This window comes from Hemicordylus capensis, chromosome 8 (genome assembly GCF_027244095.1).
Source record: "Hemicordylus capensis ecotype Gifberg chromosome 8, rHemCap1.1.pri, whole genome shotgun sequence".
Classification (NCBI taxonomy): Eukaryota; Metazoa; Chordata; class Lepidosauria; order Squamata; family Cordylidae; genus Hemicordylus; species Hemicordylus capensis.
The window spans coordinates 731,447-1,200,340 of record NC_069664.1 but is presented as its reverse complement, the minus strand read 5'-3'; the positions used below and the strand labels follow the sequence as shown (position 1 = coordinate 1,200,340).

At 53.1% G+C, this 468,894-nt stretch overlaps 23 protein-coding genes and 1 pseudogene across 60 annotated transcripts; 12 read left to right on the top strand and 12 right to left on the bottom strand.

Moving 5' to 3' along the window:
* Nucleotides 1-9,000: 9,000 nt before the first annotated feature.
* On the bottom strand, nucleotides 9,001-27,187 carry STAMBP (STAM binding protein). 3 transcript variants are annotated; one of them, XM_053270154.1, is made up of 12 exons: nucleotides 27,057-27,163; nucleotides 24,473-24,525; nucleotides 24,079-24,291; nucleotides 19,050-19,125; nucleotides 18,124-18,219; nucleotides 16,238-16,592; nucleotides 14,812-14,936; nucleotides 12,896-13,033; nucleotides 12,096-12,208; nucleotides 11,646-11,745; nucleotides 11,104-11,207; nucleotides 9,001-10,902 (listed from the first exon to the last, which is right to left on the bottom strand). In XM_053270154.1, exons 3-11 carry the CDS (start codon nucleotides 24,279-24,281, stop codon nucleotides 11,151-11,153), a joined length of 1,263 nt encoding a protein of 420 aa, XP_053126129.1. In that variant the 5' UTR covers nucleotides 24,282-24,291; nucleotides 24,473-24,525; nucleotides 27,057-27,163; the 3' UTR covers nucleotides 9,001-10,902; nucleotides 11,104-11,150. The 3 variants fall into 3 exon arrangements, with proteins under 3 accessions (XP_053126129.1, XP_053126127.1, XP_053126128.1); XM_053270152.1 differs by having other exon boundaries at nucleotides 9,001-11,207; XM_053270153.1 differs by lacking the exon at nucleotides 24,473-24,525 and having other exon boundaries at nucleotides 9,001-11,207; nucleotides 27,057-27,187.
* A 1,553-nt stretch (nucleotides 27,188-28,740) lies between these two features.
* On the bottom strand, nucleotides 28,741-39,506 carry DUSP11 (dual specificity phosphatase 11). Its single transcript, XM_053269362.1, has 9 exons — nucleotides 38,732-39,506; nucleotides 38,453-38,528; nucleotides 37,545-37,676; nucleotides 36,272-36,395; nucleotides 34,846-34,906; nucleotides 33,849-33,895; nucleotides 33,034-33,109; nucleotides 32,045-32,176; nucleotides 28,741-30,635 (listed from the first exon to the last, which is right to left on the bottom strand). Exons 1-9 carry the CDS (start codon nucleotides 38,953-38,955, stop codon nucleotides 30,371-30,373), a joined length of 1,137 nt encoding a protein of 378 aa, XP_053125337.1. The 5' UTR covers nucleotides 38,956-39,506; the 3' UTR covers nucleotides 28,741-30,370.
* Nucleotides 38,963-57,575, top strand: LOC128333645 (uncharacterized). 8 transcript variants are annotated; one of them, XR_008311005.1, is made up of 10 exons: nucleotides 38,963-39,156; nucleotides 43,713-43,926; nucleotides 45,229-45,349; nucleotides 48,858-49,836; nucleotides 50,014-50,198; nucleotides 53,556-53,771; nucleotides 54,557-54,684; nucleotides 55,938-56,820; nucleotides 56,946-57,123; nucleotides 57,225-57,575. XR_008311005.1 is itself a non-coding variant. In XM_053269357.1 (8 exons), the coding sequence occupies exons 1-2, from the start codon at nucleotides 45,981-45,983 to the stop codon at nucleotides 49,448-49,450; spliced, it is 1,194 nt and encodes a 397-aa protein (XP_053125332.1). In that variant the 5' UTR covers nucleotides 45,897-45,980; the 3' UTR covers nucleotides 49,451-49,836; nucleotides 50,014-50,198; nucleotides 53,556-53,771; nucleotides 54,557-54,684; nucleotides 55,938-56,820; nucleotides 57,021-57,123; nucleotides 57,225-57,575. The 8 variants fall into 8 exon arrangements, 5 of the variants coding, with proteins under 5 accessions (XP_053125332.1, XP_053125331.1, XP_053125335.1 ...); XR_008311004.1 differs by lacking the exon at nucleotides 38,963-39,156 and having other exon boundaries at nucleotides 39,607-43,926; XR_008311006.1 differs by lacking the exons at nucleotides 38,963-39,156; nucleotides 43,713-43,926; nucleotides 45,229-45,349 and adding an exon at nucleotides 45,426-45,890.
* Nucleotides 57,576-100,331: 42,756 nt separating this feature from the next.
* Nucleotides 100,332-128,328, top strand: KANSL3 (KAT8 regulatory NSL complex subunit 3). 8 transcript variants are annotated; one of them, XM_053269007.1, is made up of 23 exons: nucleotides 100,332-100,454; nucleotides 102,064-102,348; nucleotides 102,606-102,776; nucleotides 103,382-103,472; nucleotides 103,742-103,927; nucleotides 105,066-105,197; nucleotides 106,103-106,219; nucleotides 106,694-106,795; nucleotides 106,963-107,034; nucleotides 107,679-107,753; nucleotides 108,883-109,040; nucleotides 109,816-109,879; nucleotides 110,891-111,091; nucleotides 111,654-111,813; nucleotides 114,443-114,520; nucleotides 118,114-118,311; nucleotides 120,591-120,675; nucleotides 121,547-121,701; nucleotides 122,075-122,187; nucleotides 124,244-124,466; nucleotides 125,131-125,282; nucleotides 125,747-125,906; nucleotides 127,623-128,328. In XM_053269007.1, the coding sequence occupies exons 2-23, from the start codon at nucleotides 102,095-102,097 to the stop codon at nucleotides 128,174-128,176; spliced, it is 3,501 nt and encodes a 1,166-aa protein (XP_053124982.1). In that variant the 5' UTR covers nucleotides 100,332-100,454; nucleotides 102,064-102,094; the 3' UTR covers nucleotides 128,177-128,328. The 8 variants fall into 8 exon arrangements, with proteins under 8 accessions (XP_053124982.1, XP_053124985.1, XP_053124980.1 ...); XM_053269010.1 differs by having other exon boundaries at nucleotides 100,434-100,454; nucleotides 102,067-102,348; XM_053269005.1 differs by lacking the exon at nucleotides 100,332-100,454 and adding an exon at nucleotides 100,652-100,820 and having other exon boundaries at nucleotides 102,067-102,348.
* Nucleotides 128,329-131,814: 3,486 nt separating this feature from the next.
* UFM1 (ubiquitin fold modifier 1) lies at nucleotides 131,815-138,203 on the bottom strand. Its single transcript, XM_053269018.1, has 6 exons — nucleotides 138,046-138,203; nucleotides 137,898-137,954; nucleotides 137,013-137,070; nucleotides 136,471-136,510; nucleotides 135,965-135,997; nucleotides 131,815-134,579 (listed from the first exon to the last, which is right to left on the bottom strand). The coding sequence occupies exons 1-6, from the start codon at nucleotides 138,201-138,203 to the stop codon at nucleotides 134,473-134,475; spliced, it is 453 nt and encodes a 150-aa protein (XP_053124993.1). The 3' UTR covers nucleotides 131,815-134,472.
* Nucleotides 138,204-138,388: 185 nt separating this feature from the next.
* POLB (DNA polymerase beta) lies at nucleotides 138,389-150,155 on the top strand. The gene is made up of 14 exons (XM_053269014.1): nucleotides 138,389-138,594; nucleotides 140,111-140,168; nucleotides 140,736-140,802; nucleotides 141,223-141,297; nucleotides 142,093-142,151; nucleotides 142,862-142,911; nucleotides 144,095-144,146; nucleotides 144,885-144,939; nucleotides 145,053-145,125; nucleotides 145,694-145,764; nucleotides 146,453-146,539; nucleotides 148,141-148,205; nucleotides 148,979-149,118; nucleotides 149,824-150,155. Exons 1-14 carry the CDS (start codon nucleotides 138,456-138,458, stop codon nucleotides 149,916-149,918), a joined length of 1,086 nt encoding a protein of 361 aa, XP_053124989.1. The 5' UTR covers nucleotides 138,389-138,455; the 3' UTR covers nucleotides 149,919-150,155.
* A 2,032-nt stretch (nucleotides 150,156-152,187) lies between these two features.
* Nucleotides 152,188-156,625, bottom strand: DKK4 (dickkopf WNT signaling pathway inhibitor 4). Of its 3 annotated transcripts, none has more exons than XM_053269016.1 (4): nucleotides 156,277-156,625; nucleotides 155,359-155,509; nucleotides 154,131-154,286; nucleotides 152,188-153,024 (listed from the first exon to the last, which is right to left on the bottom strand). In XM_053269016.1, the coding sequence occupies exons 1-4, from the start codon at nucleotides 156,385-156,387 to the stop codon at nucleotides 152,777-152,779; spliced, it is 666 nt and encodes a 221-aa protein (XP_053124991.1). In that variant the 5' UTR covers nucleotides 156,388-156,625; the 3' UTR covers nucleotides 152,188-152,776. The 3 variants fall into 3 exon arrangements, with proteins under 3 accessions (XP_053124991.1, XP_053124990.1, XP_053124992.1); XM_053269015.1 differs by lacking the exon at nucleotides 156,277-156,625 and adding an exon at nucleotides 155,657-155,922; XM_053269017.1 differs by lacking the exons at nucleotides 154,131-154,286; nucleotides 156,277-156,625 and adding an exon at nucleotides 155,657-155,922.
* A 1,693-nt stretch (nucleotides 156,626-158,318) lies between these two features.
* GGCX (gamma-glutamyl carboxylase) lies at nucleotides 158,319-177,742 on the bottom strand. Its single transcript, XM_053269860.1, has 15 exons — nucleotides 177,563-177,742; nucleotides 176,892-177,113; nucleotides 172,666-172,824; nucleotides 172,352-172,517; nucleotides 171,774-171,852; nucleotides 170,887-170,993; nucleotides 169,763-169,926; nucleotides 168,696-168,973; nucleotides 167,492-167,623; nucleotides 166,917-167,068; nucleotides 162,161-162,330; nucleotides 161,422-161,552; nucleotides 160,333-160,480; nucleotides 159,919-160,114; nucleotides 158,319-159,819 (listed from the first exon to the last, which is right to left on the bottom strand). The coding sequence occupies exons 1-15, from the start codon at nucleotides 177,588-177,590 to the stop codon at nucleotides 159,657-159,659; spliced, it is 2,295 nt and encodes a 764-aa protein (XP_053125835.1). The 5' UTR covers nucleotides 177,591-177,742; the 3' UTR covers nucleotides 158,319-159,656.
* Nucleotides 177,743-178,206: 464 nt separating this feature from the next.
* VAMP8 (vesicle associated membrane protein 8) lies at nucleotides 178,207-190,296 on the top strand. Its single transcript, XM_053269776.1, has 4 exons — nucleotides 178,207-178,247; nucleotides 179,348-179,690; nucleotides 186,823-186,990; nucleotides 189,120-190,296. Exons 1-4 carry the CDS (start codon nucleotides 178,207-178,209, stop codon nucleotides 189,255-189,257), a joined length of 690 nt encoding a protein of 229 aa, XP_053125751.1. The 3' UTR covers nucleotides 189,258-190,296.
* Nucleotides 190,297-195,256: 4,960 nt separating this feature from the next.
* VAMP5 (vesicle associated membrane protein 5) lies at nucleotides 195,257-209,930 on the top strand. Its single transcript, XM_053269775.1, has 4 exons — nucleotides 195,257-195,402; nucleotides 195,519-195,636; nucleotides 206,920-207,057; nucleotides 208,170-209,930. Exons 1-4 carry the CDS (start codon nucleotides 195,257-195,259, stop codon nucleotides 208,359-208,361), a joined length of 594 nt encoding a protein of 197 aa, XP_053125750.1. The 3' UTR covers nucleotides 208,362-209,930.
* Nucleotides 209,931-212,871: 2,941 nt separating this feature from the next.
* RNF181 (ring finger protein 181) lies at nucleotides 212,872-217,801 on the top strand. The gene is made up of 5 exons (XM_053270158.1): nucleotides 212,872-213,601; nucleotides 214,552-214,685; nucleotides 216,541-216,656; nucleotides 216,777-216,851; nucleotides 217,550-217,801. The coding sequence occupies exons 1-5, from the start codon at nucleotides 213,510-213,512 to the stop codon at nucleotides 217,607-217,609; spliced, it is 477 nt and encodes a 158-aa protein (XP_053126133.1). The 5' UTR covers nucleotides 212,872-213,509; the 3' UTR covers nucleotides 217,610-217,801.
* Nucleotides 217,802-220,674: 2,873 nt separating this feature from the next.
* On the bottom strand, nucleotides 220,675-236,307 carry TMEM150A (transmembrane protein 150A). 2 transcript variants are annotated; one of them, XM_053270135.1, is made up of 8 exons: nucleotides 236,193-236,307; nucleotides 230,385-230,623; nucleotides 225,664-225,711; nucleotides 225,474-225,560; nucleotides 225,165-225,232; nucleotides 223,650-223,777; nucleotides 222,764-222,941; nucleotides 220,675-221,905 (listed from the first exon to the last, which is right to left on the bottom strand). In XM_053270135.1, exons 2-8 carry the CDS (start codon nucleotides 230,447-230,449, stop codon nucleotides 221,664-221,666), a joined length of 816 nt encoding a protein of 271 aa, XP_053126110.1. In that variant the 5' UTR covers nucleotides 230,450-230,623; nucleotides 236,193-236,307; the 3' UTR covers nucleotides 220,675-221,663. The 2 variants fall into 2 exon arrangements, with proteins under 2 accessions (XP_053126110.1, XP_053126109.1); XM_053270134.1 differs by lacking the exon at nucleotides 236,193-236,307 and adding an exon at nucleotides 235,790-236,011.
* A 1,336-nt stretch (nucleotides 236,308-237,643) lies between these two features.
* C8H2orf68 (chromosome 8 C2orf68 homolog) lies at nucleotides 237,644-242,967 on the bottom strand. Its single transcript, XM_053269900.1, has 4 exons — nucleotides 242,327-242,967; nucleotides 241,372-241,487; nucleotides 240,927-241,072; nucleotides 237,644-239,103 (listed from the first exon to the last, which is right to left on the bottom strand). The coding sequence occupies exons 1-4, from the start codon at nucleotides 242,647-242,649 to the stop codon at nucleotides 238,981-238,983; spliced, it is 708 nt and encodes a 235-aa protein (XP_053125875.1). The 5' UTR covers nucleotides 242,650-242,967; the 3' UTR covers nucleotides 237,644-238,980.
* A 120-nt stretch (nucleotides 242,968-243,087) lies between these two features.
* Nucleotides 243,088-253,739, top strand: USP39 (ubiquitin specific peptidase 39). 3 transcript variants are annotated; one of them, XM_053269896.1, is made up of 13 exons: nucleotides 243,107-243,666; nucleotides 244,812-244,881; nucleotides 246,356-246,450; nucleotides 247,161-247,297; nucleotides 247,889-248,041; nucleotides 248,446-248,671; nucleotides 249,853-249,930; nucleotides 250,109-250,176; nucleotides 250,697-250,885; nucleotides 251,706-251,848; nucleotides 252,098-252,233; nucleotides 252,836-252,922; nucleotides 253,274-253,739. In XM_053269896.1, the coding sequence occupies exons 1-13, from the start codon at nucleotides 243,198-243,200 to the stop codon at nucleotides 253,322-253,324; spliced, it is 1,902 nt and encodes a 633-aa protein (XP_053125871.1). In that variant the 5' UTR covers nucleotides 243,107-243,197; the 3' UTR covers nucleotides 253,325-253,739. The 3 variants fall into 3 exon arrangements, with proteins under 3 accessions (XP_053125872.1, XP_053125871.1, XP_053125873.1); XM_053269898.1 differs by lacking the exon at nucleotides 244,812-244,881 and having other exon boundaries at nucleotides 243,271-243,666; XM_053269897.1 differs by lacking the exons at nucleotides 244,812-244,881; nucleotides 247,161-247,297 and having other exon boundaries at nucleotides 243,088-243,666.
* Nucleotides 253,740-254,234: 495 nt separating this feature from the next.
* SFTPB (surfactant protein B) lies at nucleotides 254,235-282,134 on the bottom strand. 5 transcript variants are annotated; one of them, XM_053268947.1, is made up of 11 exons: nucleotides 281,955-282,134; nucleotides 261,955-262,088; nucleotides 261,607-261,678; nucleotides 260,329-260,454; nucleotides 259,819-259,962; nucleotides 258,897-258,986; nucleotides 258,047-258,230; nucleotides 256,704-256,867; nucleotides 255,968-256,048; nucleotides 254,891-254,995; nucleotides 254,235-254,415 (listed from the first exon to the last, which is right to left on the bottom strand). In XM_053268947.1, the coding sequence occupies exons 2-11, from the start codon at nucleotides 262,018-262,020 to the stop codon at nucleotides 254,380-254,382; spliced, it is 1,068 nt and encodes a 355-aa protein (XP_053124922.1). In that variant the 5' UTR covers nucleotides 262,021-262,088; nucleotides 281,955-282,134; the 3' UTR covers nucleotides 254,235-254,379. The 5 variants fall into 5 exon arrangements, with proteins under 5 accessions (XP_053124922.1, XP_053124924.1, XP_053124925.1 ...); XM_053268949.1 differs by having other exon boundaries at nucleotides 260,332-260,454; XM_053268950.1 differs by having other exon boundaries at nucleotides 261,607-261,675.
* On the top strand, nucleotides 270,398-279,463 carry REEP4 (receptor accessory protein 4). 3 transcript variants are annotated; one of them, XM_053268958.1, is made up of 8 exons: nucleotides 270,398-270,622; nucleotides 274,082-274,154; nucleotides 276,445-276,521; nucleotides 276,791-276,911; nucleotides 277,215-277,328; nucleotides 277,628-277,760; nucleotides 278,219-278,394; nucleotides 278,572-279,463. In XM_053268958.1, exons 1-8 carry the CDS (start codon nucleotides 270,591-270,593, stop codon nucleotides 278,629-278,631), a joined length of 786 nt encoding a protein of 261 aa, XP_053124933.1. In that variant the 5' UTR covers nucleotides 270,398-270,590; the 3' UTR covers nucleotides 278,632-279,463. The 3 variants fall into 3 exon arrangements, with proteins under 3 accessions (XP_053124933.1, XP_053124932.1, XP_053124931.1); XM_053268957.1 differs by lacking the exon at nucleotides 270,398-270,622 and adding an exon at nucleotides 270,875-271,365; XM_053268956.1 differs by lacking the exon at nucleotides 270,398-270,622 and having other exon boundaries at nucleotides 273,948-274,154.
* On the top strand, nucleotides 281,084-285,354 carry NUDT18 (nudix hydrolase 18). The gene is made up of 3 exons (XM_053268955.1): nucleotides 281,084-281,535; nucleotides 282,350-282,563; nucleotides 283,710-285,354. The coding sequence occupies exons 1-3, from the start codon at nucleotides 281,389-281,391 to the stop codon at nucleotides 284,306-284,308; spliced, it is 960 nt and encodes a 319-aa protein (XP_053124930.1). The 5' UTR covers nucleotides 281,084-281,388; the 3' UTR covers nucleotides 284,309-285,354.
* A 278-nt stretch (nucleotides 285,355-285,632) lies between these two features.
* FHIP2B (FHF complex subunit HOOK interacting protein 2B) lies at nucleotides 285,633-298,986 on the bottom strand. Of its 5 annotated transcripts, none has more exons than XM_053268940.1 (17): nucleotides 298,751-298,986; nucleotides 297,128-297,206; nucleotides 295,114-295,283; nucleotides 294,598-294,702; nucleotides 294,094-294,216; nucleotides 293,223-293,423; nucleotides 292,497-292,693; nucleotides 291,234-291,345; nucleotides 290,181-290,257; nucleotides 289,841-290,054; nucleotides 288,956-289,125; nucleotides 288,731-288,871; nucleotides 288,277-288,367; nucleotides 287,959-288,102; nucleotides 287,446-287,586; nucleotides 287,177-287,280; nucleotides 285,633-286,244 (listed from the first exon to the last, which is right to left on the bottom strand). In XM_053268940.1, the coding sequence occupies exons 3-17, from the start codon at nucleotides 295,231-295,233 to the stop codon at nucleotides 286,139-286,141; spliced, it is 2,046 nt and encodes a 681-aa protein (XP_053124915.1). In that variant the 5' UTR covers nucleotides 295,234-295,283; nucleotides 297,128-297,206; nucleotides 298,751-298,986; the 3' UTR covers nucleotides 285,633-286,138. The 5 variants fall into 5 exon arrangements, with proteins under 5 accessions (XP_053124915.1, XP_053124914.1, XP_053124913.1 ...); XM_053268939.1 differs by lacking the exon at nucleotides 298,751-298,986 and adding an exon at nucleotides 298,534-298,552; XM_053268938.1 differs by lacking the exon at nucleotides 298,751-298,986 and adding an exon at nucleotides 298,347-298,385.
* Nucleotides 298,946-316,434, top strand: NDUFA10 (NADH:ubiquinone oxidoreductase subunit A10). Of its 2 annotated transcripts, none has more exons than XM_053268953.1 (10): nucleotides 298,946-299,171; nucleotides 301,151-301,319; nucleotides 302,186-302,401; nucleotides 304,341-304,427; nucleotides 307,296-307,417; nucleotides 309,114-309,193; nucleotides 311,183-311,237; nucleotides 311,825-311,910; nucleotides 313,834-313,945; nucleotides 316,072-316,434. In XM_053268953.1, the coding sequence occupies exons 1-10, from the start codon at nucleotides 299,109-299,111 to the stop codon at nucleotides 316,138-316,140; spliced, it is 1,059 nt and encodes a 352-aa protein (XP_053124928.1). In that variant the 5' UTR covers nucleotides 298,946-299,108; the 3' UTR covers nucleotides 316,141-316,434. The 2 variants fall into 2 exon arrangements, with proteins under 2 accessions (XP_053124928.1, XP_053124929.1); XM_053268954.1 differs by lacking the exon at nucleotides 298,946-299,171 and adding an exon at nucleotides 299,728-300,115.
* LOC128334065 (uncharacterized) lies at nucleotides 305,164-305,282 on the bottom strand (annotated as a pseudogene).
* Nucleotides 316,435-316,733: 299 nt separating the features above from the next.
* DMTN (dematin actin binding protein) lies at nucleotides 316,734-357,309 on the bottom strand. 4 transcript variants are annotated; one of them, XM_053268946.1, is made up of 16 exons: nucleotides 356,818-357,145; nucleotides 333,148-333,213; nucleotides 332,537-332,593; nucleotides 329,013-329,084; nucleotides 327,480-327,635; nucleotides 327,111-327,155; nucleotides 326,554-326,665; nucleotides 325,933-325,989; nucleotides 325,689-325,847; nucleotides 322,917-323,026; nucleotides 322,704-322,809; nucleotides 321,455-321,519; nucleotides 320,512-320,592; nucleotides 319,981-320,040; nucleotides 319,754-319,834; nucleotides 316,734-319,442 (listed from the first exon to the last, which is right to left on the bottom strand). In XM_053268946.1, the coding sequence occupies exons 3-16, from the start codon at nucleotides 332,552-332,554 to the stop codon at nucleotides 319,329-319,331; spliced, it is 1,236 nt and encodes a 411-aa protein (XP_053124921.1). In that variant the 5' UTR covers nucleotides 332,555-332,593; nucleotides 333,148-333,213; nucleotides 356,818-357,145; the 3' UTR covers nucleotides 316,734-319,328. The 4 variants fall into 4 exon arrangements, with proteins under 4 accessions (XP_053124921.1, XP_053124920.1, XP_053124918.1 ...); XM_053268945.1 differs by lacking the exons at nucleotides 316,734-319,442; nucleotides 319,754-319,834; nucleotides 356,818-357,145 and adding an exon at nucleotides 357,268-357,309 and having other exon boundaries at nucleotides 319,997-320,337; nucleotides 320,544-320,592; XM_053268943.1 differs by lacking the exons at nucleotides 316,734-319,442; nucleotides 319,754-319,834 and having other exon boundaries at nucleotides 319,997-320,337; nucleotides 320,544-320,592; nucleotides 356,818-357,156.
* A 5,666-nt stretch (nucleotides 357,310-362,975) lies between these two features.
* Nucleotides 362,976-364,523, top strand: PBDC1 (polysaccharide biosynthesis domain containing 1). The gene is made up of 6 exons (XM_053269345.1): nucleotides 362,976-363,118; nucleotides 363,211-363,276; nucleotides 363,386-363,445; nucleotides 363,623-363,763; nucleotides 363,855-363,966; nucleotides 364,160-364,523. Exons 1-6 carry the CDS (start codon nucleotides 363,077-363,079, stop codon nucleotides 364,276-364,278), a joined length of 540 nt encoding a protein of 179 aa, XP_053125320.1. The 5' UTR covers nucleotides 362,976-363,076; the 3' UTR covers nucleotides 364,279-364,523.
* Nucleotides 364,524-365,486: 963 nt separating this feature from the next.
* XPO7 (exportin 7) lies at nucleotides 365,487-415,971 on the bottom strand. 3 transcript variants are annotated; one of them, XM_053269342.1, is made up of 28 exons: nucleotides 415,582-415,736; nucleotides 398,789-398,935; nucleotides 397,675-397,768; nucleotides 396,441-396,607; nucleotides 394,137-394,202; nucleotides 392,241-392,345; nucleotides 389,877-390,042; nucleotides 387,346-387,419; nucleotides 386,978-387,097; nucleotides 385,697-385,843; nucleotides 384,872-385,044; nucleotides 384,403-384,596; nucleotides 383,527-383,632; nucleotides 381,981-382,116; nucleotides 381,156-381,229; nucleotides 380,348-380,428; nucleotides 379,493-379,556; nucleotides 376,385-376,493; nucleotides 376,000-376,106; nucleotides 375,481-375,569; nucleotides 373,987-374,094; nucleotides 373,110-373,192; nucleotides 371,465-371,679; nucleotides 370,162-370,300; nucleotides 368,823-368,983; nucleotides 368,510-368,608; nucleotides 368,250-368,377; nucleotides 365,487-366,852 (listed from the first exon to the last, which is right to left on the bottom strand). In XM_053269342.1, exons 1-28 carry the CDS (start codon nucleotides 415,597-415,599, stop codon nucleotides 366,759-366,761), a joined length of 3,264 nt encoding a protein of 1,087 aa, XP_053125317.1. In that variant the 5' UTR covers nucleotides 415,600-415,736; the 3' UTR covers nucleotides 365,487-366,758. The 3 variants fall into 3 exon arrangements, 2 of the variants coding, with proteins under 2 accessions (XP_053125317.1, XP_053125319.1); XM_053269344.1 differs by lacking the exon at nucleotides 415,582-415,736 and having other exon boundaries at nucleotides 398,734-398,864; XR_008311003.1 differs by lacking the exon at nucleotides 365,487-366,852 and having other exon boundaries at nucleotides 368,823-368,918; nucleotides 415,582-415,971.
* Nucleotides 415,972-423,350: 7,379 nt separating this feature from the next.
* On the top strand, nucleotides 423,351-432,948 carry DOK2 (docking protein 2). Its single transcript, XM_053269895.1, has 5 exons — nucleotides 423,351-423,534; nucleotides 426,402-426,698; nucleotides 427,462-427,567; nucleotides 429,631-429,806; nucleotides 431,219-432,948. The coding sequence occupies exons 1-5, from the start codon at nucleotides 423,472-423,474 to the stop codon at nucleotides 432,101-432,103; spliced, it is 1,527 nt and encodes a 508-aa protein (XP_053125870.1). The 5' UTR covers nucleotides 423,351-423,471; the 3' UTR covers nucleotides 432,104-432,948.
* Nucleotides 432,949-468,894: the final 35,946 nt, after the last annotated feature.

Sequence of the window (468,894 nt, the reverse complement as noted above, 5' to 3'; positions counted from 1 at the left end):
TGGATGTTTCCCTGCAGGGAATCTCATTGAAACCAATGGGAGACGTGCATGAGCACTATCGCGTCTGTATGCATCTCCCATTGGTTTCATTGAGATTCCCTGCAGGGAAACATCCGTGGTGGATCTGGCCCTCTAGGGCAGATGTGTCCATCTCCCACTCTGTTCTGCTGCCCTTAATGCCACTCGGAATAACTCCTTCTTGTTGTTGTTGTTGATGTGAAAAATTGAGTTTGACAATAGAGAGTTTGACAACAACTGACCCACAGTAAACCCCAATATTTTATGTATTTATTTAATAAACTGGTTTCAGCTTAAATCTTCCATCTGCCTCTCACCTGAACCTATCTTAATGATGACAATCCTGAAACAAAACAAGAGGAGGAAAGAGAAACAGCGCGGAGGGTGAGGGGATGGGGGTCCTCCTGACAGGGGAGTAGAACAGCAGGGCCATTGGGGGGAAATCAGAATATTGGATTTAAAGGTGCATTTCCAAATCAGTCCAGTTAATCGCTTTAAAACAGGATCAGCATCTTCTAAGGCATCCTGACGAGGTGGTGTTTCCTCCCCCACCCCTGATGCTGGCCATTACCTTTACAGCATCCAATGGCCATGATTCTCAGAGCGCAGGAGGCTCAGCTCTGGCCTTCTCTTGCATCTGGGTTCCAGTGGATACAGTGTCTTCTTGGCTGTGGAATGGAAGCTGCCTTATACTGAGTCAGACCCCTGGTTCATCTAGCTCAGGACTGTCTGCACCGTCTGGCAGCAGCTATCCAAGGTTTCAGGCAGGATTCTCTCTTGAAGATGCCAGAGAGTGAACCTTGGACCTTCTGCACACAAGTATGCATGTAGATACTCTTCATAGGAACAGAGGCAGCTGCCATATACTGAGTCAGACCATGGGTCCATTCAGCTCAGTACAGTGGTCCCTCGACTTACGAACTACTCGACATAAGTATTTTTCGAGTTACAAACAGCAGTTTTAGATCCGGTTTTAGATGCGGTTTCCTCGACTTACGAATTTTACATGCGGTTTCCTTGACTTGCCTGCCTGTTTACTGCCTGTTGTACTGCCTGTTTACTGCCTCCCTTGAAAAGAAATGTTCCTGTGCAGTTTGCAAGCCTTACTGGGGGTCTGGGTCTTTTTTCTAGGCTCCGGAACGCATTAATCCGTTCCCAATGCATTCCTATGGGAAACCGCTTTTCGACTTACGAACTTTTCGACTTACAAATGTGCATTCGGAACGGATTAATTTCGTAAGTAGAGGGACCACTGTACTGTCTACACTGACTGGCAGCAGCCTCTCCCAAGATTGCAGGCAGCAGTCTCTCTCAGCCCTGTCTTGGAGATGCTGCCAGGGAGGGAACTTGGAACCTTCTGCATGCAAGCAGGCAGGGGCTCTTCCCAGAGAGGCCCCATCTCCTAAGGAGAATTGTATACAGGGCTCACACTTCTAGTCTCCCATTCAAATGCAACCAGGGCAGACCCTGCTTAGAGAAGGGGACAAGTCATGCTTGCTGCCACAAGACCAGCTCTCCTTGCCTGGAACCAGCCTAGATGGATTTTCTGTGCTAGGCAAAGCCTTTTATTTGCCCAGGCCTTATTGCCATGTGGCATAGCTGGTGTTAGCTACAGTTTTGTCTCTTCTTCTGTTTCTGTATTGTGGACACTAGGTTTCATATCTATCAATCAATCTTTATTACGGTCATAGACCAGCATAAAGTATAAAGGGTGATTACATATTACATACTAAAAGTAAACATAAATATTAAAAGCCTAGGGGTGTGTAACACAATACAAGCATATGATAAAAGACTATACAAATCAGAAGTAGAAGTAAAATTTAAAATAAAACTATGGCTGTCTAAAACAAAGCAAGACCACAAACTAAATGACACTTGATGGCCGAGATATGAAAATTGCAGTTAACAGTAGTTAAAAGCATCATTAAGAACAAGGGGCATAAAAGAGAGAAACAAAAATGCTTCATATCTTTGCTACTGGTTTCAAGATATTTTAATAGGGCGCTTTAGTGCTGTTGGTCTTTTAATTACTTTTTATTTTTATTATGTTTTATTTGATGTGAGCTGCTTAGAAAATCCTTGGACTATGAAAGCAAGATACGTACCTGTGTCATCAATACATACACAAGGCACATGTACTTTTTTGCCTGTTCACATCAATCCAGTCCTTTCAGTACCCCCAGAGTCTGCACCCATCACCCCTAGCAGGGAGTCAAACCATTTAAGAACACCAGAACAGCCCTGCTGGGTCAGGCCCAAGAAGGACCACCTCGTCCAGCATCCTGTTTCCCACACAGTGGCCCACCAGATGCTTCTGAAGAAGATCTCACAGGCAGGCAGGCAGGAGCTGACACAAGAGTTCTGTCTCTGCTCACATTCACGGAGCAGCAGCTTGTCCGAAGGGCCCAGTGGGGGTGCCAAAGGAGGCGCCGCTGCCCCGGCTCCCGAGCAGCAGGTCAGATGGCTCCTCTCTCTCACACACCCTGCCCAGGAGCCACACTGCCTGCAGGCTGGCCATTCATCAGATAGAGCTGCACTGTTAACTCTACCTGATGGATGGTCAGCCTGCAGGCAGCGTGGCTCTCAGGCGGGGCAGCAGGCAGCCACTAAAGCTGCCTCCTTTGGTACCCCCCTGGCTCCTCAGGACGAGCCGCTACTGGATTCATCAGTATTTCTTTAACTCTCCGGTTCACACGTACAAAGGACAAGATTCAATTAAAACACAAAGGAAAATAAACCATTCATTCTTATAGTGGGATGCCTGCTTATCCAAGCAAGGGGGGAAAGGCGGGACCCAAACAGCAGCAAAAGAAGAGGAGGAAAGACTTCCACAGGGGCCCTTGGCTGACCAGGACTTGCTACGGAGGAAGCCTCCTCGATGGCTCCTGGCCAAGGCAAGGAGTATTGTCAGATAATACAGCGTTACGGGAAGTGCTGTGTGAAGAGGCTACCACTTTAAGCCCATCTCCAGCTGACTGTGGGAAAGGAACACCTTCGGAGTGATAAAGAAGCCGAGTGTGGAAGCAACGGAGAGACAGAGGGAACGGGTTCTTCGGGAGGAAGCTTCTCCATGAAGGCACAATAGCCCTGGCCTCCGAAGAGTCTCAGCCGTGCTTTGCCTGAACACACCAAACAAGCTGGTGCCGTCCATTCAACATTTTCAGTGGGGAAAAGATCCCAACTAGTCAGTTCTGAAAAAAGGACAGGGGGGGAAGCACAGAAAACGGCCATACAACAGGGCGGCAGCGAGGCCATCCAGAATGGCCATTACAAAACCAGTACACCAAGAATGGCAAGTTCAGACTAAACAGCTAGCACATGGGGTTCTCAACCCCCCCCCCCCCCGATTTTGTTGGACTACAGCTTCCCAAAAGCCACTGGGGGCTGGGGGGTGATAGGAATTGTAGTCCAACAACTTCGGGGGGGGCGGACTCAAGCTTGCGTACCCCTGAGCTAACATAAACCAGCACTGATGACTGGAGGATATGGAATTCGCTCCCATTTAAGTGGTTTTGGCCATTTTCCACATACAAACCATTGCTTGGAGTTCTAGATGTCACTATGTTGAGAACAAAACCTTTGACCCCAGTGGAGGAGACTTTGCAATGGCCCAGTTCCCTGACATGGGAAACCCAACTGCATGCCGCCCGTAATTCACTTGAGCCATCATCCAGTGGGAAGTTCTCTTGCTCAAGCCTGATTGAAATGTTTCCTGAAGTGAGCTGCCATATTCTTCTGCAGCTCTTGTTCATTTCAAGGGAGCTTGTGTAGGAGAACTTTCTACAGTTGGATTGGGTTCACAGGAATCAGATTAACTTTCTCTCTCCCTTTAAGGCAGGAAGGCTCAACCTTGGGTCCTGTTGAACTACAACTCCCATCATCCCTAGCCACAATGCCCAAAGGCCACTGGGGATGATGGGAGTCGTAATCCAGCAACAGCTGGGGGACCCACGGTGGAGCATCTCTGCTCTAAAAGCAGCAGAACTGTAGAAAATCTGCTTCTATGAGACAGCGGTTGGGTCACTTCTGCGAAATACTAATGTTACGAACTCCTCTGTCCTGGCGTTGTGTGCTCCACACCGGCTGTGATTACAAAGCGTCCTCCGCAGAATAAGAATGAAGAGCAGATGCCCTGAAAGATCCAACCAGAGGCCACACAACTCCCAGCTGCCTTTTTAAGGGAAATAAATGTACACAGCAGCAAGAGAGAGACTCCTAAGAGTGAGAAGCCGGCGGGGCGGGGCGGGGGGCGGGTTGCAGCTGCAGAGAGCCGCAAAGGCGCATGGCCTGTGGGAACTGGGAGAGTGCCGACAGGCAGTGTGGAGAGCGGCAGCACTGGACCCAAATCCCCGCAAGGCTCCAGAACACCACTCCAGGCTCCCAAGGGCCAAGCTCTAGAATCAGAAAGGTCCCATTCCAACAGCCAGCCCTTCTCCGCTGCCCTGTCAGAGAGGTTCAGCACCCCCACAGGAGCCTCTGCAGTGTGAAAAAGAGGCGGCGACGTGCTGCACGCTTGACTTTGCATTCACCTGCGTGTCCACTTACGGGCATTTTCACTAGGAACAAGTTGGGGGCAGGGGAGTGACCCACAGCTCAGCAGCTTTAACTTCCAAAGACCTGGAGGAGGAGGAGGAGGAAGGTGCCTGAAACACAAAACACCCCTGCAATGCACACCAGCACCTTAAAAGGCACCCCCACAAAAGTCTCCAGAATCATTGTAAGCTGCCTGTAAAACTTACACACACACACCCCAGGTAAACAGGAGCATGTGTAATGAACAGCAAACACCCAAAGGAAGCTGCCAGCTGCAGCAAATAGCGCGCACGCACACACACACACACACACACACACACACAGAGAGAGAGTAGACTAAATGCCGCCAAGTCGGAGCGCTTCCCTCTCTCCCTGGAGCTGGCTGGGAGGCCCCGGGAGGATTCTGGCAGGCCGGCCATATTCCTCCCGAGCAGGGCAGGCTTCCCTCGGGCAGGAGCCAGGGAACAATCCATCGCAAAAGGCTGCTGGGAGGGCCACACAGTTTTGCCGGCTGATGCCAGAATCGGCTGGGAACTGCATCCAGGGATGAGGTCATCGAGGCAGCGGGTTGCCATATATGACAAGGGCGGGACGGAGGGGCTTTAAACCAGAGCTGGCGGCAACTGGGTGCAAAGGGAAGCCACCGAACGCTGCAATATCTGTAGATCCTCACCAGCAGGCGTTACAGACATGGTGAGTGACAGGGAGGACAGCGAGCAGGGAAACGGATGCTCCAAGGACTCTGGTCTCTCCTGGGTGGGAAAGGCAGCCCCTCAACTCTGAATGGTGCTGTGTGTGATACTTTCGGGGTAGCGCAAGGCTCTTTGCGATGGCTCTTTGAAAGGCGGCCAGGGGCCATAACTTGGGGGTGGGGTGCAGGTTTTGAACATCCAACTCTTTAAACATTTGCCCAGGTCTTGGCGAAGCCTTTCTTGGGGCAAACCAGCCGTCTGAGCACCAGGGCTGGGCTAGAAGCCACGGCTTTGCAGGCTCTCTGTGTCCTTCACCCACTGTGAATCATTCCTGCAAGCCGAGAAGGACGCTCTGGGAGGACCAGGGGCGGCTCGTGTCGTCCGCTCAGCTACTGAGAGCAGCTGGGGCCAAGCGGAGGTTTGTCTGGCACTGCTGGGAGACGGTCCGGCTTGCCTGCACTCCATGCCTGACATTCTCCCGTGGCCACACACTGGCGCCACTGGACTGCTGACCGAGGGAAATGGCATTCCCTACTTCTCCAGAGCACCCCTTTCCATGTTGACTCAAACACAAACACCAGCCCTGCCCACACACGATGTCCAACCAGTTGCAGGGGGGCCACAGCTGGAGAGAGGGCCTGCCCTCCCCTCTTGCCTGTGGGCTTCCCAGCAGCATCTGGTGAGCCACTGTGGGAAACAGGATGCTGGACTAGATGGGTCTCCTTGGGCCCGATCCAGCAGGGCTGCTCTGATGTTCTTCACACCCAGCCTGTCTACAGTGTATGCATGAACAGATCTGTATGCATGTAGAGCTATTCACAGGTTGTGTTCAGTGCACACCGAGCCTGCTTCCTAGCTGCACCCTGCATTCGAGGAGCCTGCACCCAGGTTCACTTCTAACCCAAATGCCCGTACAGTCACTCACACCAACACAGGCACCTGTGTACAGACATCTGTGCACACATTCAGCAAAAGGTCCAAAGAGGGCTACTGAGCACATGAGAAGTGTGCTGGGGTCCCTGCAGGGAGCCGTGCTGGTTAGCAGCCTTGCCAGCTAGAATCCTAGGACTTCAGCCCAGGAAGGGGCAGAATGAAGTTTGGATTAGGATTAAAAACCCAGCCTTGAAACGCAGAGCCCCAAACCCTCGCGGGCAGCTTCGCAGGCCCCCCCACGCTGCTGTTGGACAGCCTAAAAAGGAAGCATTGGACTCAGGCAGCCAATGGGGCTCCCGGGCTCAGCAGCTCTTGGGATCCCTTCTGCGGCTGGAAAGGAATTCAGCCCACTGACACAGAACAGGCCCCAGCAGGAGGAGCCTCCCAGGAGGAATCCCAAGCATCCCATGGCACAGGAAGCGAGCCGGCACCAGCCTGTCCCTGCCTACTCTCTCCACCCCAAAGATGACGGCAAGCAAGTCACTTTTGCTGATGGGCAGCAGCAGAAAGCATCGAGAGCACCACCTTCTTCTGCATGATCCCCATCACACGCTGAGGTCATCTGGAGAGGTCCATCTCCAGTTACCACCGGTTCGTCTGGTGGCGCCTTGGAGCCGGGCCTTCTCTGTAGCTGCTCCTGGCCTATGGAATACACTCCCGGCAGATATCTGTAGTCTGGGCTCATTGTTGGCCTTTAAGAGAGCCCTAAAGACTTACTTGTTTGGCCTGGCCTTCCAAGGTTTTTTATTGCTTTTAAGTAATTTTAATTGGTTTTAAATGGTTCTGAATTGCAGTCTAGAAATGTAATGAATGAATGAACGAACGCATGCATGCCACCGGCCAGTGCTTCCATCCTGACACTCTTGCCCTTGATGGCTGCTGTTCAACTTTCTAACTGCAGGGACTCCAGTCTTCAGGGAAACTGCTGCTGCTGCTGCTGCATCACTGTATTTGCAAAGGAAATCTGCCTCTCTATGATGGAACCCCAGGGTAGTTCAAAGGTTGCTGGGCTCTGTTTAGGAGCACACACACAGTTTTGGGGGCTCAGCATATGCGGATCACTGTTGCTCCTCTTAAATGGCACATGAGCTGCAACAACTGCACACTGCAAAGGCAGATCAGTAGCGGGCACAGAGGGGTAGAGAGTCTCTTATGAAAGCTCACCCTGATCTTCTTCTCAAAGAGCTCTTCTCAAAGACTCCAGGCTTCCCCAAGACATCCAAGAAATAGGGACCCCACCAGTATGCATTCTGGCCCCAGCAGCCTCTTCCACAACTGTGCTTTGCAAGCTGACCACACTCATGGCCACTACTTCCATTGGCTCCTGGACCTCAGGCTCTTGGGCCCCCACTTGCTGCTCATCCACTGCCAGCCAGCTCCTGCACCAGGAACATTTGCATGTTTGGGGGAGGGGGTCACACCTCTGCCACCCTGCAGCACATCGTCATAGGAGTTTCTTCTTATGGGCTGAAGCTGCTTAACTGCACAAGCCGTCCTGCAAGTTAGCCAGAAGCACAACTACCTTCATTTAAAGGAACTGAGTCCAGGCGGCAGGTTGCGGGGGGGGGGGGAGTTCGTCACTGGCCCCCAATATGCCTTAGTCTGACTACTGGCACTGAATGGGGGTGGGGGTGTAAGCGAGATTTGGGAAGGAGGTGAGGGTTGAGCACATGTGCAAAGAGGCAGCAGCTATGTGACCCACATCAGACCTCTCCTCTCCCACTGCGTGCCACTCAGCAGCAGTCTGGTAGGTGGAAACCAAGTTCCTTGTGGGGAAAGGGCCAATAGAGAAGGCCAGCAGGTTTCAATCTCTGCCTACACTGGAAGAAGAGGGTAAAATGAAGATTTGGGACCTGAATGGAGGCCTCAATGCCACACAAAAAGCCTATAAAGAGTCTCCCACTGTGACTGACCAGAAACCAGGCAGTGTTTTCATACCACTCCTAGGTTGTTCCAAACAAAATTGACACTGAAATTGCCAAGACAAGGAGTAAACCAGCCACAGTGGTACGAAATTTCCTTCCAATTTCTGGTCAAAAACAATGAGAGAATGATTCAGCTGTTCTATATCTGCCATTTAAAAAAACAAAAACCAATTTCTGCAGAGAATTAGAGTAATGCTAATCAGTGGCAGCACAAGAAAAAAAATTGAGGGGGGCACAGAAGGGTTAAAGGGCATTTCTGGGTGGGCAAACTGTATCTTACATTTTAGATTTCAGAGACAAGAAGTTGTTCTAGTAAGAACTAATCAGCCTACTTTCCTTTCACTGTCTCTACAACTGTACCAAATTTGGTTCAAATTGGCTAGACAGTCCTCAAGTTAGTGCACTTGTGCCTCAAAAGTTTATGCATCCGCCATCTTGGATCAGAGTGGGTGATATCACAGACTACACCATTGGGGCATCCCTATGTGTCCATTCAGCTGTAGCAAATTTGGTTCAAATCAGTTAGGCGGTTCACAAGTTAGCCCACTTGCGCCTCAAAAGTTTATCCGTCCACCATCTCTGAATAGGCGTGGATGACATCATCACAGACTACACCATTGAGGTGTCCCTACAACTGTACCCGATTTGGTTCATATTGGTCCAGGCGTTGCGAAGTTGATGGCAGGGGGAGACACACGGATGGACGGACACACACACACAGAATGCCAGGTGATCTCATAAGCCTACTGGAAAGTAGGCTGAAAATGGGGAGCAGGTGTGGGGGTAGACTACTTGTTTAAGGAGGGTGCTTCCTGCCCCGCCCCCTGCCCTGGAGCCACCATTGCCATAAATGGTATTAACCATACAATGTGAAAAAAACTTGGTTGAAAAATGAGTGGAGAAACAGCCAGTTTTTAATGCCCTTGGCTCTTTCAAGGCAACAGTTAAAAGACCAAACAAATCCAAAGTGCCGTTTTTCTGTATTCAACTGTACAACATTGGCTTTGACAGACATTACTAGCGTGCAGGGGCAGTCAGGGATCTTGGGGCAAGGACACACAGTGCCCTGGTTGCCAACAAAGGCAGATCTCTCAGCAGAACAAGAACAGAATTCAGAAAAGAACAAAGAACAAAGACTTCAAATGTGGTATTGTACTCTTCAGTGAGAGAGTCAAAACTGATTACAGAGCAGACACTCTTACTACAATCTTGGAAGGCGGAGAAAATGTCCGGGAAGCCATTCTTGGAACACCAGTTCTTCTTTCTTTCAGCAGGAATACACGCACACGAGGGGACCAGGAAGGAAGGGGAAGGTGGGTACCTTTGGGTATCTGACAATATCAAGAAGCATTTAGGATGAGTGCAGAGTGTCTCTGTGCGGGAACTAGCTCAGAGCAAGACTGAACTCTTGCAGAGAGGATTGTGGAGGAGTTCAAGTATAAGCCAAGGACCTGCAAGAACCGTTGACGCTGGGCTTCTCAAACTTGTAGGCCCACTACACCTGGGGACCCATCCATCACCCGGGGACTCAAGTTTGAGAAGCCCTGCATTCATGTGTTCTGCAGGATGACATCAACCACCCATCTAACTAAGAGCAGGACAATGATCAAAGTGGGCTCAGGCACCACCGCTGGGCCAGCCGCTGAGGCTGTGGATTAATGCAGGAGGCTCCCTAAAAGTCTCCTGTTCCTAAGCGTGACGAAGAGCAGAGACAGGAAACCTGATGAGGTACCTGCTCTTCGCGCCCTCGCGGCATGTGTGACATGCAAAGGCACTCCAAGACAATAACAAGCTCCTGGTTCACCCCTGAGAACACACCTTTGCCAAGGTTCGCAGCGGACTCCAGTCCGAGACGTTGGCCTGACTGGCCCTGGGGCTAGCAAGAGCGGGGGAAGCAAATGCTCAGGGCTAGCTGCATCTCCGACACTGGCATCTGCAGAGCAGCTCCTACCGTGTGCCTGGCAGACCAAAATAGGGACGTGGGTCCTTGGTTCTGAGAGGACGTTTCTCATCCACTGACCTCGGGCATTTCCATTCTGGCGACTGGAAGAGGCCGCTGCCAACGACAAGGCAGGGTGAGTGTCAACAACGTCACCACTCTCTTAGGGCTACATACCACACAGTGCAGAGTTACTGGAGTCCTTTCTGCAAGTATATTACCGGCACAAAGCCACCAAAACGTCAACTGACCCTCACTCTAGTCCTTTACTGCTCCAGGCTTTAAACCAACTAAGATCCTCAGTATCAGATAATCTGATCCTAATAAGTGCTGAAGTGACCCGAGTACTGAAAGGTCAAAGCACAAATCATGTGCTGATTCACACTTTGCCAGATTTGGGGGTAAAAATGGAATTGGGTGTTTTAAAGAATCCCGCTCCCCACCTTTCTGAACTCTTTCCCCCCCAGGGCCATCAAAAGCAAGCCTGAAAGAACTGGTCATTTCTCCAAGAATTTCCAGCAACCACACCAAGGCTTGTCTCTTCCTCATGTGCAACTCTTTCTTCCCACTGTAAACATTCCTTGGTTACCGCACAGCTGCTCATGGAAGGCTGAATTGTTGGCACAGCACTGCTGGGTACTGACACTCCAAATTCACTTCAGAGTCTTCAGAAGATTTCCATTAATGTTCAAGATCTTTGGAGAGAATCCTCAGTTTGCAGCTTGATTGGGCATAATTTGAAGACAGATAACTGAGTGAAGGACTTGTGTGCCAGGTGCTGCAAAAAGCTTTTTAGGAGTTCTGCAATCTGCTTGATCTGGCTTCCGGGCTTCAGAATGTGATTTGCTGCTGAGGAAGCCTGGAGAGGATCAGTGCACAACCAAACACCAAATTAGAACAAATTTAGTGTTAATTCCAGTTTATATTAAAAAAATTCCTATGTTCATTATTTTCGGCCCCAGAGCCTAACACATGCACAGTATCAAAGAGAACGCAAAATGCATGTGGTATTACAGGCAAAATCTTGGGGATCGCTGCATAGAGGGTTATAGTTAGCTACCATAAATTAGCTCGGAGGGCAGTTAAAGGTTGACGAAGGCATCTGCTTTATCGGAGGTCCAGGACCAGCACGTCCCGCTCCATGACAGTCACGTGGTTACAGGTCTGGAAGGGAAGGAGCAGAAAGTCTCAGCAACTGTCACGTTTTGTTACACTCCACATTATATGCACAAGCTGGAAAACAGGACTAAGAGTTACTATGAGGGGCACTGCCGTGTCTGAGCAACCAAAGTGGCCCAAAGTCACGAGCCCCTCGCGGAGGCAGGGGTGTCTCTTACGCTTTGCTTCTGGCAAGCCAGGAAGCAGCCACACCCCAACACTCCACAGGAAGGAGGGAGAAAAACCCCCAGGACAAGGGCTGGGGGTGGCTGAAGAGAAGACCCTCCCTGCCCGCCGAGGAGAGCAGAACGGCACGTCAGGGGACAGATCCTTCTCCGTCTGCCTCCCACTGCTTGCTTAGGAGGCCATTCCAGCACAGGCGGGAATTGCAGCAAGAACAAGAGCCCAGGCAGCACCTGAGGACTCTTCTCTTTGGATACCTACAGTGAAGAGGGGCGGGTCTTTGCAGTGCGGATGGAATCCCTTTTGACGACAGGAGGAGATCTCGTCCATGCCATGGTCTGTCAGTTTAAAGAACCCCGTCCTAGAAAGAGCAATTGCAAACGAGATCAGCTGGACTTCTCAACACCCACAAATGGCTTCAGCTGCTTTGGCACAGACCCAAAGGTAGCCCCCATGCCAGTGATGCAAAGGGCAGAGACAACTGGGAAGTCTGCATGCTGTGGAAGAAACAGAGGCCAGTAAGAGGCACCACTTGAGATGGAGGAGAGTGCAGCCTTGGCCTTCTAGACCTCTCGCCTGGATCGTGCTTCATTCCAGGTGTTATTGGGATGCCCTGCTTTGATGTTCCTCCCTGCTCTTGGCCAAGTTCCCCATGGGAACGTGGTGTGGAATGGATGGAACACGCAGGCAAATGCACCCCCACATACTCACTCCTGGTATTTTGGCGAACACACAATCGCTATAGACTCTGGCAGCATGATCTGATAGGAGCAGTGTGTGTGGAGGTCCACGCTGGAGAGGAAAGCTGTTTGGGTAGGATGAGTCTAGAGGAGGAGGAGAAGGAGAAGCCGAGAGTTAAGAAGCCAGGCAGCAAAACGGGCACAGCTTGTTCTTCCGAGTCACCAGCTGAGCACCTGGGTTTCCTTAGACAGGAAGGACCTTGTGATTCCAGGCAACCTGGCATTTTCTCTTTCTAATTAGAGACTGTGTGTGCACTCTCTCACACAGACTCCTCCCTCGGGTCAGACCGCAGTCCCAAACGGCTGGAGGATGGGTGGCTAGATTCGGTGCTGTCCCAGCAGATAAGGCAGCCGAGTGCAAAGCCAGCCCCACAACATCTGGGCACCCAAGGACCTAGACATGAAGGGGAGCAGCAGCACGAGAGCACGGCTGTGGGTCGTGGCCCCGCGTGTAAGGATGGGGGAAGGGGGCAGTCCGCACTGGGATGGCCCAAGGCATGCTGGCCTTTCAAGGAGGAGGCTCACACAGTCACTCCCCCTCCCTCACCATCACGAGCACAGTCCACTGGGAAAGGCTCCTGCACAGGCTTGACTGAAACCAACCGGCGCTGCCCAGGGCTAAGCTCCACACTCCCCTTGGGGGATCCAACTCCCTCCTCGGCCCCACGCCGGCAGCCGGCACTTTGGGGGCAAGTACAAAGACCGCCACTCAAGCCTGAGCCCCCCCCCAAGCCGCCCCCCCCCCCCGGAAGAGCTTGCGCAGAGGCCTACATGGATCCACCCCAGAGTGATGAGGCCGTATTGGTCCTGGACCAGGAAGAGCTCCTCTTCGTTCTCCGTGTTGCAGTAGTCGGGGCCCCCGTGCTGCTTGGGGATGATCACGTGGGTGATGGTGAATTCGTTCTGCATCTGCGGGGAGGAGAGAAAGGCCAAGTGGCACAGGGGAGACATCAGCACAGCCGCCAACCTCCCCCTGCCCCATAAAAAGGCCGGGTGGACCCAGTGAAGCCAGCCCAAATGACCTGCCAACATGCTCGGAAACCATCGCTTGGGCCCAGGTTCCCTCTGGGGGCCCAGCACCCGACCCCCGGCTTCTAACCCACATGGAGTAGTTTGGGCTGCTGCTTAGTGGGATGGTGCCCCCCAGCCCCCGCCTCCTGCTGCAGTCTCTCTCTTCTTGTCTGCCCTACTAGCCCCACAGGGCCCTGCCGACTAGTCCTGCTGGGAGGGGGGCACAGGTCCATGGCAGAGCCCCTGCTCTGTATGCAGAGGGCCAGGGGGCACCTCCAGGCAGGGCTGGGGAAGATCCTGGCAAGTGGCTGCCAGACAGTGCAGACAACACCGCCTGACTGGGGAGAAGCCAGCTTCAGGACCCAGGCCTCACCAAGACCACTGGTGGGTTCCCCTCCCAACTCCCTGCCTTCTCCACTCTCCATAGTCAGTCATAGGAAGAGAGGAAGCTGCCATGTACTGAGTCAGACCATTGGTCTATCTAGCTTAGGATTGTCTTCATAGACGGGCAGCGGCTTCTCCAAGGTTGCAGGCAGGAGTCTCTCCCAGCCCTCGCTTGGAGATGCTGCCAGGGAGGGAACTTGGAACCTAGATGCTCTTCCCAGAGCGGCCCCATTCCTGAACGGAGATACCTTCCAGGGCTCACACTTCTAGTCCCCCATTCCTATGCAACCAGGGTGGACCCTGCTTAGCTAGTCATGCTTGTCCCCACTCGTAGCCTTTTTTACCCAGCCTGCACCCAAACCCTTTTGTCCCGACAGGAAGCATCTTCCAGAAAGGGCGGCTTTCTCTTGCCTCCACCAAGCCGTCCTAATCCAGGCAATCCAGGAGTTGGTCTGCTCCCAGACTGGTCTGAAGGGTAGGGGCTGCTGGGAAGGCCCTGTTCTTTGCCCCTGGGCCCTCCCCAAAACCGCCAGAGCTGCCTTTGGCCTTGCGGAGGGAGGACAGCCCTAACTGGAGGAGTCTAACTGCCAAGAAGAACTTGGTAGCAGCAGGAGCCACCCAGACTGCTCTGTCCTGGGACTGGTCTGGGGGATTTGCTTCTTGCCTCCTGCCACTACGGAGGCATCCCCAGATGTCATGACATGCGGGGGGGGGGGGGGAAGAGCTGCTTTGTCCCAAGGCAGAAGAACTGCATGTGGCAGCCCATCACGACGAAGGCTGAAGACAATGTTATGCCAAATATTATTTAAAAACTCCCCTGTAATCTGTTATGTTTATGTCTTATCTATGATCATAATAAAGCTATTCATTCCTTCTCAAAACTTCCTTAAAGACCTAAATGGCAGAAAAGCAGGATGGAGGAATCTGCTAAACAGCCAGCTTCTAAAATTTGCTGACACTTTTCACACCACCCAGTTAGAATGCTCATGGATACTCCCCCATATGTCACACACTCAGTTTTAGTCTGTTTTATAAACAGCTCTCCGAGGTGTACAGCCAATGGACACGATGAAAAGCAAGCCGAATAACTAGAACTGAGACATTTTCAAGCCACCAGAGACAGCAGGGAGCCTCTGAGCTGGGTTCCCAGATGTGGTTGGTCTGGAACCCCCATCACCCCCCAGCCACAAAGGCCATGGGGGCTGGGGATGATGGGAGTTGTAGTTCAGCAACAGCTGGGGACCCAGGTTGGGGAACCCCCGAGATACACGATTACCCAGAAGTCACCTTACCAGCTTCCCACAAAGGATCCCGCACGTCTCCACACCGCGTGCTGTATTCGCATCCGCTAGCTGGAGGAATTTGTGGCAGAGCTCCCTGGGAACAACAACATGGCGAAGCCCTCCTAGTGCTGCACCTGCAGATACAGAGTTTGACGAGCCGGGTCAGAGGCTTACGCCAGGCCTCGTTCTCACACAGCAGACATGCCTGGGTGGCACCCCGGAAACTGCAGGCAGAGGCCCACAGGGCTGAGCGATCCTCCCTCGGAAGGACTCCCTGCCAAGAGCAAACTCGTGCGTCAGGGAGAAGGCTAGCCTCTCAGCCTTCTCCCCAACCTGCCAGGTCTCTGTGTGGGGCGAGTCGCACGCAGGATCGTCACTCAGTCCACGCAGAACTCCCACTGGCAGCACGAAGCGATACAAGCCTGGCCAGGCCTGCCGCCTCGGTTGGGCATTTGAGAGAATTCAGGCCACACAAAAAGCTTGTTTTGAGCTCTACACTTCAGAGCCAACACTGGTTTCAAGCAGAGCACGCAGCAGCCAAAAGCTGCCACGGGTGGGCCGCTGGGCACCTGGGGCAGAATCAAACGGGTGTCCAGCCAGAGCCAAAAAAACCTCTGGGGCCTGTGCCATCCCTACAGCCGTTTTACAGACACGAGTCTTCTTGACAGCACTCAGCAAGGACAATCAGAGACACCGTGTCCCTCCCAAGCTCAGAACGGCTTGCAGAAAGAACTGGGCAGACGTCTAGTGGGCAGATAAAGCAAGAACAGATGGGGAGCTGATGCCGGGAGCCACCCTCGGGTGAGAAGGCCCAGCGCTAACCAGATGGTGGGTGCAGCACCAGCATCTCCAGCTAAGAGCTCAAGCAGGCAGGCTTGAGGAAGGCTCCGAGGAAGCGCCCTCTCCAACGCTTGGGGAGACACTCCTGCCCCGAGAGCCAACGAGGGGACGGCAGGGCACAGGGCAGGCTTTTGAGCAGGCGACTGCTAGATCTCCCAGGCCCAGGGGTGTGAGCTTCTGCCCCGGCCCTGGCGACGCTGCAGACGGGCTGCTGCCTGTTCAGCCGGGACACCGTGCCTCATGGATAGGCTTTAAGGAGGTGTCCCTTGGGTTGGGCCCGGGGTGTGTGTGTGTGCGCGCCACACTTGGTTTTTGCACTTGGGAATGGGTGGAGGGGGGAGGAGAGCCTTGATTTTTGGCAGCAAGCGGGTTCCAGGTGGCAAAGCGAGAGCTCTTCCGCCAAGACACTCCCGGTCTGACAGAACCAGGACTGTAACGGGCTCAAGTGCCGCAATTTAATTGTACAAGACGTGAATGTTGCAGTGTGGATTTGGGCGGGGGGAGCGGGAGAGGCACGTCTGGCCCTGGGGAGACTGTCGCCAAGTATGAAAGAGCAAAAGCAAAGCCGGTCCGGTTAATCCCAAGAGATACTAACTGCTTTCCGGACTGCCCGCGGATCCCGGCTTCAGAGACCTGTCCACGGTGGGGGGCTTGGGGGGCCCGGCGCCTCCGCTGGGGCTCCAAGGCTGGGCAGGAGGGTCCGTGGGGGGCTTGGGCACGCCAGGGATCAAGTGGCCCTCCGAGGAGTCGGGGGCCAGCTCCGGCTTCCCAAACTGCTGCACGATCTTCAGGCGCTCCTTCTCCAGCTCCTGGCGCAGGATCATCTCCTCGAAGGCGTGGAACTGCTCCTGCTCCGCCTGCTGCTGCTTCATCAGGGCCACCCGCCTCCTCTCCTCCTCCAGCTGCTGCTGCAGGGCCAGGCTGCGCATCGACTCCTCCTGCTGCTGCTTCTGCAACGAGAACCGCAGGCCAGGAAGCCCAGGGCGGCCAGCCACACCACAGGCACGCCGGGAGCTGCCTTGCGCGTCCAGCCAGACCCTCGGCCCACCCCGCTCAGGACGGCCGACCCAGACTGGCAGCAGCTTCTCCAAGGCTGCAGGCAGGAGGAATCTCTCCCAGCCCCATCTGGAGAGGCTGCCGCCAGGGAGGAAACCTGGGACCTTCTTCATGTAAAGCAGGTGCTCGAGGGAATGGTCTAAGATGAATGACAGGCAATGCCCACTGAAAAGCCCCGGTTCCTTCCCAAGGGCCAGAGGAATAGCCACTGGCCATTCGGAACAGAGGAGGCTGCCCTTGACCGAGTCACACCCTTGGTCCATCCCACTCAGTATTGTCCACACAGACTGGCAGCGGCTTCTCCAAAGTTGCAGGCAGGAGTCTTGCCCAGCCCCACCTGGAGATGTTCAGGGACTGAACCTGGGACCTTCTGCATGACGCTGCTCTTCCTAGAATGGCCCCATCCCCATATCTCACAGTGCTGACATGTAGTCTCCCTTTCAAACACAAATCAGGCCAGACCCTGCTTAGCAGAGGGGACAATTCATGCAACACAACAGCAGCACCCTTGTCCTCGCCGCGATGCCTCCCCCCAAATAACTAAGTGGGGAGCGGCCATAACTCCAAGGAAGGGGACATGCTCTGCGCTGGGTCCCTGGGCCCAAGCTCAGCCCCTGGAATCTCCATTTAAAGGACCTCAGGGAGCAGGGCTGTGGATGGAACTCCTGCCCAAAGCCCCAGAGCAGCCGCTGCTGCTGGTCACAACAGACAATGCTTCTCGCTGAGTCACCATAAGGCAGATTCCTGTGTGCAAGAAGAGAACAGGACGAGGAGACCAGAACAGGATGAAGCCAGCATCTCTGGTTTCGTCTGGCCACCAGGTGTGGGGGAGAGAACCACCAGCTGCTGGCTCCTTTCGTCGGGTTAAAAACAAAACATATATTTATTCTGATGGATTTATTAGTTTGTTATTTTAAGAACAGCCAGGACAACACATTTGATTTTTACACTTCAGTCTCATGTATGTAAGTGCTCCAGAAATAAAGATCAACACTTTAATTTCCACTGTGTTTTAAGACAGACTCTCTCAAACTTCGGTTGCCAGATGCTATTGGACTCACGCTCCCATCCTCCCCGGCCTTTGTGGTCCAACGACATCTGGTGGCCAAAGTTTGAGAAAACCTGTTTTGAGTCATTTTGTAGCTTCTGAAGTGCTGTTTTTGACCGAACTGGGAGGGGCTGCCCATTGCGCAGCTCTACCGGATGAATGGCCAGCCTGCAGGCGGGGCGGGAGAGAGAGGAGCCACTCAAGCAGCCTCCTTTGGCACCCCCCTGGCTCCTTAGGAAGAGCCACTGCTGGGGCACACACGTTTTAAATAAAGGGCCAAACATACCCATGGTGGGTCTAACGGACCCCAAGCATCGGCCTTCACACAGGCAAACTTCTAAGAGTGTAGTCCAAACCTTCCACTGCCCCCGACTGACCTTCTGTGTGTTGTACACTTCATATTCCCGGTTGTATCTCTCTAAAAGCTCCTTCTTTAGCTCTTCGGCTCTAGGGAATGCAACTTCTTTTAGTTTCTGGAAGGGGGGGGAAATCAAAAGACCATTAAATATAGAACAGAAGCTGCGATCAGCAACAGCACAGCTCTGAGATGTGTGGCCAGTTAGGGTGTCTGGGCACCATTAAGGGAGACAGGAAGGTCTGGTCCTGGGGCCCAATCCACCAGGATGTCCTTCTGCACAAACCCCACGGAGATGAGCACAGGAGTGAGCGGGAGCCAGGAGCGAGACTCAAGAGGAAAGGCAACAACAAGCCTCCTTAGCACAGGAGAAAAGGTATCAGCCCCCTCATCGTCACAAGGCCCCGAGAAGACGTGTGCTTCCCGTTTCAGCAGAGGACCTGCTGTGCATGCAGGTTCACTCTCTGGTGGCATCTCCAGTTAGAAAGATCTCGGGTGGCAGAGCCAAGACCTAAGGAGCTGCAGCCAGTCAGAAGATGAAACACTGATTCACAATCTGACAGCAGGAAGCAGCTTTATGATCCATATCCTACAAACGGGAAATGAACTTGATATTTGTGAATCTTCTAGGAGAGTTGCAGCAGGAAAAAAGGTCTAGGAGGAGAAGGCTGCAGGAGCAAAGAACAGGGGAAGGGGAAGAAGGGGGGGGGGGAGTCCAGTTCTCTCCCCTAACCAAATGAGCATCGTAAGTGCATGGTGTGTGAATTCACCAGGCGGTGGCAGCTACGACGCAGTTCACTGCAAAGGAGCAGCTGCTGCTTTAAGCTGGTGCCACACTTGGCGAGTCAGCCTCTCCCTTCTCGTTGCCAACGTTGGGAGCAGCAGCATTTTTCTAGGAGAACCCTTTCTGATAGAAGGGGACATTTTCCCCCAAACGCTGCCACTTACTTTCACAGTATCTTTCTTCTCAGGGATGACCGCGGTTTTGTAATCACGATGCTTTGGGAGTTTCTCAATGAAGAGCCTGGGAACAGAGAGGTGAGACGAAGCCATGGCTGTGCTCAGGGGGTCTGCTCAGCACAAGCGCCCCCCATGGCTAAGGTCAGGCTTGTGCAGCTTGATCAGAAAGAAACTCTGATAACTAATTACTGTCCAGGTTGAATACGAGAGGCTGAGGAACTGCTTTAGACAAGCCATAGCTAGTTAACAAACCAGAACCAGAGTTTGCCAAGACATCTGAAATGGACCATGGTGTGGAGCAGCTTGCAGAACACCAACGCACCAGCCAAGATACTCCAGGCACACCCTGGGGTCAAAGAACATGGTTCCCCTCCCACAGATGACCCAGTTTGCAATGTAAAGACACCCCACTTTAGCAAAGCAAACCTATTTTTACTCTGGTGACTGCTGAGGGCAAGCATGACTGGCTGTGAGCCCACGGTCACAAGCAGCCCACCAAATGATCGCCAAGCTGTGGCTGAAGAAGGGGGTGCTCAGTGTTCGACTTTAACACAAGTTCCATTGTACTGCTCCTCCCTTCTTGCATTCTGGGAAGAGAGAAGGCCAGTGCGCCAGGCTGCCTCTTCGGGAGACCTAGCGGGAAGAAGCACGTTGGCTTCCTGGCACGCCTGTCCATGAGCTCAGGTCACCTGACCGCGTCCACTCCAGACCAGAGAGGCTCCTTCTGCTGGATGCGCCCACTTCATGAACTACCCAGAGTGCCCCCAAAGGACAGTCCCATCTCTAGAGTAGTGACTGTGGAGCAGAGCAGCCCCTGAGAATGCAGAAGCCGGCCAAGCAGGCTCCAGCCCAGGGAGGCCTGTGCCACAGTCGCCCTTGCCGTCAGGACACTCGGACACACACACAGCCAGCCGGAAAGGCCATCTATACTTGAGCCACCTCGGGAGTTCACCGCTCCACTCCCGCACGGGTGGCTGCCACGGCAGAGACGCCATTAGAGCATTTGTTTAGTTAAGGGAGGCTGACTCGGTGCCAGCAAGGAAGAGAGCTGGAAGGCTTCCACCAAGCTTTACACTTAACAGGTCCCTTGGCCCATTTTTCCTCCAGTAATGCCCATAAAAGTTGAGGAAGCACTGGGGGTTAAGGGAGGCGGAAGGCGATGCTAATCAGGAAAAAATGTACTGAATGTAACAGGGCTGAGGCAAGAGAAGTGAGCAGGCAGGGCAGCCTGCGGGGGGTGGGAGCAGCAGCAGCTTGGCCGGGGGTGGGGGGGGAGAGGAGATGGGGCACATGTTCTGGGCTACTGAGCATTCAGCACTGACTTCGGACATTTTTGAAACCACCAAGAATGGGACTTGCAATACACTAGTGAGTTTCAACAGTACCCGATACTGTAAGGCTACAATTTTATGTGCACTTATTTGGGAATAAGCCCTTCAAAAGACACAAACCAGAGAGACTTGCCTTTAAACACAGCCAAGATACTTGTTTGCACCCAGCTGGTCTGCAGCACTGAGCAGGAAAGGGCTCACTCTAATCCCCTGGACTTTGAAGCCTGACAGGCTGTGACTCTCAGAGCCGAGACAGAAAAGGCCTCTTGGTTGGGGAGCAAATGGACTGAAAGGGAGGAACCCCACAGGAGGATCCATGGGAACACATTCATTCATTCATCTAACATATGTATATACCGCCTAAAACGCAAGTCTTTGGTCGGTTTACAACGATACAATAAAAACAACAAATACAAAGGCTAATAGCAATAGCAATAGCACTTACATTTATATACCGCTCTATAGCCGGAGCTCTCTAAGCGGTTTACAATGATTTAGCATATTGCCCCCAACATTCTGGATCGAACTTGTAACCTTCTGGTTACAGGGCGGCAGTTTTACCACTGCGCCACCAGGGGCTCTTTACATTACAACTATTTAAAATAACTTTAAAACTATTAAAAACTATTAAAACAGTATCTAAATAGAAGCCAGGGTGAACAAATGTGTCTCGACAGCCTAAAGATGTCAGAGATGGAAAGGCTCTTATTTCAGCAGGGAGCATCTTCCAAAGCCTCAGGGCAGCAATGGAGAAGGCCTGTCCCCGAGTAGCCACCAGACAAGCTGGTGGCAACCGCAGACGAACCTCTCCTGATGATCTTAACAGGCGGTGGGGCTCATGGTGAAGAAGACATTCTCTTAAATACCCAGGGCCTATGCTGTTTAGGGCTTTATAGGTTATAACCAAGACCGTGTATTTTGCCTGGAAACTTATTGGCAACTAATGTAGATCTTTTAAGATAGTTGTGATATGGTCTCTCTGAGATGAACCTGGCTGCCATATTCTGGACCAACTGCAGTTTCCGGAATACGTACAAAGGCAGCCCCACACAGAGTGCATTGCAGTAATCCAGTCTGGAGGTGACCAGCAGATGTACTACTGTTCTGACGTCAGTTATCTCAAGAAAGAGACGAAGCTGGCATGCGATCCTGCCCCATGTAATGCGCCCGTTTTCTGCAGAAAGGAAGGGCACTATGATCCCAGCAAGACTACAAGGGAGGTGGTTCTTTGGGAATGGTCTTGAACCACCAGCTGGAACTGTAGAGAAAAATCGCAAGGGCATGGCCTGCAAAAAGGCAGATATTGCCTTCTAGCAGGCGTTGGAAGTAATTTTCCAACCCCGATTCCCAACACCTGGAATACCCATGACACTATTCAGACCGATTTATATGGAGTTCCAACAACGGAGCACATTTTGATCTGGCGACGTTAAGCTGCAGTGCATTCAAGGCCTTTGAGCCTTTCACTCCGAGGTCCGAGGGAAAACGTGCACTTGGGGGCTCCTTAGCCAAGCCATGCAGAGAAAGGCCAAGGCTCCCAGGGGAAAGATGGGGAGAGCATTGTCTTGGCCTAGTAAGAAATAAGCCCAGCTGGCCAAGGAGCAAGAGCTACACACCAATATTTGGGTGATGCTTCCACACTCAAGAAATGGGAGCAGAGTGCAACATGCAAGCCTTAGTTTTTCAGCCAGGATTGGACAGCGTGCTCCACAGGGGGGCTTGGAGGGCAATTTGCAGGGTCTTCCCTACAGCATTGTTTGCACAGGGGAGGGTTAGGAATACAATAAAAATGCAAAAGAAATATGACTGTAACCCAAGGGCAGATGAGACATTAAAGGAACCTGGATTAAGCATCTATATATTTAATTCTCCTGGGTGAGCCTTGGAATGTGTGTCCTGGAGAGGTAGCCGGCCCCAAAGAGCACACAGATGCTCTGTGCAGGGTCGGCTAGTTTACTCTGTTTGATTACGGTTTTATAAGGTGCCCATTGTTGGATCTGGAACTTTTTATTTCTTTTCTTCTACACCTGGGGTCCACTCCTGCTGCTTTCAGCAGACCTTGTGATTCGTGGCCATTCAGAAAGGTAGCCAATTCTGAACAGGCTTCGCTGAAGTTCATCCTCACGGGCAGACCAAGGTCAGCTGCTCCTTGCATTTCTTTACCTTTACAAGACAGCAGGTGCTGCATCAGGCAGTGAGTGTTCTAGAGAGAAGCGGGACCCCCAACAAGGTCACTAGAAAAAGAGGGGACTCCAGATACTTCACAGCTAAGCCCAGAGGCCCATTACCCCCCTCACTAACCCCAGGGATGATCTAGAAAGGGGGGGGGCATTTCCCGAGTCATCTATTGCAGGCCCTGCAAATTATCTTTGGCTCTACGAGTCCAAAGACTTAGGAGCCAGACCAAGAGACCCTTGACAAACTTATGGGGTTTCGTGATTGATTCCGTGGAGGGGGAGCGTAAATGGGCTTCTCTTTATCCTCCTTACAAGGACCCTACTTAGAAAAGGAACGGGGCTGCCTGGGAGAAATGGATATTTTATCGAATAGCTCTACTTCTGAACAGCCTAGACTGGGCACCACAGCTCCCTGGAACCTGAAATTTGAGTCCTGATCCACAGAGACCTACCTAGCCAGTTGGCAGCACTTTTGCCACAAAAAGAGTAAGAAAATGGGCCTTTTCAACACTGACACCGTCTAGGTACAATGCCTGGAGAGAAGCACCAGAAAAACGGGTACAAATTGTTAAAGGAATTTCCCCGCTCAAATTCCTGGAGATCTCATATCAAAGACAACACTTTTTCTACATCCTGGACAGGACGTCCAATTCCTGGACTGTCCAGGCTAATTCTGGATCCTTGGCTGGCAGCCCACCCACACAGCAGCCCAGCAAGGGAAAGAGGCAGTCGTGGCCCGTCCCAGCCAGTCAGGGGGGCGCCAAAGGAGCGCAGCTGCCTCTGCTTCTCAGCAGCAGCAGTGGATCAGGCAGCTTCTCTCTCTCCCATCCCGCCCAAGCCGGGCTGACTGCAGGCTGGTAGGATGTGCAGGAACCAGTTCAGAGGCCCAGCATTCGGACTGGTTCGGTGGCGGGGGGTGCCCATGCCCCCACCGGCACTTTCCCCAAAAATGTGGATGCAGGGCTGCTGTGTATCTCCTTGAAGCCCTGGTCAGTGTCATGCCGGGAGTGGCCGGAGCACGTGTGCACGCCACGCATGCGCACCGGCCACTTCTGCTACAGCACTGACTGGGGCTGCAAGGAGGTATGCAGCAGCCCTGCACTAGCGCTTTGGGGGACGGTGCCAGTGGGGAGAAATGGGCACCCTCCCTGTTCCTTAAAGCTAACACACACACACACACACCTCCCAGGAGTGGACTATCTCATTTGTGTGCATCCCTACAGGCTGGCCATTCATCAGGTAGAGCTGTGCGGTTAATAAATGGTCAGCCTGCAGGCAGCGCAGCTCTCGGGCGGGGTGGGAGAAAGAGGAGCAACCTGATCTGCCTCATTTGGCAGCCCCATCCCACCCCGCCCCGCCCCCTTAGAACAAGTCACTACTGGGGAAAGGAGCTGTACCAGAACCCAACAGAGCTCCAGGGGATTCAACTGGTTTGTAATGCAAGGTACCTGAACGGCTTATTAAAACAAAGGGTCTTGTGTTATGACGGAGAATGTATAGATTTCTTACGTGATGTACTTGTTGTATAATATAAAGGCACGCTCGATGTTGCCTTCTTCAGAATAGATAGCTGCCATTCGGATGATTTCAACCCCAGACCGGTAGTACCTCCGTGGCGGGACATCCTCATTCACCTCCACACTACTCCCAATTTGGATAAGACCCCTGACTCTGTCCTCTGGAGGCAGGCTGACATCTGTGTGGTCAGGCATAGGGGTCAGTCTGTGGAGAGAAGAGATATGGCTTGTACTGAAGGCATTTGTGTCCAGATAGGCTTTGGTGTCTCGGAAGAACTGCAAAGGAAACCCGAGGCCTTCCGGGGATATGGCCTCTCATTTATCCTTGTGGATCCAGAAGCAGGTGGCCTGGTACTTGGTTAGCCGAAGGATACTGGTGAAGATACCTCTTACAAACGTAGTTAAACCAGCTCGAAGCTCACACTTCCCTCAGGATTTTCTGAAAAAAATGATATAAACAAATATCTTCCACAGTCAGTCACATCTCAGGATGTCTAGTGAAGCAAGGAGTAACCACCTACACACGTCTGTTGTAAGACACCAGCTATAAAGGGAGAGCAAAAACTTCCATGTGGAAATTCTAGAAAGAAACTTCCCTTCATGCTGTCATACAGCTGGGTATTACACTTCCCCCCACACTGCAATCTGTTTGGTGTCGGGTTCTACATGGTGCAGAACTACCTTCCATAAGATCTTTTCAGGGTGGCATAAGAGTTAACTGTGGCTTGTAACCAACTACCTTTTCTCAACTGCTGAGAACTAGCAATCTTCTCTAAGCCCTCTGCCCAAGAGAGAGAACTGCATGTGTGTTAAAGACTTTTATCCTTGTACTTTTCCTCCTGACTCCATTTACTAGAAATTCCTCCTTTATGCCTGGCTGTTAAAGAGCAAAGCAACCTCCCCACCACCACCGCTGCCACCGCCAAAAAATATACTAGGAGATCAGTTTCTCCATTTCCCTTACCTTAACCCAGCTGGATCAGGCCCAAGGCACATCTAGTTCAGCACCCTGTTTCACACCCACCAGATGCCTCTGGGGAGCCCACAGGCAAGAGGTGAGGGCATGCCCTCTCTCCTGGTGCTGCTCCCCTGCAACTGGCATTCAGAGGCATCTTGCCTCTGGAGGTGGCCTATAGCCACCAGATTAGTAGCCATCGTTCTGCCACACCCCATCTGTTTCAGCATTAATCAGCAATGCTGGGGGGCCAGTAGCAGGACACACCCTTATTTTCCCCAGTAATTTTGTCCCCTTGACTGGTTAGTCTGTTTCCAGACCCAGCATTATTAAGTGCTACTGGCTGAACCATCACTCTTGACCTTGCTTGTTTGTACTGAGGCACCCAGCTCATCTCTCCACCTGAAAATCTCCAAGAAGTATTCATCTTGGAGTTCACTGGGCAGCATGTGGGATATGGAGTTCTGTCCCAGCACTCTCAGCCATCTGAACATCTCCCTCTCTTTCAAGCAACTCCATCCTCTCCCTCCCTTTCACTTGTACTTGGAGCTGTTTCCCAGAATACCGGTGCCATACTCTCTCTTGTGCTTGCTTCAAATCCCTCCCCAGGACCCACCTTTTTCATGAAGCATTTGGGCAAAACTCTTAACTTTCACAACCCCCCGTAACCAATCTTAGAACATAAGAACAGCCCTGCTGGATCAGGGCCATCTAGTCCTGTTTCACACAGGGGCCCACCAGATGCGCTGGAAGCCTACAGGCAGGAGCTGAAAGGGGCAGGCCCTCTCTCCTGCTGTTACTCTCCTGCAACTGGTACTCAGAGACATCCTCCCTTTGAAGCTGGAGGTGGCCTGTAGCCCTCCGACTAGTAGCCGTTGATAGACCTCTCCTCCATGAAGTTATCCAAACCCCTCTTAAAGCCATCCAGGTTGTTGGCTGTCACCCCATCTCGTGGCAGAGAATTCCACAAGTTGATTATGCGTTGTATGAAAAGGGACTTCCGTTTTTGTTGGTCCTAAATTTCCTGGCAATCAATTTCATGGGACGACCCCTGGTTCTAGTGTTATGTGAGAGGGAGAAGAATTCCTCTCTATCCACTTTCTCCACACTATGCATGATTTTATAGACCTCTATCGTGTCTCCCCACAGTTGTCTTTTTTCTAAATCTTAAGTACCCGTAACTTAAGTGCATATTGTTTGTGGTTTCCCCGCCTACAATTCCCCCTCTTTCCTCTTACATTTTAAGTTGGAAGCCCCTTGGGGCAGGGACTCGTCTGCTGAAGTGCCATGTATGTAGGCTAGCATTGTATAATAAGACACACCAACACCTATAATAAGCCACCTCTGCCACCCATCCCCCTGGGGGCCTTGGGCAAGCTGCTGCGTCTCAGCCACTGCTCCCTCGCCCTGCAGCTGCAACGATAAAAGCCAGAGTGTTGCTCAGAACTCCAGGAGGAAGCTCCCCGGCGGACGGCTGGGCCCACTCTGAAGACTCAGTTAAAACCACTTCCGCTCTGTCCAGTCTGCAGTCACACACTCAGCACTACGAGACATGCAGCAGCCACCCAGCCAAATTGCAGCAGGCGCCAAGGAGTACCAGCCTGAGGCTCTCCAGTTGCTACTGGACTACAGTGCCCATCACCCCCTGCCACAATGACCTCAGGTGGGCAAACCCTCCTGAACACAAGGGAGATGGACCTGCGGAACAAGGCGCCCTTTGGGGAGTGCAGGGAGACTGACCGGCTCTCACTCTTCTATAGGAGCCAGAGCATTAAAGGGCCTGGGGTTCTCCAAGTGGGGTCCCCTGGTGTGGCTGGACTACAACTCCCATCATCCCCAGCCACAATGTTCCCTGCTGGGCTGAGCCACGGGATAGTCAACTGAGAGCGAGACACACACACCCAACCTGCAAGGGGGTGGGTCAGTCTTCCCTCTAACAGGGATACCCAGATGTTATTGACTACAACTCCCAGAACCCCCCGCTGCAAGGGCCAGACAATCCCCAGAGGCCTCACCTGTCCCAGAGGTGCACAACTCAGCAGCAACAGAGAGCAGCAGGAACAGAACCACCAAAGCTACTTCCGGCTTCTCTCGCCAGCTCCGCCCATACCGGATGTGATGCCGGAAGTGAAGGCTGGCTGCCGCGTTTCCAGTTTATATAGACGTCATTCATGATAGAGTCACGCAGCGTGCCATGATTCCGAGGTGCAATTTTGTGAACTTCCACCCCCACACGGGTGGCGGGAAGAGCTAGGACTGATGAACGGCCAGGCTGCCCCGCCAGTTCTCTGGTTCCTGAAGCCATCTCCCTCTCCCTCTCCACCGCCCAAGGAAGACGCGAGAGCTACTCCAGGATTTTAACTAAGCGATGAGGCAGCAGCGTGTTCTTCTGCCTTCACACAGAAAAGCCAGTGAGGAGAGGAGTTCTTGTCTAACTGGTCTTATGTTGTGTGTGTGTGGGAAATGCGTTTGTTTTCAGCAAGCAAGGTATACCCCCGACCATTGAACCGTGACTCTAGACCTTTCCTAGTTCTGTACTCCAGCCCTTCCCCCCTCCGGCCAGGCACGCTCAGCCCCAGCTGAGGAGGCGGGGCTTCGCCGCTCTCCAGGCGTCTTATGGAGGAAGGCGGAGCAATTTATTCCCACTGACCAGGGAAAGCACAAAAGGCTCTCAATTCACCCAGGAAGCTGCTATATACGGAGTCAGACCCCTGGTCCATCTTTCTAGCAGCAGCTTCCCCAAGTTTCAGGCAAGGCTCTCAGCCCTACCTGGAGATGCTGCCAGGGATCGAACCTGGGACCTTGTGCATGCAAAGCAGAGGCTCTGCCCCATCCTCTAAGGGGCAATTTCTTACAGCACTCACATGTAGCCTCCCTCCCAAATGCACATCAAGGTAGAGCCTGCTTAGCAAATGGAGAGAGTTCATGCGCCTTGCCACAAGACCAGCTCTCCTTCTCCTAGGAAGCTGCCTTCTACGGAGTCAGAACCCTGGTCCATCTTGCTCAGCATTGTCTACACTGACAGACAGCATCTCTCCCAGGTTGCAGGCAGGGAGATTTTCCAAGCAACACTACCTGGAGATGCTGCCAGGAACTGAACCTGGGACCTTTTGCATGCCAAGCAGATGCTCTGCCCGAGCTACAGCCCCAAAATCAGTCCTGCAACAGCACCTGACCAAGTATGTATTGCTCATTAACCAGCAGTTGACTGCTAGTCTCCACTATTTTTGGAAGGGATTCACTGGAAGCCTCTCTCTGGAGATGTATTTCACCCACAGAAATACAGAAGACCGCAGCTCTTGCAGCATTCCTTCCACAGCAGCCAGGGCTCACCGCTCTTGCTGCTGCGATGCCTTCTGGCTCAAATGCTGTTTGCTGCCTCTTTGGCAATGAGAGCAGCCTTGTGAGCGACTTCCAGGGCAGCCAGTTGGATGGAGAGAAGTTTCCAAAAGGCTGCTTCTTTGCCATTCTGCTTTGGAAATGGACACAAGGAAACTCTGCATCGTTCATTCTAGCTCAGCCCCTTCTGCCTGTCCATGTCATTTTTCTGCTTTCTGTATTTTTACCATTTTGTTGATTAGCTTTGTTTCTTGTTTTTTATAGTTGCATGCCACTTTGAGCATTGTACAGAAAACTGGAATATAAATATAGTAAAATAGACAGGTATATGCCCAGGACAAAGCTAGAGGACATAGATAGTAGTTTGTAAGGGAATCTTTATTTGGAAGAGTGAGGCATTGAATTTCCAATTGTTAAGATGCAGAAACACCACACATCAACTGTAGGGAAATTTGCCTATGCAAGCTTCATGGAAATGAACGGTTTATTTCATTCGGGCTTGCAAAAGATCATTTCCTGGTTGATTTGGCTGTGCAAGTCAGACCTGCTGCCCTTAATGGCACAAAACACCTGCAGCCTTGCCTTACATTTGAGTAGCACCATTTCCACAAGTTTCTACTTCACACACAACCAAGACCACAAGCAGCGAGAGGGGAGTAAAAGTATCTGCAAAGAATTAGCTCCAGGTGACCCAGGCAAGTGAAGCCTGCTCTAAGTGAAGGATGATCTTAAGAAAAAACCCTGAAGAAAATCCAGAAGAAATGCTCTTCAACCCAGACCTACATATTACCTTGATGGGTTGGAGCCCACTTGCACACTGTCCAGTCCTGTGCTGCTTCCACAAGACTTCTAAAGAGGAACCACACAAGACCAGCAGAGTGACATCATTACTTCCTGCTCTAGCACAGCCCTCCTGATGCAACTGGACCCAGTAACAGGAGGCCCCAAGGCTGCAAAGATAATGTGAGCGAGCCCCGGACACTAGTGACAGACCAAGATCCAATGGATTTATAGGGCACAAATTCATTTCAGAACCACATCAGTACTTGGGGACATATGGGGATGCCATGCAGCTGGCCCTCGAATATCACAGGTTCCTTTCCCGTGGTTTTGCCCATTCATAAGCCACCTCCCTTATATACCAATTTAGTTATCACTGGGGTAGCTTTCAGTTATTTGCAGGTTTTCTCCCACCTCCAACTAAACGAGTATACAGTAGCATGCTACCAGGAGAGGCTGCTCCAGGAGATCCATAACTAAGCAATCCACTCTCACACCTTTCCTCAGCTGGCACGAAGGGCTGGATATTCAAACTGCTCTGCATGTCAGCTGAGAAGTGTCCAGGCTGCTCGGATGGGGTTGGGGGCTAAAGTTTACATATCCACCCAGCAAGAGTGGAGATTTAAACTTTAAAACCTGCCAGAACAGCCCACAGGCTTCTCCGCTGATGTGCGGGGGGGTTTAATGTTTAAAGATCCACTCTCCCCGCCTCTCAGCAGGCAGACCAGAGTGGACTGCAACTTTCTTCCCCACAATGAGGCTGGCACAATAGAGAGCTGTTATTCCTGCAGCAGAGGGAGCTGTGTTATTGTTTAGCAGGCCAGCTAAGGAACCTAGCCCCATGCTTTGGGCTGGGTCATGCATTCCAATGTTGTGGTTGAACATTACCGCCACAATATTAGGAGGTCTTTTGTATTTAACATTTGTGTTTAGCTTAACATGTTGTACAACATTCTGCAGCAGGGAGGTTTGCATGTCCCAGACACACACACATTTTGGGAGGTCAGCCTAGAAGTCATCTTTATCCACTGCGAGTCTTTCAGTGGGCTACATCTTGTTTGTAAACAGATGCTTAATGGTGTGCAGCTTTGAGACTGGCAACCCAGTACAGGCCAGGCAGCCAGCAAGATCCCATCTGCCAAGTCAGCAACCAACCAAGGAAGCGTTTGTCTATTCCCTTAATTGCAGTTCATGTCCAGTTACATTCCTATTAATAATGGTCCTGACCACGTCTGTCTATTTTATACTTTCCTTGTTGACATGGATAATGAGGGTTTTGCCCTGGAAAATACGGTCCTTCATATGCTTGCAAGTGTTGCTGGTAAGGTGGGTACAGTGGCCTGTGGCTGGGCGTTACATCGTAGTCCCATCTTTGTTGGACGGTGCTGGCTCTAGGGGGGTATTGAGGACTGTAACCAGACTGATGGTTGTCAGAGCAGGTGATGTGATTCGGGTTCTGGGTATGATGCCGTCTTCTGAAAAGAGACAAGATTTCAGAGTGGAGTCCAGTCAAACAGCAGAGTAAGGCTCCAACCCACTGTGGACATTAAGCCAGCACCCTTGATCTTCTGCTGCTCCTCAAGTCTCTGCACATAAGACAGAACACCTTCCAGCAACAGAGTCCATCGCAGTGCGACTTGGGAGTGGGAAGAGAGCCAAATGCTAAAGCAGACCAAGGCTAGCTGTCTGTTCAGAGCCTCCTCATTCCCTGTGTCTTTCCTCTCCCTCCTCTCAGGTCTCAATGTGTCTTCTCAGAAAACCATATTTTTAGAACCGTTATACAAATCAGGCCAACATATATTCAGGTTTAATTTGCATAATATATTCCAAGGATGGAACCTGGGTCTAATTGTTGGTGCCCTAAACTACAGACATGATGTGCGATTAGTTCAGAAAACAGCAGGATTATATAAGAACAGCCCTGCTGGATCAGGCGCAAGAATACCTATCTAGTCCAGCATCCTGTTTCCCACAGTGGCACATAAGATGCATCTGGGAAGCCCTCGGGCAAGAGGTGAGAGGGGCATGCCCTCTCTCCTGCAACTGGTATTGAGAGGCATGGTGCCTCTGAGGCTGAAGGTGGCTCACAGCCACCAGATTCCACAGCTATTTATCTGGGTGGCTTGTGTCCACTCCTTCCTCTCCTACAAGCAAAGCCCCTGTAATGGGGTGGGGGAGCAAAGACTGCAAGGCCTGCTGGTGCTCATGTCCCAGTTGGGTAGACTTTGGGCCTGCAGTGTCTACAGTAAACCTCAAAGTGGAGCCAGGTGCCCAAAGCAGTTTAGTCCCCGGGTATTTAAGAGCCCCATCACCCATTGAGATCATCCGGAGAGGTTCATCTGAAATTGCAAGCAGCTTGACTGGTGGCTACACAGGGACAGGTTGCAGCCCCAAGACTCTGGAATGTACTCCCTGCTGAAAGAAGAGCCTCCCCATCTCTGGCAACTTTAAAAAGTCTTTAAAGACACACTTATTCGCCCAAGCTTTTTAATCCAACTTGTGGTTTTATTTTATTTTTAAGTTTTAGTTTCTCTTTAATTTGTTTTAAGCTGCTGTAAACCGCTCAGAGACGGAAGTTTGGGACAGCGTACAAATATAATAAATAAAAATAAGCTAAAAGTAAATTAGACTGGTTATGTGAGAATGCCCACTTACCCCTTGTTTTCAATTTCCCTCAATAAAATTTGCTATTTAGACTTTGCTGTGTCTGTGATTGTCTCAAGCACTCCTGCCAGCTTCAGATCCCAGAGGGGGGAAATTCCCCTCGTAACACTGTCCTACGCCTTCCTGCCCCAACAGAAACCTCTGTCTTCCAGGAACTTAAAGTTCCATTTCCCACCTGGGTATAGCTAGATGTCTAAGAGGATGGGAAAGAGAATGAAACCTTGGGGCTCTCAATGGCAACCGTTGCAGAGACTGGGGATTGTAGTCAGTCACTTGAACACCACGATGTGGGGCAGGGCCAAAGGGTCCTTGAATCCAGCCATGTCCTGAAGCTGATGCATGGTGGCCATTCCTTCAACACAAGAAAAATCAAGGGAATTGGAAGGTTAGTATTTAGAAAAAGTATACAAGACTAAGAGCGGGATATAAAATATCAAAAATAAGTAAATAAAAATAAAAATCTCTTTCACTCCCTCATTGTCCAATGGTCCAACCACCTCCCTAGCAGGTTTCCTGCTTCTGATGTATTTAAAGAAGTTTTTGCTATTCCCTTTGATGCTTTTAGCTAAATGTTTCTCATACACTCAGAGAGAAGAGAAAGAGAGAGTAGTTTGTGGGTTTGAGCATGGACAAGCTGATCCAGGATCACACCTTGTTCTCTTCTGCCACCTCAGGACAGCCTTCTTAAGCCACGTGTGAGGGCTCCACCTTTCCTCTGGCCTTTAGGAACCACTAGAAAGAAACCAAAATGTGGCCCATCTCCTGCAACTCACTTTATCCCCAGCTCTCTCTTCTGCAAGAACCTCTGCTGCAGAGCAGGGCTCCCTGTAACAGGGAACGGTAACTTTGGCCATTGCAGCTGGGGATTATGGGAGTTGTAGTCCACAACATCTGAGAATTCTCATTCCAGGGAGCATGGGGGAAGGCTACAGAGTTCATTCTTGCTCTGTGGCACAAGTTAAAAGGCACACACAGAAAACTGACCTGCGAGGGGTTACTGCATAAAAGATCTAGCCACTGAACCGGCAGGGATTTGGGCTTGGTGGCCCTTTAATCTGGGTACAATTCTGAATAAGTACTTATTGGTTTCATTTTAAAAAGTTAGCAGCAGATGCTTCACCTCTTTCTCCCTTAATTTATGCTTCTTCATTCCAAGCAAAGGCAACAAAACAACGTAGCTAACCAGACACAAGAGAAAACACGCCTTACCTTCTGTTGGATCCTCTTCTAAGGTCTTCAAGGTAGTTCCTCCTCTCTATAGAATGTCCTCTGCATCTGTTGAACACTAAGGGAGGAAATTGGCTGAAGGAGTTGCTTCGAGAGGCTCCCATTCCCCTGAGGTTCTTGGAATGGCACGTCAAGCTATTCCTTGCCTATCCCCAAGCACTGGAAAGTCAACAGGCACCTCACGGCTTGTCGTGTGCCCAGAAGGCATAATACCCTCCAACTGTGCTCCAGGGAGCCTTGGGATGCCCCAGACAAACCTATCCCTGATGGCAGACAGACTTCGGAGACAGCTTGCCCACCCACCTCTACCAATGTTCTTTTGCACTGTGAAGACGCAGGGGAGTGTTGGGTCTCTTCAGGGGGCACTCGGCATTTGCTCAGGGTGACAAAGATGGCCTACTGCAGGGCTGCACAATGTTGGCCCTCCAGCTGTTGTTGGACTACAACTCCCATCATCCCTATTGGTCACTGTGGCTGGGGATGATAGAAGTTGTAGTCCAATAACTGGAGGGCCAAAGCTACAGAACTGGGCATGGCCCTGGAAGAGGACACAGACACCTCTGCACTGTGCTCAGGCTCTTTAATCAGGAAAGCAGGGTCCCCAAAAGGAGTCACCCCTACAAGGTGGGTTAGTATTATATTGCAGAGCTGGAGAGTGGGTGGCATTTGTCCATGGGAATATCTTGGTTTAGAACAAAGTTATGCTGAAAGTTTCCATTTTGAAGTTAACAGGAAGCTTTTATTTTAAAAAAAGAATACTGTGTCCCCACCCATTAAACTCTGCAAATAAGACTTACTTTCTATTGCCACATTTGGGTCCATTCCTTCAACATCAATTAGGTACCTTAAAACAGTAATGTGCTTGTTATCGGGGGGGGGAAACCAGCATTCATAAACAACAAAACACTAGAATGGTTTTTTTAGAAGGCAAACTGTACACAAAACTGGGAAAACACAATTTTTCCAGAAACATGCAGAAAATATCCACATTACTATTACTCCATGTGAAGCAACAGAAATGTTAGACATGTTTTAATGCACATTCTTTTTAGCTTAGTTATAAATTTCTTGCTCTTTGGCATGCCTGTTCTCTCCCCCTAGCTTTGTCTGCTCATGCAATTCAATTGTATTTTGTACCTGTAAAAATCAAAATAAGCATCTAGAAGATGAAGACAGTATTGACACTTCATGAGGACTAGCCCTGTTCGATTGCGGCATCAAATACAACAAAGAGAACTGTGGCACCTTAAAAGGTGAACGAGTCTATGGAAGCACAAATAGCCCTAAACATGATTTTATGAGTATTTTCTCATTTCCCAAAGTAAAGAAGCTTCACACTGCTAGAAGACACGTAAGAAGTGGACTAAGTCATGTAACTCTTTTTAACTGTCCTGAAGAGGTCAACAGCCCTTTGCCTCCACCCCATTCCAAGGAACTGAGGGACCAGAACAGTCCATAGGCAGCTGAGGCATTGGCTGGATAACCCCAAGTGCCATCGCTAAAGCACAAGTCCAGGGCTTTGCTGCAGGAGACAGTGGATAGTTCCACCGTTTGCCTTTGAGCATCTATGGATAGGGGGAGCTTTGACTACCCTAGGACGTAAGCGCCTCCAAGCTCTCAGAACCCACATTTCAGATTTTACCAAGTATATTCAAGTCCACTATTTGTCCTTTACTTTTTTCTTCATCTGAATAAATATTTTAAATCCACACAAAGACGATTCATTTTTTAACAGCATGCACAAAATCTCTCAAACCAGACTGCTGACTGACTTGTGTCTCTAGGGCAACTCACCTACAGACTAGGTAGCCAGTCCGATTCAGGCCATGCGTGCAGTGAACACCAACAAGCTTGTCTAGGAGGCAAAGAATACAAGTTATGGCTTCGTAGGCTGCAGCTCAGGCAATTTTATTTTTGTCAAGACACTTCTTACAAGGATAGACAAAGCTGACATTCCCTACAGTGGTTTTGAGAGAGAGAAATGGATGGATGTCTTACAAGCAAGACAATTCTTGGTTTTAAGCACGACCCTGATTGTCTATTACACAATTTTTTTAAAAATCAGTTTTAAAGATCAAATTTAAAAATCAAAATTTAAGGCCCAAGTGAACAAAAAGGTCTTGACCTGGCATTTAAAAGAACCAAGTGATGAAGCCAGGCAAACATCACTGGGGAGGTTTATTTATTTATTCATTCAATTTATATACCACCCTTCCAAAAAAGGCTCAGGGTGGTTTACATCCAAATAAAAACCATTAAAATCAATTAACAGTTAAATCAAATCTATAAAAACAGCATAAAACTAATTAACAGTTAAAAGATTTAAACAGTTAAAAACCCTGGTGAACCAGGCCGAACACTTACAGCAGTTAAAAACAACAGATTAAAAACCGTGGAAGGCCAGGCCAAACAGATAGGTTTTAAGGGCTCTCCTGAAGGCCAGCAATGAATTCAGATTACGGATTTCTGTCAGGAATGCATTCCACAGCCCCAGGGCAGCTACAGAGAAGGCCCACCTCTGAGTCGCCACCAGACGAACCAGTGGTAACTGGAAATGGACCTCCTCAGATGACCTTAATATGTGGTGGGGATCATGTAGAAGATGGTTATTAGGGATGTGCAGGAACTGGTTCAAATGGTGGGCAGTTCGAACGGCGGGTATACCTGCGCACGCTGGGCATCAGCCCGTCATGTGTGTGCCCAGGCACGACAGATACTTCCAGTAAAGGGGGTGACGGGGTGGCAGGGAGGTACACTGCCGCCCTGATGGACTTTGCACCGGGGGGGGGGAAGTGGAGGAAGGGGTAAGTGCACCCCCCCTTCAAAGATTCCCCACCCAGTTCTGTGCACATCCCTAGAGATTATTCCATAAAGTAACCTGTTTGCTTACACCATATGCACTGATGATGCTGTGTGCACAGCCACCCAAAACTCACTGTGTGAGCACTCAAAAAAACCCTCTCACAAAGCTACATTTAACAAGAAATCGCATGCATTACACAGATAGCTGCTCACTTGACATCCTGGCTCTGAGAACCAGTTGTAGGGGAGTAATGGCAGGAGAGAGGGCATGCCCTCAACTCTTGCCTGTGGCTTCCAGCAGTATCTGGTGGGCCACTGTGCAAAACAGGATGCTGGACTAGATAGGCCTTGGGCCTGATCCAGCAGGGCTGTTCTTATGTTCTTAGAAGGGACAGGTCCCACCTCAGAGCATGCTCACCATTGTCTTGATTCTCCATCAGAAACTTTTTCACAGCACTTTTGAATTTAAAAACTGTCTCACTATCTGGTACTTCATGTCCAACTGTCAAAATCTTACAATATTGCAGCGTGTCTGGTAGCTCCTGCAAGAACATGCAAGGTATTAAGACAGAGACACAAACCTACAGTTCTAATTAACATCAAACAAAACAACCACACAAGACCATTCCCAAATTTAGTTGCAGAAGAGATCAAAGCAAAGTTGTGGTGCATGCCACAGATAGCACTGATTACAAGCCTCACCTATTTTCTAGGCAGCTGGGTAGAACTCGGCACATAAGCTCAGTTACCTCACAAATATCTCCCTCAACCCATTTCTAGATCCCTTAACTGAGCCTTAGAATAGCTGGCCACGAAACGGACCAGAGGAAGAGAGCACCCTGGACTTAATCCTAAATGGTGCCCAGGACACAGTGTGAGATACAAGTGGGGTTGAATTACAGGAAACAATGAAAATTCAACATATCAGTAAGTGGAAAACTGACAAGGCTGTCTAATACAAAAACATTTGATTTTAAGAGAAGGAACTTTTCCAAAATGAGAGAACTTTTTAATAGGAAGCTTAAAGGAGAAATCAAGCAGGTCAAAGCTCTTCAGAACATATGGAGGTTATTTAGAACTACACACACATAAGCTCAGGCAGAATGCCTACACAGAAGTAGAAAAGATACCACCAAGTCTTGCAGAGCTTTGTCTGCTACTGAGGCCAACCTATATGCCGTCCAGTGACTAGGTCATACAATACACCTGCAGTTTTATTGGCCACCTGGTGTAGATCAGCTACACACAAGCAAGACTGGCTGGCCATTCAAAGCCTCCAAGAAACTGGCTACATTTGGTGCCATAATTCCCACCCTTCCACTTTCAGGCAGCCAACACCTTACAGTGTTGCAGGATGTCATGCCACAGAGGTGTGGTTTTGTACTGTAAGTATTGAGGAATGCTGATCAGCTGAATAGCTATACCCACTTCTGACAGCGGCAACAAACAACACTCATGTATGATCTGAACCTCAAACACACACACTTATGGGGGGGGGAACCCTGTAGTATTGCTTAGCTAATACATGCATGAGAACAAACTGAATCCTCTTCAAAACTTCATTTACAATCCTGAGCAATATAGAAACCTTTTTCAAATAAGCAACAAGTTCCTAATTCTAAACAGAGTTATCTTATGAAAAATGCTACCAAGGACAGTACCCATCCTTAAGTTTGGTAAACTCAACCAACCTTTGGCTCATAATATCGAGTGGTGTATGTTAAATCAATAATCAAGCCAAGCTCTTCTTGTTGCTCTCGAACTTGATTAAGAAGGTCCAACGGAGAAAAGCGTTCATTGGGGGCAAGTCTCCATTCAAAGCTCTAATTTAAAAAAAAGTTAAGATCATTTCAACCATTTGTTCCTAGTTGCTGTTATATCTGGATATCATGACATCTAGACTTTATCAAAAACAAGCACTATATTTGCACAGCATATATGAGAGTGCACCACACACAGAGCAGTTTCTACAATTAAAGAGACAGTCATACAAGGGCTGGAACCAATGCTCCCTCTAACAGGGATTCCCAGATGTTGTGAACTACAGCTCCCATAATCCCCAGCCAAAGGCCACTGCAGCTGAGGATGCTGGGAATTGTGGTCAACAACATCTGGGAATCCCTGTTAGAGGGAACACTGGCTGAAACTACCTGGAAGTAAAGACGATCATAATGTCTACAGCATAACTTTTACCATTTCAAAACTAGCAGTCTGTAGCACCTGTGACATTTACCCTTATAGCAGGGAATGGACCAGAATGATAAGGTTAGCTTTCTTGCCCACCCACCCACAATTTCACCCTATCCAACTCAATATTTTGCAGCAGAGGCACAATTAGGGGGAACACCTGTAGCCTCCATGTGCACTAGATACTGCTTTCCCAGATATATACACACACTCCCACACTAAGCTGAAGGTGTGCGACATTCATATACTCCATTAAATTATAACTCAGTATGGGTAAGATTAGTAGTCTCCCTGTTTCGGCCAAGTGTTCATTTTACAAGGCTAGTCACCAACCCCACCCACATCACGATAAGCACGGAAACTAAAACTGAGAACAACCCAACGGCTGCATCTTCCCCAACACCAGACCTACCTTCTTGAGAGGAACTTTAAAAGCAATAAAGCGTGTCCCAGGTATCCTTTTCCCAAGAGGAAGGTAATCGGTCCATCTAAAAGAAAGATCTTATAGTTTACTGCTTCCATATAAGCCAAGCTACTAAACCAAGAACTCCGAAAAAGGAGCAGCAGAAGAAACCAAGCTAAAAGCACAAGCAAAACAGGCCACAGCGAAGCCCAGGTTCATGAGGACTAGGCACTTGGGCAAGTGGACGGAGCTCCGCAGCGCCCCCGACCGCCAGGCCTTGGAACCCACCTGTCGGGCAGCTCCGTCTTCTTCCTGCCCATGGATCCGCAGGACGCACCCCCAGGCGCTGCTGCTGCTGCTGCTGCTGCTCCTCCGAACTCCCGGGGCCACGAACGAAGCCTCAGTTGAACGGCTGCTCTCGCTACTGCTGCGGCGCGGCTTCCACAATGCCGGCTCATTTCCGGTTCACACACCCTGCCGCGCGTTACGTAATTCCGCCTCCACGACAACATTGGGTTCTGGCGCACTCTGATGACGCCACACGGCCACCGCCTCCTTCCCCAGAGACCTGTGTAGCATCGCTTTACCCTGCCCCATGCTTATGAGCATGCTCAGATGCACCGTGCAGGGCTCGTCGAGGGGCAGGGCGAAGTGCTACTGCACCGCTCCCAGGACCAGCGGGAGACGTCGCGGCCTGGCTGCCCGGGCTCGGGGTGAGGCGGAGAGCGGCCTGGAGCTGGGCGCGGGCCAGGTCGCTCCGGGGCAGCTGAGCTGGCGGGGTGGTGGCAGCGGCAGCGGCAGCAGCAGCCTCCGCCTCCTCCTCCTGCGGGAGAAAAGAGGGAGAGCCTGGGGGGCGGCCGGCCGGCCAACCCTCCCTCCCTCCCGCCCTGTGCCGGTGATGATGCCTGCCAGGAAGAACGGAGCTGGCAGCCCGCCGAGGAGGGCAGGGGCGCCGGGGGAGCCGCCGTTGGGCGCGTGCCTTGGTCGCGTGGCTACTAGGCGGAGGCGCGGGGATGTCTGCGGCGGCGGCTGGCTGTGCTGGCAAGATGGAGAGGGGCACTTTGGACCACTGCGGGGGTGGCGCGATGGGGAGCGGGGGAGAGGCTGTTCTTGGGGAAGAGGAGGTCCGAGGTGGGGCGGGGAGCCGGGGGGGGGGGCGCGGGGGGGCGGTGCCTGGCCTCTACACAGGGGTTGGTTCACTGGCTCGCTCTCGCTCTCACACACCCCCACCCCCCTCTCTAGAAAGACTGGGGCACAGGGAGGTCTCAGAGCCTACAACTCCCTAGTGCCTTGCCTACACTCTCTCACACAGCCCTACCCCGCTATGGGGCACAGGGAGGTCTCAGTGCCTATGAGTCCCTAGTGCCTTGCCTGTACACAGGTCTTCACCTACATGCACACAAACTCACATAACCCCCCCACACCCCTCTCTAGATATGCTGGGGTACAGGGAGGTATCAGTCAAAACCATGGGGAGGGAGGGAGGCAGCGAACACTGCACAGAGGAGGCGGCTGGGACTGGTTAGATGGCAAGGAAAACCAGGAGAGGTCCCTGGGAAGGTGGCGCTGTTCTTGTCAGATGCTCTTCAAGGTTGGCGCCAGGTAAGAGCAATTACCTGGATTACAGAGGGCATGAGGATTGCTAGCAGGTGGCCAGCATTCTGAGGTAAGGGCAATGGAGAAGATGCTGGGGAAAGTGTGTGCAGCGAACAAGCGTGCCAGTGGGTTACCAGAAGAGGGCACAGCTGTGCTTTCAACGTGGCATCCGTCAGGTCGGCAATGGCTGTGGATAGTTCTGTGAGCCTTTTGTGACGGTTGCTTCTGCAGCGCTTTCCCCCTGGGGTGGCGGGAGAAGCCTGCTGCTGGGATCAGGCAGTGGGATGAAAGGGGGAGCAGTATTTAAAGCATGCAGTCAAATGATCTAGTAAGTGAGCTGGTGGGAGGGTATTGGTTTTCTTGACTTGGTGTTGGTGATCCAACCTTATACTTGAAAGGGAAGTGGCATTTCTCCAAAAGGACCCATTTGGCATTGTGCTGCTGACCTTGAAATAACTCCCTGGATTATCAAAGTGGAACAGTGTTCATGTGGCTAGTTAATTTCTCCCTTCATCTTTTGCAATGGCCAGGATCATTTCCTGTCTGTGCATCCCTCTGGTGCTGAAATCAACTGACCAGTTACCACTGGCGTGCATGTCAGAAACTGTTGGGAGTGCTTTACATAACACAAGGATTTATCCACATAATGTGTGCTCAAACAATTGTCTCCACTAGAAGTTTCTGGAGAGAGAGAGAGAGAGAGAGAGAGAGAGAACTTCTGAAGAGCAGTCATATCACTATATCTTAACATGTTCCAGTGGTGCAAAGTCAAAATTGGTGTGAAAGTGAATCTAGGAAGCTAGCTGTAATCTGCAGCAGCAAAAAAATAAAAAATAAAAATATTAGAGGCAAGCTGGTTTACTGACCATGGTGGAGGCACTAAATGCATTCTCTATTTCTCTCTGGTGTTTGTGTGTTTTGAGTTGATTTAATTGAGTTTAAAGTCTTCATGTTAGTCACCTTGAGACTATTGCAAAAGACAGGTTATATAAACTGATATGAAAAACAAAAGTAGCACATAAGCTTGATGAAACGTAACTTGTAATTCATTTCTTAAAATTAATAGAGTAAACCATAAATATTATCTAATAGTGATAAGTTAGGATTCGGTGGCTATATGCATCTCTCTTAGACTGTTTTCATGTCCTTAAGGTGGAGATGTTTGTGTTTATTTGGGAGTGATGCTTTTAGAATTGCTCTTGATCTTGAAGTCCTCAGATCAAGAGTGTGAGATTATAGAATTTCAGCGAGTCTTTGGGAGAGGTTAGAACAGTGCTTTTAGGAAAACTAGGTCCCCCCCCCCCCAAGTTCTTTGATGTTAGAATGGGGTGGGGGTTATCTTGAATTTAGGGTCCTCTTCCTTTTGGGTAAATAGTGTAACATACATGTAACCAGTGTTCCCTCTAACAGGGATTCCCAGATGGACTACAGGTCCCATAGTCCCCAGCTGTAATGGTTTTTGCTTGGGGATTATGGAGGTTGTAGTCAACAACATCTGGGATTCCTTGTTAGAGAAAACACTGCATGTAACCCATATTTTTGAAGGGGTTTGTCTTAAATTAAGGGCCATCTTCTATTCAGGTAAATATGGTAGCATAAACCTGGGAAAGAGGAAGAAAACTTTCAGGGATGAGGGATTTACTTAACTGTGGGCCTTTAGATGTTTGATCTCAGAATGTTTTCCAGGGATAGTTAAATGTGTTAGCTGTTATATTGTTTTTTAATTGTTCTCTTAACTAGTTGTAAACTGCCCAGAGACTGACATTTGGGATTGTATAACTTAGACTCCAAACCATCATTTGCATTCCACATGAACAGGCAAGTCTCCCAGCTCAGGCATGGCACTTAAATTTCCAGGTGCCATGGCAGGCTGGTGGTGCCTGGGAACTGCCAAGCCCTGCAGTAACCACTAAAGATGAAACAGCATCCCAGGGCGATAGTGGGTGGGTTCAGATGGACTTGCACAACTCGCACAAACATGTCATGTCCCCTAGCTCTGACAGCGAGGAAGAAAGGGAAGCTGTTGGCATTTCAGCCGAGTCTGGAATGTCTGAAGGGCAGAGCCCGACTGCAGTGGAATTAGCTGACGGTTCAGAACAGACTCAACAGCCTGAACCAGCAGAAAATGTCAGCGACCAATCGGGGGATGATTTAGGCATTGGAGCTCCACTGATGCCACGGCAACGCAGGTGTTTCAAACGCAGGTCACAACTGGAGGCGGTGCGGAGGAGCAAGCGCCTGTTATCGAAGGCTGACAAGCCGTAAATCCTGACACCTGGGAGCTTTCGACTGGCTCCATAAATTGGAGCCTCTGACTCCCACTCATGGCTGAGTTTCAACAATTGTCATTCACCCACAGCAAGCAGCCGAGCCGTGTACTTCGCTGGCCTTGGGCCAGACCTTGACAAAACAGTGGGTGACAAGCTAGCTTCAAACTGTGGCTTTATTTACTTATTTATCTATGTAAGCCGCTTTGGAAATGTTTTTTGAAAAGCGGTATATAAATGTTGTTAAAGGTAAAGCATGCTGTTGAGTCGGTGTTGACTCCTGGCGACCACAGAGCTCTGTGGTTGTCTTTGGTAGACTACAGGACTGGTTGACCATTGCCTCCTCCCACACAGTATGAGATGATGCCTTTCAGCATCTTCCTATATCGCTGCTGCCTGATATAGGTGTTTCCCATAGTCTGGGAAACATACTGGCGGGCATTGGAACTGGCAGCCTCTGGCTTGCTAGTTAAATCATTCCCCTGCTGTGCCCTTAGGTGGCTTAAATGTTAGTAAAGAATTAATTGGCTTCAGATCCTGGTCTGTCGTTCAGCATTGTAAGCCATGCTTTTGTCAGGTGGTGATAGTTCAGACATCATGAAAAATGATGGTTCGGTTTTACCTCCAAATGATTTCTCAGTCTTTATGCATGTGGAATCTGTAGAAGTAGGAATCAAAGGTACACTGGGGCAAAGCTATATGATGGATAAAATAAAGTCTAAAGCAGAGCATTGGTCCCTATGTTCTGAACTTTTTTTTTAAGCATCTTGCTTTGTATTTTCTACTTCGTTGGTTGTCAGGCAGGCTGTTCTTTCTCAGGTTATTGACAAATCTTAGTCAGTGACTTTGCTGCCAATGTATCGGATGGTCCCTATCAGATTTAGGGAGTGACCGTTAACTGAGCTAGAAGTGTAGCTGTTCTTTTCATTCCACTCTTCCAGCCCAGTTCTAAGCCAGGGGTTCCCCTTGGGTCCCTAAACGTTGTTGAGTTACATCTCTCATCAACCCAGCTACAATGGTCAAAAGGGGGTGATGGGTGTCGTAGTCCAATGTTATCTGGGGATCCAAGACTGGGACCTCTTTTCTAAGCATATTTTCTCAGAATATTCATTGCCTTTCATTGGGAGTTACTTGCTAGTGAGTGCCCTTCATAGTGCAGTCCTTTATCCATGTTTGTGCTCTTGTTTGGTTTGAGAGGCTTGAAAAAGACGAAGCCGTCTGTACAGTTGCCATTTGCTTATCTGTAGCCGTTTCCACTCCCCTCTCTCACGTTTCTTTGGAAATGTTGCTGTCTGGAAAGGGTCACTTCTATTTCTTTTGTCAACTTGATTCAGTGCTAGTAAACAAACGGCAGGTTTTTGTTGTTTAACAACTGTGCTCTGTCCCATCTCCTTGTATCCTCTCAGGCAGGGCAATGTCGGCAGCAGAACAGCGACCGACAGAGGCTTCTCCATCATCAAATTCCTCCGGCTCTTCTGAGGTAGTAGAAATGGAGGCAGGAAACAGATACGAGCCTGTTTCCCCCCCACTGGTTTTATTGCAAGGTGGTGGATTCCAGAGAGAAGTGGATCCCCTTCAGCGGACAAGATTCGGAGAAGCTAGAAAATGCCCATCAATCCAGTAAGTTGAATTGCATTGCTGGGATGGAGGCAGGAGAGGGGAGATCCTTCTGGATTCCAGCTTAGTAACCTTCATGGCCAGTGGGTGTTCCTTTCACGAGGCGAGGCGGTGGCAGATTCTTGGGCTGCCACCAGGGCAGCAAGAGGCCCCTGCTGCTGCCTGCAGAGCAGCTCTTCAAGACCCATTTGACGCCTGCAGGATTTGAAAGGAGCATCTCTCCTCAGACTCTTGGCAAAGCTTGCAAGAAACACAAGGAGAGAAGAGGAGGCTACTGGCAGCCATCCGCCCTCGGCACCACTCGCAAAGCTAGCAAGGTGGCTTTTGAAAAGGGGCTGTGTACCAGCAGGGTCATGGAGCAAGGCAGCATTTGGCCCCTTGTTTCAGGTGCCACAATGGGGCCGCCCCTGGCATCCTATCCTGCATTAGTGGGATTCAGGAGCCTCCCCAGAACTGAACTTGAAAAGTATCTCCCTTCACTTCTTGTCACCCAGCTGTGTGGTACGTTTCCAAGTAAAATCCTAGAATACTCAAAAGAAATGAAAGAGACACGGCGAGTTCTGAATGTTACCAGTTCAGAAGCCCCGATGGTTGGCCGCTGGCAGCATTAAAAGTGATTCCTGTGGGTCGTCCGATTCGAAGGGCGATTTGTAACACTTCCCCTGTGCCTTTAAAATGGAGGAGGGTAGTTGCATACCTGTTCCCCCGCTTCTTGCCACCACTTCCTGAATCACCGGCGCTCCTCCCAGCTATCTTGGCATGCTGGCTGTTCCGGCGCAACCAGGGCCTTCATGGTTGTGGCTCCGGAGTTGTGGGATGTATTCTTTTGAGAGCTTCATTTATGTTTCTTGTTGGTCTCTTTATTCCTCCAGGTTTTTGTGAATTAACTGGATTCAGTTGGAAGTGTGTTTTCTTATTATTGCTTGCTATTAACCTGTTTTAAAACCTGTTTTCGTTTGAAAACATGTTTAGCATCTGCCTTGGGAACACTGTGATTGTTAAAAGACAACATATAAATACAGTTCATGACAACTAAATTGTAACATCACACAGTAAATACATTTTTTTACACTTATATCCCGCATTTGCCTCCAAGGAGCTCAGAGCGGTGTACATGTTTACGTTTATCAGTATCTAGTTTATCAGTTACGTTTATCAGGGATCAGTAGCGGGGAAGGTTGCTGCCAGCAGTGTGTGTTCTTTCTTTAGGCTTATTTTTTTAGTGAGGGAAGCCTTTTAAATTGCTTATCTCCACGCTGAGACTTTTCCACATCTAACCTGCTTTCTTTTGGTGGTTCTTCCAAGCTGATGGTACATTACCATCCAGTAGCAATCTCGGATGACTGGGGTTCAAGCCCCACAGAGCAAGGCCGACCGAGAACTGTGAAGAGAGGAGTGGAAAATATTGCTGTTGAAATTCCCAATGGTAACTGCATGTTTTCTTCTCAGTAATTTATTTTGAACTCATCTTTGTTTATGACTTTTACACAGGGCTTCTTCACTGAAACAGTTTATTATTTAAAGCAGGGCTGCACAGTCTCCCCGCAACCCCCCCCCCACAAACCCAGCTGTTTTTGGACTGCAGCTTTCATCATCCTTGGCCACAGTGGCCAATAGCCAGGAATTATGGGAGTTGTAGTCCAGCATCTGCAGGAGGGCCGAAGTTGTGCAGCCCTAATTTAAAGTCATGTGACTAAGTCAAAATTAGGGAACAGACTAGTACTTTGTGGGGCAGGGGGAAGGACAGTACAAAATTCTGAAAGACGGCACACTAGAGTTGAAGGGAATGTGGAAATAGCTGTTTTCCTTGGTATGGGGAGGGCATCCTAACGTGACGGGTTATCAAGCTCTGCATGCTCCGAGACAGGACCAATCAAAATTCAGGCCGGTCCTATGTATCCAGACAGCTGTCACTCATCCCCAGTTCCAGTCCTGTCTCGCTCCGCAGACAGAGCTTGAGTATTGCTGTGAGGAAAAATTTCACAGCCTTTCTCCTTTTTTATTTTAATAGTTTTTACTTTGGGATTTCCTCTGTTGAGGTCTCTCTTGTTCGCAGCATGGAGCCTGATTATATGGGGGATATGTTGAAGGGCTCCCTTCCGGAGGGCCCCTTCGCAGAAGCCGCGATTGTTCCCTCGGTGGCAGGGACAGCGAGCTTGGGCCTAACGGCCATTGGTAAAGGAGAGGAGACTGCCCCGCTGCCCAAGAAATCGAAAAAGAAAACGAAACACCTAAAGGAAAAGGGCATTGTCAAAAAGAAAAAGCATATACGATCCCCTGGCAGCACGCCACTGAGCGATAGACTGCACTTGAAGGCAGTTCGGGCGCAGCAACCTTCCGCTTTCCCGCCCGATTTAACTGCCGAAGGCGCGGCGGCCATTTTAGCTCTCCTCTCCAAGTCTAGCCCTGCCGTTCTTTTTAAGAGCAATGGGGAACCTGGGCGCATGACGCCGATCTCTGAACCCTTCCAGGGTTCTGTGTCTATTAATGACCCCCCGTGGGGTCCGATTAGCGCGCCAGCGACGGTCTCCGTGCTCGACCCTCCTCAGGGTCCTATTGATGTGAATTCCGGTTCATCCTTGGGTCCGCTTTTTAGCCAATCAAACAGACTCAATGGGAATCAATTAGAGGCGTTTATTGCTCTGCAGATAGCAACAGGTAATCAGCGGGCTTCACTCTCTCAAGCTGAATACAAATTGGTTATAGGTGCATCTTACATTTATACAAACAATCTGAATGATGCTGATACCCTAGACATAGTATACGTGGCAACAAAATGGTGGACTAAGTATCTAGTACGCATGCGAATGATTCATTGTTCATCTGGTGATCACTCCTTATTTGGTTACATCCTGTTTTCTTAACTGTCAGCAAAAGAACAGTGAGAATCCTGTGAGAACCAAGTTTCCTTAGATACAATTTAGTGGAGAGAGATAATGATGTTGATCATGTGAGGCAGTAATGTCCCTGAGCTCAGCCGGGGTTACTTTGAGTTAGAATGTGGTATTCTGGGCAAACATGGAGTTTCTTTGGTTTTCTACACACATCAGTAGGACCGCTCCCTTTGCCAGCTCAGGTTCCACCGAGAGGTTGCTGAATCGCCTAGAAAGGTATTACTTCAAGTAGTCGTGTCCTCACAGCTGGGTTGCCTGAGAAGGCAGTGCAGGACCATGACAGTATGGGGCATCTGTGATTGTTGCAAATAAAGAGACAAAAAGTCCCAAGGTGCTGTAAGCTTGTTTATTTAAGCCCAACACAGATCTGCCAAAGCCTTCTTCAGGGGCAAACTAGGACACAAAACAACACAGAAAGTCTAAAAATTATTTAAGAGGAGAGCTGGTCTTGTGGCAGCAAGCATGACTTGTCCCCTTAGCTAAGCAGGGTCCACCCTGGTTGCATATGAATGGGAGACTAGAAGTGTGAGCACTGCAAGATATTCCCCTTATGGGATGGGGCTGCTCTGGGAAGAGCAGAGGGTTCCAGGTTCCCTCCCTGGCTTCTCCAAGATAGGGCTGAGAGAGATTCCAGCCTGCAACCTTGGAAAAGCCAGTGCCAGTCCGTGAAGACAATACTGAGCAAGATAGACCAATGTTCTGACTCAGTATACGGCAGCTTCCTATGTTCCGATGTTACTTAAGGAGAAGAATCTTCATCCTTCACCCCAAGATCTAACTCCTCATTTAAACCAGCTGGAGGTTTTACAGACAGGGCTCCCCACACACCCTGAATCCAATCCTGATTGGAGTGTGCCAGTGACAGTCCACATATTTGCTGGATTTAATCCGACCTCCCTGCGGGCTATCAGGGACCAGGACAGACAGGGCTTAGATTCTCCCCAAATGGAGGCTGCGAATTCTGGCTTTGCCTGAGTTATGTGTGGGGTGGGTGGGTTGAAAAGCTTCTCTTTTCAGCAGCTTTTGAAAACAAACTCTGGGGCTTCTGCTTTCTCCAAAGGTGTTGATGGAGGTGCTGATGGCTCTGTGAATGATCCATCTAATCCCTCGAATTGAAATGCCTCCAATCTGCTGCGAAGCAGGTTCGCTCTTCAGATACCCTGAGGCATAGAGCCATGTGTGAAAAGCTCCGAGGAGGCTTTACACACAGGGCTTCTGCCCCAATCTCCTTCAGAAGAGAGTGTGTGCATTCACACACCAGCCAAACTTACCTCGAAGTCCCTTAAAGATTTTTGGACCCACTCCACACACAAATTGGGTTTTGTAATGCGAATCCTAGCTTATCTCAAGGTAGGTTTTTAAAAGGCTGGTTTTAATGCCAGGCATTTCATTTTCCCCATCTTGAGGTGGGTCTCAAAGACCAAGGGAAAGTGTGGGTGCATGGAGGGCAGGTTGGAAGTGAGCACAATTGGTCACCTTGCACAACATCTTTACTGGCACATGTCTGTCAATCAGTTCCAATTTAACCACTTTGTGGAACCAAAAGAGCAATCCTTAGGGGAATGCAGCTCCTCCCCCAGTGGCCTTGAAAGTGCTTCAGGAGGGGCTGAGGGAGGGGATGACTCTCTGGCTGGATGTGTGCCGGGGCCACTGGCGATGGTTTTTTCCCTGGGTCAAAGGATCCAAGACTAGCTAGTTTGGGCAGCCAAAGCAGACTGACTTCCTCCCTCATCTTTCATTCATTCATTCATTCATTCATTGTTCAATTTATATACCGCCTTTCATTAAACCATCCCAAGGCGGTTTACAGCAAAAAATTTAAACACAAGATGGTAAAAAAGACACAATTAAAAAATTAAGTGAGAAATAATAAACAAATAAATAAATAGTAAACTTCATATGCTGCTCTGAAATTCAGAGCTTTGGTTTTGCAAAGGACTCATGTAAAACACCCAGAGATGTGACTTTGGGTGCATATAGAGATGTGAAATAAATTTTAAAAATAACATCTTTTCTTTTCTTTTCTTTTTTTCTTTTCAGGAGAAGAGGAGGGGAGGAAAGTGGGGAGGAAGGCTATAACATCTGACAGCCGGGAGGTGGTCCGGAAGCTGCTGCTGCCACCCCTGGTCAGATCCACCCTTTCCCTTGGTGACCAAGCCCCTGTGGCTGGGCCATCAACGGAAAGGGTGAAGTCCGCCAAAAAACAAAAGCGGGGGAAAAGCCAAGAGGCCAGGGAAGTAAAGAGCACCCAGGTGAGGCCCCCACGGGAGGGCAGCCCACCAGCCCTCCCACGGAGGATCGAGTCTCGGCGAGGGCCCAAGGCACCAGGTGGGGGCGTGCCTTCTGGGGGGAAACCCCTTCCCCACCAGGAGGAGGGGAGCCCCCCCAGAAGGTCGGAGGCGGCTGCGGCGGCTAACATTCTCCAACCCGTCCCCAGGAGGAACCTGGAGCTTGGGGAGCCTGGGCGGGACTTTGTCTCCCTGGGGCAGGACTGTCTTTCTGGCTTGCCCAGGGAGACGGTTCCTCCCCAGACTTCAGTAAGGAACCACCGCAGGATGAAGGCCCTGACCCCAATGGGCCATCCTCTGCTGAAGCCCCTCCTGTCATCCTGGCATCCGCCAGAGGCTCGGTAGAGGCCCGACCCATTGCCAGCGCTATCTATCCAAGCGCTGAGGCTCCCCAAGGTAGAGCCAGCCCCTTCCTCCTCGGGGACTCCGCCGCTCCCCTCCGGCTCTGTGGCCCTTCCATCCCCACCACGCCCCCGCCCGAAGGCACGCCCTTGGGGAGAGAGACCGTCACCCATTCCTCCCCAAGGGCCGTGCCTCGTGGTCAGAGGCCTCCGCCCGCTGCGCGATCCTCCGGTGGGGACCCTCTGGGTGCGTGGCAGCAGCGGTGGAAGGACCCCTCCTAACACTGCCTCTGGGCTGCTGCGGCCCCTCCCCTAAATCTCCCCAAATCTCTCCTGCCATGATGGAAGAGGGCTGCCCCGCCCCACCCGCCCACCTGCTGATGTTTGCAGGTAAGTACAATAGTATTTTATCCTTCTTTTTCTACAATCTAACTAATGGTGGGCGGGGGGGGACTCTTTGAACTTCTCCCTTCTCCTCTCCCTCCTGCAGGTTCCTCATACTTTTCTCTTTCCCAGCTCCTTTCCTCTTCTCACTCTTCACTCCTCCTCTTTTTGACTCCATTTCAGTGCTGCCAGCTTTGGAATCTTCCTTCTCTTCCTCGTCAGCCTTTTCTATCCAGCGCTTGTTGTTTCAAGCAGAGAAGAGAATGGTGCTTCCTGTTCTGTATGGCACTTTTCTCCTTGAGACCTGCTGGGTTCTTCTGGGCTCTGCTGTCGTTTCCAGAGCACGTCTGCAGGGGAGGACATTGCGGGTACGGGGGCGTCATTTTCTTACTGTTAGCCACCCTTTGGGCTGTGGTTCCCAGGAAATGGAGCCCACTGTGGCCCAGGGAGAGGTGACAGTCTCCCGACACTGGGGAGAAGGAATCCTGCCCTCCCCTCCTATGATCCACAAAGGGTCTTGGATCCTGAGCTGTGCTCCTTCATGTACATTCTGGGAATAGCGTCCAGATGTAGAGCATGCAGGAGAGGACTGAGTTGGTCTTGTGGTAGCAAGCATGACTTGTCCCCATAGCTATGCAGGGTCTGCCAGGGTTGCATATGAATGAGGGACTTGATGTGTGAGCATTGCAAGATATTCCCCTTTGGGGATGGAGCTGCTCTGGGAAGAGCATCTAGGTTCCAAGTTCCGGGCACCCAGATGTTGTTGGACTACAAAGCCCATCACCCCCACCCACAAATTTTTTTGGCACTCACATGATTATAGGCTTGATATAACAAAATGGTTGGGATTATTCCCTTCTCCCAAAGCCCGTGAGTGCACACACAGTCCTGATAAACATGTTTCATGTTTGATAAATACAAGTATTTGTTTGTTTCTCAAATCTGTAGACCGCCCCAAACTTCCGTCTCTGAGTGGTTTACAACGACATATACAGCAAAAATATATAATATTACATATTATATAAAAAAGACAGGCTTGAGAACCCGTCTTAACTGCTGTGCTGCACAAAGCAAGCACGAATAGTCTCCCTTTGCTAAGCAGGGGCCACCCTGGTTTGCATTTGAATGGGAGACGACCTGTGCGAGCACTGTAAGATATTCCCCTTAGGGGATGGAGCCGCTCTGGGAAGAGCACCTGCCCGCTTGCGTGCAGAAGGTTCCAAGTTCCCTCCCTGGCAGCATCTCCGAGAGAGGGCAGAGAGAGACTCCTGCCTGAAACCTTGGAGAAGCTGCTGCCAGTCTGGGCAGACAATATTGATCTTGATAGACCGATGGTCTGACTCAGTACGTGGCAGCTTTCTAAAGTGCATTTCATCTATGTTCCCCAGCACCAAAAGGGGTGGAGCCCAATGTGGCCTTCCGATTTCTGTACAGCTAGCAATATTCCTAGAGCAACTGCAACAATGCTTTTATCTGCCAGGAATTCAGCCTTGGGTTGCATTCGCAAGAAACCGTTCCAGCGGGTGGCATGTGGAAGCCGCGGTGGGGAGATTTGGAGCTGGAAATTAGTCACTCTTTGCCAAACTGGAAAGCAAATTCCAAAGCAGGGTGGGCGGGCAGGCAAGAGAGAGATCCCCCACCAAACTGGGGTCTCTTGTTTTGGTTTTCTTTGTTTTGTTTTGTTTTGTTTTTGTTTTTGTTTTTGTTTTTGTTTTCTTTGGTTTTGGTTTGTTTTGGTTTTGGTTTTGGTTTGGTTTTCTTTGGTTTTGGTTTTCTTGTTTTGGTTTCCCACACTTGCAGTTCAGGCCTCCCTGCCAGCTTCCGAGAGGGTTTTTCTCTCCCTCTCTGTTGACGACTTACAGTGAAGCAGTGGCAAATCAGGAATCTTTTCTTCCGCCTCTCGCTTGGCCTTTGGTTTCGCCCTGACCCTTCTGTGGCCGGCCACATGCCGGTGATGGGGAGCAGCTGTCAATGCTGGCCTTGTGCAGGGGAACAAAAGAGAATTCCTCCACAAACTGGAAGGCCTGCCCAAATGAAGAGAGCCGAAAGAAACTCTGGCAATAGAAATGGGAGGAGTCAATCAGGGAAGCCAAAAGAGAGCTTGAAGAACATTTAGCAAAACGCATCAAGGGGAATAACAAAAACTTACATCAGAAGCAGAAAACTGCCAGGGACGCAGTTGGGTCTGATAGATGATGGAGTGAAAGGGATTATTACGGAGGATATGGAGAGGGCAGAGAAGCGAAATGAGTTCCTTGCATCTGTCTTCATGGCGGAGGATACTGAGCGTATACCTGTGCCTGAACCAGGGACAGAGGCTAAAGAACTGAGTCAGGTAGAGGTGATAAGAGACGCTGTTCTAAACTGTCGGAAAAAATTAAAAATTAACAAATCGCAAGGGAGGAGATCTGGTCTTGAGGGGGAAAGCATGAATTGTCTCCAGTGCTAAGCAGGGTCTGCACTGGTTTGTATTTGAATGGGATACGACATGTTTGAGCAAGGAATATGAGAATATCTTGATTCTGTAAGATATTCCCCTTCAGAGATGGGGCCGCTCTGCAGAAGGTCCCAAGTTCCCTCCCTGGCAGCATCTCCAGATAGGGCTGAGAGAGGCTCCTGCCTGCAACCTTGGAGAAGCTGCTGCCTGTCTGTGCAGGCAATACTGAGCTAGATGGACCCATGGTCTGACTCAGTATGTGGCAGCTTCCATTCTAGGACATGTCCTAGTCTCTGGCAGTTTCCTATGTTCCCATGTTCTCTGCATGATTCTTGACTTCTTGAAACTGACCCCTCTCCCAATTGCATCTGAGTAAGGGGTGTGGCCATTGGGGTGGGTGTGGCTGTCAGGGCTGTCATGGAGAGCACCTGCACTTCTGAATTTGTGACTACATAGCAACATAGGAAGCTGCCATATACTGAGTCAGACCATTGGTCCATCTAGCTCACTATTGTCAACCCAGACTGGCAACAGCTTCTCCAAGCTTGCAGGCAGGAATCTCTCTCAGCACTCTCTTGGAGATGCTGCCAGGGAGGGAACTTGGGACCTAGATGCTCTTCCCAGAGTGGCTCCATCCCCTAAGTGGGGGCATCTCTTGCAGTGCTCACACATCAAGTCTCCCATTCATCTGCAACCAGGGCAGACCCTGCTTAGCTAAGGGGGCAAGTCATGCTTGCTACCAGAAGACCAGCTCTCCTCTCAACAGCTGTGTGTTGAAAGGTTTCTGCGAATGCACATTGGCATCAATATACCTGTTTTCTATTCTTACATTCTTGTGAGATCAGTTGCTGTGTGTGCCCTCAAGCAGCCATGTGTTAACAATACTGTATATGTCACGATGTGTGTGTGTGTGTGTGTGTGTGTGTGTGTGAGAGAGAGAGAGAGAGAGAGAGAGTGTAGGGGGATGATGCTTTACTTACATTGGGGAGCAGAGACGGGAGTCCAAAGGCCTTTAGGTCCAGGCTCTGAAATTACATAAGTGATGCTCCCCAGATGTAATGCAAAAGGACTCTGAATCTTCAAAAGCCAAACGGGCAAAAAAAAAGAAAAAAGAAGGAAAAAAGAGGGTCTATCAGAGCATCTGGGGCGACGAACAATTTCTGTTTGTGTGGCCTTGACAGAGTACTTCCTTTGTGTTGCCTCTCGAATGAATTTTTGTGTCTTCTCTCTGTCTGTCCCTCACTCCCACCCCCTCTGGTCCCCGCCACTCTTCCCTGTGTCATTTCAGGACACCAGTGTTGACCCTCCACCGAGCCACCTGGGGGTCGGGGTTGTGCACCACTGCCTGCCAGGGATGCGTGATGAGATCTGGTCCTCCCCGACGCAGAGTGGCCTTTTGTACACACACACACACACATACTTTTTAAAGAAACCCCTGCCAGTGTGACTGGAAATGCTCACAATAAAGCTGCCTCAGATCTTCAGGGTCCACCACGTACCTCGCGTGAGTACACAACCCTCCCGTCCTTTGCAGAGGCTTGGCTTCTCTTCTCTTCTTCCCTCCTTGGCTTCATCTTTATCTTGCGAGTTTCGGGTTGTCCTGTACTTTGGCTTTCCAAATCTGGGTGCCTCATTGGCATATTATGTAAATGGGCTTGGAAATATTTCTGGAGCAGAAGAGGGGCTGCACGTTTTGCTCCGTAACTCCGCTTCTACAAGGGTTAGAGCTTAGCTTTTTTGAAATGAAAGCGGAAATCTGGGCCAATCTGGATGGGCTAAGCAATCCGGGATGCTTAAAATCCAGATGAAACCCGGAATTCCGGGGGGCCTGGCAACTCTATGCGGGCAGAACATCCTGTCCTTCCTTCCTTCCTTCCTTTCTTCGATTTCTATAGCACCCTTCCAAAAATGGCTCAGAGTGGTTTACACAGAGAATTAATAAATAAAAGAAAGATGGATCCCTGCCCCAAGCTTTAAACAGTGGTGGTGGGCAGAAATTCAACAGTGCCAGATTTAGGCACCAGTTCTGTAAGTTTAGGGACATAGGAAGCTGCCATATGCTGAGTCAGACCAAATTATTGTGGCCGGGGGTGATGGGAGTTGTAGTCCTAGGCCCGCTGGAGAGCCCAGGTTGGCTCTTGTAGTTGTTTAAAAATGCCCGGGTGCTTAGGGACATACGTTTTGGGTGATATACAAATATGCTAAATAAACAAGTAAATAAAATAGGGCCCGGTTGCTTCCGTAGGACGACAGGGCTTGGGGGCCAAAGGTCTCTTCCTGTCTTTGCAGATCTTCTGGGAAGATGGCATCATCTCTGGCTACCAACACCCCATAAGCTCTGCCTTGGACTGCGTCCTCAGCTCCTTCCAGATGAACAATGAGACGATCAATATTTGGACACATTTCCTCCCTACCTGGTAAATATTTGACTTTTCCCAGCCATAACTCTACGGACAGCTGACGTTCCCCATTTCCAGCTTCCCTGTTCTTCCTAGTTTTGGAAAGAAATTCTTAGAATAGCGTCCAGATGTAGAGCATCCAGGAGAGGACTGAGTTGGTCTTGTAGTAGCAAGCATGACTTGTTCCCTTAGCTATGCAGGGTCTGCCAGGGTTGCATATGAGTGGGAGGACTTGATGTGTGAGCACTGCAAGATATTCCCCTTTGGGGATGGAGCTGCTCTGGGAAGAGCCATCTAGGTTCCAAGTTCTCTGCCTGGCAGCATCTCCAATGAGATAGGGCTGAGAGGGATTCCTGCCTGCAACCTTGGAGAAGCTGCTGCCAGTCTGTGGAGACAATACTGAGCTAGATAGAGGAATGGTCTGACTCAGTATATGGCAGCTTCCTATATTCTTATGTCCTCCCTTCTTTTATCAACTGAAGAGGGCTAAGAACATGCACATGTGTACAGACACCTCTATACCCATACAACGTCATAACTGAGTCACGCTGTGTGTAGCAATTAAAGAGATGGACTTATGGTGGGAATGCTGAAGTTCAAATTTCGACTCAGCCATTAATCAGTAATCTTGGGCCAGTCATTCCTAGCCTAGCCTACTTTACAAAGTTCTTGTGAGGATAAATGTGGGGCTGGCGGGACTTATGTCCTGAGCTTCCAATATAAATATAAATGTGAAACTAGTGCTGCCCACTAATTTCATGGTGGGGCTGAAGTCCTAGCATTATGGAATGGAGAAAACATTCTCTGTAAGCCCTTTCCTTACACTTGGTTGTACATGTACATGGCTTAAACTCACCCCCACCCCCCGTTTTTAAAAACATTTTTATATCTCACTGTTCCTCCAAGGAGCCCAGAGCAGTGTACTACATGATTAAGTTTCTCCTCACAACAACCCTGATGATCATGACATCATTCATTCATTCATTCATTCATTGTTCAATTTATATACCGCCTTTCATTAAACAATCCCAAGGCGGTTTACAGCAAAAAATTTAAACATAAGATGGTAAAAAAGACACAATTAAAAAATTAAGTGAGAAATATTAAACAAATAAATAAATATTAAACTTCATATGCAGCTCTGAAATTCAGAGATTTGGTTTTGCAAAGGACTCATGTAAAACACCCAGAGATGTGACTTTTGGATGCATATAGAGATGTGAAATAAATTTTAAAAATAACATCTCTTTTCTTTTCTTTTTTCTTTTCAGGAGAGGAGGAGGGGAGAAAAGTGGGGAGGAAGGCTATTACTTCTGACAGCCGGGAGGGGGTCCGGAAGCTGCTGCTGCCACCTCTGGTGCCTGGGGCCAGATCTACCCTTTCCCTTGATGACCCAGCCCTTGTGGGTGAGGTCCACAAAAAAAGAAAAGAGCCCCAGGAAGTACCCAGCATCCAGAGGAGGCCCCCACGGGAGGGCAGCCCACCAGCCCTCCCACGGAGGATCAAGGACGCTCGGCGGGGGCCCAAGGCACCGGGTGGGGGTGTGCCTTCTGGGGGGAAACCCCTTCTCCACCAGGGGGAGGGGAGTCCCCCCAGAAGGAGGCCGTAGGTGGCTTCGTCCCTCTGGGGCAGGACCGTCTTTCTGGCTTGCCCAGGGAGACGGTTCCTCCCCAGACTTCAGTAAAGAACCACCCCAGGCTGAAGGCCCTGACACCAATGGGCCGTCCTCTGCTTAAGCCCCTCCCGTCACCTGACAACCGCCAGAGGCTTGGCAGAGGCCCACCCATTGCCAGCGCTATCTATCCAAGCGCTAAGGCTCCCCAAGGCAGAGCCAGACCCTTCCTCCTCGGGGAATTCGCCGCTCCCCTCCGGCTCTGTGGCCCGTCCATCGCCACCACGCCCCCGCCCGAAGGACCGCACTTGGGGAGAGAGACCATCACCAATTCCTCCTCAAGGGCCATGCCTTGTGGTGAGAGGCCTCCGCCCACTGCGTGATCCTCCACTGGGGACCCTCTGGGTGCGTGGCAGCAGCGGTGGAAGGACCCCTCCCAAAACAGCATCTGGGCTGTTGGGGTCCCTCATCTGGAGCTCCCCAACTCTCTCCTGTCATGACAAAAGAGGCTGCCCCCCCCCCCCGTCCGCTGATGTTTGCACGTAAGTACAATAGTATTTTATTTGCAGTACAATAGTATTTTATCCTTCTTTTGCTACAATCTGACTAATGGTGGGTGGGTGGGGGGGACTATTTGAACTTCTCTCTTCTCCTCTCCCTCCTGCAGGTTCATCATACTTTTCTCTTTCCCAGCTTCTTTCCTCTTCTCACTTTTCACTCCTCCTCTTTGACTCCATTTCAGTGCTGCTAGCTTTGAAATCTTCTTTCCACATCAAATTCCAAATCGGAACAATCAAGGGTTTAATCCTGTAGGCTACTGGGTCGAACTGCAAAAGGAAGAGAGGGTGTGCATCACATGATTGCCGATATTTATTTGATTTATATACCACCCCTCCAAAAATGGCTGAGATTTATAACATCTCGTATCCATCTTTTGATCTCCAAGGTCTCGTATCTCGTATCCATCATCTCGTATCCATCTTTTGATCTCCAAGACACGTGCTAAAAACCAATACAGGCTGAGTATCCCTAATCCGGACATCCGAAATGCTCCAAAATCCAGAAACCAACATGGGGTGCACCCACAGCACCGACAAAACATTATTTTCACAGGAAATCTGAATTTCATCTCCACCTAAAATGCCATGTTTGAGTCCAACATGACCAGCAACATTATTGCATTGAAAATTCTTGCAATTAGCTTTCATTACATTTACAGCTACCTATAGTTATTGTAAATTCAATGCTTATTTGTTTTTATACTTTAAAATAAAACCTAGAAAAATAAAATGCAGTGTACAGTAACCTTTTGTCTTTAGACTTGGATCTCATGCCCAAGATATCTCATTACAGTATGCAAATATTCCAAAATCTGGAAAAGTCCAAAATCCAGAACACTTCTGGGCCCAAGCAGTTTGGATAAGGGAATATTGAAACTGTATATAAAACTATTGTTTAAAATATACAAGCAAGAACAGCAGTACACAGAAGAAACCCACTCAATCCCAATTTGGAATCCCAATTTTATCAAAAAGTCATTTGATTAAAAAAATCTAGGAGCAGCATCATAGCAACTTTCTCTGAAGGGTTTTTAAAAACAGTCATTGCTTTCAACAGTTCAGCCTTCCTCGAGAGGGTACTGCAGAGTTGTGGCACCACAACTCTAAAGGCATGATCTTGCAGGCTCACCAGCACCACCTCCAACAGCAGGAGAAGGCAGAGCAAGACCTCAAAGGGTGACCCAAGCGCATATGGGGATATGTATGGGGAGGAGAGCTTGTCTTGGGGTAGCAAGCATGAATTGTCCCCTTTGCTAAGCAGGGCCCAGCCTGGCTTGCATTTGCGCTTTGCTAGCTGAATGGCTCCTTTCTCACTGCCGATCTGCATGATAAAATCTGGGCGCACCCAGAAGGTCGGGCAGCCAGGAGATGGGGGAGGGTGACGTGTGAGAAGGAGATGGAGGCTGACCATGCCCTGATGCTGGTGTGGGCGTGGCCAGCAACATCTTGACACGGCCTCCATTCAAGTTTTATTTTACGTATTGGATTTATAAGCCACCTGTTTTAAAATCTATTGGCTAAGCCTGTTCTTCTAAACCTATTGGCTGCCAATAGGTTTCCGGACAAAATACAAAGTGCTAGTTATAACTTACAAAGCCCTAAATGGCTTAGGCCCTGGGTATCTATGAGAGCATCTTCTTCACTACGAGCCCCACCGCCCACTGAGGTCATCTGAGGAGGTCCGTCTCCAGTTACTGCCAACCCGTTCGGTGGCTACACAGACGGGCCTTCTCCATCGCTGCCCCGAGATTGTGGAATGTGCTCCCTGCTGAGATATGATCCTCCCCATCTCTGGCAATTTTCAAAAAACACCCAAAAACCCATCTTTTCCTCCAAGCTTTCTCAGCTTCCTAAATTTTTTAGGTTTTAATCTCTAGTTTATTTTTAAATTGTTAAATTGTTTAAGTTTTTTGTACATATGTTTTTAACTGGTTTTATGCTATTGTTAACCGCCCAGAGACAAAAGTTTGGGGCAGTGTACAAATCAGATAGATAGAAAAACACAACACACATCTACAGGCAGTTTACATAAGAATTTAAAACCATTAAAAGCAGTTTAAAATAGGCCTGCTAAACTTTGGCCCCACAGCTGTTTTGGGACTACAGCTCCCCTAATCCCCAGTCACAGTGGCAATAGCCAGCGATTAAAGGAGTTGTAGGAGGGCCGAAGTTGAGCAGGCCTGGTTTAAAACAATGACAAAGTTGGTGCAGATATTAACACACATGTGGTGGCCACTCCATCAACTCCAGCTTGGCCCCGTGAACACTAGCCTGCAACTAGAGTCCCCAGCAAGACCCAGGAGGAGAGGCAAAGTCACTTCACCAGTCTTCTCGCATTTTACCAAAGTCCCAAGTTCTAGGATCAGAAAAGCCAAACTCTGTGTTTAGAACAAAACAGTGGAGGTGGAGTTAAACTGTCAAGGATATTTTGGGCTCCTGCTTGACATTATTTTAGTGGGTGCACGCTATCTTGTTCGTTGGCTGCAGATCTGGCATGTGCATGGGTCCTGGAGTGGTTAAGGCTGAGGGGAGAGGGAAAGGGGAGCATCAGGGTCAGTGCCTTGCCCTGAGCTCCTGGGAGGCAGGGTGAAAAGTAAATGATTTTGCTTAAGAAATGGTCAATGGAAGTGTGTCTGCGGAAATTAACAAACAGCAAGAATGAAATAGAAGAATCCCATCCCCCACACAGATATATGCTGCATCTGACCTGTGGAACTTACTTCTGTGGCATGCTGTGATGGACAATTCTTTAAAAAACAAAATTAAAATTAAAAAGATTGTGATCCCTTTTAGGACAAGGAATTATTTTTGCATATCTTTTGCAATGTCAATTGCCTTGAGAACTTTCATCATCCTTGAAAAGTGGAATGGGGTTTAAGAAGAGATTAATCCAAGCCTATAAATAATAAGATCAAACTAGTGTGTGTGTGTGTGTGTGTGTGTGTGTGTGTGTGTTTCAATCAGTAAGAAAATGACAATTTCTTATAGGCAAATTCAACTCTGCCTTGAGACTCAGAGAAGTTTCTCAAGCAATCTCTCTTGTAGCCAGTGGCCAGGTTCAAGCAACTTAAGATTTAAAGGCTCAGATGTTTATAATCACCATCTATAAAAGCCAAATTTGAGAGAGATACGATTTGGCTTGTGGTCAGGGTGCATGCTCTCTTTCAAGTGCACTTCTTTAACATTAGACTGCTGAAAGCTATCAACAGGGATGAAAATTAACTGGCCATCTGGCATTATCTATGCATAAATAATTTTTTTTTTAAACTAGCTTCTGGCCCACATGGTACTCTAGGGAAATGAAGCACTGACCCAGGAAAGATTTTCTGAACAGATCCACAGTAGCTCAGACTGGCCCAGTTCACACAACCATTTGAACCTAGGTTTATTGTACAAATCAATGCCAAGGTGGTATATAGCCTGAGATGAAGCAGATTCCTACCTTGGCATGAGGTTCAAACAATCACGCTAATGTCAGTAACCCATTTTAAATCCAGTTTCAAATTATTGTGTGACCCAAGCCAGTGTCTTTCCATCACTGGTGCTATTAATGAGAGGCTGGCATATATTAGGGGGAAAGGTTAGAAGGCCGCTTGGTTATTTGGGAGGGGGATGTTACCTGCCCCATAACAACATCCAGATGCCGGAAACATGTCTCTTCATCTGTGGCTTTTACAACGTTCTCCTGCTTGGCATCTCCACCTTCCCCGGGAGCTGCAAGTGTCTGCCCTTTACAAACCTGTTTATAAATACATATTTCAAATAATCAAAACGTTTCCTGTAGTCTTCTTTTCAAATGCTGTGCTGGCACAACTGCCTGCCCTATCAGGCTGTGCAGAAGGTTCATCTTGCAAAGGTCCCAGTGCAACACAGATACTACCATTTTGCATTTTGACAGTGAAAACAGTGCATTAGACAGTGTGTGCTTGCATTAGCTGATTGAAAGAGGCTGTGCCTCCTGCCAAAAGATTGTCTTTGGAATACTTCTGTTTTCATGGAAGTTGCTCATCACAATGCACCTCATCATAATCACATTCATTTGCAATGCATCAACTATTTTAAATATACATCTGCTTTCCTGTCAGGCTTGCACAAGAGGTTAAACATATATTCTTAATATTGTCAAATGGCCCTTTTAATGTGAAGGCTGCTGGGATCCAATATGTTCTGCACACATTGGAATCAAACATCCACTGTTGTGTGCCAAAATTGCTAATAGGTTCAGATTTCTCAAAGTACAGAATCCCTGAGAACCTTTTAATTTAAACATTCAGAGTTTTGTTCCCCACCCCTTTTCTCTTTGTGAAAATAACTCCAAAGGAGAACCCACGGTCAGGAGTCACAAAAGTGTGTGTGTGTGTGTGGGGGTGTCTTGCAAAGTTTGTTGACTGGCTGGCTCAGCTGAGTGGAGGCATGGGGCGGTTGGTGGGGGGCACAAGGCAAATGAAAAAATTGAATTACTTTACTATGCAAGTAAATAATTTATGTTTCAATATTTACGGGCATTTTTAAAATTTGGGGCCCCCTCATAACATATGCCACAGGCCCCACACTAGCTTAATCCGGCCCTGGGTCAACCCCAGGGCAAGCCCCCCTGCCTTGGGTATTGTGTGACCCCACCCCCTTCACCTGCTTGCTCATCCTTCTCAGTGCTCATTCTGGTGCTCCACGTGCCAGGCGGGGCTTTAAGAACAGAACCAGATGGAACCATAGTCTATAGAAAACATTAGTGACTAGGGGCCCTGACATAATAAAGGCAGGCCAGCGATAAGAACATAAGAACAGCCCTGCTTGATCAGGCCCAAGACCCATCTAGTCCAGCATCCTGTTTCGCGCAGTAGTTGGTTGGTTGGTTGGTTGATTTCTATACCGCCCTTCCAAAAATGGCTCAGAGGAATAATAAATAAATGAGATGGATCTCTGTCCCCAAAGGGCTCACAACCTAAAAGGAAACTTCAGATAGACACCAGCAGCAGTCACTGGAGGTACTGTCCTGGGAGGGGATAAGGCCAGTTACTCTCCCCCTGCTAAATAAAGAGAATCACCACCCACCAGATGCTGCTGGAAGCCACAGGCAGGAGTTGAGGGCATGCCCTCTCTCCTGCTGTTACTCCTCTGCAACTGGTACTCAGAGGTATCCTGCCTTTGAGGCTGGAGGTGGCCTATAAACCTCCATAAAGTTATCCAAGCCCCTCTTCAAGCCATCCAGTTTGTTGGCTGTCACCACATCTTGGGGCAGAGAATTCCACAAATTGATTATGCGTTCTATGAAAAAGTACCTTGGTTTGCTGGTCCTAAATTTCCTGGCAGTTTCATGGGACGACCCCTGGTTCTAGTGTTATGGGAGAGGGAGAAAAATTTCTCTCTATCCACTTTCTCCACACCACACATGATTTTATAGACCTCTATCGTGTCTCCCCGCAGTCGTATTTTTTTTTCTAAACCAAATAGCCCCAGGGGGCATTAGAAAATGGTTCACACTGAAGTCAGGACACACTTGGGAATGTGCTCTTGATGTTAATTTGGTTCGTCCCTGGGTCTGCCTTTTAGCCAATCAACAGACTCAGTGGTAATATTTAGAGGCTTTTATTGCACTGCAGTTGCAACAGGTAATCAGCGGGCTTTATGCTCCCAAACTGATTACAAATTGGTTATAGGTGCATCTTACATTTATATAGACAATCTGAATGATGCTGACACCCTAGACATAGTATACGTGGCATCAAAATGTTGGACTAAGTGTATAGTACGCATGCGAATGATTCATTGTTCATCTGGTGATTACTCCTTATTTGGTTACATCCTGTTTTCTTAATTGTCAGCAAAGAACAGTGAGAACCTTGTGAGAACCAAGTTTCCTTAAATACAATTTAGTGTGGAGAGATAATGATGTTGATCATGAGAGGCCGTGATGGCTCTGAGCTGGGCTGGGGTTTCTTTAAGTCAGACTGAGGTTTTCTAAGTAAAGTGGAGTTACTTTGGTTTTCTAAAACACATCAATTCCCCCCTGAAACACTGGATCATCCTGAATCTTCAGGATGCCTTAATTAAGGTTTGTAAAGGTACAGCTATATGTATGGGTCTTATACTATGGTGAGGTTTAAAGGTTCTCATAAACATTTGGATTAAAGCTGGAATGCATTATAAGCAGCAACATGTGATTATCAATAAAAGGAAAATACATACTATAATTAGAATTATCTTCTTTGCCCATAAATCAATAGGCTCTCCATATTAGTTAAATGAAAGTTCTAACTGTTTGCAAATATTAATAATAGCTCTTTCTAACACATAAACTCCTAATCTTGGAAATATAGTTCTTGCCCATTGATGGAACTTTGTGTTTCGTGTGACTAAAGGGTTTGGAACATAACTGATTTTGGCTTGTGTTCGTGTTCTGTGTAATAAGCTTCCAAGATTAAGAACTTGTGATGCATTAAGCATAGTTTTTACAGAAATGGTATGTGCTACATGGGCTGTACATATGGCAATAAAACTAGATACTTTTCATACAACATCCTAGAGCTACAAACATAATTAGTATAATTCTATACATCACACACATAACCTTAACCACCCATATCTGGCATGATTTGATATAGATAAAAAGTTTTATACATAACAGCAAGGTGTACATATAAAGATCATATAACTTATAGCAAGCAACATTGTTTTAACCCATCTTTATCCCAAATAAAGTATCAATAACAGTCTTGCATTGTGGAACCAGGTGCTTCTAGTGATTAATGGATTATCAGCTTGTGGAAAGCGATAGCAATGACAAGTCATGTACAATCACATTGATTAAATACAAGTGTCTATAAAATTAGCAGGTAAAGCTTGGGCTAGCTTAATGTCTTGGAGCACAAAGGGACCAGTAACTTGGGGATAGGTGCAGACTTGCAGGTAAATGCTCTGGGAAATTACCGAAGAGCAAGCATGTGAGGTCCATGCCCTTACAGCACAGGAGATAGCAGGGTTTTCAACATAATGATAGCACATAGTCACTACAAGAAAGTAGTATAAGAAAGTGGTGTAAACCATCAACTCCCACCCCCTTTAGTGTCCTCTAGAGTCTGTCATGGCCAAAAAGGAAGCCATGGAGAGCTTTAGAATTAAAATTAAAAAAAAACCTAAGAGTCCTTGGTAAGAAAAGTTATTTTAGTCCTTCAGTTGAGAACCAAATGCTCTTGAACAATGTTGCAGGGTTTTGGCTATCCTGGATGTTCTCTGATCCGTGTTGTTTTGGCTTGTTTGGCTAGTGTCCATAGACAAGCTCGAATGTTCATGTGTTTGGGAGCCTTGACTCCCCCCCCCCCTTGTGGGCAATCTGAAATAGTGTCCTTGGCAGAATTTTGAAATAGTGTCTTTGGCAAGGTATCTTACCCAGGTAGGATGGTTCCAGGGCTTTACAGCTTGGGGAGTTGCTGTTGCATGTATGACTCCAGAGAAAAGTGGCAGTCTTCAGGCATTTGTTGTCTATCCCTCTCCTATAGCACTTAGGAGCAGGAAAATGAACTTTGCATTAGGCCCTCTTCGAACACAGGACAGGGTAGCAGATGGACATTCTGTCACCATTGGGTTGGATTGGAAGTGCAGATAGGGACTGCCCTCTGGTAGCTGCTGCTGCTGATGGTTAGTTTTCCTGGGTCAGTGTTGATGTCCTCTGGAGACTCCCTTGGGATCACATTCTGGCGATGGGTCCTGGTCTTCCTTCGATCTGGGGAGGACCATTCCTTCTTGGAAAGACAATTCAAGGCACTGTTGGTTGCAAACCTGTTTACTTGAGAGAAAGACAGGCAAGTGAGTTGCCAATTCCCTCCCCCCATGTAGGGACAGCGTCCTGAGACTAAGTCTCTGGGTGCCAACCATCAGCACAAAAGGAAAAGTCAAGTTTTCAAGGCAAATAATACAAAGGATGGATAAAACCTGAGGCTATTTTCAATTTGGTCTTTTGGCATTCTCCCCCCCCCCAATTTATATTTTTGTTTCCCTGCTTGCCCTGGGCCCCCCCTTCTTCTGAAGACGAGAACAGGGGATGATGTCCTCATTTAAGGCTTGGTGGCTTGTGTTGTAGGCTGGTTTCTGATCATGAGAACAAAACAGCAATCCTGGGCAAAAGCAAAACAATTAAGTAAAAAAAAAAAAGGCATTCACATTTTTCACCCCCCTTGTGAGTTTGGGGTGTTGAGGAGGCATTAAAGCCTTTCAGGTCAAGCATAGTCACTGCTAACAAAGTCCAGTTTCCATGTGGCATCTCACATTCTCTTCTGTATCCTGTTCTTCCTCCTTACAACAACCCTGTGAGGCAGGCCAAATCATTTGAGTGGCAGGCTCTGTGTCACCCAGCAAGTGTCATGGCTGAATGAGGGTTAGGACTCGAGTTTCCCCGGTCCTAGTCCAGCACTCTAACCACTGCACCACATTGGCTGACAATTATACTTACAGGCCTTTGTCAGGGCAATCAGTCTCCATCCAGAATAACTGACTTCATTCTCCATAAAGGGGTGATTCGTCAGTAACATCTGGCTTTGGGATCTTCATGTAGGTCACGTGTAGATAGTTGTGGTGTTCCAGCTCTCCATCTTTAGCCTCATAACTTTGCAAATGACCAATGAGTAAGGGTTTGGGGTTTGACATCTTTGTAGGGTAGCAATATAAGAAAGAAACAGTCCATGCCCCCAGGCAAAATACTATACCTTGTTGAAATAGGATTGAGACTTCTGGACGAGGCCTAATGTCTCATGAAGCAAATTAAAGTGTCCCCTTTTACAGGCCTCTTTAGTAAAAGGTGTTATCAGAAAAATTGTCCATAATCTTGCAGAGGGGTGAAACCTGTGATAATAAAGTCAAGTCTCTCACCAGGAGCTGTGAAAACAGGGTATGGGTTTCACAGTAACACACAAAGCTTGATCCTTTCAAACTGGGAAGTCTTCAAGGTAAAATGCAAATCGGTACTTTGGAACTCCCTTCCACTTGCAGGATTGGCAAAACAAAATTCCTTTCATTAAATCTCATGTCTGGGATCTGGAATTTTAAGATTCAGCTACTGTGAAGGCAAAGCAGGACTAGTGGATGAGACAAATTTAAAATTTAAACCTTAGACCATTTGATTATTAGCTCTCAGTTTACATCAAATCAGTTAGCAGAAATATTGCATAGATTTTGCAAAAACATGACAGTAATACAATTAGACGGATTTATCTTAAAATCCAGTTTTCCTTCTCACCCACAATTAACTGGCTGGAACACAAACTGCTTTACAGAGAACCTCCTTCCCCCTCCCATCTGGAAATGGGTGGAGTTGTCACTGTTCATCAGAGATCAGCTCTCAGTTGTGAGCAAGAATTTGAAAGGGAAACTTCCGGTTTAGAGAAAAGTTTGAGCTCACAGAAAACAGGTAAGATAAGATAGACCATGTCAAGGAAATCAGTAAACATAATGATACTCAGTAGTGGCAGAAATATCACAATCAACTTGATATAAGAATGAATGAAATAGAGCTTGCTCTTGTGCCTAATGCATTTAGCCATAAGCAGCACTTTTGCAGAGGTGGGAAGATTCAGCCCTCCAGTTGGCCAGCTGGAACCGTTGAAAGTTCCCCCTGTTGCTCAGGCCATGACCAATTTTATGTTCAATCAATTAATATAATAACTGCTAATTTTGGAATTCAATGTCAGAGCAAGTTTGGTCTGGAACAGTTTACAGAAAAAGACATGTCACTAGTATAAATACATTCACACAACAGAACCTCATCTTCACAGAGATGAGTTATAAGATTGATGTGGGGTTGAATTCCTACACAGAACCAGAGCTTTGGGCTCCCACTCAGAAACATGCACACACACACACACACACACAAAAGTTGTCTTGTGTATTTCACAAAACAAAGGACTAAACAAAAAAAATTTCACATGAGTCACAAAGAATTTTATAACATTTTCAATATGTTAGCCATAAACTCAGTTAAGAAAGTAGCTTAAACAGAACAAACTTATCACAGCCATAAAACAATCAATCTGTAATTCTATATTACCTTTCTACATCACAACTGGTGCTTTTCAATCAATTTTCTTTTTGTTAACAACTTTCAACCAAAATCCTTTCACGTCTCCTTCTAGTTTTTTCTTTTCTTTCTTTCTTTCTTTCTTTGCAATTCCCTGCACAAACGTCAACATATGCATTTCTTCAAACTCCATTTTCTTTCCTCTTCTCCAACTGCAAGCAGTTGAAGAGAGCGAAAAAGAAAAAAAGAGAACAAAAGCAGTCTTTTGTTCGGAGAAACTTTTTGCAGAAAGAACAGTGTTATATTTTGGCTTGGTTACAACAGGACAGTGGCAGCAAGAAATTAGACTATTTGCAACACAAGAGCAGCTAGCAGCTGTTTTGAGCTTGGAAACAGAACACAGAGACAACATGATTTTAGCAAAAGACAATCATTCTTTCTTCTTTAATACTTTCCTCAGACTCCTTGTTTTCCATAGCATGTTGGAAAGGAGAAGCTGCTTGGAGCATGATGGTAATAGATATGGTGGGGGGTTTCTTTGGTAGGCCTGTGCATATTGGTGTTATTAAAATTTACCGGTATGTGTATAAATAAAAGCAATTGCAAAAGGATGTTACTGAGCTCATGATATGGCCAACTTCCATACAGAGGCGTTTTAAAAACTTTCATTCTGAGGGCGCCTCCCCCTCCCGTGAGAATCATCCAATTTTTCAACACACATTCTAAAGGTACTTGCTATTTCTACTCCCCATAACCCCCCTCTATTTTGCCCCTTTGCGGGCTTGCCCCTACATGGGCTTAACTTTGTCCCTTCGCGGACTGCCCCTGCTCGGGCTGTAAGTTTAAGTTTTCCCCTCCTCGGGCTGTAAGTTTGCCCCTCCTCGGGCTGTAATTTGCCCCTGCTCGGACTGGATACCCACCAAAAGATGTCTCTGGATTTCACTCTCTCACGCTCTCCATTCACACTTTCATTCACTCTTGCCTCGATTCCCAGATGTAGCACCTTGTAACGACTGGTGCGTCCCGGGGCCCATGAGAATCCTCCACAGACAAAGGCTGTGGGGTGCGCTGGATCTCATTGTCCCATGACGGGTCAAATCGCCCACCCAGAGTCATATCCGACTCTCACGGCACCAAATTGATGTGAATTTGGTTCGTCCCTGGGTCCGCCTTTTAGCCAATCAAACAGACTCAGTGGGAATATTTAGAGGCTTTTATTGCACTGCAATTGCAACAGGTAATCAGCGGGCTTTACACTCTCAAACTGATTACAAATTGGTTATAGGTGCATCTTACATTTATACAGACAATCTGAATGATGCTGACACCCTAGACATAGTATACGTGGCAACAAAATGTTGGACTAAGTATCTAGTACGCATGCAAATGATTCACTGTTCATCTGGTGATTACTCCTTATTTGGTTACATCCTGTTTTCTTAATTGTCAGCAAAGAACAGTGAGAATCCTGTGAGAACCAAGTTTCCTTAGATACAATTTAGTGGAGAGAGATAATGACGTTGATCATGAGAGGCCGTGATGGCTCTGAGCTGGGCTGGGGTTACTTTAAGTCAGACTGAGGTTTTCTAAGTAAAGTGGAGTTACTTTGGTTTTCTAAAACACATCAGAGAATTCCACGTTGATTATGCGTTCTATGAAAAAGTACCTCCGTTTGCTGGTCCTAAATTTCCTGGCAGTTTCATGGGACGACCCCTGGTTCTAGTGTTACGTGACAGGGAGAAGAATTTCTCTCTATCCACTTTCTCCACACCACGAATGATTTTATAGACCTCTATCGTGTCTCCCCGCAGTCATATTTGTTTTTCTAAACCAAATAGCCCCAGGGGGCATCAGAAAACGGTTCACACTGAAATCAGGACACACTTGGGAAGGTGTTCTCATTTAGCCTTTACTAGCTGGCCCCATAAAGCAGGATAAGGATGATGAAAGGCAATAAACCTCCCCCTGCCCCCCTCCCACCAATGGTTATGGGACACAATTGGTGACATTTCACAACTGTGGGACCTTTATTTACTCTAAGTCCTTTTAGCACTGCACCACCACCAACAAGGTTGCCCCAGGAAATGGACGCAGACACCAGCTGGTTTTACCCAATCAAGGATCCATGTTTATTATAGCCAACTAGTATTTTTAAGCCCGTTATAATAACGGGCGCTAGCTTTCCCTTGACTTTGTGTGTGTGTGTGTGTGTGTTTCTTTCTGTGTGTCCCCCTCCCCCCCCCCCTTTTCTCTTTCTCTCTTTTTCTCTCTGGTTTTTTGCTCACTGTCTTTTGGTTCTTGTTTTCCTGTACCTTTCCCCCCCTTTCTCTCCATTGTCCTTGTTTACTCTTCTGTTTGTTGCTGTTTATTTTCCCTTTTGTCCCTGTTTACTATCCTCTCCTTTCCCCCTCCCCCCCCCTTTTTATGTTGTTTTGTTCTTCCTTCTCCCTCATTTTGTTGTTACATAGTGATGAGGCTATGAGGCTATGTTTTTGTGTAATTAGTATTCTTTATTTTTTGGGGTTACTCCTTCCGCCCTTATAGTATTTCTTTATACACCACATTCTTGGTGAATATTTGTTCTGAGTCTGGTATTAGTCTTCCTTGTTCTGGCCCTTCCAGCACCCTGACCACGACATCTTTAAAACTTTGTACTCTTGATAGCGTGACATATAATTGTCCGTGGCTGAACACGGGTTCAGGCAAATAGATTCCGACCTTTTCTAGGGTTTGTCCTTGTGACTTGTTGATTGTCATTGCGAATGCTAATTTGACAGGGTATTGTCGTCTTCTCAAGGTGAATGGCAGGTCAGTGCATGTTGGTGCCAAATCAATTCTTGGGATGAAGACCATGTCTCCCTGTGCTGATCCTGTAATAACTTCTGCTAGTATGATATTTTTTTCCAGGTGTGTGACAATTAGGCGGGTTCCACTGCATAAGCCTTTTTTGTGTTTAGGTTTCTTAGCAGCATTATGATTGCGCCTTCTTTCAGGGTGAGTGTATGTTTGGCATGCCTGCGGGTGTTTGGTCATGTAGGAATTCTGCTGGGTAGTTTTTGGTGTCTTCTTCAGTGGTGTCATCTATGGAGTCTGAACTGAGATAAGTTATTGGTTCACCCTCTAATATGTGGAGCACTTGGTCATTGAGGCTGTCCACATCACTGTTTTTTGGGCAAAGGATGGATCTTTTTGCTAGGTTTGAGATATTCTGTACTTGTATTTTTTCTCCAAAAATTTCTCTCACGATATCTGTTCTGCATATGATGCTTGATGGGATCTCAATGATGTTTTCTTGTAATCCCTCAATCTTTGGTGTGTCTCCGTTGCCTACTGTGATTAGCCATTTGCTGAATTCAGGGTCTTTTGATCTTATATTGTTGTGCAGTCTCAGGATCTTGAATGTGTGCCACAGTGTATTGTTTTTTATGCAGGCCTCTACAATATGGGTTTGGGTCCCGTGTGGTACTACGGGAAGTGTCTGTCAGAAATCTCCTCCAAGTAAAAATAGCTTACCACCCATGGGTTTGTTGTTTTCCATGATTTCCTTCATCAGTTTGTCTACTGTTATTGCTTGAGTGGGTGCCATTGTTGATTCATCCCAAATGATTATTTTGCCTTTTTTGATGTTGTTTGCTTCTTGGGAATTGAGGCGCATGTTAGACACGGAGTTTTCCAGTATTGGTACTGGCAGTTTGAATTGTGAGTGATATGTTCTGCCTCCTTGTAGAAGGTTTGCTGCTATCCCTGTGGAGGCTACAGGGAGTGCGAGTTCGTTCTGGCCACGTATTGTGTTGAGTATGGTTTTGTGTAAGTATGTCTTTCCACTGCCTCCTGGTCCATCCAAAAAAAAGCAGCGGTGTTCAAGCTTATTGTTTTGGCTGGCTGTGATAATTTCTTCCATGGCTGCTCTTTGTTCAGCATTGAAGGTTTTTGACATATGTTCTGCTGTTTGGTTTTCATATGCTTGGTTGTATGTTTCTGTAAGGTGTTCGGTATTATGCTTGTTGTATGTCAGGCCGTAGTCTGTGCATCTCTTTCCATGGAGTGTTAAAAATTTTTCAATTTCCTGCAGGGCGAGGTCACGGCAGACTGTGCATTCTTTATTGTGGTGTAGGTGTTTATGGGCATAATCCTCGATGAGGTGGTCTTCATATTTGGTAAATAGTTCCTGCATGTTCTGGAGGGATGCAAAGACACAGATGTAGGCGAAGAGTTCCCTGAGTTGCGTGGGCATGTTGTACTGTGCTGCATCTTCAAGTGTGCTCTCCCACACTGTTTCATCATTTATGAGTCCTCTTGCTTTTGCTGCTTCTTGGAAAGTTGGGTATTCAATTCCATCCACACTTCTGAGGTTTCCATAGGATGTTGCTCCTGACACATGCAGCAGTAGGAGGCGCAGGCAATAGCGTTCCTGGTCTGTTTGCAAATTTGCAGAATACATTCTTCCAATAATTTTTTCTGCCCCACGCTGTCTAATTTTCCATGTGCTGTTTGATTTGTCAAAGACATAATATACTGGGATGTCTGTGTATAGTATGTGTCTTGCCTTCTCATCTTGCTGGTTTAATTTGAACCATGCTGTTAGTTGTGTTTCACGGCTTGCTGCTCTGTCGGTTGCTGCGCCAATGTCTTCTGGGTTGAAAATTACTGCTTGTTCGTCTGGGAGATGCACTGCCAGTCTGTGTACTGTATGGGATTGGTAATGCATCTCGAATCCATTTAGTCGCCATGCTGCCTCTGGCGCGCTGACATACCTTGCATCCATGTAGGTTGTGATCTCATCATGGTTCAAAGTGTTTGGTTCTTGGATTTCCACTTTTGTGCAATCGTGCCCTTTGTATACATATTTGAATAGATATTTCACACTCCTGACTGATGCGCAGACTTCGACATTGATGTGACAGTTATACCTTAGGGCCAGGAAGGGATTATATGGCACAACCCATCTGTTATCTATTGGTTTTCCTCTCTGCATTTTGCTGTTTCCGGAGTTTCTTCTTCTATATTTGGGGTATCCGTTGATGTTTGCAATAGTCTGTTCTTGGTACTCTTTTGGGAATTCTTTTGTGCATTTGTTATTTATCATGCATGGTGAATGTTGATTGTGAGTACCGCATGGACCGTGGATCATATGCTTTGTAACTATTTCATGCAGACGTGGTGTTGTTTTGATGTTCGGGATTTCTGCAGATACTATGTTATCGATGAATGTCTCCGTTTTTGGCTTATAGTGTTCAGTTAGGATGAACAATATGTGGGCATGTGGCAAGCCTCTTTTTTGAAACTCTATGACATAGACAATGGCTCTTGGTGGGCCAAATATATGGTTTCTGCAGATGTCATCTATTAGGGATCTAAGTTTCAGGTGGAAGACTCTTGCCACTATATCTGGTCTTGCTGCAGCAGTTTGGCCCTGTTCTAGGTTGTCTTCAATTTCTTTCCACCTTGGGCTGCATGTCATTGTAATGAAGAGGTCAGGTTTTCCGTATTTTCTGACAATAGCCATGGCATCCTGATAGTTCTGCAGCATGTTTCTTGGGCTACCTGCAAAATTAATGTCTTTCCTGGAAGTTGTCCTGTTGTATTGGCTGTCTCGTTTAAGTGGTCCATCAATCCTGAGTATTTTTCAACTCACAATTTTGGCTGGTTGTGTCGCACGAAGTTGAGTCTGTTGGCCTCGGTTTTTACATATGTGTCAACCATGTATTGCTGCGTAAGGCGGCCTGCATTTAGGAAAGTGTTAAAGTTGTCTCTGATGGCTAGACGGTGGCCATAGTACTGCATCTGGGTGACTCGTACTCTTGGTGCACATGGTTGCTTTGTTAAATTCTTTAAGACTTGTGGCCTTAGTTGTAAAGGTATGTCTATTCCCCAGCTTTGTTCTCCACTGGGGAATAGTAATGGGTATACTATGGGCTCTAGGTTGGGATCGAGGACACTTATTCTTTGTGTCATGTTATGGTATGGGTTGTCTGCTGTAGGTTTACAGTGAATTAGTAGGTCTCTTTCCAGTGTTGGCTCTCCGTCATTATTTTTGAATATAAATGCGACCTCATTATGCTGTGGTGCATTATATCGTCTTTGGTCATTTTCTCGGTCTTGGACTATGGTCATGGTTACTTCCCTAAGTGCATGGCCTGTCTGTTCTGCGTCCTCTTGACACTCTGTTTCTACGTGGTGTAGCATCTTGCAAGCCTCAGCAAAGGGATTGGTTTTTGCAAAATGTGTACTTAGAGCTTGCATAAGTTGTGGATTGATTTTTGTGTTGGATTTATTATGTAATCTTCTTTCTGTGGCTTCTGTGGGGTCTAAGATGTATAGTTGCGCATATTGTCTGTCTTGGCCCTGCTGTGGGTGCAGCGTGCCTGCTCGGTGGCAAATTGTGCCGTGTATTTGAAAGCAGTACGGCCCATGGCCTGGTGGTGGCACTATGTTTGCTCCCATGGAGGCGAATGCTAGTGCGCTGTTGATAGATCAGACATTCTCCATGAAGTTCTTGCTGTGTTCATGTTGTCCCGTCATTAGGTGCTGGATGAGTGGATGGGTTCTAATAGGGGGCAGGATCACTTTTCCCTTTGAGCAGCATTGTGTGAATTTGCGGTCTGTGGGTCTCTCTCCTATGAAATGCTTAGCATTGCAGAATTCACATTTGTGGTCTAAGTTTCCACATGTGTGTGGTTGGATACTGTCTTCCTGGATGTTGGCTGTGGTGTTTATTGGCTTTGTTGTGTTTATTGCTGCATATATCAGTTGTTGTTGTTGTTTATGTTGGCTTGGAGTGTTTTTTTCTTTTCTTTGTTTTTTTTTCCTGTCCGCGTCTTGTCTGCGTTGTAATTGTTGCTCCTCTGGAGTCTGGTTTGCTTTCTTTTTGTTTCGCCTTTGGACGTTTCTTTGATGTTCTTTTTGTTTCTCCTCCATGGTTTTACGTGCTCTTCTTTGTTTCTCTCCTTTTTTTTTTCTCAGCTGTTCCTGGTGTTCTGTTGTCTCCCTCTCTCTTTGTTGTGTGTCTATGTTTCCTTGTTTCCTTTTTTTGGGTTTGGGTTCTTGGTCCTCTGTCTGTGTTATGTCAGTGTTTTTGTTTTGGACTGAATTTGGAAATGTGTGTGTGGCAATGTTGTTATTCATCATCATTGTATTGTCAATTGGAGATGTTGCACAGTACGGGTTTTCTTCTTCACGATTTATTGTCTGACGTAATTGTTGCTCTGCAGCAGTCTTCAGTCTTCTTCTCGCTCTTTCTGCTTCTGCATGTATCTTTTTCTTTAGTTCTTGTTCCTGTAGACTCTGCTTTTCTTTTATTGCGTTGCGTCTTTCCTTTGCTCTGTCCTTCTGGGTTGTTGTTTTTTGTTCAGTTGTTCTGGATGCTCATCTGTGTTTCTCTCTTGCGGCCTTTTTATTTGTATGCTGTATCTGCTGTGCTATCATTTCTTCCTCTGTTTGTTTATTTTTATGTTGTTGTTTTGGTTTTTGCGGTTTGACATGTATGTCCTGTTTGTGGTCTTTGTTGGCCATATCTGCTCGTTATTTCTGGATTTTGTGTGTCTTATATGTGGCTTACTTGTAAGCTTGTTTTTTGTTTTTTTAATGGTTTGGCAGTTGGTTTGTGTGTGTGTGTGTGTGTGTGTGTGTGTGTGTGTGTGTGTGTAATAAGTTATTTCCTTGGCTGCTGGTTTCTGCTGTAATTGACTTCAGGATGATTTTTCCTTCAGAATTGTCTTTTTGTTATTGGCTTGGTGTATTCAGCACAGCAGTGTCAATTTATTTCTGTATGGTGATGGGGTGCTTCTTTGTGGTTTAATTTATAATTGGATATTGTGATAGTTTGGTTTTTGTTTTTGCTTTTTTTATGGTTCTGTTTTTTTGGGTTGGTAGGCAGAGTCAGTTGGGATGTTGGGGGTGGTATGTCTATGGTATCTTTCGCCTCACCTGTGTGTGTCAAGATAGCCTTATCCTCTGTCTTGCCTGTTTTTTGGTATTTTGAGGAGTAGGGATCTTTTTTGGAGTTTGTAGTATGTTTTGGTTTCTCAGGTATGTTGCTCGTCTACTTTGTGCTAAGTGCTCTGAAGGAGCCCTGTGCTGACGACCGTTAGTCTGTCAGACTGTGGGTGTGTGCGCAAATAACGGCTTCCCCCCCCCGCCTTTTTGCGGGGGGGGAGTTGCTGTGAGATGGTTTTCCAAGGGGGGGGAGGAAATGTGGGAACACTCGGTGGCCGTTGCTGTATTTTTATTTCTTTATTGTTGTGTTTGGGCTGTATGTTGTGCTTTGTGTAACTGTCTGGGTTTTTTAGTTTGTTCTGGGTGTTGGTGTAGTGCTTAATGCAACTTTTGTGTTGGTTGTTTGTGAGGGGGATTCCTTAGAAGAAGAGAGGAGCTTGCGAAAGGAGCTCCTCTCTATGCTAGGCTGCTTCCCAGACTGCTGTAATGGACGCAAGTGACGCAATAGGCGTTCCTCACGTCCATGCTGGCAGTCTGAGCAGAGGCTTTCCACTGGGAGGAGCTGTTTTGCTGAGCTCCGTTTTTTTTGGGGGGGGGGGATGATTGCCTTGGGCTGCAGTGGGTAAGTTGGGTTTGGTCAGCTGGTTGGGTGGGAGTGTGATAGGTGGGGGCGGCGCAATGTGGTAGGGTGTTTTAGGTGGCTTTTGGGGGGGGGAATGCAGGGAAGTTGGCATGTGGCTTTTTGGCGGGTTTCGGGTGGCGCGGCAGTCCTCGTTGGTGGCTTCGCCGCTGCCTCGTTCTGCCGCCCCATTCTCTGTTGTGCGTGCTGGCCGCTGTACTATTTCGGGGTGGGCGCTTCTGGCTGGATTGTCCTGCCGCCGCTAATGCTCTCCTCCTTCCCCGCATTCCCGGCTTCCTGGGGCGGCCCTTTCTGGCCACTCTCAATGTATGGCGGCTCCTGCCGCTCGGTCCTTTGCTGCCGGTAATGCCGTCAGTCTCCCCCTCCCCCGCTTTCCCGGCTTCATTGGGGCGGCCGCTTCTGGCCGCCCAAGATGGTCGCCGGGTTCTGCCGGGTGCTTTCGTGCGTTTGTCCCTTGCTCTGTTCTGTGCATGCGCTCTGCGCATGCTCAGAACAGTCGAGGCCACGAACGCACGCTTGGTGTCCGTCCACGGACGGACACCAAGCGTTTTATTAGAGAGGATTAAACAGCAAGCTAGCTTCTAACTCATACACACATACTCACCTAGCCCCACTCCAAAGGTGATCAGTATTTGAAAGGGGTGTTGGAAGAAGCGTAGAGGCCTCGCTTGGGATGTTAGTGCTTCTCAGGGCTCTTCTGGTTTCCTGCCTGACTTATAAAGGGAAGTTTCCAGTCCGGTTCCGGTTGGTACATTTGCAGTCCACTTTCATCTCTGTGATTACAAGACGTACTCATCCTGTCTCCTTCAGCTCTTTCTCCTTTACAACGTTACTGGCAGTCCTCCCTGGTTCTCACCGTTCTTCAGGCCTTGGCATCTTTCCAAACATTGTTTGTGTTAGAGAGGGAGTGGGACTAGGGGCACTCTTCATGTTGCTCACTCATGCGTTCCTCCATACATACTGTTCGTAAGTACTACCTAAGCATTCCAATTTGTCAAGATCACATGGCTCATTGGGTTACAGAAGTGAGCTAGTACAAATTGATACATTGTTTAATGTATGCATGCCTGTTAAGGCATTGGCCTTAGGGTCTAATTTCCCAACTTTGTGGGGCTTGATCCCAAATTCTGGACTTACATTTTCAGAGTCCCCCCAGCCCCCCAATCATCAAATGTCCATGATTTGTGAAAATGAAATTTATTGTTACTGTTGGCAATGCAATCCTCTCTTTTGTGCTGATTCTAATGAAACAGTGAATCTATTATATATTTTGTAGAATGGGTGGGTGGGTGGGTGGGTGAGTGGGTTTGTGTAAAATAAAGTCATACTTCCCAAGGACCTTCAGATACCAAATTCTGCATACACAACCTTGCCACTGAAAGCACAGTAGATGATGAATGCACAATTTTTTACACCAGAATATGCTTGGGGGCAGGGGAATTAAGAAACTATTCTGAACATCATACTTACAGGTTGCCTACAATTTTTGCATTAAAAATCCTGCCACTGAAATTAGCTGAATCAAGTAAGCTACTTTTTACACTGGGATCTACTTGGGGAATGGTTTAAATGATTGCTTTTGCATTGTGCAGAAGGAATTCTGAATATCATCCTTCCCAATATCACCTGCAGAGACCAAATTTTGCATCCTTCCACTTAATTTAGCTGCATGCACTACTCTTTGCTTCTGTTAGAGTACTATGTAGCCTTCCATTCCATTATATCACCATGAGGTTTATGAAGGCAATTTAAAAGGCCTGTTTTCTGGTTCACCACCTCCCTGGTAGGAGTGTGCTACTTCCATCTCAGCTGCCATAGGTGGTTGCACGGCAGTTGCAGGAGTCACTAGAAACCTGAGCCTGCTTGCAACAGCCTAGGCGGACTTTGGTGACTTGGGGAGTCGGCCCCTCTCACCGCCCTCACCCGAAACCAGCATCATCCTTACCTCCCTCCTCTCTGCTCCTAGCCCTGCCAGACACCCTCCTGGACATCCTTTCCCTTCAACTAGGCCCTATTTAAAAGAAACCAACTAAACACCCAAAGCACAAAAGATCAACCAAGACTGAAGCTAAAATGACACCAAAAGCACTGAAATTAGACCAAACCCGGAAAGCATTTTAAAAACCAATTAAAACTCCCAACTTAAAACTACACAAAAACAAAAAGGACAACACTTCCAAAACTCTAAACTTAAAAGAACCAAACTATCCAAGTAATCAGCTTAAAATTACAAAATGAGGGGTGTGTGTATGTGTGTCTCACCAATCTGACCTGACTAGGCAATCCACAGCAAGGAAGGTAATTCAATTAGGGTAATTTTTAAAAATAAAAATAAAAGGGGAGGCACAGCAAGGCAATCACACTAGGGTAGGATAATCCCAAGAAAAAAGGGACACAGCAAGGTAATCCAGAGGGGTCCACAGAAGCAGCAGGGGTCGGGGGGTGGGGGTGGCAGCAGCTCCACCAGAGCAGGGTCCACAGCAAAAGCAGCAAGTAAGGCACAGTGACAGCAGCAGCCGGGCAACAAAGCCAGCAAGACAGCCAGAGCTCTTCCTCGGAAGCCAGAGGAAGAGGAAAGGCAGGCAGGCACTGCCTGGCTTTAAAGACATTTTGAAATTCCCTCCTTTTTGCTCCCTCATTCCTCCCTCCCCATCAGCCAATGGGGGCAGAGTTCCCAGACTACCCTCTGATTTTGAATGACAACACGCCAACCAGGAGAAAGGAGATCAGTAGCCAATCAGAAGACAGTGGCAGAAAAGCAATAGCAAGGGCAGGATTCTTGTAAATACACCCCACAAAATGGCAGCTGCCATGTTCGAACCTTCCAGCTGGATTGAACCGGTTCAATTCAGATTGTGCTAGTTCAGTTGAAACTCGAACTGGTTGAACCGGGCCAGTTCGAGTCGAACCCAGTTTGAAGCAAACCATTTCTGCACACCTCTACTCTGCAGGCAGGGAAGAGCTCTGCGGGCAAGGGAATGTCTCCAGGGGTCTAGAGCACCAGCAGCAACAGAGCAAGGCTGGTGCAGCACCAATGCAGCAAGGAAGGCCCTCTCTTCTTCTGGAAGCCAGAGGCAGAGGAAAGCCAGGCAGGCACTGCCTGGCTTTAAAGACACTCTGAAATTCCCTGCGCTTTGCTTCCCCTCTCTTGTCCCTCCCTGCTAGCCACTGGGGCAGAGTTGCCCTGACAACACAAAGATCAGAGAGACGACAAGCCAGCCAGGATTAAGGAGATTGCTCGCCAACCGAAAGCAGTGGCAGAAAACCAATGAGCAACTGAGAAAAACTGTGAACAGAAAATGGTGGCTGCCTGGCCGTTCGAGCCATCGTACTGGTTCGAATGGAACTAGACTCTGTTCAGTTCATCCTCGAACTGGCACCCCCCCCTTTTTGGGGATGGGTTGGTTTGAGTTTGAAGCGGACAAACTGCCCTGGTTCGATGAGAATGCGGATCAAATCGAACCAGTTCTGCACCCACCCACCCCACGTCCTGGTTGCCACCCTGGAAGCCTAATATTGTCTTCAGTCTGATTAGAAATTTGTCCAACTGGCTTGTCAAACATGAGCCTTCTCTTCTGGTGAAACACTAATCCGTTTACATTTTTGATGCTGTTCCTCCCCAGGGGCACTTGACCTACAAACTCAAGAAATTGACCAACCCCACCAGAAGGCTTATACTTTGTTCCATTATACAACAACAGCAACATTTATATAACGCTTTTCAACAACAGGTTCCAAAGCAGTTTACATAGAGAAATAATAAATAAATACGATGGATCCCTGTCCCCAAAGGACTCCCAATCTAAAAAGAAACATAAGACAGACACCAGCAACAGTCACTGGAGGTCCTGTGTTGGGGATGGATAGGGCCAGTTACTCTCTCCCTGCTCAATAAAGAAAATCACCATGTTAGAAAGGTGCCTCTTTGCCCAGTTTCCAGCGGTAGCCACATGCAATTCTGAATCTGTCATTTATTGTATCAAGTACCCCTGTCCTTTGCATTATGAAGGAAAAACAATGAAGGAAAAACAACCAGAACTTAAAAAGAGAGAGCTGGTGAACATTTGCCTAACGACAAACATACAAACTCACACACACACACACACCACCCCAGTTAAATGTTGGCTGCAACACCAACATTCCATGTCAGGTTTTTCTATGAGGCTTTACAACATAAACCTTCCTGCCAGACAGGCTCCTTCTGCCATAAGAGGCCAGATGGACCTTGAGACTATTTGCTGCTCCTAGCGGTCTCCATGAATATTCTCTTGTTACCATAATTATATTAGTTGGTTCATCACAGGGAGGAGAGCTGGTCTTGTGGTAGCAAGCATGAATTGTCCCCTTTGCTAAGCAGAGCTTGACCTGGTTTGCATTTGAATGGGAGACTGCATGTGTGAGCACTGTAAGAGATTCCCTGAGGGGTTGGGGCTGCACCTGTACCTGCATGCTTGCATGTAGAAGGTCCCAGGTTTCTTCCCTGGCATCTCCAGATAGGGCTGAGGGAGAATCCTGCCTGCAGCCTAGGAGAAGTCACTGCCAATCTGTGAGACGATACTAAGCTAGATGGACCAAGGGTCTGACTCAATAAATCAATCAACTTTATTACAGTCAAAGACCAGCATAGTGGTCTAACTCAGTATAAGTCAACTCCCTATATGCCTATGTGTAAGAATGCTGAATATCAGGAGGCTGGGATTATCTCTTCATTCTTTCTGCTCTACTGTTTTTTGTCAGTCTGTAAATCTGTGTCTTAAGGGCACATCTTTATGGCCTGATGGGTGACCTGTTTCACTTGCGGCTTCTCCACTCTGTATAACATGAGGAGTGGTTCTTCTTTTCTTGAACACCTGTTTTGAATCCTCTTTTGTTTCCATTGGCTTTGCACCTTGGCCTGGTTTTGTGCATGTGATATGATGCGCATGCGAAAAAGGGCCAGAGGCAAGGCGTCTGGCCATTTTAGCGATAGTTCTTGACATATCTTCCTCAGGTGTGTCTTCAAGATTCGATTTGAGGCCTCTACTCTCCCGGAAGAAGTGGGCCGCCAAGGTGTATGTAAATGATAGCGAATTCCCAAGGCTGTGGCTACCTCTTGCATGACTGTTGAGGTGAAGTGTGGCCCTTGGTCCGAATCCAAATGTCTAGGCAGTGAAAATCTAGGTATAATGTTTTGTAGCAGCCTCTTGGTGACTTCCTTAGTCTTGTTTGTCTTACAAGCAAATCTTTCTGACCACCCAGTGAAATTGTCAATAAACAATAGCAAGTGTTTATACATTCCAGCTCTAGGCATGTCAGTGAAGTCTAATTGCCAAGAGTCAACTGGGGCTGTTCCTGTCCTGAGCAGACCGCGTGGTCTTGCTCTCCTTGGTGGAGCTGGATTGTTCTTAATACAAACCACACATGCATTGACAGTGGTGGTTACCATTGCTCTCAATTGAGGGTGGTAAAAATATGTGACTAAAAGCTCATATAGTCTGTCCCTTCCCAAGTGTGTAGTAAGATGGGCTTGCTTAACTAAGGCCATGGTGGTGCCATATGAAAAAAACTGTTGGCCTGAAGTATGGACAGCTCCATTCTCAGTCTGAGTCCATTCAGGGTTTTGCAAAAGGTCATTTAAAGTAGACACGTCCTCTCCTGTCATTGGGAAAGGGTGGTCCTGAGGCTGAAGCAAAGGGAAAGCTGGAATAAGTGGTAACATAGATACTGTGGGTGGAGGTGGCAGCAGAGCTGCTGTTTTGGTTGTGTGATCTGCTCTGGCATTGCCTTGGGCAATCTCAGTGTCCTTTCTCTGATGCCCTGGGCAATGCATGACTGCAACCTTGCTTGGCAAAAGTATAGCATCTAGAAGTTCCAAAATCTGGCCACCATGCTTTATTGGTGACCCATCAGCGGTAATGAACCCTCTCTCCCGCCAGATGGCAGCGTGGGCATGTACTACCGAGAAGGAATATTTTGAATCAGTGAAGATATTGACTTTCTGGTCCTGGGCTAACTGCAAAGCTCTAGTCAAGGCGATCAGTTCTGCCAACTGAGCTGAGGTCCCGGGGGTAATGAGTTAGCTTCCACTGTAGCATGTATGGTAACAATGGCGTAACCAGCCCTCCTGACCCAGTTATCCATAAAGCTGCTCCCATCTGTATAAAATGTGAGCTCTGCATCTCTTAGTGGAATATCAGTCAGGTCTGGTCTGGCTGAGCAATGACAGTCCAGAAATTGCTGACAATCATGCAAAGGAGGGTCTGGTTCTGACAAAAACTTTGTTGTAGTCTGGCAATCCAAGTGCTGGAGCACTTGCAAGAGCTGCCTTTATCTCCATGAAAGAAGACTGGCAGTCTGCTGTCCATGTAAAGCTGTCATTTTCTCCTCCAGAAAGTGCATCATACAGAGGTTGGGCTAAAGCTGCAAACCCATGAATCCATTGGTGGCAAAAATTAGCCATTCCAATAAATGAACGCAACTGACGGCGATTGGAGGGTGGGGCTATTCTGCAAATGGCCTCTTTTCACTCTGGCAAAAGAGACTTCTGTCCTTGGCTGAGTAAAAGTCCCATATATTTAACCTGGGGCAAGGCCACTTGTGCTTTAGATGTTGATGGATGAAAGCCTGCATCCGCTAGATGGAGCAAAAGTGAAGTGGTAAGGATCAAATTGAGCTCCTTTGAGGTTGTGGCTGGGAACAAATCGTCTAGAAACTGCAGCAACACAAAATCCTTGCCTTCCTCGCCTTCTGGGGGTGTCCACCTGCCCAATTCCTCCCTCAACGCATCGCTGAATAAATGAGGAGCCGAATTTAACCCTTGGGGGAGCCTAGACCATTGGAGCCCGATTTTTACATGCATTATTGGATCGTGCCAGTCTAGAGCAAATATTGGTTGTGATTCTGGCGCTAAAGATATGCAAAAAAAGCATCCTTCATGTCCAGAAAAGTAAAAGTAGTCATTTGTGGTGGCACAGCTGTCATTATAGTGTGTGGATTTGGCAAAATTGTGTGTAGGGGTTCCACACAGGCATTTACTGCTCTTAGGTCTTGTACCAGGCGCCATTTACCGTCTGATTTTGGAATTGCAATGATCGGGGAATTCCATGCACTTTGGCTGGGAACTAAGATTCCATTGGCTATGAAGCATCAACAATTGGTTTTAATCCCCATGCGCCTCGCTTCCTTAAGGGATACTGTGGTATTGAAACAGGCTGGGTGTTTGGTTTCAATCGAATTGTCACTGGTTGGGCATATTTTGCTTTGCCTGGCACTCCCTCCTTGGCCCACACTGTCTCCGGTACTTGTAAATCAATCAATGGTGCAAGCTTGGGTGGGGAACGACCCATCATTCTAGCTTGAACTGCCCAGGTTTCTGAATCAGGAATTTCCATGGTGATTTGGTCCAGGGCGAAAGATAAGGTAGCCCGCATGGCACACAATAAATCTCTGCCCAATAGATTCACAGGGCACTGAGGCATGTGCAGGAAGGAATTTTGTCCTTGTGACCCTGCGCATTCAAAAGGTATGGCTTCCAAAAAGTGATGTTTTGCTGAAGCACCCGTGGCTCCTTCCACAAAGGTGGAACGGCTGCTTGGGGTAGCCCCTTTTGGAGTAATTAAGACTGAATGAGTGGCGCCAGAATCCACTAACATTGAAACAGTCTGAGCATTTGCTCCAGAGCCCACTTTGCAGGCCACCAGGGGTTCTGTGGGTGAAAGTGTTCGGCAAGTCGCCAATACAGCTGTTTCCCCTGGCCTGTCCTATCTGGAGTTCCTTTGTTGATAGGAACTCTGGGGACTAGACTGGTAGTGCTGCTGCTGGGGTTGGAACTGCTGGCCCCCTTGCTGTTGGGGTTGAAAATGCTGTGGTTGAAACTGCTGTTGCGGCTGAAATTGTTGGGACTGCTTCTGTGATTGGAAATGCTGGGATGGCTGGACAGCAGAGGCTGTCTGCCAATAGGGCATTTGCTGCATTTGCTGTGGAAATGGCACTGACTGCGGTCCTTGAAACTGGGTCGGACAGTTCCGGACCCACTAAAGAGTCGAGAGCCATGGTCAAAGGTGCATCTAACTTATTCAGTCTCTTTCTAATATCCTGTGCACTCTGAGCCAAAAATGCTGCTCTCAAAATATGTTCTGCTTCTGGAGATTTAAGGTCCAGGGACATGAACTGGCGAAGGCATTTTTCAAGCCTTTCCAGAAAGTCTCCTGGTGATTCATGTGGACCCTGAAAGGTCTGATGAAGTCTGTCCAGATTTGTATGTCTAGGCACACAAGTGTTGAGAGCCTCCAGAAAGAGCTGGCGAAAAGTGTCCAAAGCGGCACGCCCAGCATCAGTATTTGGATCCCAGTTAGGATCCTGCAAAGGATATAGTTCTGCTGCTGTGGCAACTGGTGTCTGATGGGCGCCCATGTTAGTGGCTAACTGGGTAGCTTTCTGCAAAAGGAGGCGTCGTTCCTCTGCTGCAAGCAAAGAGCCAGCCATCTGCTGGATATCTGCCCATATAGGCTTGTGAGTAGCAAACACAGACTCAAAGAGACTAGAGCAGGCTACTGGGTCTTCTCTAAGTGATTTAGTTTGCAGCTTCCAATTCATTAAATCTGCAGATTGAAAGGGAACATGGACTAATGTTCGTTCCCCTGTGGCAGTTAAAGTCTCCCTCAATGGGGCTAAAATTGGGACTCTGCTGCTGCTTTTATTCCTAGTATGCCAGGAAACGGGGCTGGTTTGGGGGTTTGTAAGGGAGACGGTACCGCTGTTAGTAGCCACAATAGCTAAATCCAAGGCTTCCAAATCTTTCTTTAAACGCTGCAATGGTGTTGTTCCCAAATCAACCAAACCTATGCCTGCCCCCATTCCCAAAGTTGTCAAAGGTGTAGGAAGTGGCCCCAATGTATCTCCCCGTTGTCCATAAAGCTGCTCCCATCTGTATAAAATGTGAGATCTGCATCTGTTAGTGGAATATCAGTCAGATCTGGTCTGGCTGAGCAATGATAGTCCAGAAATTGCTGACAATCATGCAAAGGAGGGTCTGGTTCTGACATGTTTTGTGGTAAAAGGGTTGCTGGATTTAATGCAGTACAGTGATGAATGGAAAGTTCTGGAGATTCGATAAAAATGGCTTGGTACTTAGCCATGCATGCAGGTTTCAGCCATTGGTTTGCTCTGTTCTCCAGCAATGTAAGAACTGAGTGTGGAACATACAGTTTAGTCTTGGAACCTAGAGTGAATTTCAGAGCTTCTTCCAAAATGACAGCCGCTGCAGCCAGGGCCCTCAAGCAAGGAGGCCAACCTTGGGCCACGCCATCTAGTTTGGAAGAAAAATATGCAATTGGGCGATGATCTTTGCCCAGGGTTTGTGTAAGTATCCCAGATGCTGTTCCCTGACTCTCAGAAGCAAATAAGTAGAAAACTTTGTTGTAGTCTGGCAGTCCAAGTGCTGGAGCACTTGCAAGAGCTGCCTTTATCTCCATGAAAGCAGACTGGCAGTCTGCTGTCCATGTAAAGCTATCATTTTCTCCTCCAGAAAGTGCATCATACAGAGGTTGGGCTAAAGCTGCAAACCCATGAATCCATTGGCGGCAAAAATTAGCCATTCCAATAAATGAACGCAACTGACGGCGATTGGAGGGTGGGGCTATTCTGCAAATGGCCTCTTTTCACTCTGGCAAAAGAGACTTCTGTCCTTGGCTGAGTAAAAGTCCCATATATTTAACCTGGGGCAAGGCCACTTGTGCTTTAGGTTTTGATGGATGGAAGCCTGCATCCGCTAGATGGAGCAAAAGTGAAGTGGTAAGGATCAAATTGAGCTCCTTTGAGGTTGTGGCTGGGAACAAATCGTCTAGAAACCGCAGCAACACAAAATCCTTGCCTTCCTCGCCTTCTGGGGGTGTCCACCTGCCCAATTCCTCCCTCAACACATTGCTGAATAAATGAGGGGCCGAATTTAACCCTTGAGGGAGCCTAGACCATTGGAGCCCGATTTTTACATGCGTTATTAGATCGTGCCAGTCTAGAGCAAATATTGGTTATGATTCTGGCACTAAAGATATGCAAAAAAAAGCATCCTTCAAGTCCAGAACAGTAAAAGTAGTCATTTGTGGTGGCACAGCTGTCATTATAGTGTGTGGATTTGGCAAAATTGTGTGTAGGGGTTCCACACAGGCATTTACGGCTCTTAGGTCTTGTACCAGGCGCCATCTACTGTCTGGTCTTGGAACTGCAATGATCGGGGAATTCCATGCACTTTGGCTGGGGGAACTAAGATTCCATTGGCTATGAAAGCATCAACAATAGGTTTTAATCCTTCTACGCCTCCCTTCCTTAAGGGATACTGTGGTATTGCAACAGGCTGAGTGTTTAGTTTCAATCGGATTGTCACTGGTTGGGCATATTTTGCTTTGCCTGGCACTCCCTCCTTGGCCCACACTGTCTCTGGTACTTGTAAATCAATCAATGGTGCAAGCATGGGTGGGAAAAGACCCATCACTCTAGCTTGAACTGCCCAGGTTTCTGAATCAGGAATTTCCATGGTGATTTGGTCCGGGGCGAAAGATAAGGTTGCCCGCATGGCACACAATAAATCTCTGCCCAATAGATTCATAGGGCACTGAGGCATGTGCAGGAAGGAATTTTGTCCTTGTGACCCTGTGCATTCAAAAGGTATGGCTTCTAAAAAGTAATGGTTTGCTGAAGCACCCATGGCTCCTTCCACAATGGTAGAACGGCTGCTTGGGGTAGCCCCTTTTGGAGTAATTAAGACTGAATGAGTGGCGCCAGAATCCACTAACATTGAAACAGTCTGAGCATTTGCTCCAGAGCCCACTTTGCAGGCCACCAGGGGTTCTGTGGGTGAAAGTGTTCGGCAAGTCACCAATACAGCTGTTTCCCCCGGCCTGTCCTATCTGGAGTTCCTTTGTTGATAGGAACTCTGGGGACTAGACTGGTAGTGCTGCTGCTGGGGTTGGAACTGCTGTCCCCCTTGCTGTTGGGGTTGAAAATGCTGTGGTTGAAACTGCTGTTATGGCTGAAATTGTTGGAACTGCTGCTGTGATTGGAAATGCTGGGATGGCTGGACAGCAGAGGCTGTCTGCCAATAGGGCATTTGCTGCATTTGCTGTGGAAATGGCGCTGACTGCGGTCCTTGAAACCAGGTCGGACAGTTCCGGACCCAATGGTTTGGGTTTCCGCAATGGTAACAATATGGAGATCCCTGTCAAGGGGATGGTCTTCCCGGCCCCTGCTGGGCCCCCCTTCCACGACCAGCATTTAAGATATGTGGTTTACTCCCTCCAGTTTTTTTCTCTGTCTCTCTTTCTCCTTCTCTTTTTCCTTCTTCTCCTTTTCCTTCACCCTTTCCTCTTCCTTCTCTCTTTCCTTCTCTCTTTCCTTCTCCTTTTCCTTCTCCTTTTCCTGCTCCTTTTCCAGCTCTGACTCTGGGTCTGGGTTCTCTCTCTGTGTATAGACACGGCAGGCTGCCTCCACTAAAGAGTCGAGAGCCATGGTCAAAGGTGCATCTAGCTTATTCAGCCTTTTTCTAATGTCCTGGGCACTCTGAGCTAAAAATGCTGCTCTCAAAATATGTTCTGCTTCTGGGGATTTAAGGTCCAGGGACGTGAACTGTTGAAGGCATTTTTCAAACCTTTCCAGAAAGTCTCCTGGTGATTCATTTGGACCCTGAAAGGTCTGATGAAGCCTGTCCTGCAAAGGATATAGTTCTGCTGCTGTGGCAACTGGTGTCTGATGGGCGCCCATGTTAGTGGCTAACTGGGTAGCTTTCTGCAAAAGGAGGCGTCGTTCCTCTGCTGCAAGCAAAGAGCCAGCCATCTGCTGGATATCTGCCCATATAGGCTTGTGAGTAGCAAACACAGACTCAAAGAGACTAGAGCAGGCTACTGGGTCTTCTCTAAGTGATTTAGTTTGCAGCTTCCAATTCATTAAATCTGCAGATTGAAAGGGAACATGGACTAATGTTCGTTCCCCTGTGGCAGTTAAAGTCTCCCTCAATGGGGCTAAAATTGGGACTCTGCTGCTGCTTTTATTCCTAGTATGCCAGGAAACGGGGCTGGTTTGGGGGTTTGTAAGGGAGACGGTACCGCTGTTAGTAGCCACAATAGCTAAATCCAAGGCTTCCAAATCTTTCTTTAAACGCTGCAATGGTGTTGTTCCCAAATCAACCAAACCTATGCCTGCCCCCATTCCCAAAGTTGTCAAAGGTGTAGGAAGTGGCCCCAATGTATCTCCCCGTTGTCCATAAAGCTGCTCCCATCTGTATAAAATGTGAGATCTGCATCTGTTAGTGGAATATCAGTCAGATCTGGTCTGGCTGAGCAATGATAGTCCAGAAATTGCTGACAATCATGCAAAGGAGGGTCTGGTTCTGACATGTTTTGTGGTAAAAGGGTTGCTGGATTTAATGCAGTACAGTGATGAATGGAAAGTTCTGGAGATTCGATAAAAATGGCTTGGTACTTAGCCATGCGTGCAGGTGTCAGCCACTGGTTTGCTCTGTTCTCCAGCAATGTAAGAACTGAGTGTGGAACATACAGTTTAGTCTTGGAACCTAAAGTGAATTTCAGAGCTTCTTCCAAAATGACAGCCGCTGCAGCCAGGGCCCTCAAGCAAGGAGGCCAACCTTGGGCCACGCCATCTAGTTTGGAAGAAAAATATGCAATTGGGCGATGATCTTTGCCCAGGGTTTGTGTAAGTATCCCAGATGCTGTTCCCTGACTCTCAGAAGCAAATAAGTAGAAAACTTTGTTGTAGTCTGGCAGTCCAAGTGCTGGAGCACTTGCAAGAGCTGCCTTTATCTCCATGAAAGCAGACTGGCAGTCTGCTGTCCGTGTAAAGCTATCATTTTCTCCTCCAGAAAGTGCATCATACAGAGGTTGGGCTAAAGCTGCAAACCCATGAATCCATTGGCGGCAAAAATTAGCCATTCCAATAAATGAACGCAACTGACGGCGATTGGAGGGTGGGGCTATTCTGCAAATGGCCTCTTTTCACTCTGGCAAAAGAGACTTCTGTCCTTGGCTGAGTAAAAGTCCCATATATTTAACCTGGGGCAAGGCCACTTGTGCTTTAGGTTTTGATGGATGGAAGCCTGCATCCGCTAGATGGAGCAAAAGTGAAGTGGTAAGGATCAAATTGAGCTCCTTTGAGGTTGTGGCTGGGAACAAATCGTCTAGAAACTGCAGCAACACAAAATCCTTGCCTTCCTCGCCTTCTGGGGGTGTCCACCTGCCCAATTCCTCCCTCAACACATTGCTGAATAAATGAGGGGCCGAATTTAACCCTTGAGGGAGCCTAGACCATTGGAGCCCGATTTTTACATGCGTTATTGGATCGTGCCAGTCTAGAGCAAATATTGGTTGTGATTCTGGCGCTAAAGATATGCAAAAAAAGCATCCTTCAAGTCCAGAACAGTAAAAGTAGTCATTTGTGGTGGCACAGCTGTCATTATAGTGTGTGGATTTGGCAAAATTGTGTGTAGGGGTTCCACACAGGCATTTACGGCTCTTAGGTCTTGTACCAGGCGCCATCTACCGTCTGATTTTGAAATTGCAATGATCGGGGAATTCCATGCGCTTTGGCTGGGAACTAAGATTCCATTGGCTATGAAGGCATCAACAATTGGTTTTAATCCCTCTGCGCCTCCCTTCCTTAAGGGATACTGTGGTATTGCAACAGGCTGGGTGTTTGGTTTCAATCGAATTGTCACTGGTTGGGCATATTTTGCTTTGCCTGGCACTCCCTCCTTGGCCCACACTGTCTCTGGTACTTGTAAATCAATCTGGGTCTGGGTTCTCTCTCTGTGTATAGACTCCCCAATGTATCTCCCCCCTCTAAGTCAACCAAACCTATGCCTGCCCCCCATCCTGGAGAGGGTGCTCTCTGTACATCTGGTACATTGGGAATTGGATGCAGCTGAGGCTGGGGAATAACCTGAGGTTGTGGTGGGGGTGGAGGCGGGTAAATAGGTTGGACACAATCATCTTCTGGACATTCATAGGGCTTGGGATAGGGTGGAGGAGGGGGAGGTGCGGAAGGGATGAGGGGAGTGGAAGGGCAAGACTGTAAGGGAAATAGTCCAGAAGAATTCCCTGCAGGCATTAGCCCACAGTCTATGGCTAACAGAGGTCTGCACCATAATTCCACGAATGGCTGAACATAACGGTGTTCTACATATTCTGTTCCCCATGGTCCACCCCCTAGCTTGCTCATGCTTGGGCCGTTTATTTTTGACTCAGCCGCCTCTCCCTCAGGCTTTTGGCTTAAGTCACCCTTCCCTCGGGATTTTGGCTTAAATTGCCCCTCCCTTGGGCAGTTTGCTTAAGTTGCCCCTCCGTGGGCAGCCCTTCTTCGGCTGTAGGATTTCCCCCCTCTTCTCGGGCTGAAAATTGCCCCTCCCTGGGCTCCCCCCCTTTTTCCCCTCTTTGGGCTTGGGGTACTCACCAAAGATGTCCCTGGATTTCACGCTCTGTACAGACTCCCCATTCACTTCTGCCTCGATTCCCAGATGCAGCGTGTAGTAACGACTGACACGTCCCGGGCCACGAGAATCCTCCGCAGACAAAGGCTGTGGTGCGCGCTGGTCCTCGTTGTCCCGCGGTGGGCCAGATCATCCACCCAAGTTACATCTGACTTTCACGGCACCAAATTGATGTGAATACCCGGCTCGACTTGGGTCCGCTTTTAGCCAATCAAACAGACTCAAGAGAATCAATCAGAGGCGTTTATTGCTTCGCAATAGCAAGGTACCCAATGCAGCTCACACTTCACATTGAATACCCCGAGGCACAGCTCGAAATACACTTTTATACATGCTACAAAATGAACGCTGAGAAGCTCCAGGCTTCAATACACATCTCAACCGATGACCTAATCCTTTCTAATACGCATGCGTGACTTGACCATTGCTCATCAGGTGATTTCCCTAATATGGTTTAGGTCTGCTTTTCCCTCAACATCAACTTTCTCTTGGGAACTCAGCATTGCATTCGCTACTTCGTTAACATTTCAATAGTTACTATGCCAGCTAGAGAGATAGGAATAGTGGCGGCTATTGTTAAGGCAATGTTGCAGAGTTTGTGTCCTTGGGCTTTGCTGAGGTTACTCTAAGTTAGAACTTTTTAGCTTTCTAAGCAAAAGGGAGTTTCTTTGGTTTACTAAGTAAAATGGAGTAGCTTTGGTTTACTAAAACACATCAAAAGGGTGACCCAAGTACATATGGGGATATGTATGGGGAGGAGAGCTTGTCTTGGGGTAGCAAGCATGAATTGTCCCCTTTGCTAAGCAGGGCCCAGCCTGGCTTGCATTTGAGCTTTGCTAGCTGAATGGCTCCTTTCTCACTGCCGGGCTGCATGATAAAATCTGGGCGCACCCAGAAGGTTGGGCAGTCAGGAGATGGGGGAGGGTGACGTGTGAGAAGGAGATGGAGGCTGACCATGCCCTGATGCTGGTGTGGGCGTGGCCAGCAACATCTTGACACGGCCTCCATTCAAGTTTTATTTTACGTATTGGATTTATAAGCCACCTGTTTTAAAATCTATTGGCTAAGCCTATTCTTCTAAACCTATTGGATGCCAATAGGTTTCCGGACAAAATACAAAGTGCTAGTTATAACTTACAAAGCCCTAAATGGCTTAGGCCCTGGGTATCTATGAGAGCATCTTCTTCACTACGAGCCCCACCGCCCACTGAGGTCATCTGAGGAGGTCCGTCTCCAGTTACTGCCAACCCGTTTGGTGGCTACACAGACGGGCCTTCTCCGTCGCTGCCCCGAGATTGTGGAATGTGCTCCCTGCTGAGATATGATCCTCCCCATCTCTGGCAATTTTCAAAAAACACCCGAAAACCCATCTTTTCCTCCAAGCTTTCTCAGCTTCCTAAATTTTTTAGGTTTTAATCTCTAGTTTATTTTTAAATTGTTAAATTGTTTTTAAGTTTTTTGTATATATGTTTTTAACCAGTTTTATGCTAGTGTTAACTGCCCAGAGACAAAAGTTTGGGGCGGTGTACAAATCAGATAGATAGATAGAAAAACACAACACACAACACATCTCCAGGCAGTTTACATAAGAATTTAAAACCATTAAAAGCAGTTTAAAATAGGCCTGCTAAACTTTGGCCCCACAGCTGTTTTGGGACTACAGCTCCCCTAATCCTCAGTCACGGTGGCAATAGCCAGCGATTAAGGGAGTTGTAGGAGGGCCGAAGTTGAGCAGGCCTGGTTTAAAACAATGACAAAGTTGGTGCAGATATTAACACATATGTGGTGGCCACTCCGTCAACTCCAGCTTGGCCCCGTGAACACTAGCCTGCAACTAGAGTCCCCAGCAAGACCCAGGAGAGACAAAGTCACTTCACCAGTCTTCTCACATTTTACCAAAGTCCCAAGTTCTAGGATCGGAAAAGCCAAACTCTGTGTTTAGAACAAAACAGTGGAGGTGGAGTTAAACTGTCAAGGATATTTTGGGCTCCTGCTTGACATTATTTTAGTGGGTGCACGCTATCTGGTTCGTTGGCTGCAGATCTGGCATGTGCATGGGTCCTGGAGTGGTTAAGGCTGAGGGGGGAGAGAGAGGGAACCATCAGGGTCAGTGCCTTGCCCTGAGCTCCTGGGAGGCAGGGTGAAATGTAAATGATTTTGCTTAAGAAATGGTCAATGGAAGTGTGTCTGCTGAAATTAACAAACAGCAAGAAGGAAATAGAAGAATCCCATCCCCCGCACAGATATATGTTGCATCTGACCTGTGGAACTTACTTCTGTGGCATGCTGTGATGGACAATTCTTTAAAAAACAAAATTGAAAAGATTGTGATTGCCCCCTAAGCAGCAATCTTGACCAGGCAGGTGTGGGCACAGTTATCCAAGCACAGGGCAGATATATGTGCACTGGAACCATGTCATTCTTGTTAATTGCACCAGAATTACATAGAGCTATTTTTCATGCAGATGATATGAGGAAATACTGTGTCATGTGTGGCAACGGAATCAATGAGGATGGCTCAAAGAAGAGAAGCACCTTGGTAAGAACAATGAACAGCAGCGTTATCAGAGCTCCTGAATGAAAATGCTGGTTGGCAGGGGCAGTTGTATCATTGTTCTTGAAAACACAAGATACCAGCATTAGATATATTAACTGGCTTTCCTCCCCAAGGCAATACAATTTTGGCTAGCATGTTATTAAGGTCACTAGTGAATATAGGAATGGGCATCACTACCCCCAAACAGAGGCGTCTCTAGGGAACATAGCGCCTAGGGCAAGCACTGAAATTGCACCCCCTGTCCAAACATCTGACACCCATCTTTCAGATAACTTTACCATAATATCTGCTGAAAAATACAAGTCAAGCTCATTAATCTTTTAATATTTCAAAAACAATTTCACAGTGGCCGTAGCCAGACCAAAAAATGCTGGAAAATTACAAATTTCAGTGTGCTGGGGCTCATGAAATACCCAGATACTATGTGGAGGTATACTTGGAAAACTAAACAGAAGTGCCTGTCTAATTCTCTACTGTGCATTGTAGCATCAGTATTATATAAGTTTAAAAAATAAATGGAGAATTTGACTTTTCCCAGATACTCTGAAAATAATTAAAGGATATGCAGAGTAAACTGTGTCACTGCTTGGGATATATTCTAGTATTTCAGAAAGACAGTTAAAATGAGAGAAAGAGAACAAGAAACTCCCAGTGGCCTTAATACTAAGGATTTCACACTGATTCAAAGACAAACTCACCATTAATAGCCATATTATTAAGACATCACATTTAAGTCACTTATCACAAGAAGCAAAGTAAGAGCAAATGAATCCAATTCTAGCTCATAAGCTTCAGCTCAGTATTCACAAGCCCTGATTCTCTGTACATAGTGCCAATCTGAATATGTGTACAGTGACTTAAATTATATTAATTTTCTTTTAAAAAATTTACCGGTAGCCCCTTTGGGGTGCTTCCTAAAGACCATGGGGGGGGGGTCTGCAAAGGGAACCCCTCCCCCCAGCTGGCCTCTAGGGCCTCACAGAGGCCATTTGAGCAAGCATGTTGATTATTTTGTTTTCGGCAGCCATTTTTAATTTTTAAAAATGGTGCCCCCCTTCAAGTGGCGCCCGGGGCACGTGCCCTGCCTGCCCCACCCTAGATACACCCCTGCCCCCAAATAAGGGCCTCAAATCATGCCCTCCTATGGACTTTCTTTTGAGTACATAGAAAGAAGGACTTATTTATCCATCTCAAGACATTCAGCAGTGCAGGTCTGGCATGGTTCTGGACGATGATCTTGTGCAGACAATGTAGACTCTCCCACTATAAAAAACTCCTCTCCAAGTTTGTCTGTTCATGAGTCAAATCTGAGGACTGTATTCTGGAGGCCTCATGCTTGCATGAGTGCAACAGATTAGAAATTCTTGTAATCCCGTGTCCTCTCCTTGACACCTTAGCTCCTAGCTCCAGCAATAGCACACTCTACACAGAAAATATGAAACACTGAAGCATAGGTGCAGATAATACATATGCTATCTCTTCTGTTTTGCAGCTGGAATGTCCATCATGCGTGCAATCGCTACACACACAGTGGATGTGTGCCTGCAGGAGTGGCAGTAAATTTGAAAGATAAGAAGGCTGAGTGTGGAACATGCAGGTGACACAGCAAGTCTGCAAGCATTCTCTGCAGCGCTGATGCCTTGTTTCTGTGCTCTCCCTACCTAGTGCAATGGTGATGACAATCAAGAATAAAAAACTATGTGATTATGAGAAAATTTTGTGTGTGCATGTAACAAAAATTACTGGATTGAGTAGGCTGTATAACGGAAGAGTGGGACACAGGTGTAATTGTCCCTATGTATAAGAATGGTCAGCACTCCAATAAATCAAATTATCACCCAAAAGGATTGTTGAGCATAGTTAGCATAGTGTATGCTAGGGCAGAGAAAGATAACATCCTTCGAGACTAACATGCTGGCCTTCGTGACTCAGGCTTCACAGCACACAAAGGTAAGCAGTGCAAAATGATTAATTGACCGTGGTAGTGAAATCAGACACCACTGTCAGGGAAAAGTGCAAGGCCTTGTGCATCAGAGATGAGGACCCATCAGAAAAGGCTGCCTGGGTGGCACAATCGGAGAGGAATTTGGGGCGGGGTGGTTGTGGGATTTGCTGGGTCCCAGCCCAGGAGTGCAATCTGGACTGGCATCCAGGACTGAAACTCAGGGCCTGTGCATGCAAACAGCAGTTACTCTGCCCCAACAGCACACAACGATAGCTCCTCACGTGCTCTAAAGGGGACATGACAAATGCAGTTAGCAAAGCTGCACAATTGATTAGGCTTGTGCATGTTCCCGCAAAACAAAAGATTTTCTGCCCCTGTCCAGGCTAATAAACACCTATACTCTGAGTAACCACACCTCAAATATCTGAACCCCTGTCCACAAAGTATGTTGGGGGTAGTGCAATCTGACAGGGACAGGGTAAAGTGGCAGCCTAGTGCATCAGAAATGTGAACCCATCAGAAAAGCCTACACGGTGGGGGCAAACTGGCAGGGACAGGGAAAACTGACAGCCCTGTGCAGCCAAGATGAGGACCCCTTTAAAAAGCCCGCCTGAGTAGTACTATCTGACAGAGACAGGGGTAGGGGGATCTGCTGGGTCCCGGCGCAGGAGTGGAAGTATGGTCCCTGGAAACTGATTGGAGCCTAGTTGAGGATGTGAACACAGGACAGCCTACTGCATCAGAGATGCAGATGCATCAGAAGAGCCTACCTGGTTGGTGCAATCTGTCAGGGACAGGGAAAACTGACAGCCTAGTGCATCAGAAAGGCAGACCCATCAGAGAAGCCTGCCTGGTCGGGGCAAACTGACGGGGGGGGGGGGGGTGGGAAGGTGATCAAACTTTGATTCAACACCTAAAGGTATTAAAACAGAAATACTCCATGTTGACGGTGGAGGAGATAGAAAGAAATCTAAAAATTTTAAAACATAAATATTTTGAACAGGCAAATAAACCGGGAAAATATTTGGCCTGGAAACTAAGAGCTGAATGGCAAAAGAACTATATAACAAGTTTGAACACCTCCAGTAGTATTATTAACCAACAGTCAATGATTAAAAGAGAATTTTACAAATACTATAAGGACTTTTATCAAAAAAGAAAGGTTGAGTTAAATAAAGTAGAACAATTTTTACAATTAAGAAACTTACCACAATTAAATTCTGAACAACGGGAAAAATTGAACTTTCCAATTTCTAATGAAGAAGTTAAGGATGCTATTAAGCGAGCAAAAGGGGGGAAATCGCCAGGGCCAGATGGGCTCCCAATTATATATTATAAAACTTTTAGTGAAGTATTGTCCCAACCACTACAATGGACAATGAATGAAATTATGATGAAGGGTTGGTTTCCTGAGTCATGGAGGCAGGCGACTATTACATTAATACCAAAACCTGGTCAAGATACATCTTAGGTTAAAAATTACAGACCAATTTCCCTGCTTAATAATGATTACAAACAATATGCTTCTATACTTGCTAAAAGAATGGAGGGGGTCTTAGCAGAGTTAATTCATGAAGATCAGGTGGGATTTTTACCTAAAAGGCAAATAAATGATAATGTACGAACCGTCTTGAATGTACTAGAATACTATGAAAAATATGACTAACAATTGGCCATGTTATTTTTGGATGCAGAGAAAGCATTTGATAATATCTCCTGGCAATTCATGTTGAAAACTTTGGAAACTGTAGGGTTTGGAGTTAACTACATAAGGGCGATTGGGTCTATATATTATGAACAAAAAGCAAATATTAAGGTTAATGGAGAACTTACAGATTATTTCAGTATTCGAAAAGGTACTAGACAAGGCTGTCCCCTATCTCCATTATTGTTTATATTGGTTTTGGAAATCATGTGTAGGATGATAAGGGAAGAAACTAAAATACAAGGATTGACAATATGGACACAAAGATATAAATTAAGAGCCTTTGCAGATGACATAGTGTTATTTTTACAAGACCCTTTAGAATCAATTGATACACTATTGGAGATATTAGAATCATATGGGAACCTGGCAGGGTTCTATATAAATAAAGACAAGACAAAGGTATTAACTAAAAACATGAACAAAGAAGACATTAAAAGATTTGCTCTGAGATCTAGTTTTAAAGTGGAAAAAAAGGTAAAATACTAGGAGTGACACTTACCACAAACAATGCATTATTGTTTCAAAATAATTATATTAAAACTTGGAAAGAAATAAAGATGGATTTGAGCAGATGGAATAGACTGAATTTATCATTAAGTGGAAGAATTTCTGTTATTAAAATGAATGTTCTTCCCAAAATGTTATATCTCCTCCAGACAGTACCAATAATAAATTCAATGTCAATTTTCGTCCAATGGCACAAAGATGTAAGGAATTTTGTCTGGCAAGGCAAAAAACCAAGGATAAACTTTAAAAATTTAACAGATGATAGGAAGAGAGGAGGATTTGCACTACCAATTTTTAAGTTGTATTTCGAAGCGATATTCCTAACCTGGATAAAAGAATAGATTACATTAAAAAATCCAAGATTGCTGGATTTGGAAGGATTTGATTTAAGATTCGGGTGGCATGCATATTTATTTTATGATAAGGTAAAAGTAAATAAAGAATTTTTAAATCATTATGTTAGAAAAAGTCTATATATGGTATGGATGAAAAATACATTTTTGTTAGAAGCAAAAATTGGGTATCCCCATTAGAAGTTATATCTAGAAAACAGAAAAATATGCAACAATCTTGGCCCACATATCGACAATTGCTCATCCTTCAAGGTGTAAAATATGAACTTTAAAAGTTAGAACATATGCAGGATTGGAATATTTCTTGGTTCCAATACCATCAAATCAATGCTTTATTTAAGCAAGACTGTAAAAGGGGTTTTAACCAACTAAAGTCAGAATTCGAACTATAGTTGTGCGATAAGGAAGAAAAACTCGTATCCAGGATGTATGGCCTATTAATATTGGAAGATACAAGAACGGAGGTAGTAAAAACCTCAATGATTAAATGGGCCCAGGACCTTGGTTATAACATTGATTTGGAAAAACGGGAAAAACTTTGGATAAAAGATATAAAATTCACTGCTTGCTCTAATTTAAAGGAAAATATTTTGAAAATGATGTACAGATGGCATCTTACGCCAAAAGGTTGGTTGTAATCTACAAGAATATGTCAAATAAATGTTGGAAATCTAAGATAGAAGAGGGTTCTTATATACATTTATGGTGGACATGCAATAAATCGAGAGATTACTGGGACTTAATATATAACGAACTTTTAAAAGTATTCAAAAAGACTTTTCCTAAGAGTCCAGAATCAATACTATTAGGTATTGATAACAATGCTCTCCTGAGGAAATATTGGACCCTCTTCATGTACTTAACAGCGGCAGCAAGACTGACATTTGCGCGCAAATGGAAAGACAGTCAATGCCCGTCTAAAGAGGATTGGATTCTTAAAGTACTAGGCAGAAATGGCAAAATTAACATCACTACTAAGAAATAAATTTGAAGAATTTTAAAAAGAATGGGACCCTCTTCTTGTCTATTTAAAAAAAATCACAAAATGGATTTTTGTCAGGCCTTTGAGGGCTAATAACAAATGTTTTAAAAACACCCCAAAGTTGTTTTTTATATGAATTACTGGGGAGAGAATGTTTAATCTATAGGCAAGATCCGGTTATTGTCAACAACACTTGTTCCAATGATGAGATGGAAGTCTTTATTGTGTGTGTTTGTGAGTGTTTGTATCATTTGTGTTTGTCCTTTTGTGTTGTGAAAATCGAATAAAAAGTATAAGACAAAAAAGAAATGCAGACCCATAAGAGAAGCCTGCCCAGTCGGGGCAAACTGACAGGGGCAGGGAAAACTGACAGCCTAGTGCGTCAGAAATGCAGACCCATCAGAGAAGCCTGCCTGGTTAGGGGAAACTGACGGGGCAGGGAAAAGTGACAGCCTAGTGCGTCAGAAATGCAGACCCATCTGAAAAGCCCACCTGCTTGAAATCTGTGAGGTGGTTGGAACTACACATTCAATAGCTAAACCTGTGTCCAAAAAATCTGTTGGGGTCAGTGCAATCTATTGCAATCTGTGGTGTTGGTGGACTATGAGAGCGTGCTGGACACTGACAGTCCTTCAGAAAAGAACAACCATCGGAGATGTACAAGGATGGGAGGAGTGCAATCGGAGACGGACAACGATAACTGACAGCCTAGTGCATCAGAAATGTGAACCCATTAGAATAGCCTGCCCCGTTGGTGCAATCTGCCAGGGAAAGAGGAGACTGACAGCCTACTGCATCAGAGATGCAGACCCATCAGAAAAGCCTGCCTGGTTGAGATCTGTGGGGTAGTTGCAACTACACCTCTAATAGCTGAACCTGTGTCCAAAAGAGCTGTTGGGGGCAGTGCACTCTGTTACAATATGTGGGGTTGGTGGAACACAGACAGTCCTCCAGAAAATAGCACCCATTGGAGCCGTAAAGGGACGGGGGGAGTGGGATACGCTGGTCTCAGCCTAGGAGTGGAAGCATGATCCCTGGAAACTGATTGGGGCATTAGCAAAGCTGCACAATTGGTTAACTTTGCCCATGTTCCTGAAGCACGAAACGTTCTCAGACAATGTCCAGATTACTAAATGTTACCAGTGTTAATAACAAAACCTCCAATAGCTGAAAATGTGTCCAATAAGTTCTGCTTGGGACAAGTCTATTTACTAATGCTGATGTTAACTAATTGCAAGACTGTGGAGCACACAAGTCTCTTTACTAGTTCTGAAGTTCTGAACAAGCGTAAGAGCTCCTGACAGGTTTCAGAGAGAGTGAGCATTCTTGCCAGCACTCAAGATGTAGGAGTTTCCGTTAGATTGACCTTCAGAGTAAAGGCACTGGCTTCAACTGGAGAGACTGAGCATGCTCTCTTCTTGCCAGTTCTCCAGGAATTTCACAGAAATTCACATCTGTCCTTTGGATGTCATTCTATTGGAGTCATTCTTTTTTAATGTTTCAGAATAATTTATTACAAAATTACATATACAACCACATCCGATGTTTTCTGCAGAACCTGGGTTTCCTTTCTTTGACATTTTAAGCAGGACTGAAAATCTGAGAGGGGGTTGGGGCAGAAAAAATAATGGAGCTTCGTTTGGGCTTCATTTGACTGTACTGAGCATGCTCCCATGCTTATGAGCATGCTCAGATGCACCGGGCAGGGTAAAGTGCTACTACAGGTGTAAAGTGCTACTACACCTGCAAGTCCTAGAATGGATAGGAAGTTAGCCGGAGGCAGATGGTGATCCCTGCTGACTGGGCCAAGAGGCACCTTTTAAACCTGGTGACTCTCTTTATTGAGCAGGGGGAGAGCAATTGGCCCCATCCACCCCCACCACAGCATTCCTCCAGTGGCTGCTGCTGGTTTCTGTCTTATGTTTCTTTTTAGACTGGGAGCCCTTTGGAGACCGGGATGCATCCTATCCTATTTTATTATTTCTCTATGTAAACCACTTTTGAAACTTTCGTTGAAAAGCCAAATGTTGCTGTTGTTACATTAAGAAACACCTCTCAACGACAAGGAGAGCGGGCAGCAAGGGGACCACCTAGATGGGTGGGGTAGGGGGGGCTCCAGGCCCAAAGACCCAAATCCCCCCCCCCGCCCCCGCTAATTTACAAATAAGTATCAGTGCTCCAGGCTACAAGCCTGCGCGCTCTCAAGCCCTGGATTTCCAGTGACAAGGAGCCCTCCAACGTCACGGTGGCAAAGACAAGAAGGCACTTTGAAATAGGGGTGGAGGAAGCAGCAGGATGCAACCCGATGGGTAAAACAACACAGAACCAGCACCTGGGCCGCTGCGGACAGTGACACCGCCGCCCTGCCCCCGCCCCCCCGACTTAAAAGCAACAACACGAGTCACGTGTAGAACAAATATGGTCCAGGCGCCTTTTCTTGATGCAGAACAATCCCGAGCGTGTTTGCTCAGATACAAGCCCCGCTGTGGTCACTGGGGCGGGCTCACTTCCAGGTAAGTGGGGTTCTGCATTTCTGCTCGCAACACTGACTCCCCCCCGTCCTCTCCTACCGACTTAGGGAAAAAAGGGGGGGGGGGCGGAGAGTTAGACAGCTTTCCCTTCTGCGCCTGCGCATTTGCTGCGCTTTGGAATAGTAGACTGAAGAAGCTCCGCTCTGCGCGAGCGCCGATCCAGCTACCGGGACTTCCTCCTCGCCGCCCCTCCCATCCTCCTCGCACCCCGGAGCATGCGCAATGCGCAGGAGCGCCTGAGGCCTGCTCAGGCAGGCGCTGCCGCCGCTTCGGGCCCTCCAGGTTCGGGGCTTCCGCTGCTGCTGGTGGGTCCCTCGACGCGGAGTCCCAGCCCTGTTGCGGCCGAGGGTGAGCAGGCCTTCCCTGGCAGGCGGGGCGGCGCTTGTGGCCGGGCGGCCTCTGGGGCTCGGTCTCCGAGGGGAGGAGGGGGACAAAGAAGTGCGGGGGCTCAAGGAGACCCTCGGCACATGCTCAGGAGCGCTCTTCCCGTCCACGGTCAAAGCTCGAGGGGCCCTAGGGCCTCTGCCTCCGGGGGATCAGCCTTCCTCTTTTCTTCTTCTTCGCTATAACAAGAATCAGGAGCTTTGCAGCGGCGGGGGGGGTGTGTGGTGTGTGTTGTGTGTTCCTGTTAGGCATGCTCGAGGAGGACAGCGCTACTTCTGTAGCAAGCAGGGATTTTGCCCTCTTTACCAAGCAAGGTCCACCCTGGTTGTGTATGCCTGGGAGACTTGATGCCTGAGCACTGGCAGATATTCCCCGCCTTTAGGGGATGGAGCCGCTCTGGGGAGCACAGAAGGTCCCAAGTCCCCTCCCTGGCAGCATCTCCACAGAGACTCCTGCCTGCAGCCTTGGAGAAGCGGCTGCCAGTTTGTGTAGACAATACAGAGCTGGATAGACCAAGGGTCTGACTCAGTATGTGGCCGCTTCCTATGTCCCTATGCTCGTGTGTCAATCTTGCAAGTACGCCTACAATAAATATTTATATACCGCTTTTCAACAAAACGTCCCCAAAGTGGTTTCCATAGATATAAATAGATAAATAAAATTTATCTTGTGGCCGGGGCGTCACAAGTACAAGCAGACAGGTCTCTGCCCCGAAGGATGTGCAGTCTGAATCCACAGCAGAGGGTCAACAAGAGCAAAGTGGCCATCAAGTTCACAGTGATGTGCATCCAGTGGGGATGGCCCCCAATCGGGGCTTGCAGTATCTAACGGGACTCTTGAGGACGGGGCTAAGGAAAAGAGGGTAGTGGTGGTGATGATAAAAGGAGGTTGGATTGACTGTCTGTGGGTAGGGGTGGGCAAGCAGCCCTCTGGCTGCTGTTGAACTACAACTCCTATCTTCCCCCAGCCACAATGAATATTTTGCCCACCCTCGGGTCTATGAGAAGGCCATACAGATAACAGAGAGTGGAAGTCACCGTGTGGATGGAGTGGCTGGTCAGTGGCTTCCTCTGATGAGAAGCTGTTGCCCATGTGGCGTCTGGCAGTGGTGTTTTCCCTGCTGGATGCTGTGCGTGAGGGAGAGGGGGCAAGGTTGCCACGAAGCGGGTGGCCTTCATGCCCACCTCCGTGTTCTTTCTCATTCAAGCAGCAAAGATGAGGAGCTGTAAGAGTCACTTATGCCCGTGCTAGCAGTGGAGGGAACTGGCCAAGAGATGTCTTATCGAGGTAACGAGCGTGACTTCCAGACCTCGGCACGGAGGATGGGGACCTCTCTGCTTTTCCAGCTGTCAGTCCATGAACGAGAACTGGACCTGGTCTTCCTAGACCACAGCTATGCCAAGCCATGGAGTGCCCACCCGGATGCCAGCAATGCCCGTCCCACTCGCCTGCTCTTTGTCACTCCCAGAAGACATCAAGACAGCAGCGCAAGGTGAGTTTGGCTCTTTCCTTTCCGGCAGGGAGAGGAGTGATTTGGCCCCTCCGTCCCTCCCCCCTTGGAATGTGTCTGCACCTTTCACACCGGGCTGAGAAACTGGGCTGGGCCTGTGTTCCTGAGCTCCTGCTCTGTGTGACTTAACCCATGTGTAGATTGTGTGGGGGTTTTCTTCCTTGGGGGAAACCAACAGGGCTGGTGAGAGGAGGCAGCTCATTCTGTTCCTTGACAACCCTTATTATATCTGCTCTCAGCGAGGCAGATGTTCCCATTGACGTGGAAACAGTGACGCCCACGCCAGTGCCCCTCTACGACAACCAGAAAGCCCGCACTGTGATGAATGAGTGTGAGCGCCACGTGATTTTTGCCCGCACAGATACTGATACGCCGCCTCCGCCTGAAGACTGGGAGGAGCATATGAACAGGTAGTAAACAGAGCAAGGGGGCAGAAAGTGATTTTCTGTGCTCAGGTGTTCTCTCCTATGGTGGTACTGTGGAGTGGGCAGCATAGCTCAGTGGTGGAGCACATGTCTCTTATGCAGCAGGCTCCAGGTTCTCTCCCTGGCAGCATCTCCAAGAGGGCTGGGAAAGATCCTTGTCTGAAGCCCTGGAGAGCTACAGCCAGTCAGTGGAGACAATACTGAGCTAGATGCACCAAGGCTCTGACTCATTAGACGGCAGCTCCATATGTGAGCACGATTTATCTATTTTAGTATGAAATGTATCTATTTTCACTATGGAGCAAAATAAGTGTGGCATGTATGATAGCTCACCCATCATCATACTTGCACACACTTTGCCCACAAGAGTTAGGCTACATGGCAAGTCATGTTTGTGTGGGAAATTGTGATGTGTGAAGTTTCCTTGGCTCTCAAGACATTGATGGTTTCTCCCAACATTTATTGCTCAGATTTGAAATCAAAATAAAGTACTTTAGTTCTTTACTCTCAGGTACTGCTTGTGTTCTGAGATAGGGTTAGGGGCTATTACAGTTTGGGATTAAACTTCTAACTTGATTTTTCCTTTGCAGGTCAGGCTGGACAGTAGCCCAGAACAAGCTGTTCAATAAAATCCTCAAAGCTTTGCAGTCTGACAGGCTGGCCCGGCTAGCCAACGAAGGGGTAAGGTCTGCTTCTTTCTGCCTCTCTTCCAGCCTGCAAGAGCCCACTGCTAGGCTTCTAGCCACATCACAGCAAGTTAAGCCAAGATTGTTAAAACATGCGTGTCCCCTTCTGTGTTGTCCCATCTAGTCAGGAAATGTCTCTTTTTACTCATAAATCTGTGAACTGGGGGCTGTAACTCCAGGTTCTGTGGCTGTAGCTTTAGTCTGGAGTTGTACACTCTGTGTTGCTGACATTGCTGTGGATCTTTCCTCTTTCTTTCTCGTCAGGCTTGCAACGAGCCAGTGCTGAGGAGGATAGCAGTGGACAAATGTGCTCGGCGGGTCCGCCAGGCGCTGGCGAGCATCAGCTGGGAGACCAAGCTGATCCAGTGGCTTCACTCCACTCTGGTGGAGACCCTGAGTCTGCCCATGCTGGCTGCTTACTTGGATGCCCTGCAGACCCTGAAAGGAAAAGTGAGCAGCCTGCCGAGTGCCCCTGCATCTGTGTTGCCTTTTCTTCGTGCTCTTCTGCATGTTTCTTCTCCAGGGGAAAGCATCTTCTTGGCCATTCTCTGCGAGAAGGCAGTGAGCCAGGACAGAAGAATGTCTCTCGCTTTTTCACGTACAATTTTCCATGTTTAAAAATGCATTTTTTTCATAAAACTATCTAGTAGTGTCATGAATTGGTAGTAGTACAATATTAATCAAATTGGGCAGTTTCGGTTTTTAAAAAAATATTTAAAAATGTATCTTTGGGTGCGCTAAAAGTAATATCTTCACAGTTCTTGGTGACCTCCTATTCCCCACCCACTAAAACCATGGGCAGGATCCAGACTTGGTAATGGTTAAGCAGAAAAATTAGTCATGACTAATGCAAGTCTCATTAATTTCAGTGGGACTTAGGTGTGACTAACTTAGTCTGGATTCTATGCAATAAAATTGCATGCTATTGAATTGTCATGTTATAAAATATTTACCAATTTTCCAGTTAATGTCCATATAAAGCTTTCTATTTGTTTGAAAATAACACTTCATTATGGTTTAAGTGTGCTTTTATTTTTCAGTTAGATATATTGCAAGAACTTTTGAGATTTTATACAGCACATAAAATTGTGCTAATCTGATTACTTGAGCCAGCTCAAGTTCTTGGAAAGTAGGCAGGTAAAATTAACGTAGTGTACTGTTCAAAGTTTTGTTAAACATAGTAAATCAGATTCCAGTCAATTTAGATCACGGATGCATTTGCCAGGAAAGCCACATGTCTGATAGAAAGTGCTTTTTCTTTCTCCTTTCCTTGTTGACTTGTATGGAGTGATGGCATATCATTTGGAGTTTATTTGGATGGTTATTCAGCCAGTAGGCCCACACTGTAAGCAGAAGGGAGGCTCCCAGAGTTACCCGCCCTGTGTTTTTCAAGCACAACATGGCAAATGCTTCTAGGTGTGTGTCTGGTGCAACCAAAAGTGGGCATCTAATTTTCTTACAAGGTTGTACTAATGCAAGCAGAGGGAGATAATGGGTTTGCAAAATAGATTGCAAAGTCAATGATGTGCAGAGTGTGAGTGTGTGAGAGAGAGAGATCCCATAGTGTCTGTTTGTTGCTGGGTTTCAGATTCCCACCCTGATCGATCGGATGCTGTTGTCTTCTACTGCAAAGACGGGAGCAGCAGGCGCTGAGGCGCTGTCCCTCTTACTGAAGAGACCATGGGATCCAGCAGTGGGTGTCCTTTCACATAACAGACCTGTAAGTCCCCTGCTTAACCAAGCAAAGAAGTGCCTTTTCAAAGTGGTGATTCTCCCTTTTGAGCAGGGGGGAGCAACTGGTCCTCTCCAGCCCAGCACAGCATCCCTCCAGTGGCTATTGCTCATGTCTGTCTTATGTTTCCTTTTAGATTGTGAGCCCTTTTGGGGACAGGGAGCCGTCTTTATATCTCTGTGTAAATACTCTTAGTAGCAAGTGCATCCTAAGCTTTCAGAAAATCAGCAATCCAAGGTTTTACTTGTGTGTCATGCCTTTGCATTTTTTAAATAGAGCTGATTCATGCACAGTATATGTAAGCTGCCTGCCTCTGGCTGTGCTCCCACGTAGACAAATGCTAAAGAACCAAGGAAGCAAGCACAGATATCCTGGGGAGGAGCCATAGCTCACTGATGGGGCACACGCTTTGCCAGCAGAAGGCCCCCAATTCAGTCTCTGGAATCTCAGCCTACCTAATACTTCTTGGGTGGCAGCAGGTGATAGTCAAGATCTCTGGAGAGCTGTTGCTTGTCAGAGAGGAAAAACGCTGGATGGATCCATGTTCTGGCTCAGTACAAGGCTGCTGGATTTGAACATAGCAAAGCTGCAATTCCTTTAATTGGAGGATTTAATCCCTCCCGCTCCTGTTAATGTGTTTTAACAGTTAGTGATCCATAGTTATTGGTGTATAAATCAAACAAGTCTCCTATTAATGTAAAGCTCAGATATTTGACTGAAACAAAATTCCATAAGAAGTTAAGAAATGGTTCTTGTGCGTGCTGTTTTTGACTGTTTGAGGTCTCAGGATTTTTACCAAGGTTTCTTGAATGGGTGGAATATATCATGCAACAGTTTTTTCTTACTTGTTAGCTGTGGGTGGATTTTAGGCTAACTTTAATTTGTTTTTCAAGAGCAAGTTGCCGGGTTCTCCGCTCATCCTCTTGGCATCTTCCGGACCATCCAACTCCATGTTCCCCACATCTCGCCGTCATCGGTTCTGGCAGTCACAGCTTTCATGCTTGGGAAAGGTTTGTGTCACTGCACTGCCCCATCATCTTTTGGCTGGGGTGTGAGTGAGAGAGAGTGGGGGAGCTTTTCTCCTCCATCTCAGGCATGCTTTGGTTTTCCCTCCAATAGAACCCCAAGATCAGAGTTGCCTTTACAGTTGTGTTGCCTTGTTGAACTTGGTTTGATTGAAAGCAAGCACATAATAACCTCTTGCAGGAGATCAGGCATACATGGCAGTGGAGTTCTCTGGAGGGGCCTTGGGCAGGTAACGGGTGGACAGGCCCCTTCTTCTGGGGTTATCTGGAGACCATTAAAAGCCAGAAGTAGATTTGGGTTACTCAAGATAAGACACACTTCAGTTCTGACCTTTGCAGATTGCAGAGTCCTGAGCCTTTTTGTTGATCCTCACAGATGACATTCTCAAACCCCAAAAGTAGTTTCAGTGTGGATTGTGCTGTAGTGAAATTGCTCTTGTCTCCCATTTCACTCACCAGGTGATCCCAGTCGCCACTCACCTGGTGAATAACGGTAGCGGCGTTGGAGTGTTGCAGTGCCTGGAACACATGATTGGTGCCGTGAGAGGCAAAGTCCTGGAGGTAAGAATAAGAGAGTCTGAGGGCTGCTGGTGAACTTCCCTCTGGCCTATAGACCCAAATACCTTTGCCTCTGTTGGGTTTGTGTGGCTTCTGCTCGTCTTGGGCTATGCAGAGGCTGACGTTCTGCCCCTCTGATTCCGTCCCCCCTCCCTTTCACTCTCTTCTAGATCCACAACCATTTCTCCCACAAGCCCATCATCCTGATTGGCTGGAACACAGGGGCTTTGGTGGCCTGTCACGTATGTAATTCCTGGTCTTCTCACTATTCCGGGGCTGCACAACTTTGGCCCTCCCGCTTTTTTCTCGCAGCATCTGCAGGAGGACAACGTGGTGCAGCCCTGTGCTGCCCACTGTGTGGTGCTCTGTCCTCCCGCCTGCCACCAGTGAGGGGGATAGGTGTGCTGTACAGAAGGGACACGTCCCCTGGGGTCAAGCGCTCTTGCTGCGCTGCACAAAGGGAATCTTCTGCATTTTGTCGATAGACTGAAGGGCGAGCCAGGGTGGTCTGGTGACCAGCGTAGAGGCTGCAGCTGTGGGTCTGCTCTGGTCTCTGAGTAGCCTTGGGCAGACTTGTGATGCGCAGTTCTACATCTTCACAGTAGGAATAGTTATTTTGTCTCGTAGCTCTGCATTTGACAGCAAGCCAGATGAAGAATTTCACACACACTGTAGACACGGTCAACAGGTTACTGTGCTGGGAAGTGCTGAGGCTGAAGGGGGTCTTTGTTCTGTCTGAACAGTGGAGGCAGCTGAACTAGATTAGCCACAACACCTGCAACTTCACTGAACACATTTGATCCAGGTCTTGGCTCCGATATGCTGGCATTGAGCTGTGCAGTCTGGCAGTAGTCCTGCGTGATGACCCCTTTGTTTTCTCCCTTAGGTTTCGGTGATGGAGGACGTCACTGCAGTTGTGTGCCTTGGATTCCCTCTCTTAACCGTGGATGGGCCCCGAGGGGTAAGAGGGGAATGGGGGCAGACTTCAAATGCAAAAAAGGGGAGTGGGGCCTCATCTGCTTCACAGAGGTGTGCAGGGCTGGAGCTTTGTGAGAGGCGTTCCTGTGCCTTAAGGAGTGCAGTTAATTTTTCTGTATTCGTCATCTGCACATAATGAAGATAAAACAAAATAAGTTCAGAACAACAGAGCTAGATAATAGAACATCAAAGTATACAGAGGTCTTAATTACAATTAGTCAGTTGCTCCCGTCTCAGTTTACAAGCTGCCGCACAGAATCTTGCTGCCCCAGTTGTAGTGGCTGTATACTGGTCTGCCAGAAGGGAGGAGATCCTGTCGACCTGGCATATTTTTAAAAAGTGGTACAATCCAGGCAATACAAATGTCCCTATAATATGAACAATATAGAAGAACCTGTGAAATGGTTTCAATATTTTTTATATCTGCTGTCCAAAATGGCAAGGCAGGGCATTAAACTGCACCAGCGAGAAAGCTCTCCTCTGATCTAGAGTGGTCAAATTTGCAAGGTACGCAGCTGGCTGAGGGTAGTTTGGGAAGCTGTCTGGAATACTACTGGGGACAACATAACTGAGATCAACTTGCTTCTCCATATCCACTATTCATTGTTTCATAATTTCTTTGGCAGTATCCTATTCCAATGAAAATAAGTATTGTTGAGGGAAGCCGTATCTATCCAGTTTATCACAGAGGCTCTTATACCAGTTAAGGCTGGTATCTTTCAGTACCGGGGGGGCAAGGCCCTGATGGCAAAAAATGTAATTTGAGCCAATAATTTATTTAACATTTTTATATACTGCCCAAAATGCAAGTCTCTGGGCAGTTTACAACAATAAATGTGTGGAGCCACCTCTGGGCATCGACTCTGGTTAAACCTGCTTCTAGGTGCTGGGTGGCATTCGAGACACCTCTAGGCACCTGAAATATGGCATGAAGGAATCTAGACTGGACCACTTCCATAGGTTTGAAGTTAACTTTCAATGAGGTGATTTCACATAACATACAGATGAGGAGGGGCTGTCGTAGGTCCATCGAAGTGTTGGCCAGCTTGCTCCAAAGTCGCAGTGTAGGGATGGAGTAGCCATTGTCTGATATCTGTTTTGTGGGGGGACAGGATGTTGACGACCCGCTTCTGGACATGAAGACTCCAGTTCTTTTTGTGATTGGTCAGAACTCCCTCCAGTGCAACAGTGAAGCAATGGAAGATTTCCGAGAGAAGCTGCGGGCTGAAAACAGCCTAGTTGTGGTTGGAGGAGCTGACGATAACCTCAGGTGTGTTCAGATGGAACAAGGTTCTTTTTAAACCTTGGGAACAAGGTTCGGGAGCTTCAGTCTGAAACGGAACTGTTTCCTTGGTAGGGTACTGTAGCTGAGACCTGTAGGCAGCCAATTCAAATGAAGCCAAACTTGAAGTTTGAGGTTTATGAAATATATACGAATCAGACCATCTAGCTCAGCATTGTCGGCTTCACCTGGGAGTCTTTCCCAGTTCTCTCACCTGCTGAGGCCTCTTAAGTGGAGATGCTAGAGAATGAACTAGGGACCTTCTGCCTGCAAAGCATCACACACACACACACACACACACACACACACACACACACACACACCCACCCACCCACCCACACCCATGATATACTACTGTTACCATTCTGGAGAAGAGGTGGTTAAGAGAGGATACACATTAAAACTGTAAGCATGTCATGGTAAAACGGATTTGAATGATGGATTCAGGGTAGGCAGGTCATTCTCTGGGTTTAGTTTATTAATGTGTACCAAACTAAATTTAATCTCCTGGCAATGGCCGCTGAAGCCAGTAACAAACTTTGGTGTTCCATCTTTGTGGAAAAATAAAAGGATTTTCTAGCCGGTTTTCTTGATTTCATGCACAGCCAGAGCTGATTCCAGTTCAGAACTGGAAGTGGGGATGGGATATCAGGTTGACTTGCTACCTTAATATTTGGGGAGAACTGTGCCAGAAGGCCAGGGTGGGGAGGAGGAAGAAGGCAAAGACTGAGTGTGTTTTCATAGCCTGTCCCTTTTTTAACAGGATAAGCAAAGCCAAAAAGAAGTCGGAAGGCCTGACCCAGAGTATGGTGGACAGGTGCATACAGGTAAATGCCAGATTATCATGGGATTAAAATATACACTCCAGATTATGTTGGGATCCTTCACACCCCTCCTAGTCCTCCTATGAATGTGGCTCTGCTCAGGAAGTGGCAGCACAACCCTCTCCATGTTCTGCACGGTTTGTCAGGCTTGGCCCTGAGTGGGCCCCTGCAGCCTCAGGGAGCCTTTCTTCCTGCTGATGAATTGGCCAGGGGAGTGCTGTTCTGGTGTGGCATCACATGGGGATGTTTCCACCTGGCACTTCTAGAGACAGTCCTGGATTTCCGGTTCTGTCCAGTGGGCACAGGTGATGAGCAGAGGTCTTTCCTTTCAGGTCAAGAGAAGACTCTTTCAGTCCCTCTAAGCATAGCTGCCCTCAGCTCAGTACCAAGAGCCGTTGAGGTGACAAGCTCTCAGTCCAAGACTAAGAACTTGGGAGAAGCTTCAGCACTGTCTGTCAAGGAGAGAGCCCAGGATTCCTTGGGCTGGCTAGTATCCATGCTGTGTGGCCAGGCTGGGATAGTGGCCTAGCCTGCAGCCTCTGAGCAACTCTCTCCTACTCTGGGAATGGTACATGTGGCAGAAGCGTACCATCTGCTTGCGAGTGTCTCATGGAGCCTGCTGAGCACAGTGTGACTCCGCTGTTCTGGAGCTGAATCTGTAATCATGCCAAAGTACGGTTGTGTGATCTTCTCCAAGGCAGTCTCCAACTGCTCCCCCTGTGCTGGTCTTGCTAGCTGCACTATGTCACAGTGGAGAAGCAGTCTTCTAGGCTAGCTGGAAAAGGTTTCTTACTCCTCTGTTTGTTCCGCAAGCATCAGCACATGCTCCTTTCTGTGAGTTGCGTGCCAAGCCGTAACAAAATTGAAAGGCAAGAGGAAGAGCTGGGGATGTTGACCTTCCAAGGCATCCTGAGCCTGCTTGCAGACTGCTCTCTCGGGAACTCTGTTTAGGTCTAAAGCAGAGGAGGATGTGTTGGGGCCCGCACTCAGTGAGACTCTGCCTTGTCTCTGCAGGATGAAATTGCTGACTTCCTGACCGGAGTGCTCACCCGAGCAGACAGTCACTCAGGTTCTGACCCTCGAGATCTTGACGCTGAGAAGAAGAAGAAAGCTCGTGACTTGGCCCGAAGGGATCTGTCCTTTGACATGCCAGAGAGAAGCAGCCGGCCTGCCTCCCCTGCCACTAAAGTCCCAGCTTCACCTTCGGGGTCAGAGGTAAGGGGGGGTGCAGCGGGGGAGGGCCTCACCAAGGAGTGGAGCTGGGATGGCCACAGGGGCCCAGGTCCCGGTCCGTGACCCAGTGGCGGATGGATGCAGGGTACCACCACTGCCACCCCCAGACCTTGGATTTGAGCAGGCATTGCTGACATGCTTCTCAAGCCTATTTTTGCTACCATAAGCCAGACTGGGACCACGTGGGCCCAAGCCAAGTCTCATAAGGGCTAGGAAGCCCCCTGCTTCTGAGGATGCTCTGTTCTGTGCTCATTTACAAATGCTGTGCTTGTGGGATCTTGGAGCGGAGGGAGACACGTGGCAGCGTGTGGGGCAGCGTGGCTTAGAGAGTTAGGCTGGCCGTTGGCATTTGCCTCTTGGGAGGGCAGCTGTGTGTAGGGATCAGTGGCAGGGCAAGGAGACAGAAGGAGCGTGGGGAGACGGGGAGTCTGTTGTCTGCTGCCTCATTAGAGCTCCCGGTGGATGAACTGCCGCCTCAGGGTTGCTGAGCATCGTCCTGGTGGTGCCAGCCTCACGGTGTGGGGTCTTGACTTCTCTTGGGTAGGATCTCTCCAGCGTGTCCAGCAGCCCCACCTCCAGCCCCAAGGCTAAAATCACCACTGTGTCGTCGTCTGTCCAGAAATCCAGCCAGGCTGGTGTTGCCCAGCTGCTGAAGAGGCCTGTGCAGCGGACGGAAGCGCTGCTAACGCACAAGCAGGCTCAAGGTAACTTGCTCTTCCTTCGTGCCTCTGGGGGGACTCCTGATGTAGGAAGCATCCAGCTTCAAGCTTCCTTCTGCAACACAACGTTCAGCAAGGGGCTGCCTCCTCCAGAGTAGAATCCCTGTATCTCTTCATTTCTGGCGGGGGCCCAGGGAGTGCAGGAATGCAGGCGTAGAAACAGAGCCCTCCATGGGCTTTGGGGTCTACAGCTGGGAAGCTCTTTGCTTTCTGGCTGGTGGTCGTCTTTGTCATAGGCTTCTAATGCATGTGTGCAAATCTGTGGTGAGCCCAGTCTTCAGCTGTGTCCCCTTCTGTTGCACTGCATCTTTCTAGCTGCACTATTCCACCATGGAGATGGGGATACCCTGTCCGAAGAGTAGGGCAATGGGCTTGGATACGGAGAGGGGGCAGCAGGGACTTGGTTGGACTGCAGAGAAGTCGCTGTCAGGAAGGACAGGAAAACACGCCCAGCTCTCCGTGGTGATAAACAGATCACACTCTTTCTTGTTTCTTTTGTGAAAGAAGTATAGCTGCCTTCCAGCAAAGAGAGGCTCTGGTGGGTGCTTTTCCATCCACTGGCTGTGCATAGTGATTTGCCAGAAGCATGCTGAAGGGCTGGGACTCCTCCCGTATTTCCCCATGCACCCATCACAGCCACACAGACTGAGCGCCAGGCACACACACCCCCTTACTTGGGGGTAGTGCAGCTCTTCCCCGCTGAGCCTGGCACTCCTCTTCTCTAATTGGCACCACCAGCCCGGTGTCGGTCCTTTTGCACTTGGCCACTCCTTTGCACTTCGTGAAGGGGTGGCATAATAGCATTGCTCTGTCCTCGTGCTGTCAGTGGCCCTCTGAACTGGAGCCCGGCCTGGCAAGAGAGACTGAGGGCCGTCACGCAGTGACTACCGATGCAGAAGGTCCCAGGTTCCATCGCTTCCCTGCCTGAGACTTTGGAGAGGTGCTTGCAGTGGGCACCAGCAGGAGTGAGTGAGTGAGACGGACCAGTAGTCTGACTTGGCCTGAAGCAGATTGACATGTTCACGGGCACAGCTCTGCACCACGATGCTCTTCTGCTTTTTGCCAGTGAGCCATGGTTCCGTGGCCGAGCCCTGCAAGAAGGCCCTGGATGCATTCTCTGGCACCACCAGTCAAAAAGGGGCTTAGGGAGCAGGCCTGGGCAAGGCCCCCTCCTGCCTGGAGAGCTGCTGTGGTTGGAGCAGACTGTCCTGGGCCAGACAGACTAGTCCTCCGTCTTGGTGGAAGCGGTTTCAGAAGCCCCCAGCTGGGCTGCTCGGTGTGGTCTGTCTCCAGAAGCCGCTGCTAGAGACGGGCAGTGTGTCTTTGTCATAGCCTCACTCCCCCTGTCTCCAGTTGGCTTCGGTCTTCTCTCTCTGTTGCACGAGGCCATGGGGGTGCCCGGGGGGGGGCTGGGAAGGCAAGGGCACCGTCCTCCTCCCAGTCCTTGAGACCTCGGGATGGAGTGCAGGAGTCGGTGCAACTTCTGTGTGTGTCCTGGCGCAAGATCTAGCCCAGTCACAAGGAGGAGGTGGCGGGGGCAGCGGGGCGAGTCCCTCGTCTTGGGCAGCAAGTGGCCCTCTCCAGCCCCCGCCCGGCACATCCCTCCAGTGGCTGCGGCCGCTGTCTGCTCCTTGGTGTTTCTTTTTTGATTCTGAGATCTTTCAGGACAGGGAACCGTCTTACTTCTTATTTATTTTTCCATGTAAACTACTTTGAAAACGTTTGCTGAACAGCAGTATATAAATATGTGCCGTGACAGTAGCAGCCTGGAGTGTTCTCCAGCCTCCAGATTCAGCTTCACTCTTCTGTTGTCCTGAATCATGGATGCCTCTCCGAACAGGCGTGTGCCGTAAGGGCCAAATGGGCACGGCCCTGTGAATGGCCATGGGGCTTCCCAGCCTTGGGTCCCCTGTTGGACTACAACTCCCATCATCACCAGCCACAGTAGCCTTTGGCCATGGTGACTGGAGATAAATGGGAGTTCTTGTCGACAGCAGCTGAGGCGTCCATGTGTCGGAACCCCTGTATTACAGCTGGATGGCTTCTTTCCCTTGCGACTCATCCTCTCTCAGCAGCAGTATTTGTGATGTGGTGGTTAGTTGATGCCAGGAGGCTTGTGTTCCTCAGTCCTAGGGAGGGTAACAGATCCCAGGTATTTTCAGCCACAGGAATCCTTTGTTGGCTAGTTGAGTGTCTGTGTGTGTCTGTGTGTGTGTGTGCTAAGTGTTCTGCAGTTAGGTAACCCTCTGTCTGAAACGACGGAAATCCCTGTGTGAGTCAGTAACCCTGCTGAGTAGACAGCTGAATGCAGAGCAGCCTTTCCAGTCTGCCCAGGAGAGTGTGGCAGACACACAAGTCTGCGCAGTCTTTCCCAAATGTTGGCTGTGGTGCAGTGTTTCTGGCCAGGGCGGAGGGGGCGGCCTCAGAGTTCCGGGGGCAGCCGCTGGTGGTGGTGGTGGTGGTGCTGTCCTTTCAGTGGGAGCTGACTCCTGGATCTGCCAGCCAGCCACAAATCTTTCTCTTTTCTCCTGGTGGGTAAGAGGGAACCCCCCCCTTCCCGCCCCTCCCATCAAACATGAGCTGTGATACTGTAATTCTCTCTGATTCATTTCAGCTCAGTTTGCTGCATTTCTGAAACAAAACATGCTGGTGAGGAAATCTCTTCCTCCTGGCACCTCTTCGTGCCTCTTTGGTGAGTATCTCCTCACTCCCTGCCTCTGTCCCTCCATCACCCTCCTTCCCTCGGAAGCCCCTGCTGCTTTTTGCCCCTGGCGTTGCTTTGGCGGGAGCGGAAGCAAGCTCTGAAGCCCCTCTGCCCGACCCCTCTCCTTCCATGGCAGGGAAAGGATCCTCCTGAGGTCTGTTGGTTGGCAGCTCTTGCAACAGGGCCCCAGAGATGGTCTGGATCTTGGATGTGCCAGCCATGCTGTACTTCTCTGGTGCGACCAAAACATGTGGAGTTGCAAACGGCTTCCAGAAGATGGTGCTTAACAGTTGAATCAGGCCGTTCTGGATGCTGAAGGAGTGGGATGAATGCTTGGACTTGTCTGGAAGAACAGTGGTAGCTCTGCCAAGAGGCAGCTGGTTGCCTTAGCTGGTGGAAGGTGGACCCCCTGGGCCCGGTAGGAGGTCCTGGGAAATGGCCGCTTATTGCAGACCAGAAGTGGACGTTCTCACTCGCTTTCCCCTGTGCATGCAGGAGGAGAAGGGGAGGGGAAGTCCTGCGCCTGGCTCACAACCATTCAAGTCCTGGTTTACATTTTGATCTGAACTGGACCTATGGAAGCAGGAGACAAACAGATCTGACCCATCACCAGGAAGTTCTCCTCTGCAAGCCTCTCTCGGATGAAGGAGAGCCTTATGAATGCACAGCACTTCATGACAGCAAGGCTTGTGCAGGAGAACTTCCCAGCAGATTGTGTCTCTTGTTAATGTTTGGGGAGGAGGCTCCTGTCTCTCAAGCCCGAACCTTGGATGAATCCTGCCATGCATTTCCAAGGGTGGGGCATGCAGACAGTTGGGCCTCTGTTCTGCTGGGTGCAAGTGGGTGAAACATGATCAAGCACACGAAAGGAAGGCTAACCTTTGAACGTGCAGGTTTCAAGCCTTCTGGTTTCAAACATGAATCCAGACAAACCTTGGAGTTAGGATAGTGTGTGGAAAGTGTATTTATTAACATTGGCTGGTATGTAACCAGGTTACCTTCTTATTATAAAGTTCTTAATCATGCGACTTTGTCCCGCAAATTATGTCTGTGGAAGAAAACACAGATGTGTCCAATCACTGTATTTGCCAAGCGCACTTTGGCTCTTGAAGTGCATCAGCAGCTTGAACACACAGGGACAGTTCTAGTCACTAGAGTTTGCTTGACAGTCTGCTTTAACAAACCTAGGCAGCCTCTCCAGACTTGACCAAATCTCAGCCACGTGGACTGAAGCATTGACTCAGCAGAAGGCACCTTTGTATGTTCAAAGGAAGGGAGGCGGACAGGTGGAGTTGCATAATGGCTTGTAGCTGCTGCCTAGACACACATCCTCCCCCCACCCCACCCACCAGCATTGAATTCTTTTTCAGTGGAACTGCATGCCGAGGGAGAGGAGAGAGGCTTCCATGTGCTGTGTCCATGCATGGACTCCTCTCTCCCCCTCCATTTGGTTGAGTAAAATCAGGATAAGAATGATTTCCGTGTCCCTTTTGCTGGGAGGCATATTTAAGCTTGCAGATTAGCTTCCAGCTGGGGTCATCCCTGTGGGTGATACCCGTGAAATACTGAACCTTCCCCTCTCTTTGTTGTTGCTTGGCATATTTGGAAGTGTTTCTGAACACTCTCAATATTTCTAATGTAAAGATGGGTTTTCTGTTTTGCCTACAAGGAGATGCTTACATTAGTTTTCTGTGTCTATCACAAAACAACTGTGCCGCTTCTGCTTTCATTTAAATCTCTGACATGTTGCAGATTCCCCACGTAAATCTGGCCAAGACATTTGAGCTTGTTAGCTTTAGCATCTGAGACACAGAGCCAGTGACATTGCTTTCCACAAGATGACAGCATGAGTTGCTCAGATCAGAAGACGGTGCTGCTGGTTCTCCTACATCTCTGAGATGCCAGACAGTGAATTTGTCAATTGGTGCTTGATCTGAACAGGGGAGGGAGTTCTGACTGTTTGTTTTTGTGTGTGTGGATTTTAGCAACTTGGAACAAATCACTCCTTTATTCCCAAGTCCAAATATTACTGTGTTTTAAAAATAATACATAATCATTACACTTTGATACATAATACATTAGCTGCTAGCATGTGCTGTGCCTTGAAGACACCGGCCAGTATGCATGTGACGGGTTTTAGCAAGGAGCATGTGCTGTAGCAGCCTGATCCTGCTCACATTTACTTGGAAATCAGTAAGATTTCCCTTTGGGGAAGGGTGGGGATTGGGCTGTGCAGCACACTAGCTCAAGGACACAGCAACATTTGTGTTAGCCCAAGCAGTGTGGTGCAGCTCGTTCAGCCTGCCATGAAGGCAGCGTCGAGGGACCCTTGGCACCAACGTAAGGTGCGTTACGGGTGGCTGCAGTGGGGAGGCAGAGCCCAGAAACCAGGAAGAGGACACCTTCCAGTAGCAGAGCTTTGCCTGGTTTGGGGGCCACTCACGACGTTGCCCACAAAGTTGCTGAGGAGTCTTTGGCTGACTCATGGGGTGCAACAGCACCAAGAGTTGCTTGTGCTAACTCTCTTCTTCCGCGAGTGTCCCTGGGTATGTGAGCCATTTATTGCAGTGTAACATCATTGCAAGGAAATATGTTTAGGATGGGTTAGGGTTAGGGACCATGGGATCTGGTGCACCCACTAGAAGCAAGCCTGATACACGGTGAGGTCTCTAGTCCTCAGGAGTGCCGCTCACAAGACCTCGCCAGATACTATCCTTTGTCTGCTGACCCTACCCCCAGTCTCTCACAAGCCCCAATCCGGCCTCCCCTTCTCCCCTTCCACTCTTCTGCCATTACTAGGTAAAGGTCAAGTGTGCCGTTGAGTCAGTGTCGACTCCTGGCGACCCCAGAGCCCTGTGGTTGTCTTGGGTAGAATACAGGAGGGGTTTTCCATTGCCATCTCCCGCGCAGTAGGAGATGATGCCTTTCAGCACCTTCCTAGATACAGTAGCTGCTGCCCGATATCGGTGTTTCCCATAACCTGGGAAACATACCAGTGGGGATTCGAACTGGCAACCTCTGGCTTGCTAGTCAAATCATTTCCCCGCTGTGCCATTAGGTGGCCTTCTGCCACTAAGACAGGGCACCTAATTCCTGGCATGAATTCTGCTGTCTTGAAGTAGCAGCTGCTGTATCTTGCAGGTGCTCCACATGGTCCCTGTTTGGCCTGACCAAGAGGACCTGTGGTTTATTGGCTCTGATAACTGGATAGCCACAAAAAGTATTTGAGCAATGTGCATATTTCTGCTCACAGTGAACTGGTAAGGGGTTTGTTTTTGCCGTACTGACTTGGAGTAAAGCTGCTTTCCAGATTCAGTAAGTGTGTAGAGCTAAACCTTACAGGTACTTCTGAAGAATTTCATTTTTTGTACGGATGAGCTGACAAGGTTAGGTGGCCACTGCAGGGCCTTTGAGGGCGGAGAGAACAGGCTCTTGGGGCATAGGGAGAGTCCGTTCCCGTTCTTTTTGCACAGGCTTGACATGGGGGAAGCTGCAGAGATGTGCGTGGGCTCATGGGCGCTGCCTCTTTCTGCCCTGCGCTTTCCATGTCAAGCAAGCCACCTTCTGTTCTCTGATTGCAGTTTCCTCAGAGCAGCAGCAGCAGCAGCTGGATGCAGGGGAAAAAGAAGAGCTGCGAATGCAGCTGAAGAGGCCCCAGGCCCCCAGCCCAACTCACTGCAGCAAAGCCTCCAAGCGAGCCAAAATCAAGGTGACCATCGTCTCCCATGGAGAAGCTGCTGGCACAGGGAATGGAGCACCCTTGGAGGCGCCCCCGGAAAGTGAGTCCTCCAAACCAGAACTGACTTGTAAGGAGCCAAAGCTGGACATGGGGAGGAGAGAGAGTACAGGGGTCACTGGTGGAAGAATAGTCTAGTGGTGTTTTCACAGGCTGAGTAGTAACACACAGAGAAGGGTAATGGATTGAGGGTTTGGTCTGATGGCTGTGAATTATGGAAAGCGAGCCATTGAAATCCCATACTATCTGGCATGCAAGATCTTGGCAGTTGTCTTCGTTTCAGAGAGCAATTTCAATAGTACACTTCAGAGTAATTCCGAGTTGCGGTTTAAGTGGTTAGGTGGCATGGCCACTGTGAAACTCAGGCCTTGTTGTGGATTCCTACTGAAAGCACTGCAGAGGGAGGCAGCACATGGGACCCCACAAAAGCCTTTGGCTGATATTGGCAGGAGGTGTTTCCAGGGCTGTGCATTTTCGTTGTCAAGGCCAAGTTGTGGTCTTTGCTACTCAGTTTGGTGTTGCATGAGTTGCGTCTCCCCAGCCAGTGTGGTGATCCTGGTTGGTGCAGGAAATGGCTTCATGGGATCTGTCTGGGACGTGCTGTGTTCCAAAGAGTTGTGACTTTCTTGGCTTTTGGGTTCTGGACCAGTAAGTGGCTTCCCAAAAAACGAAAGACTGGAGTATTGCTTCCTCCTCGGACGTAGTCCTCCCCAGAAGGATAAGCATTTCCAGGATTCTGATATGCCTTTGACTGGAAGGTTTTCTTGGTGTTTACAGCCATTGCAGTCTAACTAGTTTCCAGATGGAAACATATGTTTGTGATATTCTCATGGCCTTGAATACAAAGCTGGTTGTATATGACATACGTGGTCTGGTTTGTTTATTTTTTGCTTCCTAACTTGTGGGCCTCATATGAGCAGGTGAAGTGGGCCACAGTTTGATCAATTTCCTCTTTTGAGGCCACTTCACAAATTACATTTTTGGAAAATGCATACCCAATGCATGATTGCACAACCACGTTTGCAGCTGTGTGTCTAATACAGGTATGCTGGCCAGGGAGTTGGGACTGGCCACAGGTGCAAATGTGGGTTTGTCACCATGTGCTTTATGAAGCCGCTCTTGCATTGGAGGAGGGAGCCAAATACTTGGATGATTGTCCTTGGCTTTTGCTTTAAGGAAAAGCTGCTGTGGCAAATCCGTTAGTCGTCTGTCAACAGTGTCATGCCAGGTGTTCACACCTAATAGGGTTGTCCGGTGTTTCCTGTTAGAACCTGAGCTACCCGTGTACTAGGCGAGTAGAGAGCTGTATCTGGGATGTTGCTGAGGATGGACCGGCTCCCCTTACGGCCAGGGTTCTCCCACTTGGGTCCCCAGACGATGTTGGGCTTCAGCTCCCACCATCCCCAGGCATAATGGCTTTGGAGTGGAGTCCAACATCTGGGCACCAAGTTGGAGAAGCCTTGCCTTGAGCTTACTCTTCCGGCTTTCAGAAGGGCTGTTGGTACCACCTTGGAGAGGTGAAGACTTCCAAAGCTGTAAAATGTGCACTTTTGTCAATCTTCCTTTGGTTAATTTAACAGTAGTCATTTCTTACTGTACAAATTAACTAATCTGTGCTTAATCAGTGAAGCGTACATTTATCAGCTTTGAAAGTCTTTCTTTTTAATTATCCAACCTTTATTTCTTTTCACAGAAAATAATGAGATGCAGAAGTAAACTTGAACCAAACAAGAATTTCCTCTTACCATACGTGGACAGGAGAAATATGCAAGACAGATTTCCTTTGTATCCAAAACACTGCAATAAACTCACAATTTTAACTTGCTTCCGTTCCTGTGTATTTTATAAATGCTTTAGGAGGATGCTAACAAAATTGGATGAATTAAGACAACCCCTGCTATGATTGATTTGGCTGGTGAAGAAAGATAGTAAAGGGGTGAAGGTAACCTCCTTGAAAGAGAGAAGTTATAAATAACTTCAGTGAAATAAGTAATCAGGAGTGGTTGGTGACTTGATGCCTCCAGACCTCAAGTCCTGGGTGCTCTGAAGGCACTGGCTGATTTTTCTCAGTTAAGACTACTCAGTTTTCTATGCAGTTAAGGGAGTCCAGAATCAATTCCACTTATTTCTCCGTTGTATGTGCTGAGTAAATCATGTGCTGAGGTGCTGTTTCATGCATCTTTCACCGCAGTGTCAGCTGATGGAGAGCCAGAGGCTGATAGTTGGTCTTTTCCCAGTCTTTCAAACATAGATCTAGAGAGAGACTGGCTTAAGTGTGGCACTGGAGAGCATCTAACTCCCCTTTCTGTTCTCATTTTTCAGTTGCTGCAGGGAAGCCTCTTGCTGTGACCTTGGGACAGTCTGCTTTGGGTGCAAAGGAGGTGACGGGATTGCTTGCCACTTCCAAGTGAGTATCTGTCAATCTTATCAGCCAGTCTGAGGCGGGATTCAAGTCCATTCAAGCTGGTTGCCTCTGTGCCTTTATAAACATAGGAAGCTGCCTTATCCCAAGCCAGACGACTGGCTGAGATGGCTCTCTGGCACATCTTGCCCATCACCATCTTGCCTGACCCTTTGAACTAGAGATGCTGGGGGAGTGAACCTGGGACCATTTTAAATTTCAAATCCTGATGGAAATTTTGCAGAACAGAACCTGCTGGCTGGTATATCATGTGGTGGGCAGCCTGCATGTCTGAATGAGCCATCACAGATGAGACTACACAAATAGGATGTTCACATCTTCTTGTGTCATCTCAAACCACCAAGGCTTTTCCACTGGGAGTCTGTTCCCATTTTCCATGTTGATAAATCACCTCTGTGTGAACTGGCTGACAGTCAGCACTGCACAGATGAGGTGTTGCCATCCAGGCTGCCACGTGCCGTAAGCAGAGGGCCCAGTGCAAGGAGCAGGTGACGCCAGCTATTGTGGGGAGGCAGAAAAGTGCTTTGTGTATGAGTACCTGGAGGCAAATCTGTATGTTTGTTTTTACATTCATACCCTGCTCTTACTCCAGGGAGCCCAGAGTACATGGTTTATGTTTATCCTGTGAGCTAGGTGAGACTGAGAGAGAAGTGACTGGCCCAAAGTCACCCCATGAGTTTCATGGCTGAACAGGATTTGAACCCTTGTCTCCCCGGTCCTGCCTTGTATCGCCTGAGCTCGGAAGTGTGAGTGGGCCTCCCCTGGACTTCATCCCGCTGTGACTCTGTGGCTGGGCTGACTCCCACCTCCCCCCCCTCTCTCTCTCTCTCTCTCTCTCTCTCTCTCTCTCCTCCAGGCCCAGTTCCACGGCAGACAGCCCCTCTCTCAGTCCCACCCCCTCCGCCACCATCCCCAGCAGCACAGGCCCGAGTGCTTTCCACGCTCTGCAGAACAGACTGGTGGCCAGCGGCACACACTGCATCCAGGCCCAGCCCAGCAACACGCTCCAAGGTAACGCTGGGCCGTCTCGTTCTGTGGAAGGGAGCCCCAGCTGGCCCATCCAGAGCGACGGAGGGTCGTCTGCCGTTGGCGGCACGATGGATCTCGGAGGAGTCTTCCTGTATTGGACCACCTTGCCATTGAAAGAGAGTGACAAGAAGCCAGATTAGTCGACTGACACCGTTCCACAGACTCGGGGCGGGGCTGGAGATGTGACCCTGTGCTGAATGCGGAAGTGGCCCGGCATGGGGCTGGCCGTGGGAGGGGGGGTCAGATGCAGAGCAGCTCTGGGGTTGCCTCCCTGCGCCATGGGTTCAGGCGGCTGCTGCTGCTGCTGCGCTGGCTCCCCACGGCGAGCTGACAGGTGCTCTCTGCTTCTCTCCAGGGGCAGCTTCAGCCAGCAGCCTCTTGCAGGGCTTGAGCTTCAGTCTGCAGGACATTGGGACAAAGCCAGCCGCTCTTCCCGCCACGGTTGCTACTGCAGGCCCTTCTGTGCAGGTAGGCAGCCCTGGTGGCAGAGGTGTGAGGGGAGCCAGGGCCACAGCAGGGAGGGAACGGGGTTCTACTGGGGCATGTCTTGAATTCTGAAACGATGGCTTGTCCTAGGCTCCTGCTGCTTTTCTGGGGTGTGCAGAACCAGTTCAAACTGAACCCAGAGAAGCTGGCTGAACCGGGCCCAGTTTGGGAAGTCCAGTAAGGATTCCCCTTTACAAGTAAAGGGGGCCCCCTAATGACCAAAAGGGGGTTGGAAGGGGGGCGGGCAAGAGGGCCTCTTATCTGTGCCCTCACAGATCACATCCCATCAGCGCAGGTCGGCGGGAGCCCAGTACCTGCCTCTGCATGTGCATGGAGGTCACGCAAATGGCCCTGCCAGCCCGTGCTGATGGCGGGAAGCACTGGTGGTGAGGCCCAGGTGAAGCGCCCTCTTGCCCGCCCACCCTTTCAACCCCCTTTTCGTTATTAGGGATTTGCTTGTAAAGGAATCCCCTTTGCCTGTAAAGGGGAATCCGGATTCCCCTTTACAAACATCTTGAACCAGTTAGAGCACATGAACTGAACCACCGGCCGGTTCTGACCAGTTCACGGACTGGTGGTTTGGTTTGGATCAGGTTCAAATTAGAACCAAATCACCCAGAATGGTTCTATGCATACCCCTACTACTTTTCTCCGGGTTTTCATGCATTTGCTATAATGGCTAATTGCCTTGAATTGTTTACTCGCGAGAAGCCACCTTGCACTTGCTTTATCGTGAACCAAGGGGGTAGAAGATAGAATCAAGATAGCTGGCTGCTTTCAGATGTCCCATTCTCCAGGAGCAAGAAACATGTGTGCACCCCCTTCTCGCAAAACACCAGTGACCCCTCCCACCAACCCGAAGTGAGACCCCTCAACTGCTTGTTGAGCCTGTGCAAAGCTTCAGTGGAATACGCTGCACAGTCCGTGGCACCACACCCACTTCCTGCAAGGCAGAGAGAGCCCTCGAGCCCAGGCCTGCACAGTGCTGGGAACAGCAGCCCTTCCCATGGCTTTCCTCCTAGAGCTCTTAAGGGAGGGCCCTCCCAGCACGGAGCCAAGCGCAGTACAGGCAGACCTCGTTATCCGTGGTTTCACGTATCCACAGCTGGGGAATAGGCACCCGACCTTGGCATACGCATGGCGGGTGGGGGAGAGACTCGCGGATCGGGGGTCAGCCATGGCCGTACTTGTAAAGGGGAATCCTTGCTGGATTCCCCTTTACAAATACAGGGCTGGCAGGGCAGGGCAGCAGAGGCAGTACCTTCTGTGCGGAGGGGGTGGCGGAGGAAGCGGCAGCAGAGACGCCTGCCTGCCTGCCAGCCAAATAATGACGTGGGCCGTCTGCAGCCCAATTCAGGCCTTTCCATGCAAGCACACAGAGCGTGCTTTTATTTCTTTAAAAAAAAAATTCACTGCCCTTTTCGGCCCTTGCGGGGCACTGAAGGGACTGCTGGGGACCTGCAGAGCACGGTAGGGGATTTTGCCGTGCTTTTATTTGCATTTTTGGGCAGTTTTGGGGCCAGTTACTTGTTTAAAAAACAACCCTTCCCCCCCCCCCGTCATTTCCAGTCCTTAGATACCTAACTCCCGCGACGCCATTGCCCCATTGACTCAGTATCCGCGACACGCTAGCTGGGAACGGAGCCCCACAAATACTGAGGTTTTCCTATACTGTGTGGAGATCAGCCCAGCGGGAAACGGCTCTCACCTGGAATGTCTTTTGTCAAAGTGGTCCCTGCTAGAAAAATAGTGAGGGTCACTGGCTGGGGCCATGCAAGGACACAATACTGTGTCCACACACCAGCGATGGGAACTACAAGGTCTTGCTGCTTCTCCTCCCATGCAGGGGCTCCGTGCATTTGCACTGCTGAACTCCAGTAGCTGGGTGGGATGTGAGACTCTGAAGCAAAAGCTGGGGTGGCAGATTAGCCGGGCCTTGTTTAAGCCAGATGGAAGATGGGATGGACGAGCACAGGAAGCTCTCTCCTTGCACCGCGTCATGCCTCTGTTTGTGTTGCTCTTGCTTTCCCACCGGCAGGCCTCGGCCTTGAAGACCTCCGCACCGCTCCAGAACCTGGGCGCCATCACCACCAGCACAGGGACCATTGTCCGCACCATCCCGGTGGCCACCTCTTTATCGTCTCTTGGGGCCACAGCAAGTGGGAAGCCCACCACTATTCACCAGCTGCTCACCAATGGAGGGCTGGCAAAACTCGCAAGTAGCCTTCCTGGCTTGGCTCACCTCTCCAGCCAGGGGGCAGGTAAGAGGCCAGCCGCGAAGGCAGAGGAGGGAGTCTTTCCATGGTGGTGGCGGCGGCGGATGCTGCTGCTGCTGCTTTCCTGGACTAAGGCACTAGAACTTGTGGCTTCACCCGTAGGGATGTGAAAGAAGCCAGTAGGAACAGTAGCCCCCTTATTAGAGGGCGTGGCTCTTCAGCCCTCCGCCTCCCCACCCACAGGCACAGAGCTCCTGTTCTGTAGGTGAATTCAGGGAATTTTTCCATTCAGGAGCTTGCATCTGTTCAAGTCAGGATCCAGAGGTAAAAGCAGGATGGAAATCAAGTCACCAGTATAACTCTAAACTTGAGCAAGGGGCAGCTGATGAGACCTGGCACATGCTTTCATGATACAAAAACCCTGGCCAGGACAGCCAGTGTGGTGGTGTGGCGGAAGTATTGGACTTGGGCAGGAGAGTTCAAATTCTGACTTAGGTGGGAAGCTCACTGGGAGAACTGGTGCCAGTTTTACCCTCATCCAACCTAACGTACCCCACAGAGAGGCTGGGGTGAAGTGGCCAAACCCCACGCCCGCCACCCCGACTTCCCAGAATCAAAGCCTCTTCAGCATTGCCAGAGCGGTCGTGGCTCTTGAGTCTGGGGCTGGCTGCTTGTGCCAACTTCTTGACCTCTCCCTCCTCTCTTGCAGGCCTGAAGGCTCCAACTACCATCACAGTCACCCTGCGAGGGCAAGCCAGCCGCGTCACCGCCCTGAGCCAGGCAACCGCAGGGGCTGCCCAGCCCCCCATGGAAGAGCCCCGGCAGCAGCAGCTGCTGCTGACCCCCCCACAGCCACCCCAGGTAATTCTTTCCAGCTCTCGGGTGAGGGGCATGAGGAGGAGCCGTTTTGGAACGACCCTCCACTCCTGAAGGGGGTCCTCTCCTCTCCACTTGCTTGATTAAGGAGCCGCAATGAGATGGATATCTTGCCGCTGGCCCCACTGGCGGTCAGCTTTGGTAACCGCTTACCAGCAGTGAGATTTGCAAACAGGTCTGAGTTTGGGGAACTCTTGTTTCCTGGCTTGTGCTCATAGGAACACACTTAAGAGATTTCCAGCAGAGCCCTAGAAACTTAAAAGGTTTTTCCAAATGAGAAGTAGCATTCCCTTGATGCTTCTGCTGCACAAAATCTCTGCAGTCCTGTCTGGTCTGAGAACTTTTGGTCTTGGGCCCTTTCCCTTGTCCACCGGACGCTTCTCAGCTTATGATCAGAGATGTCGTTTCAGGGCCCTCCACTTGTGTTTTTTGCATGTTCTGTCTTCCAGGCTCCAGACAATGCAACTGGGAGCTTGGCCAGCCCAGCCTGCAGTTCTGTTCCTCCCAGCAAGCTTCTGTCTCAGGTGGAACTTGGCAAAGCCCAGGCTGGCCTAGAGATGCCCCCTGCAGACCTAGCGGCTCAACTGACCTCAGCAGCAGCACCTGTAGGTGAGGGAGAGAATGGCCAACCAGCATGGCGTGGAGCTGCATCCTGGGGCAGGCTGGCTGCTCTCCGGGGGCGGGGGGGGGGGGGCGGCGACGCCTGTCCAAGAGTAAAGTGGAAAACCCCTCCCTACAAGAAAGGCTTGAGCAGTCTTTGGTCTTCAGGAGCATGTGACTAGGGCAGGACCCAAGAAGGAGTGACACTCTGTAACAACAGCAAGGATTTATTAATAACTAGCTTAACCCATAACAGAGCATCTGTGCACTAGTACTTGATTGCTCCCCTCACCTCAGATCTCTCCACCCTCACCTGAGCTGCACTCCTGCTCCTCCTCCTCCTCCATCCCCCCCACCCCTATTGGCCAAGCTGCAGCCCCTATCCCCAGAGACCTCCTCACCCAAGCCCTGCTCCTCCCTATCTGCATATGGAATCTCCACTGCCCCATCACTACGGTGCTTCTGGTTGCAAACTCTCACGAGAACTGCCATACACAGGATTAGCCATGTATGCCAGATAGATAGATGGCATAAGGGACTCTATAGAGGCATCACTGCTTCCATTCAAGTAAAACCCTTCTCTAGGAATTACAAGAACTATGCAGTCAGATCCAAGCACTTAAAACAAAAATAAATTCCCTGACACGTCTAGCTAAACTGGTCTCTATCCTTCCTGCGTACTTCCAGGTAAGGAGTTCCCAGCCCAAGGCTGTTGAACTTAATTTGTCCTACAGTAGTTGCTGATCATGCCTCCGGGGAATAACTGGACTCCAAAACATCCCTCCCTACTTCTCTATAGGCTGTTGTCCAGTAAACCTTGCCCCTCACTCTGGATTGGGCCACAGGGATTTGATTCTCCCAGGTTTTCTTCCTTACTTGGAGCCCACCCTCCAATCAGTTACTCTAATTGAGGCCTAGTCCTCCCTCCCTCAAGCCTGACTATCACTAAGGGGGAAAGTGGCATGTGAACATTTTCCAGGTTGTTTTTTTTTTTTGAAAACCCATCTCTCTGTGTATATGCTGTGGCAAGGCCTCTAAATTGTAGAAATGGGGGTGTGTGAGTAAAATGGGGCAATGTGCTGTGCACACATATAGTGGTCTGCCCAGGAGCAAAAGGCAGTCTTTCCTCCTAGGACTGATGTTGCGTGTGACTCCAGAAGCTTTCCTGCTTGTGTGTCGAAGTACCCAGTAGCTAGGAGCAAGCAACGTTTAATGTGAATTTCTAGCAAGGTTTGGTTCTGCTCTTCATCCAGGGCACAACAATAAATTTATTTATTTGATTTCTATACCACCCTTCCAAAAAAATGGCTCAGGGCTGTTTATACAGAGAAACAACAAATAAATAAGATGGCTCCCTGTCCCCAAAGGGCTCACAATCTAAAAAGAAATGTAAGATAGATACCAGCAACAGTCACTGGAGGGACTGTGCTGGGGGTGGATACAGGGCCAATGGTTAATGGAGCCACTGTGGCAGAATATCCAAGAAAGTGGATAGCCCTGTTTCATCCTTATCCCCAGTGGATTCCAGGCTTCACCTAAATTGAGGCAGAGGATAAAAACTCTGTTCTGGAAGTTATTGTAGGTGAGAGGGTGGGCTTTGGTGCCTGGCTGACTTGAACATTGGAGATTGTGGATGTGTGGATATGATGCCCAGTAAGCAAGTCCCTGATCATGCTGAGGGCTGGATGGTAGCACTAATGGACACCTCTTGTCCTTCCTCTGCAGTGACCACCACAAGCCCCATGAAGACCCTGTATGTGATGTCCGATGCCAAGCTGTCTGCACTCACAAAATCTGTCATGGGAGAGGCCACTTCTGTCCCTCTGAAGCCCACAGCCATCCAGACTGGGGCTGCTGCTGCTGCTGCCTCCTCTGCTGCCTCCCTTGGAGCTGTGACCTTTGCCAGCACTCCCAGCCCACCCTGCAGCCTGGTGCATTCCAAAGTTGGACCCGTTTTGCAGACGACATCTAAGACCGTGATTCTGACCTCCACACTAACAGCCATGAAGGGTGACCGGGCCCTAGGACAGAGGGGAGAGAAGGTTAATCTGACGAAAGGCCACGCAGTTGGGGCAATGGAGACCCTGGGCAGGGTGCCTTCTGTCATGGACGACAGCAGCACCATCCTCCACACGAGAGAGGCTCTTGCTAACAGGCACTTGCTTCCACAGGGCATGTTGCCTGCTGCAGCTGGCACCACCCTGATCACTTTGGGCAGTAACCTGGCCAGCCCCTCCATCATAACCACAGCTGGGCCTGCCCTTGGCCAAAAGCCGTAGTGCTGATTCACTGTTAACTGGAGTTGGCCTTTGCTAGGGAATACAACATTCCCTTTGGGAACTGGGATATTGTTCCCTCATTCCTATCCTCCATACTGAGGATACTTTGTTTTGTTCCTTTGTCACTTTTAATAAACTTTTTGTGTATGTAACATTTCTTTTAATCATTGCCTGTAAAGAAGGGATATAAAATAGTTCACAAACATTCAACAAATAGTGTGTGAAGTGCTTCTATTTGGGGTTTTCCCAGCATCTTTTGCTACAGAACTCCACAGGGAGGCAAGCAGTTAGACTCCCACTACAGGGGGAGTGAGCAGTGCTTCACTAACAGAGGATTCCTTTGAGGCAGCCAAACTGGATTTCACCAAGAGCAAGAGCTACACACTGTGTGCTTGAGAGTGGGGCAGTCCAAACAATCTTCAGCAAGAGCAAAGTGGTCAAGGCCTGCTGGGATATCTTGGCTTGTTGGTAGCCTTCAAGCCAGTACTTGATCTTGCTCGTGTGCAAAAAGCAGGCAGGAAATGAGTCTTCAATTATACAGGACTACATACTACTATGTAAGCCACCTAATGGCACAATGGGAAAGTGACTTGACTAGCAAGCCAGAAGTTGCCAGCATGAATCCCCACTGGCATGTTTCCCAGCCAGAATAGCAAAAACAAAACCACTACCAGTTCACTGAGCAAAAATACACATATTGCACAAAGACCTTTTGTGGTCATCCAGTTATCAGAGCCAATAAACCATAGGTCTTCTTTGTCAGGCCAAACATGAACCATGTGGAGCATCTGCAAGATATAGCAGGATTCATGCCAGGAATTAGGCGCTTTGTCCTAGTGGCAGAATGGCACAGTGGGGAAATGACTTGACTAGCAAGCCAGAGGCTGCCGGTTCAAATCCCTGCTGGTATGTTTCCAAGGCTATGGGAAATACCTCTATCAGGCAGCAGCAATAGAAGAAGATGCTAAAAGGCATAATCTCACACTGCGTGGGAGGTGGCAATGGTCAATCTCTCCTGTATTCTACCCAAGACAACCACAGGGCTCTGTGGTCGCCACGCCAGGAGTCGACAGCACACTACATACTACTCTAAGGCAATTCCTATTTCAGTTAGAAAAATGGTGTTGAGCAATACAGAGGGAAAAGGACAAGAGAGATCTCTACTTTAGTCAGTCATTCTCCCTATAACCCTGTGAGCCAGAGATCCTCCCCTCCCACACCACATTCAAGTGGACAGGATACCCTCCTATATTGTGTGAAAGTTTGAAGGAGAGCCGGTCTTGTAGCCAGCACGATTTGTCCCCTTAGCTAAGCATAATCCACCCTGGTTGCATATGAATGGGAGACTTAGTGTGTGAACACTGGAAGATAGTCCTCTTTGGGGTGGATATTCCCCTCTGGGAAGAGCAGAAGGTTCCAAATTCCCTCCCTGGCAGCATCTCCAAGACAGGGCTGAGACAGATTCCTGCCTACAACCCTGGAGAAAGCCACACTTCCAGTCTGCATAGACAATACTGAGCTAGATGGACCTATGGTCTGACTCAGTATATGGCAGCTTCCTATGTTAATACCAGCACTTATTTGATTTATATTCTGCTCTTCCAAAGGTGGTTCAGGGCAGTTTATATCAATATAAAAATTAAAATCCATGAATTAAAAGCAGATTACAATTACAATTAAAAGCCAGGCTAAAAAGATGGGTCTCTACAGCTCTCCTGAAGGCCTCCAGTGAAGACAATCTTATCTCTCATATCCACGGGGCGCACGTTCCACAACCTAGGGGTGACAGCAGAGAAGGCCCTCTCCCAGGCTGCCACCAGATGAACCAATGGCACCCGAAGACAGACTCCTCTTGATGATCTCAATGAGCAGTTGGGATCTTGTAGAGAAAGATGTTCCCTAAGGTAACCCAAACCCAAGCCATTCAGGGCTTTAACAGTAATAACCAGCACTTCATACTTTGCCCGGAAACAGATCAGCAGCCAGTGCAACTGTCTGAGAACAGACATAATGTGGTCTCTCTGGGATACCCCAGAGACCAATCTGGCTGCCGGATTTTGAACTAACTGAAATTTCTGAACTACAGGCAGACCTACGTTTAGCACATTGCAGCAGTCCAACCTGGCGGTTAACAGCTGGTTCACCACTGTTTTCAGGTCATTCTCAAGAAATGGGCAGAGTTGTCAAATCAGTCACAGCTGGTAAAAAGCACTCCTGGCCACAGCCTCAACCTGAGGCACCAGGGAGACCTGAGTCCAAGTGTACTCCCAAGCTACAAACCTGTTATTTCTGGGGGAGTGTAACCTCGTCCAGAACAGGAAGTTCTATCCTGCCTTGCAGATTTAGACCCCTAACAAGCACTCCATCTTGCTTGGATCCAGTCGCAGTTTATTATCCCTCATCCAGCCCATTACTGCCTGTAGACAGGCATTTAAGGGGCTAATGTCATTTCCTGATGTTGATGACAAGGAAAAATAGATTTGGGTGTCATTAGCATATTGATAACACCCAGAACCAAATCCCAGATGACCTCACCCAGCGGTTTCATATTGAGGTTAAAAAGCATTGGTGACAGAATGGAGCCCTGGGCGACTCCATATAATAGCTCCCTCTTTGAAAAGCCAAGCACCACCATCTGAAATCTTCAGTGCCTCATATGCCCAAATCCCTCAGGCAATCCAGAAGGATACTATGGTTGATGGTATTGAAAACTGCTGAGAGCTCCAAAAGGACTAGCAGAGTCCCACTCCCTCTGTCAATTCCCTGGCAAAGGTCATCTGTCAGGCTCCCCAAGGCCATCTCAGTCCCATAGCCCGGTCTAAAGCCAGTTTGAAATGGGTCTAGAGAAAACCAGTTTCCTCCCAGACTGCTTGAAGCTGGTCAGCCACAACCATTTCAATCATCTTACCCAACCATGGGAGGCTGGAGACTGGCTATAATTATCCATCATTAGGATGGATAATTTAGTAGCACATTCTCTCTCAGTGGGTTGGATAAGAACTAAATGCCCACATGTCTGAAAGACAGACCTGGACTTGTGGATAAGACTAGTAGTCCTGCTTACCAACAACTATGCAAGGAGTTTGCACTACCAATTAGTACTGTGCATTTTTGAATTTATCTTTCAGGAACACAACAGATTTTTTAAAATGACAGTTCAGAGCTACTGCTGGCAAGAAACTCCACACCTCCTTGCATGCCTCCTTTACAGACAGGGACTGTGAGGATTCAGGAGGAACTGCTGCCCTGTCTCTGTGGCTGATTTCCCTCTCAGCTTGGGGAAGAGGCGAGCACGCGCAGCAGGGCACGCTTAGGATGAACCTGCAGTGGAACCTGGGGCTGGGATGGCTGGGATAAAGTCAAGGCTCTGGGAGTGCTGGCCCACAGCTGGCATCTCATTCCTGGAGTTCTCGCTTGTGCCTCCTCATGGTAGGCCTGCCCACTATTAAGTTTTGTATCAACAGGCTTGACATGCTAGGTCATATAAAGTACAGTTTGTTACCCATCCAGGGCAAAAATTCAATCATGCCTTCCTTGGTAAAACACGCACTGGTATTCTGAACAAGCCAGTGGTTTCTTCAAACCAAGGTTGGCATAATGCAAACATGTAAGTTATCAACCACAAGAGAGCCCATGCCTCCAAATGAATAAATAAGTTTTACTGGAATGCAGTACAGAGTTCCTCATAGGTGCAAGTAGGAAAAAATGACCGGGGGAGGGGGAAGCGGGGGGGGGGGAGGACAGGAGCAGCAGAAGAGAAGTTCCATGTACTTTGTTTTTTGATTGATACAATGACACTCAATTACTTGCCTTAGAGCCAGGTATTAAGCCACAGATGTTGGCAAGTGTGAAGTGATGCACACTGAGACGAAAAACCCCAACATCAAGTATGCGCTGATGGGATCTGAGCTGTCAGTGACCGACCAGGAGAGGGATCTTGGGGTGGTGGTGGAGGACAGCTCGTTGAAAGTGTCAACTCAATGTGCGCAGTTGTGAAAAAGGCCAATTCCATGCTAGGGAACATTAGGAAGGGGATTGAAAATAAAACTGCTAATATTATAATGCCCTTATATAAAATATGGTGCGGCCACACTTGGAGTGCTGCATACAATTCTGGTCACCACATCTAAAAAAAGGACATTGTAGAACTGGAAAAGGTGCAGAAGAGGGCAACCAAGATGATCAGGGGCCTAGAGCACCTTTCTTATGAGGCAAGGCTACAACACCTGGGGCTATTTAGTTTAGAAAAAAAGACAACTGCGGTGAGACATGATAGGTCTAGAAAATCGTGCATGGTGTGGAGAAAGTGGATAAAGAGGAATTCTTCTCCATCTCACATAACACTAGAACCAGGGGTCATCCCATGAAATTGATTGCCAGGAAATTTAGGACCAACAAACAGAAGTACTTTTTCACACAACGTATAATCCACTTGTGGAATTCTCTGCTACAAGATATGGTGACAGCCAACAAACTGGATGGCTTTAAGAGGGATCTGGATAACTTCATGGGGAGAGGTCTTTCAACAGCTACTATTCGGAGGGCTATAGGCCACCTCCAGCCTCAAAGGCAGGATGCCTCTGAGTACCAGTTGCAGGGGAGTAACAGCAGGAGAGAGGACGTGCCCTCAACTCCTGCCTGTGGCTTCCAGCGGCATCTGGTGGGCCAATGTGTGAAATAGGATGCTGGACTAGATGGGGCTTGGTTGGGCCTGATCCAGCAGGTTTGTTCTTATGATGTTCTTAAAGACATTCTTGATGTCTCAAGAGATAATCTTGTATACCAAACTGGCAGACCAGACCTGAGCAACTGTTCGCTATGGGTCTGAAGGACAGCTGCTGGGTTACAAAGCCCATAAAAAGAGCCCACACAAGCAGGTGTCTCTCTTCACTTGAATGGAAGAGGAAGCCTAGGGCACCCCTCCTCACATGTGACAGGACTGTCTGCTTCATCTAAGTGAATGGGGGAACTCTGTATGTGCTCCTGAGCTTCCACACTTGAAAGGAATTGGGGCAAATGTGTGCAGATACCAGAGATGGGCTCTGTGGTGATCAGCCCTCCCCTAGAGTGAACCGGAAGTGACCGAGACCTAGAGGGTCTGGTGGCAGGAAGTGAAGGGAGGGAGGGGGGTCTTTGTTTTCAGTTGGAGCCAGGCAGGGTGAACAACAGCTGGCCTGGTCTGGCAATGGCAGCAACCAGGAGCTCTGTAGGGGCCTGAAGTCTCTACCATGGATTTGGTGAGTTCAGGAGGAAAGCCAGGGCTTTGGCTTCAGGGAAAGGTTTAGCCAGGAAACTGTGTGTTAGGTAGCCTTTCGATTTTGTGCTTTTGCAAATCCTTACAATCGGTTTATTGTGTTTTTATCTGTAATGTAACAAAGAGGAACTGAGTCAAAGCCCTTTCATCCAACCAAGGGCTCTGTAGAAGTCTCTGTACCCTGTAAAGATGCTTTTAAAGGTTTCTTTCACCTGGGGGTGCTTTTTGAATTATCCTTGCAACTGGGTAACCACGATTTTAAAGTGTGCCAATCGAAACACCAGCTGGAGTGATCTTTGGAAATAATTTTGTAAAGCATTGAGTATTTTCCTTTTACCTGTAACTTAAAGCTGAGGGAACCTCAGACTGAAGCAGTCTGTAGTATTTTGAATCAAGTTTTTCTCTTTTTGTTCTTTGCAATTTACCTGTCTCTGAGTGGATTTTTAACTCAGGAAAAGGGATTTTACTCTGGGGCAAACATGCCTCAATGTTGATTGCTCAGCAACTCAAACTACCAAGTTTGCTCTTCACGTGTAGACTACATATTGAAGGTTTTCTGTATTTTTCCATTGGTAAAAGGAGAGTTTCCCTGGAATTTCACCCACACCAGGGAGCGATTAAACTCTGTTAAAAAGTGGGTGTGGTGGCTGCGATTACCATGAAACAGTTAAGTTTTAAGGGAACAGCCTTTGTTGAGCGAATATGGAGGGAATGAGTCAGCATTTTTCTTTCCCCCATGTGGGCTCGCCTTGAGACAAAGGCGGGGCTTAAATCCGCTATTTGCTACAGGCTCTCATTTAGAAGTCTTCCTTATTCAAGAAAATAATTCATGCTCTTCATTAGATGACTCACAGGAAAACTTCAACAGATTGTTAGTCAGACACAGGACAGTCCATCCAACTTCAAGGCCATTTTCTTCGTAGACAGGGTCAACTGCTAATAATACACCATGATTTCACAGGGAAATGTAGTTGCAAAAAATTCTGCATTATGGTAAGGGAGGCCATTCACAGGTGGGGATGCTTACTGATCTGTTTGTCCATTATTTATCTTCTCTAGTTGCGAGGGATCTTTGCATGTGTTGACATCTTCCCACACGATCTCTAGGAATAAGTCGTAGTTCTGAACCGTGCTTGAGGAAAACATTTCCTAAAGAGCAAGAGAAGGAAACCCATTACCCAATAGGCTACAGGAGTTTGACATGCAAGCATAGCAAGACTTCAGGTAAAAAGGTTACTGTGAGTGGCAGGCAGATAGGGAAGCTGCTTTGGTCTGAAGAGCTACCGCAGACCCTTCATGCTTCTCTTCGGGCATCCCTACACACAGCCTGGCACAGTTTTCCCCACCTGTGTCTAAGCAGGAAACAGAGAAGCCGCCTCTCCCAACACTCCAAGCAGAACTGAGAAAAGGCAGGCCCCTCCCACAAAATATGCTCCCCCTGCTAACTGGGCAAAGAGGCACCTTTTAACGTGGTGATTCTCTTTATTTAGCAGGGGGAAAGTAACTGGCCCTATCCACCCACAGCACAGTACCTCCAATGACTGTTGCTGGTGTCTATCTTTTGTTTCTTTTAGATTGTGAGCCCTTTGGGGAAAGGGAGCCATCTTATTTATTTATTTATTATTTCTCTGTGTAAACTGCCCTGTGCCATTTTTAGAAGGGCAGTATAGAAATCAAATCAATCAATATCAGCAAGAGTAGTTTCCTCCTTTGCAATAAGGAAAAAAGGGGAAGAACTCAACAACTGAAGCAAGTGATGGGATCTGGCACATTCTGTGCTGGTAACAAAAATACCAATCCAGCCACTCTAGAGCACATCCAGCATCTTCTAGCCATGATTCTTCTACATCCAGGACCCGTCCTGTTACTCTGTTTCTCACCTAGGAATTCCCAGCTGGGACCAATCCTGCTCTGCAAAAGTGACTCTGCAGCAGCCCACACAGTCAGGGCTGCAGCTGCACCAGAGGTAGGCTGGGCCAAACTTGCCGGAAACTAGATCTGCAAGGGTCATGTGGATCTGAGAAGTGGACCTGAACTCTCCACCCTTATAAAGCTTGTGCAACTGAATCAAATAGCTTTTTGATGCAATGAAAATGACAGTTACAATAGTAACACATACTTCTGAAATGTGTGCCCATGGAAAGATTCAGGATACAGCCCTATCTACACGCACTTGTAAGTAAGTCTCACTGAACTCAGTGGAACCTGCTTTCAAGAAAATACACATAGTTTGGTCTCTCATGTACGCAGTTTTCTGTGGAGGCAAACACAGCTGAAGGGCCTGAGCCTTGAAGGACTGTTCCAGGTTAGCCTTTAAAGGTGAAAGAGGCACTCATGATGGTGCCTCCGAACTCCTCTTGTGCCAGGGAAAGCAGGTGGGGGGTGGGTCGATGGGAAGCTGGAGGGGTGGTGGTGAAGTTTTTAAGGAAGTTATGTGGAAGGCTGTTCTGCAGGCCAGATTATGTTGAGGACAACTGAAAACCTACATGTAAGATGTTCAATTCTGGAAAAAAGGGTATCAGATAGCTACTTACCAGCTGTCTGTGCCGGGTTTATTCCTATTCCATCTGGGGGGAAAGTAAAAAAGTTAACCTTCATGCAACAACTTTAATCAGTCTCTCCACTAAATACAAAACAGTAAGCCACTGCTGTAAGTGCCACGGAGGCCTCCTCAACATTGGAAAGTATGAACCTCCCAGGCAGAATCCACTCAGGTCTCCTGAGTCAGCCTCATGGAAATGTCAATGGGGCCTGCAATGGAGTACAGTCACGCTCTTGTCCCTGGACAACTCTAGATCTCTTTATAACCTTCCCTTTTTGGATAAGGTGACAGAGCGTGTGGTGGCATCCCAGCTGTAGGATGATACGGATTATCTAGGCCCCTTTCCATCTGGCTTCCATCCTGGATATGGGACTGAAACGGCCCTGGTCGCTCTCTAGTGGACGATGTACACCACCGGGAGCTTGACGGGGGTAGTGTGCCCCACTGAACTACCATCTTCCCCACAACACAAAGATTTTTTTTTTTTAAAAAACTTACCATTTGTTATAATGGCACTTGTTGCTGCAGGAACTTTGAACTAAATGAAACAGAAGAACATTTTGCATTAGAAACAGAGCCACACCAAATCAATTATTTTTGGGATATATGGGGGCGGGGGGAGAGTCTATCAGTGCTCTTCTGCACCAGCAAGAGTAGAAATCTATATTATTATTATTATTATTATTTAGTAGCCAGACAATGGACACTTGCTTGACAAGATTACCAGAATTAGTGGTGGACATAGAGAGGGAGAAGGCTAAATGGGCTTCTATTTATCCTAATTACAAGCAACATACTTTGAACAGAAACTGGACTACCTAGGACAAATAAAGGTTTTATTGAATAACTGATGAATATCCTAGTCTAGGTGTCCTGGTTTCAGTTCTAGCTGCCATGGCTCCCTGGCACCTGGGATTTGTCAAGCGCTGTGACAGTGCCCTGTTTTTACTGTTATTAGTTTTAGCTGAAAAGTAGACTAAGTTATTTAAACAATAGAAGCTGCAATTTTACCACTTGGACATTGCCAGATATCTACTTACTTCCTCAGCAGCAAACTTCAAGACAGCGGTGAAAGGTGTACTTTCAGGCACACTCAACCTACAACATACAGAGAGCCATTAATCGAATATCAGATCAGAAGACTTATCCCCCAAAGTTCACAAGGAACAAGTGTGCCTGAGCAGTCCAGAATCTGAATGCTGCTTTTACAGCACGTTCCCAAAGTAATTCCTGTCTGAAAATATGGTGTATGAGAGATAACCATCTGATCTTCTTCCCCCTATGCTCTATGCTCTCAGAAGATGTTGTTCTACTTCTGTTTACCTTCCTCTCCCAATTCCAAGACCACAAACAAACTAAAAGGAAACAAACAAAAATGATGACTAAGAGCCCATTCCAGACCTCTCCAGACCTCCACACTTTGAAAGAGGCAACCATGCCTTCACCTGCTTACAAGAGACCGTACTGGAGACAGCTGGTCCGTTCATTTTGCATTCTGATTGCAACAAGTGGTTCACCGAGAAAACCAGCGTATCGGAGATGGGAGAAGCCAGGGCTGGAATTAACTCCAGCGGCCGCTAGCACCTGCCTGGCCCTTCTTCTTAGCCTGGGAGCCGTCCTAGTCTGTTTTCGGTGCAAGCCACGTTGAGAGCTCTTTTGGTTGCCACAATAAGACAACGACAGCCTCCAACGCCTCCCCGGGGCGGGCGGGCGGGGAGGGGGCAGGCAGGGGGCCAGGAGAGGGGCGGGGCCACGTGCCAAGCCGCAGGGCAGCCCCTGCAGCGCTGGGGCGAGGCGGCAGCCTACGTGGAGAGCCCCGCAGAGCGACGTCACCGATGGGCGGGGCTCTCCCCGGCCCCCCGCAGGGTGACGTGTCGCGCGCAGGCGCACCAGCCAGGCTGGCGTTGCCAGCGAGGGGGACTCACACTTTGTAAGGCAGTCGCGGGTCCGACGTGAGCGTGATTTTGAAAGTGACCTTCGCCCTGCGGGGAGAAGCGGAGACACACAGAGCGGCGTTAGTGGCGGGCAGGAGGGGCGAAGGAAAAGCAAGGCTGAAAGAGGCGAGGCACTCACATCGTCTCCTCTCCTCTGGTAGCTCCCGACGCTCCCGCTTCCTGCGGCGTATGCGTCACTTCCGCCTTGGCCCCCGAGAGATAGAGAAAGACAAGAACCCCGACCCATTCCGGCAGAGACCTCACTTCTGGGTTGCGTGCGACGCCCGATGACGCCATTGCCCTGCCTCCGGAACTCCGCTCTCTGCACAGTAGTCCTAGAGCTAAAAGGACTAGAGTCGCAAAGCTCGCTCGCTGCAAGCGCAGCCTTGGAAGGGGGGGGGGGGTGCGCGTGCGCGTGGTGCGTCCGAGGCTTCTGAGTCCCTGGAAGGAGAGAGAAGGCGAAGGCGCCCATCACCCCTCGCGTCGGGCCTGCCGCGGCCCTTGAGGGGCTGCGCTCCCCGGAAGCGGAAGCGAGGCAGCGGGAAGTGGATGCGCCTGGTGGGCGGCGGGGGCTCCCCTGTCTGGCCTGGCTTCCCGGAGGCTGCCGGCCGCCCGGGGCTCCTCGGGATGAGCAAGCGGAAGGCGCCGCAGGAGAACCCCAACGAGGGGATCACGGACTTCCTGACCGGTGGGTGCCGCCCCAGGAAAAGCCCTGCCGCTGGGCAGCCAGGAGGTGCCCCGGTGCTGCGGATGCCCCCGCCGCCGCCTGGTCCTCAAAGAGGGGCTGCGCCGCCTGGGATGGGGCGTCCTCCCACCCCCCTCGAAAGCCATCTCCATGCGGCATTGAGTCCCGCAGATTAACTGCGCACTGCGCGGCCGTGCTTGCTTTGTCCCCCCGGGGCTGGCCGGCTTCGGAGCGCTGTTTGAGCGGAGAGCTCCCCTCTGGCCCCTGCCTTGCGCTGGGCACTGGTGCCACACAGATCCCCTGGGAGCCGCTGGGTGAGGGGGGCACACCCACTGCGGCCCCCTTGGAGAGGCTCGTGCGGCGCATGCCCCTCCCCACACACTCCCTCGGGAATAGTGCTGGACTCTTGGCTGGGTTGGGGGGGGGGGCAGTGAGGCCGTGGGTCGGCCAGTGAGGCGCATCCATGCCAGGACCCCAGGCGGTGCTGGAAGCTCGCGCCCTCCGCCCAGTCTCGGAGCTGCCCAGGCTTGCTAGGGCCTGCCTTCGAGGGACGTCGCCGCACCTGCTGCCTCTTCCTGCCCGGCTGTGCAGCGCTGGGCAGCTCTGTCTCTGCCAGTCAGCAAATGTGCCGAGAAGAGGGCAGGCGGGAGCTTGGGGAGCCTCCCGCTTGGGAACAGGGTGAGAAGAGCCTGGCTCTCCAGCTCCATGGCCATTCTAATAGTCTTGATGCTCAATGGGCCTGTCCTCCGCCCAGCATGTTCTGTGAGCCCTGGGCGTTCTGCCGGTTGCCTTACTTTCCTTCCCCCCCACTAAATGGTCTGCATTTCTGTTTTGGGGGGGAACTTGGTGGTGTATTAAAAATCAAAGTAGAATTGTACACTACTGGATTTGCAAGGTAGCGCGTAAAAAATTAAAAAGCAAATATGGGATAGGTTACCTGCCCTTCTGCGCACAGTTCTAGATCCAGAAGGCTAACAAGGAAACATAGAATCTGTCTTTTGTGCTAATATTTTTAGTGCAAGCAGGCCTCTTTCTTCTTCTTTTTTCTGTTCATGCTCACTTCATTTCCTGCATCCTCTTTCTCACACTTTCTCCAGTCGGTCACTCATTCAGCTTGTATCCCACTTCCCAGCCCAAACTGGCTTCCAAAGCAGCTTGCCTTTCAAACATGCTAACTCACAGAAGTAGCCCTTCGTTGCTATTCTGAGCCAGCTTCATTTGGCTTAGTGGATCTCTAGGGGCCCATTTTAGGCTCCCGTAGATTCCAGGGTGGTAGAGTTAAAATGAGAGACTCTTAGAGTTAGAATGAGAGGTTCTCTCTCATCCTGGAGAGAATCGATCTATGTGGTTGCTAACAGTTGACACCAACTTGACAGCACTTAATCAATCAATCAGAGTTAAAACAGGTGCTTAACTCTCACTAAAGTTGGTGACACTTAAGCATACCTAATTTTGGCTGGGTTGTGCCATTTTTATGATTTATGGTGCTCTTCACAATTAAAAATCATCCTTTTTTCAGAACTGGCCAACTATGAGCGGAATGTGAATAGAGCCATCCACAAGTACAATGCCTACAGGTAAGCGCAGCCTTTTGGTCTTAGGCTGTGATCTCAGTTGTACAGGGGGCTTCAGAATGAGGACTCTTGTTCCTTTGTACCTTGTGTATCTTGCAGGAAAGATATGTTTACGGTCCATGTACAATGTCCCCTGTCAAAGAACAAACTGACTGGGTCTCCCAGATTTAACTAAGCAAGGTGGAGAAAATCTGATAAACCTGGTCTCATCCCTTTTGTGGCAAAGAAGGCCCCAAAGGAGAGGGCCCTGTGAAATGCAGACCTGATGCAGAACTGACCCCATTAAAGCAGGACAAAGCGGGAAGTGCATAGGCTGGGCAGGAAGGCAGGGGACCAGTCAAGATGTTGGCAAGCCTGCACTCTGGCAGCTCTGCGAGGGAGACCTTTGCTGTTGATTCTGCCGCTCTTCTGAAGAGAGAGCTTCTGCATCTGGTCTCCTGTTTCTTCGTGTCCCTGGGGGAGCATTGCTCTCCGTTAGAACTGCAGCGTGCTCTTTGTGGGAGATCTTGCAAATTGTGCCGACTTCTCTTGGGCCAAAGTGGAGTTCAGATTTCTCATTGCTTTGTACAGGAAAGCGGCTTCTGTAATCTCCAAGTATCCAAGCAAGATAAAAAGCGGAGCTGAAGCCAAGAAGCTGGTAAGTCCTGTGGCCCCGAAAGAGTGAGTTGTTCCCCTTTGGTTCAGAGTGTCTCAAGTTCATTTTTGGATTTCTGTGCATTTTTGTTCTGTGTAGCAGAATATTTCCAACAACAATATGAGTTTTAAGCTGACCCAGTGAAAGTGTGTAGCACAATTAAAAAGGACAAGGATATGAGTAGCACAAGACCAGTGGAGCTCTTGTCCTGCTGGTGGGTGACGCCCCCCACCTCCCCACTTGTGGTGATGGGAAGTGCTGGGTGAAGGCTGGCTCTTCCAGGCAGCTTCCTGCTCTGTGTACTTGCTGTTTGGCTTAGGCAGCTGCAAAATGTCTGGGTTCCGTTTGCTGTTCTCTCCGGGTTCTTCCTGCAGGAGTTTCATTTCATCTCCCCCCCTCCCCCGCCCCCCCAATATCTCTTAGGATGGAGTGGGAGCTAAAATTGCTGAAAAGATCGATGAGTTTTTATCCACTGGAAAACTACGTAAGCTGGAAAAGGTAAATACTTGGTTTCTGCAACTTTATTTTATACAGGAGTTCCTGTTTGGGGAGCAGCCATTGCACTTGTGGTAGGGGACAGGTTCCATGCCAGGTACTTTCAGTTTAATGGATCAGGTAGCAGGGGATCAGCAAGATGGGCAGGGTCTCCCTCTTCATGGGAGAGCCACTGCTGGTCAGAGACGTGTTCAGTGCTGATGGGCTGATGCGGAATAAGGCCACTTGACACGCCCTCTAACTTGGAAAGTCACTTTCCATATGCCAGCCTTCCTGTGAATCAGATCAGTGTGCTGGTAACACTCTTACTGGTGTCCAGAATGTGTCTCCTGGACAGCCACTTCCCCTTCTCACAAGAGGAGCGCCAAGGCGCACACACAGGACTAGGACCACAGGAAAGGGCCCTAGCTCAGTGGCAGAGCCCTGCTTGGCATGCAGAAGGTCCCAGCTCCAGTCCCTGGCAGCAGGAAGGGCAGGACCAGGCCACTGCTGAAACCCCAAAGAGCCCCTGCCAGTCAGTGTTGACAAGACAGAGCTAGGGGGACCAAGAGTCTGGCTCATGAGCAGGCTGCGGCATATCAGTGTGAAGAGGGCCATGCTGCTGCCATCTCCATCCCAGTCTCCCAGATCTTGTCCTCCCTCCATCACAGACGAGGGTGCCTCTCTCTGACCCCGAGGCCAGGTGGATCCTTGAGGACTTCCCTGCCAAGCTCCCCAGCCACCGTTTGGCCGGCTCTGTACATGTGGACCTTTCTGTAGCTTGTGAGCTTGAAATGCTGTCCCTTTCCCCCTCTCTAGATCCGACAAGATGACACAAGCTCTTCTATCAATTTCCTGACCAGAGTTAGCGGCATTGGGTAAATGTGTGTGGATTTGAAAGCTGAGGGTAGAAAAGGACCTGAAGGTGGTAGGTAGCAAGAGGTCTGAACTGGCTGGGGAACCATAGATGGGATGACCCCTGAGGAAGTCAGAATGTTCAGTCTGGGATTCGGGGTCTGTCTTGGCTCTGGAAGAAGACCTGGCCTGCCCCCTCAAAGGTGTGTCGAACTCAGCTTGACGTGCAGACCACTGTTTGCGGGTGAGGGCGGGGGGCTTGGAAGAGTCTTCTCTTGGCAGTGCCCCCTCTCCGCCTCCTCCTCCTCCTGGCTACTCCCCAGATGCCGGCGACCCACCTGCCCCTTCCTTGACATCAGAAAAGCCCACCCAGCATTCCACACACGCACCCTTCCTGCTGCCTCTGCATTTTCTTCACCCTTGTTAAGGCTTTGGCTTTTTTTTTGCCCCTCGCAGATTTGCGGCCTTATTTCATCACATTTCTGTCTGAGACACTCCCACTGTCTCTCCTTGAGGCAGAAATCTGCCAGTACCAAGGCATCATATTCCCACTGTCAAGTTGCAGCCAGTTTGAGATGCTGTTGTCTGTTTTGTTGTTTTTTAAAAAATGGCACCTCGCCTCTCTTCCCAAAGAAGTGTGTGCAGGCTGGTGATTCGATATGAGATTGTTTTAATGAAAGGCGGTATAGGAATGTAACAATTAACAAATGAGCTGCCTTGTGTCACTTTGCAGTCCTGCTGCTGCCAGGAAACTTGTGGACGAAGGCATTAAAACCCTGGAAGGTGAGTCCTCTGGGGGTTGCCTCTCTGGGTGGGACCGAGCTGCTTGCAACCCAACGGAGAAATCTGCTTTCCCCTTTGAAAACGTCTTGAGAAAACCCGGCAGCGATCACGCAACCTCCCTGGGCCACCCCCAGGACTGTCACCCGACCTTGCACTTGAGGAGCTGGACACTGTCCTTCCTCTAGTTCCTCTGGGGCTAAATTTCTTGGTAGGTGTGCTGGCACCTGCGATCTCCTCCTTCAGGCCTTCTTGGAAGGTTGACATTCTAGTGCTCTTAAAATACCTTCCCCCAAACAGCGCTCAGTTCTGTCGGTTAGGGGGGCGCTTCTGAAAGTGTGGTGGGATGACGTGCTCCTTTCCCTCTCAGCCATTGTGCTCGGTCTCCGTACAGCCCTCGCCTGGCTCCTCCCCAGCTGCTTGGCTCCTGCATCTCCCCTCTCCCCAGACACGTGCCCTCTGGGGCACTTCACTGTCAGCTTGAGGTGGTGGGTTGAGTGCCACCTCCTGGATGTTGTGGTCTCCCCGGCAAGCCTTAAGGGCGGCCGACAAGTACGGCACTGCTCAGGATGCCTCACAAGGGCTGGAGACTCCCCGAAGAGGATGCTTTTCTCGCGGGATGCTTTCCAAGGGAGGCTCCTCTGTCTGGCCCATCAGGAAACAAAGCAAGGCTTTCTTGTCCAGAAGAGCTTGTGCTTGCTCAATTATACTTTCTTTGTGGCTTGTTTCCTCCCCACCCCGCTTGCTGGCTGGATTTGTGTTTTGGTTTGTGTTTTTCTTAATGTTTCTTTTTTTCCTTTTTTCCTTTTTTTTCTTTTTTGCTTTTTAAAATTTTATTGGTTTTTACATTTTAAAAAGAAAAAAACCATTAAGAGCATTAATGCGTTTTTCTTAATGTTTCTAGGACAGAAGCTCAAATTCTTGATTTCGGCGCCATTTTTTGTCATTTGTATTGCTTTGTAGGCCACTGTACGAATCGCTAGGGTCAGCTGGGAGATAGCGGGTTTAAGAAATAGATAAATAAGCAGGTCCAGCAGTAATCTGACTTGTGACCTATTCCTTTCCATGTTTTCAATAAATTCACAAATGGTTGACTGTTTGTAGGTCAGTTTCTAAGAAAGACAGGGAAATGGCTCCCTTTCCTGGCTCCCATGCTGAACTGAACACATGTCTCTGCTCCTTCTAGATCTAAAGAAAAATGAGCACAAGTTGAACCATCATCAGCGCATTGGATTAAAGTAAGGCCAACATATTTGTCTGTGGGTCCAATTATGGGCTTTTGTCACTTGTTTGAGCATATGTTTGTCTCAAGGCAGAAGAGCATCTTCCAAGATTTGTGTTTGGGAGCATTGCTAAGCACTTTCTGTGCTGCTGCCAAGGGGCACTCCTCCAAGGGACTTTTAGCCGGCTCTGTTCAAACTTTTGTGGTAGCTCTGTTCAACCTTAAATACCCTGGGCCCAAGCTGTTAAGGGTACAAGTGGGCACTGAGTGGACAACAATGCTACTGATGAGTTTAATGATTGAAAATAAAAAGAGATGGATGTCTGGAAGAAATGCAGTTTTAGCCACAGTGCATTGTTTTGGATACATTGCTGCCAACTTGGCTTGAGTTAAGAAGTGGTCAGTTTAACCCAGGGGCTCTCAAACGTGGGTCCCCGGAGGTTGTTGGACTTTAGCTCCCATAGGCCATTGTGGCTGGGGGATGCTGGGAGTTGAAGTCCAGGGACAGCTGGAGAGCCTCAGATTGGGCCCCCCGCAATAGTGTGTCAATATCAGCCCAGGCTTTGCCAATTGAAACCTCCCCTTTTTATGGGGACGAGGGCTACATCCGTATACTTGAGTAGTATAACTTAACTACTGCAGACTTCTGGAATGAGTCAATATACTTGATTTCAACAGAACTTGCTTGCAAATAGGTCTGCTTAGGATTCCAGCCTCTGTGGTTTCCTCAGCCCTGTGTGTTTTGCACACGCAGGTATTTTGAAGACTTTGAGAAAAGGATCCCTCGGGTGGAGATGCTTGAGATGCAGGTAAGCAAAAGGCACACCTCCCTCCCTCCCTCCCTCCCTCCCTCCCTCAGGAAAAGGCATGAGAGTCCCTCAAAGGGAAATCCCACCCACTTGGCCTGTTTTCTCCACAACAGGAAATCATCTTGAGTGAAGTCAAGAAGGTGGACCCCAGATATATCGCTACAGTGTGTGGCAGTTTCCGCCGAGGTTGGTGCTCTATGTTGTTGCTTCTCCTGCCTGTTAGTTGCTCCTGTGAATGGCCTGGCGGTTGCAAACGCTCCTTTGCTGGGTAGGTTTAGTTCTGCCTGGTGCGGTGCGGTGCTGAGAACCTAGGAAGCCACCTCCTGCTGAGTGTCTCCACCAGCTGGCAGCAAGGTGGTCTGTCCCTGCCCTACCCAGAGATGCCTGTGGAGCCCTGGAAATGTTTCTGCTTCCTTTTAGACTGGGGATTCTCAGCGTTTACTGCTTGACTGCACTGAAGAGAGTAGAGGCAGGCACGCAGGGGGAGAGAAGTAAACAAGTCGCTTCCTTTCCCAGTCTGTGCTCCACAACAGGTCAAGCATAGGCATAACTGTTGCTGGGAAGCCCAGTGTGTGTTAGATCATTTGTTGAAGCATAATTAGTTCTTGCGAAACCCACAGTGATCGTGGACTCTGTAAAGCCATACCAAGGCGGGAGGGTGGAAGACGACATCAGTGCAGCTGGTAACTTCTCAGACTTGGAAGAGAGCTTCCAGAACGGAATAATTCCCCCCCTGCATGTTCTGCTTTTATAGGTGCCGAATCAAGTGGGGATATGGATATTCTCCTCACCCATCCAAACTTCACGTCAGAATCCTCCAAACAGGTGGGTTCTGAAGTGCATTTTAAAGAGAGAGCCTGTATGATATACCACTTTTCTCAAAGCTGTTTACATAGAAAAATAAATAAGATGGTTTCCTGCCCAAAAGGACTCTCAGTCTAAAAAGACATGCAAGGTAGATGCCAGCAGCCACTGCAGTGGTGGGGTAGGTGCTGAGCTGGGGCTGGAGAGGGCCCTTGCTAAGCATCATGAGGGACTTGCCACTTGCAAGGGTGCCTCTTTGCCCAGCTAGCAGGACTTGGACTGACCTCTTCCCTCTTTGGCCCTCCAGCTCTTGCTGAGCGGCGTCTCCAATAATCCCAGACAGAGTGGATGACGGGAGGTGTGTTGTGAGAGGAGCGGGAGAGCCTGAGTTGGGCGGCCTTGCTCTAGATGTTGCTGGCTGTAACTTCCCAGGAGAACACTTTCCCCTTCCACCAAGAGAACTGTCTGTATCAAGGGTCCTCTATTGTGTGTCTCCAGATGTTGGTTGCTGGACTCCAACTCCCATCGCCCCCTGCCATTGTGGTGTAGGTTGGTGGGAGTTGTACAACACCAGGTTTGAGCACCCCTGCTAGACAGAAGGAGGAATCCGTCCCTTGACTCCCATAGGCTGCAATCAGGGCATTCAAATGGGAGCCACGTGTGAGTTTGGGGATCTGCTTGAGTGTGACGGAGACTGTTGCTTCTGCAGCCCAAGCTTTTGCATCAAGTTGTGGAGCAACTGGAGAAAGCCCACTTTGTTACGGATACGCTGTCAAAGGGAGACACCAAGTTCATGGTGAGTGTTTTTGTTCCGTCCCAGTTTTCAGAAGGATAGCTGCCCTGTTAGCCTGTTTGGGCAAAAACAGCCAAAACTCCTGCAGCACTTTGAAGACAAAGACACGTATTGTGGGCTCCAGCCTGCGTCTGATGGTGCATCCGCCCAAGTGGGCTTTAGTCAACAAAAGCTTCAGCAAAATCAGTGTGGTAGTCTTTGAAGTGCCACAAGACTCTTTGTTGTGCATCTTGAAAGCAGGCCAGATCTGCAGGAGGAAGGAGGCAGGACATCTCCAGTACTGAAGTCCTCGTCTCCTTGATGGCTTGCTGAGCTGTCTGTAGCCCTCTTCCCAATCTGGATGCCTCTTTATGACTCTTGGAAGTGGGTGTAGCAAAGCCCAGACTTGCCCCCTCTTTGAAACCCAATGCAAGCTTGGAACTTCACTTTGGCACTCAAGTCAAGGAGACCCCTTTCAAGTTTGACCCCAGAAGGAAGTGCATTCCCTTAAAACGTTCCCTCTGGATTCAGCCATTGGGGAGGGGGGATGTAAGAAAGAGACTGTCGGCCACAGAAAAGGTTTTGTATGTCAGCAGAACATGCTTTGCCAGGATGCAGACGCTTAATCTTGCTTTGATGTGGGTTTTGCCACAAAGAACAAGGTGAAGCATTATTTGGAGAGAGAACCTCTACATGCTCCCCTGCTCTGGGTGTTGCCCTATCCAGTTTCTCTTCCACCTTGAAGGCCTGAGGTCGGATTGCAAACTGCCTGTAAAACAGTTGCATTTAGACTCCGTGCCTCTCAAATCTCGCATCCAGAAAATACAGATTCTGTCATGGGAACAAAATAAATGCACGTTTGCTGACTCTGCAGAATCTTGCTCAACTGGCAGGACTCTTCTGAGCCCATTCCTCATTCATGTGTGGGCAGAATATGGGGGTGGGTGGGGGGAGCCGTCTGGGAGTCTGCCTTGGAGCAGGGGACATGGGGGAGGAGGTGGCCCGGGGCAGGGCTCAAGAGCGGCGACCTCAGTGGCCCAGAGACGGGCCCCGTGGCCAGGGCTCCATGGGATGTCTTGCGAAGACACATGAGGGTTCTGTAGCTTGGGTTCTTTGCTGGCCCTCAAGAGAGCCCTGAACACCTATTTGTTTGGTCTGGCCTTCCAGGGTTCAATTATTTTGAATTGTTTGATGGTTTCAAACTGTTTGTTTGGTTTTGTATTGATTGTTTTTACATGATCAAGTTGCAGGTTTTGTTTCTCCCAGAGCCTTTTGGGTGGGGGTGGTATGAAAATAAACAAAGTTCTTTAAGGTCCAGGAGTTGCAGAACTGAAGGCTGTAGAAGAGGGGCTCTCCAACATGGGTCCCCAGGTGCTGTTGGACTACAGTGCCCATCACCCCCAGTCATAATGGCCTTTGGGGTGATGGACATTGTAGTCCAGCAGCACCTGGGGAACCCAAGTTTGAGAAGCCCTGCTGTCGGAAGCTTCCTGCTCCTCTCTCTCGCCACCTCTGCGGGGGCCAAATGCGGAGAACAGCCAGCTTGGCGCAGGATGTTGCTGCAGAAGAGTGTCTCGCAGTATTCGGTGTTCTTGCTAGTTTCTTCTCTTCTGCTTTGCTTACAGGGAGTGTGTCGACTCCCAAGCAAAGATGAGGGGAGTGATTACCCTTACAGGAGAATTGATGTCCGGTAAGTCTCAAGCAGAGCAGGGCGGGCTTAGGGGGCTGCCGGCTGCAATCCCAGAGCTGAAATGTGTGAAGGGAGAAGATGGCATGTGCCTGGCTGGGAGGATGCAGAAGACAACGAGGGAGCTCTCGTGGTCGGCATTCGGGTAGGAGACGCCCCTCCCCAGTTCAAGAGCTGGGCACGCTCCCGTTTGCCCATCGTGTGTCAGTTTTTTAAAAATGTTGGAGGCAGGGAGCTTGAGCATCTGTCAAGCCCCAGCTGAGCCGGACGACTTCCCTGCCAGCCCAGTTCGGAAGCTGGAGACGGAATCTCAGAAGGGCACCCTCATCCCACCCAGCTGGGGCTTGACTGACACTCAAGCTCCCTGCCTCCCAAGCTTGTTTTTAACTGACAGACGATGGGCAGATGGGAGCCTGCCCAGCTCCTGAACTGGGTGGGGGGCTTCTCCTACCCTAAAAAGGAAGGTGGGAAGCTGCCTTACACGGAGTCAGGCCCTTGGTCCATCTAGCTCAGTCTTGTCCACCCAGACTGGGAGCGGCTTCTCCAAGGTTGCAGCAGGCAGGAGTCTCTCCCAGCCCTTCCTGGGAACCGGGGGCCTTCTGCCTGCATGCCCAGCAGAGGGTCTTCCCAGAGCGGCCCCATCATCTCCTCAGAGGAAGATCTCAGCTGAGGCACAGCAGTCAAACTGGCAGTTGGGACTTCCTGGGTGGGTCTTCCTCAGTTTCCCACATGTTGCCACCTGCTGAAGTTGGTCCCTCTTTGGGCTTGTGTTATAGGTTGATTCCCAAGGATCAGTATTACTGCGGAGTCCTGTACTTCACCGGAAGCGACATATTCAACAAGAATATGAGAACCCACGCCCTGGAAAAGGGCTTCACCCTCAACGAATACACAATCCGACCTCTGGGGGTCACCGGTGAGCGCTCTCCTCTGCCCTGCTGGGATGTGTTTGTCATGAGAGTCGTTTTCTGCCTGAATGCAGACCAGCCATATTTCATGAAATCTGGCCTGTTGATTCCCAGGCGCCAAATAAAAACTTCATGCAAGTGGCTGGCTCTCATGATTTCCAGCGGCAAGTTTTAAGATAATAGGAACTGTTAGTTTAAAGGTGTTGGGAACTTGGCAGCAGTGCAGTCACTGGCTCTGGAGGAAGGGATTCTCCCCTCCCAGCCCCTCTTCCTTTTCCTGCCAGGTTTGGGTCAGAGCTGCTGCTGCTGCCTTCTGCGTTCCACATTCCGTTTGTGTTAAACATTTTCTGCCACACCTAACTAAGACTTGAAGAGTGGAATTATCTATTGTTGCTGGTTCCCCTTCCTGCTAAACTGTAGACAATTCTACTAATTCCAGAAAGCATTAGTGTCCACAATAAATGCTGGTCCCTTTCTTATTAATGTGTAGTAATTCAAGGGTCAACTCAGAGCCTTGGCTTTTGCTGGGCCTTCTCCTGGACCTCAGATGAGGCGGCAAAGGGGGTTCCCACCCACCCCGGTTCTCCTCTTCTGGCTGCCCTTGAGCAAGTGGAGAGAGAGAGCTCCTCCTTGACTCTTAACATGGCCTTTACAAGCTTGATGATCACTTTGTTTAAAAAAATGAACTGTGTTTGGCCTTTGTTCTTTTGCAGGAGTTGCTGGGGAGCCCCTCCCTGTAGACAGCGAGGAGGACATCTTTGACTACATCCAGTGGAAATACCGAGAGCCAAAGGAAAGGAGTGAATAAGTGTGTGGCTAAGCCTGAGCCAGTTGGAGGTTCCTTTCTTGGGCTCAGGCAGTGGCTCCCTACACTGGGAGCATATTTACGACTAGAACTCACTGTAGAAAGTGGGGGGCAGAGAGTGACACAGACTGCTTAACTCCTGTTGGTGCTTCAGCACACGTGTGCTGTAATAATGAAATGTGTGGACTGGGGGAGTGTGTTTTTTTTTAAAAATAAATCTTATCTTCATTTTCATTTTAACTGCTTCCATGTTTCTGAAAAAGTGACGGTGCAGAGGAATCGGAAATCTTGCTGTGGGGCTTCATTGGTGTAGTCATCACTTGGAACATTAGAATTCAAAATTGTATCCCCGGCCGGTACTAGATACTTGGTGTGAAAATAGTCCCAGCCATGGATCCAATTTTGAATTCTAACGTTCCAAGTGATGACTGCACCAATCTGAAAATGCCATTTTCATCCTCTAGCTACAGAAAGATTCTGCACTTAGTATTTTCTGTTTTCAGAATAATTACTGGAATTCTTGTTTGTCGGAATGCTTTTCTTAAAGTACCACGAAAAGAATAACTACTTCAGAGTGAAATGAGGGTTTGTAAATAACTAGCTGGCTCAGGCACAGAGCATCCGCACCTCTAGTTCTCGGCCCATTTCAGCCACCGCTTTCCCCAGTACCCCTTTCTCTCGGCCATCCGTTAGCCTGCCCTTTCACTTTTGTCCCGGCAGCTCACTCGCAAACTCATGCATGGGATTAGCGATGGGTATGTTTGAATTTTATTTTATATATTTATATATATACACACACACGCACACTCTCAAATGTATCCATCGCTAATCTCATGTGTGACAGCTCTTGTGAGGGTCTTATTTATATTTTTCTACATACATGTCTGTGATGTGAGTTAGGAGTTGCTTCTTTGTGGCCTCTTAACTCCTGTGAATACCATAGTGCAGTTGCCTAACGTGATCCAGAGCCAAGCATTGACACTGGCAGGAGGAAGCAACTCTCGCCCTTTGCTGCTTACGGCCTGAGTGAAGTTACTTTGCACCAAAAGGCGAAACTGAGGCTTCCACCACAGCTCTAGGGCGGCATCAGCAGCGTTCATTACAAACGAAACCTCCCACTACTGAATGAGAGGAACTAGCAGAAACAAGAGGGGGGATCAGCAGCAAGTCCTCTCTCTGACTGACTCAGAGTTCAAGGGCAGGCAAGGGATTGTTGGCTGGCTGCAGAGCAGATGGCAGTTCAAAGGGTAGAGGGGGTTGCGTGCGAAAGGCTGCCTGTCTTGGCACCAAGAACAATTCAAAGCTATTTCAGACATGCACATAATCTGATATCCTGCATAAACTTCATTTCCGGCTGTTGTCATCCATCTTGCTAAAAATCCCAAAGCACCTTCTTTCCCCCCAGAACTGTCTAATAATGGGTAACTAAAAACATCTACCAGTTTAATTCTGTGAGTTAATCAGAATACAGTAACTCATTGGAGCTTAAAGATGTTCTGTGTATGATTTTTTTTTTTAAATGAATGGTGTGGTGTGCCTGATTCAATGCCCTGCTACTTTCTTTTGCTCCATTTACATTTTCTTCTCTGAATCTCAAGGTGGTGCAACAGGAGGACAGCAGGAGGAGGAGAGCCGGTCTTGGGGTAGCAAGCAGGACTGGTCCCCTTAGCTAAGCAGGGCCCACCCTGGTTGCATATGAATGGGAGACTAGAAGTGTCAGCACTGGGAGAGATTCCCCTTAGGGGGTAATGAGGCCGCTCTGGGAAGAGCATCAGAAGGTTCCCAGTTCCCTGCCTGCAGCCTTGGAGAAGCTGCTGCCAGTCTGGGTAGACAATACTGAGCAAGCTGGACCAGGAGTCTGACTCAGCAGGCGGCCGCTTCCTATGACCCACAGAGCTGCCTCTTCTGCGAGGGCAGCTGCTTTCAGAGTCTCTGGCATTCAGCAAGTGATAAGAGGAATGGAACCTGGGGCCTTCCACCTGTACATCTATAGCTGCTTAGCTCCACAAGGTTGCTACGTCTGTGCTCTCAGCCCACGTCCTATGCATGCAGGACAGGCTACCCTCTTTGTTTCCCAAGCACATGGTTGCTCCTAGGCCAGAGCTGTAGGCATGGTCCATCCCCTTGCAAACTGCTCTGCTAATGAGGCGGCAGCAGGTTTGCCTGTTACTGGAGAACTGTGAAAGAGCAGGGATCAGTCTTAAATTCACAATGCGTTTCTTAGCCAATATCCAGTGTTTATATATAAACATGTAATTAAATATGCATATATCCTAACAAGTAGTCGTTCATAAAACTTCCATCCACATAAATACTTCAACTTCCATAAAATCTTTTTAATACAGAAATCCCATTAGTCTTGATGGCAAAAGGTTCCACAGATTGTAAGGCACACACCTTTGCATACGGGACAAGATTGCCCTCTTTCTATGCTGCCCGGCCACATGGCTGCCCCTACCCTGGAGCTGCAGGTGGGATCTGTAACCGTGTCAGCCGCTGTGCTAATAAGGGAGGGACGCAGGTCTTCCTGTCCCGGGAGCAGCAGTACCACCACCACCACCACTTCCTCCTCCTTCAGCTGGCCAGCGTGAACTTCCCAGAGGCATTCAGCTGGACTAGATGGGCCGCAGGGAGCAATGCGAGATCTCCGTCTCCATTTGGAAGTGTGCTGTTCGTGTGTACGAGCCAAACGGAGAGACACAGGTCTCAGGGGCTGTTGTGCTTCCCGCTGTACCAATCTGAAGAGGTCCACCTGTGTGGTCTATTCAGGGCAGCAGAGCAGGTGTCTGTTTCTCATGGGGCTGGGTGCGTCTACTGCTGGATTTCTGTCATCAAAGGGCTCCTGAAGCTTTGCACGCCTGTCAGTTTCGCTGGCAGACCCATAAGCGTGAGTGCTGGGACGTCCCGCTTGACACCTGGCACCACAAACCCAGGCCGCAGTCACAGCGCTGAAAGATCTCGGGCCCCTGAGCACCTTCTTTTTGCCCTCGCTTGGAGCACACCTGCCCCTCTGTCAGGACCGGCTTGCAGATTTTGGCCCAGAAGTGACGTGCACAGCACAGCCCAGGAGCACATTCTGACGTGCGGAGGCATTTCTCTCCCTCTTGAGCTGGGGAAACAAGCAGCACACCCATGAACCCCAACCTCTGAGCCAGTCACTCTCACAGCTCAGCCTACCTCACAGGATTGTGGGGAGGAGAAAGGAGGACACAAGCCTAGGCTTTTCAAAATATTGTTGCCCACAGCCTTTCCTTGGGTTACTGTACAAACCGAGCCAGTCCCTCAAAACATTACCAGATAAACCACAACTAGAAACCCAACCTCACATCCAAGTCAGGGGAGATGGGGGTTGAGGGAGAGGCTCTCCGTGGGTCCTCCACTGGCCTAGACCTTCCTCCAACCAGTTAGCACAACCTGCATGTCTTTAGGATACAGTTCCTCTCTGGGCTGCTATTTGATGGGCAGAGATAAGCACGGGGAGCCAATTTTCTGAATGTATTCTGCTTGATTCATTAAAAAAGGTTTGTCTGAGCTGCTGTGGGTTGGTGCATGGTCCAGGGCCAACATGAAATAAATCTCCTCTGACTCTCTCTACAAGTGTTAAGTCAGCAGTAGTAAGGCGGGACACACATCCTCACAAATGGCTCAGACTGGCAGCCTGCAGTCTAGAGTGTCCCTCATTGTTCGTCATTCAGGCAAGCCAGGCCAACGTGAGAGGAGATTTTATGTAGCACCTTGCCAGTTGGCAGGACCATCATTCTATGCCACAGAATCAACTCAGCTCTGAAGCATGAAGAGAGACACGCCGATACGCACAGATGGGATTCCTGCCCAAGCCAAATGCCTTGGACACCTTTGATCCAGGAGGAGGAGGAGGAGGAGACTCCAAACTCAAGGCAAGGGGACTCTGGGGCAGAGGCAAGGGTTTGGCTCCCCATTTTGAGCCCGAGAAAGCTGCCGCTGTATGTCGCCAAGGGCTACATTCACAAAGGCTCAGTGGTGGAGTGTCCATCCCGGCTGCAGGAGGTTTAAGGCTATGACTATGCACAGACCAGTTAAGTTACTTCATGGGCTTGTCTCTCTTCGCTGAGTCTTTGCAGGACTTCCCTTTTGCTGCCGAGCGCGTGGGGCTGTGCCCAAGTACCTTCTCCTACGCTAAGCGCCCCTTCTGCTGGCAAAAGAGCCCACTGCTGCTGCCTGCCTGCCTTCTCTTACCTCCATCATTACGTGGCGGCCTTTGGGCGCTTCCTTTCTTCACGACGTGCCCTGCTTCAGCTGGGCTCTGGGGCACGTCTCGTGAATCCGAGCCAGTCTGCTCAACGCGCTTCTTTTCTTCAACCAGAGCTGTCTTCTCAACTAGACTGCATATCTCTGATATGAAAGAGGAGGGTGGTGTACTTCTGACTGGAACCACACGACCATCACCTGTATACCATTTTCCAACCAATTCCCTTAAACTCCCTCAGGTCACTGGCCCCTCTCATCCAGGGGTTCTCAGCCTTGGGTCCCCAGATAATGTTGGACTACAACTCCCATCATCCCAGCCACAATGAAAGATGATGGGAGTTGTAGTCCAACATCATCTGGGGAGCCCAACCCAATAGCAGCTGCATCTGGTAGTAGCTTTCTGGGGTCTCAGGTGGGGGGGTGGGGGGCATTCCCCAGCTCTGCTGCCTGAAATCCTTTAAGATATTCTGGGGATTCATCCTGGAATACATGAGACAGAGACAGACCCACAAGGTCAGATGGATAAATGGCTTTTTTGGCTGGGCAGTTGTCTTCATATTTTCCTGTCTATTAGCCACTTGCACATCTGTATACAATCCATTGCATGAATAAAGTTCTCTGTATGGAAGGTACACACAGGACCATCACCTTCCATGGCCAAGGCCAGAACTATCAGCGTCTCTCTCTTTGCCTCACACGGCCCTACTGCACACGTTCTCCAGCCACATCCAATCTGGGCGGTCAAATCCCCTCTGCAGTTCTCCTTGAGGAAGCCTTCTACCTCCTCCCGTTTTCCCACCCTGCAAATGATGCCTTGATTTGGCTAATCCTGGCCATCTCCTCCACCCGCCAGACTTGATCTATAACACGCATCTGCACCTTACAAGCCCATTCAGAAGGGACCACACGTCTTTGGTCGCATGTTGCTCTGCAGAGATTTCTGCTGGACAGTGGAGGCTTCAGTGCTACACTGACGTCTGTTTGCTATTTCTGCACTATTATTATTATTATTACATTTGTATCCCGCACTTCCTGCAAGGAGCCCAGTACTACATACTGGAGTTTCTTTCACAACAACCCTGTGAAGTAGGCTAGGTTGAGAGAGAAGTGACTGGCCAGCGGTCAGGTGGGGAAGGGAGAGCGACCACACTCTGCACGGTCCCCCCTCCAGCCTTGGCAGGACAACTCTGTGCAGGGGAGGGGGTTGGCCACTTACCGTTCACGCAGAGGGTCCCCGGGCAGCACATGGTCGTGCGTTGGCACCTTCTCCGTAGCCCGTGGCACGTGGCACAGAAGGGCAGCTCCTCCCAGGGCTTGTGGCAGAACCTCCCGGCCGGGCAGTCCTTGTCTGTCAAGCACTGCGCACTCTGGATGGGGGAAGAGCACAGAACGGGGTGAGGAGGAGAAAGCAGAGTCCAGACAGAGGGGGAGATGAAGCTGCCAGGGCTGCTTTGGAGGGTATTGGGCAAGGCAGGACGAGGCATCTTCACGGCAGGCCAGACAGACCCACCCACCCTGGATCTGGTGAATGTCAGCTGCAGAGGAGGAGACGGAAGAAGGGCCACAGCTGGGCTGGAAAACCAAGTTCTGGCTGGGCGTTGCTGTCTGCAGGGGCTGCTCTGGGTCCAAGGCTCGCAGCCTCGGGGCCCCCGTGGTGGGCTTCCCAGACTACAAATGGGGACCCCGGCCCATGCTCCTCGCTTCCAGCTGCCAGGCAAACAGGCTGCATTTGCTCGGAGTCCCATGGAATAGAGTGAGGCTTCCTTCCAAGGAAAGCTGAAGTGGCTCAGGCTCACTTCCATGTCTGGCCCCAAATGGAGCTTTTTAAAGGCAAGTAACTCATCACCTTCAGTGGCACAGCAGGGGAAATCTTGACTAACCCGCAGAAGGTTGCCAGTTCAAATCCCTGCTGGTGTGTTCCCCAGACTATAGGAAACACCTGTATGGGGCCACAGCCATATAGGAAGAAGCTGAAAGGCATCATCTCACACTGCACAGGAGATGGCGACGGGAAACCCCTCCAAAGGAAACCACAGGGCTCTGTGGGCGCCAGGAGTCGAAATTGACTTGACAGCACACCCTAACCCTTTACCTTGTCTTTTGAAAGCCAACCAGCCCCTTCCACGGCTCTCACCTTCTTGGAGCTGGAGATTTCTGTGGAGCTCCGGATGGTGTTGAAGTCCAGAACCAGAGCAGCCAACGGGGAGCAGAGACAAGCAAGTCCCAGCAGGATCCTGGCCGCCATCCTAGCAGTCTTTGGCCTTCCCGGGTAGGCAGCGGCACACAGCACTGCCTGATGACCCTGACCTCTTGTTTCCCAGGCTCAAGTGTAACTGAGCAGCACACGGCAGCCCCAAGAAGTATTTCAAGCCTGTGGATTATCCCTTGCAAGAAGACCCTTCTGATGATTTCGCCCTCGCAGCTGAAGAGGCAAATCTGTATCTTGGCCCACTTAGCCTTTCTAGCCTTATTTATAGCAACATCTCCTCACTTTCCTTTCCTCTCCAGACCGCACAGAATCTCCAAATCCCTTTGATCACCACTTCAAAACAAATACTCAGAGTGAGCGGGGGGGGGGCTCAGCCACCCCCCCCCCTTTTATCACCAGCAATTCCTAATTGCAGCATATCAAAGTCAGTTCAAAGGGCCAGAACAAGAGACGGATGTAGGTATCAAAGGCGCCTGCTGGTAATCACCTGTGTTTCCTGCTCTCTGTAATCCCTTTGCAAGAAGTGGTTTTGTTCTGGGATCTGCTTTCACAGCCCAAGGATGATTCATTCAGCAACACTGCCATGTGCCAAATCATTTGCTCCATTACGGGGAGGGCCGAGGAAAAGCTGTCGGTGGTAGATCCGAGCAGCTGCCCAGAACACACCTGCTCGGACCAGGAGGGCCATCCGTGGAAGGGAGCTCTCCTTCCGCCTGCTCAGAAGGCAAGGAGTGTCTCCAGAGGAAGGACTGCAGCACCTTCACACCGGCTGAACGCCACATAACAAGCAAAAAGATTCCAAGTCCCTAATGGACAGTCAGCCTAGCAGCGGCGGAGAGCACACCAGGAAACCCCTGCTCTGTGCCATGAACGTAGCAGCTCTTCTGCAGGTCTTGGGGATGCCCTTCGGAAGCTCCCTCAGCTGCCTTCGTGTCCCCAGACCCTTAAAGAAGTTTGGTAGAGCCACTGCCATGAGGATGGGTGATTTTGCTTCTGAATGCCTGTGAATGAGCTGCTCGCCACCCGGGGAGCAGCACCGTGTGGCAGGGCAGGGCCAAGCCACCCCCCCCCCCGCAACAGAGAGCCTGTGGCCAGTTTCTGACTCAGCCCCTTCCCTGCCTGCAGGCCCCATCCAGACAGGGTGCTGTCCAGGTTTGTGTGTCCATTTCCCAAGCGAACCAGGGTGCAGCCCACCCCCCATAAAGGCAGAGTGCAGATATGGCTGGTTCAGGCCACTCTTTTCCAGCCCACGGGATTAAGAAAAGGGTGTGCCGAGAGAGCACACACACACACACCCCCCCCGAGGTCTCTCACAGGCAGCCGGAAGCCCTCACAGCACATGTGCCATCACCACATCCAGCAGCAGCGAATTCTACGACGTGTGAAAAAGTCCCAAACCAACTGCCAGTCAATTTCATGAGAGAATCCCCACTCCCAGTGTTGTGACAAGGCCCCCCTCTGTTGTATCGGTGCTATCTCACCCTTAAGATGTGAAATGACACCAGAGCCAGTGTGGTGGAGTAGTTAAGAGCGCTGGACTAGGATGGAGGGGCCCTGAGTTCAAATCCCTCTTCAGGTGATTTGTTTCAGGCCATGAAACTTATCAGGTGACTTTGGCCCAGTCACTTCTCTCAGTCTAACCTACTTCACAGGGTGGTTGTGAGGAGAACCATAACCATGTACACCACTTTGGGCACCTCTGAGAAAGAGCAGGATATACATGTAAAAATCGGGGGGGGGGAGTGTTTGAATACCACCACCCTCTAAGAAAGAGAGAGGTACAAGCAGTTACCAAGGGACACATGATTGCTGGCAGAGCGTAAAAAGGGGAGATCAGCCACAAAACCGAACAAAGTACTCCCTCCTGACCCCACAAGGAGCCATGCAAGGTCACTGCTAGCCTTGTGAAAGCACTGCAAGAAAGTAAATGAAAAGCTGATTTGCAACGGTGGGAAGAATACACACACTCCAAATACAATACAATTTTTAATTTTTTTTAAAAAATGACACTTTGGGGGTCGGTTCTACTGGGGAGAGCCACACGCTTCTCAAGACTAAACAAAGGCTTCTGCCCAAGCGGAAAGTCTTTGCTGCAATCCAGTCCCCAAACTGCGGCATGGCTGGTGAAGGCTGCCAGATTCCTCCAGGTGCAGGGAGACCAGGCAGCAGGAGGGCCGTGCCTTCGGGGAAGGGCTGCAGAGCTCAAGGGGGAAACACTGGGCATACAAGAGGGGCCCAGGGCCAGCACCTCCAGCTGAAAAGTAGCCCCCCCCCAGCAGAGCTTGGGAGAGCCTCCACTCCGCACCCTGGAGCAGATGGGACACTCTTGGCTGGGGGAAATCACTGCTTAGGCAGGAGAAGGTCCGGGGGGGGGGGACGCTGCTGTGACCACAAAAGGCTCCTTCCTCCCAGCAGCTCCCCAGGAGGAGCGAAAGGGGCAGGACTGCTGATTCCCAGCTGGAGAGGCTGCCAGCACCTGGCGTTCCGGACATTCCGGGCAGCCAGAACAGGCTGGGACTCGAGTCGGAAGGAATCCCGCCCAAAAGCCACCGCAGAGGCACCGCCGCCTCCTCTTCACGCAGCCCCATTCCTGGGCCTTGGGCTTGTTTCTGGCCAGCCCACCCGTTCCTTTTGGAGATCCCATTAAAAAGCAGCCAACAACTACCATCGTTAAAGGGTATACAAAACAACTGCATTCGGTGGTTGTGCAGGGCTCTCAGATTTCACCGGAGGTCTGGTCCCCTTCAGCCGGCTGAATACCCCCGTTTGCTGCCGACCATTCTGAAGGGGGGGAGCTCTGTCCGAAAGCCCTGCCAGGCAGTCAGGTCCTCCTCGGTCTTGCTGGGTTCTGAAAGAGCACCGCTTGGCGGCAGCCCTCCTGCCGAGATGGGGAATCTGCTCGCCTGGTTCCGGGTGTTTCGCTTTGGGCACTGGACACTCTCAGGCAAATGCTCTAATTTTAATCCAAATTAAATACTCGTGCCATTGGAACTCCCACCCCAGCCCTGGAATCCACCCAGAACTGTCTACCGCCAGGGGGCAAGCGTTAGGACCCACGAGCTGGACAGGTCCTGCTTCCTTGCCTCTGGTGCCAGCTTCCTTGGGACAGGGCTGAAGTGCCCAGCTGCACCCAAAGGCACAGAAGCCCACGTGAGAGGCGGGTGGCTGCCCCCAGAAGAACCCAGAAGGAAGGGGAGAGGCTTCTGCCCCAGCCTCCCTCCGGCTGCTGCGAGGGGGGGCTTCCTGGGCCCAGTGCCCCTTGGGCCTCCCCACAGCTGCCCCCCACCCGAGGCAGTGGTGGCTGCTCAGAGTTCGGAGCGCTCCAGCTCTTTCGGCGCCGGGTCGGGCTGGCTAGTGGGCGGGTCCTCCTGCTGCTGCATGTTGGCGTAGGCGACTTCCTGCGCCAGCTGGTCCAGGGACGGGCGTCCCAGCGCCAAGTTCCGCAGAGAGATCCAGGTCATCAGGAGGCTGCGGGAGCAGGGAGGGAAAGCATGGAGCAGGCCCTGCCAGGGAGACCCACACCCAGCACCCTTATCCAGCCACAGCGCCCCTCCCGAGGCCTCTCACCTCCTCCGGAAGATGAAGTACTTCCTGCTGGCGAAGCGCTGCAGCCGGTCAGCCAGGGTGGCGTTGCGGCGTCTCTGCAGCTCCTCCCTGCGCTGCTCCCGCCGGAGGAAAGCCTCCACCACCGGGTCGGCCTGAGTCACGTTCTCCAGGGAGCCGTCCAAGATGGGCTGCAGCTCCGGCGGGAGAGGCTCGGTTTCTGCAGGAAGGAGGGGGCCCGATCAGGGGGAGCTTCAGAGGGCGGCCAGCCCCAGGGCAAGTCCTCATTCCCCACCTCACCCTTCAGCTGGGACGGAAGCCTGGCCCGCATCGCAAGGAAGTTGTGCTCCCAAGTGGGCAGGAGTCCCAGAGGCAGAGGTGCAGCTGGACCCCTCGATTAGTTTGCCCCAGGGGCCCATCAACCCCCGGCCAACTCACCTGTCCCGTTCCGAACCTTCTCCCGCAGCTCTTGAAGCCGCGTGAAGTTCTGCTCCAGGGCTGCCTCGGTGGTGTTGACGTAGATGTACATGTAGCAGGAAGGCTCTTGCGACACCGTGAAGACTCTGTGGTATTCGCCTGGGGGCAGCTGGGAAAAGAGGAGGCGAGCAAAAGGCCGGGCGGTGGTCTCACCACTCATGGGCCCCGGCAACCTCCATTCAAGGCCAAGCCCGGGGTTCTGGGCTACGACATCCATCATCCCAACCTCTGGCCATTGCAAATGGGGATGGTGGGCGTTGTAGTCCCACAGCAGGAGTCCCACCCCACCATGTTGCTGAACTACAACTCCCACCATCCCCGGGAGCAATATATTGGATGCCAGGAGCACCCCAGGTTGGGAATCTTCGCCCTACAGAAGCTGGGGACCAAAGGTTGGGAGACTCCACCTGTGAGCCCTGCAAGAGGTTCCCCTGAGGGGATGATGGGGCCTCTCTGGGAAGAGCCCCTGCCTGCCTGCCTGCCTGCTTGCATGTGGAAGGTCCCAAGTTCCCTCCCTGACGGCACCTCCAGAGGGGGCCGAGAGGGACTCCCGCCTGCCATCCTGGAGAAGCCACTGCCGGTCTGTGTCTGAGCTAGATGGAGCGATGGTCCGACTCCGCGGAAGGCAGCTTCCTAGGTTCCTACGGCTGAGAACCCCCGGGCTAAGCAGTCGGAGAGAGGCCAGCTCTCCTCTGGCAAGGCCGCTGCCAGACGCTCCCCGCTGCCCGTGGTCCCCAACCCTTGCCAAATATCCCATTGATGAATACCTGAAGCTGCCTTGTTTGGAAGACCCCGGGCATCTGCCCACACCAACTGGCAGCAGCTCTCCAGGGGCACAGGCCCCGACTAGCCGCCCGAGCACGTTTCCTACGCGGGAGAGACCCCAACTGGAGCCTGGGGGCTGCTGCACTGAGGGGCAAAGCACTGCTCTAGCCTTGGAAAGAGAAGCCTCCTCTCGAGGCAGCTGGGGGCCTGGTGGCGGTCTCCCTCCCCGGCCCAGAGCCCCCTGCCCCCTCTTCTCCCCGCTGGAGGCCTCAGCCAGGCCCTCACCTGGATCCTGTCGCCTTCCTGCAGCGTGTAATTCTTCTGGGCGCTGACCACCTCCACGGCCACCTCCCCCTTCAGCAGCTGGAGGCTGGTGTTGCCCAGGTCCTCACTGACGAAGTTCTCCAGATGCAGGCCTGGCCGGGGGTGGGGTGGGGGGAGAAGCAGGAGGTGAGCTGCTGGGAAACGACCCTGTCGCCAGGAGCAGCCCCCCAACCCACACCTCAGGAACACTCCCAATGCCAGTATGAAGGGAGAGCTGGCCTTGAGGTAGCAAAGCATGAATTGTCCCATTGGCTAGGCAGGGTCCACCCTGGTTTGCATCTGAATGGGAGACTCTACAGCACCACAAGATCTTCCCCTTAGGGGATGGGGCCGTTGCTCATTGAAATGGCACCTGAATGCAGAAGGTGCCAAGTTCCCTCCCAGGCAGCATCTCCAGGATAGGGCTGAGAGAGACTCCTGCCTGCAAGCTCGGAGAAGCTGCTGCCAGTCTGGGTAGACAATCCTGAGCTAGGTGGGCCAAGGGTCTGACTCGGTATAGGGCAGCTTCCTGGGTTCTTGTCACCAGGGGCTGGGTCCCTGCAGCGGCCAGCCCACACGAACCGTCAGAGCAAGATGGAGGCATGCCGCGTTCTAGCAGAGGCCAGCCCAGGTCCAACGGCAGCTGCCCTCCAAGCGCATGACGTGGACTTGGAGGATGGTTCAAACCAGCACCCGAGAGGAGGCAAGAGCCAGGCGGTACCTGGGAAGTCAGCAATGAAGACCACCTCCGTCTGGTTGTCCAGGGAGTTCTCGATCTCCTGCAGCTTTGCCCGCCAGGGCGACAAGTCCACCAGAAGCGGCTTCAGCCAGGGCGTCTTCTGGAAGGGCGACCACTCGGCCTGCACGATGTCCACACGTGGGTCAAAGAGCCTGGAAAGGGAGAGTGCACGGCCAAGCAGGGTCAGCAGCAGGACCCCAACCGCGGCCCAGTGGGCTCCACCAGTGGGGAGGGCGGCTCTGGCTCTCTGCTAAAGCCTCGGGGGCTGCGTCCAGACAAAGGTTTCCAGCTGTCTGGAGGACGGGCAATGAGCACTGAGTTCGGGAGTAGCTCATCCTAACGAGACGGGAGGGTGCCGGTCATCGCTTGCAGCAGAGCCAGGGGAGAGTTCACTGGGGTGAATCCTTGACTGGAAGGGATCCCCAGCAGGTGGCCACCATCCACTTGGTTGCAGTGTGGGACAAACGACTCTCTCCCCCGAGGAGTCCTGGGTGTGGGTGGGGCAGGGTGGGGGTAAAGGGGCAAAACCCTCCCTAGAAGGGCTGAGCAGTCCGAAGACTCCAAAGGGGTGTGACTAAGGCAGACCCAGAATGAAGAGTAGCACACTGCACACCAACAAGGGTTTATTAACGTTTGAAAGAGAAAGGCATGCAATTAGAACCCTTGTCTGATCACTGAGCAGAGAGTGAGTGAGAGAGAGTGTTTTCATTTACCAGGCAACTGAGATCCAAGCAACACAATAAAGGAGAATAACTTCCCTCCCACGACTAACTGAATTGGTCCCCCTCTTACTATGTAGATAACAACAACAACAGAAATCACCATCAGCCAATTACAAAAAGCAACTTTACTGGGAACAGCCTATATTCTGCGACAATATCTATAACAACAAGAACAATACTGATAATAAAACTTAGCCATCCCAGGTCCTTGGGAAGGACTCGATGTCTGGATAAGACAAACCAGTCAATAACACCTGTCTGACTGTGTAAACAACAACAACGACGATCTAGTCCAACTAGAAGAGGTTATTTTAAAAGAATGTACCAAATTTGGAAAGAGAAGCATCCAGATACAGAAATAACAGAACAAAGGCTAGCAGACCAGAGAAGATTCATAATAAGAAATAAAGTATTCACAGGAGTTGAGCTGGAAGAACTGCAAAGAGCAACACAGGCTCAAGATATGGAAGAAGAATTACCACCAACGGAAGCAGTTGCTCAGGCACAGGTGGAGGAGGTGTTGGAAATAGACTAAGGATGCCACTGTTGCTGAATTGTTTCAAAATCAAAACCAGGCAACCTCCCCTTTGCCTTCACCTCAAAAACCCAAATGCCGTTTAACAGAAAAGCAACAAGAACTAAAGCAAAAAATAAAGGAGCACATGAACCAAACAACCACCAAGGTTCGACTTCCCACTCTAAAAACAGTTGCCAAAAAACAACTTGCTCAGGCATTAAAAGATGTCAATGCTGCACTTGCAGAAATAACAACCAATAATTTGCAAGAAACAAACCAACTAATGTACAGTGCAGCAACAACACCACCACAAGAGCTCGGATATAAGATCAATGGACCTGTAAAAAGAGAAAGTAGTACATAACCTAAATGGAAGATTAGATTAGAAAATAAAATCTCCAGGCTTAGATCAGATGCTAGTAAATTGAAAGATATGAAAGGCAAGAAGCTGAAGAATGAAAACACCAAACAGTATCTGATCCAAAAACACCACCTAGATTCAAGGAAAATTAGAGAAGTCCTGGAAATAATAAAGCAGCAAATAACAGCAGTGTCAAAGAAGATTAGCAGGTATGAAGCCAGGATTACACAACACAGGCAGAATCTCCAATTCCAGTCGAATCAGAGACGTTTCTACCAAAGCATAGAAGGAGAAACTGCAAGAAACCTAGAAACACCAAATAAAGAAGAAACAGTGCAATTCTGGGGGAAATTATGGGACAATCCAATAGATTATAATAAAAAAGCAGACTGGATGAAAGAGGTCAAAAAATGTAACCAACAAATGCAAGATCTAATAATAACACCAGAATTAATAAGTGAAAGAGCAAAGAAAATTAAAAATTGGACTGCTCCAGGCGACGATGAACTGCATGGCTTTTGGCTTAAACACCTAACAAGCCTTCATAAACAACTATCAAAACAGTTTAACCACATTTTGCAAGGTGGTGATATCGAACAATGGCTAACAACTGGGAAAACTCATCTCATTATGAAAGACCCAGCAAAAGGTGCAGTTCCAAGTAATTATAGACCGATCACCTGCCTGCCAATCATGTTCAAATTATTAACTGGAATAACAGCAGATGAAGTGATGCAACACTTATTAACTAACAAACAGCTTCCAGTTGAACAGAAAGGAAATTGCCTGAACACCAGAGGCACAAAAGAGCAGCTGCTGATTGACAAAATGATTTTAGAAAATTGCAAGAGAAGAAAAACAAATCTAAGTGTTGCATGGATTGACTACAACAAAGCCTTCAACTCATTGCCTCACATATGGATACTAAAATGTTTAGAAACAACTGGTGTCAACAAAAACATTCAGATATTTATAAAAAAAAGCAATGAGCATGTGGCGTACACAGTTAACAATCAACGGCGAGACACTTGGACAGGTTAGCATTAGAAGAGGCATTTTCCAAGGGGACTCACTATCCCCTCTGTTGTTTGTAATCGCCATGACTCCACTTTCACAAATACTAAACAAAACAGGCCTCGGATACCAAACATTATTTTAAAACATCAAGTAAAATAAACAATCTGCTCTACATTGACGATCTGAAGTTGTATAGAAAGTCCCAGTCAGAAATTGAATCACTGCTAAACACTGTCCATATATTCAGTAGTGATATAGCAATAGTTTGGACTAGACAAGTGTGCTGCATTAATAATGAAGAGAGGAAAAATAACAAAAACAGAAGGAATAGAACTACCCAATGGAAGCAACATCAAGAACCTTGAAGAGAAAGAACATTACAAATACTTGGGCATTCTCCAGGCTGATAACATCGCACACACGGAAGTTAAAAGAAAAATTGGAAGTGAATACATCAGGAGAGTTAGAAAAATCCTAAAGTCCAAACTCAATGGCGGGAACACCATACAAGCCATAAACACCTGGGCTATACCTGTTATCAGATACACTGCAGGAATAATAGACTGGACCCAGGCAGAGCTAGAGACGCTAGATCGTAAGACCAGGAAAATCATGACCATCAATCATGCTCTGCACCCCCGCAGTGATGTAGATAGGCTCTACATCCCTCGCAGCTCAGGTGGAAGAGGAATGCTGCAAGTCCATCAAACAGTAGAGGAGGAGAAAAGAGGCCTTGAAGAATATATCAAGGACAGTGAAGAAGATGCACTTCAAATGGTCAATAGTGCGAAACTATTCAACACCAATGAAAGAAAGCAGGCCTACAAGAAAGAACAAGTCAAGAACCGAGCAGAAAAATGGAGAAATAAGCCACTGCATGGTCAATATTTGCACAATATAAGTGGAAAAATCAGACATCACCAAGACCTGGCAATGGCTTAAGAATGGCAACTTGAAGAAAGAAACAGAGGGTTTAATACTGGCTGCACAAGAACAGGCACTAAGAATAAATGCAGTAAGAGCAAAAGTCGAAAAATCCACAACAAACAGCAAGTGCCGCCTTTGTAAAGAAGCAGATTAAACAGTGGACCACCTAATCAGGTGTTGTAAAAAAATCGCACAGACTGACTACAAACAAAGGCATGACAAGGTAGCAGGGATGATACACTGGAACATCTGCAAAAAATACAAGCTACCTGTAGCCAAAAATGGTGGGACCATAAAATTGAAAAAGTTGTAGACAATGAAGATGCAAAAACATTATGGGACTTCCGACTACAAACAGACAAACGTCTGCCACAAAATACACCAGATATAACTGTAGTCGAGAAGAAAGAAAAGCAAGTCAAAATAATCGACATAGCAATACCAGGGGATAGCAGAATAGAAGAAAAAGAAATAGAAAAAATCACCAAATACAAAGATCTACAAGTTGAAATTGAAAGGCTGTGGCAGAAAAAGACCCAAATAATCCCTGTAGTAATTGGCACCCTGGGTGCAGTTCCAAAAGACCTTGAAGAGCACCTCAACACCCTAGGGGCCACAGAAATCACCATCGGCCAATTACAAAAAGCAACATTACTGGGAACAGCCTATATTCTGCGACGATATCTATAACCATTGACAATAAAATTCAGGCATCCCAGGTCCTTGGGAAGGACTCGATGTCTGGATAAAACAAAACAAAACAAACCAGTCAATAACACCTGTCTGACTGTGTAAACAAGAAATAATAACTAACACCTGAGTCAGACCCTTGGTCCATCCAGCTCAGTATTGTCTACACAAACTGGCAGCAGCTGCTCTGAGGTTGCAGGCAGGAGTCTCCCCCAGCCCTACCTAGAGGTACCGGGGAGGGAACTTGGAACCTTCTGCAGGTGAGCAGGCAGGTGCTCTTTCCAGAGCGGCCCCATGATCCGCTCAGGGGAATAGCTTACAGTGCTCACACATGGAGCCTCCCATCCAAATGCACACCAGGGCAGGCCCTGCTTAGCAACGGGGACCATCCATACTCACTGCCACAAGCCCAGCGCTCCCCCCTTAAAAGACTGACCCCTCCAATTGCGCGTTTCTGCAGCGTCTGGTCTCAGGGGCATCCTGCCTCGTGGCACCGGTGCTCACCTTTGCTGGAAGCGATCATTGATGGAGACCCAGATGTCAAAGTAGATCTCTGGCTGAGAGATGTTGTAATTACGCAGCAGCTGGCTGAGGCAGGTGGCGTACTGCTTCAGCATGTCTGCGTGGTCCTTCCAGCGCCGACTCTGGGTGAAGACCTGCTCCAAAATGCAGAGGTCTCAGCTGGGACACAGGAATGCAGTTGGTGGGGGCGGGGGGAGGGAGGGAAGTTGGAACTCACTGCTGCTGCAAGTCCAAGCGCAGCAGGAGTTAGAGGTCTGCACCCTGGCCCCAAGCATCCTGAGACTAAAATCAAGTTATGCCCTCTGTGCCCTTTGTCTGCATACTTTCTTCCAGCCGCTAAATTAAATTGGGGGGGCTTACAAACAGTCAAGTTCAGTTCCAGAGAGAAGGGGGGACCTCAGACCACCATAAGCAGCAGTTAAATGGGGGTGGAATTGAAGAAAGGACGCTGTGGGGAGGGGTGAAAAGAATGCCCAGCCCCCCCCCCGCCAGCCGAAATGCTGCTCTCGGGCAACTGAAGCCCCCCCCCCCAGCAGAGAGGAAGAAGAGAGACTGACCCCCGGGTTCAGGTAACCGAGCTCTCCGGTGAGACCGTCCCGGTACGTGATCTTCACGTGCTGATGGGAGCGGGAGTGGACCATCATGTCCCACGAGTAGCCGTACAGCCCATTCGTCCAGTTGTTGTAGCCCTGGGTGGGGAGCGGGGGGGGGCATCAGGTGCCCTTTCCCAGGGCAAGAAGCAGCAGCAGCCGCCCCCTCCCCACCTGCTGGCAACCATGAACAATGCAGCAGGTCCCTGCATCTCCTGGGGCTCAATCCACTCCAAGTCACTCAACTTGCCTTTAAGCTCATGGCTGAGGCCTAAAAGCTGCCCAGCACTGGATGCTCAACCTCACAGTCGGCATCCCCTAGACCAGGGTTCCTTAACCTTGGGCCCCCAGATGTTGTTGGACTACAACTCCCATCATCCTCAGCCACAAAGGCCGTGTCGGGGGATGATGGGAGTTGTAGTCCAACAACATCTGGGGGCCCGAGGTTAAGGAACTCTGCCCTAGACCAGTGTTCTTGATTGCAGGGCCCGGGGCCAGTGGCAGCTCCCACTGACCCCCAGTGGGGTCCCCAAACCAATTGTTTACTGGGCCCGTATGAAGCTTCAGCCAAAGCGGAACGTTCTGCACAGTCTCTCTGGCACCATGAAGAGACCACCACTCTCATCATGCAGTGCTGCACTTTGCCCAGCACCCGGCCGGGGGCGGGGGGGGGAGGTGTCCTTTAAGGAATTTGAGCCCCCCGGAGCCCCTGCACCCTCTTGGAAGCCCTGCACAGACTGCTGGGAAGTGCACCCTTTCCTCAGGCTTTCCTCCCGGAGCTCCTCTGTCTCCCCAAAAGTGCCCCCCAGCACTGAGAAAAGCACAGGACTGTGCCGAGACCAACACGGTGGGAAACGCCTCTCCTGTTGGAGGCTTTTTGCCAAAGTGGCCCCCGCGTTTAAAATAGTGAAGATTACCCTCTCTCTCTCTCTCACACACACACACACACACACACACAGAGCCCCCCAAGGAGCTTGTTGCTCACTCCATGGAGCAAAGCTGCCCAAAGAGGCAGCAGTGTGGCTATTACTCGGGGAAGAGGGGTCTCTGCCCACAGAGCGCCTCCAGCCCTTCCTGCGCCCTGGGGGATGCCCGCCAAGCACCGCCCCCGCCCCCTGGCCCAGGCACGGCGTCCCGCCAGAGCCAGAGCCAGAGCCAGAGCGCGCCTCACCTGGGTGATGAAGTGGGAGTAGGGCAGGAAGAACTGCTCCAGCACGTACAGCACCGTGAAGAGGGCCCCCAGCTTCTGCCGCAGCCCCGGCTTCCGCGCTCCCTTGCCTGGCCGCGAGCGCCCGGCCTCTCCGTAGACGCACTCCCGGCTGGGCTGCGGCAGCTCCGTGGGCGGCAGGAGCCTCTGGAGGCAGGTGGGGAGCCGGGCGGCCAGGCGGCGAGGCCAGTCCGGGTAGCAGAAGAGGGGGCTGGTGGCCAGCATGGTGTAGGAGAACATGCCTGCAAGGAGCGGGAGCCGGGTCCTTATCGCTGCCCGCCCGGCCGACCCACCCAAGGAAGCCACACACTGAGAGGCAGCATCCAGAGGCAACTGGCGGGGCCGGAACTGCCCAACTAGCAGGCCCAGCAGAACCGCCGGGACGCTGGCTCCCGTTTGGAGAGAGGGTCACAAGAGCAGGCTTCTTGATTGATTATTTGATTTAAAATAGTTATGCCCCGCCCCTCCAGGGCACTGCCGCTCGGGGCAACTCACAAGAAGAGAGACACGGATGCAATAAAAGTAATACCATTTACTAGTCTGTCTGTTTTTTAAGTCAGATTAAAAACCACAATTCTTAGGGTTAGGGTGAATAAAGCTGGCAAGGGGGGCGCGGGAGAGATAAACTGGGCTAAGCCTCCCGTCCACTCAGGCCACAAATTATCTGAGTATCAGGACATGCTGACTGGGCCGTGAGAATCAGGTGACTACCTCACCTGAGGAGCCCACAGAGGTCCTCCAGGCCAGCTGCCCTGTGTTTCCCCGAGGCCTGCCGTTTCTGCCGCCCCCTCAAGGCCCAGAGGGAGAGAGGAAGCCACCTGCTCTCTTGAGCGGACAAACGCTCCCTTGCCGGCTTTCCTGGAAAGGATCCCTCCTCGCTCGCTTTTAGGAGAGGGGCTTTCAGAAGCCAAAATTATGAGCTGCCCACAAGGCAGGCTCCCGCAGGAGGCTTTGGAGATGGCCCCTCCGTCCCCCCCGTCCCCCGACTCTCCCCAGGGGGAAGGGGCCGCTCGGGCTCCTGGGGAACTGACCGATGCTGAAGAGCTGGGAGTTCATGCAGTGGAAGTAGGAGACAAAGACGAGGGCGAGGGGGCGGCTGGCGTCGAAGAAGAGCAGGAAGCCGGCCGTCAGGTCCAGCATGAGGCCGCCGCCGTGCACCACCAGCAGGCTGGTCATCTCCTCCGAGAGCACCAACCTGAGGCCAGAGAGCAGGACAGGAGCCCATGCAGGAGCCCCAAACCAACATGAGGAGCAGACAAGTCCAAACCACCCCCAAACCCCTCTGAGGAAGCTGGTCCTGGCTTCACCCCTAGAGAAATATAGGGCCAGGGCCTGTCTAACCTCCCCAAGGAAGCCATCCCAAGGCTGGTGCCATCAGGGAGAAGACCCTGCTCCGAGCAGATGCCCGCCACTCCTCAGGCTGACAGAAGTACCTGGAAGGGCCTGTGATGACCAGCACAATTGTGTGGGGAGGAGGTCTGGTCCGGCAGTCGTGAGCCTGGATGGTCCCCTCTGCTAAGCAGGGCTTGCCTTGGCCTGCATTTGGATGGGCAACTGCACCTGCGCCCCGCCTGCAGTCAGGTATTCCCTTCAGGGGAAGAGGAGCTGCTTTGCACGCAGGAGCTCCCAGGTCCCACCCCTGGCCGAGTCTTCAGACAGGGCTGGGGAAGACGGCGCTGCTGCCAATCAAGGCAGCCCACACTAGGCTCGAGGAGTCAAGACAGCTTCCTAGGCTCCAGCGAGAGCAGCCCTGCAGGTCTCCCCCAGGCCCTCAACCGCCCAGGGGCTGCCAGCCTGGGGACCGCCAGACGTTGCTGAACTCCAACCCCCATCACCCCCAGCTACAATCTACAGTGGCTGGGGATGCTGGGAGATTGACACAGCTGGAGGGCCCCAGGTTGGGGACCTCTTGCCAAAGGGAAGATCCCGCCCCACGGGCTGAACCGGGACACGGAAAAGGAGCAGACTGCCCAGAGCGGGGCTGACCTGCAGCCTCAGGGCATCTTGCACAGCTCCAGCGAGTGGCTTCGGCGGGTGCCCCTTTGGGTGGGGCATTGGATTCCACCTGGAGGGTCCAGCGCAGACCCTGGAGGTCTCCCCGACAGCCCTTGGGCATCCTGCCCGCCCCCCCACCCACCCCCACAGACCACCTCACCTGAAGGGGCTGAAGAGCCAGTGCCTGGCCAGGGTCCCCATGGAGTAGCCCTCCACCCAATCCGCATCCAGCTTCTTGATGCCCGCAATGAAATAGACGATGAAGATCTGTTTGGACACAAGTCCAGAATGGTGCGGTCAGGAGAGCTGCGAGGCCCAGAAGTCCACGAGGGGCCGGAGACCCGGGGGAAGGAAGGCGCGGAGAGGATCCCGACTCCAAGCGGCCCTCCTCACTGGGCTACTCCTGGTCCTCACGCATCCTCCAGGAAGGCTCCAGAGGACCAGCCCACCCACCTGAGCCGCTGCCTTCACTTCAGCTGGGCAGGCAGGAGACGCTTCTCCGAAGCAAAGCCAGAAAAGCCAAAGCAAGATGGTTCTCCTCCCCAACACGCCAAGGTGCGTCTCCTCCCCAAGACTCTCCCAATGAGGAGAGTTTGCAGTCAGTTTTCCCCATTAACAGGGATCCCAGATGTTGCTGACGACAACTCCCAGCATCTCCAGCTGCAGCGGCCTTTGTGTGGGGATGATGGTAGTTGTAGTCCACGACATCGCCTGTTGCAGGGAACGCTGGCTGTAGCTCAATACTGGAGCACCTGCTCTGCACACAGAGGGTCCCAGGTTGAATTCCAGTTTTTAAAAGGTCAGTACATACAGTTGGGAAAGGCCCTTTTCTGTCCAAGAGCTTAGAGAGCTGCTGCCAGTCAGTGTAGGTTGTTGGCAGCATTCCCAGAGCCCAGCATCTTCCTGTCTGCTCCGTCAAAGAGCAGGACAGAGAGGCAGGCAGGCAGGCAGGCATTTCTGGTCCTGCTGTCAACACATCCGTGGAGAAGATGGAGGGCTTTGCACGTGGAGGCAGCGGGGAATGCCACGGTTCTTCCAGCCACCTACCTGCGTACGCAGCACCGTGTAGTTCCACAAGGGCACATGAGCATTTCTCTTCTGCGGATTCCTGAGGCCGTCAATGGACCTGCAGGAGGGAGAGGCATGACCAGGCTGCCACGCGACTTACGGGCCACCGGAAGGCCCAAGCAGGGCCAGAGAGTCACAACTGAGCCACCCCGCTCCTCCCACATACCCGATGGCCATGCTGAAAAATTCTGTTTTCCAGCTCACTGTCGTGACAGTGACTAAAAATCAGAGCCACACAGTGATGCCGGCAACTGAAAAGTGAAACTGTGCTCCCCAAACCTGGGCGAAAAAAGGCCACTTCTAAACGGCCTGGCTCTTCCAGAGAGCCAGCCCCGAGACATGACCTCCTCGGCAGCGGGAGGGCGTTCGCGGAAGAGGCAAGCGCCTGGAGGAGGAGGGAAGCCGGCAGGCCTGGCCTCTGGCAGCACAGCGGGGTCACTGGGGGCACCCACGACTTAATCAGGCCTGACTCCTGATTGCGGGGGGGGGAGGAGAGGATGGCAGGGAGGAGGGCGGCGCCAGGGCAGGGCCGTGGGGAGGGGGTGGGGGGCCCTCACCAGTAGCGGTTGGCGTTGACGAGCAGCAGCTGGAAGCCAAGCAGGCCATAGAGGTAGGAGTGGTTGTTCCAGGCCGTTTTGTCCAGGAAGAAGAGGTACCAGTAGGGCAGCAAGAAGAACAGGCAGCTGAGCCGGTAGCAGCAGCCCAGCATGATCCCCACAGCCCCTGCCGCAGGAGGGAGGCAAGGTCAGGCTGGGAGCCCCTCCGGCAGCTGGGCTGTGTCCCAAGAGCCGGGCGGGCGGGCGGGAGGGGGCTGGCCGGCCCTCCCGGAGGGGAGGCTGGAGATCCCACCGCGGGAAGAAGCCGTCCTCACCCAGCAGCATGACCGTGTAGACGAGGTACATCCAGTCCAAGGGCAGCGGCTCCAGGAAGTCGAAGAGGGGGAAGCGGCAGACCTGCAGCCCGTCCAGGTATCTGTGGTCCAGGTAGCTCAAGCCGCGCTCCTGGGGGATGTCCAGGGCCATCAGGAGCCCTGAGGACGAGGCAGAGCGGAGAGGGGCGGAGAGGGGGGAGCGTCTCTACTCTGTGCAAGCCAATTCCGTGCCCCCCCCCTCCGCCCAAGAGGCCCTGAAGCGGGTGGGGGAGCCTGGCTGGAGCCCTTGCGGGAAGGCTGGGGTGGCCACGAGCAGAGCCTTCTGGGAAAGGCCAAGAGGCCCGCCTGGCTGGCCGAGCCTCCGACATCCGCCACGTACGGCCCACCAGATGCCCCCAGAAGACCCGCAAGGAGGGCAGGGAGGTGGCGGGTCCCCTGGCACTCGGAGGAAGGCCAGCTCAGCTCAACGGGGTGTCCGTGTGCCGCCAGAGCTAATCACCCCCAGGAGGCAAGAATGGAAGGAGGATCCGGCCCACGGGCCCAAGGCCTGCCAGGGTCAGCTTCCCAACTAGAAGGCCAACTAGATGCCAGAAAGAAGGCATGGAAGCAAGATCTCTCTTCTGCCTGTTGCTCCCCAGCTACTGATATCCAGGGGTAGACTGTCCCAGAACATGGAGGTTCCACGTAACCATTTAATAAACGTATCCTTCATGAAATACTGCAAAAAGCAGAAGTGGGCTGTGATCTTTCTCAGGGATTTTAGGCGCTCCACTTCCATTATTTCAGCTCATGGGCAGGGGGATAGAACTTGATGTTGCTGCTGTTCAGTTCACATTTCACTAAATGCATAGGAACAAAATAACCCAATTCAAGTTTGGTTCAAGGAACCACTTGCCCCTTTGGGTGTTATATTTTTGAACAGTCCTTGGCCAAAAGGCATGAAGTTTATCTCCAATTTCACAGCGAAACCTTAAAAGTGAGCCATTATTAAAATGCGGGTTTTGCACGGCCCTGGCCAAAGAGAGCAGAACCTGTGCCCAGCAGGGGACGGGCATCAGCAGAACAGCCTGTCAGCGCCAGGGCCCCTCTGCCACCAGGCTGCAGCTTCCCGATAAAGGGAGTTTTGAGAGAAGCAGCAGCAGCAGCCAAAGCAGACAGAACGGCTTCCTTTCCCCAGCCAGCTTCAGAGGGGCAGCCCCATGCAATGAGGAGCAGGGGTGACAATGGCCTTCTGTCCAGCCAGGCCCCTTCTGGGTCGTGCTAAGGAAGTGCCCTCATCCAGCTAGACGCTTTGAACTGCTGGCATCCGTGGATGCCAGAGAGAGAGAGAGAGAGAGAACGAACACGTCTCAGAGCTCCCTCACTGCACAGTCCAGAAAGCAGCCAAAGCAATGCATCCCTTTGCAGCGCAGGAATGCTCAGATTGCTTCCGATACGCATGAGCAGCAGAAGAGGGTCGCCAGAGTGTCAGAACGCAGGGAGGGACACGCACTGGAAACAGAAGCTGCGCCAGAGCTGCGAAGGCGTGGGCAAGGTCAGCCAGTTCAGCCACATGCACACACTTCTCTTTGTGCCAAGGGTAATTTGGGTGGACGACAATTGTGGCGCGTCAAGCAAGCTTCAGGGAAAGGCAAACACCCAGAACAAAACCCACTCCAAATTCCTGAATGTAAACCAGACTAACTTTTTTGCCAGCTAATCTGACCTAGAAAGAAATACTGTCTTCCCCATCAGCAGCACAACATGTGGTGTTCAGCTGGATCCTGGAAACCTAAGAAGACCTTTCAGCGAACCTTTCCCAGGAGAAACCCCTTTAGCTCACCAGCACGGCTCAGTGCCAGCCCAACTCCAGGTAGAGCAGCTGTGAGTAAAAGAACCCCAAAGAGCCATTTTTGGAGGGGCGGTATAGAAATCGAATAAATAAATAAATAAATAAAGGCCGGCCAGATGTGGAGGGAGCAAACGCGCCTTGTTGACCCTCAGTCCACTCTGGAAGCACCAGCTTGTGGGCTTTGTTGCAGGCAACCTTTGCTGCGTCAGGAGTGGTTGCCCTGTTGGCCCCCCAAGACAGTCTGCTCTCCTGAAGCTCCCCACTGACCAAGACGCTTGGAAGTGGGAGAAAGCAGTTGCCCAGGGAAGAACAGTCTCTCTGGGGTTCCAGTGGGGCCGAGAGGGACGAGAAGCTGCTTCTAGTCCTGCTTCAGCATGCTGCTGCCAAGGGACGAGGGGGAGAAACCTTCTGTTGCCAGAAGGACACAGACACCCTAGGCCCATCCACACGTTATGCTCCACACTCATGCAATGAGTGGACCATGCACACAGGTGTACAGTCATTCGCATGTTCACCATGCAGTTGAAGGGCCTGTATCCAAGCACACTCTTCAGATCCGTCCTGGTTGCATAGGGACGGGAGACGACAGGTGTGAGCACAGTCAGATATTCCCCTTCAGGAATGGGGCCGCTCTGGAGTCTCTTGGGGAAGTGCAGAAGGTTCCAGGTTCCCTCCCTGGCAGCATCTCCAGATAGGGCCGAGAGAGACTCCGGCCTGCAAGCTTGGAGAAGCCGCTGCCAGTCTGTGTAGACAATGCTGAGCTAGATAGACCAAGGGTCTGACTCAGTATATACGGCAGCTTCCTATGTGTACAGATGCCTGTACACTTGTACAGCATAATCTTGGAATTGGGCTCCTGTGGCAACAAAGAGCTCCAGGCAGGCTGCGTCCTGCAAGTCCGCGGCTTGTCCTAAGGAGCTGTGGGGGAGGGGTGCCCAAGGCCCAAGAGCTCAGGTCGCTCGTGTCTCCCCCTCCCCACTTGAGAGCCATGCTGCCTGAAAGCTGGCCATTAGGAACACAGGAACAGAGGAAACTGCCATATACTGAGTCAGACCATTGGTCCATCTATCTCAGTATTGTCTTCACAGACTGGCAGCGGCTTCTCCAAGATTGCAGGCAGGAAGCTCTCTCAGCTCTATCTTGGAGATGCTGCCAGGGAGAGAACTTGGAACCTTCTGCACTTTCCAGAGTGGCTCCATCCCCTGAGGGGAATATATCTTCCAGTGCTGACACTTCTAGTCTCCCATTCATATGTGACCAGGGCAGACCCTGCTTAGCTATGGGGACAAGTCATGCTTGCTACCACAAGACCAGCTCAGCTCTACCTAACGAACGGCTAGCCTGTAGGCAGACTGCAGGCAGCACGGGAGAGAGGGGAGCTATCCAAGCTGCTGCCAGGAAGCGGAGGGAGCTGTGCCCCCTTTGGCGGTGCCGGTGCCGCCCCCACCCCCGGCTCATGTGGACAAGCTGCTGCTGCTGCTGCTTTGGAAAGTGCTCCGCTTGGCTGCAGCCGAATCCGGGAAGGCTGGCCTTGCAGGCCGCCTGACCTTCTGCCTGGCGCCGGCTATACAGGCCCCAGCACGGCCCACTGCAGGAGAGCCCCCTGCTCTCCACAGGCCAAGGCCTCCCACTGATAAGACAGAGGGCAGTGGCACCGCGCCACTTTCCGCCCAGGAATGTGGGCTCTTCACTGCTGCCCCCAAGCCGGCTGGATCCAGCACAGCAGGGAAGCTGCCACGGAAGCGGGAAGGGCCTCTTGCCACATCCTGTGGCTGGGCTGGGCCGCAGCTGCCAGTCATTGTGGTTCTCCCTTTTTTAGCTCCCTGGGAAACCAGCCTGGGCGTGCTCTGCAATCAGCTCTGGAAGGAAGCCGGGGGTGGGGTGGGGGGAGCACTGCAGGGGGAAGAGAGCGGTGGGGAGGGCAGGGGCTGGTTCGGTAGACGCGCAGGAGGAGCAGCTGCTGTTTTCAAAGTGAACCTGGACACAGACGCCTCAAGTGCAGGGTCTGGGCAGGAAGCGCACTGCTGGGCGTGCAGTGAACATCATGTGCAAAGAACCAAAACCACACTGCAGGCATGCACGCTGGGCCCTGGCCGGACAGCTGTTGAACACAACTGGTACTCTCTGAGCACCAGCTGCAGGGGAGTCCCAGCCACCAGAGAGAGGGCCTGCCCCTTTCAGCTCCTGCCTGTGGGCTTCCAGCGGCATCTGGAGGGCCACCGTGTGAAACAGGAGGCAGGACTGGGTGGGCTTCCTTGGGCCTGATCCGGCAGCAGGGCAGTCCTGCCGTAACATGCGGATAAGGCTGGGGGCACAGACACCCACTCCATTCTGGCCAAGGGCAGCCAAGGGGGCCAGCCCCTCGGCTCGGAGGACGCATCCAGGCAAGACTCACCAAAGAGGCCGCGGAAGACGCCCAGGGCAGCCGGGTCCGTCGGCCTGTTCAGCAAGCAGACGAAGCGATGCCAGCTGGAGAGATCGGCGCCCTCGAAGCCCAGGAGGCGCTGGGGCCAGCTGCTGCTGCTGCGGGGGGTGGCCCCTGGCCCAGGGGGGGCCCGGACTCCCTCCTCCCCGCCCTGCCTCCTCTGGCCAGCAGCAGGCTCGGCCAGCTGGGCTCCTGCAAAGCAAGGCGGGACGGTGAGCGCCCAGGAAGGACGGGCCCCCTCCGCCGAGGGGGCAGAGAGATGGGGCGGGGGGCGCTCCAGCAAGGGCTAAAAAGCGACGCCTCTAGCGGAGTGAGTGGGAAGAAGGGGCTGTTTCCGTGCAGGCAAAGCAGCACACTGGGGGGGGGGGGTGCGTGGGTTACGCGCTGCTGCGGGCAGCAGAAGACCTGTCTCCACCCCTGTGGGCATGCAAAGAATGTGGGCAGAGGAGCGCAACAGGACGCGCAAACAACGCGCACCTGGGTGCAACGGACTGTGTACCTGCTCTGCCTGCCTGGGTGCGCAACGCACCGCCCCTAGCAGAGGGTGGCCCTGGCAGCAAGGAAGCCCTGCCAGCTCGGGGTGGGGGGAGCTCCGGAGAGGGGAGCCCTGCCTGAGCGCCCCTGCCATGCAGCCCACAGACCTGCAGCGGGACCCCGGCCGGGCTCCATCTCGCCTCCTCCACTCGCCACGGCAGCCCGAAGCGCAGCTCACTCGCCCCGTCCCGGGTAGGCAGCTGCGCCCAAAGAGACGCCAACAGCAGCACAGAAGCTCCACCCGCACAACACTTCCGGTTCCGCTTCGACACCTCCATGTGCGGGGCAAGGGGGCTGGAAGCCCAGCCCGGCGGCCCCCGGACGAGACGGCAGACCCCGCGTTTGCTTTTCTCTTGACGGGCCTGTGTTGAGCGGAGGGGAGCCAAACCAGCCGTCAACTGGAAGCTTCGGGAGGTTGGGGCGGGTGGCTAGCTTCCATTGGAATGCTTTTAGCCCCCATCCAAGGCCCAAACCGCCCCCCACAGTTTTGGGGTTTTGGAAAATGCACGGCGGGGAAGCAGAGAGGCTGTTGGCAACGGAGGGCGCTTTTTTGCAGTCAAAATCATCACACAGACGCCCCTGTTTGCTTTCCCGGCCGGGGAAAAGAAGAACACGGAAACTTCTGGCAAACTCTGAAGGCGACAGGGTTGCCGAGCGCGCATGCTCCGCTCCGCAGCGCCCCCTGCAGCAGCTGGTCACTCGTGCCTCACTTTCATTGTCCGGCGGCGCCCTCTGGTGGCGGCTACTGCGCATGCCCCACTTTCCGGGCTGCCGCGCGGCTCTGAGCGCGGGGTGGGTTCGGTTCTCCTGCTACTACGACGAGTATTTACATGCCGCTTTCAGCCAAAGTTCTCCAAGCGTATAAAAACAGGATGGCTCCCCGCAAAGGGCTCACAGTCTGAAAAGGAAACCTAAGATAAACAGCAGAAGCCACCTAATGGTGCAGTGGGGAAGTAACTTGCCTAGGGAACAAGAGGTTGCCGGTTCGAATCCCCGCTGGTATGTTTCTCAGACTATGGGAGACGCCTATATGGTGCAGAAGCGATATAGGAAGAGGCTGAAAGGCATCGTCTCACACTGCGGGGAGACGGCAGTGGTCAACCCCTCCGGTCTAGACAGCCTGCTGCCAAGGAAAACCAGAGGGCTCTGTGGTCGCCAGGCTTCGGCACAACTTTAAGACAGACAGCAGTAACAGCCACTGGAGGGACGCTGTGCTGGGTAGGATCATAGGGCCTGTTGTTGTTGCTATTAATTCGATTTCTATGCCGCCCTTCCAAAAATGGCTCAGGGCGGTTTACACAGAGAAACAACAAAGAAATAAGATGGCTCCCTGTCTCCAAAGGGCTCACAGTCTAAAAAGAAACGTAAGATAGACACCAGCAACAGTCACTGGAGGGATGCTGTGCTGGGCGTGGAGAGGGCCAGTTCCCTTCCCCTGCTAAATAAAGGGAATCACCACCTTAAAAGGTGCCAAGTTAGGGTCAGGTCCGGAGTGCCAGTACCCAGACAATCCTCCTTTGCGTGCGAGGCGGTTTGGAGTTCAGGCTCTTTGCGGGGCGCACTTCCTCCACCGGCGCTGGAAAGGGGAGATTTGGAGGCAGCGGGCACGCAAGCGAAAGGCTGGCTGGCTTTGACTCGCTTGTCAGCCTTGTGGGGGGTTTTCGCGATTTTAAAGGGTGCACGGCGGTGGACAGTGACGGACTGTCCTTTGATGGGCAGTCACAGCGGGAGACACCTGTTTGAGAAGGAAAAGAAAAAGAAGCGCCCCAGGCCGGCGTGCAAGAGGCGGGCTGCAAGACTCGACTTTTCTTGGCGAGCTGGCTGGGCTGGGCCTGCGGACAGTCGAAGAGGGCTCCTGCCGCGAGCCCCGAGAAGGGGCTCGACTAACTCAGCGCTTCGGGCGGGGGCGGGGGCCGGTGTCAAGCACTGCCAGTGGTGGCCGACGACTGCTTGAAGGGGAGACCCCGAAGTGGGTCCCGAGGCGAGACAGGCGGGACCAGACAGAGCCCTGCGCACCTCCGTCGAAAGGGCAGCGCGCGGCGGCCCAGGAGGCAGGGCCCGCCCAGCGCCACCTTCGAGGAGGAGGAGGGCTGGAAGGGGCGGCCGCCGAAACAGCCAGCAGTAGCAAGCAGGAAGCTTCGGGGCGCTCACCGAGAAGCAGGAAGGGCGGCCGCCGAGCGCCACCGGGAGACCAGGAAGGGCTCCGCGAGCCCCGCGAACAACCGACGTGGCATGGTGAGCTTTCTTGGGAGCCCAGGTGGACGCAGCTGCCACCCTGAGCGAGCCAGCGGGGGGGCGGGGAGGGAGGGAGACGAGCCGACCCGGGCCGAGCCAGGGAGGGCGGTGCGCCCCGTCGGGCCGCTGGCTCCGTCGGTCCCCCGCGATCTCTCTCTGCCGGCAGTGGCTTCGCAGCCGCCGCGCCCCCGGCGCTTGGGACTGTTGCTGCCGCCGGGCCGCGGGCCGGGCGCGCCTCTCTCTTGGCGAGGAGGCGGAGTTGCGCGGCAGGAGGGGCTTTCCGGCCACTGCCTCCGAGCTGGCGCTGGCTGCGAGCCGAAGAGGGGGCGCACCCTCGGACCCTTCGGGAAGCCTCCCGGGCCGGTGGCGGCGGTGCTGGTGGCGGCCCTTTAAGGGGCACTCCGGTGGAGGAGATGCGCTTCTTCATGGCGGGAGGGGGGAGGTGCCGCGGCCCACCCCTGTCGGAGCAGAGGCCAGCCCGCCCGTATTCGCTGGACGTTCCTTGGGAGCAACAAGGCGCCGCCTCCTTGTGCCTCCCGAGGCAACTTGCAGAGGATCGCGCACCTCGCCAGCAGCACGCTCCGCCTCCCACTCCTCCGGCTGCCCCACATCTGCCCTCTCCTCTGTGGCCTGGGCGGAGGGTGGAGGGGAGCCAGCCTGCCCGGCGGTTTACACTGAGGGGCTGCTGCTGCCCCCCCCCCCCCGGGTTTCCTTCAGGGCTGCTGGCGCTGCTGCGCTCCCCTGGGATCCCTGTGCCCGCCAGCATCGCCGTGGGTGCTGCGCTTGACAGCGTCCTTTCTCTCCCAGGACGGGGGGCGCAGGGGTGACCCGTCTCCTCCCGGCCGCAGCTTCTGTGCCCGGCTCTTCGTCGTCCGCGCTGCTGCCACTTGCTTGTACCCCTGCAAAGTGCTTCCATGCGCTTGGGCCTGGCCTGCCTCTGTTTGGACTTTGCCTCTGGCAGCAACAGCCTTGTGCAGGCGGGTCCCCAACACAAGTGGGCCCTTGGGGCCTCCTTGGTGAGCCCCGCCAGCCGTGTCTTCCTGGAGGAGGAGTTGCGGAGCCTCAGGGCCCCTCTCTGTGGCGAGGCGCTGGAAAAGCCCTGCGCGGCGTCTCTCAAGCCGAGTGGAGCCCATGTCTGTGTGGAAGGAGCGACATCAAAGGGTCCAGCCCTCCAGGGTCCTCCTCCAGACACACTGGCTCCTTCCTGCATCGCTCTGGGCCTCCCTCAAGATAAGGCAGCTATTAATCCCAGAGCTCCTTGCATGGGATGCCACACACAGCAAGTGAGGCCTTGCATGTTTCTTGTCTCCGATAAACAGAGGCAAAGTCCAGGGGTGGCCAGCCTGAGGATCTCCAGCTGTTGGACTACAACTCCCAGCATCCCCAGCTGCAACTAGTAGCGGCTTGTGCTAATGAGCGGGGGGGGGGCACCAGAGGAGGCACAGCTGCCTCTGCTTCCTGGCAGCAGCTGGAGTTAAGAACAGCCCTGCTGGATCAGGCCCCAAAAGGCCCGTCGGTGGCTCACCAGATAGATGCCTCTGGGGAGCCCCCATTCAGGAGGTGCGGGCGTGCCCTCTCTCCGGCTGTTGCTCCCCTGCAACTGGTATTTGGAGGTGTCTTGCCTCTGAGGCTGCAGGTGGCCCATAGCCCCCAGACTAGTAGCCATTGAGAGGGGTTGCTCCTCCCATTCTGCCTGAGGACTGGCCATTGCTCAGGAGAGGAGCCACCGTGCTGAGCTACCTCTTGGCGCGCACACACACACCCTGGCTTGTTAGCTGCTGAAAGAAGAGGCGGCCGTCTTTGGATTCCTCTGTGCTGGTCTGGTGGAGCCAGCATGATTTGTCCCCTTAGCTAAGCAGGGTCTGCCCTGGTTACATATGAATGGGAGACTAGAAGCGTGAGCACTGGAAGAGATTCCCCTCAGGGGATGGAGCCGCTCGAGGAAGAGAAATAGGTTCCAAGTTCCCTCCCCTGGCAGCATCTCCAAGAGAGGGCTGAGAGAGACTCCTGCCTGAAACCTGCCAGTCTGTGTAGACAAAACTGAGCTAGATAGACCGAGGGTCTGACTCAGTCTGTGGCAGCTTCCTCTGTTCCTAACTGGGGTTCTGAAGTGGAGGCGGTCTCCAAACTGCAGGGGCTCTTGGGCCTGGCCCAGCTTGTGCCACCAGGGCCCCTCTTGTGTTTCTGCTCTTCCTGAAGAGCAGGAATCTGGTTGAGACGCCAGCCCCGGAGAACGGAGCAAGGCTGGGCGGTGGCGGGAAATGCCCAGCCCAAATAGGCACGGAGGTGATGCCTGGTGGTGGTGGTGGTGGTGGTGGTGGTGGTGGGAAGTTAGCTCCTCTTGTGCTGCATGCCCTGAAGGCCTGGCCATGCCTCGGTAGTGGCAGGATGCAGAAGGCAAAGGCTGCTGATGGCCCAGCTGCAGTCTCTGCCATCATCTCCAGGCAGAACGGCTGGGGGCGGCCCCTGAGCCCCCTGCTGCCAGTCAGTGTAGGGCAGGCTGTCCCGAGCGAGGGGGGCCAAGCGTGCAGCTCTGCCCATCAACTGGGGCCAGTTGATGGGCAAAGAGGACGCTGGGAAGCCACCCCCTCTGTAGCAAAAGGGGCTCCCAGAAATGGCACCCGTGTTCCCCGTCACAGGGCAGGATTCTCAGATGCTGTGAACGATGACTGCCATCACCCCTAGCCAAAGGCCCTCGCAGCTGGGGATGATGGGAGTCGGAGTCAACAGTGCCTGTTAGCGACACAGCAGGGCACCCTTCGTATTCCAGAGGCCTGTACTCCAGGAAAAGAGCCCCACTCTGTCTTCCCACCTGATGGGGCCCCTTCCCGGAAGAAGGGGTGGCTAGTGACGCCCGTGTGCAGTGTGTGAGCCGGAGACCGCCCGAGGCTGGGTCTGTGGTGTGGCCAGGCTGGCAGCGGCCAGCATATTCCGAGAGTGGCTCTGCTGGTTCTGGGAGATGCCTGGCATACTTCGCTCACCTGTGGAGTGAGTGTGTGTGTGTCTCACGGCAGCTGGACCTCTTTCTGCCTGACCTCCTGCCTGAATCCTTGCACCGCGTGATCAGGCTTGGCTCTGCGCGTCTCCAGAAGCCTCCAGTGGCAGCAAAGGCAAAATGCAGGATGTGTCTCTGACTCTGTCCCTGCTCAGCTGGAGGTGTGTCCAGAGCGGGAGAGTTGGGGAGGGGGGGGAAGCCTCCCTTTGCCTTTATTGTAGGCCGGGGAGGGGGACTTGGCAGTGGCGGCAGCAGGAGCAGCACGGGCTCTGCACTTGGCAGAAGGTGGCCGGACTCTGTGCTGCAGCCCAGAGTGTGAGTGGTGTTGGTGGCGGCGGCTTTTGGTCTCTCTTGCAGAAATCTGCCACCAGGAAGTGACACTTGTTTTTTAAAGAGCTCCAGGCCAGGGAGAGGGACACGTGGCAGAACCTGAAATTCGATCCATCCCGATTTTGCCTTCCTGGCTGATCCGGTCCAAAAGGAAGCGAGTGATAAGCAGGAGTGCTCAAACTGGGGCCCCTGGGTGTTGTTGGACTACAACTTCCATCATCCCTGGGGGTTGTAGTCCGGCCACATCTGGGGACCCAAGTTTGAACACCCCTGTGATCTGGGAATCTAACCACTTGGCTAGTCTACTGAGTTTCCTGGGGATCTTTAAAGGAGTTCCTGAGCTGTTTATGCCAGCTCCCAGGAGAACAACAGGGGCTTAAGTTCCCCACTATACTTCTGCCTCCTAAAGTGATTCTCTTGACACAAGCCATGCAGTGACCCACAGAGTCCCCTGCCAACTGAAAAAGTGGCAATTCTCTTACATTTAGCAGGGGGGAGAGCAACTGATCCTATCCATCCCCAGCACAGCTGTGACTGTGGCTGTGGCTGGTGTCTGCCTCCCTTATGTTTATTATTAGGAGCCCTCTGGGGACAGGGGGCCATCTTATTGACTTATTATTTCTCTGTTAACTGCTTTGGAAACTTATGCTGAAAAGTAGTATATAAATAGTAGTAGTAATAATAGTAATAACAAAATACGAATCTATTTCCGGCAGCAGAATTATTGGCACGCAGGAGGCTGCCTGTTGCCTCTGTGTGCGAGTCACTCCTGCAAGCTGCCTTGGTCAGTGACTCATACAGAAGCACGCCCGGAGGGGCTCTGTGGGTGGGGAGTGTTCACCTTTGCACCTTCTTCTTGAGTCTGTGCAGAAAAGCCAGGTGGCTCTGCTGTCGGGGGAGGGCCGTATCTCAGTGGAAGGTCCCAGGTGGCGTCTCCAGGTAGGGCTGGGGAAGACCCTTCTCGGCCTGAATCCCGGGGGAGCTGCTCCCAGTCGGTGTGGACGGTCCTGAGCCAGACGAGCCCATCGCCCGACTTGGGAGGAGGAGGAGGAGGCGCCTTGTGCACTGGGAGCTGGGCAATGCCAGGGGCTGAAAGGAGCCAGAGGGGTGTGGGTGTCGGTTTCAGGCCTTGCATTCTCACCTCGTTCTCGGCATGACTGAGGCAGCAGTGATGTGGAAACCTTGGGCAAGAGCAGGACTCTTCCGGGTAGGAGGCCTCTTTATTCATGGGGATGACAAAAGGCTTCCCTTCCACATCAAGGCCTATCATTAGTTGATCTCTTGGCTCTTGACGTATGTGCCACGCTCCGTTTCGGGGATGGCTTCTAATAACAGCACTCACTCCACTGGGCTCTTCTGCGATGCAGCTTGTCCTTAGGGGCCAAGGATAGCTGCTCGGTAGCTGCTCCTAGACTGTGGAATGCGCTCCTGCAGAAATCCGCAATTTGAATTCTTTACTGGCATTTAGGAGAGCCCTAAAGACCTACCTGTTCAGCCTGGCCTTCCAGGGTTTTTAAATTGTTTTAAAGGGTTCTTAATGTATCGGGGTTTTTATAAGGTTTTGAATTGTGGTGTTTTTTTAGCTCCTTTATTGTATTTTAAAATCTTTGTTCCTGATCATTGATTGATTTTAAATGTTTTGTGATATTTGTGAACTACCCTGAGCTATTTTGTAAGGGCGGTCTAGAAGTTGAACTAATAAATAATAAGCAAGGAATGCTCCTATGGAAACAGAAGGCATTCAGCTCCATGTGGGGCCAGCAGAGCCCTCGTGGGGGGCCTCTTCTCCCCCCTCCCCACGACTCCCTAAGGCCCATCGCTTACTCCAAAGCCCTTGGCGTAAGGCCTCGACCTCCCACTGAAGCAAACTCATGTGTAGCTGCATTCGTACAGGTGTATTTTATTTATTGAACATATTCATATACTGCCCAAGACTTGCGTCCCTCGGTGGTTTACAAACACCACAGACTAAAACATGCAAACAATTTAAAATGTTAAAGGAACACGCAATGCTGTCAGCCTGGCTGAGCAAGTGGGTCTTAGCAGCCCTTTCGAAAGCTGCTGTCAGACTAGAGAGCGGGAGGCCCTCTGCGTTGCAGCGCCAGATCTACCTGGCCTGCGCTCTCTCTCCCTCCTCTTGTGCTTCTGCTTGTCCTGACCAGCCAGGGGGACACCAAAGGAGGCACAGCTGCCTCTCCTTCCTGGCAGCAGCAGCAGCAGCTCAAGTTGCTCCTCTCTCTCCCACCCCACCCAAGAGCACCGCTGCCTGCAGGCTGGCCATTCGTCAGGTAGAGCTGTGCAGTTAATGATGCAGCTTGACCAGACGAATAGCCAGCCTGCAGGCAGCGCAACTCTCTGCTGTGGAGGCTGGAGAGGGAAGATCCACCCGAGCGGCTCCCTTTGGTGCCCCCCAGACAAGCCACTGGTCAGGCGATGCACGGTGATCAGCTGAAGCCTCCTCGGCCCGAGGTTCTCAAACCTGGGTCCCCAGATCTTGTGGGACTACAAGTCCCATCATCCCCAGCCACAGTGGCCTTTGGCCCTTCTATTCCACTTTGTTCAAGTAGCATCAGCAGTCTCCATCACTGAAGGCGAATCCAGCTCTGTCTTGAAAGCCTTTAAGAGAACTGTGGGCAGAGACATTTGGAGCACGGATCCCTCTCCATGGAGGGCTGTTCCTAGATTCAGTGTGTGTTGGGTCTACCCTGGTCTTTATACAGAGAAGACGGGACTCTGGTGGGTTGGTGAAGGGAGGTATGTGGCTATGTCGCAACACTCCTCCCGACAGGCACACAATGACGCAAGGAGGCACAATTCCAGCAGGAAGTGGTGTGTGTGTGTGTGTGTGTGTGTGTGTGTGTGTGTGTGTGTGTGTGTGTGATATCAGCTGATGAAACGCCCTGACCTAGCAAGGGCCATCTGCAAATGGAGGGCCTCCTCCTCCTCCTTCTCCTCCTCCTCCTCCTTCTGCTACTCCTCCTTCTATCTTGCTTTTCAATGAAAAAATTCTCAGTTGACATAGGAGAAAAAGAAGACGGTTCCCTGCCCTCAGGGGGCTCACAGTTTAAGAGGAAACACCAAGGCAGACATGACCAGCAGCCACCGAAGGGATGCTGTGCTGGGGTTGGAGAGGGCCAGTTGCTCTCCCCCGCTTAATATAAAGAGAATCGCCACTTGGAGCCTTTTTAAAAGCGGGGGTCTCTTTGCACAGTTAGTGGGGGTGGGCAGTGCAGTGCAGTGTCCTCTCTCATTTTTGTCACCTGTGTGCGGAATTAGTTTTGTTCTGGGCGAGAGTATCAAGGCAGTGTGTGTGTACCATGTGCATTCAGAGTGGGGCCTTCCTGATCCAACCTGAGCAGGATCTAAAATTAACTGAGTGGACATCAGAAAACTTGTGAGCGTGTGCACATGTGCATGCCTTAGAGGGAACACTGGTGCAGTGGGCATTTCAGGTGGTGGGGGGGAGGATTCTGAGGCTGGTGGAGTCTTTGTGCCTCCTCTCCACTGCCCCACCCCCATCAGTCAAGAACTGGGTTTGTTTTTATTAGTCTGTGGAACTCACTGGCACAGGGTGTGGTGATGCCACTAGCTTGGATGACCTTAGAAGAAGGTTAGACTGATTCATGGAGGACACGTTTGCCAAGGGCTCCGAATCATGGTGACCAAATTCTCCCTCCAAGTTCAGGGGCGGGATTCCTCAATACCAGCTGCAGGGGAGCCATCCGCGTGATGCTTTCTGCCCTGGGTGGGTGAGTGTCTTGGGCCTCCCCGTGCCCCACTCGCTAGCCCTCTTCTCTCTCTCCCCAGGAGGGCGTCAGTGCAAGCGGCCCAGGCATGGCGAACGACCGGGTGAAGAACCTCCAGAATGAGGTGGAAGGTGTGAAGAACATCATGACGCAGAATGTGGAGCGGATCTTGGCCCGGGGGGAGAATCTCGACCACCTGCGGAACAAGACGGAAGACCTGGAAGCAACGGTGAGGAGCCCTCCCTGAGGGGCAGCAGGAGGGCTGCCAGGGAGGGAGTTTCTCCCCACTTTCCCCCCCAGGAGCAAGAAGCCATGGTGGGGGTGGGGGATGGTGGTTTCCCTGTGCCACATCCGCCTTGCAGCTGGTACTCCAGCATAACTTTTTCCAGCAGGAGACGCTGCAGCATTTTGCTCTCGACTTTGGGGAACTCGCTCTGAGCTTCTCTGCTGTAGGGACTAGAGGAGGGGTGGCTGGGAAGTCTCTCCCGGGGGCCCTGTGATGACCCCCCCGGGTGTGTCCCAAGGAGGGGGCCTTGCGCCCCCTTCAGACGCCCCCACCCGTCTCTCCAGATGGCCCTGCGTGGCATGCAGTCTCTCTCTCTCTCTCTCTCCCCGCTCCTTTCTACGGCCTCTGTGCAAAGTCCAAACCTGTCACTGGTCTGGACTCTTGCTCTCCCTCGGCTGTGTGGCAGGGGGGATGCGAGTGCCTGTGTGCCCAGGCCAGCCGGGTGGGGCTGTTTGCTCAAGGACTGGCCCAGCTTTGCACAGCCTGGGGAGGCTCTGGCCAAGCTCTGGCCTTGGTTCCGCTCCGGGATTTATTGCTCTCCCTTTCCTCCATGCTTCGAGAACTGGGGCTCAGGCAGAGGCCGGCTCTCTTGGTGCGCCATCCAAGCAGGGCACCCCCACGCCTGGCCCAGGAGCGGATTGGCCTGCAGGAGCTGCGCCGCATCTGCTTCAGGAAGCAGCAGGTTGCTCCTCTCTCCCTCTCTCTCTCTCCCCCGTGCTGCCCAAGAGCTCAGCTGCCTGCAGGCTGGCCATTCATCAGGTAGAGCTGTGCCATTAACCATGCAGCTCTGCCTGATGAATGGCCAGCCTGCAGGCAGCGCAGATGGGAGGGAGGGAGGGAGGGAGGAGCAACCACCAGGAGGGCCGCCTTTGGCACCCCCAGGCTCGTCAGGACAAGGCGCTGCTGCTCTAGCCCAAAGGGGCTCCATGAAGGAGCCTGGAGAGCAGAGGGGTGTGTGTGTGTGTGTGTGTGTGTGTGTGTGTGTGTTTTTGCTGCACCACCACCACCACCACCGGTCTCCCTGGAGCCTTGCCTGGGCAGGGTGGGGAAGCTGTTGCATGGGCCCCCTGAGGCTTCGCCCAGTCCCTTTGGGAAGCCACCTGAGCCAGGAGCCACCATGTGGCCGGGAGTTCCACACATCAGTTCAGCGCTGTAGGAAGAATTGCTTCCCTTTTCTCTCTCAAACCTTGTGCTTTGTGCATGCCATTGCCAGTGGCTCAACCAATTGATTTAACTAATAATAATAATAATAATTAACTACAAACAGACAAACATCTGCCACACAATACACCAGATATCACTGTAGTCGAGAAGAAAGAAAAACAAGTCAAAATAATCGACATAGCAATACCAGGGGATAGCAGAATAGAAGAAAAAGAAATAGAAAAAATCACCAAATACAAAGATCTACAAATTGAAATTGAAAGGCTGTGGCAGAAGAAGACCAAAATAATCCCTGTGGTAATTGGCACCCTGGGTGCAGTTCCAAAAGACCTTGAAGAGCACCTCAACACCATCGGGGCCACAGAAATCACCATCAGCCAATTACAAAAAGCAGCTTTACTGGGAACAGCCTATATTCTGCGACGATATCTATAACAATTGACAATAAAATTCTGGCATCCCAGGTCCTTGGGAAGGACTTGATGTCTGGATAAAACAAACCAGTCAATAACACCAGTCTGACTGTGTAAACAATAATAATAATAATGAGTAAGCAACTTTGTTAGCTGCCCCATAACAAATTGTTCTCTGGGAGGGTTACAAAACAACATTAAAACATGAGATCAAAACACACATTAAATCATAACAGACCCCCAAAAACTGGGCGGGGGAGGGAATACAAAATGCAATGCAAAAGCAATTTTAAAAAACATTTTTTTAAAAATCAGTTACAATCACATCCAAAAAATTTCGCTCAGTTTCGTGGTTGACTCAAAGGCAGCCTCACATACAAGGCATGGCAGTACTCTAAGTGCATGATTTGTTGCCGATAGGCCCCTCCCAGGGTGGGCAAGTGGGTCTCTTGCCTCCCACACCTGTAACGGTTCAAACCTCTCTCTCCACTGCAGTCAGAAAACTTCAAGACCACCTCTCAGAAGGTGGCCCGCAAGTACTGGTGGAAGAACGTCAAGATGATCGCCATCATCTGCGTCATCGTCACGATCATCGTCGTCCTGATCATCCTCTTTGCTACTGGCGTCATCTGAACGTGGGTCTCCCTCCTGCTGCTGGACGTTCTCTGCCCTCCCCACCTTGTGTCCTGTGCCACCTCCTCTCACTGTTGCTGGAATCTCTAACCGAACCACAAGATGCTTGGCCGAGTCCTGTGGCCGGAGGACCCCTGGTCCCCGACTGTGTGGAGGGAGACCCAGCTGCCCTCCCCAGCGCAGGCCGAGGAGAACCTCTGCTCCTTGCACTCCATCCCCCCCCCTTCCAAGCCCTTTGGGGCCCAGGGCTGCCAAGAGCCACCCCCCGGGGCTTCTGCTCCCATGGCTGAGCTAGCGGCTGCTGGGGCCCCTCCCTTCTGCCCCCCACCCCTCTCTTGCCAACCAGTCACGGCCTTCTAGGCAAGGTGGCCCAGCGGCCTCCTCCAGAGGTGGCAGGCTCCTTGCCCACATGCTTGGCATCGCTGCCCAGGAGGAATCCTAGTTGCTGGTTGGCCAGACAGGCGCTGGGCGTTGCATCCCATGGCAGGAGGCCTGCGTGTAGACCCAATACCCTCAATTCAGTGGGGAAGCTCTGTGTATGGCGGCGGGTGGGGAAGGTGGGGGTGTTGCCTTTAAGAGTGAGAGGGCATTAACGGCACGTCTCTTCTCGTCTCCCATGAACTCTTTGGGGAAGGAGATGGCTTTGCTTTTCAAAAATTGAAGTGGGGGAGGGGGTGGGGGGTCATACACTCCAAGTTTCTGTTTCCTTCCTAGTTGTAGAGTGAGCTCTCGGAGTCTTGATCTCAAGAAGCCTGAAAGGCAGGGGTCCTTGTGACTCGCAGGGTCAAGCGCTCGCTCGCTCGCTCACTCTCAGATGTGGCCAGTGCCTGCTCTGCACCCTCAGCAAAACCCTCCATTTCCCTCGGGTTTGGGGTGGCTCAGCTTAGACCGTTGCTTTTCCTGATCTAGTGCCTCCGATTCTCGAGGGGCCTCTACCCCTGCCGGGTGGGTGTCTCTCTGCTTCAATGCAGAATTGCTACCTGTAATCATGAGTGTATTTATAAGTCATTGGCTAATACAGAGATCTGTCGAGGAGGAACTTGGCTCCGTGACTCTGGTTTTCTAGCTCTGGGCTCGACTTCGTGTCTTGTCATCGGACGGGGTCTCTTCTCTGCTGCCACTTCTGCTTGCCATGGACAGCCATCCCGGCCGTGGCCGTAGCACTTGCCTGCGTGTCCAGCCTTGGCAAGGGGGGTGCAAGGAGAGGGGCGGATGATGGTCCCACCTGGGGGAGCCGAGAGGAGCCGGACTTGGCGTGGGGGCGGCTTGGCATGGGGGCGGCCTGGCCCCAGAGCGCTCTCCAAGCAGCTTGAAGCCACTGCCGCCCCCTCCCGCCCCCCGTGCTCCTTGCAGAGGCTTCCTTGGGCTTCGTTGCTCCTGCTGGGGAAGGCAGGGGCCTCCTGGACCAGGACATGTATGGTGACCTGCCTGCCTCTGGCACCACGTGGAGGCGACGGGGAAAGTTCCAAGGGGGCCTGGCCCTCAGCGGCTGTTTGCGGGTCCGGAAAGGGGGCGCCGAGGAGGAGTGTCTCTCCCTTTGAAGCACCCTCCCCTTCCCCAGCCTGGGTTCAAAGGAGACCCAGCGGCCTTTGTGTGTGGATGAAAGGCCAGGTCAAGAGCTGCCCCAATCGTCTTCCTCCAGCCTTGGAAATCCGGGTCAGCTGCACGAGGCTCTCTGAGCAACTTGCTCCTGGCAGGGGAATCCTCCTGGGGCAGAAGTAAAGGAAACGGTGCTGTGTGATTCTGTGGCTAAGAAGCTGGACGGGCAGCAGAGGAACCCCGAGTCTGCGGCTGAACTTTGAATGGCCTGAAGGCTCCGCTGAAGGCTCCGCCTTGGTTTGCCATCTGTAAGGTGGGGATATTTATCTCTCCCTTGCAGTGGGTAACAAGCACACAAACGCATCTTACAACTTACTAATATAACTGCGTACATGAATAGTTGCTATTGTTCTGGTGTCCAGACACCCCATGGATGTAAAATATCTCCCCCCACCTGACCTTTGGAGGCCGGGGCTGATTTCCTTTCTTGCTCTCCCATTGAATTGGCATCACATGCTTCTGATGGCAAGAAAAGGCCTTCCATTTTTAGCCCACTTTCTAGTAGGCTTAGGAGATCACCCGGCATTCTGTGTGTTGTCCGTCCATGTGTGTGTCCCCCCACCATCAACTTCGCAACACCTGGACCAATATAAACCAAATCGGGTACAGTTGTAGGGACACATAGGGACACCTCAACGGCATAGTTTGTGATGATGTCATCCAACCCAATTAAGATGGCGGATGCATACACTTTTGAGGTGCAAGTGGGCTAACTTGTGAACTGCCTGACCTATTTGAACCAAATTGGATACAGTTGCAGTGAGTGACACACAGGGTCACCTCAACAGCGTAGTTTGTGATGTCATCCACACCCATTCAAGATGGCAGAAGCGTAAACTTTTGAGGCGCAAGTGGGCTAACTTGTGAACCACTTAACCAATTGGAGCTGAAATTGCAGCTGTAGGGACACCTCAACGGTGTAGATTGTGAACATAAGAACAGCCCTGCTGGATCAAGCACAAGACCTATCTAGTCCAGCATCCAGTTTCACACAGTGGCCCACCAGATGCCTCTGGGGAGTCCATAGACAAGAGGTATGTGCCTGCCCTCTCTCCTGCTATTGCTCCCCTGCAACTGGGATTGAGAGGCATTGTTCCTCTGAGGCTGGAGATGGCCCACAGCCACCAGACTAGTAGCCATTGATAGACCTGTCCTCCATGAATCTGTCCAAGCCCCTTTTAAAGCCATCCAAGCTGATGGCCATCACAACATCCCATGGCAAGGAATTCCATAGATTAATTATGTGCTGTGTGAAAAAGTACTTCCTTCCACTTGTCAGTCCTAAATTTCCTGACCTTTAGTTTCATGTGGTGATTCCTGGTGCTAGTGTTGTGAGAGGGGGAGAACAATTTCTCTCTGCCCACCCTCTCCACTCCATGCATAATTTTATACACCTCGATCATGTCTCCCCTTAGTCGCCTCTTTTCCAAAGTAAAGAGCCCCAGATGCTGTCACCTAGCCTCATAAGGAAGGTTCTCCAGGCCCCTGATAATCTTGGATGCCCTCTTCTGCACCTTTTCCAGTTCTACAATATCCTTCTTAAGATACAGTGACCAAAGCTGTACGCAGTACTCCAGATGTGGCCGCACTATAGATTTGTATAAGGGCATTATAATATTAGCATTTTTATTTTCAACCCCCCTCCTAATGATTCCTAGCATGGAATTAGCCTTTTTGACAGCTGCCACACACTGGGTTGACACTTGCAATGAGCTGTCCACCATGACCCCAAGATCTCTCTCCTGGTCAGTCACCAACACAAGACTCCAACTGTCCTCCCTTGACCTTCACCATGAAGCACAGGTGCAGCAAGATGTGAGCCTTGCTCTGGCGATTTGTTAATTTTTAGTTTTTCAAGGCAGTTTAGAAAATCTTCCCTTGTCACCTCAAATTAGCCCAGTTCCTCAGCCGCTAAACCTGGAAAGCTAAATTCGGGAGAGGGTATATGGTCAGTATCCTCCGCCGTGAAAAGAGATGCAAAGAACTCATTCAGTTTCTCTGCAATCTCCTTATCCTCCTCAATAATCCCTTTCACACCCTCATCACCTAAAGGTCCAACCGCCTCCCTGGCTTTTGAGGAGCAAGTGCACTAACTTGAGGACTGTCTAACCAATTTGTACCAAATTAGGTACAGTTGTAGTGAGTGACACACAGGGACACCTCAGTGGTGTAGTTTGTGCTGATGTCATCCACCCTGATTCAAGATGGCAGAACCATCAACTTTTGAGGCGCAAGTGAATTAACTTGTGAACCGCTTAACTTTGAATCAAATTTGCTACAGCTGTAGGGGCACACAGGGACACCTCAATGGTGTAGTTTTAATGATGTCATCCACCCCAGTCCAAGATGGTGGATGCATGAACATTTGAGGCGCAAGAGATCTAACTTGTGGACCTCGATTTGAACCAGATTTAGTCCGGTTGGAGAGACAGTGAAAGGAAAGTAGGCTGATTAATTCTTACTAGAACAACTTGTTATTTTAGTGGGAAAGTGTGCTTGGCCAGGGGCTTTCCAAGATAGAAATGGAGCAGAAATGTTGAAACCGCTTTGCAATCAGGCTGAAAGGACGTGACTGCCCTCTGCTGGCCAGAAGGCAAACGTGGCTCTCACACTGAAAGCCCTTCCCAGAAAGGGGCTGCACCAGCTGGGCACAGCACAGGCAGGCGGGGAGGGGGACTGTTCAGAGTATTCCGCTTTGACCAAAGTTTCACACAGGCCCAATGAACAGCTGAGGTTGGTGGAAGCTGCTGCTGGCTCCCAGGCCTGACAATGAAGGACACGCTGCTTCGCCCAGGGCTTTATTTAGAGTGTCTTGTGGGAATGTTTACAACGGCCCTCTAAGCAGGTCAGTGTTAGCACCCTATTGCAGCTGAGGCTGAGAGGGAGCAGCTTGCATAAGGCCCTCCGGCAAGCGCTCTCCGAGGCAAGTTTCCAACCACGGCAGGCAGCAGGCTGGCTTGGAGCTCAGGGCCTTGGCCACTGCAGGACACAACTCCCTCCAGCAGCAGATCTCTCCTGGCCTGCTGTGCCTCTGGGCTCAGACACACCCAAGGGCCCCTCTGCTTGCTGCTCTCTTCTGGGCAGGGACGGGGCCCACCTCTTCTGCATGCCTGGTCCTCGCTGAGCCACAAGCCAGCTCCCAGGGGGTTGCTGTGGGAAACTCAGCCACCATGGCGTCTGGAAGAGAAGGGCTTTCTCAGATGGGGAGGGCTGCCCCTCAACAGGCAAGTGCATGCAAAAAACCTTTTGCTGCTGCAGCTGCTGCAAGACCAGGAGGAAGGGGAGAGGGGGAGGGGGGAGGAGGAGGAGGAGGAGGAGAAGGAGAAGGAGAAAGCCCTCCTTGGAGGAGCCTCAGCCCCAGGTGCATGTGCGGTGTTGGCGCACCTGAAAGTAGGAGCCCCACCCCAAACACACACACAGGCCAGTCCTCTACTGATCTGTTTGAGGCAAACACGTACACATGATTTTACATTGCAAGATGGGTGGCCATGGCCAATGTGATTTGGGACATTTATTTCCTTGCTTGCTTGCTTGCTTGCTTGGGATGGTTGACATTACATGTCATGGAGTGATTGTGAGGCTCAGTTGACACCGCAACGATATGTTTTCTGACGTAGCTGTATTTATGTGAGCTTGTGTGTGTAGGTGAGTGTCATGGAGGTTGCTTAAAGCTCATTAAAGGTGATATTAACAGTAATGGAACATATTGGGATACTGTAATTGCCAATTCCAAGTGAGAGGTTGGTCTTGAGGGCTCTCCAGTCTCTGTTTTAAAATCGAGGGGTAGATTTATCGATATGCCTTCCAAGTCAATTATTTCAGTGTGTGTGTGTGTGCAGTTTGCATGGCTGTTGTATGTTCTGTCTTCTGCTATATAACACATTGAATCCAAAGAGAATCAGCATTCAGATCTAGATCATCAGCCCACCCAAATCCTGAGGGTCTTCATGGACTCTGGGAGGACAAAAGCACCTGGAACTGATGCACCTGTGAGCTTCTGTACTCAGCCAGGCCACTTAGTACCTTAGAGGTAGAAATCTCCGCCTGGAAATTAACTGGTAGACAGCAGAGTACTGAATTCCACAGCCCAGATGCTTGCAGGACGAGGACCGCAGGAAGCATCAACGCCGCATCTTCCAGCGCAGAGCCAGCCCTTGGTCCAGCGAGGCCAGGCTTGCCTGCAATGAGTGCTCGAAGCCATCCAGGGCTCCAGCAGGGACCTTCCGTCTTGGACGCCACGAGTCGTGTTCTTCTTCTCCCGGGACAAAACTGGCCCTTTGCAGGCAGCCAGCCGGAGGCTCATCAGGCTGCTAAGCCGTACCGGCCACTCCTCCGGGCCAGGGGGGCTCTTGGGCCAAGACAGGCCCAGCAAGGTGACTCGTCAGGTCCAGCCCGCTAATATGCAAACCTCCTGGTCTCGGGCTGCTGGCCGGGTCGTGGAGCGGCAGGCGCTAGTCTCCCCCGCAGACCCCCTGCGGCAGCAGCACCCCGGCCGGAGGAGGGCGCGCTTCGGCGGTTGCCCGCCCGTCGAGGCGCCTGTTCCCTCGTGGGGGCGGAAAGCGAAAGCGCTGCGCCGCCTGCCGAGCCCCGCCGTCGGTCCAGGACTAGGACAGGCGCCGCCCCCTCACCCTGGGAACCGCCGAGCCCGGGGTGGTCCCGCAGAAGAGGGCGGCAGGCAGGCAGGCAGAAGCCGCTCGCAGCCCAGAGCCCCACGCCTGCCGCCGCCGCCGCCGGCGCTTCCCCACCGACGGAGAGTCGGCGACCAGCGGCAGCAGCCATGGTAAGGCGCGGGGCGGGGCGCGAGAAGGGGGCTGGCTGGCTGGCTGGCGTCGCCTTGGCTTGGCCGCCGCGAAGTGGCCTCGCCGGCACAGCTGCAGGCGCGGCGTCGAAGGGCTGGACTGCCCCCAGCTCAGCCCCAGCCGGGCGCCGGGCGGCCGCCTCTCCCGGCCCGGGTCGGGTCTCGAGTCTCGGGCTTGCTTCCCCCGGCAGGGGCCGGCGCCCAGGCTTGACTGGCTGGAATCCGGAGTCCGTCGCCGGATGCGCCGCGGTGGCCGGCCAGGCGCGCGCCCCGCTGCCTCTGCCGAGTGGGGACTCGCTCGGCTTGCCCGGCCCGACGACGACCCGCCTGCCCGCTGGTCGGCTTCGGTGCGCTTCCTCGGCGCCCAGCGGGCTCGGAGCCCCGCCACCAGCCAGCCTGCCTGCCAGGGCCGGCGTCCTCCCTCGCGGAGGCTCTCGCGACCCAGGAGGCAGATGCCGCTGGCCCGGCCGCCCGTGCTGCCTCCGGGCCGGTGGTGCTTGCTTGGGAGCGGGGCCCGGCGGCGGCGGCGGCAGTGGCGAGTTCGGCGCTCCTCTTGCCGCTGGGCTTGGGGCTTCCTTTGGCCGGGCGCCACCTCTGCTCCAGAGCCCGGAGGCGGGGAGGCGCGCAGCAGCGGGCAGATGCTGAGCGGCGCTGTTGAAATGGTCCTGCAGCTGCTGCCTCTTTGCACCAGACCAGAGACCGGTGTTAGCATGAGGAGTTCAGGGGCTGCTTGTGTCCTCAAGAACCCACGTGTGAGAAATACTGCGGGGGGGGGATGAGAGGGGGGGCTCCAAAAGCCTCGAGGTCCAGGCTCCAAAACAGACCGAGGTGCAGCCGCCCACTCGCTCGCCCCCCTCCCTTTCTGGACGGCCCCTGAGACTGGTCTGCCATTGTGCGGGGGGGGGGGAGCTCACGGTTTGTGGGTGGCAGAACAGACCCTCAGCAAGTGGGGGATGAGCAGCGCCCAGAGAAAGGGCGGGCCGGCAAATGGCAAGAGTGGGGAGAGGAAGGGGGCTGGCGGGGGAGGCAGTCCACCCGGCACCAGTCTGGAGTTGCTGGAGGGGCAAACATGGGAGGGGGGGGCTGTGGCCTTCAAGGCCTGCTTGTGGCTTCCTGGAGGCCTGCGGCCGACCACTGAGGCAAGAGAGAGGTTGGTCTTCTTGAGGGCTCTCCAGTCTCTGCTTTTAAATCAAGGGGGAGACTTATAAACGGCTCTTCATCCTCAGGATGATATGCAAAAGCCCTAGAAACGACAACGTTAATTCATCAGCTATACAGAGGACAGCTGCATAAAACAGCAGCGGGCAAGAACCGCCAGGCAGCACTTCAAACCAGTGTGCTGCAGCGAAACACCTGGGTGGATGATCTTCAAAACACACCAAGAGATGAGCTTCATCCAGCAGAAGGCCCCACAGTTTGGGAGCGGCCACGGAGGAGAAGGCTCCTCCCCGGGCATCAGCCTGCGGAGCAGAGCCCGCTGGGTGCCTCTTGCCAGGGGACTACGGCAAGTGGTCCTGAAGAGGTTCCTGCTGCTGTGCTTAAGGAGCCTCCTGCCGGCAGAAGCCGTTTCGTTCCCCCTGACCTTGCTTGCTTTCTCCATCATGCCGATTATATAGTAAGGGGGCTCTGCATGGAAGAGGCCGCCCGCCCTGATTCGGGAGCCCTCTGTGATCCCGGCGGCTGCTTGCCTGTCCGTTGCAACCAAGGCCAGAGGCGCCATCCATCCGTCTGCCCAGCGGGATCGTGTGAACAGCCCTGGTGGGTTTTAACTCTGCCAAGTATTCTGCACACAACGCCGTACTCGGAAGCAGCTCATCCTGGCAAATTGGGGGGTGGGGGACAAGGGAGGCACAGCTGCCTCTGCTTCCGGGAGCTCCATTCGCTCCTCTCTCTCCTGTCCTGTGCTGCCTGCAGGCTGGCCATTCAGCAGGTAGAGCTGTGCAGCTAACCTGACGAATTGCCAGGATGGGAGAGAGAGGAGCAAATGGAACTCCAGGAAGCAGAGGCAGCTGTGCCTCCCTTGTCCCCCCTCTCCCCACTCGCTAGGGTGAGCCTTTCCTGTCCATAATCCCCACAACACTCCGGTCAGGTAGGCCTGCACTGTTTCCTTCATATTGAAGGACTGGGACCAGTTGGATTCCTAGGTGGGAACTGATGCTTGTGGCCACCAGACCCCATCAGCTTTGCTTGGCTTCCTGTGCAGCAAACAATGTAAATGACTTGGAGGGCAGCTGGTGCAGAATCCGCAGCACAAATGCTTGTTCTCCTGTCATGCTTAGTGAATGTTTGCAGCGTTCAGATACAATATTTAGCACCTTTGAAGGAAGGATGTGGTTTGAGTTGCCTTTGCTACAGAGACATCCGTATCTAGTTAGCTGCCCTGTCTCTTAGTAACTCCTGCCAATGTATACAAACTGGACTGATTTGTCGAATTCATTCCATAATGAGCGTTTCAGCCTCTTGGCCCTTGAACGGCCCTCTGTCCAGTGTTTGATTCTCTGCTGTTCCGTCTACACATCCATCAATTAGTCTAATATAAACAATAGGGATTGGGTCTGGCAGCAGCTGGGTCCCGTCTGCCCACAGGAAGCTCGACACTCGGAAGACTGGATGCTTCCCAGCATGTTAGGACAGATTCTCCTGGTGGCTGTTCCTCTCCTGCTGGCAAGGAGCCTGAGCTTGGAAAGCAACCTTGGTGTGTCCTCCTGAGGCCAGTGAGCAGAGTTTGGAACAAGGTTGTGGCTGCCCCTGTGGGGGCCTCCTTGGAGAGGAAGCATTTAGCACAGATCTTGCTCTGCAAGGACCCACATTTTAGTTCCTTGCATGAAGTATTTATGGACCCCACTCTTCAGCCTACGGCTCAGAGAGGGGCTAACAATGGTTAAAAAGACAATAAAGTAGTATGGAAACCACGTATGCAGAGGAGCATAAAATGACATTTAAAACCAGCAGGCTGGCACTGGGAGTCAAAAATGCAACCTAAAAGCAGGAAATCTATATGGCAGGGACTCAAGGCTCACCAATAAAAGGGGCTTTACTTGGCACCAAAGAGAAAGGCAGGATTAGTGCCAGACAAGCCTCACTGGGGAGAACAGTCCAAAGACTGTGTGTGTGTCAGAAACAGCCTCCCTGCCTGGAGTCTGCTCACCTCACCTCTGAAGGCCAAAGGACCCCCCAAGAAAAAGCCCCAAAGGGAAACCTCTAGGCAGGCTCCTCTGGGAGATGGTGGAGCTTCAGGTTCTTACTTGCTTATGAAGTGGATGCAATGTCTCTTCTGCCACATCCTCAAAGTGACTGGCAACATGAAGACCACAAAAAAGTCAGTGGGTAAAAACAATCAAATGAGTTCAAACATAGCTGTAATAAAATAACATGAAAACTGCATAAACAAAATTAAAAATGCTAGTCAGTAGGAACATAGGAAGCTGCTGTATACTGAGTCAGACCATCTTGCTCAGTATTGTCTACACCGACTGGCAGCAGCTTCTCCAAGGTTGCAGGCAGGAGTCTCTCTCAGCCCTCTCTTGGAGATGCTGCCAGGGAGATGGAACTTGGAACCTGCTGCTCTTCCCCAAGTGGCTTCACCCCCTGAGGGGAATATCTTACAATGCTCACATGTGGTCTCTCATTCAGTTGCAACCAGGGTGGACCCTGCTTAGCTAGGGGGAAGTCATGCTTGCTACCACCAGACCAGCTCCCCTAGTAAACAGATCCTAGTCTCTCTCTCTCTCTCTTTCTTTTTTAAAGCCTTTACTAATCTGCTGCTCAGTTTGGCTTCTGAATTGTTCCTACTGTTCTGGAGAGGCCCCCTACCTTCCAGAACAGTTCTCCCCCACATCAGTAAAGACAAAAGCCCCTCCCAGGCCAGAGACAGCTTGGGACCCTGGCATCTAAGCCCACATCATGAACCTGCTCAGGTCCCGAGAGACGCTCCTTTGAGGGCTTCCCTGGGTGCCCCCACTTTTGGAGGGGAGGAAGGCACCACTCCAGGGCAGGGACCTCTAGGCAGAGGCGACCCATCTAGAAAGACTCTCCCCCAGAGGCAGCGGGGCCTGTTGCGGCGTCTGCTCTGCCGTCCTGTAGTGCCAGGGAAATGCCTGGTACTGGCACCGTTGGCTAAAAGCCAGCCGATAATGGTTCAAGCCCTTGTCCGTGTCTCCTGCGGATCTCCAAGAACTCTGCTCTGCGCGCTTGCCTTGGCTGCGGAGGGGAAGGGCCGGCTGTGCGTCTGTTAACCAGCCCGCTGCAGTCAACCACCCCCACCGCCCCCCCCTCTGCCTCGCTGCTCTGAGGCCCTGAGCGGGGACTTGCTGCTGCTCCGCTTCTGTCCTCCTTAGGGTTAGGGTTTGCCGCAGCCACAACTGCGCACCTGCAGCAGGGGAAGGCGGGCGCAGGGCTGCAGGGGGTGCATTTCCACACAGCCTCCCGGGGTGGGCCAACTTGGCCCTGCAGCTGGGAGTTGTCGTCCTCCAGAAATAGCTGCAGGGCCAAGTTGGCCGCCCCGCCAAGCAGATGGCCGGTTAGGGTTAGTTGGGAGAGGAAGTCCTCTGCGGAGTCAGAGCCCGGGCGGGCAGCAGCGCTCCTCCGGGTTGCAGCCAGGGGCCTTTGCCCCGCCGGAACAGAGGTGCTTCCAGGGATGGACTGGGAAGGGACCGGGAAGAGCTCCTCCTGGGCTTTGCTGCTGCTGAGGTCCCGCCTGGAGCTGGAACAAGCAGGGCTTGTGAGGAATGCGGGGAGCTTCTGGTTTCAGTCAGGGCGGCTTCCCAGGGTCACTTTTCTCTTTCATCGCCTAAAGTTGCTAACGGAGCAAAGAGGCACCTGTTCAAAGTGGAGCTTTTCTTTACTGAGCAGGGGGAGAGCAACCGGCCCTCTCCAACCCCAGCACAGCATCCCTCCAGGGGCTGTGGCTGGTCTCTCTCTTTCTTTTGTAGACTGTGAGCCCTTTGGGGACAGGGAGCCATCTTATTTTTTAATTATTTATATCTATGTAAACCAGTCACCTTAAGTGGCGCAGCGGGGAAATGCTTGACTAACAAGCAGAAGGTTGCCGGTTCGAATCCCCGCTGGTCCTATATCGGGCAGCAGCGATCTAGGAAGATGCTGGAAGGCATCATCTCATACTGCGCGGGAGGAAGCAATGGCCAACCCCTCCTGTGTTCTACCAGAGACAACCACAGGACTCTGTGGGTGCCAGGAGTCGAAATCGACTTGACGACACACTTTATGTAAACTGCTTTGGGAACTTTGTTGAAAAGCAGTATATAAATATTTGTCGTAAATATTTGTCAAATCTGAAATGAAGCACTAAGCAGAGTAACACATTCTTGGGCATAGTGTCCAGAAGGCTTCTTCTTATGTTCACATCTCTAAATGGCCATGGCCAACTTTAGGCCAGTTGCCAGAAGCTTGCCTAAGCTTGCCGGGGTGGGGGAGGACCTTGAAAGGCAGGTAAGATCCATCGGGGAGTTCTCCGTGCAACTAGCCCCACTGAAATAAGTGAGAGCAAACTGTGCATGAGCAGAGCGGAGGAGAGCCAGTAGTGTGGTAGCAGGCATGAATGGTCCTCTTTGCTAAGCAGAGTTCACCTTGGTCTACATTTGGATGCGACTGCATGTGAACACTGCTTGCTGAAAAATGTTGCTTAGGGGAGGGGGCCAGAGCTCAGGGGTCGAGTTTCTGCTCTGCGTGCAGAAGGTCCCCGGTTCACTCTCTGGTGGCATCTCCAGGTAGGGCTGGGAGAGTCTCCTGTCTGAAACCTTGAAGAAGCTGCTGCCAGTCTGTGTAGACAATACTGCACTGGATAGACCAAGGGTCTGACTCTGTATATGGCAGCTTCCGATGTTCCTGATCCTAACAACTGCCAACATGGTGGATAATGCCTTAGCCCTAGTTAGAAAAGGAAAACAATAATGTTATTCATCATGTTTAATATATTTTGCTTATTTATGTGTATCACATTTATTTATCGTATTTCTGGACCACCTGACATATGTATATCTATGCAATGTATATAAATACAATTTGTTGAGTGGTTTGTGTGTAATGGGCAGAAGTATCGAGTAATAGTAGTTGTGTGTTTGGAGTTGAATGAGATTATAATATCATTTGAGGATTTAGAATCCATAGATCAGTGGTAGATTATAACTGATTTATAGTTCTAGATTGAAAATATATTTATTTATTTATTTATTTATTTATTTATTTGTGCCTCATTTGGTTAATTGGAAGAAGGGATTTTCCAGTGATGAGTCCTGTGAACAAACAAGGTGGCCTTGTTCTGAGTCAGACTATTAGTCCTCCATCTGGGTCAGTATTGTCTGCACTGCTTGGCAGCATCTTTCTAGATCTCCCCCCCACACACACACAGAGGGGTCTTTCCCAGCCTGACCAGGAAATGCTGCCAGGAACAGAACCTGCGGCTTTGTCATGGTGCTATTAATTCCTCCCCCAGTGCTGTGTAATGGACTGTGGCCAAACTCTTGACCACTTCTGGCGGACGGAGTTATAGCAAGAACAGGTGCCTCCCGAGAGGGGATGGGCTTCTTGAAGCTGCTGGAAGCAGTAATCTGAGAGCGGAGGAGGGATGCCAAGACAGGCCAGGCGAGGGAAAGGGCAGACCCGCTGCCAGCTTGGAGAAGGGGCCAGGCCAGCCTCCTGGGCATCTCTCGGTGTGAACGTCGTTTTCTGAAGCCAACCTGAACCCGCTCGCTAGTTCAGGGCTGCTCCAAGTGTTACTGGCCCCGAGAGACGTAGCTGCCAATCCCAGAAGTGCTCTCCATGACAGCAGCCCCCCCCCCCCCCCGGCATGGCCATGCCCACCCCAACAGCCAGAGAAGTGCCAGTGCTCCATCCCTGCGCGCGCCTCCTCCGCAACACCCCTGCTGGCCCCTTGTAGCCTTGCCAAAAGCACTTCCTTGTGGTGGCACTTTCCCCAGAAGTGACCGAGCTTTACCCAAATGGTGGCCAGAATCCGGCCTCAGAGCCTGCTGGGGGCTCCCTGCTTAAGCCAGCTTCATGCTGCTGGCAGGCTAACCTCTGAGTCTGAGCCCAGTCCCAACCAGCACGACTCGGCTGCCAGAGTCCTGGATTTTAATGTGAGTTTTTAAAAGCTCCTACTCCGCCACAGACTCCTTTGATGACCTTGGTCAAGTCACTTTCTGCTCCTGAGAATGTTGATCATTGAAAGCCAAAGGCAGTTCTGCCCTTGACTTCATTCAATAGGAGGTGGGCACGTTTTACCTAAATGGGTACAAAATGACTGCCTCTTAGGTTCTGATGGAGAAGCTGGCCTTGGCCTGATCCACACATTTTCCTTCAGCCCTGTGGGAGCAGCGCTTCTTCCCATGTCACTCTGGTAACCTCAGTTACGTCAGAGCCATGCAAATGGGATGAGGAATGTGGCTCCTTCCCATGCAAATCTTGTCTGTCAGGCAATTGAGTCCACTGGGGCTTTGCAGAAAGACAAAAAGTAGGACAACATCTTACAGGACGAAAGGCTTCGTTACGGCACATAAGCCAGCTGGGGGATGGGCTATTGATGCTCAGTGGTGGAGCATTGCCTTTGCAGCCAAAGGTCTCGGTTCAGTCCCTGGCGGCATCTCCAAGCGGGGCTGGGAAAGAGGTTCTTCCCCCGCTCTGAAACCTTGGAGAAGCCGCTGCCAGTCTGTGTAGACAACACTGAACTGGATGGACCAGGGGTCTGACTCGGTAGAAGGCAGTTTCCTGGGCCCCCAATCCTAACTGCCACCCACATTGTCAGCAGCATGAGGCCAGGTGCAGGATGAATGGGGCTGAGACCCAGGGGCCGCGGCAGGGGAGAAACCCCTTTACGAAGCTGCTGCTCAGTTTGACTTTGGAATGGTCCCCCTCCCCCCCACCCACATGGTTCCTGATGCCTGAAGCTTGAATGCCTTGCCTGGGTGAGTGAGAGATATTGCAGAGCGGATCTCACAAGGGGCAGCTCTGACCACATCCCATGCAAGAGGCATTCAGGCCAGTCATGCAGCCTCAAGTGATCAAGTCACGAGGAATCCGGCCTATGTGTGATCTGGCTCTTAACCATCCGGCAGGATAGAAAATATTATTCCAGTCCAGCTGGCAACGTAAGTTTGTACCTTGGATCAGGGGCATAGTTACAACCGGATGAGGCGGCTGTGGCCAGGCTGGTGCAGATAGCCCTGGTTCCCCGTGGAGAATCCCAGCTGGGTCTCCCCCACTTGTGCCTCCCTGAAGACAAAGAAGATGGCGGGGGCAGTCCCATCTCTGGTTTTTGCTCTAGGGCCGGCCAAGTTCTCTCCTCCCCCCGCCCCCCCCCCCCCGCTCTCCTGGACTTCTGTGCTCTGCTTTTCCATGGCTGAGATCAGACTAGCAGTTCTCCTGCTGAGAGATTAGGCGGCTCCCCCGGCTGGCCAGGCGGCTTCTGGGTCTGACTCCTTGGAAACAAAGCCTTCCCGGGGGAGCTTCTTGGAAGGTGCAAAAGGGCTTTGCCTCGGCAGCCAGCCAGTGAGAGAGAGACCCCAATGCCAGCTGCAACGGGTGCAGCCAGAAGAGTGCTCTGGCCCCTCTGGTGAGGTGGCGGGTGGGAAGCCCCCCAGCGCCAGTTGGCACTGCTTCGTTCCCAGCACCGGTGCCCAGTCTGAGGAGCGCAACGGCTAGCACTAATGAGATCTCTGGCCATTGTCTCTGTGAGGCGAGGACCACCGAGTGCCCGGAGGGAGAGGGGAAAGGGGCCGAGATTCCCAGAGGGTGTGTGCACCTGACCGTGAGCCCACAGCTCCATTGCCTGAGCACAGCCTCTGGTCCCAGGGGCAGAATCTGGGCTCAGCTGACGGGAGGCTCCGGCAAGCTGGTGCTGCAGCCCACGTGGGGTCCCGGCCCAAGCCAGAGAGCACTGGTGGTGCCAGCACCTGGCCGCTGAAAGCCCCGGCTCCAGGACGGGTGCTCGGGCATCTTCTGCATCCCTCCCTCCCCCGTTTTAGACTTCTAGACTTCCTTCGTGTGCAAAGGGCCACCTAAGTCACCGGGGAGCAGCCCTTTGGGGAACTGGCGGGGATGTTCTCCATGCATGCTGGGACTCCCTCCCGCCTCCCGAGTCCTGGCAATCTCCCTCTCCCCCGCTTGAGCCCCTCCAGCAGGGACGTCCCCCCTCCTGCTCGCTCTGGGGAGTTTGCCCCAGGGCTGCTGGGCCCGCCTGGCCTTGCTCCTTGAGGTGGCCCAGAGCTGGGCACTCCTTGCCGCACTGGGCTGGCCTTTCTGAGCAAGCTCAGTGGTGGCCCCCAATTCCACAGCAGGAAGCAGCCACTTCAGCCGACCAGCTGGCACGTTTCCTTCTCAGAAGGGAAATGATTCCTGTGGGAAATTCCTTCCAACAGGCCAGGGAGAGACACCCCCCCCCAAAGCATTGCCAAGGCCAGGCAAGCTCCTGCTACGACTGGGGCTCATAACTCTGGGTCCCCTGATGGACTATAGTTCCCATCACCCTAGCCACAATAACCGTTGCGGCGGGGGATGATGGGAGTTGTAGTCTAAAACCACCTGCAGACCCAGGGTTGGGCACCTCTGTGCCTCAGTGTCTGTAGAGATGGGCTGTCACAGATCCGCTTGTCTGCTGAGGAGTCCCCGAGCACTTGCCACAAGAAACTCCAGAGCTTTGGGGGCCGGGCCTGTGTTGCCTGCTGCCAGAAAGACTCTTCAGGGCATGGGAGAGCCCGGCGGTGGGGGCTGCTGCTGCTGCTGCTGCAGCGTCTGTGAGCTGAGCTGGCATCTTAACCACCAGCCAGCCCCAGGTCTGTCTGCAGCTGCTCCAGCCCTCCTCTTCCCCAGGAAGGAAATGCCTGCGACTGCACTGAGGACAGAGGAGGCCTCTACATGCCCCTCTCATATAGCACCCGCACGGTGGATGCTAATTGAGGCCATTTGCTCTGAGAGTCAGTCTTGTACATGTATTGAAATGACAAATGGGAATAACAAACCTTTCAGTCCTTTCTTGGGGGGAGGGTCCAGAAGGTGGTGCTGGGGGACTATTGCTCAGCTCCGTGGCCATTGGCCTGTGGGGTCCTGCAGGGTTCGGTCTTGTCCCCCATGCTGTTCAACATCTACACGAAACCGCTGGGAGAAGCCATCCGGGGACTTGGACTGAGTTGTCAACAATATGCCGGTGACACTCAGCTCTCTCTCTCTCCTTGTCACCTGATGCTAGGGAGGCAGTGGATGTCCTGAATCGGGGGCTGGAGGCCGTGATGGGTTGGATGCGGGCTAATAAACTGAAATTGAATTTGGACAAGACAGAGGTGCTGTTGGTCAGTAGGAGAGCCAATCGGGATGAGGAGATTCAACCGGTTCTGGATGGGGTTTCACTCCCCTTGAAAGAGCAAGTACGCAGCTTGGGGGTATTACTGAACCCGGCTCTGCTTTGGAAGCTCAGGTGGAGGTGGTGGCCAGGGGGGCCTTTGCACGGCTTTGGCTAGTCGGCCAGCTGTGTCCCTTTCTTGAGAAGACAGATCTGGCCACAGTTACCCATGCCTTAGTAATGTCACGGCTGGATTACTGTAATGTGCTCTACGTGGGGCTGCCCTTGAAGTGGAAACTGCAGCTAGAGCAAAATGCAGCAGCTAAGATTTTACCCGGAGCTGCCCATTGGGATCACATCAACACCCATTTTGGAAGAGCTGCACTGGCTGCCAGTTTGTTTCCAGGTCCAATTCAGGTGCTGGTTTTGACCTTTAAAGCCCTTAATGGTTTGGGGCTGGAATACCTGAGGGACCGCCTGCTCCCAAGGGTTGATGCCTGCTCATCAAGGTCATGGGGGGTGGGGGCTGCTCCATGTGCCAACAATGAGGGAGGCTCGCCTGTCATGTATGTGGGACGGGGCCTTCTCAGTCATGGCCCCCAGGCTCTGGAAGGCTCTCTCGGTGGGCCTCCACTCCCCAGTCTCCATCAGTTTTTAGAAAGCAAGTGAAATTTTGGCTTTTTACCCAGGCTTTTGAATGAGTGTTTTGTTTGCTGCTGCTTTGTATCTTATGGTTATACAAGTTTTTAAAAACTTTTAATTAGATTTGTATTTTTATATTCCATGTTAATTCTTATTGTGTAGTTTTTATGGTTTTATATTGTTTTGAATGTTTTGTAAACCTCCTTGAGATTACTTTAATGAAAGGTGGTATACAAATGTAACAACCAATCGATCGATGGAGTTCCGCCTGCACGTGGCCCGAGGGTCCACGATCCAGCTGTTCTGACTGGCCCTCTCATTCTCTCTCCCTCCAGGGAGAACATCAGTTGAAGGCATTGCAGGAGGAGGCGGACGGGGTGAAGGACATCATGCTGGAGAACTACAACAAGGTGCTGGACCGTGAAGGCAAGCTGACCGAGTTGGATCAAAGGGCAGACGATCTCCGTAACCAGGTACCATGGGGTGAAGAAGGGGGCACCATTGCTGGTGCACAGACGCCTCCCAGAACTGCCCTCTGGCTGGTGGGGCTTTTTAATCCCACAAGGCGGGAGGCTAATCATTAGCTAGTGGTTGCCTTTCCACCCAGAGCCTTGAGAAGCAGGGAGGCTGCCCCACAAGAGCTCCCTTCTGCAGTCCCAAAATGTCGCAGTCCAATGGCCCTGCTCCGGTGGTTGCCATCAAAATTAACCAGAAACACCCCCCCCCACCGGCTGATTCATTGGCCCCAGGCAGGCCCCACACCCTGCTAGGGCTCTCTAAGGACCCACAGATCAGTCAGGGCTTCTTTCCTCTTTTTTGCAGAGGGTCCCTGGGGATTGCTTTTGTCGGGGAGAGGGAGGCCTCTTGCTAATTAATTAATGGTGAAATCTTGTGTGTGAAAGCGTGTGAAACCTTGACTTTTTACCCAGGCCTTTATATGACTGTTCCTATTGCTGCTGCTTTGTATCTTTTATGGTTATATTGTGCTTGTTTTTTAATCTTTTAATCAGATCTGTATTTTTATATACTAGCAGATAATTGAATTGTGTAGCGTTTTTAGTCTTGTTTTAACTTTTGTGTGAACCGCCTTGAGATTGTTTTAATGAAAGGCAGTATAGAAATCTAACAATTGATTATTTATTATTATTATTATTATTATTATTATTATTATCTTGCATAATGTAGTTTATTGTGCTAATCATGAGGATGGTAAAAACAAGTGTTGAATGCCGGCTTTCTCAGTCTGGAAAAGCAGCATTTTCAAGCCTGCCTTCACCACCTTTGTGGTCAGAGGTCTCTTCCTTTTCTTGTGTGAAATGAAACCTGTAATGCTCCAGGTGCCCTGGCCAGACACCAAATGCAGCTGCAGAATGAGGCCTGCCCCAAGGCTCAGCTTTCCCCAGGTGGGCCAGGCCCCCTTCTGTGGGCCCCAGTGGAGGATCGGGGAGCACCTGAGGGGCTGCTTTAACCTGGCCAAAGTGAAGCACGTGTGGACTTGAGCAGGAGGCCCCGGTGAGAAGGGGACATTTGGGATGAGAAATACCTCTCAGAAAGAAAGACGGTGTCCTCCTCTGTTTCACCCTAGAGTTCTGCCTTCAGCAAGACAACGCAGACCTTGGCCTGGAAGAAGCGCTGGGAGAATATGAAATGGAAGATCATCCTGGGAGTTGGAGTTGCTGTCATCATGGTCGTCCTCTTGGCAATCATTCTCTACTTCGCCATCCCCCGACCGGGGAGCCAGGATGCCCCGGCCCAAGGGGCTGATGGTGGAAACTAGCCCAGAGGCCGCCTCCCTGCCCCTTGCCTCAGTGCATCAATCATCATCGCGGATGCTGCTGCTGCTGCTGCTGCTGCTACTGGGGACCAGAGCAGGACCCCCTACAGCAAGACTGTGGAGCAGAGCAGCGCTGCCACGACTCTTCCGTGGACAGGCTCAGAGGATGGGCCTCCGGAAAAGCCACGTCGGTGCTCAGCCCTCGATGGCAAGATGCGGCACATATGCAGTCCTCGGTCACGTCATGAACCTGTGAATCAGGGGCCTGAACACTCCTCGCACTCGGTCCTCTGGATCCAGGAGCCTCCACATTGCTCTGACGGCCCCATCATGATGCCGCCTGCATCCCCACCGAGGCAGCCAACCCAGGCCTGGAGGGATGTGGGTGCCAGGGCTGGGCACCCTTGCATCCTGCTAGTTTCATTCCTGGAACCTAGCACAGTGTGGCAGAGAGAGGGAAAAGGAGAGGAGGCTGATTTGGGCAGTTGAGCCAAGTGTCACCAAGGGGGCTGCTCGGAGCCCCGGGACGGGGGGGGCACACTTGTCCCCGGGCACAGGCCTCGCTCACGTCAATGGCACTTGTGCAGAACTTTCTCCAGGACTGTGAATTCAAGGGGGAGAGGTGGGTGGGGCAGGGAAAAGGTGGGATGTGGGTTTTCAGTCTCTGGCACTTCAGCCTTGAGCTGGGCCCATTGTTGTATGTCTGGCCGAGTTCTCAGTATAAGGCTGTTTCTGCACAGCTGAGAAGACGGCTGTTGCTCCTCAGCCTAAGCAAGCCACAAGCCACACGTGGGGAGAGCTGGGGGGTTTTAAGACTGGATCATGCTGCAGCACAACCCGGCAGGGTGTGCAGGTCCTGTCACTGCAGGGGGCACCATGCCTGCATGGGCCCACCACCGTGCCAGCTCTCTTCTCCTGGGGGACACGACTCCTTGCTTGAGGACTCCACCCTGCAGACTTTGCCCTGTTGCCATTTTGGGACCTCCCAGAGAGGCCCCAACTTCAGTGCAGTGCCCTTTCAGCATTCACAAAGGCCACTTGGACACACATTGGGAGTCTTTCCCCTCATTCTCCCTCGGCCAGAGTTTTCCTCTTTTTAAATACATGCTCAGCAATTCAGCCATTTTCATTACAAGATGATTACTTTTCAGGGTTTTTTTTTTGTTTTTGCACACAGAAGCTGCCTGTTTAGCTATCTTATAAGGGACAAAGGCGAAGGATTTCCCAGGAAATTCAATCCAAAGCACGCCCCATCTTACTGCAGGGCTGCTGCTGCTGCTGCTCCTGGTGCCTGACAAGCATCCGCTTTCCTGGCTATTAGTGCCAGTCAGTGACATAAATGCTACTTGATGTAACTGCCGAAAAGTGCCTTGTACTTCAGATAGCCGGGTTGGAAAGAGAAACCTCCCCCGATCTCTTGCCTCCTACTGTGTTTCAAGTGTGCCTGCTCGTTGCAGCTTGAGTTCCATGTAGCAGACAGAAGTGTGGAATGATTTCAGATTGTTCTTTCTGTACGGCTCAAGAGCCATTTTCTGTGGCAAGAACAGTAAAAGGCGAAGGGTTTCCTGACAATGTGGGTGATGGTGTGTGGGTTGCTCCATCTCCAGGGGAGGAATGACTCGGTGAGGAGGAGGAGGAGGACTCAGAGGACCAGCTGTCAGCACATTCCCCCAAAGCTTGCTGGGATAAGAGCGCCCTCCACCCTGTGACAACTGCAAGCATAAAACCCTGCATTTAAGCTCAGCATGAACAGGAGGGAAGGTGTGTGCAAGCCTTTGAGCCACACACAACTCCGGATCAGAGCTGATGGAAGATTATCTCAGAGATCATCAGTATCTGGGAACCCAAGGATGGGGGCGGCGGAGAGAAACCCACTGCCTAACCTGAATCGGGGCAGTTCCAGGGATAAAGGGGGCATCTTTTTCAGAAGCAGGGTTAGGACAAGTAAGGAATAAATAAAATCTATGGTGTTCTTCTTATCCAGAGGTTCAAAAACTTGCTTCCCCAGAGGCTGCTGGAATGATGGGAGTTGTTGTCCAGCATCCTCTGGGGACCCAAGTCTGAGAACAAAGGATCAGCAGATAAAGCAAATGCACTCTTAGCCTGAGCACAGAGCAGCAGTTGTGCTTCTTCCACAACACACATGCTTTCTCATCACAACAACCCTGTGAGGTAGGCTAGGCCTTCTTTGCCATGATGAACTGGAAGATGGATTGGTGTCCTCCTGGTTCTGTTAGGTCCCTTTGCTGGTCCCCCAACTGACGATACGGCAGCTATCTTAATTCTACACACAAGTGACCAAATCCCCCCTGGCTCTGGGTCCAAGTATTTCCTGCTTTGCATACAGGCAGTCCCAGCTTCAACTCTGGACAATCCCAGTTTAAGTGGGTCTTGGGTGGCAAAGAGGGGCGGCCGCTGCTTAGCAACAACCCTGTCTCCTGTATTCTCCTCCTTTGTCTCTATGTTATCTCGGAGCGGAGTGTTGGTCTTGTGGTAGCAAGCATGACTTGCCCCCTTAGCTAAGCAGGGTCTGCCCTGGTTGCATATGAATGGGAGACTCCATGTGTGAGTACTGTAAGATATTCCCCTTGGGATGGAGCCGCTCTGGGAAGAGCAGAAGGTTCCAAGTGCCCTCCCTGGCGGCATCTCCAAGACAGGGCTGAGAGAGATTCCTGCCTGCAACCTTGGAGACGCCGCTGCCAGTCTGGGTAGACAATTCTGAGCTAGATGGACCAAGGGTCTGACTCAGTATATGGCAGCTTCCCATGATCCCAGGCAGAATGGTGCAAGTTCTTAGAATGTAAGTGCTTGTAGGTGTATGGAAGCTTTCCAGTTTCACCGGGTTCTCTGTCACACAGCCTTTTGCCTGCCTTACGGTGCTGCTGGCCATTGCTCTCCTACTTCCTGCAGCACGCATCCATCTCTACTCACAGCCCGAATTCAGCATCAGGCGTGCATAAACAGGTTCTGGGTAATCGTGTATCTCGGGGTTCCCCAACCTGGGTCCCCAGCTGTTGTTGAACTACAACTCCCATCATCCCCAGCCCCCATGGCCTTTGTGGCTGGGGGGTGATGGGGGTTCCAGACCAACCACATCTGGGAACCCAGCTCGGAGGCTCCCTGCTGTCTCTGGTGGCTTGAAAATGTCTCAGTTCTAGTTATTCAGCTTGCTTTTCATCGTGTCCATTGGCTGTACACCTCGGAGAGCTGTCTATAAAACAGACTAAAACTGAGTGTGTGACATATGGTGGAGTATCCATGAGCATTCTAACTGGGTGGTGTGAAAAGTGTCAGCAAATTTTAGAAGTTGGCTGTTTAGCAGATCTATATCCTGCTTTTCTGCCATTTAGGTCTTTAAGGAAGTTCTAAGAAGGAATGAATAGCTTTATTATGATCATAGATAAGACATTAACATAACAGATTACAGGGGAGTTTTTAAATAATATTTGGCATAACATTGTCTTCAGCCTTCGTCGTGATGGGCTGCCACATGCAGTTCTTCTGCCTTGGGACAAAGCAGCTCTTCCCCCCCCCCCGCATGTCATGACATCTGGGGATGCCTCCGTAGTGGCAGGAGGCAAGAAGCAAATCCCCCAGACCAGTCCCAGGACAGAGCAGTCTGGGTGGCTCCTGCTGCTACCAAGTTCTTCCTGGCAGTTAGACTCCTCCAGTGAGGGCTGTCCTCCCTCCGCAAGGCCACTCTGGCGGTCTTGGGGAGGGCCCGGGGGCAAAGAACAGGGCCTTCCCAGGAGCCCCTACCCTTCAGACCAGTCTGGGAGAAGACCAACTCCTGGACTGCCTGGATTAGGACGGCTTGGTGGAGGCAAGAGAAAGCCGCCCTTTCTGGAAGATGCTTCCTGTCGGGACAAAAGGGTTTGGGTGCAGGCTGGGTAAAAAAGGCTACGAGCGGGGACAAGCATGACTAGCTAAGCAGGGTCCACCCTGGTTGCATAGGAATGGGGGACTAGAAGTGTGAGCCCTGGAAGGTATCCCCCTTCAGGAATGGGGCCACTCTGGGAAGAGCAGAAGGTTCCCAGTTCCCTCCCTGGCAGCATCTCCAAGAGAGGGCTGAGAGAGAGACTCCTGCCTGCAACCTTGGAGAAGCCTCTGCCAGTCTGTGAAGACAATACTGAGCTAGATAGACCAATGGTCTGACTCAGTATATATGGCAGCTTCCTCTGTCCCTAGGAGACATCCCTCTGATCTAAGGCACCCTTGCCTCGCTCAACGATGCTCACAGGGAGCGGCCGGCCAAGTACCCCAGGGCGGCCAGCCCATTCCAGCAGTGGCTCGCTCAGTCCCCAGGACCACCAGTGGAGATGTGGCCAGGCCAGCCTGCAGTTCTGCTCTTGCGGGGACCCTCTCTGGGCCAGCTCACTCAGCGGGGCGGGACCCTCCTCCAGGCCCCCTTCGCTCTAGTCCACCTCCTGGATTTCCTGCTGGCCTCCCCTCCCCCCACCCAGGAGGAGCCTCTTCCCAGGCCGGCAGCAGCTGGCTCCCCGGAGAGCGGTCCTTCCTTGCTGCTGCCTGCCTGCCAGCCACCCCTTGGCTGCGCCTCCCCTGAGACTGGGGGGGGGGGGTGTCTGGAGTGCCCCTCCCCCCGTCTGCAGCGAGGGGTCACTCACAGCAGCGCTGGAAAGCACACACCCCCCGGCCCCCCCAGGCCCCTCCCGAGCAGGCGCCCCTCCGGTACGCACCCGGGGGCGGGCGAGGCGCGCTAGCAGGCCACGGAGAGGAAGCTGCTGCTGCTGCTGCGCGCTACGCCAGGCGAGCCCCTCCAGCAGAGACGTGCCAGCAGCGGCGGAGGTGAAGCAGCTGGGCCCGCACCAGCAGCAGCAGCAGCAGCGCCAAGTTCGCAGGACCCTGCTGCTGCCTGCCCGGGTTCCTCCGCCTCCGCCGCTGCCTGCCCAAGTCCCGCCGCGCTCCCGGATTGGCTCAACAAGCCGCAGCTGCGCGGCGCCTGCTTCTTCCGGGTCTGCCGGGAGCCGCTTCCAGCCGCGTCACTCTCGCCCGGGCCGAGGGGAGCCGCCGGCGGGACGGCAGCAGCAGCAGCAGCAGCCGGCGCCCCCCGCCCCCCGCCACCGACCCCCGCGCTGGGCTGCGCCGTGCACCGCTGCGGAGGCCCGCCTCGTCTCCGCGCCGCCTCCCGCCATGGCCTCCTACTTCGAGGAGCACGACTGCGAGCCGGGATCCGGGCCCCCCTCGGAGGAGCGGCTGGGCAGGGCCCTGCTGGAGCTGGCCCGGTAGGTAGGGCTTCCCTGGGGCGGGCTGCGGCTGCTCGGCCGCTTGGGGGGGGGGGGGAGAAGAGGAGCAGGGAAGAGGACGCTGCCTCCTGCTCCCGAGTCGGACCAGCTCAGCACGGGCTGCCTGCGCTGACTGGCAGCGGCTCCCGGGGTTCCAGGCAGGCGCCCTCCCCCGCGCTGCCTGGAGATGCTGCCAGGGACCCCTGGAGGCGGGTCGCCGCTTGCCTGCCTGCCTGCCTCCCTCGGGCAAAGCAGGGGCTCTGCTGGGCCGCCGCCCACTTCGCCGTCGTGCACGTGCGGTGGGTGCCGGAGAGACCCCAGGAGGACATGCTCAGCGAAGGGCTGAAGGGCCTCGGCACTTGCCTGCCCACCAGAGCAGAGGCAGGGCGGGGTCCTCTTTAGCCCGACATCCTCTTTCCAGGGCCTGGCGAAGGCAACACGGCCTTCTTCGTGCCCTGCTCCCTCTCCTGTTTTTGTGCCCTTGCTTGCTTTTCGATGGTCAGCTGCTCCTGGCCTTGGAGGCTCCACTTAGCTTCTCCAGGCCCCTCTTGGTTGGAGCAAGCCTGTACTGGGTCCGACCCAATGGCCACCTAGACCAAAACCCACCCAGCCAAGCAGCTCCTTGGGAAGCCCACAAGCAGGGCACGGCAAGCAGTGGCCTTCTCCACAGGCCGCACTGCCCTTCCAGAAGCCCCGTTCAGATGAGCACCCTTTCATTCTAGGGTCCCACTGGGTTGCCGGCTCCTGGGGGCCACAGGCTCTCTGGCAGGAGCGGCAGCATCCTGGGTTGCGCCTCTCTCTCTCCTGCCCCGCCGAGAGAGGAACTGCGCACAGCTGCACCTGACCAACAGTCAGCCTGCAGGCAGGGCGGGAGCGAGGGGAAGGGGAGCGTCTACAGCTCTCTGGGCTGGGAAGGGCTGAAGACTCTGGTTTCCTCCCAACCTGTCTAGGTCCCTTTTCAACGGCCTGGAGATCGACTTGGGCTCCCTCGACAGCGGGGGCTGGGAACAGCGGCTGCCCCCGCCAGCTGCCAGGCGGGCTGTCGAGAGCCTCCCGGCCGTGCCGGTCACCCCACAACAGGCCGGTGAGTGGGGCTTCCCTCGGTGCCCCCTTTGCACGTATTCCAGCAGCAAGACGGCGTCAAGAGCCACAGGGCTGTGCACAGAGGCAGTGGATCACCGGCCCGGGGGGTGGGTGGGTGGGGGCTCCCAGTCTTTTCCAGGAAGGGTACCCCTTTGGTCACAAACCTTCAGCTCCAGCTCGGGTATCCCACACAGGTTTTTAGTGTGTCTGTGTGTACCAGACTAGGTTCTCCCCTCCCCAAGTTCTTTGCTGTTAGAAATTGTGGGGGTCTTAAATCCAGAGTGCCCCTCCTTTGGGGTAAATACAGGGTACGACTTCTATTTATACCCTAAGTAGGGGGTCATCTTAAATCCAGAATTGTCTTCTATTTGGGTAAATACAGGTAAATGTTTACTTAGGAGACAGGCTGCTCCAGTCACTGGCTTACATCCAGATGGAAGTTACTCATGAGTAAAGTAAGGGAAAGTTGTGCCATCGAGTCAGTGTGGACTCCTGGCACCCACAGAGCCCTGGGGTTGTCTTCGGTAGAATACAGGAGGGGCTGACCATTGATGCCTTTCAGCATCTTCCTATATCGCTGCTGTCCCATATAGGTGTTTCCCATAGTCTGGGAGACATCCCAGCGGGGATTCGAACTGGCGACCTGTTGCTCCCTGGGCAAGTAACTTCCCCGCTGTGACGTCAGGTGGCTTCTTAAAACGCATGAGTACTCCCATTGAAATCTTTGGGACAAGTGAGCTTGAAGACCCTCCTCCTCCTCCTCCTCTCTTCCTGATTGGCTGGCTACATGATGACGTTGTCCCACTGAGCACTCTCATTGAAATGAGTGTTGACTTCTGAAGCCTGTCAGTCAGGCTGAGGGGTGGGGCACGCTGAGCTTCAGCATGTAGCCAGCCAATCAGGAGCAGAAGAGAGCGTTGTTGCCCTCCTTCCTCCCCCTCTGTGGCAGACGCATTGCTGAGGGCAGGTCGGCCTCAGGCTGGTTATCCCGAGAGGGGGAACAAAGGGGAGGCAAGGGGGCTCTGAGCACGGCCCAGTGGGAGCCCCTGACCCATGGGCCAAGTGCTCAGCGGGGCTCAGAGCACATGCAGCAGGCAGGCCATGGGAGCAACTGGCCCGATGGAGGGAGGAACTGAACAGCTGCAGGCGCCAGGCTGGGTCCGTGATGTGGCCAGTGCGGAGGCATCAAGCTGCACCTTCCTCTGTGGTGGGCGGCCAGCCGGAGCTTCTCCAGGGGTGGTTGCAGCAGGGGATGATGGGTGTGGTGGTCCAAGAACAACTGGGGCGCCCCTGCAACTTCATGCCCCTGCTCAGTTAGCCTGCGGGGGTGGTTGGGTCTGCCGTCCTGGGTCTGCTTGGAGGTTGGCCCACGCCGGGCTTGTTCTCTGCCAAGCAAATCCAGACGGCCCACTTGCTTGTTTTTGCCTGGTGGAATCCCCGATGCCCAATCCAGGCGGGACTGCAGAGCCAAACGGGGCGGATCTCGTCTATGGCCTGAAGGGGAGAAGGGGCAGCCCCTCGTGGCTGCCGAGACGGGTGGGGAGGCAGCCCGGCAGGTCTGCAGCAGAGCTGGGAGTGTCCGCTGTGCCCTGCGTGGGGCTGCCGGTGCTTCCTGTCGCACCCTCCCCTCAGATGCCTTCTTGCACAAAATTCCGAGAGGAGCAACATCACAACCCCCCGATTCCGAAGAAAGCCGAGTGCCCTGGGGCAGAGTTGGGGGCGCCTGCCGAGAGGGGGCCCGAGGGTCTCCTGGGGGCCCTTGGCGTGCAGCAGGGGTGGGGGCGGCTGCAGAGCCCGCCTGATGCCCTCTCTCTCTGTCCTCTCTCCTTCCTGCCCCGCCCTCTGGGGGGCGCTAGATAAAGGCTTGAAGTGTCCCGTGTGCCTGCTGGAGTTCGAGGAGGCCGAGGTGGTCCGCAAGATGCCCTGCCAGCACCTGTTCCACACCGGCTGCATCCTCCCCTGGCTTGGAAAGGTGGGGCCCGGGGCTGCGGGAGGCCCTGGGTGCTCCGAGGGCTCCAAAGGGCTCTTCCCCCCCCCCTGCCCCACTCCCACTTTCCCGGGCGGCTGGTGCTGACTCCTTTTTCTGGCCTAGACCAACTCCTGCCCCCTCTGCCGCCATGAGCTGCCCACGGACGACGAGACCTACGAAGAGTACAAGAAGGAGAAGGTGAGGGCGGAGCCCCGCTGGGGGCTGGGGGGCGAGCGCTGGCTGCAGGAGAGCCTGTCGGTGCCGCTTGGGAGGGGTGCAGCCCGGGGCATCTGGCCCAGAGTCCGCTTTGCTCTGTTCAGCGCCCGTGTTTGAAGCTGGGGGAGAGCCTGAGCTATGCATTTGCAGGCCGGCTTCAGGAAAGGCCCCCCCCCCCCCGGCATTGGGGAGGAGGCCACCTGCGAGAGGGAGCTGGGGGTGCTTGCCTGCCTTTGGGGCTTGCTCTTCTGGATGTACAGCAGGCAGGACTCTGAGCACCCCCAGAGCCCTCTGTGTGGGACCCCGGTTCGGCTGCGCCCTAAAGCCTCTGGGGCGGGAGCTCGGCAGGGGTTGCCGTCAACCTGGAGGAGTGGCGTGGCAGCAGGGCAGTGTGCTTGGGGGTGGCGAGTGGCGAGCGGGCGGTGGGGCTCCTGTGTCTCCTAGAGGAACGGGTGGGGTCGAGCCCCTCCCCCTAGCCCAGGGCGAGAGGCAGTAAATGGTGCCCAGGGGTGATGGGAGTTGCCCTTTGCCAGCAGCTGGGGGAGCCATGCCCTTGCTTTCTGAGGCAGCAAGGGTGCCAATGGCCTGCCTTCTCCAGCTGCCGTCGGGTCCTGCGCACAGCCAGGGCATGGAAGGCTGATGCCCTCGGACACTGACATCCTCTTCCTTGATCTTCGAAGGACCGGAGGCAGCAGCAGGCGCACAGGCTGGAGTATCTCCACGGGGCGATGTACACGTGACGCCTCCCGCTCCTCCTCCTCCTCCTCCTCCTTCTCCAGCGCAGCAGCCGCCCTCTGCCGGGTGTCCGTCCTAGCCTCTTCCGCAAGTGCCAGGGCCCAAGACGGAGAGGGGCAGCAGGCCGCAAGCATCCCTCCTCTCGGCCTCCCTGCCAACGGGCTTGTGCAACTCCAAAATAAACATCCCCAGACTTCCCTCGTTCCTCTTTTGCTCTCCCCCGCCGCCCCCCGCCCCGCTCTTCCCTGCATGGAGTCCAGTTTGCAAGCTGTGGTGTGGCCTCCCCTGCTGGGCAGAGCTCCAGTGAGGGGCCGGCTGTGTCGGGAAAGGAGCTCCTGGACGGGCCTGAATGGCCAGCAAGGGCCCCCGCCCAGCCCTCCTTCCCTCCCCTCCCCTCCCCTGGCATATGGCTCCAAGCCCACCCAGGCTCGCTCCATGTCGAGCAAGTGGCAGGGCGTCCCCTTGGCTGCACGCGTGGGCCAGGCCTCTCTGCCGGAGCATGCAGGCAGCCATGGCCGGGGCTCCCTTTCCCCTCTGGCTGGGCTGCAGCGCAGAAGCAGGCGTGTGTTTCTGCTGGCCCTCTTGGAGGAAGCAGCCCACCGGAAGGGAAGCGGGAGGTGGACAGAGTGGCTGCTGCGTCCGACTGGGGTGAGCCTCTCGTGGGGCCAGTTGGTTCTGGCTGGGCTTTCGCTGTGGCAGGGGAGTGGTGTGGCAGGGATGGCCTGTGCTGGTGGGGGTAGAGATGGTGGGAGTTGCCGCCCAGCGGCCGCTGGGGACCTCAGGCTGAGAAGATGGCATATAGATTGTGACCCCAAGAGGAGAGGCCACTCCTGGGGGTCAAGGCAGCCCTCCTGGTCTGGGTCTGTGGACCTCATCATTGCTCTGCTTCTGCCATGTACTGTCCTGGCATGGGTTGCTCCTTTTGCACTTGGATCGAGAGTCATCCCCCAGTAATTAAATCTCTATAGCCGAAAGTGATGGAACAGCCAAAGCCAGACCTTGGTGCAGGATCGGTTGCGGAATGAGGAATCTGAGGCACCAATCCGCCTGGCCATTTTAGCCCTGGGCTGCTGCTAACTCTGCATGCAGCCGGCCTTCAGCTGTCTCGGAACCAGGAAAGCAGGGGAAGTCGTCTTAAGCACCTCTGTTGGGTCCTGCTTGTCCCAGAAGTTGAGGGGTGCCTTTTCTGCACCTGGTTTCTTGCCCACATTTGCTGCATCTGTGCTTCGTGGTGAAGGTCAAGGGAGGACAGTTGGAGTCTTGTGTTGGTGACTGACCAGGAGAGGGATCTTGGGGTCGTGGTGGACAGCTCATTGCAAGTGTTGACTCCATGTGTCGACTCAGCTGTGAAAAAGGCTAATTCCATTCTAGGGATCATTAGGAGGGGGGTTGAAAATAAAAATGCTAATATTATAATGCCCTTATACAAATCTATGGTGCAGCCACATCTGGAGGACTTTGGTTTGGTCACCGTATCTTAAGAAGGATATTGTAGAACTGGAAAAGGTGCCGAAGAGGGCATCCAAGATGATCAGGGGCCTGGATCGCCTTCCTTATGAGGCTAGGCTACAGCATCTGGGGCTCCTAAGGGGAGACATGATCGAGGTGTATAAAATTGTGCATGGAGTGGAGAGGGGTCACCCCACAGAACTGAAAGTCAGGAAATTTCAGACCAAAAAGAGGAAGCACTTTTTCACACAGTGTATACTTAATCTATAGAATTCCTTGCCATGGGATGTGGTGATGGCCACCAGCTTGGATGGCTTTAAAAGGGGCTTGGACAGATTCATGGAGGACTGCTCTATCAATGGCTACTAGTCTGGTGGCTGTGGACCACCTCCAGCATGATGCCTCTCAATACTGGTTGCAAGGGAGCAGCAGCAGAAGAGAGGGCCTGCCCTCCCCTCTTGCCTGTGGGCTCCCCAGAGGCGGCATCTGGTGGGCCACTGTGTGAAACAGGATGCTGGACTGGATGGGCCTCCTTGGGCCTGATCCAGCAGGGCTGTTCTTGTGTGGTAGCAAGCCTGGATTGTTGCCTTTGCTAAACAGGGTGTGCCCTGGTTTCCATTCAAAAGGGAGACTACAAGTGGTGAGGACTGCAAGACATTTCCCCTTAAGGTATGATGCTGTGCTAGACGGTGCCAAGTTCCCTCCCTGGCCGCGTCTCCAGATAGGGCTGGGAGAGATTCCTGCCTGCAACCTTGGAGCAGCCGCTGCCTGTCTGTGTAGACAACGCTGAGCTAGGTGGACCCAGGGTATGCATGTTCCTGCTGAAGCAAGGCTAGGCAAGCTAATCCTGGAGGCAGGGCCTTTGTCAGGGCTTTCCAGGGCAGGAGGCCCCCTGAGGGGCGGGTGGGGAAAGCCCTGCTTTGCAGCCTAAGGAGCCCCCCACCCCCACCCCATTCCATGGGCCACTGCTGTTGATGGCCAGAGATGACGCCATCAAACAAAGTGCAAGTCTTGCAGGAGCTGCCAGGCCCCCCCCCCCCCCCAGGGAAGAGCGGCCTCTTTGTGTTCCAGCCTCACTCCAGAGCTGGGATTCAATGGGTGCTTTGCTTGCCCTCTAACACCGCCTCCCGGCACGCAACACACACACACACACCCGCTGCTATCACAGCTGCTGCTGCTCTCAACGCCTCTGCCAGCAAGTGGGGAGAAGGGCTTTGCCCCAAGCGTGGCCGGTGAGGAGAGGCTCCTGTTGCCTTCCGAGACACTTCAGTGCCAAGAGAAAGTGACACTTGCAGAAGCAGGCAGGGGAAGGACAACCCCCCACCCCGACCACCTTTCCCCTTCCTGGTTTTGCCTGGGGCTTGGAAGGCACAGCTTTGGCTTTGGGCGCAGCTGCACATGGCCACACACAGCCCGCCTGCCTTCAAGGTCAACTGCAGTTGTGCCAGAGTGGAGTCCTGCTCATGCCCCTTCCTCCAGAGGGGGCAAAGCTAAGGGGCACCTCAGGGCTGCCTCCCCATGGGCTCTGCCCCTCTGAAGGCCGTGGCCCCCTAATGGAGGGGGCCACTTCCATTATACAACTCCCCCCCCCCGCTCCCACACACACACACAGAAGGCTTGCTTCAATACAACTCTCTTTATACACATTTTATATAGAGATATATATAAAAAAGTTCTAAAAAATACCAAAACATTTTACCCAAACCACCCAGCTGAGACATTTGGGGCAGAGGGTCAGCTGTGTGCCTGTCACTGCCTCCCAAGCCGCTGAAGGACCCCTCTAGAAGAGAACCCTGAAGCCTGACTGTGGGGCAAGATGGGGCCGGGGGGCTGTGCGGATGCCTCCTCCTCCTGCCCACCGCCAAGGCAAAGTTCTGTTTCTTGACACACACACACAGCCCTCCCACCAGGGCGCATTGGAGCTGACTAGCAGACCAAATTCCTCCTTCCTGATGCCAGGAGGAGGGCAAGGGGGCAGCCGCGGCGACGGAGCCTCCCTGCCCCTTCCGACTTGCAGAGGTCCATTTGCTCCCTGCAGACGGAAGGGAGAGGGTGGGGGTGGCAGTGAGATGCACTCGGATTTTCAAGAGTCACTGCAGTTGCAGGACCCCAGGCGGGACCCCCAAAGCACGGGCAGGACCGGGACCAGGCCCAAGACCACGCCTTGGGAGGCTGGAAGCGCCCACGGTTCCCTTTGGCACGACTGCACAAGCCCTGAGGGGGCAGCCCGAAGCTCCGGCTCCGCAGCCAGCCCACCTACCGGCGAGAGGTAGCGGGAGGAGGAGGCGGCGGCAGTGCTGCAGCAGCTGGGGCTGGCCGAGGGCGCCCTGCCTTCCTGGAACAAGGCCCAGCCAGCACTTTCAGATGGTCACAGGCACCGTCTTCCCCTCGGACAGTGGCACTGTGTGAGGGGCGGGGGGGGGAGTTGCGTTGGCAGCAAGAATACTCTCTCTCTGTTAAAAAGAACAGAAATCTTTGGGTACAAAGTAAAAACCGGCAGGAGGGAGAAGGTGCCCCTCTTCCCCCATTGGGGGAAAAAAGAACCAGAGGCGGCCAGCTGGGCTGGAGGAGCCAGGCCCCCAGACGCCGACGCCGACGCCGCCCCCCGCCTCAGATCATGGCGATGCTCTCTGGGTTGCAGTTGAGGTGAGTGGAGGTGCTGCTGCTGCCGGGGGACTTGCAGCCTCTGCTGTTGGAATGCTGCAGCGCTGCCACCATCGTCTCGTTGGAGACGGCGCCAAACTCGTAGGTGAAGGTGCCGTAGAAGATCAGGATGTCGATGACGAAGACCCACTCGCAGAGGGCCGCCAGGTGCTGCAGCAGGAAGCTCTCGTGGATGAAGAAGATGCCGCCTGCAAGGCAGTCAAGGAAAGGCAGGCCATCTGCACCGGGGGAGGGGGGTGCGCGGCCCACAGGAGCCCCACACTCTGGCCCCGTGGCGGGGGTGGGTCACGATTCTGTTCCTAAGCTGGAACATCGAGAGCCCGTTCAAGAGAAATTCACTTCTTCTGGGGGCCTCAAACTTGGCTCCCATCACATGTTGTGGGACTTCAGCTCCCACAATCCCCAGCCAGAATGGCCATTCTGCTGGGGATTATGGGGGCTGAAGTCAACAATACCCAGGGGACCAAGTGTGAGAGCCCAGTCTTCTCCAGCATCTCTTTGGCCTGACACGGCAGGGAACAACCACCATGTCTTTTCAGACTGCAAGCTCTTTGGGGTAGAGAACAGTCTTCTGTGTGAAGCATCGAGCTCACAGACGGCCCGCTAGGACCCTCAGCAAGATCCCTTGCATTGTGACGAGGCTGGGCAAGAGAGCCCAGCACGTGGTGGTGGATGGAGGCCCTGCTCCTAGAATGCCTTCCCAGCAGCATCCGCCCCTTAGCCCACGAGAACAAGAAGAGCAGCCCAAAGCAGTCAGCTGGGGAAGACCAGTGTGTAGACGGACAACACAGAGGGCAAGAACAGAAGGCAGGGCTGAGAAGGGGGAGAAAAGGGACCGAGAGCGTGGGGGGTGGGGGACCAACCCAATTCTCTTCTGAGGGCCCAAGCTCCCTGTTTCCATAGAAAGACCCTGCAGGCAAACAGAGCTTGTCCAGGAAACAGCGAACCATGGTGGGAGCTGGTAGGAGGTTCTCCGCAGGCACCGGCAACACCTTCCCTCAACCACCCCAAGAGGCCTGCTCCCTCAGGGCTGGTAAAAAGGATACTGAGGACAAGGGAGATTAAGGCCACGGTGGTAAGGAAGACGCGGAGATGCGCCATCCAGAAGTCCAGGGTGGAGACGGCCACGTGGTAGGAGAGGACGCACTGGAGGCAGACAAAGAGCAGGCCAGCTGGGAAGGCAACCCCAGCTCCAACGTAGTGGAGGGATTTGGCATAGTCCACCTAGAGCAGAGAGAGATAGATGGGCGCTGAAGCCACTGCACGCTGGCCTTCCCCATGGAGAGCCCTCTTGTCCCAAGCCCATGACCTGAGCCTCTAACTGCAGCGGCCAGAGGTTCTGCATGGAAGTGGCAGACACTGTACCACTCTGCTGTGGCGCCCTCCCCAGAGCTGACCTCCAGAAGAGAGCTCTTTGCCTCTCATCACTACCAGAGGCTGCTCCAAGGCACTCCGGGGCCCGAGGCTTCCCCACCCCACTCACTGGCATGGGGCACAACCCCACGGTCACTCACTCTGCCACCCTTAACGGTAGCCCCAACCCAATCCTTTGCCTGGCCTCAGGGTACAGCTCTCTCTCCACAGGATCCCATGCATGCCTTAGGAATATAGGAAGCTGCCATATACCGAGTCAGGCCATTGGTCTATCTAACTCAGTATACGCAGTGTTATCTACACAGACTGGCAGCGGCTTCCCTGCATGCTTCCTCCATGGACTGCCTGCCTCCCTCCCTCCTCCACCCCCACTCTTTCCCCAGCATAGGCCAGAATCCAGCTCTTCCCAGGCAAAGGGGCCACTCCGGATGAGAAAGATGACCCAAAGAGAACTTGACTGTGGCTTCCCCACATGGGAGGGAGCGTGCTCCTCTGTGCCCCCCAGGGCCAAGGCTATTTGGGAGCTCACCCATCCTCACCCCCCTCCTCTCAGCCAACCTGGAAATTGCCGACCACAACGAGGCCTGTGGCGTTGGTACAGCCGGTGATCAGCGCTATCGTGTTCACCCAGGAGCTGTGGCTCTGTTCGATCAGCTGTCCATAGCGCAGGAAACAGACCACCACCACTGCAGAAGGAAGCAAGAAACAGAGTTGCGATGCCTGGGGGAAGAGGGTGCCAGGGGTTCTGCTCCCAGAGAACGCCGTGGAGCACCGCTCAGCTGCCTGGACAGGTCAACTTTCATGGTTTTTCCAGAAAAGGCAAGCTTCAGCTGCAGACCCGAGTCTCAAACCAAGACTTTTGGATAGCTGATTTGGGTGAAATTAGAAGTGGGTGTCCTTCTGCATAACCCAAACTTGTGCTTGGCCAGATGAATGATCTGCTCTTGGAAAAAAAGTCCGGGAGCAGCTGGCAAGCCTGTTTATGGCAGCTAGGATTTGCACAGCAGCAACAGCTGGGCAGTCTCCTGCTCCTCCTCCTCCTCTGCTGGACGGGTGTTCTGTTTGGAACACCGTCTTAATGGCAAAGCTCACCTATGAAAGAAGACTACAGGGAGGAACATCAAGAGATACAATTTATTGGAAGCTGGACTTTATTCGTGATTGGAATGTTAACTCAGGATAATCTACAACCATGGACACTGTGTAAACTTTCCTTCACAGTTCTGCTTTTTCCATTTATACGGAAATTCCATTAATACTGCTATAATAATGTAATATCCTATACATATATTATTATTCTTATAAGAAGCAAGCCTCTATCCTTAAGCGTCAGAGGAGTGACTAAACAGGATGTTCAGTGCACAGAAGTGTCAACATTCTTCTCCATCTCCCATGACTTTTGAAATCAGAATTATGCAGTTTGAGAAATTATGGCATGCAGAGGTCACAGAATCCAGCTTTTCTTGGTGCAAAATTTAAATTGCCTGGGCACAGAGTTTTAGTGCTTTTTTTGCATATTCTATTCCCCCACTCCCAGTACTAATAAATGGGGGCGGGGGACAGTTTGATTCTACGAGTTAGAAACTTTTGTTTTGCCTCTGTGGGGTGTTTTTTTTGGGGGGGGGGTTGTTTTTTTTGGAGGATACCACTTTGAAGAAAGAAAAAAGTTAATCTAGGCTGGGAGGCCTGTACGTGCAGAAAGGCCTGGGAAGTGGGGCCGGATCTTCCCAGGAAGGCATTTGTCAGCCTCCAGGATGCCCCTCCCAGCACAGCTCTGCCTCTGGAGGCGCTAGGCAGGGTTTCCCCAGCCCCACGGGCCAGCCTCTTTCCAGTTACTAGGTGGATGCCGTTTCCTCTGGGCCTTCACACCGCAAGACGGCTTCCTGTGCTCCCCCTGAAGGCCAGAGGCACCCAGTGCCTGGAAATCCTACTCTCCGGTTTGGCGTCTTTGTTCTGGCCAATTAATGCTTCAGGAAGGAAGAGAAGGCTGCAAGTGACGTGAGCCAGACTGACTTGAAGCTGGCAGCGCTTCTGTGCTTCCAACTGGATGGTAACACTGGCAGAAACACTTACCCATGAAAGCTCCAACGTTCCCAATAAGGCTGAAAAGGCAACTTTCCGGAGGATATGTGCCACATTTACTGCAAGGAGAAAGGACAAGGGGTTGGCAAGGCTGAGGAGCCAGCACGGATGCATGCGTCTGCGCTTGCTTACTTGCTGCCCAGCCTGTGAACTTCTGGCGCCCTTGGAGGGTACCACACACCTGCTAAGGGAGGTGTGCCTGGTGCCCGTGTTGTCCCCTGCCCTGGGCAGAACTAGTTCACCCTCCTCCTCCACCAGCTCCAGTGGCTCCCGGAGATCCCAAGTTTCTTCCTGCCTCACCTGATTAAAGGGACATCCTCCAAGGTGCAGCAGCTTTTAGGGTAGCCGTGCCTGGCTGGATCAGCAGAGCAGGACTCATTGTATGACCTGCAACAGTTCAGACAAATCAGCTGGAATGGCAAAGAGATCCGAGAAGAGGCAAGCTCAGGGGAGGAGAGCAGGACTCTGCCTTCCTGCTGGGCAGACTCACCAGTTCTCAACAGGGCACACATGGTGGTTCATCACTGCCATGGCGTACCTGTGAGGAGCAGAGAGAACAGGACTCACTACTGATGGGACAAGCCATGCAGGAGGAGGAGAGAGCGAGCATCAAGGCTGGGCATGGCAGCATTTAGACCAGAGTGCACCAAGCATGAGAGCATAGCAAATATAGAGTTAGGTTAGTAAAGAGAGCCAGCGTGGTGTAGTGGTGAGAGTGCTGGACTAGGACCGGGGAGACCCGAGTTCAAATCCCCATTCAGCCATGAAACTAGCTGGGGTGACTCTGGGCCAGTCACTTCTCTCTCAGCCTAACCTACTTCACAGGGTTGTTGTGAGAAAGAAACTCAAGTATGTAGTGCACCGCTCTGGGCTCCTTGGAGGAAGAGCGGGATATAAATGTAGTAATAATAATAATAATAATAATAAATAATAAAGGTCACAAATGTTCAGATAGTATATCCACCACCACCTGCACACTTTCCCCAAGGCAATTTCCCAAAGATAAATGCACCCCATTGGTTCTCCAAAAATAAAAGCAAACAAGCAATTCAAACATGCTTAACAAAAAGCAGAGCGACTCCACAAGGAACATCCCTGTGCGAGCTCCATGGGAGTGGATGGGAAGAGGGTGATGCAGGGCACCCAAGCGCAGCCTGGTACAGGAGGCAGAGGAGAATCCAGGCCCACGGGCAGGCATCCTTGGGCTGTCTGTCTGAAGAGCCAAAGGCAAGAACAAGCCCCTCTGGCTGTCCCAAGCAGAACAGAGACAGCCACCCAGGCCTCCATGCAGGTGGCCCTTCTGTCCTCTTCCCCCACCCCAAGTACCAGCAGACACCAGGACGGGGGTCTTGGGAAGGAACCTGCAAGGCTTCCTATGCCAATTCAGGGTCCTCTCTAGCTGGGCCCCTGGAGTCCCTCCAGCTCCACACCCCCAGACCTTGTCCGTGCATCCACCTGGGAGACCAGTAATCCTGCAACTTCCAATTTGCTCAAAGCCCTGAAGCCGGAGTCTGACTTCCCAGCTCATCACTTTTGGACCCAGAGCAAGGCTTAAGGGCACACGTTACAGCCATCTTGCTGAACCTAAGCAGGTCTTGGCATGGTTAGTGCCTGGAAGGGGGGCCTATGGATGCCGCCTTTGGGAATGGCACTGTGGCTGAGTGGAAGAGCCTCTGCTTGGCATGCAGAAGGTCCCAGGTTCAATCCCTGCCAGCATCTCCAGGTAGGGCTGCTGAGAAAGACTCCTGCCTGTGGCCTTGGAAAGCCGGCCTGCTGCCAGTCAGAGTAGACAGTACTGAGCTAGATGGACCAAAAGTCTAACTCAGTATAAAGCAGCTGCCTCTGTTCCTCCATCCTCCCCAGCTAAGCAACCAAGCCAAAGTAAAATGCGCAGACTCAAGGCTGGAAGTTTCCATCACTGAGATGTGCACTATGGAAAATTTCCAGAAATCCAAGAGCTTCAGGATCTGCACTATCTGCTTCTGTGTTGTTTACCAGGAAACTGGCCCAAGCTGTGAAGTGATCTAAGCAAGGAGTTGCGTGCCAAAGCTGCCTCCAGGAGGCAAGACAAGCACGTGGCCTTTGACCTCTCCCTCACCCACATGCTCAGCTTCAACAGCCACCTCCAGTTTTAGATGGACAAATGAGCCCTTGCGCTCCAGCCAGTCTCTCTTGCCAAGAGTCGTACCCCTGAGCACAAGTACGCGATGAGGCAGGAAACCAGCTGCCCTCCGGAAGGCTTCCTTAGTAGCACAAGGAGTCCTCCCCACCTCTAGAGCTACTTAGGCCAGGACCAGGGAGTGGCGAGCGGGGGCACAGCAGCAGGGACCTCGGGCAGCCCTTTATGCCCAGAAGCACACTGCCAGGCGGCTCTCTGCCCAAGGAGAGGAACAGCCTTCCGTCTCAGGCCTGCAGGCACCTCGACTGGAGAGAGGGCAGATCCTGCCACAGAAGACGCCTTGTGTCTGGGTCAAGGCTCCCCATTGCTACAGGAACATTTCACTCTCCTTCCCATGGGTGTCTGCTGCATGGCCCTGGATATCCGGGCTTGCTGCGCCAGCACTTCTCACGGGATCTGGTGGACCCCCGTGGGAAGAGGACTCAGATGTTCCTGCAGCCGTGAGAAGTGGTGACTGCAAGAAGCCGTGCTCGGGGGCAATGCCACCAGCCAGGAGTTTGAATTGGGGCACGATGCCTCTCTTCCTGGACTCTCAGGGTGATGGCCAGACCACCTCCTAGGCTTCCTCTGCAAACTCTCTTCCCACTCCTAAGAAAGCAGTTTCTGGCTCAAAGAGGGCTGGAGTTTACTCCGCTTGTTCTCGGAGAGAAATGATCTCATGGAATACTTCATCTGGGGGGGAAATCCAAGGGACTTATGGGAACAAAACGTCCCCAATTCTTCTTCAGCTGGAGCCACCTTTGCTCTCTGAGGGACAAGAAGAGGTGCTTGCAGCTATTTTCTTTTCAATCAGAGATGAACTTTGAAGCTTTCCTCCACCCTACAACTAAAGCAAGGCTACCTGGCCTGATCCACACCATAATGCCCGGAAGGAAGATGACTGCTATGCTTTGTTTTGGAACTAATTTAGTGTTTCAGCTTTTCCTTAATTCTTAAGTGAACTCTCATAGCATCTTAAAGAATATTAACTTTACTTTTTGACTACAACCAGACCCTGCTGGGAAGTTATTTTTACACTAGGTCTCCCTACACACTGCCTGGCTTTCCGTGTTCTGGAACCTGCCTGGTTCCAAAAGGAGATCTATTTTTAAGTGTCTATGGACACCCCACAAGTCTTTATGAGGGGTCTGGGTTGCCATGAATAGGCCCAGTCATGGCCACTGGTAGGCATCGTGAGCGAATTTGGGGTCACTGCAGCCCCATGACTCCAGATTTCCACAGAGAGGAACACTGTTTCCCGGCTGGTCCCGGGATCGAAAGAGGCCAAGGAGCTACACCGCAGCACAGAGTCCCCACAGAGGCGAGCGGCTTCTCCGTGCTGTTTCTAAAGGGGTCGCACCCCTCTGCTTTCCATGTGGATGGCGAAGTTCCTCTCAGTGGCTGCAGCTGGGTACTGCAGGGTAAGGCGAGGACACAACACATTTCTGGTTCTTTGTGGAGACGAAGACAAGATGTTATTGTGCAGCCGCCACATTGAGGAGTCCTCCTTTTGCCTTGGAACATGCCTGTCCCCGTGACATTGGAGGCAGACTGGAATTGGTACCTCCACAGCTGCTGCTATCACTCCAAGGGGGATGCTCGCCCACCTCCCTACCTGACTGCAGTGAGGAAGGACAGCTTCCTTGACTGCAGCTGGAAGCACCGAGAAAGATGCTTATTTTGAATCACGGTGCGCTGAAGACCAGCTGCACATGCCAAGATGGACGGCTTCTGCCGCCCAACAACCGGCCGCCACCGCCCCCCTCCAAGGTACCTTCGGGGATGGGCCTGGCTCCAAACCCGGCATCCTGCAACTAGAATTCCTTCAGGAGGTGGACAAAGACCCTTGAGCTAGAGCAGGCATTCCCAACCTGGGGTACACCAGATGTGCTGAACCGCTGGGGCTGGGGATGATGGGAGCTGGAGTTCAGCCACAGCTGGAGGACCATCGCTGGGGAACCCCTGAGCTAGAGAGACCAGGCAGCGGGTACACTTTAAACATCTTGCCCTCTAAACAGCACCAGAATAGATGCTAATACCATCAACAGGACGGCAGGACATTTCAGCCTGTCTTTAAAAACAGGCACGCCACCCATGCCTGTGAACAAAAATGTTTGATATAGTTTGGAAGAGAGGGGTTGAAATCCTGTCTCTGTTTCTAGTGCTCATCACTGCAGGGACCAAGAAAACCACCCTTGATACCGCACTATTCGTGGGTGGGTAGAATGAGTACCAAAAGCTGTATCTAGTCTTTCAGCAGGGCAGTGCTGATGGGCTACAGTGCCAAGTGGGACGGAGGCCTCAGAGATCTGGCTTCAGTTCTTGTATCACTCAGGCAAATTCAACCCAAAGCCCTTCGGGCACAAGCACCTCCATCCACAGCATGAAGAAAGCAGACCTGCCAGGACCCAACATTCGCTGATGGGACACACCATTGGCTGACACCTCACAAAACAACTCTGGGGGTCGAGCACAAGGAAGGGAGACACGCTTAAATTTAACCAACATGAAGAGCCAACAAATACATAAACCAAAAGCCAGTTAAGTCAGCCCTACTTCATCAAGCGGGGGCTGGGGGGGGGGCACCCTGGCCAGGCAGGCAGACTTCAGGGCCAACTGTGGTTCTCTTCCCTAGAACGTCAAGGCCCACTATCTGGGCAAAATGGAGGCGCCAGGGCCAGGGGCCCCAGGGCCAGAAGCAGCAACCTGCACCAGCAGTGCTGCACAAAGGCCTGACCAAAAGCAACACACCCATATGCCTGTTTTACAGCTGAGGAGCACCAAGGATGAGATGCAAGCAGTTCGCACCAGCCCGGTCCTGGCAGAGTGGTAGTTTTTTACAACGTGCAATTGTACTTCTTATTCTTAAGCCACCAGGAGTCAGAAGCCTTGGCTGATCCACCTGCTCCACCCCACCCTCTGGGCCTATCCTATGGCCAGCCCTAAAGCAACCGGCCAGGGCTCAGGGAGAGAAAAACAAAGAGCGGCTCTTCTTGGCCAGAAGCCACCCAGCCCCCCTCCACCCTGAGCCCCAACCAAAGAGCAGCTCTTACACAATCCATATTCCAGTGATGGAGAAGGCAGAGAGGCTGATGGGGAGGACAAGCCACGCTGTCATTAGTGAGTGCAGGTACACAGTGTGTGTGTGTGTGGGTGGGTGGGTGTGTGGAGGGGGAGATTCAGATGAGGAGGGAGGGGAGGGGAGGGGGAGGAGAGGAGAGGAAAAGGGAGGGGGCGGGTGGGCACCAGCTACAACGGGAGGCCTCCCACGGCAACCATCCGAAGGCAGCTCCTGGAAGACAAGCAGAAACACACAAGTGATTAGGCCGGTGCTGCTGTACCCAGATGCACACCGGGGTCAACTGGGCAGGGATGAAGAGGTGCCCTCCAACCCCAGGCTTCCCAGGATTGCTTCTTGAGCTTCCCATGCAAATCACAAGGTAGCCCAAGCCAGGGCAGGGGGGCCGTGCAAGCAGCAGCACATCATCTACCATGGTCCACATCTTACTGCCCCAAATTAGCACATTGACTTAATCTGTTCACCCTTGACTTGAAGCAGCGTCGCCTGTAGACACAGCCAGCACCTGCTCCCTAACTTGAGGGGAGAGGCGGCAGCACATGCCTTCTTCTTGCATGCCTGAAGGCCCCAAGGTCACCTCTAGTTCCACCAGGTAGGAGTGGGGTAGACACCTGACTGGAGGCCTAGGGAGCCACAGTGAGGCAGTGCAAACAATACTGAGCGAGATTGTCTGACTCGACAGATCTTCCTCTTAAGCAGGCAGCAATGCCAAGATGCTGGGAAACTGGTTTAATGAGGAGGAGGCCGTAGGAGTCAGCCACTCAGAATGCAACTCTTTTCTCTTCGGGGTTCTTTTGCGGGGGGCAGGAGGGATTAGTGCTGCATTAGTGCTAAGTGCAACTTACTTCCGGGCCCCTTCCTGACCTGGACTCTCCCCACTTCCTGCTAAAGCAACACCCACTGCACTGTATTTCTGTCAAGGGTCCTGCTTCCTAGACTGTTATCAATGCAACTCTGAGATTCTAGTGAAGAGGAGACAGACAACTTACTGGCCAGCTGTGGAGACAACTGGCTGTATTCCCTGCCAGGCATCGGTCTCCTCATCCTCCCAGACCTGTGTCTCATGATGTGAATTCCAGGCTTGCTAAAGATGCCAGCAAGTCCAAGCTGTGCAGAGAACTCAGCCTGCAGCAGGACAAGCGCCCCAACCCCCTCCCCACTGCGAAAACCTACCCTGGGAACATCACTAACCCAACCAGATTTGAGTTACAGTGCCTCCCACTCCACATACACAAAGTCCTTGAAAATTGGGGTGTGGATTACAAGTGTTCAAAATAAAATAAACAAACCTGCAGACTCAAAGCAAACAAACCCCATGTCCCCAGTGAATCACATTTACTGGATCAGGCTCAACAGTGTGGCTGAAAAACAAGATTTAAGGACGGCAAAACATGTTACCAGACATGCCTCACTCTGAACCATCCAAGTGCTCAAGAATTCCCATTTCAAGAATCCGATAAAGCAACATTCCAACAAACCCAGCTTAAATCCTGCAAGTCCTCCTTGAAACCAGTTTTGCTGTAGCACACAGAAGAGACAACAGTGGGCATGTTTTGCAACCGCAAACAGAGTCCGTGTGTCCACAACAGTCTTAGTGACTGTTGTGCAACTGAGCTCCACATGGCTCTATGTTTCAGTGGTCTGCTGATCATCATCAGAACTGGAAACATTACTCCTCCTGGAATAGTTTGGCTCTTGCCATCATTACATCTTGTCCTTCTGCCTCACACTGTAAAGTGAACAGAGTCTGGAGCCTGAGTTGCCATTCGCAGTCTCTTCCGGGGTACCCTGCCTCGCAGAGACAGGTTGGCAGGCGGGATTACTAATTTGCTTGTGATGCCCTCAAGGAGACGTCCTTCCATATAGTTTGACTAGTGATCAGAACGAGAGACGTCTGCCCTCTGTGTTTCAGTTAAGTCCATTCCCAACTTCTGCCAAGGCCTTTTTGAAGCTCCAGTGTTGTGTTTGCTTTAGCATCTGGCATTTGCCTGCACCAACCTGAGCACGCACCTGGCCAATGAGCAGCTCACCTAGCCCAGAGCTCAGTTCCCAGGGGCCTCCTGGGCATGGAACTCAGTATTCTTTTTGTGTTGTGGTACTAGGATTCTGTCATGCTTAAGAAGCCCAACCTGTACACTTGGGGTTGTTCTTGGTGTATGGCAAATATAAGTTGAATATAAAAGTTAACTGCTTGACATAAGCTTCGCCATTTTGTTAAGAGTTTGTAATAAGAAACTGCTTATGCTGAAATAATTCTCACCCCGGCAGTTAGGTTTCCCACAGCAGAATTCATACATCAGTTCTTGTTCCAATAATTATGGATATTTTCTGGAACTTCTAGAAAAGAAGTTCTTCTAGAACTCCTGCAAAACATTATAGATTTGCAAAATCCTATCATTTGCAGTGGCTGTCTAAAATTCCTCCCGTTTCAATTCTGGGACTGGCATGAGGTATTTAGTGGGATTAGTTCCCTCCAAATTTACTTCTCCAAGAGTTCCATATGTGCCTTGGATAAAATACCATCAATCATTAACTTTTCGCTTGATTAACATGCAGTTGAGAATTCTGTCATGTTAATCACTATTTATGTGGAGTTTGTGGGGGATGGTATACCAGGTTTCTGAAAACTGCCTTTAATGATCCATGGTCTGTTTCCATAGAGGAACTGGTAGGAGCTTGTGTATCCAAATACGTTTGGATGTCAACATTTCTTTTTCTGTTTGAGCATCATGCTAAAGAGTTGCGAAGTTGAGTCGCATGTGAATATACTTCCTCATCTGTACGGTCACTACTGGAAGAGCAAACACACTTCTTGCTTCTTTACTTGCCATATGGAGAAGCAGAGCTGACGGAAACCTCTCATTTCTCTTATTATATCTGCTCACTTGAAACACAGTGAAACTCACATATTTGCTTCTGTCTTCTGCAGTTCTTGGCACCATTTCCTCTACATAAGAACTCTTCTGGCCACTCAGTCGCTGCACCACTTCTGTGCAAGCAAAAATACTATTCACCTTCCATTCTGCCACTGGTCTGCTCTCTCTTCTCTGCCCCCCAACCTTCCTTGGACAGTTGTGTCTTTTTACTTTATGAGCCTGAGGGCAGCACCTGTATCTCATTTCCACCTGTGTACAGTGCCGCCCACAAGCACTGCACTAGATCTGTATTTGGTGCAAGCTGCTTTGGGGAGATAATTCAAAGCAAGATAAAATCATATTTTTTTTTAATGGACTTTTCTGGAAGGTGTAGCGAAGTCCATCATTTGCTTCGCTGACTTTACTTTCACGTTTCTCTTCTGACTCCAGCACCGTGTGATATTTGCTGCTGCAAACTGCAAAATGATGCCACAAGAGACTCAAGTATGGAATGTACTACCCCAGGTTTCGATACTCCGATCGTACTCCCCAGACCCACTCATTTCCTTCCAGGCACCCACTCATGATGGAACACTTTGATTCCTACTATCATTATGGACATGGGAAAGTCTTTTATATTGCAGAAAAGTTGGCTTTGATCAGAGGCACGCTCTCTACCCCGCATCCTTCCACGCTGGGTGAGAAAACACGCACCAGACTGAGGAGACGACTGCTGCCACCTAAGCAGGGATGTGCACCAATCTGCTTCGGTGCACATCCAAGGGTGGCGCAGGGTTCTCTTACGAGGAGGCAGGCAGGTCCTACATGCCCATCCTCAAAGCCCATCCTGCTGGCCTGCTGCGGTGCTATTGTTATGGAACGACTTCCATGCAGGCGGCAGATTGCAGGTCCTGCCCACCTCCTAAGAGAACCCCACACTAAAATGTTTCGGCACCAGGAAGCTGAAGCGTTTCAGCACCTCTCCAAAAAGGCACCGGAACGCTTCGGGCTCATCCCTACACCTAAGCCCATTCCTCTGAGGCCATTAGTTAATGTGCAGCCAGAGGAAAACCAGCCTGGATCAAATGGAGCTACAGGTTGTCGCAGACTGCACATTCTTCTACTTCTCTTCCAATGGTCAGTGGCACCGTGATTCAATGGTATGTGCTTTGCATGCAGAAGGTCCCAGGCTCAACTCCAGGTAGGGCTGCTGGGAAAGCCCCCACTCAGCCTGAAATCCTGGAGAGCCGCTACCAGTAAATTTTGATGACACTGAGCTGGATGGCCCCAGGGTCTGACTCAGAATATGGCAGCTTCGTACATTTGCTTAGCTCCCCCAGCTCTTCACAAATATCATTGCCTCTGCCTGAGCAAACATCCACCAGAACATCCAGCCTGCCTGGGTGAAACACAATGCTTCTGAAGTTCTCATTGCTATCTGAGGTGCAGGAGATTGCAGCTGACTTAGCTAGACAAATGAAGAACTCAGCACAGCTGGGTTCCAATGGTCTAGCAGGCATAGTTGTGCTCCTTAAGCAACTCTCAGCGTGGATTAATCAAGCACTGCATGGCCAGATTCCCCCTCATGGCTCTGTCATCTGGCAAAAAAAAATTTAAAAGTGGAGCGGGGAGAATGGCTCTTTTGCTGGAGAAAAGCAAGGCAAAGGCCAGAAATGCAGCAGCATCAGACTCCGGATTATGGCTCAGCCAAACTGTCAGAGAGAAGCCAACCCTTTTCCTACTTGCTCAGGGTTTCAGTTTGCAATTTAGCCAGAAAAATCCTGTCTGTCCAAAATGGGGTCAAATTGTCAGTGCTGCTTGACTATCCCGATGATGATTTGGGGGCATACTCAGAAGGGTCAGAGGAGGCAATCTGGGCTCCCTACTTGGAGCACTTTTGATAAGAAAGCCACTGACATAAGCATCTGCCACTTAAGCAGACAGTCCGCTCTGGCTTCCACTCTGAGACGGAGTGAACTTACAGCTGGTCTGCCTCCAAAGGGGGGGGGGCTAGCAGGATTCCCTTGTCGGTGCATGTTGGGGTCCACCGAGGGGGCAAACCCGAAGAGGAGCACCCACATTGGCAGTGGCACAGGAGTGTTCCTCTCGGGGCAGAGCCCATTCCAGCTTGGCTGCCCTTAAGTACACCCGGAACCTGCCCCGGGAAGGCGGCTGTGCTGAGAGAGGGGGGCTGCCAGCCGCGGGGGTGGGGGGAGAGGCAGAGAAGGCGGGCCAGCCTTTCTTTCTCCTGCATCCTATCGGTTTCCAGTAGCAGCCGGTCCTGCTCCGCCCGAGAGCCGCCCTGCCTGCAAGCTGGCCGCACAGCTCTACCTGACGAATGGCCAGCCTGCAGGCAGCGCGGCAGGAGAAGAGCCACCCGAACCGCTGGCTGGGAAGCAGAGGATTCCCTCCCCGAGGAGGCCCAACGCGACAGGCCACAGAATCGTGGTGAGGGCAGGCAGGCAGGCATTCGCCCGGTGCAGACTCGGGGGGAGGGGGTCCACTCGCGCGCTGCCTCACCCACCGCTTCTCTGCCGCCGCCGCCGCCGCCGCCGCGTCCTTTGCCCCTCTCGGCCGGAGCTGCAGCGGGCCAGGCCGGCCCCACCTCGCCTGCCTTCCCTCCCCGTTCCTCGGCCGCCCACCCAGGTGACCAGAACGCCCCCCGCCCCGCGCGGGGGAAGATGGGGAATGTAGTTCGGCAGCGGCGTGGCGTCCAGCTTTTTCATTCAGCCTTCCTAGACGTCTATGACCCGGAAGTGCCCGACACCGAGCGAGTCTAGCGATTTAAGTCTATGATCGCCCCAGCCAGCTCGAGCGGCGGAAGCCGCGGGGGGCCAAACCAAGCTGAAAAACTTCCACGAAGGCCGAGCCCGCCCAGGAGGCACAGTGACTGGGCAGCAAGTCCCATTGGGTTCAGTGAGACTTACTCCCGAGTAAGCAAGCTTGAGGTTCACGCTGGCTTCGCGACCACGGGGCCAAAGCGCCCCAGCCAGAAACCCCCCGCAGAGCGAGGCGCGCACTATACGTCACGCACCCCTTGCGCCCAAGGAATGCTGGGCCGGGTAGTTCCGGGGACCCGGAAACACTCCTCTCCAGACTACACGTCCCAGCGTTCCTTGGGGGAGCCCTGAAAAGAGCCCGGCTCAGGCCACGTGGCTAGCGCCCCACTCCTGCAGGGCCGGCGCGCCAGCTCTTCCTCCTCCTGGCGTTACCACACCCCGCCCGCCCCCCCCCCGCCCGGTCTGGCGACTGACAGCAGCCACCAGCCACCACCTATCTAGTTTTGCTCCTAAGTGCACGAAGGGAGAAGAAGGAGGAATGCCTGCTGGTCCTCGCAGCCTCCTACGCAGGGCTTTCCACCGTGAGCGCGGAAACGCAGCGTGCAAAGTGGAACTTCCACGATGTGAAACCGAAAGCAGGGCAGACTGAAGTGGGATTAACAGTGACTGGCCCGGAGAAGGCTCTTGGGCTCGTGGTGCACCGCTCATTGGAAGTGTGGACTCAGTGTGCGGCGGCTATGAAAAAGGCAGATTCCAGGCTTGGGATCATTAGCAAGGGGCTGAAAATAAAACTGCTAATATTATAATGCCTTTGTACAAAACTATCATGTGGCTGCATTTGGAGTACTGTGTACAGTTCTGGTCACTATATGGCAAAAAAGACATTACAGAGCTGGAAAAGGTGCAGAAGAAAGGGGGCCCCCAGGAGGATCAGAGGCCCAGAGCACCTTCCTTAGGAGGCAATGCTACATCTGGTGCTTTTTAGTTTAGAAAAGAGGCCACTAAGGGGATGTGATAGAGGTCTATACAATTATGTGTGGTGTGGACAGAGAGAAATGTTTTTCCTCTCACAATAGCAGAACCAGGGGTCATCCCATGAAACTGATTGCCAGGAAATTTAAGACCACCTCGCCTGCCTTCCCTCCCCGCTTTTCCACACAGCACATCATTAATCTATGGAATTATCTGCCATGGGATGTGGTGGTTGCCACAAGCATGGATGACTTTAAAAAGAGCTTGGACAAATTCATGGAAGTCAGGTCTATCAAAAGCTATTACCCTTGTTGGCTAGAGGCTACTTCCAGGCTCAGAGGCAGGATGAATACTCTGAATACCAGTTACAGGGCAGCAACAGTAAGAGAGAGGGCACGCCTTCACATCTTACCTGTGGGCATCCCAGAGGCATCTGGCGGGCTACTGTGGGGAAATAGAATGCTGGACTAGATGGGCCTTGGGCCTGATTCAGCAAGGCTGTTCTTATGTTCTTAAGACACCTTAATTCACAAACTTTGCCCATAATTTTTTTTAACTTACTACAAACACTCCCAAAATATGACCTGTCCATCAAAGTTATGGATGCTGAGGATGAGACAAAAACAGCAAGTTGTGTGTATTTATTTACAATCATGTGGCATGTGTTTGAGAAGTTATTGATGAGAACAATACAACACAATCGCATCCCCAGCCTCAAGAGCAACCGTCTGAAAGCCAGACAAAGCCCAGTCACCTGCTTTATATCCCATGAATGCCAGCTAGAAGTCAAAGTATGCAGCCTTGCATTGCAGAAAAAAAGTCCTAACAGCAGATCTGGAAACTGGATGCTGCAGAAAGAAGTATGTGTGAGACAAATGTGAGCCTGGACTGTTGGAGAGCTTGGAGGGGAGATTTCTTTATCTACCTAGCTGCAGCCGAAGTGCACAGGTAAGGAGAGCACTGCTAATTAACAGTGTCTGGAGACTTAAAGTTCTAAATAAAGTAGTTTGTTTAGGAAATCCATCCATCAGGGAGATAGATAAGGCCTACATGCCTTGCTGCTAGCTACACAGAGGAAGAGGGTAAGGGAGAAGAAGGAAGTCTCTCCCCAGGTGAGAGAATGGAACCTGAGACTATCAGCCTAACAAAGGGGAAGTAGAGTAGAGAAAGCCTCTTCAGAGAGGGGACTCCCTTGCTGCTCACAATCTCTACCCCTAATGTCCCTAGTGGTGAACAGGGCTGCAGGTGTTAAAAGTCAATGCCATTAGGAGATGCCTCTCCAGTAGGGATGAGGTGCACTTCACAAGGCTCACTGCCACCAACAGCCCCTAAAAGCCCAGCAGCTGGCCCTCCCCTCCTCTTTGTAGCCTGCCTCCCCACTGTCAGAATGCTCCCATCATATATGTCCATCCGAGGAAAGCCTAGTTGTGAAACTGTTCATCCAAGGACGCTCCTGCCGGTCATTGCCAAGGCAAATGGAGGAAAGTGGCCAAGCACTTACCCGACAGCTGCCGGATGGGTTCAAGCATCTTTCATCTGCAGGAACGCTACATTGAGCAACAATGTGAAACGGCTGCCTTGGTTATTCACAAAAGTGGGAAGGGTGTGGTGGGCTACCAAGAATACAGGAGTAAATGATGAGTCCATTGCCCAGGGCTATAAGGAGCCATCTGACCAGGTTCCAACTGGGCACTTTCTGACTGTGCAGCTTTCTGAAAGAGACCCCAGCCCGTTCCCAACTGTCGAGATTCTCTTCCTGCGGCCACTGCTGCTCCTTCAAATAACTCATTTGGGGTACCAGCAGCGGTGTCCCTAATTCTACCTTGTACCTATAATGGGTTCTGCTAGTTCCCTGACCTTCTTGAAGCTTCCAAGCCAACAGCTAAAGGACAAGTTCCCCTGCCCTCTTTCCCAGAAAGGATTTCCCAGCGAGGCAAACAGCACAGACATCTCAGTTGAGCCCTCAGCGCTTCACCCGCCGTTTCTCCAATTCCTCTTGCACCCGCTGCCTCAGGGCTTCACGCATCGCGGGCTCCAGCTGGTTCTGGGCACTGACCTTTGCTGCTACGTCGTCAGGGTCATTGTCCTGCATGAAGAAGTAAAAGACCCATTCAAAAAGGAGAAGAGCAAAACAGCAGTGATGCCATACAGAGAGAGCAATTTCTAAAGAAAGAAAAAACCCCTCTGGAATTCTCCCACTCCATTATGATTTCTCACACAGGCAGTTATTGTACCGCTTAGATTCACTGGCTGGACTCATCTAGGTAACCATTCCCTGGGGTCACAGGAACATAGGAAGCTGCCTTATACCGAGTCAGACTGTTGGTCCATCTAGCTTAGCAGGGGCGTAGCAAGGCTGGAGTGTCAGTGGGACCAGAGACAAGATTTTAAAATGGGCCACGCTCACTGAAGCTCAGCTCATGAAGTAAAGAAATCTTAAATGAGGCTGAATAGTGGTAACAAAAAGCATAGTAAAGTGTGTGTGTGTGTATATATATATCTCCTATGTGCCACAAAAGAACATTAAATTATTTTTTAAAAGGTTTTGTAAATGGTGGATGATGCAAGTCATCTAATGGTATTAGAGAAAGACCTGGTAGCTCCAGGTCTTAACACCCACATCAGTTTTGGAGCATGAATACAACTGAAGGAAGCCCAGGTGGGTGCGCGGCTAGGGGAGTCAGTCATGTGACTTGCCTCTGGCGGCACCCCCCCAAGGCAGTGGGCCCCCAGACAACTGTCTCCCTTTGCTCTATTATAGTTACACCCCTGTAGCTTAGGACTGCCTGACTTGACTGGCAGCAGTCTCTAAGGCTTCAGGCAGAAGTCTCTCCCAGCCCTAGGAACATAGGAAGCTGCCATATATGGAGTCAGACCATTGGTCTATCTAGCTCATGATTGTCTTCATAGATTGGCAGCAGCTTCTCCAAGGTTGCAGGCAAGAATCTCTCTCTCAGCCCTATCTTGGAGATGCTGCCAGGGAGGGAACTTGGAACCTAGATGCTCTTCCCAGAGCGGCCCCATTCCTGAAGGGGAATATCTTCCAGGGCTCACACTTCTAGTCCCCCATTCCTATGCAACCAGGGTGGACCCTGCTTAGCTAAGGGGACATGTCATGCTTGCTACCACCAGACCAGCTCTCCTCGTACCTGGAGCTATCCCTGCCTGGATATGCTGCCAGGGAGTGGACCTGGGGCCTCCTGCAGACAATCAGATGTTCTACCACTGAGCTACGGCCCCATCCCCTAAGAGATGTATCTTGCAACAGACCGTGCTCACATGCAATCACCCATCCAAATGCAATCCAGGGCAGAGCCTGCTTAGCAAAGGAGACAATTCAGGTTTTCTACCACAAGACTAGCTCTCCGCAAGGTCCTGCCTCTTGAAAGGAAGGAGGCACCTAATAAAGAGGTTTTGTTGATGCCTTTCTTGACCCATTCCACCACTAAAGGAAATGAAGAACCTTTCTGGATGATACTGTAGTTGTTGCTTTTTATGCACTGTGCAAGATCCAGATATATTTCCCTCAAAGCGCTTCTATTTCAAGGATATCACATTTTCTCAGCATTCAGGTATGATTATGCTGGGGAAATGTGACTCTTTCCACAGTTAAAAAGGTCATTGCAGTGTGGAGGGGTTGCACACAGCACAGCTACCTATTGGGCAAGGACCGAGAAGTCACAGGCGCCACTTCCTGCTCCAAATGTCTGCACCACATTGTGACCCTAAGACCAAGGCCTGGCCTGCAAAGATGCATCTCACAAGACAGCCGTAGCTGACCACCCTCCAGGCAGAGGCTGGGGAAGCCGTTAGCCAGCTCCATGCACGTGCAAGCGCAGGGCAAGTCCTCGGAGTTGTGCTGGACAGCTTGATTCCTGGATTGCTCCATGACAAGAGGCAGCCACATACCTGGTGCACAACCACTGAGGTGATCTGGCCACTGTCAGACTCATACTCCAGGCAGAAGAGAGCCGGTCCAGAAGGGTCTGGTTCAGTGCTGGAGCTACTCTCACTGGACCCCTCATACTCCATGCCAGATGTCGTTTCGGTTCTGTCTGGAAACAAAAGAGTAAATGCCAGAGAAAGTTGCTGTTTTACTCATCGGCTGGTATTCCATAGATACAGATTGTCACAACCGAAAGCATTCACAGGGTTTGTGTCAATCCTCCCGTCTACCCCATTTGGCTGTGTCATTAAGATCTTCCGCAGCATGAAGCTCTGTTCCTTGGCATTGTTAGCATAATGGTTAATCCAGCTCCAGAAAGAAACATCGCCCTCTCACTCCTTTCACCAGCATAACTGGCACTCAGGAACAGAAACGCAACCGGCTGGACACCTGGTTGATTGAACTCACTTCTCTGGCGGGGATGGTACACTTGCTGATCTGGTTTCCTGGGCCGGGATGGAGCTGGTGTGTGCCTCTTCTTCACCTTTTCCTTAGCCTGCTTCATCTCCTTGTCATAGTCGTCCCTGGAAAGGAAAAGGGAGGACCAGGCGGTCTCTTGATGGGACACATTGTGGAGGCTGAAGCCATGCAGGCTTGTGTGAATTTTTAAGTATTCTAACGATGGAACAATTTATTTGCCTGCCTGATCTGCTTCATTTTAATGGCTTTCTTTCTAAAGAAGTCTTTTTATCCAATATACCTAAGGCAAGCTTGACCACAAATGTTCTCTTTGGTCCTGATTTGGTACAGAGTTATAAAAGGAATGATGGAGAAATTAATGTGCCAGTTGTTATTAATGTATTCATATTGAGAACCAGTATTTGAGGGGTTGCATGTTGAGCAGCATCTTTGCCCCAGTGGCCAGGAACTGCATTTCTGCATGTGTGTCTGTGTTATATTGAATCGGCTGTGCCGCCTGTTTGCTTGCGCTAAGCCCCCTGCGCGCAATGAGACTCCTTTCGTTCCTAATATCTCCTAGCCAGCGTGCTCAGAGCGGCCGCCTTAGCTGCGAATCAAGGAGTTTCCCTAATCTGAATCGGCCTCTGCCTGGGCTCAGGGATGGCGAGGCGGCTTTCGGAGGCAAACCACTTCCTCTCAGGAGGATCAGCTGCCCCAGATGCAGTGGGGCGAGAACCACACACCGACAGCTCCTGCCGAGAGCCTGTATCACCACCCAGGAACGAGTCATATCCCGAAGGATGCTGCCTGCTGCCCAGGGAGGAGAGAGTCTCTCCTCCCAGGGGGCGCCCCCCTCCCCGCCCCCAGGAATTCCCCAGAGGGGCCTGGGGGGCAGGGTGGGATCCCGCGGCCCCGAGCGAGCGCTCCGGACAAGCGGCGGCGGCGGCAAGTGCAGCGGAGCTACCTGGCGATCTGGTTGCGCCGGATGTGGCGCACGAAGCCGTGGCTCATGTCCAGGCGCCCTCGGGGCCGGCAGCCCTCCCAGGCCGGGGCGTCCCTTTCCTCCGCCGCCGCCGCGTCCATGATCGAAGTAGAAGCCTGCCTGCCTCCGCCTCCGCCCTCCGCAATCCGAAGCGGCGCCCCAGCCTCGGGGAGGAGCGAGGAGGAGGCAGAGGCGGGGCCGCCGATGGAGCCCGCCTCGACGAGCCGGACTCCCCGCCCCGCCTGCACGCACGAGAGGATGAAAGCTGCCCGGATTGGAAGGCCCCCGAGTCCTCCTCCCGCCATGAGCTGCTGTTGCAGCAGCAGGGAAATGCACTCTGCACGTGCTCAGGGGGCCCCCTTTCACCCATGCCCCGGAGAGACTGATTGAGCGGCCGCTTTCCCCGCAGCAGCAGCAGCAGCAGCAGGAGACTCTGCCCAAAGCGGCTGCTCCCGGAAACCACCACGCCATTCCGCCGCCCAGGAGTCCAGCCGCCCCCGCAGCACCGGCCAAGGGAGGCGCCGGGCGCCCCCAGCCACCCAGCCGCTCCAGGCAGAGCAAGCGCACCGCTGGAGACGACGAGGCTGCTGCAGGAGCCCCAAGCCCGGGTCCTCTCCCACCCCCCCGATCTTGCTGGACTACCACTCCCATCATCCCCGGCCATGATGGCCGAAGTCTGGGGATGATGGGAGTGGTAGTCCAAAAACAACGGGAGCGCCCCTAGGCTAGCCAATGGCCAGATCTCAGCCACAGGGCAAAGGCAGGCTGCGATCCTAGGCACGCTTCCTTCAGAGTAAGCCCGATCGGCGCTTCCTCCGAAGTAAACCTGCCCAGGGCTCCAGCTGTAAACGCGATGGATAGAGAGAGACAGGTCTCTTTGGGAGAAGTTGCGCATGCGCCGGATCCGATAAGGGGACTGCTAACACGCAGGCGCGGCATTCAGAGTCCGCCCTCGCCGAGTCGACCGAAAGCGGAGACGTCGCTTTCTCGTTTACGACAGAGATGCGCGCCGCGCGTGCGCAGAGGCGTTGGCCGTCGTTCAGTTTCCGTGGAGATGTCCGGCGGGCGGGTGAAGCGCGAGCGGGATTCCCGCCCGCCCTCCTCCTCTTCCTCGCGGAGCTCGGTCGCCAGCCGAATCAAGCAAGAGCCCGGCGAGGAGAGAGGCGCCGCCACCACCCGGGGATCCAGGGGCCGGGCGGCCTCGGCAGCAGCGGCGGCGGCGGCGGTCCCGGTGCGGGTGAAGCGGGAGCCCGACGAGGAGCCCCGAATAAAACGGGAGCCCGACGAGGAGGTGGAGGACGACGACGACGAGGAGCCCACGGGTGAGTGCGGAGCAGGCGGAACTCTCTGCTACCACAGCGGACGGTGGCCTCCAGCTCAGGAGGACCCTGAGGAAAGGGAGCCCTACTCCTACGCCTGGAGAGCCTCCAGGTGTAGAAGCGGTATACCTTTGGCCTGGCATTTGCAAGGAGCAGGCAAGACATGCTGTCTCCCTTCGTGGGCTTCCCATCGGGGCCAGACTAGTAGCTCCTGCAGGAAGCAGGCTGCTAGGCACTTGGTAGGGTACTCCCAGTGGTGGTTGGCCCTTGTAGCTCATGGGAGGCAGTCGGCCAGAGGGAAAGTCTGTCGCTCAAGGAAGGTGTGCTGGGGGAGTGCTTGCTTCCTTCCCTGCCCTGCAGGTGGGCTTCCTGGAGGCATCTGGTTGGCCACTGTGGGAAATGGGATGCTGGCCTAGCAGTGTGCCCTCTGATAGGGAATCCCAGATGTTATTGACTACCATAATTCCCAGCCAAAGCCCGTCACAACTGGGAATGCTGGGAGTTGTAGTCATCAACATCTGGGATTCTCTCAGAGGGACTGCTGTGGCCTAGGATGGGGGAACCTTTGGTATGATGAGCTGCTAGAGCTCACCTCTGTGTCCTGAGGAGGAGGCTCCTTCCAAACTCCATATGCTGGAGACAAATGAGGAATGGCTGTTGCTTTTGTACCTGGCTTTTGGGCTTCAGAAGAGATCGAACTGTTAAAAACAGGATGCTGGACTAGATGGATATTTGGCCTGATCCAGCAAGGCAGTTCTTAAATTATTTTACCAGTCTTAAAGAGCTCTTGTAGAGCCTAGATTTGGCTACTTATTCAAGCCTCCTTTGCCACAGATTTGTTGTGTGATCTTGGTCACACAACAAATCTGTGTGTAACTGAAGTTGCATGTTCAGTCTCAATTGCTCTGTCTAAAATTGGAGCAGGTCCACTAGTATGTTGTGTTCTTAGATTCTTGTGGTTTCCCTTTGGATGTTTCTGCTGGGAAAAGCAACTTTAAAACATTTTAAGCAAATGCAGAAACTGTTTTTCTGCCCCAAACAAGTTAAATGTACACTTGCTGATTTACTGAGCTCCCTTTGGAGAGCAGATGTTTGTTCCCTTGTTTGCCCCATGCCATTTCTCTCTCTCATCTGTCCACCTGTCTTAGTGAAGTATGGCCGATTTGACCCAGAGGACCGGCGGAGCAGGCACTGCCCATACTTGGACACGATCAACAAGTCAGTATAGAATGAAGCAAAGTGGGGAAAACATACAGGGGCTGAAAAAGCATCTTGCTGGTAGTGGAAAGCCAGTTCAAACAGACTGTTTAGAACTTGGCCAGTGTAATTTGCTGAGAAGAGATTTAAAACTTCTGGAATTTTGAAGCTGTGGGAGAAAGCACTGTGTTTCTGGAGAGAGCAATTCAATCTGGGGGAAGTGAAATCTAGCAATCTTATTTTCTTGTCGGCTCTAAAGTGACAGATGAGTTCTATGGTCCCACTTCCTATAGTGGCTGCTTATGCCAGTGTAACATTAGTGTAACTTATGCAGGATCTTATGTGTTCCCAGCAGCAAAGTGGAGAAGAAAACAATGGTAGTACGAACTACAGATAGCATGGCAACAGTTTGAGTCACCTTGCCCTGTGCCCAGCATCCGTGGCAGCACTGTTCCAGACAAGGAACAGCTTGCCAATAATGCCCCCACGTTAGCTGTGGATGACTGAGCCAGTCCATGCATGCCGAAAGGAAGATACCTCTGGTGTCAATGCACCCACAACCCGCCAGGGACAGGAACACTATGATACAGGCAGCAAGCCTCACAGCTGAGCACCTCCAGAATCCCTCAACATAGGGCTTTGAATTGCCTTATACCCCACCCAGAGACTGCTCATGATTACCCTTGTAGTTGCATAACACAAAGGGAAGGACCGGCAGACTGTGCAACAGAGTATCCAGAGCACTTCCCACTGATGAGGAGTTCTGGTTCTGTGGAGCAGCACAGGTTTCCCATGCAGAACGCCCCAGGTGTGACCTCCCATTCGAAGAGGCTGGGGGTGGGGTAACATCATGTTTGGGGTGCGGTGTGCGTGACCAACTGTGTTTCTGTAAAACTGTCTCTTGCCAATGCACACCAGGGGGGCAGGCCTGCCCTGAATAAGTGGTTTGCCCCTGCCTCCCTTTGCTGGACCCCTCTGGTCCACTGAAGGAAAGACATTTCACACACACACTCTTAAAAATTCTCATCCGTACATAAAAAAGAGCAGTTCTCATATGAGCTGACTTCAATTTATGTTTAGGATGGGGCCTGAGGGTCTTAATGTGAAATATGCTATCATTTTTCTTAGAAATCGCACATGGAGGGAAAGCATGCCTTTTCGCCCTTTCTGTGCCTCTACCCAGTATGGTTGCCTTGTGCCACCACAGGTGTAGTCACAGATCTAGAGACAGTAATACTGCTTAAAAGTGCCAGGACCAAGTAGCCCACCACCACTGGGGAGTCCTCCTGCTCCTTTCAGCATGGCATGTGCTTCCAAGTGCTCTCGTTGGGCAAGCGATCCCACTGCATTAAGCAGGACCTGGAGTGGGCTACAGAGGTCGTTCTGTCATGCCTCCGCTGCTCAGTGTCAGACGGAAAATGTTAGCTCCCTCTCTTGCGTTCTATTGAATGGATGCCCCCCCCCACCGAGTAGTTCATCTGTTCTGTTTCTGTAGGAGTGTCCTGGACTTCGACTTTGAGAAGCTGTGCTCGATCTCGCTCTCGCATATCAATGTCTACGCTTGTTTGGTGTGTGGGAAGTATTTCCAGGGTGAGTTGGCTCATCTGTTTTTATTTGCGGAGGGGAGAGCACTCAGTGACGGAGTTGCAGGTGGAGGAGTGAACAGCCCCCACCCTACTTTCGCTGTGGCTCCTCCTCCCTCTAACTCCACTAGTCCTTGTGGCTTTTTAGGCACTGCTTGCTGTCCTTCAGCCTCCCTGGCGCTCATCTCTTCCCCTCCTCTCCCAGCATACAACTTGCCATTTCAAGCACCATCAGGCTTCTCCAGAGCCCTGTTGCTCATTTATTTCTTCTAGCCTCATCCTCTGCCCTTCTTCTCAAGCCTCATTCCACACTGCCCTTTCTTTAAGATTCCTCTTTCTAAAGCCCTTGTCTATTTTGCAGCCTTCCTTCAGGCCCCTTGCTATAGGGCTCCCTGGCTCTTAGCTTGCTAACATCCTCCAGAACCATAGCCTGTCTCTGTGTGATGGATGATTTAACCCCAGCCAATCTGATAGGTTTCTCATCCCTCATAGGAATTCAGCTGCAAACTGTTTCATTTCCTGAGCAACTAAACATCCCTTGCCACTGCACAAACCCAGTTAATTAGGGCTGGAGGCTTCACTGCTGCAGGCACAATGCAATGTAGATGACTATGTCAATAATAGTTTCTAAGCCTTTTCAGAGAGGTTCATTTGCTAGAAGCGAACTCTGTGAGGCTCTCACATTCTCCGTGTTTGCCCATTTCCTTTCTCCTGTAGGTCGGGGCTTGAAGTCCCATGCGTACATTCACAGTGTCCAGTTCAGCCATCACGTCTTCCTCAACCTTCACACCCTGAAGTTCTACTGTCTGCCAGACAACTATGAAATCATTGACTCTTCCCTTGAGGATATCACTGTAGGTGGCCTTCCTGAGGGAGGGCGGAGGGCAGGGAAAGACCCGGCAGGCAGGCTGCCCAGGACTGCAGCTCTGATTCAGGGAGCTTCAGCATGTGGATATGTCAGGTTGTGTGTGCTGTGGAGCTTTTCATGTTGGGTTGCTTTTTAAAAAAAGCAACTTTGTTGTGCTGCATGGACTCCTTCTTCCCAGCCACATTTCAGAAACCTGGGCTTTACCTCAGGGAGCTGCTTCTTCCTGCTTCCTTTGCCCCTCTCTGGGTTGGGACTTGAGAGGGTAAATATGCCTGGAGTACCTGGGTCCTAGCCAGGAAAGTATTCTTGGAGCACAGAGCACATTGGGCTTATTTTTGAAAATATCTTCTGAATGATGAATTGGGAAAGATGCCTGAACTTCTCTGATATTTGTTTAATTGCATGTCTAAGCTTTGGATGTTAGTATTTGTCCTTCCAAAGGCAGCAGGTTGTTGTGCCAAGCAGGCCGGCCAGTCCTGAGCAGGGGCCAGTCCTCTCACTAAGAGAGTTCAGAGCAGACTGGCCTTCAACAGGTACCGTCTTGAGTTCACCCTCTCCTTGCTGTCTGTCCCCTCAGTATGTTCTGAAGCCCACCTTCACTAAGCAGCACATCACCAACTTGGACAAGCAGGCCAAGCTGTCTCGTGCCTATGATGGCACCACGTACCTGCCTGGCATTGTTGGACTCAACAACATCAAAGCGAATGACTACGCGAATGCAGTACTCCAGGTACAGTGTTGTCTTTGAAGTGGGCAGGAGCAAGGGGCTGGTCTGGGGGCCCATGATGCTGCCACTCTGCTGAAGCTAAGTGGGTCTGGGTCTGGTTGGTGCCTAGATGGCTGATCGCCTTGGCACCCCATGCAAGCCTCCTGGAATTCGGCCATGGAAGGTGGGCTGACCTCCCTCCAGAAACTGAGCCCTCCTACTGCTTGTATTTGTCTTTAGCTGGGGCCATTTAAGATGCACATGTGGACAATTGTGTTGCTGTTATAGTTTTAATTTAAGCTAGTGGGTTTCATTGTATTTAGCTTTATAATGTGATACTGCCCAGCAAGTTTATAAGGTAGGGGTGGGCTGACCCTTGAAAAAAGTGGGGGCACTTGGACACTGACCCCTCACATCTGTGTGCCTAGGCACTGTCTAATGTCCCGCCCCTGCGGAATTATTTCCTGGAAGAGGAAAACTACAAGACCATCAAGCGCCCTCCGGGGGACATCATGTTTCTGCTGGTTCAGAGGTTCGGGGAGCTCATGAGGAAGCTGTGGAATCCCCGGAATTTCAAAGCTCACGTTTCTCCCCACGAAATGCTGCAGGCGGTGGTCCTTTGCAGCAAGAAGAATTTCCAGATCACCAAGCAAGGTGGGCTCTGGCAGGAGAGGCCTTGCTGAAACCAGCAGGCTGGAGATGTGGGCTGGTGACGCAGAGGAAGGAAGGGCGTGATGGGCCTGGACTAGCTGCAGCTCTGCTCGTGTTGCACCCAGAGCAAAGAAGGCACTGGGCTAGAACTTGGGTCTTGGCTCCTTGATTTTAATGTGTTTCATCCCAGCCCTTCTGCCAAGGAGCTCGCTGCATAGTGACCCCTCCATCCTCACAACAATCCTGTGAAGTAGGTTACACTGTGATTATGACTGGCCCAAGATAGCAACAGAGGAAGCTGCCTTATACCAAGTCAGAGCCTTGGTCCATCGAGCTCAATCTTGTCTACCCAGACTGGCAGCAGCTTCTTCAGGGTTGTAGGCAGGAATCTCTCTCATCCCTCTCTTGGAGATACTAGGGAGGGAACCTGGGACCTTCTGCATGCAAACAGGCAGATGCTCTTCCCAGAGTGGCCCATCCCCTAAGGGTTATAGGGCTCACGCATCTCCCATTCAAATGCAAATCAGGGCAGACCCTGCTTAGCAAAAAGGACAATTCATGCTTGCTATCACAAGACCTGCTCTCCTCCCTTATTAATCCTGATCACCCAGTCAGCTTCATAGTTGAATGGGAATTTGAACCCAGGTCTCCCTGGTCCGATTCTGACATTCTTACCCATACATCTCATCGCAAGGTGCCTAATGTCCCCTTCCTCTTATATCTGGCTCATGAGTTCTTACTACATATTTAGAAAATTGCAGCATTTTGGAGTAAGTTTCTAGCTACTTTTGTTCCTGCGGTGAGCTGAAAATATGTTCTGAAGGCTCAGAAACCAGCAGGCATGTAATCTGAAACGGAATCATTCTTTCTAGTGCTGACCTCTCCAAATGACCTTTTCAGAACTGTCTTTGAATACCAGTTGTGAGGGAGCTTCTATACCTGCATTGATGCAGAAGTTTGACTTCTGTCTCAAGAGGGGAATAAGTGATGGTTGGATTCGCTGGCCCCTGTGTGCCTTGCCCCTTCCTTCCTTCCTTCCTTCGCACTCCTTGAACCTGGGATTGCCCACTCTGTGTGGAGGAGGCTTCTGTTGGAATTGCAGGGGCTGGAGCTGTGGTGCTGCCTGCACATTAGGCTCCGTGACTGGCTTGTCTTCATGCACTCTCTCTTCTCCCCACTGGCAGGTGATGGGGTTGACTTTCTTTCCTGGTTCTTGAATGCCTTGCATTTGGCCCTGGGTGGCACCAAGAAGAAGAAGAAAAGTAAGTGAGAAGGACCTTGCCTTTGAAGTCAGCTAGTAGTTCTTGTTTGAATGGCCTTGCTGCTCAAGTTCCCTCTTGAGGACAAGCACTAGTCAAGCACCCTTTGAGGAGGGTGGCCAGCAGAGGAAGGAATAGTAACTACCTTTGGGGTTTTTTTTCTCTTGTCATGTGTCTGCAGCCATCGTGACGGACGTCTTCCAAGGCTCCATGCGGATATTCACCAAGAAACTGCCACACCCTGACCTGGTAACTCTTCAGGCGTGGTCTGGGTTCTTGCCCACTGAGGGGGAAGGTGCAGGGGCAGAGTCTCAAAGATGAGGGGCTGTTAGTGCCTGCTGTGCCCACCACTGCAGGGAGGCACTGCGTAATGTGTAGCTGGTGACATCTGGCGTACACAAAACAAAAGCATGTTGATAGGAAGCCGCTTCATTTCGCGGCAAATCATTGGTCCTTCTAGCTTAGTATTGTCTACCCAGACTGGCAGTGGCTTCTCCAAGCTTCCAGGCAGGAGTCTCTCTCAGCCCTACCTGGAGATGCTGCCAGAGATTGAACCTGGGACCTTCTGCACGCCAAGCAGATGCAGTTATGAGTAACCACTGAGTTATGGCCCCATTCCCTAAGGGCAATATCTTGCAGCAGCCAGTGCTTCCAGTGCAAGCCAAGGTGAGCCCTACTTAGCAAAGGGAGCCATCCGTGCTTCCCATGCGAAGACCAGCTCTCTTGCGTCTGCTCTGCAGGCCAGCTCACTGTCGTCTCCTCCTCTCAGCCAGCAGAGGAGAAGGAGCAGCTGCTCCAGAATGATGAGTACCAGGAGAAAATGGTGGAGTCAACCTTCATGTACCTGACCCTGGACCTGCCCACGGCCCCCCTGTACAAGGACGAGAAGGAGCAGCTCATCATCCCCCAGGTGCCGCTCTTCAACATCCTGGCCAAGTTCAACGGGATCACCGAGAAGGTAACTCTCTCCCTTCTGCTTCTCTTGTCTCCCCAACGAGGACCAGAGGAGTTGGAGCTGAGAGCCATAATGGGGATGGAGAGGTGGTCGGACTCCAGCCACTGCATGGCTGTTGGCAAGTCCAGCCAGGACACTTCTCCCTCCATCCCCATTTTCTAAAGTACTAGCAGCTTCTCTCTTTGTGCCCCAGAGGCTCAGTCTTGTGATTCTGTAGCAAGAGGTCTTGCAGTGCTGACCAGGCTCGGTTCTCTGGCCTGCTGGTCTCTGGTGCCAGCTGTCTGATGCGCTGCTGCTCTCCCCCCGCCCCCATCTGGGGAGAGAAGACAAAGGCAGCACCGCCGAATCCTTGGAGTTCTCTGTTCTAGCACCTGGGCACTTTTTGCTTCCTGGGACTGATTTTGTGGCCTTCTGTGAGATGAGGCACTTGAATGGCTTTGCTGAAATAAGGTACCAGAGCTGGAGAAAGAGCAACCGTGTCTCATGATGTTATGATGAGACTTGTACCTGCTGCCCCTAAGCAAAAATGGAATCCCTTCTACTTTTCCCTCCCTTGTGCAATTGCGATCTGGCTCCAAAGGAAGGGCGGGAAGAATGGTCAGCTGGAGACCGGGCATGTCTGCCTTTGACAAGTCATGTCCCAGCAGTGCTTTAGTTCTCCGCCAAGACACTGTTGGCTCTTCCCTGGCTAAAAGAAGACTTCTGCGTCATGCAGGAGGGCTGAGGCCCAAGACGACAGACCCAGCGTGAAGCAGATGTCTTGTTTATCTGGCTCTGGTTCCCTGCGAAAGTGCCTCTCCCAATGTGGCTCTCTCTCCTTCAGGAGTATAAAACCTACAAGGAGAACTTCCTCAAGCGCTTCCAGCTCACGAAGCTGCCTCCTTACCTGATCTTCTGCATCAAGAGGTTCACCAAGAACAACTTCTTTGTGGAGAAGAACCCCACCATTGTCAACTTCCCCATCACGTAGGTACCAGGAGGCGCAGCCACCTTGCGGGGAGATGGGCAGCGCTTGGGGCAGCTTGCTGCTGTTGCCCCCTCTGGCAGAAAACCGAGCAGGGCAGAGATCTCGGTGCTGGGTCTGTGGGGTGGGGAGAGGGGTGCTTGTTGCAAGCAAGCAGGTCTTGGGAGCCCTGCATTTGGGCAGGGAGGCTGCAGGTTTTGCAGAGGCCCAGCCTCTGACAGTTGCCTTCTCCTCTGCCACTGCTGCTGCAGGAATGTGGATCTCCGGGAATACTTGTCTGAGGAAGTTCAAGCTGTGCATAAGAACACCACCTATGACCTCATTGCGAACATAGTGCATGATGGGAAACCGGCAGAAGGGGCCTACAGGATTCACGTCTTGCATCATGTGAGTCCTGTGGGGGCCAGCTCCGCCCTTCTCTTGTTGCCTGCTGTGGTCAGGAGCAGCATTCACAGCTTGTCTCTCATGCCTGGCTTCCCAGGGGGATTGCTCTGTTCCTTGGAACGTGTGTGTGGAGAGAGAGAGAGAGAATGTGCTTGACCCTTTGAAACTGTCCCAGGTTTTTTCTAGCCACTTCTGAGGCCCTTGGCTTCTTCTGTGGCCTTCCTGCCCTCTGGACTTGGTTGTGAGCCAAGAGCACTTTTGAGGGGGGGGTCAGAGTCTCAGCCGCAGCCTCGCCAGAGCTGAGGTGCTCTATTGCTAGCCCATCACCTGATAGTGCTTCCCGCTCTGGCAGTGTCATCGTGACTCTGATCCCTGCTTAACTGGGCATAGAGGCATCTTTTTATTTAGTGGGGGAGAGTAACTGGCCCCATCCACTCCCAGCACAGTATTCTTCCAGTGACTGTTGCTCTATTTTATGTTTCTTTTAGATTGTGAGCCTTTTGGGGACAGGGATCCATCTTATCTTATATATTATTTCTCTGTGTAAACTGCTTTGGAAACTTGTGTTGAAAAGCGGTGTATAAATATTTTTTGTTGACCGGCAGGGCACAGGCAAGTGGTATGAGCTCCAAGATCTGCAAGTGACGGACATCCTCCCGCAAATGATCACACTCTCGGAGGCCTACATCCAGGTGAGTGCTGCGTCTTGTCATCAGGTGTGCCTTCCGAGCTTGGCTAGTTGGGCCGATGTTCTGAGCACTGAGTGAAATCCACTGGAAGCTGCCTGTGCAGAGCGGCAGGGACACTCTGCTGGGGAAAGACCCAAGGGGCCCGCAATCCCTTGAGGGCTCTGGATCCATGGGAAGGGCAGCATGCCAGGGTGAGGGAGGGGGCCCATCCAAACTCCACACTAACCTTGCCAAGTTTGCCATTGAGGCTAGAGAGCCCAACTAAGCAAATGTGTGTGTGGCCTGAACCATTCCTCAGGATGGCAGAATTTGCACCGAATGGCCCAAAAGCCAACTACAGATGTATTTCTGTAGATCTGGAAGAGACGGGACAACGAAGAAGAGACCAACCAGCAAGGGGCTTGAAAGGCCAGTGGGAGCCTCACGAGGAGAAGCGAGCAAGCAGCTGCGATCCCCCGCTCCTCTGCAGACAGGGAAGTCCAAGCAGGAGGCCTTGAAGTCCAGCTCATGCTGCTTGAGAAGCCTCTCTCTGCTGACTCTCTCCCTCCCCAGCAGTGCAGCTGGACAAGCAGGGGTTCCTTGCTGCCCCTTTCGACTGGGCCATCCTTCTGCTGGGATGGAAGGGCAGGAGTGTCTCTCTGAGACCTTTGTGGGCATAGCTCACCCCCTGCATTTCTCCCATCTGACAGGCTTAGCTGGGGAATAAGCCAGTTTAAGTAACTTCTTGGATGGAGAGTGATTTGAGGAGGTCTTTCCCATGTGCTGTGTTGGACACTTCTGCTTTCAGGTCGGTGTGCATTAAATGTGTACTTGTTTTTTATATAGTGCCTGGTTGTTTTTTAAATTTCGGAAATCAGACACTTGATGAGCTGGAGAGTTCTGCTCCCTTTGGTTGATGTGTTGGCTGAAAGTTCTGACTTCACCACTGAGGTCCTGTCTTGTGAACTGAGTGTCCCAGCCCGAAGCAATCATTCAAGAGCTGTATTGGTAGCAACAAATCTTTAACAGGAGGAGACTTGAAACTTTGTTTTCTAGTTACTCAGCTGCAGCAGCAACATAGATGGTCAGCCATTTAACTAGCCAGGAATACTCAAACTGGGTCCCCAGATGTTGGTCAATTCCCATCATCCCTTGCCACAAAGGCCATTGTTTCTAGGGATGATGGGAATTGAAGTCCAACATCTGGAGAGCCAGTTTGAGAGCTCCTGAACTAGACCAAGTGCCTCCTAATTCGACAGTTTGGCTCTTTTCCCCTGCCTCCCACCCCTCGCCTCCAAAAAAAGACACAATACCATTTGAGAGGTTGACATTTAATATTTAAGAGCATGTGAATAGGAATCCTTAACAGTCATCGTCCCACCACCACCAGTGGTTAGCCTGTAGAGAGAATCCGAGCGACTGGAGACAGAGAGCAAGGACCTGAGCCTTCTCCCACAAGCCCCTGGTTCCTCCTAGTCTGGCTACAGCCAGATGTGAGCCTGGCAGTGTTGAACAGCCTAGAAGAGGAGGAGGGAGGGGAGAAATTAAGATCCCAGCCCAGCTGCATGAAGGGGCTCCTTCAAGCCCTTCTCTCGGATATGTCCAGGACCGGGACACTGAAGGGGTGAGTAAAGGTTTCTCTTCCGGGGCCATCCCAGGCCCCGGCATCACAGGGAAGGTGGACAGCTGCTGAAATCAGCGCGCTGGTTCAAAAGGGCTCCATGAACTGGCCGAACCTCGTTCTCCACCTGCCCTTGAGCATCGTGTCCAAGCTAGGGCAATCCGAGGGTCAGGGCTTCCAGGGAGCCGGGCCAATTCAGCAGGGGCTGGGCCTGGCCTTCTCGGCTGGCCATTGGCTCCTTTGGATGGCCAGGCAGCTTTCACAGACATTCAGCTGCACCCTTCAGATGTTGCCGCTGTCTCCCTGAAGTGGTGGGAGGGCCTGGGCGCGCGCATGCGTGAGCTGCCAAACGAAGCAGACCCAGTTCTCACCTGGCATTGCCTGGCAGCACTTAAGCTGGAGCACCAGTAAGTCGGGCCCTGTGCGCAGGCGGTGGCTCCTGGAAACGGCCCCTCGGCCCCACAGGCGCCCAGTTCCTGTTAACACATGATACGGTAAAAAGCAGGAGGAAGAGTCGTCCCTGCTGCCCTACGCGTGGGTGCAGGCACGCCTCCCCTGACCTCGCAGTCGTCCTCCTCTGCAGACATGTCTGCATGACTGGGGGCGGGGGCAATTCTGAGGAGGGTGGCTCAAATCTCTCCCCCTCCCCATTGCATCAGGCATGGGGGATCGTAGCCCTTGCATTCAAGCAGCAGCATCTGTTTAGTTTCTTATCTTCCTCTTTCACATGTGTATTCTGACACCTTGACACCTCTGCACTTGGTTTTGCTGCCCATTGCATTGAGCAGCTGGTGGCAAGCCAATTAGCTAATGCAGTAAATAAGATGGAAAGCAGCAGCGAGCAAGATATACCCCACTAGGGAACATAGGAAGCTGCCATATGCTGCGTCAGACCATTGGTCCATCTAGCTCAGTATTGTCTTCACAGACTGGCAGCGGCTTCTCCAAGGTTGCAGGCAGGAATCCCTCTCAGCCCTGTCTTGGAGATGCTGCCAGGGAGGGCACTTGGAACCTTCTGCTCTTCCCAGAGCGGCTCCATCCCAAGGGGAATATCTTGCAGTGCTCACACATGCAGTCTCCCATTCAGATGCAACCAGGGCAGACCCTGCTTAGCTATGGGGACAAGTCATGCTCGCTACCACAAGACCAGCTCTCCTCTCCTCTGAGCCAGCAAAAGGGCAGAGCTCTGCATGACTCGCGCAAGTGAGCCAGGCTATGTTTAACTGAGCCCCTAGTTCCTCTTGCACATCGGGAAAGCCCGACCTTGTGCACATGCGCATCTGACAACCTGCCCTTACCTGTCGCCAGCAGTTGGCATCCTTTGAAAAGTCCTGGCTGCTTGCCAAACGCCCTCGGCTCTGCATCCCAACAGTCTCAGACTCGGACCTACCGTTAGGGAGAGGGGTTCTGAAGGGGCGCCCCCTCTAGCAAGAGCAAAGCCTTCCTACCTGGCACGCAGCCTGGGAGCTCCAAGACTTGGCGAGCAGCGTGGACAGCTTTGCCTGGTGCCGGCCCATGAAGCGATGGCACTGCAGGAGAGCAGGGCGAGGTTTAAACATGGAGCCCATATTCCCTGGGCCGGAGGATCCGCAATGGCAGCCCTCCCTGGAGGCTCAGCCCCCGGTGGGTGATTCTGCTGGTGACATTGCAGCCAGGGGGAATTCCCCGCCCACCCCTCTCTCTCTCTCTCTCTCTCGCTGGCAGTTGGGTCCAGGTAGCTTTGCTAGTTGGAAACAAGAGTGGGAGGCTGGAGGGGGGACTCCGAGCACCTGCTGCTTTCTGTTGTGGAGGAGGGGACTGGGCGGGGTGGGGCCTAATACTGCTGGATATCTGTGTGTGTCGTTACAGATAGTTGGGTCCTTGGAAGTCCCCCGGCTGCGTGCCACAGTGAGGCACAGGCTGCAGTGGTAGAAATCCATCTGCCTCTTGGACGTGGCCCTATATGGAAGATGGTTCTTAATATGGGAACGTCCATCTTCTTGCTGCTAGCAAGGCTGTCGGAGAACTCCTCGGGGACGTTGGTGTCGCAAGGCTGACCCCTGCGTGGCCAGTCGAATGCCCCCAGGAAAGTCTGCAAGCAGGAGATGAAGGCAGACCCCCACCCCTGCTGCTGTTGCTCCCCCATAAACTCTGAGTGTTTTGAACTTGGGGAAAGGGCCCAGCTGCCGCCCTGGAGACACCCACCTCCTGCCAGCCCAGCTGGCTCCTGCGGCAGGCTGCAAGCAAGGCTCCTTCCACTTCAGCCTGGGTGCCGTTTGCCTGGAGGGCAGCCTCCGCTTGGCTGCTGAGAGCGAGGCAGGCCTGGCATTCGTCGGCCTGGGCGTGGTGCTGTGGTCCCCAGGGAATCTCTAGTGGAGAAATGCAGAACTCCAGCACAAGGGGACTTGGTCCTCCCGGAGGAAAGCGCTTGCCTCTCCCAGCGTCCCTTGCAGCCCCCCTGTTCCTGCTGCTTGGGAAGCCGCCGCCACCTCCTCCTCCTGCTCCTTGCTGACTGCAGGTGCCTCTGTTGCTCTTCAGGGCTGGCTTGCCTGTGGGCAGGAGGGGCTGCCTCTCCTGGCCCCCTGGGGGGCTTTTGCCTCCTCCCTGCTGCTCTCCAGTCCCAGGCAAAGCTTTTGTTTGCTTTGGGGGAGCAGGGGGGTGGGTCTTGGGGGGGGCTGCCTAGCAAGTGCAGCTCCAACACTCCCTCTAAGTGGCTGGCAGGTGTGACTTGTGGTTGCCAGCCTGGGGCAAAGTATTTCTCCGCACCCACCCACCTTGCTCTTCCCTGAAAACAGCAGGCAAGCCTCAGTGGCAAAAAGCCCAGGGCCACAAACATAGGAAATGAACATAGGAAGCTGCCATATACTGAGTCAGACCATTGGTCTATCTGTCTCAGTATTGCCTTCACAGACTGGCAGCGGCTTCTCCAAGGCTGCAGGCAGGCATCTCTCTCTCTCCGCCCTGTCTTGGAGATGCTGCCAGGGAGGGAACTTGGATCCTTCTGCTCTTCCCAGAGCGGCTTCATCCCCTGAGGGGAATATCTTGCAGTGCTCACACTTCTAGTCTCCCATTCATATGCAACTAGGGCAGACCCTGCTTAGCTATGGGGACCAGTCATGCTTGCTACCACAAGACCAGCCACCTTCCAGGTCAACACACTCTGCTGTAGCAGCAGCTTTTGTGGACTGCAGTCCACTTCTGTTGCTCTCCGTTGGCAGTTGGTTGCTCTCTATAATCTGCCTCGTGCCTTTCACGACCACTTGGCCTCGCGGTTGGCAAGGTTCCCCCCCCCCCCCCCGCACCCATGCTTGCCAAATGAAGAAAACGCTTTGGGCTGCTGCTGCTGCACGGAGCCCAGTCCCGTTCCAGCGTCTGCTCCAAGAAAGAGGCTTGTTCTGAAGCTTCTACAAGCCGCCGTGCTGCAACAGAGCCTGCCTCTGGGGCTGCTTCCTTTTTAGACACTCTGTGCTTGTGGCAGGAATGGCGCTGTGGGGAGGGGGAGGTTCCCTGGGCCCAGGAGCAAGTGCCCGCCCCAGCCGGCCTCGTACCTGCATCGCCGGGTTCCGCGGTGGCACACATCATCATCAGCCCGCAGATCAGGCGCGGCCCCAGCTTCTTCATGAGCCCGTCCACGATGATCTCGGTGTATTTCTCCATCAGACACTGGCACATTCCAGAGATGGTGCCTGGCATGAGGTTGCAGACTTTGGCTACGGACTTGGCAATAGTCGTCTGGGGAAAGTGAGCAAGTCAGCTTGACCCGTGTCCTCCAGGGACCCTGAAGCTGCAGGGCTTTGCCAGAGTCAGCAAATGCCGGTTAGGCCAGAGGAGTTTTCTTGCTCGGGGGTTCTCCTAGATGTTGTTGGACTACAACTCCCATCATCTCCAGTGATGGGAGTTCCCCCACTCTGTTCACTGAGACATCAGTATATAGTGTGTGTGCTTGACCCTTTGAAACTGTCCCAGGTTTTTTTCTAGCCATTTCTGTGACCATTTGATGATGGGCGTTGTCGTGCAACAACATCTGAGGACCCAGGGCTGAGAGCCCCTTCAGCCAGCAAAGCACACGGGTTGGGCCGCCACTGCTGCTCCTGCATGTATTACTTTGGTCCTGCTAAGGGAGTGGTGGGGCAGGGAAGGGGAAGACAAAGAGCGGTCCCGATCACCCCTGCCCCCACCCCCTCCCTGCAGACTGGAGGCCTCACTCCACCTCCTCCATCTCCTCTGGCCGCCTGAGCTGCAGGGGTCAAGCCCCCTCGCAAGCAGAGCTTGAAGCGTGGCCTTTGGTTTTGAATGGCCAGGCACAGGCTGGGGAAGCTGAACCCTGCCCCCCACCCTGCCCCCCAGTGTGGACCCTGCCATATTTACGTATTGGAGAACAAGGCGTGGACAGCATACCAGGGGGAGGGTGGCTTCAATCCTGCCTACTAGAAATGTGCACATCCAACACGTCGGCAACGGGATGGGCAGTTCCACCCGGGGTTCTCCCTAGGGAAGTCAATTAAACGAAAACAGAGTTGCCTTTGTGTTTCCATCTCCTTAAACCCTGCAGCTGTTATGTTACTTTAATGAGAAAGTGAAACTTGAACACAAAAACTTAGTTGCTAACATAAGAGCTTCAAGCAAGGTATTGATTTAGAAAATATTTACCCAGCTCTTCCAAACAAAGGCTCAGAGTGACCGACAATCTTAAAATGGTCCATGACAAAGAGCCCCAAACAGCCACCTGTTGCTAGATATTTAAGAACACACCGTCCGGAACATTGTACTCATGAATAAGTTGACCGCCTGTGAGCATTTGGGGGAGGAAAAGGACGCTGCCAGCAAGACCTGCTTGAAGGCTGGAGCCCACTGCTTGTTTCCCTGCAACCTCGAGGGAATCGGGAAAGGGCTTTTCTCTTTTGAGTCTTTGCTTGTGTGTTACATGCTGGTCCGCCTGCCCACAGCAAATGCCCAGCGCTGGGCTCCCTGGATGCCTCCTCCACACTTGCCCTGGCCTGGCCTGGCTGGGCTAGAGCCCCTCTGTCCCCTGTTGCCCACTGCAGGCCCTCTGCTTATGACGAGAGGAAGCTGCCTTCCACTCCCGAGTCCGGCCCAGCTTGGCCCCTCTAGCTCAGCACTGCCTGCCCAGATTGGCAGCGGCTCTCTGGGTTTCCAACGGGGAGGGGTCTTTCCCAGACGACTGAAAGATGCTGCCGGGCATGCCATGTGCCCCTGAGTGGCCTCACCCTCAAGGGCCTGTAACCTTCTTTTAAAAGTGCTTCCCGTGCAAGGAGCTGAGCGAGAGCATTGCCTGGGTCCCAGCACAGCTGCCCCTTACCTGGGGATCTCTGTTGGCCAGCCTGTCGCCTTCCAGCAGCTGAAGGAGCTGCTTCAGCTCTGAAAGCAGCACCTCCAGGACGTTCTGGCGCTCTAGAGGGGAAGGCTGGCAGAGGCCCAGTTTTTCGCAGATGGTGCCGGGATCCTGAAGGGCAGGAGAGACACTGCCTAAGAAATGAACGGCCCCTTCCTGTTGCCACAAGCAGCCTTCCCCGAGGCAGCTGCAGGGAGAGTTCTCCTGCACAAGCTCCACTGACAGGAAGGAGCCGTGCGAGAGGGTTGCGCAGGAGCTCTTCTCAGGAGACGGGGCCAGGTGGTCTGCCTGCTGCTCTGTTCTCTTCAAGGCCCCCCCCCTCGCCTGGCCACAGGGTGGAGGAGCAGCCTTGGGCTGGGCTTCTCTGCCAACCCCTCTCTCCCTCCCTCCCTGCCCTCCCCTGCATCAGCCACCCTCTGGGCTGCTGGGGGGCAGGTGAGCAGCAGAGCCGGCGGTGCTGGGGAAGGAGCCACTTACGACCTGCTTTTCCAAGCTCGCAACGAAGAGGTCATAGTAGCTGTCCACCAGGGACTGGCAGCGGGATTCCAGCGGCTGCGGGACCACAGCAGCACACTCCTGTTTCAGGTAATTCTGGATGGCTTTCTGTGTGGGAACAGCAGGGCCAAGAGGGCAGGGTGAGAGCCAGCCAGTGAGAGAGAGCGCCCTGGGCAGGGCTGGGTCAGCTGCCCACCCGTCTCCCCTTCCGTCTGCCTCTCCCTCCCTCCCACCCACACAAGCAGCTGAACATGGGACTCCTGCCTGCTGGGGTCACTGCTCAGGGCTGGAGGGGGGGTGCAGCCAGTGCCCCACTCCCCAGGGTCTTTCGCCTCTGCTGGATCTGCATAGCTCGGGATGCAATGTGGGGTCAACTTATCCGATGGATTGATCATGCAGCCCCAGCTTTGGGTCCCCAGATGGATCACGCCCCTCATTTCCAGTCTCAAGGGCATGTTCAGGAAACAGAGACATGCCCTGCTCCTCCATAACTGCTGATGTATTCACAGCAGATGCATGCAGGTGTGGTTCATACTCGTACCATGCATCAAGGATGATTACTTTGACCAGTGACAACTGATCAGGAGATCAAGAACTGTGCACTGGGAAATCCCAGAATTAACATTAGAATAAATATTTTAAACATGAGGCAGATTGCATAGATTCCTGGCTGCCACATTTAAGGGAGGGGGCTATTGCAGAACTGCCTCCTCCTCTTTTTTGTTTTAAACCAGAGAGGTGGCAAGAGGCGCACAGGACTCTTGGCGGGGCGTCTGTGTGTGGCATGCAGGCATGCATATGGTCTGCAGATGCAGAGGGAAAGAGGCCCGGGCAATGGGGTCAGGCCAGCCTGAACCCCCACCACCCCCAGCTGCCGTTCCATTGGCGTGTCATTGCTTGTCAGCCGCCATGATTACATTTGTACATCAGAAGGTGGGGTAGACCAGTCAGGAATCAAGGAAGGCATCCTCGCCTCATGGACAGCCCCGCAGCTGCACAGAGGCAGCTCAGCAGGCAGGGAGGGAGGTGGGCTGGGGTGGCTTTCATTCGCTCCCTCCTTGGACTCGACTCCAGCTGGCCACGGGCAGCTTCTCTTTGGCCGCAGGCAGGAACAGGCTGGGCAAAGCGTGTGTTCTCTGAGCTTTTCAGGGCTTGGAAGGGACAGAGAAATGCACCAGCAAAGAGAGGCTTCCCCAGGGTGGCCCAGCAGCGGGTGAGTTGGTGCCCTTTCTCCTCCTCCTCCCCCCCCCTCTCACCCACCTGCAGGGAGGACTCCTTGACCATGCGAATGAGGATGGTGATGATCTGTGCACAGTCTGTGCATGTGTCCTGCTGGAAGGAAATGTTAGGTGGGAACTAGGTGATTTACAGATTTAGAATAGATTCATGTCTATTCTGTTGATATACATATAAACAAACAAACGCAGGCATGGGGGGAAGCTGGGGTTCCCAAGCAGAGGGGTGGCAAAGACCCAGAGTGCCCCCTCCCAGCAGGTGCAGTAGTGCTTTGCCCCAAGGGCTTCCAACCCGCCCCTCAAGCCTTTCCTCCCCACACTCTTCCATGAGGACCCCTGAGTAAAGAAGAGCAAGCGAGCACAGCAGACCTACATTGGTGGCACGGATCCGTCCAGCCTGCATGCAGTGGTCCAAAGCCCCACAATGGATGGCCGTCATGAGGTTCTTGCACCAGTACTTGGGGCCCTTGGCACATTCATTCTGGATGGAGATCTCACCGGTCAGAGCTGGAGAAGGAAGGAGAAGGCCCCGCCTTTGTGAGTGGACGCCTTGGCGAGAGCTTCGACTGAGGGTCCGGTGCCTCAGCTATGGAGCAGCGCAGACTAGGAGGGCTTGAGATCCCATTTTCTGCTTGGAAAGCTGGGCCTGCTGCTGCTGCTGCTGCTGTGCACTCTTTCTGAGGGCGACCGAGAGAGCAGGAGGCAGGTGGCCTTTGTCTGGGGTACTCTCAGTCTCCGTGAGGCCAGGGAGTGGGGCTCTGCCCTTGGGCCCACCTGAGGCCACCCTGCTCTCTGCCCAGGGAGGAGCAGAACAATTTGCCAGTGGCGGGGAGTTGAGCAGGGTGAGGCCTACATGGCTAGAATGTGAGGCGGTGGGACGGAACCCGCCACCCTGACTTAAAAACAGAGACAGTTCCCTGTTCTAACAAGAAGCTCCCATTCTTTTCATTGAAGAGATTTTCATCAGAAATTTAAAAGCATGTGGTTGGTTGGTTGGTTTAAATAAGCAAACTGGGTGGACCAAGCTGGGTGGGGCAGCCCCTCCCTCCCTGGCGATGGCCCTGCAAGGGGATAGCTGGCTGCAGTGAGGCACTTGCCCAAGGGACTCTCCACTCTGCAGGCCACACCGGCTCCTTCTGCAAACCGAAAACACAACATGCTGCTGCAAGCATGCAGCCCAGGTGTCATGAAGGTGTAGTGGACGCAAAAGTGCCGTGGATGCGTTGGCCATGGGATCCATCTGGACCATCTGCAGGGGGTGGCAGTCGGGGGCACAGTGTTGTGCTGGTTCTGTTCCTACTTCAGTGGACGGGTTCAGACAGTTTGCATGGGAGGTGAGAGTGCTCCATCCCAGGGCCTCTCTCTTGCGCAGTGCCGCAGGGCTCAGTCCTCACTCTCACGCATTTTGAACATCTATTTGAAGCCGCTGGGTGCGGTCATCCCTCGGTTCCGGGTGTGGTATCCTCAGTATGCTGATGATACCCAATTGCACATCGCCACCCCGGGCCGATCCAGGGATGCCGTGAATGTGTGGACCCAGTGTCTGGAGGCTGTAAGGGTTTGGATGGGCCAAAACAAGTTCAGGCTTAACTCCTCCAAGACAGAGTTGCTCTTGTTCAGTTCTCAGTCTGGGCAGCTTCCAGTTCCGAGTGTTTCCTTTGATGAGGTTGCACTCCCCTTGAAAGAGCAGACTCGTGATTTGGGGGTCATCCTGGACTCACGGCTCCGGCTGGAACAGCGGGTGGAAGCCGTGGGCAGGGGAGCCTTTGCCCAGTGTCGTCTGGTGCGCCAGCTGCAGCCTGTCCTCGACCGGCAGGCTTTGGCAACCGTAACTCAAGCCCTGGTCACCTCTTGGTTGGACTACTGCAATATGCTCTGCCTGGGGTTGCCTTTGAAGACGACTCGGAAGCTTCCGCTGGCCCAGAATGCTGCAGCCCGGCTGCTTATGGGCAGCAGAAAATATGACCATGCTTCACCTTTGCTGAGGTGGCTGCATTGGCTGCCAGTTTGCTTCTGGGTCCAGCTGAAGGTGCTGGTTATCACCTAGAAAACCCTTCAGGGTTTGGCGCCTGTGTACCTTCAGGACTGCCTCTCCCGTCCAACTTCAACCTGCCCTGTGGGGTCGTCTCAGGTGGGCCTTCTCAGAGTTCCAGGCCCAGGGGAGGGACGTGGGGCCGGTGCCCGTGGGAGGGCCTTCTCTGTGGCAGCCCCCTCCTCATGGAACACGCTGCCTCCTGAGATTCCTTATGCCCCCTCCCTTCTGTCCTTTAAGAAGCTTCTGGAAACTTATCTATTCTGCCAGGCTTTTAGATGTTAACTTGTGTGTGTGGCCGGGGTCTTTTTCTTGTTTCCTCTTCTCTCTTCCCCCCTCCCTACTTATCTTGTCTTAGCTGTTGTTTTAATTTCTGTAAACTGCCTCAAGTCTAAGGAAGTCAGGCAGTCAATAAATTTGCTAAATAAATAAAAGTGCTTGATGAGAAGTAAAACCCAACCCTCTGAAATAAAGCAGTCATTTCACAGTCTTAGCTTGTCCGTAACCCGCCGGGTCTTTACAAGGATGGCTTCCCCTCCCCTGGGCTCTTGGGCCAGTCTCAGCCCTCTCCGTTGGCAGGTCCCTTCCTCAGCCCTCCCAGCTATGCCCCCCAAACGCCTGGACCAAAGAGGGCCTCCCTGGCAGGCTTCCAGGAGCAGGTGCTGGTGGGAACGCGCCACCAGGAAGCTCTCCATCACAAGCCTCCTTGACATGAGTGGCTGTTGTGCAAGAGCCCACTTGTGCAACTCCCTCTCCATGGGGCTTGCCAATCTGGGGGTAGCCCCTGCCATTGGCTGTCCCAAGGCAGAATTGCTAATTACAAACCAGGGGGTCGCCAAAGGAGGGGCAGCTGCCTCTGCTCCCCAGAGCTCTGTCTGCTCCTCTCTCCCATTCCGCCTGGCCCCAGCGTTAGTGAAAGCGGCTGTATGGTCTGCAGGCTGGCCATCTGTCAGGTAGAGCTATACAGTTAACTGTGCAGCACTCTGGTGGGGCAAGAGAGGAGCAACCTGAGCTGCTGCTGGGTACTGGAGGTGCCTCCTTTGGTTCCCCCCCCCCCCATTAGGACCAGCCACTACTAGGTGATAATGGCCATCACAAGAGGCAAGTCACAAGAGGTAACTTTGCTGGGAGGGGAAATCCCTGCAGCCAGCCCGGAGGGGAGATCAATCGATGGCTTTGAGCCATGGTGCTTAAATGGAACCTCCACGTTCCGAAGAGGTCTCTGCCTCAGGACCCGATACTTGGACAAAGTCTGGCATCCAGGGTAAGTAGCTGTGCATGGATGAGCAGGCAGAACTGAAGGGCAGTGAATCGAGTCACAGCTTGCAGAGAAGGGGGGGAAGCCCCCCCGGACGCTGCTGGCTTCAGCTTGCCGGAGTGGTCAGGTGTGGGAGATGGACACACTCAGCCCAGCCCGCTCTGCACCTCCCAGGCAAGACTCGCAATGCTCCACTCCCAGCCAAGCATGGACAGGTGACCCCCATTGCTCCCATGCCTCTGCGGGTTCCCTGGTCCCTCGGCTGCCTCCCTGCACTGCCTAGATGTAAACTGTAAGCTCCGAGAGGCAAGGAGCTGCCCTCTTTGGGCTTCTGCTACCCAAGCTGACAAGAACAATCATGAGCAGCATTGCCTCTCAGCCCTCTCCAGTGCCTGGCACAGGGGTGGGCCGCCCGGGTCTCTCCAGCTGTTACTGGACGACAGGTGGTGGTGTCCCAGTTTCTTGTGGGTGGGGATGATGGGAGTTGTAGTCCCCCAACGGCTGGAGGACCTGGAGTTGGCCACCCTGGCCTAACAGAGCAGCAGCATGGCAAGGGGCGAGGAGCACTTTCTCACCACCCCAGCTTACTGAAGGCTGCTGGAAATCTCTTCCCCCATGTGGCAGGACAACCCACATGAGCAGCCCACCAGCGAGCTGCATGCACACCTTCGCAAGCTGTCCCCTGGGAAAGGGCCATCCAGCCCCCGTCCCCTCTCCGCCAGGTGGAACTGGCATCGGGCCTTGTTGGGGCTCAAGCTCACCCAAGCCCCCCCCCCACTGGTCTCCACTGTGCTTACCTGAGGCTCCCCACAGCAGGGTGAGCAGAAGCAGCTGCAGCTGAGCCATGCTGGGCTTCCATGTGCAGAATCCCTGAAGGCAACGCCTTTTATAGAGCTGGCATTTGGGGTGGGGCCTGCCTGGGATGGAGCCGCCTGGCCAGTGGGGAGGACGCCCTGCAGGAGTCACTCTGGCCTGGGGGGGGGGAGGCACCAGGCTCCAGGAGGCTTCACTGGGAAGCACCTGGCCTGTCTTCCCCTTGGGAACGTGGTCCCTGCTGCCTCCCCCTCCTCTTCTGGTAGGGAAACAGCCAAGAGCGTAGCAAGGTTGGAGTGGGCCCAGAGGCAAGATTTTAAAATGCGCCCCCCCCCCCCCCGACTGAAGCTCAGCTTGTGAAGTAAAGAAATCTTAAATAAAGCTGAATGGTGGTAACAAGAAGTACAGTAAAATTTATATTTATATATATATATATATATATATATATATATATATATATATATATATATATGCCACAATAGAACATCATCCTAGATTATTTTTTCAAGGTTTTGTAAATTGTGGGCGATGCAAGTCATTGAATGGTACTAGAGAAAGACCTGCTGTCCTGGTAGCTTGTTGGGAAACGCCCACCTCCCTGGGTTCCCGGATCCGGCCGCCCACCGCTCTGTGGCAGAGGAGCACGCCGGGTGCCGGTGCCCACTCCTCAGCTCCTTCCGCATCACAGAAACCCCCCCCCCTTGTGGTCTCTGCAGCCCTGGGAACTCATCCCCACCCCAGAGTCCGCTCTCTGGCTCTCTCTCTGGACAGATTCCTCCCCTTGGTCTCCATAGAGTGACTTTCCCACTTAATGGTTATTCTGTGGTGAAGTGTCTATCCACGTTTGCCCGTGTGATCTTGCCTGCCTGGAGGGGAGTAGACCCATCCACGGAGGGCCGCTCTGTCCACGGATCCCAGTCCTGATGACCACACACAGTGCCTCCAGGTTCAGAGGCCATACTAGTTGTAGGGAAGCAAGGGAGGGGCACCTGCTGCTACTACTACTACTACTACTACTACTACTACTACAACGAATCTTTATAAATGGCTTTTCAACCAAAGTTCCCAAAGCGGTTCACAGAGAGAAATAAAAACAAGTACATTCAATGGCTCCCTCCCTGTCCCCAAAGGGCTCGCAAGAAACCTCAGAGAGACACCGGCAACAGCCACTGGAGGGATGCCGTGCTGGGTCTGGATAGGGCCCCTGCTAAATATAAGAGACCCGCCACTTTCACAGCTGCCTCTTTGCCAGTCAGCAGGCGAGAACCCTTTGCTCAGTTACCTGCTGCTTCCAGGCAGGTAACTGCGGGGCCTCCCAGAGGCCACAGTGGAGTCTGGGTCCTTGGCCTGCTCCTCTGAGACGCTTCCCAGCCCTGCTGCTCTCTTTTGCTCCTCACGGGCAGAGACTCGGCTCTTTCCTCCTCAGCGCTGAACTGCCCCCCGATACTCCGCTCTTGGGCCCCAAACAGGGGCGCCCACCAGAGTCCAGCATGGAGGATCCATATCAAGAACGGACTTTGGTGGCCATCCCAGAGACTAAGGTTTGGGGCGGTAGATGTTAAATGAATGAATGAATGAATGAATGAATAAGTCGAATCCCCACCCGAGATTAAATGTTATGCAGCACTTTCTGGGTGGCCAAAGTCCTTCACGGACATTGCCTCAGTCACCCTCAACAACCCTGTCAAGTCAGTGGCTGGCACATCCCGAGTAAGTGTACTTGAGGACGGGGGTCCTGTTGAAATCTAAAAGGGCAAGCCGGGCATGGGGCTGCCTTGTCCTTTTGCTTCCAGGGGGGCTTCCTCCAGTCGATTTAGCAGGAAGCGCCCGCCAGCGTTTCTGGCCCTCCTCTTGCAGATTGTGGGGCTTGCTTGAAGCCGCTGAGTTCATGCTGGCAAGCTCTCACCCAGGGACCTGCTGATGCAAAGCCCCGTCGCTCCGTTTGCTCCTCTCTCTGCTGCCCCACCCAAGAACTGCGCTGCCTGCAGGCTGGCCATTCATCAGGTAGAGCTGTGCAGTTAACCACACAGCTCTACCGGATAAATGGCCAGCCTGCAAGCAGTGTGGCTCTCTGGTGGGGCAGGGGAGAGAGAGGCCCCCTGAATTGCTGCTGGGAAGCAGAGGCAGCTGTGCCTTCTTTGCCCCCACCCTCACCCATGGCTCATGGGGACGGCTAATGGCTGCCACAGGCCATCCTGCCCCGCTCATTCCCCGATGGAGGGACGGGTGCCTGGTGCCACAGGACAGGTGCCAGGCTCCTTTTATCCTGCCACGGCCTGAATGGTGGAGACTGCCGAAGAGACAGAGCGAAGGGAAGCCAGCGGTGCCTTCCAGGCTTCCTGTGAGCCGCGGTCAGATTTCTCGGCACCTGGAGTGCCTCCTGAGTGCTGGACACTTGGCTCCCCCTCTCCTTCCACCGAGTGGGACTCTCACGCGGGCTTATGCAACTGAGCAAACAGCCCCTGAATGGAGCCATTGTCCAGACCAATTCCGAGGCCCTCATCACCATCAACCCCACCATCATCAGCACCCCCTACTCGCCTCTGGCCCTGTTTGCAGAAGAGGGCTGGGTTACGAGAGGGAAATGCCTGTGCCTCCTTCCCCTCTCTCCATGCCCCCAAAGAGCGCTGACGTTAAAGCTACGCATGCTTGCACACTGTGCAGAGATTGAGTGTTTTGGAGGAGAATTCAGCCCCACCCCCAGTAATCAATGTATAAACATGAAGGTGACTAGGTGCTGACCACAAAACAAAACACACAGGCAAGACCTTTGAGAGGCACGGGAGTCCAGCTGGGGGTGGGGGTCAAGGGGGGCAAGCACTGAGGCAGTCCCGCCCCCCCCCCAGCTGAGCTAGCTCCCATTTAATCCAATGGGGCATACTCCCAGGGCAGAGGGTATTGGATGGCTGACTTTGTCCCCGCCCCTGGAAAAAGTCCTGCAGACTCCCATGCTGAGAGACCCAGGGGCAAAGTGTTCATTTGAGCCCCCACCCCAACTAGACTTTCTTCTCACTGTGTCAATGTGGTTTTTGCTCTGTTGGGGAAAGCTAGATATGCATATAATCCTTTCGTAAAAAATCTATACTGATATCAGAACTAACAAAGCAGTATGTTAACCTAATGACAACGGGAACAGCAACCAGTCACAGAATTGATAATGAAGGCACTGAAATGGTAAATAGCTTCTGCCTTTTAGGATCGACCGTTAACAGTAAAGGATCCAGCAGTCAAGAAATACGCCACAGACTAGCACTTGGTAGGGTTGCAATGAAGGCCTTGGAAAGGATATCTAGATGCCGTGACGTGTCTACACCTACCAATATTAGAATGGTTTGGACCATGGTTTTTCCTGTGACACTCTAGCTGGACTTTGAAGAAGCAAGATAGAAAAAGTATTGATGCTTTTGAACTTTGGTGCTGGAAAAGACTTTTGAGGATACCATGGACAGCCAGGAAAACAAACAAAGGGTCCATAGAACAAATAAATCCAGAATGTTCACTTGAGGCACAAATGACCAGGCTCAAACTATCATACTATGGACACATGATGCGAAGACCCAGCTCCCTTGAGAAGTCCCATAATGCTGGGGAAAGTGGAAGGTAAGAGAAGAGGACGACCAGCAGCAAGGTGGATGGACTCGATTACAACAGTAATGAATGCACTTCTAAGAGACCTTAAAGGCCAAGTTGAAGAAGACAGATCATCCTGGAGAGAATCTATCTATGTGGTCGCTAAGTGTTGACACTGACTTGATAGCACTTAATCAATCAATCAATCAATGTTAAGATTTTATTACTGACATGCAAGGATAAACCTACAACAACAAAATCCCTGTTTGGGCATTGGGCTAATTCCAAAGAACATGACCCTGCTCAGGCCAGACTGGGAACACACCCGCCCTGCCCCAATATAACTGGTGGGTGTGCTCCTGATGCAGTCTTGGCCTGTCCTTTAATCAAACAGGAGGGGTTTTAATCTTAATTACCCCTGACCCCAATCCCTGTTGATTAAATGTGCAGCTCAAATAGCACAGGAGGACCAGGACTGTCCACTGAGGTCAATGGCTCAGTCAATGGAGTGTGTGGGTTGGGGAGGGACCCAAAACACTGAAGTCACTCTCTTGATCCTGGGGTTGCATTTTAACTTAATTCAAGGAGGATGAGGGTTATTGCCTTGAATTAAGGCAACCCATCAGATCATTTCTAATACTGAGGCATACTTTGGACGGGACGCCTCTCCATGTGTGGGGCCACTACGGGCAACTGCCCCCTCCTCGCCCCCTGGGAAGCCCTGCACATAGTGCAGGGTCCCGGTCAGAGTTGCTCGAGCAGGAGACCCTGAGCCAGCGGCTCCCGGCTCAGGCCTTGCTTGTTCTGCTCCAGCAGCAAATCCTACAAGACCATCTCCTGGACAGCCCTTGAAGCCGCCGGGACATCGGTTTGTCCCGAGACCCTCAAGCGGGCCGTGCAAGTTGCAGACCAGGCTGGGACTGCAGGCGCGAGGGCGCCCCCACTCCCACCCCGACGGGCTCCAGCGCTGGGCTGCTGCCTGCGCCGCGCGGGGCGCAACTCCTGTCCTGAGTCCAGCCTGGCGCAACTCGAGCGGCCGTCGGACAAAAAACGGCAGAGTTTTGAAAAGCACCTGCTGGGGCCCAGGAGGGCTTCTGCCGCCTCCTATTGGTCCCTCCTGAGCGGGCGGAGATAAGGCCAGCCAATGGAGGGCGAAGGAGAGCCCAGCCGCTTGGGAGGCGAGGCCGCGCGTGCGCGGTGGTGCCGGCATCGTGCTGGCCACTTTCGAGCTGAGGATACAAAGTAGCGAGTTCCTGCTCGCCGCCTGCCCCCCCGCCCCGACGGAGCGCCCCGAAAGCGGCAGGCGGAGCCCCCCCGGGCGCGGGCGGCCCCGGCCATGGTCTCGTGGATCCTGTGCCGCGCCGTCGTGTGAGTCTGGCGCGGGGAGCGCGGCGGTAGCTCGGCCGGGCCGGACTGGGAGGGCGCGCCCGGGTCGTCGCCACGCTGGGGCCGGGAGGGTCGCGGGCGGTCCCCTGCTGGACGGGCCGGCCCCTGGGGCTGCCTCTCCTCGGTGCCTGGCGTGGCCCGGGCTGGGCTGAGCGAGAAGGCGGCCCCGCCCGGCAGCAGGGAGGAGAGCAAAGGCGGCGGTTGAGGGGCCGGGCCGGGGCGCAGGCGCTGCAGGCGCCCCCGCCCGCCGGTGCCTCGGGGCCTGTGGCGGAAACGGCTGGTCTGGCTGTGCTTCTACGGACAGCCGGGGCTATCGATCTATCTATTACATTTGTACACCGCCCCAAACTTTCGTCTCTGGGCGGTTGGACCAGGAACGTGCTCGCGGGGATGGAGCGCTCTGCAGGCTTCCTGCTGGAGTCTTTCTGCCTGGGCCCCCCAGCAAGGCTGTAGGGGCCGATGGGGAGCTGCTGCTGTTGTGCCATGGGGGCTCAGGGCGGCCGGGATGCCTCTGCGGGCTCTCCCGGGCCTGCCCCCGATTCCAGCGTGCATGCTCGCTCTGCTAACAGGTGCCCCCCGCCCCAGTCCTCTCCAGTGGGGTGATGCTCTTTGGGCTCGGGAGTCCCTCTGGGTCTGCTCTTTCGGCCTGTTGAGCAGGCCCAGCTGTGCTGTCTGAAGATGTCCTGGCATGTTTGCCAATGCCGGCTTGCCTCAGAGTGCCTGCGGTGAGTCAGGTGTGCCTCTGCCATGCAAATGTGGAAAAAACCCAACCCAGGCAGGGACAGCTGAGAGTTGCGCCTCTCCCCGGGTGATAGGGTGCTCATCGGAGCAGCCCCGCTGGATCAGGCCCAAGGGGGCTTCTCCAGTCCAGCACCGTGCCACCCACAGGCAAGAGGTGAGGGCACGCCCGCTTCCCTGCAGCTGGTATTTAGAGGCATCTTGCCTCTGACACTAGCTTTTAGTTACCAGACTGGTAGCCATTGATAGGCCTGCTCTCCATGAACTTATCCAAGGCCCTTTTAAAGCCGTCCAAGCTGGTGGCCATCTCCACATCCTGTGGCAGAAAATTCTATAGCTAATAATTGTGTGCTGTGCACTTTTGTTGGTCCTAAACTTCCTGGGATGACCCTTGGTTCTAGCATTGTGAGAGAGGGAGAAAAATGTCCCTCTGTCCACACTCTCTCTACTCCATGCATAATTTCACACACCTTTACCATGGCCCCCTATATCCACCTCTTTTCTAAACTAAAAAGTCCAAGATGCTGTAGCCTTGCCTCCTAAGGAAGGTGCTCCAGGCCCCTGATCACCTTGGTTGCCCTCTTCTGCAACTTTCCAGTTCTACAATGTCCTTCTTAAGATACGGTGACCAAAGCTGTACGCAGTACTCCAGATGTGGCTGCTCCATAGATTTGTATAAGGGCATTGTAATACTGTACTGACATTTTAATAATCCCTAGTGTGGAATTTGCCTTTTTCACAGCTGCCAAGCACTGAGTCAACATTTTCAATGATCTGTTCACTAAGACCCCAAGATCTCTCTCTTGGTCAGTCACTGACAGCTCAGACTCCATCAGTGTATATGTGAAGTTGGGGTTTTTTGCCCCAATATGCATCACTTTATACTTGCTTACAACTGAACCGCATTTGCCATTTTGTTGCCTACTCACCCAGTTTGAAAAGATCTTTTTTGGAGCTCCTCACAATCTGTTTTGGATTTCACTACCCTAAATAGTTTAGTGCCATCTGCAAGTTTGGTCACTTGGTGGTTATCCCAATTTCTAGATCATTTATGAACCAGTTAAAGAGCACTAGTCCCAGTATAGATCCCTGGGGGACCTCACTTCTTTCTTCCCTCCATTTTGAAAACTGTCAATTTATTCCTACCCTCTGTTTCTTGTCCCTTAACCAGTTACCGATCCACACATGAATCTGTCCCCTTCTCCCATGAATGCCAAGTTTACTCAAGAGCCCTTGGTTGGGAACGTTGTCAAAAGCTTTTTGGAAGTCCAAGTATACTATGTCAACCGGATCACCTTTATCCACATGGCTGTTCATACTCATCCTTGCTTGCCCTTAAAAACACATTTTAAAAATCCCAGGACCCAAAAGTGTGACATTCCTGCAGTTGCAGGAAATCCCACTTGCCTTTCTGTGGGCTCATGATTGTTGTGTGAAATTCTCTCTCTCTCTCACACACACACACACACTCACACACACACACACACACAGTCATTCTAGGTATGAATGAAAGTAACTACAAATAGTTGATCAGACTTCTCTACTGTAGTATTAAGTAATCAAGTATTGTTTCAGAAGTTTCGACTTCTTTACTAATCAAGTCACGGGTTCTCAAACTTGGGTCCCCAGAAGTTGGACTACAACTCCCATCATCCCCAACCACAATGGTTAAAGGGATGATGGGAGTTGTAGTCAGATGACATGTGGGGACCCAAGGCTTGACAAATCCCAGGTGCCAGGGAGCCATGGCTCCTAGAAATGTAACTGTGGTAGACTAGGATGTTCAGAGGCAGAGCTATGTCATAAAATCTTTATTTGTTCCAGGCAGCCCTGCTTCTGCTGTAAGTAGGCTACTGGTAGGGAGAAGCCCATTTATCCTTCCCTGCCACAATGCCCATTATGAAGTCCAAGAATTTGGTCACGTGTCCGTTGTTGAGGTCTGCCTTGCTGCCCTAAATATCCCGTGCAAATGCTGTTGCCTGGCTGATCACTTCCTGCTCTGGCCCTGAATAAGGAGGGTGCCACAAGAGGCAGAATCCTTGACCATGTCTGTGTTGCTTTCCCCTCTTGAGTTGCCGCTTTGCTGGAGGACTTCCCCGGTTTGCCCGATGGCTGAGCTGCCTGTCGGCTGGGCTGGGCTGGGCCAGCAACAAGGCTCCCCATCCAGGAGGCCCTGGGCGAGCCAGGCTGCCTGACACCTCCCCGGGGCTCTCGCTGCAAGAGCCCCGGACCGCCCTCCTGCCGACCTGCCGCAGCAGCACACGGACCGAGGGAGGCGTGCAGCCAGAGAGCTTGCTGAGCTGGTCTTGCCTCTAATTGAGCAACGCGAGGAGGATGTGTGTAGGAGGCGGAAGGGCCCAGAAAGGCTTGGCTTCTTGGGGCACCTGAAGTTCTCCATTGGGAATAGCTTGTGCCTCTACCGCTGGCTCCAGCAGCCTTCCTGCCAGCCACCCGGGACGCAGCAGCCCCTCAAGCAAGAACAGGCCGTGCTGCCTCCTGCTGCTGAGCCTGGGCTCCCCGTCCTCACCGTGGGCCGTGCTCCAAAGGGCAGGGGAAAGCCCCCCGCCCCCCCGCTGAGGCTGCCATGGTCCTGGAAGTGGTGAAGGCCAAGGCGCTGCTCTGGGGCCGGAGGTCCTGCCTCTGGCTGCTGGCTGGCTTGTACAGGGGGTGGCCTGCCTGCCTGACGCCCCCTTTCCGTTACAGGCTGGTTTTCGGGATGCTCTACCCTGCCTACGCCTCCTATAAGGCTGTGAAAACCAAGAACATCCGGGAATATGTAAGTTGGGATGGACAGCGGAGGAATTTCCCTGAGCTCTGAATGGTGGCTGGGAGGGCCTGTGTGCTGCCTCTCCCGTCCCACAGTTAGGGTGTCTCTCCGCCCCCCCCCCTGCTTGGGCATTACGCTCTGCCCACGATGCCCGCCTGGGAAGGCCTCCTGCTCCTTGTCATCACCTGTTTGGTTTGCTAAGGTGCCTTGGAGATGATGATGATGATGTGTCTGTCCTGCCTTGGGATTTTCTTAATGAAAGGCCAGGGTATAAATTTAACAATAAATAAATAAATATGAGGTTGAACTGAATTTAACGACCTGTTTGCACTTGTAAGCTGCTTTCAAAATCAAGCTTTAGGTTTTATGTCTCGCTGTGCATCATCCGGTTTGATAGAATGTCCTTCCATATTCGTGATGCTTCTTCAAGAGAGTGAGTGCAAGTTCCTGCCCCCAAAGGCACAGGAGCGCTCTGGGGCTGGGCTCCCACAATCTTGCTTCACTGTGATGCCCTCTGTGTGGAGGTCCCTTTGGGGAAGTGCTCAGCGTGTCAGCGGCTGTTTGGTGCTCTGGCTTTGCCTCTGCTTCAGTGCCTCCATGTTGGCTTCCAAGCCCAACTCAAAATGCTGATGTTGACCTTTCAAAGCCCTAAGTCCAGGGGCTCTCCAGCTTGGGTCCCCAGATGTTTCTGGACTGTGTTGGAGACCCCCTGCCCTAGGTGGATGAAGACCTGAATTCCTCGAGGATGATGGTCTCCTGCATATGAACCTACCTGTGACTGTGGGACATCTCTAACAGGGATTCCCAGAGGTTGTTGACTACAACTCCCAGAATCCCCAGCCAAAGGCGGGGATTAGAGAGAACAGGGGTGCTCTGCCCCCCCCCCCCGGCCTTAACGTGGCCCCCTGCAGTAGGGATTTCTGAATGGCAGGGCTCTCTTACTGCAAGGTTTCCGTTGGCGGGTTAAAATGTGTTTCTCTCTGTCTCTCTAGCGATATGGAATGAAAACTTTTCTGTACTAGAAAACTTTCCACTATTATAGTTTTCCTCTTCTAAAGATGACCCCCGCCCCCCACATAAACTCAGTATTGTGATAAATGGATACAGTACCAACCTGGGTAGCTTCAGGTTCATAACTAGTTCGTCAGGTGACTTGTCCCTAGGAAGCATGCGGAGATGATAAGCATAAATACATTGCTCTTTGGGCGTGCCTAAATTGGTATGCTAACAATTTATCCTAACCCTCAATGGCTTTTAAAAATAAACCATGTAAGAAAGTGAAGGCTATTGAGTTGTGTCTTGAAATGGGCACAGTTGTTCCAATAAAAACTGTCCAAATCATGCTTTAGGAACATAGGAAGCTGCCATATACTGAGTCAGACCCTTGGTCCACCTAGCTCAGTATTGTCTTCACAGACTGGCAGCGGCTTCTCCAAGGTTGCAGGCAGGAGTCTCTCTCCCAGCCCTGTCTCGTTGGAGATGCTGCCTGGGAGGGAACTGGGAACCTTCTGCTCTTCCCAGATCGGCTCCATCCCCTGAGGGGAATCTCTTCCAGTGCTCACACTTCTAGTCTCCCATTCATATGCAACCAGGGTAGACCCTGCTTAGCTAGAGGCACAAGTTGTGCTTGCTACCACAAGACCAGCTCTCCTCTCCTGCTTTGAGTTTAGATGTAGTATTTAAACCATATTTAAGATTTCAGTTCTGGGCAACTTACTTGTCCCATTGAATTCTGACTAGGTATGCATAGGTTTGTGCTCTAAGTGTGCTTTATTGAATCTTTGTACTAATCAAAGCTTTCAGTAATTACTTTCAGCTATTGAGGGGGGAATTCCTTGAAATTTATACTGTATGTAAACATGGCACACTCTTCTTCTAGCTTTGTTTACTAAATAAAAGTAAAGTAAATATGCTAAAAGGATCCTAATCAGTTTGGGGCATTGGAAAACATATTCCCATCAATGTCTGGAGCATTTTCTGATTCACATGGTTGGTGGTTTCAGCAGGCCTTTAACACCTCTTCCATTTAACTTGCCGTCTTGCTGCTGCTGCTGCTCTGGTTCTGTTGTGGACACATGTAATTTTCATGCGTTTATTAAGTAGAAGGAAAGGTGGTGGGGTGATGCTGCACCATTTTTACAAACGGTATCTTATTTGTAACATCCCACACTGGGGCAAAGCACTGGTCTGTCTGGGCCCAGGTTTGGCACAGTAGGGCGTTTGTTTCCTCTGGGATTTATTTTTATTGCCTGGAGGACAGACTGAGGTCCCTTTAACGCTTCCCCCAATGCTCTTGCAGGTGCGCTGGATGATGTACTGGATTGTGTTTGCCCTCTTTATGGCGACCGAGACGGTTGCAGATACCTTCATTTACTGGTGAGCAGATGTGGTCCCCACCCCCTCTGGGTGACCTGCAGCACATGCACAGGGCGAGGGGCAGATTCTGGGCCGGAGAGGTCAAAAGAGGCCGGGCTGTGGCCTGGGAGTTGCTGGAAGGGTTGCAGCCCGACACGCCACAGATGCCAAGTGGCATTCGTGCAACTCGGGCCCAGGAGTGGCCGCTCTGCCCACCAGTGGGCTCTGGGAGGGCTGCTGCAATGAGAAAGCAGGGTGGCCTCACGGCTGTCTCTCTTCCTGCCAACCAGGTTTCCCTTCTACTACGAGATCAAGATGGCGTTTGTGGTGTGGCTCCTGTCCCCTTACACCAGGGGGGCCGTCCTCTTGTACCGCAAGTTCATCCATCCCACGCTGTCCCACAGAGAGAAGGTAAAAGCCCTCCTGGTGCAGGCTGCGTTCTTCGAGGGGCAGGGTCCCAGGTCCAGTGCCCCCCCCCCCCGGCATGGAAGCTGCTGGGCCTGACTGCCCTAAAGAGGAAATCCAGGGGATTGCACACAGCGGCTTCTCCGGCACAGGGAGGCCTGGTGGGTGGGCTTTCTCTAGAGACCCCCCTCAGCCACCAGGGTGCTGTGGGCTTGTGTGGCTTGGGCAGGCGGTGAACAAGCCAGCTCGCCTGTGGTGCTTGCCTGTGGCACAAGTTCCTGTGGCCCATCTCTCTCTCTCTCTCTGCAGGAAATTGACCTGTTCATCCTCCAAGCCAAAGAGCGCGGCTACGAGACCCTCGTGAGGTTTGGGAAGAGGAGTCTCAACGTAGCCGCCACAGCGGCTGTCCACGCGGCCACAAAAGTAACGGGGCTTCTTTGGCTGCTTTTAGCCAGGGCTTGAGGGGCACTTGCTTGGGCAGCTGGCAGTGGCTCTGGGGAGTCAGGAGGATGAGATGGGGGCTCTTCCGATGTTCCAGCGCAGTGATGAGGCGGCCTCACCGGTTGGACTGCCTCTCCTCCTCCTTGGTGAAAGCCGTGGCTCCAGGCCACTTGGAGGCATCCTTGTCCGGCGTGATGCGTCTGGGAGGCTGGTGAGGTTAAGGGGGGTCTTGCTGGGGCCCTCCCTCCGCTTCACACCCGCCCCGCCCCTTTCTTTTCCAGAGCCAGGGTGCCCTGGCTGGCCGTCTCCGCAGCTTCAGCATGCAGGACCTGCGCTCCCTCCCAGACACGGCCCCTGTGCATTACTCTGACCCCCTCTACCTGGAGGAGCAGGAGCTGCTCCGGCGGCCGATAGGTAGGAGGACCCTGTTGGAGCGTCCGCAGGAGGGACCTCTCCGAGAAGCAGTGGCTGGGCCAGGGCTGGCAGAGCTGGGAGACCCAGCGGCCCTCTTCCTCTCCTCCTCACTGGGAAGGCTTGTTTTTCGGAGGAGGCTTGGATCCTGGGGAGCCTGTCCTCTGCGATGCAGGCGGGTGATCTGGCTGTGCCTTGGATCTCTGGGAGGAGCAGCTGTTCTGCTGGGGCCTCTTTGGGGCGAGGGGGCGCCAGCAAAGGCCCTTGGAGAGAGTTTTCCATGGTGGCTGCTGCTGCTGTGTTCTTTCTCTCCCCCTCTTTCTGGAGGGTTTCCAGTGGGCACCTGGAGGAGGCTGGCTCATTGTATTGACGGGGGGGGGGTGTATTTTCCCAAGAGGGGTGTGTGTGTGTGTGTGACTTCAGTCAGTTGGAGCAAGTTCTGAATCGTGACTCTCCGGCAGGACACGGGACAGCGACTCCCCCACAGCTGCCCTCGGAGGACGAGGAGGAGGACTGCTGGTCTGACTCCCAGCTCTCTCCGGCCACCAGGGGCCGCAGCAGGGAGCCCTTGCTTCCCAAGCCGCTGGCTAGGAGCCAGAGCCTTCGCCTGGCCAGGAAGAAGCCCCCGGCCAAAGAGGTGAGGCCCGCGTGGTGGTGGGGCCAGGGGCAGCTTCTGGCTCGCCCTCCGGGTGGGTAGCACAGCTGCAGGCCCAGCCTCTGTAGTGGAGGGCATTTGCCAGGCCGGTGGCGGGGGTGTGTGTGCCTGCGGTGGGCTCCCCTCCCGGCAGGTGTGTGACGGTGGTGTCTCCCGCAGGGCTCCGCTCGGCTGGTGCGAAGCCGCCCCCGGAAGAAGGTGGTGGAAGAGAACAGCTAGGCTGCTTCCCGAGGAACTCCTGGGCCAGCCGCGGGAACTCCTGGCCACGGCTGGCGCAGGGAAGGGTTGCGGGGGACCACTGTGCCGCTTCACAGCTTGTAGGGTTGTCCCTCCTTGGGGCCTGTGCAGACCACCTTCTTCTTTTTTAGTTCAGCACTTCTCAGTTGCACTTTGGCAGCCGAGGGAGACCTCCTCCCTGGCTGGGAGAGAAGCCTGCTCTGAGGGCTGGCAGCCTGTCTGCTCCCGTTAGTGCAGGAGCCCTTCCCTCTGCCTGCCTGCCAGCCCGCTCTTGTGCCTTATCGAGCCTGGGGGCTCTGCCTTCTCTGCCGAAGAGCCTGTCCTCGGGTGGGTGGGTGGGGTGGACAGCAGCGAGACTCTTGCCTCTCCACACACAGTGTGCCGCTCAGCCTGTGCCAGGGCCTGGTTGCCCTTCTCGGAAAGCCAGTTCAGGGAGGGGCTGCCCGGCCATGGCAGGAAGAGCAACGCCCCCCGCCCCGCCCACACGCCGGAGGTGGTGGGTGCTGCCAGCTGAGCAGACCTTTGCCGCGTCCTGTGCAGCAGCTGCGGCCTGCAGCCGGGGTTCCCTTCTGGCCGGGCCCTGCAGTGACCACAGCAGGACCAAAGCAAGCAGGGGCCTCCCTTCGCTTGATGTGCCTTCTGCCCTGGGTCTGTGCTGTGTCGCCACTCAGCCATCTTCTCTCCTCCCTCTACGAGAACACTAACGCAGCTGCTTGGAGGCTTGACTCTGGACTTGAATTTGAGGGCACTTGTCGTTTTTAGCATATTTTAGAAATAAATGTTTCTCTTGTGCCGTGGGCCATTCTTAAATCCACGCTTGGCTTCATGTTTTAAGTAAAATATGTGGGTGAGGGAGGGAAGTTCCTCTTAAGGAGCAAATGGAGGAAACGTGTGTGTGGGGGGGGGGGGTGCCACCTCCCATCTTGACCTTTGAACTCATGGGAGGGAGGAGTCTGGCTGGGCCGCTGGCTCGGTGTGGGGTGTGGGCCATGAGTGCCTGGAAAGGGCCGCAGCAGATGGTGCTGTGGGGCTGGCCCTGAATTGCCAGGCTGGCCTCTGCTGCTGCTGCTGCTTCTTGGGTGACAATGTGTGGGCTGAGTGTGATGACCGTGCCAAGGTTCAGGGCAAGGCTCTGCCTAGTGCTCAGTGGTCCCCTTCCTCTCCTCCAGAGCTGTGGCTGCACAGCACATGCTCAGTCTCCTTTTGGAGAGGTGGCAGAGGGTCCTGTCAGCCTGCGGGCGGCGGCGGCGGCTGCTGCTGCCTCCTTCCAAATGAGGAAGAGCAATTGTAGGTAGGGATGTGCATGAACCTGTTTGGAGGCCCTTTCATGGGCCTGGGAACAGGCTCAAGCACGGGGTGGGTTTGAGGTTCAAGGCTAGGGGAGGTTGCATTTACCCCCCTCCTCTGCTTTACCCCCGCTGGAGTTAGGTAAAATCCGTCGGGGCAGCAGCATATCTCCCTGCCACCCCTTCTGCTTCTTTGGCCAGAAGTACTGAGCAGATGTGTGCATGCTGCCCAGTACTTCTGGCCAGAAGGGAGGTATGTTACCACCCCCAGGGATTTTACCGAATTCCAGCATCGGTGGGGGGAAAGCTGGGGGGAGGGGTAAGATGAGAAGCGTTTGGACAGTGGTTTCCCCCAAGTGACACTCTATGGAGGCGAAAGCTGGACTTTGAAGAAGCAAGATAGAAGAAAAACACTTATCAATGTTGGTGCTAGAGAAGACTTTGGAGGAGACCATGGACAGCCAGGAAAACAAACCAATGGACCATAGAACAAATCAAACCAGAATTTCCACTCGAGGCACAAATGACCAGGCTCAAACTATCCTCCTCTGGACACGGTGCTCCCTTGAGAAGTCCATCAGGCTGGGGAAAGTGGAAGGCAAGAGAAGAAGAGGACGGCCAGCAGCCGGGTGGGTGGACTCGATGACGACCGCCATGAATGCTCCACTGGGAGACCTTCAAGGCCAAGCTGGAGGCAGAGCAGAGCATCCCGGAGCGAATCTCTCTCTGGCCGCCAAGAGTCGACCCCGACTGGACGGCGATCAATCCATCCGCGCATCGCACTGTTGTGGAGGGAGGGAGCCGCTCGGCCCCCCCAGCCCGCTCCTGTCCGGGCTGCGAAGAGGTCAGGACTCAGGAGGTTCCACAGCGTCTCTCAAACGCGATCCCACCGCGCCAGGGTGACCCCCCCCACCCCGGATTTCGCCCGCCCCGTCTTTGCTCTCGCGCGAAGCACGGACTCCTCGGCGACCCTCCTCGCCTGGCGCGCGTGCACGAGCCGCAGCCCCCTCCTCCGAGCCCTGCCCTGCCTGGGGGGGTCGGCCTCGCGCGGGCTCTTTAAGGGCCGCCGGGCGAGGGGCGGGGACGGAGGGCGCGACGCGTCCAATGGGGAGGCCGCCTCCCTTCGGAAGCAGAGGGCGTGGCTCAGAACGAGGCCGCCCCTCGGCGCCGTAGCCCCGCCCAACGGTCCCGGAGAGCTCCCCTGGCCGGCTGCAGTCCCGCGCACTGGGGGCAGCCGGAGGCGGCGGCGGAGGCGGCGGCGCTGCTGCAGAAGAGCACACGCCGAGTGGCGCCAGGGCGAAGGGTCGGGCTGCTGCTGCTGCTGCTGCTGGGCAGGAGCGTCCCCACTCCCGGAGGAAGAGCTCCGGAGCGTGTGCAGAGGGCCTGCCTGCCTCCCGCCCCACGCCAGCCCCGATTGAGAGCCGCTTCCTCTTCTCCCGCGCCTGCTGCAGGGATGATGGTTCCGGAAGAGCTGGAGGCGGTGCTGAGCGGCCAGGGCTGGCCCGTGCCCCCGCAGGGCTGCGATTCGGGGCCCCCCGAGCCGGCCCACCTGCGCAGAAACACCTGCTACATTGTGCTGGCGGTGCTGCTGAACGAGGAGGTGCGGGGAGGGGTTGGGGGGCGTGGAGTGAAGTGGGGGGGGGGGCTCAAGGCTCCCGGCAGCGGCCCATCCATCCATCCATCTTGGCACACCTTCACCGTGCTGCTGGACCACAACCCCCATCATCTCCGGCTGCCGTGGTCAGTAGTTAGGGGTGATGGGAGTTGTAGTCTAGCAGCAGCTGGAGGAGCTGAAGTGAAGTCGCCCCCCTGACCTGTGGCATTTGCCACCACAAAAGGGGGTTGGCAAGTCCGGGCAGGGCAGGGCTGTCCCCAGGAAGGCCACCTCTGCAGACCAGGGGCGGGTGGGGTGGGGTGGGGGCGTCCGTTGCCCTCGTTGGGGCTTCCCAGGCGCAGGGCCCTCCAGTTACATGGGCCTCCTCCTCCTCCCTGCTCTGATCCCGCCAGGCACCCATTTACCTTCTTAGCTCTGCAGTCGCACCCAACTGCCATTTCTTCTGTTTGGGTGGGGAAGGAGTTCCTTCTCTGGGTTGGCGCTGCTGTGCACCACCTGCCTCCCTCCTTGCTTCAAAAGACCCTCCTCTGCTGAACTCCCATCATCCTGAGCTGCAGTTGCTGCCAGGGATGATGGAAGTTGTTGTTCCTCCCTCCAGTTGGGGTGGGGGGCATTCCTAGCTTGTGGCCAGCGCAGGGCCGCTCCCTGGGCAGAGCGAGGGGCTGCATCAAGGTGGCCGAAGCCCCAGCCCCTCCCCCGGGGGGGCCTCAAACGTGGGTCGTAATTTGAAGTCGCACCGCGTCCGGGGAGCCGCCTTGCTGCTGCTGCTGCTCACTGCTGCCGCCGTTTCCTCCTGCAGAACGAAGTGCTGATGATGCAGGAAGCCAAGAGCGAATGTCGCGGGCGGTGGTACCTGCCGGCTGGCCGGATGGAGCCCAAGGAGACCATTGTGGAGGCCATGCAGAGGGAGGTGCAGGAGGAGACCGGCCTGCAGTGCCGGCCCCTCACCCTGCTGGCCGTGGAGGAGAGAGGCCCCACCTGGGTCCGCTTCGCCTTCCTTGCTCAGCCAACCGGTGACGTTTGCTTTGGGGAAGGGGGTCGGGCAGATCGGGGGCCCTCCAGTGGACACAGGGAGCACAGGGAACCTGCCTTGGATGCCCCCCCCCCAAGCAACCAGCTCCTGGAGGAAGGCTGGCAGGAGAAGTCTGCTAGTAGCTGTTCCTATGATGGCCGAATGGAATTTCTAGGCTCCGGGCAGTCCAGCTTTTTGAACCCCGTGTGCTGGGGAGAAGCAGCGAGGCCAGGCCTTCACGTCCCGATCATGGGCTTCTTGTAGGCGTCTGGGTGGTCGCTGAACTAAATGGACCTTTGGTGTGAGCCAGCCAGCACCTTTCGTATCCCTTTCCAAGCACTAAGTGCATTTGTGCTGAGCAGGCCCATTCGGCAGCCATTATCCAAGATGTCTACACATGGAGCTTCCATGTCCAGAGGCAGTCTATCCCTGCAGTCAGGCATTTCCCACTGTGGGAAACAGGATGCTGCCCTTGGCAAGCCTTGGGCCTGACCCAGCCCTTCTTAGGAGGGGTTTCCTATTCCTATTTGTGGGTGTAAGAGGAATGGCCGTCTCCTTGTTTGGCCCAGGGGGCTCCAGCACAGACCCAGGCCGGCGTCTATGGGGTGGGTGGGTGTCTTTGGGGTACTGATTCAGTGCCCTCCTGACCACATGCAAGCCCTGGCAGCCCCCCTTTCCGTGTGTGGGGAAGCTCCAAGGAGCATTTTCCAGAGCAGCTGTTTCCTGCCCTCCCCGTTGTGGTCTGAAAGTGGTCCCTGCGTTGCGATACTCTGGGCTGGGGCAAATCCTGCCAACATCACTCCACACACCCTCATACCTTTGGCACCACTTCCTAGGAACAGAGGAAGCGGCCATATCCTGAGTCAGACCCTTGGCCCATCTAGCTCAGTATTGCCTACCCACACTGGCAGCGGCTTCTCCAAGGCTGCAGGCGGGAGTCTCTCTCTCAGCCCTCTCTGGAGATGCTGCCAGGGAGGGCACTTGGGACCTTGCAGGCAGGCAGAGCGGCCCCATCCCCTCAAGGCAATAGCTTGTCTCCCATTCAAATGCAAACCAGGATGGACCCTGCTTAGCAAAGGGGGCAAGGGCTGCTTGCTGCCACAGCACCCGCTCTCCTCTCCTGACCCCCCCCCCGTTCTTCCACTAGGCGGCACCCTGAAGACCCTGCAGGAGGCTGACGCAGAATCTCTCCAGGCCCGCTGGTGGGACAGGGAGTCTCCGGCCCTCCCGCTGCGCGCCCAGGACATCGTGCCCCTGATGGACCTCGCGCTGCAGTATCGCGCCAGCCCGGCCCACCCGCCCACCCTCCCCGCGGAGCTGCCCTGCACGCCCGTCTGCCAGCGGCTGCTGGTGGCCTTTGCCGGCCGTGGGGGGGCCCTGTGGCTGCTCCTGGCCACCGCGGGGTCTCCCCACCTGCCGCTGGCCGCCAGCGAGTTGCCCCCCTCCCGGCGGGGCGAGGGGCTGGGGGCAGCCGTGCAGCGGCTCCTGCGGGAGTGCCTGGCCCAGCCCCAGGCCGCTCTCTGCATCCGGGGCCTGCTTGGCGTCCAGCACTCGGGCCAGGAGCCCGGCCGGAGCGACGGGGTCTGCTTCAACACCGTGGCGACCATCGGGGGCCCGGGCGGCCAGGAGGCGCCCCCCGAGCTGAAGGGCCAGGGCTTCGTCTGGTGGAAGGTGGAGGAGGATGCCCTGAGGAGCAGGATCCTGCCGCGGCTCAGCGCCTCCTCCTTGGTCCCCATGCCCAGCTAGGTCCCTCGCCAAGGAGTGGGCTTGGGGAGCGGCAGCGCTGGGGCCCCCGGCTGGCAGCGGACGGAGCTGTGCGGACCAGACTCCGGGGCTGGGGCTGTTTCTGGGGAGGCCTCGGCGACAATCAAGCGCCTGCTGCAGCCTTGGGCAGTGGAGGGGGCTGCTGGCCAGATACCTGCAGCGGGGGCCCCGCCACGGAAGGGCAGCCCACAGCCCCTGCCGCCTCCCCGTCAAGCTCAAGAGCCACTGCAAGCTGCCTGCTCCCCACTGCGCCCGTCCCCACAGCTGCTTCCATGGCTGGATCCTCTGCGCAGTTGAGAAGGTGCAATTCAAACGGCCCGGATCCCAGGCCTCTTGCACAACGGCCTGCAAGGCGGCAACTTGCACAGCTGGATAAGAAATAAAGACGGAACACAGCCCCCGGGGTGACGTCTGGGCTGCGTCTCTCTCTGTCCGGTCCAGGCAGGCAGGCAGAATGACAGGCCAGAGCCTCGGGGTTTCCACCAGTGGCTTGTTTATTTCAGGCACAGGCAAGGCACGGCCAGCCCAGTCCTGTCAGCAGCAGGGAGAGGCCAAGCCGTGGGGCAGTGCGTGTGTGCGTGTCAAGCAGGGGGGTGCTCACGTCTCCCCCTCCGGGTCCATTCGTCACGGATTCGTCACCTCTCAAGAAGTGTGTTTCCGGGTTGCCTGGATAAGCCCTGCCCAAGAGGCTCAGCCAGAGAAGGGCCGGGAGGGGGAAGGAACAGGAAAGGGGCTTCCTGAGGAGCTGTGACTGGGAAGATGGACCGGGGTGGGTGGGGGGGCAGGAGCGGAACAGAACCTCAGCCCGGTTGGGCAGGCCCAGAGGTGCCCCCCCGCCCCCCGCAGTCATTCCAGGCTGGAGAAGAGAGGCTGCAAGCTTAGCTGCGGGGGCTTTCTCGGTGCTTGCAGCATATGCTCACATCCAGAACTACCGCGGGGGCCACCCACGAGCAGCAATACAGAGGAAGCAGTTCAGGGCAGGAAGCCCCCCCACACTCCCAAGCACCACAGACCTAGTCGTGACTAGTAGAAAGTTCTGAAGAGAGGCAACTTGGGTGGGGGAGGTCAACCCCCCCCGACCCCATTTCCCACTGGCAAAGGCCATGGAAGGAAGGAAGCCCGCTACCAAGAGAGGAGCAGGTGAAATCCAAACGTCCCAGAAGGAGTTTTGCTCATAAACGGTCTTTAGTTCTCAAAAGAAGGTACCTCTCCAATATGCCGGACTCCCCCCTTTGAGCAGCCCCAGGACGGATGAGAGCAGAGCTGGAAGGTGGGGGAAACCAGGCTGTGGGGCAGGGAGGGAGGGAGGGCACAGGCCAGCAGCCCCCCCTGCTTGGAACTCTTGGATCTTGCAGGCTTGCAGAGCTGGAGAGGCTTCAGCCCAAGGCCGGGGACGTCTGAGCGAGAGGAGGCATCTATTGTTTTGCAATGGAGGAGGAGGAGGAGGGCCGGAGTGCTGGATAGTGGAAGCGCAGGAGGACCACCCCCTTGATTCCCAGAAGAGGCAGCGGGGAGTACCGAGGGTGTCGTGCGGTGGTCCTTGGGCCAGCTCTCCGCTCCACGGCTCCCCTGAGGCAGCCCTTCTCTCCCAGGACCGTGGGGGCGCTCCGATGGCCCCCTGAGAGCCAGCCCCGTGGCCTAGGGACTCCTGCCCCTCTCCGCCAGGTTGCCATCATCCCAGGTGTGAAGAGCCGCGGAGAGCCCCCAGGGGCCCAGCCCAAAGCAGCGAGCAGAGTCCCGCGGGTGGCCTGGCCGCTGCACGAGCTCCTGGCCCTTCTGGGCAAGCTGTCGCCTCTGCACTGGGGTGGGGTGTCAGGCAGGGCCCTCCGGGGCAGACTTGACGAAGACGATGGCCGCCAGCTCCTTGCAGAACTCCTCCAGGACCACCACTCCCTCCAGGAAGGTCCGGTGGCTGATCCTGCCAAGAAACAGCATGCAGGGAAAGTGGCTTTAGCCTCCCCCAGCGGCAGATGGGGGCGGACTATAATATCTAGCACTTCTAAACACATCAAAGACTACAGTTACCTTCACAAAAACTCAGCAAGGGAGGTCAGCCTTAGAAGCTCACGAGTGTGTGTGCGTGCTAAGAGGGCCGAAGCTTGCCTAAGGACACCGAGTGCGTCAGTGGCAGAGGCAGGTCATCGGGAGCCGGGGTTCTGGCTCACAGCTGCGTCTCTGCCGGTGCACTAGGGCAGGCCCGTCTCCCCATCCCCCTGAGCAGGCAGGGTCCAAGCGGTGGACAGGGATACAGTCAGCAGGCATGTGGTGCTGCCTGAGAAGACGGCCCCAAGCCACCCCCCAGAGGGACGCGGATCCCGTTGTCTCCCCCTCCGCCCCGGCTCCTCTGTGCGGCCCCATTTCTGGGTCTTGTGCAGGCGTCCGCAGGGGCCCTTCCACTCCCTGTCAGCACGTCTGAGCAGCCGCCACTCCCCGCTCCTCAGCGCTTATATGGACTGGCTGCATCCCAGGCCGGATGGCCAGCTCAGTGCTGCCCCCTCTGAGGCCACAAGCAGAGAGGGCCCTTTCCCGTCCCCTGCTGGAGAGGCTGCCAGGCTCCGCACCCGGGCCTCCTGCCTGCAGCTCGGGGGCTCTCCCCCTGCGTTGGGGCCCCCCCATGCCGGTGGCCTAGAATCTGCAGGGCAGGCACAGGGGCTCCTGCCAACAGAGCGAGGGAGAGGACGGCCGGTAGGGTTGCTGAGACGGGCCGGGGGTGGGGGGCAGCGCTTGGTGGGTCCCCCTCTGCCCTCCGGGCCCAGCCAGAGCCAGTCTGCTCCCTGGTCTGCAGAGCCCGCCGGGACAGACTGGAGGCTGGCAGCAGCCAGGCCCCCCCCGCCCCCCCCCGCCACTCACGCTTGCTCTTCCGGGAGCAGCCCCATCAGCCCCCTCCGGACCAGCAGCAGGTGGGCTGGGAAGTCGGGCACCCGATGGATCCTCTGCATCAGGTCTCCAATCACCTAGGAGGAGAGACCGGGGTGGGGGGGTGGGTTGAGGAGGAAGCAGCGCCCCCCCCGGGCGGGGGCCCAGCCAAGGAAGAGGCCGCCTCTGCGCAGCGCCCCAGCCCCCTCCCTGGGGAGCACAGCCCGCCCCCAGCGGACCCGCCTCTCACGGCTGGACGTTACCCTGATCAGCACGGAGAAGAGGTTCCTGCAGCCCGGGGCCAGCGGCAGGTAGGGGTCCAGCAGGTACTCGTGGAGGTGGGGGTGGGGCAGGAGGGCCAGCCGGGACAGCACCGACGTCACCTGCAGGTTCACCGCGTAGGGCTGCAACCGGGGCGGGGGGAGAGCAGAGCCTGTCAGCACCTGCCCGTGGCCCGAGGTGGGGCAGGGGAGCAGAGGGAGGGAGGAGGGAGACGGCAGCCAAGCCTGGCCCAGTCAGGACTTGCCCTCCGCCTGCTCTGCAACCAGGAAGCGTTGGGCTGCACTGCACAGAAGCGAAGCACCAAATGCGCTCTGGATGTGGCCGTGCAGCAGTCCCGGGAGCCCTCCAGTGGCCTCTGCTGCAGTGGGGCCGGTGGAGAGAGGCCCCCGCAGCATTTCTGGAAGGCAGAAGCCCTTCTGACGGCCCCCTCCTGCTGCCACAGGCACGGGGCCCTGGGGGGTCAGGGCAAGCTCCCCACCGTTTAGCCAGCCTACCTGGTCCAGGATGTGTGCCAGGCGGTCAAAGAGCACCTTCAGGAGATGGCCCTCGTGAAAGCTCAGGCCTGGTGTGCAGCTCTCCAGGGGCAGAGGGACCCGGGGCCAGCTCCAGCGGGCGGCGTTGGCGCAGCATTCCTGAAACTGTCCAAAGGGCATCTGGTCATGGCGGGGGTGCCAGTGGGGTGGCAGGGAACCCCCCCCTTCCCGCCCCGTGACTGAGAAGGGCAAAGCAGCAGCAGCAGCTCTGCAAGGCCTGGCCAAGGTGCCCCCCCACACACACATACTGTGTCAAGGCGCAGCCCCACCGAGACTCACCAGCCCGCTTGCATCGTGGACGTACGTGTCGTGTCCGGCCTCCTCCAGATAGGCCGACGTCTTGGCCTCGCTTGGAACCAGGCAGAGGAAGCTGGAAGAGAGAGGAGCAGCGAGGAGGGGAGGGGCCAAGGGAGAAGCCCACGGCCGGGGGGGGGGGCTGCTGGGAGCCCAGCACTTGTGGGGGGGGGCCTGCAGGGCAGAGCAGCGCTTGGGCCTCCGTCCCTGCAGAAGGCAGAGGGCAGCTGTCCAGCCAGAGAGCCAGGGTCAGGGGCCCACCTGGCCCTCCAGCAGAGGAAGACGCAAGCCGGCCCTCCGGGGAGTGCCCTGCCCTCCGACGGCAGCGGCTGTGAATGCACATCCGTCTGTGCACCCTCGATCGTTGCTCACCCAAACACGAAACACAGGGCGGACCTCGGCCCGGCCCCCGCTTGCCGCTTGGGAGAGGAGGGCTTACCTGCTGACCACCTCCTTCACGGCCCTCTTGCCCTCTGGCTGGGCAGGCTGGGCTGGGGCAGGCAGGACGCCTGGCTGGAGGGAGGCCTGCAGGCCCCCGTGTGGGAATCCGTCCATGAAGTAGGGGTCCTCCTCGAGCTCCCTGCTGGGACAGGGAAGAGGCCTCTAGGAGCCAGCCTCAGCCGCCCCCTCCCTCTCGCCCGCCCACCCTCCCTCCGTCACTCACAGCCCATCCTCGCAGGGCTCTGGCTCTCGGCTGCCGGGCTCCTCCTGCCCGGACGGGCTCCTCAGCAGGTAGCTGCGCTCCTCCAGGTGGTGCAGCACCAGGCTCTGGACGACGCGCTGGTCGGGGAGCCAAAGCAGCTCCTCAAAGAGCCTCAAGGTGGCCGTGCTGATCTGCAGGGAGGCAGCGAGGAGGAGGAGGAGGAGGAGGAGGAGGGTGGGGTGGGGTGAGCAGGCGGGCCCTGCAGGGGAGGCTGCTGGGCTCCGAGTGCTGAGCACAGGGTCCCGGCAGCAGCAGGCAGCCAAGATGCTGTCTGGGGACAATCCTCGCTTGGAAATGGCAAAGGGACGACAACGTGGCTGTCAGCCAGGTAAACATGCCCCTGGAAAAGGAGCGGAGGCCAGGTGGACCCGGAGCCCAGCGGCTCCTTGGCGCCCCTGCCAGGGCTCTAGGCAGGATGTGGCCAACTGTGTCTTGACCCCTTCCAGCTACCAGTTGGGCTGCTGGCTGGATGCTGATTTCTGTCCTGCCCAGCCCTGAAAAATCCAGCCCCAGTTCTGGATCCCGCCTGGAGATGCCGTCGATTGTGACCACCTCCCCCACCGCGCCCCCCCCCCCCCACTCCAGGGCAGCCATGGGGAAAGGCAGCTTGGATGAAGGGGAAGAAGCCGTTGGTCTGGGGCCTGTTTGAAGGCCAGCGACTGGCTCGGTATCATGGCAGGCGATAAAAAGAACCAGGTGCCTCTGAGCATGTGCAGAGTGCCCCAGAAAGCCCACTACATGTGCAGGGTCTTCAGAGCAAAGGGTGTGGCCTTTGAGCTCAGCGCCTGCCTTCCTGGCAAATGCCTGAAGACCCCAGCCGGCCATGGGGCTCCCGCTTGTGCTCACCTCGTCAGAGAGATGGTTGCAGCGCTCTATCAGCTGGGAGCACAGAGGGTGGGGGGGCTGCGGGGGCTGCTGCTGCTGCTGGCGGCCTGAGTCCTCCGGCATCCTCTCGGCACCCAGCACAAAGCCCACCAACTCCCGGAGGAGGGCAGGTGCACGGATGCTTCTCACCAGGCCGATCAGGAGGGCTGTCGCGAGGAGGACGCCACGTTCGGACCTGCAGGAGAAGGCCAGCGTGCGTGAGCAAAGCTGCCTGTGGCTGTGGGCTGGAGCCCCCCCCCCCGGAAATAAGCTTCCAACAGCTTGCCCCAGCCCCCGCTTTACCCCATGAGCCCCGACTCACATCTGCAGGAGCTGGGGCTGCAGGCTTCCCAGGAAGAGCCTCCGACCCACGGCCGCACTGACCACGTCTGCAACCAGCTGGTAGGGAGCAAAGCAGAAGGAGTCAGGTGCCTGCTGCCCCTCCCTCTGGCCACGATAAGGGGCCTCCACAAACTCAGGCCGGTCAGCTCAGCAGCCCAGGGCCCGGGGAGAAGAGCCGGGCGCCTGCAAGCACTTTCAGGGATGGGTGTGGGGCAAGAGGAACACCTGGATGGGCTTGGGGACCAATGTGCAGAGGGGGGCGGGTTGCAGAGTTCTTGCTCTCTTGAAAACGCAAACCAACCCATGGAATGTTTACTATGAAAATACAAACAACAAGAAAAGCAAGAAGATATATCTACAAATCAAAAGAAAAGTGAAGGAAACAAAATAATGCTGATTTATGGCTGGAACCGCTTCTGCAATGCTCCCTCTCTCACTTTCTTTGTATCCCTCCTCAAAACCCACCTTGGCCCAGAAGCTGAAGCAGCACTTCCCTTCCATGCACATTTTTAGATTGTGAGCGCTTTGGGGCAGGGGCCTGACCTCTCACTCTTCATAAAGCACACCGGTGGTGCTACCTAAATAATGAATACTGCTGTTTGGGATTACAGGAAATCCTGTATAAACCAGCACGTGGGGCATCATAAAAGAATGCGGAAGGATTTCTGACTATCAAAAGATAAAAAAGAAAAAAACCCAGCGTGGACATAGACACAATCCACAGGCATCCACCTTTTTGTATCTGGATGCAAGACATCTCGGATCTTGAGGATTTTCGAGGTAAGAAACCAGCAAAAACGTCCTCAAGTCCTTTCTGAAGTGAGGATTTCTTGCCTGCTGCTCCTGGTCACAGTTGTCCCAAGGTTTCCCAGCCTATTGGTCTTCAGAAGATGGGACGGGACCCCTGGTTTAGGGGATTTCCAGCGAGGAGCTACACAGAACTTTGCTGCCGTAAACTACTCTTGGGGTGGGTCTCTGTGTAGCAGACCTGGACCCTTAGGTGCCAAAAGCTGGGGCAGCGGAGGCTCCTTACCGGGGGGGCCTCTTTCACCAGGCAGTCGCAGAGGTCCAGCCATCCAAAGAAAGCCTCCAGGTCCGCTTGTCCTGGGAAGGAGGAGCTCTCCTCAGCAGAGCTGCCCTGAAGCCTGCAAGGGACCAGAAGGTGGGAGGCCCACCTCAACTTCAACACATCTGGCGGGGGGTGGGGGGGGCGCCCTTGGGGAGCTGCTGGTTTGCAGCCCGAGGATGCCAGTGCCCAGACCTCTTTCCCAATTCACTCCTGCCCTTTGCTGCTCCCGCTCCAGCCCCCTCGGCCACCCAAAGGTCTCCTCCTGCTCCCTCAAACACTTCTGCCCTTTCTCTGTTGCTGCTGCTCCTGCCTGCCTCCTCGCTTGCTTCCTCCAGATGCCTTCTCCAAGAAGCCTTTGGCACCAGGGCCCTCCAGTCCCCCGACATCCCACCACTCTAACAAAGCTCGGGGACATGCAGCTAAGATGGCCCTCACGGTTCCCCCCTTTGATCCCACCTTCATTTCTCTCCCGTGCCACCCTTTTGGTTGCAGCTGCCTCTGGCCCAGCTGGGCCAAGAACTGGCGACCCAGCGTCTTGTGGACATGCCCCTCTGAATCCCAGCTGCAGGCCCCCCTCTGTGTGTGGGCTGCTCCCCAGTGGCATCTGGTGGGGGCCACTGTGGGAAACGGGAGGCTGGGCTAGCTGGGCCTCCTTGGGCCTGACCCTGCAGCAGGGCTGTCCTGATGAGCTGATGAGGTTGCCTTCGGCCAAGTCGGCCCAGCACTGGCTCCTCTGGCTGGCAGCAGGAATCCCGGGGCCCAGCCCGAGGACCCTCCCTGCCCTTAAGCCGGATGTTCTTTCAAGTGGAGACAGCCGGGACTGAAGCCTGGGCCTTCTGCAGGCAAAGCAGCCGCCCTGCCCAAGAGCCACGGCCCATCGCAGAATGGAACGGCCCTTGGCCAGGCCAGACCCTGGGTCCCTGGAGCCCAGCATTGTCTCCAGGATCTTCTCCAGAGAAGGGCCTTTCCCTCCACCTCCTGCCTGGGCCTTTTAACTGGGCTGAACCTGCTGGTGCTCTGCTCACCCACAGAATCAGGGCCCCTCCCATCGCTCAAGGGCTGGCGATGGTGGGGGGTGTTGCAGACTCCTCGCCAGCCCCAAGGAGAGCCCCCGGGCCCCTCTGTGGGGGCCCTGCAGGCCAGCGCCCGGGACTCCTTGCAGGACACAGGTGGCCCCCCCAGAATGCTCTCATGAGCCCCGCCCCGCCCCCAGCCCAGAGCTCTTACTTCCAACTGACGGGCTGGAGTGCGGCAACGTCGGCAGGGTTGATGCCCGCAGGGATGGCGTCGTAGAGGCTGCAGAGGTGGCCAGCCACCAGGCGGCACAGCACGCCGTCTCGGGTCAGGGCCAGGGCAGCCGTTTGGTGGTCGATGCTGGTGAGCAGCAGCAGATTCTCCTGAGCTCTCAGGGCAACCTTCTTCTTCTGCAAGCGGAAGAAGAAAACCACACTCTGGCACCCCGGCCCTCCCTGGAGGCTCCTGCCTGCCTGCCTCTGATGTGGGGTATGGAGAAGGGCAGGGAGGCAGAGAGAGTGAAAGCAGAAGAGGAGGAGGAGGAGGATTAGCAAAGGGCAGAGCTCTCCGTGGGCCCCCTTGGCCCCTAGGAACATAGGCAGCTGCCATACACTGAGTCAGACCACTGGTCCATCTAGCTCAGGATTGTCTTCACAGACTGGCAGCGGCTTCTCCAAGCTTGCAGGCAGGAGTCTCTCTCTCAGCCCTCTCTTGGAGATGCTGCCAGGGAGGGAACCTGGAGCCTAGATGCTCTTCCCAGAGCGGCTCCATCCCCTAAGTGGGGAAGATCTTCCAGTGCTCCCATTCATATGCATCCAGGGCGGACCCTGCTTAGCTAAGGGGACCAGTCCTGCTTGCTGCCACAAGACCAGCTCTCCTCTCCACCCCCGCCATTGAAATGACTGGTGCAAACCCTGATGCAACACCCCCCCCCAATACCTTGCTCTTGCACAAGTGGATCAGAGAGGTCACCAGGCTGAGGGTGGGGGAGGCCGATTCGTCGATTGGGGGGGCACAGGCAGCCTCCCCGGGGCCCAGCTCTGCCCGGGCTCCCTCTGGCGCTGACCCCAAGGGCTGAGTGGCTGCTCCCTGAGGCTGGAGGGGCAGATCCATGCTCTGCCCGCCTGCCATGCGCTTCCCCTGGGAAGGGAGAGAAAGGCACGGGGGGCAATGCAGAGCATTCAACCCCCCAAAGCGTGTTGGAGTTCTGTGGAAGGACCCAGCAGAGCTCTGTGGCCCGAAGGGGCCTGCAGCACCAGGGGCTTGATTTCCACACCTTCCCCCGCAGTAGCAGCTGCAACAGGCAGCGCAGGCTGGACCCCTCCCCACCAAGCGGTTGCCCGCAGCCAGCCGCCTGCAAACGCCTTTGGGGAGAAGCCGTTGGCCCGACTCCCTCCAGCCAGAGCAAGGGGCTTCTGTCGGGAGCTGTGCTGCCTGCTGCCCAAGAGGGCCAGGGATGGGATGGGGGGAGTCACCCTCACCCCTGAAGGCACTTCTGGGTCACCAGGAGCCATCCCAGAAGAGATGGGGCAGCAGTAGCACTGCCCACAGGCCTCCCCAATGCAGGAGCAGGCCGGTGCCGAGGACAAGGCAAGCCCCAAGACCAGTAAAGCCCCATATGGAACCCGGGGGGGGGGGCTCCTGCCTGGCTTGGTCCTGCCCAAGGTCAGTGCCCCAGGCGACCTTCCACCTCCCGGGCCGGAGTCTGGCACAAGCAGGCCTGCCTCTGCCATGCACACCCCACCCCCGCCTGCAGCCATGGGGCAGCAGAGCCCTGTGCAGGCGGTGCTGGGGGGGGGCAGCCCCTCACCTCCAGAACGTGTGGGAGCAGCGCGGGGTCCTGTCTGATCTTGGCACACAGAACAGCCACAAACTGCAGGGCTTCCTTCTCCGGCTCCGGGCCCAGCGCGTCGCTGCCCAGCTGGAGGAGCTTCTGTGGAGGCAGAGCGAGGGGTCAGCAGCGGCTGCAGAAGCAGGCGGGGCCGGGAGTGGCTAGAGGGCCCCCCCCAAGCCACCAAGGGCCAGACGCTACAACAGCAGGAGAACACGCGGTGCAAAACAAGGGGACGTGTGCACACATCTGTTTTTAACATGGCTCCAGCTTGCAGAACTGGCCTGCCCGGGTGTGGAATGTTAACCTTTGGCAGCACTTAGGACTGCTCTGGTTCCTGGGGGCACCAGCTGGGAGTGGGAGAGGCTGGGGCCATGGGGAGGGGGGGGGAGGGGGGTGCACAGAGCGCAGCACCCGGCCGTGGGCTTCTTTTGCACCACCAAGTGGGTCCAAGCCCAGCAGGCCCCTCCAGGCAGCACTCACCTGGACAGGCCTGTGCACATTCAGGTAATGCAGCAGGGGGCACTGCATTTGTCCCAGCAGGCGGCTGAAGAAGAGGAGGACCTGGGACCTCATCCCTGGAGGATACTGGCCAGGAGAGAGAGAGTGGCGTGAGGAGACTGGGGGCGGGGGGCAGAGTGGCCACAGGACTTATTCCCCGGGTTGAGAACCTGCCAGTCGCTTCAAGGAGCCCATGATGGGGCGGCTTCGAGCACAAGGCGACACAAGTACAACCTCAGCACTGGAGAGTGCAAGTCAATAGGCAGGATCCAAACTAGGTTAGTCCTGACTCAGTCCCATTGGAATTCATGCATCACGACTCACTTGTCTGATTTATTTCAGTGGCACTTAGTCCTGACTAACTTGGTCTGGATCCTACCCAAAGTCTGGGGGAAACAAACTAAGCAACCCAAGGAGACCCCAAGCAACCCCACTAGCAGGCTGGCTGGCTGGCAGGCAGGCAGGACGGAGGGCTCAGAAACAAGGTGGTGGGGCTACCTCCGCTTTGGCCAGAGTGCTGAGGGTCTCCAAGACTTTGTGCTGAAGCAAGTACTCCAAGCAGGGCCCTGTCTCCCCGGCCGGCGGCTGCTTCTCCTCATACACCAGGATGTCCAGCATCTGTTTCAAGCGCCAGGGGATGTCTGTCTGTTTCGCCGGCTTGCTTTCGTCTGGAGAGAAGGGAAGTCTCCCTCACAGAGGTGCCTGCGTGCGTGTGCGGCATCGTGCATGCAGCCCAGGTTGCCACATGCCCCTTCATCCAAGTCACTGCTCCTAGAGACTGCTGGGCAGCCCCAGGCCTCTCCCTGCCCGTCAGGCATCAGCCGGGGCCGACACCAAGCTGGGGCATTGTGGCAGGCGAGTGCAGCAGCCAGGTCTCCCTCCGGCTTCTCTCCTTCTCCGTGTGAAAGCAAAAGCGTGTTTGTTTGCTGGCTGAGCCAAGAGGCACCTTTTCCAAGTGGCGATTCTCTTTATTGAGCAGGGGGGGAGCAACTGGCCCTCTCCAGCCCCAGTGGCCGTTGCTGGCATCTAGCTTGTGTTTCTTTTTTAGATTGTGAGCCCTTTGGGGACAGGGGGCCATTTTATTTTTGCATTTATAAACCTCTTTGGGAACTTTGGTTGGAAGCAGTATATAAATATTCATCACATTCATAGTGGCAGACCACCACAGTATCCTCTTTCGTCCAAGTACACAACACTGCAGTTTGTGCAGACTATAGTTAATTCACAAACCAGGACTGGTTTGAGATTCTGGTTTAACAACCAACCGTGGTTAGTTACGTGAAGGAAAACGGGAGTGTGGGCGCCTGAGACTTATGCACAGAACCACCAATTATGATTTGCCGTTATGTGAACTGAACCGTTGCTGAGGCCACAATCCAAGTGGATGGTAATTAGGATTGCTGACTGACTATTACTTATATACTGCTTTTCCATGGAAAAAGTTCCCAAAGTCGTTTACATAGAGAAAGAGTAAGAAGAAGATGGCCCCACAAGCTGTCCACAAGAATGGCTCTCCAACCCACTGTGTATCTATGTCATGGTCCTCTCTGCTCGTCCACTTTGCTCAAATGTTTTCTTTAAAAAATGAAATGGTGGAAGGAAAGAGATGCTGTGCCTGTTCTGGATGGGATCAAAGAGCAGGTCTGTGGTTTTCCTGGGAGCCTCCGTGACCAGGATGGGCAGGCCAGCCATGCCTGCTCTTGGCAAGCAAGGCCTGGCCACTGTCATACGTGCTCCAGCAGTTTCCTGGTCCGACTCCCACCATGTGCTCCAGGTGGATCTGCCCCTGAAAGCCCTCAAGAAACAGCCACTGCTGGTTCCGGACGGGACTGCCGGTTGTCAGCTGGACTGCTGCAAGCGGCAGAGGGAACAAGATCTGGTCCTTGGGCCTGGGCTAGGTGGGCTCCCCATTCCTCTCTTAATGTTGATTTTGTGACTTGAAAAGCAAAAGGTGCTGTTTAGTCATTTTTAAAAAAACATGAGCCATCTCAGTCAGTGTCTCTTGGCTGGGGCAGGAAAGTGGAACAGAAATGTAAGGAAAAGGGGAGAGATGAACATGGAGCCCTCCCTGAAGTTTGGTTATTCTGAGAGTAACACACCAGGCAGGCTCCAAGAATCCTACTTTGGACACATTATGCAAAACCCCAGCTCCCTTGAGAAGTCCATCATGCTGGGGAAAGTTGACGGAAGAGGAGGAGCAGCTGCTCAGGTGGATGGACTCGATGAGGAGAGCCATGAATGCGCCACTGCGAGACCTTCAAGGCCAAGCTGAAGACTGATCATCCTGGAGAGAATCTCTCTCTGCGGCCGACTGGACGGCACTTCAGCCATCAATCCACACACCTTCGGGGCCCCTCTGTACTCCGGGCTAGGGGGGGGGGGTCTGCCACCCCTCCGCCGGCAGGTGCCGGTCTTGGTCTATCCCTCCCGGCAGCCGAGCGGGGTGCGGGGGATGCAGCAGCAGGTGGGCTCGGGGGGGCCGGGGCTGTAGCGCTGCGGCCGCCCTTCCTACCTGTGGTCTCCACGTAGTAGTGGGTGATGCCCTTCCAGTGCTCCGTGAAGGCGGCCAGGAGGTCGAGGCTGGGCTCCTCCTGCAGGCAAGAGGCGCGGTGAGGGGCGGCAGCAGCAGCAGCTTGCTCCTGTCCCCCACCCTTCGCAGCCGGGGGGGGGCAGCGGAGCCCCGGCCGGTGGGCAAGATCGCAGCTGCCGCCGCCGCCGCCCGGGGAGAACGAGGCAGCTCCTCCGTCCCCCCGCCCTCCATTCTCGGTGCCCGCAGCAGCAGCAGCAGCTCCCTCCCCCGTCCGGGGACAAAGGGAGAAGGAAGAAGGGGCGCCCCCTCCCTCCCTCCCTCCCACCCCCCGTCGGGTCCCACTTTCGGACCGTCTCCACAGCCAGCTGCAGGAGGGCACCGAGGCGGCCGAGCAGCGCCATGGCGGCCCCGCGGGAAGGAGGGCCGTCCCGGCAGCAGCGGGGCCCAGACCGGACCCGGACCCGGACCCGGAGCCAGAACCTCCCGGGAAGCAACAGGAAAGGGCAGGCAGGAGGAGCGGGGCTGGCAGCCCCGCCGACGGGGTGGAGCCCAGCGCCGGGAAGGGCCGCGGGGCGGAGGAGGAGGAGGAGGAGGGAGGCTGGCTGGCTGGAGCTGCCAGGCAGGGAGAGGAGTAACTTGGTGGCGCTGGTTCCCCGCGGGCGGCAGCTGGGGCGGGGCGGGGTGTGGGGCGGGGGGCTCCGGGCTGCCCTGCCCCGTGGCTGTCCATGGCAGGCGACGACGAGGGCGAGCGTGTTGTGAAGGCGACTCGCTGGGACCCGGCAGGGAGGGCGGCAAGGAGGACGCGGCGGGCTCCAGCAAAGCCCGACAGCGGGCCTCGAAGGCGGGAGTCCTCCCTCCCTGCGCGGGTCTCCGGTGCAGGCTTTGTCTTGGCGGGGGGGGGGGGGGAGTTAGGCATCAGAAAAAGATCCCCTGCAGATGCCAGCGCAGCAACCCACGATCCTCCGGCCCAAGAGATTGCCTGGCGCCGGGCGAGGCAACGCACCCAATGCCGCCCCTTGCCTCTGGTGGGGGCCAGCCCCCTTTCAAAAACGACCCCCTTGCAGGCTCCTGAAGTGCAGCGCGGGGAGCAGCAGGCGCAGCAGCCTCCTCTGCTCTCCTGCTGCTCCTTGCCGCGGGGGTGGGGGTGAAAGGCGGCTCTGATGACGGCAATGGGGGGGGGGGCTTCTGGCCCCCACCTCACCTAAGGGGCAAGATGAGTCACCTTGCCTCATGAACAAAACTGCCCCCTATTCGGCGGGGGTGGGGGGCGGGAGACCGCGAAGTCCACTACAACATGGGTCAGAGGACGGAGGAGGAGCAACTCGGAGCTGCCCATAGGAGTCGAGGGCCTCCTTTTAAAAAACGGCGGATTCCAAAGCGGTTCATACCAGGGATTCTCAACGTTAGGTCCCCAGCTGTTATTGGACTTCAACTCCCACAATCCCCAGCCACAGTGGCCTCTGGCTCGGGATTATAGGAGTTGAAGTCCAATAACAGCTGGGGACCCAACGTTGAGACACCTTGGTTTACGCTACACACACATAAATAAAATGGCTCCCTGCCCCCAAAAGGTTCACACTCAAAAAAGAAACACAAAGCAGACACCAGCAGGAGCCACTGGAGGAACGCTGTGCTGAGGGGTGGACAGGGCCAGTTGCTCTCCCCCTGCTACACAGAAGCAGAGCTCGGATCACCACCACTTTAAAAAGGTGCCTCTCTCTGCCCAGTTAGCAGGGAGGTTCCGCCTTTCATTTTGATTAGGGCAGAGATCCAATGAGAGGAGAGATACGGAAGAAGGTTGTGCCTCCGCCGCTTCCTGAAGGGTGACGTAATTTTTCCGCGACGGAAGGCTGCCCCAATTGGGCGGGTCGAGAAAGGAGGACGCCCCCTTGGGGCCTGGGGTGCTTGAGGCGCGGAAGGTGCCCGTTCAGGAGCCGGTCTGCTTCCTCCTTGAGCCGCCGTCATGTCCTTGGGGCCGGTGTTCCGGGGAATCCGGAGCCTCTCCGGATTCAGTGCCCTGAGAGTGGTGAGCTGCGCCTTCACCTCGCGGCGGGGAAAGCCGGGCTCCGTCGGCAGAAAAGGGGCCTCTCGCGCGCCGCCTTCAGTCTGGCCGGGGCCGCCCTTCTTGGCGGGGACTGGCCGGCGGCCTGCCGAGCGGCTGCGGGCTGCAGAGTTCTCGGGGGGCCCGGCCTGGAAGGGAACCGCTGTTGCCGCCGCCGCTAGGCTCGCCTCGCCTCCGGGGGCTGCTGCTGCGGGTACCCCCGGCCGGGGCACTGGGCGCCTCCCTCCTGGCGGCTCTTGCTCCGCCGGCGACTCGCCTCGCCCGTTCCTTGTGACCGTCTAAGCAGGTGGTCCTGCTACAGCAGCAGCAGCACCGAGATAAACAAGCGCCCCCCCCGGCCCGGTCCCCCCCGCCCCACCCGCAAGTAGTAGCCGCTCTCCGTCTGAGCAAGGCCCGCGGCAAAAGGGGCGAGGAGTTGGAGGGGGACTGGGGGAGCCTTGCACAAAAGGAGAGAGGGGGGAGGAGGGAAGCGAGCTAAATAATGCAACCATTGGGCCCAGCAAGGCAAACCCAGGCGTAGGAAAGGAACCCAAGAGCCATACGGAGCATCGAATACGAATGGATAGTTATACCCCGCTTTTCAACCAAAGCTCCCAAAGCGGTTTGCATACAGAAATAAAAAAATTAAATCAAATGGCTCCCTGTCCCCAAAGGGCTCACATTCTAAAAACAACAACAACAAAACATAAGAAAGGCACCAGCAACAGCCACTGGAGGAATACCATGGATGGCCAGAAAAACAAACAAATGGATCATAGAACAAATCAGCCCAGAATTTTCACTCGAGGCACAAATGGCCAGGCTCAATCTGTCATACTTGGACACATTATGCGGAGACCCAACTCCCTTGAGAAATCCGTAATGCTGGGGAAAGTTGAAGGAAAACGAAGAGGATGACCAGCAGCAAGGTGGATGGACTTGATTACAACAGCCATGAATCAGGGGCGTAACGAGGCTGGAGTGGGCCCAGAGACAAAATTTTAAAATAGGCCCCTTGCTGATACACACTTCACATGCGACTTGCCTCTGGGGGGCCCTTTGAGGCGTGGGGGCCCCCAGGCAGCCGCCTCCCTTTGCCTAATAGTAGTTACACCCCTGTCCTGAGTGAGTCTGATGGCCTTTGGTCGTTGCTGCTGCATTTTGCGTGTTGCATTAATAGAAACTTCACAGAGTCTATTCCCTTGTGTTTTTCAAAGTTAGTGTTAATTTCTAGAAAGTATATTTGCATCTCCGGGCACCCCTCCGAGTCCTCCCTGTCTTGTTTCTCTCGGCATCAGGGGCGTAACAAGGCTGGAGTGGGCCCAGAGACAAAATTTTAAAATGGGCCCCTCGCTGATACACACACATACTTCACATGTGTCTTGCCTCTGGGGCGCCCCCTCAAGGCGTGGGGACCCCCAGGCAGCCACCTCCCCTTGCCTAATAATAATAATAATAATTCAATTTCTATCCCGCCCTTCCAAAAATGGCTCAGGGCGGTTTACATAGAGAAATAATAAATAAATAAGATGGATCCCTATCCCCAAAGGGCTCACAATCTAAAAGAAACATAAGACAGACACCAACAACAGTCACTGGAAGTACTGTGCTGGGGGTCGATAGGGCCAGTTACTCTCCCCCTTCTAAATAAAGAGAATCACCATATTAAAAGGTGCCTCTTTGCCAAGTTATCTGGGTGTAGTTATAGTAGTAGTTATGCCCCTGCCATGAATGCACCACTTCGAGACCTTCAAGGCCAAGCTGAAGACAGATAATCCTGGGGAGAATCTATCTATGGTTGCCAAGAGTCTTGGTGGCACTTAATCCATCAATCAGTCAATCAATCAGTATTGTGGTGCTTTTATATCTTGTGTATTGATATGGCTATTGATATTGATATGAACAATTGATATTGTTAAACCAAAAATAAACTTGATTTGATCTGGTTATTTTTTCTCTTCTAGGCAAGACTTCATGTGAGTTCTCAGCGGAGTCTTCAGTATGGCTGGCTGGCATATATCTTGGGAGAACGAACTACCCAGAGGTTCAATGAATACAGCAAAGTCTTTACGGTGGATGGCAACTTGCGTTCTGGCAAGGGCAAACTTGCACAGCAAATAGCAGAAAAGCTAGGTACATATTGCTGTGTCATTTTGTGAGCTGATGTAACATTGCACATCTTTTTGCAGTGTAGTGATTGAGTAGCAAATATCTGGGGCTGGCTTAAAAGGCCTAAACTCCTATAACTTTTGCCATCGTAGGCTGGAACAGTAGATACAGAACTAGCTGATGCTTTGTGCATGAGGAAGGGGGCCCTTCTTTCCCTTTCCTTTCCACTGTATTGGGGTATAGAATGGCTGCAAGACTTGTTCTGTTGCTGCATCGTTTCTGAAGAAGAAGAAAAGCATTCTTTGTAGATGCTGCACACGCGTCACAGCCAAGACCCTCTCAGGAGAAACATTCCCTCTTCCCATGTGAGAAAAGAGCTAAAAGAATACTGCCTCTTAAGAAGGCACTATCACCCATGGATGCATAATTACTTACTTTAAACATAATTAACTTAAAATATCTTCTGCTCAATTCATTTGGGTCACTTCTTCTAAATTGATCAAAATATTTTTTATAGCTTAATTTGATTAGTTGTTGGCCTTTAATTTTATAGTGCACTGTGATACATCCTGAACCCTCGGGGCAGCAACTCCTGAACAGAAGTAAATGCACAATTGTGCACTTGAATCTTTTATTTGATTCTCTCCAGAAGAGGTGGGTGTTGAAAAAACCATGGAGAGACTATTTTGAAATGAAAGAATAAGGGGAAACCTAAAGTTGCTTAGTGGTTCACTTAAGAAAAGTGTGTCTGTCCGTCTGCAGAAGGGAGTGGATTCTGCAAAGTAGTAATGCCTTCTGTGTATTAATAGCACCATTTCACTTACATTTGGAAGCTGTGTATTCTACTTGACAGTATCTAACTTTCCCTTTTTCATCTTTGCTTCTTGCAGGGATGCGATACTTTCCAGAACCAGGTGTTCATTATTTGGACAGTGTGACAGGAGATGGAACGATCCTGGATGCCAAATTCAATGGCTTTTGTAGCCTGGAGAAATTTTACAATAATCCTAAAAATCCAGATGGAAACTCATTCCGTCTTCAGTTCTGGCTGTACAGTAATCGCTTCTTGCAATATGGTTTTGCTCTGGAACATCTCCTGACTACAGGTGATTTCATTTCATTTTTTAAAAAAATCATCTTATTACCATATTTAAAGTGAGGATAAAGTGTACCGTTGAGTCAGTGTCGACTCCTGGTGACCACAGGTTGTCTTGGGTAGAATATAGAAGGGGTTTACCATTGCCATCTCCCACGCAGTATGAAATGATGCCTTTCAGCATCTTTCCTATATCGGTGCTGCCCAATATAGGTGTTTCCTATAGTCTGGGAAACAGACCAGTGGGGATTTGAACCAGCAACCTCTGGCTTGCTAATCAAGTCATTTCCCTGCTGTGCCATTAGATGGTGTATTTACCCAACTAGAAGACTACTCTGAATTTAAGATGATCTCCTGAAAAAATAGAGGTTAAACACAGGTTATAACTGTATGTCCCCAAAAAGAACAGGGCTCTGAATTTAAGATGACCACCAGATTTCTCACACCAAAGAACTTAGGAAAAAAAGTAGTCTTGGATTCAGGTAAATGCAATAATGGAAACTTTGACTTTTATTTAGAGAAAGCAAATGTAGCAAAGACCTAACTGAAAGCCTTCTTTAAAGGCTTAATGAAAGGGAAATGAGTCAAGGGATGAAGAAGGAGATAACTATATAAGTGGGACCAGGATGCTGGGACAGGACCTGGAAAAGCTTTGAGCTGTGTCTTGTTTATTATTTTTGCTAAGGTGGGTCTAAAGGACAAAGAGGGTGCTCTGAATCCTGGTTGCCTGTCAGCTTAAGACGCCAGGACTGGATCTTCCACAGAGTGGGTAATGCCTGAGTACAGCTGGCTGATATTTCAGGCGTGGGTCTTGAATGCAAAAATATTTGGTTTGCAGGGTATGCTGTTGAGAAACCATTAGAAATTAATTATACACACACACGTTTGTGTGTTTGCAATCAGGGAGATAATTGTAATAATAGGCATTGGTGAGGAATACTAGATAGCTAAGTAAAATTTGGGTCTAGCTAATACATCTTAAATTTTAAACAAGTTGTCCTAGTAAGAACTAATCGGCCTACTTTCCTTTAGCTGTCTCTACATCTAGACTAAATTTGGTGCAAATCAGGGTCCACAAGTTAGATTTCTTGTGCCTCAAATGTTCATGTGTCTGCCATCTTGGATCAGGGTGGATGACATCATTACAAACTACACCACTGAGGTGTCCCTGTGTGTCACTCACTACCGCTGTTCCAAATTTGGTTCAAATCGGTTAGACAGTCCTCAAGTTAGTGCACACCTCAAAGGTTTATGCATCCGCCATCTTGGATCAGTGTGGGTGATATAATCACAAACTACACCATTGGGGCATCCCCATGTGTCCATTTGGCTGTAGCATAGGAACATAGCACGCTGCCATTTACTGAGTCAGACCATTGGTCTACATAGCTCAGTATTGTCTTCACAGTCTGGCAGTGGCTTCTCCAAGGTTGCAGGCAGGAGTCTCTTTCTCAGCCCTCTCCTGGAGATGCTGCCAGGGAGGGCACTTGGAACCTTCTGCTCTTCCCAGAGCGGCTCCATCCCCTGAGGGGAATATCTTGCAGTGCTCACACTTCTAGTCTCCCATTCATATGCAACCAGGGTGGACCCTGCTTAGCTATGGGGAGAAGTCATGCCTGCTACTACAAGACCAGCTCTTCTCCTAGCAAATTTGGTTCAAATTGGTTAGACTGTCCACAGGTTAGTGCACTTGCACATTGAAAGTTTGAGTCCACCTTCTTGAATTGGGGTGGATGACATCGTCACAATCTTTGCTGTTGAGGTGTCCCTACGTGTCCCTACAGCTGTACCCGATTTGGTTCATATCGGTCCAGGTATTGCAAAGTTGATGGAGACACACGGACACACATACAGAATGCTGGGTGATCTCATAAGTCTACTGCAACGTAGGCTAAAACAAACCCTTTCTTTTCTGCAAATTAGCTGTGAGTTTCTCTGTTTTACTTCAGGGCAAGGTGTTGTACTGGAACGCTCCCCCTACAGTGACTTTGTGTTCTTGGATGCGATGTATAAGCAAGGCTACATTCACAAAAGGTGTAAGTAATCCCTTTTTATGAAAATGCTATCAGCAGGAAGTGAGCAGAGGTGTGTGGGTCATCTAAGGAGACAAGTGAGTAATTAATTGCTGGTCACCTGTTCATCCTCTTGTAGCCAAGCCTCCCAGTGGGCAGTGATTGAATGTTAGGACAGCCTTGGCCGTCTTTAATTAATTGCTGACAACATTTGGTCACTTGGCTGAAGCATCCATTGTTTGACTCGTCTCAAGGCCGAGTCTTTCCTTCATGACGAAAGGGTCAGATTTAGTCTTCTTTCTGTCCACCTGCTAAGCTGTGTGGCACCAGAATCTTGGGAGTAGGTTTTGTCCAGACTTCAATGATACAACAAGTGAATCTCAAACAGAACGGAATACCGTTGGGTGGTTTTATGAGAATCGGGAGCTAATTTAGTCTGCTAGTGCCACACATGGTCTACACAGTTGGCACAATTATGGAAGAGGGAACACCTAGTAGATCTGATGAAGTGGGCTCTAGCCTAAAAAAGCTTTAGCCACAATTTTTTAGCCTTTAATGTGCCATAGGAAGCTGCCTTCTTCCAAGTCAGACCCTTGGTCCATCTAGCTCAGTATTGTCTTCACTGACTGGCAGTGGCTTCTGGTTTCAGGCAGGAGTTTTCCCAGCCCTGCCTGGATATGCCGCAAGGGATTGGACCTGGGAACTTCTGCATGCAAAGGTCCCAGGTTCTGCCACTGAGCTACGGCCCCATCCCAAGACAAGCCTACAGCACTCAGTATTTCCAGGTGGTCTTCCATCTAAGTACTAACCAAGCCTGACCCTGCTTAACTTCTGGAATCAGACGAGATCAGGTGCTTTCAGGGTGGTGTGGCTGGAGGCAAACAAGACTGTTTGCTGTAGCAAACTAACACATCTTTCTTGATGCAAATAATGTGCCTTTTAAATATAACTCCTCAAGTAAAGAAATGACTGCTTGTAGTGATCAGCCACTCCTCCCCTTAAAGAGTTAACAGGGAATGAACCCTTGTTTTGACTGACAGGCTGGTGAACTCCAGGGCAGCCAATAAGTACAGCAGGTGGGTGGGACCTAGTGTAATGTTCCAGTCCTCAGGCAGAAGGGGCACATACAGGGAACATGTAAGGCAGAATGCACACAAGAGTGCACAAGCAATTCAATCTTTCCATCGCTCCAGGAATGCCCAATTTATCCCCTCCGCAATAAAGCTCCTTTCGGCCGAAGTACTGACACAGCTCCTATATGGAGCTCAACTTGGCATGTGCTCTAACTTCTCTAAAGTAGAAGCCATGAAATCTAAGTTCCCAAGGAACATTTCTCAGGTACCCTGATGTGTGCCCAGTGCTGTCCTTCGTCGGGAAGCAAGACTGCTTAAAGTAGAGGCCAGAGCATGGATTCAGATCTTTGAATTCTGGCTGAAGCTGGTTTTCTACTCTGCAGGCCTAGCTCCACTTGTGTTAAAGAATAGCTATCATTCCAGGCGGGAAAGAGAGCTGGATGAAGGGCTGCACCACTATGGTTTCTCCCCTCTTGCATTAATAGCTCTGGGGTATGAAAATGCCAGGGTCAAACTCAAACAAAGAATATACGAGATGGAGCATCAAAGTGATCAGGGCTCAATTCCTGTTGGTGTCCATTTGGGGAACCAAGTTCTGCGTTTCAGCCCTGCCAGATACCTAAACCAGATAATCATGCCAAAATACCACAGAGCTCTGACACAGGTGCAATGCAATGCCTTTCATTCAGCAGTCCTGGAAGGGAGATATCAAAACATCCCCTACAAAGAACGTCCTTGTCTCTGCACATCGGGTGATACTGAAACAGCGGCTCATGTGCTCCTCCACTGCCAGTTTTCCCCAGATATGCGGCGTATACACATATCTTGATTATCTTTTGAATGACCTGAGATCCTATAATGTGGCTAAAATCCTCCAGGAGTTCTTTAAGAATCATTCCTAACTGATCTTTATGCTTAAGTATGTGCTTAACTTCTGTATTATAAATCTGTAGGTTATGTAGGTTGTTGTCGGACTCCTCTTTGTAAACTGTGCTGGTCTGTGATCGTAATAAAGGAATTGAATTGATACTAATTTGATGTATATGAGTGGATCTATGTATATTTCATAGGAAATGTTGCATCATGGGAGAAGATTTGAGGTTCCTTAAGATTTATTTCATATCTTCAAACGTCTTTTTCAATATGGCTTTGAAGTTTCAGTGAAGATTTGATTGATATTCATGGGAGACTATATGAACTCATATGGACACTAGACAAAGTAGTTCAAAACAGCTTATCACTGGGGTGCAGTCATTTTAATACCTATTATGGACTACATAGTTCTCCTTTTTGATCAATTGCCGTTTAGTGTATTTCATGTTTTCTTAGCATTTCCGCTTCGCATGATCTGTAATTATCATCATGTTTATATGACTATAATTTACAATACAGTTTACATTTATATATTCCTTCCTTATGTCCTTTTTTCCAATTGTATTCAATTGTATCATTGGATCTGTTGGGTTGTGTTTTGGATTCTTGGTTTCAGATCCTCTTATGCGATTTGTGAAGCACTTTATTCTGGCTGCATGCTAACCTCTGAGTCTAGAGCTGCTGGCTCTGGAAGGGAGGATGTGGGAGAGAGGGGCTTGGGCACAATGCCAAGACCAGTTAAACTCTCCAAAGGTGGCCAAGTAGGCGCAGTATCGTATGCATCTAGGTACACACCTTTTCAGTAGAGCATGATCTGAACTAAGTGCACAGTTAATCACTGCTCTTCCTCTAGGATGATGGATCTTCAGCGGTGAAGTTCGGTTTTAAAGGAGGGATATAAATACATAAATGGTAACATTTTCTGGTGTGTGTGTGTTCTTTGTAGGTGTGGATCACTACAAGAAGATCAAGGACCTCAGCCTTGATGAAATCTTGCCTCCTCACCTGGCCATTTATATTGATGTACCTGTCTCGGAAGTAGTGAAAAGGATTGAAGAGAGTGGGGAGGTAAGTTAGGTTGGGGGTGCGTCAGTCTGTGGCCAGGAGCCCCTCTGCTCCAGAGTGGTCAGGCTTGTTGCCCCAGCCTGTGTCTCTGCAGACATTGTTCTCTCTCCAGAGTGAAGGACTCCAACTGTCCCAACTGGGATTGGTGGGATCTGAACTCTGTGGCTTTCCTGATATCTGCGGCTCACGGCCATTAGTTCAAAAACCTCGTTCCTGAAGGCCAAATGGTTCCTTGTTCTTGGAGGGCCTTTTCCAAAGTCTGCCTCCCAAATGGATTATATATGCAGAGGGAGGCTGGAGCGGCAGCATCCCCTTCCTCACCGCCCTCTTGGCAGCATGGAATGGCCTGGATGTCACGGAGTATCTCCTTCACAAGCTAAAAATCCTGTTTTCTTCTTCAATGGAGTTCCCTGCATGTTTTCGTTCCACAAAGGCTTAATTAGTGTCAACTGTGACTCCTGCTAGAAGAAATTAATGCTAAAACAGATTCCAATGCCCACCTCTTGGCCTTCCACAACAGAGGGATTGAGAGACCCCCTAAGAGCAGAAAACCATTGCACCCTTGAGGCTCTTATCAACAGTAAGGCAGAGGTCACCTCAGGTGGATTTGCTGTATGTGAGCAACAGTTTCTGAGCACCTGCCAAGTTCTCCCAGGCATGGCTTCCGACCCAATGAGCTTGCAGTGCTGGTCGAGTAAAGGGGGGAAAGCAGAGTTGACCATTTAGTGATGTTTGGCTTGTTGTCCTTTAGGTATGACTACCTGTGTAGAGTGAGGGGTTCAAAACCAGGAGGAAACTCTACTCTCTCTGTGTGACCAGCCAAAGGGTCTGTCACTTGAGTCTTGCAGAGTTGAAGGCCAGGACATGTGCCCTACTATTATCTGAAGACCATTGAATATTATCAAGCCAGGAGCTCTGTGGGGTGACTTTTTGACCTTTCCTGTTGGTTACTTTAAGGGGCAAGTGGTGGGAGATCATGCCTGGACAAGTGTTAAATAAGACCATCACATTTTAGAAAGGACCTTGGCAGTCTTCCAAGTCAGATGGCCCCCCAGCCACGGTTGGGAAACCTTCAGAGGAGAGCTTGCCCCTGCGTGAGGCAGGCCGTTGTTTCACGGTTGAACAGCTCTCACAGTGAGGAAATGCCTCTTGATGTCTGGCCCAAACTTGTCTCCTTGTAATTTGCCTCCTCCATGGCATTGATTCTTGTTCTGCTCTCAGGAGCAACGGAGAACAGGTCTCCTCCTCCTCCTCTGTGGCAGCCCTTCAATTCTTGGGATGCAGCTCTCCTCTTCTGCTTCAGGCTGCTGCTGCTTCTTCTTTTCCAGGCGAAACGTCCCCAGCGGCTCCTTCAGCTGCTCGTCACAGAACGTGCCTTGCAGACCCCTCCCCATCTTTGTGGCTCTTTCCGAAACACTCTTCAGTTTCTTGATGCCCTTCTTAAAATGCAGGGTCCGGAACTGGACACACTCTTCCAAGGGAGGAGTCTGGCCAGCTCATAATAAGTCTGAGTATTCACTTGGTCAGCTTTGTGATGTTGAAGTCTCCCTAAAGGTTTTGGGTGCTAAATTAATACTGCTGACAATTGTGAACTTTAATTGGCCAAACGATGGGGTTTGGCCAATTAAACTCCTTCCAATTTGATTGGGTTTGCCTGAGAAGCAGTAATGTGACATTGTGCATTTTCTGTTTCCTTTAGCCATATGAAAGAAAGGTGTCCTCTGCTTACCTTCAGAGCATCGAAGATAGCTACAAGAAATCTTTCCTGCCACAAATCAGGTTAGTGAGTGTTAACATTGAATAAATATACAAAGACTTGTACAGAAAACCCTTATGGGCTTAGCACCTGTATATCTCTGGGATCGCCTCTCTGTCGGTTGTATCTCATCCTGTGAGGTCTTCTCAGCTGGCCCTCCTTATTGTCCTGGGCCCTGGTGTAGTGTGTGGTGCTTGGGCCTTCTCTGTGGCTGCCCCTCTTCTTTGGAGCACTCCCCCTCCCCGATTCGTTCAGCCCTCACTAGCTGCTTTTAAGGCCTTTCCTGTTTCGCCAGGCATTTGCCCTTAAAATTTTATTTTTATTTATTTACTTGTTTAAATTGTTGTTGGTATTATTATTGTTTATCAGTCTTTGGAGGAGGTGGTATATAAGAAATTTTAAATAAATAAATGGCTTGGTCCTGTGAATAACGTTTGTGGCTTTTAAGGTGCATGTTGCCACAATTTTCTTTATTACCATGTTTCCTCTTCTGCCTGCCCTGCCTGCCTCACCTGCTGGCAACTTGTGAAGGCCTTTTGGGAGGGTGTTCTTTTTTCAGCTTAAACCATTGCTCTGTCTCTGTGAGTGTGTGTGTGCACACCCATCTCCTGGCCTTCATTGTTAGGATCTTGCCACTCTGTTGTTGGTTTTTATTGTTGTTTTACATATGTGGTTGTATTCTAAACTTTGAGTTGCCTTGAGTGCTTCAGTTCAAGTCAGTTGGTGGGATTCAAAATATTTTTAAAACAAACAAACGGTTTGTAAAGGAGCATCTCAATGTTGAGTCTTTTCTCTCTCTATCAACTTTAGATTGGAAGGATGGCTGTCCTTGTCTCTCTGTTTCAGGAAACCTCAGTTGATCAATCATTAATGCTTACTGCGATTCCAAACCTGCATAAGCCACCAGTTCTGTTATGTTTGCATTTGCCTAAATGTGCCTTTTGGGGCAGGTGCTAGTTCACTCCGCCTGAAATCAAGTATCCTCCTTACCCACTGGTTGGATTGGTTTAAATAAGCATGTTTTGAAATTCTCTCTTCCTTGGTCCACGGGGATATTTTTACTTGCTCTTGTTTCTTTTCAGTTCCTCCAATTCTCCGTTACATTTCAGTCTAAGAACACACAATGCTCTCTTGTTCTTCCTTCTCCTCTTTTCATTACATCATCTGAAGATTTTTCTCAGGAGTAGAACTTCTCTAATCTTTCTATCTTATGTCCAGGTTTAGTGTCCACTTCTAATGTCTTGATTTCCTCTTATCACTTTAAAAAAAATAACTTGAGAGGCCTTATCCACCTGTCCTGCATTGTCCCCCAGAGCCGCCTTGATCTTTGAGCCATCTTTGGCTTGCTTTTACTTTCCTGGTAATTCCATTCTTTAGTTGCCTAGATTTCTGCTACCCCCTTTCATCTTGGGTTTAAAAAACTCTCCTATCAGATCAGATAGTTTCTCTGTTCAGCTGCCACATAAGAGTTTTTCCAGATCTGGAAATACAAATTCAGAAGGTTTCCAGATTGTTCTGGGTGTCTGTCTGTGTCCAGTTCTAGAAACCAGAGTCTGGATTCTGTTCTGATGTGGGCAATGTTTTTTTGAGATACCAAAGCATTTTTAAAAAGAAGGAACCGTCAGATATATTGATGTGTTATCCCCTAATGTGTGTTGATGGTCTTAATAAGATTTGTTAGGACATTTTGTAAACCAGTCTTCATATAAAACATGTGGCTGCTGCGATGGTGTGCATATCTGTGGTGGTGGTGCAGGGGAGGCAAAAATTCCCTTGCGTTCTCCGTTTTGCACCAGGCATGTGGGAGGTCCATGCAGAGCATCAGCCCCGGTGTGGCCCTCCAGGTTCCTGTCCAGCCCTCTTACAGTTTGAGTATGTGGTGTGCTCTGTAGCAACAACTCCTTTGCTGTTGAATGTCTAGGATGGATGTGGTAATTGAGGATCGATTTGTGTGTGTGTGTGTGTGTGTGTTCTAAATAAAATGGTTTGACTTCTCACATTTTTCTTCTCAGTGAGACCTCTGAGGTTTTGCAGTATACGGCCAGTGAGGCTGAAGAAGTGGAAAAAGTAAGTTTGGATGATCTATTGTCCAGAGCTTCTGCTTATGTGCTGTGTCCCCGCTTTTGTGCCCAGATGCAGTGGAAAGCCTCTTCTGAGATACTCTGAGGATCCCTTTCATTGTACTGATGGGATGGACCCAACCTAGGGTTCTCAGATCTTGCTGGACTACAGCTCCCATCATCCCCATTGTGCATGGGATGATGGGAGTTGTGGCATACCACCACCTGGCGACCTATGGCTGGGCACCCCGGCTGCACTGCAGAATGAAGGTCTAATTCAGAGTAGTAGCGATGGTGCTTAGGAATGGCTCCTTCCTTCTGACTCTTGTTTGCCTCGACTTGGCTTTTAATGGGCTTTCCCCCGTGGCCAATGTGCCTCTCGCCTTCTTCAGGCCACTTCATGCTTCAGCAGAAGCGGAGGGAAACCGGCCCCAAGCTTGGCCTCTTCATCTCCGAGGTGCTGTCAGCCGCCTGCTTGGTTGCCTGCTGCTCCTCCAGCGTGGCCTGCGTTGCCCTGGTGGGCTTTGTGTCCCGCCGTAGCTGGTCCTGAGCATTCATGGCAGCCCCCCTCCTCCCCCCTTCCTCTTTTTCCAGGTCATTGAGGATATCGAGTACTTGAAGTTCGACAAGGGGCCTTGGCCGGAGCAGGATGATGTGACTTTCCATCACTTGAGGATCCGGTAAGTACTGGCTGTTCCAGCAAATCTCCTTTTGTCCTGCACCTTTGCTGCTGACTCTGGTGGGGTCCAAAAACCCCTTGGAGTATCCTCGGCCCCTTACACTGTTGGTGCTGCAGCAGGGGGTGTGTGTGGCGCTCTGTTGCTTTAGGACAGAGGCATTTTTCTAGTGTGGGATGCATAACTAAATGGTGGGCAGTCTTTGCTAGATGCCTGCCAGCCAAGGGACACCTTCGTTTTCAGAATCAAAACAGGAGGCACTTCACCCAGACGAGTGCTTTGGAGCTAGTGCTACTTGCAGCACCTGACATACTGTGAAGTGCCAGAAAAATGTGTTCCAGGATCTTACATATAACCAAACCTAATGACAAAAGGTCCAACCCCAACAGCACTAGTTAATATATAACCCATAGGCACAAGATTCTGTCTAGGTCTGTCCGCCTAGAAGACCTGTAAGAGAGGCTTTTCCTTCCGCAATTAGTTCACTTGTCTGTGAGGCTTTAAGGAATAAAATACTGAGACTTGGAGACATGGATGATATCTCGTCAAGGTCTCTTCTATAATGGAATGTCATAAAAGACATTTCTTGGAGAATTGGACATCTGTATGGATATTAACTGGTCCACGTGAAAAGGACAGTATTTCGCGAAAGAGAAGTGCTCCAGGCCACTGTTGTGGATCCTTATGAATGTCCACTGTGAACACCCTGCCTTCAGAGGAATGTTCCCCACCCCTCGCGGATTTTCTTCCTCGTGGGTCTCTGGTCTGGGCATGCTTCCTGACCAAGAGGTAAAAAGCCAAGAGCAGTGGCTGATCCAGAGATGTTCCAGGAAGCTTCCTCAGAAGACCATCTTGCCATGTCTCGGCAGCAGATCCAGTTCAGCTGCTGCAGAGACGGGGCAGAATTGCCTGCCCCCACTAGAGGCTGCTTGGAAGGAGGGCAGATCGGAGCAGCGAGTCCTGCAGAGATGCAACCAGCATCCTCTTTACCGACTGAGCACTTCAGCTCACAGAAGGGAAAAACGCATGTCTGTGTGTAATCCCCTCCCCCACGTCAGTGTTTGCAGTCCAGAGATGCATTGGGGCAGACACAGGGCAAGAGTCAGTAGTGCCTGACTTGCAGCCCTTGAAGAGGAAACCAGGGGGACTTGACCGCTGACTCCTGAGGAGGCCTGGGAATTTAGAGAGCTCTTGTGTCACTTTCTTGGGGCAAAGTGCTGCGTTGTATTGGGTGGAAACTTGGCAGCCACTTTTGCTGCCTTGCTCTCACAGCTAATCGCCTCCATGAGTTATGGCTTGGCACCCTGATTCCACTCCTTGGAGTCAATGTGACAATACCAACTCCCCGGGAAGAGCCAGAGAGTGCAGCAGATAGGGAAGATCATGGCGATTGCTATTAGGAGGAGGGAGTGGAGCTGTGGGCTCCTCTGGACTGGGGACGGGTGAAAGGCAGCCTGTTTCCTGTGGGGTCTGTGGGCTGCTGGCCAGTTTGGGCCGTGCTCCCGCTGATGCTCTCCCCCCGCCAGGGCCACGGAGCCTGGCCAGATCCCCTGTGTGCTGCATGCACAGGAGGGGGCACAGCAAGCACTGGAAGCATCTGGGGCGGCGCTCAGAAACCCACTCCCCGCCTTGGATCACAGTGGCAGGGGGGGCTTTGCGCCCGCTCCCTGCAAGGAACAAAGGCAAAGCCCTCCCTGCCGCTGCAATTCCAGGCGGGGCAAGGTGCGTACCGTCACCAAAACACACTGTTGGGCGGGGAGTGACTGGTGAATGGGGGCGAAGGGAGCTCTCTCTCCACCGCCCTCATCTGGTCCCTCCCACCCCCTGGAAGTCAGCGTGGCTGCCGTGTGTCTGAATCTCAAAGCTGAGGTTTCCCTTGGTTGAGAAGGGTCACCGGGCTCTTCTCTCTTCCCTTTGACGCTTTAGTGTAGAGGACAAGGCGAATCTGATGATGCCTACGACTCTGCCTTTCGACTACATCCCTGAGATCACGCTTGGAGGCCTGGAGCTTGACAAAATATACCACCAGTACAAGGCGGTAAGAGACCATTCAGGGACTGGGGAGTACAGAATCATGGGGCTGGTGGCTTGGCAGAAGAGACTCTGGAGTCTAGCCCCTTGAGGAGGGATGGGGGGTTCCCGATGAGCAGCCCTGGGCATACTCCTCACCCCCCCAAATCATCAGCCTGCAGGCAGCACCCTTCTTTTGCTTAATCTTCATCTGATGCTAGATGAGATGTGCCTTGTTGATATAAAGACTTTTATCCCACCTTTACATCTAGAACAAAGTGCTGAAGGCAACTAGTGTAACTCTTTGAAAACTCTGCTGACAAGCCGTAGCACTGGATCAGTCATCAGGAGGCATCCAGCAGGGGCCAGGCCGTAGCCTGTGGGGGGGTGGGCAACAGGAAGCCAGAGAAGAGGGGCTGAGTGGCTCTCCTGGGGCAGGAGCTCCCCAGCCTGGCACCCCTTCCTTCCCACCCACTGCACTGCTGATGGTGGCAGAGGACATAGCAGGGCTGCTCCTGTCGGCCTTGGTGGATGCAGGATGACTGGGCTGGAGGTGTCCTCGTCCCGCCCCCGAGGGCTTTCAGCACTCCCAGCTGCCCCTGCCAATGCCAGCATGGTAACTACATCTTAGTCCACTCCTCTCTTCAGTCTTAAGACTGGTATGGCAAGTTATTTGATCATGAAGTAGCTGACCCTTAGATCTGTGATTTGAGAGGGAGCATATCTACACTACAAACTTAAGTTATGCTGCTTTTAAGTGGGGGTGGTGGTCTCCCCTACTTCAAAGAATCCTAAAGGACAATTTTTTTCTGTACAATCCTGTCTAGGAATGTGCGAACTGGTTCGAATTTGAACCGGTTCAGTTCGAAGGTTCGAATTCAAACCGAACCAGCCATCGGGTTCGAGCTGTCAGTTCGAATTTGAACTGAACTGGGTGTGGGTGTGGGTGTTCTGATTTGAACTGGTTCAAACCTCCCATCGTGGGTGGGGTGGTAGTTGGCACCCATGGGTGCCTACCACCCAACCCCCAAAGCAATTGGACACTCATACAATTTTTTTTACGAATTTTTGAATGATTTTTTTAAAAAAGAAATTTCTCATAGGGTATAATGGGACTCAAACTAGCCCATTATTCCCTATTTTGGGTTTGGGTGGTAGTTGGCACCCATGGGTGCTCCACAATAGGGAATAATGGGCTGCTTCGAGTCCCATTATACCCTATGAGAAATTTTTTTTTTAATTCAAAAATTTGTAAAAAATCAAATGAGTGTCCGATTGCTTTAGGGGTTGGGTGGTAGGCACTCATGGGTGCCAACTACCACCCCACCCACTTTGGGAGGTTTGAAGTGGTTCAAATTCAAACTGAACTGTGGGGTTCAAGCAAAACGAGCCCCCCCCCCCCAGTTTGAACCCAGTTCAAATTCAAACCGAACCCAGTGAACCAGTTTTGTGCACATCACTTATTCTGTCCACCTGCTGAGGTTGGTGGAAGCTGCCTTCTGTATATCTCGCCACACTCAGAACTATGGTTGATGGGAACGAGAGAAAGGGCCTTCTGGGTTTTGGTACCCAGCATGTGAAACTCCCTGCCCTAGAAGATGCGCCTTGCCCTGCTCTTGATTGCTCTTCCATTACCAGCTGAAGACTTCTGTGTGGACTTTCCTGCTCCCTCCTGGAGTGTGTGCATTGATCTGCTGTCTCTTTAAAAACCAAAGGCTTACTTGGTGGGTTGTTTTTAATCAGCGCTGTTAGCCTACTTGCGGGTGGGCTGTAGTTCGGTGGTGGAGCAGCTGCTTTGCATGCTGAAGGTCCCAGGTTCAGCCCCTGGCGGCGGCAGCAGCAGCAGCAGCATCTCCAGGTAGGCCTGGGAAAGACACCTGCCTGGAGAGCTGTTGGCAGTCCGTGCAGGCAGCCCTGCGCTAGATGGTCCAGTGGTTAAAAGTGTGGTTTGGTAGAATGCTGGGAATTATCTGGAGATCCCGAGCCGCCCCCCCCCCCCCGGCCCCAGTCCAGCTCCTTGAGGGGTGGTGGGAATGCCGCTTCAGGCTGGGGCAGCATCGACTGTTCGGGGGGGGGGGGATGCCCTGAGCTCTGTGGAACATGCCGACAGAAGGGAGTTTCAGCCGGGCCCCTGTTCCTTGCCTCCCACTCCAGCTTCCTGGGCGCAAATATGAGCCTGGCTATAATGCCGACGTTGGAGACAAATGGATCTGGCTGAAATGAGGAGAGCTAAGCTGACCGTGGGACTGGGGTGCGGGTGATGAAGCAGCTCCTGTTGACCCCCAGCGCTTGAAGCTCAAGAAGCGAACTCTGCACGCTTTGAGATGGCAGTGGGAGAATCCCCTTGCAGAGGAGGGGAAGCATGCCCAGCTTTGTCCAAGGGGACTCTGAATCGAACTCCAGAGAAGTGATGAGCACTGCAGGCAGGCAGGGCCTGGCGATCAAGACGAGCTCTCATCATCCCAAGGCTCACCGGAGCGTGGCCGGACTGGGGTGGAATAAAAGCCTTGGCCCGTGCCTCTTGCTGCCAGTGATTGTTTTGAGGTGACCTATCAGGGCAGCCCAGCTGACTGGGGTCCAGTCAGTGGCCCTGCCTGCCCCAAAGGAAGACTTGCTGGGTGGTCTGGGAGCTCCTTCCTTCTTGGCCGTGGCCTGCTCGGCCCGGAGGAGCTGGGTGCTGACTTGAGCCACGGGCAGCCCCCTTAACCAGGCTCCCTGCTCCAGAGGGGAGGCCTCGGAGTGGGGAAGGGAGGGCCGCAGGGTCCTTCCTGCACCTGGCCCAGCTCCGGGCGCAAATCAGGACAGACGCGGGTGCCTTGAGTCAAGCCACTTCACATTTAATTGAAAGGGGAAGGAACTCTTCTTCACACAGATTCTGACACTAGCAAAAATGGGGAAGGGGAGATGGTGAGCCAGTGTGTTCGAAGTGGGAGAAGTCCATATTTATATATTTATAGAGATGTTCACATCAGTAGCACTGGGAAGCAAGTATAGAGCAATGACTTCGAATAAATTACATCCTTTACATTTGCACACGTGGGCTGGTGGCGGAGGGAACGGAACGGCGGGTGCTGCGCGGAGGGAAAGGGAGTGAGCTGGAATTCAGGCCCCTGTTCTGGAGCCAAGGAAGGCAGCTCCCCACAGCTGGTGGGATGGTTGGTTGGCTGGTCAAGAGTGGGCAGTCCAGGTTGGTGGCTTGCAGTGCAGGCTGGGCAGAGACCCACTTCCTCCTCCCACCCGGGCCCTCGGCGGTTCCAAAAGACCGCTCCCCATTTCTGTCCTCGAGGCCTCCCTTTGCCTGGCCACGTGATGGGCCTCCCCGGCTTTCTCCGCATGCTCCACCACGGCTGTGCTCTGAGGCAGATGGGCAGCCACGTCCTCAGGCCCTGTGGCCAAGAGCCCCGTGGGTGGCAGGGGAGCGGGCTTGGTCCTTGGAGCCGGTGGAGGAACCATGCAGGATGGAACTGGGGGAAAGCTCCATCACCTCTGTGCAGCCCCTCGCTAAGGAGCTGTGGCCTTGGCCACGAGTGGCCTCCCGAATCAGCGAGGAGGCTTCTGGCAGCTTGGCCAACCCTCACCTTTCTGGCCCAACTCCCTGCCTCTTCCTGGCTGCAGCGTCAAGCCGGGTTCCTGTTCACTGGCATCCTGGTGGTGTATCTGACCTCTCCACAGGCTGCCATGGAGCCCCTTGAGGGTGGCGGAGAGCGGATAACCAGGAGCCTTTGTCTCTCAGGTCTAGGGGCCCTTCCCCACATCTTGGCCATGGCTGCCTGCACAGTCTTTTGTCCCTTTGTGGAGCAGGTTTTTGCAGGCCCACCTGGGCTGAAGGAGTGCAGTGCCCACATGGGGCACTGATCCAGCTCGAAAGGCGCAGCGCGAGCATGCTGCTTCTTGGCCCTGCTCTCTCTTCTGCCCCACCTGCTACAGCAGGATTTTGGTGCTCCAAAGAGGGCTTTGCGGTGGAGCCATGAGATCGGTGCATTCACAATACCCTCCCCTCTAGCCTGTGGGCTTCTCGGGGGCATCTGCTGGGCTACTGTGGGAAACAGGATGCTGGCCTAGATGGGCTTCCTTGGGCCTGACCCAGCAGGGCTGTCCTTGTGTTCTCAAGCAGCCTCTGTCAAGGTCAAGAGTTGGGCTGGTCAAGGCCTTACTGATGCTTCCCAAGGCCTCTGGTGGGCCACTGTGTGAAACAGGATCTAGCAGCAGGGCTGTTCTAAAAAGGTGCGAGGGTGCCCTCTCTTGGCGTGAAGGTGTGCCTCTTGACTGCTCTGGGCCGGGCATTTGGCTAGCTCACTGCCCCCCCGCTTCGGGAGGCCCCCCCGTGGGTAAGGGCTGCCCCAGAGGAGAGGAACCTCGTCATGCAGGGGCCTGGGAAAGCGAGGCTGCAGGGCATCTGTCCACTGCATGGCGTGGGCAGGACACATCTCTGCGACCCACAGAGGGGAAGGGCAGAATCTGGCTGGGCAGAGGTGGGGCGTGCAGGCTTGATGGCCACTGTGATGCGAGGACACCCACGGGAGGCTGTGGCCCTCTCCCCTCCTGGAGTGACCTGCGTGGTGAGAAGCCTCAAGGCCTGAGAGAGGCAGGCAACGGGGCCTCTGGAGGGATTCAGCAAGCGGGGACTTAGGGGGAGCAGGCCCAGAGGGCGCGCGCGGGGGGGGGGGGGCCTCTGGCAGACTGGAGGAGTCCGCATAGCCGGCCTATCCAAATGCAGCCCACCTTTCTGTCCCTTCCCACCACCTGGCAGTCAGTGGCGGAGTGCTTGGACTGAGTCTGCCAGTAGCCTCGACTGGAGGGGGGCAGCAGTGGATCCCTTGCTCTCGTGTAACTGGGCAAGAGCCAGGGAAGGTGGTGAGAGGGCGGCCCCCCTCTGCCTTGTGCCTAGACACGCTGCCACTCCCGCAGAGGCGAGGGGGACCGTGGAGCCCAGCTGCCCTTGTGCTCGTTTCTGCCTGTCCAGGTGGCCCCAGGGCCCAAGCAAACCTCTCGGCCCTGTGCTGGCTGGGGCTGTCCCAGGGTCCTTGCATGCCAAGGAAGGGGAAAGATGACCCCACAACAAGACATGACTGTGAGAGGCCTTCGCGGCAGGGAGGAGGAGGAGGAGGAGGAGGAGGAGGGGCAGCCTCCCCCCCACTATCCTCTGCTCCGCTTCCTTCTGAGGAGAGGGGGCTGTGCCCCACCCGGGGGGCCCGTCGGTCAGTTCCTCTTCCCACTGACCTCCGGCCTGCTCCTCCGCCCTGCAGTGGGACAGGCTCACAGCCTCTTCTGCAGTCAGCAGGGCAGGAAGGAGAGAGAGGAGCAATCCTTTGGACCAGCTCAAAAGTAGCCCTAAAGCGTCTGTGATGCAAGACGGATCGACACACACGGAGCGCACACGCTGAGCATGTCGGCTCGGAGCAGGGCCGGGATCAGAAGAGGAAGGCTTTCTTCTTCAGCTCGTTCCGCTTCCACAAGGCCAGTTTGGCAAATGCATCTGGCGTCATCTCAAACACACGCAGGAAATCCTCAGGGGTCAAGTGGCGCTGCAGGAGAGGAGGGACAGGTGAGTGCTCTCTTCTTCCTCCCCCCCCCCAACGCCCAAATGCCATGAAGGCCTCCGTGTCTGTTGTGAAGATGCCCTCTTGTCTTTCTGGGCCTGCCCGGCAGAGCAAGGGACACTAGGGGGGGACCAATGCATTAAGACTGGGGTTCTCAGGTCCCGAGTTGTTGCTGGACTACAACTCCCATCACCCCCAGCCTGAAAGGCCATTGATGGGAGTTGTAGTCCAGCAACATCTCCGACATTCCGCAGCTGCTGATGCTGCCTGAGTGGGAGCAGAATTCTGCTCTGTACCTCGAGCCTCGTTCTGTCCACTCCTGGCGGCAGCTTCACCCGACCTCGGTTGGTCACCACCAGCATCTCATATGGGTACATCTTTGGGAGAAAGAAAGGGCGGTCACAGCGCCAGCACTCCGCCCTGTATCCCTGCAGACACCCCCCCCCACCCCGTCCCCAGAGCAAACCGCAGAGGGGGGCGGGGTCAGCTGCCCTCCCGGGACCCTCACAGCAGCGGTCCTCACCTTTTGCTCCAGCATACTAGGAAGGGAGTTCCCCCGGTCCATCCGCCCTCTTTGGCCATTCTGCAGAGGGGGAAAAACCCACCGTTGGCCTTGCTCTGAAGATGGGCTGTGGAGACGGGCCGGCTCTCTGGACCGGCAGCGGAGCTCAAGGCCCTGCTGCCGCAGCTGCCACATTGATCCCCACCCCACCCCACGGCCAAACGTCCTCTTCCCCTTGGTGCACCCCCCAGCCCATCACGATCTCCTCCCTGGTGGTCCTGGGGCCAGAGACGGAAGCAGGGGAATGGCAGGGCACAGCATCAGCATCTCTCTTGGCACTGCCAGCAACGTTCGCAGGGCAGACGCTTACCTGCAGGCCTGAAAGACAGAAGGGGAGAAGCTGGAGGGGGCCGTGTCAAGCTGTCCCTCTCCTCCTCCTCCTCCTCCTCCTCCTCGGTCTCCTCCCCAAGGGAGTGTGGCAGGAGGCTGACGGGGCCCAGCGCAGAGCCGGCTGGAGTGAGCCAGGGAGGGCAGCCACCCCCCTGCCCCCACCCCACCCTGGGCAGCGCTGCGGCTTCTCCTACCTGGGCTGCTCTTCTCGCTGCCAGCAGGGCTGAACTCCGTGGACTGCAGCTGCAGATGGAGGGGAAGGGAGCAGAGTCAGGGCCCCCCCCGGGAGACAGATGGCCCACCTGTCATGCTCGTCTGGGGAAACATGTGGGGCCTCTCAGGCTTTCCACTGGGGGCTGGAGAAGAGGCCGAGCCTGGCCAGCTGGAAAGCGTCTGGCTTCAAGGAGGGCTTTCTGGAGCTTGGATGTGGTGGAATCTCCCTGAGAAGACGGGCTGCAGCTCCATGGTGGAGCCCTGCTTGGCAGGCAGAAAGTCCCAGCTCCAGGTAGGGCTGGGGAGATCTTTCCCTGCCTGGAAAGCTGCTGCCAGCCCGTGCCGAGCTGGGTGGGCCAAGGCCGGAGGCGAGCGCGCGCGCACACACACACACACACCCTGCAGGTGTTGGTCCAGTTGTCTTTTAGCCACTTTGGGGTGACTCCAGGCAGCAAAAGTGGGGTATAAATAAGTTCAACTGATTTTTAAAAATATTCTTTCTAGCAATATTATTACTCTTATGTGTGAAACACCGAAATGTACAAAAATGAGAACACAAGTAGATCGTGCCTCTGCCGTCTGGCTTACGACTGTAATGAAGCAATAGCCAGCGACCGGGCACACAAAGCCGTAGCCATGATGCCTGACCGAGGAAGGGAAACTAGTCGGGCTCATCCGGGGCAAGCTGCTGCTGGAACAGGGCCACTTCCCCCCTTGCCCAAGTGGCCAGGGAGGGAGGCAGGGACCGGCTCGGCCGACAGAAAGGGCCTCGCTTGCTCCCGCCGGCCGCCCCCCCCCACTCACTGCCCTTGGCGCTGATCTAATTGCTTGGCTTGTCCCCAAACAGCCTCCCACGCCCCAGGGCTTGGGTGGCCCCTGGCTGGCACCTTACCCTGGCAAGGGTGCTTCTCCCATAGGCAGGAAGGGAGGCGGATTTGGAGCTCCCCACATGAGAAGCTGGAAGAGAACAAGAGCCGGGGTCAGTCACTTCTGCACCAGCCACTCCTCCAACCGGGAGCAAGCCCCGGTGTGGATGCTGATTTTGGCACAGACCTCTGCAATAATTTTACAATGTTACCAGAAAAATGGCTTTAAAATATAACCCAAAAGAAATGCAAATACACTCCAAATTTGTGCACCAATCATAGTGAAAGTGCATTTGACTCGTAGGTGTTGATGTGCTTAACAGCTTGACATGACCCAGGGCCTCGCAGGGGCCATTTAGGCATGTGCAGCGGCCAGAATGGCCACCATGGGCACTTACAGAGGCCTGAACGGGCCGAAATGAAGCCTTTTCCCAGCCTGCAGCGGTGATTTAAGAGGCCGGCGGGGGGAGGGGGAACCTTCATGGAAAACACACACACACACACACCTGCGGCCTACAGGAAGCCCCCCGAAGGGGCGAGAAGTATTTTTAATTTATTTTCAAATTAAAAATAATAAAATAAAATAAATTCAGACTTGTCTGGAGGTTCGGTTCCAGTCCAGATAGAACCGGGGTGGGATTCGGGACCAGTCTGCGCATCCCTACTGATAAGCATATTTCCATCAATGAGACCAATGCAATTTCACAATGATTTGATCCTTGAGACATGCTGATGGTGCACAAACCTGAGGTATTCTTGCCGTTTATGGCACTCTGGTTAAAAAGTGGGTGGAAAATATACGGGAGAGAAAAAACAAAAAGAGAGACTTGTAGGACGCTTTAACTACATCCACACCTACAAGTCGAGTGTTTCACAATGATTAGACCCTTGCAAAATGCTGACTTTGGTGCACAAATCTGGGGCATTCTTGCAATGTTCAGACATTTGGCAAAAGAAAAAAATGGCTTAGAAATACAATGGATTGGAATTTCTGATAATGGAGGTAACTTTCCATGTACCCAGAAGTGGCCCTTCTCACTATTGCTGGCCCTCCCCAGAGCCCTTAAATCCTCTGAAGGCAAGATCGTGTGGGGTGAGGTGTGGCGCCCGCCTCTAATGCCCACATGTCAAGGGCCTGCTGAGGAGCATGCAAGCCCTCTTCCAGCAACAAAAGAGCCCAAACGATGGAGACATCTCAGTGGAAGCCTCTGCAGCAGCCCCAGCCCCCCCCCCCTTTCTGGACTCTGGCTGGAAAGCAAAGGGCTGCCCACTCACAGGTGTGGAAGGGTGTTCGGTCTGGGAGGGAGCGGGTTTTCCTCCGGATCGGGAGCGACTTCTCCATTTCCTCCTTCAGGATGAGTTTGCCAAGGTTGGAGGCAACCTGGGGGAGGGGGAGAGGAAGGCTCAGCTGGGCAAGAGCCCACCAGGACCGGCCAGCCCCAAAGCGCCCCCTCCCCACCCCACCCCACCCCACCCCTCCTCTCCTGCCTTGCTCAGTTCTTCCTTCTGCAGCTCACGCAGGCTCTGCAGTTCCTCGGCAGGGTCCTCTTCCTCTTCCTCCCCTCTCCTGGAAGCCATGCGCCGCCTCCACTCGGTCTCTGTGGGGGCAAGGGCAGGAAGCTTAAACCGGGCCAAGAGCCAGGGAGGGGACCTGGCCGCTGGGGCTGGGGGGGGGCACCCTCCGTCTGCCAAGGCCCAGGGAGAACTCGGGCCCGAGCAGGCTGCTGCTTGTGCGGAGTCTAGCACAGCCCTCTGCTCAGTTCCCCCAGGACGACAGGCCACCAGGTGCAGCTGGGCTTATTCCCCGGGAAGCAAGCTTAGGACTGAGGTCCTGGTGGTTCCACCGAGGAAGAAAGCCGAGAGCAGTCAGGGCAATACTTTCCAATGGGCCCAAGTTGTTGAGTCCCACAGAGTGCTTGTTCCGGCATATAAGCAAGCACAACACATGCACAGGTCAAATTCAAAGAAGTGTTCTTTGAAGCAAGAAGCTGAGAAGGTTTTCAGTTGCAATTCTGATGACTGGATTGCAGTTCTTGCCTAGGATGAGGCGGTTTCGTCCTTCAGAAGTGAGGCTTGGAGCCAGTGTGGTGTAGTGGTTAGAGTGCTGGACTAGGACCGGAGAGACTTGAGTTCGAATCCCCATTCAGCCATGACACTCACTGGCTGACTCTGGGCCACTCACATGTCTCTCAGCCCAACCTACTTCACAGGGTTGTTGTGAGGATAAACATAACCATGTACTCCTGTTTATAACCATAAACATAACCATGTATAAATATAACCCTGGGCTCCTTGGAGGAAGAGCGGGATATAAATGTATAAATAAATAAGTAAATAAATAGATAAAATATAATAAGGTGTAAGTTGAAACTCCATCTGGCAGTGCATTAATATATTTTTTAAAAAATTATAAACTGCTTTTCAGCAAAAATGTTTTCAAAGCAGTTCCTGTAGCAATGAAAGGAGGGTTCCCTGGGCCGACAGTCTAAAAAGGAAGCCAAGCGGGGCCCCAGCCCCAGCCGAGATGCTGTGCTGGGGTGGGAAAGGCACTGTGGCTCCCCCCCCCACTCAATAGAAGAGGGCTGCCACTTGAAAGGTGCCTCTAGCCTTTCTGGGGTCCCCTATAAAAGGCCACTCGACTGCCTGGCAGCTGTCCTGCTCCACCTCGGAGGACCCCACCAAGGCAGAGGGCAAAGAGAACCACCCAACAGCAGTTGGACCAGGGCGGCGGGAAGCTGCTGGGAGCACACCTGGGCATGACCCCCACTGGTAGCAGCGGGGCTTGGGGGGCTCCTTCTGGAAAGCTTGGAGGGGAAGCTGTCCTGGGGCGCATTGGCACAGCAGGCGGGAGTCTCAAGGCCCCCTTTAAGAGGCTGTAGCACGGCTGAGAGGGTGAGGCGGAAGGGCCCCCCCCCGCCCCGTCCCATTCCCACCTCAGCCAGAGACAACAGATGGGGGCCTCATGGTCTTGGGGACTCTGCTCAGCCCCACAGGGGGCATTCAAGGGTCACACAAACATACTCAAATTATGAGGGGGGGGCAGGGGATGTAGGGACAGAAGCCCCGCTTTGGGCCAGCTCCCCTCCTGCTTGTGATTGCAGCCTTGTGACTGACCAGCCAGACGGCGAATTCCTTTCCCCCTGGAGGGGGAGACCCATCACCAGCCCACCCACCCCGGTCATCTGGTCCATGTCCCCCATTTTGTGATTGCATTGCTGGCCAGCTGGGGCTCTTTTACGAAGAAAAGGCCTGGTCTCTCTTCTTAAAACACATGCACATTAAATGCCGCTTTCCATCTGAAAGAAATACAATTGCAGCAGCCCACAGAACTGGTTTCCAGCAAGAAGAACAGGCACAAGCAGCCACGGCCGCAAGGCCCCTGCTTCACCGGGCAGGAAGAGAGGTGCAGGCCGGAGCTCAGCAGAGAGCAAGCAAAGGGGGTGGGCAGAGGAAGACCCCTCGGGGGCTGCACCAGGAAGGGGCTCAGCACAGACACGGAAAGCCCCTCCAGGCGAGCTGCGTTAACTCATGGAAATGCAGCCGGTAGAGCTGCCTAGAGGGACATCGAACAGCCCTGCTGGGTCCGGCCCAAGGAGGCCCATCACGTCCAGCCTCCTGTTTCCCACAGTGGCCCACCCGATGCCACGGGCAGCCACAGGCAGGAGCTGAAAGGGGCCGGCCCTCTCTCCTGCCCTTACTCCCCTGCAACTGGGACTCAGAGGCATCCTGCCTCGGAGGCTGGAGGTGGCCCAGAGCCCTCCGACTAGTAGCCATTGATAGATCTCTCCTCCCGGCAGTGACCCAAACCCCTCTCCAGAGGAGGACCGGGCGAGGCCCCAGGCCCCCCCGCCCCGTGGCAGGGCTCCTGCTTTGCAGGCAGAAGGTGTCCAGCTCAATCCCTGGCAGCCAGTAGCAGCGGGTGGCAGGGGGGGGGGGTTGGCCGAGGGAGGCACAGCTGCCCCTCCCCTGCCAGGCCCCAGGGTGGCGCTGCCTCCAGGCCGGCCATCCATCAGGTGGAGCTGCAAACTGGTCGGAGCTACCTGACGGCTGGGGGGTGGGGGAGAGAGGAGCCACCCGAGCTGTTCCCGGGAACCCGGCCGGCACGTGAGGAGGGCAGCACCTCCAGCCCAGCGGGGAGGGTCCAGCCGCAGGAGGCCAGCGCGGGCTCTGCCCAGCCACCCAGACCGGGCACCGCAGGGCCACTCGGGGCAGGGCAGCATCGCCAAGGCCAAGGCCAAGGCCGCCACCGGGGCCACCTACCGACCACCGCCAGGGAGGGCGGGCAGGGCCAGTAATCCGTCTCGATCTTGGCAGGCTGGTTGGGATCCGGCGGCTGGGCTGCGGGGAACTTGGAGGACTCGATGATCAGGCCCTCAACCAGGTGCTTGCCCTGCGGGGCCGGGGTCGCCGCCGAGTGCTCTGGGCGGGACAAAAGGGGGCGTTTGGTGGCAGGCTCAGCAGCCCCGGCCGGGCAGCCCCGGGCCCACAGGGGAGCAGCGCCTACCCCTCTGCTTGTAGATCGGGGGCTTCTTGTAGAGATTCGTCTCCGCCATGTTGGTGTCTGGGGAAGAAGCAGAGAATTGCCAGGAGCAGCTCAGCGCAATGGGACCCCCGCCCCCCCCATTTCTCCCCCCCCACTTTTCTATGGGGAGGGTCCTCTGGCTCCCTCCTCCCTGCCTGGAGCTTAAGCCAGCTCAAGGGTCATTCCCTCCTGGAAACTGCAGCCCCACAAGGCTGGAGAGAGGCGCAAGATGGCGAACAAGACTCCTCAGCACCCCCTCCAAAGTACAGTGCCCATAATAAGGGGAGGACCCCCCCCCCACCACTGCTGGCTCAGACCAAAGGGCCACCTAATCCAGGGGGATGCTCACACATAGGGCAGGAAAGCAAGAGCCCCCGCTCCAACATCCTCCTCTACCCCCTGAAACTTCTATCCACAGATATACTGCCTCTAAACATGGAGGCTTCACATAGCCCCCATGCCTCCCAGCTGGAGACAGCTGGGACAAAACCAAGAGAGGTCCTGGGAGGAGGGCCCGGCCAGGCCCAGCCCAGAGGCTCTGGGGCGGGGGCAGGCAGAGTACAGGGCAGGGCTGCCGGGAGTGGGGCGGGGGCGAGGCTGTACCAGGGCGGTGGAAGTGGTGGACCCCGCTGCGGCTGGAGCTGCTTGTCCGGCGACTGGCCGCCTGGGAGGCACTTGTTCCTGGGGGCTTGTTCTCCATCCAGTCCCGGGTGACCTGCGGGTGCAAGAGAGGCATCAAAATGCTGGCACAAGCAGGGCTGGCAGCCCGTCCTCCGCCAGCCCCCCCCCCTGCAAAAGCTCCCCCCCCCGCACAAGACTGGTTGCAGCAGAAGCACGCCGGGCCCAGAACTCCTGCAGCCGCGCGTCTCCTGGCATCAGAGGGGCCGATGTCTGCGCCCCTGCGGTGGGCAGAGCTCTGGCGGACCCCGCTGGGCGCGTGGAGGAGTCTGGGGAGGAGGGACTCTGGCGCATGTGCGCACACACAGACCCACAGGCGCAGGCAGGCAGGCAGGCAGGCTGGCGCTGATGGCCTTGCCTGGATGAGGGAGGATGCTCTGCTCTCCCGCCTCCCTCCCTCCCTCCCGCCGGCCTTGCTCTTTACATCCCCTGCTTGGAAACGCATCTCCAAGGCAACCCTCCTGCAGGAAGCACCGACTTACCTCTGGAGAAGGAGGAGGAGAGAGAGATCTGGGCGAGAGAGAGCGCTGGGGGAGAAGCAGCGAGGAGGAGGGGGGGGGAGAAGAGAGGCAAGCGTTACTCAGCAGCACAACCCGCCCCGTTTGACTCAGGGCTTCATTCCAAAACACAACCAACGAGCCACCCCGGCCAGCCAGGAGCATGCATGCAGCCTCACAACACTCGTGGCCCGCCTGAGGCTCTCCAGGACTACAACTCCCATCGCCGTCAGTCACAATGAACGGCCTCTCATTTGCCGCTGAGGGCCCAGCAGGAGCCAGAGGGACCCCCCCCCCCCCCCGCGCACACCCCCGCCGCCCCCTGGGCCTTGACAGAGAGGGGGCCGTCCTCACCTCCCGGCTCCGTGGCCTCTCCACGTGGTCCAGGAGCGAGTAGGTGAAGTGAGGCTCGTAGATCATCAGGTCAGGGCGCTCGATGTCCAGGATGGCCTTGTCCTTGGGGAGGGCGGCCAGGTCCTTGTAGCCCAACACCTCCTTGTCCATTCTGGCCTGAGGAGAGGAGGAACGACGCCCTGAAGGCCGGCACAGGCTGGGCTGGCGACACCCATGGGAGAGGCGAGGCGAGGCGAGAGCGAGGCGAGGCTTGCTCACCGAAGAACACCAGAGGAGTGTTCCTCCTGCGGGGTCAGGCCCAAGGAGGCCCCTCTAGACCAGCACCCTCTCTCCCACAGTGGCCCCCCAGATGCCCCTGGGAAGCCCACAGGCAAGAGGGGAGGGCCTGCCCCCTCTCCCGCTGTTGCTCCCCTGCAACTGGGATTCGGAGGCCTCGTGCCTCTGAGGCTGGAGGTCGCCTAGGCCACCCCGGGTATTTCCAGCCAGAGGAGAGCGGGCCAGGTGCCGGGGGCTAGTGCAAGGGGCTGCATGGGGAGGCACAGCTAGGCTCTGCTCACCCCTGTTTCTCTGCACTGGGGCGGAATGGTTGGGGTCCCTCCCCTCTCCCTTCCACTGCAGTTTCATTCCCCCCATTTACATTTTATTGCTGCACACTTCAGGTTTCACAGGCTTCCAGCTTACTGAATGTCTGCAGCCTCCCACCTCCCTACTTCTGCCAAGACATCTGGGAAGTCTGGGATGGGACAAACCACGTTTGAAGCTGGTTTTCAGTGCCTCAGTAAATTACTGGCTGAAAATCTCACTTAATAAGTCACTTCCTGAAAATGCACGGAATTGTTCCTCTTTCCTCCTGCCTGATTGTCCAAAAGAACTTGGCTGCAATCCCGCGCACACTTTCCTGGGAGTAAGTCCCATTGAACTTAATGAGACTCCCAAGTAAACATGCCTCTGTTCTCCTGCTGCAACCAAAAACTGCCTCCTTTTTATGTCTTGATGTTATTTATATTGCTGCTCTTGTGCTTTACTGAGGTGGAGAGAGAATACGCAGCAGAGGACAAATATGGCTTATACGGCATGTTATGGACTAGAACGGGAAGTTGCTAAAATGTGTAGAGCTGGTTTGTTCCTTGTTCAAGTGAGGTGGCAACAGGACACCTGGGAGACCCTCGTGGAGTAATACCACCACCTGCATTGCCAGCACATAGGTGTGGATGTTCTCTCTCTCTCTCTCTCTCTCTCTCTCTCTCTCTCTCTCTCTCTCTCTCTCACACACACACACACACACACTTTGAGCGGAGGCTTGACTTTTGGCCAGTCAAATGGCTGCGGTTCTCAGGAGAGAGAGGGGGAAACAGACTTCCCAGTGCCCCTTTGATGCTCTCCTGGCTAGAGAGAGTTCTCCTGAATCAAGAGCAGCAGCAGCAGCAGCAAGAATCATCTGGAGGGACCAGAGAGGTGGCTGGCGAACCCCAGACAGTGCTGAGCGAGATGGACCCACGAAGGCTCAGGAGAGGCGGAGGAGAAGATACTCACCACAATGCTGGAGGGCGAGCCGGGGACGCTGGATCCCCGAGACGAGCCGACACTTCCTGGGGAAGTCAGCTGCTGCAGGAGAGGAGGAGGAGGAGGAGGGAGACTTGGGTCAGTAGGGCCTTGAGCAGAGATGGAGGGCAGTCTTCAGCTAAGGGGGTCCCCCCCCCAGGGAAGGTGAGGATGGAAAGAGCAGGGCTGTAGCTGTCAACATTTGCAGCGGGGAGGGGATTGCGGTGCCATGAGGAAGGACAGGCTGCCGTCCGAAGCCAGCTCCTCTGGCCTGCCCATGACCCATGCCTCGCCATTAACCTAGGGGCAAGCAGGAACTTCAGGCCCACGCACTCCAGCCCTCCATTCTGCTTCAGGGGAGGAAGTTTAAACCTCCCGTTTGCAGTTCGTTCCCCATTTTGTCCCAATCCGGGTTGTCTAAAAGAGACCTAGCTAACCAAGCAGGAGATCTCGGCAGGAGCTGCTCTGTCCTGAGGCCCGGTCAGGGCCACTGAATCCTGGGAGACCTAACGAAGTGCAGTGAGGGATGCTGCCAGTGCAGCGGGAGGCACTTAATTGCAGCCTGTACTTTGTTGACGACACGACCTGCCACCTGCTCACTGTGGTCTAGAATGTTGATAAGTACAAATACACCCAGGCAGAGGGAAGGGAACAAGTCACAGCCAGTGAGCCGGAGGACTTTAAAGGGCCACCGAACCTCCTGCTGGTTTTGCTACCAGGAACTGGTGCCTGGTCACGGACCTTCCAGGGAGCATCCGCCTCTTGCCTGGACAAATCCTAGGACCCCTCGTTCTGGAGTCTGACGCTGAATGGCTGTGGCTGTTCCTTCCAGAAGCACCTGCGAGCTGACCTTGAACCACGAGCCAGGAGGACATCCCCAGTTCAGACCGCACCTCAGCAGGAGGCCTGTCCTTGGGCAAAGCTGTTCTTTGCCTCAGTTGCCCTTGTGGGGAATAACTGGACCTGTTTCCTTGCAGGGCTGTTGCGCGAATTGCTACGATAATGTCCACGGAGTACTTTGAAGACGACTCCTGGTCGCTTGGAGGGGGTACAAAGCACTCCATGGACCTTATCACAGGATTCTCGTGAGCTTTAGCGCCTCCCTCTTGGTGGGAGCAACAAGTCAATGGCCACCAGGAGGCGCTGCCTTCCCACAGGCCATCAAGGAGCCAAGCCCAGGCCACAAAACTCACATGAATGTTCACACACTTTTTGTGATTGCTCAGGAATCTCCCCCTTCGGGTAATCCACGACCCCCATTCCTAAATTATGCTCCCCCCACCTTAAAATACTGCCAAGGACACATACAGGAATACAGGAAGCTGCCTTCTCCCAAGTCAGACCATCAGGGCTTCAACGCTCAGCGTTGTCTTACCCCAATAACTGGGGCAAGGAGGCAGCTTTCAAGTGGGGGCTCTCTTAGATTTAGCAGGTGGGGGGGGAGGAACAGGCCCTGTTCAGCCCATCAGAGCACCCCACGGCCAGGGGCAGGAGATGGGGCCCTCGCTTGGTGGCAGGCAAAAGGTACCAGCCCCTCTCCCTGGCAGCATCTCTGGGTAGGGCTGGGAGAGACTCCTGCCTGGACCCCTGGACAGTTGCTGCCCACCAGAGCAGACAGTGCTGAGCTAGACGGACCAAAGGTCTGACTCTGGAGCTTCCTCCGTGCCTGTGGGAGAGAGAACGGTCTTCCGTTCTCGTTTACTATGTGAACCGTATTGAGTAGTTTTGCTGTGGTTCATCAGTCCGGCTTTGTTTCTGAAAGGGTCCTCAGATGGTGTTGGACCCCAACTCCCATCATCCCCAACCACAATGGCCAAAGGCTGAGGATGATGGGAGTTGTAGTCCAACACTGCCTGAAGACCCACATCGGAGAACCTTTGAATTAAAGTATTAGCACCTGCCCAGCACTGGTGCCACAAGGCAAAAGTTCCTTGACGGGGAAAACACAACCCTGTGGAGCTGGCAGGTCTTCTCCCGGCCGCGCGGGCCAGTTTCAGGGGAGGCCAGGGAGGGATGTGAAGGAAATGCCTAATTTCCGATGCCCAGCGGTGGGGAAAGGAGGCAAGGCAGCCACAAAGTGTCCGAGAACAGCAACCCAAGAGACCCTTTTGGTCAGGGAGGAATAGTTTAAAATGGTGCAGAGCCAATCCCAAAAGGTCTACAGTGACAGAAAACAGCAGCTTCAGACGGAAGGTCCCAGAGCCTGGTCTGCGGGCCCACGATGCAGCCCCCTTGCTGAAGCTAAGCAGGTCTAGGCCTGGGAAGTGCTGGGATGCTGCCCCGAGCTCGGGGACGGAAGAAGATAGGTCAGCAAATCAATCACAAAAGAGCATGCCTCTTTTGTGTGCAGATGGGAGGAGACACTCAGGAAGGCTGAATGCCCCCCGTCAAGCCACCTTCCTGCCCCCCGATACTTAAAGCGCCCAGCAAAAGCAGGAGAGAAGCTCTACGTTGCCTGAAGTGGCGGGTCTGCAATAGGCATCAGCCTGGGTCCTCCTGGGGATGCCACAGGACCCAAGCCGCCTTCCTTTTCCACAGACAGCAGGAACTCGGTCCTCTTTCCCACCACACTGCTCATACTTGCTGCCTGGCTCTGGCCTGAGGTCTGGTCTTATTCCCATGGTAGACAAACAGCTACTCCTCTCCCAGATGTGTTTTAAAAAATCAGTAAAAGCAGGCTGCAATCCTCTGCACATTTACTTGGGAGTAAGCACCATTCAAAACTTAGTCCGCATGCCTGGGATGGTCCATCAACAATGCATGCCACACCCTCCCTGCCTCCAGCCCTTTATTGTAGGTGTTTCTTTATTCCTCAGCTTTTTGGCAAGAATTGCTGCAATCCTCAAATTCCCTTTGAGGTCTGTGCACAATCTCTCTCTCTCTCTTCAGCACATTCCAAATGCAAGCCCATAGAAACCCTGCTTGGATAACAGGGAAATCATAACCTACCCATTCTTTTGAGGCTGGGGTGCTGCATTTGGCAGCCCTGTTTTTGTTTTAAAAAATATGTATGCAATGTCCTCAGATAAGGAAACCCCCTGCACCAGCTTTTGGCCAGCCCCAGGACCAGAAGGGCTGCCACCCTCTGCCCTGATTTCAGCTTGTCACAGAAAGTGAGGGATACGACATGTTCGCTTGCAGGAGTTCCAGAGAACCGCCTGGGCCAAGCTGCCCCCATGTCAACAGGGCCAGAAGCATCGGTTTCACCCCAGACGCCAGAGGTGCATTGGCTGGCATCAGCCCAAACCATCTCACCCTGTGTCCTAGGCCAGGGAATCCTGTGTGTGCCAATTTCACAGCCAGCTTCCCATCAACACACAGCCGAGACTTTTGCTAAGGCCTTCAGCCTGGAGTTAGCAGGGGGCCACGCTGTCCCTCTTGGCAGGGGGAGATCTGGATTCCTGACCCCAAACGACGGCCTTTGCCACGTGTGGCCACGAGCTTCCCTGTGGCTGTAGCCACCCACCCACCAAACAAAGTAGGTTCCTGAGGGAGGCCTGTCCCAGCCGCGTTACCTTCTGTAGTTTTTCCATTCAAGGGTCTGCTCGAGGGCCCAGCTCATCCACCGAATCCTGCGCAGGGAGAGAGGCGGGGAAGCCAGTCGTGCGTTATTAGGATCGGCCCTTCAGACCTGTGGGGCAGGAGCAACTGGAGCTCTTGCAAAGGAGGGGCAGGTGCAGGATGAAGCGGGCTGCTGTCTAGAAAAGCTTCTGCGCTAGGAAATGGGTTCGTCTTTAAGCCCCCCACCCCCACCCCCACGCTTCGATGTCTCCCCAGGTCATCTGATGCATGAGGCGGATGGGGGGGGGCGATGCAGGGAGGCAGTTCCCAGCCTGCCTCGTTCTAGAGACCTCCGATCTAAGAGCTGGGTCTCCCCACGGGCTTTGCCTTCCTGCCCCATTAGGGGGTCGAGCCCACCAAGCGCAGCCAACTGAAGCTAATGGAATGTGAGGGGCGCATGAAAGATTCATGGCTTGCTCAGCATGGGCTGGCGGAGGGTGGGAGGGGGGCCCAGGGCTGCGGGACTCAGCCAGACGTCCTCCGCGTGCAGGCAGCAAAGGTTCAGCGTCTGATGGGGGTGGGGCGGGGGGGCAGGAAGATGCTGGCTTGGCTGTGGGCCCCTTACCTGCTGCTAGGAATCTGGTCCCCCACATCCCTCCAGGCTTGCTGGGACTCGGCTCCGGAGCTCCTTCTGTAGAGAGAAACGGGACAGGTGAGCACCCCCCGCTGCAGCTCCACAAAGCCCCCCCCCCCCCGCAACCGGGCTTCTCCCCTGCCCAGCACCGCTGGGGGTGGCGCTCAGAGGCTGCTGGACTCAGGTGCCCGGGAGAGCAAGGCCTTGACCAGGAGCCAGTGCTCACAACGGGGCTGTGGGAAGGAAGGCACCCAGCTCCCTTGCCAACGTCCAGCAGAAGGAAATCGCTCTGTGGGCACCATGAAAAAGCTGCTCGGGGCAAGAGAAGTGGGCAGCCCCATCATGCCACGAGCAGGGAGCCAGCAGCCCTGGAGGAGTGCCTGCCAGTGGGCATCTGGAGGGCAGCAGGGGACCAAGGGCAGGGCCCTCCCAGGGGCAGCGTGCCCACCGCCCCACGGCAGAGCAAGCCCGCCCCGGTTCCAACCCAGCAGGGTCCCTTGGCTGCTAACTCTCTGCTGGCAACATCCACACGGGGGGGGGCTCAGTGGAGTGGAACTGGCTCCGCTCGGTCTGGCTCTTCTGCAGGAGGGCCGCCGGGGGGGTGGTGGTGGTGGAGTCTCCCCGCTTGCTTGCGGCCGGCGCTTGCTGGGCTGCTGAGGCTGGGGGGGGGGCTGCTGCTCCCAGCACCCGGGAAGAGTTAATGAGCCCTTCTGCTGCACACACACACACCCCCCCGCCCAGGACTGCAGAGAAGGCTCCAGAGGCTGGCAGGGAGGCAGGCAGGCGGGCGGGCGGGCGGGCGCTGGGCGGCCACCTCCCTCCACTGGCTGGCCAGGCTGGCCCTAATGAGCAGCCTCTGGAAAGAGACAGAAGCTGCTGCACAGCTGAGCGGCCGATTTGTGCTCACGGGGCTGCCCGCTTGTCGCGATGAACAGGCGCCTGACTCCCCCCTCATTCTGCTTTAGAGCGAAGAGTCACAACAGGCCAGCACACGGCAGAGCAGCAAACGGTCCCCTTTGAGATGGAGGATGGGTGGGTGGGTGGGATGGTTCTTAAACTTGGCTCCCCAGGTGTGGTGGGACTACATCTCCCATCAACCTCTGCCACTACAGCCAAAGGTTGGGGATGATAGGAGTTGTAATCCTGCATCTGGGGACCCAGCCCCTGAACTAGATCATTTGAGAGCCAAGAGGTAGACATGGAGAAAGAAAGAAAGAAAGGCATGGAAGCCATGAGGGCCCAGCGCTTTGGGGTGCCCCCGATGAAGCCCTCTCACGGCAGCTCAGAGCCTCACAGGAGTCCTGCCGAGGCCTCCGTGCTTCTGACTGCGAGTGCCCAGGACAGGGCCTTCTTGGTCATGGCGCCCCAGCACGGGAAGAGACTCCCGAGTGAGGCTTCCTCTCCCTCCAGTGCTTGCGCTTTCAGTGACTGCCTCTTTCCAATTGCCTTGCCCCCCCCCCCGCCCCATAACAGGTGGCCTCCATGGCAGCCAAGAAATCGGTCAAGGAGAGTTGAGTCACAGACTGCAAATTAACTAAATGGAATCCTGTCCGGGGTTTTATTGCACTTTTAATCATTTTCCAGTCGTTAACAGTGAAGTGTTCCATTGTGCTCTCTGCACAGCAAAGCACCCTCTTGGATCCAGAAAGGAAACCCGGAGCAGTAGCAACAGCCAGCCAGCCAGCCAGCCAGCCAGCAAGCCAGCCCCCTTCCCAAAGTGCCACCTTTCTCGGCCCAAGGCCCAAAGGGGCTGCCCTCTAGGCAATGCCCGCAGCCTCCTCCCGATGCCCTCTGGCCCCAGGGCCTGCCTGCCCGCCCCGAAGCCTCCTCCTCCCCCTCGTGACAAGACGCCCATCACTCACAGAGCCTTCGGAAAGACTCCCACCTGGCTGCCACTCCCTGCCTGCTTTGAGTGGGAAGCTTTTGTTTCTTGAGTGCATATAGCCTGCCCCACCCCATGCACAGAGTGGCTGACAGCAGGGCCCCCCCCCCCCCGAATGCTAAGGCTCCTTGCTCCAAAGAGTCATGGCTAGGGATGATGGGGGTTGTAGTTCAGCCCCGTCTGGAGGAGCACAGGCCGGGAACCCCTGCTCTAAAGAAGTGAAGGTCTGGGGGACGCAAGAGGCCAAGGGGACTCCAAATGACTTGATTCCGAAATCAAAACTCGCTTTAAGAGAGCCGAGTCTCCTGTGTGGAGCGGGGGCGGGGGGGGGGGGACACTCTCTGCTCCTCCGCAGCCTGGAAAGGAGGCTGGGCTGGGGCTAGAGGCGAGGGGGACCCGGAGCCTGCCTGGGGGGGGGCAGCAGTGGCGGTGGCAGGAGCAGCAGCCCCTGCTGCCCCCAGGTCCTGGGATGCTCCTTCCCCTCAAGCAGGCATGTCGTCTTCCTCCCTCCACAGAACGGCACCACTACCCCCATCCCAGCCCCCACCTCTCGTCGTCTTCTCTTCGCCCAAATGGAGCCCAGTTAAGTCCAAGTCTAAGAGGGCCGCCCGGTTGCTCTGTGCCCACAAAGCCCCACCCATCGCCTCCAGGATGTCCTGGGAGTCCAAGGCGTTCCCCGCAGCACGGCTTCCCTTCTGCAGGCCTCTCCCCACAGACCCGTCTTGGCGTCTGGGGCCAAGTTTGGATCCCGTAACAAACCGTAGTTTCTTGTCACGAGCACACACTTCAGGCTGGCCGCTTCCAAGGAGGAAACGGGAAACTTCCTCTCGCCGTTCACTTCAAGCTGCAGTTTCCCGTTTTGTCCACACTCCGGAAACTGCAGCCAACAAGCCAGGATGTTAAGCCCCTGCGTTTGGAAGGCAGCGCAGGTTCTTGGAGGAGAGCAGGAATGAGTTCCCCCCTGGCATGTGGAGGTGGGGGGCAGCATGACTCAGCCTGGCCTCGGGCCTCCCCCTCTTCTCACATGGAAGATCGCCTGAAGGCGATCTCAGGGGAGGAGCTGAATCCAGCCCCTTCCAGAGTGGGAGCTCGGTGGGTCCGCTGAGCCTCCAAAGAAAGCCATCCTCCTGTGGCAGAAACCTCGCCATTCTGCACCCGATGGGTGGGCGGCTCTTTGGCCCGCAAAGCTGCTGCTGTTAGAAGTCAGTTGGCCATTAAGGTGCCACCGAAGGACCGGGGCCTGTTTTTGTTGCAACAGAGCTGGATGCACTTATGAAGGACACGGTGTCTCTCTCTCTCTGTGTCTCTCTCTCGCACACACCCTCCCCCACCGTGCTCTTGGCTGGGGCTGAATGAGTCTCTTGCAGCCTGGAATCCGGCAGGGGAGAGCTGGGGGGCAGGCGTGTCCCATTCATCTGGCCTGAAAGCCCCATCTGTGTGCCGCGGCGGGGTGGGGGCCTGAAGGGCCCCGGAGAAGGCAGCCTGGTGCCCCCTGGGCAGGTCCAGCACTCCGTCCTGGCAGCCGCCATGAGCTCAGACTTTCCACAGGATGCTCGGAAGGCCGGGAGGGGGCAGGGGAGGCCGCTGCCCCTCCCTGGGATCTGCAGATGCTGGGATGGGTGTGCAGGCAGGGGCCCTCTGCAGCCGGCCAGTGGGGAGGGGAGGGGGCTCCCAGCTGCAGACCGCCCAGCCCTGGCTCTGCTCTACAGGCCAGGCTGCAGGGAGGGGGCTAACCGCAAGGGGGGGGGCTTGGGCTGCCCTCCACTGGGGCACCAAAGTATTCGCCTGGCCCACAAAACGCCAACGGATGTTGCCAACAGCTGGCAGCCCAGCAGGCTCAAGACAGGCTGCTCCGTGCCAGGCTCCCTCCCACGGCAGCCCCGCCAAGGGAGCCTTTTGCAGCTGCCACCCCTCAAGACCCTCCTCCCCAGCCCAGCTGGGCCCTCTTCTGGGAGACCCCCCCCCACTCCTCTCTCACTGTGCTGCTGGGGCGCAGGCTCACCCCGGAGAGGCCAAAGACTCTTTCACTCCCCGCAGAATTAACGGAGGGAATTCACTGCCACAGGAGGCAGCGGTGGCGGCTGATGGCTTTAAAGGGGACTGGGAAAATGCAGGGGAGATGAGAGGTCTCTCCATGGCCGTCAAATGGGACCCTCCACCCACAGAAGCAGTCTATCCTGGTTGATGGGGGATAACAGCAGGGCCGGGCTGCTTGCCTTCATGCCCTGAAGGCATCTCGGTGGCTCCCGCAGGGGCTCTCGACATCTCCCGCTCTTGTTGGGACCCAACTCCCACAGCCAAAGGCCACCGCAGCTGAGGATGATGGGGGTTGTAGTAGTCGAAGAACACCTGGGGGCTCGAGGCTGAGAACCCCTGTTCTAGATGGAGCCTCCATGTTCAGGGGCAGTCTTCAGGGCACCTGCTTGGCCTCTGTGAGAAACAAGGTGCCGAGACCTTCCTTGGCCTAACCCAGCACCCAGCCTCTGCGGCTACTCCGAGGCGATTCCCATGTCGGCACGCCCGTTACTCAAGGAGGCGCCCTTTGGGTGGTTTCACCCGTCAGCTCTGCAACGCCAATGCAAAGGAGGGGCATGGACAAGAGGGACATTTCAGAAGAGCACCAAAGAGGGAGGCTGATGGGGCCAAAGGCACCTGTTAAGTGGCGACTTCCCTGTGTAGCGGGGGAGAGCAACCAGCCCTCTCCAACCCAGCATGCCCTCACGCCCTCTCTCCCCTGAACCCCCATTGCTGGCTTTGCTGCTTCTCAGACTGAGCCCCTTTGGAAGAGGGAACGAACCCCTAGTATGGAAATGAACCCAAATCTTATCGGCCCATTGTCAATATCACAACCTGGCGGTTCAGGTAGATGCGGAACACGCCTGCCCTCCCCTCAGTGACTGTTGCTGGTGTCCGTCTTTTTAGGTTTCTTTTTAGGTTGTGAGTCCTTTGAGGACAGGCAGTCATCTTATTTATCTATTATTTCTCTGTGTAAACCACTCTGAGCCATTTTGGGAAGGGCGGTATAGAAATCGAATGAATGAGTCTCTCATCCAAATTCAAACCAAGGTGGGCCCTGCTTAGCACAGGAGACAATCCATGCTTTGCTACCACAAGTCCAGAGAGAGGGAGCCGCCTTCTACTGAGTCAGACCCTTGGCCCATCTTGCTCAGTCTTGCCTGCTCTGGCTGGCAGTGCCTCTCCGAGGTTTCAGGCAGGAGTCGTCTTTCCCAGCAGTCCTACCTGGAGATGCTGCCAGGGATTGAACCCGGGACCAAGCAGAGCCTCTGAGTCACGAGAACAGCCCTGCCGGATCAGGCCCAAGGAGGCCCATCCCGGCCAGCATCCCGTTTCGCACAGCGGCCCACCAGATGCCGCCCCTGGGGAGCCCACAGGCAAGAGGGGAGGGCAGGCCCTCTTTCTCCCCGGCTGTGGCTCCCCTGCGCTCTGCCCCTCCCTCGCCTCCCGGTTCACAGCCCAGCAGCAAACACACACAGCCCTCTCTGTTCGGTGGAGGTGAGCTGGGTGGTGACCCTGGCTGGCGGGAAGCATCCCCCAGTTGGACTTGCCTCTCTGGGGATCTCTCTCGGCACAGCAGGCGCCAGCAGCAAGGCCCCCTTCCAGCCCCCCACCCTTAAGGGGCTGGGGCTGGGCTGGGCTGGGCTGGGCTGGGCTGGGGTGGCGGCCAGTGAGGGGGGCATTTTCAGCAGGACTCCCCCCCCCCCCCGCCGAGGCTCACCCGGCATTCATCCTGCAGTCTTCCTGACTCCAGCCAGAACCTTTTCACGTGTTCAGCTTTCCCATGGTTTGGACCACCGGCGTTTCCTAGTCTTTCTGCCGGCTTTTGAGTACCGCGGCTGGTTTCCCTTTTCTCTGAGGCTGCCTGTGCCCTTCTCAAGGGAGCCCTGCTCTTGGGGCAAACTGTGCCGCTATGGCTTTGTGGGGCCCGCGGCTGGCTGACCTTCATCACATACAATAAACAGTGTCTACAGAACAGCACCCCCCCACAAGTAGCACCGGCAACACAGAAAGGTCCTTGCCCTCAACGAGCTTCCAATCTGAAGCTGAACAGTGGGCCATGGAGCGGGAGGCAGGAGGGGCGGACACACACACACAGGGCCCCTGATGCTGTGTGTGTGTGTGTGTGCTGCCTGAAAATGGCCAGGCAGGCAGAGGACAAGCCTGGCGGGGCCTGCCCTCGTCTGCTGCCAGCTGGGCTCCCTCCTGCCCCCCCCGTCCGCTTTCCAGTTCACTCTTTGCTTATCTGGCGTGGCCAGAAAGGGACCTCGCCCCCCAGATCAGCCGCCGGCAGCCCTTTTCTCCATGGCAACCTCCAATCTCTCTGGACCATTCCAGCCGCACATTCCCTGCCCAGGAGGCTGGAATCCCGGAGACCACGTGAGCAGCAGCCTGCAGCCAGATAAGCGCCCGCCGGCCGGGCAACGTGGTGGAGATTCTCCCAGCAGCAACCCACGGAGCTGCGTGACCCGCCCGCAAACGGCCAAGGGCAACAACAAGCCTGTCTTTCCCCAAGGCAAATCCCCTCCTCAGAAGCCAGGCAAGGAGCCTTCCCGCCGTCAGTGGGCAGACCAGGGCCTGCCCTAGCACTCATGAGCCTCTGAAGCAATAAGGGTGCCTCTGAGCATGCTCAGAGTTCTCTCTCTTCACTTTGGATCCGAGACGATGGGGACAAAGGATCCCCAGTGGGTAGGGACCCAATCATGCCTCGCAGCAAGCGCGATGATGTCAAGCGCTTATCGAGGCCAGCAAACGGACCACGGACCACAGCAGAGCCACTGCAGACCCCACCTCCCTGGCCCCCTTCAGACCTCTCTCCTTGCCACCTCTCGGCTGCCACTGCAGCACCTGCTGGCCACACACCCAACAGCTCCTCCCGGGAGCCTCAGGCACCTAAGGGCACTTCCCAAGCACCGGGCAGAGGAGGCCGGGCCCCTGAGGAGCCCTCACCTGGCAGGCCCCTGAGACACCTCCCCCCCAGTCATTTGACAGCTGTGTCCTCCATTGATTCATTGTGCCACAGTGTTTTCTGGAATACAAGAGGACAGGCCCCTGCCCCAATGGGCTTACAATCTAAACGGGGCGGGGGGGGCTCATGCAGGAGTGGCTGCTCTGAACGGGGGGGGGGAGGAGGAGGCGTGGCTTGGAGCAGCAAAGGTGGCTGAGGCTCCTCCCTCCACCACCCCCAACACACTGCTTGCTGGCCAGCCATTTGTCAGATAGAGCTGCAGTTAACTGCACAGCTCTACCTGAGGAATAGCCAGCCTGCAGGCAGTGAGGCTCTTGGGCGGGGGCAGAGAAGGAGGAGTCATGCAAGCCGCCTCCTGTGGTGGTGGTGGTGGTCTCCCCAATCCCCCCCGCACTGGACAACAGGATGAGAAGGGAGTGAACTGGAGAGGACCCAGGGCCAGACGCCTGCAACGTTGTCCAGAGCAAGAGGCCGCCTTGGGGAGAGGCGGAAGATGGGGAGCAGAGGGGTGGACGCAGCCCCAAGCACCTCACAGCCTCATGCCTCTCCAGCAAGGAAAACTCTGCGGGGTTAATTAAAGTATGGGATAGACAGAGCATGCATGCAAAGCAGACTAAGGATGTGAGACAAAGAGAAGGCCATCAACCAAAGCATAACCTTATGGTGTCTTTTTCATCATTTCATATCGGAACAAAACTCAAGATAATGTGCAGCTATTTGCAATTTTAGGCACAATTTGAAACAAAATTAAACTCAACCCATCTGCGTCATCTCAAGGCATAAACTAAGCTGTTCTTTATTTTGCTGCATTTCCCACCCCTGGAATTTCCCCCTTCCGTCGATTGGAAAACTGTATGTCTTTAGCTTTAAGAAAAGACTTTTTTAAAAAACAGAAAGAAAAGCTTCACTTGCTCCATTTCTGTATCTCAGGCAGCTGTTAAGGCAGAGGAGCCCAGCCCACCCAGAACATGGCAGCCCAACACAGCCTGGCGGAGAGGGGCCTGATGCTTCCCTCTGGCCTCACTGCTGCTCCCCCCCCCCCCGCCTTTGTTCCTGGCCTCCCCTTTCCTCTGGACCGCCTCCACGCCCCCCCCCCCCATGTTTGTAGTGTCATTAGCAAGTTTCTATGGAAAACGCGCTGATGGTGCCAGAAAGGAGGCTGGTCACAAGTTCCAGAAGCAGACACAAGGTTCAGCCGGCAAGCCAGCAGCCAAGCCAGGGCGGGAGGGCGGGGGTGCTGAGCTCGCACAGGAAGAGGCCGAGAGCCCAGCAAACCTGCTGTGCTCAGCACCGAACAGGCAGCCGGGCGGGCGAGGCTTCGCCCAGAGCTCCTGCCCCTAAGCAAAGAGGCCCAGCAGCTCCTGCCGCACCCCACCCCACCCCCCAAGCGGGAAACACGCCTTTCCTGCAAAGGGGACCTGCAGGCCTCCTTTGCGTGGAGGGGGCTGTTGGGAAGGCTGTGTGGGGAGAGTCAGAACAAACGTGGCCGCTGCTGCGTGAATTTGGAGGAGGTGTCTGGGAGCAGCCAGAAGAGGGGAGCCCGGGTGACCCAAGCCAGACCGCAAGGAGCAGGCCCCACAGCCCGCCTGGCCCCAGCAGCCTCTGGTGGGCCACTGTGTGAAACAGGATGCTGGACAAGATGGGCCTCCTTGGGCCTGATCCAGCAGCAGGGCTGCTCTGATGTCCACGTGACGCACGACACGCCTCCTGCACAGGTGTGGGTTTCTCCTGCATGCACCATCACGTGTGATGACTGCACAAGTGTGGGTTTCCCCACATGCACGTCCCTTGGGACAACCTGTTGCCAGGCCGGGCTCCCCCCCCCTGCGCACATGTGGCAGAACAAGCACATGCAAGCATGGGTTTGTGGGGCACCAATGGAGGAGGGCCCGCCTGGGCCAAGCAGCTTCTGTCCAGGAAGCTGCTTGGTGACATGGCCTCCTGATGCACAAGGGGCATCTCCCCTGCCCCTCCAGCCACTGCCCTCCGCTCTAGCAGTTCACAGAGACCCATGGGCGGGGGACAACGGCCTGTGCAGGAGATGGATAGCCAGGAAGGGGGCGCTCCAGTCTGCTCTGCTCACTGGAAGCATTTCTCAGGAGAAAAAGATCTGTCTCCTGGAAGACGTGATGTGCACAGCCAACCTGTGGCAATGGTATCACAAGTGGTGCCGTCAGGAAGGTCTTGTGGCACTCCTGAGCAGGAGCAAGAAAGCCTGAGGTGAGGGCATGGAGACAGGCCAATACTCCCCACCTGCTTCTCCAGGGCTGTGCTTAGTAATTATTATTTCTTGTTTACACAGTCAGACAGGTGTTATTGACTGGTTTGTTTTCTCCAGACATCGAGTCCTTCCCAAGGACCTGGGATGCCAGAATTTTATTGTCATTGTTATAGATATCATTTCAGAATATAGCCTGTTCCCAGTAAAGCTGCTTTTTGGAATTGGCTGATGGTGATTTCTGTGGCCCCTCTGGTGTTGAGGTGCTCTTCATGGTCTTTTGGGACTGCACCCAGGGCGCCAATTACCACTGGGATTATTTTGGTCTTCTTCTGCCACAGCCTTTCCATTTCAATTTGTAGATCTTTGTATTTGGTTATTTTTTCTATTTCTTTTTCTTCTATTCTGCTATCACCTGGTATTGCTATGTCGATTATTTTAACTTGTTTTTCTTTCTTCTCGACTATAGTTATATCTGGTGTATTGTGTGGCAGATGTTTGTCTGTTTGTAGTCGGAAGTCCCATAATATTTTTGCATCTTCATTGTCTACAACTTTTTCAATTTTGTGGTCCCACCAATTTTTGGCTACAGGTAGCTTGTATTTTTTGCAGATGTTCCAGTGTATCATCCCTGCTACCTTGTCATGCCTTTGTCTGTAGTCAGTCTGTGCAATCTTTTTACAACAGCTGATTAGGTGGTCCACTGTTTCATCTGCTACTTTACAGAGGTGGCACTTGATGTTTGTTGTTGATTTTTCTACTTTTGCTCTTATTGCATTTGTTCTTAGTGCCACCAATATTAGACCCTCTGTTTCTTTCTTCAAGTTGCCTTTCTTAAGCCATTGCCAGGTCTAGGTGATGTCTGATTTTCCACTTATATTGTGCAAATATTGACCATGCAGGGGCTTCTTTTTCCATTTTTCTGCTCAGTTCTTGACTTGTTCTTTCTTGTAGGCCTGCTTTGTTTCATTGGTGTTGAATAGTTTCACGTTCTTGACCATTTGAAGTGCATCTTCTTCACTGTCCTTGATATATTCTTCAAGGCCTCTTTTCTCCTCCTCTACTGTTTGATGGACTTGCAGCATTCCTCTTCCACCTGAGCTGCGAGGGAGGTAGAGCCTATCGACATCACTGCGGGGGTGCAGAGCATGATTGATGGTCATGATTTTCCTGGTCTTACGATCCAGCGTCTCAAGCTCTGCCTGGGTCCAGTCTATTATTCCTGCAGTGTATCTGATAACAGGTATATCCCAGGTGTTTATGGCTTGTATGGTGCTCCTGCCATTGAGTTTGGACTTGAGGATTTTTCTAACTCTCCTGATGTATTCACTTCCAATTTTTCTTTTAACTTCAGCGTGTGCAATGTTATCAGCCTGGAGAATGCCCAAGTATTTGTAAGGTTCTTTCTCTTCCAGGTTCTTTCCATGTTCTTTCTCTTCCAGGTTTGCTTCCATTGGGCAGTTCTATTCCTTCTGTTTTTGTTATTTTTCCTCTGTTCATTATTAATGCAGCACACTTGTCTAGTCCAAACTGCATTGCTATATCGCTACTGAATATACGGACAGTGTTTAGCAGTGATTCAATTTCTGACTGGACTTTCTATACAACTTCAGATCGTCAATGTAGAGCAGATTGTTTATTTTACTTGATTTTTAAATGTTTGGTATCTGAGGCTTGTTTTGTTTAGTATTTGTGAAAGTGGAGTCATGGCGATTACAAACAACAGAGGGGATAGTGAGTCCCCTTGGAAAATGCCTCTTCTAATGCTAACCTGTCCAAGCGCCTCGCCATTGATTATTAACTGTGTACTCCACATGCTCATTGCTTTTAAAATAAATATCTGAATGTTTTTGTTGACATCAGTTGTTTCTAAACATTTTAGTATCCATATGTGAGGCAATGAATCGAAGGCTTTCTTGTAGTCAATCCATGCAACACTTAGATTGGTTTTTCTTCTCTTGCAATTTTCTAAAATCATTTTGTCAATCAGCAGCTGGTCTTTTGTGCCTCTGGTGTTCAGGCAATTTCCTTTCTGTTCAACTGGAAGCTGTTTGTTAGTTAATAAGTGTTGCATCACTTCATCTGCTATTATTCCAGTTAATAATTTGAACATGGTTGGCAGGCAGGTGATCGGTCTATAATTACTTGGAACTGCACCTTTTGCTGGGTCTTTCATGATGAGATGAGTTTCCCCAGTTGTTAGCCATTGTTCAATATCACCTCCTTGCAAAATGTGGTTAAACTGTTTTGATAGTTGTTTATGAAGGCTTGTTAGGTGTTTAAGCCAAAAGTCATGCAGTTCATCGTCGCCTGGAGCAGTCCAATTGTTAATTTTCTTTGCTCATTCACTTATTAATTCTGGTGTTATTATTAGATCTCGCATTTGTTGGTTACCTTTTTTGACCTCTTTCACCTAGCCTGCTTTTTTATTATAATCTATTGGATTGTCCCATAATTTCCCCCAGAATTGCACTGTTTCTTCTTTATTTGGTGTTTCTAGGTTTCTTGCAGTTTCTCCTTCTATGCTTTGGTAGAAACGTCTCTGATTTGACTGGAATTGGAGATTCTGCCTGTGTTGTGTAATTCTGGCTTCATATCTGCTAATCTTCTTTGACACGCCTGTTATTTGCTGCTTTATTGTTTCCAGGACTTCTCTCATTTTCCTTGAATCTAGGTGGTATTTTTGGATCAGATACTGTTTGGTGTTTTCATTCTTCAGCTTCTTGTCTTTCATATATTTCAATTTACTAGAATCTGATCTAAGCCTGGTGATTTTATTTTCTAATCTAATCTTCCATTTAGGTGATGTACTACTTTCTTTTTTTTACAGGTCCTTTCTTTTTTTTACAGGTCCACTGATCTTATATCCGAGCTCTTGTGTTGTTATTGTTGCTGCACTGTACATTAGCTGGTTTGTTTCTTGCAAATTATTGGTTGTTATTTCTGCAAGTGCAGCATTTACATCTTTTAATGCTTGAGCAAGTTGTTTTTTGGCAACTGTTTTTAGAGCTGGAAGTTGAACCTTGGTGGTTGTTTGGTTCATATGCTCAGTTATTTTTTGCTTTAGTTCTTGTTGCTTTCCTGTTAAAGAGCCCCTGGTGGCACAGTGGTAAAACTGCCGCCCTGTAACCAGAAGGTTACAAGTTCGATCCTGACCAGGGGCTCAAGGTTGACTCAGCCTTCCATCCTTCTGAGGTCGGTAAAATGAGTACCCAGAATGTTGGGGGCAATATGCTAAATCATTGTAAACCTCTTAGAGAGCTCCAGCTATAGAGCGGTATATAAATGTAAGTGCTATTGCTAAACGGCATTTGGGTTTTGGGGGTGAAGGCAAAGGGGAGGTTGCCTGGTTTTGATTTTGAAACAATTCAGCAACAGTGGCATCCTTAGTCTATTTCCAACACCTCCTCCACCTGTGCCTGAGCAACTTCTTCAGTTGGTGGTAATTCTTCTTCCATATCTTGAGCCTGTGTTGCTCTTTGCAGTTCTTCCAGCTCAACTTCTGTGAATACTTTATTTCTTATTATGAATCTTCTCTGGTCTGTTAGCCTTTGTTCTGTTATTTCTGTGTCTGGATGCTTCTCTTTCCAAATCTGGCACATTCTTTTCAAATAACCTCTTCTAGTTGGACTAGATTTGTAATAGCAGATAATTATTTCCTTGTTGGCATTTTTCGTATATTTTCTCCGGTTAAGCGACGTTTCTTCCAGTAAACTTGCAGTCTCCAGCCCTGGTTGCTCAACTGAAGATCCTGAGTCCTGTAGCCCACTTGCCACCAGATGTCCAGGGACTCCAGCACCTGGCACGGTCCTTGTTGACATGGGCGACGACCGATCCGGTATAGATTTATTAAAGTTACGTCTCACCATATTGTTGATGGGAGAGGCACTCTTTGTCTGGCTCCTCTGGTGAGACCTGTCCAGTATGGTTGGACCTCTGGCATAGCTCTTACCTTCCTCAGAGCACGCAAGCCCCACAACCACGCCAAGGTCGTACCTCACTAGGGGCCAAGGTATTTATTTATTTATTTATTCATTTGATACCGTCCTTCCAAAAATGGCTCAGGGCAGTTTACGTAAGAGAAATAATAAATAAATATGATGGATCCCTGTCCCCAGAGGGCTCACAATCTAAAAGGAAACATAAGCTAGACACCAGCAACAGTCCCTGGAGGTCCCGTGCTGGGGGTGGAGAGCTTATGCTGGCTCCTTGGTTGGCAGCCTAGAGGCTCAGCCAGCCCAAGGTCCAGGGTCTGTGTGTGTTGCCAAGGGACCCTGGGCAGACCCGCAGCGGTCAATCCCCAGTGACCTGACTCCTGGCACCCTCGCCAAAAAGGATGTCCTCCACTCCTGGTGCCGCAGGTATCCCATCCGGGCGCTTCTGCCATGCGCTGCCGAGGACAGGAGGTTGCCCACAGCCTCTGCGAGGGCTCCCAGTCCTCTTACGACAGGGATTCCCGGCATCAGGTCCCCAGATGACACTGGACTACAACTCCCATCAACCTCAGCCACAATGACCCAGGGGCGATGGGAGTTGTAGTCCAACAATTTCCCAGGGCATCCTTCCCAGGCAGACTAGTTCTTCTGAGCAGGCAGGAGTGGCCGGGGCACATCAGCCCTTTCAAGACGGGGGCCAGAAGCAAGGGAGAGCTCAAGACTGCCGCCTGGGCCGAGGCTCCGTCCCAGAAGCAGAGCCCTCTCTGGAAAGCCTCCCTCCAAACAGCTTCAAGGCATCAAGCCTGGCCTGGCTTTCCAAGCGGCTCCTTCCAGGAGCTGCCCCCCCCCCCAGCAAGTCCATTAGAGACAACGAGGGCTTGATGGAGGAGCCACCGGAGGAGTTAATGGCATGGAAACTGCCATACAGAGAGAGAGAGAGAGAGAGACAGCCAGTGCCGCCCGGCAAGCCCCGCTCCAACCTGGCCTAAATACGCCCTTTCACAAGACAGACTCCAGCAGGCCAGCCCGGGAGCCCCAGAGGCCACCTCCCGGCTGAGCCCCACACCCCAGCAGCCTCTCCCTAGCCAGGAGGCAGAATGCAAGGCCCCGGCCCTGGGGGTGGGGGGTGGCTGGCTAGGGGGCTCCCAACAGACCCGGAAACACAATGGCTCAGCCAGCCTTGTTTGGGTTTGGGGGCCAGCTGCCGGAGAAGCCAGGGGCAAGGCTTTGACGCCCCACTCCAGCCATTGCCCCATGAAGTTGCACGCCTGCAGAACAGGCAGGTTTTGCGCTGGTCCCCGTCTGGTCTCCAAAGCCGCCGGGGGCAGAGTGAGGCCCAGATTTGCAGGCAAGCCAAGACGCCCCAGAAGCCAAGGCTTTCTGCCCCAAGGACGCCGGGGCCCCTGACTAGCAGGGAAATGCCTCTCCCATGGGCACAACAGGCCAACGGAAACAGAGCCCCTCCCAGCTGGATCAGGGCTTTCAGAAGGGGGGGGAGCTGTCCAGTCACAGCACATGGCACGGGTGGGGTGGGGGGCACATCCAGCTCGGCTGTTTTGACTGTGGCACCAAGATAAGGCAGCGCATGGCTCCTTCCACGGTTGCTCACGGCTTCCTCCCTCTGCCCACCCCCCGCCCTCTGACCAGCCTCTGGTGGTCTGCTCTGGGATGGCCGAGTTGCAGGAAGGAGGGTGCTTGACCCTGGGAAGCCTCCAAGCCGGCTGCAGAGCCCCTTGGGATTGCTGCTGGATGCAAAGAGGTGGGGAGGAAGAAGATGCTTCCCCTGCCCCCCCCCCCGCCTGCACGCCCCTGCTAACTGAGCAAAGAAGAGCCATTTTTAAGTGGCAATTCTCTTTATTTAGCAGGGGGAGAGCAATTGGCCCTCTCCATCCCCAGCACAGCATCCCTCCAGTGTCTATCTTGTGTTTCTTTTTTCAGATTGCGAGCCCTTTCGGGGCAGGGGGCCATCTTTTCTTTCTTCCCTTCTCTCTGTGTAAACCGCTTTGGGGACTTTTGTTGAAAAGTGGTATACAAATATTCTTCAGTAGTGCAGGCCTGGAGCTGGGGGTGGTGCAGCAGCAGCAGCAGCGTCTGCCTCCTCCAGGCCTTGCCTCCGAATCCAGCTGCAGAGAGGGCGGGAGGGAGAGGCAGGTCCTGCAGGCTGAACCAAGCGAGGCCCAACCAGGGGGCCTAAGACGAGTTGCTTGCAGGCCCCCCCCGCCCCCCTCTCCGCCTGTGCACCCAGAAGGTCCCAGGTTCAGCCCCGCTCAAGGACCAGGGGCCCTGGAGAGGGCCGGCACGGAGCCCAAAGGGCCAGTGGCTGCCTCTGGAACAGGCGTCTTGGTGCGTCTTCCTCCTCTGCAGCCACGAGGCGGCAACATCTCTGAGGATGTAGACCGGAGGAAGCCGTCTCAGGGCACAAACCCTGCTGAAGTTAGGGGGAGACACGCACAAGCGCTGGCCTCCTTCATCTCAAAGGTGCTGGTGCAGAAGCCCCCCGTGGGACGGGTGCCAGGTGGTGGACGTGAGCGCAGGAGGGGGCGAGTGCTGCTTCGCCTCTCCAGCCTGGCTGGTCCCACAAGCCGAGGGGTGGGGGTCAGCTCAGCTCCGGGTGGGGCGGACCTTGCAGCCACTCCGGGGGGGGGGGGGGGCGAGAGCTCCCCAGAGGGGCCAGAGTGGCGGTTGGCCTGGTTTGGCTCCTTGGCGAGCGGAAACCACCCGGGGAGGAGGGTCTCAGGAGGCCTAATCGGGGCTTAAGGGCAGGATTAGGCTGCTCATCCTGCAGATCACAGGGAGGAGGGGAGCTGCCTGCCTGGCCCTGGCAGGGGAGGGCCGCATGGGGGCTGGGGAACAAGGGGGAGCCCCCCCCCCGGAGTACAGAAGGCAGAGGCCAGCCCTGGCCCCAGAGGCCTGCTTCCCTCCCCACGTCACTCGCACCAGCATCCCCCCCCCCATGAGCCCAGTTGCAATGCTTTAGGATGCCAAATGATTTTTGAGGCCACCCAGTCAGGAAGCCTCCCAGGAGCATAAAGGGGCTCCTGGTTTCCCTAGGGACGGGGGGGGCACCCCAAGAGAGGGCACTGGAGGTGGCTTGCCTGGCTCTGGCCTGAAGGCACACACTTCCTCCGAGGCAGGGTACCTCTGCGCCCCCCCACCCCCCCGGAAGTGGCCCTGGAGAAGGCTTGCTGCTGGGTCTCCTCAGGGCTTGCTGTCCGGAGAGGGGCAAGGGGCAGCTCCCTCTTCACAACAGGCCTAAGGAGAGAGAAGGGCTCCAGGCCAGGCGAAGAGAGGCTCCGACAGCCCCCTCCAAGTGCCTGATGGCGGCGCTGAGACCCAGACTGAGAGGGCAGGAGACGGAGTCCGGCAGGAGGCCCAGCCACGGCCCCAGGGCTTCTTCCCAGAGTGCAGAGACGGCTTCAAGCACCCCCTGGACACGGTGGGGGGCGGGAGCCGGGAGAGAGACAGTGAGCAAGCTGGCAAGGGGCTGCCTTTGCTGAACAGACCCCCCCCCCCTTCCTGGCAGACAAGGCTCCTCACCCCACCCCACCCCGATGCTCTCAGAGTCCTTCGGGCACAAGGTTCTCACCACCAGGCTGCCGCCCCCCCTCCCTGTCTTGTCCTGGCCAGTCCAGGTATCCAGAATGTGTCTGTGGGGGGGCGGGGAGCAGGCAGCCTGCAGGGTGGGAAAGGGCAGCCCTTTGCGTGTTCTCTCTCTCTCTCTCTCTCACACACACTCACACACACACTCACACACACACACACACACACACACACACACACACGCCAGTTTCCTGGCAAGGCAGCAGAGGTGCTTCTGCGGCTGCTTTTGCCAAAGTCGGGGCTGGAATGTCCCGAACCCGGAGAAGCAAAAGGGCCCGGATGACATTTCCGAAGTGCCTTTGCGGTGAGGCAATGGCCGGAGCCAGAAGGCGGATGCAGGAGGTCGGGCCCCTTGCACAGATCCTGCTGCTCCAAGGCCTGCCCCCCGCCCAGCCGCTGACCCACACTGCCTCCCCCCACGCCATCCTGCCTGGGCTCCTCTCCAGCAGGAAGTGCTGCTCAGCTGAGCCCGGAGGAGAGGCGGCTGCCCAGCGCCCTGCCCTGCCCTGCCCTGCCCACTAAGCCAGCGGCACCGGCTGCGGCAACCCATCGTCCAGCGAAGAGGCTTTTCCCCGCCAGGCAGCTAATCATTCCCAGGACATGACCTGGGGAAATGAGGCGCGGCAGCCCGGAAACATTTCCACCGCAGCCTGGCTCCTCCTTGGGCTGGAAGGGTCACATCCTGGGGGCGCTGATCTCCAGTTGCTCCACTTGCATCCAACTGCCTCTGGGGCAGGGGTTCTCAAATATGGGGTCCCATGATCTTGTGGGCCGAAGGCTCCCATCATCCCCAGCTGGGGCAGGGGGGAAGAGACCCTCCCTACATGCAACTCAGCCAAGGCAGGCATCATGCACCGCAAAGCACAGTCTGGGGCGCGAGCAGGAAGGGGAAATGCACTCCAGCTGTCAGGCAGAAATACCTGCCAGTTGCTCCTCTGGCTCTGACCAAGCTGCCCACTTTAGCCCAGCATTCTGGGGCACATCCATGGGGCGCAGCAAGCCCAACTTGTCTGTTTCCACAGCAGCAGCCACCTGGATGCCTCTCGGAAACTCAGCAGCAGTTTTTGCAGCTGGGGGGCCTTTTCCGTCATATGTCCCAGGCAGCTGGAACATGGAGGTGAGACAGAGCCATCAAGACGAATAGCCAGTGAGAGACTCCTCCTCCTCCTCCTCCTCCTCCATGGATTTGTCCATCACCACATTTGACGGCAGAGAGTTCTGCCAAGTTAGTCTTCCCTCTTGTCGGTCCTGAATTTGCTGCCAGTCATTTTAATTGGCCGACGCCAACTTCTGGTATTATGAGATGATGAGAAGATCTCCCTTCTCTTATAGCTGGCACACTTTTGTAACCCTTTTTCCACTTCCCCCGCCCGAAAGGCAAGAGCCGCGAATGGTCAAGGATCCAGATCATCACCTCCGTGGCCTTTTCCTGCACTTTCCTCAGCTCTTCAGTGCCGCCGCTGTCTTCCTTTTTTAACAGGGTTACCAGAACTGTCCACAGCAGGATTCCAAGGGCAGCTTCTCCCCCCGTCCCCCCCCCCCGGGCAGACAGGAGGGCCAGGAAGAGACTCTGGCTGAGTGCCTGGAGTGCCACCACGGCCTGTCTAGGCAGGCGAGCCTCTTCTGGCCCAGCTCCACGCAGGGCGGCAGCAGCAGCTTCGATCTGCTCCCTGTTCCCGGAGCCCAGTGCAAGGCAAGGCGCCTCCTGCCCCACAGGGCTGCCTCCTCCCCTGAGCTCTGCTGCCCAGCCTGCTAATCAGTGGCAGACAAGGTGCTTGCCTCTCCCTTGGCAGAGGAGAAAGGCTGCTGACTATTGGTCAGATTAGGTGCCTGTAAGCTATTCTGCCTTCTGATTGGTTGGGGGCAGGCCTAGCCCCTGCCCACCCTTTGGGGGAAAAAGAAAAACAAGGCACATCCTGATTGGTGCTGGGGCACTAAATATGCATTTGGGTAGTGACTAAGTATGGTAGGTAATTTCTTCATTTGGGGCAGCAGATCCCACTGGACACCCTAAGTGGGAGGAAATGGCTTTACAGAGGAATGTAGAAAAACGACCAACAGCCAGGGCCATCTACTGGCCAGCAGCAGAAATGCAAGAGCAACATTCAAGCAAGGGAGACACAGAGAGAAAGGGATGATGTGTTTGGTGAGAGAATGAGGGGCTGGCAAGGGGCGGGGAGAGCAACGCCCCCTCTACCTCCAAACAAGGAACATCCATTGTGGGGGGCAGGACATGACCTCCTGCCAGGAATGCACCTGGGGCTGGCAGACAGGAGTCCAGAGGGGATGTCTGGCGGGGAAAGGGTTTGGGGTGGGGAAACTGCATTTTCCAGATTGCACAGAGAATATACAGCCATCCCTCCTCCCCCATGGGAGGTCCCACCCTTCCCTGGTCTTTGGAAAAGCCACCCTTCGGCTGTCCAGTCCTAGAGCACAGCCAGTCTCTCCCTACCAGAACAACATCCAGACACCTCCACTGTCACCATGTGTGGTAGCAAAACCAGCAAAGAGCCCTGGAGCACAAGCTTTCTGGGGCTTCAGTCAAGAGCCCACGCTCCTCGGGGCAGAGACTCTTTTCTTTTTTGCTTTTGCAAAAATTAACAGCTGCACTTTAATGGTGCTCTCGCTATTAGCACTCCACCAGAGAAACAGAAAGAGAAAGTGCTTTTCATAGTGGGGCAGAGAACGTCCCTGGGAGAACTGTACACCCCCCCCCCCGCAGAGCCAGAATGCATGTTCACACCCACTGCCTTGATACTGCAAGGCCCCTCTGGCTGGAAGGAGGGCTCCAGCCTCGGAAGAGCTGTGCAGAGGCTGCCAAGCTGTGTGCACGGAGGGCCAGCCCTGCTGCCTTTGGAAAGGCGTGGGGCCCTTTCTATCAGGGCCCCCGTGGGGGTTGCAGGCGCTGCTGGGACCTCCCCAGCCCTGCTTGGGCTTCTCACCTGCCTGTGCTACAACTACTACTGATATTTATACACCACTCCTCAGCCACAGTTCTCAACGCAGTTTACACAGAAAAATACATACATAAGATGGTCCCCTGTCCCCAAAGGGTTTGCAAGCTAAAAGGATAAATAAAGGCAGATACTAGCAACAGCCACTGAAAGAATGTGGGGCTGGGGTTGGATAGGGCCAATCGCTCTCCCCCTGCTAAATACAAGAGAATCACCACTTTAAAGGGCCCCTCTTTAGTCAGTTAGCAGGGGTCTGCCTTGACCTCTGCCCAGCGGCCTGCCCTCCACTCCCGGATGACACAGCCAGGTGAAGGACCACTGCCTCCCGGGGAGAGAGCAGCTGGAATAGACCCACAGGCAATGGGTCGGAGCCCAGCCCAGCCCCCGGGGTGCTTTCCAGGCTGCACGAGAGGAAGCAGGGTAAAATCGGAGAGCCGGGCCTCGTGTTTGGAAGCCAGGGAGAGTGAGCGCCTTTGGATTTCACACCACTTCCTCCCTCACTGAGGCTTTGTGGGGGGCGGGGGGAGGAAGCAACCCCCCCATCTGCACACAGGGCACTTCTCTGAGGAAGGGGGGGGCGGCGACTGACGGCGTCCCCTCCGTGGTGGATGGATGGAGCGGCAGAGGAGGCCTTTGCCTATCTATGGTGGCAACATTTGAGAAGCAGCAAATTTTGAGCAGCGGTGGCTGCAGCAAGGGTGGAGTGATAAGGAGAAAGTCCCCCCCCCTCCACCTTATTAAAAAAAAAAGGGGGGGGGCAAACCTCTTCCGTTTAAGGTAAAAAGGAGGCAGAAGCAAAAAGTCTCTGGGCGGCAAAAAGCTTAACCTGCCCCTGCTTGCTCTCCGCTCCTTTCCCCCTTGGTGAATTTGAGCAAGGGAAGCCGAGCAAACTCGGGTGTCAGCGATTGACTCCCCCCCCCCCGCCACACTTCTAGAGCTGCAGCCCTTCTTACCCCGGAGGAAGCCCAGCAGCGCTCTCGTCCCAGCAGCAGCAGCAGCAGCAGCAGGCCTGCCCGCCAATTCGTCTCAGCCCTCCGAAAACCAGCCGCGGCACCTGCACCGCGTGAAGCCCGAAGGATCCGAAAGAGGCGGTGGCTGCTGTGCGAACGAAGGGCAAGCCGGCCTCGAGGCAGCGAAGCGGTGCATGCCAGGGTGCCGTCGGGGAGCCCCCTGAGGCCCAGGCCGGCGCCCACCCCTCCCTCGGCAACGCGGGGCCAACCTCCCCCCGCCCCCGCCGGCCTCCTGTGCCTTTCACCGCGGCAGGGAGGGAGTCCGCCGGCGAAGCCGCCCCCCCGCGCCCCGTCCCTTTCTGTCATCGTCCACAACGGAGCTGCTGAAGCACACCGGGGCGATTCTTAGGAAGGGCCGGACGGAACTCGTCGCCAGGATCGCGCGTTTCTCCAGGTAGCGCCAGACAGACGGCGAGGCCAGGGCAAAGGCGCCCGCAGCAGCAGCCTCCCTCCCGGCGTCCCCAAGCCCAGCAAAACAAGCCCGCCGGTGCCGGAGGCCCTGGAAGCCCACCCGCGCCCGAGCCCGAGGCTTAACCGACGAGGAGTACTGTCAGGCTCCGGAGCCTGCACGCTTGGAGCAAGCCAACTGCGCAGCGCCTCCCGGGTCTGACCCGAGAAGTCCCAGAAGCCCGGGTCCGAGGAAAGCCAGTTTCGGGGGCGCAATTTGGCTCGCGATGACACAAGAGCGCCGGGTGGGTGGGGTGGGGGGACGAGTTGGCAACTGCAGGCCGCGACGGTGCTGTAATCCCCGCAGGCCCGCCTTGCCCGGCTGGCTGCCGCCGCCTCAGCCTGCCCGCTCGCCAGCCCAGCCGCGGATCCTCCGCCCGGGGCCACCTTCTCTCCTCCCGGGCCGGCAGTCTCCAGAGATGGGGCGGGGGGCGCCCAAGGCAGGAGGAGCAGCAGCGCGGGGGAGGCGCGAGGAGGGGCTGGGCTGCCCAGACGGCGGCGCCCCCCACCCCGCCTCTCCTCGAGCAGGTGCGTGAGACCAGACAGCAGCCCAGCCCTTCCCACCTCGGCGTCAGAGGAGAGAGGAGCAGCCACAGCCGGCCAGCCAGCCAGCCCTCACCCGCCGCCGCCACTTACCGAGTCGCGCCTGGGCTCGCAGAGGGAGCGAGAGCCCGACCCGCAGCCGCCCCGGCGCCCCGCGCGAGCGTTTGCGCAGCAGCAGCAGCAGCGCCGAGCACCGGCCCCTCCGAGGGGCGCGCGCGCAAGGGCCGCTCCCTCCGCCCGCCCCCTCCGCGCTCGCCGCTGCCACGCCGGGGAGCGATTGCTGCAGGAGGCGAGGCGAGCGCGGGAGAGGCGGCCGAGGGACGGCGAGGCAGGCTCGGGCCGCGCCCTGCTGCGCCCCCGGTGCCGCCCTGAGGCCTCCTCCCTGGAACGGGCTGCCAGGCGAGGCTTGGTCTCGGCGCAGAGAAGTGCGGGTGCCGGCGGGGCTCAAGCCCACCTGCTGCTGCTGCTGCTGCTGCTGCCCCGGGCGGCCCGGAGGCTTCGGTTGCTCGCTCGGTGGAAGCCGAAGGACCTCTCTGCTCGCACGTGCTCGGGCGACACAAAGCAGACGCGCCTCTGCCCGTCCGAATCGGTCGGGCCGCCGGGGCCTGCGCCATTGCTGCTCTCTCCACAGCTCTGGCGGCCCTCCCAGCGACTCAGCTAGGATGCGCCTGCACTGGGTTGCCCTCGGGGCAGGGCCCGCGCTCTTAACCCCCTTCAGCCTAACGGGAAGGGACCCCACGCGGGCTGATTGGCTGCAGCCGCGGCGCCGGCCAGAGTGCCACCAACAGCCCTGTGTGGAGCTTGGCTGAAGAGTGCCACGGGAACAGCGGCCGCGGCGGCCACCTGCCGAGCCAGACAGACCCTGGGTCCATCTAGCTCAGTCTTGTCTACCCAGACGGGCAGCGGCTTCTCCAAGGCGGCAGGCAGGACTCGGAGCCTCTCAGCGCGGTCTGGAGATGCTGCCAGGGAGGGAACCTGGGGGGGACCTTCTGCATGCAAGCACTCAGGTGCTCTTCCCTTAGGAGATGGGGGGGGCCACTCTGGGAATCTCCTACAGGGCTTGCATATAGTCTCCCATCCAAATGCATACCATGGCTGACCCCGCTTAGCAAAGAAGACGTCATGCTTGGGGGTGGGGCTCTTGCAAAAGTGGGGCTGTTAGGCCGGGGGGGGGATCCCAGACAGCCCCCCCCCACCGCAGACTGGCCACTTTTGTGTCAGACCTTTCTAGGAGCCCCCGCCCTTCCACAGGAGACAGGGTGCAGCCGCCAGGATGCAGCCGTGCTGGCCACACCCAAAGGCGGAGGCCCCTCCCTCAGCCCGGGGCACAACTCTGCCGGCATGGGGTGGGGGCTGCTGAGGACCCTGCGAAGGATTGGGCCTCTCTGTGCCTCTGGCCTGGCCACAGAGCAGAGGGCAAGCCGGCCAAGGGGGAAGCCAGCCACTGGGCCCCTGCAGGGCTGGGACCTTCTCCTGCACAAGCAGCCCCACTGCCGTGAGCAGCAAACGGCCCTTTTGGCCGCGGAACTGGGGCAGGAACGGAACGGCAGCCCCCAGCCCCAATCCAGATGGGCAGGAGTGAGGCTCCAGGGAAAGAGAGGCCCCCTTCCCTGGCCCAAAGGCCGCGCCTCTGCTTGCCCAGCAAGACTGCCTGGCCCCAAAGGCTCCCTGCCAGGGTGGCGGCAGCAGCAGCAGCAGCAGCTTGTGGGAGAAGCCTCTGGCTGCTCCTGTAGCCGCGGCCTGCAGCCTGCCTGGGGGCACCCCCAGTCCTGGGCCCAGTGGAGGCGGCGGCGGCGGCATTTCTAGGGCACCTGTCAAGCGCTGAGGCCCTTCGCCCCCCTCCCCAGTCTTGGTCTCCTCCAGAGGGAGAGGAGAGGTCTGCCTTTGCCCCCCCCCCCCGCTACTCTGCACCTCAGGCAAGAGCCGGCCCACACTGCAAGGAATCCGGCCCTGCTGCCGCCGCTGCCAGTGGGTCACACCAAGCGCCCCCTGCTCCAGCATCAGGCCCGGGCTCCTTGCCTGCCAGCCTCTGGCTTCCTCTGGCTGCCCTTGGCAAAGGACGGGGCCGCCCACCTCCCCCAGGCCTACCTTCAGAGGAGCGCTGCTGCTGCTGCTGCTGCTGCTGCTGCTGCTGGGCCCCCCGCAGGCAGGGCTGTCCTTCCAGGAGGCGCCATCCTTGCTGGTGCTGGGAGCATCTCTTCCCTCCCGGTTGCCACCGCGACGACCGCCTCTAGAGCAGCAGCTGAGCCAGGCCGGAGGAAGCCGCCCCGCCACCGAGCCACCTCCCTCTTCCTCCCTGGCTGCGGGAGGGGGCTGGGCTGGCAGCTGGGGGCCCCTGGGGCTGCAGTCAGCAGACGGCCCCCCAACACACCCTCCCTCCCTTCCGTGCAGCGCAGCCACTGGCGATGCCCAGCCTCCCTCCCTCCCTCCCTCCCTCCTGATTGGCCTGGGAGGGAGGAGCATCCCCACGGAGACAACACCTTGCTCAGTGCGAGCGAGCGAGCGAGCGCACACGCGCGCACACACACACACACACACCTTTAATCAGGATGAGGGCAAACCAGGCCAGGAATCAGGCTGTGGCAGGCAGGCAGGCACCCACCGGGAGGATTGTGACGTCACTCTGGCCAGCCCTCTCTCTTTCCAAAGAGGCAGGGAGGGCGAGCTGGCAGGAGAAGAAACATTCCCCGCTCCACAGGCGGAGAAGAAGCAGCCGCCCCACACCGAGAGGCCCTAAGCCCACCAGGAGTGAGAGCCTCAGGCTGCAAAGCCCTCTCCGGGTGGTGCTGAAGTGAGACAGGCAAGCCTGCAGGTGCCTGCCAATGGCTGTGCATTCATTTTCAGTCAACACAGGGACCAGACCCTCGAAATCGCAGAGACGGCAGCACCCACGTTGAACCAATGAGTGAACGGGATGCATGAATGATGGCACATGTGCACGGCAATGGTGTGCCCACTGGAAAAAGACAGAAGGTGCACGGAGCAGGACACGCGGATCAGTGGAGAGAGAGAGAGAGAAAAGACGGTTCCTGAGCACATGAGTTTCTGTTCCTGTTTTCAGGCCAGACGGTCCCTTTTCAGAAAGGACACTTTCCAATGTCTGCACGCATGTGGGAATGACTGTATAGTTAGAGGAGTGCTGGACTAGGACCAGGAAGACCCACGTTCAAATCCCCATTCAAACACAAAACTCACTGGGTGACCCTACGTCACAGGGTTGTTGTGAGGATAAGCATAACTCTGAGCTCCTTGGAGGAAAAAGTGGGATATAAAATGTAAAAATAAATAAAATAAAATAAGTGCAGGGCGCAGCAAGAAGCATAAATAGTGAGGTGCATAGAGATCTGGGCAAGTGTGCATATACACTGAACACAGGAGGGGTGTGCTCGGAACAGGATGCATGGCTACCTGTGTGCATGCATGTACTGCTCTGCGTGTGCCCCACATGCCTTGAACTTCACAGGCCACTGGGGGCTGCAGCCCCTGAAGGCCAGCCCCACAGGCCTGCTCATGTGCTTCCAGTCAGGCCTGGCCATGCGAGAGGCAAGAAGAGGGGCTTCCCCACACACAGGCCGTGCAGGCAGAAGGGGGCCCTGCAGTGAGCAGGGGAGCAGCCGGCACACAAGCCAGCTGGAAGGTCTCCTGCACAAACATTCATTTCAACGGGTGCTGTGCAGGAGAACTTCCAGATGGGTGGTGCCTCCTAAGGGGGGGGCATAACTTGGCTTTGTTCGCAGCTTCATCAAGCACCAAGAGCTGGGGGCTAAAAGAGGCCAGGCGCTGCAGCAAGAGGTGCGGTCCGGCACAGGTCAGGACGCCGCCCGGCTCAAGCAACCGGCACTCGAATGGCTGCCTTCGGAGCTTTTCCAGGTGCTCTGGCGCCCTCAAGCGGTAGGACGGCGCAGATGCTCCAACCGGCTAGGCAGGGCGCGACGGAGCCACTTAAAACGGCCCTTCCCAAACTTCGGATGGGCTCACTTTTAGAAAACGTGCAGGTGCAACACAAGACCGGGATGATTTTTGTGACGACCTCTTAGCTTCTGTTTCTGGAACGCTTAATTATGTAAAGCATTTATATCGGATTTATTTTGTTTTCATTTTTTAAACATTTTGTATTCAATTCAATTTGAATCCACGTTCCCCCTATTGAACTGATATGCCTACTGCAATTCCCATTTTCCCATTATTCTATTATTTTCTTATTATAAGAGCTACCTTGTAAAGTGGTGAATCTCTTCCGGTGAATTTTTAGATTGTGAGCCCTTTGGAGATGAGGAGCCACCCTTTGTTTTCTTTAGATAACTGTTTTGTTGCTGAAAACCAGTATATACACATTTTAAACAGGTGCACAGGATGGATTTGAGCAGCTGAACCCTGAACGCAACATGAAGGGCTCAAAGACATTTCTCCATGGAACAGCTTCAGAGGTCATGAGAACAAATTGGATATTTTGTGGTGTTTATCAGTTCTGTACCTATATTTTGTTTACAATTTCTTTTGTAGTGCCATTGAAAAAGATGCACTGATTTTATGATATAGTGATTGATTCGGTGTACATCCCACTCTGTCCCATCCTGGCCTCAGGGCGAGTGTTTCTGCTCTGCCATGTGCTCACCAGGTAAACATTTAGGACATATCCTGGCCCTCCAAACACTCAAAGTCAAAAAATTCCTTAACACTACTAGTTCTAAAACTGAAAAGCAGCAGGTAACTAATCTGCAAATGAATTTCTTGGCACAGTGATGGAACTCCTTAATTTAGCTCTTGAGAACCTGTGCGGGAAAAGGACCTTGTGTTTTCTGGGATTTATTTTATTTTATTTTAGGAAGCCCAGCACAAGAAAAAACACCAGGATGCTTCCTCTGGAAGATCCTCGCAGAACCATGGGCTGTTCCTACTTCTCCGGAGAAAGAGACTTGGTGGAGAGCTGCACACAATTCCCAAGGTGGAACAGCAGAGAAGGAGCCGGCCAGCCGACGGGCAACCCCCTGCTTGCCCCCAAGACTGCAATGCCCACCGAGGTGCCTGGCAGGGTGGTTGCTCCATGAATCCAGGGCAGAGCGGCCAAACACGATTGTACACAATGACAGGGTTCCTTAGAAGAATTCCAAGCAAAAGCTTTTGGGGATTACAGTCCATTTCATTAGGTACATGAAGTGGAAATAAATGTGTCAGTATTTAAGGTATAAAAATCGAATAAATAAATAAATAAAGTGCCACAAGACTCCTTATTTTTGATGCAACCGGCTGACAGCTACCCTCCTGCAACTTTTCAGACAACCTGTCGAACTCATTGCAACAGGAATCTACAATGGCCAAAAACATACCTTCAAGTAATGTTTAAGCAGAATGGAGCCAGCAGTGGGTCCCAGCTCAGAAGGGGAGGCCAAGAGCCAGGCCAAAAGTGCTGGATAGAAATGCCTGAGACCCATAGACAAGGCTGCCAGGGGGCCCTGCCCGCGCCTTTCCTGCAAGCAAACAGCCAGGAGCAAAGGCCCACAGAGTGCCCCAGCTGGGCAACCTGAAGCCCTTCCCAGCTGATAGACACACCCACTTTCCCCCTTGGGTTGTGGGGGGCGACTCGATTCAGCTCCCCATCTGCAGGAAAGGCAGCCGGCTCCTTCCAGGGGAAAGCGCAAGCTTGCCAGGGAGGGCTGCCTGTCTGCTTGGCGCTTGGAGGACCACCAAAAACGAATGCCTAGAAGAGGGCTCCCAACCTGGGGGGCTGCCCGCTGTTGCTGGACTGCTGCTGTTTCTTGGAGGGCCTCGGCTGGAACCTGGAATGTCAGTCTCTGTGGGCAGCAGGGAGGAGTCAGCCCCCCCCCGGAAGTTCTGCTGCTGCTGTCTGGGGCTGGAGCGGCCTCCTGGAAAGGCCAGCTGGTCACTTTGCCCAACATGAAGGAGCTCCTCTCCCTGGGCCAGCACAGTAGAAAAAACCCCATCCTGGCCCCAGGACCGAAGACTCGGCTGCTGCGCCAGAACACCACCAGGCCCCCTCTTGACTCCCTCCTGGGTCCTTGGGTGGGGTGTGTATACCCTGCCTGCAGCTCATTTCTCCCCCGCACCCCCCCTGGCTCTGGCATCTGCAGTTGGCGGATTGGTTGGGGCCTTCTTTGGCTCCCCCTTCCCTGGATGGAGCCCCTCTTGGCCAGAGCGCCGCTTCCCAGACAAAAGGACAAGGGGGGGGGGCTTCTTCTGTGAGGTCTGCCCCACCCCCTCCGCAGCAGCCCTTTGATCTCGGAAGAGCAATCAAAAGGCTGCCTCTGCTCAGGTTTCCAGACCAGGAGAGAAAAGCTCCCCCATGTCCAGGCCTTCAGGAGGGGTTTCCGGCAGCTGACCCCTTCCCAAGGCCTGGCAAAGGGCTCCTCAGACTTGGCCTCTCCTTGTGGGCTGCAGTTAGCAAAGAACAAGTGAGGAGTGGGGAGCCAACCCAGACACTCCCGTGGGGGTCCACTTCCTGCCTGCAGGTTGATTTGCAAGATCCAGAACCACAGGCGGGCTGCTGGGTCTCCTCTTGAGGCCCCTTTCAGGGCCAATCCAGACCCAGCTTCACCTCCCCACATCATCCCCAGCCCCAACAGACTGGCGGCGGGGGGGTGGGGGAGCCGTAGTCCAACACCACCTGGGGACCTGAGTTGGAGAACCCAGCACCAGTCCCTCCAATGCCCAGCACGAGGCACCCCCCGGGGCTTGTGGAGGGCCTGGACTCGTTTCTCCAAAAACGTCCAGCGGATGTCACCATTGCAGCTCCCTGGGCAAGCTGCCTCTTCTCACTGCAGAAGTGACCCCAGGACCCAACCGCATTGGGCCCCCCCTCGGGCCAAGGCACTTGACCACTGAGCTGGGCTCAGGTGGTGGGCTCTTGAAGTGCCCCCCCCTTTGCCAGTGAACCGGGCTAGTTCTAGCTTCCGCCTCAGGTCCACCTGGCTCAGAGTTCCGGCTTTCGGCCCATTTCTGGTGTGCAATGGCCAGTCCAGGTTTCCTCAGTGCCTCTCACGGAGGTTCTGCCCTGTCTGCTGGTCTCTGTGCCCAGCGGTTTCTGCTGTACGGCGCTGGCAGCAAGACCTTGTCGGTCTCAGGAATGTTTCCATTTACAGTGTCACAACCACGGATCTCTCTACTGTCCTAATTCCTAAAGCAGCAAGTGTGGACTCCTTGCTACATTTCCCCACTGCAACGCAATGAATGTGCAAGTACGGTACAGAAGTGGACATGCCTTTAAAACAGATGGATCCCCAGCATAGAGATCTTGGGAGCAAACCAACCTCATCACATACATGTTGAGTGAGCGGGAAAGAGAACGGCTTTATTCCCATTCCAACACCGAAGCCTGGAATAATCAGAGTTGAGGCTTGGAAGCCATCATGGGGGTGGGCTGGAAACCGAGGCGACTGCCAGCTGCAGCCATTTGCTCTCTCGCTGGCTCGTCCCAGCAACAGGAATTTGTGTCCTTCCAAAGAGAGGTCTGGAAACAGGTCAAAATCCCTTTGAAGGCTGCTCTAAGTGCCTTTGGTGTCTGGGGTGGGAAACCTAGAGGGCACCCTCCCCCCCCTCTCTTGCACGGGGCCCAATCCAGTTGCTCCTGTGCAAACGCCACTGCAATGGAGAGAAGATGCACCCCTTCTTCATCGGGCCAGAGCTGCCCCCAACGGGGTCCGGGTCCCGAGCCTGCTACTTGAAGCCGCTGGGAGGACTTTGGGCTGGATCCACAGAAGCCTGAGCGGAGGGCAAAGCCGCTGGTGCTGGCCCGCAAGCGCGTGGGCGGGGCTTCTGCCTTCCAGACGCCGGGGGGGGGCGCTTCCTCCAGGGCCCCCCACCCACCCGCGCCCCAGACGGCCGCCCAGCTGCGGCGGCGGCACGAAGGAAGACCTCGGCCTCCTCGGGAGGGACGGCAGCAGAGCGGGCGAAGGCGCGGCGGCTTGGCCACGGCCGAGGTCCGCTGACCGGGGAGTTCGTCCGCACGACTGGCCGGCTGCGCGTCAGCCCGGGCGAGGCGCATCTCCTCCGCCGGCCGTGCAGGACAAGCCCAGGCAGGCAGGCAGGCAGGCAGGCAGGCTTCCTCCCTGGACGCGCGGTGCTCCCGCCGCCCCAGTTCTGTCCGGCTGGTCTCCTGCCAGCCCCACCCAGAGAGGGCGCCCCCCTCCCCGCAGTCGGTGCGCGGGAGAATGCTGGCGGGCGGGGGGGGCTCCGGAGGCGCCACTAGCCAGCCCCTGCCCCGAGCAGCTTGCACAGCCCGCCGCGGGGTCCAGACCTTGGCCCCACCCCTTGGCGTCACCGGCCGGGGTGGGCGGGGCTTGGTGGCGCCTGCGCACAGAGTGGCCCGGAAGCGGCGGCGCCCGCGTGCAAGATGGCGGCGCCCGCTGGGGGAGGAGCTGGCCTGGACGCCCTGGTGAGTGGCCCCGCGGTTACCATGGCGACCCGGCCCCCCATCCCCGCCCGCGCCCCCCTCAGCAGCCTCTCCCCTCTCTTCTCCCGCCACAGGGGCCCCGCGAAGCCGCCGCCGCCGCCCACGCGCTCTCGCTGCCGGCCGAGGCCTTCGGGAACGACGTGAGTCTCCTCCGGGGGGCGGGGATGGGGATGGGGCGGGGGTCTCCGCGACCCCACTCGGCCGCCGGGGGGGCTCCAGCCAGGGCTGACGCCGCCCCTCTGCTTGCAGCCCACCCTCGAGAGGATCTGGGCCATGAAGGCCCACCAGCACGCCGAGGTCTACTTCCACGTGAGTGGCTCGTCGTCTCGCCGCGGGGGGTGATGGGAGTTGTAGTCCGCCTCCCGGGAGCCGGCTCGTGGCGGGTCCCTCGGCAGGCAGGACTGCTCGGGGCCGGGAGTGGGGCGAGCGAGGGCCCCCTGAGACCAGGACTGACCTGCCCTCCCTCCCTCCCTCCGTGGCCTGCAGCTGATTTCCTCTGTCGACCCCCAATTCCTGAAACTGACCAGAGCGGACGACCAGATCTACGCGGAGTTCCGGAAGAACTTCAAGGGCCTTAAAGTCGACGTGCTGGATGCGGAGGACCTTAAATCGGGGCCTGCCAAAGAGGTGGGGGGTCGTGGCTGCGGGGAGGGAGGGGGGGCTTCCGCCAGAGGAGGACGACGACTCGCTCTTGACCCCCCCCCTTCTCTCTCTCTAGAAGTGGCGCCCGTTCTGCTTGCAGTTTGAGGGGATTGTTGAAGACTTCAACTACGGCACTCTCCTCCGGCTGGACTGCAGTCAGGGTTACACGGAGGAGAACACGGTCTTTGGTAAGCGCCTCCTGCTTGAGCCTGCCTAGGGGGGTGAATGGTCCGGGTTTGTTGCTCTGCTCCCCACACTGCAGGATGACCGCCCAGGAGCAGCTGTGGGGGTGGGTGGGGGTCTCTTCCCAGGCAGCAGGCTACCCCCCCCCCCACCTGCTTTGTGGGAATCAGGTGCCTCAAGAAAAGCTTCTCTTTTCAGCCACCAGGATCCAGTTCTTTGCCATTGAAATTGCCCGTAACCGAGAGGGCTGCAACAGTGCCATCTACAGCAGGGCCCGGCGAGCCAACTCCGCTACAGAAGAGATAAGCTCTGGGTGAGAGCAGCTGTGCTCTGACAGAGTGTGATGGACTCCCCGGGAAGAGAGGGCTCTGCTCCAGCAGCAGCTCCAGTTTGAGCAAGGGACTCTTTTGTTCCATGGCAAAGGCAAGAGGCAAAGCTGCTGGTGGGACTCCCTTTTCAGAAGCTAAAGCAATCCGAATCATGGACAGAATGGTGGGCTATTGCTCTTCTAGAGTCTGAACGCGCTAGAAATCAACTCCATTAAAGTTGCCAGTGAAAGTCAGTAGCAGGCCAGTTCTGTCTGGGCTTGGGCTCTTGCGTACTCCTTCCATAACAGAACACATTTCAGAGCAACTCTGGCACAAGCCACTCTGTGGAGTGTGGCCGTTTCCATTATACCTCCTGCCCACAAAGCTGCAGGGGCATTGGCGCTCCCCGAGGCTGCAGCTGGCGTTGGCCACAGCCTAAAGGGAACCATGGCTGCCTCATGCAGCTCAGGCAATTGGGTTCCGACACCCGTTTACTTGGAAGCGAATCCAGAATGCATTGATGGTTTCACTTGGTGTTTGGTATGGCCTATCAGTTGAACTTGAACTCAGTAGGAGTAGGTGTGGAATTCAACTCCAGGGCATGCCAAATTAAGGTGCTGTACTATCTCAGACTCTATCCCAAGCTTAAATGTGCAAATGTCAAAGTGTTGATTCCTTCGGTGTGGACTGTAGCAGCATGTCCGGAAAGAGGCTCTCTGTTCAATGCCCCTGCTCTAGTAGGTTCTAGGCCTCCAGAACAGCTGCAACATGACGCCTAAGTGGCCTTCCTTTCCTCGTCGGGGTCCAAAACTAAAGTGCCCGAAGCAGACGCCTCAACTTCATCTGGTGAGTGGCTGAAGTTTCAAGAGGGCATCGTGACAGCTGTCCTTTGACTGGAAGGAGCAGGGGCTGGGAACTGGGCCGCCTCCTAGCCTTGGTGCTCCTGGACTTCAGCTGCTCTTACCCCTCCACCTGCCTTCAAGGCCCCCAATTTTACTGCCTTGCCTGCTAGCCAGAGCCTACACTGCAAGGAGGAGAAGGAGGCAGAGATTACTCGCGTGTTCATAGGTTTAAAAGTTAGCCTAGCTGAGACAGCCCTCCACCCACTTGCTATTTCTCCTAAGGGCTCTTCCTTCCCCCTCCACTGCCTGGCTCACCTGGATCGTGTCCCCAGTGCCACCACTTAGATCCCACAAGAGTAGCATGGCTCCAGACAGTTCAGTAGAAACCACGGAAGTTTATTTGCAGCCACAATGCTTACACTGTATGCAGCAAACACCCTTACAAGTCATCCAGCAATCTGCTCACGCAAAAAGGACCCAACACACAATCGCCAGAGGAAAGAACAAAAAAAATAAGATTGAGGTGGTGCTATCTGGGAAGAGAAACCAGGACAGAGGTTAGAGCTGGGCTGGGAAGTGCACAGAACTAGCAGCAAGAAGAGTGGGAAAAGTACAAGGCAAACAGGTTCCCCCCTCCCCCAATCGTTTCCTCTAAATTTAAATACCCCAAACATCAATGATGTTGCAGCGGTAGGAAAACAAAATGGGCTCGTCTCAAGGGGTTTGTTACACATCATGCTAGGCTGGCCTTGTGATTAAGAACCCTCCCTGGTGGTAGCGGGCACCAGGTCCGCCCCTGCCCGGTTCCCAATGCAGACAGCCGCACAGGAGCAGCAGAGACGGGAAATCCAGGGCCAGGCGAGGCAGCCCCACAGTGGCGGCTGCCTTTCTTCAGGGAGGAGAGGAGCGAGCTCTGTCCCGTTCGCCTCCACGCAGTCGCCGGCAGCTGAGAAGCGAGCCTGCTGCTGTGGGGACAGCAGCAGTGGAGGCCTAGACGTACCAGCGGGAACTGCTTCTGGCTGGCCGCTTGGGAGCAGGGCAGGAGGGAAGCTGGTGGGTCCAGGCAGGGGACACACACCTAGGGGACAGCAGGGAGCGTGGCATGGCTTTGAGTTCCCAACAACAACAAGGGGGAGATAGGAGGGGCATGTATAAGAAAAATATACATTTGGAATTTTACACTTTTGTGCCTCTCTACACGTGTCACTAAATAGAACTCTGCACTTTCACACCCCCTCGCCCAGAAACACGGCAGGCAGCCAGGAGACACAGCTTCCTCACTCACATACAACCCTCACTTCAGCATTGGTGCACTAAACTCTGTAAAAATTTCAGTCACACTTTTTTTTTTTAAACTGAGTCAATATAAACCTTGTTCAAAATGTTATGAAAAAATGTACATGTTTATACAAGGCAGGCTACGGCAGGACACGGGGGTTCCTCTCCGACCCTCACGCCGGGAGATGCTGCTCTCCCCCATTGCTCCGCCCCAAGGAAACAAGCCCCCTGCTCTGGTGAACTACTCCACACCCTCTCCTCCTGCAGCCTTGCCCCAGGGACCAGCAGGGATCAGAAATGCCCTTTTGTCTTTCCATCGGAAGAGTTAACCTCCCTGGCCCACGCCAGAGAGAAGCTTCTCACAAGACGTCAGCTCATCATGTCGTTGCTGTTTACCCCGTAGGTGGAGTTCTTCATCGAGTCGTTGACCTCCCGCCGGAATGCAGACAAGTTCTGCGTAAATCTGCCAAGGACCAAACCAACCCTGGATTAGAAAGGGACCACGATGTAGCCTGCAAGCTGCCCCTGAGCGGCACAGTGGCCATCAGGGCGCTTGCCAGCTTAGCTGCTCAACAGCAGCAAAGTGCTTCCGTTCAGGCAAATCACATTCCAAACGTAAACAGCCGGGGAGCAGTCTAACCCTAACCCTCCAAAGCAGCAGCTTTTACACGCCAGAGACACGTCATAGCGCTATTTTGCAGTGATTACGTTTGAAACAAAGTATTGGAAATGTGAGTAGCACCCTGCTGTCAGCGTAGGGACTTGATGTCACAACACAGGAAGTGTGGAAGCACACTTTCGAGATCCGTTGTGACCCCGTTGCAGGGTCTAATCTGGAAAGCGCCCTGGCCAGAGAGTTTGGCTCTGATCTTGTGCTGTAACCACCTTTGCAATCTGCATTCTGTGCCACTGGAAGTGTTCTCCTTTTCATGAGTGGAGAAAGTGAAACACCCGGGTTGCGGGCACGTGGTCAGTATCTGGCAAAGTGGGCATGAGCGGGTGGTTTCGGCTCCCTGTACCGTTCCAAGCCCCTCCCACCCAAGAACTCTTCTCTGCATCTGTTCACTAAGTTCTCTCCCACTCTGCCATGCTCTTCCCTCAGTTTTTGCAGAAACATTCCCAGTTCTTTGAAAATCTGGATTTTGAACACAGAATCTCACCAAGTACCATCTCTTGGTAAACCAGGCAGAGAGCAGCTGGCCAGGCTTGAAGGGATGAGTGCTCCCGACTTGTGCTGAACCCGGAAAGTGTGGCTAACACATACTTGCCAAACTTCCCTCACAGACATTTCTGGAAAGGGGTTCTGCAGCCTCCCTAGGCAGTTCATCCCCCATTCCTGAACAGCGCTTTCAGTTAGGACGGCATTCCTAATGTTCAGCCTGCTTTCTGTGTGGAAGGCTCTTGGGTCTGCTCTGGCCGCACCATCAATAACTTCTTCAACGATACTCTGCTCCTGTAATATGCACTGCAAGCTGTGCCTTTAGATCCTTTAACATCTTGATGAGGAGCACTGCGTGACAAATGCTGTGCAGACACTCATCAGGTGGGATCCATGCAGAGCAAGCCTGCTGCCTCCTTCCCTTGGGGGCAGGGAGAGAAGACCTGGCTTGTTCCTGCCACTTTGCAGGCATCTCGGAGCTGCTGGCATTCTCCAGCAGAGCCCACGAGACTCTGAAGGACTCCTGATCGCAGACGTGTTACAAGAGCAGCGCCAGGGCAGAGAACAGATTCCCCAGTGTGTGCCGGGCTTCCTACAGGGCATTCAGGTTAGCAGCTAGCTGTGCCTGAGTGACCCCGGGCGAGACCCCTGTCCCCAGCAGTCCTGCCGGCTGCCTTCTCTGGCCCTGGAGAGATACCAACCTATCCCGATTCTTGGTGAGCAAGTTGCGCTCAATGCCTTCCATGAGGTTTTCAAAGCAGAGGTGCATGGCTTGCTGTTTCTCTGGGGGCTGGCTGTTCACTATACTGTTCCTTAGGTCTGAGAAATACTGGAAAAGGTGTGGGGGGCGGGGGGAGAAAGGAAGATGCCATTAGCCATCTCAGGACTGCCTGCTGAAAGGAAACTGCACCTCCAGAGCACCCGTGGGGTGGGGAAAGAGAAGAGCAGAGAGAGGCCTGACCTTTTCATTGAGCAGGATCAAGCCCAGCAAGGGCCGGGACATGGACCACTGGTTCCGGCAGTCCTCAAAAATGATGATGTTCAACACTGTCGACAGCATCTGGAAGGGGAGTGAGCAAGATCAAAGCCGGCTGCGGCCAGGCTCCGAGGCTGGTTTACAGCCAGTCTGCAGAGTGCCTTTTGACGACAAGCTTGAGGGAGATTCTGCCTGGGAGGGGGACTGTGCACACCCCAGCTGGTTCAGCCTCCCCGGAGGAGCAGGGCCTTGGCAGCTCCCGCAGGACCCCCCCCTCTGCTGCACAGCCTGCCCTGACCTGCTGGATCATCTCCGGGTGCTGCTGCATGATGTGCAGGAACCGGTCGCTCTCCTGGCTTAGGGGGGCCGCCCTCTTCTTGGTGCTGCGGGAGAGCTGCTTGAAGAGATAGGTGACAATGTGGTCCAAGCAGGAGCAGCAGCCTGTGCACACCATGGTGTCTGCAAGGACAGGAGAGAGCGGGGCCGAGTGGCGTGACTCCGGCGTGGCCCAAGGCCAGGAACAGTCCTCAGAGGGCACCCCCCCCGACCGGTAAAGGCCCCCACCGAGGCAGGCATCAGTGACTTCCTTGGGACACCAGCCCATCTGGGCTGCTCTAGCCAGGAAGGCTGGCCCTCCGTGCCTCTGGTTGCTATGGCTGCTGCCCAGTGCCCTCTGCCGGGGCCCACAGCCGCTGGGTGGCCTTGGCGGGCAGGTCCAGTGCAGCCAAGGACTCTCCCCCCCACTCTGCCGCTCTGGGGCAGGAGAAGGAAGAGGGGCCCTGCTCCAAAGCAGGGAAGACGGAGAGGGGAGCCTGCTGGCCTGGCTCTGTGCAACACAACGGCCACATCAGCAGTTGCCAGGAGCGCCCCCCCCCCAGCGCCAACACTGCAAGGCAGGCTGGGCTTGTTCACTGCCCTCGCCAGTGGGAGGCAGCAGCTGCAGCCCGCTGGCCACAGGGAGGGGGGCAGCCAGGCCTTTTGCCTATGCGGCACTATTCCTGGCTGGGCGGCTCTTTCCATGCAAAGAGTCCGAGGCAAGCTTCTGGGGGAGGCGGCTTGCATGGTGTGCTCAGAGTCCTGCAGTTGGCTGCTCACTTCCACCCAAAGTTACTGGGCCCGGAGCCTGCACAGCTGGCACCGCTAAGTGCTGAGTGGACACACATTCTGGGGAGTCGGCCAGTGTGAATTCATCCTTTGAAGAGACTCTTCAAAGGTCAGCCAGCTGAACCTGCCTGGGAAAGGTAGCTGGGCAGTGGGAGAAAGCGGGAGTGGGGACAGCCGTCCGCAGGCAGGGACTCCTAGAGAGGGCGCCTGGCACTGCCAGAGGGTGTCGTGAAACCCCCTGCTGCCAATTCTGCTCCAGCTGTACTGCTATGTAGTCTTAACTGCGGGGGGGGGGGGGGGGGGGCGGGGGGCGGGGGGGGGGGTTGAAATGCTTCTGGGCCGTGCAGGACTGGAAGGAGACAGAGGTGCACACCTAGTTTCCATCGCTTCCAGCGCCAGTTCCCCAACCAGCTTCCTCCAGGACTCGGGAGTCCCGTCTCACCACTGGCCTGAGAGTGTCCAGGGCTCCCCTTCAGAGCCCTCCTGCTGCCCCAAGACACGCGGAGGCGGAGGCAATCGGCACCCTCACTCACCTAGTGCTGTGAGACCTTCCGAAATGGAAGAAAGAATGTACATGATTACGTGAGGCTCCAGGCTAGCTATGAAATTCATATGGTCCTGGGTCAGAACTTCCAGTAAGGAATAATACGACTGGCTGAGCTTAGGGTAATCCTGCAAAAACAGAGAGGAAGAAATTGGGGAGAACAGGCACAGAGCTTGTAAAGCCGTCTTGTGCACGGGGCCCGTCCCAAGAGATCCCACAACCACCTGCTGCTGCCTGCAGGCTGGGACTCTGGAAGCAGCTGTGCAGTCCACATCTGGCCCACTGTCGGGAGCAGCCACTCTCAAAGCGCACCCCCCCCCTCCAACATCTGGATCCCTCACACAAATGCTCAACTTCAGGATTCTAAAAACCACAGGTGGCTGTTTTTAGTAAGGCAGGGTGTTTTGAGAGCTGAAGACGGGTTCAGAAACAGCTGGTGACTGGGGAATGAAGCTCCAGTTTAAAAAAAAACCAGGGGTGTGTGTGATGGTTCCACTCTCCCAGCTCCTGAACGCCTACTGACCACCCCCCGTTGGGATCCGGGGAGGCTTCCTTAGGGGAGAAGCGGTGCTCCTTCAGTGGGCAGGCAGCTCTTCTCCCACAGCCTGCAGCTCAGCCTCGCTCCTCCAGGGCAAGCCCAGCAGAACAGCCAGCAGGCAGCCGCTGCCCCCTCTGCCACACGGCTCTGTCCAGGGAAGGGCGCCAGCCTTCCTAGTCCAGCCGCCTCTGCCGACAACCAAGCGCACAAGCCTTCCCAGCGAGGATCCTGTCCGGACCTTTCTCCAGAACAGTTCAGGGTCCTGTTTTTCAACCACGAAACTCTCACAGCAGTTTACACAGCAGGGACCTTTGAGCAGAGCCCTTCAAAAAAAAAAAAGCCTGGCACGGCTGGGAGAGGAAGGCAGAGCCTCAACTCTAGAAGAGCCGGAGTGCTGCTCTAGCAATACATCCCGCCAGGTCCTGCCTTCCCCAGTTTTCCCAACTGCCCAGAGCGGCTGCACATTCCCCGTCAGGGCTCCAAGAGCCAAGCAGAAGTGCTTGCTGATCCAGAGCGCAGGAGAAGGGCCAGGCCGGGAGGGCCAACCCAAGGCTCTGCAGCTGTCGCTGGGGATGAGGGGAAATAAATGCAGTCAGCCACAGCTAGAACACCTCAGGTGGGTCACCCTTGGTCTAGGAGAAGAGGCAAGCTAAATGGTGACATCTGTGCACATGCATAATATTCTGGGGGAACACGGCAGTTGAGACTGGGGCCCCGACAGACAGCTGAGCCTGGAACACACTTGCGAGCTCACCAGAAGGTCGCTGTGCGGGATGGAGAGCAGCAGCTTGATGAAGGTTTGCAAGGCATTATCAAGCGCATCGTCCCCGTACAGGCGGAAGACACCAAAGTTGACATAGCTGCCACTGAGCGCAGCCTTCAGCATCGAGAAGCAGATGGAGATCCCTTTGAGTTTCAGGGCATACACTTGATCCTTCGGGACCTCCCCCAAGGTTAAGATACGGTTGCCTGAAAAAGAATTTTTTTTTAAACAGGCTGTTATCTCAGCACTTTCTGATGGGTCTTCTACTCAATTCCACCTGAGACAGACAGTATTTTGTTTTTCCTCAGAGGCTGTTGGCAGGGGCAAAAAAGCTAAGAAGCCACATGACACACACAAGAAGCCACTGTGCAGGAGACAATTCTTCTGCAGTCTCCTAAGATCTGCCCTTTTTAGGAACATGAAAGGGTGAATGATCAGGACCTTTGCCAGCAACACCTCTCTCAGACCCTGAAACACAGATGCTTCCATTAGGGAAACCCGCAAGAGAGCTGCCTTTAGGAACATAGGAAGCTGCCACATACTGAGTCAGACCATTGGTCTATCTGGTTCAGTACTGTCTACACAGACTGGTAGCGGCTTCTCCAAGGTTGCAGGCCGGAGTCTCTCTCAGCCCTATCTTGGAGATGCTGCCAGGGAGAGAACTTTGCACCCTCTGCTCTTCCCAGAGTGCCCCATTCCTGAAGGGGAATATCTTACAATGCTCACACTTCAAGTCTCCCATTCCTATGCAACCACAGCAGACCCTGTTTAGCTAAGGGGACAAGTCATGCTCGCTACCACAAGACCAGCTCTCCTTGCCTTTGCTTCAGAAGAAGAGCAGAGCTCTGAGGCTACAATCCCTGCATGTACAAAGTGGAAGAAGCGGATGACAGTTTTGCATATTTATACACAGAGACACACTATTATTTTAGTGTTCTCGCTTTGGCTATTCTTATTACAAGAAAAAAGTAGCAAGTTTACACTATGACCATCTGGGCTACTGTGAAATACTCTAAAGCTGTGAAAAACCATGGAATAGCCCAGCACAGGTTTAATAAGAACATGGGCAGCTGCCATATACTGAATCAGACCATTGGTCTATCTAGCTCAGTATTGTCTTCACAGACTGACAGTGGCTCCTCCAAGGTTGCAGGCAGGAGTCTCTCTCAGCCCTGTCTTGGAGATGCCGCCAGGGAGGGAACTGGGAACCTTCTGCGCTTCCCAGAGCGGCCCCATCATCCCCTGTGGGGGGAAGATCTTCCAGTGCTCATACATGTGGTCTCCCATTCAAATGCAACCAGGGCAGACCCTGCTTAGCAAAGGGGACCAGTCATGCTTGCTGCCTCCAGACCAGCTCTTCAGCCAAGGCAGGGCAAGGAGAGGACATGAGGGCAGGGTGTCAAAGCTCTGCAGAGCAAGCAGGTGTCCAGTTGCCCCTGGCTCAGCTGCTCTCCCCAGCTGCCCACTTGGGAGCGCCAGCCCTGCTTCATTCAGCGCCCACAGGGCAGTGGCTGGCTGCTCTTGCCGAGGTGGCAGAAACTAGCAGATCCCCTTCAGGCCACCCCAGCCACGAGGCGGGCAACCCAACCCAGCAGAGCAAGCACAATGGCTGTGCCTTTCCCCGCTCGATGCTCACCGTAGGTCGTGATCATTTTACTTGTCTCCCGGAAAAGCAGGATGCCGTTGGGCGAGGAGACGTCAAACTGCAGCCTCTGGGATCTGAAAGCAAGCAGGCAGGCAAGGAAGCCGTGTCTCAGCAGAGGCCAGAGGGAAACTACAGCCGGCACCCTCAGCCTGTAGGGCAAGAGTGTGGGGGAGGCACTGGGAGGCCCCCAACACCCCAGCCTACAGGGCCGGCCCCCAGAACAGACCCAGCTGCCTCGGCTCTTCATGGAGTGGACCAAGAACCCCTCCCGTTTGGCTAGATGCCAGGGAGGGCCGTGGACTTGCCCCTGCTGCTGGCAGCTGCTATCCAGAGGCAGCCCTGCCCCTGGCGCCACCGGCGTTCTGCTCAGGATCCTAGCTCCGTGCCATTGATACTATAGTCTCCCATAGATCGATCCTGTCATTTCAAAGCCGCCCAAGCTGAGCAGCCACCCCATCCGAGCTCTGTGTAGTGTCTGAAGAGTCCTCCTTTTTGGTTCATTCATTCATTCAATTTCTATGCCGCCCTTCCAAAAATGGCTCAGGGCGGTTTACACAGAGAGATAATAAATAAATCAGATGGCTCCCTGTCCCCAAAGGGCTCACAACCTAAAAAGAAACGTAAGAGAGACACCAGCAACAGTCACTGGAGGTCCTGTGCTGGGGGTGGATAGGACCTGTTACTCTCCCCTGCTCAAAAAAGGAGAATCACCACGTTAAGAGGTGCCTCTTTGCCGAGTTTGCCCTGAATACACTGCCCGGGGTTTCCCAAGGGAGGCTGGCAGGCTTCTAGCCCTCCGAGGCGACTCCATTCCCTCTGCACAAAATTCACACGGAAACGGTGGCTGAACAGGCCTGCCCTCTCCTACCTGTTGTGCACCAGCTCAGCCATCAGCTTCAGCACCGGGGTGGTGCAGGCTGGGTCATGGTACCACAGCTCCACCGCCCTCTGCAGGATGGGCATGTAGGACGGGTAGCTGTCGGGCAGAAGCTAAGGAGCCACATTGCTGCCGCCACCAGGACCCCTCCCCAAATGTGAGGTTTCCCACCCGGGGCAGCTTTCTTTGGCTGCCTCTGTTAAGGAAAGAACAGCCACGGACAATACATGGCTTCTCATTGCAGACTCCCAAGTGTGTCCGCTTCAGTTGCAAATAATCAACCTAGAGGAAGAGGAGCCACAGGATCTCTTCCCCCTCGAAGCTAGATTCGAATGGGAGAACATATATTCCAGCTGGCTTGGACAAGATGTGCAGAACGGAGAAAGCCCAGCGATGCAGCCCCCCAGCAGTCAGCAAAACAAACGGGGTGCCTGCACAACAAGCCAGGAAACCAAAAATAACGTGCACACTGCTAGTAATCAAAAAAGAGAACTGATGTACAACTGCAAAATAAAGTTGTTCCCATTAACAAAAGTACCCGTTCCATCTGACTGCTGAATAGAGTTACTGTATTAAAACTCATATAAAACGTGACAAACACAACAACATGTAACAACCTAAGTGAACCAGCTTGTAGAGACCTGATCAACAGAACTGATGAATGGTTGTATATAACCACATGGAAATGCAAAAAACAATGACCAATTCTGTAAACAAACTAACATGTAATACAACAATGTTTATAATATGCACAAATAAACCACAAAATTGAAAAGAAACAAATCCTGTAAGAATCATACATGTATAGATACTGTTTCTATTTGCAAAAGTAAACCTTTGAATTGCAGAAAACAAATCCTTTAGAACAAAACTTGTTGTAATACTTACAGGATTTGTTTATTTTCAATTTTGTGGTTTATTTGTGCATATTGTAAACACTGTTGTAGTACATGTTAGTTTGTTAACAGAATTGGTCATTGTTTTTTGCATTTCCATGTGGTTATATACAACCATTCATCAGTTCTGTTGATCAGGTCTCTACAAGCTGGTTCACTTAGGCTGTTACATGTTATTGTGTTTGTCACGTTTTATATGAGTTTCAATACAGTAACTCTATTCAGCAGACAGATGGAACGGGTACTTTTGTTTAAGGGAACAACTATTCTGCAGTTTTACATCAGTTCTCTTTTTTGATTACTAGCAGTGTGCAAGGCCCCCAGTAGTCAGGGCAGGAGGGAGCCAACAGGTAACCCTTGAGCAAGCAAGTGTGCGCACACACCCCTCGCCGCTGGGAAGGACCAAGTTGGCAGAGGACTCTGTGCCCAAGGAGTGGGCAGAATCCCGTCATGAGTGGAAGCAAGGCCAGGGAGGTGGAGGCCACACAGCTGGGCGCCTCTGGGGCTCAAGCAGCAGCCTCCAGGCTCAGCTCCTGATGGTTTGGGGGCTGGGGCAGGAGGGAGAGCAGGCAGGAGCAGCTCAGGATACATCCACTCGAAGAGCATCATGAAGCTGGTCTTGGCGTTGAAGGCAAAGGCGATTCCTCTCAGGTCTCTCACCAGGCCCACCAGCGTTCTCTGCATGCAGGGAGGGAGAGAGAGGCGAGTTAGGAGGAAGGCGCCCCACTCCCTGCTCTGCTGGAAGACACAGAGTCCTGCAGAGGCGGGTAATCCGCACCGCCACTGCCCAAAGCCAGGGCAGTGGGGTCTGTGCCCAGAAGAGGCCGCTCTCCTGCCTCAAACTGGGAAGAGCCCAAGCACCACAGAGGGCCAAGAGACGGTCTTGTCAGTCCCTGGTGAGCAAGACACCCTGGAGAGCACCGATGCCCCCCCGTCCCAATCCCCACCCCTCTCTGTGTAGAATCTCTGTCCCAGGCTGTGGGCGCTTAGGACTGCTGTGGTGTGGAAGGGTCCCCGGAGGGGTGAGCTGGAGTGCATTCTAAGCAATGCCAAGACTTTTGGGAGGGGGCGAGAACAGCACTGGGGTGAAAGCTGGGCCCCTCCTTACTTTTGCCTCTTGTTCATTGAAGGTGTTGGTGCTGAACATCTGTGCCACAGTCTCAAAGGCGGCCGTGAGGGGCAGCATGAACTGCTCGTACTGATCCTCATCCTCCCCTGGAAGAGAGGCGTGAAGGGCCGTTAGGTCTTCTACAGCCCTGTGCCCTGCAAAGCACGCCATAAACTGGGGGCCATCAGCAGCAGCAGCAGCAGCAGCAGAGAAAGACCAACAGGCAGTGTTCAGAGCCACGGGGCTGATCCTTCTCCTGTCTTGGTCCTCTAGCAGATTCGCCCACCTTACAGAGAACTGACCGGTTGACCTGCCCACTCCCCCACCCCACACGCATTCCGAGTGACGAAAACCTTAAGAGATCCGTAAGAAGAGAATGCCGTACCTAGGTCCACCATAAGGAGGCGCCCAAGTGCAGTGTAGAAGGTTGTCCGACATCTCATGTCACTCAGGTTGGACTGATTGTTAATACCCAAGAAGGAAAAGTGCTCACTCTGCCAAACAACAAAAGTCAGGTTAATGAGGAGCAGTCGGTCAAAGGGAGGGGGAGAACTGGAAAGACCTGGAAAGGGGATGAACAGAGTCCGGAGGCCCAGAATCTCTCACACGGGCAGGTAGATGTTCACTCTCACCCCAGGTGAGGCATCTTGCCTAAACTTTAGCACCTGACACAGAATTTGGAGAATGCCGACTTTCATGTGTCTTTGCTTCTGGTTGCCAGGGCAACCAATATTTATAATGTGCAGAACTACCACTCACCTTTATATGCAAGTGCCACGTTTTAGATACGCTTTAGAAATTCTTGAAATGTAGTTTATGTCTCATCAACAATTAAAGTGTGTATAACTGAAGAGTCATCCGGTGCATAAGCCAGGTGACATGACAGAGAAGGAATCCTCCTTGGCTTTTCTGAAATATCAGCCACCAAGACTGGGCAGTCAAGGGCGCTCCCGGAGTCACGCACACCAGAGACCCAGCTGGGAGGAGCCTGGAGTTGGACTCCCAAGTGTGGTGGGCCGGAGGAAACGGAATCAGACCCAGCCCCCACTCCTGGAGCCATGGAAGCTCAGTCTCTCTCAGAGAGCTGGAAGGAGGACCAATAACACAACAACTACCGCGGCCGTTTGTGTCCCGGAAACAGAATGGGAGTCAGCAGCGAGCCGCTCTCCGAGGCCTGGCTAATCCTCTGACACAGCGGGGTCCCAGATGACGTGGGACTGCAACACCCTTCGTCTCCGGCCACTTTGGGGAAGGGGATGCTGGGAGCTGTAGCCCAACGACAGCTGGGACCCCACGCTGGGACCCCACGCTGGGACCCCCTGCTGCTCTCACACCCCCAGGATACAGGCACTGCTTGCACCTCACGGAGGCAATAGTCTCAGCACCCTCACCTGCCCCACTGTGTACTAAGGTCCTACCCTCTGCTCCACACACAGGGCTCTCTACCCCTGACAGGAGGCACACCCTTCCCTACAAGAAATGGGGGGTGGGTGGGTGTTGCTATACACACACACACACACACACACACACGGTTGTTTACTCGCCAGACAGCAAGGGAGAAACTGCTTTCTCTGCCTGCTGTACCTATTTTCCAATATCATTTAGTGATGCTTTGATGGCTCAGGTCCAAGAGGGCAACAGATAGGCTGGAACCACAAGGGAGCCAAGGCCCCATGACTGTGGGGGCTAAGAGAGCACTGCCCGGTGGGGGGAGGGGCCACAGACCTTCTGCGACTGCTGGGCACAAGCGCAGGGAAATCCTGCAGTCGAGGAGCAGAGTGTGAAAAGCAACGAGGGACAGCAGAGAGAGAGCCAGGACAAGGCATTTGTGTGCCTTAGGCCATGTCTGGAATGAAAGCATGAAGAAGTACACAATTTTAGCTCTCAAAACTGGTTCCCACACTGGTTCCTGACTTTTTCCAAGATTCTCCACCCAACCTGTCACCAACGTCTGAAGTAGGGAGGAGAATCTCAGGTGAAAGTTGCACAAAAGTTGGGAGCCGGTGTGGAAACCCGAGGTTCAGATGACATGCCAGCTAAGAAGGTGCACTTTCTGGGAACCCCTGGTTTCCACCTGATTTACTTTTGGGTGATCATGAGAACCAGTCCTGTCTACAACAGGGTCTTGCTATCCCTTCCTGCTGTGAACAATCTATTCACAGCTTTCTTGAGAAGCAGTCAGATCATGCGTATATTTCAGGCTGTAGGATTAGTGCATTACTGCTGAAAAGAGGGCAGGATTTTTGTTTCACACTGTAGCAATGTCTATCTGCCTTTCGTAATGGTTCCGGTAACCCCACCTGCTCCCACATCAACAAATATCTGTGAGGTGCTGTCCAATGAAAGGCTTTGAGCCTTCACTTTAATGCCTGTGACTAGAAGCATCATTTGAGCCTTCACTTTAATGCCTGTGACTAGATGCCACGGAGGGAGGCATTTTCTGATATTAAAAATGTTGAGATAAAGCAACACTTGAGTCAGAAAAGTCATTTGTTGAGCTTAGGGTTGCCACATGTCTAGGATTGGCCTGGGCAGTCCAGGAATCAAACAGCCTGTCCAGGATGTAGGGAAAGTGTTGTCCTGGATAGAACATGTCCAGGAACTAGAGTGGGAGGGCTGCTTTAATGAATCTGACCCATTTCCCCAATGCTTCTCTCCAGGCATTGCAGCTATGTGCTTCCAGTGCTTAGAAGTTCCATATTCGGACCCTTTCTCTGGCCCAGTGCTGCTTACTGGCTCCTTGGGCTCTCTATGGCCCAGTAATTCCCACCCCCTCCTTTCTGGACCATCCCTAGAGGTAGTGAGGGGGGTGGTGGGTCTCTGGGTTTAGCTGCGACGTATCTGGACAGAGAGCCCCGCTTTCTCTAGCAGCATTCTTGGGTCCCACTTCTCGGCCTGATGGAGTCTTGTGAGGGCCCCTCTTAGCCAACAGGAAGAAATGTCAGGTACAAGAGGCCTCAACACACAAGTGTCCTTTATTGTTACAACACAAAAGAGAAAGCTTTGCAGAAGCTCCACCCACAGCTACTGCTCCCACAACTATAGGCATCCCTCACCTTCTGCTGGGCAAAGAACACTACAGGGAAAAACATGCCCAACCACCACCAAACTCCACAGTCAAGCACTCATTCCAATGCAAAAAAGGAAGTTCTCGACAGTTTGCATTTGTACCCCCCACCCTCCCCGATAACTGTATCCAGGCCTTCCCTCCCATGAATGGGGCAACCCTTGCCGTGCTCCCCTGTGCGCTGCGCCCCAAGTGGCTGCCTTGCACGTCTACCCTTGGCCTGGCTCTGAGCTCAGTTCAAGCCGGAAATCTTCAGAGGAGACACCAGCTGCCAGCACTCAGCACAGCTGTTTGGTAGGAGGACACCCCCCCGTTGACACCGTTCCTTGTACAGAAGCACCACCGAGAACTCTGGCCCTGTGACTGCAGATCGGCCCTCCCTTCTAGAGTCAAGGCTCCAAGAAGACGACGATGGAGACAACTTACCGTGTGATTGTTCAGCATGAACTGCACGGCGCTCAGTTTCACCAGTTTCCGGACACTGCTGTATGTAGGAACAGTGTTAAGGAAACAGCAGAGTGGTCCACTCAGTGGCTAGCCTGCTAGAAGTGCTGGTGGGTGGGGAGGAGAAGGCAAGAGAAGGGCTGCTTTCTAAAAACAGAATGGCCGCAGCTCCTTGGAAACTTCCCAGGCCCCAGCTGGACACCGTGGGCGACACGTAGACCCCCCACCCGGCTGCCAAGACATGGTCAATGGACCCATCGTCGTGGTGTGTGTGACTGGGACCCTAGTCAGGTCGGTCAGTGACCCTGGCAGGGATTCCTCACCCTCCTCCTGCAGCCTGGCTTGCAAAGGCAAAAGTCCACTCGAGGCATTTGCTCTGCAAGGCCCTCCTGCTTCTAGTCAGGACTGAGCTGGGCTGGCCCATCCCAGCCATTCGGGGCAGCAAGTGGGCCTAGGCAGCTTTGGCTCCATTGTTTGCTCTCCCACTGCTGTGGCAGGCTTCAGCCCCAACTCCTCTTTATCTTACTAACACAAAGTCCACTGAGACCACGGATGCTTGTACCAATTTAGACTGCAGTCTTCAATACCCCTAGTACCAACTTGTGAAACTAGACAAAGCTCTGAAAGCAACCACACAATAGCCTCGCATTTGCAGCGGTCAGGACAGAAGGTGCCCGTTTCCCATTTCCCAGACCAAGATCTGAAGGCAACAGGCTGGTAACGGTGTAGCGGGCATGGATGGGCATCGGGGCGAAGAGGCCTGACTCTGCCCAGCAGGCCCTTGGCACAGCCAGGCGGACGCGGCCCCAACCCAGGGAAGCCTCCTGAAAAGGATATCCGATTGAGAGATCATTGAGGAGCTGCAGCGTCTTGGAAGTGATGGGTTCACACTGGCCCCAGTATTTCAAGTTGGTGATGCTACAAGGAGAAGACGACACGGGCTTAGATCCGAGGAACCGCTTTCCATCCTCCCCCAGAGTCACAGACGACACAAGCCACAAAATACCAGCAGAAAGTGACTGTACTTACATTTGGTTGGCTAGAAAATTATCCTTCAGATAATCTTCACTACTTTGGTCCCAAAGCTACCCTGGCCCAAACTCAGGCCCTTGGAATGCTGTGGCACTGCAGGGCCGATTTCTGCAGCAAGGGCAAGAGAATCCTGCGGCAGTGACCCCACGCACCTCCGCCCTTTGCCGCCTGCACCTTCCACTGCAGAAGAGGTCCAGCAGCTCTTGGGGAGCCAAGAGGCATGCCTGGACCTCAAGATGTGAGGGCTGGTTGGCTGGCGTGGAGGCCAGCGGAGCCCTGGCACTGCAAGAGGGACTTGCCCCAGAGCCTCTCAGGAGCTCCTGGCCTGTTCAGCCCGAGCCTCGACTCCAGGAAGGGAGGCTGCTGCCAGCAGGGCCCTCCTTGCCCTGCTGCCTGAGCAGCTGCCTGGCCAGTTTCCAACCCAACGCGCAGGGCAAAGCAGCATCTTTTACGCCAAGGCTTCTGCAGCCATGAGCAGGCGTTGCCTGCAGAGCCCAGGAGCTAAGCGTGCAGCCCAAAGCCAAGAGGGGTTCCTCCTGGGTCTGAGTGGTGCTCTCTTGGGAGGCAGAGGCTTTCCGGAGGAGCTCAGGTGGCAGCAAGCAGGGACACTTACATTTTCCCTATGAAGACGCTCAGAACCATGGTCTCGTCGTTCAGCCCCAGGACCTCCGAAAGCCGACGATACAGCTAGAAGAGGGAAATCAGAGCCAAGCTTAGGAGTTTTAGTGGAATGTGCAAGGGTTCCTGCAAGGGGATAGAAACCGGGAGGAAACGTCCACTGTCCTGTGCAGGAAGAAGCAGGCTCTTCCTGGGGCACCTGCTGTGGACCCTGCTTGCTTAGCCGAAGCACTGGGGCTCCAGCTCCCACACCCCACTTGGCCTGCTGGCTCGCTCTCCTGGAGCACAGCCCTCCTCCTGCCGCCTTGGTCTCCTACAACTCCACGGCAGAGCAGATTTTGGCACGCAGAAGCCCCTTGCCTGAAAGCCCTCCCTCCTGCAGATGTTGGACTACAACTCCCAGCATCCCTGACGATTGGCTACTGACGGGGTAAGGGGGCTGAGCAGCCAGATTTGGCAGCCCTGGCCTAGGCAGACTCTGCTGGCCAGTGAAGACAATACTCAGCTCATCGTACCCATGGACTGACTCCGTACGCTGCAGCTTTGTATGCCCTTGCATTGGCACTGCAACCGAGGGTGCGCTTCAAGGAACCTGCCTCGAGAGAGGTCACCTTCAACACGGCAACCACACAAGGTGGCAGCCTGCGGCCCCTCTCCTTCTGCCTGGCAGCCACGAGTCGCCGTGCTCAAGTTCCAACAGCCAGGAAGTCACAAAAAAGCAGAAGCAGAGGGCGGGCTGATGGCTGGCACGAGAGCAAGAGGGCCATCTTGCCCGAAAGCCGGACAGGATTTCGGCAGTGCGGAGGAGGCAGCCTTTTACCTTCGAGGACTTCTGCACCTGGTCGCCAATGTAGATCTTGCGGAACTGCTCGAAGAAGCTCAGCATGGCCAGCTCCAGCTTCTCGTTGCCTGCCTGAGCCAGCCGGGAGTCTGTCAGGTTCATGAGCTGGAGGACCCTGGGGTGGGGGGAGGTGCAACAAGCCGAGGGGATCAGAGGCTGAGCAGCCCCTCACGGAGGCCGAGCAGTCCCAGGCCGCCTCTGCCCTTGGGGAGCACTGGCCTCCCTCTCCTGCCACGCAGGGAGGGAGTGTCCCTGGGAAGCCAACAGCACGTGCGGAGCCTGCCCCGAGGGCTGAGTGCAGGGAAGCCTCCTGCCTTTCCACACCAGGCCAAGGCCAGAGACGCTGCAGAGGCTGCTCAGCCAACCAAGACGCCTGGCAGGCCGGGAGCCAGCTAGGAACGTCTGGGGCCACTGCCGAGTTGCGCCTGGAGGGCCCTGCGTCACTCTGGGCTCCCCTCTAGCCCAAGACTGGCAAACCTGGGTTGCTCAGGCCGCTGTTGGGACCACAAGTGAGCCAAGACTGGTTGCACTACTAATCCAGCAAGAGTGGGAGAGTCGCCGTTCTCACGCCCCTGGGTGAGCCCACCACTCCTGACAGCGGCCTCCCCAGCCAACAGTGCGCAAGGAGGTGGCTTGTCAAAGGGCAGAGGGGTGCCTGGCCAGACTCCCAGAGGGCTGGCTGCCTTTTGGCAGGCTCAGGACCCTGCCCAGAATGTGACAAGCGACTGAGCCAAGGAGGGCTGCAGAGACCCTCACTGAGGGAGACTTGGGAGGTGTGTGGCGAAGTCCTCCAAGCTATCAGGGAAAGGAGGCTTCTTACCCACTGCATTCCCGTGGTGGTGGTGGTGGGAGAATGGGAGATATCCTCTCAGTTATCTTGGAACACACAACTTGGGCTTGGCAAAATGAATCCCCAAGTAAGAGAGCAGTTGTGGGGCTGCAGTTTGGCTTCACACACCCCACAGCCTCTACCCATTTGGCTTCCAGTTGATTATCCTGAACAGGATAATCAAGGCTCTGTTAAATTACAAGGACAAAAACTCTAAACTGAGGAGCTTTTGGATTCTGCAGCCCGCAAGTCCTGTGCAAACCCTGTACTTTTGCACAGACAGTTCTGCTTCTACTAGTCATGGAGACGGGACAAGAAGAGGTTCCACTCCCACTTCTAAGACTTGCCCACACACTGGGACACACTTCCTAGGATCAGTTTCACCATCATGAAGGCCAGAAACCGGCTTGGCCTTTTAAACTGGAAGTGTAAACTAGTCTCTCAGGATGTGGAACCCACCAAGCGTGGAACACGCAGCCCTGGAGCACCAAGAGAAAGAGCAACTGAGTCACCCACCCAAGGCAGGAGCTCCAGCCACCTTTCCAGATGCCTCCCCGCCGCCTCCAAGGCAGCCCTTTCCTCCTGAAGAGAAAGGGGGTGTGGCTGCCTGGGTGCCTGTGGGGTGCTGCTGTAGCTAGCCAGCCCGCCCCCCGCCCCCCCCCCACCCCGAATGCAGGGGAATGCAGCAGCTCCTACCGACAGACCAGCTCGCCGTCCATGGCGTCCTGCTCATCGGTGCTGGCGAAGGAGACCCGGCCACCGATCACAGCCCCAATGATGTAGACAAGCCACGTCAGGCGTCCTAAAATGAGAAGTGAGGCTCTATTTAGTCCCAAGTGGCAGATGTGTCTCACTGTGAAGACAAGACCAAGGTCATCCCAGCAGTGTGGGGAAATTCTTCCAAGGGAAAGGAGACCCGGGCGTTGCCAGCTGCCCTGGAAGAGGTTTCTCAGCCAGTCTCCTTATCGGCCACGAGATCCCAGACCTTTCCTGGGCAACCTCTTGCACTGTGGAACGTAGGTACTTCCAGTCTTCCAAGGCTCAAACGGAATCTGCCATCTGAGCCAACTTCTTCCTCTTTCCCTTTGACTCCTTTGACCTGGCCTCAGCCAGCATCCAACAGGTTCTTACTCGTGTCTCCCTCTTCCTCGGGTCTTTCTCCAAGTGTAAGCGAAGCTTGCCAGCAACACCCCCTCCCCGGCCCTCTTCACTGCTGTCATCGCTCCATTCCCAACACCCGTCGCTACGTGAGCAGATACAAAGGGGGGCCCTTCCCTCCACGCCCCCTGCTCCAGAACTACCTTCTGTGCCTGGCTTCTGGAGGCAAACTGTTTCTATCCCATTTCGCCCGCCCATTTGGTCAAAACAGCCTCACAAACAGAAAACCCAAATACAAAACGTGGAAGGCCTGAAACCTCAAAGGTCCCTAAGAGCAAGTTAATACCACAGCAGAGAGGGCCCATGGGGCCTCGCTCCTGACGCCCTCTGGACCAGCGTGTCATTCCCCCACCCGCACCGTGACAGAGGGGGGTGGGATGGAGTGTTGCTGCCGCACGGGGAGGGGGCACTCACCCTCCTGCACGGCCACATCCACAGCAATGGCTGTCGCACTTTGCAAGAGCTCCTGGTAGGACTGGGCTGACTGGTCAAACAGCTGCACCAGGAGAGCACACGTCTTCTCGTATTCACAGCGCCCGATGGTGGACAGCTGGTCCAGTTGCTGCTGCACCAGGCCTGTGTCATCCAGAGGATCTTCCAAACCGTCCCTACACATGAAACAGGTGGAACCTGTTGCTCGTGGCAGATTAAATGGAATTCGTGTCCCAGGGAGGGAGGGAGGGAGGGCTTCTCTCTGCCATCTTCCCCCAAGCCTCACAATGGAGAGCTCCCGAGTGGTGCCCTCAAGTCACACACCCTCCTGTTTCCTGTGGGCTTGTGGCTGCAGCAGAAAACAGTGGGGCAGGAAGTGTCAGAGCCCTCTGGCAGAGCTCCCTGTGGTGGTACTTGCAAAGACAGCAAAACCGGCTCTTGGGTTCTTTACCTCAGGATGATGTGCACAGATTCCAGCCTGGAGGTGATGTAAGCTTTGGTGACTTCAGGTGTGTATGTCTCCAGCATGTGTGGCTCTGTGGCTTTGACGTACGGAACGGAGGCTGCCAGCCGTTGCCACAGACTCAGGAGATAGTGGACGCTGTTCGGCGCAAATTCCCAGTGCTGCAGGAGCAAAGGGGAGGAAGCTGAGCACCACCAGCACCCTGCTGGCCTTTGCACAGGTGCTGTGGCCAGCAAAGTGGGAACTGTTCAAGCAGCCTCCACAGGGGAAGACCTGGCCACCTTTGAGGCTTTTAACTTCCTTCCTGGTTTTTGACAGGTTTGAGCATCTGAATGCAACCAACGAAGCTATTCCAATCTCACTTCGTTTTGCAAAGCAAAGTGCAGGTGTTTGGGAACAGGATTCTTTGCCAGTGATAGCCACGTTGGGAGAGGGCACTTCCCAAAGCCCAGGGGCGCCAACAGAAAGTCTGTCCCCTCCCTTACACAAGTCTGTCTCCCTCCAGTCCCCCGGGTCACTGGCCCTACCCAACCCCAGCACAGTATCCTCCCAGGGGTGGCTGATGCTTCTTTTCAGACTGAGACCCCTTTAGGAACAAGACAACATCTTTGTCGGTGTTACGGTGGTGGTACAACTACTACGACATTATTATTGTTATTTCATAAGTAAGCCACTTCTGAGTATTTTTGTTGAAAAGTGACATATAAAGATCCACAGCAGTAGGGGCTAAAAACAACTAAGTCAAGCCATGCAGTGTGATCGGTGCTGCCCCCATGTGGAAAAACGTGCCGCTTCCAACCACAGTGTTCCCACCTGCAAGCTGGTCACTGTGAAGTTTGCGATGAGGCGGATGACCTCGGGGTAGTTCTCCACTTTCACCAGCTCCCCCAGTTGGTAATTGCTTTTCAGCCGAGCCAGCAGGCGACAGAACTCATGGTAGTTGTTTGGGTCCGACAGACTCTGAGGAGGAAACAAGAGAAGATGCAGTCAGGCCACTGTGCCCTGCATCGTCCAGAGCCCTGGAACCAGCAGTCCTTGGGCCCCAAAGCAGAGATCTCCTCCTGTAAACTGCTTGGCAGTTCTCGGTATGGAACAGCAGAAAAAATCTCTCCCTGACACACACTGGGGCATGGACTGCTCCTCTCATTAGCTGTGGCATGCAGTGCAACTCCAAGGTGAGAGCAGTCAACAGCCAGGGTCAGCCTTTTACGAGGCCACACTGAGCACAGGCGCCACACTTCCACACATCCACTTTTGACAACCGAAACCTCTGCCCTGCTGCAGTGGTCTTGTCCTCTCCTCTCAAGGAAGGAGGAGCAGTTCCCATTACCATCAGAGGCAGCCTAGCAACTCCCCTCAACATGTAATGCGCCCAGAAATGTGGGCTTCCAGTGCGCGGACAGCACTGGAAGACATCATCTGTCAAGACAGAAGGGGACCAAGCCGGATTCCCAAGGCACATCTTTGGGGCAACAGTGCTCTGCACACCTCTTTGCCCCTTTCTATATCCAGCAGAATCACATGCTAAATGAATAAGATGCACATTTATACAGGCTGCAGATGTCAGCCTTGGGGGGTTGGTTTGGTGCTTTGCCAAAGCTCGACTTCCACAACCTGCATCTGTGGTTTGCTGTACTCATTACGAAGAGCAGGGTACTATGCGTAGAAACCTCCGTTCTGGGACATTTCCAGAATCCTTGGGGGGCCACCGTTTAATGGTGCACATGCTCTGAGAGCGGAAGGTCATCTCCAGGCAGGGCTGAGAGAGACCTCTGAGCCTTAAGCCCTGGGGAGCCACTGCCAGTCAGCGCAGACAGCACTGAGCGAGATGGATCAAGAGTCTGACGTGGTAGAAGGCAGCTTCCTGTTTCCTTTCCTTAATTTCACCTGACAGACAGACCACTGCGTTCTACCCTTCCCACTGTTGCCAGGCTGATACTTGGCACTGGACATGCCACAGAGTTTCCCTTGATACACAGGTCCTTGGGCTTTGCAGCTGCTCTTCCTTATTGCCGGGATGCAACATGCCCAGGCTTGGCATCAGAGCATCCACAAGGGATGTTTGCTGGAATGACCGAACTTTGATGGACTCACCTGGGGGTTTTCCAGTATTCGCTTGACACCATCAACAAGATGGGACAGGAACTTTGCTCTCTCGGCATTGTTAAATAGGGACCTACGGACAGAAGCGATTTGCACCAGACACGATAAAACCTAGAGGCGGCAGAAGGAATGGAGACCCATGAATGCACTGGAACAACACAGAGCACAAGACCGTAAATGCAGGTGGAGGCACACACTGCTGCAGGAGGACAAGAGTGGGAACTAGCAGCCAGCCAGCCAACCTTATGCAGGGCTTCCTGCCCTCCCAACAGGGCGATCAAACCCGTCCACTGAGCCTTCCCCAAGAGCAGTTTTACTGCTGCACTCCCATGTCTGATAGTCTGGAATGCTGTACTCACCAGAGGCGAAAATGTAGGAGGGATGGAATGGTACAGATCAAAAAACAACTGCAAGGTTGAGGAATCTAAAAATGCTGGAAGAGAAAGAAAACACAACACATAACAGAGGACACCCGAGTGATCACATTCCAGCCACCACTCTGGTGACAGGGCCCAGCCCAACACTTACGGCGACCTCAGGGCCTCGGCACAGAGCAGGGCTCATGCAAGGAGCAGAAGAACCCCAAACTGTCTCCCTGGCACCCACACTCAGGGTCTTCTACCTCACCTGATGCTGGACACCCAAACATCCTCTTTAGCCTTAAAGGCAGCCGCACCCCTCACTCTCCGAGTTGGAGCTCTGCAGTAAGACCGCAGACCACTCCCTTCACAACGGCTTTTAAAGCCAAAGAAAAGTGCAGGAGATCTGTGACTGGATGTCACAAGTGGGCTGGTTCCAGTTCAGTGGGGAAATGTGCAGAATTCAAGCAGAACGTCAGACCCACATAAGTGTCATGCTGAGCCATACCCACCCTCAGTGGGCAGCGTGATGGTGGCCTTCACTCTCTGCTACAACGTGGCACATTAAAAAAGCACAGGGGCTTCTACGCAACCCATTAAGTGAACACCAGGCTTACCACTGGTGAAGGATTCTGAAAAGTCATTGCTCCGATGCACCAGCTTATTTTCAGTCTCCCCAAGTCTTCACAAGACATTTACATGCCTGGATTTTAGCTGAAGTATATACATTGCTCTATAACTGGAAGAGGGCTTCCAAGAGCTCTCTTCACATCCCCCTACTCTCTCCACGGTGCTCCCTGTCCCCAGTCACTTGCCCCTCACCATAAAATAAAACCCTTTCACAGTCACCCTTCAGAAAGAAGCCCCCTTCTTCCTCTACTCAATCTAAACCAGGGCTGCTCAACTTTAACCCTCCTGCAGATGTTGGCCTACAACTCCGGGCTATCAGCCATTTTGGTTGGGGATTATGGGAATTGTAGTCCAGAAACAGCTGGGGGTGGGGCCTAAGTTGAGCAGGCCTGAGCTCAACTCACAGCGACAGAATACAGACTCCTAACCCAACCACCTCCCCCACGAAAGACAAGACTTCCACACTTGTGGAAAGTCTTGCCAACAGAACACTGAATGAGAAAAGTGGAACGGGATCCAAAGATGGTCTTCTGCATGCAGAATCAGAATAATGAAGACTGCTACAGAACGTGCCTACAGTGTTCCCTCTAAGGCGTGCGCTCACACATTTCCTGATGTCCACTCAGTAAATTTTAGATCCCACTCGGGTTGAATCAGGAAGGCCCCACTCTGAATGCACGTGGTGCGCACACACTGCCTTGATGCTGCCGCCCAGAACAAAACTCATTCTGCACACAGATGAAAAAAAATGAGAGAGGACACTGCTTGCCTGTTCTAGTGTTGCACAAACTCTTGCACAAGCATTTGTGGAACAGGGCTAGCAGTGTTTCCCCTTCCAATCACAGTTCTTTAGATTCAATCCCTAAAGCTGGAAATTAATATTTCATCTTAACTGGTACCACACACTAGAAGAGGACTCAGCACTGAAATATTTAGCTCTTTTACGATGTCTTGTGTGGTTCAGGGAATTCAACACATACACACACACACTCTACAGGCAGGAGGTTAACAACCATCACCACCAGTGGCTACTGCTGAATAAAAGTAACATGTAAGAACAATTCTCTTTACAGCTATACCAGGATGACAGAAAGGGCCGTACAGTTTCTGTTTCTGGTTAAGGTCCCCCGCCGTCCCACAAGCAAGGAGAGGGGCATTCTCATGAGGTGGTGTTTCTCCTGCACAGCATTTTAAACAGCCCCATCTCCTCACATTCTAAACAGCCTTGCTACACAGGCTTATCCTTTCTGTAGTGCTTCTGAGCAGTGCTCCCTCTGAGGTGTGTGCACACTCAAGTTTTTTGATGTCCACTCAGTTAATTCTAGATCCTGCTCAGGCTGAATCAGGAAGGCCCCATGCTGAATGCATGTGTCTGCACACGTTGCCTAAAACCACCACTCATTCCTCACACCGGGGGGGGGGGGGGGAGCACCAGAGGGAATGCCACTTCCGAGTGCCTCAAGTGCTCTCTCAGTAATCCTTACAAGAGCCCTGCAAGACAGGCTTGGACAGCTTGCCTCAAGAGAGAGGCATCTGAAGCGTGCTGGCTCCCTGCTCACACTCTTGGCGACTAAGCTATCCCAGCTCAAAGGTACAAGAGCTCCAAAAGCAGCAGGACGCAGCAAGGAGAGAGAAGCCCAGCAACAGCCACACCCCTCCAGGGGCAACTGCTGCGGGTGCCTCTCGCCTGTGCTTTTTTAGCCAGCGAGCTCTTTGGAGACAGGGAACCACCTTCTCCCTCCTCCACCCCCTGTAAAACTGCTCAGAGAATTTGTTTGTTTGTTGAAAAACAGCAGTATATAAATGATTGCAGTAGAATCAAGTCTGTCACCAAGCAAGAGCATGAATCAGCCAGTCCCCAATGTAGTTTATTGACCAAGCTTCACAGTCAGGACCCTCACCTGATCTCCAGCTGGTTGGGATCTGCACCGTGCAGAGATCATCGGAGGACTCGTCTGTAGATGTACCAATGAAGTCAAAGTTCAGGCAGTTATGTGTGAGCTTGAGGAGCTGCATGAGGAGGCCATGCTGGCTTTCATCATTCAAGTTCAGGTTCTTCCCTGAAGCCTATCAAAACACAAGCCACAGGGATGCATGGAGCATTGGTTGACTTACGTGAAGGCTGCTTCTTGCCGCTGCATCCAAGGGAGTCTCCTTGAGTGGGTTATGATCCTCCACGTGGCCCCTAGGCAGGACTATGCAAATTAGAGAGTCTTTAAGAGGTGGAGGATCATGGCCCTACCCAGTTCTTTTAGGACAAGGAGAAAACCAGAGCAGTTTGAAGGGGAAAACAGTAAACCAGGAGCACAAAAAATGCTCCCCAAAACAATACTCCCAAAATTGTGGGGGGGATGGGGACGACAAGACCCCAAGTGATTTGTTCACTTCTATGCTTTATTCTCTTTTTAGATTTTAGATGATCATAGCGCTCAAAGGAATGCACTAACAGATCCTCACACCATGAGCGCCAGGCAGGTGGCATATCAGAAGGCATTTGCTCAAGAGATTGCAGCATTTGAGTGGGTTGGGCAAGACTAGATGTCCTTGAGGGTCCGCCAGGAGGGGGGAGGGTAGAAGAATCAGAAGGCCCAATATGGGCCAAGCTCACCAGTTGTGCGCTTGATCCAGCTGCAGCGCTCCTGGTCACCACAGTTCTGGCAGTCCCTGTTGCCCCCTGGCCTGATACTGCGCTCTCTGACGTGTTTTTTCAAGAGGTGGCTTTTTCTTTCTCTGGGGCCGTGCCCGCAGAGTTGCCGGTGGAGGCCATCAGCACTGGCAGTGGGCAGAAGGAAGCAGACACGTGCTCGGCTAGGCGGAGCGGGTGGAAGCCACGGTGCTGAGTTGCTGCAGGGCCCTCGGATCTGAGAGCTGGTGGCAGGCGGGAGCGATACTGGAGCTCCAGGAGCCCCTCCAGCTGCAGAAACGCCTGACTGAACGGGCAAAAGCCCTTGAGCGCCACCCATCAGCTGTTCAGTGGGGCGCACGCTCTGCTCTAAGCCTCCCTCTCCTCTAGGTGTCTCAGCCTCGAGCTTCGGAGCACCACCCAGCAGCTGACTGATGGGGCGCACAATCTGTTTTTTTGTTTAAAATGCCCAATTCTCGGGGTGAGAGCTCTGGAACACCTCCTGTCAGCAGAGCAGCGGGGTGAGTGTTTTGTGAGGGAGGTATTCCGGCTCTGCTTGCTGGCCGCTTGGAGGAGCTTTGGGAGGCCTTGTTGGAACCTCCCCTTCCTGACTCTCACATGAAGCATGTGCTGAGCGTGTTCCATCCAAGGAAGGAAAAGAGAGGAAAGACTAAGAATGGAGTCGGGGGGTAGGGGGGTGAGAGGTGGAGGGCGGGAGGAAGTAGTTTGAAAACACAGAGGTCTTAAAGGAATTATCTATATCTAGAGAGAGAGAGAAGACGACAAACAACGGTAGAGAGGGGGAAAGACAGTAAGGGAGATGAGTTGAAAGGAAGTTCTGAAAGAGAAGCTGAGAGCAAACTGCCTTGGAGGCAACACAGGACTAAACGAACTGGGTGGGGCCATGATCCTCCACCTCTTAAAGATTTTCAGAGTCCTGCCTAGGGGCCACATGTAGAATCATAACCCACTCAAGGAGACGCCCTTGGATGCCAGCAACAGAGAATAGACAGGCTTCCCGATACCAACATGGTCTGAAAGCAAGACTCCCCTCCTCAGGGCTCTCCTACCAGACACACTCCACAGCCTCACTCTGCACCTGGCGAGTCTGACCTTTGGGGCAGGAGCTGCTGTCTTCATAGGCACACAGCTGGAGCTTCATGTGCTCAGCCCCACTGCCCCCAGATCAGCAACACAATGACCACTCCCAGTTCTGCATCCTCCTTTAGGGCAGCATGGGATTCCCGGGGTATCCCTCAGATCAAGCCAAAGTAGACCTGCTGAAAAGTCAGTAGGAGGTTTAGCCTCGAGGCTGGGACATGTATGCTGGGACATGAGGGGAACAGAGGCATAATGTTCCCTAACTGGCTGCATTTTTCAATCCCCCTCTATCGCAAAAATCAGATGACTTATGAGAGAAGTTCAATATGATACATAAATAAGATTTCTTGCCCAGGAGATTACACTTTTTAATCAGGAGCACGTTTCCTGGCATACCAGGCTGCGGAAGGACAATCTCAGGGCCCAAAACCCCTCAGCCAGGAGGCAGCCATTTGACTCCAACGGAAGTAAGGAGGTGCAAGTTGTCCAAAGTTCCAGAAGGCCCACTGCACGCCACCAGCTACCCTCCTGCTGTCTTTACCTGTTTTAGTAAATTGCACGAGAGTGTGAAAATATCGAACAAAGACGAATCTCGGAATGAAGAGGCTATTTTCCTGTGCTTGGTCAGAGGATGCGTAGTGTCTGCCTGGAGAGAAAGGGCCATCGTTAGTGCACACAGCTATATGGAGAGAACGAGAGGCAAGGAGTCATAGGAATCCTGCCAATAAAGAGAACAAACAGCATGGCACAGCAGCCCACATATTGTGTTCTGCTGGTGAATTAAACTGAGATGAGGTTCTGTATGACACTGGAACTGTGGTCTCCACACTGCTGTTAGCTTTTTATTAAACTACTGATGAAACCATAGTAGCAGCCTAGAGCACTAATTGAGGAAGCCATGGAAAGAGATACGGTCTGTCTGCACTGCAGAGAAAAATCCAGGCATTAGGGATTCAGATCTACTTCAGGCAGGCCTGCCAGGGGTGGGTGGGCAGGCTCGCTGTCTCTCTCTCTCTCTCTGTGGGATGAGGCCGTCACTCCCGCCTCCAACAGATGCACCAGCATCTTCCTTCCACACCCCCACTTTGAACCTGGCTACCAGCAGAGGTCAGCCTGGTCTTGCCAAGTTTGAGTTATTTATTTATTTATAACAAAATGCTACATATGAAAAGAACAGTAACACAAAATAATTGCTGGGCATCATGAGGTAGGCAACCACAAGCAGAGCCCTTAAGTAGAAACGGAAGGGAAATGCCACATACAGAAGGGACAGGAGTCGTGGTCGATGCTTTAACCAGACTAGGGGCAGAGATTCATCTGCTCTCTTCAGGGCCTGGCCAAGCAGCAAATCCAGAGGGCACGCCCACTCCAGCCGCGTGAGATGGCATCCCCCTCTTAAGCAGGGGAGCTCTCCTGCACAAGCCTAGTTCAGCTGCCTCCTGTTCATTTCAGTAGAGGCTGTACAAGAGAACTTCACCTCTGAGTATCAACTGCTCAGTATCTTTCCAAGTTGCATCTAGCTTCAGAGACCAGAACAAGAAAGCCAGATCCAGTCTACGTTCTCAGAACCCAAATCAATTTCCATGATGTTGAGCAACTTTACTGAGCTTCTCTTATAGCTTCCAAGTTATGGTTATTCAACTGCACGCTTGTTAGCAAAAGCGACTCAAGTTTAATGTTAATAAGCTACAGGCACGAAACACGGCCCTTTCTGCCAAAGGAGGAGAAATCCACTGGATGCCTTGAGACTGAACTGGACCAGTCTGGCCAGAAGATCTATGGCTGGGAAGAGAGGCAGCAGGAGTCACTGCTTTCGTGTTTGAAGCCTGCTCTCTAGCTCCTGGCGGATCAATATACTTGCAAAGAGTTCTAGCACCAGCCACTGCAGGTCACAAAAGGGAGCCGAGAGCAAACGGCCCCCTCTGGCTACCAGTTCACTCCTAGTGGCAGGAGGGTCTTTCCAAATGTAGCCTCACATACATTGCATGAGGCGGCTAGGACTACGGAAGCACAGGCAAGGAGCAGCATGTGCCAGCCCTATCAAAGTAGTTGCCATCTTGACCCCATGAGATACAGAGTAGGTAAATGAGGGTTGCACTGGCACATCCATTGAGTTTAAGAAGCATTTTCCGAAGGAAGCAGCTGCAGGGAGGACACCCACCCCATCCCCGCTTACTGAAGGGACAGATTTTATTTGTGACATCTGCCCCCAGACCACCAGCCCTTGGGTCACTTCCTTTGGAGTATCTGGACTGGGGAGAGGTGCAGAAGGAGGAGGAGGAGACAGGAGAGGCTAAATTCCAGAGGCAGGGCCGATCTCTTACCGCCAAAGCACACAACTGCACAGACAAAATCAGCACACAGGTACACAGCAGCACACAGCAATATGAATGAGAAAAGTGACACTTACTTCAATGAGGAAGGCTGTAGCACTTACTTGATTAATTTCATTGGTTAGCTGAGACAGGATTGTCACTCCTATGATGCAGTGCTCTACACTGTCCTGGAGAAGGAACAGACACGGTCAGAGAACGACACGAGATGGACTGGGGATGCATCCAAAGGGCTGCGGCGGCGGCTGCACTCCAGAAACCAGCCCATTGGCAGAAAGACAGGCAGTCGATGGCTTTTGCTCTCTCACCCATTGTGTTCTACGGTTTTAATGTATTACTGCCAGTTGCCTTGAGCCACAGGGAGGTACATAAACATAATATTGCAAATCAAGAAATCCAAGTGTGGACAAATGCGCCTCCCAGCAACAGAGGCAGATGCCGATGGTTATCCAGAGACAGAAGGCTTTTGCTATGGGCTGGGGGCCGAGGGCTACCACCAGCTGGTTCTCCAGCCACATCTTTGCTGATAAGAGGCTCATTCATGATTACAGCCAGAGTTGGCAAGAGGTCCCCAACTTTGGAGTACTTCCCCCCATTCCTCTCCCTTCTCAGTCAGGGCCTGAGGGGGCCACTGGTCTGATGACAGTTTTCTGAGCGCAGAGGCACTCGGGGTCTACTGCTGCCCCCAGGCCAAGCGTGTCCCCATCCAGGGACCTTTCCTAGCAATTTGCTTGCCTACCTGCCTGGTAGATGCAGACCCAAAGCAGACTGCCCTGACTACACAAACCAGAGTGCATGCCTTTGCCCCATGCCTTCTATTTTTAGGCGTCCTATCCCGGATACCCAGGTTGGTGTCAGGATGCAAGATCAGGAATATAGTTCCCATTATTATTATTATTATTATTATTTTTACATTTATATCCCGCTCTTCCTCCAAGGAGCCCAGAACGGTGTACTACATACTTGAGTTTCTCTTTCACAACAACCCTGTGAAGTAGGTTAGGCTGAGAGAGAAGTGACTGGCCCAGAGTCACCCAGCTAGTTTTATGGCTGAATGGGGATTTGAACTCGGGTCTCCCCGGTCCTAGTCCAGCACTCTAACCACTACACCATGCTGGCTTCAGTAGTGCAGACACACCTCAGGGGTGCCTTCCCACTGCAAATGTAAAACCAGTTTAAGCCATCAGGGCTTCTGCCCAAGAATTCCTGGAAACTGGCCTTCTATCAGGCATATAACACAGAACTCACAGCACCTTTACAAAGCACGGGATATAAATGTAAATAAAATAAAATAAGTGTCTGACTGACTGAAGTGTACAAAAGAACTCTAGCCTTGGTGGCAACCCGACTTTCCCTCCTGGAGGTTTCCTGCCCCTATGCCCTTTGGTCCAGAGCTCTTGAAGAAACAAAGGCCATTTCTGGGGAGGCAGGGGCAGCTTGCCAGTCCTTGAACGGTGGAGGAGGAAAAAAGGTAGCCTTCAATGAGCTGTTGACACAAAAAAAGTCAAACAAGACAAAATGACAACAGATCCAGGTATTTAAACACAGATTTGCCACAGTCACACAAGAAGAGGGTAAGAGGCAGTGTTCCCTGTAGCAGGGATTCCCAGTTGTTGATGACTACAACTCCCATAATTCCCAGCCAAAGGCCATTGCAGGTAGGAATGCTGGAAATTGCAGTCAACATCTGGGAGTCCCAATCGCAGGGAACAATGGTACGAGGGATCCATTAAATTCCCACAATGCGCCCTATGGGGGGCTGCCTCTGAAGACCATTTGGAAACTTTAATCATGATCCTGCTGCTCATCCACTGGCAGGCTGGAGTGCAACAACAGTGGATGCCCATTTATTTCCAGGCTCAATTCAAGGTGCCCTCTTGATAGCCTGCCTGGGCCCTGATTATCCTGGGGAACAGCTTCTCCTGTGTAACTGCCCCCTCCCTCAGGTATGCAAGATCTAATGAGGCCCTGCTGGAGAGCTTAGCACATGCCGAGGCTAGACCGGGGGACTCTGGTAGTTAAGAGTTGTATTCTGCTGTTCCTCGGATTAAGTTTTTGTTTGTTTTAGTTGATGGCTTTCTGCAATTTTGTAAGCCACTCTGAAATGGTTATTAAAAAAATAAATAAGATCAGGCACTTGAGATCAGGCACTTCCCAGACTGCAGGGAAGGAGGGTGCAGGGGAGAGGAAGGGTCTACTCTCCTCACCCTTGTGCCCCTTTTCTATGTGACTGGGATAGATCTGTGCTTAAGCATCTGGATCAGCCACTGTCCTATCCAGATTGTCCCAGGGAAGCAGAGAAGTCGCGTAGTAATGATGAACAAGGGGTGTTGAAAATGCAGCTTGCTACCAAAGGGCATCACAAGAATCTTCCTGATGAAACCGGGAGGGGAGGGGAGAGGACCAACCCGTAAAAACCTCGTGACATCAGTGATGACGTTTCTGAAGACATATTCTTCCTTCTGACAGTCAAACCAGCCCAGCTTTGTGATTCTGGCATAGAGTTGAATTAGTGCTTGCGTAACAAAAGTGGCCAGCTTGGGTCGAGTAGCAAGGTAGTTGAGCACGTAGTTTCCTGAAAAACAGAGCCCATAGGCACCCGGGTGAGGAAAAGCAGGTAGGACGGAAGCTGCATGCTCAGAAAGAAACTGGCTGCTGAAGCAACCCTTTACCCCACAGAAGCACCACCGTGCAGGTGGGCAGGCTCTGGCAACAGATTGTGGTGCTCCTATTATGTGCCCCCAACCACCATGCAAGCTTATACCCCACTTTTGCACCGGTGATGGCCCAGGCAGCCAACAAAACCAGAGCTAGAAGAGCAGCTGCACGAGGACTGCTTCTAGGCATGGTGGTTACAGGGTGGTGGTGATGGGGAAGGCATGTGGGGTGGCAGAAGGGAGGAAAGTCATTTCTACACAGGCACATGTACGCTATTGCTGCATGGGAGAGCCGTCTGTCTACCCTATGAAGGGCAGCCTTGGGGGGTGGGGAATGGTGAGGGGACGAACAGGAGAGTCATGACTCTTTGCTCCCCCCTCCTCTGGCAGGAGTCTGCTTTCTCTTCGTTAGCTAGTTGGGAGAGGGGATATAGCTTTGCAGAGCTGCATCAAGCATTTCCAGTGAAGAAGATCTCAGAGAGCAGGTGCTGGGAAAGACCCTGCATGCTTGCGTCCCTGGAGAGCCAGTGCCAGCCAGGGCAGACAATACTGAGCTACACTGCCCAAGGCCTGACACTGGAGAAGGTGGCTTTCTATGGCCAGGAGGACTCACTGCCCCAGCTGGTCTCAGTTCAGAGGTGGGCATCCTTTCCCCCACCCACCTGAATACTATGAGCATCTTGGAGGCAGCATTCCGAATGCAACTGTCATTGCAACACAAACATCACATATAATGTTCTGCTCCTGTTCCTCTTCAGGTCATGATGGGGAACCCCAAAGAGTCACAGCTTAAGGAGCGTGGCAATTCAATACTTGGCTGCAAAGTCACTGGGTGCCTAAGTTCTAAATCCCAGAAGCTGAGTGGTGGGGAAGGCAAAGAGCCCTCAGCTAAGGCCCCACGTGCGTCATGCTCAGGCCACTGATCCGGGTCCTGGGCAGGCTGGATGACGGGCCTGAACCACCAGAGCTTTTGCTGTCTACTTACGGATGTCTATGCGTTGTTCCAAGGGCAAAGGGTTGTTTGTGCGCGACACCAGTTTCGTAAGGCATGTGGCTGCCAATAACTGGGAGTAAGAGGACTGTGAAACAAACACACACAGGGAGAAGCAAAGGGTTACATTGCAAGCAAGAAGCAGAAGTAGTCAACACCTCCCAAGCAACTGAACCTTCAAGGCTGTCATTTTGTTCACAACTCTCAGGGAGCCTGGTGGGCTTGATTCACATAGACATCCACACCCAACAGTGAAGAGAGAGAGAGAGGCTTCACTCCAGGAGGCATTCTAGCATGCCCAAGCCCAGGACTCACAAGCACCCTGTGCCCCTGGTTCAATTAGTGAGCCAAATTTTTTTTTAAATGTTTATTTATTTTTAGTGCTTACTCCCTCTGGGATGCTTCTTCAAGGCTGCAGGGTGTGTGTGTGTGTGTCCGCAGAGATTATAATAATAATAAATATTTATACTCCACCCCTCCAGTACACTACTGCTTGGGGCGGCTCACAACAATAAGATTAACCAACAATTTAAAAAAATTGACTCACAAACCCTCCAAATGGCATGTGTGCGTGTGTGTTTCGGGGTGGTTCAGTTCAACCCCGAACTGTTGAACCTGCTTGCACATCCCTACTTTCTACTGTTCTCCCTCGCAAACATGAGCCTGCAACTCGAGCAGGTGGTAGAGCAGCTAGGGGGAGTTTTAGGGCAAGAGGAAAGCATCTCAATTCCTCTGCTGCTGCAAAACCTCCGCTCCCCAAGAAGGGGTAGTCAGGCTCTCATCACACCCAGCTGCAGCATAATCTGTCCCTTGGCCTTTAGTGGCTGAGCTCACCTGGGCAAAGGGAAGCAAAACCTTGGGCCACGGCCCTGCTCCACACCCAAATTACTTCTTCGGAGGAGGGGAGGGGACCAGGCTTTCTAGGCAAGGCTACTCCCCAAAGGAGCAAACCCTGGAGCAGTGAGGAGCTCTCTCCATTCCTGCTCCTAGTGGATGCCGCACACCTGCTGGAACCCCCGACCCACGTTTCCCTGCCCCAAATCCCCGGAATACCCAGAGAGTCCTGGGACGTTCTGACAGGAGCATGCTGGGCTTGGGGGCTACGTACACTCCCTCTTTCCAGGAGAAGCTGGCACTTGTTCAAGCAGTCTGGGCTGTTGGTAAATTCAACCAAGGCTTTCTCCGCCTGGAGCCGCGTTGTAGTGTCGGTTGTCTCATACAGCTGCTTGCACAGGTTCTCTAGCTGGGCTAGACTCTGGAACAAACCAAAGGGGAGAAGAGCTGCTGTGAGCTTTCTGTGGGGCTGTGATTCTTGTGCTCTCCGCCTGCGAAGAGTTGCTAAGAAAAGCAGAGCTTCAGCAATGGAGACGTTTACAGAAGCCAACAGAGAGTATCCTTTTTTTTTGCCATCACTACAGTTCCCAGGAACACCCATGTTTGACACAACAGAACACTCCAGGTGACTAACAAACCACACACTCACACACAGTAGCAGAGACAACCAAATACTGGCCATAACATTGCTAAAACAAAAAAGACAGTATCTGAAGCAGAAATGAAGAGTGAACACAGGAGTTGAGAAGATCACTATTCTATATCGCAAGAATAGGAGGCAGCACCAAAAAGCATTTGCTGGGAAACCGTGTGAATGAGACCTCAGCAGAGGAGCAACCAGTCGTACCTCCCTGGAGAAGGAGTTCCGCAGCCTAACTGCCACAACTTGCACACTTACCTCCAGTCCTCTGGAGGCCGCAAGCAAGCACAAGCCGACTTGAGAGGAGGGGGAACTCTGTTTTCACCTTGCAGGGCAAAGAAGCACTCCTATCCCACACCCCCAATCCTTGTCCTCAGTGCCACTAATACCCCTTTACATGCTCCTGCCAGTCCAACTTCTGCTATTTATATACTGCTTTTCAACAAAAGTTTCCAAAGCTTACATAAGAAAACAAGAACAAACAAGATGGCTCTCTGTCCTCAAAGGGCTCACAATCTAACCACTGGAATTAAGCTGTGCTGGGGCTGGAGAGGGCCTGTTTATCGCTCTCAACACATGATCTGAATCTAAACCTATTTATATCACTTTCAAATAATTGCTAGAGAGAGAATTATGGGTGCTACAACCAAAATACAGGGAGTACACTTCCTACCAAGGATGGAACTGAATCATCTAAACATCCTGATGAGACCAACTTCAAATCCCAGGGTACATCAAGTCCATCTCTCACCAACTGCCATTATTATAAGGGTGTCAAGTATTATTGGTAGACCATTTTATATTATGTTGCCTGTAAGTTCAGACCAGAATAAAAATAAACCAGATTTGTAGTTCAATATGTCCACAAGCTCTTGGTTTCATTTATTTCTGTAATCATCTCCTCCATTATTAATTCCCAGGAGTCAAACTATCATACACTTGGAATCTACACATTTTTCAAAGGGTGCTAGTTCTCTACAATGAGTACTTCCCATTCATTTCTGAGAGAAAATATTGACCTTGAAAGTACTGAATGCTGGAGGATGGGAAAACCCGAAAGCCATTGACTAGGGATTAGAAGGTATCAGTCAGGCTTGGATCCAGATTTGTTCAGCCTCACAAGTTCAAAAGACACAACTACTTGGCTAGGGCTGACAGCCAAGAGCAGGGCTGGAAGAATCCCCTGTGCCCAGCCAGCACCGCAAAACATGCCACAGCAGACCTGAAACATCTTCAGCCAAGCAGCCTTGGCTCCACCAAATCTTCATCGGCAGCATGAAAAGCTAACACCACAGGCAGGTGAAGAAAGTTGGAGCAGTTTCAGGACCACAGGCGTATCCATTCAAAAGTTCCAGACAGACAGCAGAAGAAGGAAGTGTCAGCCTACAATGCCACTAGCTCACAGTTACTTTACTCAAAGAATGGATGGCCATATTAAGAGATGGATTTGATCAAACATTTTCAGAGCTTCTTTTTGGAGTGTCTTTGGGATGGCTGCTTCCCACCGAGATGCCAGACTTCAGAGATCCTTCAAGCTCCCCAGTGCTCTGTTCTAGGTCTTCCTCCCAGCAATAAGACCTTATGATCACTGTGCTGAGAGTGGCCAAGATCCAGTTTGGTTTATACACTCATTTCCCAATTTACCAGCCAAGAAGAGGCAGCGCCCGGGGCAATCTAAGTGGGGGGATGATTCCTAACAAGGGCTGGACAACATCAGCAACCTGAAGATAAAGGCAGCACTGAGCACATCATCTATGCAACGAAGGAGCCCTTTACTCAGGAGATAAGGGCAGAGGCATGAAACAGCGAGCAGGAGAGCAGGGAAACAACGGCTGGTGTTTTCCAGCATAAAAACCTCAAGACAAGAGGCCTCCACTTGTGTTACTCAGCCCACCACATTACAGAGCTAGCTAGCCCATGTCATGCACTACTCTTCTCATGGGAGCCACTGCGAGCACCAAGGCCTCAGAGAAACAGCTGCGGGCTCTTGTGCCAGTACCAGGAATGGAGCCCCACTTGCCCTGGCCAGCAAGGCATGCCCTGGCTCAAGCACACTCACAGCTGTCTCTCGTACAGCTGCACAGAGTCTGCCAAGGAAAATCAAGTTCTAGGCCCCCAAATCATATAAAGCCAGGTTATGCCCATGCTCATGCATCCATTACCCCTGTTGACTAGGGGTCTCTTGGGGATGGGGCTGTGGCCCCATCAGTGGCAGAGCTCTTGCTTTGTATACAGAAGGTCTCAAGTTCAACCCTTGGCAGCTTCTCCAGGTAGGGCTGGAAAAGACCCCGTCGGAAACTCTGGAGCCAATCAGTGCGGAGCTAGATGGACCAAGGGTCTGACTCAGGTGGCGGCAACTTCCTATGCTATCCTATATTATTATTTAGGTCTCAATGACCTCCATATGAGATGCTGATGCCTAATTTATAGAAGCATTTCTGGTATGGATGGATACCCTAACTAAATACAGGAACCGAAAAAGGAACAAGGCAGCACCTTTTAAACTAACTAATAGTTTAATGCATGAGCTTTCCTCAGATGCCAGGTGAAAACAAGGATGGTCAGTTACAGGCCAGTGTTGTGTGTGCGCAGTCGGTACCTCTGACTCCTCAGGTCAAGTGCTCCTTCCTCTGGTGGCTCTCACCAGCCCTGGATGTCGGCCTGTCCTTCACGGAGCCCCAGCGGATTCTGATTACGATGGATGCCAGCCTCTTGGGCTGGGGAGCTGTTTGCGAGAATCATCCAGCGCAAGTGGTGTGGAATACCTTAGAGAGCAGGTGGAGCATCAACTGCCTAGAACTCAGGGCAGTCAGACTGTCGCTTCTTCACTTTCAGGAGCTGATTCGGGGCAGGCATGTCCTAATTTGGACAGACAACACCACTGCCAAAGCCCATATCAACTGCCAGAGGGGGCACTCGCTCCAAAGGGCTGATGAAGGAATCCAAACTTCTGTTTGCCTGGGCCGAGCAACACATTCTCTCTATCGCCATGGTGCACCTCAGCGGAGAGGACAACATGCAGATGGATTGGCTGAGCTGTCAGGCGGCCGACCCTTCGGAATGGAAGCTGCACCCATAAGTGTTCCTACAGATCGCCAAGTGGCTGGGCAGCTCCCTTGTGGACCTGTTTGCATCTCAGAGCAACTCTCAAGTCCCGAGGTTTCTATCGAGGTTTCAGTCAACCCAGGCAGAGGCCACAGATTCCCTCTCAGCTCCCTGGCCACCGGGCTTGCTGTAGACGTTCCCTCTGATCCGATCATCTCCAGAGTCACTTGGAAGCTGCGCCTGGAACGAGCGGAAGTCATCTTTGTTGCCCCTCACTGGCCTCGGAGGGCATGGTTTGCAGACCTGGTCAACCTGTCTGTTGTGCCTCCGTGGCATCTGCCTCTTTGACAGACCTTCTATCTCAGGGACCCATATTCCATCCGGATCCAGACTGGCTCCAACTTTGCGCATGGAAGTTGAGCACCACAAGTTGAGCAGGAAGGGCTCCTCTCCACTGGTTCTTGAGACCATCTTGGCTTCTCGTCGCCCCTCCATGAAGATAATTTATCAGGCATCTTGAGCGTCATTCTCCCAATGGGCCCGTAGGAAGGGTGTTCAACCCCTGGTGGCAGGGGTGCCAGAAGTCCTTAGTTTCCTTCAGGCCGGTCTGGACCTCCATCTGAAACTATCGACATTGAGAAGACAGGTTTCAGCTCTAGCTTCGGTCTTGGACATCTCGGATCCAGGCACCCAGTCCTTACATCCTCATATCTCTCGCTTCTTGAAAGGAGCATCTAACCTGGCTCCCCCTCCGGTGCCCCGTCTCCCGACTTGGAACCTCAACTGGGTGTTGAATGCGCTCACAGCGCCGCCCTTTGAGCCTTTGAGTTCGATCCCTCTGAGGATCTTGTCTTACAAGACTCTGTTCTTGGTGGCCATCACTTCTGCGTTGAGAGTGTGAGAGTTGGGGGCCATCTCAGTCCACAAAGATTTCTGCATCTTTCAGCCTGAGGTGATGATTCTCCACTTGGATCTTACCTTCTTAACCAAGGTTAATACGATGTTTCATAGTTCCCAAGATGTCATCTTGCCTTCTTTCTGCCAGAACCCAAACCATCCAAGAGAATGCCTGTGGCACAAGCTGGATGTCTGGCACGCCTTGTGTCTCTATGTCCATCGTACAAAAGAGCTTTGGAGGTAAGATGCCCTGTTCGTCTCGTTCTCCTCTCACAATCTAGGTCAGAAGAATTCTGTCTTCATTGGCAGCCTGAATTAGGGCATATATTTGTATGGCCTACGAGTCTCAGGGTCTGACTCCACCGGCGGACATTATGGCTCTTTCTACGCATAGCACGGCTACATCCGCTGCTTTTGCTACGCAAATTCCCTTGGTGGATATCTGTAAGGCCGCCACTTGGAGTTTGACTACTTTCATTCGCCACTATAAGTTCTGTCCGTTGCCGTGGCTCAAGCGACCTTCAGTCGTAGAGTATTGCAGCAGGTAGTTTGACCTCTGTTCTCACCCTGTGTTGGAGGATTATTGCTTGGGCAAATCCCATACTGATGAGCTCCAGCCAGGGGGAAAAGGGACATTGGTTCTTACCTGTGAAAGGTCTCTTTCCACTGTAGCTGCAGCTCATCAGGCTCTCCCTGGATGTCTCTACTGGTACCGCTGTGTGGGTTATATATATAGGTTTTTTGGGGGGGGGGGGTCAGGTTGCTTCTGGGCAGAGGCAGACTCCAGGGTTATTGTTGCCCTTCCCTCCTTATTCCTGGCATCTTCAGAGGATATCTTCTCCTTTTCTACCAGTTATTCTATTCTTACTCTGATGTTTTTTCTACAAGCTATCTGTTTCACAGCAGAGCCTCTCTGGTGACTATCTCGCCCTTCACGTCAGTCCCAGAACTGGGGTTGGCACCCTCTGGCGAAAGGAAGTGCCGCTAATTGATTTCCGGCCTGTCGAGCATGCTCAGTGGATCATCCCAAACTGGTGAGCTCCAGCTAGAGGAGGAAAGGACCCTTCACAGGTAAGAACCAGAGTCCCTATCTATGAGTAAAGGAAGGTAGATCCGACCACCTCCAGACACTTCTATTATTGTTGATCACAGTTACGCTCTGGTAACCTCTCGCTTAGATTACTGCAATATGTTGTATGTGTCTATATACCAATGCCAGAAGCCTCCGAGCCAAGGTGGGTGAGCTGGAGTACTTGGTTACTAATGAAAACATAGATCTAGTGGGTGTAACAGAAGTCTGGTGGAATAATAATAATAATAATAATTATTATTATTAACATTTATATCCCGCTCTTCCTCCAAGGAGCCCAGAGCGGTGCACTACATACTTGAGTTTCTCTTTCACAACAACCCTGTGAAGTAGGCGAGGCTGAGAGAGAAGTGACTGGCCCAGAGTCACCCAGCTAGTATCATGGCTGAATGGGGATTTGAACTCGGGTCTCCCCGGTCCTAGTCCAGCACTCTAACCACTACACCACGCTGGCTGGGACACGATTATTCCTGTATATAAACTCTATAGAAGGGACAGGGAGGGGAAGGTTGGGGGAAGAATGGCACTGTATATCAAAAAAGGGATAGATTCCAACAAGCTGGAAAATCATTATGGGTAACATTACAAGGACTAAAAGGAAATGTGTTACTAGGGACGTGCTACCGCCCTCTGGATCAAAGCGCTGAGAGTGACCTGGAGTTGGAGAAACAAATAAGAAACGCATTGAAGAGAGACAGGGCAGTAATAATGGGCGACTTCAACTACCCACACATAAAGTGTGACATCAAGTCGATTTCAACTCCTGGCTCCCACAGAGCCCTGTGGTTTTCTTTGGTAGAATACAGGAGTGGTTTACCATTGCCTCCTTCTGTGCAGTATGAGATGATGCCTTTCATCATCTTCCTACATCGCTACTGCCCGATATAGTATCAGTGGGGATTACATAGACTGAGTAAATTCACATTCAGGTAATGACAGAGAGGCCAAATTTCTAGACATGCTAAATGACTGTGCCTTAGAACAGTTAGTCAAGGAACCAAACAGAGAGACGATGACTTTGATGACTTAATCCTGACTGGTGCCCAGGACTTGGCGCAAGATGTCAGAGTTGCAGAACCATTGGGTAGCAGTGACCATAGTGTGATCCAATTCAGCATATATGCCCAGTGGAGAACTGTCAAGGAAGTCCAACACAGATGTGTTGGACTTCCGAAGAAGAAACATCTTAAAAATGAGGGGACTGGTAAGGAGGAAGTTGAAAGGGAAAGTCAGGAGGGTCAAATCACTCCAGAAAGCATGGAACTTGTTTAAAACCACAGTACTAGAAGCACAGTTGGAATGTATATCAAGAAGGAGGAAAGGTACCATGAAGTCCAGGAGGATGTCAGCGTGGCTAACAAGTAGAGTCAGAGAAGCTATAAAAAGGGAAGAAGATTTCCTTGAGAAAATGGAAGTCCTGCCCAAATGAAGAGAACAGGAAGGAACATAAACTCTGGTAAAAGAAATGCAAGAAGACAATAAGGGAGACAAAGAGAGTTTGAGGAGCATATAGCTACAAGTGTCAAGGGGAATAACAAAAACTTCTTTAAATATATCAGAAGTAGAAAACCTCTCAGGGAGGCAGTTGGACCCTTAGATGATGAGGGTGTGAAAGAGATTATTAAGGAGGTTAAGGAGATTGTAGAGAATCTGAATGAGTTCTTTGCATCTCTCTTCATGACAGAGGTGACCATATACCCTCTCTGGAATTGAGCTTTTCAGGTTTAGTGGCTAAAAAGCTGGACCAATTTGAGGTGACAAGGGAAGATGTTCTAAACAGTCTTGAAAAACTAAAAATTAAGTTGCCAGGGCCAGATAGTATCCACCCAAGAGTTCTGAAGGAACTCAAATGTGAAATTGCCAATCTCCTAGCAAAAATATATAACTTGTCCCTACAATCAGGTTCTGGGCAAATGGGACTCGGATTTTCAAGAAGGGATCCAGGGGGGATCTGGGAAATTACAGGCCGGTCAGCTTAACTTTGGTGCTGGGTCAATTAAGTATGCCGGAAAGCATACTTAAGGACAACATTGTTAAGCATGTAGAAGAACAGGCCTTGTTGAACCAGCATGACTTCTGCAAGGGAAAGTCTTGCCTCACTAACCTCTTTGGACTTCTTTGAGAGTGTCAACAGACATGTGGATAAAGGTCATCTGGTTGACAAAGTATACTTGGACTTCCTAAATGCTTTTGATAAAGTTCCCCACCAAAGGCTCTTGAGTAAACTTAGTAATCATGAAATAAGGGGACAGGTTCATGTGTGGATTGGTAACTGGTTGAAGGACAGGAAACAGAGTAGGGATAAATGGAAAGTTTTCACAATGGAGTTAGGTAGGAAATAGGGTCCTCCATGGAGCAGTACTGGGACCAGTGCTCTTTAATTGGTTCATAAACTATCTAGAAGCTGGGGTGAGCAGTGAAGTGGCCACATTTGCAGATGATACCAAACTATTTAGGGTAGTGAAATCCACAAGGTTAGGGATTGTGAGGAGCTCTAAAAAGATCTCTTCAAACTGGGGGAGTGGGCGACAAAATGGCAAATGTGGTTCAATATAAGCAACTAGCAAGTGTAAAGTGATGCACACTGGGGCAAAAAACACCAACTTCACATATACACTGATGGGATCTGAGCTGTCGGTGGCTGACCAGGAGAGAGTTCTTGGGGTTGTGGTGGACAGCTCATTGCAAGTGTCAACTCAGTGTGTGGCAGCTGTCAAAAAGGCTAATTCCATGCTAGGAATCATTAGGAAGGGGACTGAAAATAAAAATGCTAATACTATAATGCCTTTATACAAATCTATGATGCAGACACATCTGGAGTACTGCGTACAGCTTTGGTCACTGTATCTTAAGAAGGATATTGTAGAACTGGAAAAGGTGCAGAAGAGAGCAACCAAAAAGATCAGGGGCCTGGAGCACCTTCCTTATGAGGCTAGGCTACAGCATCTGGGGCTCTTTCCTTTGGAAAAGAGGCAACTAAGGGGAAACATGATCGAGGTGTATAAAATTATGCATGGAGTGGAGAGGGCGAACAGAGATAAATTTTTCTCCCTCTCTCACAACACTAGAACTAGGACTCACCCCACAAAACTGAAGGTCAGGAAATTTAGGACCAACAAGTGGAAGTACTTTTTCACACAGCGCATCATTAATCTATGGAATTCCTTGCTGTGGGATGTGGTGATGGCCACCAGCTTGGATGGCTTTAAAAGGAGCTTAGACAGATTCATGGAGGACCGGTCTATCAATGGCTACTAGTCTGGTGGCTGTGGGCCATCTGCAGCCTCAGAGGCATGATGCCTCTCAATCCCAGTTGCAGGGGAGCAACAGCAGGAGAGAAGGCATGCCATCTCCTCTTGCATGTAGGTTCCTCAGAGGCATCTGGTGGGCCACCGTGTGAAACAGGATGCTCGACTAGATGGGCCTTGTGCTTGATCCAGCAGGGCTATTCTTATGACATTTTGATCATATTATGCCAGTGCTTTGTCAGCTGCACTGGTTCCCAGTCTGTTTCTGGACCCAATTCAAGGTGCTGGTTTTAACCCTTAAAGCCCTAAAAGGGTTACTTGAGAGAGCACCTTGCCCCATATGTTCCTACCTGTACCTTAACATCTTCTTCAAAGGCACTCCACCAGGTGCCTCTGCCTAATCAGGTGATGTGGGTGGCTACCAGGGAGAGGTTGCACTCCACTTATGGAATAGCTTTCCCAGAGAGGTTCACCTGGCTTCATCACTTGTTTTTTTTAGATGGCAAGTAAAGACCTTTTTTGTTCACCCAGGCCTTTCAAATTCAGGTTTTTAAATTAGACCTTTCAGACAAATGGAAGTACTTTTGCACACAATGCATAATCAACTTGTGGAATTCTCTGCCACAAGATGTGGTGACAAGCCAACAACCTGGATGGCTTTAAGAGGGGTTTGGATAACTTCATGGAGGAGAGGTCTATCATCAGCTACTAATCGGAGGGCTATAGGCCACTTCCAGCCTCAGAGGGAGGATGCCTCTGAGTACCAGTTGCAGGGGAGTCACAGCAGAGAGAGGGCATGCCCCTCTCAGCTCCTCCCTGTAGTCTCCCAGTGGCATCTGGTGGGCCACTATGTGAAACAGGAGGCTGGACTACATGGGCCTCCTTGGGCCCAATCCAGCAGGGCTGTTCTTATGTTCAGCAAGAGGAGGTCAGTAGCAGGCAAGAGGATGCACAAAGATCGGTGCTCCACACAACTTTACTGCAAGGTTTCCGTCCACAGATGCCTTTCCACTGTAAACTGAACCAGCATGATTCAATCATTCATGATGAATTTAGCTCTGGTAATTCAAGGCCTTAAGAAATTCACTGTGCGGGTGCCAGAATTGGATACACTTTATACTAACATTAATTCAAAGCAGGCATGAAGTGCCGACAACCCCTTAGCAAGGTGGCTTAAAACAGAGAGGCTCTAAGACACCATTCACATTTGGCTAGAAAAGGGGTTGTGCCCCAGTGGCCAAGGACTTGCTAGCATTTAGAAACATGCATTAAACCCTTTAGCTATGTAATCCTGGCCAGTGTGCAAAAAATGCATGAACCAAAAGAACAACAAAAATCTAGAACAATGCACTGTAAGGGTTCCTTCTAAGGGGTAAAGGTTTGGATAAAGAGGCAAGAACGGAATTGAACTGAAGAAAGTTGGCTCTTGGCTGCTTTACTGTACACGGATGTGGAAGCAGACACTTTAGGAATGGCGACTGTTTGAGAAACACACAAGGGATTTCCCCAACAACGATTCATTGAAGGATAGCCCTAAAATGCACAATTTGTGAAGCTGACCTCTATCTGTGCTAGGGGTGAGTCTATGTACTCAAAGTGGAGCATCCACAGTGCAGAGGCCAAGTGTCCTAGAAACCTGCCTGGAATTACAAAGTCCATGAGAATTCCAAGGATAAGAGTATTCCTTGTGGAAATGCCCAAGAAGATTCTGCAGCCCATTTCCACTGAAACTTAGCAGCATTGACTCTTTCCCCTTTCAAAAGTCCTCCCTCTCTGGATGTCAAATATCTCAGCAACTAGAAAGGAGGGACCACTCCATAGACAGAACTGAGTAGAAGACGACATTCTCTCCTGGAGAATGTTTTTCTGAGTAACGTGTTTTAGGCACAGTTGAACTGAAACATTTTAAAGACCCCTTAAAGTGGAGGAAGGAAGGGTGTGTGATAGATGTACAAACAAGGCGTCTCATAAGACTTGGCTTGGTTCATGCACCTCCACACCAGAAACCAACAACTGTAAGGATGAGTTCTTCTAAGACAGCAAGTTAAGACTGCTACAACATTCACAACCCCACAAAGCTTAACAAGCACAAAACGGCAGCTGAAATGGCCAGCTCTTACCAAGCGGCTCTGTTATTTCTGAGCAGCACCTTCAACATATCCTCAACAACAACATTAGGGGGGGAAAGGTCAACTACCCCCTCACTAGGTTACCCACAGTTGTTTGAATGGCTGGCTAAGATTCCACGAGTCACACAAGTGTCACCATACAATCACCCTCAAGGATATGAATCCGCATGGTCACTGCAACGACAACAGTTCTGGATCCTCACCGTCCACCTGGTCAAGATCAGACCAAGGCCCACCTTTGCAAGACTAGCAATATCAGCAGGTGTCGGGTGGACCACTCTCTACCTTCCACCCACCCATTCTAGATCATCAAAATCCAAAAAGGAGCACCAATATTGTACAGGTGAAACTCGAAAAATTAGAATATTGTGCAAAAGTTCATTAATTTCAGTAATGCAAATTAAAAGGTGAAACTGATATATGAGATAGACGCATTACATGCAAAGGAGATAAGTCAAGCTTTAATTTGTTATAATTGTGATGATCATGGCGTACAGCTCATGAGAACCCCAAATCCACAATCCCAGAAAATTAGAATATTGTGAAAAGGTTCAACAGTCTAGGCTCCAGGTGTCCCCCTCCAATCAGCTAATCAATCCATAACACCTGCAAAGGGTTCCTGAGCCTTTAAATGGTCTCTCAGTCTGGTTCATTAGGAATCACAATCATGGGAAAGACTGCTGACTTGACAGTTGTGCAGAAAACCATCATTGACACCCTCCATAAGGAGGGAAAGCCTCAAAAGGTAATTGCAAAAGAAGTTGGATGTTCCTAAAGTGCTGTATCAAAGCACATTAATAGAAAGTTATGTGGAAGGGGAAAGTGTGGAAGAAAAAGGTGCACAAGCAGCAGGGATGACCGCAGCCTGGAGAGGATTGTCAGGAAAAGGCCATTCAAAAGTGTTGGGGACTTTCACAAGGAGTGGACTGAGGCTGGAGTTCGTGCATCAAGAGCCACCACACACAGACGGATCCTGGACATGGGCTTCAAATGTCGTGTTCCTCTTGTCAAGCCGCTCCTGAACAACAAACAACGTCAGAAGCATCTTACCTGGGCTCAAGAAAAAAAGAACTGGTCTGTTGCTCAGTGGTCCAAAGTCCTCTTTTCTGATGAGAGCAACTTTTGCATCTCATTTGGAAAACAAGGACCCAGAGTCTGGAGGAAGAAAGGAGAGGCACACAATGCAAGATGCTTGAAGTCCAGTGTGAAGTTTCCACAGTCTGTGTTGATTTGGGGAGCCATGTCATCTGCTGGTGTTGGTCCACTGTGCTTCATTAAGTCCAGGGTCAACCCAGCCGTCTATCAGGAGATTTTGGAGCACTTCATGCTTCCTTCCGCAGACGAGCTGTATGGGGATGCTGACTTCATTTTCCAGCAGGACTTGGCACCTGCCCACACTGCCAAAAGTACCAAAACCTGGTTCAATGACCATGGGATTACTGTGCTTGATTGGCCAGCAAACTCGCCTGACCTGAACCCCATAGAGAATCTATGGGGCATTGCCAAGAGAAGGATGAGAGACATGAGACCAAACAATGCAGAAGAGCTGAAGGCCGCTATTGAAGCATCCTGGTCTTCCATAACACCTCAGCAGTGCCACAGGCTGATAGCATCCATGCCACGCCTCATTGAGGCAGTAATTGCTGCAAAAGGGGCCCAAACCAAGTACTGAATACATATGCATGCTTATACTTTTCAGAGGTCCGATATTGTTCTATTTACAATCCTTGTTTTATTGGTTTCATGTAATATTCTAATTTTCTGGGATTCTATTTTTATTCTATTTTTTTGAGTTTCACCTGTATGTACATTGATAAACTACTACAGTCATCACATTTATAAACAGTCCAGAAGCCCAGATATTCTAGAAAGACATTTCCCCAAAATCCTTTTCCAAATGTAGTTGTGATCACATGCGGCATAGTGAAATTGATAACAAGATCCCCACAGTCAAACTCAAGCACTCAGCTATCATGATTCAACAATCAGTGCCACAGGCTACAAGTTAGCCTCAAAGGTGTTGCTGAACACAGAATTCTCAGAAATTCACACCCATGTTGTCTGGTGTCAAACAATTCAGTGGCTGTTGCCAATGGAATAATGAAGGGCCACTACAGTGCAGTAAACAGAGTTGGAGGCCTGGCAAAAATCCGCTGCTCAGGTAGCCCTGAGCTAGTCACGTTTTCTCCGTGTGACAGACCTCACAGACAGATGATAAATAAGAAGCATGGAAAGGCTCTTTATATATTCTGAAGAATGCTACAGAAAGGATAATAAAGTGGTAGTTCACACACACACTTTTAAAAAGAAGTTGCTGGAGACGATACAGAGATTTCCCTTTCCTAAACAAACAAGACTACATGTAAAAAATGCACACCCAGTTATTTGTGCAGAAACTAGTCTGCATCATCACGTTTTGTGGTGTTGTGCTGACATCACAAGGCAATGCTGAAACATGAACAAGACCTGCTCATACTGCCAACAGGTGGCTCTGGCCATTGGGATGCAGCATGACGGCACAAAGCTATTGCAGAACACAAAACAAAATGGAAAGGAAGGCAGTGGAGGGAGGCCTGGGAATAGCAAACCTGCATAGCACATTACAGGCTTCTCAGCCCAGCCCAGAACCTGCTGTTTTCAGAAACACTCAGTGTGCAGCTGGAGTCAACAAGCAGCAGAACAAAACAAAACAAAACAAGGTTTTGCCATACTTTGCAAGCACAGTGTTGTCAAGCCATGGGATGCTCAATGCCAGTCCTTCACATTCAAAGCATGGGAGTCATGTGTACTACAGAAAGCGCACTTAACCTTTTCTCTGTAAACTGGGACAGCCTTACGTCCATAAAATGACTTGCAGAGCTGGAGGATAAGTGCTACGAATATGATGAATATTTAAATACTGTTTTTCAAACATTCCCAAAGCTGTTTAAAGAGATATAAGTAAATAAATAAAATGGCTCCCTGTCCCCAAAGGGCTCACAATCTAAAAAAAGAAAAAAAAAAGAAACATAAGGTAGACACCACCAACAGCCACCAGAGGGATGCTGTGCTGGGGATGGATAAGGCCATCTATCCTGGCCTGCTAATGGACAGAACACTTTGCATAGGCCTGCCAAGCCTGTGGCTCACCATGGTCTCAGAAAACCTCCTCCTGCTGATTGTCTGGGATCGCAAAAGCAGCTGACAGATCATAATAGGCAACAGGTGGGCTACATTTGGCTTGGTAGCTCACAAGCTGTGCACAGCTGCCTTAGAGGAAAATATTGATAGAAGATCAGAGTTTGAAGGAACCAAAGAGGCAGCTAGTAGTCAAAACTTCAACAGGGCAGGCCTAAGCACCACCACCTTCAACTGTCAGGCACCACAACTGTCAGGCATCTGCAGGGCAAAAACTAGATAACTCAAACATGCACATCAAGCCACAAGCTACAGAGGGAAATGAAAAGCCTCCAGGATCACTAACCTGGGAAGAATTAGGTCCCAAGCACGAATTTGACATCCAGCCAGATTTCTAGCGAGAGCTGTTCTAAAGGAAGTTTTGCAAAGATGCAATTCCACACCAGTTAAGCTCCTGCTTCAGAAGTCAACTAGGGGCATGATCAGATTCACCGTGACATCCCTCAAAGTACACACAGCAAAATAGTTCAGAGCAACAATTAGGGATAAGGAGGTTCAACAAGCTGCTGTTTATTCCATACAGTTAAGTTTAGTGGCCTCTATGATGTGCTGCATTCAGATGGCAACTGGGCTGTAAGCAGCAAGCACAAGGCAACTTCAGGACTCCCCCCCCAACCCCCACCCCAACGGGACTGCCTACTACTCTATTTACAGATTCCTTCTTGCATTTTCAAAATATGGTACAAGGTAGCTGCTAATGTGTAAAGAACTTTCATGCTCACACACAGACATTATGGCACCAATTTTAGTTCCTCAATCCCAAGTCAACAATAAACATACAGAGGAAATCTGGCAAAGACAATTGCCACTTCCACAGCACTCTTACTGTTGAATTAAAAACAATTCCTTGCCATTTTTCATGATCCAATTCCAGACTGATCTTAGAACGTACATATGTCCTGCAAGGAAACCTATCCACCCCAAAGAACCCAGCAGCTGCCCATTATCAGGGGTGAGAATACAGGTAAGTAAGGTCCATACATAGGAACTGTAAGCAGCACCTTGCCTGTGGGGAGGAAAGTTTGCCTTCAGGTCCAGAAGTTTTTGTAAGTGGCAAGAGGTGATTCTTGTTTTCAGGTCATCAAATGACGAGTGGATGTATATGTGAGCTGGCAGGCTAGTAACTCTCTGTTGGTGACCAATGTTATTTATTGACTAAGAAGCCATGCACAAAAACTGCTCAAATACTAACAACAGATTCCAAGTAATAAAGTTGCCTTGATCAGAGTCAAGACATGCTGAACTTAGGCAGAAATTCAAAGTGCCAAGCAGAGCTTGCAGCACCTCAGTGGATGCTTAAGTTTTTGCACACTGGATATATGCAAGTACTTTGGGAGAACATTCAAGAGGCCTGCTCTATATTAATTAAAATGCTTAACTATCAGACCCAGCTACCCGCTGCTGCTTTTACCATTATCCAAGCAGACTTAAGAGAACCACACATGCTTTGCAATTAAGTGAGGGGATGTGAGAAAGGTCCAGTCCTTTAGGAAGCCCTCCATTGTGAGAGAAACTTCCCAAGGAGGCTTCTCCTGGGAAGGACTATCTACAGGACAAGTTAAAATTTAACTAGGACAACTGAATCAGGCCATTACTAATTCTTACTAACTGGCAAAAATAAGGAACCCCCTCCCCGCCTGCCCAGTTATGTCTCTGTATGTGCTACTTGAGAAGCACTTGGCGCCACTTCATGCACCCCAAGAGGCCAGGCCTTGCACTGCTGCCCTGCAGCAACCGGGTCAGCCCCCCCCCCCCGCCGCCCCCCTGCGCTTTCCAGGGCCGGCTGCAATGGCACCCACACCCATCCCCGGAGGGCCTCATCAGCCAATCCTGGCTCCAGAAGACACACAGACCATGGATTGTCCAACACATCCATGTCCTGCAAGTGTCACCCAAAAGGGCCACCAACCCGTGAAGGATGGAAGGCGGGCCGGCGGGGGTCCCAAGGACCTCCTCCTCCTCCTCCTCCTCCTCCAGGCTCCTGTCCACGGGCCGCCGGCCGGGCTGCGAGCAACCAAGAGTTCACCCTGGCGGCCCACAGAGGAGGTAGTAGCGGGAGGCGACCGAGCTCCCTGGGAGAGCCGGTGGTGGCCGGGATGAGGCGCCCCTTCCGGAGCTGCTGCTGCTGCTGCCCCCACCCGACCCCGCTCTCCTCCACGGGGGCAGCGGCTTCCTCCGAGCTTCGGCCCCGCAGGATCCAGCCGCCGGTGTGTGTCTGTGTGTGTGGGGGGGGGGAGAAAGGCGCCCCCCCGGAGAGGGAGGAAGAGACACGTGAGCCCTCCTGGGCAGCCAGAGGGTCGCCCCGAGCAGGCCCCCCCTCCCGCCGCCGCCACCCGCGGCCGGGGGGGCATTTCCAGACCCCCCTCCCCGCGAAGCCGGCCCGGCGGGAGCGACGCTCTTCCTGGGCACCGGCCGGGCCCTCCTCCCGCGGCCAGGGCGAGGAACCCGGCCTCCTCCTGCAGCGGCAGCAGCTCCCGCCACCCCCTCCCCGGGCCAGGGCTCCTAAGCGGCTGGGGGGAGCCGGCTGCCGGGCCCGCTGCGGGGCTCTCCGCGCCAGGCCCCGGGCCCTCTCCTCGCAGGCAGGCAGGCCGGCCGACCGGCCGTCGGGGCTCCCCGGGAAGGGAGGAAGGGAAGCGCCCCCCACTACCACCAGGGGGCCGGGGGGAGGGAGGGAGGGGGGGCGCCTCCCGCTCAGCGCGGCCATCCGGGGGGCTCCGAGCCCCCCGCTCCTCCGGGCGCCGAGGCGCGGCCTGGCCGGGCCTGCTGCTCCTGCCGCGGTGGGCCGCCCGCGCGCGCGCCCGCCCCTCTCCGGCCCTCCCGCCCGCCTCCGGCTCTCCTCACCTGCACATGATCCGCCATTTTGCCCCATTCATGGTCTGCGCCGCCGCCGCCGCCTCCTCCGCCGCCGCCCTCCTCGCCGCCGCCTCCGCCTCCGCCTCCGCCCCCTCCCCTCTGGCTCCGGCTCCGGCTCCGGCGGCTTTTGCTACTGCTGCTGCTCGGGCCGATGCTGGGGCTGCTGCCGCCGCTGCCGCCGCCGCGCCTGCGCACTGGCCCCGGCCTCCTCGCGCACTTGGCGTAAGCGCCCGGCTGGGGGACCGCAGGCCACCCCCTGCGCCGCCGCCTTGGAGAATGGCGCGGCTGGCTGCGGCGGCGTAAGAGGACCGGTCGCGCAACAGCGACGTCGGCGCGCGCGGGAGGAAGGAGGGAGGGCCGGGCGGGGGAGGCCGGGCTTTGTTTACATGGCTCTTAAAGGGGCCGCGCTGCAGTCAGCGGGCCGCGGCGGAGCGGAGGGGGCCCTCCGGAAGGGAGCCGGTCCGGCTCCCCACTCAGAGCAGAGGCGGTCCGCCCGCCCCCACCGGCCTCCGTGCCCTGCTGCTGGGAGGGCGCCCCATCCGGCTGGCCTCCCTTGGGGACAGGGGGCTGGGGCCAAGCGACTCCTCGTTCCCACCCCGCCGGGCCCTTCGGAGGTTCCTCATCCAGGGGTCCTCAGACTTGGGTCCAGTGAGGCTTCCCTCTCACAGGGATTCCCAGATGTTGTTGACTACAACTCCCATAACCCCCAAGCAAAAGCCACTGTAGCAGCTGGGGATCCTGGGAGTTGTAGTCAACAACATCTGGGAATCCCTGTGAGAGGGGACACTGCTTGGGTCCCTGGATGCTTTTGGACTGCATCATCTTTTGGACTGCACCACAGGGGTTTCTGGCCACTGAGGATGCTGGGAGCTGTAGTCTGTTTCATGCAGCTCTGTCTTCTTTCGCCATACTTCATACTCAAAGAAACAACTGAAGATTAAGTCAGCTCCTTCGCTTTATTCATAGAAAGCTTCTGCAGCTAATACAGACACTGCATGCTCTTTCTCTGAATCTTCTGAATTCTTCATTTCGCCCCTTCACTTTCTGTTTCTTTTCTGAACCTCCCCTCCCCTTTGCTGCTTCTAATTCAGGGCTGCACAACTTTGGCCGTCCTACTGATGTTGGACTACATATCCCATCATCCCTGACTATTGATCACTGTGGCTGGGAATGTTGGGAGTTGAGGTCTGAAAACAGCCGGAGGGCCAGAGTTGTGCAGCCCTTTTCTAATACAACATCTTCTTACATAGTCCAAAAACATCTAGGGACCTAATACATTTTGCTTCCATTGGCTTGGACTGGGTGACCCCCCCCCAACAAATGGGGATGCTGCGTTTTGGTGGTTCTCCCTCTATGTCTGGGTGTGGTCACAATCCCCCTTAAAAATCAGGCCCGTATTCTGGGGGTGCTATTGGATCAGACCCACAGAGACAGTGGCCGTGAGGGTAACGTCCAGTCCAGGCTTCTAGGATGTGCTGAAAATGGGGCTACCCTTGAAAACAGTTTGGGAACAACAGTTTGCAGCAAAACACAGCATCTGGTGGCCTAACTGGCCTGCCATACAGTACCTCTCTTGCCAGGCTTCAGGTAGTAGTGATGCTACCCAGTCCCTTCCAAGGTCAATTCAGGGCACTAGTCTTGACCTTTAAGGCCAGTCTTGGGAGCAGGATACTGAGGGGACCTGCTGCCTCCCACATGGATCTCCTTGAGCAATAAGATTTTCATCAGAGAAGCTTCTGTGGGTCTTCCCAAAGTATAATGTGAGGCAGCTAGTGATCCGGGATGCGTCCTTTTTGGTGGTGCTTTCCCCTCCAAATTTCCTCTGCTCCCCCCAGCAACAAACAGGACCTAAGATCCAGATTTAGAGAGCTAGAGATGGCCAAGGAAAAATTGCAGTTTAACATTTGGTTTGGAGTGAAGGCCAGATGCCCAGCTCATCTCTATTCTTCCTGTGTCTGAGGGCTGTGCCTGAGCAATCAGCTTGGGAAGACTTTGGAAAAATGAAGTGACAGACTCTGAGTTGGTATGTGGATATCAGAAAGCCTCACTAAATTCGAAGATTACACTAAAAAAGAGCAGTCTCCACCTTAGGAATGATTCCTTCCCCATAGTGATTAAAAGATAAAAAGCCCCACATGGAAGTTGGAACATTGCCTCCAACCCAGTCAAAGTGCTAATTTATTTATTATTTATCATATAGTTATATGATAAATAATAGTGATCAGAAACTTCCAGAAAGTTTTAACAGTGGTTCCTCTCCTGATTTGTAAGACAGGAGAGAAGGGATGGAAACCAGACCCAAGAGGAACTGAGAAGCCATCAAAAGTCATCAAAAAAGTACTATCCCTCATTTCCACCACCCCACCTCTGAATCAATTGAAATCTTTTATCACTTCCATTCAATTTAAAGTTCCCAGCCCCAGAAGCAGCAAAGTGTGGAGGTTTTCATTTCATTTCATTTCATTTCACATCTATATTCCACTCTTCCAAGGAGCCCAGAGTGGTGTATATAGTTCAGTTTCTCCTCACAATAACCCTGTGAAGTAGGTTAGGCTGAGAGAGAGATGACTGGCCCAGAGTCACCCAGCAAGTATCATGGCTGAATGAAGATTTGAACTCGGCTCTCCCTGGTCCTAGTTCAGCATTCTAACCACTATATCATGCTGGCTTTGCAGTTTACCACCCAAAAAGCCTAGAAAGAAAGAAAGGTTGTGTTCCAGAGGGGTTTTTTTTTGGCTATGCTAGGAGCTCTCTCCATGCTGATTCCAGGATCTCTTCGCAGATTAAGGAAAGCCATAGCACCTGGTGTTGCTTTCATAGTCAGGAAGGATATAGCAATGACAGTAATTGGGCACAATTTCATAGACAACACTTTAACATGACAGCTTTTCAAGTCTATGCCCCAACGACTGATGCAGAAGAAGAGGAAGTTGATGAGTTTTATTCTTAAGTTCAGTCTGAAATTGACAGAACATGCAAGCAAGATGCAATGCTGGCGGTTGGAGACTGGAACTCCAAAGCCGGAACTGGTAAGGAGTAAAATACAGTCGGACTGTATGGCCTAGGAAATAGAAATGAAGCAGGAGAACAACTTATCAGTTTCTGCCAAGCCAATGAGCTCTTCCATTGCTAACACATTCTTCAAACAACCAAAGTGGTGCCTATACAAATGGATATCACCAGATGGAGTACACAGAAATCAATTTGATTACATTATTGGTAATGTAAGGAGGTGGAAGAGCTCAGTTATAACAGCAAAGATGTGGCTGGGGGCCAATTGTGCAACAGATCACGAACTGCTCGTGTGCAAGTTCCAAGTCAAGCTAAAGCGGAAAAACAAAGCTATCCAGTTTGCATGATCCTATCTTGAGAATGTACCCACCATTTTCAAGGAGAACATCAGGAACCACTTTGAAGTACTGAACCTCATTGATAGGGAACCAGAGGAACTGTGGAATGAAATCAAAGAAGTTGTTATGGTCAAATGTGAAGAGGCTGCCAAAGACCAAGAAACAGAAGAAAGCAAAATGGATGTCAGAACAAGAAGAGGAGAACAGCCAAAGTCAAGAAAGATAAAGACCTCAGGAAGGAACTTAACAGGGAAGAAGGGGACAACCAGTAGCGAGGTGGGCGCACTTGATTAGGACAGCAGTGAATGCACCACTCAGAGACCTCAAAGGCCAAGTGGGAGACAGATCATCCTGGAGAGAATCTCTCTCACTGTGGTCGCTAAGAGTTGACACCGACTGGACGGCACTTCATCCATCAATCAAGAGCACCTGGCTGAAGCTCACACATGGTGGTGTCAGCCCAGCTTTCCCCACTGGCTGCCATTTTCCTCTCTCCCACTTGCTGCTGTCCACTCTCCTTCCTTGTGTTGCTCCACATGGAAGCTCGGTAAATTCCTTTCAGTCAAAGAGTCCCTCCAGTGTCTCTCCAAATCCACCACCCCTCCTTTCTTGCTCAATATCACATCATAGCTCACATGACTCATTTCTCTTGCCCCAAACACTTTCTGCCCCTGCCTTTTCACAAGGTACTAGTGTTAGCCTCTGACCATATTAGGAGTTTCACTGATAAAAACAGTAGGGTTTGAGGTGCACGGCTCACTTTGCCAGCTTATATCAATTAGTTTGGGGTGCAGCAGAGTGGTGACTGGCTCCCTCTGTGTGGAGTTTTGTGAAGAGGAAGATTAACTATGGGATGATGGTTTAATGAAATGTAGACTGGTGTGATGACTGTATGCAGGAGCATTTGGGATATACTTTGTGTTGTATATTCTATGTCTTGGTATTCATTTTATTAGAATCAGATTTATTTGGGTATCTTAATTTTGGTATGGTAATTTTGCAAATTGTCTTAATTTTGTATTAGTTTATTGTAATTTTTCAAATTGTCCTAAAAGGTTGTATAAGCTGCTGGGCCCAGCCCCGCCCCGCCTTGTGTGGGTCTGCTTTAAACTTTTAGGCTGTGCTTTTAATTTTATCTGCTGCCTGTTTGCTGTCCTCCACATTAGTGTTTTTATGTAAATCACTTTGGGAAGTTGCCCAGAAAAGTGGGAAAATATCTTAACAGTAAATACTATATGAAGTCCCCAGTTGCAGACTTCCAGCCAGAGCCAGGTGTCCGTGGGATAATCTGCAGGGATGATGCTCTGCATCTGTAATTACAATCTACAGCAGTGTAGTGTTGCTACAGGGATTCTAACACAGAACTCAAGCTGCCCAGCAAAGGTGTAGAAAGACTTGGCTGAAGAAAGTAACCAACTGATAATCCTGTTTTGTGGAAGTGGAACACTTGGGATGAGAGATGTCATGGCAGTGGACACCCCCCGCCCCGGCTTGTAATTGTAAGGAACAGCAAGTGATGACAGCATTCTGAAGCATGAAACCCCATTGTACAGCTGGAGAACACTGAGGCTCAGAGAGATCTACAACTTGCCCTCTGTTAAACTATGGGGAGTTGGGAATCCTTGCTGAGCTACTGCAAATCCTCCAGCAGGTCCAGATCTGGGCAGGCATAGTTCTGGAGGTACAGGAGATACGGGTGAGTGGGCCAGAGGGAGGAGGAGGAGAAACTGCATTTGAAGGGAACCGAGACTGCATTTGGTTTACAAGCAGGCAGAGAATGAAAATAATTAGCTATTAAATATTCCTCCAGTGAGACCTGTAACAGTTTACATCCTATCCGCTGAGTGGGTATAAATAACAGGCTGTTTCTGGGTAGAGAAACACCAGCACTCCTGTGTATACAAGGAGATTCCAAAGGATTCCAGCAGATGCCATGGTTCCTGAAGATGATGTCATCTTCATTGCATATTTGACACATGGGTTGCCCCTCCTGGCCAAACCCCCTGCCATCTGAAGAAAGAGGTGCTTTTCAAGTGGTACTTTCTGATATTTAGCAAACGGAAAGCAACTGACCATACTCAGCCTGTGCACAGCATCCTTCCTGTGGTGGCTGTTGGTGTTTACTTCCTGTGTCTTATCTTATGAGCCCTTTGTGAGCCCTTTGAGGACAGGGGCCATCTCCTGCTTTTTTTCTATGTGAAACATTTTGAGAATTTCTGTATTGAAAAATGGTTTATTCATAATAATGATAATAATAAATACATACATAATGGGGGTGGGGAAGCAGCATGGGAACTCAGATCTCTCACTTCACAAAACTACATATTAACCACACAAGGGGATCTTTGCAGTAGTCACCATGAGGCCAAACCCATGATATGGGTTTGTTTGTTGGCCCACCCCACCCGCTTCTGCCTCCAACCCCATCTGGAACAAAGGTTAAAGCCCAGTGTTAAGGAGAAAACCATTGTCTGAACAATTCTAATCTTTGTAGGTATAGACACGTCACAGCATTTGAATGTCATTTCCAAGGCCTTCATTGCAACCCTACCAAGTGCTAGTCTGCAGCGTATTTCTTGACTGCTGGATGGTCGATCCTAAAAGACTGAAGCTATCCACCACTTCAATGCCTTCATTATCAATTCTGAGGCTGGTTGCTGTACCCATTGTCATTAGTTTGGTCTTCTTTACATTTGGTCGTAGTCCCATTTTTTCACTGTGCTCCTTGACTTTCGTTCCTAGAGCTTGCAGATCATCCGCATTCTCAGCTATCAGAGTGGTGTCATCAGTGTAGCGCAGGTTATTGACGTTTCTTCCTCCAACTTTAAAACCACGCTCATCTTCTTCCAATCCAGCTTCTTCACTTATATGTTGAACATCTACTAAGTTGAATAAATAAGGAGAAGGTATACGGCCTTGTCTTACTCCTTTGCCGATCTGGAACCTGTCTGTTTGAGGAAGTGATTAATTAAGAAGCAACAATGTCCAGAGAAACAAAGATCTTTAATAATGTCAAACTTTTGTTGTTTTTGTTTGTTGGCAGCAGCGCTGAGGTGAAATTGACCTTGTTTTTCATTGTACTGGTCTAGCACTATACTGCTCTAATGCAAATTAGTGCAAAAGTTAGCATTGACTAAAACACAGTTGCATGTCAACTGTCAGCAACTGAATAAAATTTTATGCCAGTTGTTAGATGTTGTCAGTTGTCCATCAATATGTACCACTGCATATCAGTTCTTAATATTATAAAATTCAAATACTGAAATATTTTGTTATACATCTTTGTTTTAAACATTTTTTGAAAAAGTGCACATAAGTAATAAACAGGATATAATATACATTATACACACACATTATATATTATCAATATATTTCTAATATATTATAAATTAATTCCATTTCATCTTTGAAGGTTTTCTGTTAATATATTTAAACATACAAGAGAAAAGTGTGTGGGTGTGTGTACATACACAGAGAGAGATGGTAATATAGTTCTACTTTTCATGTAGTGAAAAAACTGTTGGAGATGAACTTCCAGTGCATGGACCTTTTGCACCAACTGTCCTAATGACCACGAGGGGCATTGGGAGTAGAGACAGTGAGTCAGGGTCTCCCTATCTGTCCCTACACTACTATGACCCCTGAACGGACTCTGCAGCGCTTCCTGTGCTGAGTCACAATCCTTCCTTTCCTCCTAGAGAGCAGATGGAAACATCTCTCTCTCTCTCCTTACCTATCCACTATGTAGTCCTTTAGATTAGAGATAGGTCTTTCCTGTCTAAGTGTATTTAACCAATAAATGTTTAGTGTTTAGTCACACAAGGATCTCCATGTGTTTTCTCTAAACAGCTGCAATATCCAAACCATCCTCTGCTACCTATTCTGTAACTGGAGTGTGTGCTCATTCCTTAGTGCTCTGCTGTTTTACCTATTGTGGGCAAAAATCAACAACCTCTAACAAAAACTGCAGTCACACTTTTCTATATGTTATTCCTCGTCCAAGTGTAAAAAGGAATTTTCCCCAATCTTTCGCTTAAAAAATAAATCCTTCCTATGATTTAACTAGAGCTGTGAATATGCACATGTCTGTTTTCTGTAAAATCTTCCTTTTTCTTTAATCAGGGACAGGGTTATTCCTCTCTTTAAGCTATTAACATTTTTGTTCCTTTTTACACTGCAATAAAATACCGAAAAATAAGAAAATATTTATCTTCCATTTACGTGGAGTTGTGTGATCTGCATCTGGAGTGTCACGTTTGTATATTTGATGTTGTTTGCACACTTTCAGGGTGTGTGTGTTTGCACAGGCAGCCATCTGCTGATGCTTCTGGTCTTGCCCTTTTTGGTAAGATCTCCGCACAGGAAGCTGACATGTGAAACATGTTTTTGAGAGAGAGAGAAAGGAGGTAGGAGCGGAGACCAAGTACTTGGCTGAGAGGCAGCGAGTGCACATCACGCTGAAGCCGGGAGTGGGGAGAGAGAGGCGGAGAAGGTGCAGCTCCTCCCCAGCCCTCTGCCCTGCCAGGAGATGGAAGAGGAGGTGGTGAAGAAGGGGCTGCTCTACTTGCAGCAGCAACAAACTTTTGGGAAGGTAAGGCCCGGCGGGGAGGGGTGGGGTGGTGGAGCTAGTAGCAGCCACTGCTTAAGACGAGCCTTTTGCTTCGAATTCCGCCATGCGCCAGGCTGCAGGCTTCCCCTGCCCCAGTGGCCGCCACATGATGCTGGTCCTTGGGAACTCTGATCCTCTGGGAGCTGCTCCTGGGTCGCTACTGCTGCCGCCACTCCCATCTCAAAAATGACCAGCTTCTCTGTCCAGCCCAGGGAAGTGCACCTTGAGAGGCACCCATCCTCTGGCCAAAGTTTCCCTCTTGCTTTGCTGCGCTGTGTCCCCCAGCAGAGAAATCCAGCAGATATGGCAGCAGATATGCCAAATGCTTGGCATGAATATACCTCCCTCCCAAAAACTGGCTCGGCGCCATTGACCATCCAAGCTGGTCCATGAAGATGCCAGCTTTTCTGCATGGGTGCCGGCCACACAAGGCCTTGTGGCTTGAGTGTCAGAGCAAGCGGACGGCTACCACCGTGTGTGGGCAAGAATGCCACACAAAACCAGCTCCCTGCTCAAGGCTTCCATCTTGCACACAGACTCTGAAGTCAATTCCACCGAAATCCATGGGGCATGCTTGCTTAGGAGCAGGCTAGCCATGCAGCACACACTTTTGTCATCATTTGTATCTGTGTCCAGGCCCCTGGCTTGTGAGCTGTCTGAGGAGAAGATCGGGGGCTCCGTTTCTTCTGTCGGAGCCATCACAGCATGCAGAACCAGTGTGGAAAATGGCTGCTAGAGATGCCCAGCGCCAAGGGCAAGAGCTACTACTACTACTACTACTACCGCCAATATTTATATACCACTCATCAGCCAAAGTTCTCAAAGCCCTTTACATAGAAAAACAAATAATACATAAATAAGAGGGACCCCTGTCCCCAAAGGGCTCACAGTCCAAACATAAGGCAGAGATACCAGCAACAGTCACTGGAGGGAAGCTGTGTTGGGGTTCGATAGGGCCAGTTGTTCCCCGCCTGGTAAATATAAGAGAACTACCACTTTAAAAAGTGTCTCTTTGCTCAATTAGTAGGGGCTAAGAATGTAAACCTGCCATAAGCTGGGCTGCTGCAGGTCTGTTCTATTGTTGGGACCACATCATAAAACAGAGAGCCATTAGTGTGCAGGAAATGCCCAACATGCAAACAGCTCTGGACCCAAACTAGTCTGTTGACTTGGTTCGGCTGTCAGGGAACGTCTCCCCCTCTCCCCCCCACCCCATTTGAAGCAGTTCACTGCTTGCTGATCCGTTCCTGAGCACAGTTCCAAGCACTTGTGCTTACCTTTGAAGCCCTCTGTGGCTTGGGACATATGAAGGAGGGCCTGTTTCTAGCTGAACTGACCCACATGTGTGGGTCATCTGCTGAGGATGTTCTCTGGTCCCTGCATTCAGAGGTTAGACGGGAGTGGCAGTCTGGAAAAGGGGCTTTTCAGTTTCTGGCAACCCCTGTGTCCCGATGGCGTGTTCTGAAGTTCTTTTGATGCCAGATTTTTTTGGTACACCCTGGCCTGATCTTTTAAAATGTTGCTTGAAGCAGTTTTAATGCCACTGCTGCTATGTTTCTGCTGCTCTGCTGCTTCTTAAAAACTGTTTTGACGTGTTGGTATTATTTTGATGGTTTTACACTTCTGTAAGTTGACCTGAAGTGGTAATACTGAAGTGTGGGATAAATGTCCTCCAAATCAAGGGTTCTCAAAGGGGGTCGTGAGTCAGGAGTGAGCTGTGGGGAGCGTGGGGGCCTTACCCAACACCTCCGAGGTGTGGAGACAGATATCCGGAGACAGAAGTCAAGAAGCCTTTGCTCTTCAGCAGCTGACAAAGCCAAGGGGAGAGTCCCCTTGCAAGTGGTCAGAGAAGGGCCATTGCTGCGATGTGCTTGCCCTTGGCTTTGTGAGCAGCAGAAGGGCTGGGTGGTTTTCAGCAGTGGTGGCTACAGAGAGCAAATTCCTAGTGAAAATAACCTGGAGCCTGAAATTAGATTGGCAGCCTGAAACCTAAAGCCCAGGCCTAATAAACCCCGGAGGAGCAAGCATACTCATCCTTCTCACCGAAAAGGGCAAAATGCTTCATGTATCTCTACTCATCAAATCAATGGCTGACAACATCCTGACTAACAACAAAGTGTGGATGCTCCTAGAGCCAGCGTGGTGTAGTGGTTAGAGTGCTGGACTAGGACCGGGGAGACCCGAGTTCAAATCCCCATTCAGCCACAAGACTTGCTGGGTGACTCTGGGCCAGTCACTTCTCTCTCAGCCTCGCCTACTTCACAGGGTTGTTGTGAGGAGGAACTTAAGTATGTGGTACACCGCTCTGGGCTCCTTGGAGGAAGAGTGGGATAAAAAAGGTAATAAATAATAAGATAAAATAAATAATGTCAATGAAGCCCTAGCCGCCATGGTTCTGAATTGCCGGCCTTCTTCTTCTGCTCTTGGGCAGGAGCACAGATATGTTTCGGAGCTTGGCCACCTGCTGCTCGAGGGGAAATGTGGCCGCCTCACCCCCAGCAACATGTTTCTGGCCTGTCTTTCATGAGTCAGGATGTCAGCCAGTATCTTCCTGAGGGGTCGGGGTCGGGGTCAGGTGGCTTTATATATTGACTGTATATCAATATTTAAAATGATATAGTCTCAAGAGTCTGCGAACCTTTGCTCTAAATACACGAAAAAGCCACCCACTCGTCAAAGGCTTCGAAGGGGTGCCAGGCAGGGTTCCTGCCAAGTTGCGCTGGGGAAATGCCCTTCCTTCCTGGCGCCCCACTGCAGACCCGTCTGGACCGTGTGGGGGAGAGGGAGTCTTCTCTCCCTTCACGCCACATGAACCCCTTTCCCTCTCCCTCTCCCTCTCCTTCTCCCAGAAGTGGCGGAAATTCTGGGGCGTGCTGTACAAGGAGTGTGCCTGCAGCCCTGCTCGCCTGGAGCTCCTCGAAGGCTCTGGGCCTCCATCCATGGAGAAGTCCAAGAAAGGGGAGGGCGGCAGGCGCCTCATCAAGCTGAGCGACTGTGTGCACGTGGCGAAGGCCAGCGAAGACGCCAGCAGCCCGAAGGAGACCACCCCTTTCCTCCTCGAGACCACCGAGAAGGGCTTCCTGCTGGCAGCAGAGAGAGCCGAGGCAGCCGACTGGATCCTGGAGCTGTGTGAGCACGCTTTCTCGGTGAGGACCGTGGCGAGCTAGCTGGGTGTCGCTTGGCCCAGGGAAGACGCCCCGCTCAGGGGGGGTGGGGGTGGGGGGGGGTGGGAGGCTGGGCCTTCCGTCCGTCCGGTGTGTGTGTGCCGTAGTGGCAAAGCTGCCCATCACTGCTCAGTGTGAGTGTGTCAGCGATGGAGCCTGGTCCGAGAGGGCAACTTCTGTGAGAGAGGAAAGGTGGGGTGTTGGGGCAGGAGCTTCAGGCAAGGCCTCGGCATGGAAGAGGGATGCGGACAGAGTGCTGGGCCAGGGGAGAGGAGGTCCTCAGGGAGAGGGGTGCTGCATGGGGAAAGTGACCAGCAGGCAGGAGGCCAGGACAGACACGGCGAAGGCTCCGGATTAGGCGATGTGCCAGGCACTTTGCGCCAGGCGCACTCCAGAAGCAGGGGCCGTAGAGCGGCAGGCCTGCAGAAGCCCTGGTGGCGGCTTCCTTGGAGCCTGAGAGAGCGGCTTCCTCCTATGGACTGTGGCTGAGGCCTCGCGGGGGGGGGGTCCTCCAGCTGGCCGAGAGGGTCTCCCCCCCCACCCCGCCTGCAAGCTTAGTCTCGAAGGGCTGCAGGTGTTCTTCTGCCTGGGCTCCGTCTCTCCCAGCCTCCAGCAGCAGCAGCAGCGTCCCTCCCATGGCCTTTCCCGTCATGCAGTGATGGTGGTTTCAGGCCAGAGAAACCTGCTGGTCCGCAGGTTGTTGCACTTTGCTCAGGGCAGCCTCCTCCTCCTCTTTGGGTTCCAGAGAAGCAGGGAAGGCGGGAAGGCGCTGCTGGAGCGAGGCCTCTTCCAAGGCCCATCGGCTTCCCTCACCATTGCAGAGAACTCCCTCTACAGCTCCAGGTGCAAAGGTAGGGCAGCACTCTGCGGATGGGCGGATGGGGAGGGGAGGGGAGGGGAGGGGAGGGGAGCTCCCCCCCCCTGGAGAGGCAGGCGGGCAAGTGGAGAGCAGAGCAGGACTTAGACAGGCTGATGGTGGGGGTGGGACAGACCAGTGGGGCGAGCAGCAGCGGGAGGCGGAGGAGGCACCCAACAGCCCCGCTGGTCTTCTCACAGGCCAGGTGAGCTGAGCCCAGCAAGACTGGCTCCCGAGCAAGTGGGTCTAGGATTGCAGCCTAAAGCTCTGGGGAGAAACAGGCGTGGGCCCCACCTTGGGGGCGAGAGTGGAGGCTGCCTGTGCCTCCCTCACGTGGTGGGGCTAGAGGCCAGAGGCGCCTCCTCCTCCAGGCCGGCCAGGCCCCCCAGCAGTCAGGCAAGTGTTGGGCCCAGATCCACCACTCAGAGCACTGCTGTTCCTGAGCAGGGGCTTGAGCGGGGGGTGGGGGGCAGAGGCGGGACGGGGCACGGCAGGGCAGGGCAGGGCGGACCTTTCCTCCAGCGGGTGGGCTGGCCTTCAGAGCAAGCGCTCAGAGCGGAGGAGCCTTGGCCTCTCCCGCCGTGCGCTGACTGGTGGCGTCACGGAAAACCCACCTCCTCCTCCTCCTCCTCTGCAGGGCTGGCTTTGCCCTCTTCCTGTCTTGTGGTTTGACAGGCTCAAGCCTTCAGCAGAAGAGATGTGGCTGCTCCCAACGGCCTGCAGCTAGTCGGATGCTTATCAGCCCGTCCCCATTTCCTGCCTGTGCTCTCTTTGCTGCACCGCCCTTGGGTTGTGGGAGCCCCTTGGGGCAGGGACCTGCCTTCTCTTTCTTCCTCAAGCACTGTGCACGTGGATGGTGCTATGTGGCTGCTGCTGCTGCTGCTGCTGCTCATCATCACCATCACCATGGGCAAATCGTGCCTGTCCTGGTGAACCTTTGGGGCTCTTTTGAACCTCTTCACGGCAGATGGGTGGGCGCGAGAAAGAGGGATGGAAACTGCTCGGGGGTGCTGAGGAATGGTGCGGTCAGCACTGGGTGAGGCAGGCGCAGGAGGGACAGATCCAGGACCAAACCCTGGTCTCTTCAGGTTCCCACCCAGCCATCTCTTACTGCTCTGGCTTCCCCACTACCACCCACCATGTCTCTCTGTAGCGGCTTCCCCGCCCGTGGCTGGAATCCAGGCTCTGCCATGGGGGTCCTGGGTCATTACAGGGGGGAGGAGTGTTCGTCTTGTGGCAGCAAGCATGGCTGGTCCCCTTTGCTGAGCAGGGTCTGCCCTGGTTTGCATGGTATGGGAGGCCACATGTGTGAGCACGGTACGGTGTTTCTGGGAAGAGTATTTACCTGCAGAAGGCTCCACGTTCCCTCCCTGGCAGCATCTCCAAGATAGGGCTAGGAGAGAGCCTTGCCTGCAGCCTTGGAGAAGCTGCTACCAGCCTGTGAAGACAGGGCTGAGCTAGATGGGCCAAGGGTCTGACTCGGTGGAAGGCAGCTTCCTTTGTTCCTATCTGGGGTGGTCCTGGCAAAGGCAGGGACAGCCACCGGTGCCCTAGGGAGGCTGGGGGCAGGTGTTTCCTTAGCCAGATGGGGCAGGGACCCTGGCCGTGGTTCTGCCGGGGAGCGCAAGTGCCAGTGCTCAGCAGGAGAGAGACCCCAGCGCAGGGAAGTGCTCATCTGTGGGTAACCTGTGAGGAGCTTGATGGCTGAATTTAGATCCCTGCTCTCTGTGAGGATACCTCTGCAAAGCGATGCTATTCTATTCATCAACTAGACTCTCAAGCTGCGTCTGTGTTGGATAAAATACGCAAAGCAGCACACACTTGAAACTTCCTACAGCCCCTGCTTGGGCCACCGAGAGCCCATTTCTCGGGACATGGAGCTCCGATGACCTCCACCCCTCAGCTGCTGCTGATTTGCTTCTGGGCAGCAGAATTCCCAGTGCCGGGGGTGATCTTCAAGGCACGTGGGGGCCAGGGGAGGCAGCAGGGGCAGTGCAGAAGGCGGGGAGCGGGAAGCCACCTCATCTCCACCCCCCCCTTGCTCTTCCCTTGCCGCAGAAGCTTCTCTCTTCCCTGTGACCGTGAGGGCAACCCCGGCCTCTGAGCGCTGTCAGCTCTGGGGGTGGTTCCTTCTTTCCGCCACACCTGACGCCTTGGAACTGTGCGACACGCAGGAAGGCACCGCACTCTACTCCTGGCCCTACAAATTCCTGCGGAGGTTTGGTCATGACAAGGTAAGGGGGCGGGGGGGGGAGACAGGCCACGGCAGGGCTGCCTGTCCACGGGGCTGCTGCTGGGATGCTCGTCCCAGACGCAGGCCATCGAGGGTGTGTGTGTGTGTGTGTGTGCACGCGGGAGGCCTGGTGATGGCTGCGCTTCCGCCCCACTTGGCCAGGGCTGGGGGGAGGACGGGGGAGTCTGGGGAGCAGTTTGGAGCAGACGGAGGTGATGGGTGGGGTTCCCTTTCCGACTGGGAGACAGGGGCTGTCAGAGAGGCAGGCCCCCCAGGACAAGCCCCTGGAGCGGATGGCTTGGCTAAAGGAACCGAGGAGGCTGCCTTCTACTGAGTCTGACCCTGGGTCCATCTAGCTCAGTACTGTCCACCCAGACTGGCAGGGGCTTCTCCAAGGCTGCAGGCAGGAGTCTCTCTCTCAGCCCTGAAATGCTGCCAGGGAGGGGACTTGGACTTCCCAGAGCGGCCCCATTATCCCCTCAGGGATGAATATCTTAGAGAGCTGCTCACACATGCAGTATCCCATTCAAATGCAAGCTGTTTTAGCAAAAAGGCCAATTCGTGCTTCCTCTCACAAGAGCAGTTTTGCTCCCATCCGGCAGGAGACAGTTCGACAGCCTCAGCCGCCTTGTACTGAGTCCGTCCCTTGGTCCCCCCAGCCCAGGACTGCCTGTTCTGCTGCCTGGAAGGGCTCCCCAGTTCATGAGGGTGGACGCGTAAACTTTTGAGGCGTAAGGGGGCTAACTTGTGAACCGCTGAACTGATCTGAACCAAATTTAGTCCAGTTGTAGAGACAGTGAAAGGAAGCCTCCCCACCCCAAAGTAGGCAGATTAGTTCTTACTAGAACAACTTGTTCTTCTGCTGCAGTTGGCGTGTGGTTGGTGTTCAATGGGGGTTATTGTAGTCTGTTGTGTATTGTAATTCTTAAGTTCCTGTTTTTTGATGGTACGCTGTCCTGAGTTCCAGGGTTTGGAAGTACCAAAGGCAGAGAGATCAACAGCTAGATAAGATCCTGCTGGGGCCAAGGCTGGAGGGGGACTGAGGCCTTCAGCCCCTCCCAGGCTCCACCTCCTCCTTGTCTCCTTGAAGGGTGGGAGTGAAAGGGGCAGCCCCCTTGAAGGCTTGGGGCACGTGGTGTGGGAGGGGCCTGTTAGTTGTGGAGCTGGGACTCAGACTCGGGGCATGCTGACGCCCGGGCCCCCAGCTGGGGCTTCCTCTGGGCCCTGGCCGGGGTTGGGGTCTGGCCTTGGGCCTGGCTCTCCCAGCCTGACGGCTCCTCAGGGTGGGGGTCCTGCCCCGCTGAGCCCCTCTGCTCTCTGTGCCCTTCTGTGGGCCTGCCTCCCCCCGGGAGATGCCATCATCGGGGTGGGAGCTGCCCTCCCACAGGCCTGGCCTTGTGTCTCTTCCTCCAGCTGCTGTTCTCCTTTGAGGCTGGTCGCAGATGCTCTTCTGGCGAAGGCTGCTTTGAGTTTGCCACCAAGCGGGGCGGCGAGATCATCCAGGTCATCGAAGCGGCCATCCAGGTGCACAAGGACGCGGAGGCCAGCGGCCCTCCTGCTCCCTCCTTGGGCGTCGCTCTTCGGGGCGGGGCCGGCAGCCAGGCCAAGGCGGGCGAGGAAGGGAGCCAGCCGGGGGACAAGGCCCAGGCTCCGGACAGGGGGCTGCCCTCTCACCCAGCCAGTGCCAAGGCCCTCTCCTTGGAGTCCAGCTGGCCGGGGAAGCCGGCCAAGGGCAAGCCGGCCAAGCCCAGCAGCAGCTGCCCCCTCTCGGGCCCCACCAGGGCCCCTTACAAGGAGCCGCCTTGCGCCCCCCGCCGGCCAGACTCCCAGGACGGGGCAGGGGTGCTGGAGTGGGCCGGAAAGAGGACCCTGCCTCCGGTCCGAGTGGTGCCCGAGTCGGAGTACGGAGAGCCCTTGGACACCCTCGCCAGGGGGCGGGCGGGCAGCGACGGCAGGGCTGGCACCGAGGAGGCCCCCTCCCCATGCGGAGCCTATGACCGGATCGACGACCTGGGCCCGGGCCCTGCCCAGAGCCAGAAGCCGGAGCACATCTACGATGAGCCGGACGTCCTGGCCCACATGGTTTACGATGAGCCCCAGGAGGTAAAGGGGGATGCCTGGAAGCTGCAGGCCCGGGCGGAGGACCCCGTGGGCCACCAGTATCCCTACAACCCCTGGCTAGATGACTACGCTGTGCCCAAGATGGCCCAGCTGCCCAGGAAGGACCTGATCGGGCTGGGAGAAACTGGCTGTGGCAGGATGGTGCTGAGCCTGAAGAAGAGGATGAATCAGCAGTGAAGGAGGGACCGTGACGGGTGGGTGGAGGAGAGACGGGCTGGCTGGAGCAGCAGTCCTGAGGCTCGCTTGGTCCCAGCTCTCTGGCAGTAGCGGCCCATCCTAAGAAGCCGGGGCGGGATGCCAGAAGGAGGCAGCTCAGGCCGCTGGGGGGCTCCTCTCTCTCCTGCCCTGCTTGAGGGCTGCGGCCATTGGTCAGGTGGAGCTGCGTGGCCAGCCTCTGTCCACCTGGCGAAAGGCCAGCCTCAGGCCGCACGAGCGGGAGAGAGAGGAGCCACCCCAACTGCCCCCTGTGTGGTGCCCCCCCCCCGCCGGCCCCATAGGCCAAGCGGCTGCTGCTGTCTGGAGCGCTCTTCTCGGCTCTCCTTTTCGTTTGGAGCCTCCAGAGAAAGAGGCCGAGTCACCATTACTGGGTGGGCGAGAAGACCCAGCAGCCGAGAGCTTCCATGGGCAGCGAGGAGGAGGAGGAGGAGGAGGAGGAGGCTTGTGGCCATTTGGGAGGAGGGAGGGAGGGAGGCCGTGGCACTGCTTCTCCTTCTGGAGCTGTCAGTCGGCTTCAGTGAAGGCTGAGGTGGCCGCCTGGGAAACCAGCCCCTCCGCACTGGGCAGCTGCTCCTCCGAGGAGGCATCTTGGCTGTGAAGCGGCGCCTCTTCTTCGCACAGCTTCCAGTGTCAGCCCCCCCCCCCCCGACAGCAACGGCAGAGTGCTGCTGCCGTGGGGCCTGTCCTCGCCCCCTGTCTCTGGGCCCCAGCAGCGAGGCCCTCCCCGGGGAGTCCGGCTGGAAGGGAGGCCAGTGGCTAGCAGAGGCCCCGCCAGCTGCCTCCTTGGCAGCAGCCCCTGGCAGGACCGAGGAGCTCTGCAGGTCTTGGGCAGGGCGGCGGGGGGGGGGGGGGGCGGAGCCCAGCAGCGGGAGGGAGCCCGGGGGCAGAATCCCGCAAGGAAGCACCAGGACCCTCGGAGGACGCTCCCTGCCCCGGGCTCTTGCTGCATCCACAAGAACGGCCACGTGGCTCCAGATCGACCCCACCCAGGCCACGCCAGTGGCACAAGCACAAGGAAGCCAGACCTGGCAGGCCCCGCACAGCACAGGCACACCCAGCAGGTGAGCCCAAACAAGAATTCCCTCCATTAAAAACCAAAACCAAAACCAAAAACCTTCCCCCCTCTGTCACACTGCAGAAAAATCAGTGTGAAATTCCACCCCCCCGCCTTGCACCTTCTCCAAATACATAGGGATCTGCAAGCATAGAAATCCTATTTACAATAATGCAGAGGTTTTAGCACTATTAATGCAATTTGTAATCCATTCATAATACAAAGGCTATTTACAAAAAGAAGAGGTTTGGGAATATTCATGCACTTTACAATACGGGGCTTAATTACCGAAACCCAAGAGGTCTCGGCCTCCTCCCTCCCTCCCTCCTTGCCTGCTCTCTGGGACTTGGCACTTCTTGGCCGGCAGCCTCCCCGGTCTCCGCCACTGGAGGGCACCATTGCCCCACCAGCAGCCCCCAGCCGGCTGCTACCGAGCCTGAAGGCAGGCAGGGTGAAGGAGCCTCTCCCCCCAGACAGGAATCCCTGGCTGGGATCAAAGGGGGGTTTCTGAAAGGAGCAGAGCAGGGGAAAGACGGAAGCACTGCGGGGGGGGGGGGGTGCTGGATTTGAGTCGGGATCCGAGGAAATGCCCAGAAATGCCCAGAGAAATGGGCATTTTCATAGAAATGTTCCTGTGAAAAGTCCTGCTGTCTGTGTGGCTTGGAGCTTCAACCCAACCAAGAAGGTCCCCTCGGCTGTCATCTGGGGCAGGAGTCACATGGGGCCCACCATGCAGAGGCTGCTCTTTCCCAGGCGGGTTTTTTTTTTATAGCAAGGACGACTTGCCCCCTTTGCTAAGCAGGGTCTGGCCTGGTTGAATTGGGATGGGAGGCTACACGTGTGAGCACTGCGAGATATTCCCCTGAGGGGCCGCAGCCGGCATGCCGAAGGTCCCAAGCTCCCTCCCTGGCAGCATCTCCAAGATTCAAGCCTGTAACGTTGGAGAAGCTGCTGCCAGCCTAGGCAGACAATACTGAGTGAGAGGGACCAAGGGTCTGACTCGGTAGAAGGCAGCCTCCCCTGTGCCTCTCTGCCGGTAGACTGAATGTATACAATACAATGACCAACAATGCAACGGATTTCCTCCAGTGTCCCCACCTGCCGGGATCACTGCTTTTGTAGCTGCAGTTGTTTGCTGTTCCCAGGACTTGCCCCTTCCTATGCCTGCCTCTCCCCATCTGTGCAGCCACACAGTCACAGGCTGCTTCCAGAAAACCCTGTTCTGCGTCAAGAAGCCCCAGAGCGGGTGCAAAGCTCCCTGGCAGAGCCTCTGCTTGGCCTGCAGAAGGCCCCAGCTTCAGTCCCCGGCGGCAGCGGCAGCATCTCCAGGCAGAATGGCTGGGGAAGACTCCGGCCTGTGACCTTGGAGAGCTGCTGCCAGTCAGTGTGGACAAGAAGATAAGGACCCAGGGCCTGACTCGGGCCTGGAGAAGGCAGCTAGGCCTAGAGCTCTACGGGCTGCATGGCCTCAGTCTTTGGTAACATGTTGGGGTAACACTTGGAGCTCAAAGGCCAACAGAAAGGTTTCTGGAGAGGAGACAGAGAAGGAAACGTGGGAGAGGATCAAGCATCCTTCCTGAGAGTAAGCAGAAGGGGTGTGTGTGTGTGTATACACGCGCGCGCGCGCGCACACACACACACACACACACACACACACACACACACCATTTTAACTACTTCTCATGCTGCAATCCTTAGGTTATATCATCCGGAATCAGTCATGATGGAATCGATGATCATATAATAAACAGACAGGCGGCATCTTCATGCCTGACATCTGGCCGGGCGGAGTGTGCCGTCCTCTCCCTTATCCCCTGGCCCCTGTTTTGGACGGTTCTAGTTAGATCTAGAGGGGAGGGTGGGGGGGTTGGGGTGTCCGTGAAGGCAGCGTTCCTCCTGCTCTCTTCTGCAGCTGCTTCTTCAAGTGTGTTGGTTTTTGTTGCCCTGTTTGGATTCATTTCCTGTTGTTAAAAAACTGAGTGTTGCTTTGCAGTGATGGTTTGCTGCCATGGGAGTTTGTTCTTCTTAATTGAAGGGCATCGTGTGCATGCATTTGTGTGCGCGTTTATCTGTATAGAGGGAAATGTTGGGGTGCCTTTCCTTCCTTCCTTCCTTGGGCTCCAGTGCCAACTAGACAGAGGGGGCAGGGGAGAGAGCCCTACTCTCAGCTGAGCCCCACAGCCGGGCAGGGCAGGCTTCGGACACAGGCAGTGTCTCCTCCTGCCGGCCGGAGCTGGGGGATTTCTCTGCTGGAGACCAAGAGGGCTGCAGGTTCTGCCCTGCCCCGTGCTTTGTCAGTCCAAGGGTTCTCCGTCCTCCAGTTCTCCATCCTCCCCACTCCACAGGGATCCCTTTCCCTGGTGAAACTGGCCCTGCCTTGCGACTCGCTTGCCCTTTGGGGATGCCTTGTTGGGAAGGCGATGTATGCATGGGAGTCCTCCCCCCTCCCCACAAGGTGCTTTACCAGTTAAATCTCGGAAGAGATGCTGCCTGTGAGGCAGGGTGTCTCTTGGGCACACGTGGCTGCAGAGGCATCAAGTGTGGTTCAAGCGGGACTCACTGGGGCTGTGGGGAGACCTGGGTTCAAATCCCTGCGCCCTGGATGAAGGTGGGCCAGCCACTCTCTCTCAGCCTAACCGACCTCACCAGGCGGTTGTTGGTGTGGTGGTGAGGAGGATAAAGGGGGCTGGGTGGGGGAGAGCCGCGTAAGCCACCCTGAGCTTCTTGGAGGAAAGCTGGCCTCTCCACCGAATAGATCCCTGCTCTCCAAGGCGCCCTGCGGAGCACAGCAAACGCTGGTTTGCAGCTTGTGATGACACACTGGAGGGCCGCAGCGCTATTTCCTAAGTGTGCCGTTTTGCCCACAGGCCAAAGACCTCCAGCTTGTAGAACCAAGTGGGGCGGGGTGGGGGGCAGCCAGCAGGCAGCCATGGCAAAGGAGAGGGAGGACGCAGGCAGCTGGGGGAGGGGGAGAGCCCTCAGCACTGGGTGGGCGTGGGGGAGGGGGAGGCTGTCATCCTTGGGGTGGGCATGGGGTGAGTGTGGTCACTGGAGGGGCTGCCTTTAGCAGCTCCCCCCCCCCCCGCCATTAAGGAGAGATCCTGGCCCAGCTGAGGTTTGGCCAGCCTCTCAACAAAGGAAGGGAGCCGCCTTCTCCCGGATCTCTCTGGCTTGGTCTCTCTAGCTCCATATTGCTGCCTGCACAGACTGGCAGCAGCTTTACAGGGTTTCAGATGGGGACACACACACACACACCCCGCCGGAGATGCTGCCAGCCAGGGATGGAATCTGGATGGAATCTGGCGCCTTCTGCATGCTAAGGACTATGACCGCTCGTGACTTTCTCATGGTCTCTGGGGCAGCTGTTTTCCCGGGGCTGAGGCAGCGCAGGATCGAGGTGGCTCTCCTGCTTTGGAAAGTCACCGTCTCCTTGCCAAGACAGACCTCCTCGTCTGAAAAGCGCATCCGTGTAAAGAGACAGAGTTTTGACTGTCTCAGCTGGTTTTTAAAAACCACTTTCCAGCTGTCTCTGAATTATAAATGAAACACTTTCCTTTATTGTCATTGTGATTTCAGTGGCTTCTTCCTCTGCGTAGAGCAGCAGGACGCCTCGCTCTGGACCAAGGAGGCCTGCTGCCGAAGGAGGGGCCTCCCGCGCCCCACCCTGCCCCGCTTTTAAGTTCTGGGCATCCTTTGGAGGGGCTGCTTTTTTGTTTTAAGCCATTAACACAGCAGTATTGAGCTGGGGCTTCTGTCCTGCTGAGCTCTTGAATTTCCTTCCTGGATGCTGCTGGAGCCAAAAGCTTTCACCATAAAACACAACCACTCTCTGGGGGACGGGGTTTTTGCTGGGGCTGGGAAAGCAGCAGGGATCAGCTGTCTTCTCCCACCCTTGGGCCTGGTTGGCTGCTGAAAGGGCACTGCCCTGGCCAGAGCCATGCCCCCCCCGCCCCTTCCTTCCGCCTGGAGGGACAGCAGAGATGGACACCGCTCCAAACTCTGGCCCGATGAGCAGCAGCAAGAGGCAGGCCAACGTTTCGGATGCTCTTGCGGGACTCCGTGCCTTTGCTCTTTTGTCTCATGCTTTCATGAGTGGACGGTTCCGTGCTGGAACAGACAATCTGTGCCTAACCAAAGCAGACGGTCCTCTCGTAAGATGCTGGCCAAGCAGCAGACAGGGCAGCAGGGACCCCCCAGGACAACAGCAACCAGATAGATGCCAGCTTCCAGTGTCCCAGCCAGCCAAGGAGGGCAGAGGGGGGTGGACCGGCACCCGGGCGCTCCAGTAGCATTCCAGACAATCCGTGGCTTTGCTTGAAACACGCCAGACCGTGTGCATTTCGGCTGGGGCTGCCTGTGCCTCACAAACAAAGCCAGAGGGGAACCAGAGAAGCCTTTTCTGCTGCTGGGCCCGCCCCGTGGAAGACTGTGAGCCCAGATGCCTGTCTGGGGCAGCAGTGCAGTGAAGGGCCAGAGAGAGGCTTTCTTGGTGTCTTCCCTCTTTGGGACCTTCTCCCGCCCCAACCAAATTGCTGGCCAAGCCTGCCAGTGCCCCAAGGAGCACATGCCCAGTGGGTGAGCAAGCAGCAGACCCCCCCCTCCCCAGGAGCACTGCTTGGCTGCCTTCCGGGGGGCTTTTGGCACAGGGCCGGCTGTCCCCTCCTCCGGGCCCCCAGCCTTGCTTGTTTCTGGAAGCCAAAGGGGCCACCAGCAGCCACTACAGGGCGGGTGCATGTGCCACACAAAGGGCCCGTGGTGGGAACGTGGTGGGGGAGTTGCAGGCCTGGCACTCCTGAGCCACGCCTTTCCCTGTAACACAGCTGGGCTGGGGGCTTGGATCAGGGCCACTCCGCAGGGTGAGGGAGCTTTAATCTCCCGCCGCTGCCAGGGCCCCGCTCCAAGCTGCGCCCCCGCTCCCAGCTGCTATTAGTCATGGGGAAGGAAAAGCATTGGGGCGCCTTGTAGCCCTGAGCCGTTCCAAGGGGCTTTGAGTCTGGGCATTGGAATGGGGGCAAAAGGGTGGCCCCCTCCCTGGGTGCCAGGGCCTGGATCCAAATCCAGGCAAAATGGATTTTTGAAAAAGATAGCCACAGAACTCTAACACCACGCGTAGCTTGGCTTCTGCTATATGATGGAGACGGTCAAGGCATCCACGGAGAGATCAGCTGCAAAGCAAGGGCCAAAATCCCACCACATCTCCACCAGCAGCCTCTCCGGACAGAGGCAGGGAAGGAGACGGAGAAAAGAACAAAGCCTTGCATGCCTTGAGAAGGGCTCCCGAGAACCTCTGCTCCTGCACAAGCCTGCCTGTGCTTTCAGAGCGCCTGCCAGAGGCCTCCTCGGCAGGTGGGGGTGGCTAGGAGGAAGAGGCCTCGCTTGGTAGCAGTCGTGGCCGTGTGTGTGTGTGTGTGTGCGCGCGCGCTGGCCTTCCTGAGTCTGTCTGCCGGTGCCTAAGCTGACAATCTTTTGCTACTAGTTGGGTAAAGACGTTTTTATTCCTGCAAGCATTTTAACTTGGAAGATCAGGTTTTATTGCTGCTGCCTTGAGATGGTTTTTTAAAGCTTTTATCTGAACATTTTATCTGCTGCTGTGCTGTTCTTCATTTTTGTATGGTTTTTAAAATTCTACTGAGTGTTATGTTTAAGTCTTATGTTCTTCTGAGAGTTGTCTTGAAGACTTTTGGAGAGAAGGGATGTAAATCCATTAACTCATAATGGCAGATGTGGACATTCAGAGCTGCCTCTTAAGAAAGTGATGGAGTGACCAAATAGCAAAGTTTGGCTCAATCAGACAAGGAAAGTGTGGCAAACTGAGGTTCCATTCATTTCCAGGGCAGTTCGTCATAATGGCTCACTTTCTTAGGATGCAACCCATGGTTTCTTTGGCCTCCCTCGTTGGGGTCCCAGGCCCTTTCTCGTGACCCTTAAGACAACCTCTAGAGCTCCGGTTGACTGAGCCTTTATCTGGAACTGGTTGCTGTTTCTGTGATTTGGGGCTCAGCTCGAGACACCCAAGAACCATTAGACTCCAGTTCTGGATCACTCTGGGAAACCTTTCTGAATGCTCTTTGGGACGGGGCTTGGGTGTGGCTTGCCTCCCTGCTTCCTCCTCTGTGGCTCACATTGCTTGGGCCTGCTGCTGATCAGCTCGTCCCTTGGCCCTCTCTCCAGCCTCTGGCCCACTGCCGACTTTGGACACAGCAGCAGAGACGGGGGGCTTCTTCTGAGCCACTGCAGCCTCCGGAAATGCTGATGCATCATGAATGCACCAGAGCAGGAATCTCACAAGACGTATAAAGTGAAACTTGATCTCGTGTGCAAAAGGTGTGCCTGGATGGAGACACTGGTCAAGGGAGGGAGAAACAAGGACTATGCAAGCCCAGCTTGTGAAGAGACAGGTGTTGAGAGAGGTTAAGACTATGTGAAGAGAGAGGTTAAGACAGGTGAAGAGAGAGGTTAAGGTGTTGAGAGAGGTTAAGGCACCCAGGCAAGGAGAGAAGGTGCAGCAAAGATGCTCCCATCTCTGGAGCAACAACTGGCAGGCAAACCCAGCCACGCAGGAGAGCAGTGGTTCCAACTGTGTACTTCTGCTTGCTGCTCTGTTTTGGAACTGGCCACTTGGAAGCACCTCAAGCTCTGTGCTGCTTTCAGACAAACAACATCTGTTTGTGGGGGCTGGTGGGGGCTTTCTAGATTATGCATTCAGGCCTGGAAGTGATGCTGCTGCTGAATTCCATCTCCAGCTGACTTCCAGAAACCCAGGTGCTGATTGGTTGGGTGGAAGAATTCCTGGGAAACAGAAACAGGCTCCCTTCCAGAAAGGAGGCCTTGGGCATGCGGAGTGTGACAGAGGTCCACCTGCACCTTTACCTGGGTTAGGGTGGGGTGGGGGTTAGGGCAGCCCAGGGACATCTAAGCAGCCCCGCCCACCCATATTAATAGAGCCTCATGCTGGGATATGCAACGGATATGCTCTCTTCAGCACCAGATGACTCTCAACAGATGAATCAAAGTGCCCCACTTGACGAGGGAATGGACAAAAGAAATGAAAACACAGTTTTAAACTGGAGCCTGTCCACTTGATCGTACTTGTACTAGTGCTGCATTTTTGCAAAGCCCAGAGTTTTCTCCACACAAGTATCCTAATTTTTACAACACTTCAAGTATTTATTGAATAGCATCGGGTTTGTTGGGGGCAACGCCAGATCTTCCATGCCCCCGGGTGCCTAGACAGGGAGTTCCTTCCACGTGAGAAGTTTGCCCCCAGCCTGACCAAGGAGAGCAACTCTCCTGGCAGTGAGAGGAGGGAAAGACCCTCAGCAAGGTGTGAAGAGATGGTGAAGCCGAGGCTGCAGCAGTGACTGAGTTCTTCTGAATCACTGCTTTGGTTTCCTCCAACATTCTGGTTGTGGTCCCCCCACCCTCTGTTATGTCCAGGAAGGTCTCCTGTTTTTATGAGAGTGTGTCAGTCAACACGTCCTAATTGTCCCAAGCTCACACGGCACAGAAACTTGCAATTTCAGAGTAAAAAGCAATCATCTCCTTGTCAGTCAGAATCAACACTGGTTGGGTTTTTTTGTTTTTGCACTGTCTCCAGCTAAATGTAATGGTCAGTGCAAAACTTTGTTCTTGCCTACCTGCCTTCCCCACTTTGATTGCACAGCGAATAGGTCTGTGTCTGGAGGCCCTCTGGATGGATGGAAGCGCTGTGGAGGCTTCCGGTCCCCACTTGGCCATGGATGTTCTTGCTTCCCCTGCACCCCCCTTCCTACACAAGGGTGGACAGGCTGGAAAGGATTCCATGTTGGGGCTGATTCTACAGCCCCCTAGCATGTCAGTGGGGCTTGTGCAAGACCATTTCCCACGGCTTGGGCCCCAGGCTCTCTTAAGGAGCCACTGTGAACAGAAGACGTTTCTGCCCCACAAACCGAAATGCATGGACAGGGTGGTTCCGCAGAGGCAGGCTGTGCTTGGCTTTCAAGGAAGGAGGGCTCCCACCGTCCTGAGGGGCTGCCTTGTGGATAGACCAGGTTAAAAGCTGGAATGGGGAGGAGAGCAGGCAGAAGTGGCTGGGGTGCCCGATGGAGCTGTTGTGGAGCCTCTCCTTTTGTTGTGGAGTCTGGGAGGAGCTGGGGAAGGGCTGGAACGGTGCAGCAGCAACATTTGCAAACAGTGCCAAGTATCGCTTTCAGAATGACTCTGGTTAAGCACATGGAAAATCCCAGTTCAGTGCACCGTTAAGACAGGCAATGAGACACTAAGGACCCCGAGGAGAGTCAGGCCACAATCCAGAAGCGATAACAGCCCCTGCGTGAGCCAACTGTCAGCTTGCAGGAGAGGGAGTCCCAGGGCACCGACCTTTTGCACCGACTGTCCTAATGGCCACGAGGGGCATTGGGAGCAGAGGCAGCGAGGGAGGGTCTCCTGCTCTGTCCCTGCCTGCCTCTGCTCCGTGGCCCCTGCCTTGACTCCTCCTCAGGTACTTCCTGTAGTGAGTCAGTCCTCATCCTTTCCTCCTAGAGAGGCGATGGAGACCTCTCTCGCCCCCTCTCCCTAACTGATAGATAGGACTAGGTCTTTCCTATCTCAAATGTACTTCGCCAATAAACTAATGTAGTTGAGACTCTGCTGTGTTCTCCATGCGTGTCCCTCTAAACAGCTGCCACCACTAAACTCTGCCCTCTACTCTGTAACTGGGTAGCTTCTTTTGGTGCTTTGCTAAATCATCGCAAGCCCCAACACAGCTCGCATTGGAGGCCAGTTGCTCTCCCTGTGCCGAATGTGAGAGAGCCCTCTCTTTGAAAAGTGCCTCTTTGTCTCGCCCCTTGCGCGTCCCGTCCAGAGAAGCCTGCCCGGCCCTGTGATTCTCCTGCCCAAGGGGCCACAACCACCAGGACAGGAGGGCTTGAGGCCAGAGGAGCCCCCGCTTGGCGGCATCCCGAAGGTCCCAAGCGCACCATCTCCCCTTCAAACCAGATCCGGTAGTACATGATGGGCTGGGCTTCAGGCCTCTGCTTGGAACGCTTGCCTAGCGGCTGCCACTGCAAATGAAGGATACGGGGCGGGGGTGGCCGTCCTGAGGCTCTTCAGTGCTGTTGGACTGCAATACCCATCACCCCTGCCTCAATCAACTTCCGATGGTGATGATGGGTGCTGTAGTCCAGCAGCAGCTGGAGAGGCTCAGGCTGGCTACCCCTGCGCTACAGGCCTGGTGGGGCCAAGGGTCTCGTTTGTGCCACTTTGCAGAGCTGGGCAAGGGCCCTGGCACGTTTCAGGAGCTTCTGGGTGGGGTCCTCCCTGAGAGGCAGCCTGCCCTGAGTGTGAGGAGGAGGCTTCTGGTTTTGGAAATGCAACCCCCCTTCTCCCTTGGAATGATTCTGTTTCTATAGCAACAGGGATAATCCATGTTAATTACATCCCCAGGTTATTTGATAGGCCAGGTACATAACAGGAGGCTTCTGCTTCGAGGGTGTGTGCTGCCAGCCCGCCTGCTGGGCCATACAGGATGAGGCCCGTCTTCCTCCCCAGGAGCTGGATGCAGGAACCTCTGGGCTTGCCAGAGATGGGCGATGCCACCTGGGCGATGCCACCTGTACCTGTGCAGGGAGTTCAGGGAGGAGGGCAGGCCAAGGCGAGAGCGAGGACTGCAGGAGGGAGGGCTGAGGGGCCCAGGTCTGCCCCTGCAGAATCCCCCTCCCAAGACCACGCCTGTGTCTTGGCTCAGACAGCTGCCTTCCACGGAGGGCCTTGCTCTGGCTAGAACAGCTCTCTAGAGCCCAGAGAGGCCTCTCGCACTCCTGGTCCCTTCCCTTCTGCACAGGTGTTCTGCCAGCCATGGCCGCTCCTTGTTTCTGCTGCCTGTCTGGGACTGCAAAGCCAGCAGACCCCAATTTGTGGCCGGATTGGGGTCCCTATTGGATGGGGCTGCTCTTTGGAACCAGAGTTCAACCCTGCCTCCTGCATTCACCAGCCCTTGACTGAATCCCTGGTGGATGTGGATGGAAACAGGTTTCCATGGTTAACAGTTAATCATTGCTTAATTATTAATCAAGGCAACTTGTGGTGTTATTAATAATTATTCTCTGCCATGGACGGTTCCTTGTCCCCATTCATTATTCATAGCCATTTGTCCTCATTAACGCCCTCGCAGGCTTCCCTGGTCTTGCCTGATGGGGATCTCCTCTTCCCTCCCTCTGGGGGGTCCCACGAAGACTGTTCTTTGTTAGCCAAAGCAGTGGGGAAACCCCCCCAGTGGAAGAGGACCACAGGCCTGGCGTGATGATTGGTGCCACGTCAGCCAGGTGAGCAACGGAGCCTCAGGGAGAGGCATCGCCGGATGCAGCAGGAAGGGGCATGCCAAGGAAAGCCTGGCCTTTGGCTGGCGCACTTCTTCACAAATCGGTCAGGGGGGTGGGGGGGTTCGAGACGAGCCAGACACCTGCAACCCCCCACCTTTGTGTATGGGTGGGAGCCTAGGCCTGTTGCCAAAGCATGAGGGGAATAATTCAGGTAATGGGTAAGGCCGAAGGAGATGTGCTGCCTGATACAGGCCCTGGGTCCGTCTGGCTCAGTATTGTCTGCACTGGCGGGCAGCAGCTCTCCCGGGTTTCAGGCAGGCGTCTCTCCCCGCCTGAGCTGCAGATGCTGCCAGGGACGATGGGAAGTGGGACCTTCGGCATCCAGGCAAAGGCGGTGCTCTTCCACTGTGCTAAGGGGCTGCAGTCGAGAAGCAGAAGCAGTCCTCCTCCTGGCCTGGAGGGGCCCTGGGCTTTGCTCAGGTCGCCTGAGTAGCCCCGTTGTGGTGGCTTGTCAGGCCAAATCCGCGGGTGGTTGGCTGCCTGTACAGGAAGTCTGGCCCCGGCTGTTGCCAAGAGATGCCCCTGGCCGGCTGGCAGGAGGACCGTCGGGAAGAGGCAGGCGCCGGCTGCACATGAAATGACCACACCGGGGCCCTGGCTGCCGTCAGAGGAGGGACGGGACCTGACCAGAGTCTGACCACCACCGTGGTTGTGCTTCCCTGATGGTGAGGCGCTGAAGAGCCGGGCTGACCCAGAGAGAGGCTGTTCTTGGGGGGAAGCCAAGGGCTTTGGGGAGAGTCCGTGAGTCCCTCTCGGGAAGAAGAGGCCTTGCTCAGTGAGAAGGCAGAGACCTGGCTGGCACCCCGAGGAGGCTGCCAGGCGTGGGAAGCTCAGGGGAAGCCTTGGGGTGGGGGTGGGGGTGGGGAGGAAGGCGGCAGATGCTGCTGCCAGTGGGGCGCTGAAGGGCACCCAGAGCTCAAAACAGACTCGACAAGAATCATTAACACCAGCGGGGCTATTGTGCGGTCATAATAATGTTTTAATAATTAAACAATGCAAACTATAAAAATCAGATGCGTGGTTTATTTGAAGCCCAGCAGAGGAGAGGAAGAGCCCATCTGCTTCCCGCTTCAGTGGTGCTTGGCGGGGGGGGGGGGCTGAGCGGGTGCTGTTAGCTCCGTCTGCTGCTGCTACCTGCCTGCTTCTGCTTCCCCTGTGAGGCTGCAGCCTGCTGCCTCTTGGTAACATCTGTGGGGAAAGTGTGTGCAGGACTCAGCCGTTCCTGGGTCATCTGCCCTGCTCTGGGCCTTTCTAGGAACGCTGCCTGTCACCCCTTTGGGGGAGCCGCTGGGGGGGGGGTAACAAGGTCGAGGGCCGGGCTGTTTGGCTCAGGATCCCTCGTGGTGTGTAATGGTGGGTGGGTGTTTTAATTCAGCTCCTGTTTGCAATCCTGGGTGAGTTGAGGTTTAATGTGTCTAGGTCTGTCTGGAGATGGGGAGACAGGGTGTGTGTGTGTGTGTGTCCACTGATTATGGGGCAGCTATTCCCGTGGTGGTGGGGAATAGAAGAAGTAACATTGACAGGTCAGCAGGCCATTGCAGGTGGAGAAAAACCAGAAACTTAATTGTTGTTTCCCTTTCTGGCTGTCCGGCCAGCTCTTTGACCTTGGAAAGCAATGCTATCCACCCACAGAGCCTCGTCTTGCTCCTTTGTAATGCCAGGTCGGTCCAGAATAAACCTGAAACCGTCCATGATCTGATTCTGGATGAAGGGGCCGATTTGGTATGTATTACAGAGACTTGGTTGGGGGAGGCTGGTGGCCCAGTCTGGTCCCAGATTCTCCCTCCAGGGTTGTTGAGGAGCAGGGGAGGGGATGTGGGCGAGAGATGGAGTGGCTGTGGTCTATAAGAACAATATCTCCCTTGCCAGGATCCTTGTGGAAGTGTCTGACCGTATTGAATGTGTGTGCATAAGTTTGGGGACCAGAGATAGACTGGGACTTCTGTTGGTGTGCCGATCGCCCTGTTGCCCGATGGAATCCCTAACTGAGCTGACGGACTTGGTCTTGGTCTTGGTGTTGGAGTCTCCCAGGCTTCTTGTGCTGTGGGATGTCAATGTTCACTTTGGGAACAATCTGTGCGGGGTGGCTCAGGAGTTCATAGTGGCTATGACAACTATGGGCCTATCCTAAATGGTCTCAGGACAGACACATATTGCTGGTCACACGCTTGATCTGGTCTTTCACTCTGAACAGGGTGGTGTTCCATGGGTGGGGACTCCTGTGATTTCCCCATTGTCATGGATGCTCCACCATCACAATCACACTCCACCTCCGCAGGGGCAGGGGGCCCATTAGAATTGTCTGCCTAAAAAGGTTATTGGATCCAACAGGATTCCAAGAAGCCTTGGAGGGATTTAGTGCTGGCTCTGCTAGTGATCCTGTTGACACTCTGGATGAGAATTGGAATAATCAGTTCACCAAAGCAGTGGACATGATCGCTCCTAAGCGTTCTTTCTGGCCCGCTTTGAAACTGGCCCCTTGGTATACAGAAGAACTATGGGGGCTGATGCGGCAAGGTAGCTGACTAGAGCGCAAGTGGAGAGGAACTGGGTATTTAAGAGAACGTCTTCTTCACCATGAGCCCCACCGCCTGTTAAGATCATCTGGAGAGGTTCATCTGTGGTTACCACCAACTCACCAACTCGTTTGGTGGCTACTAGGGGACGGGCCTTCTCCATTGTTGCCCCTGGACTTTGGAATGTGCTCCCTGTTGAAAAAGGAGCCTCCCCATCTCTGGCAACTTTAAAAAAGGCACTGAAGATATATTTGTTCACCCAGGCTTTTAATTAGATTTATGGTTTTAAATTTTTAATGTTGGTTTTAAATAATTTTAATGTTAATGATTTTAATGCTTAAATGATTTTAATTGTTTAATTTAGTTTTGATTTTTGATTTTCTTTTTGTTTTGATGCAAGCCCTGAGCCTTTTTTGGAAGGGCAGCATAGAAATAAAATAAAATAAATATGATCACAAAATGTTCCATTCCAGGGAGCCATGGACGAGCTCTCTTAGCCAAAAAGCAACTTCAGGGACCATCTCCTCCCTCAAGAACTTGCCCAAACCTTGTGCTGTTCACCAGAGGCGTATCTAGGGAAAATAGCGCCTAGGGCAAGCACTGAAATTGCGCCCCCTGTCCAAGCATCTGACACCCATCTTTCAGATAACTTTACTATAATATCAGCTGAAAAATATAAGTCAAGCTCATTAATCTTTTAAAATTTCAAAAACTATTTAGCAGTTGATGTAACCAGACCAAAAAATGCTAGAAAACTACACATTTCAGTATGCTGGGGCTCATGAAATACCCAAATACTCTGTGGAGGTGTACTTGGAAAACTAAACAGAAGTGCCTGTCTAATTCTCTACTATGCATTGTAGCATCACTATTACATAAGTTTTAAAAATAAATGGAGAATTTGACCTTTCCCAGATACTCTGAAAATAATTAAAGGATATGCAGAGTAAACTGTGTCACTGCTTGAAATATATTCTAGTATTTCAGAAAGACAGTTAAAATGAGAGAAAGAGAGCAAGAAACTCCCAGTGGCCTTAATACTAAGGATTTCACATGGATTCAAAGACAAACTCACAATTAATAGCCATATTATTAAGACACCACATTTAACTCACTTATCATAAGAAGCAAAGCAAGAGCAAATGAATACAAACCTCACTCATAAGCTTCAGCTCAGTATTCACAAGCCCTGATTCTCTGTACATAGTGCCAAACTGAATATGTGTACAGTGACTTATATTATATTAAATTATTATTTTTTACCTGTAGCCCCTTCAGGGCACTTCCTATAGGCCATGGTGGGGGGTCTTCAAAGGTTACCCCTCCCACTACTGGCCTCTAGGGCCTTGCAGAAACCATTTGAGCATGTGCAGTAGCCATTTTTTAAAAATAATTGTGGGTTTTTAAAAATGGCCACTGAAAACAAAATGGCCACCACGCATGCTCAAATGGCCTCTGCGAGGATGGCCTAGGGCCTCACAGAAGCCATTTGAGCATGTGCAGTGGCCATTTTGTTTTGGTGGCCATTTTTAAAAAAACAAACAAACTAATTTTAAGAATTTGCGCCCCCTTCAAGTGGCGCCCAGGGCATGTGCCCTGCCTGCCCTACCCTAGATACACCCCTGCTGTTCACCCAAAGTCCTCCCCTGGGTATCTCGGCCACCTGAAGTTCGGCGGGTGGGGGGAGAAGCGTTTCTCAGTGGCATCTGGAATGGAATTTCTTCCCCACCAAAGCTTGCCTGGCATTGGCTTTGGTGTCTTTTGGGTCCAGTTCGAAGCTTTCTGGATTTGCCAGGCACACAGCACAGCTGGTTTCAGGGTGGTCTTATGGCTCTGTTGTATCTTTGTGTTTTTGCTTCTGTTTCTGTGGTTTTTGTTCACATGTTATTGTTTGTATCATCTCATGTTATCTCTTGTGATCTCTCTTGTTTTGAAAATCTACATGGCACTGAAGAAGACCCTGTTGCTGAGGGGTGGCTTATAGGGTTACAAAACAAACAATTTAGGCATCAGTGCAAAGTCCCCAATCCTCTCACGCCCATCTAGAAGGGTGTTTCAAGAACTTGCAGGGCCCCTCTGGAGACAGAGGAGGCCATCTTGGGGGCTGGAGGATTCAGTCAGCTGAGTTCGTTGCACCTCTCTGATGCAAGAGCAGCAGAAGATTCATGTGAGTCTTCATAACAGAGAAGGACATCATGGTTCCCAGAGCAGAAGCAGCACACTGGATGCCCGTGTGTGTGGTGTAGTGGTTAGAGCACTGGTTAGAGTGTGGTGTAATGGTTAGATCCGGGAGTCCTGAGTGCAACTCCCCATTCAACTGTGACACTTACTGGATGACTTTGGGCCAGGCATTTATTATCACTCAGTCCAACGTACCTCACAGGGGTTGTTGTGAGGATAATCATAACCATGTACACCACTCCGGGAACTCTGGAAGAAGAGCAGTAAATAAATGTTACTCTGCTGCAGCAAAGATCCCCAAAGACTGTGGTGATTCCTCCGTTGGCACTGCAGGCACTTATGTACAGAGGAAAAAATGGTGGGGAGGTGAAATGCAAGAGGTCTCATCTGTGATAGCATTGAGATGGGAAGCGTTTGAGGGAGAACTAGGCTTCCCTTGGAGCAACTGCTGGCAGGGGCTGGGCCTTTCCGAAAAAGGGGGAACCCTGGGGAAAAAACAAAAGGACAAGAACTACACACCAAGCCACCTACTGAAGAAGAGAAAGCTTTGTTCTTTCCCAAGAGTGCCCTGAGGAAGCAGCTGGGGAAACCAGAGGCCACAGCTGGGAGGCTGGAGCAGCAGGAAGACCCCTGCCCAGTGGTGTACCGGGGGAAAACGGCGCCCAGGGCATGCTCTGGCCCTGAAATGGTGCCCACCTGCCCCCACATACCTGGGCCGGCGGGGCGGCCGGCGATTTGGCGGTGGTGGGGCGGCGGCGATTCGGCGGTGGCGGGTCACCCGCCGAGTGGCGGCAGCGGGTCGCCCACCGAGTGGCGGCAGTGGCTGGTGTGGCGGCTGGCGGCGATGGGATGCCCTCAGCCTGTGTAGCAGCCGAGCGGCAGCGCGGAGTGCAGGCAGCGACGCCGAGCCGAGCCTGCCTTCTGGCCCGGCGTCGCTTCTGCGCAGGCACGCCTGGCACACCTGCGCAGATGGGAAGCGATGTCGGCTCGGCGTCGGCGTCCCAACTGTGCAGGCGTGCCTGGCGTGCCTGCGCAGAAGCGACACCGGGCCAGAAGGCAGGCTCGGCTCGGCTTCGCTGCCTGCACTCCGCGCCGCCACTCGGCCACTACACAGGCTGACCATCCCATCGCTGCCAGCCACCACACCAGCCACCGCCGCACCCGGCGGGCGACCCACCGCCGCTGCCACCACTCGGCGGGCGACCCGCCGCCGAATTGCCGCCGCCCGCCCGCCACCACACTCGGCGGGCAATCCAGGGGGAGCAGTGGGGGGAAAGCCACTTTTTTGCGCCCCCCACGTGACCCGCCGGGGTGGCGCCCGGGGCACGTGCACCCCCTGCCCCCCTATAGTTACGCCACTGCCCCTGCCTGGGGGTAGTAAGATGGGGACCAGTTCAGTTAGATGTGGGAGGGAAGTTATTCTCCTTTATTGTGTTGCTTGGATCTCTGTTGCCTGGGACTTTTACACACACATGGCTTTTAGTCCTCAACTCTTCCGGAATGGAGGGTGGTGTGAGTCCACATATCAGCTGGATTTACTGCGAAGTCACAGCGGGCTATCAGGAACCAGTCCACACATGATTCTGCTTTCCCCTGATTTACTGCTCCGCATTTGAGCTTGGCCCGACGTTGGAAAACTGTTGCAGGAAAGTGCTGGGTTTTTCCGTTGTATGGAGGCTTGCCCCATGTTTGATGCATTGCAGTGCAATGTGCTCTGGATGGTTCACTTGGATATGCCAATTTTTATATCCCCTTTCTGCCCATTCCTGAAATAATGTTGCCACTCATGTAAAATTATTTTAAAAATTTTTTTCAACACGAGTTCTTGTGCAAGGGTGCAACTCCTTTCTGATCTGCTTTTGGTCCTTGTCTTTTGATCCCATTGGTCTCACGGCCCACATGTTCAGTGCTTCTGCTTGCACAAAGGAGAAAATTGTTGCACTTTTGCATAAAAGCACTGATAATTATTTTTAAAAGAGCATGTCGCATCAGCGGTTCCCCACCCCCTCCACGATGCTATTGGTTGGAATTTATTAGATAGATAGATAGATAGATAGATAGATAGATAGTTAGATAAATGGAAGAGGCAGAGGGGGCAGTGATTGTGATCTAAGTGGAATTTGGACACCTCCTGCCTGGCGGGCAAACTGCATCAAAGCCGCTTTGCTCGCGGTTTCAAACCACTGCCTAATTCCACTGCACTTTGCAACACTTTAACTGCTGCAAATCTTGTAGACTGGAAAACGCCCTAGTATCGGAGAGGGGGAGATTCTGCTCTCTGTGCCACTCATCCCAATGGAGAATTCCATGGGCACAGATGCAAAGGAAAGCTAGCCCTGCTCTGCACACCTGTTTCTTGACATAAGAAATGTTTGTTACCTTTTGGAAACATTTACTGCCCTTTACCAGGCTTTACATATGCAGATGTTGTTAGAGGATGCCTGGAAGCTTAACAAGGGAGACTACAGGTTCGATGTAACCTGAGCTCTCTGTGTCTGAGCTGATTCCATGAGGATGCACAGAGAGAAAGCAATGATTTCTACTTTAAACTTCCATGGCCTCTTAAATGGTCTGGGTTGGGGGTGGGAACATGAGATGATGAAGGCAGTCACAAAGGCAAGCTCATTATAAAAACCAGCAAAGATTTGGGTCAGATTCGGCACATCTGGGTTAAAAGTTCTGTTGTTTTGACTAGTCAATCTTGCGGAATGCCAACTGTCAAACTATGATGATGATGATGATGATGAAGGTTATTGGTTGGGGTTGGAATTGGTTGGAGAAAAAACCCGGAGCAAGCTCTGTGAACTCACACAGGAAAAAGAATGCAGAGAGGAACCGACCCTATGTGAATGGTCCATTTAATCACCCCGATTAAACAGCTGCAAATCTGCTGTGAAGCAGATTCGCTCTTTGGATGCCCCGCAGCATGAAGCCATGTCTGGATAACTCCCTGGTAAATGAAAACTCTCTCTCTCTCACTATCAGCTCAGTGATAAGGCAATGGTTCTTACTGCATGCCTTTTTCTTTTAAACGTGTTAATAAACCCTTGTTGGTGAAGTGTGCTACTCCCCATTCTGGGTCTGCCTTAGTCCCATGCCTCTGGAGGCCCAGGAGTGCTCAGCTCCTTCTAGGGAGGGTTTTGCCACTTTACCTCCCAGGAATCTTTCTTACATGGAAAGAGTGGTTTGTCCCACACTGAAATAAAGAAGATGGTGGCAGCCTAGCCTACGGTGAATCCCTTGCAGTTGAGGATCACCCCTCCTTCTCCTCTGGCTCTGGTAGGAGCTATTTGATTGATTGATTGATTGATTGATTGATTGATTTCTATGCTGCCCTTCCAAAATTTGCTCAGGGCAGTTTACAATTAAAAACAAAACAATTAAAATCAATTAACAGTTCAAAACAGAGACTATAAAACACCATACAAAAATTAACAGTTAAAACATTCAAAACAGTTTAAGAACCCTGGAAAACCAAGTTACAGCAAGTTAAAAACATTTACAGCAATTTAAAAACCCTGGAAGGCCAGGCCAAAGAGAGACGATTTGAGGGCTCTCCTGAAGGCCAATAATGAATTCAAATTACAGATTTCTGCCAGGAGTGCATTCCATAGCCCAGGAGCAGCTACAGAGAAGGCCTGTCTCTGAGTCACCACCAGACATACCAGTGATAACTGAGACAGACCTCCTCAGATGGCTTTAATGTGCAGTGGGGATCATGCAGAAGAAGGCGCTCTCTAAGGTAACCTGGACCTAAGCTGTTCAGGGCTTTAAAGCTATGACAAGAAGATGAACGCAGTGGCCATCTCCGACAGCAAAATCTTCCTGGCCGAGCTAAGTTAACACCTGTAGCAAGAGAGGAAGTTGTCCCCTTTCATGGAGGACAGAGCTATCAATGGCTACTAGTCTGGATGGCTTCCAGCCATCTCCAGGTTCAGGGGCACAATGCCTCCAAATCCCAGTTGCAGAAGAGCACCAGCAGGAACGAAGCCATGCCCTCCCCTCTGGCCTGTGGGCTCCCCAGAGGCATCTGGTGGGCCACTAGGTGAAACAGGATGCTGGGCTATCAGCCTTGGGCTTGATCCAGCAGGGCTGTTCTTATGTTCCCTTGATCCAAACCTGAAGAAAGACACTCTCAGACCTCTCAATCAATTCTGATCCAGCCGTTTTTGTGCAGCTTTGTGCAAGTCCCTGCGTGGAGGCACAGCAGCTTTCAGGTCAGCAGAGGAGCTTGGAACAGCCTCCTGCTGCTTTCTGAGCATGGCCATTTCTGCTGCTTGGTGTGTAGAAGCTGACCATCTGGCCTATGCAGACCGCAGAGCAGAAGGGCACCCTAGCAGGTGCCAGCACAGACCGTGGGGAGGCTGAGCAGGAGAACAGGGCGCTTTCCAGATTAGACCCTGCAACGGGGTCACGTCGGAGCTCGGAAGTGCGCTTGCACACTTCCTGCGTTGTGACACCACAGTCCCTGCATGGACAGCAGGGTGCCGTCCACATTGCCAGTGCCTTCTCTCAAATTTAATCGCTGTGATAGAGCAAGGACATCGTCTATCTGGCGTACAGACGTTGCTGTTTTTTCGGGTTGTTAGTTTCTGCGAAACTGCTCCCCCTGCTGTTTACGTTTTCAATGTGACTTGCCTGGAGGCATTTTGCTGCTGTTGAGCAGCTAGTCTGGAAAACGCCCAGGTCCCTGATGGTCTGGCTGAGGAGGTGGCTGCTAATAAGGGTTGTTGGTGAGGAGCTGCTAAGGGGCCTGTTTGTCAGCACGGAGGGCGAGAAGGCCTGGCTGGCCTGGCAATTCCTCCTCTCTGGGAGAGGCCAAGCAGGGCCTGCCTGGGCTGCTGGCCTCTCCCCCCCCCATGCCCTTCGCACTGGGCGTCTCCCCAGCACCTGCTCTTCACAGGCCTGTGCTTTCTGCATGTGGTGGTGCCATTCAGCCACCTTGGCAAAGAGCTGGGAGTGGCTGTGCTTATCCTGGGGGAGTGGGCAGCAAGAATGTGTGGGAACTGGAGCCCCTGGGGGGAGCCCATCGGCCTGTGCGGCCCGTCTCCTCGCCCTCCTCCGCCTCCCGCCCTGCAGCTCCTGGCTGTCTTCTTGGATTAGGCTTCTCCTCCGTTCCCACGTGCTCTCTGGGCGGCAGCCGAGTCCTGGGCGCCGCCACGGTGCAGCTCCAAACCACATTAGAGACTGGATGCGGAGCAGTAATGACATTACCCGGGAAGTATTAGAGGTGCTAAATGACAATCCCCCTCCTCCACGCGGGGATTGATGTCAGTCCGACTGACAGAGCCAGGAGGCGATCCAGAGGGCTCCGCTCCCAGAAGGGCCTAATTGGGGAGGCCTGGCTTTCCTCGGCTGGAGTTGTCTGGGGAGGGAGGGAGGAGGAGAGGCAGGGAAGGGCAGGGAACTCGGCCAGGAGGAGGGGCAGCTGCTCAACAGGTGCTGCTGCTGGCTGAGGCTGGGCGGGTGGAACAGGACGCCGCTCCTTGGCCCCAAGCGCTTCCTAGCCCGAGGCTGGCACCGGGAGGCTTCTGCCCCGTGGTCTAAAGTGGTCGCTGCTCGCACACACCCCACCCCCTCATCCATTGCTTCACTTTGCCTATGTTTATACCGGCTAAAGATACACCTCAAGGCAGCAAGTCATGTAGTTTGTCAGCACAGGAACAAAACCACCTTCAACACCATGTTTTCTTCCCTGTTTGGAGAAGGTGGGCAAAGTCTGACTTTCCCTCCACCCATGCTTCTTTGGGCAAAGGAGACCTTTCTTGGCATCTCTCCTGCATGGAGCCAGTGGAACACCTTCCCTCAGGACTTACTTGGCTCTCGCGAGACAGAGAAGCTCCCTGCCTTTCATTAGTGGCCACAATTGTGCATGTTTCAGAACAAGGAGGAGTCCAGTTTTTGGAAAGCGGATCTGAGAGCTCCCCCCTCCCCCCAGCAAAGAGCTGGGGTCTTTCTGGTGTCCTGTGATGAAGAACCCCACCCCCCACCCCCTAGCGTAGTTCCCCCCCCACATGAACCTGAGCCAGACCTTGGCGGCCCATCTGTGGTCTGGCACGGACTGGCAGCAGCTGCTCAGCAGGGTTTCCCAGAAGGGGGCACTTCCCAGCCAGAAGGCGCCGGGATTGAACCTGGGCCTCTCTGCACTCAAAGCCGGTGCTCTCCCGTGGAGCCCGGGCTGGCCACAGGGCAGCGGGCCCCTGCTCCATGGGGGTGGTAGCTCCCTTGGCGGGCGGGACGTCACAGGGACCTCTGCAAGGAGATGCTGTTGTGCCGCTCACAGCCATGCGCCCTATAAGCAAGGGCAGCGTGTCTGGGGTGATGGAGCGGTTTCCCTCGCAGAGCCCCGTTCCCCAAATGGAGGCACCTTGGGCCATCCCACTGCCAGCAGATGGCGGCGGGCAACCCGCCTCACAGATGCCAGCGTGGCTCTCTGGGTCTCACCTGCCCTGCCCAGGTCCTGGCCAAATGCCGCATTTTCTGCCCCTGCTTGCTAGTGGCAGGAGTGAAATTAATTGGCAATTACAGCAGCCCAGGAGCCGCCAGACGGGTCTTCCCAGCAGAGGCTGTCAAGGTTCAGCTGGGCCTCCTTCTGGGCCCCCGCAGCCCCCTCTGCTCACGGAGCCCCTTGGAGCTCATTAGCTGCCACCCCCAACACCTCTTGATCTGAGGAGGACTCCTGGGCAGAGGAAGCCGACTCTTAGCACGTGGCTCAGGGCCACCCTCCCTTGGCCTCCTGTGCCGGCTTTGGCGGTGGTGGTGGGGTGACCCCTGGAGCCCATTGACCCTCAGGGCTTGCCCTGGAAGGACTCTCCCCGCTGCCTGCTTCTGCCTCAGGGAATCCCATTATCTCTGACTCATCAGTTCTTTGGGCATCAGAAACGTTTGCCTTCCAGGATCCATCCCAAGGTGCACACATGGTGGTGTCAGATGTACAACATGCAGAGAGCTGTCCAACACGGCACCCTCTGTGATGCAGGCCGGCCAGCAGGGGGGCCATGCTTGAGAGCCCCAGGCCCTGGCTTGAAGACGGAAGAAAGGTGAAGGCCTCCCTCATGGTGTGTGGAGGACCCTGGCAGGAGACATCTCCCTTCTGGGCGAGTGAGGCATCTGAACCAGAGTTCAGCTTGCCCTGGACTTCAGGAAGGGGTGTGAAAGCCGGGAATGCAGGAAAGTAGGAAGCTGCTGTATACGGAGTCAGACCCTTGGTCCATCTAGCTCAGCATTGTCTACACAGACTGGCAGCGGCTTCTCCAAGGTTGCAGGCAGGAGTCTCTCTCAGCCCTGTCTTGGAGATGCTGCCAGGGAGGGAACATGGAACCTTCTGCAGGCAAGCAGGCAGGGGCTCTTCCCAGAGTGGGCACACTATCCCCTGAGGGGAATATCTTACAGGGCTTGCATGTAGTCTGCCATTCAACTGCAAACCATGGCTGATCCTGCTTAGCAAAGGAGACAATCCATGCTTGCTAGCACAAGGCCAGCTTCAAAGACAAGCGAGAGCTGCTGAGCTCCTACCCAAACTCATGGGGGGGCTCTTGCAGAAGTGGGGCTGTGTTAGAGCCAGTGGGTGCTCTTCCCAGAGCAGCCTCATCTTCAAAGGGGAATTTCTTACGGTGCTCACATCTATCTATCTATCTATCTATCTATCTATCTATTAATTACATTTATAAACCGCCCCATCCAGAGGCTCTGGGTGGTGTCTCCCATTCAAATGCAACCAGGGCGGATCCTGCTTAGCTTAGCAAAGGGGACACGTCAGGCTTGCCACCACAAGACCAGCTCTCCTCCCCGGGGTTCACAGTCCTCGTGGGGCGCATCATCTCTCGCTTGAAGTGATTGTCCAGTCTGAAGAAGCTCTTGCTCTCCTCAGGCCTCCCAACTTGGGTCTCTTTGCTTGTGTCACGGAGCAAAGACACACACACACAATATTTTAAAACTGCTACCCTTGAAAAGGAGGGAGGAGCTATGAAATCATTAAAATTCTCTTGCACATACTGAAAAAGTGGGGATTAAAACAGTGTCTATAGGGTGGGAGTGGTCTAGGCAACAGGTCAAGCTCCACCGAGCTGATGCAAAGGCCAGGCCTCATGGTCCTCGTGGTCAGGCAGATCTTGCACGCTGCCATGCAGACCTTGGCGGTGTTAAACATGAAGGCCAGAGCTTTGTCTGAAAGCAGCAACCGGGTATAGACATGGCTGGGGCAACCTGGCTACTTGTGAAGCAGCAGAGAAATAAACTTGTCCTGAATATGTCTCTATAAAAGGGGGAGGGGAGTAGTATATGCTCTGCGGTTTCTACCTCCCCAGTGACCCAGGGGCAAAGTCCTTCTGCCTTTGGGAAAGACCCCGATCTGTATTTGCCTTCCAGTGCCGCTGAGGGGAGGGCTGAGGCCCTTCTGAGCCTCCTCCTGTGGCTTGAGGTTTCTAGCTGTGGCAGGGGAGGCAGCCTCTCGGAGGCTTGTGGGGAGGGGGGAGAGGGACCCTACCTAGGTCAGCCTGATGCTCCGTGTCCATGATCTTCTGTTTGGTGGCTGTTTCCGCCTGACCATGATGGCCCATAGCCAGTGGGGGGGGGGAGGAAAGCCAGGAGTGGCAGTTTAGGCCTCCGACCCTTTTCCAGGAAGACTGGAAACTGCCCTGCAAGCTCAGTCTGGCAACGACCCTGAGGGTTGAGGGACAGTTTAACCCAGAGGTTAAGCATGGACAGCCACACTCTGGCCTCCACGACCTTATCATGCCCGTTGCCAAGTGTGGGGCAGCGTCTGAGACCCCACGAGGTGGGACTTGGAGGCACTCTTGGAAGCTTGGACAGCACCTGCTCCAAAGGGGCAAGATTGGAGGGGGGGCTTGATAGATGCCGTTGCATGACCCAGGAGGAGAGTGCTGGAAAGGAGGTGGGGGGGGCAATGCCATCGAGCGACATCAGTGGGCTCCCAGCCAAGTCCATGCAGCAGATGCTCAACGGCTGCCCCTTGAATCTTTCCGGGCTTCTCGCTGGCATATGGTGGCCGTCCTTAGAGAGCCCTGACGGGGGCGGGCCTGGGGCCAATCCGCCAGTGCGGGGCCCCCCTTTCCAGTTAATCCGAATAGGGGTTAAAAGAGTGGGGCCCGGAGCGGTCGCCCTGCTTGCCATGCCCTCAGGACAGCCCTGAGTGTGCCCCCCTCCAAAAAAAACCCTGTGTGTGTGTGTGTGTGTTGCAGCAGCATGACAAGAAAACCCAGTGCGCCTCACCCCCTTGCGCCTTCTCACCAGCTGCCAGGAGAGTGACCCTCCCTCGGGGCTTCTGCATAGAAGCCGCTGCCTGCCTAGGAGGGTCTGCTGTGGTGGTGGTGGCCCCGCATAAGCCAGCTCCCAAGTGGCAGCAGCAGCAGGGAAGAAGAAGGACCGCTGATCTCCCTGGGCTGAAAAGGAAAGCAAGCCTCGCAGAAGGAGCGGGAGCGGGGGCGGGGGCGGGGGCGGGTGAAGCAGAAGGGGATTCTCCCGCGTGTGAGACGGAGAGCAGCACCGTGGCAGCAACCGCGGAGAGGAGAGGAGAGAAGGGAAGGGAAGGCAGCCGCCCAGCCCAGCCTCGGTCGACAAGCACGCCTCACTCCCCCCCACGTGCGGACCTTCCCCTCGCAGAAGGACCCTCGCGGGGCGCAGGGGGGCCAAACCTCTCCGCTCCTCCCGGCAGGCAGCAACTCTGCCAGGGCAGCGCGCAAAGACGCTGCTCGTCCTCCGGCCCTCTGCGGGGATCGCAGGGCAGCGTCTCTGGGCCGAGCGGGGCCGGGCGTGGGGTGGGGGGCGGAAGAGGTTGATGCCCTGTAAGGCTGCGGCGGGCGGGCGGGCTATGAGGGCGAGGTGGGCTGTGATGTCCCCGCGGGCGGCCTTCTCGGAAGGCTGCTGCTGACTCCCCACCCCAAAGCCATGCTGTGTCCGCCAGGGCTGGATTAAGCTAGTGTGGGGCCTGTAGCATATGTTATGAAGGGGCCCCAAATTTAAAAAATGCACATAAATATTGAAACATAAATTATTTACTTGCATAGTAAAGTGAGCCAGCCAGTCAACAAACTTTGCAAAACACCCCCCCCCCCGACACACACACACACTTTTGTGACTCCTGACCGTGGGTTCTCCTTTGGAGTTATTTTCACAAAGAGAAAGGGGGTGGGGAACAAAACTCTGCATGTTTAAATTAAAAGGTTCTCCGGAATTCTGTACTTTGAGAAATCTGAACCTATTAGCAATTTTGGCACACAACAGTGGATGTTTGATTCCGATGTGTGCAGAACATATTGGATCCCAGCAGCCATCACATTAAAAGGGCCATTTGACAATATTAAGAATATATGTTTAACCTCTTGTGCAAGCCTGACAGGAAAGCAGATGTATATTTAAAATAGTTGATGCATTGCAAATGAATGTGATTATGATGAGGGGCATTATGAGGAGCAACTTCCATGAAAACAGAAGTATCCCAAAGACAATCTTTTGGCAGGAGGCACAGCCTCTTTCAATCTAAATTACACTAACATGCTTAATATTAAAAGGAGGAAATGCACAAATCATTCAGTGCAACCCTAAGCATGTTTACTCAGAAGTAAGTCCCACTGAACTCAATGAGCCTTACTCTCTAGTAAGTGTGTTCAGGTTTGCAGCCTCCGTTTATCTTTGGACAGTTTCAACGGGCATCCCAATGTAAAGCTAATGAAGTTGGCAACGCAGCAGTAGTTATTTCAGTTCTAGAGGAGAGGAAAGGAGCTCACCTTAAATTTGGCAGTTCCTTGAAAAGCAATGATCACAAATTCCCTCCCAACAGCACTAGATACTAAAGGAGGATATAAGTGACCTTACCCAACAAGACCATCATATAATCTCCCTCCAAGCTCCCCTCAATTGATCCACTAAACTTTGAGAATCCTCTTGCCGTGCATCTGAGTTACTTCCGGCTTTCTTTTTCCTCTTAAAGGTACACGTTCTCATTGTTTCTCTTTACCCTCTCCCAGTCAGCCGGAAAACGCTGGCAACATTCAACTAGCATCTTCTTTAGCTTCCGCCCAGCATTAATAGTTGGTTGTTTTTTAATCTAAACTGCTTTTATTTCTTTTACTCTCTCTGTGTATGTTTTTAAAAACTTTTACAGTTTAAACAAATAAGGACCAACTCCCTGGCGATTAAGTTATCTTTGAGACCCCTTTGCAAGCTATCTGTTCCTATTGTTGTTCTTACTACTCCCTCCCGTGCTGCTTAACATAACAGATAACCCAATCAACACCATGGTGCCAGGAAGACCTTGCTTAAATGCCCTCCAGCGAGGCGAGAGAATGGGCAGCAGCAGGCCATGAGGAGAGTCAGCAGAGAGCACCAAATAGAGAGCAAAAGAAGGGGCAGAGGTTCAAGCCAGGCATGCGGGGCCCTAGAAAACGCGGGGCCCGTAGCAAATGCTACATTTGCTACTATGTTAATCTGGCCCTGGTGCCCGCCTCACGTCCTCCTCGCTCCCTGCAATGCCCTGCTGAGACCCACTGAAGGAGGTTCTGCCCGCTCCCCACCCCACACACGCTCCGCTTGCAGCCCCCTTCATCAAGGGCCTCTCTTCCAGCCCCACCCCCCAGGCCCCCGCCAGATTTCTAGGCCGGCTGACCCTGCCTGGCCTCAGGTGGGCATCATCAATGTGCCGGGGCTGGGGTAGGCAAGGAGGAGGGGGAGGTTGTTTCTGTCTGCTGCTTCAGTAACCTTAACCCTGCCCGCCCCGCATAGAACATCCATAGCCTTTTGGGGTCTTGGCAGTTTTTTGAAAAAGAGATAAAGGCTCCAGTGTGTGTGTGTGTGTGCGCGCGCGGGCATACACACCACCTGCAGAATAGGACGGATTGGATCTGTTAGCTCTCATCCTCTCTAATAAAACGCTTGGTGTCCGTCCGTGGACGGACACCAAGCGTGCGTTCGTGCCTGGCCTGTTCTGGGCATGCCCAGAACAGGGCAAGGGAGGCACGAACGGCAGGACCCGGCAGCCATGTTGGGGCCGGGAGAAGGAGAAGTGGCCGCCGCCTACGCCAGGAGGGGAGTGTGGGAGAGGCGGCGGCGCAGCCGTGGCCACGGCCAGAGGTGGCGGTGGCCGCAACGGGACAACTGGCGGCGGGAGTGCGGGTGAGGCGGCGGCGGGGCCAGAAGCGGCCGCCGCAAATAAAGGAGAGAGGCGGCGGGGGAAGAGGCGGCGGGGAAGCTGGCCGAGGCGGTGGCGGAGCCGCCGCCGAGGCCTGGTGCCGCCAGTAAAGCCGGGCGGGGGGGGGGAAACCTTGGGGCCCGATCCCACCATTCCCGTCCCCCCGCCAAATTACTAAGGGCCAAATTGGCCCTGAAAAATGCCGCCGAACCGCCCTCCCAGCTGCCCGATCCCACCATTTGTACAGGAAAGAGGAGCTCGCTAGCAGAGCTCCTCTTTCTGCAAAGGCTCTTCTCAAACTGGCGCTTTGAGCGGAAAGGGCGTCCTTTCCGCTCAAAGCGCCAGTTTGAGAAGAGCCTTTGCAGAAAGAGGAGCTCTGCTAGCGAGCTCCTCTTTCCTGTACAAATGGTGGGATCGGGCAGCTGGGAGGGCAGTTCGGCGGCGGGGCCGAAAGCATTACTAGCGCCCGTTTTTCAATGGGCTAAAATTCACTTGTCTCCATATATTGCTGTTAACAAGTATGTAGGCTATGGACACAAGTTAGGAGAACTCATGATTTTGAGTTCGGTTCATCATGTCTCACCTGGAGAGGTTGGCCCTGCCTTTTGCTCTCCATCCAGATGAAGAGATCCAGACATCTCAGGAAGGTAATCAGAACAGCGCGCCTGCATTTTTACTTCCTCCGAACAAAAGGCATCCCCACAGTATGTCTTTGGGGTTCCTTTCTTTTGAGGGATCCAAGCAGGTACCAGTTTGCTCTGTCTCAGAGGGTTTGATCAGGATCTGCAAAGTTTTCAAAGGGCCAAGAGTCCTTGTGGCAATCAGTGTGGAGCTTGTAGTGGGGTGTGCAATGCATGATCATGTTAGCCGGCCATTCAAATGGCATTCAAAACATCGTCTAGTCCCTCTTGACAGGCTTTTAATGTACCTCGCAGATTCCAGACAAGTGTCTGAAGAAGCAAAGGAGGGGTGAAGGAGATTGAAAAGCATTTAGACCAGCTCTTCAGAGAAGAGAACTGGGCTGTCATTCATGGAGGTAACTAAGAGATCTTTTGATTCAGAAACACTTTTTCTTTCCTGTCTTTTGGATCTGGGGGCTGTTTTAGCCTAATCCCCATCCATCCATCACAATCTACTGAGTGGATTCAAGAATTCCTTTGATATTCCCATCTTTGGAATGCCCTCCCAGAAGGGCAGGATGTGGGCTTTAAATCAGGTACAGGAAGAGACACTCTGCATATGTTCCAAGGCATCCCTTGGAATAGGGATGATTATAGCCAGATTAAGGCTCTGTGACTGCTGCAGTAACCTTAAGGGGCTCTTAAACTAAGGGGTGGGTCCCGTGGGCCTGTGCACCCAGGCGCCACCCAATGTCAGATGTTTTTGTTTAGATTGGGGGGGCTTATGGGGGAGGGGAACTGAAATCTCTTCCAGAGGTGGGTGGTGGGTGGGAGTGAGCTGCCCAGCCTTCCAGCTGTGGATTCCCAGGGGTCCCGGTCCTTCTATTACCAGCCATGACGCTGACGCTGCTCTCTCTCTCATCCGAACCTGCCTCACAGGATTGTTGTTGGAATTAAATGCGGGGTTGGTGGGGGGGGAAGGATCTACTGAGTTTCTTGAAGGAAGGGGAGGATATCAATGTTTAAAATAATAAAATGCCCATTATGTCTGTGTGTATTCAGGACTGGAGCGTGCCTCTCGCAAAATCTAGCTCTGCCACTTTGCCTTTTCCAGAGATTTGCTTTGAAACGTCATCGGCGTCACAACACATCAGAGGAGGGCCAGGCGCTGTTTTTCTTGTAGCTGCTCCTACATGGAAGAAAAGTATCCCTGGTCCTGGAAAGGGCACTGAGGGCCCTTCTTCGGAATGCTCCGTGGTGGGATCATTCCCCTTGCTTGGGCAAGGAACAGTCCACGCTGCCGCCACAGTCACTGGTCTGTGTTCCTTTTCCCGGGGGTGTGAAAGGCCCACATGGGACCTGATCCAGCTGATGCAGTAAAAGACTTCCTTACTCATAGGAAGGCATCAATATTGGCAGAAGACCTTGCATTAACGCCCCCCGCCCCGGCAAATGAGTTAAAATCCTCATTTGAGAAGAAGCTGAGAGGAGCGAAAGAGAGGCTGGGTGGCCTTGACCATAAAAGGAACGGTTGGCCCAGCGGCACAAGGCTGAAGCTGAGCAACGCAGGAGGGCATCCCTGAGAGGAGCCACACACAGCCGCTCCCCGCAAGCAAGGTGACCAAGAGGGGCCACTTGAGCCCTGGCTGCGGGAGCAACAGTGGTGCGAGAGGAGGAGCCATGGAGGCAGAGGCGTAACTAGGGAAAACGGCGCCCGGGGCAAGCACTGAAATTGCCCCCCCCCCCCGCCGCGCGCCCCCTGCCACCCCCGGAAATATGGAAATGTGTCACAGCCATAGTCAAATGTGGGGTGTGGGCTGCATCCGTGCAAGTATACTGGGACAGGAAAAAGGAAACATGAGGCTACAAGGCTCTTTAGAAATATATATTTTAAAGAAATGTCTTGCACACCAACAGCCTAAGTTTGCAGTCCTCATGGCCAGAAAATAAATGCTTTTAAACATAGTAATAGGTTTTGTGTCCCAAAATGGAAAAGACAAGACAGGTATTCAGAGGTGTAACTAGGGAAAATGGCGCCTAGGGCAAGCACTGAAATTGCGCCACTGTCCAAGCAGGAATGATGGGACTTGTAGTCAGCAATATCTGGAAATCCCCGTTAAAAGGAACACTGTACCATCTAGACATGGTTGTTGATCCAAACCTGAAAACATGAGCCATCTCTGTAAAAGACTTAGAACAACAGTCAGGAGTTATGCGAGGATTCCAAGTGTCATTTTCTCTGTCTCCTCTCATTCTTTAAAAAACATGACTTTGTCCTAGAGGATCACCTGCCCAAATAGCCACTAGCAAAATAGGGGAAGAAGAAGGTGGTGGGGTGTGTGAATGATTCCTGCCAGCCTTTGTCTTATGATGACTGTTGGCTCATGATGGGGTATATGTGCATTCACCACACTAGTGCTTACTTTGACACCAAGAGGGAGGAGGATACATTCGTTTGCCACACTAGACAGAGGAATTTGCAACAGGAGCAGATAGCCAAGTTCTGCCAGGGCCAAAACCAGCCCCTGCCAAACTAAGAAATCATTGTAATTTGCCCCTTGCTGTCACAGGCAGTGTGCTGTTCTTTTATTATTGACTCTAACTCTCAGATATCCCAGTCATGGATGGAAAATTCAGGGTCAATTTACAAGAGACACATTTTCTACATGGAAGTTTCTTCTGTGCAGGTGCTGTGCAGAAACCCACGTGTAGTGATCAATACATATGTAACTATTCCGCCAGGAGCATAGCAAGGTTGGAATGGGCCCAGAGACAGGATTTCAAAATGGGCCCCTGGACCCTCAAAGTCCAGGGCCTCCACACACCCCAGGCCCCCAAGGATTTAAGTCTGATATTTCAAAATAAGTATGCTACCTGGAAATACATTTCACTGAATACACACATGCACACTTCACAGTATATAGTGATATACATTGAGTACTATATATTTGTGCTACTTTTAATGCCTAGAACACACTAGCAATGCTAATTATTAAAATGGACCCCTTGCTGCAGATTAGCAAAGGAGACTTTCAACCATGCAGGGTGAGCCTATGTTTGTTTTCTCAGAATTCTGAACAAATTCAGTCAAGTTCGATTGCAGGAGGTTTTTCACAGGAGGCTTTTAAAGCCCTTTAACACACCTCTCCTCTGGAATGGAGGTGCTGCATTCCCATGTTGGCCAGATTGACCCTGAAGTCCCTGCAAGTTATTGGGGAGCAGTTCACACACAAGAAAAATAAAATAAAATAAAATAAAATCACAACACATGCTTCACAGTTCTCACTCAGACCTTCTGGATTGCAAAACAACTTGAACATAAGTGCATTTATGAATGAACTAGTGGTTTTGTAGCCCGTTGGATAACGGGCGCTAGGGGAGCTCTGCGCTCCAGACCACCGCCGCCATTACCCCTCCCGCCCGCGGCTCTGGCCGGGCCCGCCACTCACTGCCGCCCGCGGCTCTGGCCTGGTCCACCGCTGCCCGGGCCCACCGCCGCATTCTTCTCCGCCGCCTCGTCCGGCGGCCATCCTGGGCGGCCAGAAGCGGCCGCCCCGAAGAAGCCAGGTAAGCGGCAGCACGGCCAGGCCTCGGCCATGGCTCTGCTGCCTCCTTGGCCGCGCCGTCTCCTCTGGCCGAGGCCGTGGCTTTGCCGCCGCCTCAGCCAGTGTCCCCCGCTGCTGCTTACCCGGCTTCTTCAGGGCGGCCGCTTCTGGCCGCCCAAGATGGCCGCCGGGTGCTGGCGGTCCTGGCTCCCTGGCTCTGTTCTGGCCATGCGCTTTGCGCATGCCCAGAAGAGGCCAGGGAGGCACGGACACACGCTTGGTGTCCGTCCACGGACGGACACCAAGCGTTTTATAGATAAGGATGAATGAAAATAAATAAAATATACTTGTTCCAGAAGTGTTTGTAATTTTCTGCCCTGAAACAAGCCACTTATAGGCCTTTTTAGATAGTTTTTGTTTTTAAAGCCAGCACATTTTCCAGTCTGTTTTAAATTAAATATTCAGAGACTTCTCAGTCTCGCCCCCCCGCCCCCATATCAAAGCCCTATGGCAAGCAGATCCCTATATAGGGGGGTAACCACAAAAAGGAATTCACAGCCTACCTAGCAATGGCTGTTCTGGATGGCCTGGTCTGGGCAGAGGGTCTGCTGCCTGCTTCCTCCTTCCTTGCTTGGGGCCTACTCGAGTTCAGGCTTCAGGGAGGCCTCTCTGGAAGCCCCACTGCCCACCCGCCGATCAGCTGAGAGGCGCCAGGGAGAGAAGGAGAGCTGCTCTGCAGTTTGCAGGCCTCTTTGCCGATCCTAGGCCGGAGCTGGAGGCCAGTGGCTGAGGGGCCCCCCTGGGGCTGGGCAGGTGGGCAGTGGGGTGGGGGTGGCAGGGACTGGCATGGCGCCCCCACCTCAGTGGCGCCCGGGGCACGTGCCCCCCCCCAGTTAGGCCTATGCATGGAAGCCTCCTTCCAGTCCCTGAGAGAGGAAGAGGGAGCAGCAAGCAAGCAGGGAAATCCCTTGACCTCTTCCAGAGCAGAGGGAGGGCTGGAAGAGGAAGGCAGGCGGTGAAGTCTCCCCACAAATATCCCCACAAGTCCTTCCTGGAACTGGAGCTCCTGGGAACTCAGAAAGGGTTAGTGCTCCAGCACGGTTGTACCGAAACAGCCCGCCACAGAAAGGGACAGACAGTAGATTGCCCTCATGCCAAAGGAACGTTGCTTTGTTAACCTTCCTGATACTTCCATTTATTCCTCTTCTTTCTGTTACTCGGTTGAGCAAGTTAATTTTCATTCTCATTTGCTACTGTTTGTTTTGGTCACTGCTTAGTTAACCCAACTGCATGTTCTAAGCCAGGGCTCTTGTCCATACTCTTCCCTCGGGGTTTCAGGCTGTGTTTTCCCAAAGCAGAGATGTTTGGTGACGGCGGGGTTGCCTCATTCCTCACAGAACCTCCTTGAGTGGCGTTCTTCCAGTCGACGTCCTTTTCATCCATCTCATCTTCCATTTTCTGAAATTCCATTTCCATGGATGCGGCCAGCTGCAAAATTCATTTTATTATTTGTTTATTTAGCATAATTGTATACCGCCCACTACCAAAGTGTCTAGGTGGAGACTTCTCTCTGTCTGCCCACGTCGTTGCATGTTTTTTTTCGCGAGGAGCTTGTCCGTCTGTAAAATGTGGAATCTTGTGAATTGCCTGCTCTGCTTTAAAATCTCAGGGCTGCTTTCCCCAGGAGACTGGAAGGGAAAACAAGCTGGCAGAGTGAACACAAGACTTCTGGTACACATGTGCAAGCCATTCATCGGGTCCACTTTGGTGGTTGTTGTTTTCCCCCAAGAGCTCCTTCCACACGGATGCCACACCCCAGCAGAACCAGCCAGGACTGTGATGTTATCCCACTTGTCAGAAACATGAGGCTGAAGCAGCATCTTGTGAACACTGGGAGACCTAGCAGAAGACACCACTGACCATGCCAAGCAGGGGCCTCTTCTCCTGCCTGCAGCAGCTGCGCCTTCCCCTCCGGGGGTCCAGGGGGTCCCTGGGACTAGGGAGGGGCTTGGCGGCAGCCTTGGGCTGCAGCAGAATCCCTCCTCAGCCTGACTCTTTGGGATCAATAGAGGGCAGTTAGGTCAGGGCATTGAGCAAGGGATGGCAGATGGGAGAGGAGAAGGGCTGCTCTGGTGGTGGGGCTTACGCTAAGCAGGGAAGCCGCTAGAGAGGGCAGAGCGCTGGCGTGGCGGCTGCAAAGCCCTGTCCCCAGCCCCTGGAAATCAACACAGAGCAACCCACACCCACGCCCCAGAAATCCAGTGATTGCTTTATGGATGCCCACTGCGCACTGCACGGTGGGGCTTGAACTCCATGCGCAGAGGGCGGCCCTGGCTTTGATCAAAGCGCACACGCACGCACTCGTGAATGATGGGGTACAATTTTCCAGGAAGTGGTTCTCCTGTGCAATGAAGGGAGGGAGAGGGAGAGCACGGCAGGGGCGGCCCCTTCATGAGGCCAGGTGAGGCAGCAGTCGCCTCAGGGCTGGGTGACTGCCGAGCGCCAGCACGGCAGCCAGAGACAGCCCTGCCCGCCCCACCACTGCCATGGGAGCGGCTCTGCAGGCGACCCTGACTGTAAAGAGCTCTGCAAAGAGCTCCTCTCCACACACTCCTGAGCAACCATGGGCAGGCTTCTGGCAGAGGGAGGAGGCACCAGGCTCCCTTGAAAATCGAGGAGGAACACAAGAGACCAAAGCAGGAGCCCTTAATGGTGGTGATGGACAAACCGAGGTGGATTCCCAGACAGCAGATGTTGCTTGCAATGGAAGCAGAAGCGGCTCCTGAGTGACAGGAGAGTGGAGGCTCAGAAGAGACAGAAGTAGGAGCAGTTGCTGGACAAGGTGGTTCTCCGGATGATGATGATAATGATAATGATGACCCTAACCCTTCCAAAAATGGCTCTGGGCAGTTTACACAGAGAAATAATAAACAAAGTTTCCAAAGCAGTTCAGAGAGAGAGAGAGAGAGAGAGAGAGAGAGAGAGAGAGAGAGAGAGAGAGAGAGAGAGAGAGAGAGAGAGAGATGGGATGCATCCCTGTCCCCAAAGGCTCACAATCTAAAAAGAAACACAAGACAGACACCAGCAACAGCCACTGGAGGGATGCTGTGCTGGGGCTGGAGAGGGCCAGTTACTCTCCCCCTGCTCAGTCAAGAGAATCACCAGGTTAAAAAGGTGCCTCTTTGCCCAGTTAGCAGTAGGGATGTGCACGAACTGGTCCATGCACTCCCGGGAGGTGGTGAGGCCCTGAAGGGGCAGGGAGGGTGCCCCTTCCTGCCCCGCTGGTGCTCCCCACAAAACCGTCACTGTGGGGCTGCAGCATACCTCCCTGCAGCCCCTTATATAGTTTTATCTATGATTTTAAAGTCGCTTTTACAAGTAAAAATGTGGCTTATAACAATTAGTATGTTTATAATAATTTTAATGCAACCTGACCACACTGCTTTGCCATTGCCTGTAATCATGCTTTTTTGTACGATCTTATGCTCGTCTTGGACTGTAATAAAGATGATTGATAACTGAGTATCTATGAAGTACTTTTAACACAGAAACGTAATACAATATTAAACGTAAGATGATATTATGTAATATAGCGTAATATAAAGATGACGATTCGCCGTATCGAATCCCAGTTCCCATCTTTCCCCTCAATAAGGTCTCTCCTACAGTGTAAAGACAGCCACAGGAGACGGAGGCAGGCGGAGGCTTCCTGCGGCCCCCGAGACGGAGGAAGGGGCCCGACGCTGTGCTGTGCTGGCTAGTGCCACGTGAGCCCAGCAGGCACGGCTCAGCCCTTGACGAAGAGACCTGCATAGCTGGGAAGCTCGCCCAGCACGCTCCGCGCCAAGGCAGTGGCTCCTGCTGGTTCAGTGGCCGAAGCCAAGCATGCCAAGGAGACCTGCTCTCTGGCCCCGCAAGAGAGAGCGGCTGCTGCTCAGGGCCAGGAGTGGAGCAGCAGAAGCCCCCGCCTGCTGCCTGGTGGCACGGCGGCCTGCCTTCTCAGAGTGTCCCCGCTGGGCAGCGGCTCTGAAATGCCCCCAGGAGGCAGCGGCTGCATGCAGGCCCCGGGTGGGGGCGTTTTCCTCCCCGAGGAGGACCGCGGCTGGCCTCCCCCTCCTCTGCCAGAATGCTGCCGAGCAGACAAAGGCAGCAGCCGGATGGGGAGGCCCCATCTTGGACCCACTTTTGCGCAGGGTCCCTGGGAGCAGAGGCCTGCCTGCCAAATGAGTCCATCAAGCCAGCCCTGGGGGCTTGGGGCGGGTGGATCCCTGCCCAGAATGGGAGGACGGGGCTGGGGGGCATGGCCTCATCCTGGGCCCGTTCAGAGGAGGCC

What these genes read in the sequence shown, in the direction of transcription:
- STAMBP (XM_053270153.1), bottom strand. Translation starts at nt 24,281, where the DNA reads ATGCCTGACCACACAGATGTCAGCCTGCCTCCAGAGGACAGAGTCAGG. An exon ending in AAGTGTACAACACACAGAAG is followed by an intron (nt 16,593 to 18,123) that starts GTCAGTCGGGGG and finishes TTCTCGTTGCAG; the next exon opens with AAGCAGCAGCAGGAGGAGTC. An exon ending in GGATCCTTTGTGGGAAGCTG is followed by an intron (nt 13,034 to 14,811) that starts GTAAGGTGACTT and finishes TCCTCCCCGCAG; the next exon opens with ATGCAGAACGAATTCACCAT.
- DUSP11 (XM_053269362.1), bottom strand. Translation starts at nt 38,955, where the DNA reads ATGTTGTCGTGGAGGCGGAATTACGTAACGCGCGGCAGGGTGTGTGAA. An exon ending in TTAAAGTTCCTCTCAAGAAG is followed by an intron (nt 37,677 to 38,452) that starts GTAGGTCTGGTG and finishes TTTTTAAATTAG; the next exon opens with AGCTTTGAATGGAGACTTGC. An exon ending in CCCAAATGTGGCAATAGAAA is followed by an intron (nt 33,110 to 33,848) that starts GTAAGTCTTATT and finishes TTCCTCCCTTAG; the next exon opens with TGTTCAACAGATGCAGAGGA.
- LOC128333645 (XM_053269358.1), top strand. Translation starts at nt 45,981, where the DNA reads ATGGAGCCTGATTATATGGGGGATATGTTGAAGGGCTCCCTTCCGGAG. An exon ending in TGCTCTGCAGATAGCAACAG is followed by an intron (nt 46,582 to 48,857) that starts GTAATCAGCGGG and finishes TTTTCTTTTCAG; the next exon opens with GAGAAGAGGAGGGGAGGAAA.
- KANSL3 (XM_053269007.1), top strand. Translation starts at nt 102,095, where the DNA reads ATGCCCGTGCTAGCAGTGGAGGGAACTGGCCAAGAGATGTCTTATCGA. An exon ending in AGCTTTCATGCTTGGGAAAG is followed by an intron (nt 106,220 to 106,693) that starts GTTTGTGTCACT and finishes TTCACTCACCAG; the next exon opens with GTGATCCCAGTCGCCACTCA. An exon ending in CTTGGAGGCGCCCCCGGAAA is followed by an intron (nt 118,312 to 120,590) that starts GTGAGTCCTCCA and finishes CTCATTTTTCAG; the next exon opens with TTGCTGCAGGGAAGCCTCTT.
- UFM1 (XM_053269018.1), bottom strand. Translation starts at nt 138,203, where the DNA reads ATGGCGTCATCGGGCGTCGCACGCAACCCAGAAGTGAGGTCTCTGCCG. An exon ending in ACCAGAGGAGAGGAGACGAT is followed by an intron (nt 137,955 to 138,045) that starts GTGAGTGCCTCG and finishes TTCTCCCCGCAG; the next exon opens with GGCGAAGGTCACTTTCAAAA. An exon ending in AAACCCGGCACAGACAGCTG is followed by an intron (nt 134,580 to 135,964) that starts GTAAGTAGCTAT and finishes CTTGCTCTTTAG; the next exon opens with GAAATGTTTTCCTCAAGCAC.
- POLB (XM_053269014.1), top strand. Translation starts at nt 138,456, where the DNA reads ATGCGCCTGGTGGGCGGCGGGGGCTCCCCTGTCTGGCCTGGCTTCCCG. An exon ending in GAGCTGAAGCCAAGAAGCTG is followed by an intron (nt 140,803 to 141,222) that starts GTAAGTCCTGTG and finishes AATATCTCTTAG; the next exon opens with GATGGAGTGGGAGCTAAAAT. An exon ending in TACAGGAGAATTGATGTCCG is followed by an intron (nt 148,206 to 148,978) that starts GTAAGTCTCAAG and finishes CTTGTGTTATAG; the next exon opens with GTTGATTCCCAAGGATCAGT.
- DKK4 (XM_053269015.1), bottom strand. Translation starts at nt 155,887, where the DNA reads ATGGGACTCCGAGCAAATGCAGCCTGTTTGCCTGGCAGCTGGAAGCGA. An exon ending in GGGGACCCTCTGCGTGAACG is followed by an intron (nt 154,287 to 155,358) that starts GTAAGTGGCCAA and finishes CTTTCATATCAG; the next exon opens with AGATATGCAGTCTAGTTGAG. An exon ending in GCCGCCACGTAATGATGGAG is followed by an intron (nt 153,025 to 154,130) that starts GTAAGAGAAGGC and finishes TTGTTTCCCCAG; the next exon opens with CTCAAGAGGGAGAGAAATGC.
- GGCX (XM_053269860.1), bottom strand. Translation starts at nt 177,590, where the DNA reads ATGGAGCCCGGCCGGGGTCCCGCTGCAG. An exon ending in TGGCTCTTCAGCCCCTTCAG is followed by an intron (nt 169,927 to 170,886) that starts GTGAGGTGGTCT and finishes CTCTGGCCTCAG; the next exon opens with GTTGGTGCTCTCGGAGGAGA. An exon ending in CTCCCAGCTCTTCAGCATCG is followed by an intron (nt 168,974 to 169,762) that starts GTCAGTTCCCCA and finishes CGCTCCTTGCAG; the next exon opens with GCATGTTCTCCTACACCATG.
- VAMP8 (XM_053269776.1), top strand. Translation starts at nt 178,207, where the DNA reads ATGCCCCACTTTCCGGGCTGCCGCGCGGCTCTGAGCGCGGG. An exon ending in CGCGCGGCTCTGAGCGCGGG is followed by an intron (nt 178,248 to 179,347) that starts GTGGGTTCGGTT and finishes CGACTAACTCAG; the next exon opens with CGCTTCGGGCGGGGGCGGGG. An exon ending in CGGAAGACCTGGAAGCAACG is followed by an intron (nt 186,991 to 189,119) that starts GTGAGGAGCCCT and finishes TCTCCACTGCAG; the next exon opens with TCAGAAAACTTCAAGACCAC.
- VAMP5 (XM_053269775.1), top strand. Translation starts at nt 195,257, where the DNA reads ATGCAAACCTCCTGGTCTCGGGCTGCTGGCCGGGTCGTGGAGCGGCAG. An exon ending in GACCAGCGGCAGCAGCCATG is followed by an intron (nt 195,637 to 206,919) that starts GTAAGGCGCGGG and finishes CTCTCCCTCCAG; the next exon opens with GGAGAACATCAGTTGAAGGC. An exon ending in CAGACGATCTCCGTAACCAG is followed by an intron (nt 207,058 to 208,169) that starts GTACCATGGGGT and finishes GTTTCACCCTAG; the next exon opens with AGTTCTGCCTTCAGCAAGAC.
- RNF181 (XM_053270158.1), top strand. Translation starts at nt 213,510, where the DNA reads ATGGCCTCCTACTTCGAGGAGCACGACTGCGAGCCGGGATCCGGGCCC. An exon ending in GCCCTGCTGGAGCTGGCCCG is followed by an intron (nt 213,602 to 214,551) that starts GTAGGTAGGGCT and finishes CAACCTGTCTAG; the next exon opens with GTCCCTTTTCAACGGCCTGG. An exon ending in AAGAGTACAAGAAGGAGAAG is followed by an intron (nt 216,852 to 217,549) that starts GTGAGGGCGGAG and finishes TGATCTTCGAAG; the next exon opens with GACCGGAGGCAGCAGCAGGC.
- TMEM150A (XM_053270135.1), bottom strand. Translation starts at nt 230,449, where the DNA reads ATGACAGCGTGGCTTGTCCTCCCCATCAGCCTCTCTGCCTTCTCCATC. An exon ending in GAACGTTGGAGCTTTCATGG is followed by an intron (nt 223,778 to 225,164) that starts GTAAGTGTTTCT and finishes TTCCTTCTGCAG; the next exon opens with TGGTGGTGGTCTGTTTCCTG. An exon ending in CTTAATCTCCCTTGTCCTCA is followed by an intron (nt 221,906 to 222,763) that starts GTATCCTTTTTA and finishes ACTGCCTTGCAG; the next exon opens with GCGGCATCTTCTTCATCCAC.
- C8H2orf68 (XM_053269900.1), bottom strand. Translation starts at nt 242,649, where the DNA reads ATGGCGGGAGGAGGACTCGGGGGCCTTCCAATCCGGGCAGCTTTCATC. An exon ending in CGGCGCAACCAGATCGCCAG is followed by an intron (nt 241,488 to 242,326) that starts GTAGCTCCGCTG and finishes TTTCCTTTCCAG; the next exon opens with GGACGACTATGACAAGGAGA. An exon ending in CCTCAGTGGTTGTGCACCAG is followed by an intron (nt 239,104 to 240,926) that starts GTATGTGGCTGC and finishes TTCTTCATGCAG; the next exon opens with GACAATGACCCTGACGACGT.
- USP39 (XM_053269896.1), top strand. Translation starts at nt 243,198, where the DNA reads ATGGATAGAGAGAGACAGGTCTCTTTGGGAGAAGTTGCGCATGCGCCG. An exon ending in ACGCGAATGCAGTACTCCAG is followed by an intron (nt 248,042 to 248,445) that starts GTACAGTGTTGT and finishes CTGTGTGCCTAG; the next exon opens with GCACTGTCTAATGTCCCGCC. An exon ending in AACTGCCACACCCTGACCTG is followed by an intron (nt 250,177 to 250,696) that starts GTAACTCTTCAG and finishes TCCTCCTCTCAG; the next exon opens with CCAGCAGAGGAGAAGGAGCA.
- SFTPB (XM_053268947.1), bottom strand. Translation starts at nt 262,020, where the DNA reads ATGACGGCCATCCATTGTGGGGCTTTGGACCACTGCATGCAGGCTGGA. An exon ending in GACGGATCCGTGCCACCAAT is followed by an intron (nt 261,679 to 261,954) that starts GTAGGTCTGCTG and finishes ATTTCCTTCCAG; the next exon opens with CAGGACACATGCACAGACTG. An exon ending in TGGCCAACAGAGATCCCCAG is followed by an intron (nt 258,987 to 259,818) that starts GTAAGGGGCAGC and finishes TGACTTCCCTAG; the next exon opens with GGAGAACCCCGGGTGGAACT.
- REEP4 (XM_053268956.1), top strand. Translation starts at nt 273,963, where the DNA reads ATGGTCCTGGAAGTGGTGAAGGCCAAGGCGCTGCTCTGGGGCCGGAGG. An exon ending in CCAAGAACATCCGGGAATAT is followed by an intron (nt 274,155 to 276,444) that starts GTAAGTTGGGAT and finishes ATGCTCTTGCAG; the next exon opens with GTGCGCTGGATGATGTACTG. An exon ending in AGAAGCCCCCGGCCAAAGAG is followed by an intron (nt 278,395 to 278,571) that starts GTGAGGCCCGCG and finishes TGTCTCCCGCAG; the next exon opens with GGCTCCGCTCGGCTGGTGCG.
- NUDT18 (XM_053268955.1), top strand. Translation starts at nt 281,389, where the DNA reads ATGATGGTTCCGGAAGAGCTGGAGGCGGTGCTGAGCGGCCAGGGCTGG. An exon ending in CGGTGCTGCTGAACGAGGAG is followed by an intron (nt 281,536 to 282,349) that starts GTGCGGGGAGGG and finishes TTCCTCCTGCAG; the next exon opens with AACGAAGTGCTGATGATGCA. An exon ending in CTTCCTTGCTCAGCCAACCG is followed by an intron (nt 282,564 to 283,709) that starts GTGACGTTTGCT and finishes TTCTTCCACTAG; the next exon opens with GCGGCACCCTGAAGACCCTG.
- FHIP2B (XM_053268937.1), bottom strand. Translation starts at nt 297,546, where the DNA reads ATGGCGCTGCTCGGCCGCCTCGGTGCCCTCCTGCAGCTGGCTGTGGAG. An exon ending in CTACTACGTGGAGACCACAG is followed by an intron (nt 295,284 to 297,127) that starts GTAGGAAGGGCG and finishes CCTTCTCTCCAG; the next exon opens with ACGAAAGCAAGCCGGCGAAA. An exon ending in TGGTGAAAGAGGCCCCCCCG is followed by an intron (nt 290,258 to 291,233) that starts GTAAGGAGCCTC and finishes GCTCCCTACCAG; the next exon opens with CTGGTTGCAGACGTGGTCAG.
- NDUFA10 (XM_053268953.1), top strand. Translation starts at nt 299,109, where the DNA reads ATGTCCTTGGGGCCGGTGTTCCGGGGAATCCGGAGCCTCTCCGGATTC. An exon ending in GCAAATAGCAGAAAAGCTAG is followed by an intron (nt 301,320 to 302,185) that starts GTACATATTGCT and finishes TGCTTCTTGCAG; the next exon opens with GGATGCGATACTTTCCAGAA. An exon ending in TCTTTCCTGCCACAAATCAG is followed by an intron (nt 309,194 to 311,182) that starts GTTAGTGAGTGT and finishes TTTTCTTCTCAG; the next exon opens with TGAGACCTCTGAGGTTTTGC.
- DMTN (XM_053268946.1), bottom strand. An exon ending in AGAAGGAAGAACTGAGCAAG is followed by an intron (nt 322,810 to 322,916) that starts GCAGGAGAGGAG and finishes CCCCTCCCCCAG; the next exon opens with GTTGCCTCCAACCTTGGCAA. An exon ending in CTAGTATGCTGGAGCAAAAG is followed by an intron (nt 319,835 to 319,980) that starts GTGAGGACCGCT and finishes TTTCTCCCAAAG; the next exon opens with ATGTACCCATATGAGATGCT.
- PBDC1 (XM_053269345.1), top strand. Translation starts at nt 363,077, where the DNA reads ATGGCGGCGCCCGCTGGGGGAGGAGCTGGCCTGGACGCCCTG. An exon ending in GAGCTGGCCTGGACGCCCTG is followed by an intron (nt 363,119 to 363,210) that starts GTGAGTGGCCCC and finishes CTCCCGCCACAG; the next exon opens with GGGCCCCGCGAAGCCGCCGC. An exon ending in AATCGGGGCCTGCCAAAGAG is followed by an intron (nt 363,764 to 363,854) that starts GTGGGGGGTCGT and finishes CTCTCTCTCTAG; the next exon opens with AAGTGGCGCCCGTTCTGCTT.
- XPO7 (XM_053269342.1), bottom strand. An exon ending in GGATGTGGCCGTGCAGGAGG is followed by an intron (nt 383,633 to 384,402) that starts GTGAGTGCCCCC and finishes TTCTCATTTTAG; the next exon opens with GACGCCTGACGTGGCTTGTC. An exon ending in AGGTGCAGAAGTCCTCGAAG is followed by an intron (nt 381,230 to 381,980) that starts GTAAAAGGCTGC and finishes TCCCTCTTCTAG; the next exon opens with CTGTATCGTCGGCTTTCGGA.
- DOK2 (XM_053269895.1), top strand. Translation starts at nt 423,472, where the DNA reads ATGGAAGAGGAGGTGGTGAAGAAGGGGCTGCTCTACTTGCAGCAGCAA. An exon ending in CTACAGCTCCAGGTGCAAAG is followed by an intron (nt 427,568 to 429,630) that starts GTAGGGCAGCAC and finishes CCCTTGCCGCAG; the next exon opens with AAGCTTCTCTCTTCCCTGTG. An exon ending in GGAGGTTTGGTCATGACAAG is followed by an intron (nt 429,807 to 431,218) that starts GTAAGGGGGCGG and finishes CTCTTCCTCCAG; the next exon opens with CTGCTGTTCTCCTTTGAGGC.